The sequence below is a fragment of the Hemicordylus capensis genome, chromosome 3 (assembly GCF_027244095.1).
Source record: "Hemicordylus capensis ecotype Gifberg chromosome 3, rHemCap1.1.pri, whole genome shotgun sequence".
Taxonomy (NCBI): Eukaryota; Metazoa; Chordata; class Lepidosauria; order Squamata; family Cordylidae; genus Hemicordylus; species Hemicordylus capensis.
Genome location: NC_069659.1, coordinates 298,703,082 through 299,142,884, shown reverse-complemented (window position 1 = coordinate 299,142,884; position 439,803 = coordinate 298,703,082). Strand labels below are relative to the sequence as shown.

Here is a 439,803-nt window from a genome sequence, read left to right as displayed (position 1 = left end):
ACACACTGTAGAGAACGTGTGGGGAGGGGTGGGCGCGTGTCCCTCGGACTCGGAGGGAGAGAAACGACATTTTAGAACAGAGCAGGGTGGCCAACCTGAAGCTCTTCAGTTGTTGTTGGACTCTTTATTTTTTTTAAAAAAAAAAAGGCGACACCCTCCACCTGACGGGAAGGGGCAGAGATGAGTGTATGTGAGAAACAGCAGTTGGCAGTTTGGAATTATTATTACATTTATATCCCGCTCTTCCTCCAAGGAGCCCAGAGCGGTGTACTACATACCTGAGTTTCTCTTTGACAACAACCCTGTGAAGTAGGTTAGGCTGAGAGAGGAGTGACTGGGCCAGAGTCACCCAGCTAGTTTTATGGCTGAATGGGGATTTGAACTCGGGTCTCCCCGGTCCTAGTCCAGCACTCTAACCACTACACCACGCTGGCTCTAACCACTACACCACGCAGGCGGAGGGAAGAGCTGAGAGTTTCGAGTATGGATTTGCTTGGAGAGTGGTCTTGGAATCAATGTGCCTAAGTTCCTCTCTGAGGATCTGCCATGTTCCTCTCTGTGCCTGCCATATGTAGAAATAAAGCAAATATTACAAAGCTATCATACGTTCCCAGTGCTCTCTCATCCAGTGAAAACTAAACCAGGGAATGTTACCCCTGGAACACCGAGTCATTTGGGAAGTGGTTAGCATGCAACAATATATTTTGAAAGGCAAATGTTGGGGTAGGAAGAGGGTTTGGTACAAAATATTGTCAGCTGCCCAAGCCCATAATCGTAAGCCGAGAACAACTTTGGTAAGAAATACAGATTCTGAAAAGCTCAAAATCTGACCCACATTTAAAATAAATTGTATAAACATCTATATGTATTTATTTATCAAATTTGTTTGATATATGTTACCAAGTTAGCTATTAACTTTCTCAAATATAGCACACTTTCCACAAATATAAAGCAATATATATGGTAAGTAACAAATACAACTTAGTCAAGTTAAAACAGTTAAACATTGTTGTCAGATCATGGAAAATAGGGCAAAAGGCCTAACATCATCATCATCATCATCATTATGCTATTTACACACAGATGTTATTGACTGGATTTGGTACTTTAATTATCGGACCCTTTCCAAAGAACCAAAGATAACCAAAGAAAAGTTAAAGATAGTGTTGTAGTATTCGTGCTGTCTCGAGTAGTGTGGCCTTCTGTAGCCGATGTGTTGTAATTCTATCGATGCCCAAGGTCTCAAGATGGTGTTCAAGTTCTTTTGGTACTGGACCAACAACTATTGGCACCACTACTGTTTTCTTTTACCAGAGCCGCTCAGTTTCAATCTGAAGGTCCTTGTATTTATTTATTTGTTTGTTTTATTATTATTGTTGTTGTTTTGTTATTGTTGTTATTATTATTATTATTATTAATTCAATTTCTATACCGCTCTTCCAAAAATGGCTTTGGGTGGTTTGCACAGAGAAATAATAAATAAGATGGACCCCTGTCCCCAAAGGGCTCACAATCTAAAAAGAAACATAAGATATACACCAGCAACAGTCACTGGAGGTACTGTGCTGGGGGTGGATAGGGCCAGTTACTCTCCCCCTGCTAAATAAAAGAGAATCACCACATTAAAATGAACTTCTTTGTCAAGTTAGCAGGAAGTTATCATTACAAAATAGAAATGTGGGCCATTTCTGTGTAAAATAATTCTCTTTCATGCGTTCTTCCTTAAATTCTATATAAGAAAGTTCATCTTAGATATGATGACTATGTCACAAATTCTGTGGATAGAGGAAATGGTCTCCCGCCCACCCAGTAATTGGTATTAATGATAATTTCTAAATAATTATTACCCACAATCAGATAGATAGATAGTTAGATAAACACACCTCTGACAAAACAGCTTGCACACTTGCGAAATATCTGTTAAAAATCTATGAGATTTCTCATGGAGCCAGTAATGCTCAGGAGTTAAATTGCACAGCAGTTTCAATGTACATTGTGTAAGGCAGTACTGGGATAACTTTAATTTTAAAATCAACTTTTAAATTATTGTCCTTCAAATCCATTGCAACCAGCCTTTTAGAGACATAGCCATTGCCATATTTCTGTTGGTATCAAAAACCCCAAATCCCTTTCCCACTTTGTCTAAAAGACATGGACCTACCAGTTTCATAATTGTGAGTCAGATAGTTTTTCTCTGTTCATCACCTGCGCTTTATATAATGCAGAATATTATCAGACTTGGTGGGTTCCATGTTGTCAAATTAATGCAAAAAATAACATTTAATTCATAAATAATGAAATAATTGTGGCACATAAGATCTAATTTTGGCTCCATTTGTTCATAAGATAAAATGGTGCTATTAAATCCCTTCAGGAACACCAACACTTTCCCCTTACATGTCACCAAGCACTTCTTTTGAGTTTATCTATTAACTGTGGTAACAAGATGTATATGGGAAAAGCTGTGTTTTGACTGGGCACTGATCCAAATATATTAATGGGGGAGAATTCATCATAGTGCACTGGAGGGGTGGGGTATAAATATTTTAAATTGTGGTAAGTAATTGTGGTTGGGGCACAATATATGTGGACTAGATTTCTACGGACAGCAATCAGTGCATTATAGAATCAAGACTTCTTCAGAATCCCAGGACTAGAAGAAACATTGTGGGCATGATAAAGCAATTACCGTTGTGTGCAATTTATGTCCATCCATGTCTTCCTTGATGGTTTTATTTCTTTTTCCACTGAACATTGAAATCCTATCACACAGTGTGAAGACACAGAATCCTACCAAAGTTTCAAACTTGTCCTTCCCTATGCCTTTGGCAAGAGCATATACAAGTATAATTCTTTGTTCTTTACCCATTCTATGCTTATCCACAATTTCAGTGGGCTAATTTCAGAGATAAGAAAATAGTGGGCTATTGACAGGACAACTAAATCAGTACCTGCAATACACATTAAAATGTTTTTTGTAACTATTTTCCACAAGTCTCAGACAAAGACTTGTAATCCAGGCCATGTTTCTTCATGGCCTGGACTAGATGCCCCAATGAGTGTAGATTATGCAATCTTGTTACCTTGGATGCAATCATCATCCACTGAATATATGTAATATAATCGACAGCAGAGGTCTCAAACTAGATGTTAAATCAGTGTTCCATGACTGGAAATCCTGATGTTCTTTTCTTTTAAAAAAAAGGCCCACTAGGAATGCTGGTTTGAATTGGGGTGATGGTGTGAGGGGAGAGGAGCCCAACCATTACCTCTTGTGTTGTGGTCAGCTGCTATTTTCTGCGGAGGGGAAATGTTATAGGTAGAAAAACTGTGTACATAATTATTTTCCCTCACATCTAATTTGCCTCTTCATTTGCAATATAAAATAACATAAAATCCTGCAAATTTGGAAGAACATAGTATGGAAATATCTGCCTCTTGGATCCAGATATCTTACACTCAGTGTAATGTATCTATCTCAGACAAAGTCAATTAATCTGTTGGGAGTAATTACTTATATATCAGAGTATTGCAGGAGCTAACTTACTCCCATTACAGCAGAAGTTAACAGGGGCAACAGCTTGTAAATGATAAACATGGAGATTAATGTAAGGTTAAGCTAATCTACTTTATTCAGAAGTACCGTACATGATGATATAAAGTACATTCTATCCTGAGTACATTCTATCTATAGAGGGGTCATAGATAGAATAGAGAGGATGTCTGAGTACATCCTGAGTACCAGGGGCGTAGCTAGCCCGCCAGCGGCCCATGTGCGGGCCACGGTGGGTGCCCCAATAGCCCCGCCCCCTGCATCTGATGTCAGACGCGGGGGGGGCATGGTCTGGCTCCCGAACGGAAACTTGAGGGGCTCCCCATGTGGCCCCTTCAGGAGCTAAGACTGGTGCAGCCTCAAGGCTCCGTTCAGGAGCCAGACCATGCTCCCCCCCCCACGTCTGATGTCAGACGTGGGAGCGTGGCTACCCCCTGCATCTGATGTCAGACATAGGGGGCGGGGCTATCGGGGTGCCCGCCGCGGCCGCACACGGGCCACCAGCGGGCTAGCTACGCCCCTGCTTCCAGATATGAATGGAAGTCGCCGATGCACCTGTGCGTGCTGGCATAGGCGCGCACACGTCACACATGCACTCATGCCTGTGCCGGGATGCGCAGGTGCGTCGGCGACTTCCGGTTATATCCGGAAGACGAGGGCATCAGGTTGGCAGGGAGGTACACTGATGTCCCAGTGGGCATTAATAAACACGGACGTCGGTGGGGGTGGGGGAAGCAGCAGCAGGGGTAAGTACACCTTCCCCCGCTCTTAAAGGGAGACCCTCGCCACCTTTGAGCCTCCCTGCCACGGTTCCATGCACATCCCTACTTTCAATAGAGGGGTCATAAATGCAGAGATAAACAGGAAAGAGAAGGAGACAATAACTATCTATCTCTGCTCCCAATGCCCCTAGTGGTCATCAGGGTTACTGGTGCAAAAGGTCAATGCTATCTGGAGCTGGATCTCCAACATAATCAAGGAGACATTTTCATGATGTCTTTGTGGATGCAAGTCAGAAAGTATAAAAGTACTTTGTATGGTCTTGATTGTACCTTGTACCTTGATTGTCTTTGACGTACATAGTCTCAAAATATTTGCAGATGCTGCAAACCATTCTGAAACTGCCCATTAAAAGTACTGTCATCCTCACTCACTAGGTCTAATCACTTCTGCAGCTCGAATCAGAGCAAATGCATCTTCACTGTAATCTCAGCAAGTTTACTGCACTGCACTGCAAGCCTTTTCTGTTGTAGATCAATTGGTATCCTCTCCTTGAAAAATTTGCCTTGAAATTCTCCTTGAAAATATTTCCTTGCAGCCTGGAAGTACATTTTCTTTGTTTTAACTATTGCTCCCCAGAGGTCATGAAATGCGTGTTTAGTACATTTTAGTCAGTTGTTCAGTAAGGCACATTTTTGTGCCACTTAGTTTTTCTTTGAATATAATTCCACTGTGAAAACTTTGGCAGATCAATGTCCTCAGAGGTCAATATTTTTAAAGTCTCTCAGGTGACTGGCCAATATAACATACACAACCTGCATTAAGTGGTGCCTCATTCATGTTATTTGCAGGGTAGCACAAATGGTTATCAATTAGATCCTGACACATAATATTCAATTGCCAGTCTATAGGTATATGTAATTTCTCAGTGTCATCTTTCAGATTTGATTAACTGAGCAGTTTAAAGATTTTTGTATTTTTCCATTAGTTTCTTCCATTTAAGAGGGTTATGATTTAAACTAGCACACTTGAAAAGGAAACATCTATATATTTAATTATCTTATGGCCAACTGAGGGGAGAACTGAATAGGGATGTGGGGATGCGTGGGAATGTTTGGCAAGCTTCAGCCACAACCAATAAAAAGGCGGGGGCGGAGCTGCTGCTCAGTGCCAGGACAGACAACGGGCTTAGGAGGGTATGCGGCTGCGGAACAGCCACCCAAAAATGGTTCCCTGGCTGTCTGGCAGACAGGGAGTGAGGAAGGGAGCTGGGTGGCAGACAAAGTCCCGCCGCCCGGAGAAGGCTGCTGGCGGGCTTAGGAGGAGGTGCAGTGGCAGCAGCGGGAGAAGTGGCCTGGCAGGCAGGGAGCGGGGAAGAAGCCCCGCCGGCCTCAGGAGAAGCCCGGCTGGCAGGCAAAGCCCCACCAGCCTCAGGAGGGAAGAGGCGGGAGGAGGCGCGGAGGGCCCGGGTTGAAGAGGCGGTTGTTGCTGGGATGGCAAGTAGCTCAAGAAAAGGACACGGGTTGAGGAGGAGGCTGTTGCCAGGTCGGCCAGCGGCCCAAGGAGAAGCGGCTGCTGCTAGGCCGGCCGGTGGGCTGAGGGGAGCAGTTGCCGGCAGGCCAAAGATGAGGGATGAATTGAGGGGGGGGAGCGAGTGAAGCGAGTTGTGGGCAGAAGAGAGCAAGCAAGAGGGCTGTGGAGGGGAGAGCGCAAGTAAGAGGGTTGTGGGGGTCAGAGAGCGCGAGTGAGAGAGTTGTGGGGGGGCAGAGCGCATGAGCGAGAGGGGGGGCAGAGCGCATGAGCGAGAGGGTTGTGGGGGCAGAGCACACGAGCAAGAGGATTGTGGGGGAGAGAGTTGTGGGAGGAGACAGACAGAGAGAGAGAGAGCAAGTTGTGGGGTGGGGAGAGTGGATTGTGGGAGGAGGGGGAATGCCACAGGCTCAGTGTACTACCGCACAGATGCTCTGTGCGGGTTCAGCTAGTGAAAATTAGAACAAATAACATTTATTTTAAATATGCATTTAAACATTCAAAATCTAGTGCAGTGTTGATAGATTACTTCCTCAAAAGTAATAGAAATAGTACCATAGTGCCCTCATACTTGATATGGAATATGGAAATATATACATATAACCAGATTTTTAAAAAGAGTCTGCTGTTTTCATATGGTCACCACACTGGAATTTGTGGTTACCTGTGCCTTCTGAAAATATATCCTTGAGGGTTCCATGTACAATGGGCTACAGAGGGAAGGAGAGATTGTTGAAAATCCCCCCCCTCCCCGCATCTATGGAATGTTTATCAGAATGCAGAACATTAGTCTGGATGTCAGAGCCTGTGTATTTTCTAGGGTGGTGCCACATCTGAAATTAATTGTAAAACTGATGTATACCGTCCTGCAAAAGTGGGCCTTTTAATCAAAACTTTTCTTTAAAATAAAATAAAAACTATCTAGCATCCTTCAGACATGGCCAGATTAACTATACGGACAGATTCAGAAGCTGCCCAGGGTGGCACTATTCAAGGTAAGGTAAAGTGTGCCATCGAGTCAATTTTGACTCTTGGCACCCACAGAGCCCTGTGGTTTTCTTTGGTAGAATATAGGAGGGGTTTACCATTGCCTCCTTCCGCGCAGTATGAGATGATGCCTTTCAGCATCTTCCTATATCACTGCTGCCTGATAGCATACCAGCGTGGATTCGAACCGGCAACCTTCTGCTTGTTAGTCAAGCTTTTCTCTGCTGCACCACTTAAGGTGAATGGCACTATTCAAAGAGAGCTTGTATTCCTTGCTGGAAGCACCATGGAAAGTCTTCATTCTTGTGTTGCTTCTAGCACAGCCAGTAAAGTTGTCCATCCCAGAATTCCCAGCAACATCAAGAGGACTTACCCTGCTAAGAAGGCAAGAGGTTTTGAGTCACCCAGCTCTCAGGATACCATCAACCTTCTTTTTAATATTATGTATGGGCAGATTATGTATGGGCAGCCATGAGGCCCAAAATATAACACAGCAGCACGTAACTAATGTTCTGACATCTGAAAAACACAGTCAGTCAAGTAGGAAGTACCCTACTGGTGCCAGTAAAATCAGTAAATGAAGGTGCTTGCATGAAAGGTAATTACAACTTTGTACCCACCATCTGAATAATTCTGGCTGATCATAACGCAGACACTAGTGAAAGGGGTTCATTATACACCAATACAGCTCACCATTAGCACAAAGGCGGAGGGACAAAAAGCTTAGATTTATTGCCAGTCTTGAAGAACTCTGGTCCCAACTATAACTGCAAAATTATCTATGGGCATCTTCACAGGAGGGCTAGTAAGGTTCCATCAACTGCTAGGTCTTCGTGAGCATGCACTCCCAACATGAGCCGCAACTTCCGGCTCATGGGAGGAGAGCTGGTAGCAAGCACGACTTGTCCCCTTTGCTAAGCAGGGTCTGCCCTGGTTTGCATTTGAATAGGAGACTACATATGAGCACTGGAGGATGTTCTTCTTAGGGGATGGGGCTGCTCTGGAAAGTAAAGGTTCAAAGTTCCCTCCCTGGCATTTCCAGATAGGGCTGGGAGAGTCCCCTTCCTGTAATCTTGAAGAAGCCACTGTCAGTCTGTGGACAATACTGGTCTGACTCAGTATAGCACTTACATTTTTACATAAGGTAGCTTCCTATGTTCTGCTCCCAGAGTGTCGTCCCAAACCTGCTAATGTTGAATTCTCCCGCTGTACTTCCCTCCAGGAACCTGACATCCATAATCAACTTCAAATCTAGGTTATGAGTGTTGGGTTCCCAAAGGGAAGTGTGGCTGGAGAACCTGACATTGGCAGGTTTGGACAACAAACCAGGAGCAGAACTTGCAGTTCATGCCTGGAGTGCATGCTTTCCACGAACAAGCATTGATGGAACCATTCTTGTCACTGTGATATAGTTGTAGGTTCTTTTCTATGGGGAGAGAATAAAATATATGGGGCTTTTAAACTGTAGGATGGCAAGGGGGGGCGATAAATTTTTATACAAACTGCATAGTGTGGAGAAAGTGAATATAATGTTTCTCCTCCCTCTTCTTTAACAGTGGCACTTGGAGGATACCAGGTTACAGTGAAACTGTTATTAGATTCGGAACAGATACAAGTGCTTCTTCACATAATGCATAATTTATGGAATTAACTGTCACAAGGTGTGGTGATCGCCACTAGCTTAGAGTGACTTTAAAGGGGGATTGGACAAATGGAAGTCTGTCAATGGGTATTTGCCATGATAGCCATGATGGGTATTATCACTGATAGAACCTGACCTCCATGTTCAGAGGCAGAGTGTCATTGAATATCAGTTGCTGTGGTGGAGGGTGGGGCAACGGTATGACAAGGCTGTTGCCTTAATACCCTGGAAGAGGTGGATGAATGTACTTTTTTTTTAAAAAAGCCCTGGTGTGCTTCCATAGCACAATATATCCAGACCAGCAGGGCTTTTATTATGTACGCCCATCCATAATGATATGTATTTGCTATATGTGGCAAATACACAGAAGAGAAAAGCAACACAAAAAATTAAAGTGAGAATTAAAGAAAAACAGATGCACCCATAGACTGCACGCATAGACCACCCACCAGAACCCAAGGAGTGGGCTCTTTGGAGCAAACAGTTCTTGCATCAAGAAGAAGAGCAAACAGTGTCTTCCCTCCAGAACAATCTGCGGATGAATGTATGGCACAGAAGGTGTAAGCTAATTCTCCTCCCTCAACACCTTCTCTTATTATTACCCCTAATTCACGGCGTCCTTTTCCCCCCGACTCCTGAATTGGAGACAGCTTGCTTTTAAATTTCAAGCCAGAGGCGACAATGACGGTGCGCCTACAGCGATGCTACAATTGCCTAACAAGCATTACTGGTGGTGTCCACATCGCCCGCCCAGCTTCCCTGACGTTCTGCCAGTATTTCCCTGGCTGGCGGCCAATATCCCTGAAAAGAACTACAATTCCCAAGAGGCTACGGGGCTAAGCGCAAGCGCAAGAACTCCCATGGGAGCCTCTGCGGCGAAGCGGTGCGTGCGATTGGCTGGAGGAAGTTCCGAAGGGGTTCCTCATTGGCGGATCTAGGTGCTGCGTACGATGCCGGAAGGGGGAGGGGGAGCAAAGCGTTATGGCGACGACGACGGCGGCAGCTGTTGAGACGGAGAGTGGGGAGGGAGCGCAGGAGATGATGGAGGGTGAGAGGCCGGATTGGAGCGCGCGGTGTCCGAATCCGGGCCAGGGCAGAGCCAGGCCCGCTACGGCCGCTGCTGGCGAGTGGAGGGAGCCCTCGGTTCGGGAGAAGTGGGTGCTCTCGTTATGTGGGAGGGGGCGCTGTGGAGGGGGACCCCGATGGCTTGGCGGGCAATATGCTGGTGGGGTATTTGGGTCTAGGAAGCAGCGGGAGGAAGCGCAGCACGGATTAAGGCAGCAGGCGTGTGTGGACTGGAAGGAAAACCATAGGTGCAGCTGGAGACAAGGATCCTCCTTAATTTCCATCACCATTCCAATACATGTCCGCTCCCTTATATCCTCCTGCTGCAGATCAGCACGTCTCGCACTTCCCCTCGTTTCCTTTTAAAGGGATACTTTGGAGCTGTGCTGGCTGACTTCCTTTATGCTCTCAGCATGACCTATTGGGGGTGGGGGGAGGAATCTCCAGCCTCACGTTGTGATGTTTTGGAATAAGATATTATATTTTTAAATAGGTGACATTTCTTGGAACAAGGGGCAACTAATAGACCTGCCTTCCAGCAATTCAAGTGGCATCACTGGGTGGCTACAGGGATCTTTGACGTTAGTAGTTTATGATGCCGCTGGCTCATCAAGTCGCACAACCCCTACCTTTTATTTTCTTATTTGCTTCTTGGAATGTGGATTGGGAGTTTCTCTCCCTCCCCCCCCCCGAATCTTTTGTACTGTGGGTGGCAGTATCTCACTGAATGGTGTGGTCGAAAGAGGTGTTTGGAGAAGCCCACTCTTGACTCTGCTCTATGGTGAAGTTTTTCTCATTGGGTGTTTGAGAATGGGCTGGATTTATTAATTCAGAATGACTGCAAACAAATGATAAAAATCCAGACTGGGGCTTGGGCATTGGATCCCAAAGGTCAACTGCCTGTTGGTGGTATGAAACTAGAAGTATGATTCATTATATAATGTGCTCCATCAAATAGTGCAATAGAGCACTGCCTATGTATTATGCATGGAACACCTGCTGTTGACCTTCTAAGTTCTGTTAAGGAATGTGATAGAGCCATGACCACACATGATGTCTCATCTGCTCTGCAGCTCTATAGAACCTCAAGTACATATAGTGGTGCATGTTGCAGTCAATTGTGTTGCAGATGTTGCTTTGCTTCTTGTAACACTGAGTTTAATTTCGGCAAGGCTGATACAAACTCTGCCATGGAGCCTGTTTTCAGTGTAAGGGTTCAAGCTTAGAAAATGTGAAGGGGGATACCGGACATCTGCAGTGGTGTTTTTTGTTTTGCTAAAGGAAGATGGTCCCCCTTGCTCCTGTAAGCACCTTTTCCAGGCATTCCAGGTCTATTCTGTGGAGAAAATGATATGAATACTTTGTTTTTATGAAGTGCATTTCCTAAGAGCTAGAAGTACTTCAAATAGGTAATGTCAATCCTTGACGTAACTTTGTAAGGATGCCACTGTTATGCACCACATTTTACCATTGGAGAGTTGAGAGAAGAATGGTTTGCCAAAGGCCACCCCATGAATTAATGCTACCTGGAGATTTGAACCAAGGACGCTCTACTTCATAGCTCATGCTATGTTAGCATGACATCGCATGTTAACCACTAGACTAAATTCCAGCAAGATGGTATAGTCAGGGTGACTGTAAAAGAGAATAGTCTTGTCCTGCAACTTAGTCTGCCTTAAACAGGAGAACTGAAGATATTCTTACATTTTTATCTGGAAGCTGTTTGGCTTCTGCTTTTGTTTAACATCTGTCAGGTCTTGCTGATGTGGATGCATATGACAAATTGAATGTCCCTGTCATCGTTATACATGATGAGCTACATGTGGGTTGCACTGTGTTTCCCATACACAGAAGTGGTTTCTGTGCTGGAAATTTATAACTTCTGAAGCTGTCCTGAGGTCTGTGGAATATGCTGTAAGGCTGTTGTCATGCACTAGCTGAAACCACTTAATCTGTGCCTGCAGAGTAGTTGGAGAAAATGTACTAGAGTTGCTGCCCCAAATATGTTCCCAGACATCTGGTAATAGAGTTTCTTCCAGGCAGGTTTAAGTCCCAGAATCTTTTTTTTTTTTTTAGTTGCTACAATCTGGCCCAAAGATGGATTGTGTAATCTAGAGAAATCTATTATTTCTCTGTGTAAATCTCCCTGAGCCATTTATGGAAGGGCAGTATAGAAATTGAATAAATAATAATAAGAAATATGCATTGTGATTCTGTGTTTCTTCTCTCTCCCCTTCCATAGAGAACAACTTCAAAGCATGACATTGTTGCCTTAGCCCTTGGGCTAACCATTTGATTTAATTTGGGTATGTTGGTGGTGCATTCAAACTAGTTCTATCATTCTTTGGATCCTGGCTTAAGGCTGTAATTGATAGACACTTATTTGGAGTGAGTCCTGTTGCATTCACTGGGGGTTACTTCCAAGTAAGCATGCCTCGGATTAGTCTGCTCTCCTCATTTTGCAAATATAGAAGTTCTAGTACCATTTAGAATTTATAGGAAACAGAGTTACTGTTTGTCACCAACTTTTTCTCCTGGAGAAAAGCCTAATTGTGATGTGTTTCTTTTCTCAGTTGACAGAAGAATTGAGTCTGAAGAGTCGGGAGATGATGAAGGGAAGAAGCATGCAGTTTGCATAGTAACAGACCTCAGTCAACAGAGTTTAAGGGAAGAACAGAATGGAGAGAATTCAACAGGTAAACATTCAGAGAGTGATTTCACAGAGAGTGAAATTTCACAGAGTGATTCAGAGAGTGATTTCACAGGTATATACTCTATAATGAGTGTGGCACACAACTGAAGAGGTTAGAGATGAGAAGCGTTGAGTTTGTGAGTCTTTGTGGACCTCTTTAGTCATGGTACCACATTTTTAGAATTTGCTTCCTGGGGAGGCCTTGCCAAAACCCATCCCTCTTCAGCATTAGGAGGAAGGTGAAAATGTATTTATACTTTTCGGTCTTAGGGCTGTGAGATTGATTCTGCACTGTGTAAGTGATGCTTCTGTATGTTTGGGTTTGTAATTCCTTACATTATTTTTTTGTTACAAATCATTCTTATTCTGTAGCACTGGATATAATAGGCAGGATCCAGATGAGTACATCCCATTGAAACTGATGGGACTTCAGTTAATTATGTCCCATTTATTTCAGTGGTGCAACATCATGACTAACTTTGTCTGGATCCTGCCCACTTAAATTACCGTCAATGCTTCTTAGTGGAAAGCAGGGAATAAGAATGAATTAAATGTTTTGGCTGTTGTAGGACAGAACGGTGTGGCTATGAGCAATTTTAAAGTTATTATTTCTGTTTCTCTGGCTTTTTATAACACCATTATCCTCTTTGTACCAGGAGGTAGCAGCATATAGTGTTGTATCTAGCAGAAAAGGAAAGGTTGTGCCGTCGACTCGGTGTTGACTCCTGGCAACCACAGAGCCATCTGGTTTTCTTGATAGAATACAAGAGGGGTTTACCAGTGCCATCTCCCGTGCAGTATGAAATGATGCCTTTCAGCACCTTCTTATGTAGCTGCTGCCTGATACAGGACAAAGTTTACCATAGTCTGGGAAACATACCAGCGGGGATTCGAACCAACAGCCTCCTGCTCTCTAGGCAGGTTACTTCCCCGCTGCGCCATTTGGTGGCTTGTATCTAGCAGAAAATGTACTGAATTAAAAGGAGCTCAACAGAGAGGATCACTGTTACTAAAAGTGAACTTTAAGCATATGACTTCTAATGGCCCTCTTTAAGACACTTTTCAAAATCTCCAAGGATACATGTATTTAGCATATCTCTCCTGGAAACAAACAAAAACAGTGTTTGGACATGTTAATGTATGCTCAGTAATGTCCACATTTTTAAAAAACACTCTTTTTAGTAGATATAAAATGTGAACTGTAGTTGTAATACAAAACTGGTGGAAAACGGTTTCTGGTTAATGTGAAATACTACCAAAGAAGTTTTTATTTATTTATTTATGTTAAAGATCAGATTCTAAAATCTATACACTAAAGTTGCTGGAAGAGGAGAGGTGCCTTTTGGGTATGGTATGAAATCTACTCTGTGTCTAGGAGTTGCTTCCTGCTTTCTGAATGGAAGTTTTGAGAGATTTAGTATGAACCCTGAACTGTCTTGCTTATATCTCTGTGGAAGGAGTAATACAATTACAATGAAGAATTTGAATGTCCACAGTAGCCTCAATATGATCTTAATTTTTCCTTCCACTCATCTTTCTCATAAGACAAACTTAATTATTTTCTGAAGCAAAATAATTATTCTGATGAATGATGTATTTCTCCTGAACATTCAACAGTAATCTAGTCCCTTATGCTGAATGTTGATTCTGAATGCAGAGGAACATAGGTGGGTTGTGATAGGTTGTTTTACGTATATCCAAAGTAGAAGCGAAGGTTCCATAAACATACATTCCCCACATTGCATAAATAATTTACCAAATGGTTGTTAGTACATAGTATTTAAAAGAGTAGTATTGCAACCTGACAGTTAACCACTTATCCAGGGTGTGTAGCTATTCCAGAGACATCCTCAGGCTGTCCTGTGGCACTTAGGTTCGTGTACAAATGAGGTGGCTGATAACATTTTTGTAGTCAGTGTGTGTGTCTTTAGTTTTTAAACCAGACATTCCCTTAAGCCACCTAATTAGTATTCTGTCTTAAGTAATCTTCAGTGTGCAGTGTACACGTGAGGCAAACTGTGGAACAAACTACAGGACAACCGTGTTAATTGCACACCCAGCATCCACGTTTTCGTGTACCTTCAGTCGGGTAATTGCCACCCAACCTCAATATAGGCGGAAAAACCAAGCACTGAAAGAGTTCAGAGACACATGTATCTGCAGGTTGGGGGTGGGTGGGTGATAGGAATGTGCAAGCCGACTTGCATCGAGCCAGCCCAGTTTGTGTGGTGGTCTGAGGTCGAACCAGCCCAGCCCGCAGTTCGCTGAACTGGCTTGCTGGCCGGCTCAGGGGGGGCTATACTTGTAAAGGGGAATCTGGCTAGGGTTCCCCTTTACAAGTACAGAGAATCTCCTAATCTAAAACATTTTTCCTTCTTTAACTGTAAAATGGGAAAGGGTGAAATGCATAATCTTTACATTTTAAATGAAGCTCTGCTGGCAGCAGCGGGGGCGCTGCATGGCGGAGATTCAGAGACAGTGGCGGGGGCTCCTCCAACTGGCCTGCTGGCAGGTGAAGTGCTTAATTTTTCTGTTTGAAATGCAGGCCTTCTCCAACCGCCCTGCTGCCCTCCCAAATGATAGTCCAGGCAGGCTGCAGCCCTGTTCGGGCCTCTGTACCCACCTCTGCACATGCGCAGAGGGCCAAACTGGGCAGCAGTTGGCCCAGACTATTATTTGGGAGGGTGGTTGGAGGCACTGTTTGCTCTAACAGGGATGCCCAGATGTTCACTCCCAACTCCCAGCATGCCCAGATGCAGTGGCCTTTGGCTCTGATGTCATTTCCAACCACCATATTAGCTAAGGGAGCCATTTGCTGGCTCATTCCTGTTTAAAAAAACACACACACACACACCTATTTTTCATGGTGGGGAGACAAAAAATGCAGTGTTTTGGGGCCATTTCTGGACAGCTGGGGACACATAGAGCATGGTAGGGCATTTCCCCCACCTTTTGCATGTTTTTCGCTCTCCCCTGCCACCCGCTCATTATTTTCATGGCTAGGGAACCTAACCCCCCTCATTCCCATAGCCCTAATGCCCTGTGAGCCATGGTTTCGCTATCCACACCTCCACTGCCACGGAGCAGAACCCTATGGATAATTGGGGTTCTCCTGTATACTTTTTATCATGTTTTGACTTCTAGTGTTTTTATCTTTCTAACTTACTATATTAAAGTTATAATATTTTTAAAATGGAATAACAGAACAATCGCTTTGTTTCCATCACTGCTAGAATATTGGTTTTTGATCCAGTACTTGTTTGGGGCAAAGTCAGAAGAGTGGGGGGGGAAAGAATTAGCATTATGTTTTTGTGCTTCAGGCAAATTGTATTATTTGAAATGAGTATACAGATGCTTTTATTTATACTAATCCTCTATCCTTGACATGGACATGCAAAAGTATTCATAAATTGTTCTGACCTACTTTTTGACAACCACTTCCAATAAACTCACTGATTTTCCTGGATCAGAAGGATTTGAGTCCTTGCAGTGCATTGGATCCCTTTGAAATAAGCATTCAGTTAAAGCTGTTAATGACTTCCACCCGGAGACTGAGCCATCCTACAATCATTATGATTAAATCTGTATTTTGTAGAAGAACCATTTATATTTGGCATGACTTGTGGTCTGCTGCTTCAAATATTGAGTTTGCGGGTTGAGGCATCGGAGGATCAACTTTATCTTATTCATTGGTAATTTTTTCGAGCGTTCCCTCTGATGCAGTGTATATGTTTTGGGCTCTGTGGGCAACTCCTTGACATTGTTTTTATAAAGTTACCAGCCCTAAGCCTCTGTACCAAACAGAATATCAGGCAACTCAAGATTTAGAACAACTCTTACTATGCTTTATTTGCTAAGGAGTCCAAAGAATAGGTAACCCATCTCTGCCCTAAATACTAGGCCTGTGCACAGCTGAATCATGTGCGTATTGCTCCTGTCCCCATGTGGAGGCAGCTGCTCCCACTGCTTGTTTCCATGCGGAGCGGACCTACAACAGTGCTGGTGAGGGGCCTTAAAGGAAAGGCAGAGTTATAGGAAGCCCCAGTGAGGTCTTGGAAGGCACACATGGAGTGCTAGGAAATGTAGCCCTTCCCTTTTTCCTTAGCTCTATGGGAAACGTGCTGGGAAGGACAACATTTCCTCGAGCTCCCTGAGCACTTCCCAAAATGTCTCTGGGGGCTTCTGCTGTTCTGTTTCCCTTTAAGGGCCCTCCCCGCTACTGTGCACAGAACTGCTCTGTGCAGAGGTACACAGTGGGATTAGCTACCTCCAACCGGGACCAGGACTCATGATCCAGCTTCAACCATTCAGAGCCAAATCTTCACACTGTCCTACTAAATACCACTGGCACCTGAATCTTCATGAAGAAAATGGTTCATTTTCAAGGCTGGGTAGCACCAGCCTTCTGTTTCATTGGCTCATTTAATTATAGAAACTACATCCAACCTTTTCTATTGCTGGATAGTCCTTCAAGGGCAGTGTTTGTGGACCTTGACCTTCAGTCATTGCAACTGTCTTTCACTACAGTAAAGGAAGACCGCATACTCACTTTCTTGAGGCAGTACTGGAACCCTGTTTTATATGATGTATGGCAATTGCGGGGTGATAATCTCTCTTTCTGCCAAATGTAATTTTGGGCTTTTTAGGCCACATCAGACTGGCACATCTGTAAGAGTTGTCATCCATGGCGGATGTACTATTCCCAAACAGCATACAACATATTAAAATACAATAAAATGAGCAGAGCATAGTGAACCATTTGAACAGTACAGACACAATTGGAGAACAATGTGTCTGGGAGCTAAATAAAATCTACAGATTGAGGGAACAAATCAACCCACATTGAAGAGTGTCAAAACAGGACAATCTCCACTAACTTTCAAAAAGTTCAGAAAAAGGGGCTCGATGGGTCTCCCAAAGAAGGGAGCTGTAGAGTCTGGGTGCCACAGCAAAGATGTTCCTGTCCCAGGTACCCAGCAGTTGGAAATCAGATAGCAGTAGAATACAGAGAAAAGCCTCTTCAGAAGATTGCAGTATGCAAACAGGATCATATAGGAGCAGGCGGTCCTTTTGAGTCCTGGAGCCAAACCAATTGCTCAGGACTTTAAAGGTAATAACCAGAACTTGAATTGCTCTCAATAATATGCTCTGAATGATGAGCCTCCATCAGCAGTCTGGCTGCAGCGTGCTGCACCAACTGTAGTTTCTGAACACTCTTCAAAGACAGCCCCTTAGAGAACAAATTACAGTGGTCCAGTTGGAATTTTGCTAAGGCCAAGTCCAAGAAGTGCAGGTGATGCACCAGCCAAAGCTGTGCACGCATCCCTGACTATAGCCCCTACTTGACTATCAAGGAGCAAAGCTGAGACCAGGAGTACTCCTAAGCTACACACCTGATTCCCCTTTCCCCCGAGGAATACTATCACAATTGATTTTCTAACTGACCAGCCGATCTTCTATCTTGGGTGGATTAAGTCTTGGTTTGTTAGCCCACATCCAGCCTATTACAGCTCCCAGACTTCAGCACTTCCACTACATCTCAGTGCATTAATTGTCTATATCACATGGAATTCTGTTTTTCTAGTCCCAAGCACAATCTAGTTGCCATAATATCAGGCACCTTCTTGCCAAATTTGTGTTCTTCAAATATCAAATTCTAGCAAAAACATACAAATACAAGGGAAAAAAGGTACACTTTTTAATATGCCTGCATATTCATGCAATGGCCCTCTACTAGATAAAGTTTTAGGTACCACTGCCTAAGGAAACCAGGTATGTAGTAGACACTGTTCCCTCTAAGATGTGTGTGCACACTCACAAGTTTTTGGATGTCTGCTCAGTTCATTTTAGATCCCGCTCAGGTTGAATCAGAAAGGCCCCATTCTGAATGCAGGTGCGCACACACTGCCTTGATACTGCCGCCCAGAACAAAACTCATTCCGCCCCGAGATGAGAGAAATTAGAGGGACCACTGGTAGTAGGTCCTGTTCTTCTAAAATACCAATGCCAATAGACTTCAATATTGCCTCCAGTTTACGGCATAATGTAAAACTATTTCTCCTGGCATGTTTATCGGACTCAAGAAAGTTAGAATCGTGTAGTTTATAATATTGCATAAAGTACCTTAGCGGAGATACTTGCTAACAATATGGCAGAAGGAATGGTGATAAGTGCTGCCATGAAGCAGCGGTGGTCTCTTCCTGAAGCAAGGTGGGGCAGTTACTTCAGGTGGCAGATTATACCATATTCCTTCCACCCCACTGTTGCCATCAGAGCAACTATTTGAGAACAATCTGACCCATGATAGCTTTGCAAGGACTTTTGCAAGTCATTCAGGCTTGGCTTCAGATCTTGTGTAGACTTGCATGTATTTCTATTCAGGGTCCCTTAAAGCCAAAACACATTTCCCTGTTAATTTGTGGCCACCCTGTTTAAAAAAATGGCCACCCTCTTGAATGGAAGCAACCCCTCTCAGGTTGGGCATTATGGCAGTAATTATCTGGCTGAAACTGGCAGTGGCTTTGTGAACGCATTTCCCTGCCAGAATGGATGAGACTGAGAGTAATTGAGACAACTGGGACAACTTCTAGCATTGTGCTTCTAATGACAAGATGGCCTACAACAGAAAGAACTAGTTTAGTATTAATTGCCAAGGTCTTGGTTGACTCTTCTAATCCTGGCTTGTGGGTTTATTGTCTGGCTGCAAGTTCATCACAGCTGTCTACTTGCCACACAGTTTGTTTGGGCTGGGGAATTGGCAGGCTGTGTTGTATCTCCTGCAGTTTTGGCAGTCTGACAGTTTGGGTTTACTTTATTGTACTTTGCCTGTGTGTCTGCACCTGCAGAGCTCCGGAGGGAATCTGCTTTCAGTGGACACCACATGGCAACAAAATGGCCAACTGACTCTGGCAGTTTATGACAATAGTGTTGATAATGACATCCCAACAGTTTTGATTAAGAATATATGTTCCATTGAAATTAGGAAGGTGGACAGGTAGCTGCTTTGTTCTCAGCATTAATTGTATGATGACTTTTTTTACAATGAGCCTTATCTGACAGCTTCTAGTTTAGAGTTGGAATTCTGTATTGTTCACCCCTAAAGTACAAGACAACTTGTCACTTCTAGAAGATGAATGGCATGGGCTACTGGAACTTATGATCATTAGTATGGTTATTTAATTTGACTGTATGATTACAACTGTGAGATGTCCAACTGGGAACAGTGGCTGACATCTAGACTAACATCAGTTTCACAGGAACATAGGAAGCTGCCTTTTACCAAGTGAGACCATTGGTCCATCTCGCTCACTATTTTCTACGCAGACTAGCAGCGGCTTCCCCGGGGTTACTGGCAGGAGTCTCTCCCAGCCTTACCCGGAGAAGTCAGGAAGGGAACTTGGAAACTTCTGCATGCAAACATTTAGGTGCTCTTTCCAGAGTGGCCCCATACTCCAAGGGGAATGTCTTACAGTGTTCACATGTCATCTCCCATTCAAATGCAAACCAGGGCAGACCCTGCTTAGCAAAGGGGACAATTCATGTTTGCTACCACAAGACCAGCTTTCAGGCACAAAGTACAACAAAGGAAAGTGGCTGCAGTTGTTGGGAGACTTGCTCGAGTCAGAAAGGTAGTGAATTGTTCAACAGATAAGGGGTTTCCAAACTTGGGTCCCTGGATGTTGTTGGACTACAATACCCATACTCCCCAGCTCCAATGGATTGCTGCAGATCCTGTATGCTGGACTAAGTGGTTAGCTTTCTGTATGCTGCTTAGTAATGTCTGAGGGAGAGAATCCACCCACTTGCCAAATGGAAAGCTTGTATGAATTATTCAGCACAAATCTCTGAGGTCCACCCCCGCTCACACTGCACAGAGAGAGAATTGCATTTTGCTCTGAGTAATTTTTTTTTAAAGACTTCAAAGCTATAAAACAGTTTCTTAAAACTGCTTAGAATACCCAGCTCTTTCTATGCCAGGCCCCTGGTAAGGACTAATGAAAAGGCGAAGACAAGGAAGATGGCTTGTAAGCGTATTTGGTTATCTTTCTTTCAGGTAGATTGGGGGTATACTTCAGGTGAATAGACAAACAAGTCAGTGCATTGCTGTACATCTGAGTGTGTGTGAGTGTGTGTTATCCAAAGGCTGTTTCTTCATTATTGGAGTCCAAGAAGATGGCCAGCACAGGTGGGCGACCCGACTACTGAAAGCTGAATACTGTTTGTATTCTTAGCAATTAGTCAGCAATGACCTGTTTTACTTCTCATGGTCGTTGAGGCTCCATTTGTGTTAATGCACCGTTACTAGTGAATGTATGCGATTTGGCAAAGGTGCTTTGCTATTTTTCCTGTGCTATATGTACGTAAGGTTATAGCCACCGCTTGCTGGCAAGGTTTCCATTGTTAACTTGGAAGGATTTGTGTGAGGTTGACTAGCTGCAGTAAAGTCTGGATCTATTCAATACAACTTATCTCCTCAATGTTTTCACCTTTGAAAGAGCTGGCTGAATTGTTCTCTGTTGATATGCTACATGGGCTTATGCAGGGTGTGTTTGCTGTGTTGCAGCTGAAGCAGAGACCCCGGTGGATATGGAAACAATTAGCCTAGACCCAGAAGCTGAGGTAATTCCATTTTCACTTATATTTTAACAATATGTGGGAAGGGTAGCCCACAGTTTACTCACTCAGAAAGTCCTTGAACCACCAAGAATTAGTTTCCTGAAAATTAATGCATTTGTTCTTTACAAGAATGTGTACTTCTTTTTTAAAAGTTGAATTCTAAGTATGTAGGCGGGGCAGGGGGGATACCTTGTATGAGAGAAGTTGAATCGCAACAGTACAGAAACTAGGGTAGAGAGTTTTAAAGGAAAAAAGGCGCTTTGCTGATATAATGTTATATCAAAATATAGGTGTCTGCTCTTCACCTTTTGTCTTTGAAGATCTAAACTCTCAAAAAATTCATTGGGTATCACAGAAAACTTTGATTAGGCAGCAGGATGCGGGAGACTTGTCCTCTACCTGCCTGAAGTATCTATTTACAGAAGAGCCTAAAGAGGGGATTATATTTCAAGCAATTCTGTGTCAGTCCCGCAGATGGAAAAGTTGTACACCTCAGCTATTCATCTTTACAAGACAGTAGCTGCAGAGCACTTTGATGCAGTTGGCACTCTCCCCTCAGGAGGGAGCCAGGCATGGATTTTTCAGATGGGATTGAGGCAGCAACGGGCAGAACTTGCAGTATGCCTGGATTAAAAATATAGAAGTAATGCTTTATATGCATGGACCTTAAATGTAGCTATGATTTTTTTCCATTGTTGAATGATCAGAAACCATGGAAAGATTTGCTAAAGTTGCATTTGCTCCTCCTATGCCCGGGCTTCCACAGATTTTGGCTGACCAAAAATAGCTAGTCAAGCCAACATGTGTGGTTCCCAGAGCCCACCACCTCCCCTTCATTGCAAACCTGTGCATGTTCTGAAGTCCTGCTTAGGGCTTACTCCCAGGTAAGTGGGCATAGACTGTGAGCCTTGGTCCCTGATCAGATATGTTTCTGCTCCCCTCAGGGGATTGTATGTCAGTTGTCTCAGCAGTTGTGCTGGGCTGCTACTTCAGGTGTTGCTACTGCACTTTAGCCTTTGTGGGATAGTTCTGCTATTCAGTCCTGATTCAAAAGGCATTAGTGCAGTATCCTGGGATCACGTTGGAAGGCATAATATTGTCCACCCCACCCCCGACATTTCTAGAGTAGAAGATGATCTCTTCTGCAGGGGAAGGTGTGATATATCCTCCTGCATAGCGAGGACTTGCATCAGATCTGGGGGCGGGGAGGGGAACCCTCAATAGTTGTCTGTTCAGTAGCCAGTCTAGCTGAAGTGTCGAGACAAGGTCTGAATATTATAGCTTGGGTACAACTAACACTCCTGCATAAATATTGAGACCACACTCCAAATCGCAATGTTCCCACCAGCAGGGGAAAGTATTGCATGTTTCTGAAAACACTGTGGGTGTCCATGGTTTGAGCAGCAGGGCTTCAATAGTATTACCCTCACTGTGTGCTGCTGAAAGATTAAAAAATTTCTGGAGAATAGAGATAATCAGCTCTGTCTGTTTGCAGCAAAAGCTGTGCACAGCACTGTTTGAGTTAACATTCTTATGATGCTGCCAAACTGCATTCCTCTCCTGCCTCAGAGTGGTTCTCAGCTGTTAAAAAAAGGGTGCCCTTTTAATTCAACAAAATAGGGGGCAAATGTGCATTCACCACTTTAAAAATGGCGGGAGGAGCCTTCTTGAAGGATTGCGAAGAGGACCAAGCTTTGACATTGGAATCAACGTTGAGGTTGCTGGTATGTACATCAGTCATTCATACCAAAGTCAGGCAGAATCTGGGCTCACCTCACAAGTAGAAACTGAGTTCCATTTTTAAGGTATGTCTGTATGTACTGTATATTCCTGTTTGAGTGCTGTGATATTCCCAAACACACAAAAAATTCCTTGAGGAAAGAAGCCTGTGGCCCTGATTGGCAAATGAGTTACAAGTGCTGCTTTATTTCTCTGGAAATTTTAAGAGACCCTTTAAGTGCTAAGCTTTCTCATTACTAGGGTGATGAAGGTGAGCTCTTCCTTGCATTTAATACCAACGTTTTCCACTTGTTTTCAGGAAACTTTTAAACTCTGCACTGTAAGCCTACAATATCTCTTTAAGAGTGATTTAGAAGCAAAACTGAAACAAATCTTTGTAGGAGTGCTGGGGAATTGTTGGCTCTTTTATTTTCTTCTTTTCAGGATGTTGACCTGAATCATTTTCGAATTGGCAAGATTGAGGGGTTTGAGGTACTCAAGAAAGTGAAGGTGAGGTGCTTAATGAAAAGTCAGCCTTGTAATTAGGTCCTTTGGTTGGTAAGCAGGAATAACTCTACCACTGCCATGTGATAAGAGAGTGAGAGCAGCAATAGCAATAGGCGACATTTCTTTAGCTAGGGACATGCAACCTAGTACTGTAACTGCTGCATTTGCAGTAGAAGAGAAGACAACATCCAGAAGGTAAGCACATTCCTCTGTAGACCAAACTAAATATCATGCAGATGTGTCACTGGTTGTCCTGGTGTCTTTTCTTTTAAGGTTTTAAAAATGCAGCAGGAGGGAGGGAAATTAACATGGGGAAGTAGTGCTATAGGGAAGGGTATTTAACCTCCTCCCCACCCAGCACCATTTTCCCAATCAAAATCACCCCCGAAGCTGCTATTAGCCCTACAGGAGAAATAAGGCAGTCATCTGCATTATTTGTCTTTTCTCCCCAGGCAAAGCTATTAGCAATGGTGAAGGGTAATTTTGTTTAGGAACATGGTGGGACAGAGGGCTAAACGCTCCCTTTCCCCCAGTGCCATTGCCCTGAGCTAATGCGGTCACATGGCTGCTTTCAAGCTGGAAAAGGGCATTACAGCTCTTTCATGTGGTATATTTTGGCCCTGTGACTTTCCAAGTGAAAATGAGAAATGTAGTGGTGTGCTGTAGCTGAAGCTTGCCTCTTTCCCAATCCAGAGACTGCCCAGGCTAGCAATGACAGCACTGTGTTGCTGTGTCCCATTAGGGCACTCTGGCATCAGCGCTTTCTTCTAGTGGGGGGAAGGTGTCCACAATGGTGTGGCAGACAGGGAGGAGTCATTTGGCTCAGAAGGAGTGCTAGTAGTTGAAGGGGTACTAGATATCCCCAGAGAGCTTATTTTCAAAGCTGTGTTATGTGTCATGGTAAGTACTTTCTAGAAGTGGGACACCCACATCTTTGTCTTATATTCTCTCCTCCCATTAGACTCTTTGTCTCCGTCAGAACTTGATTAAGTGCATTGAGAACCTGGAACAATTGCAGAGTCTCAAAGAGCTGGACCTCTATGACAATCAGATTCGGAAGATTGAGAACTTGGAGGTCCTGACAGGTCTTGAGTGAGTAACTGGACAGAAAGCGAAAAAGCAGTTTGAGCTTTCGAAGGGAATATGTCCAGTTTTCCTTTGAAGTGGTTGCCAAGAATTGACTCCCATCTCTCCTCAGAATGGCTAGCATTATTGTAACAACTAGATTTATTCAATCTGAGGTTACAAAACTCTCCTTACTTGATTTTTGTGGTTGCCACATGCAAGATACTGGCTCAGTTCTGGCATCATGCCATACTATGATTTCTACTAACCATGGCTTATCCCCCAAGCATTCAGGCAAACTAGGCTTGTCTGCTTTCATTTTCTATCTGCTCAACACTTCAGTCTTCTCTAGGAGCAATATCCTGTGGAGGTTGAGTAACAACTGTAACTATGGTTTATTGGAACAATGACTTCTTGCCAAATCACAACTTGAGCAAACCATGGTTTGCACACCACTTCAAACCATATTTTCTCAATTTGGACATTGTACTAACTATACATAAGAACAGCCCTGCTGGATCATGCCCAAGGCTCACCCAGTCCAGCATCCTGCTTCATACAGTGGCCCACCACCACGACCCCAAGATCCCTCTCATAGTCAGTCACCGACAGCTCAGATCCCATCAGTGTATACTTGAAGTTGGGGTTTTTTGTCCCAGTGTGCGTCATGTTACACTTGCCAACATTGAACCGCATTTGTCACTTTGTTGCCCACTCACCCAGTTTGGAGAGATCCTTTTGGAGCTCCTCACAATCTGTTTTGGATTTCACTACCCAAAAGAGTTTGGTATCATCTGCAAATTTGGCCATCTCGCTGCTTACAGAATGAAGAGCAGCCACTACTCTATGACGGTGATGGTGGCGAAGAGAGCAAGCTGGTCTGGTGGTAGCAAGCATGAGAGCCAGCATGGTGGTGTGGTTAGAGTGCTGGACTAGGACCGGGGAGACCCGAGTTCAAATCCCCATTCAAGCCATGATACTAGCTGGGTGACTCTGAGCCAGCCACTTCTCTCTCAGCCTAACCTACTTCACAGGGTTGTTATGAAAGAGAAACTGAAGTATGTAGTACACCGCTCTGGGCTCCTTGGAGGAAGAGCGGGATATAAATGTAATAATAATAATAATAATAATACAAACCATTTTCATACCTGTCCAAACAAGAGGCGGCCTTACAAGGAGGGAGGCACTGATAAATTTATTTTTAGTTGGAATCAACTTGGTTTGGATACTTATTATGCCCTTTCTTGGGAAAAGGTGTCCAGATGTGTGTAGTTGAACTCCATTTTAAAAGTCGTGCACCCCTGTTCCCATCCGTGGAGTCATGATGGCCTATCACTCCATCTGCAGAAGCCCCACCCCAACCAAGATATACACAGATCTCCTTGACTTCCTGCATCTGCTGGGTTTTCATGCATTGCTTCATGCATCTCTATAGGGCCATTCACTGTCCCAAAATACTGCCCAAGAGGCATTGGTGAGCTGCACCACAGTGCTTTCTGTGCTGCCTATACATGGAAACTCCCATACTAAACACACATGTTCAGACTCTCTGGAGCAATGGTTATCACATGGCTTCACTGCTATTTTTTCTAGTTTCTCATGAACCATTTTCTCTGGTAGAGTCCTTAAAGTCCCTTTGGCATAAAGGCTCTACTCTTAGTGGAAGCATGCCATTGATTGATGCCTCTTAGTTATAGGAGACGTGCTTTTTCTGTAGGATCATGCTGGGTTGTGCTGTGCTATGCTTGTTATGATAAACGCCCTAAAGCAGAGGCTCCCTGTGCACTTTATTATATATTTGGTATTTGGCAAGATAGTGATTCCACCTTTTGAATGCTTCCTGAGATGTCAGAGGGCCAGGGAGACCCAGGTTCAGACTCCACCCCATCCCGAGTGATCATACTCACTATTTCAGTGCAACCTACCTTGCAGAGTTGTTGTGCAGACATAATGGGAAATCACCCCTCCGTAGCACCCTGAGCTTCTTGGAGAAGGAGTGGGGTGCAAATATGATGGATGTTTAAAAATAGTTTTGCTTAATTTTGAGGCATTTCATTTGTTTCCTGTTAGGATCCTGGATATTTCGTTTAACATTTTACGGCACATTGAGGGGCTAGATCAGCTCACTCAGTTAAAGAAGCTCTTCCTGGTCAACAATAAAATCAGCAAAATTGAGAACATAAGCAACCTACAGCAATTACAAATGTTAGAGTTGGGATCTAATCGAATCAGGGTAGGTATTGCCTTCTCTCTGCTGGAAGTAAGGAGCCTTCCTAAGTACTACTGATAAACCAGTCATCAAAAAGGAGGCAGAGGGATACTAATGTTTAGGTTACAATCACTGGATATCCTAACAAACAGTGCATATTAGGAGGCTCTGTGGGGACACATCAGGGACCACATGCAATTCCCTCAGTCTTCTGTGTGTGCTGTAGTCCGAGAGTGAAGTTTCCTTATAGTAACAGATCTTTCAAAGGTGGCTTCCAAAGTCCTGAGATACCTCCCTCATTTCTGCAGAAAAAGTTATGCTATTTTATGTGAAATATTTATACCCTCCCTGTCCCTCCAATGCACTACTGCTTAGGACAGCTCACAAAAAACTTACCTTTCCCAGACTGTGAAGGGGGAAATGGAAGAAGGAAATGCACCATGGTGTTGATTGTGGCTAGCAAGTGGTTTTCCATTGCTGAGGAGGATTACATAAGGAGGGCCCTGGAGGAAATGAGCTGTGTAACTTCACACTGTGCTGATTTGAAGGTGGAAGAAAACCATGCTGCCGACTTCACAGCATTACACAGTACTTCTAGAAACAGTGATTTCTGGCCAAAAAAAAAAAAAAGGCAAGGTAATGAAAGTAGGGTACATTGATAAGCAACAAGAATACTCTGGGTGGAACTAGGTTCCTAGGAGCCAAGACTGAAGAAGGAAGATCTAAGTGGAACTTATATATAAGATGACTCTTAGAAACTCCAGAGCAGAGTTGTTTTTGCATCAGTATTGAACACCTGGAGTAATTAAAACAATTCAGTTCATTAATGCCATTACAGGACAGCCCACAGGCAGCCTCTGTCTTTCTGTCCCTTTATGTAGTTTACCTTCTTTTGGAGAATTCCTCTTAAACCTTGGATACCTAATCTTTGTTGTTTTAATGACAGTGCTGACCACCCCAGATCCTTGCATTAAGTGTTCTGCCAAGGAGTATTATCTCATTGTTCCAGCTTCACATGGATTCCCTGAGTGTTAATTATTAACAAGGGACATTCTGTTAATGGGATTCAGCATGCCACTTATTCTGAACGAGCTGCCCTAATGGTTTTGCCTTCTTGGGGAACTTATTTACTAAATCTTGTGCTGAGTTAGAATAGCAAGAATGGACCTGAAAATGTTAAAGTTGCTATTCTTCAAAGTGTTTTACTGTATGCTTTGTTTGAACAGTGCAAAGTAGAAATTAATACAGTTTGCTCTGCTAATTTTACAGGCAATTCAGAATATTGATACCTTGACTAACCTGGACAGCTTGTTTCTGGGAAAGAACAAAATCACCAAGTTGCAGAACCTGGATGCACTGACAAACTTAACAGTGCTTAGCATACAGGTACTAGCCCTGGGCTTCCTATTCAGTTTATTCTGTACTTTCCCCTCTTAAACAGTGAGTGCTACAAAGCATATAGATCTTTGTAACTGCATATAGACCTTTAGGGGCTGGGGCCATAGATCAGTGGTAGAGCATCTGTTTTACATACAGAAGGTCCCAGGTTCAATCCCTGGCATTGCCAGATAGGGCTGGGAGAAACCTCTTCTTCCCCCACCCTTTGTACAGCAGTTATATGGTGTGCACTTTCTTTTTGCAGTAAGAGAGGAGCTATTCCAACAGTTTGCTTAATAAGAACATAAGAACAGCCCTGCTGGATCAGGCCCAGGGCCCATCTAGTCCAGCATCCTGTTTCACACAGTGGCCCACCAGGTGCTGTTGGGAAGCCCAAAGGCAGGCGCTGAGGGCATGCCCTCTCTCCTGCTGTTACTCCACTGTAACTGGTATTCAGAGGCATCCTGCCTCTGAGGCTGGAGGTGGTCTATAGCCCTCAGACTAGTAGCCATTGATAAACCTCTCCTCCTCCATGAAGTTATCCAAACTTCTCTTAAAGCCATCCAGGTTGTTGAGAAGGGTCCTAAATCTTTTGGTCCTACATTTCCTTTCATTGGTCCTAAACTTCTTCACAATCAATTTCATGGAATTACCCCTGGTTCTAGTGTTATGTGAAAAGGAGAAAGATTTCTCTCTTATCAACTTTTTCTACAGCATGCATGACTTTATAGACCTCTATCATGTCTCCCTGTAGTCCTCTTTTTTTCTAAACTAAAAAGTCCCAGGTGTTGTAGCCTTGCCTCATAAGAAAGGTGCTCTAGGCCCCTGATCATCTTGGTTGCCCTCTTCTGCACCTGAGTAAGCATCCCCTTTCTACAGAATATTCACAGTAATTTTAGAGAATAACATCACTTTAAGCTATATGTAATTCTCCATAAGGTGCACAAATCTTGCAGCTTTTGCATCAACCAGCACTTAAGTAGCAACTAAAGGTGAAATAATTACCGCATACCCCTTTGCTCTGTAGGAAATCCTTGCCCAGTCTTCCATGAAACTGATCAGGAAAACCTATAAAAATTTAACTTACCACAACCTTTCATGCTGTTTTGGAAAGACATGGGTGTAGTGTGGAATTGTATCTATGTAATATTTATGTCAAATCTGAGCTGCAATATGCATGGCCAAGGGGGTGTTTACATGTTCTCAGAATATTTTGCAGCTTGGGATAAATCGTAGAGTGATTATCCTGTTAATGTGTCCCACAAAAGTATTCTCCATGTAGCTTCAGTATGATCTTGTAAAGTGCAGCTATTCAGGAATCTGACTGTGATTTGCCTGGATCATCTGTGAGCAAGCTGCATAGAAGTCCCCCTATCCACTAATCCAGGGTTTCTTAACCTTGGGCCCCCAGATGTTGTTGAACTACAACTCCCATCATCCCCAGATATGGCCTTTGTGGCTGCGGATTATTTATTTATTTTATTAGAAACATTTAATATACTGCCCACTCCAAAGACTCCGGAAGGTGCACAAAAACATGCAAACAAGGCAACATTAAAAATTACCTTCTAAATTAAAAACTAAAGTAACAAAAAACAAATAAGTGAACTACAGGGCAAAAGCCTGGCAAAAAAGAAAAGTCTTCAATAGAGATTTGAAGATCAGTAAGGAAGGGGCTAAATGCATCTGGAAGGGAAGAGAGTTCCGAAGAAGTGGGGCAGCAACCAAAAAGGCCCTTTTGCCGGTCCAAGAGCCCCGAACCTCTCAGAAATCAGGGACTGACAAGAGGTCCATCTGAGTGTATCTAACCGGACAAGATGTAACTGGATGGGAGAGGAGGGTCTGTAGGTAGACAGGCGCCAAGCCCCGCAAGGCTTTGAAGGTCAGAACCAGGACCTTAAATTGAACTCAGAAGCAAATAGGCAACCAATGTAATGACTGCAGGAGAGGTGTTACCCTGTCATATTTCCTGGCACCCATGAGGAGGCGAGCCACTGCATTCTGGACCCGTTGTAGCTTCCCAATCATCCTCAAAGGTAACCCTAGATAGAGAGTGTTAGAGATGATGGGAGTTGTAGTCCAAAAACGTCTGGGGGCCCAAGGTTAAGAAACCCTGCACTAATCTATTTCACATGAGTGTGCCAACAGGGTTCATTCCAGAAGTCATCCCATAGCTGAAAATATTGTATGTGAAGCAACCCAAAGACTCTGGGCATTGGGTCTGACTCCGTAGACTGTTGGGTAGTGAGGCCTGTAAAATTCTTACCTATGCATTATGGTTCTAATACTTTAAACCCATTTTATGACCACTCCAGAGCAATCGATTGACCAAGATTGAAGGGCTGCAGAATCTGGTGAACCTTCGGGAGCTGTACCTCAGCCACAATGGCATAGAAGTCATTGAGGGGCTGGAAAACAATGTGAGCTGTGATTTGTTTTTATTTGCAGAAGTGTCAGGGCTAGGTTTAAAAAATATGGTTCTGGATAGTTATCTGTCTTCTAACAGAATGCATTGTCATGACATTTCATGCTAAAGGGTATTTAGGCATCCTGAATAGGGCGAGATAAGAATTCAGTAATATTTTTGTAGAATAGCAGACTGCTTGCGTTTTCTATACACTTGTAATTTAAAATGAGCATGCATTAACTCTTTTTAGTCTGGGGAATGATCTGCTGTGTTTCTTGGAAATCATTTGCATGTTGTCTGTTGAAACCATTGGGTTGTGAAGCTGTACTGCATATATTCGGAGTCCCAAAGAATTTGCATGGTGGCAATAGCATACAGCCTAGGCGTGTAGCATAGGATCTGCAAGTCTGGTTTCAGAGATGTTTGAGAACAGGAAGGCAGTGTCTGCTAATGGCTTAAAAAGCAAGAAGAGGTCTATGCGGTATTTCTAATAGAAAAAGTAGCAGTACTTTTAATGCAACAGTTCCTTGTCCCTACACTCCACTCATGCCCCTATTCTGAAAATGGCATTTTGACTCAAGACACAAAACAGAGGAATTCAAGTAACTTATCTGATCTCTTGCAAACAGGAGTGAATTTATTTTAAAACATTGATAGCCCTTGTGTAAATGCTCTTTGAGAGCAGCATCAACCTGGTTCTGAACACTTGAAAAAAATTTCCTGTCCCCATGGGTGGGTTCCCTTCTCTTTCTTATCTAGAGTAGACTTCATACTGCTATCAGGCTTTTAGCCACAACTGCTCATGGAAAGTAATACTGGATGAGGAAGTACATTAATATCTTGGAAGATGAGTTGTGCTTTCTTGTGGGGAGGGTGTCACATTTCTTCAAAGATGTGGGTGCATGGCCTCTCTCCTTAGTACCTTGTCCAAATTATCTTGCCTGCTAACTTAGGCTGCAGACAGTCTAATACAATTTTTCCTAGGAGTAGCCTCACTGAGTATAGTGGGACTTGCTTTTGAGCATGCATTCCTAGGATTGTGCTATAAATTGCCAACTAGTTCAAAAGAAACCACCCTGCCTGTTTGTTCTGATGTCAAGAGTTAAGAAGGTTTATAAAACTCAGACTAACATTTTTTGTATGCTTGTTTTAGAATAAACTCACAATGCTGGACATTGCAGCCAACAGGATCAAAAAGATTGAAAATATCACTCATCTAACAGAACTCCAAGAATTTTGGGTAATTGTGAAACCATAAGATAGACATCTCTTGTAATTAAGCAGAATGGTGTCATAGAAACCAACACACTGAGTCTATAGGATCATGCTAGACCCAGCGGTTTTCTGTGCATAGGCCAGACACGTAAACATCCAACAGATGGCCTTTACAAAAAGGAGGAAAAACCCAAAGCTTTCTGAGTCAATACTAAACAAGACTCGTAGGCATGTTATCGCCCTCATTCCCCTGACCCCAGCTTATTTCCCTACTTCCTCTGCCACCAATTTTTGTAAATGTTAAGATGATTTTCCCCAGTTGGAAACACTTTGAAAATCAGTCCAGCTAGGTGTATTTCTTACCTTGTTGACCCCCCTCCCCCACCCAACTATGAGATCCTGGCAAATACAGGTTTTGTGTGAAAGGGGATTCCATCGCTCATATCCTCTCTAGTACAAGAAGCCAGACTCAGGAATGTAACTGTGCTCTCATTCCTGTACAAAAACTGATGCAAACAGTTCCAGTTTCATAGCTGTGGGATCAGAGCCTAGACAGAGCTCATGTATGTTGCTGGCTTCTCCTGGAACCAGAGAGTGCTGGGAAAACATAGCAGTGTGTCCACCCTCTCTCATTTTCCTTTCCTTTCTTCCAATGAGCGGAGCATGGATTAGAAATCATAGGGCTGGCAGCTGCAGATAATGGCTGTTGTATTTGTGTCTGAAAATTTGCTAGCAGTCTTGTTTGGTTTCTATTCCCCAGATGAACGATAACCTCATTGAGAGCTGGAGTGACTTGGATGAACTGAAAGCAGCCAAGAACTTGGAAACGGTCTATCTAGAGCGAAACCCCCTCCAGAAAGATCCCCAGTACCGACGCAAAATCATGTTAGCCCTTCCTTCTGTCCGGCAGATTGATGCCACATTTGTCCGGTTCTGAACCAGTCCTCCCCACCCCCTTATCTTCCTTCCTTCCTTCCTCTCAAAGTGTCACAGCTGGGATTTTTATCCACACTGCACCCTCCTGTCTTCAGTCGGCTGACACTTACAGAGCAAACGGCCAACAAACAGCACTGATATCAGACCTTGCATATGATGCACACTCTCTTATTGTTTTTGAATATGAATATGATTATTGTTATTATTATTATTATTAAATCTTAACGTGTGAGATTTCCTAGTTGTGATGGTGTCTGTTCCTGTTGAGCAATCAAGCAGTTAGTTTTAGAGATGCACTCTGAAGCCTGAGCATCTTGTTTGCAAAGCACCAGGTACATCTGACCTCCAAGAATCACAAACTCACCCCATCTCCTGAGTCTCAGCCACTGACATCTAGTGATACTAGCCTCTGAAACAACTGTTCAGATCTGAACCGCAGCAGAGGTTTATTTAAGTACTGAAGTAAAGCCATAAAGTGATGGGGGATGTGGAGCAAATTTTAGTATCTTTAATGGACATTAGAGCAGTCTTCTGATTCTGCCCACTTCCTTGGCTGAGGACAGGGAAGCAATCAGTCATACTTGTCCAAAGAGCAGAGAGGCAGCTAGATGTAAATGAGACTGAATTGCTTAATTTAGCAGCTTCTGTCAGTTACAAGTTAAGAGCTGGACTATCAATTGCACCTGTAAATATTTGCACTGGAAAGGGTAGTTAATCACATCCTGGTCCTTCTTGTTGTACAAGCATGGCTATATTCCATATGTCTCTGTTTACCTTTCTAGCCATCTGATCTGCAAACTTGTGTGCTTGTGCGATGCTATCTAGCAGCGTGGAGTCGCCATATGTTAACACATTGGGAATCTCTTACAGATTTAGAACTATAAAACATGGTTGAGTGAGCTACGCTGTCAGTGTGTGAAAATTCACCCTCTGCTAATGAGTTCATGTTGAAGGATTAGGTGGGGGGAATGAACAATCTTATTCAGGATTGAACTGTGATGGCAATTTTACTAACCAACTACACTATAGTGCACACTATATTGTGCATCTAGCAAGTGGAGCTTAAGTTATTGAAAAGCAAGCAGCCTTTGGGCTTGCCTGTGCCAAATAGGCAGGAAAGATGCTGGTTACATGTGTAACCCTTCCAGTGTTTGTGTGAGTTTGAGCCCTGTGTGTTTCACATGGGCACTTGGGCATAACTATGCTCGTTGGATATACTGGTGGTTAGTAGTGGATGTGAATGGTCTTCTATTGTCATAAAGATTCCAGAAGACACCTTATGGTAAAACTATCTTGCAACTTCTCTAAAAAGGCCCCCACTAAATAGAAACCAAACCTGTCATTTACTGGTGTTTTTGGTTTTTTTACAACATTTCATCCCACATTTCCTCCAAGAAACTGAAGGTAGAGTACAGTTAACTTTGTAGCTGGTTAGAGGTTAGAACTCTGGTTTCTTTAGTCCAACTCCAACGTTCTGTCCACTGCACTGCACTGCACTGAGTTTCCTGGAGAGCGCAGGTGCTTTCCTTAGGAAAAACGAGTGGCCAAGTTGAACTGAGTCATTTTAAGGTATTGTAGTTTGTGCTGTACTGGTTTGAAGGTAGGGAGGTTTCAGTCCAGACTGTTTAAGGTTTCAGTCCTGGTTATTAATTATATTTGTACACCACCCCAAACCTCCCTCTCGGGGAGGTTTACATCAACTTAAAACAAGTGAAACAGAAATTAAAACCTTAAAACAATTTAAAACATGTCTAATTAAAAAGCTTGGGTGAATAAAAGTGTCTTTAGAGACTTTCTAAAAGTAGTCAGAGATTGGGAGGCTCTTAGCTCAGCAGGAAGCGCGTTCCCAAGTCTTGGGGCCGCTACAGAGAAGGCCCGTCCCTGTGTAGCCACCAGATAAGCTGGTGGCAATTGCAGACGAACCTCTCCAGATTATTTCAGTGGGCGAGGGGTCTCATAGTGAAGAAGATATTCTCTTAAATAGGTTATAACCAACAACTTGTATTTTGCCTGGTAAGCTTATTGATAGCCAGTATAATTCGTTTAATATAGGAGTAATAGAGTCTCTTCGAGATGACCCGGAGATCAACCTGGCTGCCACATTATGTACCAACTGCAGTTTCCAGACTACATACAAAGGCAGCCCCACATAGAGCACATTGCAGTAGTCAAGTTTGGAGATTACCAGCATATGTACTACTGTTCTGAGGTTTATCACAAGAAATGGACGTGGCTGGCGTTGGCTCAGCCTGAGACACCAGGGAGAGGTTTGGATCCAGAATCATGCCCAGACTGCATACCTGTTCCTTTTGGGGAAGTGTGACCCCATGCAAACACAGCTGATCAAAATTGTCTCCTGAGTTCCAACCCCGCATAAGTACCTCCATCTTATTTGAATCCAATCGTAGTTCTATCTCATCTAGCCTATCACTGCCTCCAGGCATGCATTTAGAGAGGTTATGCCTTCTGATGATGTTGACATGGATAGATTGGTTTGGGTGTCATCAGCATATTGATAGCACCCTGCACCAAATCTCCTGATGCTCTCTCGCAGTAGTTTCATGTAGATGTTAAAGAGCATTTGAGGCAGTATGGTGCCCTGGGGGGGGGGGGGTGGCGGGCGGCTTAAAGCATGTTTTGAAGAATAGTCTCCAAGTAACACCATCAGGAATCTGAGAGGCAGAAGCAGAATCACTGCAAAGCAGTGCCTCCCACTCTCAATCCCCTCAGATGTCCAGAAGGATACTTTGGTCAATAGTATTGAAAGGCTCCAAAAGATCTAAAAGGACCAACAGAGTCACACTCCCTTTGTCAATTTCCTGTTGGAGATTATCCATCAGGCCGTCAAAGGCAGTCTCCACCCCATAGCCTGCCTGATCAGCAGTTTGAAATTGGTCTAGATAATTAGTTCTCCGTCAGTCTTTATTACCGTCTTTGACCAATAACACAACATCTAAAACAATATAAAAATTTAAACATTGCCATGTTAATACCGTAACTGTACACAGGATCTAACTATTAGCAAGCAGAGTGTGAAGAAACCCACATTGCAGAACAGAATTGTGCAACTGTGTGTGTAATAGTTGCATTTGTATCTATTAGCAAATATTTGATGTAGAATTCGTCTGATTGACCTGGCAGATTATGTAAAAGAGGGTCAATTAACCTTTGCCCAAGATTTATATAAAAGACACACTGCAGGAGCACATGGGAGGGTACAGGTAGATGGTTGGAGGTGATCATTAATGCCTCTTTAAGGAAGGGCAGGATGCCACCATGCCTCAAGGAGGCGGTGGTAAGACCATTATTTAAAAAGCCCTTCCTTGATTCCTCCAACCTGGATAACTATAGACCTGTATCTAACCTTCCCTTTTGGGGCAAGGTGATAGAGTGTGTGGTGGTGTCCCAGCTGCAGAGGGTCTTGGATAGGGGCGTATCTAGGGTAGGGCAGGCAGGGCACGTGACCCGGGCACCATTTGAAGGGGGGAGCCATGGCTGCCAAAAACACAATGGCCACCACACATGCTCAAATGGCCTCTGTGAGGCCCTAGGCCAGGCCAGGCCTCGTAGAGGCAATTTGAGCATGCGAGGTGGCCATTTTGTTTTTAGCGGCCATTTTTTAAAGAAAAAAATATTTTTTTAAAATGGCCATGACACATGCTCAAATGGTCCCTGCGAGGCCCTAGAGGCCAGTGGGGGGTGGGGGAACCTTTGCAGACCCCCCACAGTCTTTAGGAAGCCCCCCAAAGGGGCTACAGGTTAAAAAAATTAAAAAATAAAGTCACTGTACACATATTTAGTTTGGCACTAAGTACAGAGAATCAGGGCTTGTGAATACTGAGCTGACGCTTATGAGCTAGGATTGAATTCATTTGCTCTTACTTTGCTTCCTGTGATAAGTGAGTTAAATGTGACGTCTTAATAACTATGGCTATTAATGGTTAATTGTTCTTTGAATCAGTGTGAAATCCTTAGTATTAAGGCCCCCTGGGAGTTTCTTGCTCTCTTTCTTTCATTTTAACTGTCTTTCTGAAATACTAGAATGTATTCTAAGCAGTGACACAGTTTACTCTGCATATCCTTTAATTATTTTCAGAGTATCTGGGAAAAGCCAAACTCTCCATTTATTTTTAAAACTTATGTAATAGTGATGCTACAATGCATAGTAGAGAATTAGGCAGGCACTTCTGTTTAGTTACCCAAATACTATGCGGAGGTGTACTTGGAAATTTCATGAGCCCCAGCATACTGAAATTTGTAATTTTCCAGCCCTTTTCGGTCTGGCTACGTCCACTGCTAAATAGATTTTGAAAGATTAAAAGATTAACAAGCTTGACTTGTATTTTTTAGCTGATATTATGGTAAAGTTATGTGAAAGATGGGTGTCAGATGTTTGGACGGGGGTGCAATTTAAGTGCTTGCCCTAGGCGCTATTTTCCCTAGATACGCCTCTGGTCTTGGATGATACCGATTATCTGGACCCTTTTCAATCTGACTTCTGCCCCGGATATGGGACTGAAACTGCCTTGGTCGCTCTAATGGATGACCTTTGCTGGGAGCTAGACAAGGGGAGTGTGTCCCTGTTAGTTCTGCTGGACCTCTCGGTGGTGTTCGATACCATCGGCCATGGTATCCTTCTAGATCGCCTCTTTATGGGAGTTGGAGGTACTGTGTTGGAGTGGCTCCATTCCTTTCTTGGGGGGAGGGTCCAGAAGGTAGTGCTGGGGGACTACTGCTCAGTCCCGTGGCCATTGGCCTGTGGAGTCCCGCAGGATTCAATTTTGTCTCCTATGCTGTTTAACATCTACATGAAGCTGCTGGGAGAGGTCATCTGGAGACTTGAACTGAGTTGTCAGCAATATGCAGATGACACTCAGCTCTATCTCTCCTTGTCACCTTATCCTAGGGAGGCAGTGGATGTCCTGAATCAGGGATTGGAGGCCGTGATGGGCTGGATGTGGGCTAATAAACTGAGACTGAATCCAGACAAGATGGAGGTAATGTTAGTAAGTAGGAGAGCCAATTGGAATGAGGAGATTTTACTGGTTCTGGATGGGGTTGCACTCCCCTTGAAGGAGCAAGTACACAGCTTGGGGGTACTACTGGACCTGGCTCTGCTTTTGGAAGCTCAGGTGGAGGCGGTGTCCAGGGGTGCCTTTACATAGCTTAGGCTAGTGTGCCAGCTATGCCCCTTTCTCGAGAAGGCAGATCTGGCCACAGTTACCCATGCCTTAGTCACATCATGGCTGGATTACTGCAATGTGCTCTACTTGGGGCTGCCCTTGAAGAATATCTGGAAACTGCAGCTTGTACAAAATGTGGCAGCTAGGGTTTTATCTGGAGCTGCCTGGTGTGATCACATCACACCTATTTGAAAGAGCTGCACTGGTTACCAGTGTGTTTCCAGGTCCAATTCAAGGTTTTGAGGTTTAAAGCCCTTAACAGTTTGGGCCCGGGATAGCTGAGGGACTGCCTGCTCCCAAGGGTTTCTGCCCGCTTGACGAGATAATCTAAGAGGGCTCTGCCAACAATGAGGGAGACTCGGTTGTCATGCACACGGAACAGGGCCTTCTCTGTTGCTGCCCCCAGGCTTTGGAATGCTCTCCCAGTGGCCATTCACTCTTCGGACTCCATCTCAGTTTTTAGAGAGCGTGTTAAATCTTGGCTTTTTATCCAGGCTTTTACATGATTGTTTTATTGCTGCTTATGTGTGTTTTTATCCATGTATAGTTTTTTGTTTGTATATTATATATTTTAAATCAGATTTGTTCTTATAATTTTACCCTAATACTTTTAACTATCATTTTTATTATATGTGTTTTAACTTTTGTAAACCGCCTTGGGATTGTTTTTAATGAAAGGCGGTATATAAATTTAACAGTAAAATAAATAAAATGTGCAACTGACTTAATCTCATCAGAGTTACAGGGCCAATATCTCTGCTCAATTGGAATTCCACTATATCTACCAGCCAAAAGTTCCAAAGGGAGGATATTCATATGGGCCCTCAAAGGCCCATCTATGTTTAGGGAAAGTAAGGAGGAATAGATAATCTGCTGGACGAATTCTCATCCCTCCACTAAGCAGGTGGAATGACCTAGATGTTGTCAACAGGTCTTTCTGAAACTCAATATCCCAGATCCTTTGTTTAATAAGTTCTTTGGCCCTGACCAAACCTACAGAGAGGATTGCCTCAGGTGAAAGACCATAGGTACGGAGTTTCCTGACACAGTTCTTCCACCAGCTCTAGCAGTGCCTATCCAAGGGAAGGAACCCAGAGGGCAATAAATTGATTCTTGCCCAATCAATTTCCTCTAAGATTGCCTGAAGCTGGGAGGCCACCAGTACCTATTGGCACCTATAGACATTGTGGTACTTATTGATTGGCTAGCTAATTGAATTTAGTGTGGTTTTTGCATGTTCGAATGGTCAGGCACTGTAACACCACACTTTTGACTGATAGCCACATGTGCGTGCATACACAACCACCCGCACAGTGCACCCTAATCAGTGTACTCACATCAACCTGAAAAGAAATAAGACGACAAATCGTTTGAAGAAAGGCTGACGGTGTTTGGAAAAGAAAGAAATTGAGGTATGTTGATGGCAACTTCCAAAACTGTAGAATTGTCTTGGAAACCAGAGTGGGGTTTAATGGTGAATGTAATCCACTGTGGAAAAGATAAGAAATCGATTTAAATGAGAGAAATGTAGATTTAGGTCCCACACCTTAAATGGCACAGCAGGAAAATGCTTGACTAACAAGCAGAAGGTTGCCAGTTCGAATCCCCACTGGTACTATATCGGGCAGTAGTGATATAGGAAGATGCTGAAAGGCATCATTTCATACTGCACAGGAAGAGGCAATGGTAAACTCCTGTATTCTACCAAAGAAAACCACAGGGCTCTGTGGGTGACAGGAGTAGAAATCGACTTGATGGCATACTTTACTTTTAGATTTAGGTCACGGCACTAGGAAAAAAAATCCTAACTTGAAAAACATTGAGCCATTATCTGTGCCTAAAGCTTCCAACCTTCACTAAATTCTTCAAGATCTATTTAGAATTCAGGTATGCATAAAATCTATCCAGATTTCCCAGCCCTTTCCTGTCTGTGTGCCTTTCTCCAGTGGGGCGGGGACAGCCTTCTTGGCTTCTGAGCCCTGTGGTGCTTTTCTAGTTATAGTCTCTAAATGCCTCTAAAGACCAGTTGCAGGGGATCAACAGCAGGAGAGAGGGCATGCCTGCAGCTCTTGCCTATGGGCTTCTAACAGGCATCTGGTGGGCTACTGTCTGAAACAGTATGCTGGACTAGTAGATAGGCTTTGTCCCTGATCCAACAAGGCTGTTCTTACATTCTGTTGCTGACACTTAAACAAGAGGCAAACCAACCTGCTTAAATGCCTCTGTGGGAAGTGAGCTCTGAATTTGCTTTATTGGTTATTAAAGTAAAGTTGTGGCAACCACAGAGCCATGTGGTTTTCTTTTTGGTAGAATACAGGAGGGTTTTACCATTGCCATTTCCCATGCAGTATGAGCTTATGCCTTTCAGCATCTTCCACAGGTGTTTCTCATAGTCTGGGAAACATACCAGTGGGATTTAAACCAGCAACCTCTTGCTTTCTAGGCAAGTGACTTCCCTGCTGCACTATTAGGTTAGAGCTGATTAATTCCCCTAATGCCAATCTTTCCATTACCCTTCCATTATGATCTCATAGATGATGGCATCAGAACTCTGGAGTCAGCAGCAGAAGGTGAGGTTCTGACAACTTTGTGGGGCAGATGGCTGCCTGGGCCATTAAGGTACAATCTGTAATGTGGAACCATTAGTTTTAAATGTCATCTTGTTACAGGTTGTCTGGTTAGGCTTCTGGCTAAAGACCCTGGTTTTCTGCCCCAGTTTTGCAATACACATCTTTCTGAAGCTCAAGCAGGTGCAGGAAGACAAATCCATTATTGTTGGAGTGCTCCAAAGTTTCAAAGATGAGGACTTTGTGAGTGTAGAACTGATTTATGCCTCTGTCCTAAGGCTTATCTACATGAAAGTAAGACCCATGTAGGTCAATAGAATTCCTAAGTTTGCAGTCTTGTGCAGTTCCCCATTACAAGGTGATTTGGAGCATCTCAAAGGAAGCTGTTTATCATATTTACCCAAATAGAATATGACCCTGAATTTAAGATGGCCACCTTTATAAAACATGGGTTAAATATAATTATACTATATTTAATAGAATAGTATTAAAAATAGTATAAATATGAGTTATACTATTTACCCAAAAGGAAGAGGACCCTAAATTTAAGATGATCCCCCAACTTCTAACATCAAATAACTTGGGGGGAAACTAATATTGGATTCAGGTATATACAGTACGCATGGGTGTGTGTGTGTGTGTGTTAGGGACGGTCAGATTTTTCCAAATATGCATTGGTTGGCTATGTAATGAATGGTTTTATATTGCAGCTAAAAGAGGCTAACCAAAGAGCATGATTTTGTTAGCCTTTAGAAAAAACTAGATCTTGCTTAACTACTCCTTAAAACATTACTTAAGGCTGCAATCTTCCTCCCACATAAGCGTGCAATTGAACTTATTGGGACAAACCTGAGTAAATATGCATAGTCAGGTGTCAATATTGTATTAGGGCCTGAAACTCTGAATGATATGGATGATTCCAGCCCACAAGAGCTTAGGGTTTAGGCAGCTCATTTCAATAGTTGAGATACTTCCCCCCCCACACACACCATTCTGTAATAGTACTATAGCATGCTGTCCTCAAATATTGTAGTTTGTAGCCTCATACTACAAACTACATCTTGCATCTACATACTCAACTTGCATCTCTCTGTCCACAAATGGGCAGGGAGCATACCGTGCGTGGTTTGTTGCCCATCTTTTAGTGCTCACAGTTAGGAAGTAATCAGCCTCCTTTTGCTCAGCAATACTGCCTGCTTTACTTTTACCTCTTGTTCTTGCAATATACTTTATTTTTAGTTCCCATATTTAAGTTTGGAAGCTGCTGTGCCCCTCCCATCTAGCACATTTGCCTTCTCACGCACATTTATCCAGGTCTGCACAACCCCAACTACAAATTGCTTTTAACAGAACTTTTAAAAACAATGCTGGGGTGAGACGGGGGTGCAAAGAGGAACTGAGATCTATAGCTTTTTATTAGTATTATGTTTAAAGTCACTCAGTGCTGTACAAATACTAAACATGGAACAAGCCTCCCCAGAGATTTAACTTCATCAATGATAAGACGCACTAGGAAATGAAAATAGAGTATAGAATGATCTTGACAATCTCAAACAGTCCTCCTTTGTCCTTTCTAGTTTCTTCTTAATATTGGCCTAAAAAGAAAATGCTTAAGATACTATAGTTCTTCCTCTTCTCCTTTTCATGTGCCCTCTTCTCTACATATATTTACCTCAATAAAGTGCTGATAAAATCCGGCTGCTTAAGTTTCCACAGCAATGTGCAAATCCACTCCCACATCTCAAATAAAGGAGAGGTCTGATAAAAGCTGTTTAGCAGGGATGTTCTTGGGAACCTGCTTGCATGCCTCCACCTTATGCATACACTGAAATCGAAAACCACTGGAACTGATGGTGAGCAGCATCATTTTGCTGTCGTAGAGATTCAGGGGAAAGACGACACTGGAAGAGAATAACACAGTACCTTTTTGCATCCTTTGTGTTTCCTTGGACTCTTGCAGGAGTCTATGAGATGGAGCTACCACCTAATAGCCACTCAACAGCGTGGAGGAGAGTGTGGATGCAATAACCCTATCACCATCATCAGGTATTTATAAGCAAGCACTTCTGTAGTATGGTGTGTAAACTGGGATGGAACAGCGCAAAGGAAATGCACACAAGGCTGCTTAGACATTGTGTTAGGTCCCAGGTTCTTGAGCTATGGCTGCCTCTTTCTCCTCCTCCCCCACCTACATTCAGAGGTTCTGACTTGCCTCTCACCTCATATCCACCTTTTTCCTCAGCTGAAGGGTGGAAATGTAACTAGCTTGGTGCTCTCTAGGGTGCTGGGCATCTGTTAAGAGTGTCGTGCCTTATAACTTTATATATATGGCATTATAGACAGAGGTGCATCTAAGTAATTTTGGAGTCTGGACCTAAAGGCCTTTGGAAGTCCCCCGCCCACCGCAAATTAAGCATAATCGTGCTCCACCAGGCGACCACCCAGGACAAACTAAAGAGGATTGGGGGGGCCCAGAGATTGTGGAGGCCCTGGACTTTGGCCCAGAAGTCCAGGGGTAAGAGCACCTCTGATCATGGAGTTGGGCCCCATCCCAGGCACAAGCACCCATCTTAACCTCAATGTGACAGGAGCAGAGAGCAGCTGCACTGTAGTGAAGTGTCCTCAGCACAGTAGATGCAGTTAATTTGAGAGTTATTCCTCTACCACAACCCCTTCCCCCCCCCACCACCACCACCAAAAAAAGAAAGAAAGAAAAGAAAGGCAGAAGCAATGTCACAAACTGCAAGGGAAGGCATAAAATCCCACAGGCTCCCTGAACTAATCAGGGTAGGTGGGAAAGAGAGTAAACCTTCCAGAACTGAAGGACAGAAATCAGTCAAATGTGTGACCAATCAACCCTCCTACATTTCTTCAAAGAGAGGTTTCTTGGGCTACAAGTCCACCCAGTGCCCTAGCTATGGACCACCCAGCAAGCTTTTTTACATCATGTATCCAGACAGATCATCCTGGAGAGAATCTGTGTGGTCGCTAAGAGTCGACACCGACTTGACAGCACTTAATCAATCCATCCATACTGTAGAGCTCCCCCCACTCCTTTCAACAAGCACTCTCCGTCCCACATATCTTGGTGTTGGGGTGGGGGCATTGCTGTTTGGCTTGGGGGGGGCAGTTCCAAAAGAACTCCCCTCACATTTGTTATGGACCACAGCTCTAGCCCTATCAATGCTACAAACTCTGGATAGCATCCACAGTGGCTACCTTGTGGAAGGACTTGTTGCTGTGCTCCACAAGGTTCTGCTACAATAGCGGAAGAGGAATCACCTGAATGCATGTTAGGCAAGGAGATCCCCATTTGTACATTTACAGGCTTATTGCAAGAGGCTGTGCAACACGTTGCACAGGAGTTTATGCAAGGCAAGTCTGGAACAGAGGTAAAAGCAGTGTATACATATCCATAGGGCCAGGTAAACTTCTTTAATGACCATGCACTGTGTCCTTATGCTAGCATAATAGCATTCATGCTAGTGCAAGACTAGTGTAGATGCTACAAAGAGTAGCATCCAAACAAGTCTGACACTAGCATAAAGAAATGTTATTTAACAATACAATTTTCCAAGGAAATTTGCCAGTTAAAAGTAAGAATATGGCCAACAATAAAATAACAAGAACAATGAGAAGATGACAAATTAGATACGTAACTGAAATCACAGGATCTAAATCAATTAGAGCAAAAGAACAATTAATGAAAGGCAGAAGAAAAATAAATCCTACAAAGCCTTGCAGAAGAATAAAATTTTTCAAGGTCTATCTAAACTTAAAGGCAACGAGGAAGAGGGCTGGGTGGATTTCCTCAGGGAGAGAGTTCCATAACTGCAATGGAGCCTCCAAAAAGACTCTGATCCAAAGCCAGCATCAGAAGTCTGCATCCTTGGACGGTTGCCAAGGTCCTTGGAGGGCCCAGTGCCCATGGCTTTCACAGCAGTGGAATGCTCCCTCTCAACTGAGAGAGTCATTCCATTTATGCATCCTCTCTCATTTGTGGATAGAGGAATGTTTGAGGGAGGCAGTGACAGAACTTCATCATTGCTTCCTCAAAATTAGGTAAGGGTGCAGTTTGCAAACCAGCCAAAGCTGCTATAAGGCTTTCTGGGCTCCTAATGTGACCTGAACATCCAAGGAGGGCTCCCAAACTGCATACAGGGGTCTTCAGGAGAAGTCCAACCCCATGGTTGAACACACTTTCATCCAGATCCATGCTCTCATCAAATAGCATTTGCCTTGTCTGGATTAAATTTCAGGTTGCTTGCCTTCAGCCAGACCAGAACTGCTTTCAGGCAGTGTTTTAGCGTTTCCATGCTGATTTCCCTGAGATTAGCTGATGGAAATGAGAGCTGAGTATTGTTGGGATTTTGGTAGCACTTTAGCCCAAGTCTCTGGTTGATCTCTTCCAGTGGTTTCATCCAGATATTAAAAGGCAGCGGGGCGGGCACCTGAGCAACATGGGATTCTCAGGCATACCATAAATCAATCTTTGATTTAAGGATACTGTTGTCAAAGCTTATGAAAGCTATTCAGAGGACCTGGAGAATCAACTGGGCTGCATTTCCCCCCATCAGTCTTTCAGGGCATGTCATCCACCAGAGCAACCAATGAAGTTTCTGTCCTCAAATCAGACAACACCAGAGTGGAGAGGACTTAAGTAATCACTGTTGCCCAGAACTGCCTAGAACTGAGAAGGTGCCATGGATTCCAACACCTTGCCCCCAAATGGCAGATTTTATACAAGTGGATAGTTGCCTAAATCAACTAGAGTAGTTTTCTTTAGGAGGGGTTGCACCATTGGTCTTTTAAAACATGGTACCCACACAGTCTCTTAGAGAGGCATTCGCCACTTTTGAAATCCAAGAGCATAAGCCAGCTCTGGTACCTTTGGTCAGTCAGTATGCGGAAGGTTCAAGTGTGCATGTAGGTGGGCTTCAGTCCTCCAAGCAGTCTGTCTGCTACTTCAGACTGAACAATTATCTGTAACAACTGGAGGCGATGTCATACAGCCTGCATAGATCTCTGAGTCTGCTGCCATGCTGAAGCCTTGTCGCAATAGATGTGAATGATTTTTATCTGCAAAATGTATAGCAAACTGGTCACAGTGGAGTACCAAGTGTTTGATCAACTGCACCCCTAGGCCAAATTGCAACAGACCCCTTACCACTTGGAAAAGCTCAGCGGGCTGTAATTTTGCAGATGTAATAGTGGTGAAGGGTGCTTTCTTTGCTGCCACCACCACTGCAGAGTATATTCTCATATGGATTCTTCTAGCCTGTGTTCAGTCAGATTAATCACAAGTCTCTCACCATTTGCACTTTAGCTTTCAGCCTAAAGTTTTAATTGCCCTCAGCTCCTCAGGATACCAAGGAGCTATGTTTTAATTGCCCTCAGCTCCTCAGGATACATGAGCCCTATGACTTGGGTGAGGGCATCTAGGAATGATCATATCGATTGCCCAGCTCACTTCCTGTTTCCAGAGAAAGATCATCTCCGTGAAAAAAATCCCCCAGATACACCAGGAAACCGCCAAGTAGTTATTCAGCACAAAACTATTATTCTCAGAATTTCCTTGGAAGAGGGGAGGCTGTTATGCTGGCTGAAGCCTGCACTGTGAACATGTGTGCTGTCTCTAGTTGCTTCAGAGGAAGTGGGACAAAAATAACCCTTTCTATCCCCAAAATAACCCCTTCTATCTTCAAACCTTGGGTCGAGGGTACTTAAGAGAGCGCCTTCTCTGTCATGAACCCTGTTGCCTATTAAAATAATCTGGAGAGGTCCAGTTACGGTTGTCACCAGCTCATTTGGTGGTGACTCAGAACCGGGCCTTCTCTGTGGCTGCCCCAGGGCTTTGGAATATGTTTCCTGTCAAAATAAGAGCATCTCCTTCTCTGTTTGCTTTTAAGAAGACCCTCAAGACACACCTGTTTTCTCAGGCTTTTAACTGAAATTAAATTTACATTGTTTGTTTTTATCCTATGAGATTGTTTTGACTTTTTATTCCATGAAATTGTTTTAGTTGTTTTTACTCTGTTTCATATCTGCTGTGTTCTACATTGTGTAGACTGCCTAGAGATGCACATATCAGGCAGTATATAAACAAACAAACTGTTCGGGTCAGTTTTGAAGTGATAACAGTTAGAACTAGATTCCATGGTTTGGAAGCATGGCTTGGCATCTGAAACCCACATAGAAGTTATTCCATATGGTTAAAAAAACCATATGGATTTGGGTTTGACATCCCAGTTAACTCACATGGATTTGAAAACCAGCTTTCAGCTGAAAACATATATTCCTCAATATTTCCCTGCATTCATTCATTTTCAGAATATAGCTATTTCCTGGGACTTGACTTCTCCCTAGGAGTTCCCTGCTCCTAACTACACAATGAGGCATCTTTCCTTATTGAAGAGTAATATTTTGCTTCTAATTTCACCCTCCAGCCAACACACAAATTAACGTGTAAAGTAATGGGGACAATTACACCACAAGCCCATTGTACCTTTTTTGGTGGATTTCTGGTGAGGAAGGTCTCTACTGCTCATTTAGCCAGCTTGAGACATGCTGCCAACTGGAAAGTTCTGGAAGCTATCACATGGTTGAAGTCTGCTTTCATTTCACTGTTCTAATTTGGGATCTCAATTTGAATTCCAAAGCCACAGTATGAAAGAGCTAGGTATACCAAGCTGGAGATTTTGTATTCCCCCCCGCCCCCACTCTCTCTCTCTCTCTCTCTCTCTCCTACATATTTGTTTACATAGAAAAAAATCTGACAAGATTTTGCCTACATAGAGCATTCACAAGACTGGATTTGTATTAGGGTGCTTCAAGAAGACAGCTTCTTCAGTGACTTTAATTCCAGCCTACAATGTAAAACAATGTATTTTACAGAAGAAAGACCTCCACCTTTGTGGTTATGAATGGAAGTTGTTCAATTTGTGCAATGGTTGCTGTTGCCACTAGTAAGCTTGAACTTGTGGTGATCAATGCAGGGATTAGTGATACTGTACTTTGTGGGTCGGGGTGATGGGTGTGTTGTGTGCATATCTGTTGTAAAAGTCTTACGATTGCCAGGGAGTGCTGATGCTTGGGTGTTAACTGACCATTGTGTTTTCCACCCAAAAGCTAACTTGTTACAGTCACTTTGTGCAGGTCTACTACTTTATTTATTTGTTTTTTTATTTATTTGCCACCTGACTCCAAAGGCTCTAGGTGGTTCACAAAAAGAAACACAATAGAAACAGAATAAAAACCAACTATTAAACAACCATTAAAGAATTTAAAACATTCAAAGATTACAGCAATTACAAATTTAAACCATTCAGAGGTTACTAAAAGCCTGGCCAAAAAAGTGTGTCTTGTTAAGCCATTAATGTCTATAGGCAGCACATTCCACAGCCCAGGAGCGACTATAGAGAAGGCCCACTCCCAAGTCATTGCCAGATGATACAGAGATGGACCTCTCTTGATGAACTTAATGTGCAGTGGGGATCATGCAGAAGAAGGCACTCTCCCAGGTAACCTGGTCCTAGGCCGTTTAGGGCTTTAAAGGTAATTACCAGCACTTTGTATTTTGCCTGGAAACCTATTGGCAGCCAATGCATAATATGGTCTCTCCAAGAAACCCTGGAGACCAATCTAGCCGCTGCATTTTGAACCAACTGAAGTTTCCAAACTATATACAAAGGCAGCCCCACGTAGAGTGCTTTGCAGTAAACAAGCCTAGAGGTTACCAGAGAGTGCACTACAGTTCTGAGGTCATTGTCTTCAAGGAATGGATGCAGCTGTTGTATCAACCAATGTTGATAGAAGGTGCTCCTGGTCATAGCCTCAACCTGAGAAACCAGAGTGAAGCCTGGGTCCAGAAGGACTCCCAAGCTACAAACCTGTTCCTTCAGGGGGAGTGGAACCCCATCTGGAACATGAAGATCTATCATGTCCCTCCAAGTATGCTTGTATTCAGCTTAAATTTATTATCCCTCATCCAGTCTATTACTGCCTTTTGGGGGGCTATGCCATTTCCTCATTATGATGTTATGGATAAATAGATAACACTCTGCTCCAAATCTGATGATCTCACCCAGCAATTTCATGTAGATGTTAAAAAGCACTGGAGACAGGATGGAGCCCAGAGGGACACCATACAATAGTTCTCGTTTTAGAGAGCAGCTATCTCCGAGTGACACTATCTGGAATCTACCATCGGGGAGGAGATCTGGTCTTGTGGTAGCAAGCATGACTTGTCCCCATAGCTAAGCAGGGTCTGCCCTGGTTGCATATGAATGGGAGACTTGATGTGTGAGCACTGCAAGATATTCCCCTCAGGAGATGAAGCCGCTCTGGGAAGAGCAGAAGGTTTAAAGTTCCCTCCCTGGCTTCTCCAAGATAGGGCTGAGAGAGATTCCTGCCTGCAACCTTGGAGAAAACGCTGCCAGTCTGTGAAGACAATACTGAGCTAGATAGACCAATGGTCTTACTCAGTATATGGAAGTTTCCTATGTTCCTATGTACCAGAGAGATAGGAACGGAACTGCTGTGAAGCAGTGCCAACTATTCCCAAATCCCCCAAACAATCCAGAAGGATACCATGGTCGATAATCTTGAAAACTGCAGAAAGGTCCAAAAGAACCAACATAATTACTCTTCCTCTGTCCATTCCTTGGTAGAGATAATCCATCAGGCCAATCAAGGCTTTCTCCACCTCATAGCCTGCACTAAAGCCAGTTTGAAATGGATCAGTATCATCCAAAACTGCCTGGAGTTGATCAGCTACCAGCCTCTCAAATGACTTTGTCCACTATAAACATATATTGGATTTTATATCCTCCAACATTTTACCAATACAAATAGGGACATGCCCGTGGATATGCCGGATGTGTGACCAAGTCATGGTGTACAGTTCTGACTACAAGCATATAACAAACAGAAAGCAAGTAATAAAGTACATGCAAAGCACATTATTCCAGATTACCAAAGCAGATGAGCCAGGCCTATGGCCTCCCAACATTTTGCAGGTGAAGGTGACAATAGGGATACTCTTGTAAGAACCAATTCTCATACCAAGGATTACTGCCCAAACCCACCCCACCTGCACATGGCTGAAGCCTGGATTTTACGTTCATAGCGCCTTAGTGTTCTGCCCCCATTGACATGCAGTTGGACTAGACACATGATGCATCCATCCTTCTGCTTGGAATTACTTTATAGACACTCTGGAAAGGGAGCTGAATCCTCAAGAATAACAACCCTAGTAACTCATCTGGGGGCGGGTGGGGGGGACTGAACAAGGCATCCCCAAGAGGCCAAAATAGGGATCATTATTTACCATGAGCAGATCCCAGAAAATAGGGTCTGTCCCTGGAAGACAGAAACAGTTGGAGTCTAGGATACCATAGCTTCCCAAAAGTATCTTAGGAATTGTTTGCTGAAGTGTAGAGAATTGTTAGAGCTCTCTCATTTCCACCCCCACACACCAAGCACTAGGACTGCCTGGAGGCTTTACACACAGGGCTTTTACCCCAAATCTACTTCAGAAGAGAGTGTTTGCGTTCACACACCAGCCAAACTTACCCTGAAGTCCCTTCGAGATTCTTGGACCCACTCCACACACAAATCGGGCTTTGTGATGCAGATTCTAGCTTATCTTGACATATCTCTGGATTTTTAACATGCTGGTTTTAAGCTACTTTTTCTGAAAACACTGGAGCAAATAGGGAGAGGCATTGATGTAGAATTATTAGAATGATAAGAGGGGTGTTCTCTTTAGAAATGCAGATATCGCTCTTTAGGAAGCTCTCTCTCTCTTTCTCTTCTCCCCCCGCCATTGGCTAGAAGGAAAACATGGAACATGCCATGTGAACTTGTTTAAAAAACAAACAAACCCGAGAGCAGAGGGGAGGGGCTGCTTCTCTCAATGCCGCGAGTGTAGTTCCAAGTGGCTTCGCTCAACATTTACCCTAAAGCATGAAACCATGTGCGAATAACTCCCTGGGGAGATAAAAAGACTATTCAATAATTTTGAGTGTAGTATAGGTACAGGTGGTGGAGGCAAGGTTGCAAAAGCTGTAGAACTGACCTAGAGTCTCCAAAACCTGGCATCAATCTCTAGGTGACTATTGAAAGCAACTGCGGAGATGTTAATGGCTTGATATTATGCACACTATTGAGGTGGGGAAAGGAATCTCTGGAAATAGCTCCTGTCAGAGTTGGCAAACCTATGTGGAGAGTCCTGATCTTGTGAGCAGTTCAACATGCATCCCACCTCAGGCCAACACAGCTTGAACCAACCTTGAAAATAATAATGTAAAAATCTCCAGTACTTGCTGATCAAAATCTCCAGTTGAGAAGCTGGGAATGGATAGCTCTTCACATAAACGAGATTGGATTCTGCTGCCTTCTTGCCCCTTCCAGCTCTATAATTCTAGGGTCCATTGCTCACATTTGTGAGTAAATTATCCATTAAATGACCCCTACTTAATTTCTTAAAATTGTTGAATAATCTATAATATTCTTGTGAAAAGTTAGTCATCTTCTTTATATTGACGAAATTGAATGTCTGTCTCTGTCTGTCTGTTCCCTATACATTCCCACACCCTTTGAGCCATCGAGACCAAACTTTGCAAAGTGACTGACCTATGAGTAACATAGGGTACCTGGGAACCCCAACAACCACCCCTTTGTTTCTATAAACTGTTGTTATAAACTCGAGCAATGCTAGGTACTTAAAGCCAGTGGACAAATAAAAAGCACCAGGGAAATTAGTAGGCCTTTGTGTAAAGTAAAGTTGTGCCATTGAGTCAGTGTCAACTCCTGGTGACCCCAAAGCCCTGTGGTTTTCTTTGGTAGAATACAGGAGGGGTTTACCATTGCCATATCCTGCGCAGTATGAGATGATGCCTTTCAGCATCTTCCTATATCGCTGTTGCCCGATATAGGTGTTTCCCATAGTCATAACAGCGGGGAGTTGAACCAGCAAACTCTTGCTCCCTAGGCAAGTTACCTCCCTGCTGTGCCATTAGGTGGCTGTAGGCCTTTGTGTAGATACTGAGAATTCTACAATACTGTAGTAAAGGGCAAGGAATTCAGATGCTTCACCGGCAGCCTCTCCCATCTCATTCACGTTACATCCAATACAGTACAATCTGTATGTTGTATAGATCTGCAGATTGTGCAGTTATTTACATGTTATGTCCAATGCACATACAAATAGTACACTTCCTATCTGTACTCTGCATTTGAGAGGGCCTTGCTGTGTTGTTGGTAGCAAGGCAAATAGGAGGATCACACAGGTATAAATATACAACTGCTCTTTATTACAATTCACAAACTACAGAAGCTCTACCCGACAGCTCCATCTCCTGAAAACTACATGAGCTGCAGAGGTCCAAAAACCACTAACAAAAAGCACAGTGCCCCCGGCATACCTAACAGGCCTGTTGTACCTAAGTTCACTTTTAAAATAAGCTAAGCACAGTCATTCCCACAAAAACAAGCATGTGTACAGACACCTGTGCACATGTACAACAAAATGTCTGAACAGGGCATGAGCAGCTGCGGTCAAGGAAATGTCACCTATTGAATTATGCCCTGTTTCAGAATTAATAAAACAAGTGCCATTTTCCACACCAAGGCATTATTCTGCAAGTAGTGGTACAATAATTGGAATAGGGTTGCTTTTCTGTGGTTGAATTATTAGTACTGGCTGGTCATTTGTTTAACTCTTCTACCTTTTGGTCCCTATAAAATAAATGCCAACTATTCATATTAACAACTTGCCAAATATCCTAGGTTTGCTATCTTCTCCAATGTTACATTACTTTTGTAATTTATACAAATAATGTGTTTTGAAAGAGTGTTAATGTTTAGGATCTGAGTGCCACTAAGTACAAATAAGAGTTAAAACACGGTGTGAAAAATCTCTTTAGACTGGGTGCTTAATCTACCCCCCAGCATTTGGAAGTCAAATAGATGTTTGGCTCAATGGTTTGCTTAGTAATTATCCTAAGGGAAATTAAACGTTGAGCATCAGCAAACTGTTCCAGTACTTCTGGAGCATTGTTGACTGTTCTGCTAATGACTACAGTGGACTATTTCCTTCTTCCTTGCTACCCAAATTGCATTCATATAAAGTGAAATTTTAAACAGGTGGATGTTTGTTGAGGTTGATTATTAAAATGATAGTTGGTTTTAGCAATGACTTGAGGAAGCTGCATCTCCCTGCTTTCCTTGTAGAACAAGACTCAGTCTCAAAAAGTGATGACCTGCTTGCAGTGTCCTCTCCATTTCCCCCATCGGAATATACAGGGATATTTTGCTGCCTTTGTAAGCAGTAGGACTGGTTAGACCGGGAGCAAATTGCCAGCAGCAGTAGTAGTAGTCAAATGAGATGAGAAGATATGCTCGGCCATGTCCACCTGGCAGGAGGGAGTAGGGGAATTCTATGCTGGAAATACAATTGTTTCTGAATTCCTCCTAGACAGCCCAGAAGAGTTCTGTTTGTCAGTGGCATGAAGAAAAAAGATGCAGCGAAGAAGGACCAACGAAGATGACAATTTGATCACCAGTGAAGATAATCCAGAGGCCTTTTATGGAAGCCTAGGTGTGGCCTCTGAGAAGAACATCAAAAAAACTACTTTTGAGAACCTAAATGAGGAACCTGAGCAGAACATCAAGCATCCTAGTTATGAGAACCTATCCACATATTACCCCAGGCAGAACACAGAGGAGCAAACCTATGAAAGTATATATGAACAAAACAGTAAGACCCCACAGGCAAGTAAATCATTACTCTTCTGAAAGGGTGCATGTTTGTCCCCAAGAGGAATTAGTTTATTCCTTATTATAGGAATCATGACAGCCCCCCATTTGTGGTCAGGTGTGCCCATGGTGGTGGTGGTGGTGGGTAGTGCTTGCCGCCCCCAGTGTCCCACCCACACTGGAGGTGATCATCTCACCCTGACTCATGGAAGGGCCGCCCCGGGTTCAGGTCCCTCTTAATTTGTATCTTATGTTTCGGGAGCCACTTGGAGTGGCCTTATCGATAGGAAATGGTGGGATGAAATAAAAGTAAAATTGCCAACACGAAAAGATTTGGTACCAGAGAACTTTCAAAAGGGAGTCATGAAGCTCATTAGCCAGACTATCCTCTGTACTACATCACAGATTGATTGGGGGATGTGAAATGCACCTTTGCTGATGCCGTTGAACAGCCTACGGGCAACTTCTGAAGTTTTTCCGGTGCAGTTTTTTAAAATTAATAATAATAATAATAATAATAATAATAATAATAATAATAATAATAATTCGATTTCTATACCGCCCTTCCAAAAATGGCTCAGGGAGGTTTACAAAGAGAAACAACAAACAAATAAGATGGCTTCCTGTCCCCAAAAGGCTCACATTCTAAAAAGAAACATAGGACACATACCAGCAACAGTCACTGGAAGTACTGCTGGGGGTGGATAGGGCCAATTACTCTCCCCCTGCTAAATAAAGAGAATCACCACGGTAAAAGGTGCCTCTTTGCTTTGGAAATTAGTGTCCTCTGCTCCATGAACATACTGCTAAAACATAAAGGTCTGATTAAGAGATACTCTGCCCTAGAGTCCATGAGACAAGTTTTTTTTTAAGGCACCATAATCATTTGGATTTTAGTAGATCTTTGACTTGGTGAGCAGGAGAGATTCAGATGTGTGGGTATTCCTGTCTCCTTATGTTGCTGTTGTGTCATCCCAGTTGGTTGCTGATCTCTGTCCTGCTGTGGAGATTGGCATGGTGTGTAACTGAAGCACTGAATGTGGTTTTGAGATGTTGTGGGGAGATTAAAAAGATTGTGAAGCATTTATTTGGGAAGCACACATTTCTTTGTGAGAAGTACTTCACAATGTGAAAAGTTCAGGAGGTATATAAATGTGACAGACAGACAGATAGATACAGTAGACAGATAGATAAGTGGAAATGTTAAGAAGTACTTTTCACATTTCTTTGTTAAAAGTACTTCAGAAATGTATATATATCTTTAATGTTCTACATGGCTTGAGACAAAAATATCTTAAGGACTGCCTTCTCTCACATGTGTCTACCAGTCCCATAAGATCTTCTAGGGTGGCCCTCTTGTGCATCCCTCCACCTTCTGAGATTCAGCTGACAGCAATGCACTAGTCAGCCTTCTCTATGGGATCTGGAGGAAGCGGTTTTGTCCTCACATGTGAGTAGATGGAGATGAAAGGTTTAGGGTAGAAGAGCCCATCCCTTCACACACACACACACACACACACACTTTTCAAAAGGGGCAGCCTTCATATTTAGCAGGGAGAAAGCTGCTCCCTCTTCAGTCCAACACAGCATGGGCTGCAGAGGCATAGCAAAGTTGGAGGGGGCCCAGAGACAAGATTTTAAAATGGGCCCCCTCTCACTGAAGCTCAGCTTATGAAGTAAAGAAAGCTTAAATGAGGCTGAATAGTGGTAACAAAAGGCCTAGTAAAGCGTGTGTCACTCATATCAATTTCGGAGGATGAATACAACTGAAGGAAGCCCAGGTGGGTGCACGGCTGGGGGAGTCAGTCATGTGACTTGCCTCTGGGGGGGGCAAGGCAGTGGGTCCCCAGACAACTGCCTCCCCTTTCCCTCTTATAGTTACACCCCTGAAGGGCTGTCCAGTGGCTGTTCCTGAAGTCTCCCTTTTTAGACTGTGAGCCCTTCTGAGACAGCCAAGAAACCATATTATTTTCTTTGGCTATGTAAACTGCTTTGAGTACTTTTCTGTTGATAAGTGGTATATAAATATTCTTAATAATAATACCAGGCCTGCTCATTAGAGGCCCCTTTTACTTTGGTAGCAGAAAACTGCTGCTAGATTGCCCATTCCATTCCTCTGGGTCCTGGTTGAAATAGGGATGGGAATATGTTAAAGCATATAGAATAACTTACCCTGTTGCTATATCTGACTTGTATACTATCTGAATTAAATTATTCATATGGGGAGAGGAAGTGTGACAGCCTTGGGTGCAGTAGCATAAGGTGATTTCAAACTGGGGCTGGAAAATAGCTCATTGGTGCATGCCATTTCTTGTCTCTTCTGATTCTGGTAAGTGGGACTTCATTAGCTACAAGGCACTCTGCAGCACTATTCATAGCTGTGGAGGCTGAATCAGACTATTGTGAAAGATGCCACGACTTAGGACATCAGTCACTGCTTGAATTCTGGTGAAGAAAAGAAGGCAGACTGACCAGCAACTTAACTTTTGTCTCCTTTATTGCTGGGGTGAGAAATCTGAGCCCACCTCCTTTTTTATTAACCATTATCAACGTTTTGTTTTCAGGAGGGGAATAAAAAAAAGCCTCGTCAGGTTGTGAAGAGCATCGCAGCCTTCTTCAGTGATGGGCATAAAAGAATAGGTAAGGATACCACATCACTAGAAACCCACATGTGGCCAGGATTTCTGATTTAGCAGATCTTTCATTTTGAAAGGATGCTGACAAAGATGCCCCTTCCATACCCTGCCTATCTCCCATAGCCTGCTCACTCAGCATACACTAGGCTTGACCTGAAACGTTGCCATCTGATGTGCAGTGAATCTTTGGGGGCTGTGACCTAGTGACTCTAGTTCCTTTTGCCATTTACATTATCCCTTACAGAAAATTACTTTTCCTGAACACTTGCAGGAACATTTCCTGCTCCGTTTGGGTAATTGTGGCTTTTTACTCAGACTTTAATATAATTGTCTCTACTGTGGCTTCTTTGTATCTTGTATGGTTATCTTATGCTTGTATTTTAAATATTTTTAGTCAGATTTATGTTTTTATATTTTAGCTTAATATTTTAATTGTGTAATTTTTATAGTCTTGTTTTAATTTTTGTGTGAACTGCCTTGGGCTTGTTTTAATGAAAGGCGGTATACAAATTTAACAATAAATAAAAATAAATAATAGGAAAAGGTGATAGGAAGTCCAGAGACACCTTTGTCCTATGCTGACCCCTCTTGTAGCATCCTACTTCCTTACTTTATTTTTATGTTATAAACTTTTTATCTTGCTTCTCTTCAAAGGAACTGAAGTGGCTTACAGATTCAAAATAAAAACTCCATAATAAAAATAGCTAACAGAACAGCAGCAGCCAGCTACTTTAAAACAACTGGAATAACGGCAGCAGCATAAACTCTCCAATAGCATTAATAAGTAAACATTCAACAAAAATTTAAAGCCTTTTGAAAAGGTCATGCCTTTTTTGTGCCCTAAAACATATAACTTGGGGGTGGTCTAATGTCAACAGGGTGAGTGTTCCAGATGATTGGTGCCACCACAGAGAAGGCCCTGCTTCTTTCCAGCAGCCTTTTACACTTCATATAGTGGAGACAGTCCATGGATGATGAGTGAAGCACATATGGGAAGAGGTTCTTCCGGTGCCCAGGTCCCAAGCTGTTTAGAGCTTTAAAGATAGCAGCCCCTTTAATGGTTAGAGCAGGGCTGAGCAAACTGGGCCCTCTAAATGTTGTTGGACTACAACTCCCATCATCCCCAGCCACAGTTTATTGTGGCTGGGGATGATTTGTAGTTCAACAACATCTGAAGGGCCAAGTTTGCCCTGTCCTGGATTAGTGTCTCACTAGGACAGGGGAAAACCCAAGTTCAAATCCCTGTTCAGCCATGAAGCTCACTGGATGACTCAGGGCCAGTCACAGCCTAACCTGCCTCACAGGGTTGTTGTGAGGATAAACATAACCATGTTTACAACTCTGGACTTCATGGAAGAAGAACAGAATATATTTGTAATAATTAAATTAAATTAAATTAAATTAAATTAAATTAAATTAAACTAAACTAAACTAAACTAAACTGAGTTCAGAAATGAATAAGCAGTCAGTGCAGGTCACACACAATGTTGGAGTGATATGCTCTCAGCAGGCCATCCTAGTCAACAACCAGCCTGCTGTATTATGCACCAGCTGAATTCTCTGGATGCTTTTCAAGGGCAGCCCCATGTCAAGCACATTACAGGAATCCATTCTGGAGGTGTTGTGTGGATTCCCCTTTGTCCATCCCATGCTGTTCCCTGTTCTCGCACTTTAGCTGGTTTCTCTGATGAGTCATTGCCTTCATCCTGTGCTTGTTGCTGACCAGAGTTACTAATTTAATATTTGTACTTTGTGTGTGTTTTTGTCTCAGACTTTGTCCTTGCATGGGAATCAGATCTCCAGGATATGGAAGGACAAAATGGCAAGGGCCAGAATGAAAAACACAGGCAAAAGAAATCAGTTGAAATGCACAGGATCTGGCGAGAGAGGTTTCTGAGTAAACTCAGAACAACAGGGCTCCAAATGGAAATGGTAACCAAACTCTTTCTTGCTCATGTTTATGTTGGCTTTTCTTTGCCTCCTAGTCTTGGTTTTATTGGTGCCATCTTCCACTGAGGAGAAAATAGAAGGTTGGAACCATGCTGGGGCGTAACTATAATAGGGTAAGGGGAGACAGTTGTCTGGGGGGCCCACTGCCTTGGGGTGGGGGACAGAGACAAGTCACATGACTGACTCCCCGAGCCACGCACCCTCCCAGGCTTCCTTCAGTTGTATTCTTCCTCCAAAATTGATGTGAGTGTTAAGACCTGGAGCTACCAGAACAGCATGTCTTTCTCTAGTACCATTAAATGACTTGCGTCATCCACAATTTACAAAACCTTCGAAGCTCCAATGTGTCTGCCCTATTAAGCAAGCCCTACCTCTCAAAATTGTGAAGGTTTTTGATTATTCACAAAGCTTAATGTGAAGACACAGCCCTAAAGGTGGGGGAGCATGTTACCCCACCACTCTCAAATATATGTTGGCTAAGGTAAGGTGAATGTAGCGGCAAGTGGGGAGGGGGATATGTAGGAGGACATCAGCTGCCTGCCTAGCTCCCTCAGGTATCCAGGGTCCAAACAGTGAAGGGCTTTAAACGTCAAAAAAAAGGCACCTTGAATTGGAAATAATAAAAATAAATTATTATTTGAAATAAATATAAATTTCTGTACCACCCAGTCTAGTAACCCTGGGTGGTTCGCAACCAATAATACAACATCAACAATTGAATTGATCACTAACAATTAAAACAATTAAAAAGTTAAAACAATTTAAAACAATTTTAAGGGAAAGGATTAAGCATTCCCTCTTCCTGCTCCACCAGTTCTCCCTCAGTTGTTCCTGCTTTAGTATTGTGATGAGGCAAACTTGGGGATGGAAGCTACACATTAGCCTTGTAATTGTAATGACTGTGTAACCTGATATGTTTTGAAAATTAACCTCCATCTTTGCTAATGTAATGACTAACAGGTTTTCCTTTAGTTTTCTGTTCTGTTCTCGAAGGATTGTGTGGAGCCCAAATAACACAAGAAATACAAACTTGCCTTACTTCTGATTCTTATACTTCCATCTATTTTTCATTTACTGTAGTGTTCATTGAAAACCTCTTCATAACTTGAAATCTTACCAGCACAGCCCATTCATAACTTTAACTGCTTCAACGTGCATCTCTATTTTGGTGCTGAAAAATCTACAGTCAATGGCTGGGTGAATATCAATCTGGCCTAGCTTAGTAAAGCTGTCACAGTAGCATCTGTAAACACAATGTGAGGAAGATTTCTATGTGACTGAAAAGCTGGCCTCCAGGTGGTAGGAATAATTTGTCCCTATTATGGTAGTGTCTGAGACCTAGATTATACGTTATAAGGAGATATGTGGTTACCACTGACTTACATTTTCTATTCCCCTTTCTCTCTGATAAGGTGTAGTTGAAACAAGTGTTTGTGACACATCCCATTAGTATTTATTTTCCCTGCAAGTGGTAGGCAGTGAAGCAGAGTGGGGTGGGTAAAGGTAAAGTAAAGTGTGCTGTCAAGTCAGTGTCGACTTCTGGAAATCACAGAGCCCTGTGGTTGTCTTTGGCAGAATACAGGAGAGGTTTACCATTGCCTCCTCCCACACAGTATGACATGATGTCTTTCAGCATTTTCCTATATTGCTGCTGCCCGATATAGGTGTTTCCCATAGTCTGGGAAACAGACCAGTGGGGATTTGAGCCGGCAACCTCTGGCTTAGTAGTCAAGCCATTTCCCTGCTACGCCATTAGGTGGTTGAATGGAAATACAACCCTACAAAGAAAAACCGCCCTGAGCCAATTTGGAAGGGCAGTATAAAAACAAAACAAAACCATATTAATGCCTACACACTTTCCCCCAGTGATGCCCATGCGTCTCTCTGTAATGTGTAATTTGCACTTGACTACATCTTTGTAGGATCAGAAGTGGTATATTTGAGACTAATTTCAGTAGTCTAGCTATCTGAAACTATTGGAGCAAAAAGGAGCTAGCAACACCACCATCATTCTGGGAAGAAACAGTCACCATGCCTAGTGTGACCATGAGGACTACATGAGATTGCTGAGTGTTTTTGGGGGAAAAAATACTTTTGCCTCTAAGAGTCATTAAATTTCTGCAACAGATTGTGCAGTAGGGTAATGTCTGTACAGAGAACTTATTCTGATATTTCCCATGTATCTCCTCCTTCTTTTCTAGCACATAGCCCAGAAGGCAAAAAAGGTGGTGTATTATGTACTGCTGAATGCTCCTTGGAGTGTGCTTTGTTACTATGCTGAAGATCTTAGACTGAGAGTCCCCCTGCAGGTAAGGATGTTTCTGAACTTAATGTCATTTGGCCAAAATTTTGTTCTGCATTTAGGATGCCTCATCATACAACAGCAGATGGTGGTAAAATTGTTTCTGAACTGTACCATTTCAGACTGCAGTTGACAGTGGAAAAGATTACAGATTAAACATGACCCCATTAAAAAAATTATATTATATCTGGAGAAGTTTGAAAAGTTTTGAGAACCCTTATCTTGTGATGCTGCTGTGAATTGTCACTGGCCACCATTTGAGTGCATGCTGTGGGTGTGAAACCAAAGGATGCATGTCTCCAAAAGCTCTGCTCCCATTTGTGATATGTGAGAGACAATTTTTGCCATGCAAACATGGCTGCATGATTTATTTGTTTCTCGTATGGAAAAACATTCAATTGTGCAGTCCTTCACCTGCAATCCAAAGTGATACACTCCACTTCATCTGCTCTTTGTGGAGGCCACGGTTCAGATTCTGCTTCACCCAATGGTGTCTGAACAATGCAGTGAGACTGCATCTCTTTATATTTCAGCTCCGCAAGGTTATATACAGTACAGTTGGTAGATTTAGTCTTGTACCAGGATGACTTCTGACTTCTGACACAATTGGTTCCTGAAAATTGTGCCAAGTTGAAATATCTTAACTTGGAACTGATTTCCCCCAGGCAACAATGTTATAAATGGGATATTTAGTTCCTGAACCAAGGTCGGAAACCTATATTTTTGCTGCTGGTGGTCTGTCAGTTAGACAGACATGCAGCAGAAAAAGTGGATGGTGGAGAATCAGAAGTTGCTCACCCTTGCCACCCATTCCTCATTATTCTGTGGAAGGAAGGGAAGTAACTGGCTAGATGTCGTCGTCCTCCTCCTGGGCAATGGCAAAGGAAGGAGGGTGTGCAAGAAACATCATGTAGGCTTGGAGCAGGCCAGGCTCTCACCATCATAGCACAGCAGCTAAGCCTGGAGGAGGAGGAATGTAACTAGGAGTTAGGGGAGTATCTTGGATGGGCAAATCAGCCAATCCCTCCCCAGTCTCAGATGCTGCAGCAGCAGCTGCAACCAAGACTGCCAGTCTTGAGGACAATGTGAGCCTGAGCTGCCATTGTCTCCTCTTCCTCTAGCTTGTGCACCAGCAGCCATCTAGCAGAGCCTCCCCTCCCATGGTGAGTGCTGTAAAGTTTAAACAAGGTGGCAATTTACAAATGTCTTAAGTGCCATTTGTCTTAACTTGGAGCGTCTCAAATCAAGGACTGCCTGTGTTGGGTATATTAAACTAGATGCTCTAGTTATGAGGACCCACAAACATTTTGTGGAGGGTAAAAGGGTCAAGGCAGAAGGGATTTTGCCCTCCAGGTGGCAATTAGACCCCGGGTTGCTCATCTCTTGAGCCTAACACTCAGTGTTAGCACTTGCACACTTCCCTCTGCTGCCAAGAACATTCCTCATTAGCTGGCAGGAAATTGCATGTGCTTCCATCTGGCCACTGTGGTTTTTGTCATTTTGTTTTGTGGGAGCAATTTGATCTTCCATTATTGTTCTGCATGAGTGTTGGTAATAGCAGCTCCTACACATCCTCCGTTTCTATGCTCTATTTGTCTACATTTGAACCAACGGAGCTAAAAAATAAGAGACAAATTTGATTGCACACACGCCATAGGAACAAAACAAATCCTGCATTGATTAAATAACTGCTGTTGAAATATAATGGGTGCATGAGAAATCATCCACTCTTTTTATAACTCTTTTGCACCCTTTGTTTGTATCTCTCTTCTGAGTGAATATGCATGGCCTTTGCAGCCCTAACAATTTTGTCCTCTTCACTTGGATTTACATGCACTATTTTTCTGACTGCCATTATCTGAATGCAATAAAACTGCTGACAATGTGTCCCTAGCATGGTTCTCCATTACTTCGTCCCCAGGCTGTGCCCAATCAGGATGTGACTAACTGGTCTCACAAAATTCTGATGAAACTGGCCATTCCTAACCTTCTGTATGATGAGGTTCCTGACCTGCCCTTGGACTACTACACCTGTCATTTTAAGGCAAGCAAGTTACAATGGTAAGATTTCAGAACTCCAATTATTCTCCTTTTCTTTCTTGATATATCCTCTTCCCAAATTAGAGGAGTATATTTGTCAGATAACTTGACAGATCCTTTGAGCTAACTTAAAGATCCTGTGTCTGTCTCTGTGTGTGTGTGTGTGTGTGTGTTTTAGCTTGTGTTTTATTTTCTGCTGTCTGTTGATTTTATCTGTGTTTACTTGGTGTTTTTATCTGTCCATATTTTGAAATTGTATTTCACTCTTAGCTGATTTTCTGTAAGCTGCCTTGAGGGCTTTAAATTGTAAGGCAGAGTAAAAATTGCCTTAGTGCATAAATCTGCACTACCATCTTCAACTGATTTAATAGTCCTTCTCTCTCCCTGGGTGACCCTGGAAACTGTAGTTATGTGCTGTGGATTAAGGATGTGTGACAAAATTCACAGCATCTCTAATGAAAATTCTGAGCATTGTTTGAGAAAAGCCAGTGAAACAAGGGTTCCTGGCAGAAGTATGGAGTTTACATTTTATCCAACTTTCTTTTATTTTCCCTTCTCATTCTCTCCAGTTTAGCTTTGAGGCACCAGCCAAGCTCTAAAGGAATCCTCTCTGGCCTGACTGTTCCTAATGCTCAAATGTGGCTTCCCAATTGATGATGTCCACTTCCTGTTTCCTCCCCAGCTCCCTCAAGACTGCCATGAGACCAGCATGCATCTCCATAATCTGACAATGCAACCAATATTTCTCTGACCATCACCTACAATTGAAGGGGCTGTGCCTTCATTGTCATCATGATGGTCCCAATGGCATTGCCTCTCCTCACTTCATTGTCCTCCCCCAGCCTCAACTCTAGGACCATCCACACAAATTCCACTTAAAGTGGTTGACACCCTGACTAGTTAAGCAAAGATGCAACAGGAGGTTGCTCATAGTGCAGATGAAGGCTGGCTTACCCACTCCTGGAATGTGCATGGGGGATGCAATTTTCATATCTTCCCTGCCTCTGGAAGTGCTTTGAAATGCATGACCTTCAGAGACATGTTTTTGGCAGGCATAGAGCACTTCTAGAGATGGGGAGATCAGCAAAAATTGCTCTCCAACATTGCACACACACAGTTGTGAGGAAGCCTGCTGTTGCGGCTTCACTTGCTTAGTCAAGATGTCAGCCAGTGATTCTAGTGTCCATTCTTCTCATGCTGCCTCATAGATAATAGCCAATTTTTCACAACTTTAGCATCAAATTGGACACGCTAAAAAAAAATCAACACAAAGTTCTATAGGATTCTGACACCAACAGTAAACCCAAATGAAGAATCCTAAAATTGCTAAAATACCCAACCAACAATACTTTTAAAATTATCACTAATGTAATTCACCACCATTTAATAATATCATCACAAGTGACATATTCCACCTCAATTGCTATAAAATCACTACAACAGCTAAAAGAATAAATAAAAACTTGTACAGGCTCCAAATCCTTTGTATGTTGTTCAAAAAGTCCAGTATTCCTTAAAAACATCTAGTCCCAAGGAGTAATCAGATAGTCCTGAAGTCTGGAATCTTCTCACACACCTCCATAATGTATTGAATCCAGTTTTCAAATAGAATAAATATCCATCCAAAGTGGAGTGTCCGATGAAAAAATATTAAAAGAGAGAAATATCCATCAAAGGATAAAATGCCAGATGCATTTTGACCGCAAGTCTTCTTCAGCCGCAGTTCATCCATGTAATTGTTTAGTATCTCCATAGAATATATTTCACAAATGCCTGCATCTCAAACAAATTTTATGGTGATGTTGTTAACTATGTCACTGAAATCTCAGTTATCTCATGTGATAATTGTTTGCTAAATTAGCAGACTCCTAGATTCAAATGCCACATCCAGCAGCAATCACACAGCCCAAAATGCCTCTCCTCTTGAAACTTCAGCAATACTAAATATCGCAAGGAAGAACAGCTCATCTGCCTCACCAAAATAACAACAAACAACAATATTGATAATAAATTTCAGTCATCCCAGGTCCTTGGGAAGGACTTGATGTCTGGATAAAACAAACCTGGATAAAAGTCTGGATAAAAGTCTGGATAAAGTCTGGATAAAAGTCTGGATAAAGTCTGGATAAAACAAACAATAACATCTGTCCAACAGTGTAAAAAATAGATAGATAGATAGATAGATAGATAGATAGATAGATAGATAGATAGATAGATAAAATTATAATAATGCCCCATCCATAAACCTCAAAGAATCCTTAGACTTCTGTTATACTTCCTCCTCCCTTCAAGACTGGATCTCAAAGGTCAGGGCTCCTTCCAGCACTGCCAGATAGTCCTGGCCAAATTCCACAGTGGGTGGGTGGGACTAGCATCTGCCTTGCTATGACCATTGGAGAAGTAGGCCTGGGAAGCATGCCCTCTCTCCTTACATTATGGGTTTCGTGTTCAGTTTGTTCTCAGTGAAGTTTTTCCCGCCCCGCCCAGGTTTCTCGGAAGTCATCACCATGAGACCTTCTTCAGCAGCACACAGCGACACAGAATAGTAAGTCCCAAGCACAGGGCAAGGGGAATGGAGGCCTAGACGCTGTCTACAGTGGGAGCCTAGAGAGACTTGTCCCACTGCTTTAGCACTGGCAACAGGCTTTGTCTTCCAACCACTGTTATCACTGACCATGTGCTTGGCACAGTTGCACCCTTGCCTAGTCCTTAGTAGGAAGACACTCTTATGAAAGCAGAGACTGAAAGCAAAAAACCCAGTTTCTTCCCAGACATTGCCTATTGTGATCATCTGTACAGTTTCCCTAAGTCTAATCTGGAGAAGGATGGGAGAATTGCTGGGTAAACATGGTAAGGTTGTGTCAGTATTACAGTTTTCATGTAAACCTATTAGTCTGTACAGATGATCACCTTGTGCAGCCTTTATCTAATTATGTGTCCTGCCCGGTTAACTTTTTTTTTTTCTTTAAACACCAAAGCAGCAGCAACATCAATCCAAAATCAGAACCTCATCAAAGAGGTGCTAACTTTATTGCAGTGTCCAGGGGTGGCCCTTCCATAAGACAAGGTGAGGCAGCCGCCTTAAGCAGTAGATTATTGGGGCATCATTAAGGTGGTAAGATGCCCTCTTGCCCTTGCTGCTTCTTTTTTTTTTTAAGGGGGAAAGCAGTGTGTGCACAAGGTGGGGTGGCATTTGGCACATTACCTCAGGTGCTAAGAGGTCTTGAGCACCACTGGTAATGTCTTGTAATGCTTAATTGTTAGAATGTTGTGAAATGTTTTGCTAACTAGGCAAAGAGGCACCGTTTAAATGTGGCGATTCTCTTTATTTAGCAGGGGGAGAGCAACTGGCCCTATCCATCCCCAGCACAGCGTCCCTCCAGTGTCTGTCGGTAGTGTCTACCTTATGTTTCTTTTTAGATTGTGAGCCCTCTGGGGACAGGGATCCATCTCATTTATTTCTTATTTATATCTATGTAAACCACTTTGGGCTCTTTTGATAAAAGCAGTATGTAAATATTTGTTGTTGTTTCAACCAGGCCCTTATTCTAGCCTTCCTATTCAGTTTTTATCAGGGTTTCCTCCTTTTGTTTCTGTGGTCTGCTTGTGCACATTTCTACCTATTAAGCCAATTCTGTCTAGATACTATATCACCATTCTCTCTCTTGCTGCCTGTATACAGGCTCTGGATATTTTGCAGTTTCATTAGTCTCAAGAGTCCCTTCCCTGAGAGAGAGAGAGAGCGAGAGAGAGAGCACCTTACATTCTGCTCTCCACATTATTGTCTAAATAATAGACAGCTATCTGTTAGAGATGACTGTGATTATACCAGCAATCACACAGAGTTGCACATTGTATTGTGGGAAGAAAAACATTAAGAATTGCAATTGAAGGGTGCTTATCCATAATGGTAAGACTCCGAATGAGTGTGATTGCTGTTCCCTGTGGAAATCAAAGCACAACTTCTTGTCTTCTCTGTGCTTCCCTTCAGCTATATGAGATCCTGGCCACCACGGCATATGGCAACTCAAAGGAAGGGGAGGTTGGAATAGACAGGCTGCTGAATGAAGAAGTCTTCACAGCTGCATTCCCTTTGCATGATGTAAGTTGGCAAGCAGATTCTTCCCAATGGACTTGGAAACAAATAGTTAGGGATCTCCTGAAGGCACATGATGCAACCACCTTGTTGAAGCTAAGCAAGTCAACATGTGAATGAGAGACTGCTTGGAAACCCTGCATGTCTTGAGTTCTATCATGGAAAGAAAGGTAGGCTATAAATGAATGATCACTACACCTTATAATAAATGGTGGCCCATTTATTAGTGCTTGGTAGCACTAGGTAGGCAGAAAAAGTTTATGAACGTGGATTCGTGTAAACAGATTTCTCAGTCCTCTAAATCTCTATCTGATGATGCTGAAGACAGACTAACTACCAATTCTCTCTTAAAGCTTTGGACTCTACTAATTCTGAAATTGTATAAAGATATTGTATAAAGGGGGTCTTCATAGTTGTTAATGTGAAATACAGCACAATTTTTTTTTAAAAAGCTCTACTTGATGTGGATAAGGTCCCACTTTTTCCAAAAGGGTACCTATGAGATGCCATCAGAGGAGATGCCCCTTCCTGAGCTGAATCAGAGGCAGATTCTTTTCCACTTCTGGGCCCGGTGGAGAAAGTGGAATAAATACCAGCCTCTGGATCATATCCGCAGGTACTTTGGGGAGAAGATTGCACTCTACTTTGCTTGGCTTGGTGAGTACAAGGCCCCTGGCATTCATTCTCTTGTTCTAGAGCTGGATTGACCTCCATCGGCACAGACTGTTCTGCTGCTTCTGACTGGTGATAAATGTTAGCATATTCTGCAAATGGACAAAAATTCACATTTTGATAAACCAATCAGCTTTGGTGACAAGCAGAGAATTGAGAAATATCAACCCACAGACCACTATTTTAGCAGTCATTTCTTCTTCTCAAAGAACCGAGAAAATCCTAGTTCTGACTTAAGAGGACAGACTTGGGATCTTGAACGAGAATTCTCAGCATCACCCCAGACTATAGTTCCCAGAATTCTGGGAAACCGTGGCTGAGTTTTCCACAATATAAGTTCACTGGGTAAAGCGGGGCCTTGGAGAAACTGATTTTCCTAAGCTTTTCTCTATATGCAGCTCAGAAAGACATGGGCAGGAAAGAAGTGTAGTGATTATCTGAAGTATTAATGTGTGGTAAAATACATCCTGCCTTCATTCAGATTGCTATGATCTGTTGTATGGTAAAAATATTCAGTTGTTAAACTTTGAGTTGAAAAGCAGCTTTGTCTGAAATGGTCCCTCCTGCCAGTGTATATAGAGAATATGCCAGAAACTTAATTCTGCTCAAAATGTCTATTTCCAGTTGTTTTCATTATATGCAAATTGAGCAAAGAGGCACCTTTTAAAAGTGGTTATTCTCTTTATTTAGCAGGGGGAGAGCAACTGGCCCTATCCATCTCCAGCACAGCATCCCTCCAGTGGCTTGTGCTGGTTTCTATCCTATGTTTCTTTTTTAGATAGTGAGCCCTTTGGGGATAAGGGGCCATTTTGTTTGTTTGTTTGTTTCTTTGTTTGTTTGTTTATATCTATGTAAACCGCTTTGGGAACTTTTGTTGAAAGCAGAATATAAATATTCGTTGTATTTGTATATACCTCATCCTGTCAAACTTCTGTATAAAAGGAGCAAAGCAAAAGTGGCAGAAATGTTTTCAGACTGAATGCATTGTTGAGGAAGGGCCATAGCCCACTGGTGGGGCACAAATTCAAGCATTGCCACACTTTTGCATGTCATGTCATTTATTACTATCAAAGTCCTTGGTAGCATATATTGGAGGAAGGCACACTAAGAGCATCTGGGGGGTTGGAGAGGGTGAAGAGAGGAAAGGGGGGTAGATTCTGTCCTCTCCCTGACCTCTCCTGACGAACATCTCATCCTGCCTGCACATTCCTGTCTCGGCTGAGGAGGTTTGTTTTTGCAGCCCCAGACCATCTGAAGGACCAGCTTGTGGCAGCCTGATTGCTGTCCTATTCCATCTGTGCCTTCTACCTGAGTGCTTGACTTGTTCCACCTGTCCCTAAGGACCAGAGATCTCGCGTGCGAGGGGAGATTTCTGGAGCCCTTGGTAGCATATATTGGAGGGAGGCACTCCAGAGACCTGCCTGTAGGCAGCTGCCGAAGCCAGCCGCCAAAGGGGGCCAGCCTTTGGTGCCAGGCCTTTGGTGTGGGACTGGGGACTGTGGTCAGGAGGGGGGAAAGTTATAGTAAGGTGGGGTTGGAGGTCTGGGTTGAGTTTTGTTAGTCCTCCTTTTATTGGGTTGTGCCAAGCCTTTTGTTGTCATGTGTTTGGGTTCTCTTAGGCAGAGTGATACGGGGGGTGCCTCCGGCAGCTCTGGGATAGCTATTACTGTTGTGAGGAATAGAAGAATTGGCGTTGGCAGAGCAGCTGGCCAATACAGGGGAAGGGAAACTAGTAATTTAGTAACCGTTTCCACTTCTGGCTGCCCTGTCAGCTCTCTGGCCTTGGGGAGCAGTTCCAACTTCCCACAGAACCTAGCTTTTGCTCCTTTGCAATGCCAGGTTGGTTCAGAATGAGACCGAAATCATCCATGACTTATGGATGAGGGAGCTCACCTGGCTTGTATAACTGAGACCTGGATGGGGGAGGCTAGTGGCCCATTTTGGGCCCAGCTTCTTCCACCAGGTTACTCTGTTGTGGAGCAGGCTAGCGGAAGTGGGCGGTGGGGTGGAGTCGCTGTGGTTCATAAGGATACAATTTCCCTTACCAGGGCCCCTGTGTGACAGTTGACTTACAATGAGTGTGTCTTTCTGAGGCTGGCAACTAAGGATAGATTAGGGATTCTGTTGGTGTACCGTCCACCCCCCTGCCCAACTGACTTCCTAACTGAGCTGACAGAGCTGGTCTCGGAATTGGTGTTGGAGTTACCTAGACTTTTAGTTCTGGGGGACTTCAATATCCATTGTGAGGCTGACTTGTCTGATGCAGCTCAGGAGTTCATGGCAGCCATGACAAATATGGGCCTATCCCAACTAGTTTCTGGACCAACTCATGTTGCCAGCCACATACTCGATTTGGTCTTTTGTTCGGATCAGGGGGTATTCTGTGGGTGTGGGATCTTGTGGTTTCCCCATTGTCATGGACGGACCACTACCTGGTTAAGGTTGGTTTCACAGCCACAACCCAGCCCTGCAGGGGTGGAGGACCTATTAAGATGGTCCGCCCGAGACAGCTGCTGGACCCATTAAGATTCCAAAAAGCCTTGGCGGGGGGGGGGATTAATGTTGGCCCTGCCAGTAATACTGTCAATGCCCTGGTGGAAACCTGGAATAGGGAACTCATCAGGGTGGTAGACACGATCGCTCCTAAGCGTTCCTGCCGATCTGCTTTAGAAGTGGCGCTTTGGTATACAAAGGAGTTGCGGGATCTGAAGCAGCAAGATAAGTGACTGGAGCACAAGTGGAGAACTCGGCTTGAATGTGACAGGACACAGCATAAAGCCCATTTGAAGGTTTATGCGGAGGCAGTACATGTGGCAAAAAAAACAATTCTGGTCTGTGCGCATTGCTTCTACAGGTTCACGTCCAGCAGAGCTGTCCCGGGTTGTGAGGAGTTTGATTCAGGCTCCTTCCAATTCAGACCAATCCCCGGGGACTTAGTTCTGCTGCGATGCTTTTAAAGGGTTCTTTGCGGACAAATTCTCTTGTATTCGGGCCGACTTGGACTCCACTGTTTCTGCAAAGTCTGTTAAGGTGGTGTCTAGCAATCCCTTTTGCAGTATTAGATTGGATCAGTTTCAATCTGTGATGCCTGATGATGTGGACAAGCTGCTTGGGGCGGTGCGGCCTACCAAGTTCTCTGTCTTGTTCTCTGGATCCTTGCCCAAATTGGCTGCTTCTATCTAGCAGGGAAATTGTTGGAGATGGCCTAGTTAATATCATTAACTCATTGCTGAGGGAGGGTAGGATGCCTCCTTGTTTGAAGAAGACAAATATTAGACTACTTCTTAAGAAGCCTTCCCTAGATCCCTCAGTGATGGATAGTTATATCTCCCATGGTTGGGCAAGGTGATTGAGAGAGTGGTGGCTAACCAGCTCCAGGCAGTTTTGGAGGAAACCGATTATCTAGACCCATTTCAAACTGGCTTTAGAGCAGGCTATGGGGTTGAGTCTGCCTTAGTCGGCCTTATAGATTACCTTTACCAGGAATCGACAGAGGGAGTGTGCCTCTGTTGGTTCTTTATTATCTCTCAGCAGTGTTTGATACCATCGGCCATGGTATCCTTCTGGATCGCCTGGGGGAACTGGGGATAGGAGGCACTGCTTTGCAGTGGTTCCGCTTCTATCTCTCAGGCAGATTCCAGATGGTGGAGCTTGGTGACGGCTCCTCTTCAAAACAGGAGCTATTATATCGAGTACCTCAGGGCTCCATTCTGTCACCAATGCTTTTTAATATTTACATTAAACCGCTGGGTGAGGTCATCAGAAGATTTGGTGCAGGGTGTTATCAGTATGCTGATGACAACCAAATCTATTTCTCCTTATCATCAATCATCATCATCATCATCATCATCATGATGAAATGGCATTCACTCCCTAAATGCCTGCCTACAGGCAATAATGGGCTGGATGAGGAATAACAAATTGAAGCTGAATCCAAGCAAGATGGAGGTGCTTATTGTGGGGAATTGGAATTTAAGGGATGAGTTAGATCTTCCTGTGCTGGATGAGGTTACACTCCCCCAGAAGGAACAGGTATGCAGCTTGGGAATGCTCTTGGATCCAGGCCTCACCCTGGTATTTCAGGTGGAGGCTATGGCCAGGAGCACTTTCTATCAACTTCAGTTGATTCGACAGCTGCATCCATTCCTTGAAGAGAATGATCTCAAAACATTGGTGCATCAGCTGGTCACCTCCAGGCTCGACTACTGCAATGCGCTCTACATGGGGCTGCCTTTGTACATAGTTCGGAAACCTCAGTTCAAAATGCAGCATCCAGATTGGCCTCTGGGGTAATCCAGAGAGACCATATTATGCCTATCTTAAAACAGCTGCACTGGCTGCCGATATGTTTCCAGGCGAAATACAAAGTCCTAGTTATTACCTTTAAAGCTCTGAATGGCTTCAGTCCAGGCTACCTTGGAGAGCGCCTTCTTCAGTATGATCCCCATCACTTGTTGAGGTCATCTGGAGAGGTCCGTCCCCAGTTACCACCGGTATGTCTGGTGGCGACTTGGAAGTGGACCTTTTCTGTAGCTGCTCTTGGCCTATGGAATGCACTCCCGGCAGATATCCGCAGTTTAGGCTTGCTGATGGTCTTTAAGAGAGCTCTAAAAACTTACTTGTTTGGCTTAGCCTTCCAAGGTTTGTAAATTGTTTTTTTAAAAAACTATTTTAATTAGTTTTAAATGGTTTTTTAAAAATTGTTTTTAAATTGTTTTATATTGTTTTTAGCATTGTGTTTTAAATGGTGTTGTTTTTATGGATGGGGCAGTTTATAAATGTAAGAAAGAAAGAAAGAAAGAAAGAAAGAAAGCAAGAAAGAAAGAAAGAAAGAAAGAAAGAAAGAAAGATCAGATACATCAGTACAGTTACAAAAGGAAAATAACCTAATAAATTTAACTACCAACATAAGGCAAGCACTTAATTATGACTATTAAATATATGAATGAACCGGCTGTTAGCTGCTGATGAATCTTGACAGCCAACACATAAAATTTTGCCATGTAGTAAGTGATGCCCAGTTTCTTATCTGCAGGAGGAGCATAACATAAAACCCTTAGCTGATGGGAAGACATTGTATCTCACTCTAAAAAACATTTCCCAGTGTTTGGGCAAGGGTAATGTGGCTAAATAGCCAGCAAGCTCCTATCTAGAATTTGTAAACTGCCCTCTCATAGCTTTCGATACCATATTGATTTCGTTTTGGTATTCAATGTCCACAAGTCTCTGCATAGATACTTCTTTAGCTTGTTTATAACCCAGTGACATAAGGAACTCTGTAGACAGGCCATATGTTAGGAGCTTCCTAACTAAAGGCCAGTCTCCAACCTCCCATGGCTGGGTAATTGAGAGGGTGGTGGCTGACCAGCTCCAAGCAGTTTTGGAGGAAACCGATTATCTAGACCCATTTCAAACTGGCTTTTGGGCGGGCTATGAGGTTGAGACAGTCTTGGTCAGCCTGATAGATGACCTCAACCAGAGAATTGACAGAGGGAGTGTGACTCTGCTGATTATTTTGGAACTCTTAGTAGCTTTTGATACTATCGGCTATGATATCCTTCTGGGTCGCCTGAAGGATTTGGTGATAGGAGGCACTATTTTACGGTGGTTCTGCTCCTATATATTGGGTAGATTTCAGATGGTGGTGCTTAGTGGCAGTTGCTCTTCAAAATGAGAGCTGCTATATGAACTCTCTCAGGGCTTCATTCTGTCACCAGTGCTTTTTTACATGAAACCCCTGGGTGAAATCATCAGGGCATTTGGAGCTGGGTGTTATAACTATGCTGATGACACCCAAACCTACTTCTCCTTGTCCTCAATATCAGGAAATGTTATTAAACCCTTAAATGCCTGCCTATTGGCAGTAATGGGCTACATGAGGGATAATTAAGGCACCTTTTAACATGGTGATTCTCTTTACTTAGCAGGAGGAGAGTAACTGGCCTTATGCACCCCCAGCACAGTACCTCCAGTGACTGTTGCTGGTGTCTATCTTATGTTTCTTTTTAGATTGTGAGCCCTTTGGAGACAGGGATCCATCTTATCTTATTTATTTATTTATTATTTATCTGTGTTAACTGCCATGAGCCATTTTTGGAAGGGCAGTATAGAAATCAAATAAACATAAACAACTGAAGCTGAATCCAAGGAAGGTGGAGGTACTCATTGCTGGGGTCATAATCTGCAAGATGGGAAAGAACTTCCTGTTCTGGGTGAGGTTACACTTCCCCATAAAGAACAGGTTTATAACTTGGGAGTGCTCCTGGGCCTGGGTCTCACTCTGGTGCCTCAGGTTGAAGCTGTGGCCAGGAGTGCTTTTTACCAGCTGCAACTGATTCAACACCACCACCACCTATTCCTTGAAGAGTATGATCTCAAAACAGTGGTACACCAGCTGGTAACCTCCAGGTTGGACTACTGCAATGCACTCTATGTAGGGTTGCCTTTGTACACAGTTCAGAAAATTCAGTTAGTTCAAAATGCAGCAGCCAGATTGGTCTCTGGGGTATCGCATTATGCCTGTTCTTGAACAGTTGCACTGGCTGCCAGTATGTTTCTGGACAAAGAACAAAGTGCTGGTTATTACTTTGAAGGCCCTGAATGGCTTAGATCTGGCTTACCTGAGAGAGCACCTTTCTCTACAAGATCCTCATTGCTCATAAAAATCATAAGGAGAGGTCCATCTTTGAGTACCACCGGTTCATCTGGTGGAAACCTGAGATCAGGCCTTCTCAGTTGTCACCTCTAGTTTGTGGAATGCGCTCCCCATGGAGATGAGAGGATTATCTTCCTTGGAGGCCTTCAGGAGAGCCTTAAAGACCCATATTTTTAGTCTGGCTTTTAATGATAACGTGTTTTTAATTTTAATCTGGTTTTAAAAATCTTTTAAATTTTTCTTGTTTTATTATGTATTTTTTATTTTAATGTATAAAAACATTAAAGTGGCCCTGAGCCACTTTAGGAAGGAGCTGCATATAAATTGAATACATAAATAAAATAAAGTCAGCTTTTGGCTCAATTGAAACTTATCAATAAAAATTAAAGGGCTAGCCCTGCTGGGAAAAATAGAGTATTGAACCAATAATGGATTATTAACCTCCACGCCCTTACTTCATTTTTCTGCATTCCAGTCTCCAGCCTTAATATTACATTAGATACACACCTAGGGGCCCAGAGAGTTGCTCTTAGAAACTTAGTTCAAACTGTTTTTACTAGTTTATAATTAATGTACAATCCCACTTGGGCCCCATATAAGATCTGTGCCAGTGACTTGGCCTCAAATATACCTTCCCTGCACCATGCACTTATGTTCATATATCTTCTTCTTTCATAGGCAATAAGGTGTGACTGCCAATTTAAAGGCTCTCTTTATCTCTGAATCTGTGGTCCCATTCAGACCACGTGGCTCTATAATGGCATAATGTTGTTGTCCACATGGACATAATTTGTGCTACTTTAAGTGAATGAAGCTAATATATTGAGATAGGTTTTCAGTGGTGTATATAGCAGGTTGAGTCTTCCAGGAGTTTTCCTTGCTAGTTAGGCATCTGGACCCTCTGGAGATAATCTCTTTTACTTTTGTGGCATCTTCAAAGTAAAGTAAAGTGTGCCATCAAGTCGATTTCGACTCCTGGCGGCCACAGAGCCCTATGGTTTTCTTTGGTAGAATACAGGAGGGGTTTACCATTGCCTCCTCCGCGCAGTATGAGATGATACCTTTCAGCATCTTCCTATATCGCTGCTTCCCAATATAGTACCAGCGGGGATTCAAACCAGCAACCTTCTGCTTGTTAGTCAAACATTTCCCTGCTGTGCCACACAAAGGATGGTGCAAATAAAAAGTTCTGCTAACCTAGTGTCCAAACCCAGATGAGGTGAGACAGCTGGGCTGACAGCATGGTCTCTAAATGAGAGAACTAGAAGGAGGATGGTGCAACTGAGGGCTGATGTGTGAGCGCCATCCCTTCCTGGATCTCTAGAGGAGGCATCCAAACTGGCCATCAGAAGGGAGGCCTGAACAGTCAGGCAAACACTCCACTTTTGGAAGCTGGAGTTTGGCCCTGGTGCAGCATCCTTTTTTCTGGTTGGTCTCGGGTAATGCCAGTGTGGACCTGAAAAGTCCTGGTACTGCCTGAAAGACCCATAAGCATATAGTTCTGGGCTGAAAGGAGGGTTATTCCTACCACAACACTAGTCTCCTCTTTTTATCTTTCATTGTTGGGATTGCTGCCCCTCTAGGCCATACCAGGGACAGAAATTTCAATAAAGGTTTCATAACTGGTTTCTTAATTTAAGTAGGTTACACTTAGGATGCTATGAGAACATGAAACATAGGAATATAGGAAGCTGCCATATACTGGGTCAGACCATTGGTCTATCTAGCTCAGTATTGTCTTCACAGACTGGCAGCGGCTTCTCCAAGGTTGCAGGCAGGAATCTCTCTCTCTCAGAATCTCTATCTTGGAGAAGCCAGAGAAGGAACTTGAAACCTTCTGCTCTTCCCAGAGTGGCTCCATTCCCTGAGGGGAATATCTTGCAGTGCTCACACATCAAGTCTCCCATTCATATGCAACCAGGACAGACCCTGCTTAGCTAAGGGGACAAGTCATGCTTGCTACCACAAGACCAGCTCTCCTCTCAGATTCATCCCCTATGGGGAATATCTTATAATGCTCACACATGTAGTCTCCCATTCATATGCAACCAGGGCAGATCCTGCTTAGCTAAGGGGACAAGTCATGCTTGCTACCACAAGACCAGCTCTCCTCTCCTCTAAAGGAAGGCACATAGTAGGAATCAGTTTCCCCAGCAATCTGAGAATGTTGATCTATATTGGAGATATCCTGTATTATGGAAATCTTGTCTGTTGTTGTTGCTCCCAGACTGCACAGTTCTATTCCTGGGGATGTACTGTAGGCCTTCTTATAAGACATATCCTTTCCACAGACAGAATGGTTGGAACTTGGTTCAAGCTTTTCAGCAAGCAGGTGTAGAGATGATGGGTAAAAATTTGTGGTGGGTGGTGGCATATTTCTGCAGCACTGGTATACTTTTGCCTTTCTTCTATTAGGTTTCTACACTGCATGGCTCTTTCCCGCAGCTGTAGTGGGAACACTGGTCTTCCTAATCGGCATTTTTATGGTGTTTGATGACATCCCAACGTAAGTGTCAACCTTTTCCTCACTCTTTCTCAGATCTTTGTTCAGGAGTCCTACGGTCAAGCTATATGGCTTTGTAGTGCATGGCTTTCACACGGGTACCACACATGATTGTACTTGAACAGAGTAAGTTTCTCAAGATTTTTAATAAATAAACATGAAGCACTTGACAAATCAAACTCTGGCTGTTTAGTATTAAAATGTTTATTGGAAATTTCGTTCCTCGGATATTTGGATTGGATGTCAATCGGAGAAGGGAGCTGGTCTTGTAGTAGCAAGTGTGAATTGTCCCCTTTGCTAAGTAGGGTCTGCCCTGGTTTACATTTGAATGGGAGATGACATGTGAGCACTGTAAAATAGTGCCCGGGGAAGGGCATCTGCATCCAACCCGTAACTTTGGAGAACCCGCTGCCAGTCTGTGTAAACAACACAGAACTAGATAGTTCAATGGTCTGACTTAGTATAAGGCAGCTTCCTATGTCCCTATGAATGTTGGCTGTGCTGCTCATCTGATGCCTATGCAACCAGTTTAAAGCATTAGGGACGTAATGTGCTCATGTTTCGTCCTGCAAGAATGGAAGGAGAAAGTGACTGTAGGAGCAGAGAGAGCAAAGGCCAGAGAAACAAAAGAGCTCAGAAGAGAAGCTAGGAGTCTGCACCATGCTAAACTGGTGGGTTAATTGTCTTCCCCACTTTTATTTCTTCTCCCTGAACAATATAGAGAGGAGATCTGTTCCAGTGGTGGTCGATACCAGATGTGCCCACTCTGCAAAGTCTGCCCGTACTGGAATCTCTCTAGCATCTGCTCTATGTTTCAGGTACCATTCATATCTCTGAAGAGCAGCTCTGACGAACAATTTAAAATACTGTAAGGACTTGATTAACTTTTAAAGTCATGTGCTATTGCCATGGCCCATGTGCTCAGCATGAAGTGCCACACAGAAACATTTCCCTGTGTGAGGTAGCCACATATGACAAGATTCTCCTGTTTCCTATTAACTCTTTTTACACTTCACTGAGGCCACTACATAGAGAAGCTATTCCCACGATCAGTAGAAAGCGGGCTAAGGAAACCTAGTCTGCTTTCTACTGACTGTCGGAAGCACCGGGCTCGTGGGCTCACCTGGTGGTTCCAAGGTGGCTAGGTTGCCTAATTCTCTCTTCTCTTAAATGAAGTTAATGGAGTGAACGTTCCTTTAACCTAGTTTTTTTTTGCTTGTGTGCCACCGCGGCACGTGGCGACACACAAGTAGACCCCCGACTGGAAGGCTGCAGCCAGGCTTGCCTTGGAGGTCTCCCCAGAATGCCCCGCGCACTCATTCAGGGCATCCTGGAACTTCTGGGGGCCAGGCGGCTCTCAATCCCCGCAGCCCCCACCAGCTCCATGATGGAGCCAGCCGTTGTGCGGCTTGGAGGCTGCTCATCTGCAGGGAGAGTGGGCTAAGCCCACTCTCCCTGCAGATCTGCCAGAAGCTCTTCTTACTGATAGTGAGAATAGCTTCAGAAACTGATTCAAGTTGTTCCATGGGTTTCAGGCAGTTTCTTCCATACTACTGCTCTGTGTATGTGTGTTCACCCATTTGAGTTGACGTGGAGAAAATCACCATTAATGCCAACAGCCAGCTGAAGTACTCAGACCAGTGCACAGTTACAAACAGAAATGGTAACACATTTCAGCTATAAAAAACAAAACATAGAAGCAGATACAATTCCCGTGTAGAACTCAGACAATCTAAAAAGCTTGGGCAAATAAGAATATTTTAACCTGATTCCAAAAGGAATACAAAGATGACCCCAAGATAACTTTTTCAAGGAGGGAATTCCAAAGGCTGGGTGCCCTGACTGAGAAGACCCTGTTTTTGATCACCACACATCTCACCTCAAGGTCAAACTAGATGTCAGCATCTGCTTGTCTTTGATATTAAATAACCGCTAAATCAGACACTCCCTAGACCAAGACTGTGGCAGGGTTTGGGTAGGTATTAACCTAACTCCCCTGCTACAGACCTGATCGAAAATCCTCTTTGTAATTGCTATTTGCCACCGGGGCGGAGGGGTGGGGCCTCTAATTATGCCAATTGAAACTTTCTTTTCACCCACAAATAGCATGGGTGGATGGGGGCGGGGAGACTGATCTGAATAGATACTGCAACGGGGGTTGGGTTAAAGCCCTGGTCCTGTTCCAGCTGCTATTGATATTTTAAAAGCCAAGTATGCACATGCAAAGTGTATGTATAATAAAGTAACATTTAATTTTACTCTTCAATGGTGGCGGGCGGGGTGGCGTTCAAGCTGGCTCTCTGAGGATAATCTTAGAATGCGGACATATTTATGTGGGATGCGACAATCGCTTGGGTAGCCTGATTCCAAGGCCATTTATGCCTTTAGTTCAAACCTACTCTTGGTGCTGCTCAGAAGGAGATCAGCAGCATGGCAGCCAAGCCAGGCCTGCTGTCTCTGAGCAGCTCCTCCTCCTCAGCCCCTTGCGTGCACAGAGAGCCCCTAAATGGGCCTCAAGGGTGGCAGGGGGTGCCTCTGAAGCCCTTCAGGTCTGGGCTCCAAAACTACCTAGGTGTGCCCCTGCAGGTGCCACGGTGGCTATTTCAAAATGCACTGGATGTCTCCTTTAGATCCCCCTGTAACAAACATAGCATGTTCCTCAGCACTTAAAGTAAGGTTCCAGCTCCCACTTACTTGTTTGGAATTTGGGTTTTATTTATTGCATAATTCTACTAGTCCTGTGTATAGCTTTCAGGGCCAAAAGCTCTGAAACACCAGCAGACCCATATATTTATCCATGGGTTTGAAACAGAGACACGTAATGTACCATATTTCTCTGAATCCAAGACTAATTCTGTTTTTGTTTTTATGCTCTTTGATGTTAGAAATTGGGGGGTTGTCTTAAATTCAGAGTCCTGTTCCATTTGGGTAAATACAGGTATAAGCTAAATTTAACCTCTGTTTTTAAGGGGGTCATCTTAAATTCAGAGTTCTCTTCTATTTCAGTAAATACAGTCATGTATAAATGTGTGTGATTTAAAAAGCAAAAGTGACACCTGGGAGTGGGGTTTAGCAAACTCAGCTTGCACTTTACTTCGGTGCTTGAAATCCCTACTTTACTTGTGAATGGGGGGAAGATCTGCAGGTCTGCTGCAGTTGGATCATTTGGCCCTGAATATGATACGAAGCTCACTGCCCTTCTTTCCCAACCTGGCTTGGCACACCCTCGACTGCAATTTCTGTCTGCGTTTTTAGGCTGGACGTCTTTTTGACCATGGTGGGACTGTCTTCTTCAGCATCTTCATGTCTCTGTGGGCAGTCACATTCCTTGAGTACTGGAAAAGAATGAATGCCACCCTAACACACCGATGGGACTGTTCAGACTTTGAAGATATTGAGGTACTGGCCTTGGGCAAACTCAAGGGCAATTTCAGCCAAAAGTTGGCGTTGAATATATTTCAGTTTACCTCTGTTGCAGGAACGTCCACGGCCCCAGTTCACTGCCATGGCACCCATGACAACGAAGAATCCGATTACTGGAGAAGAGGAGCCGTATTTCCCCAAGCGTAATCGTTTCAACAGAATCATCGCTGGATCGATGGCCATCATCATGATGGTGAGAGAGCTGCTCTTTGGGGTTCAGACTGAGCTGAGTGATGAACAACCATGACATATAAACGCTCCGCTTGGTTGTGCCCACTGGTCACAATTTCCCTTGCTAGTCAGTCTTCTTGCAGACAGGAAAGTTGTGGAAATGGAATATGTAGCCCTTTTGAGGACATGGCATCTGAGATGTGGGAAACAATTATCTGAAAATGTCTGTCATTTAATTAATTTTAAATTTCAGAGACTCAGCAATTCCCCACTTCTCCTGAAGTGTTATGGTTACTCATAGCAGTTGAGGAGGAGCTTCTCATGGGAGGGCATAGAGGAGCACTGGGGAATACAGAGGCAGTATATGCTACCTCTATCCCCACTTCATAGGAACATAGGAAGCTGCCATATACTGAGTCAGACCATTAGTCTATCTAGCTCAATATTGTCTTCACAGACTGGCAGCAGCTTCTCCAAGGTTGCAGGCAGGAATCTCTCTCAGCCCTATCTTGGAGAAGCCAAGGAGAGAACTTGAAACCTCCTGCTCTTCCCAGAGTGGTTCCATCCCCTGAGGGGAATATCTTACAGCGCTCACACTTCTAGTCTCCCTTTCATATGCAACCAGGGCAGACCCTGCTTAGCTAAGGGGACAAGTCATGCTTGCTACCACAAGACCAGTTCTCCTTTCTCTTGGCTACCATTGCTGCTTTTGGGTTTTGTTCTGATCAAAAGCAACAAAAAGGCCACTCAGGGACAGGAAGCTGCTGTCTGCTCAGGCCCTTGATCCATCTAGCTCATTATAGTCTGCTCTGACTGGCAGCTGCTTTCTAGGGCTGCAGGCAGGAATTTTTCAGTCCTACCTGGAAGTGCTGGAAATTGAACCCGGGACCTTCTACATGCTAAACAGATGCCCGATCACTGAGCTGCAGCCCCCAGACTCTCCAATGACAGTCAACTCCCCAACTAAAAATAAAGTTGTGAATGCTCCTTCCCATGAGGGCATTGGGGATCACCACAACTGGAGATGTGATTTTATGTGGGGCTGACATATTTTAGTGGGTCAAGCTATTAATCTCTTGGAGATCTTGGGTTTGTTTGCTCTTCTGCTTTAAAATTGTGATAAATTTGGCGTCAGGAAACTTACCTCCAACAAGATCAGTTATCTACCAACCTTGGGTATTACTGTGTGGATGTTGGATCCTGCATTAGAGCAGCAGCATTGGGCAATACTTCTTCTGAAACCTTTCAGCTCTATTATCTAAAATTGAATTCAGAGTACCAAGTTTTTGCTCCCATATATAGCACTTACATTTATATACCGCTCTATAGCCGGAGCTCTCTAAGCGGTTTACAATGATTTAGCATATTGCCCCCCAACATTCTGGGTACTCATTTTACCGACCTCGGAAGGATGGAAGGCTAAGTCAACCTTGAGCCCCTGGTCAGGATTGAACTTGTAACCTTCTGGTTACAGGGCAGCAGTTTTACCACTGTGCCACCAGGGGCTCTGACTTTGCAAATAATTTTGCTGTTGGACCTGTTGCACAGATAATTTAATTGCTACCCTACCTTCAGCAAACAGCAAGAGCTCTGCCACTGGGAAAGAGCTATTGCTCAGGACAGAGCCATGCTTTGCTTGCAGAAGATTCCGGGTTCAATACCCAGCATCTCCATATCCAATCCCATTCACCCACAGCCCCATTCAGGATACCATTGTCATAGGTATTTAAAAAACCAGTCACATTTTTTGCCAAATCACAGATACTAATCAACCTAATTTTAAGGCAAAACCATAGTGATAGGCCCCGTCATGGTAACTGGACAGCATTCTCACAACAGCGTTATTACTACTGCTTCTCCCTGGCTGTGTCTACAGATTGCTGTGGTGGTGATGTTCCTGATTTCCATAATCCTTTACCGGGCCATCATTGCCATAGTTGTCGCCAAATCTGGGAACTTCCTCGTCGTAGCATCGGTAAGACATCTGTGTGGCTCCCTTCCATTCTGGCTTTGTTTTGTCACTTGCACTCAGATTTCACTTTCTTTCCTGGTGTCTCCTTTAGGCTTCACGTATTGCCAGCATCACGGGCTCAGTGGTGAACCTCATCTTCATCCTCATCCTCTCCAAAATTTATATAGCCCTGGCACATTTTCTTACCAAGTGGGGTAAGTGGGCTGTGTTAGAAGGAGCTCTTCTAAGCCTCAGGTCCCAGCTTATTGAAACCAGGATCTAAAACAGTTTACCAGTCATTTTTAATTGCATTTTTAGTATTTTATGTTTTGCAAACATCTTTAATTTTAAAGTGTCTGAAGCAGGTAATAATGGGGTAAACTCTCTGGTTCTTTTTAAAATGTTCTAAAGAAATGACTTCACAAATCCCAGAGTCCCAATATCTTCTGGTAAACAACATCAAAATTGCTTCAGAGCTTTTCTGCTGGTTGTCCACAACTTTTTTTTAGAATTCTTTAGTGTGGAGACAGTTTGAATATGGGGGGAACAGATAGTTTGAGTAATTTAGACCCTCAATTTAGAAAACAATGAAGAATGCTACTGTTATAATTTTACACTCAGGGGCTTGGAGGATGGCCACTGTCTTCATGGCAACTATTTTGTTTCACTGCCACAGAAATGCATCGCACCCAGACCATGTATGAAGATGCTTTCACCTTTAAAGTGTTTGTCTTTGAGTTTGTAAACTTCTACTCCTCTCCCATCTACATTGCCTTCTTCAAGGGCAGGTAAGTTGTTTGTGGGGATAGGCACCTTTCCTAGTCCAGAGTGGAATCTTGAATGACCTCCCTGCACCATCAAAGTATGCCTCAATTGCATTCTTGCATTTGCACAATATCATTGTCCACACCACCCCCATGCCAATAGGTTTCCTGGCAAAATACAAAGTGCTGGTTATTACCTATAAAGCCCTTAATGGCTTGGGCTCAGTTTATTTAAAAGAATGCCTTCTTTGTTATAAATGCTGCTGCCTATTAAGATCTTCAGGGGAGGTTGGTCTGAGGATGCTGCAAGCTCGTTTGGTGACGACTCAAAGGCGAGCCGGAGCCTTCTCTGTAGTTTCCCCAGGACTGTGGAACGCACTTCCTGGGAGTTATTAACACATGAATTCATGCCACAGGGTATCTGAAAAGTGAATCTACTTTGCAGCAGATTCTCAAGATCTTTCATTCGGGGGATTAAATAGACAGTTCACATAGGGCTGGCTCCTCTCTGCAATCCCTGGCAGATCTTTTTCCTGTGCATTTCCACTGGCTTGCTCTGGGTTTTTCCTCCAACCAGTCACACATCACAGAGAGGAAGAGATGAGAGAGCTTTTTTGTTGTTAGTTTGAGCTACAGAGGAACAGAAGACTGGCATGACAAGCTGGATCAAACAGCAGAACCAAGGGCGTAACTGTAATAGGGCAAGAGAAGAGAGTTGTCTGGGGGGCCCCCAGATGCAAGTCACTTGACTGACTCCCCCAGCCATGCACCCGCCCGGGCTTCCTTCAGTTGTATTCATCTTCCGAAACTGATGTGAGTGTTAAGACCTGGAGCTACCAGAACAGCATGTCTTTCTCTAGTACCATTAAATGACTTGCATAGTCCACAATTTACAAAACCCAGCTTCAGTGAGGGGGGCCCATTTTCAAATCATGTCTCTAGGCCCACTCCAACCTTGCTACGCACCTGAGCAGAATGCTTAACCCTTGCCTTTGTGAGTGACTGCCTTCATCACCTCATGATTTCCCCCCCACCCCCACCTCAGATGATTAAAGAGGCAAGGAAGCTTAAAGCAGAAATCAGAGCTTTCTCTCTGTCATGAAGAAAATTGCAGGTTAATGGAATCAGCACAGACAAAAAGGCTCAGGTTACATCCATTCTGCGTATCTAAGCCTTTGTAAACTCCCCTTCATTGAGTTTTGAAAAGCTGAATTACTGACATGGCCACTCCACACATCAAGGGAGAAGTGGCAGGGCATAACTTAAAAGCTGCTGAAACTAGAGGATTTTTAAAAGCCAGACATTCTTTGGGCTTAGCCAGAATGCGCAGCCTTGATTTAGGGGGAAACAGAGTCCTGTCTGTACTGGTCCCTGATATCCTGCAGCTACTTCAGGGTAAATGCAGCTTATGTGGACAGGCCCACTCCATTCCAGAGGAGATTCGAAGTTAAAGCCCTGTGTGTAAAACTTTCAGCTGAGATTAGAACTGCTCTATCCCTGTTGGCTTTTAGGAAACAGCTAAGACGCATCCCTTCAGCCAAGCTTTTTAAGCTATTTAGCAATTTTTTTGGTTTATTTATTTTAATTTGAACTTCTATATGTTTTAACTGATTTAAAAAATTTTGGTTTGTTTTATCGTTGTAAACCGCCTAGAGACTTTGGTAGTGGATGGTATACAAATATGTTAAATAAATATATCCAAGATGATCTCTCATCTGCATGTAATGGAAGTGTGGTTTGATTGATTGATTAAGTGCCGTCAAGTCGGTGTCGACTTTTAGCGACCACATAGATAGATTCTATCCAGGATGATCTGTCTAATCTATTACCTAAGTGTAGGTAATAGAATAACTTGGTGTGGGTGTTTGTATAGATAACCAGATTCTGTTTATCTTTTTTCAAGGGGCAATTCGGATAAATATTTGTTCCAGTACAGGAGAAGGGGAACACACAGCCTCCAAAAAAATAAGCAATAAGGTTAAACTAAAATAAAGGTTTAGTGGCATCAGTGTTGCATGCTTGTGCTAGAAGGTTCTGTACAGGGAATGGTAGAACCATAGTGAAGCTACCACTGCTGGACAGAAAGAAGATCTGCACACTCCTTAGGCAGCAATGTTTGGCTGGGCCATTCTGTGACCACATGATCCTTAGCACTAGCATGATGAACCTAGAAAGTCATCAGCCCGTGCTGGGACTTTTACACACATCAGGCTTTACCACGAGTTTACTGGGAGGCCTTACTGCGAACTCAAAGTTGTCCCAAAAAACTGATGCAAATAGACGATTTTTTTTTTACCCCAGATATAAACCAGGCTACACTCTAGTACACAGTGAAAAACCCAAATTATGTTTGAACTGCTCCCTGATAACTCACAGGGACTTTGGGGGAAATCTGGCAGATATGTGAATGCACCCCCTCCATTCTGGAGGTGATGCGAGTTAAGGGGCTTTAAAAGCCCCATGTGAAAAACTTTCTGGAAGGTTTTCACATGGAGCTTTTGAAGCCCTTTAATTCGCATCTCCTCTGGAATGGAGGGGGTGCATTCACATATCAGCTAGAATTACCCAAAGTCCCTGTGAGTTTTCGGGAAACAGTTCACACACAATTTATATCTGGGGTAAAGAAAATCTGCTATTTGTGTTGCTTTTTTGGGACAACTTCAAGTTCACAGTAAAGCCTCCCCATAAACCTGCAGTATGACCTGCTGTGTGTAAAAGTCCCTGGCGACAGAAGTCAGGTGTAGTATGGTTTGGACTTTGTCACTAACTAGTCTAGAGTCTAGACCAGTGATTCTCAAACTTGGGTCCTCAGGTGTTATTGGACTTCAACTCCCATAATCCCCAGCCTCAGTGGCCTTTGGTTGGGGATTATGGGAGTTGAAGTCCAATAACACCTGAGGACCCAAGTTTGAGAATCACTGGTCTAGACATCTAGCTGGGGGCAGAGACCAAGAAGGCAGTATAGTACTTTAGCACTTTCCATATGGCTGGAAGTGTTATCCTTCATTGATAGGGGTCTGTCTGAATGTGTACAAAGAAGGGGGAAATAGAAACATTTCATTTGCTATGAAATGCAAAGGTGTCTGAAAGTCTCACACTGTACCTTTTGCCTTTCAGGGCTGTTTGGATCCATTGTTTACATATTTTTCTTTTTTTGCTGTACTTGTCAGCTTAGGTGAACACGTGTTTGATAAAAGAAATCACAGGGCTCTGTGGGCGCCAGGTCGAAATTGACTTGATCGGCACACTTTACTTTACCTTTAGTTCACAGAAGCTTATGCTACAGGAAAATGTGAAGTACTGTTGCCATCTACTGGCCAGAAGCAGTGTAGCAGTGTTAGACGGTGACAAGCAGTGCAAGCCGAAGTGGAGGTGTCTACCTTGGGGCTGTGTGTGTCAAATGATTTTATGTTTGCAGTGACCCTGCACACTGGCCTTCACAAAGTTCTGGGATTCAGTGACTGCAAGGTGCAGATGGCTACGTGTTTGGCATGGCTAGTAGGCTGCAAGTATAGGGTTCTGAAATCTCATATTGAAAAAGGTTGTGGGACCTAACTAAACACAGCCCTGAGGGTTGCACAGCCCTTGGAGACATATTTTTGGGTGGCATAGAAGACTTCCTGGGGAAGGGGAGGGCATTAAAAATTGACAATTTCCCATTGCCCTGGTGCAGTTAGTTTGGAAGTTCTATCAGGCTGCTCTCTTTCTGCACCAGCTCTTCCTTGCTCTGAATGTCAGCCATTGTGTCTTTGTGTGGAGGATTATAATTCTAAGATGCTCTGGGAGCCAGTTTTGGCTGAAATAAGCAGGGTATAAATGTAATTAAGAAATAAATAGAACAAATGCATGAAAAAGTCATGAATTCTGCTGCAGATAGAAACCAGGAGAGCTGGTCTTGTGATAGCAAGCATGACTTGTCCCCTTAGCTAAGCAGGGTCTACTCTGGTTGCTTATGAATGGGAGACTACATGTATGAACCCTGTAAGATATTCCCCTCAGGGGATGGAGCCACTCTGGGAAGAGCAAAAGGTTCCAAGTTCCTTCCCTGGCATCCCCAAGATAGGCCTGAGAAAGATTCCTGCCTGCAACCTTGAAGAAGCTGCTGCCAGTCTGTGTAGACAATACTGAGCTAGATGGACCAATGGTCTGACTCCGTATATGGCAGCTTCCTATGTTCCTATGTAAGTTCCCTTGCAGTGCATGTATGTAGATTTGCAACAGGTGAGAAATGAATTGGAAGGAGATGTACTTTTGTCCGCCTTCTGCAATATGTGTGTGGCTTGCTGGAGCCGTCTGAAGCTATTGCTTTTTGGGCTGCAGAATATAAGGCTCTTGTCTGTCCCTGTGAAACCTTGAAGCTTGGATTGCTGTGACTAAGCCATGTGAGACTGCAGCTTATTCTTCCTTGTAACAGGGAAGTTACTCCCCCCACCCCCCATGGTGGACTAGGCATAGGTGTCAGGCTCTCTGTATGGCCATTGATTTTCCACTGAGCCAAGGGGTTGAGGTGGCCTCAGAGTTTCTCACTGGGGGAGCTTTTCAGGCTGATGGGCAGGGCTTGTTACATTCACCAGCCCTGCCCTAGCCTAGCTACCCCCACTGCTCATTCAGAGTCCCAGGGCTCCTTCTAATTCGAGACTTCCTCCAGAACTGGCCCTCATCACTGGTCAGACCTCCCTTATATAGCCCCTGACAGCTGGGGCAAGTTTCAGAAGATCCCATCACAAGATCTTGCGAGAGCCGCTCCCAATCCTGCAAGCCCTTATCGTCTTTTGATGGGGAGTCCATACCTCCCTGCTTGGGCCGGTTATAATGCATGTGGGTGTTTGGGGGTCTTCCTCCCCCTCATGATTGGGACATCCTTGCAAGATTCTGTTGGGGGTTGTAATTTTTATCCCCCAGTGAGTTAGTAGAGCACTAAGGAAGCTATCCACTCCAGTTACAGAGTAGTTGCAGAGTTTAGTTGTTGTGGCTATTTATAGAAGACATACGGAGATGCTTGTAGAACTAAATACTAAGCATTCATTGGTGAAGTACACTTTGGATAGTAAAGACCTAACCCTAATCTATAGAACTACATAAAGAATAGGCAGGGAGAGAGAGAGAGATGTTTCCATCTTCTCTCTAAGAGGAAAGGAAGGGAATTCTGACTCAGCATAGAGAGTACCTGAAGAGTTATATCAGGGGTCATAGAGTAGAGACAAGTAGAACAGTCAGGGAGACGCTTACTCACTATCTCTACTCCCAATGCCCCTAGTGGTCATTAGGATAGCTGGTACAAAAGGTCGATGCACTGGAACTCCATCTCCAACACCCTGGAGCTCGCCACGTTTCCTCCGGCGATTGACTCTGCCTCGGGGATTTCCCAACAATAGGTGAAACATTTTAAACCTACATTAAAGGAAGCCAAAGTCGGACCTTGCAGCAAATTCCCTTTGTCTGTTTTTTCTCCTCCACCTGCAGGTTTGTGGGCTTTCCAAGCCACTACAAAATGTTGCTGGGCATGCGTAATGAAGAAGTGAGTATCCCACAAGCAAATGGGGCTGCATCTTAAAGGAACACTCAGTAGGAATGTTCAAGGGTGACTAGAATCCCCCAGCAGTTCATAAAGAGTACTATTCATGTTTATGTATTGTCTTATTAAATAAATTTAAAAATAAAATAAAGAGTTCTTGTTAAGGAAATTGGTTCCAAAGCAGAGTGGACATGCCCCCTGAAATTTCGTGTTTCCCCCGGATTTTAAGCATCTCACCCAGATTACTTAGTGTGCCCAGATTCACCCGGAATTCAGCTTTCTTCCTTTCTTTTTTTAAGCGAAGCTCTAGCCCTTGTAAAAGTGGAGTTATGGAGCTAAATGTGAAGTCACTATTCTGCTCAAAAATTATTTTCAATCCAATTTACATAATATGAAAATTAGGCACCCGGATTTGGAAAGCCAGAATATGGAAACCCTAGTCCAAAGGCTATTTATTCCAAAGGCAGAGCATCAACAAAGAAGGAAGCACCGCTTATCCTCAAACCCAGTACTGGGAGTGGATGCTCCCCCAAAGCCAGCAGAATCCCTCTTCTAGCTCCATCTATTCATGGCCAGTTCTCCTATTTCTGCCCAACCCTCTGCAGGATAATGTCAACTTCTGAGACTAGGTGTAGTCTGCCATGAGACACAGGTACACTGTGGGGAGTTTTCAGAGGGAGTAGGGAACTCAGGCTTCATTTTCATGATCAACAGATTACATGGTAAACCTGGGTCTGGACTCCACTATGTCTGACTGCTGCTGTGGGCTCACAGGCTTGAATGCTCCTCCATGCAAAAATATTCCTTGCACTCAGAAAACCAGAGGGTTGGGAGAAGCATTTCAGTTCTCTGTATGTAGTAGTCTTCCTCCCACCACCACGCCCCCCCGCCCCCGCTCAGAGCAGCATTCTATCCGTTAGCCTCCATACTTCTCCAACCATGTAGCCTGGTGCTTGGGTCTGCCACTCGAGGGACTGTTAACTGATGCCTGCCAGAAGTGGCCCTCCCATGAGGCAGGGTGAGGCAGTCGCTTCAGGCACAGGTGGGGGGGGGGGGTAAGCAAATGCACCACCCTATGGGCCTCCCTGCCCCTGCTCTTCCTCACCTCCTTTGAAGTATGCTGTTAGTTTTCCTTTCCTTGCCCAGCTAGGACATGCTGGGAACACCACCGCCACCACTGCCTGGCTTGGCAGCCCGGTCTGAGTCTCTTAATGTGTTATTACTGCTTCAGGGGCATGGCCTGAGAATGCCGAGTGTCTGCCAGCTGATGCAGGGAGGGTTATATTGTCCTTCACCTCAGGCAGCAAAATACCTTTGGCTGCCCATGATGCCTGCCACATATTCTCCTTCTAAAGTCTCTGTTTCTTTATCCAGTGTGGTCCAGGTGGCTGCCTCATTGAGCTTGCCCAGGAGCTGCTGATCATCATGGTGGGAAAGCAAATATTTAACAACATACAGGAGCTCCTCATCCCGTAAGTGCAGCCTTTGTGACCTTGGATCTTCTGGAATAATGTCAGTGATCCCCAGTACATGGATGGCATCTCTGAGCCACTGCCAGAATGGCTCTATGCCAGGGTCCCCAGAGGATGTTGGACCACAACTCTCATCATCCTTAGCCACAATGGTCGAAGGGGATCCATGTTTGAGAAGCCTTGTTACATTCAATGGAGAAGGATAATCAGGTTATGGCAAGGCTCTTCTTACATTCTAAGAGGAAGCCAAGGCCAGCAGTCACCTTTATGGAATTTGGATGCCACTTCATCTTCTACTTATATCTGTCCTTCCTTCCATCTGCTCCAAGCCTGAGTTCATGTCTGTCCTCAAAAAACCCTCCCTTCAGATACAATTATGGGAGCCAGATAAATCCATGTCTTGAGACAGCTAAGTAAGTGGCCATTAATCACTCATATAGGCTATTGGTTATGGGTGTGCACAGACTGCTTCACAGACAAAACGGTCTACCGTGAACTGGACCAGTTCGAGTGGTTCAATAGTGAACCAGTTCATTGGTTTAACTGGCCAAGCCAGTCGGTCTGACCAAACTAGTTTGTGGAGCAGCAGTTTGGTCCAAATTCAGACCAAACCACCGCACATGGTCCATGGTCACCCCTACTATTGGTTGAGAAAGGAGGAAAGCTGGATGTTCTTCTAATAACCATGTCCCTGTTCTCCCCAGGAAGGTGAAATCATGGTGGCATAAGCGGGGCCTTCTCTTTAAAAAGAGGCAGAATAACGAGGGCCAGGAAAGCTTCATTCAGCCACTCTGGGAGAGTGATTATCAACTGCTGCCCTATGAAGGGCTCTTTGAGGAATACCTGGAAATGGGTATGAGTCACCTAAGGATGGTTGGCGGGGGGTGGGCGGGCGTGGAAGGGATAGAGATGAGTGTTTGGTGAACTGCAGCAGTCAGGAAGGGGGTGAATGATTACCACTGAGTTTGTCTCTTGTTATGCAGTTGAAATGTTACAGCCCATGTGGAAGTGTTTCCCTATGGTGGCACTCCACAGTGGGTGAAATGTTTTAAAAGGCTTAAAGGTATGCAGCATCTCCACACCAATGCCATGGGCTCCCAAGAATATTTGGCGTTGGCATGGGGGCTTCAGTGTTTAAATTGGTCCGTAGTCCCAAAAAACAAAAGAAACCAAGGACTATCTAAATCCTTATTGGTCCAATGTGCCTGTGCCTGTGCAAGGTTTGGGGATTTTGACGTGCTCTTCTACACATCAAAGGAACAGAGCCTGAAGTTCTGCAGTTGAAGAAGTTAACTGCCAATTAAGTTAACTGCCAACCTCTGCTAACTGGGCAAAGAGGTTAACTAAGAAGTTAACTGCCAACCCCTGATAACTGGGCAAAGAGGCACCTTTTACCGTGGTGATTCTCTTTATTTAGCAGGGGAAGAGGGAGCCATCTTATTTGTTTTATTTCTCTTTGTAAACCGCCCTGAGCCATTTTTGGAAGGGCGGTATAGAAATCGAATTAATAATAATAATAATAATTCACAGAGCTAGTTCTTATTATAATATTGAAGGTCTCTTGTAGCTGGTCACCATCAGCTGTGGTGGCACAGCGGGGAAACAGCTTGCCTAGAGTGCAAGAGGCTGTTAGTTCAAATCCCCACCAATGTGCTTCCCAGACTGTGCCTAGTAAATACATTTGTAGTCACCTATATTGGGCTGCAGCGACATAGGGAGGTGCCGAAAGGCATCATCTCATACTGCGCGGGAGGCAGCACTGGTAAACCACTCCTGTATTCTACCAAGAAAATCACCATGGAATGTGATCGCTAGGAGTCGACACTGACTCGATGCCACAATCTTTCCTTTTCCTTATAGCAACAACTGCAGTCCTAGGGGAAGAAGAACTATTGGCCAGTGATAGTGCATATGCTTTGCATACATAAGGTCTTGGGGTTCCCCCCACCAAGCAGGTCTGGGAAATACTCCTGCCTGAAACTCTGGAGAGCTATTGCCAGTCAGTGTAGACAGTACTGGTCTGATTTAGTATAAGGCAGATTCATACATTCAACAAGACAAAGATTCGGGCTGTATCTGCATTAGTGGCTCCCTATAATCCACTGTGTGAAGAGAGATGCACATTGTACCTCCTTACATCAGGAACAGTGTGGTGTTGGTATTATTATTATTATTATTCTGCTTCCCCCCTGATAACTGGGCTTGCCCCTGCTAACTAGGCAAAAAGGCACCTTTGAAACGTGGCGATTCTCTTTATTTAGCAGGGGGAGAGTAACTGGCCCTATCCACCCCCAGCACAGTACCTCCAGTGACTGTTGCTGGTGTCTGTCTTACGTTTCTTTTTAGATTGTGAGCCCTTTGGGGACAGGGAACCATCTTATTTATTTATTATTTCTCTATGTAAACCACTTTGGAAACTTTTGTTGGAAAGTGGTATATAAATATTTTTTGTTGTTTCAACAAAATGTTCTTGAAGTATTTTACATAGAGAAGGAATGACAATAAGATGACAATAACTCAAGATAGACACCAGCAACAGCCACTGGAGGAATACTGTGCTGGGGTTGAATAGGACAAGTTGTTCTCCCTCTGCTAAATAACCCAATGCCAGCAGAGCACTGTTCCTGACAAAAGATGGGCTAACATCAGTTATAACCATCTGCAGTGTAACTCATGTGGATCATTTGTGCATCAACGGTGTCTGTCTAATGTAAAACAGACTTGTGGATTTGCACAAATGCAGGCACAGTCTGAGAGTCATTGAAGGGTCAGACTGCTGAGTGAAATGAATGTCTTGCCGTTTCTGCCACCAAGTTATCCCTTGCAAGATGTAGTACAGGATCCTGCCAACTTACAACTCTGCAAATTCACATATACCTTGCTATTATGGAACTAAAAACCTAGTTATTTCCATTATAAAATTTGAGGTTTTTAAGATTTTAAGAATATGTTAGATTCTGCCTTGAAAAGGGAGGTTATCCCATTGGTGATGCAATTGTACCATGCAGGTTACTAGACCTCCAGCACAAATTAGCTTCCTTGAGGAGCTCATCTACTAATACAACAAATATTTATATACCATAGTGTGTATATAGCATGTGTGTGTGTTTGTGTGTGTGGTAGCAAGCATGACTTGTCCCCTTAGCTAAGCAGGCTCTGCCCTGGTTGCATATGAATGGGAGACTTGATGTGTGAGCACTGCAAGTTCTTCCCCTCAGGGGATGAAGCCGCTCTGGGAAGAGCAGAAGGTTTCAAGTTCCCTCCCTGGCTTCTCCAAGATAGGGCTGAGAGAGATTCCTTTCTGCAACCTTGGAGAAGCCACTGCTAATCTGTGAAGACAATACTGAACTAGATACTAGCTGTAACAAAGATATTTGAGTCAAAAATTAGGTAGTTAAAACAATGACACACAAAAATTGCAGGACACTCGAATGATTCAAAAGAATTAGATTGTATCAATTTGATGGCAGAAACTGAAAAGCTGGCTACCTTACCTGTAATATAGGGCCTGGGATTGGCTACTCATCTATGTAAATCAATGAAGCAAGCTCAGCGGTGTGTTTCTCTCCCCTCTCCCACCAACTATATTGTGATCTCAATGAGTCATGGTGCCTATATTCTGGTTTAGTAGCACTTGGGTGGGCGCTTCCTTAGGAACTGGCACAACTCCATGAGTGGTAAGACCTGAAACTCCTAGTGGGTTGACTCCAATCAGCTTAGAATGTTATATATAAAAGGCCATTGGTTTTATCCAGGGGGAAATGGGGTGTGTGTGTGTGTATGCCTAAGAAAAGGAATAAACAGCAAATGCTACTCAAGAGTATTAGAGTGGATGTTTCCAGTCCTGCTACAGAATTATGCCATCCACCTGTGCTATACATGACTCCACTCTGCTCATTTCACCACAGTTCCTGGTAGCTAAGATGGCTTTTTTTCTCCTCCCACTCAGTTCTGCAGTTTGGCTTCATCACCATCTTTGTGGCTGCCTGCCCTCTGGCACCTCTCTTTGCCTTGCTCAATAACTGGGTGGAAATTCGCTTGGATGCCAAGAAGTTTGTCTGTGCATACCGGCGCCCAGTTGTTGAGCGGGCCCAAGGCATTGGCATCTGGTTCCATATCCTGGAGGTCATCACACACCTAGCAGTCATCAGCAATGTAAGTGGTCAAGGGGAAGCTATCCCACCAGGGCCTCACAATGAAGTAGCTAGACTGCTATAAGTTCTTATTAGGAACAATGGCTCTGTCCCTAGTTTGCCTCCAAGGATGCTTGTGATTGAAGATGGATCCAAAAGGATTCAGTGGCAGATCCCATGAGGGTTCGGAATAGGCTTGGTCCTGGTGGGCTGTGAGGATGCATCTGAAAAGCAAATCGGTACCTTAGGCAGCGTACATGCGCACACACAAGCTATTTCTAGGCTCCAAGAAACAGAACCAAGATAGAGCTATGCAGAAATAATTGAGCTTGATTTTTAATGCCCAAGTTGGTTTCAGGCTGTAGTTGGCAAGACTGTTGGAACAGGGACCAGCCTTATTTCTCCTTAGAAACTGAAGCCAACCAGACCAGGTTATTCTACTGCTGACCTGAGGCGAGATCATGAATTCCTCAATGAGCTTCTTGCTGGAGGCTTGCAAAAAGATACTGAATGTGCATATTGTGCCAAGAGCTGGAATGAGACAGCAAGGCTTGTGTGCTCATCTCTTTACAACTGGAATAGGAATTTACTTTTGTTCCAATACTGCTCCTCATTTCAGGCCTTCCTGATTGCCTTCACCTCAGACTTCCTCCCTCGGCTCTATTACCAGTACACTCGTCACAGCAACCTACAGGGCTATGTTGATTTCACCTTGGCCTATGCCCCCGAGGCTTATATTGCACAGAACAATGTCACATGCAGGTAGGGTGTCCAGCTTTTTTGGCTAATGAAGGATGTTGTACAACTTCCAATGCTCCAATAGCATCACAAGGGGTGGGTTTAAAAAAAAGTTATTCCATTTGGGGTACAAAGTAAAGTCCATAAGGAGATCAGAGTGCGAGAATTTGGCTTTTAAAAAGTTTAAATCCATTAAATTTAGAATTGAGTAATTCTAAATATAGAATTATATTTCTATAATTCATATAGAATTGAGTAATTCCTTCTTTGAAGTATTGATTGCATTTGTATTAACATGCAGGTGTATTTGGTACAGGACCAATCCTTGTGTGCAAGGATTGAGATTCTCCAAGAAACTCAAGCCATATACACTGAGATGTAGTGTTTTATGCACACACAGTCCTAATAGATGCAACAGGGCTTGCTTCTAATTTAAGGGTGCATAGAGGATTGCAGCTTTAGAAGTGTATCTGGCTTGTTCTTGTTCTACTCAGTTATTTAACTTATTGTATGTTTATACCACCTTATATAAGATCTCATAGCAGTTTAGAAATAACTCATAACGAAATGGACAGGAGACATATTAAGCTGTGGAATGGCAACCTGGACTTAATTCTAACAAATCTACAGAGGTCTGTGTTAGAGGGAATTCAGTGAGGGGTCTATATGAATAAATAGACAAAACAAGTTTGCACTCTGGAAGAATGCAATTGCTGGGCTGCCTGATACATATAGTTTTTCATTTTTGTATATTTGTATTTGGTTGTTACATTTTATATCCCGCTCTTTCTTCAAGGAGCCCAGAGCAGTGTACCACATACTTAAGTTTCTCCTCACAACAACCCTGTGAAGTAGGTTAGGCTGAGAGAGAATTGACTGGCCCAGAGTCACCCAGCTAGTTTCATGGCTGAATGGGGATTTGAACTCGGGTCTCCCTGGTCCTAGTCCAGCACTCTAACCACACCATGCTGGCTCTCCACCTACCGTCTCCAAGAAGCTTACATAAACATATAAAATATAGCAAACAGAGCAATAAATAAAGGTGACTAAAAGCCTGATTAAAAAGGTACTGCATGTCTTGAGGGTTTGTTTAAAGCAGTCTGATATGGGGCAGCTCTTGTTCTGACAGGGAGTGTGTTCCAAAGTCCTAGGGCAGCTATGAAGAAGGCCCGATTCACAGTCATCACTACAGAAACCATTGACAACTACAAATTATCTCAGTAGGTGGTGGGGTTCATATTGAAGAGGGCACTCTCAAACTTCAGCTCTCATCTCCACAGGTACCGAGCATATAGAACACGGAGTGGCAGATATTCACTAGTTTACTGGAACCTACTTGCAATCCGCCTTGGCTTCATAATTTTATTTGAGGTATGTCTCCCTCCAGGTGTCCTACTGGAGGATTTGTGGCCTAGATGCCCTAGAACAGGCCTGCTGAAATTGGGCCTCCCAGCAGTTTCTGAACTACAACTCCCATAATCCCCAGCCACAATGGCCAATAGCCAGAGATTGTGGGAATTGTAGACCAACATCTGCAGGAGAGCCGAAGATGAGCAGCCCTGCCCTAGAAGCTCCCATCTACTCAATCATAATTCTTGCCATACTTGGTCATCTTTCTGTTATATACCACCTAAATGTTTGGGGAGACGGTTGCTGAACATTGTTTAAACAAACACATTTATATACAGCCTACTACCAAAGTCTCTAGGTGATTAACAAATCAAAATACACATTTGAAACGTATATACAATTTTAAAGTTAAATCAATAAAATTCAATTAAAAACATCAATTATAAAGCTTGGCTGAAGAGATGTTTTCAGTGGTTTCCTAAAAGCCATCCGGGATGGAGCAGCTCTAATCTCAGTAGGAAGTGTGTTCCACAGCTCTGGGGCAAATACAGAAAAGGCTTGCCACCAGATGAGCTGGTGGCACCCTCAAACAAACCTTCCCTGATGATCTCAAAAGGCACCAGGATTCATAATGAAGGAGGCATTGTTTTAAATACCTTGGGCCCAAGCTGTTAAGGGCTTTATAGGCAATAGCTAGCACTTTGTATTTTGCCCGGAAACCTATTGGCAGCCAGTGTAGTTCTTTCAAAACAGGAGTGGTTTGTTTTCATTTGAGATACTATGCAGAACAGCATTCTGCACTAATTGCAGTTTCCAGACTACGTACAAAGGCAGCCCCACAGAGTGCATTGCAGTAGTCAAGCCTGGAGGTGACCAACATGTGCACCACTGCCTTAAGGTCACACTCTTCCAGGAAAGGAAGAGTTTTTGGTATGAAGAGGGGGCTTCTAGGGTGCTTGGAGTACTTTGTGAAAGACCTTCCCTAATACCTACTTTTTTGCACCAATATTAGTGCTACTTGCAGCACTAGTTGGCTACAGCAGTCAGTGCCATATGCACAGCAGCTCTCTGCTGCTCCACTTATGTCCTGACTCACCCCCCACCAAAGAAATGGACCACAACGGCCTAATTTTCACCTTATTTCTCCCAGCATGTGGTTTTTTTCATTGCACGTCTGATAGATATGATGGTGCCCGACATCCCAGAAACAGTGGCGATAAAAGTGAAGCGAGAACACTACCTAGCAAAGCAAGCACTGGCTGAAAACAAGGTAAACTTCAGCCTACCCTGGTTGGTTGTTTCTTATGCTGCATACCCATCTTCTCTCAACTGCAGAAACAGTTTCTAAACTTAGTTAGTTAAAAGACCAGCAGTCAGCTAAAATCTTTAAATGGTTTATGGTCCTAGTTCATAAAGGATGTTGTAACTCTTGGACCTACATGGGGGACAGATTATGAAAATTTTACTCTCCACAAGGCGTTTGAATGTAACACTTTTCTCTTCTCTGGGACAGGCCCTTGTTGAGGTAATAGATGTGGCAAAACAAGCCCCTTTGGCAGAGAAGCAGGTGGCTCCAGAGAGGGCGACTCGGGAGCCAGAAAGAGGTGCTGTTTGATCCTGGGCAGGTTACCAGAGGAGCAAGCTTCACTGTATCTGCTAAATATGTTCCAAATACCATCTTCTAGATCATTGCTTGAAGCCTTTGAGGCCCCTGGAATTTAATCTGCTCACCTGTTCCTGGAACTGCATCAAGGAGTTTGTGAAGAAAAATGTTGCAATCAAGAGTGTGCAAGACATGCATTGACAGCAGATTAATCCAAGCATCCCAGTGTGTCAGCTCTGCTGTCACCATGTCATCAGTGAATAAATCTGTCAAACCGTGCCCCACTCCCGGGGGGGGGGGGGGCTGACCATGGAAGACTTTTCACAGATTTGTATGTAATATTGAATGTCTAGCATGGATAGAATACCATGCTCTGCTTGCTTACTTCTAAAGGAAGGCTGCCTTTAACTTGTGAAATACAAGTTGGGTGCAAGGAATTTTCTGAGGGAAGGTATGAATCTGTACCACTACCTGGCCTGAAGAAAGGCAAGAGCTGCTCCTTGAATTCTTAAAAGCCCCACTGCTTTGCATTTGAGTGAAGGCAGCAAGCTGCAGCCTCGCTGATTACTGGAAAGTAGCTATGCAGTCTGCTTAGCGGCAAATACTTACTAGTAGACAGGGAAGTAAGAGCTTGGCCTTAGCTACACAAGAAGCCTGTTCTTCATCCTTCCTCCATCTCCCTACTCCCCAGCAACACAAGACTGTAATAATTTTCTATACACTGAATTGCCTGCTTCAGCTGGACCCAGGTTTCAGGAATATGCCACATTGATGTCAATCATGTTTGAACAGTAACCATATGGAGAACAAATAAGACATAATCAGACATTCAATCTCAATAGGTAAAACACATGTGTTTGTATGTACTCAAGTTGGAACCTAGGAAGAGGAGTGGTAGCTGTTCAGTTATTAGAAAGATAGGTAAGAATCTTAAAATGGAAACTTTTTTAAAAAAAGTAAATAGAAAATAAATACAACCACTCAAAGCTGTTTCAGATTTTATTTTTTAGAATTTATAAAATTCCAGTGTCATCCATACTCATGAGCCTTTATACATGTTTTGCATATAATCTCCAAATTCCAAAGTTAAGGCCAAGGGATCATTGCCATGGAAACATAATATGGAAGACATTAAGAGGACATGGAGCACATCTCCACAGAGCATCTGCTGCAGACTACATGGGACAGAGCGGGTGGGGAATACTCCCAAACAGTTTGAACAAATGGCAGGGTCGGGGCCATGCTCAATGGCAGTTCAAGCCTAAAACACATGTGCACGTGATGTGTGACATTCAGACACCAGGTACCACTGGCAAGACATTAAACACTACTACCCTGTTTCAGTCTCCTGCTCAGATGGCGATAGGGCTTGTCCTGCCCACTCTTTAAAGCAGAATTACCACAGAGAAACTCATCTCTCCCTTCACTTAAGTGAGATGCTTTCTATCATTGTTAGGGGAGCGGTCTAGCAGAAAGAGCTTTGCATGATGGGGATGGGGGATTGACCCTGGGGCTATGGATCCTAGCTAATGGCTCAGAAAAGCTCTTGGCAGGGGAGGGGAAGGTGGTAGGCAGAGGTCAGAGTTGGCATAGGACCCAGCGCCGCCCCCAGCACCTTCAGCAGAAAAGATAAAATGCCATGTAATGGGTTGGAAGAGCAGCTTTAAATACAAGCAGCCTTATACAGTATTGGTTTATGGCAGCGGCTATGATACAGAAACTACTGGAATCAAGACGACATGACAGTCCACTTGCTGCCAGACTACAGAAGGCTTTTGCTGAATATAGGTATCCTCTCCTCCCCCTCAAGAGAGGCTTCATTTAAGACCAAACAACATTTAGTTTCCCTTCAGTTTAAGTGAGGGTCACTCCTTATCTGCCTCCCTCCAAAGCAAACCTTTGTCAATAAGACTACAGGCCAAATTAGGGGGTTGCGATTAAGACCATCTTTGTAGGAGGGCAAGCTTGATGCCACATATCCTGGCTGAAGCCACACACACACACACACACACACACACACACACACACACACACACACACACCCCTCTACTTGTTGAGGAACAACAGTCTGAAGAAGCAGGCCACTGTCATACTGGCTTGAGGTAGAAAGAAGGCAATAGTAAAAAGCAAAAGACACACCCTTAACCCTGGTACTTACATGCCATCACTATCAAGCTGGGAGGGGGCAGGGGCAGAAGGGTAATATGCCCTCTTAACAGCATTCTATTACCCATCATTTTCTGTGGTATGCTACCATGGCACTTTTGGCTGAACCTAGTTTTGTTAGACCCAATAATACTGTCGGTTTTCTGGCTCCATTTAGCCATATTATTGTTGGGAAGGAAGAATACAAAGTCACTGGGATGGCAGTGGCGGGGCAGGGGAGGGGTGGAGAATGGGATACTGGTGATGCTATTTGATACTCGCACCAGAACGGAAGAATGTTGGTACACTCAGTGGTGCAGACTAGCAGAGCAAGAGCCACATGTCCTTTCTGGGGGCCCCAACTCCATGGTAGACTCCCTCTCCACCTATCATTTCTGGCCAATCTTCTATCCCTTCTCCTCTCCAATAGCAGTATTAGATAGGTGTGAGTTTGTTTTTTGGCAGTTGAAAGGGAAAGTTGATTGCACTCTACAAAGGTAAGGCCTTGGAGAAACAGAGCAGGAGGGGGAAGAGCAAATATTTTGGCTTTGTAGAAAGTCAAGGAAATGTGTTTCCTGAGGTTGAGAGACAGGAAGTAGATTCCTAGCCACAGTAAGGAGATCTCCTAATGGAGGCTAGAGTGCTTTGTACCTGGGAGGTTTGGTTACGACACCATGGCCAACATGAAAGTGAGAGGCTGAAGTTTCAAAGAAAAAAAAAGTATGTATTTTAGGTGTGAATGAACATGGAACGCTTCTTCCGGGGCAAGGAGGAAGGGAAGTCAAACTGAAGCATAGTGAGACCTAAGCACAGGGACAAGAGAGAACCTCAGAAGGGGGTAGCACTCTAGTTTCATTAAGAGACCCCCATGGGAAATCTGTGCTCGATCCAGCCACTAGGTCAGAATTCGGGAAGGAAACCTTGTGGCAGGTGGCTGGACAAGATTGCTGTTTCCAAGTCATTACCGCTTGGGACCCCAAGGTAGAGTCTTGGGGGCCACCTGAGCTCCGAAACTAGGGAAATCTTCAGAACTGCTCATGTCAGGGGCCTGTAGGAGAACAAGAGAAAGAGCCATACAATTAGTACTAATACTACTGTTGCATTATACAACATTGCTAGGGATTGTGCAAAAATGAAAATCTGTAGTAATCAAAAATGCCTTATTAAAAGGCAGAAGGAGAGAGGCTGACCTCTCCTTGGTGGCGGTGGAATGACATAGACAGTACAATCTAAAAATCTGAAAAGCTCTTTTCAGGCATGAGTAGGTGTACTTTTTTATTGTTTCTCAGGAGGTCACATATACATCAGATCCCCACAATCCATCTTGTATCCATGTTTTAGCCTGCACTGCAAGCAGGGAGTGGCCATGCCAGTTACACCTGGCCCTAGCCCTGTCAGCACTCGAGGTGCCTTGCTGAACCAATGAATAGTTGAACAGAAACACACACCATGGAGGTATTTATCTCCCCTGCCTGTCCCTTTCCCCCACAAGAGACTAGGGATGTATAAAATTTTGATGAAAATTTTCAACTCAAAACAAAAATGCCCTCTAAATAAAAGGCCTATTTTGAGCTTGGAACAAAATAGCCCTGTTTTGACCAAAACGTTTTGAAGTTTCAAGCGCCATTTTGTAGGCCTGTTTTCCCCTGGCTGGCTGGCTTGTCATCATACAAGTCACATGGTGTTGTGGGCTACATTTCATCGAAAACAGCAGTTGAGCCAGTTGTTATGATGAAACTATTCAAAACGTTTTGAGTGTTTTGGCCATAGGGAACACACTTGAAACACCCCATTGTTCCCCATGGGTAGCTCCTAGGGACACCAAAGTGGATTGTGTGGTAGGGCACGATGGGTGCTGCCTACCACCCACCCACAAATGAAATGGGCAAGCAGGCAATTTTAATCTCCCCCAAAGGACCCATTTTTTGTGGGTTGGGTGGTAGGTAGCACCCATCATGCCTTACCACACAACCCACTTTGGTGTCCTTAGGAGCTACCCATGGGGAACAATGGGGTGTTTGTCCCCCATTGTTCCCTATGGCCCAAACACTCAAAACATCTTGAATTGTTTTGTCGTAACAGCTGGCTCGACTGCTGTTTTCGTCAAAATATAAATACAAAATCATGTACATCTCTACAACAGACCCTTTCTCCCCTACAAAGTATATTCCCCAAAGTATGCCGTGGCAAAAATTTATTCTCCCTCGTACCCAAGCAGACCCCTTTTCTCCTCTCCTCTGCTCCCTAGAGTCCATTTCCCAGGGCATATAAAGCACAGCACAGGCATTTTTCTCCCCCACAACAGCCAGTCCCTTCTAACCTAGCGGATGTAGGGGCAGTAATGCCACCCCTGCCTGCTTGTTAATCTTACCACTCTCCGTGTATTGAAAAGTGTGCACTTGCACTTCCTGCTGCTCCATACCCCACCCCTTGCCTTTCAAAAAAGCAGGGTGAAGGGCACTGTTCCCTCTAAGGCGTGCACACTCTCACAAGTTTTCTGATGTCTGCTCAATTAACATTAGGTCCCGCTCAGGTTGAATTAGGAAGGCCCCACTCTGAATGCATGCACGCACACAGTGCCTTGATACTGCCGCCCAGAACAAAATTAATTCCACACAGAGCTGGAAAAAAATTAGAGGGACCACTGGTGAAGGGAGAGGTTAGCAGTGGCAGGCAAAGGGAAACACATTGGGGCAGGACTGCCACCATGACCCCCACATCATCCAATCCACTGATGGTCTAACTCCGATACCAGCCTAGCAAACAGAGACTGCATAACGAGAGTTGTGTTGGCAGGAGAGTTCCTCCCACCACATTGTCCTGCCTTCCCCCATACGTTCCTGATAAAGCATGCAAAGCTCTCATGGAAGGAGGACTTTGCATTCAGAGGTGAAGGCTTGACCTCCCAAGAGTTACCACAGAACAGCACAGTGGCATGGGCTTGTCTTAGAGACAGTAAGCTTATTAGGAAGCAGCACCTACCTTCTCAGTGTTGCCGGAGGCCCAAGGTGCATCTCGGACCACAAATCCCTTCGATGCAGCCTTGGCTTCTTCATGGGCAGGTGGTTTCATGTAGACTTGCATTGCCTCATTGTCTACTACGTCAGCCAGCTACAACACCACACAAACAAGAGTAATCTGCTTAGATGTGCTTATTTTCTCACAAAGTTACTCTCTGGCTGCTCGGTTTTCTTAAACAAAAGCAAATGGGAGCGTTCTGTTGTGGATAACCACATGCAGCACACACAAAAGATTAGGTCTCCCACCTATGTCAAATTGTAAAGCCATTCTTCCGCTAGCTTAGGACTACACTCACATATTCCTCCTCTAGGTTCAGGATATGATCAATGGCTTCCTCCACGTTGTCAGGGAGTCCAGTCACTGTCACACAGTTAGGATCGGCAGCTCCACTCTGGGGGAAACGGATATCCACCTGGCAGGGCAAAGGGGATTTGAGCTAAATTAGCCAGTCTAAGAGGAAAGGTTTTTGCTTGTTCCTTTCCCATGCAAAGCAAGTCCAGAAGCTCCGTGGCCAAGCACCTGATTTGCATGCAGAAGGTTGCAGGTCCAATCACTGGGAAAGACGCCTGCCTGAAACCTTGGAGAGCTGCTGCCAGTCAGTGTAGACTATATTGAGCTAGATGGACCACTGGTCTGATAGGGCAGCTTCCTATGTTCTAGAGAGAACAGAGTGATGGAGATGAATGATATCCAAATATAGGGAGTTCTTGTTGAATTTGTTTGGTTTTCCAAATAAGAGAAGACTGAAGCACTGGCAAGTATGAATAACCAATAATTAAAACTCCCCATTTACTATGCAGTGATTTGGTGGAAGCTCTGTCCTATGGTCGGGAATTAAGTTTTAAATATTGTTTGAAATCATACAACAGATCCAATAGCTATGCACACTCCCTAACACATGAAAAATGGAATGTAGTATGAAAACTAATTTCAATCAATCAATAATGTATGGATAATAATTAAATATGAAATTAAAAATACGAATCAAAAGAACACGAAGTACAGTAAATGATGTGTCCTGAATGTCATTCAGATGGTCACTACACAATACAATTAATAAGATATGCACCAATCAATACATCACACAACAGAAACCCAGCTTATAACTATTCCAGTCTCTTTATCAAGTGTCCAATTATACAAAATATTCACCCCATGCTCTTATAGGAGCAAATATTAAATAAATAAATAAATAAATAAAATATTGAAAAATTGAATATATGTAGTAAATTATCATCAATGAGAGCTTCCAAACCATTTTTCTTCTGCAGCAATGTATCTCATTAAATGGATCAAATATAATACTCAGATATGGTTAGATGTGAGTAGATAGATTCTAATGTTAGGTCATATGAGTAACATGTTACCAGTGTCTTTTATAAGCTGACCTTCACTTCGGAAAAGTCTCAGACTCATAGGTGTCTCAGTCATTTATGGACTCAGTGTTCTTTGTACAACTAAGCCCAAGGTTCTTGCACACTCATCAGACATTAGAAAACAAGTCTACTGGATGCCACTAGTGACACGTACATTTAGCCCCCCTTATTTTCCAGATACCACAGGGTGATTTACTTACCTTGAATTCATCCATGATCTTGCGGATGGCTTTCCCACGTGCTCCAATAATGCGAGCGTGAACACGATGGTCTAGAGTAATGTCTTCAGAGACCATCTGCTCCAGCTCACCGACAATCTTCAAGATGGCATCTCGGGCAGACTCGGTGTTCTTCTCATAGCCAGTGATGGTGATCTGATCCTGGGCCTAAAGAGGAAGTGATGAGAATTAGGACTGGTCCCTCAAAGTAGCAACACACACAGCATAGGCCTCTTGTGGCCCAACCATGTTGCTAAGTAGACAACAAATTGAAACAGAGCAGATAGCACTCCTTTATTTGTGTTCTGCTCACAGAAAAGCCACCTTCCTTTCTTGAGGTCTGTGCCCACACCCTTTTCCACACACAGTTCCTCACCTGGGATTCATCATCCTTGTCTGGAAACTGAATGGTCACATCATGCTCTGTGCGGATTTGAGTGATCACAGCCCCCTTCCTACCAATGATCTTAGGGTGGTACTTGGGGTCCACGGTGACTATAAGCTTAAAGTTTCGCAAGGCCTAGAACAATCAAGGGAGACAAGTTTGAAAATCCACATAGCTGAGCCACTGTGTCTAATTAGACAACCTGTATTTGTTCTACTTTGGCATATACCAAGTTTAGCTGAGAGAGAAGTTCTAGGATGACACATTTGACTATCATCCTTACCTTCCACTACCTAGAATAGGCCTGCTAAAACTTCAGCCCTCCTGCAGATGTTGGACTAGAACTCCCATAATCTCCAGCCACAGTGGCCAATAATCAGGGATTGTGAGAGTTGTAGGCCAACATCTGCAGGAAGGCTGAAGTTGAGCAGCCCTGATCTAGAGTAATCGACGAAGTCCCAGAAGGCATGACATTATCTAGCTCCCCAATCACTAGGTACCCACTACCCTGTCTGGTTTCTACTGCTTAACGGTGATGGCAGTTCACACGATGATTACTAGGGTAGGAGATGCTTCCTACCCTATTTTGGAAGCTGCGCACGCTCCCAATATTTGATGGTCTGTGAGGAAAAAAGAAGGCCTGAGGCTTCTTCCGTGATCGTGTGGTAAGCAGCAGCTAGGCCGGAGGATTCCCAAATGCTGAATGAGGTAGAAGGAAAATCCCTCCAACCCAGCTGCTGATTACCACATGATCATGGAGGAAACCTCTGACCTTGTTTTATTTTCACAGACAATCAAATATCGGAGCATGCACAGCTCTTGAACTAGGGTAGGAAATGCCTCCTACTCTAGTAATCAGTGTGTGAACTACTCTGGGGCATTTTCTAAAATAACCTACAGCAACAACCTCTTTATATATAAAGACTATATATCTATCTTTGTTCTCTTCTGTTCCAACTGATGCTTGGCTTACTACCAGTTGTTATATTTTCCAAGAGAGCTCTTCCATTACTACTTTGCCCCAGCATGTTGCTATGCAACTTGAGATCCCAACACACAGTACAGTTGCAACACCTTCTAGAACTTGCTGAACCCAGCTCTGCTTTTGGAAACTCAGGTGGAGGTGGTGGCCAGGGGTGTCTTTGCACAGCTTCGGTTAGTGCACCAGCCAATGGCATAGGGAGGCCGGCGGCGGCCCATGTGCGGCCGCCAGCATGGCCCCCTGGCCCCGCCACCTGCGTCTGACGTCAGATGCAGGGGCCCAGCTAGCCACACCCCGCGTCTTACGTCAGACGCGGGGAATGTGGTCTCCCTCCCAAACGGGGCCGCACGGCCCTGTTGGAAAGAAGAACGGCCCACGCTGTGTCAGGCAGTGTGGGCCCGAGCAACTCTCCCTGACTTAAAGGCAGGGAGTGCTGTTCTGGCCACGCTGCCAATGCAGTGTGGGCCGATCTCTCTCCGAAATGGGGCCGGCCCAGCAGGGAGAGCTGTTCCAGCTGCACCACCAATGCAGCGCGGGCTGATTTCGGCTCCAAACGGAGCCCCATGGCCCCGTTTGGGACCAAAATAAAGCCCCCCACATCTGACATCAGATGCAGGGGGCGTGTCTGGGGCCACACTTGCAGCTCTCAATGGGTGGCAGCCCAGGTTCTTTGAACCCGTTCACCCAATGGTGATTCTGCCCCTGGCACCAGCTGCATATCCCTTTCTCGAGAAGACAGATCTGGCCACAGTTACCCACTCCACAGTCATGTCATGGCTGGATTACTATAACATGTTCTATGTGTGGCTGCCCTTGAATAAAATTAGGAAACTGCAGCTAGTGCAAAATGTGGCAGCTAGGATTCTTTCCGGAGCTACCTGCTGGGATCATATTACACCCATTTTGAAAGAGCTACATTGGCTGCCAATTTGTTTCCGGGTGCAATTCAAGGTGCTGGCTTTGACCTTTAAAGCCCTTAAAGGTTTCGGCTCTGGATAACTGAGGGACTGCCTGCTCCCAAGGGTTTCTGCCCGCTTGATGACATCATCGGAGGGTGCTCTGCTTCATGTGCCAACAATGAGGGAGGGCTGTTGTGCACATGGGACAGGGCCTTCTCAGTTTTTGCCCCCAGACTTCTGAATGCTCTCCCAGCAGGCATCTGCTCCTTAGTCTGTGTCACAGTTTTTCGAAAGCAAGTGTAATCTTGGCTTTTTACCTAGGCTATTATGTGACTGTTTTTGTTGCTGCTACTCTGTATTTTATGGTCCTATTGTGTATGTTATTTAAACTTTTAATTAGATTTGTTTTATTCTGTAACTGTTTAATAGTCTTGTATTCTTTTAAATGTTTTGTAAACTGCCTTGAGATTGTTTTAATCAAAGGCAGTATAAAAATTTAACGATAAATAAAAATAAAATAAATAATTTCATTCCTTGATATCTTAAGAATGAAACAATGAATCCATCAGTGTGCTTCCCTTCCTTAAAGAAGTAAAATGTATTCCTGCACAAGGGCTTTTTCTTCTTTAAAATGTCTTGCAACAACATCTGACCTGTAGAAGAAGCTCTCACAGACATGCATACTGTATTGTAAATATTAGCTGGTCTCTTAAAAGGTATTCTTTTACTGACCCCAAGAGTATCTCATTCTCTCAGTTTCTTCCATATCGGAGGACAAAATTCCTCCTCCTAAGTAGTAGGAGCTTCTCCTCCAACTCCTCCTAAGTAGTAGGAGCTAGTACTGAGTAGCACTCCTATGGCATAAGAATCATGGCATAAGTCTCTTAAGATTTAGAAGAGAGTTCTCCTAGTTCTCCCATTCTTGGATCTGTAAGTACTCCAAGCTGAAAAGTCCCCTCCCCTTCAACACTACCCCAGCACTAAAGATCCCTCTCACAGCAAGTTTTTCCTTGCAAATGATTGTCCAGAGCCAAAGAACATGCTTCAATCCATATTATGGCATTTCAACCTAGTCTTCTTTTAGGATGCAATTTCATGTTATGCCAGTAGAGACAGTGCTGAGGCAACAATGAGGCTGACGTGGCAGGGACAGTTTCCCTGTCCCAATTTACACAAAACTGCCAACATCAAGCCCTAACACACTGTCTACAATGACTCATCATGCTTAAGATGGTTACCAAGACAGAAGAGCCTCTTCCTAGAGCAGAATCCTTAATTTAAAACTATATTTTATTCCTGAATTGCTTTGTTCTAATAAGGCAAAGGCAGCTGGAAGAGAGTAGCAAAAATCAGATGCATGTATATTCCAGCAAAACATACCCGATCTTCTTGTTCAGCTTGCAGCTCCTTCACTCTCTCTAGTAGTCTGGCCTTGGCACGATCAAGGTTAGCAGCAAGCCCACTTATAGAGATCATGTCAGACTGAAACTCTGGGGCAGGGACCTGAATGTTTACCTAAAAAGACAGACGAGCAATCGTTACCTTAAGACCAGATACCCGTTGTACAATACCCACAACCTGCATCATCATAATTAATCCAAAGAATAAATAAGTAAATAAATATCTCCAAGTGCTTAAGGTAGCAAAAAAAGAGAGCTCTGTACATCATTGCTGGTTTGAGACTGCCTGTTCTGGTCCTCACCAAGTGCAGCAGAAAATTATGGGGTTGCTGCCATGAATCCTGGATGGATTGCAAGCACATGTTTGAATTCCACCATTTGGCTGAGCTTTTCAACAGCAGGAGCATGGCAGACAGACAAGAGTAGCACTCCTGTTCTGGATCCCATATAGTTCACACAAGGTATATACCAGTGCTTTGATTTTTCCTGCAAGCAGTACTGAAGATCAACAATTGGTTGCCCAAAGCAGAGGGAAAGGTGGCAACTGAAATCTTGCTCACCTCAAACTCATCCATCATTTTCCGGATTCCAACGCCCTTCTGACCAATGATGAAACGATGAAGGTCAAAGGGAACTTCTACTTCAATAGTAACTGGAACAAGAGCCTGAAAAGAGAATTGTGGAAGGAATCCAGGCACAAAACTTATAACCAAAGATTCATTTTGCAAAGACAAATCCTGGTTTCATTCAATCCAGAATGTCGCAGATGGTTCACAATAGGTCCCCAGTTTATTATCTCAAGAGGCCACTATTTCACCACACCTCTTCCAGTCTGCCATCATTACTTATTATTTCCAATGAAGCTACTTCCTTAGAGCCAGCAATGATAAACAGCTCCTTGTGATCAAATTTCATTTTGTAACTCCTGATGATGTGGATAAGCTGCTTGGAATGGTGCAGCCTACCACCTGTTCTCTTGACCCTTGTCTGACATGGCTTATGCTATCGTGTGTGTGGGGGGGGGGAGTGCTGTAGAAGGCCTGGCAGAGATTATAAATGCTTCTCTGAGGGAGGGCAGGATGCCTTCCTGTCTTAAGGAGGCAATCGTTGGACCTCTTCTGAAGAAGTCTGCACTGGATCCCTCAGTTAAGTGGTTGGGCAAGGTAATTGAGAGAGTGGTGGCCTCCAAGCTGCAGATAGTCTTGGAGGAAACGGAATATCTAGACCCATTTGAAACTCGTTTTGGGTCAGGCTATGGGATGGAGACTGCCTTGGTCGGCCTGATGGATTATCTCAAATGGGGAATTGACAGAGGGAATGTGAAGGGAATGGGAATGTTGGCCCTTTTGGATCTCTCAGTGGCTTCCGATACCATCAACCTCCTGGAACGTTTCAGGGGGTTGCGAGTGGGAGGCACTGCTTTGCAGTGGTTCCGCTCCCACCTCTCAGGGGAGAATCAAGATGGTGTCACTTGGAAACTGTTGTTCTTCAAAAATGTGAACTTTTCTACGGCATACCCCAGGGCTCCATATTGTCTCCAATGCTCTTTAACGTCTATATGAAACCCCTGGGAGAGATCCTCAGAAGATTTGGTGCAGGGTATTATCAGTATGCCGATGATACCCAAATCAATTTCTCCATGTCAACATCATTAGGAGAAAGCATAACCTCTCTAAATGCCTGCCTGCAGGCAGTGATGGGCTGGATGCGGAACAAACCGAGAATGAATCCAAATAAGATGGATGTACTTATTGGGCAGGGACGGAACTCAGGAGATTATTTTGAACAGCGAGTTCTAGATGGGGTCGCACTTCCCCAGAAGGAACAGGTACACAATCTGGGAGTGCTTCTGGATCCAAACCTCTCCCTGGTGTCTCAGGTTGAGGCAGTGGCCAGAGATGCTTTCTATCAGCTTTGGCTGATACACCAGCTGTGTCTGTTTCTTGAGATAAATGATCTAAGAACAATGGTACATATGTTGGTAACCTCCAGACTTGACTGCTGCAATGCACTCTATGTGGGTCTGCCTTTGTACATAGGCTGGAAACTGCAGTTGGTACAGAATGTAGCAGCCAGGTTGGTCTCTGGGTCAACATGAAGGGACCATATTACTCCTGTATTGGTGACCAATAAGTTTCTGGGCAAAATACAAGGTGCTGGTTATAACCTATAAAAGCCCTGAACAGCTTAGGCCCTGGGTATTTAAGATAACATCTTCTTCACTATGAGCCCCATCGCCCATTGAGATAATCCGGAGAGGTTTGTCTGCAGTTGCCAACAGCTTGTCTGATGGCTACACAGGGACAGGCCGCCCCGAGACTCTGGAATGCACTCCCTGCTGAAATAAGAGCCTCCCCATCTCTGACAACTTATGGTTGGATCATTTTACAGCACCCAGTAAGCAAAGGCAGTAACTCTCTCCCTTCAGGACATGATAGAGTCCCTAGGACTCTACAAATACCCAGCAGCAACCTCACTTACCTGTAGGGCCTCTTTCGCTGCCTCACATTTCTCTCGACGGCCAGAGATTATAATGGTATCACATTTCTTTGGAGAGCCAGGTTCTGCTTCTTTGGACTCTTTCCCTTCGCCACTCTCTTTGCCATTTTCCTGTACTGCTAATTCAGCAGTGGGGGCTGCTGTGATAATAGAAAACAGGAGCAATGACTAACATTTGCTACTGGCAGGCCTGAAGTTCCCAGCTACCATGCCAACCTGCAGTATCTGAAATGATGGATTGTTTGCATGGCAGAATCACAGCCTAGGGCAGAGTTATGGTAGAGAGCACTTCAGACATCCCCTGTCTCCTATTAGAAATGCAGCAGATGAGTCTTGTCCAAGCCCACATCCATATGATTTCCTGTACTGATGTCGGGCTCATTGATTCATGCCCAACCTAATAGGCTGTAGATTTATATCACCAAAAATGTGCCCAAAAGCTACAAAGAATAATCCATTTAATAGCCATTTCTGGCTGTATAGTGGGATAGTGTGATTCCAAAAGGCAAGGAAGCTCTGTGGGTTTGACATATCTTAATTTCTATCTAATGTTAGTTGCTGATCAACAGATTCTAAAAGGGTGCTGCCCTTAAGGCAAATGTGCAGCAAGTCCTCTCTTTCCAGTAGGCTTCTGCGGTAGGGATATGCTGGAATTGTGTTAAAAGAATATTCACCCTCAACACTTTGCCATATAATGGCATGGTTTTCTCTGTCTTTCTGAGCAATTTCATGTATTACTTAGGTTCCCCTGCTACTACACACACACACACACACACACACACACACACACACACACCCCTACCCCTCCGTTACCTCTCTACTGCTCTCCATTTTCCCTTTTATTCTTCTATACTCAGACTTCCCCCCAAATCTTCTCTCTTATTACATCAGCCTGCTTGTTCCATTGGCCTATTGCTTCCTGCCACAATCCCTTTTCCTCTCTTGGGCAGATTACTTGCCATCACTATTATCCGATTCTTGAGATTTTTATTGGATTTAGCAAAAATACAGAGGAACAGAAATCTACAACATTCCCCTGCTAGCATAATTTTTTACACCAGTAAACATCTAGTCAAGTCCTCCTTCTGGGGAGAACACAAAGAGACAACTTTCAAGAACAGCCAAGGCAGAGGCTTCCCTTCTCAAGCACAGTTAAAAGTTTCATGTGGTTTCTCCTAAAGGCACTTGCTCTTACAGGCAGGCTTCCAAGAAGTCATACCTGTGTTCTCCTCCCGGTCTGGGAATTTGATCTGAACACCATGGTCACGGGTGATCTGTTGGATCCTGGAGCCTTTGGGGCCCATGATGGAGCGGTGATACTTCTGAAGAATGGTACATTCTATGGTCACCTGAGCTTCCTAGAAGTATGCAAGGAGAACAAACTGTAATATATATTGCCCTGCAAAACACAATAACCAAAAGAATTCTGCAACATAGGAGCGCCCCCACCCCGGCTAACATATGCAAAGGGGCAGACGAAGCTGTTTGGCCAGTAATTTCCTCTGCCTGACAGGCATGTGTTTTGAAGTAAGAGCCTGCATAGTTTTAGTGAATTCAACTGTAATTTGACCTAGTAAGCCCTGCCCCTTAATGGACAGAGACCCCAAGGTGTTCAGAAATGCTCAAATATCCATTTCCACAAGAGCAGGCAACAGCACGCTTAGAGACACTCCCCCCACCACCCAAAAAACCCCCCATGAATCGAGTTCAAGGCCTGACCCTTCAATCAAAAATAAGAGAATGGAACTGGGCGTGCATCACCAAATGCCAGATGTGCTGCCTAAGGCTCAATTCAATTTGTCAGAAGCAGTATATGTCCTGCTCCAATAGATGCTGAAGGATTTCATTGAGTAAAAAGGTGACTGAAATTTTACCACAGAACTAGAGTACTTAGAAGGGGAATAGATGAGGGGAGCCGGTCTTGTGGTAGTGAGCATGAATTCTCCCCTTTTCTTAACAGGATCTGCGTTGGTTTGCATTTGGATGGGTGACTACATGTGAGCACTGTAAGATATTCCCTTAAGGGATGGGGCCATAGCAGAAGTTTGCTTGCCTGCATAGCACAGCTTGCCTGCAGAAGGTTCCAGGTTCATGCCCCAGTATTTCTGGGAGCGACTCCTGCCTGAAATCTTGGAGAGCCGCTGCTAAGTCAGGGTAGATAATACTGAGCTAGGTGGACCAATGGTTTGATTCCATATAAGGCAACTTCCTATGAGTGGCCATCACCTTTCCCTTATTGAATTGCAGGCCACCCCTTTTACCCAAACAACAAAACTGAGGCTGTATTCTGTGCAATATTGAAAACTGAAATTCTTTTACAACTAAGAAACACATGCCAGGGTTTTCTGATGTTAACCCCATGCACAGACAGGGTCTTTCACTTTATGGCCAGACTAGTTTGGAAGTTATATTTATTTTTTAGCCTACTTTCCAGTAGGCTTATGAGATCACCCGACCTTCAGTGTGTGTGTCCCTCACTATCAACTTCGTAATGCCTGGGCCAATATATAGTTGTAGAGACACCTCAAACGCAGTTTGTGAAGATGTCATCCACCCCAATTCAAGATGGCAGCATGAAACTCTGAGGCACAAGTGGGCTAACTTGTGAACTGCCTAACCAATTTGGACAAAGTATAGCCCAGCTGTAGAGATAGTGAAAGGAAAGTAGGCAGATTAGTTCTTATTAGAACCATTTGTTTACTGTCCGACTAGCAATCGCCTTCTAGTTTGGCTGTAATTAAAAACTGTAATTAGAAGTTAAGAATTCCTACCGCAACCTGGGAAATGCACACAAGGGACGTTTCTCAGTTTTCTGAGAATGTGTTCATTGCATATGCAAAAGTTTTATATATAAGTGTGTGCAGCAGCATACTGGGCGAGACAACATTGATCATTGAGAAGAGAAGCCACCTAAGGCAGACACTCACCAAGTCATCAATTATCTCCAGGATACGTTTCTTTGCAGCTTCAACACAATCCTTTGCTCCTTTAAGGGTGACCTTGTCACTCTGTGTGCCAGGGCGTGGAAAGCTGACCATCACACCCCCATACTCCTCTGCTATGGTTCGTAGTACCTGCCCCTTCCGGATGACAAAGTGTCGGTGGTGTTTGGGATCCACAGTCATGGAATCTTCAACAACATTATCCTACAAGCACAAAAAGGTGCACTGCTAATTAGGGTTTTCCAAAACATTTACATCCATTAATTCCATGTGCACATCAAAAGGCTATTTCTTATATAAAGAAAAGGAGTCATTCTCACCAGATTCTTGATGAGTATCTCCAGCTCCTTTTGGGCATCCTTGACAGCTTCCTCTGTTCCCATGATAGTAATCAGCTCCTGATCTTTGTCCTCTGAAGTGGGGAAGATAATACGGGCACCCGTATTGTCACGCACCTTGCGAATGTTACCACCTCCTTTGCCAATCAAAAATTTGTGGTACTCTGGCTTGGCACGCAAGTCTACAGTATAACTCTTGGTTTGCTACAGAGAAGAAAGAAAAAATAAAGAAGATTATTGGTGTTTCTGTAAGTTACCTCTCTTGTTTTAGCTACAAGAAAATAACATGTCTACCCTTCTGTAAATGCATGTTTATGAGGATAACAGTTCTAGGATCCAGAATAAAAAGAGGTTGAAAAGTCTCTTTCTGGACATCTGGAGAAAATTCAAAGGCAGTAATAGGCAATGCCCAGAGCAGGGATTTATATACTTTGACAAAACCAAATAAATTCTATTTCTAGAAAAACAAAATGACCTGTACAAATCATGCAAGTTAAATAAATTTGCCAATGAATCTCTTTATTCACTTGTCATGGAAAGGGCTCTGCTGGGCATTATAGCAATCTTTCTACATAGGAGTGGCTGTGCTCACTCTGGAAAGGATTATGCTTTTTTTTAAAAATTGCAAATATATTTAAATATAGAACAATTAAAGTCTGGTATAGGGGAAAGAGTGTTCTGGACTTAGAGGACGGAGGCCTGGGTTCAAATTTCTGTTATCAAGGCAGCACACTGGGTGGCCCTGGGCCTGTTTACCTTCTCTCAAAGCAAACTACCTCACACAACCTAATCTCTCTCAAAGAGTTCTTAGGCAGACAAAATGGGGTAACCAATGTATACTATCCTGAGCTCTGTGAAGAATAGCACGGTACCAATTCAATATAAGAGTGAAATCTTTCGTTTGTTGGAAGCCAAAACCAGGGAATGCAGTATGCCCTCATTGCTTTGAGAATCTGTGTGACATCTGGATCGATCTCTAGTGGAAACTGGACTCCTGGATAAATGGACTTATACAGCAGACTTATAAAGGCAGCAGCAAATGACAGCTTGTACACAAGTAACTTGACAGGACCAAGCCCACTGTCAGTGTAGTTTGATCTACCGTAAAATTTAAGACACAATTTTAAAGAACAAAAAACAAGCCCTCAAAAGAAATAAACACACCTTGCAAGTGAAAAGTTTTTAACCCAAACTATCCAAAGTTTAAGCCACATTTGAACCCAAGCCACCTCCATTCAAGTATAATATCAATCCACTAGATCATGTGGCCTCTAAAATCCAAACTTGTAGTACACTTCCAGGCAGCCCAAGGCTCAACATGCATCACAGATGTTTTCACTTCCTTTGCAACACTCCACACACTGATGTTCAGAGCTACTGTGGGAAAGAGGAGAACTACAAGAGGGAATGGAGCCTTTCAAAGTATGTGGTATAGAATACCTCTTATATCTCACCTCAAATCTGAAGGTGAATTTGCACTCCACTGTCAATGGTCCGATAAAAATGGCTACCTGATAAACAGCAGCGAGCAAACCCAGGATGCATGAACACACGCGCACCCCCAACCCAAGGGGTGTGCTGGCATGGCTGCCTCAGGTGACTGTATCACAGTCTGAGCCTTCTGTGGAGAAAGGAATGTGAACCTAAGCAGCAGCTGGATTTCTTTGGCTCTTTTATATGCTGTGCATCGCTGCTGACACTTGGTGTGTTTTGTTCTGTATCTTCTGATCTACTGTTTTTACTAGCTATGTTGCCATTAGTGATCTTTGAACTTTGTTTTATTGTGATCATAGGCTGCCTTAAGAATCCCACATGTGGACAGAAAGGCCTAATTTTTTAAAAACCATTTCAACAGAAACCAACCCAAATTCCATTGTACTCTTCCATGGCTGTTACATACATTTTTCACACTGGAACAGGATTACTACATGCCTTACTACTGGCACTTTAATACAAAAACTGAACTCTGGATACGAATTCAAAACTTTTCATAGATTATCATGGAAGGAACTATGCAATCAGCACTCATCTTTCCCCCATTCACAGTTCTCACCTTTTCCTCTGCCAGTTGCAGCAGCTGTTTCTTGGCCTTCTCAACATCCTGGGCCGGGCCCCGGATGGTGACCGTATCACTACCGGAGCCTTCTGTGGGGAAGTGGATGTGAACCCCACCACACTCCTCCATAATGGACCGGATGAAACGACCTTTGGCACCAATGAGAGAATTGTGCAGTTTGGAAGGGATAGAGACCTCTGCCTCCACAATGTTAGCCTAGGGGGAAAGTGTGAACGTTTTATTTTTTTTATTATAACATGCTGTAAAGTGATTGGGAAGAGGAGAAGAATTCACTCCTCCAACACTGGACTTTAACCACAAGGAAACTCCCTATTAATCCACTGAAATAGTGGATCTGGGCCAGGTGTCCAGAAACAGCAGGATGTGTCAGCAAATGACAGTCACTGAATGCATCAGGCAGCATGATCCACGCGGACATTTGCTTCAAGAAGAAATTCTAATGGATTGTCCTTATAGAAAGAGGAACAACAGTGATTATTCAGAGAGGGGGGTGGGGGTGGGTGGGGGAGAGAGAGGTCAGAGATTTAACAGGAAAATAAAATCCAAGAAGCTGACACGTATAGAATGGTTTATAGCTCAGATGCTAAAGATTTCTGAACAAGTAACATTCAGAGAAGGAAGGCAATTAAGATCTAGGTTTAGTGTATAGTGAAAGCCTTGTGTTCAATACTGGAAGCAGAATTATAATATTAATATAGATCTATACAGTATCAATGATTGTCTACACTGCAAATATAGATTATGCACTTGTGGGTTTGGGTTTTAAGTACCAGGTGGAAATAGAACTGAAATAAGGACTAGCTTATAAAAACTGTGTGATATGTCCACCGAAGGGTAGTTTCTCTTACCAACTCTTTTTGGATGGAGAGAATCCGGTTGCGGGCAGCTTCACAGTTGGCTCTTTTGCCTGTAATGATAATAGTCTCCGAATTGCTATTCTCCGCCGGAAGATCAATCTTGGTGTTGCATTCCTCACGGATCTACAGTGAGAATGAAACAGGTTGAGAAGAACAAGCACAGACTACCTCGCGGGCCAAAGAGGTGGCAGCTCTGAGGTGTGAAAGTGAAGTTCTGTCTGTAACAGGTGGTGATAGGAATGCTCAGCTGCAAAAAAGCATAACAAAAAGAATCCTCAAGTCTCACCTTTTTTATATTTGCACCTCCTTTTCCAATTATGTTCTTATGGAATTGTTTGAAGATAGGAACAGAAATAGAAAAGCTGTTTTCGACCTTTACAAAAAAGAAAGAATGGAATAAGCAAACCGTGAGCAGAGTCATTTCAGCAAATGTGACTCATCTGTATTTTGTCCATTTCTGTCACTTGCCCACAACCCACCCTGACGGAATGTCAGATGTGTTCTGGCTGCCCCTGCTCAAAAGAGACTCAGAAACAGAGGAGGGCAGCCAAAATGATCTATAGCACCTTCCCAATGAGGAAAGGCTAATATGTCCGGGGCTTTTTAGTTCAGAGTTTAAAAAGTGTGACGTGGAAGAAATATATGCCAGAGATTTATAAAATTAAGTATGGTGCTAAGAAAATGAAGTTTTTATCCTTCTTCCATAATAGAAGAACTCCGGATCATTCAATGAAACTGACTAGCAGCAGATTCAGGACAGACAAAAAAACCCCAAACCTCGCACAATGCATAAACTCATGCTTTATTTTAAAGCATAAATAGCAGCTGTGTGCGGCTCTACTCTGGATCAGGATGCAGCATGTGGGGAAACGGAGCCTCTAACCCTAGTCCCACAGTTCAAATCTGGGATCTCCCTCCACATGGCTGCTATTTAAACAAGGTGGGGGGGTTATCTCCCATTGGCACCAGATGTGGAAGTGGAAACACTTCTTTTTATGCAATAGCATGCTAAGGGTTAGCAAACCACTCGCATTTGCTTGCTCTGGCAAACTACATTGTTGATGCATCCTACTTTGAGGAATTTTTCCCATGACAAGATGAAATTTTGGGATTCCTTTCCTACAGAAGCAAATTTTGCTCAGGAGGATAGCCTCTCTCTCTCTCTCTCTCTGCCAAGGTATACAAATTTGAGATTCCCACACAGCAAAAGGAAGATAAGAACAAGACAACAACCTGAAGTCCAGTCTGAGTAGGTTCAGCTTAAAAATGTAGTGCTAAAATAGAGGCGGAAGGATAGAAACCAAGGAGAGAAGCAGCTAGTAAGGATGAGGAGAAATATGGGGCGTGGATGCCAACAGAGCAAGCAAAAAGCAGAGAAGAAATTCCTTTAATCCAAGTAACCACTGGGGCATGCTTTAAAGTCAGGGAAAGATTCTCTGCCAAATGCAGCCTTTGTATATACCCTAGATGATCTTTTGACATGAAGGACAGCTTAGTGGACTGGATTCAAAAGGAAAACGAATTCCAGCTGGTTAGAATATATGGGAAAGTAAACTACCTTGACCACATAAAATGGATGGATTTTGTCACTTAGGTTATCCACAGTTATAGCTGCAACAGGCTGGCAAAATGGCGAACATCCGAGACAAAGAAATGGTCTCTTACCAGATCGGCCACCACCTTCTGCATGTACTTTGTGCATTTTTCTACCTCATTCTTGGGTCCTCTAAGCTGAACAATGTCACTCTTGTGTGATGGGTCCGGGAAGTTGATGATAACCTGCAAGAAGTGGCCAGTCCAGGGCAAGATTACACAGCTTGCCAGGTGGCTATTGTAATACAATGAAAGTGTACAGCTTGTTCAGTTTTCCTTTGTGCACCGAGACAAAGATCTGCATTGCTATTGCTAAGACATCATCATAGTAAATCGTGCTTTAGGAAAAAATCCAAACAAAATCCTACTCCTTACAACTACCACCCACAGAACCCTCCTTGCCGCACTTGGAAAAGAGGAGTCAACTCTATGTGCAGCAGCTGTAAAAAAAAGACCAATTCCATGCTAGGGATCATTAGGAAGGGGATTGAAAATAAAACTGCTAATATTATAATGCCCTTATACAAAACGATGGTGCGGCCACAACTGGAGTACTGCATACAATTCTGGTCACCACATCTTAAAAAGGACGTTGTAGAACTGGAAAAGGTGCAGAAGGGAGCAACCAAGATGATCAAGGGCCTAGAGCACCTTTCTTATGAGGCAAGGCTACAACACCTGGGGCTGTTTAGTTTAGAAAAAAGACGACTGCGGGGAGACATGATAGAGGCCTATAAGGTCATGCATGGTGTGGAGAAAGTGGAGAGAGAGATTCTTTTCCCTCTCACACAACTCTAGAACCAGGGGTCACTCCATGAAATTGATTGCCAGGAGATCTAGGACCAACAAACGGAAGTACTTTTTCACACAATGCACAATCCACTTGTGGAATTCTCTGCCACAAGATGTGGTGACAGCCAACAACCTAGATGGCTTTAATAGAGGTTTGGATACCTTCATGGAGGAGAGGTCTATCATTGGCTACTAGGTGGAGGGCTATAGGCCACCTCAAGCCTCAAAGGCAGGATGCCTCTGAGTACCAGTTGCAGGGGAGTAACAGCGGGAGGGAGGGCACGCCCTCAACTCTTGCCTGTAGGCTTCCAGCGGCATCTGGTGGGCCACTGTGTCAAACAGGATGTTGGACTTGATGGGCCTTGGGCCTGATCCAGCAGGGCTGTTCTTATGTTCTTACGAGTGAGAGAGCGAGTAGTGCAGAAGTAGCAGCTTCTCCAGCAAGGTGCAGCTGTCACCTCCTCTCACCTGTGTTCTGCTTCTGGCCATTGTAGCAAGGAGGGCTGGGTAAGTGACATTGGCAAGGTCCAACAGCACTGCTTTCAATTACTAGCCTGCCCTCTCTTTGGGCAGACGGACAGAGGGGAATGGGCCAAGCAGACCACTTACAGGGAGCCAAAGGAAGCACAGTCACCCCTCTGCTCACCCTCCCTCTCCTTCTGGGTAGCACAGTAAGGAAGACTGGGATCACTGGGTCCAATCCCTACAACTGCACTGCGCACTGAGACAGCACAGGTGACTGAGCTGAAGGATGAGGTGGTTTCTCCTTTCACAGGCACTCGGTGGATCTTGTAAAAGACACTCATTTTTACGGTCTCCCTTTCTGCCTTGGCCTCTGCCACTGATGCCATTGCACCACTAAGGCAGGATCCTATACAGAATTAGGCATGTCTATTGAAATCACTTAGCTTTAAGCATGCTGAACTCTGTATGGGATTGGGTTGTAAGGGTCACAATACAAAATCTGCCCTCTAGAGGTTCTTATAGGCTAGGGCAAAAATTTTGGAGAGGGCTTTTGTTGATGACTGACTGAGCACCCAAACTCCAGCAACCAAGTTTGAACGTGTTGCTATGAAGAGTAAGGGCTAATGAAAAACTGCTGCTAAAGTTGGTAAAGCAAAGTGTGCCGTTGAGTCGGTGACGAGTCCTGGCAACCACAGAGCCCCTGTAGTTGTCTTCGGTAGTATACAGAAGGGGTTTACCATTGCCTCCTCCCATGCAGTAAGAGATGATGCCTTTCAGCATCTTCCTATATCACTGCTGCCTGATATAGGTACCAGCGGGGATTCAAACCAGCAACCTCATGCTTGCTAGGCAAGTCATTTCCCACTGCACCATTAGCTAGAGTTGGTACATACAAAGAAATTGTTGCCTATTATCTGTCCTGCACTTTTGTTATAGCTTTACAGATTTCACTGCAATGTACTAAACAAGGTTTGTCTTTGCAACCGGATCCAAGTACTTATCTACAATCTATCCCCGTCATCATCCTATTGCCAAGACAGCAGTAGCCATGGGTGGCAGAACACTTTTCCTTGGATTTTAACACCAATTTCAACCAACCATCTATAGAAAAGAGGAATGCACCCAGCCAAGTTACAGTATTTTCTGGCAGTAAATACAAAAACTAAACAAGGATCCTGACAACCTGGAGGCAGTCTTGGACCCAGTGAGTAGTCTGAGATGTCTGATGTTCAAGTTGCCAATTCTAAGTGCATGAAAACCAACAGTGAACTAGATGGGAAGCCACCAGGAACCCTGCCTAAGGGCAGGATAAGAAATATAAAGCATTTGTTACCTCTGGAAATTTGTCCCTGGTATCCCGAATCCTTTCACCCTTCTGTCCAATGATAGTTCTATGAAATTTCTGGTCAATGATCAGGTCCTTAGTACGTTCATTTTCCTGAAAATTTATGAAATAGTCCCTATGATGCATGCTACAAGGCAAAACGTATGCTGTCCTTTCTTTATCTCCACATTGTAGACAGTGATTTTCCAGCGAGACATATTTTATTGGCCAACAACCCACAAGTATCATTAAACTGATGCATCATCCAGCTACAGAAAGGACAGAAGAGCTTCCCCAGTGAATGTGGGAAACGCTGGCAGGAACCCCTCCTAATGGTTAACCCTTCCCCTCTTGGACACAGTCCCGTTTTCCCTGGCTCACCATACGTGACGCGAGTTCCAGCAGCTCTCTCTTGGCCTCTTGAACTCCCTGAGGATCTCCTTCAATTCTGATGAGGTTGCTCTTCTCATTGTCTGGAGGGATTCGCACAGACACTTTATACTGATCCTTAATCCTGTTGACTGCAATGCAAAGACCCTGCTAAGAACATTCATCTATTTCACATCCTCTACAACCAAGACTTCAGCGAGTTTAAGAGCAAGCAACTTTCTCTTTTAAGGATTATGTAGGCTCTAGGTGACTTTGGCCTATTTGCAGAGGGACAAGCTAGTAGAGGGGGAAGTGGGGTTCAGTCAATATAAAAGTTTGAACACAGACACAACACACAATCAATGGATGGGCATCTAACTCACTGTTTGCTCCACTTTTTCCAATGAGATGTCTGTGGAATTTATGGTCAATACTGATTTCAGCATAATCCATTCGGTTGATCTGAAAAGAGCAGACCATAGTTAGATAATAAATAAGGAGTAAATGCATGCTACTCTAGCCCAACTGAACAAAAACACACACACAAACAAAACCAGGACAACAATATCTGTGGTGTCATGGCTGATAACTAGCCAGTATCAATCCAAATGGGTAGTTAAGTAGCTAAAGTCTGAATAAGCAGCACACAGCTTGGAGACACTCAAGAGTTTCTCTAGTGCTTTCTCTGAAACACTACCCTTTGTTCTCTGTATGGCCATTCCACTGAAAAGCTTGACAGTCTCCTTTTGTCCCCAGGACTGCAGTCCTAAATACACATACCAAAAGTAAATCCCGCTGAACACAGCAGACTTGCTTTGAAATGCAACCTGAATATTTGGGCTAAATAGGGGCAAAGACCCCCACACTTGTAACATGTTACAAGACAGTGCTGTGTTGCATTTGCAGCTTGTTGACTGTGGTCTGGTTCAGATGCTAATCTAAACCATGATACAGATTATCGTGAATGAGCTGCAGCAAGCTGCAGGCTTGTGTGCTCCCTCTCCTTCACGCGCAAGGGAAGTGCTTTTTTATTAAACCAGTTAGTCATCATACAGTGGGTATTGAAAAGAATCACCCCCTTTGATAGACCTTAAATTCTGGTTCCCTTACATCCGGAAATGAAAACACAAAGAAAATTCCCTTCACCAGCTGTACTTATCCAATGCAACCTATAACACCCAACTGAAAAACATCACAATTACAGTCCAGAAAAAGTGTCAGAAACAAAAAACAAGAATTACTGAGATTGAAAAAGGATCACCCCCCCCCAATGTCAATATTCTGTTGAACCACCTTTTGCTTTAATAACAGCCTTGAGTCTGTTGGGATACTTCTCTATCAACCTTGCACATCTAGATGGAGCAATATTTGCCCACTCCTCCATACAGAACTGTTCAAGTTCGGTCACCTTGGATGGTAGGTGTTGGTGGACTGCTATCTTCAAATCTCCCCACAGATTTTCTATGGGATTTAGGTCTGGGCTCTGACTGGGCCACATGAGGACGTTCACTTTTTTCTCCTTCAGCCACTGTGTGGTCAATTTTGCTGTGTACTTCGGATCGTTGTCATGTTGAAAGGTGAATCTTCTGCCCATCCTCAACTGTCTGGCAGAGGGTAGCAGGTTTTCTTCCAGAATCTGACGGTATTTTGCCCCATCCATTTTTCCTTCTACCCTAACAAGAGCCCCAGTCCCTGAGGCAGAGAAACACCTCCACAACAGGATGCTGCCACCTCCATGCTTCACTGTAGGTATGGTGTGTTGTGGATGGTGAGCTGCGTTGGATTTACGCCAGGTGTACTGTTTGGTGTTGAGGCCAAATAGTTCAATCTTGGTCTCATCTGACCATAAGACCTTTTTCCATTTGGCAGCAGAATCTTCAAGGTGCCTTCTGGCAAAGCTCAAATGAGCTTTAATGTGGCCTTTCTTGAGAAGTGGCTTTCTCCTTGCGACCCTCCCGAACAAGCCACATTTTTTCCACAACATACCATACCTACAGTGAAGCATGGAGGTGGCAGCATCCTGTTGTGGGGTTGTTTCTCTGCCTCAGGGACTGGGGCTCTCGTTAGGGTAGAAGGAAAAATGGATGGGGCAAAATACCGTCAGATTCTGGAAGAAAACCTGCTACCCTCTGCCAGACAGTTGAGGATGGGCAGAAGATTCACCTTTCAACATGACAACGATCCGAAGTACACAGCAAAATTGACCACACAGTGGCTGAAGGAGAAAAAAGTGAACGTCCTCATGTGGCCCAGTCAGAGCCCAGACCTAAATCCCATAGAAAATCTGTGGGGAGATTTGAAGATAGCAGTCCACCAACACCTACCATCCAATGTGACCGAACTTGAACAGTTCTGTATGGAGGAGTGGGCAAATATTGCTCCGTCTAGATGTGCAAGGTTGATAGAGAAGTATCCCAACAGATTCAAGGCTGTTATTAAAGCAAAAGGTGGTTCAACAGAATATTGACATTGGGGGGGGGTGATCCTTTTTCAATCTCAGTAATTCTTGTTTTTTGTTTCTGACACTTTTTCTGGACTGTAATTGTGATGTTTTTCAGTTGGATGTTATAGGTTGCATTGGATAAGTACAGCTGGTGAAGGGAATTTTCTTTGTGTTTTCATTTCAGGATGTAAAGGAACCAGAATTTAAGGTCTATCAAAGGGGGTGATTCTTTTCAATACCCACTGTATATGACTTTGGGATACGGTGATTTATTCTATCATTGCTTTCACTAAACCAGCATAAAGCCATGGCTTAATCAAAAGTGAACAGATCTTTCACTGTGCGTGAAGGAAAGTGTGCAAGCCTACTGCTTATTCATGATAATTTACATCATAGGCTAGACGATGGCCCAGTTAGCTAGAAGCAAATAGTTGGTCAACTCACCAGATCCTTGACCATGCTCTCAATCTGTTCTTGAGCAACATTCACATCCTCTGTGGGTCCCTCCAGAGTGATTTTATCCTCTCCCTCAGTGAACTCTATGTGAACCTTTCAGTAAGGAGAGAATTCGGCATCAGCATAAAAACTATTCAAGAGGGATCAGTGTGATGGCAGTGAATGTGGGTTCTCTCCTGCAAGCAGAGATGTTTCAAGGCACCCCGTGCATTTATATTTTATAGGATGGGATTAAGAGGTAGACACTCGGACAGAAATAGGACCTGAGCCCAGGCTGAAAGTTAATGAAATGTAAGCAACTACTCAACTCTTAAAATCCTTCACTGAACCCAGCTCCAGGTGCCTGCATCTTCAGACAAGAAGTGGGTGGCCACCCAGGAGAGGACTCTCTCTACTGGCACCCTGTCCTGGACATACTATCAGGCATTTACTTTCATTTGGATGCTGGCTGAAAATATTTGCTTGGCAGCATTTAATGAAAAGGCATTTTACTGACAATTTAGTATTTTAGATACTTTTATTAGCTGTGATTTGGTCTTAGCTCTGATGAAATGGCATCTTGTAATATGATATACTGCCTTAAGTCACTGATAAGATCGTGAGGACTAACTGGCTAATATGCAGGACAAACATTTTTGTAAACATCAATGTCGTTTAAGTGTCAGAACTTCCTGACTTCAAGGCAACAAGCCCGGCAATGAGAAAAACAAGTTATTTTATCGCCATTACCCTTTTTTCTTTCTTTTTAAAATAGGAGTAGCTTTTTCAAAAATTCTGTTCTTGCTAGTGCCAGTCTTGCTGCCAATTTAATCTGTCCACATAAATAAATATTAAAATAAGAAGTTCCCTCGAGTCTTTGACTTCATATATCAGAGCTCTCTGTAGAAGTTGTACCAAGTCTTAAACTTTTCCTCAAAAGCTTCATTTGCTTTATAAATCCTAATGGGAGAGCATACCTTTGGCATCTGTTGGGTGATTTTGGCCAGGTTTTGTCCTTTCTTGCCAATGATGAAACGATGAAGCCAAGAGGGGGCAGAGACAGAGGAGACTGTGAAACTGTTGGCCTAGAAAAGACATTGTTGGTGTGAACAACTATAAAAAGCCCCTGAACAATGTGCCCCACCCCAAGCCATACAGACACTGACCCTCTCTTGTTCCCATCTCCATCCCATATCCTTGCTGTAGGATTCTCAAGTCAGTTGCCAAACAAGAAGTTGAAGCCCCTGGCACTTTGGAAGCGATTCAGCTAGTCATTGAAGTCACAGTAGCACAATAAGACCATCAGACTACTACCAATTCCAACTACCTATCACAGATAATTTATACAGGGTTGGTGGAAGTAGATCACAACTAAATCAATGGCATGCATTTTGAGTCTCAGCACTCTAGCAACTTATCAGGACTAAGTAAGATCACCCACTTGGAACATTAGTAAGTGATTATTAGATCACGTAATAGTACTTTTAAGAGGAAAGACTAGAAAAACCTAGTGGAGTTGCAGTCTGGTTACCTTAGCATAGACTTCAGTCAATGCCTGCCCAAGCTTTTCAGGTTCGCCACGCAGTATCACAGTCTCCGAGCTGCTGTCAGTGGGTGGGATCTCGACCGAGACTCCAGTTTTCTCCAAGATCTCCTGCAAGGAGTTCCCCTTGGGGCCGATGACGTACTTGTGCTGGGACTTCTTCACCTCCACGGCAATGGTGGTAGTCTTCTTTTTCTGTGGGGGAGTGGAGATAGCACATCAATCACAAAGAAGAAGAGGTGTGTGGGGGGGGGGTGAAAAACCCTGTCCAAATAGAAGCAGAACAGTGACAAGTAACCACAAGTAAGAAACGTTTGTTCTTTGTATATTTTACAAAAGAAAGGCTGGTAACAAAGAGAGGCTTTCAATCAAAGCAGGAGACATAGTGAGACTGCACCTCTTCTTCTAGGATGAGAACAGGTCAATCAATCGATATTCGGTCATAGACCAGCATAAGAACAATAAAATACATAAGATAAGATACAAACAGGGAATAGGAGATAAAATATAAACCTACTGTTATGAACCTATACAAGTATGGAGAAGTAATAAGGTAGAAGAAGATTTAAATTTAAAATATAAGATTAAAATAGAGCTAAGATGGTCTACGAGAGAAAAGTCCATGTCCTAATAAAGAGTGGACCAGAAGGGTACTTAAAAATAGTTAAGGGTGTTTATAGTTACATAGAAAAAAAATTTTAAGTATGCAATTACAATAGCTTTACAGGATACAATAGATTATGTGAAAACTGAGGCTAAGACTGGTTTTTGTAGGCTCAGCTCACAGTTGCTCTAGGCAGGAGCTGTGACGGCCCTGCAGATTCTGCACGCTGACACACAGAACTTTGCAGGGTTATGTGTAATGGTGGGGTCTTCATCCAAGAGCAGCAGTAAAGTATATAATTTACTTGAGCGACCGGGATACTTGGGACCAGGATACAGGCAAAATAAAGTTGGCGCGCCTATCTCTGTAAAAGGGGCAAAAGCTGTGGTTTTGACCTGCCCTGTGTCACAAGGACAGTCTCTCTGAAGGTGGAATCTTCCTGAACCTGCCTTCTAGAACAATGGACAGGAGGGCGTGGCAGTGCGCCAAAGTGAAGGCCTTCCTATGGACTAGAAAAAGGGGAAGGGAGGGTCCCAAGTTTGACAGTTTGGTCTGGATAGCTCTTTTCCAAGTAAATAGGAAAGAGTCCTGTAGAGTCAAGGGGGCCAGTCCATAAAGAACAGGTCACATCTGTATACAGTTCAGGATCCAGTACGTGCTTTCTGTGCTTTTGGCTCAACCACAACTATTTAATGTTGATCATTAAGCCAATTAGAACTATCAATGGATCTAGTTTTACTCTTCAGTGCCAGTGGCCAAAAACGCCACAGTTTTTTTGTTTGCAGTGGCCTGATTGCCTACCAGCTCCTCTCCTTCCAAGCCACATAGCTGAAGAAAGAGCCACAGGGAAGAATAATCTACTCTTATTTCAATTCAGGTGAAAATATAAGGGCTGGAGAAATTCTGCAAGGATGATGTTCAGAGTAGCTCCAAAGAGAGACTGTTACCAGCAAGATCAACAGGGAAGCAAGCAGTATGACAGCAAGAATTTTCTGTTCCAATTCATATTTACAGCATTTAAGAGAAAGCTAGGCAAGGGGAATTCCCCTCATTATAAGAAAAAAGTAACAAAAACCAGCCAGCAGTAGCCTGGCTCAATATCTAATTAATGTCCGACAATTTTTCAGAGACTAGCGGAATAGTAAGCAGCTAGGAGAATGCAACTACCTCACTCATTACACAGATCATGGGGGTGAATGGCAGAAACGGGTAGTTTCTGAGCAGTCAGCAGTTCCAGGTTTTAGCTGGGCTATAAGTTCTCAGCTTTGCATGCTTCACCCATCCACTAATTTTTGTTGTCAATTGCAACATTATAATTCCTTTTCCCTGTTCAGCTGTTGAAATGACAAGCCACATATTAGTTTATAAGCTTCTCTCTGCACTTGACTCATTTAAGTTTTGCTGTCATGTATCGAAATGCACGTGGAATTAATATTTTTCAGTTGCGTTCCATAATTTTAGGGTGGTTTTTTTTTTTTAACAGGATAAAAACCACAGACCAGGGGAAGAAAAGGAAAAGACAAGATAACATTTCAAAAGATGGGATATGGAGAACACCTTATACTCCTCAGAGCTGCTCGGAGTGTTCTGTGGCTTAGGAACATAAAGCATCCATGCTTTATACCGGTCTATCTATCTCAATACTGTCTACAGAGATTGGCAGTGGCTTCACCAAGGTTACGGTCAGTAGTCTCTCCCAGCCCTATCATGGAGATGCCAGGGAGAGAACTTGGAACCTTCTGCATGCAAGAATGCAGGTGCTCTTCCCAGAGTGGCTCCATCCCCTAAGGGGAGTATCCTACAGCGTTCACACGTAATCTCCCATTCAAATGCAAACAAGAGCAGACCCTGCTTAGCAAAGGGGACAATTCATGCTTGCTACCACAGGAAAGTGCATGCTCAGTTCCAATAAGGCACAGTAGAATGAGACTATGAAGAAGCTTACCTTCTCCTCATAGATCTTCTTAACACGAGCCACTGCTTGGGCCAGCTGCTCCTTCTCTCCAGTGAAGACTATTTCCGTTCTGTTGACACTGGGAGGTGGGATGTTTATGCGTGTCCCTGTCTCCTGCATGATCTCACTCACCAGCTTGTTGAAAGGGCCAGCAATGAAAGGATGGTATACCTTCTCCAGTTCAAGCCTCTCAACTGCACGTTTATCCTGGGAAAATCAAGGGAAAATAGTTTCACACACAGCATTGTTCAGATGCCATGAAAAGGTGTGTTAAGTAGCAAAGAATAAAGGTAAAGTGTACCATCAAGTCGATTTCGACTCCTGGCACCCAGAGAGCCCTGTGGTTTTACCATTAACAAGAGGGGTTTACCATTGCCTCCTCCTGTGCAGTATGAGATGATGCCTTTCAGCATCTTCCCGTATCGCTGCTGCCCGATATAGGTGTTTCCAGTGAGGATTCGAATCGACAACCTTCTGCTTGTTAGTCAAGCATTTCCCCTCTGCGCCAATTCTACTCTGAGGAGTATAGGAACGCTTAAGACCAATATTCAAAATTCCTTCAGCTCCAAATGCACATTCTGAAACATTATTGGCCCCTTTTAACTTCCTCCCCAACAGAACCTTGCATAATAATAGCACTATAGCAATAGCAATAGCACTTACATTTATATACCGCTCTATAGCCGGAGCTCTCTAAGCGGTTTACAATGATTTAGCATATTGCCCCCAACATTCTGGGTACTCATTTTACCGACCTCGGAAGGATGGACGGCTGAGTCAACCTTGAGCTCCTGGTCAGGATCGAACTTGTAACCTTCTGGTTACAGGGCGGCAGTTTTACCACTGCGCCACCAGGGGCTCTTTTATAATAAGACCAGTCTGGAAACATATAGCCTATCAAAAACAGAGTATGAACAAGCAAGACTTTAGAAGTGCTCAGGAATCTGGGAAACAGAAAGGACATTGAGGACTGAGCAAATTCAGAACAAAGGGTCTATAAGCACAAGGAAAGAAAACTTGCGGGGTTGGGGAGAGAACTGAGGGGTCTGAGCTCCTGAATCTGCAGCAATGTGCATGCGTAAAGAGTTGAAGAAGAATTAATTTGGGAGTGGGACAGGAAATTTGGTTTGGTCTAGAACAGATCTATGGGCAGCACTGCCTCTGCTGATGCTGCCAATATGATCATTAAAAAGACAAACAAAAAATAATTTCATTGGAACATGTTAAGGTAAGGGATCAAAAGTGTAATCTCTCTATACCAGAAAACCTGACTTTGGGGCAACTTTCCCCAGAAAGACTCCTGTTGTCTAACAGCCCCATGGTTTAAGGTAGTCCCAAGTGCTGATGACTGCTGCAGGAAACCCAGGTGTTTGACTGTTGTGGGAAACCCAAGTATTTCACCCATGTTTTTCGCAGTAGTCATCAATATGTAGAGTTGCCCACTGGAGATACCTAGATTGTGTGAGATAGGATTGAAGTGTTTTCTCCCACACCAGAGCAAAAGAAGAGAGGAGGGAAAGCAAAAGCATTTATAGATTTAAGTTTGTTGTAGTTTTGTACACAAACCATCTAGGCACTCTAATCCTAGACATGTTTACTCAGATTAAGTCTCACTGATGTTAAACAGAGCTGGTTTCCAGGTAAGTGTGCTTAAGACCACAGCCTTAAATACATAGGGAGTGTTACCTGTTACCTGTTCTCTTCTTTGCTCTGAATTGTTGCTCACAAAACCCCAGCACTTGGGGTGCATTGTTCTAGGAATACAAAGTTCTGCAAAGGTCAGGTCTAGGTGCAGCTTGTCCTCAAGTGCTCCCTCGGAGAAGGCATTATTAAAGCAACCAATTTTCAAGAGGCATCCAAGGTGAACACACGGTTTACCTGCTCAGCGGAGATAAGCAGGATCTCATGACGAGCCTTCTCAATCCCTTCCTTGGTGCCAGTGATCTTGATCTGGATGCTGGGGTCATCCGTGCGGGGGATGTGGATCTTTGTGGCAGTTTTGAGCTCAAGGTCCTGCAACTTCTCTCCGTTCTTACCAATGACAAAGCGATGATGCTCTTTGGGAATAGCCACTGTTGCTGAAGCCTACAACAGGGATTAAGTAGTAGGGTGAAAACCACAAGCCTGATCTATTACACAGACTGTGTTGACCAATTCAGAGGACAGTGCTCTTCTTCCTTTAGTGCTGTTATGGAAAGGCTATTCTGGTAGGTGCACCTTCTTCTGTTTAATGGGGCAAGCAGTGGAAAAACAGTATCTAGCAATGTTAAAACGTTTCCTATAACTGGAGGACTGTCCATATTTTCTGCAGAATCAGATGGTAACTTTTTCGGGGTGGGAGTCTGGTTGTACAATCTCTGGATACTGGTCAGGAAATTGCATGTTTGAATGCTGCCCCAGATTTAAAAACACAAAACCCTGTCTCTTGTGCGTGCACACACGCGCGCGCGCACACACACACACTTCTACTGCTTAGCTTTCTTCTTCCATAACATGCTATTTTTCTACATTTTTCAGAAAAAGGAGGCTCTCTTTTGTGTGGGGTGGGGGGTAAGAAAACATTCAAACATGCAAACTCCCAACTTTGGCCAAAAGTGACATAGTCCAGAACAAGAATTACCTCTTGATTCTGATGAACATATAAATAAGCTAGACTATGAGTTAGAAGGTGAATATCAGAAACACAGGATTAGGCACAATTATGGTGAACAAATGCCTGAAGCCATTTGCTACATCTTTTCTGAGCCTATTAAATTTCATATAGAATAGGCTAGAAATACTTCCCTTGATGGAGCCTATTATACCAAAGAAAGAGAGGCGTTTTCCCTTGCCAGAGGAGGATCTATGGCAGGGCTGCTCAACTTTGGTCTTCCTGCCGATGTTGGCCTACAACTCACATAATTCCTGGTTATTGGCCACTGTGACTGAGGATTATGGGAGTTGTAGTCCAAACTAGTGGTCCCTCTAATTGTTTTCATCTCTGTGCAGAATGAGTTTTGTTCTGGGAGGCAGTATCAAGGCAGTGTATGCACACCCGTATTCAGAATTGGGCCTTCCTGATTCAACCTGAGTGGGATCTAAAATGAACTGAACAGACATCCAAAAACTTGTGAGCATGCGCACGTCTTAGAGGGAACAATGGTCCAAACACAGCTGGGGGACTATGTTGAGCAGGCTTGGTCTATGGGATTAATTTAGAAGCTACAAAGTCCTCATCAGACCCCACCCAATGACTTCTTTGGTCTGCCACAGAAACAGAGAGCCACTAAGCCTCCCAACACATTTTCAAAAAGGTGTCATAGGGAGACTTTACCCTCAGGAGTGTGATCATGGGTAATTTTGGAAATGGAACCAACCAACCACCTTTGCTCATTATCAACTTCGCTCTTTAACACACACATTATCAAACTTCGTAGAATAACGAACATATCCCAAGATACATGCAAGAGAAGATTCCCTCATGCACACATTCTATTTACTTGGTTTTATTCTTCCATATATTAATGGAAGTGTCTATTGTCTAGCTTACTACCAACATGCATTTCTTGGCATTTCCTGAACATCTCTATCGACTGTACTGTACAGAACATCTGTGAAATCAAAATGTTTTGTCTCTTCAGGCCACCACTCCTTGCCTCTTCTATGGCATATTACTAATGTGCAAGTCTAGCCCAATTGGAAGATTAACAAGTTACAGCGACGCCACCCATCTGGATTTTCCAGTACACCCTCTTCTGTGAAGTGCACCTTTACAGTCAACCCTCTGGTTATGAAGTTGAGATGTGGGTGAAAATTTGGCTGTACATTAAAATATTGTTACATATTAGAAGTGTTATACAATAATACATTAAGACAGCTTTGATAGTGTACCATCTAGAGACAGAAATGCTAATACAATTAAACAGTGAAAATGTTTTATTTAAATTTTCTTTTCTTTGTAAACCACTTTGAAAACTTTGATTGAAAAGCAGTATATAAATATGTATAGTAGCAGCAGCAGCAGGGCAAAAGATGTGCATAAATGTTTTTGGCATCTCCATCACATCTGTAAATTACTTTCACCTTATTCATAGGAACATAGGAAACTGCCATATACTGAGTCAGACCATTGGTCTATCTAGCTCAGTATTGTCTTCACAGACTGGCAGCGGCTTCTCCAAGGTTGCAGGCAGGAATCTCTCTCAGCCCTATCTTGGAGAAACCAGGGAGGGAACTTGAAACCTTCTGCTCTTCCCAGAGTGGCTTCATCCCCTGAGGGGAATATCTTGCAGTGCTCACACTTCTAGTCTCCCATTCATATGCAACCAGGGCAGACCCTGCTTAGCTATGGGGACAAGTCATGCTTGCTACCACAAGACCAGCTCTCCTCTCCAACAACATCAACATCATCAACAACAAATATTTATATACCGCTTTTTTTTTAAAAAAAGTGTCCAAAGCAGTTTACATAGATAAGTAAATAAATAATAAATAAAATAAGATGGATTCCTGTCCCCAAAAGGCTCAAAATCAAAAAAGAAACATAAGGTAGACAACAGCAACAGTAACTGGAAGAGTAATGTGCTGGGGGTGGAAAGGGACAGTTGCTCTCCTCCTGCTAAATAAATAGAATCACCATGTTCAAAAGGTGCCTCTTTGCCTAGTTAGGAGGGGCAAACACACATTATGTTGTACAATGAGTGTATACAGGTACAGTTATTCACACACAAGCCTGAAGACAGAATGTTTATTTGATCCCCTCTTTCTCTGGCTGATATACTGCATGGAGTTAAGCACACAGTGGAACGTAACATTTGTGCAGTTGCACAAAAGGGAGGTTGCACAAGCACAAAAATTACGCAGTTACTCAACAGTGTGGCCATTATATATGATGGCCACACTGTCGCACAACTCCATTTAAGCAATATTTTTGTTTGTACAACGAACAAAACTGCCCAAACATTGCATTTCACAGCATGTGTATATCAGCCACTGCGTCCTGTGTCAATGTAATACCATAACCCAAAAAATGAAATAAAATATAACCCAGGATCCAGAGTTATTTTTACTATCTGGAATTAAAATGATCAAACGGATCATTTCAAATACGGAACCATTATTTGGATGGCCACCCACCTCCGTGTGTGGGGACTAGGGCAATTCCACCACTACCACCCCCCACAAAAAATTAAGAAGCCCTGTACACACATTACGTTGAACACATGTTTAGCAGTATATTTCCTATCTGTACCTCGCATCTGAGAAGCCAGTACCCAGGTTGAGTTTTAAAATGAATGCCGGTACAGTAATTAACACAAAAACTGCATGGACATCTTTTGAGTAACATAATGTCTGAAAAGGGCATTTAGGAATCTCCGATTAAGATCAATGGGAACAAGAACTAGAACACAGGAAAAGTGTCCAAAAGTAGTAACCTTGGCCTCTGGATAAAGTTATTTCACAAGAGCAGCCCTGCTGGATAAGATCAAACTTTGATCTAGTCCAGCACTGTATTTTCAACAGCAGTCAGCCAGATGCTTCTGGGACTGTTTGCCACTTAGGAACTAGTATTCAGTGGCATGCTGCCCCCAAATAGGACGACTCTATTTAACCATCATGGCCAATAGCCATTGACTGACCTATCTTACACAAACTTGTCTAATCTGAATTTAAAGATGAGATCATCACCATATCTTGCAACTGCAAATGTCAGAAGTTTGGCAAATGCCATAAACTGCATAGAACTACATCATTTTGTCTGTTCTGAATCTATTGCCAATCAATTTCACTGGATGACCCAGAGTTCTGGTATTATGAGAGAACACACTCTCTATTCACTTCTCTATCATTCATTCTTTTATAAACTATCACATCATCGCCTCTTCTCCAGCCCCACGGACATCTTCCCCGCCGCCCCCCCTAAGAAGCCCCAAAGACTTTTTCTTTTAGGAAATGCGCTCCAGACCCTTGAACATTTTGGTTGCCCTTTTCTGCACTTTTCCCAGCTCCACAATGTAATCTTTTTTGTGATGGGCCAGCCAGAAATGCAGCTGCACCATAAAGGTACACACCGGTATGTACATAAAGGTACACACCATATAGGTATACACCATAAATGTACATATAGGTATGAAAATAGTGGCCATTTTATTTCCAGTACCTTTCCTAACAATCTCCAATATGGAGATTCCTCCTATCAATCCTCCTATATGGAATCTGCACAATAAGTTGATGTTTTCATTGAGCCCACCATAACATTAGGATTTAGTAACTGCTAGTTTAGATACCATCAATGTAGATGTGGATAGCAATTTTTTTCTGCCCCGCTGTACATAATTGTACACTTCCTGCATTGAACCTCATTTTACTTTCTGTTGCCCATTCATCTTTTTTTTTTTTAATAGTTCCTTTTGGAGCTCTTCAGAATCCACTTGGGTTTTTATCATCATAAACAATTTGGTGTCATCTGCAAATTTAGCTACTTTGCTCCACAACCCTGACTTCAGACCATTTAAATATTCCTAAATATCACACATATCAATTCAGACCAGAGGGTGTGTGTGTGTGTGTGTGTGTGTGTGTGTGTGTGTGTGTGCGCTTACTTTCTTCCAATTTAAGAGTTATCTGTTTGCTTCCACCCTCTGCTTCCTATTCTTTTCCCCCAATCCACACAAGAACTCATTATCCGGTCCCTTGATGGCTAACTCAGTTCAAGAGCCTTTGGTGAGGGACTTGACATACCTCCAAAAAGATAATATCTTGATAATATTGATAATATCTACTGGATCATTCCTATCCACATGTTTGTGGACACCTCAGTTCCTTCTAAATGTAATTCGTTCTAACTTCTCTCTCACTAGGTTTATATAATCAGAGTTGAAATGAATTCTACACTTCTTCTAATGTAGTTTAAGCCTTTGCTTTGCTACTCAGTACCCTGTGGGACTTATATTATAATGGCATCCTCAATGGATATCTGTACAACCTCGTTTTTGAAAACTTCAAAAAGGAAGAAGCAGCCTCAGCCTCTTTAAGCAGTTTCTTTCTTTACTAAGCTGCTCTTAATAAGAGATTTCTCACCTCTTTTACGTCTACTCAGTGCAGGCCAGCAATCCAATTTTGTTTCATATGCAACAAGCCAAGCCAGGAGACCATTTAGCCTAAGAATGAATCTAAGCATCCACCAACGAATTCAGCATATGCAACCATTATCGAGTTCATGCAATGCATGATCCACATGCTTCTGAAGCATGTTACTTGCTTCAGATTGGCTGCTGAGCAAAGTATATAGAGAGATCACATTTAAAATCATGGACTGTAATTAGCATTTGAACTTTAAGAGTCTGGCATCCTACCAACTGCACATGTAAGATGCAGTGCAAAGGTGAGCTAATCCATTAAAAACTACCCTTGGTTTTATGAGCACTCATACCTTGAGGCCCCCATACCAGAGGAAGGTCATACAGGGAGAAGAAATGAGAACTGTCACACTTACCTGTGTCTGAAGCCGAGCTACAATCTCCTTCCGAGCCTTCATCACTGCTTCTAGCTTGCCAGAGACCATGATTGAGAGTCCCTGATCCTTTGCGAGAGACAGCTCCAGGTGAGCCCCCGTCTTCTGCATGATATCCAGGCAAATTTTGGCCTGCTCGCCTTCCCCAAACTGGTTCATGTCCTTGTATTTCCTCTCTTCCAGTGGCACATGGAACACCTGCTCAAGGAAAATGGGAGTTTGTTCAACCTGAACAACTAAAAACTTATTCTTCTTTAGCTGCGCAGCTGAGACCAGCCCTCCAACAGGAATGTCACTCAAGCATCAAAGTGATCAACAACATCTGGGCACAACATTAAGGGTGTGAATAAGGGAGCCTTTAGATTTCATAACCAAAGAGATCAACTTTCAGACACTTCCGGAGGGCAGGTACTTTGCACACCCCTCTAGCAAATACATGCCCTAGCAGCTCTTTTCAAGGATGCAGACTCACTAACTGAAAGAGGCCAGTACGTAGGAATTCCTCTCTTGACACCCACAGAATGTTCCACAACTGTGAGGTCAAGCATTTGCAAGTCCTCCTCCTCCCAGAAAAGCCTTTGGACTAGGCCTTGCCATTCAATCCCATTTGCTTGCAACACTTTCTTCCCTGCAAATACCATATTGGAGGATTACAGAAAAACAGCTACCTTCCAAACTTACAATGAAGGAGATACTTTTAAAAATGCCTTATCTGTATCTCGTACTGACGTTGGGGGGAAAATAAGGTGGGGTAGAAAAAGTGTGTGTTTTGTGGGGGTGGGGGGAGGGGGGAGAAGAGACCTCTTTGCATTGACCTGAGTGATGACAGAAGCCTTGATTGGTCGGATTTTGCTCCAGGCACCAGCAGGTTCCTGGGCTGGTTCCAAACATGCTGCTTTCTCAGGGAGAGGAGGGAAGGCATCCTTGTAAGTTGGAGGGTCATTCTCTTCTTCAGCATTTAAAGCTGCAACTAGAATGGAGCAAGCAGGGAAACAAAGAAGGATTTCATGGACAGGCAGTACTCATCCGCGGTTTCTCCACCTCTCCCCCCTTACTGATATTTTTAACACACTGTAGTCTGGCATTGGAAAATACAGACTGCAAGTTATTTAAATTAAGGAGAAAGAAATGCACTAGGACCAACAAATCCAAATTGAATTATTGTTCCTCTTTGCCAAACCCAGCCAACAGCGGACATTTCAGTTGATCAAGATATGGTAGCCTGAATCTGTTGCAAAAATCAGTTCATCCCATAGTGAGCCTAGTACCCCTAGGGCATCACACCACTTCTTTGTCACAGCCAACAGAATTGCAGCATGCAGTTAGTCATACAGAACAGGCAAATTAGCATTTATTCCACCCAGTGTCAGAATGGTCATGAGAGTTAATTCCAAGCTCTTTGCTGACAAGGGGTTTGTCCTCACAATCCTGAATAAGGCAGAAGGAGGGCCCAACCAGGGTAGGAGAGCCATGCATGCTCCCAATCAGCAGTCATGTGTTTGCAAAGATCTAAGCGGGAAGAGGAGAGAGTAACTGTGGGGGAGTCAGGAGCTGTGTAGGACAGCTTTTCATCCATGATAAAATGCTGGGGACAGAATGTGGGTTGGCCACCTCCACAGGGCTGCAGGGAGTGGAGGAGAAATTGGGGTGATCTACCCCGGGCCCCCATCAATACTCTACATGAGTATTATTCCCTCCAATAATGAACTCAAGTGGTTGATGCTTTTCCATTTGGATGTGAATAGTGCCACCCAAATATATGGTCATTATTTCTGGGTACAGGACCCACTTGTGAAATACATTTTATCAATCAAGCTTTAAAGGAACAAGAAGCCAGGCCACTATCAGCAAGACCGACTTCCTGCCACTAGCAGGAAAGCAATCTTCAAGTACCAAGAGGGAGCAGAAGACGCACATCTGTGCGGTAATCATCAAGTGGGATTTCACAATCACTTCATCTTGCAGCCTTACCTTTCACCTGCTGTTGCGCAAGGCCACTGCGATGTTCAGCAAAACTTTCCTGGGTCAAAACTGCCACGGAGCTCATGGTCGATTTCCCACCCACACACAATCCGGGTATGCCACTGGTAAAGAAGAGTGATTGTTATATTAGTCACAAGATTTTTCACACACACACACACACACACACACACACACACACTGAAAAGTAGACAAGTCAATTGGCACTATGAGCTTGTGGGTTGGCACAAGCAGCAACTGTCCCCCAGCTGAACACACAATTGGCAGCACCTCATAAGAACATAAGAACAGCCCTGCTGGATCAGGCTCAAGGCCCATCTATTCCAGCATCCTGTTTAGCACAGTGGCCCACCAGATGCCGCTGGAAGCCACAGGCAGGAGTTGAGGGCGTGCCCTCTCTCCTGCCATTACTCCCCTGCAACTGGTACTCAGAGGCACACCCTTGAGGCTGGAGGTAGCCCACAGCCCTCTGACTAGTAGCCATTGATAGACCTCTCCACCATGAAGTCATCCAAACCCATCTTAAAGCCATCCAGGTTGTTGGCCGTCACCACATCCTGTGGCAGAGAGTTCCACAAGTGGATCACGCGTTGAGTGAAAAAGTACTTCCGTTTGTTGGTCCTAGACCTCCTGGCAATCCATTTCATGGAGTGACCCCTGGTTCTAGTGTTGTGTGAGAGAGAAAAGAATCTCTCTCTCTCCACTTTTTCCATGCCATGCATGATTTTATAGACCTCTATCATGTCTCCCCGCAGTCGTCTTTTTTCTAAACTAAAAAGCCCCAGGTGTTGTAGTCTTGCCTCATAAGAAAGGTGCTCTAGGCCCCTGATCATCTTGGTTGCCCTCTTCTGTACCTTCTCCAGTTCAGCAATGTCCTTTTTAAGATGTGGTGACCAGAATTGTACGCAGTACTCCAAGTGTGGTCGCACCATAGTTTTGTATAAGGACATTATAATGTTAGCCGTTTTATTTTCAATCCCCTTCCTAATGATCCCTAGCATGGAATTTGCCTTTTTCACAGCTGCCGCACATTGAATAGACACTTTCAACGAGCTGTCAACCACAACCCCAAGATCCCTTTCCTGGTCTGTCACCGACAGCTCAGATCCCATCAGCATATACTTGAAGTTGGGGTTTTTTGTCCCAATGTGCATCACTTTACACTTGCAAACATTGAACCGCATTTGCCATTTTGTCGCCCACTCCCCCAGTTTGGAGAGTTCCTTTTGGAGCTGCTCACAATCCATTTTGGATTTCACTACCCGGAAGAGTTTGGTATCATCTGCAAATTTGGCCACATCGCTGCTTACCCCTGCTTCTAGATCATTTATGAATAAATTAAAAAGCACCGGTCCCAGTACAGATCCCTGGGGGACCCCACTTCTTACTTCCCTCCTCATAGTCACAACCTCATAGTCACAACCATCCCAAGGGGTGCAAACTGTGCCATAGTACTCTTTCTGACTGGGGATGATGATGGTGGTGGAAAGACAGACCACAATGCATTGCTATCACTGCTGCATAGCACAGCCTCTACAAGTCTTTCAAGGCTCAGAGAGCAGGGCTGTAACAGCACTAGAGCACTCATTCTCCTGTTAGAAATAGCTATCTCCCCACTAACACACACACACACACACACACACACACACACACACACTGTTACTCCAGCTTTGGAAGACCATGCCTGATAACTTCAGTAGCATTTGCAACATAGATGGAGTGTATGCTGGAGTTTTTAAGACTGGAGTTTTTAAAGACTTTTAAAATATTAAAGTGAAAAAGAGGTTATCTAGGAAAATTGTTGACCAGTTTTTTTGCTGTATAGACTGCTATTATGGATTAGTCCAGTTCACACTTAGCTTCCGCATTTCATACTCATATCTGGTGGGACATAGGATCAAACCTTGGAATGGCATCCCCATGCAAAGGATCCCCAGTATTAGCCAGGATCTTATCCACATAAAAGTTTATGCATGTAAGTCCCAATGTAAGTCCCAATACACACGTACAATTCTATGGGGTGGCAGAAGATGCACACATGCCCAAAACTCACTTCCCTAACTATAACCTACATGCCAGAGCTGTGTGAAACATTGGCCTTCACCACATACCAGTTAAGGATGCTCTTGCCTTCCTCCATCTCCAGTTCTTTGGCTCTTAGGCCAGGGTACTAGTTTACCCCAAAGATATAGCCGTTAACATGGGCTCTTTATTTCATTAAATTGAATGACAAATCATTATAATCAACACTGATACAAGTATTTCTGAGTTAAGAGATACCCCATATTACAGCACACTATGATCTTTATAGGTCATTCATCAGTCTTACAATTCCAAATGTGTCAGAGTAAATATTATTCAGTTTCTTGGAAAAAGCAACCCAGTCAATATTCCTTTCCCGTTTCTGATACATGAAGTAATGGATAACCTTGGGAGGCAAGGACACACAACTCCAACCACCTTGGCTAATAGTCCATTAAAAAAAACCTTTGTTGCATTACTTTGAAACTAACTCAAAGCTAGCCTTGAAATAGCTCATGTTGTAGGTTGATGATGTGCTGTGTGAAAGGCACTTCCCTTTTAACTTTGCTGCCTGTTAATTTAGGTGAACCTAATTCTTTTAATTATGGGAATCAGTACATATTCCCTTTTCACTTTCTTATATTATTATATGCCTCTTTTACGTTCCCCTTAGTCTTCTTGTGAGCAGATATTCCAAGAGTCCATAAACAGTTTCCCCTTCAATCTGAATAATCATTGTTCTCACCTTTTCTTGTTAAAAACAAGCAACAAATCCCACAACATTTTGGACATTGGCCAACATCCAGACTAATGCTGTACACATGCAGCCGAAAGAGAGAGTGTGTGTGCACATGTGTAGTGGCTATATGCTTGCTTCAGGTTCTCACACTAGGAGGAGGTAGGGGGAGAAAGGATTGTTTTGCTCATCTGCTCTTCCCCTGGAAGCACTTTATGCAATGTGCAATTATGTTCCTGAGGGTCACACAACCCTCAGAGACATGACGACACATTGCACACAGAAATAATATAACATTTTAAAAAAGCTGAATTCCACCTTCAGTTTTAGGCAGGGGCCTTAGCCGACTGTGGGCTGTTGTCACAGATATTCATTTCCAGTTCAATATTGAGTGTATTCAGTACATTCTAAGATCTTGGCTTTTTCGTCATCAGTTTCTACATGGGTTTTTTCTGCTGCAATATTTCATATTCTGCAATTTTTTCCATTCTGAAAAGGTGGGATGTGCAGCTTCAATAGAAACTATACTACAGTAAAAATAACCAGGATACATAAAAAGGTGCACTGACTACTTGAATATCTTCCTTAATAACTTCTCTGTGCACAGGTAATTAGAAGAACAATATATGGAGACCTGAAGTCCACAAATGACTGAGGGACACCACAAAACGCTCATATTCAAAATGGTCTATGGATCTGAATGGTCATACTCTGAAGTATCACCTTAAGTAGTATTAAGCTAAGCAACAGCAGATCAGTAGGAGACACAGGATATTAATTCAAAATTCCGATATTGTAAGAGCATCTCTGACTGTGACACACACAGATAATGTTTTGCCACACAGACATGTAACTTACCAGCTAAATGGTCAGTAGCCAGAAAGTCCGTCCTGTGAGCTGTCTGTCTGTCAGCCTGCCAGCTTCTGCTTTTTAGAAGGGAAAAAAGGTTACTCAGTTCTAAGAGTGCAAAAGCTTAATTATTATAGGAATAATTGTGCATTTCACTGACCTATAAGCCACTACAGTAAACCTGAGCCAGGATCCAAAATGTATTATTAATAAAGTTTGAATCATAAATACAACAATGTGTTAAAAACCAGTGAAGAACAATATAAAATCACCACACATGCAAAAGAAGGTGGTCTTAATTCGTTTTATGTTTCAAAGGCCTGGCAAAATAAGAGAACTTGAAGCTTTTGCTTTTTCACCAAAGCAGTTCAGACTGCTGAAGAGCAAACAGATGTTCAGGATTAGGATTGCCTCTTCTGCTTTCAGTGCAAGCTGTAGTTACGTGGTGTTCCCACCTCACATATAGCATCTCTGAACTGTAGCCAAAGTCTGGATAAATAGGATTGCTATTTACACAATGTTATACTGATGCAGGACAAGAGAACATGAATTCATCTAATCAGAGGTTACACCAGTGTCACTTAATATTCTGTTTCTAAACAAATCAATATTCCTGCTAGAGTGTCCTGGATGCTTTAGTACAAAGGGTCATGCATTATCGGTACCATCTTGTCAAATCTCATTCCAACTATAGGCATAGTACAGTATCATACATATCAATAAACATGTTGAGTTTTCTATGGATGTTGGCTTGGTTTATCTATTATATTGCAGAAAGCTACCTTAAACAGCATTAAGCTAAGAAACAGGAGATCAGCAGTAGACGTAGGATATGAATTCGAAATTTCAATATTGTAAGAGCATCTCTGACTGTGGGACACACAGAGAACTGACAGACTAAAAACCTGCCAAGAAGATTGACATCAGTCAGAAGATAGGAATGTAGTTCAGTGGAGCCTGGGTGAAGTAGGCACTTTTCTTCAGTCACTGGTAGAGAAAAGCACAGAGATTTATGAAGTCAGCTCTTGGCAATTCTAAGCTTAGACAGGCACACACAAACAATGCCTGATTTGTGCATCTGTGTGCGCACGCCTGGCATCTTGAGAACTCCACATGCTCTGCTCAAGAGAATATCTCACCTTGATCTTTGCAGAAAACTAACAGGTACCATATAGTTGCTTTCGGTGAGGTTTATCCAAACACTCTGATTGGATTTCAGTGGGAGTCGGATGTCTAACTGCAAATACCTGTGCCACTGGGAAAACCCGCTCAAACTAGCTTACACAACACAGCAGCAAGGGAGAGTTTACTGAGTGTTCATGGGCAGGGCCATCATCTACTTTGCAGGGATAGTACTTGTTCCAAGGCAAAGCAGCTTGAAAGGAACTGGAGCCTCGAGGTTTTTCCTCACATTTTAACTTAAGATCTACAATTATGTTGCCTAAGTGGGGTCCATAACGTAATCCAAGGCAGGGGGGGGGCAGACCCAGGGCAAGCCAAAAGGTGTTAGGTGCCAAAGTATGTCACTGCTCCGAATGCAATGGTGACAATTCAATTCAGATCCACCAATTTAGGCTGGGCCAGCCAAAATGGCTGTAGTGTAGTACTGAGACTGGATCAGATGCAAATGGCTTTATAACACGCTAAGGGTTGTACTTGAGCACAGTAATCAGTTTACTGTGCAAAAAATTGGGATACGTTTAAATTTTTGCCCCAGCGCCAGGCCAAGAGAGACTGTGCTTTGTGACAACCACCACTGAATATTCATGCCACTATTACTTAAAGATTGCCTCAGACAAGAGAGATTGGTAGGTAAGCAAAATGGCATCTACCCTGATGTGGGATAGAGAGTGCTTCTTTCGGCGCATGCAGCCACTGCCGAGACCTGAAGAACAATCTTTCTAAGATTCCGAGTGGGATAATAGAGAAGCAGCATATTAGCTTCAGGGAAATGCAAGCAGGACAGTGGAAAATAGATTTCACAAGCTGCAAATAAGAACAGCCACGCAGTACTCTGACTATTACTATCACCAACATCCTGGCAGAGGACAGATTTCTGGTTTCGCTGCTAGCAGAGGGAAATAATTTAATGTTATTTTAGTGGGAGTATTTTGTATTTTTTCAAGTGTGCTTTGATTTTGACTGTATGATGCTTTTGCTGAGAAGCGGTCTCCTAGTGTTAAAACAATATAATAAAAAACTGACCATGAAAGTTCCACCCTTCTTCATACCTGATCTGGAGCCCCACAGAGGGTGGTGTTTTCTATGGCCCTGATTTCTTCTCTCACCACTTCCTGCTAGCTGGGTATGGATTTATGTTCTCTTAAGTTTTGCTCTGGGAAGGCTGAGCTGGAGTCAAGACATTAGGGTACTGTAACCTGATTTAGTGCCTGCCTGACAGGAATGTAACCTTGTAGCACAGCTGCTGGTTTCATGGTGTCCACAGAAGCTGCACAGATTTGCATAGCAGTTAACACCAGAGTCGCAACAAACTGTTTATGAAAAACCAGCACCTCTCTGCAGAAAGTTACTACTCAAGAGTCCACAAATTGTGGTTGGATTGGGTAACTAACTTTTTGTTGTTGTTGTTGTTGTTACTAGCCAAGCTGTGAAATCCAGTTCCATCATGATACAGCAACAATTGTATATGCATTTCGCAACAGAGATCAGTTCAGTCAGTTATCAGTGTGTTGACGACACGGGCTTTATTTAGGTTCATGAACCGTTCTTATAAGGTTTTTGGCCATTTTTTGCTCTTAAATTTTGATCTTCTCACTCCCCTGCAAATATATGATTTTTATTTTTAAAAACTCAATTATGATCATGAACGATGTCCAAGATGTATGGAAACTATGGACTTTGGTCAGCAGGATGTCTAATTTAATTCCTGATCTAAGTAGTGTTAGGAACAGAAGAACAGACTTGCTGGATCAGGCCCATGACCCATCTAGTCCAGCATCCTGTTTCACACAGTGGCCAACCAGATCCCTCCAGGAAGCCCACAGGCAAGAGGCGAGGGCATGCCCTCTCTCCAGCTGCTCCTCCTCTGCTATATATCAAAGCCTGGAGTTGACCTACAGCCATCAAGATTTGTAGCCATTGAAAGACCTGTCCTCCATTTGTCTAAGCCCCTTTTAAAACCAACCAAACTGGTGGCCATCACCACATACTGTGGCAAAGAATTCCATAAACAAATAATGCGCTGTGTGAAAAAGTACTTCCTTTTGGTCATCCTACATTTCCTGGCAATCCGTTTCATGGGATGACCCTTGGTTCTAGTGTTGTGAGAGGGAGAAAAATATAACTCCACACCATGCATAATTTTATAGACCTCTATCATGTTTTCTCTTAGTTGCCTTTTTTCTAAATGAAAAAGCCCCTGCTGATGTAGCCTTGCCTCATAAGGAAGGTGCTCTAGGCCCCTGATCATCTTGATTGCCCTCTTCTGCACATTTTCCAGTTCTACAGTGTCTCTTGTTATTACAAGATTAGAGAGAGAATTATAAGTCTTTTGAAAAGGAGTCCTGTCACACCATAAAGACTAACAATTCTTTTGTGCAACAAACTTTCCTCCATTTGGATGCAGCTTTTCAAGCTAGGTTACTGAAATTTTCTGCCCACAGGGTTTGGAAATACTATTCTGGGTTTTTGTTTGCATTTTCAATCAGGATTCCTTAAAGAACCCAATATCCTTCATTAGAACTCTGAGAATGGCTGGAAGGGGGGGGAGGGGAAGGAGTTCAGAAAAGCTCTTCATTAAAAAAAGAAGGAAATTCCTGCTGTGTTCTAGTTCCAACACTTCAAACCGTTACTGACAACTCAGAACAATATGGTGAAGAACCAAAGACTGCAGTACTATGCATGCTCACCCGGAGTAAGCACCACTGAACTAGTAACACAGACGTAAGTGTTACTAGTTCAATGGTGCTTACTCTGGGTGAGCGTGCATAGTACTGCAGTCTTCGATTCTTACTTCTAAGTAAGCAACCTGTAATATACATTCAAGCCACCTAATGGCACAGCAGGGAAATGCTTGACTAACAAGCAGAAGGTTGCTGGTTCAAATCCCCGCTGGTATATTTCCCAGACTATGGGAAACTGCTATATTGGGCAGCAGTGATATAGCAAGATGCTGAAAGGCATCATCTCATACTACGCGGGAGGAGCCAATGGTAAACCCCTCCTGTATTCTACCAAAGACAACAACAGGGCTCTGTGGGCGCCAGGAGTCGAAATCAACTTGACGGCACACTTTACCTTTAATATGCATTCAGCATCTGCTTAACAAAAGCTCTCCTGTCAGCTGTAAGACAATCTTTGCCTTTCTAATTACCAGCTGCATGATCTTACAAAATGTTTGCTCTATTTTTACAGAGTGTCAAACTCCTAGTCTCATCAGGATGCAGTCCTATGCACATTTACCTGGAAGCAAGGCTGGTGTCAGGGATGGTGCCTTTGGGCAGCTGCTGAAACCGCAGCTTGGAGGATCTGCGCTCCCCTGGGCCACCCTCTCCTGCTCAGTGCTGAGCACAGCAACATTTCCTCCTCCCACTCGGACTCAGAGGGAAGGTGCCACATAGCAACAACTGCTCGCTTGTCTGCAGGAGCGGACAAGTGAGTGGTAGTTGTAAGGAGCAGCTGCCTTCAAGCACCTGCTTGCCCTCTCATTTGGAGAGATGCAACAGTAAGGACTAGGGCTATTATACCACCCAGAGGAAGAGCACAAGGGAGCAAGAAGAGGTGGTAGCTGCTCCTGCCTCTGTCTACTTGCCCTCTTTCCTGGGTCACACAGCCAGAAGGCCAACAAGGCTTCCCAAAGAGACCACATTGAGCCAGACTGGGGAGCACTCATATCTTGGAGTAGCCAACACCCCGACGCTGGGTAGCATGGAGGGAAGTCTAGGCCCCATGGCCCAGCATGAGGCAGCTGCTCCTTGGAACAAGCAGCTGGCTCTGCCCATTGCTTGCCCGCACCCCTCCCTCCCTCCACAGTGCAGCAGGGATAACTTGGTGTGTTGCACGAAATCTCCACCGACACAGTGTCCAGATGGAGAGTGCAGGTATGCAGGGATGCAATTGGACAAAGACAGGTGCTCAAACAAGAAGCAGCTGCCACATCCTCTCAAGTCACTCACCTGTGCTCTCTGTGGCCAGTGAAGTGAGGATGGAGCTCACAGTGGGTGCCTGCTATACCTGCTCCTCCATGCCACACTGCTCAAAGACAGAGGACAAGCAACCAGGTACAGCCTCCCAGAGGGAGAGGGCAAGCAACAACAGCTGCTCCTCACAACCACTACTCAACCAGTTCTCCTTGTAGTCCGTGGTTCCCTCTAAGGTGTGCGCATGCTCCCAAGTTTTTGGATGTCTGATCAGTTAGTTTCAGATCCCGCTCAGGTTGAATCAGGAAGGCCTCACTCTGAATGCACGTGTGCGCACACTGCCTTGATACTAACTGCTTTCATTCCGCACACAGATGATAAAAGTGAGAGAACACCGCTTGTTGTGCTTCTGAAAAAGTGGAGGAGGGTGGTTTCTTCTGCAAAGAGCAGCTGTCACCACCTCTCATTCATCTAAGTTCTTCTGGGCAACATGGCAAGGAAGACTGGGTGAGTAACAATTGAGAGGACTGGCACTGCTGCTTCCGAGTCCTCACCTGCCTTCTTTTTGGGCAGACTGGCAGAGGGGATTGAGCCAAGTGGGCCACTTACAGGGAGCAAAAAGAAGCCACGAGGCACCACCCCCACTTGCCCTCTCTCTTTCTGGGCAGCAAACTGAAGAGCATCGGGATCACTGGGCCCAATCCCTACCGCTGTACTGCCTACTGAGAGGGCAAAGCTGACTGAGCTGAAGGATGAGGGATCAGGTGGCTGCTTCTTTTCACAAGCCTCAGTCTGCCTCCAATGTTCCTCCAAGCACCATCATAAGGATGGGCAATTGCCATCTAGAGTGTGTTTTGCAAAATACTCCATTTTATGCCAGGTCAGAAGTGGAAATCTCTGCAAGACTAATGAATTGTGTCTAGTTCACTAGGTGTCTTCCCTAGTAATAAATTCATGGAAATACTTCAGAAAACACTGACCTACCAGCTTACAAATATAAATATACAAGGTTGAGTATCCCTAATCCGGACACCCAAAATCCGAAATGCTCCACAGTCTGGAAACCACCACAGCGTACGCACGCAGCACCGACTCGTTGCGGCTGAGTGCCTTGCTGATGCCGCTGAAATGTAAATCGAGGACAGGAAGGGAAAGGAGCGGAGGGGGATGAGGATACAGTAAATAAAATACAGTGTACAGTAAGCTTTCGTGTTTAGACTTGGATCCCATGCCCAAGATATCTTATTATGCAAATATTCCAAAATCTGGAAAAGTCCGAAATCCAGAACACTTCTGGTCCCAAGCAGTTCGGATAAGAGATACTCAACCTGTATGTATGTGTATATATGTGTGTATGTATATAAATACACACACTCTTATAAGATGGCATGAGGTAACATATCAAAACTGGTGGCAGCAGGTATTGACTGAAAAAATAGTCGAGTGGGTAGAATGAAGGCAGGGACATAAGCAAGTACAGGCAGAACATGCAAGCACTTTCAATGAGGTAGGAGCAACACAGTCAGCCATTCAATCTGGGTCACCAAGCATGCTTCCCATACTCCTCATTTGGATTCAGAATGGGTTGGGCAGAAGCCATGAAGTGGCCCCACCCTTCTGACCTCACAGTGCTCCAAAAAGAGATGATACTATATCTGACGATATGGGCAGATGGAATCTTCATTGTTTCTCTCCACTAACAGATACTGAATCTCTGGTCACAACCAGGCATGCAGAATGGTAGTTTGCTACACTTCAGCTTTCTAAGTTAAATCACTGTCTAACTGAAAGCTTAAGAAGCCAGGACCAATTATAGGTAGATATTTCTCCTTGCAAACAAAAACACAATGGCAAAGGAAGGAAAGGCTGAACAGTAACATGATAAATTGCATCATGGGCTAGATTATTGCCAGGAGATTCAGCAAAAAATACTAATAGGAGGAGAAATATATGTAGTGGTATGCAAGGGGTGATACCACCTTAATGAAGTAAAATTTTAAGAACAAGTTGCTGGGGAAAAATAAAATCCAAGCAGGTGCTGGCAGACAACACACACTACTTTCCCCACATAAAAGAAAGGAAAAAGACTTTCTAGGATGTTAGCCTCAGCTAACTGGGCAAAATGGTGGCTGTCTTAAGGAGTGGTTACATGAGGGAAGAAAAAGGCACAAGGAACTACCGGTAGGTGGTTGTCTCCTCCGCACAAAGGCTATGGCTAATGAGAAAACAGAACCAAGGTAAAACAGCCGTAATACTGGATGCTACAATGACAGCAAACTGGGTTTTCTGCTGGATAAGGATATAGCATTAGAAACCCAAGAGGCAAGGCAGAGAAAAAAACGCACTCTGGTTTACCCAATTGATCAAAGTGAATAAGCTGCACTTTGGAAGTTTACTCAGTGAGAAAACTTCTAACATTCTACATGTGGAGGCTTAAGGAAAAGGCATCACTCTGGAAGAGGTCAACCAGGGACAGGGCAAAGTGACCAATAGTAAAGGAAGTGAAGATGAGACTGCTAGAGAGGTAGAGAAAGAGTTGCACATCACCTGGGAGCCAAAGTTCTAGAAGGCAAAGTTCAGATGTAATTTTTTGCAACCTGCATCTAAGTTGCATGAGATAATAGACAATGACACAAAGCATTAATGTCAGAAACAGGCTGTGAACTTTCTCTCTCTCCTTGAACAAGGAGTTTCAAAGTTTTTGCTTTCACCTTTAAGCACAACTTAAAGGTGTACTTCATGAACTTGAGAAATTGTGGTTTGTTTTAAGTTAGTTTAAACAGACCAGGATAAAACTATGGTTTGATATCCTGGTTTGTTAACTAGCTGGAGTTAGAACAAACCACGTGGAACTGTGGTTCAACCTAGATGTGAAAGTAAGTTTTCACTGGTCTCCTCTCATGCACGGAGGAGGGGAGGTGGAACATGCCTTGGGCTTAGCTCACCACCAATTATTTGCAAATCTATGAATCAGGTCACAGATAATTGACAATGCTCTTTGGCGGGGCTGAAGAAATCCACTTGTCTACTAGTCTGTGATGAGTGAAAAATGATACCTGACCAGTGAAAAAAATCATGATGAGCAATGTACCAACATAGCTTGAGGAGTAAAATATTTTGTCTGGCTGATAAATGGAGCCAGAAACTAGTGTAATAATAGGCTGCCAAAAATTCAGAGAGTAACTGAAAATGGGTATATTACCATAATTTACAAGTTCTACATAGAACTACATACATTTAAAATCTTACCATAAAAACATTCCTGTGCAGACAATACAATACAAAATCACATAAATATATTAAAAATGTCCCTGAATAGTCAGAGTAGGCTCACAGTGAGCCAAAGTTCTTATGAAGACCAAATGCCTTTCCACCACGAAAAAAGAAGTATTTTCCAAGTGTAAGAGTCTTTTTCAGTGGGTCACTTCCCATGGGTCAGATGCGTTTCGACGTATGTCTTCCTCAGTAACCCGTACCTTCATAAAAACACTGCTTTTACCAACTTTGATTATCTTCACTCACATATTTGTTGTTCTATGTAGAACTTGTAAATTATGTTAATATGCCCATTTTCAGTTACATGCTGAATTTTTGGCAGCCTATTACACTAGTTTCTTGTTCTGGTCTTTTTTCTTCTTTTCTTTTTTTGCATTTACATTGTTTTTTGGATCAGCAATACACCCTATTTTGTGTTGTGATAAACTGAGTCAACATTTCTTCACACTGACTTTGTGCACATGTGCACACATGCATGCACCTTATGCCTAACTATTCCAATGTTACAAAGATCTGCATAGTCAGTCATTTTTTTGCCTGCTTCCCTATATATCTCCAAGACATGAGTGAGGAAAATAACGCAATAAAACAATTTCCTTATTGTTTTCATTTGGAAATGTGGTATGACACTGCTAAGTCCATTATATACATCTTAATGGAAGTGTTCAAGGTCAGAACAGTCACAAGTTAAGATCTACATTAGGAAATAAGCAATCTAGCTTCAACAAAGGCAAGTCTCCACTAATTTCATTTATGTGATCTGCCTAGAAGACAGAGCCCGGTACAACTGGTCTAGGGGAAAAGAGAACTACTATGGAACAGTCACGTGCCGACAAAAGAGGATTACAACCAATTCCATCAGAAGTAATATTTAGAATGGATGGCCAAATTAAGCATGTACTGAGGCCACAATTAAAACATAATATGAGCTGATGTATATTCCAATTAAAGCAAGCATACATTTGTATTAAAGGGAGTGGGTGGCAGTCCAAGCTATTTTTACATTTATATCTTACTCTTTCTCAAGGAGTCCAAAGTGGTCTACATTATCCCCACAACCTCTCTGTGAGGTAGGTTAGGCTGAGAGCAGTGTTCCCACTAATTTCTTTCATTTGTACGTGAAATGAGTTTTGTTCTGGGTGGCAGTATCAAGGCAGTGTGTGCGCACATGCATTCAGAATGGGGCCTTCCTGATACAACCTGAGTGGTATCTAAAATTAACTGAGTGGACATCAAAAAAACTTGTGGGCATGTGCACACACACGCCTTGAGGGAACATTGGATGAGAGATAGGTGACTGGCCCAGAGTCACCCAGTGAGTTTCATGGTAGAATGGGGATTTCAACTCAAGGCTCCCCAGTCATAGTCCAATATATATCTAGGGAAAATGTTGTTGTATTCAATGATATTACTTCTACTGGTACTGTGACAAATAGAAAATGACCATTCTTTAAGATTGTGATCACTTCATTGATTAACTTCTTATCCGGGTTCAGCAAAGAAAACATTTGCTCTCAAATGTATGGATGTACTGCCAAAAAACCCCAAGTATTTATTGCAAGGTGGACTGATTTCAATCAGAATGAAATCATCAAAAGGCAAGGAGAAAGGAAGAAAGACAGATGACATCTTTAATTTACATAAAGTATCCCATTCTGAAATTCATATATTTCCTGAATAACCAATTTCCTAATTGGTTGATATAGCAATTAAAAACATACTGGTCTGCAACTAAGTTATTTTTTCTATTACTTAGGAGCACAACCCAAAACCTATGGGCATGCAAACCAAAAGTACAGAGAAACCTCCATTTTCCAAACCCCAGCATTGTGGATTTCGGATTTTCTAGACAGCGGAACAGTCTAAAATTTGGAATTTTTCCATTCCAGTTCCACTGGAATGGGCATTTTTCCTCTTCATTCTGATCTCGACATCTGTCCCAGGCATATGTTGCACATGCAGAAAAATCACTTTGTGTCCCAAAGAGTGTTTTCTGTGGTGGTGTACAAACAGTTTGTGGTTGTTAGCCATCATCTTCCATGTCCCAAAAGCTGCACGTTTTGTGTTGTGAAAGCTTATTTTAGCAACTTCTGTGACCATGTGCTTTTTGCCTTGATTTTCTGGACAATTGCCTAATCTGAATTGTCTTTCCACTAAACCCATTAGTCAGGAAAATAGAGGTTTCTCTGTACCACAGAATTATGTCTGCTTAGAGAGAAGTTTCTCTTTGTTGTCTGTACAGATGTAAAAATAGTAAGCAAAATTATTTTCTTAAAAGCCAAGGTTACAATTCTATGCATACTTATTTGGAAGTCAATTACCAATATCTGGCAGCAGCGATATAGGAAGATACTGAAAGGCATCATCTCATACTGCACAGGAGGAAGCAATAGTAAACCCCTGTATTCTACCAAAGACAGCCATGGGGCTCTATGGTCGCCAGAAGTTGACACCGACTCGACAGCACACTTTACCTTTACTATGATGGAAGAAAAACTGGATGTAAGTGTAATAGATATAGGCCTTACTTCTAAACAAACATGCATAAAATTGAGCTGGTAAGGTCGAAAATTTTCTATAAGAAGTTACTAGGCAAAAGAGTGTTTCACAAAGAGGCGGAAAGAAAAATGTTCATGCCATTGATTAGTAGAGTAATCATAAATACTAGCTGATCTGGCGAAGAGCATCTGCGCCACTAGTTCTCCCTGTCTCTCATCTCCATCTACATTATATCTTCAGCCCCAGGCCATTCTCCCCCCACACTAACTTCAGCCCCAGGCCATTCTCCCCCTCCCAATCCACATTCTCTCACCAACCTCTAGCAGCACTTTCCCTCACCCCCGCCCGCTGGCCTGGCCACCATCTGCCCATCACCGCCGCTATCCAGCTGCTGTTCATGAACTCTTGCAAGAGCTAGGGATGTGCTAACAGGTCCGGCGGTTCGAAGGTCCGGAAGTTTGGTCCGGGGGCTCAGGATTGAACCAAACCCGCCCCCGCCTCCCCGGTTCCGTCCGGATCGGAATCGAACCTCCATACATGTCTGCAGACATTTGCGGGTTTTGGTTTTTTTTAATGTTAAATGAATTTAAACTACCTTTAGCCCCTTCGGGGGGCTCCCTGTATGGCACAGCAGGGGGGGTCCACGAAGGTTCCCTCTCCCCCTGTCAGCCTCTGAAGTCACTGCCGCAGACCAGGAAGCTGATCATTTTTGGCCCGTTCGGGCCTCTGTAGTGCGCAGCGGCCATTTTGGCTGCCACTGCACATGCGTAAGTGACCCGTGAGCCCTGGCATGACCCAGGGCCTCGCAGAGGTCATTTGCGCATGCATGACCTCTGCGAGGCCCTGGGTCATGCCAGGGCTCATTTACGCATGCGCGGCGGCCAAAATGGCCATCACCACACACTACAGAGGCCTGAACGGGCCAAAAATGATCAGTTTCCCAGGCTGGACTGGACTTGGCAGCCGGACTGGACTTGGCCGGTCAGGTTCGAGTCCGGTCTGGACTCAAAACGAACCGGGCTAGACAGTTCTGTGCACATCCCTAGCAAGAGCCGCTACACATGGGATTAGTGATGGGTACATTTAAGAGAAATATAGAAAGATATTCATAATTTGAGAACGGAACACATTGCAGAATTCATGTAATTGAAAGGCATACATACTACAGCAAAAGAAAAATCACCCGTATGGGTTTTTTGGATGATCCTGGTGACATATAGTATTGGCAAGCAGTGTTTCCAGTAACAGAGATTCCTGTTGACTACAACTCCCAGCATCCCCAGCTGCAATGGCCTTTGGCTAGAAATTATGAACATTGTAGTCAACATCTGGGAATCTTTTTTACAGGGAACACTGATAGCAAGTCCTGGATTCTAGTATCTGCAATGACTGGCTAGTTCCCAACTGCAGTAGGAAGCTCAGAATAATAAAGTACAAGACTTGGGCAACATACAATGCTTAAACTTAGCAATCAGATATTTCCCCTCACAGTTCTTTTTTATGCATAAAAGCAGCCTTTAACTTTCCATATACAGTGGATGGCCACGATATAGTTTTAAGATATTAGCACTATTCAAATGTTAAACCCTGCCAACTAAGCAAAGGAGAACCTTTTCAAGTCGTGTCTCTCATGTTAGCAGGAAGAGAGCAAAATTCAAAACCAGTCCAGGATTCCTCTGGTGGTGGTTGCTTGCCTCTCCTGCTTGTCTTTTTAGATCGTGAACCCCATTTGAGATAAGAAACCATCTTCTCATACCTTCTACGCTGTAAACAACTTTGAGATTTTTATTATACTGAAAAGCAGTATAAAGAACGATCATCCGAATGTGTATCAGGGAGATGAGGGGGGACACGGCGGGGGGGAGGGGGAGAGAACACGAACAGGACTGTGGCTGCTGACCCAACCTCTAGCACATTTGACATAGTGTGAGAAAGCTTACATAGGTAGAAAGAGCATATACAAGGCCCTACCTACTGAATGGACAAAACGTATGCACGTGCAATGTATACATGTGCAGGTTCTTTCAAACATTAATGCTAAAGTGGGGCCAACAGCCATGAGTGGGTGTGATCCCAACTTGTCCTGTACATACATTCAAACAAATGTCTGAACAGTGTCATACCATATAGGCTTAACGCTTATAATACATCCCAATTTCCTTGTAAAATTGATTTTTAGAAGAATTTGCTTTATTTGTTTAAAATATTCCGTATATCCAACTTAAATTAACCTTTAAAAATAACAAGTTCTACAGCCTTTATCCTGTCCAAGGACTGATAAATTTTTAACAACGGATATTCTGAGTTACACTCCTTTATCTTGACTAGCAGGGCATGTCAAGTGACCTTTTGCGTCAAGATCCTCAGGTGACATAGTAAAAAAGTGAATAAGAGATAACATTTCCCATCTCTTCACTGAGATCCCCATCCAACTCTACTTTTGCAACAGGAGCAAATTATCTGTGGTTTTATGCCTTGTCTAGCTTTTTATTGGGAGGCGAGCAAAAGGAACCCTGCTGACCATTTTGTAAGTCAAGACTCCTCTCCCACAATTGCCTTTATCAGACAATTCAGGTGACAAAAAGCCCAAATGCCAGTAATAAAAGTTAGCCAGAAAAGGCTACTCAAACCTGACATTTAATAGCCATACATTTGTTGTTTCTAACCTTGCAAAACACATCACATTTTCTAATTTGCCTTGATAATTATGAATGCTATGAGCTTTTCTATTTAAAAATAGATTTTAAACATTTGTAATAAAAATAGAAGATAAACACTGCAGATGCTTCCACAAAATGTCTTATACTGTTCTAGCTTGAGATCATCCTCTCTCAGAAACTAGACTGCTGAAACATAGAGGTGGACTTTTTATTAAGTAACAGAAAGAGATGTGTGTTGAGGATCAGGAGCAAAGTTTATGTCAGCAAGTGGAGAATTAGATTTCTGAGGTTATAGAGACCCAAGACAAGAGAATGTGCTGAGCTCAACTTATCTTCAATTTGGGCCAAAGGATTAGACAGCAGGAAGAATAAGAGTAGGCCCACTGAAAGCAAAGGCCATCCACTGATTATGCCCTGGAACCAAAAGCCTACCAGGATATTCTCTTGTGTAAAAGTCAACAAAATGAATGGGTTGCAGAATTCTTGTAAAATAAAAGGTAAAGTGTGCCGTCAAGTCAGTGTCAACTTCTGGCGACCACTGAGCCACGTGGTTTTCATTGGTTGAATACAGGAGGGGTTTACCATTGCCATCTCCCACGCAGTATGAGATGATGCCTTTCAGCATCTTCCTATATTGCTGCTGCCCAATATAGGTGTTTCCATATTCTAGGAAACATACCAGCAGGGATTCAAACCAGCAAACTTTGGCTTACTAGTCACATTTTCCCCCTGCTGCGCCATTTTGCTCCCATTAAATGTCAACGGGGCTTCTGCCAGAGAACATCTTGGTGGATTGTACCTTGTATCTCATTTGCAACAGGTGAGAAGAGAAATCTAATGCGCACATGGCCTTCCTTCTGAAGCAAACGAGAAGGAAGGGGCTCCCAGAGGCAGAGAATGCTGGTACGAGAGAGACTAAGATTAGGATGGGTACCAAGCAAGAGAGTGAGTTGAAAGGAAGAAGGCAACAATGACTTTGGAGCATACAGCACAGACAAGCCTCACATCTAGTTTGCACTGGATTTGCTATGTCAGAAGAACAGACCACCTACCACCTAATGGAGTAGCGGGGAAGTAATTTGCCTAGGGAGCAAGAGGTTGCTGGTTTCAATCCCCACTGGTATGTTTCCCAGACTATGGGAAACACCTATATCAGGCAGGAGTAATATAGGAGGATTCTGAAAGGCATCATCTTACACTGCGCGGGAGGTAGCAATGGTAAACCCCTCCTGTATTCTACCAAAGAAAACCACATGACTCAGTGGTCACCAGGAATTGACACTGACTCGATGGCACAACTTTACAAAAGGTCAGCAAGCTGAAGTATAAGAATACATACAGCAGAACAACAGAGAAGCTTAAAGACATCAAGTGGGCATCAAGCAACAAAAGCTAGATGGAACAGCAGCAGTGCACATGTTTGTCTGACCCTATATAAATGGAAGAAACCACTGAGAGAGCTGTATAGTTTCAAATTTCTAAGGGGAATAGAGGCGTTAACATCTTTTCCAAAATGGCTTCTAGCAAATGGCCAGCTCTTGTTATTTTCACAGGAATTGTGTTCAGAAACAAAAGCATGTAGGTATACCACATGTCTAGCTACGATTTAGATTTTCAATAGGATCAGCATTTTGAGAGCGCAAGGGCCATTTTAATCCATTTTAATTTAAATGGTTAGCATTTTGTTAATAGAAGTCATTATATTTAATTAAATGCTCTGCAAAAAGGGCTGAAACAGTATACATGTACACTTCGGTGTCCTGCTGATTACCACAAGGTCAAACAGAAAAAGCATTTCCAATCACCAACTATTTGCTCTTCGCAAAGCCAAAAGCCCCAAGAACACCCAACAGAGCTCTCCCACTAAGGTCATTTAGCAGCTTTAACTACAGTATTCTTTGAACAGTAAACATGACTGGAAGAACACACTGTCTGAGGATTAAATATTAAAGAGAGACTTTTAAAAACATATCTGAACTGAAAGCCGACTTAGAGGGATTGTGATAAATCTGACACTCTCACCCTCCACATTTTCTACTGTAACCTTTCCCACTTCCTTTCCCTTCACAACAAGCATGGCGTCTTACTATCCACAACTCTGACCAAGAACCTATTGCCCACAACATTAGGACACTTTCAAATATTATTGCTACCATTTGTATACAAGAAGCTGAAACACCACAGTTTTTAAGATGGTCAGAGGAACATTCCCAAATGCATTTAAAATTAAAAGCTAGGAATTGCAATTCAGATTAAGAGTGCCTCTGGGCAGCACTCAGGTTGTTGCTTATGCTACTCTCTGGAGTACCATGTGCATCAGAAGTGCAACAACAACAGAAGTGGACAGAAGAGTCAAGAAGGCCGTGCTACATGGAAAAATGATGATGTCATATAATTAAGACTGGTGTTTCTGGCCTAATTCTCCCAGAAAGCAAATAAAGTGGTATACTTGAACCACTTCAGACTGCAGGTGAGCACTCACAGGATGAAATGTGCGCTCTCTCTCTCTCTCTCTCTCTCTCTCTCACACACACACACACACACACCTTGGCATGTCAGGGAGAAGGCTAGGTGAACATTATTTCCCCCAACACCCAACATTTCTATGTGCTGCTATCTTTTTTGTATGGAGGAGCATCAATCATGTAAGTCTGAAATGGTACAGCCCAAACTCATGAGGGTTTATTATAGCAATAGCAATAGCACTTACATTTATATACCGCTCTATAGCTGGAAGCTCTCTAAGTGGTTTACAATGATTTAGCATATTGCCCCCCAACATTCTGGGTACTCATTTTACCGACCTCGGAAGGATGGAAGGCTGAGTCAACCTTGAGCCCCTGGTCAGGATTGAACTTGCAACCTTCTGGTTACAGGGCGGCAGTTTTACCACTGCACCACCAGGGGCTCTGTCAGTTTACCTGGAAGGTGAGCAGCATGTGTCCTTTTCCAAAAAGATTCCTCACTTTCCTTTGATCTCTCAGTTGTAGCCACCTGCCATCTTAAGCAGCAACACATACAATGTTGCTATTGCATGTATCAAATTTTATTGAGCAATGGCTCCAGGGTCAGTTCAAACAAGCCAAGTGCCCTATCCTTTTCACTCACCTAACTACATACTGGGGTCAAAAGAGCGCCAAAGCAGGTGGGGGAGCAGCCTGTGGGAGCAAAGGAAGAAGAGGGGGGAAATGAACAGAGGTATCAGCAGAGGTTGCAGCAGGATGTGTGGGAGAGTGGCAGGAAGGTGAAGGAGGCTGGTCAGAGGGGCTTACAGAAGCAGCCGTGAGGTGGCTTGGCGGGGAAGCAAGGAACAGGGGAGGAGTAGGAGAAGGGGCTTTATGTGGGGTTAGGTTCATAAACTGGAGGCACCAGGCAAGTACAAGCTAGCCCTTTGGTTGCCAACCTAGAAGAGGATGACTATGTCAAGAGAAAGGTAGTTCTGCCAATGGGATTTGTTGGGTGGGCTCTGGTCCATTACCTTCCACTCAGTCTTTTACAAAACTAGTTGCAGATTAGGAATGTAAGCAGTGGTTGGCGGGAAGACAGGAAAATGGCACAGCACTTGTGCCATAAGAGGCTTTTATTCTGCAAATGGATCTTCAACTTTGACTATCCCTGAACTATATCCAAGTTTACTGTAAATTAAAACACACAAACAAAATAAAGGCAACTAGAAGAAGACAACAACCAGATAAAGATAGTTTTAAAAGTCTCTCAAGTAATCAAATTTGGACTTGTTCGTTTGATCAAAACACTTCTTTTCTCTATAAATTTGTTTTCAGCATTCACTCTGATGCCATTTTAAAAAGTTGTTCTAGTAAGAACTAATCTGCCTATTTTCCTTTCACTATACCTACAACTGGACTAAATTTGATTCAGATCAGTTAGATGGTCCACAAGTTAGACCTCTTGCGCCTCAAACATTTACGCATCTGCAATCCTGAATCGGGGTGGATGACATTACCACAAATTATGCTATTAAGGTGTTCCTACAACTGTACCCAATTTGGTTCATATTGGTCCAGGGCAGGCGTTGCCAAGTCGGGGGGGGGGGGCAGACACACATGGAATGCCGGGTGATCTCATAAGCCTACTGGAAAGTAGGCTAAAAAGCAAAGCAAGCAGCACAATAACATGCTCATTTGTGCAATCTCCTAAGCATGGCTGTTCCATCTATCAGGTTTCACCTTAAAGCCAAGTCTTTTATTATTGATTATGTTAATAAGGAGATCGAATTCAACAGCAAGGCAAGGCAATACCAGCACTTCAGTTGTGAAGTGTCTATCCTCAAAACTGTCAATCCTCAACTCTTCTATAATCTGTCTGACACTATTTCCCCCAATATATTATATTGCAGATACCCATCTTGACTTTGGATGCACTTCAGCTAGCTTAGAAAGTCAAAATGGCTATATCCCAAGTAGTGTTCTGTGCAACAGAGATTCTCAGATTATTGACTACAACTCCCATCACCACCAGCCAAAGGCTGCTATAGCTGGGGATGATGGAAGCTGTAGCCAACAAAATCTGGAAATCTGTGTTACAAGGAACACTGGTCCCAGTTCTTGCCCTTCTCTCCAGAGAGCTAATATTGCTTAAACATTGAAAGGATTAAGCTGTACACTTCGTTATCATGGCAATGTTGCCCTCCCTACCCTTCCCCCCAGGTTTGGTGCACTAACTGTTCTACCCTCATAAGATTAACGGAACTCAATACATAAAAGGTTATCAGTTCTAAGTTACACAGTTCATAAGCATTACAGTTTTCCATCACGAAAACATATTGTGAATGAGGAAACTTACAACAGATGCTTTGAGTGGAAGCTTTGCTTAAGCAAAAAAAGTAGAAAAAGACTTTGCTTAACAAAAAAAACCATTTAGTGATTGAAAAACCTATCCCAGCTGAAGTATGGTCAGTGATTTGGACCAGTTCCCCAGAAATATTTAGAGTTTTAACTGAGCACAATACCAAACAAATGTCCAAATGTATTTCTGGTATCTTACATCAAAAAGCCTACAAAATATTTACAAACCGTTTTTTAATCAGTGCTAGAGGAAACACAGAAAAACTGGAAATGTACTTGCACATCTGTGGATATGTCCTGTCATCCAGAACTTCTGGGTACAGGTTCATAAAAACATAAAGGACACACATTTCCTGTAGGTTACATTGATGGGAAGCATGCTTCATGAAATTTCACGCACAGACACTCCAGTTTATACTAATTACTACACATATCAATTGCTCAATACTGGAAACCATCACAAATAATTTAATATACATGGACATACAAGCTCTGGGTTCAATTCAAAACAGCAAGTTAAAAATCCATTCTTGCAAGACAGTATAATGTTCACATTCTATTAAGGGCCAATCATATTAATTCATAATCTATCAGATAATATATGCTTATTAATGAAAATATATTGTTTATTTTTGATTACCACAATGTAAACATTGGTAGAAAATGAGTGATCAGGTGAAAAGGTAGAAGATAGTAATTTTGTGTGTTGAAAATCTGTTTCTTATAAAAAAATATTTTTTAAACAAAAAAATTGGTTATTTCATTCTGCCCCCCCCCAAAAGCTCATTTCACACACAGGAGTATACAGGTACATCTCAATCATTCTGCTATCTATAATTTAAAAAAAAAAAATCCTTCAGAAGTATTCTGCAAAGTATCAGTGTCAGCACAGAGAGGAGTGTAATTTTCACAAATGCCACCTCAGCACTGCTTGTACCAATGACCATTCACAGCTTTAGAGGGGGAAGGGAGCAGATTATCTTAAAGGGCTAGTAACCCTCCAAGAGAAGTTTAGAATTGTAATGCACCCTGTATATTGAAGGGTTCTAGAGGAAAGATCTGATGATAGCAATCTACTTGTCTGCCACTGAATGAAGCAAGTTTCATACTGGTTTGCCAGGGATTTTACACTTGTTGATGGGCTAATACAAACTGTCGGTAAGCATCAGCAAGGCCTGAAAGAGAGTAGCAGTTCCTGATCTGCAGTACTCTACTGAAAAGCTATCCAACAATGCCTGATTACACACAGACATAAACCATTCCCTTTAAACCATGCACCATAGACACAAGGTACTAAGCTTCAAAAACCAACACCATTTGGACTGAGCAAGAATAGCAATATATTGCATTTGTCAAACTACCATTTAATATAAGGGGGGGAAAGATGTGGCAGCTAAACACTACACTGTTACACTAGTTGGGCAGGCAAAGTGGTCAGGCATTTACTGAGAACTATAGCAGAAAGAAGTTGTGTATTATCAGTTAATTCAACAAGGGGACAATAGTTGTCCATGCACCACTTTGGCAACAGTTCCCCAGAGCCACTACATTCAATCCTGGATACCATCACCACCATTAAGATTTTAAAATAGAGAAAGCATTAAAGACAATTCTATATTATTATTATTATTATTATTATTATTTAATTGATTTCTATACCGCCCTTCCAAAAATGGCTCTGGGCGGTTTACACAGAGAATTAACAAACAAATAAGATGGAACCCTGTCCCCAAAGGGCTCACAATCTAAAAAGAAACATAAGATAGACACCAGCAACAGTCACTGGAGGTACTGTGCTGGGGTTGGATAGGGCCAGTTACTCTCCCCCTGCTAAATAAAGAGAATCACCACGTTAAAAGGTGCCTCTTTGCCAAGTTAGCAGGCAAGAATGTTGCCTTGCAAGGTATGCAAGAATGTAAGCATACCTTTATACAGATATTGCAGGAAGAAATAATACTGATATTCACTGAGGACATGTTATAACACTATATATAAAAATGCACATGTACCCCAAACTAGAAGACGCTGACAAAGAGTAGCAAGGGATTAGGAGTTCATTCCCCACCCCCACCCATGTTAGGTATGTAGCACACACAGTGAGATAGATCAGGGTTCGGAACCTGTGACCCATTTTTCTCCAGGTGTCTATTAGGTATGGCCACATGTGGTCTGTGGAAGATCTTTGCCATAATGAAATTAGATTGCTTCCAGTGAGCCAGAATAAACTTCTTGTAAATATCTACCCTGAGTACTTTCCCATGCTAATTTTTACTGGAGTTCTAAGAAAATAATATTTTATAAATGGGGTGGGGGTCCATGGGTAACACTTGAGGATCTTAAGGGGGTTCCACAGGTTAAGAAGCCCTGGGATAGATGAATTCAAGCCTATTAATAACATATAGTGTAAAGGCTAGAACACTGGACTAAGATCGGGGAGACCCGAGTTCAAATCCTTATTTAACCATGCTAGTCACTGGGGGACCCTGGGCCAGTCACTTATCTCTCAGCCTAACTCACTTCACAAGGTGTTTGGGGGGACAGTGTTCCTTCTAACAGGGCAGGGATTCCCAGATGTTGTTGACTATAACTCCCAGTACCCCCAGAAGCAACTGCCTTTGCTTGGGGATGATAGGAATTGTAGTCAACAGCATCTGGGAATCCTTGTTAGAGGGAACACTGTGTGGGGATAAACATAACTATGTACACTGCTCTGGGCTCCTTAGGAGGAAGAGCAGGATAGAAATGCAAAAAATATATCTGAAATATATCTGATTGAAAATCAAGACTATATAGGTCTAAGCCCATATTAAGAACTTAAACCTTGAAAATGGTTTGGCTTGAGTGAAAAGATGCTGAGATATCTCCCAATCAAAACCCATGGTGACATTCAAAAAGCCAAGACCAATCAATTCTACACAAGTTTAACCATGCTTTCAACACAGTAGTGAGTCCATTCACATCAAAGCACCACCTACAGCCACAAACATATGCAAGACTTTGCAATATCAGGGACAAGATTTCTTACACACATCTAGCACTATTTTTTTATTATTATTACTCTATACACACCCTTGCTCAACAACATCCAGCCAAAGAACTTCAAAAGCACAGCAGGGCCTCTCTCTCTGTATGGACATCAACAATACTTTGTGGATGAACCCATTTCAAATAATTGACTCAAAGCACTGGTGTGCTAAACAGAATTGCTGGCCAAGTTCATCTTAAAGATACGGGTAGTGAACAACAACAACGCCCCCCCCCAAAAAAGAGTGAGGTTTTCAAGAATTCTACAGGCATGTGTGCTATGAATGATTCAAGATTCCTGGCTCGAGTAGCTCAACTTGCAATAATCTCTGGAAAAGCGCCCATACAAACTTGAGAACAGCGGGCAGCCCACAGAAAGTTACAGCTCGTCCTTCCCATCACAGGCCAATTCTGTTTGTGTGGGATTTGGCGTTTGACTATAGGTGCGAAGCCCACATAAGAGATGCTGTCCTCGGTTTTCGGCAGGGTCATCGTCGCCCCTTTCTCACCCCCCCCCCAATTCTCAACCTGTGGGGAAGGGGGCGCGACCGGGCCAGGAGGCTGGAGGGCCCCCTTCGCCATCAGCCCCAGGAGAATGAATGTTGCTTGTGGCCTTGCTCCAAAGTCGGCGAGAGAAGAGCATATCTGCCGAACCCACCCCCGTCCGTTTCCTCTGGTTCCTCCAGGTTAAAAGCTTGGGACGTGCCCGGCCTGGAGGCGGATGGAGCAAACGGAGCCTCCTCCTTCCACGGCCCGTCGAAGGAGCAGGAACAACCTGGCCAGGAAAAGTTGGTGCAAAGTTTTGCGGCTGAGTCGGGAGGGGGAGGAGATCCGGCTGGTGCGCGCCTGTGACACGTAGCCCGATCGGTCCCCCCTCCCCCGTCCTCTCTCCAGACAGAGCCGGGTGCTGCTAAGCGTGCTCGGGGCGCTCGGATCAGCCTCGTTGTAACGGAGGACGCGGGTGGGGAATGGGAGGGAAAGACGAGCGCTACGGGGTGGGGTGGGGGGGGCAGCTTGGCAGGGGAGGACGCAGAAGGGCAGCCAGCGCCGGCGCCTCCTCTCTGCCTCCACGTCGGCAACCAGCGCGATCCCCGCCCCCACTTTCTCTCCCAGCCACCGACCAGGCTCCGCTGCGCGCCCCGCAATCCCCATCCCTCTGGCGATCGCGCGCCCTATGGATCCTCCCGGGGCGGCCCGATCGCCCGCCCGCGGCCCTGGTACGTGGCACTCACTCCGGCCCGTGCCTGCTCAGCTCGCTGTGCTGGAGAAGCCCCGAAGCGCTCCCTGGAAAGCTGCGAGGCACCTTCTCGTCTGCTATATGGGGGCGAGGCTGCCAATCCCGAGCTCACACGTCAGAAGAGCCGGGCCCCTTCCTTTCCTTTCCCGGGAAGGCCCGGCCCCAGCAAGCAAGCCGCCAGCCAGCCACCGACCGCAGGGCTTGGAGAGGGCAGAAAGAGCGCTTACCACCGAGTCCCGCTAGCCCTGCTTCCTAGCCGCGCACCGAAGCACGAGCAGCCCCGCGATCGACTGCGGCTCCTTCCCAGCCGGCAAGCAGGTCAGGGCAAGTTCTCCCCCACGGACTTAAAAGGGACGGCAAAGGTTCCTTTCCAGGGCAAAACGGCCCGAGCATGTGCGTGCTTACCCGGTAGTAAGCCTGATGCGGTTCTCTGCACCCTGTCTTGGAAGTCAGCGGCGTGGCACGCCAGAGGACGGCTGCTTCCGTAGGGTCTGGCCACAACCCTCAACTCGCTGACTAGAAACCCATACAGCTCGAGGGGGCTTACTTCTGAGTAAACATGCTGGAGCAGATTGCACTGTAAGAGTCACAAACATACAATGTCCAGTTTAAGCCGGACCTCTTGAGATTTTCTCCAGGGTAAAATACTTCTCCTAGAATCCCAAATCACTCGCAGCAGGCAGAAACCTAGACAGCTATTCTGGAATGCCTTGTCAGCACAACCCAGCCAATTGTATGGGACGCACCAGAAAGCCATATTTCACAGGCTGCCTCCATATATGTAGTAAGCAGAAAGTGTTCCTGAGATGATGCCTATCTTCAACATTGGACTCTGTTTTAAGCAGTCACCTCGAATTTTCAAGCATGAACTTCCTTCTGTCAGCAACTGAATAAGAAAGCTACAATAATTGAAGAGCCACATTCTAAAAATAACCTAAAATTATTCTGACTTCCAAAAAGATAGGTTCTGTCTTCAGCAGCTGACAATTGTTTACTCTCTCTTCAGATAGCCTGTTAAATATATGAGAACTGTCAGCATACCTGCTCTCACAGCATCACCTTTTCTTCAAACCAGATTCCAAATTGAAGAACCAAGTTCTTCAGGAGTTCTGAAGATTTACTTCCTAGGATTTAATGCCAATGACCTTTATCCTCTTTGTAGCTCTTACAGATTTAATTTTTTTTTAGTGTTTACAAGCTATTTTATTATGTTTGTTGTATACTGTATGGTAAAAAACAAACAGTGGTCCTATCCCTGCCACTGCTCTAAGGTATCAATTATAACTATGTTAAGAAGAAAGAGAAAGGGATGGATAGGACCGAGGTTACAGAAGAAGAAGAAGAAATTCTGTAAAGGACATACTGCCAAATATCCAGGGCTTTCCCCCCAAAATTTGTCTGCATACTTCTTGATACATAGATACTTGTGGTATGTAGAGCTGAATGAGAACTCCAGATGCAGTCTTACCAGGGCCAAGCTGAGCATTACCATTTCTCTGATCAGAGACATGATGTTCTCTGATCAGAGACATGAAACAGCCTAAAAATGACTTTGGCCTTTTGTGGCATTATATCACACTGCTGACTCGTCCTTAGCTGTTCATATAGGCTTGTTCATTAAAGTTCCTATATCTTTCTCCAGCATGTCCCTGCTTAGTCATTTCTTCTCCCCTTGTGCATTTGGTTCTTTCCTTCATGAAATATTCTATCGCTATGTTACTCAGTTTTAACCTAATTCTCAATCCCTCCCAGTTTTATATCATGTGGAGATTTGATAAGCATGCTATCTACTCTTTCTACCCAAGCCTTGCTGTGAAGATACTGGGACATCATCAGGCCCAGCTTCAACTCAAAATACCATTGGATACTGATCCATTTGTTATCTTTCTATCTATATTCTGTCTATATATTTCTCTTAGGTGTACCCGTCCCTAATCCCATGTGTGGCAGCTCTCGCAAGAGTTCATGAGCAAGCTGCTGGCAGGGAAAGAGGGAAGCAATGCTGCTGGAAGCGAGGCAGGAAACAAAACCGGAGGGTGGGGCAAAACGGCGGTGGCAGGTGGGGGAAGAAAGTAGCAGGAGGGAGGGCTGGGGAAGAAAGCAGTGGCGGCAGGCGGGGGAAACTAGAGGCTCAGATGCTTTGTGCCCAGCTAGTTAACTTTATTTTTACTAGTCAGCATTTCTTAAAACATGAATGTGGAACTGGAGTTGCAAATCTTAAGCCGACTTAGTAGGAAGTAGATCCAGTTGAGTTCACTGGGACTTTTAAGTAAACATGTTTACAATCATACTGCATATCAAAAGCTGCACAAATCATACATGTCAGCAACATTTTCTTTGTTCATCAGATGTAGCACTACAAGAATACTGGGAGAGAGCACAATGAAACAATCCAGATGTAATTATAGTCAAATAGCATTATGATTGGGGGCAAGGAACCCACAACTGAACACTAATAATGATTTATTGTCATCAGCCTTCCCTGTTCACTCACGTTCACAGCTTTCATACACAGGTGTCCAGCAGCAGGTACAAACAAAGGTTTGTCCCTATGGCCTGTCCCACAATTTAACACTGGCTTACATGAAGCAAGAAAGCAGCCTAACAGAACTTCCCAACGGGTGCAACAGCGAAGCAGCACTTTTGCCCTCCCATTCACCAGGAAGCCCTCTGTGCCAAGGTTGCACAGCCCTTGGGGGCATATTTTTGGGTGGCACAGAGAGCTTCCTGGAGAATGGGAGAGCAGACAAAATTGCTACTTCCTCACTGCATTGGTGCAGTGAGTTGGGAAGTTTTGTTAGGCTGCTCTCTCCCTGCACTGGTGCATCCTTGCTTTGTATGTCAGCCACTGTCCTATAGTATCCAGTTTTTCCTCTAGGAATGAGTATTTCATTTTGTTATGTAGAATTTACATAATTTAATTATCCTAAAAACACATTTCTCCTCTTCCATGTGGCTGGACAAAGTCTAAGTAGTTGGACAACCTTGGCAGAATTCCCAAAGATAACATTTGAATGTTAACCTGAATTATATTTCAATATACAGTCAACCCAAGAGATGCTCAAAATCATACCATTTTCCATTCGAGTACTGATATCTTAATGCTAAACCACCACAATAAGAGTGGTTCTGAACTTGCATTTTATTTATAAAAGATTTTTACCCCACAGGTTCAAGGCAGTTTATATAAAATCCAGAGAAGAAACAATCCATAAAACCAAGCAAAAAGCAAAAAGCAAGAAAGTCAAAAGGTGCATAAAATCATTTTTCCAATAAAGCAGAGGTAAGCATTAGCACATTGCAATCAATTTCCAAAGGCTTGCCTAAATAGCCAAGTTTTGAACATCCTTCTAAGGGCAAGCAATGAGGTTACCAAACATGTTTTCAGTGGTAGGGAGTTCCATAGAATGGCAGGGCCAACAGAGGAAGCCCAATGCACTTACCCACCAACTGAACTGTGGGGGATGGGCTGTGCAAGAGGGCCTCCCTAAATTATTTTATTGGGCAGGCAGTGGGAGGAGGAGGTCTTATCACTCATTTTGGTACGGATTCATACAATTCTTTGAGAACATAAGAAGGGCCCTGTTGGATCAGATCAAAAGGTCCATCTAGTCCAGCAACCCGTTTCACACAGTGGGCATCTAGATACTTCTGAGAAGCCCAGAAGTGGCATATGTAGGCCAACTGCCTTCTGCTGTTGCTTCATAAGAACAGAGATGCTGCTAATTCTGTACTACTTGCTCTCTCACTCCTAAGAGCATAAGAATAGCTCTGCTGGATCAGGCCCAAGGCCCATCTAGTCCAGCATCCTGTTTCACACAGTAGCCCACCAGATGCTGCTGGAAGCCTACAGGCAGGAGTTGAGGGCATGCCCTCTCTCCTGCTGTTACTCCCCCGCAACAGGTACTTAGAAGCATCCTGCCTTTGAGGCTGGAGGTGGCCTATAACCCTCCGACTAGTAGCTGTTGATAGACCTCTCCTCCATGGAGTTATCCAAACCCCTCTTAAAGCCATCCAGGTTGTTGACTGTCACCACATCTTGTGGCAGAGAATTCCACAAATTGATTATGCGTTGTGTGAAAAAGTACCTCCATTTTTTGGTCCTGGATTTCCTGGCAATCAATTTCATGGGATGACCCCTGGTTCTAGCGTGATGTGAGAGGGAGAAGAATTTCTCTCTGTCCACTTTCTCCACACCATGCATGATTTTAAACACCACTATCATGTCTCCCCACAATCGTCTTTTTTTCTAAACTAAACAGCCCCAGTTGTTGTAGCCTTGCCTCATAAGAAAGGTGCTCTAGGCCCTTGATCATCTTGGTTGCCCTCTTCTGCACCTTTTCCAGTTCTACAATGTCCTTTTTAAGATGTGGTGACCAGAATTGTACACACTACTCCAGGTGTGGCCACACCATCATTTTTATATGGGCATTATAATATTAGCAGTTTTATTTTCAGTCCCCTTCCTAATGATCCCTAGCATGGAATTGGCCTTTTTCACAGCTGCCGCACATTGAGTTGACACTTTCAACGAGCTGTCCACCATGACCCCAAGATCCTTCTCGTGGTCAGTCACCGACAGCTCAGATCCCATCCACATATACTTGAAGTTGGGGGTTTTTGTCCCAATGTGCACCACTGTACACTTGCCAGCACTGAACCACATTTGCCATTTTGTCTCCCACTCCCCTAGTTTGGAGAGATCCTTTTGGAGCTCCTCGCAATCCGTTTTGGATTTCACTACCCAAAAGAGTTTGGTATCATCTGCAAATTTGGCCACCTCACTGCTTAGCCCTATTTCTAGATCATTTATGAATAGATTAAAAAGCACCGGTCCCAGTACAAATTCCTAGGGGACCCCTCTTCTTACTTCCCTCCATTGTGAAAACTGTCCATTTATACCTACCCTCTGTTTCCTGTCCTTCAACCAGTTAGCAATCCACACACGTACGTGTCCCCTTATTCCATGAATGCTAAGTTTTCTCAGGAATGCTAAGTTTTCTTTGATGAGGAACTTTGTCAGAAGCTTTTTGTAAGTCCAGGTATACTATGTCAATTGGATCACCTTTATCCACACACTTGTTAACACTCTCAAAGAACACCAAAAGGTTTGTGAGGCAAGATTTACCTTTGCAGAAGCCATGCTGGCTCACTCCCAGCAGAGCCTGTTCTTCTATGTGCTTTACAAATTTAGCCTTGAGGAGAGCAAGTTGATCCTCTCTCCCCACATATGATCAGTGGCCCATAGCTGGGTGGGCGGATTGCCCGCACAGATGAGTGGCGGCTTCACTTGGGCCTCCTGCACCCAGCTGCAGCTTGTCCAGCAGCTCTGGGTGTAAGGTGAAGGGAAGCGCTGTCGCACAGCACCCCACCCCAGGAATGTACCGTGCAAATGTGTGGTACATTCCTGGGGTCCCCCCTCCCTTCTCCCCCACTCCCCAAGTGTGTCTGCCGCAGCTAAACGGGGTTAATGGTGCGCTCACTCCATTAACCTCGTTTAAGAGGGAGGATATTTAGGCAGACTTGCTGCCGGGAGTTGCATGACTCCTGTTGCTGCACATGAGCAGCAGAAACCGGGCTGGGCTCCCTTAGCCTGGTTTCTGCTGCTCGTGTGAATCGCCTTACAATATAATAGGCTATAAATCTTGCCCTCTGTGCCCTTACGGGAACACCTCTGACTTTTAAATAGGCACTTGACTTTCTTCAAAATCTGCAATAAGAAATGTCACTGAATGTGCCCCCGAGCTCATGCTGGAGAAGAAGAAAAATATCTAAGACTCCATTCTGTTGTTTCTGCTCCTAAGGTATAAAGTTCTGTTTGCGTGAACCTGTCACGGCATGCTTTCAACAGGAATTAGTTTCAATAAGGGGGAGGACATCCCGTCATAACTTGTGCCTCCTCCACACTTCAAAACCAGACATAATCCTGTAGGAGAAGAAAAAGAAGACATTTCAGGGGAGGCAAGAGGTCTATCTTAACCTTCTTACCTGCCCTTTTGGTGCAGTAATTTCAGGAGTTCTGGCTTGCCAGAGTTCACTCCATTTTTCTCCTCACAGGAAAGGTGCTTTATTGTATGCTCTTGTCATTTTCTGATGTTCAAAATGACACACAACATTGAAAGAGACAGGACAGCTTTCATGTGGGTACAACAGGACTTTAGTGAGCAGGGTTAGAAGGGTCATGCCAACCTTTTAGCAGGGACAGCATAAGTGGGAAAAGCAAACCTGGACTACAAAAAGCAAATTTTGTGATGAGGGGTTCTGGTCAAGGTAAAGTGGCAGACTAGCTGTCACAATGCACTTAGCTCATTAAAAAAAAGTGTGTGTGTTTTTAATGCAGCCAGTATAAAGAACATAAAACACTATCATTTTATTCAATACCCTAGAGAGAAACTATTTTCTATTACTAAATTATCAGGGTCCAGGGTTAACCCTCAAGTTTATGAAAAGAAGGATGCCCACCCTAATCAAATTCTTCTCAGCAACACAGATTGCCAGAAAAAGCATCCTAATGTACTCTAGCACAGGAGAACTTGCATCATAGATGGTGGAAAAGTTAATCTTCCATAGCACATTAACCTTCAGGAAATCATTATCATTACTTACATCAATCACTAGCATGTCTACTTTGTTGTCTATAACATCTTGTTGCAGTACCTTAAGTTTAAGAAGGATGCAATTTAAATAATTCTAAATAAAAGTGAACAATGCAAACCAATCTAAGCCAAATATGGAGAATAATTCTTCTTGAATGGCACACAGGCCAGTTTTTCCACTAAGCTGGTTGTCTATGTGCAGGACATGTACTGCCCCACAGCTCTTGCTATCAGGTTATCAAACCTTGTCTGACAAGATCATCTTCAAGAGCTTAGAAACATCGACATGAACCAAATCATCTGCAAGAACAGTTTTTTGCATTCATTCCAGGTTTTCATAAGGATTAAACTTGCCAAGAGATTGGTCTAATTAAGCCATATGCTCCAACAAGGTTACTTTATTTGAAGGTGATGTCCAAAATGCCATACATGATGTCTGTGAAAATTCATCATGACTGGATGTGCCTACAGTATAGACTCTATACCATACAGCTGTGGTTCCCAACAATGGCAAATGCAGTTCAGTGTAAGTAAGTGTAAAGTGATGCACATTGGGGCAAAAAACAAACCACAGTTCATATACAATGATGGGGTCTGAGCTATCAGTGACTGACCAGAAGAGGGTTCTTGGGGTTGTGGTAGACCAATCATTAAAAATGTCAACTAAGTTATGAAAAAGGCAAATTCCATGCTCAGGATCATTAAGAAGGGAATTGAAAATAAAACTGCTAATATCATAATGCCCTTATACAGATCTATGGTACTCCACATTTGGAGTCCTGTGTACAGTTCTGGTCACTGTATCTCAAAAGGGACATTGCAGTCCTGGAAAAGTGCAGAAGAGGGCAACCAAGATGATCAGAGGTCTAGAGCTCCTTCCTTATGATGCAAGGCCACAACATCTGGGGCTTTTTCGTTTAGAAAAAAAGACAACTAAGGGGAAACAAGATAGAGGTCTATAAAATCATGCATGGTGTGGAGAAAGCTGAGAGAGAGAATTTTATCTCCTCTCACAACAATAGAACCAAGGGTCATCCAATGAAACTGACTGCCAGGAAATGTAGGACCAATAAATGGAAGCACTTTTTCACACAGCACATAATTAATCTATAGAATTATCTGCCACAGGAGGTGGTGGTGGCCACCAGCTTAGATGGCTTTAAAGGGAGCTTAGACAAAATCATGGAGGACAGGTCTATCAATGGCCACAGGCTACCTCCAGACTCAGAGACAGGATGCCTTTGAGAACAACATCAGGAGAGGGGGCATGCCTTCATCTTTTGCCTGTGGGGTTCCCAGAGGCTTCTGGTGGGCCACTATGTAGAACAGAATGCTGGACTACATAGGCCTTGCGCATGATATGCAAGAACAGCCCTGTTGGAACAGTGGGCATTAGTACCCCTAGGGGTACTTGAAGGGCTCCCAGGGGGTACTCAGAGCCCTCCTGTCTCCCCATGCTGAAGTTGTCTATATGCTGAAGCTCAGAGTATCCCTCCCCTCAGCCTGACTGACAGGCTTCAGAAAATTAGCACTGAGTACTCCCACTGCAACGTGTCCCATTAATTTCAATTAGACTACTTATGAATAACTTAGTGTGGATATGAGCCAGGGACCTTAGTAGCCTGTCACCCTAACTGTAACACTTAAATTTGTGTTTTAATGTATATATGTGTATGGAAATGAAAGGAAAGATTGTGCTATCAAGTTGGTGTTGACTTCTGGCAACCACAGAGCCATGTGTTTTTCTTGATAGAATACAGGAGGGGTTTACCATTGCCTCCTCCCGCGATATGTGTATATACACACAAATTTAAATGTTAGTTATAAGACTGGCTACTCCAATTACTGGCTTATATCCAGATTAAGTTACTCATAAGCACTGAAATTAATAGGACAAGTAAACTTGTCCAATTAATTTCAGTGGCAGCACTCATGAGTAACTTTGTCTAGATCAGGGATTCTCAAACTTGGGTCCTCAGGTGTTATTGGACTTCAGCTCCCATAATCCCCAGCCTCAGTGGCCTTTGGTTGGGGATTATGGGAGTTGAAGTCCAATAACACCTGAGGACCCAAGTTTGAGAATCACTGGTCTAGATGTAAGCCAGTGACTGGAGTATCCTGCCGCATAACAGACATTTAAATTTGTGTGTGCATACACATACACGCTCTATGAGGTACCTGAGCTGAAAGGGTACACTTGTTTAAAAAGGTTGGGAACCCCTGCCATACAGCAGAGACAGGATGGATGACTATTCCAAATTTTAGGCTTCGGTCAAATTCACTTGCCAGTTGTCTGGGACAAGGATCTCTGTTCCTCTGGCACATAGGACACTCACAAGCACACAGATTCTCAATCTAGAACTTTCATTTGTACTACAGTTTAAAGAACTAAACAACAGGAGTTTCTTTTGAGCAGTGAGAGAAACATCCATTTGCCATACTCCAGCACAAATGAGGGAAGATCCCACCTCTCTTCCAAGCCCTCTGCTCTATCTGGAGGCTCAGGAGAGGGAAGGGATATGACAGTGACCACAAATAATGGCTGGCTCACCGGGTGTGATAGGTCTTTCAAAAGAAATCTACAGTGCTATTGCAAGAAGGGCCCACTGGCTCACATATGCCCAATTGGACAACTGATCATTTTGGGCTGTGTGTATCTCCCAAACAACCTTCTCTATGTAGCTGATAGAGCCAAATATTTAACTTCTGGCTATCTGGCACTAAGTTCCTGTATTAAAGAAATCTCTGATAAGGTATGTCACACCTAAGCAACTTGCACAGTAAAGCTACTCCAATATGCATGTCAAAGGAAATAAAGTGTTCCAAATAGGGTAACTGAGAACTGGATCAGCCATTAAACTGATTTTATCTACGCAATTTTAATACAGAATGGTTCCTTAATTTGAAAACTGATGATTAGCAATATATGCTTGAGCGATACACATTGCTTGAAAACAGTTGAGAACTATGAGTGATAAAACAAGTGTTGGGGGCGGGGATGGAATCTTATTTCTATCAGTCTTCTGCAAAAGGTGATAAGAGAACAAGCTACCATGAATCCAACTGATTAGAAATATTGAATAGTTTACAAAACCACAGTTTACTATGAAGCTGACCACATTAGATAAACCTTTTTTTAAAGTTATGTCAGATACACAACAATTGCATTACTGATAGCTTAATTGCATAGTGTTTACTCAGAAGTTCCACCAGTATTAATGGGACATGCAATTTAGACTGCAGCAGCAAAAGTATAACACTCCATCACTGCAGTTCAAATATGTTTTGAGCTAGAATAAACTGAGAGGAAAGGGCAGCATGAGAAGCACAGTGAGTCTTTTGTGGGAGCTTATACAGCCAGACCTGTGATGAGGATCTTATATTCTTGCATCATCATTATTTATAAAGCATCTAAAGTTTTCTAGTTGCTGCATACAAATTTTAAAAAGCTACACAGCCACTGTTCCCTCTAAGGTGCGTGTGCACGCTCACAAGTTTTCTGATGTCCGCTCAGTTAATTTTAGATCCCACTCAGGTTGAATTAGGAAGGCCCCACTCTGAATGCATGTGCGCACACAGTGCCTTGATACTGCCGCCCAAAACAAAACACATTCTGCACAGAGATGAAAAAAATTAAGGGACCACTGTACGCAGCTCCCGTTTGCAGGCTCACAATACAAAAGACACATGTTAGATCCTCTTGATAAACAGCTAATTGTAGCTCAAATTGCAATGGGTTGTGTCAATAGACCTGGCCATGTTATAAGTAAAAGTGGAGTCCACCTGCCTCGGACAGTAGCTTGTAAAGAAATTCACATACTCTCTCTCATGTACCTTCCAGCCAGGAAAGAAGTAAGGAGCCACTGCAGCTTCTGTTCTCCCAGTGAGAGGATCAGGCCACAAAGGAACTGATAATCTAAATTTTGACAGTGGGGGAGCCAGCAAAGGGGAAGGGGCAATGAGAGAAGCAAGGATAACAAAGAGATGAATGTGCACAAATGCAGTTACACACTTCAGTATCATTTCAGCAGGGAAGGATATCAGGGGATTAGAAAAATCCATGGGAGAACAAATATACCAACGTCTACTAGTCTTGATAGCGACCGTGTTTCCCCGAAAATAAGACAGTGTCTTATATTAATTTTAGCCCCCAAAAATGCACTAGGGCAATTAGCGGTATATCAGAAATTACTGCTAGGTCTTACTTTCGGGGTAGGTCTTACTTTCGGGGAAACAGGGTATATACTACTTTGAAGTTTAGAGGCAATATGCCTCTGAATACCACTTGCAGGGGAGCAATGGCAAGAAAAGGGGCATGCCTTCATACCTGCTTGTGGGTTCCTTCCTAAAGGCATCTGGGGAGGTGCTGGTTATTTTACCCTTAAAGGCTGTAACTGTTTGGGTCCTGGATATCTGAAGGATCGCCTGCTCCCAAGGGTTTCTGCCCACCAAGGTCACTGGAGGAGGCTTTGCTCTGTGTGCTAATATTGAGGGAGGCTCAACTGTTGTGCACACAGGACAGGGCCTTCTCTGTTGTTGCCCCCAGGCTCTGCAATGCTCTCTCACCGGGTGTCCATTCTCCAGTATCTGTCACTGCTTTTTAAAAAAAACTGAAAATTTTTATTTGTTTAGGTTTTTACCCCTAGAGGTTGCCAGTCTCTCCTTTCCAGCCATTCTGTTTTTGTTTTACGGCTGTTGCTTTTTGGTGTTTTTATGGGTTGTGTCAATAATTAATTTAAATATTTGTATGTGATTTTATGGAATTTTATTGTATTAACTTTTGTAAACCACCTTGTGATAAATTTTATGAAAGGTAGTATATACATTGAATAAATAAATAAAATCTGGTGGGTCACTGTGGAAACTGGATTCTGGATTAAATTAGGTTTATTGCTTTGGGCAGGAGTTGGTCATTGTGGCTGGGGATGATGAGCATTGAAGTCCAACACCAATAAGCCTCATTTAATCCAGTAGGAATTTCTTTGAATAAACATACATAGGATCAGGCTGTATATCTTACTGAACTCACCAAAAAGAAAGAGAATTCCCAATGCTCCAAAATGCCTTTTCCCCTGCTTTTGCAAAGAAACAATCTTTTCAGTGATCTTTCTGCTATGGCCGCAGAATTACTTTCCTAGCTGGTATAGCCCAGGGGTCCCCAATCTTGGGTCCCCAGATGACAGGCCTCATAACATGGGATTCCCAACTCTGGGTCCCCAGATATTGTTAAACTACAACTCTTATTATCCCCATTCACAGTAGCCAATGTGGCTATGAATGAAGAGAGTTGTAGTCCAACAACATTTAGGGACCTGAGGTTGGGAATGCCAATAAGCCAATTCAGACCTCATCGGTACATACTTAAAACTAGGGTTGCTTTATCTCAGTGCTGAATGTCATCTATCTTTCCGTTGCTCATTCAATTTAGAAAACAAGTTTTATAACTCCTCACAACAGGTTTGAAATCTCACCATCCTGAACAATGTCTTCATAGGTCTACCTTAGTTTATTCCAGTTCCAAATCATTTATAAATATGTTGAACACCTGTCCAATTACAGAACACTGGCACTTCCCACTGTTTTGTCCTTTAATCATACTATTTCTACCATCTGCTAATTAGTTATGATCGCCAAAGATAAACACTGTAATGAGTCTTATTTCGTAAGAAAACTAAAGAGAGAAGACAGCCAATGTGGTGCAGTGGTTAGAGTGTTAGACCTGGGGTGACCAGAGTTCAAATCCCCATTCAGCCATGAAACTCACTGGGTGATTCTGGGCCAGTCACATATCTCTCAGCCTAACCTACCGCACAGGGTTGTTGTGACGACAAACATAACCATGTTCACCGCTTTGGCTCCTTGGAGGAAGAGTGGGAATAAATAAGTAAATAGAACTGTCAATACATGTATAATTTTAAAAATATAAAACCTGTAATGCATAAAACATTGGGAATCCAGAACAATGCTTGCCATTAGAACTTGCCAATAGCGAAAAACCACACAAAACTTCTATGTGTTGGACTTCCGGCGAATATGGTGTCTCAAAGAGAGGCACCAGACTAGCTCTCCTGGTGTCTTGGCTCCTATTCAGCCTAATTATCTCCCATCAACTTAATGGAGATCGGATTGCAATGCAGGGCTTGGTTCTTTTTCCTCGGGGGGGGGGGTAGTTTGGGGAGATCTCCTTGGATGAACTCCCGGAATAAACCTTTCTGCTCAGGCAACTGGCTGATTGGGAAAGGCGAAACATCAAAGCTGAGGAAGAGACAACCTCACCACCTATCTACTTTAATCTTTCCTAATTAATCTCTGAGAGGACTACAGTTGGAAGTATGCAAGATCTTTGGTATTTTTAATATGCTTTCTGAACCTTTTACTGACTTTCCTAGACGCAATTACGGAATGATTTACAGCGTTAAGAGGAGGGCTTGTGGAGGAGAATGTTGTCCGTTGAGATTGCCACTTGGATGTTTTTTCTTCTTCCTTTTTGTCGCAGAGCCTACAGTTTATATTTTTTATCAGCCCAGCCTTCAGCTAGAAGACTGTAACTTCTGCCTTGAACTTGGACTTTTTCTACTATACTGGTATCTCAACGTTGACAAATTTACAGCATCAAGAAGGCTGGTGGAGGAGAATGTTGTCTGCTTGGATGTCTCTCTTCTTCTTTTCCATTGCAGAGCCCACAGCTTATATCTTTACCAGCTCAGCTTCCAGCTAGAAGATTGTAACTTCTACTTTGAACTCGGACTCCCCGCCCCCCGCCCACTGGTATCTCTGCGTTGACAAGATATTTTATGGCTGGTAATTAAACTTAATGTTTTGTGTTTCACTCTTCAGAATCCTTTTGAGATCTTTTTTTACAAGGAGAGGATACTCTTTATTCTATTTTGGACTCTGAGAATCATGATTCAGCAATGCACGTTTTTGAAATTCAACATCAGAAAGTGGACAGAATAAATTGGAATGAAAAGGGAGACTCAAGACTTTTCACATTTTCCCATGCGTAAGCTTTTGCATGGAGCAAGTTCCGGCATATTATGTCTTTGGCAGAATACCTTATCTCTAGGCCAAGAATGCTCTCAAAAATTTTCAAGTTAACCCCTTATTGACTTTTGGGTCTCTCTCTATTGTTTTGTTTTTGATGCAGCATAAGAAATACCTTAGAAACAAATAATATGTTTTCCCCCCTTTTCTTTTCTTTTAAAAGTATATATAATGGGATCCCTGATTTCCTTAGATTTGCTTTAAGATACAAATTTATTTTTAAAAAGGTATTGAAGTAACCAGGTTGAAACCATAAGGATTTTTTTAAAAAAATCCTTTCTTCTTGTATTCCCTGTGGTGTTTTCTCCAAAAATATAACAGAGCTTAGGGAAACCAGTTTAAACATTTTTACATGCAAACACTCATATATATCATGACTGTTGCTGCAACGTTGTTTTGAATTTGGAATTAGTCTCTGCTCATTGAAGAATTGTTTTTACATTCCCTGTTATGTAACTGCTTTTATCAAAAATTTATAAGATTGGAAATAGGATTTGATGGTATTGTATAAGATTGTGGTCAAGAAAATCTTAGTTGGTATTTAAAATGATGAGAGAGTCCCCAGCTAGTTACTTTATTTTATTAGTCATCCTGCCCCTTTCTATTAACTATCTTTCACCTTCTGTATTTTGTTTTTGCACACCTGGCTTTGGATACCAGTCAAGAATATATGTTACATTGTTATATAATTGGCGTGTAAGTGCTGGGAACTCCATCATAGCTCTGTGCTATTGGAAAGAAAAACTTACATCCAAATATTATGTTTCTGTGAAGTCGGCATCTTCTCTCTCTATGAGCAATCTTTTCTTTACCATTCTGATATTTAGATACTTTGGGGAGTTAGAAGAGTGGTTCATAATCATTTTACCAACCCCTTTATATACTAGATAGATAGATATCCTTTTATACACTGGACTCCAGACTTATTTTGACCTTTTGGTTTTAATGAGATCTTTACAGTTGAGAGTTGAAATGTTTTCTTTGCATTATTACGTTGTCATAGACTTTTTTGTGGAGTAGTGTCACCTAGGGAGGAGAGCCAAATACGAAGTGATAATAGATATACGTGAAGATATACGTGAAGATTCAGTGTTGAGCGTTACATTTTGGCAGATTCTTGCTCTGCTTTGAGGGACCCTTCTAAGTACTTTGATGGAGATATTAAAATATATATTTTCATATTATTATAAAAAATAATATTATTTATCATTTTTATATTATTACTTTGGAGTTCCTATCTAGAACTCATGGCTTTTAGATATCTGTATAGAACTAATAGCTTTTACAAGTCAGGTAATAACTAATCGTCTCTTCATTTTTTGCTTATATAACATAACACTGAAATCCAATCTAGGAATCCCCCCCCCATACTTTTTTATTTGACATCATAGGCCTACTGAATTTACAGTTCCTTTTAGGAGAAGCTGTCCACTGTTCTTGTATCAGTAGGTATGGATCTGGAAAGGATTTTTAAAAATAATCTTCCAGGTTTTTTCATGGATGTTAGATTGTATCCATCTAGTAGGGATATAACTGGTATCATCTAGTTGTTTTTTTTCTTTTGTTTGGAATTATGTGCTAATCAGAAGAACCAGGATGGGAAAGACCAGAAAGAGACCTGTGCATTTAGAACTTTATTTTGAGAAAGCTTCTGGACAATTTTTATATAGGCTTTTGGATTAAAAGAATAATAATATTTATGTAGGGAAACCATATTTACTGAAGTCATGGATTTCAGTGAGTTACATTCATGAAGGTTCTACTTTTTGCAGGGTTTTAATTTTTCTTTCTATTTTCTCTCCTGGCTAATCATAAGCTTTTATTGATATAATAGTAATTAATAATATGTTTATTAATATCTTTTGAGTTTGTAGGTACGGGATGGGACCCCTGTAGTGGAAGTTTTGCTCTGCCTGAATTGACCTTAATACTCATGTATATGTTCCTGCCTTGTTCCTTTTTGTTGTTGCTTGTTTCGGCTCTCCCCTCTGTACTTTGTTTAACTGTTAGATTCGTAATTTTACTGATGGTAAGACTGAGTCCTATGTTAACATTTCCTATTCTATAATTATATATACACACACATATATAAATATATACAATTACCATTTGTATCTTCATATAGAGTTTTGTTTACGCTGGATAAGCTGCTGTGTGTAATTATGTATACTCTCAGAGATGTAACCTTTTCCATTTTTTTTACTTAAACTTCAATAAACGTACTATAAATTGGGGGGGGGAGAACTTGCCAATAGCAACATCACAATAACTGCTCTAGTAATTTCAAAGCAACTTGCAACCTTGCACTGAATGAGATGTTCTTCAAAAACAAACATGACAAATCCGTTTTACAGAAAATACAGCAACAAAGTGTTACATTCCCTATTGCAGGGGTTTTCAAAAATCTGTAAACACAGTAAACGGGCCAGATGCAAAGAAACTACTTTTAACAGTTTTTCAGAGAATGAAGTTTTAACCAGCCTGGAAAACAAGAATACGAAAAGCTGGACCTGCTGAAATTCTCTTTTCTATGTAACCATTAAAAAGATACTCGCGCCTTATCTTCCTTTGCGTCTGGCTACCCTAGAGCAGAGTGTGAAATATTACTCAGATATGATCTCTGTGAGGCTAGAAAAGGCAGGCCCGAGTAAATTTCAGTTTCCATCCCCTATGATTAGTTATTAGGAAAAACGGAGGTGAACAAGATTGACCGGGGAGAATATGGGAATCTAATCTGGAGACGCTGCAAAGGAAATCCTTGTGGTTGGTCACTTCTAGCACCTCAAATTTCTTTCATCTCTATGGTACCAGGAGAGAATGCAGTGATGCCACCTGCCCCAGCAAGCCAATTGAAATTGAGAACATCATAGAGTTACTAATGAGGATTAGCGCAGAGTTTCCACGCTCGCTGCCCTGTCCCTCTAATACCGTCTCGCTATTTTCACGAAACCTTAGTAAAAAGCCGTGTCAAAACAACAACCATAGAAAACCCAATCTGCTCTTTATATTTTGTCCAGAGAACAAGACGCTTCTGCTCTTACCTGTAGGGGCTCACAACACATCTACGCCGAATACGAAGGGACAGCCGCCATCTTGGTGAAGGAAAAAGCTTAAGTGCGACCCGCCAAGATAAGGGGGGAAACTCCTCCCCCATCATTGCTCTCTGGCGTCTCTATGACGACGGAAAGGGGGCGGAGGCCCTGAATGGTTTGCGCACGCGCCTTTGTTATCCGCGGCCTCGATGCTAGTGTCGCGTGCCAGGCCTTGGACAGTTTTCTTATTGCCTCCTGCTGTGGGGCGGGGGCGGGTTAAAGACAGAGGCGCCCTAGCGCATGCGCCGTGGATTTCTGTGAAGCGGTTGGGCGGGTTCGAAACGAAGCTCCGACGGCTTGGCTGGCAAGGAGATCGGGGCGGCGACCAGGTGAGGTGTTGCCCGTGAGGCAGTTCCTCTGAGGGTGGCGGGTAGTCCGTGGGTGGAAACAGCTACGCATGTTTCGGATGGATATAAGAAACGCTCCGTTTCTCTGTCGGAAAAACCCCGTTTCGGGAGGCGGGACCCGCCCCTCGCCATCATTCCTGCCGCTCCCGAGTCGCAGCTCCTCTGGCCGCAGAGCCGGGGGCGGGCGGAGAAATGTGGGGGTGGGTGGGTCGGATGGCGCTTGGGTGGGCACGGAATAGGGCCGACCTGTCGGGGGAGGAAGTGGGCTGGAGGAGGGGATGGGATCTAAGCCAGAGGGGTGGGAACCGGAGCTCTCTCAGGCCCCCTAACCGAGAATGTTGGCAAGTCCCCAGCTGCTGGCTGTAAAGTCTGAAAAACCACCAGGAAGTGGACCCGCCGCAACACACAGGTCCGCGTGAAAGGGAGGGACGAACACGCTAGGGTTTCATCGAGCCCTCGGGAGGGAGCCCTGCTCAGGATGCACCGCCTGCTCCCTCGTGGGTGCCCCCCAAAGGCTGGAGCGGGGGTGGGGGTGGGGACGCTTGTTAAGACGCAGCGTTGGTTTGGGATGTGTTGGGGGGCGGGGGACGCGTGTGTCTCCTCTTCCCTGCGTTGGGCTCCTTTTCAAATCCCCAATACTCCTATCTTGTCCTGGGGGCGGGTCTCCTGGAGAAAGAAGCAGAGAGAGGCCTTGCATGGAGCGGGGAAGCCCCCCCCCCGCCCGGTCTTGCAGAGCAGAGCAGAGCAGCTGTACTCGCTCAGTACTGTGACAGATTTCCTGTTGGAGGTTGGGAATGTCGCTGTGTGTGGGAGAGGAAGGAGAGAGAGAGAGACTGGGCATATTTACTCAGGAAAGTCTTCACACTCAAGCCATACTATTGAGTTTGGAGGAGGAATGCAGTTCCACTGCGGTAGCAACTCGGTGTGTTATGCTTAATAACCATTGTGTGTATGGATTGCTTTTAGGCCACAGACACCTACTGTGAGGAATTTTGTGCCATTCTGAATGCCCTAGCACCCCAGAAAACAGCTTTCTTTCGTTTTCTCTCTTTCCTGCTTTGTAGTCTGTGTTCTCTTAGAACATGCTTGCTGCAAAATGACATTAAAAGAACACAAATGTATACTGAGGGGAAAAAACATGCTTTGAGTAAGCGAGTGGACCATCCCCTACCTCTTCATTGCACACAGACCTCTGTGCTACAGGAAAAAGTCCCTGTACAAAAATAATGTGTGGAAGGGCCCATAGTGACCAGAATGTGGCTCATCACAAGACCATCATGTTCTCCGATCTGTCTTCTAAGTAACTTGTGTTCTTTAAGTATAATTTGTCAGAATAATCATTAGTAGTTTTATAGTTGCTGTCAAAGGACACAGAACCAATGGAAGCATGTTATTTAATAACTACAACTTGCTTTGTATTTTCAACTCTATTTTACAACAACCTTTATATACCACTTTTCAGCAAAAGTTTCCAAAGCGGTTTACACAGAGAAATAAATAAATAAATAATGTGGATCCCTGTCCCCAAAGGGCTCACAATCTAAAAAGAAACATGAGATACGAGACCAGCAACAATCACTGGAGGTACTGCACTGGGGGTGGGATATGGCCAGTTACTTCCCCTCTGCTAAATAGAATCTCCACATTTAAAAGGTGCCTTTTATCCAGTTAGCAGGGGTTGGTATACCAGGCTGTACCAGCAAGTCAACTTGATTGCTTTTGTGTACTAGGGATGTGCACGAACCTGTTTGGAGGCCCTTTTATGGGCCTCTGGACCAGTTCAAAAGACCGGCGGTTCAAAGACGGGGATACCTTTTAAGGACTGGGGCAGGGTGCACTTTCCCCTCTCCCCCACCGCGTTTCCCCTGCCGATGCTGCAGTTTAAAAGAGTCTGGCTAGGCAGCAGTGTACCTCCCTGCTTTCCCATTGCCTCCTTGGACTGGAAGTGTCCGGAAGTATCTGACTTGCGAGTGAGCGTGTCTTGGATTATATGGATTATCTGGATACCTTTCAGTCTGGCTTCCATCCTGGATTTGGGATTGCAACTGCCTTGGTCGCCCTAGTACATGACCTACGCCGGGAGCTTGACCCAGGGGAGTACATCCCTACTGGTTCTGCTGGACCTCTCAGCGGCATTTGATACCTCCAACCATGGTATCCTCCTGGACCACCTCTCGAGTATGAGGATTGGAGGTGTTGCTTTGCTGGTGTTGGAGGGCCGCTGCTCAATTCCTTGGCCATTGGCTTGTGGGGTCCCTCAGGGTTTGGTCTTGTCCTCCATTCTGCTCAACATCTACATGAAACCGCTGGGATTGGTCATCCAGAGACTTGGACTGCATTCTCAGCAATATGCAGATGACATTCAGCTCTATCCTTATCATCTGATCCTAGGGAGGCAGTGGATGACCTGAATTGGGGCTTGGAGGCTATGGTGGGCTGGATGTGGGCTAGTAAACTCATTGAATCCAGACAAGACGCAGGTGCTGTTGGTCAGTAGGAGAGCCAATCGGGAGGGATCCAACCAGTTCTGGATGAGGTTGTACTCCCCTTGAAAGAGCAAGTGCGTAGCTTGGGAGTAGTGCTAGATCCGGCTCTGCTTTTGGAAGCTCAGGTGGAAGCAGTGGCCAGAGGTACCTCCTCCACAGGAGCTGTCGTACTAGGCTCTGTTTCTTTTTCAACATCCCGTGAGTCGGTCCCACTTGCCTCTGCAACTTCTTGCCTTTGAGGTAGCTGCACTCTCTCCTCTGCTGTCACACTGCCTGTCTCCTCCTCATCCTCCGAGTCCGGTAGCATTCTCATGACAGGGAGATGGCAATGATAAACCCCTCTTGTATTCTACCAAAGAAAACCACTGGCTCTGTGGTTGCCAGGAGTCTACACTGACTCAACGGTGCAAATTTCCTTTATTTAAAAGTTTAAAAATCTATATAAAACAGCAGCATCGAAAACTGTACTCTCATATAAAAGCCTGGGTGAAGAACCATGACTTTACTTATCTAGAAACTGATGGAGGAGCGGATGCCAGCTGGGAGAGCATTGCAGAGCCTGTGGCCAGTGACTGAGAAGGCCATGTCCCACATGCTGGACAGCTGAGCCTCTCGCCATCGGCATCCAGAGCAGAGTCCCCGCTGATGATATTGTCAAATGGGCAGCATCATTTGGAATCAGGCAGTCCATCAGATATCCAGGGCCCAAACTGTGAAGATCTTTAAAGGTCAAAAACAGCACCTTGAACTGGCCCCAGAAACAAATTGGTAGCCAGTGCAATTTTTTCAGGATGGGTGTAATATGATCCCAGCAGGCAGCTGCAGATAAAATCCTAGCTGTCACATTTTGCACTAGCTGCAGTTTCCGAATATTCTTCAAGGGTAGACCCGTGTAGAGTGTGTTACAATAATCTAGTCGTGATGTGATTAAGACGTGGGTAACTGTTAAGTAGTTCTCACTTTTCCTTTCTGGTCCTTTGGTCACAAAGTTCATTTGTTTTTCAGAATGGGAATTTTAAGGAAGGAGGGGGCAGGGGCTAAACTACAATTAAGCTAAATTGCCCTACAGAATACATATGCCAGGTGTCCTGAATAAAATACAGTAATACATATGTCATAAGTACAAGATTACAGAATTAAACTCATTATTTCTCAGTTTATGGGGCTAATACATAAAAGTAGCTGTCTGGGACCCTGCTAATCTAGTACTCCCACCACAGTCTTTCACCCAGCAAGGCCATTCATAAATCTGTCACCATATTCAGTGTCTGGTGTCCTTGATGTAGCTTTCTCACTGCTGATACAGTAGTTCTCTTTGACATGAATGAAAGAGCTGCAGTAGTAAAATAGTTAGTCAATAAATTACAACCATAGAAAGGCCCTTAGAAGCAGGGGTACAATATAACAGAATGGCAGAATAGCCAGGGTTCACATCACTAGAAATAAGAATACTAAGTGCATGATCTTTTTTCAGAATAAACAATATAATCTAGAATTATATTAACTTCATAACAAAACTGTAGATTGGTTAAAAAAAAAAATCAGGGCTGAGTTGACTAGTGAATCTAGTTTCTCAGAATCCTAGAGGTTGTTTGTATGTAATGTCAAATCAATGACCACAACAATTCTCTGCCTCTTCCTGGTTTGAGGAAGTTTGCTGTTTTGTCTGAATTGGCAAACTCTGGTACATACTTGACCTGGGAAGCCTTTGGTCTTGGTGCAGCGTAAATTTCAGTTTGCAAGTTCAGGCAAAAAGGCAAACACTGGCCTGCATCAAGAAAGGTAACTGGTTTGGTCTTGCATCTGAACCATCTCCCAAGTTGAAAAGGTTTAGCTGCATCATGATCTGTTTCTGTGAGGACCATTCCTCCACCTACAGGGTGTTTTAAATTTATCTTTATTGTACCATGAGAAACTGAGAGGAGTGTCAAAACAAAAAGTGCTGCAGAACAAATAAGACCAAACTAGCCAACCTGCACACAGAGCATCTGTGTGCTCCTTGGGTCTGGCTGTTCCCTTCTCCCTCCAGCCCCACTCTCTCTTGCCCTCCCTCCCCCTCTCTTCCACCCCACTCTCTCTTGCCCTTCCTCCCCCCACCCCTCTCTCTTACCCTCCCCTCCCTCACCCTCCTGCCCCAGTCTCTCCTGCCCTTCCTCGCTCCTGCCCTCCCCCGCTCCTCGCTCCTGCCCTCTCCCCTCCCGATGCATTTTTTAAAGTTCTACTTACCGGGCCGCCGCTGCTGCTCCTCCCCCCAGGCGGCGAACAGGAAACTCCCGCCACCCGGTTCCCTCCCACCCCAGTCTCCCACGGGCTCCTCCTGGCCTTGGCGACCGGTCCCAGCACCGCCTGGCTGAGAGCCGCCTCTGCGGCCTGTCCTGCTGGTGGGCCTGCCACGCCAAGTGCCACCTCCGTGGCCTGTCGTGCCAGTTGCCCCCGCTTGCCAGTCTTTGCCAGCCACCTCTCCCCCCACCCCCACCTTCCGTCCCGGTATTGGGCCAGGCCCGCAGCCACCACCTGTTGCCAGGCAGGGCCCGCCAGCGGCCCTGGCTCGCAGCCAGCCAATTCTCCTCCTCCTGGGTGTGCCAGCCCATCAGGCGCCTCCGCAGCCCAGCCAGTCAGCTGGGCTGCTGGGACGCATTTTTCCCTGGCACACCCAGGAGAAATATATAGAGAGAGATGATTAAAGCAACTGAGCCAAGTAGCACATTCTTGGGGGAAAGCCGAAAAACCTAGTTAAAATGGTTTCTCGGAGTGAGTTGAGAGACCTGCTTGAGTTGGATTAGCAGTGGTTGCACACAACACCAAATCTGGGTAAAGGGACAATGGGGGTGGTGGTGGCATTTTTGTACAAAGGAGCAAGGCAAGGGAGGGTTTTAATAACAACTAGCTGATCCTACACAGAGCATCTGTGCGGTAGTACACTCCCCTTCCCCTCCAGACCCCCCCCCCCAGCTTCTACCCCAGTCTCCGTTCCCCGATGCTTGCCCGCTTCTCCCCCCCACTCCCCATCAGGCCACTTATCCCTCCCACACTCCCCGCAAGTCCACCTTCGCACCTACTTCCTGGCCGCGGTTCAGTTTCTGCCGCTGCTTCTTCACTGCGACTGCCTGCCACCACTTAGCCGTGACCGGGACCGCTGCGGCCACATGGCTGCACCTGTGCCTGCTGCAGCCTCCACTGGACCCGCTGCTGCCTTGCCATGGCCGGGCCTACCGCCTCCTCCTAGGCCTGCCACCCTCGCCCCCTCATCACAGCGGCCATGAGCCTGCCGCCGCCTCCCTGCGGCTGGGCCTGCTGCCCTCTCCACATCCTCCTCACCATGGCTGGACTAGGTCTGCTACAGCCCCACCCCCTCCTTACAGCGGCCATGGGCTCACCATAACCGGGCCTGCCACCCCCTCCTCAGTCTCCTTGCCACAGCCAGGCTAGGCTGGCTGCTGCCCCCGCCACCTCCTCACAGTGGCCATAGGCCCACTGCTCGCCACGGACAGGCCCACCGCCCCCTCCTCAGTCTCATTGCCATGGCCAGGCTAGGCCTGCTGCCGCCGCCACCTCACAGTGCCCATTGCCAATGGCCAACCGGTGCCCAGCCACCTCCCCCCCAGGCAGCCCAGGCAACCTTCAGCCCACCCCCAGCCACTCCTCCCCCCGCCCCCCCTGCCCCGGTCGCCTCTCCCCCCCACCCCCCTCTGCCCCGGTCGCCGCCCCCCTCTGCCCCGGTCGCCTCTCCCCCCGCCGCCCTCTGCCCCGGACGCCTCTCCCCCCCACCCCCCTCTGCCCCGGTAGCCCCGCCCCCTGCCCCGGTCGCCTCTCCCCGCCCACCCCCGCCCCGGTCGCCACTCCCCCCCGCCCTGGTTGCCACTCCCCCCCCACCCCTGCCCCGGTCGCCTCTCCCCCCCCACCCCTGCCCCGGTCGCCTCTCCCTCCCCCACCCACCCCTGCCCCGGTCGCCTCTCCCTCCCCCACCCACCCCTGCCCCGGTCGCCTCTCCCTCCCCCACCCACCCCTGCCCCGGTCGCCTCTCCCTCCCCCACCCACCCCTGCCCCGGTCGCCTCTCCCTCCCCCACCCACCCCTGCCCCGGTCGCCTCTCCCTCCCCCACCCACCCCTGCCCCGGTCGCCTCTCCCTCCCCCACCCACCCCTGCCCCGGTCGCCTCTCCCTCCCCCACCCACCCCTGCCCCGGTCGCCTCTCCCTCCCCCACCCACCCCTGCCCCGGTCGCCTCTGCCCCCTGCCCCCACCCACCCCTGCCCCGGTCGCCTCTGCCCCCTGCCCCCCCTGCCCCGGTCGCCTCTGCCCCCTGCCCCCCCTGCCCCGGTCGCCTCTGCCCCCTGCCCCCCCTGCCCCGGTCGCCTCTGCCCCCTGCCCCCCCTGCCCCGGTCGCCTCTGCCCCCTGCCCCCCCTGCCCCGGTCGCCTCTGCCCCCTGCCCCCCCTGCCCCGGTCGCCTCTGCCCCCTGCCCCCCCTGCCCCGGTCGCCTCTGCCCCCTGCCCCCCCTGCCCCGGTCGCCTCTCCCTGCCCCTTCTAGCCCACAAAAATTGGTTAGCTCACTTGCCCATACATATGTATTTTCATATTGGAGGGGGGGATGCCAGTTGTATGGAGCAGTTCTTACTTGCCAGAGGCAAACAGGCAAGTGCTTATGTATATATTAAAAACTAGGTAGAAAATACAAAATAAAGAGATCAAGTGTTAAATTACTCTCTATTGGTATGACTCTTAATTGTGTATTGCTAGCCCAGAGAGAATAAAGTTTTGTACCATTTGATGAAAATGTTTGCACTATCAGAGATGTTAATTCCATAGTTAAAGTGATCTCTATTCCTGTTCAGGTAAGCCCCTGCCTGTGTCTGCTTAACTGCAGGGTTTGCTGCCATGGGCTAACTATTTATGATACTGTGACACCGTCCTGCCCTTCAAGATCCCCAGTTCACAATCTGCTCCTGTAAAGGGTGTGAATATTCTGGGGTCCTGGAGAGAAGAAGGCTACTGAAGCAAAACTAGGCATTTTGTTGCTTAGAGGTTATTTGTCCAAAATATACTGTATAGACTTTACGTTTAGTATCAGTTCTAGCTGTTAATAGCAGAATTTTTGTTTTTCAGAGTGATTGAATCTCCAGAAAGATGTCCAAGGTAAAGGGATGCATTTGGTGTTTAGTCAATTATTTCTGTGTTTGCTGCTTTAAAAAATATTGTGTAGGTGGGATTGTTATTCTATTATCAATAAAAATCTTTTAGAATATTAGAAGTATTGATACAAACTGATGTGTTTGTACCTGTTTTGATGGAATATGCTTGAAGAATTATACAAGCACACTTCTGCACATTTAATCACATGTTTCCAAAGTTAACCATCTAATGAAATTAATTTCTCCTCTAGGACTGCTTGTTTTCTCCCCTTGTCTGCAACTGCTTCATACTACTGCAGCTTGGCTTGAGCCCTTGAGTTTAGCAGAGGCAATAAATATAAGTAAAACAAAGTTTTCATACAAGGTAGTGGAAAATCTGCCAGTTAAGATATTTGTGAAGCTCTTGTTTTCTCCTTATTATATCTGCGGGAAACAAATGGTTAAAGACAGGATATTTTGTTCTTGCTCTGTTAGCCTGTTCCTAATAAATGTGTTTACATTAGATGTATTTGGGAATAAAAGCAGTTATTGAGATTAATCAATATTAGGTGATGGATTTGATCGTGTTTTACTCCTTCCAGCTCTGTTCCTAAAACTAAATTGATATCTTGTTCATTCTTTTTAGCAACAGCCTGCTGAAAAGTTTACAAATCCAGAAACTCCTGGTTATGTTGGATTTGCAAACCTTCCCAATCAGGTTCATCGGAAGTCTGTGAAAAAAGGCTTTGAGTTCACCCTTATGGTAGTTGGTAAGATTAGTTTTCATAATGTATGTATATTTAAAAATAAGGATTTAAAAAATGTATCGTACGCTTCTTGGATATTATATTTGAATTATCTCATCATCCATGAGAACTGGCGCAAAGTCCTAAACTTGTGGGAGCTGTGTGGCTGAGTCATGCCAGTTTCAATCTTTGGAATCTCCTGTTTGAAGACTCTGAGCTTGGGAATACATTTCCTAGAGAAAATGGAGAGCCACTGCCAATCATCTGGGCTAGATCATGTAACTATGATCTCCATCTGTATAAAGCAGTTCATATTTTACTGTAAATTGCCCCGAGGCATATGTTTTGCATGGTATATAAATGTGCAAAATAATTAATATGCCTTGGGATTAGTTTTATGAAGGGTGGTATATAAATATAACAATATGCTTTATAAACTTCAGGAAGAGTAAAACTAATTTGTATACTTTCAACATTTGTATATTGAAAATTAATTTATATATTGAAAGTATATTCAATATCCCTGTGAGATTTGTCCCTCGTAATCAATAGCAGCAGAGGTTATACTGGCACTTGTAGTCCCTTCCCCCAATATATGTAATGGATCTGAAAATCTTCTCATCTTAAAGTCTTCTGTTCACTTTAGTGCAAGCTTATGGCCAGATTTCAAAGGAATTATTGCCGTTTGTGCTGTATTATGGCCTAGTTTTGGCCTGTATAAGGCCACTATAAAACCCTAATTATCTATCTGTTGACTGTGATCATTTGCTCTCAGTATTCTGACTGATTCAGTCTGGTGGTTGAAACTGAATAACGTTCTTTAATAATATTAATTCAGCTGTTTTCTGGACCTACATAATTCATTAGTATAGTGAGGTCACAATGCACAGGAGGTAGTATTAGCTCAATATTGTTTGTGTTTATGTGCTTTTTTTCTTAAAAGGGGAGATCATGTAGCATTTTTGCTGCCAAATTTGTATAAATGGGTATAAAGTTAAATTGGAAAATTGGGAGACTTGATAATCCAAACTTTGGATAACTCTTAAGAATGAATCATTTGGTTAATGTAGGACCTCAGATGAGATTATTGAATACTGTTAGGAGGATAATGTCAAATAAAGATTGTCGTACTCTTTGGTTTTCTTTTTGATATCTCATTGCTCAAAGGTTTGTAAGGACTATTCAGAGATGCTTACCTGAACTACAGAATGGATCTGTGTGAATATCTCGTCAGCCCCAGTAAAAATAGTGGGTAACATGCAGACTAGTTAATCATGATTAAGCACCATTGAAATCAAAGAGACAAGTTAGTCATGACTAACACTAATCTCAGTGGGACTTAGTCATGACTAACTTAGTCTGGATGTTGCCCATTGTTTTCGCTTAGACAGTGTTCTACAGTTAAGTCCAGACTTCATCTGTATGAAGTTTTTAAAAAAAACTTTATCCACTGTGTGGCTGAGGGGTGGCTGCCGGGTGTGTGTGTGTGAGCCGAGCGGTCCTTCTACCTACCCCCCTGGCGGTGGCTGGAGCGGCACGGGGCCTGTCTGTTCAGCCAATGTATCTTGTTAACTGCAAGGTGCGCCTGCACAGTTGAGAGGATGTCACAGGCTTGCGATGATTTCTGTCAACTGCGCAGGTGCGCCTCACAGTTAACAAGATACATTGGCTGAACAGATAGGCCCTGTGTCGCTCCAGCAACCACCAGTGTGGTAGGTAGAAGGACCGCTCGGCTCATATCCCACCCACTCCGGCAGCCACCCTTCAGTTAAAAAACAACTGAGGGGTGGACACGGGGTGGCTGCAGGAGGGCCTCCCCCACAGGCCTTGGAGACCACAGACCAGGGCCCCAAGGTCCGGGGATTAGAGCGCCTCTGGGTGTTCTGTGGTCCCTTCGGGTTGTCCCAGAGACCAATCTGGCTGCCGCATTCTGTACCAATTGTAGTTTCCAGACTACATACAAAGGCAGCCTCACGCAGAGTGCATTACAGTAGTCAAGCCTGGAGGTTGACAGCATATGTGAGCCATTTTTGGAAGGGCGGTATATAAATCAAATAAATAACTAAATAATAAATAAATATGTGCCACTGTTTTAAGGTGATTTACTTCCAGAAATTGACATAGCTGATGATCAGCCAAAACAAAATGCACTCCTGGCCACTGCCTCAACCTGAGAAACCAGAGAGTTTTTGATCCAGGAGCACTCCCAAGCTAAGTACCTGATCTTTCAGAGGGAGTGTTACCCCATCCAGAATAGGCAGATCTAAACCATCTCTTCATTATCCCTTGGAAGCTACTTTTACACCCACCCCTGGGCTTTTTGGCCACTGTAGGCACCACACAACTGCCACGTCACTCATTGCACATAGTCATCTGGTGTGAACTTTCACAGGGATCATTAAGGCCTAGTTTATGCTCATTGGGTGTGTGAGGGAGAGAATAATGCCCACCCCCCTCCCCCCATTAACCCAGAGTTAAATTGCCCCTAACAGGAGAATTGAAGTACTGGATTGTTATATATCAGGTGGTATAAAACTATGGTAAGTAGAGAGAAGCAGAATAAGTAGTCCCCTCTCTCACATGTGCCTTGTTATCTAGCTAATTAGAATATAAAAACAAAATTATTGTGATAAATTGTGCTGGAAGGGAGAAATTGATATTTTTAGGGTTGTGAAGCCACTTTGTATGTTTGACAGATAAATGTCCCATCATACCTTAGACTGGTTGTGTGACTAGAGAGATGTGCAAAACTGCAAATAATGATTCCTTTTTCTGTACTTTATTATTACATAAAAATAGCTCTACACTAGTAGAACATTACTTAGACAATCCGCTTTATACACTAGCAATTTTTAAACTCATGTCCTAGTACACTCCATTGTCATGTCAAAATCGTATTTTCAAAATAAAGTGGCACAGTGCATTCTTAAATGCAAGGTTGGTTTTCGTGTTTGACTTCATGTAATCTATATACTAATATAATGGCTGGGCTCAGGCACAACACAAAGCCATGTTTTTTTGCTACTTGTAGTTAAGAATCCACACCATGGTTTGAGCTTCTAGGCGTACAACAGGCAAACCATTGTTTTTAAAGCTGCTAGTCTATTTTTTTCCCTTCCCCCCGCCCCCATCTGCTCAAGACACTGCTTCTTACTTTCACTCTTATCTCCATGGTGCATCAGCTTCTTCAGGGAGAGCAATGATCTGAACTAGTTTATCAATGGTCTGTGAATTCAAAAACACAAGGCAATCATAATTGGCACAAATTGGTTTGTAAACCAGCTTCAAACCATCGTTTTAGATTCTGCTTTGTTAACCCCAACCAGTTTGTGGGAAGACTGGATTCATAACACAAAGCCATAGCAAAATAAACCATGGTTTTGCATTAAACCGCCTAGAAACACTAGTTGAGGCAAAATCTAAATTTGTAAAATAAATAATTGTCTGAACTGTAGAATGAAAGAACTGCAAAGCTGATATGACTCTGAGCAAGACCTGTTGATGCAAAGCATTTACTGACATTTTTGCAGTTTGTAGTGGTGGGGGTTCAGACTCTAATTCATGATGTATAATAAAGACAACATTAAAATCCTAAAAATATTAATTACATTTAGAAAATATTCTTAAATAGCAGGGAAGCTGACTACCTTTTAAAATTACAAACTCAGTAATTGGCAACAGTAGTGTACACTGTAGGGGTGTGAACAAAATGGATTTTGCATTCCGTTTCAAGCTTGAAATGAAATGCAGGTGAGGGGACATGGGCGGGGAGGTGGAGTGGCTGTGGCCTATAAGGATAACATCTCCCTTACCAGGGTCCCTGTCAGGGTATCTGACTATATCGAATGTGTGTACTCAAGTTTGGGGACCAGGAATAGATTGGGACTTCTGTTGGTGTACGAATCGCCCCACTAATCCCTTACTGAGCTCACGGACTTGGTCACGGGACTTGCGTTGGAGTCTCCCAGACTTTTGGTGCTGGGGTACTTCAATGTTCATTTTGGGACCAATTTGTCCGGGGCAGCTCAGGAGTTCATAGCGGCCATGACAACTATAGCCCTATCCCAAGCGGTCTCTGGAGCGATGCATATTGCAGTTCACACGCTTGATTTGGTCTTTTATTCTGATCAGGGTGGTGTTCCATGGGTGGGGACTCCTACGATCTCCTCGTCATGGATGGACCACCATCTGGTTAAGGTTGGACTTACAACCGCTTTCCACTTTCGCAGGGGCGAGGGGCCTATTAGAATGGTCCGCCCAAAGAGGTTACTGGATCCGGTAGGATTCCAAGAAGCCTTGGAGGGATTTAATGTTAGCTCTGCTGGTGATCCTGTTGATGCCCTGGTTGAGAACTGGAACAACTTGCTCACCAGGGCAGTAGACATGATTGCTCCTAAGTGTCCTCTCCGACCTGCTTCAAAATTAGCCCCTTGGTAGACGGAAGATCTACGGGGGCTCAAGACGGGGGCTGAAGCGGCAAGGTAGGCGACTGGAGCGCAAGTGGTAAAACTGCCGCCCTGTAACCAGAAGGTTGCAAGTTCGATCCTGACCAGGGGCTCAAGGTTGACTCAGCCTTCCATCCTTCCGAGGTCGGTAAAATGAGTACCCAGAATGTTGGGGGCAATATGCTAAATCATTGTAAACCGCTTAGAGAGCTTCGGCTATAGAGCGGTATATAAATGTAAGTGCTATTGCTATTGCTATTGCTAAGTGGAGAAAAACTCGACTCGAATCCGACAGATTACGACATGGAGCACATTTAAAGATCTATGCTCAGGCGATACGTGCGACAAAGAAGCGGTTCTTTTCTGCTCGTATTGCCTCTGTGAGTTCACATCCGGCAGAGTTGTTCAGGGTTGTGAGGGGACTAGTATCTGCTCCCTCTCCCTTGAACCAGAATTTGGAAGCACCAGTTACCCGTTGTGGTGTGTTCAATGAATTTTTCGCAGACAAAATCTCTCGGATTCGGGCCGACCTAGATGGAGACTCCACAATTCATTTGATGTCTGAACTGGAGGTGTCCGACAACTCCTCTTATACGATTCGACTGGATCAATTTCAGTTTGTGACTCCTGATGATGTGGACAAGCTGCTTGGAGCGGTGAGGCCTACCACCTGTCCTCCTGATCCTTGTCCAACATGGCTTGTTCCATCTAGCAGGGAGGCTGTTGTAGGCGGCCTGGTAGAAATCATAAATGCTTCTCTGAGGGAGGGCAGGATGCCTCCTTGTCTTAAGGAGGCAATTATTAGACCTCTTCTAAAGAAGCCTGCATTAGATCCCTCAGAGTTGAGCAATTATATAGGCCAGTTTCCAATCTCCCATGGTTGGGCAAGGTAATTGAGAGGGTGGTGGCCTCTCAGCTCCAGGTGGTCTTGGAGGAAACTGATTATCTAGACCCATTTCAAACTGGTTTTCGGGCAGGCTATGGGGTGGAGACTGCCTTGGTTGGCCTGATGGATGATCTCCAATTGGCAATGGACAGAGGAACTGTGACTCTGTTGGTCCTCTTGGATCTCTCAGTGGCTTTCGATACTATAGTATCCTTCTGGAACGTCTGAGGGTGTTGGGGGTGGGAGGCACTGTTTTACAGTGGTTCCGCTCCTACCTCTCGGACAGATTCCAGATGGTGTCGGTTGGAGATTGTTGCTTTTCAAAATCTGAGCTTAAGTATGGTGTCCCTCAAGGCTCCATACTCTCTCCAATGCTTTTTAACATCTACATGAAACTGCTGGGAGAGATCATCAGGGGATTTGGAGCTGGGTGTTACCAGTACGCTGATGACACCCAGATCTACTTCTCCATGTCAACTTCTTCAGGAGCTGGCATATCCTCCCTAAATGCCTGCCTGGAGTTGGTGATGGGCTGGATGAGGGAGAATAAACTGAAGCTGAATCCAGATAAGACGGAGGTACTTATTGTGCGGGGTCGGAACTCTAGAGACGATTTTGATCTGCCTGTTCTAGACGGGGTCACACTTCCCCAAAAGGAACAGGTTTGCAGTCTGGGAGTACTACTGCATCAACGTCTCTCCTTGGTTTCTCAGGTTGAGGCGGTGGCCAGGGGTGCTTTCTATCAGCTCCGGCTGGTACGCCAGCTGCGCCCGTTTCTCGAGATCAATGACCTCAAAACAGTGGTACATTTGTTGGTAACCTCCCGACTTGACTTCTGTAATGCGCTCTACGTGGGGCTGCCTTTGTACATAGTTTGGAAACTTCAGTTGGTTCAGAATGTGGCAGCCAGGTTGGTCTCTGGGTCATCTCGGAGAGACCACATCACTCCTTTGTTGACGAAGTTACACTGGCTGCCAATAGTTTTCCGGGCAAAATACAAAGTGCTAGTTATAACTTATAAAGTCCTAAACGGCTTAGGCCCTGGGTATTTAAGAGAGCATCTTCTTCGCTATGAGCCCCACAGGCTGTTGAGGTCACTTGAGGAGGTCCGTCTCCAGTTGCCGCCAACTCGTTCGGTGGCTACACAGAAACGGGCCTTGGCTGCTGCTCCGAAATTGTGGAATGCGCTCCCTGCTGAGATACGATCCTCCCCATCTCTTGCAATTTTCAGAAAACACCTGAAAACATATCTCTTCAACCAGGCTTTCTCAACTTTTTAAAACTTGTTTTTAAATTATTCTGATTACTTAATTGTTGTTTTATGATGTTTTTAATTGTTATTTTTTATGCTTTATAATTTTTGTTTTAATTATTAATTGATTTTAATGGTGTTTTAATGTAAACTGCCCTGAGCCTTTTGGAAGGGCGGTATAAAAGTTTTAATAATAATGATGATGATGATGATGATGATGATGATGCTCAATTCCGTCGAAACAGCAGTCCAGCCAAGTGTTTCGACAGAACAAATTCAAAATGTTTCTAGTGTTCCAGCCATAAGATATAATGTGGAACTTAAAACACCCCATTGTTCCCCATGCGTAGCTCCTAGGATCACCAGAGTGGGTTGGGTAGTAGGGCATGGGTACTGCCTATCATCCAACCCACAAAATAAATGGCCAATACAGAATGCACATTTCAAACACAGTCCAAAAATGGCCAAAAAAGAATCAAGAGACCCAGAATCCACTGCCTGCCACAGTTTCTGTACTGCAATAACATCATTGGCACAAGTTGCTCTCTTACAATTATGACTCCTTATCTTACTTCCTGGCATTGCAACAGCTGCCACAACAGCACCCTTAACAGCAGGCATAGCCGTAAGCTCAACTAGAGCACCTTCAGCCACATTTTGACTGAGTACATCTTGCAATGCAGATTGCAGAGCAGTGAGTGATGAGTTTGTCTCAAGACATGGAGCTCATCACAGCAATCACCAAGAAGTATTATACTCACCCCGAGCTGCTACTGTCCATTTCTTGCCACAGCACTATTACAAACAAAACAAACCACACAGCTCAAGGAAGGAAGGCACCCAAGCTCTGCCTTTGTCAATGTGAGATCTAGCAAAACCAGTTAGTTGTTGCAGCAATAGCACAGCATATTATACTCAGTGCTGAGAAAAGAAAACCACAAAATCAAAACTTCGTTCCTCCTGTCCTATTGTATCCTCTTCTTCAAGAGAGGCACACTCTAAGGGCTCTATCTCTGCCTTCCACTCTCTTTGAATAAATTTTGAATTTGAAATTCCCTCCTTTTGTGTTCCCTTCCGCCCCCCAGCCAGTGGGGGCACAGTTGCCCATGACAACACTTGATTTCTGTAATAAGCCAGCCAAGAAGCAAGGGGATCGGAAGCCAGTGCCAGAAAACCAATCAGCAAAGGAAAAACAGACCTCCAAAATGGCGAATCCCCGCCAGTGTACTTCCCAGACTGTGCCTAGTAAATATAGATAGATAGATATTTGTAGTCACCGATATAGGGCAGCAGTGATATAGGAAGGTTCTGGAGGCGGACGCTCATTTCAGTGACAACATCTACTGCACGAGAAGAAGACAATGGTAAACCACTCCTGGTTTACCAAGAAAACCACTGGCGACTCTGGTCGCCAGGAGTTAATACCAAATTGGCAGCACAATCTACCCTTTTTTCCTTTTCTGTTTTGAGCTCTAAACACTCAAAACAGGGAGGAGAGCTGTTCTTGTGGTAGCAAGAATGACTTGTTCCCTTAGCTAAGCAAGGTCTGCCCTGGTTGCATATGAATGGGACACTAGATGTGCGAGCCCTTAGGGGATGGAGCCGCTCTGGGAAGAACCCCTAGGTTCCAAGTTCCCTCCCTGGCATCTCCAAGATAGGGCTGAGAAAGATTCCTGCCTGCAACCTTGAAGAAGCCATTGCCAGTTTGTGTAGACAATATTGAGCTAGATTGACCTATGGTCTGACTCAGTATATGACAGCTTCCTTTGTTCCTATGTAAAACAGCCTGTTGCAAGTTGAAACGTTTTGCCGGCAAACCATTCCACACATCCCTAGTGCACAGTCTGGCCCCAAAAATGACATCTCAGGAAAAAATAGTTTTTCAGGTTGTATATATATATATATATATGTAACACACCTATATTTTTATATTGGTTCATAGGTGAATCTGGATTGGGAAAGTCTACGCTGATAAACAGCCTCTTCTTGACAGATCTATACCCTGAAAGGATAATTCCAGGAGCAGCTGGTAAACATAAGCCTTGGGTATTCTTTTGTGTTTTGGTTCCCTCTGGATCTTAATAAACACTAATACACCTGATTGAGTATATTTGTGCTCCAGAAACAGAAAAGTGGGGGCCTTCCAGCCATGGCTGCTTCAATCGATTTCCTTCTCTTTAAATAATTTCTTGTCCCTTTACTCATGGGCCCGAATTCATACAATTGCTTATAACAGTCTTTTACATATTTCAGTACTGTCTCTTATGGACATCGTGCTCATTCTTCTAGCTGAGTCTGAAAACTTGCATTGTAGCATGTTTTCTCTGTTTTTTCCTTCAGTCCTTTTAAAATCTTGATAATTTATCTAAAGTATAGAGGCCCCAATACAGTGCAGTTATTCCTAGTGAGGGATATAGTATAAAATGTTCAATATTAACTGCACCACAAGCAGTGTGTCTTTTTTGCTTCCTCCATTTAAGTTTGCAGCTTGATTCTCTTGGTTTAGTAACCTGGATGTATTTGATCCACAGTAAAATTCTGTATAATTCTCATGGCACACTGTGACCCAGATCACATAAGTTGATGTGTTACACCATGGAAAAATGGATGTCCAGACTTTTGAGTTAAATGGCCTTGGTGCCTTTCAGCTTTGTAATTCCACAATACATTAAAAACTGATTAGTTGAAACCTTTCGATGTATCATAATTGGTTTGTGATTCACTTTATTTTATTTGTAGTCAGCTATGTATGGTGCAGCGGGGAAGTAACTTGCCTGGGGAGCAAAAGGTTGCTGGTTCGAATCCCCGCTGGTATGTTGCCCAGACTATGGGAAACACCTATATCAGGCAGCAGCTATATAGGAAGATGCTGAAAGGCATCAGCGTTATCTCATACTGCGCAGCAGATGGCAATGGTAAATTCCTCCTGTATTCTAACAAAGAAAACCACATGACTCTGTGGTTGCCAGGAGTTGACACCGACTCGACAGCACAACTTTATCTTTATTTTATGTATGGCAATGGTAATTGTTAATTTTCTGATCTTCCTTCAAATGTTCACTTTCAGTAGTCTTCTGATAAGAGTGTTTTTGTTTTTTTTCCTTTCCAGAAAAAATCGAAAGGACCGTGCAGATTGAAGCTTCAACCGTTGAAATTGAGGAAAGAGGTGTAAAGCTCCGTCTTACTGTGGTAGATACACCAGGTTATGGTGATGCCATCAATTGTCGAGATTGGTATGTGTGTTTGTGTCTTTATCCAAAAGCATTTTAATTATTTTCAGCTTCTGTTGCTTATGTGATTATTGTATAGTTTGTTGCATTGAAGTGCTAAAACGCATGGATTTATAAAATACTACTTTAAAATAGGCCTTGGTTCTGAGCAAGTGTTTTAATTATATAGATATATAAACAATAAAATATTTGGATGAGGGTGTTCCCCCTCTCCCCCATCTATTTTATGCCCTCTTTCAAAGATTATTTTCCCTATCCACTCTGGGGGAAAGTGACTTGCTGCTATATGTTGCAGTGTACTTTGTCCAGAAAGTCTAGAACTACTCTTCCACTGCAGTGCACACAGTTGAATGTACACCTTTCACCATCCCTGGACATTGTAGTTCTTGTTCAACCCCCATTCTTGGGAAAGCTTTTGTTCCCTCCTTTTCATCTCATCTTCATGAGATATATGTACGTATGTTCAAGAGCAGTATTAGATAAGGAGCTCCTTTGCCCAAAGACTGAAGTACACATTCCCCTAGGTGCTGGTACTCACCAAAGTCTTAAATAGCCTGAGACCTGATTATTTGAAGGACTGCCTGCTACTACATAAACCTGCCCCAACATTGTGTTCTTCATCAGAGGTTCTCTTCTGAGTACCCTCATAACCTGAAGTTTGGATGATAACCAGAGAGAGGGCTTCTGCATCTCAGCATCCTCATTCTGCAACTTCCCTAAGGAAGCTGGCATGTTGCTTACTATCTTGTCTCTTCAGCACCAGGCAAAAATGGTTTTATTTGCTAGTAAATATGGAAAATGTGCTGAGCTGGTTTATCTTCTTTGTGTATTACTGAATTTTTAAAACTGTTATGAATTCTGCCATTTTATTTTGGTTTTTTTATTGTATTACTGTTGTATCTTCTACTTGTTATGCACCACCCTGATTGATCTTCTGAAAGGCCACCTAGAAACTTCTTCAATAAATTGTGGCCCCTTGGTGTCAAGAAATTTTCCATGGAGGATTGTGTTGAGGAAAGGAGTGCTACTCCAGTTTTATGTTATGCTCAGGATTCAGTTGTCATGTATGTAGGGATGTGCAAAATGTTTTGACTCGAAACAAAATGCACTCTTTTAAAAGGGTCTGTTTCAAGCACAGAACAAAACAACCCTGTTTCAATCAAAGTGTTTTGACATTTTGGGTGTCATTTTGGAAGCCTGACTTTCCCTTGCTTCTTTATTGGCTTGTTATCATAGAAATCAAGTGTTGTCATGGGCAACTGTGGCCCCATTGGCTGGGGGGAAGGAGGGGGAACACAAAAGGAGGCAGTTTCAAAATGTATTCAAAGGTACTGGGAGGCACAGAGAGCCTTTATAGTGTGCCCCTTTTTTTTTTGAAGAGGATACATCAGGAGAGGATAGAGGGAGATTTGATTCTGTGGTTTTCTTTTCTCAGCACTGAGTATAATGTGTTGTGCCATTGCTGCTATATCTGGTTTTACTGGATCTCAAAGGCAGAGCTTAGGTGCCTGCCTTCCTTGAGTTGTGGCTTGTTTTGTTTGTGAGATAGTGTTGTGGCTAGAAATGGACAGTAGCAGGTGTGTTTGTGTGTGTATAAGAGAGAGATATTACTTGGTGATTGCTGTGATGAGCTCCATGTCTGGCCTTGAGACTAACTTGTGCTTCACTCACTGCTCTGCAATATGCATTGCAAGGTGTACTCAGTCAAAATGAGGCTGAAGTTGAGCTTATTATGGCTATGCTTGCTGGCTGCTAAGGGTGCTGTTGTGGCAGCTGCTGCAATGCTAGGAAATAACATAAGGAGTCATAATTGTGTGTGAGAGAGCAACCTGTGCCAACCTGTTACTGCAGTGCAGGCACTGTGGCTGGCAGTAGATTCTGGGTCACTGATACTTTTTGGCCATTTTTGGACTGTGTTGGGAGGGACAGACTTGCTTTTACTGTGTGCTTCTGCAGTGTTTTTCAAGGCAGGTTTGCAAAATGCATTGCAAATTGCTATACAAAACTTGTGTGCTATGCACTCTGTTAGTATAGCTTGTTCTGGCCATAGAGAACAATGGGGAAACTTGATACACCTCACTGTTCCCCATAGATAGCTCCTAGGGACACCAAAGTGGGTTGTGTGGTAGGGCATGATGGGTGCCCTGCCAGTTTCAATAAATTGAACTGGTCCGGGATGATTGGTTGGCACCCTCAGTGTTCAGACTTTGTGGGGAATTAGCTGTTAAAGGGGTCAGCTCCACCAGTTTTAATCTGTGCAAATGTTTGGACTCAAGAAATGAGTGGATTTGAGACAAGGATATAGTTTCAAAATTAAAAAGAAGAATTTATTTGAGACAGTGGGGGTACAGGAAGAGAATTGTGTGGTTAAAGCAATAAAAAAAGTTACTAAATAAATTAACTATAATGAGACCTTTCTAATGTAAAGAGCAATAAAGTACATTTCTAAATAAACTAACTGCAATGAGGCATTTTAGTTTAAGGTCTAATTGTGTACGTTTCCCAGGTGGGCAAGAGAAAAAGACTTGAGAGAGAGCTGTGGTTCGATTTAAGAAATGGGGGCAGAGGTCGTTTCGGGGCTTAAGGAGTGGCCAAAGCTCATATTCACCTGAGCTGGATGACAAGATTTCTGGGCTGCAGAATCTCGCTTCTCAGCATGGTGGAAAGCAGGAGGGGTGCAGGGATTAGTATGCCCACAAGAATGGCTTCTCTGTGGGTCCAGCTTCCTATAGGTGCGAGACAAGCTGGATGGCTTGGCATAATACAGATAGTGATTTCAAGCTCTTTGTAGGTTGCAAAAGAGTATATGGAATATTCAGTGGGGTCCCAAGTATAGCATGCTAGGGAGTGTGCAGGTGGCTGGATGGAATCCCGAGTGGAGCACAAAAGAGTGCTTGTTGCAATGGAGTCCCAAGTATAACAAATGGTAGAGGAAGCACTTGTTGCAGCATTGGTTGGAGTCCTGAGCGAGAGGCACAGGGGAGCACGGACATTGTAGAGAGCATCCAATAGAGTCCCACATGTAAAGCACAAGGGAGCACTTGTTGCAGCATTGGTTGGAATCCCAAGTGAGAGGCACAGGGGAGCACACTGGGTCATGGAACTGGGGATACTTATACCCAAAAATGTGCCTTGGGGGCACATTCCTAGTGTAATGCTTTGCTTTCTAGAATTGTCCGGGTGGACCTGTGTGGAATGCATTGTGCCTGATCATTCTTTTCTCAGTTGCTGGGTGAGGACATCTCATGTGGGTTATCCTTCCCAGCATGTTCCAGAGGGCAGGACATATTCAAATCACTCAAAACCTTTAAGAGGCCCGGGAGGATAACCCCTCCCAGTTTAGTTTGTCCTGCAGAACTCCAGAGCAGATGACGCTGCCTTGCTTCCTTTGCCATTCTACCTATACTCCTCCTTTCTTTGCCTTTTTCACCCATCCATTCCTCTTCACTTTTATAACCTTAAAACAAAACAAACAAAAAAACCTCCTCTACTATTTCCGTTCATTTCCCCACTCTCTCCTCTTTTCCTGCTGATGGAGCCTCAAAGAGCCATCATTCTGCACGTACTGATGCTGAAGGGAAAGAAATCGGCGGACTCCTTCCAGCCTGCTAAGCCCCATCATCACTGTGTGATCTTGCATGCCGCACAAAGCACCCTGCCACAGACCACTGCGTCTTCGTCAGGTGCGACGGGTTGGCGTAAGGGCCATAACCCACCTTTGGGCCACCATGGAGGCCAGTTTACAGTGATCCAACACACTTGAAAGCACAACCATTCAACCTCCCCCCTCAATAGTCCTGAGAGCCCCGACCTCATTCTAGAGGAGGGCGTCCCCAGCGTTCCGGATGTCTCGTGGCCTGCGCTGCTTCCCGCCAAGCCACTCGGGCCCCTTGGAACAGATGCTGATGCGCCCATCCCGAAGAAAAGGAAACCAATACCCAGAAAAGGGAAGGGCGACGTTTTCACGGGCTCCCCTTTGCCACCGAACCCTGCTGGGTTCCCGGACTCTTCACTGCGGGGAGAAAAGCCTTCTCCTTGGCCCATGGAGGAGAGTGTGGGCGGAGGAGCTCTGCCGCTCCAACTACCACCTATTCAGACAGAGCACGAGCCGATAGAAACACCAGCACTGCCATCCAGCCCAGTACAGCCTGATCCAGTGAGTCCAGGACCCTTTGGGCCTATTGCCCCTAGTGGATCAGTGCATCCTCAACCTCTCGCAGGATCCACCATCCTGCCCCTCCCCTGGAGAAATACCTGAGCCCTGGCATCCCTGGTTTCCCTCTCTGCTAAACCAGATGCTTGAAAAACACCATCCAAATTTCCCACATAAAAAGCGCACCAAGCACAAGGAACAGTCCGCCGCCTCCGCCTCCTCCTCCCAGGACTCGGACTCTTCTTCTGGGTTTTCTGAACCAGCTACTAAAAAGAAAAAGAAGGGTCAAAAGCACAAGCATTCCTGTAAGTCAAAAGGGGCGGGAGGGATACAAAAAGTCTAACCGAAAGCATAGGCAATCCTCTTCTGAGCATTCATCACTAATCTCTGACTATGACTAGGAGAGGAGAGCTGGTCTTGTGGTAGCAAGCATGACTTGTCCCCATAGCTAAGCAGGGTCTGCCCTGGTTGCATCTGAATGGGAGACTTGATGTGTGAGCACTGCAAGATATTCCCCTTAGGGGATGAAGCCGCTCTGGGAAGAGCAGAAGGTTTCAAGTTCCCTCTCTGGCTTCTCCAAGATAGGGCTGAGAGAGATTCCTGCCTGCAATCATGGAGAAGCCGCTGCCAGTCTGTGAAGACAATACTGAGCTCGATAGACCAATGGTCTGACTCAGTATATGGCAGTTTCCTGTGTTCTATGATTCCCCTGACCTTCACCCAAGCAGACCCATGGAACCCCTGCCCCCCTTGACCTCCAAGAAAGGGGCCACAGGTTCAGGGTAGACCCCTACGGAACCAGACCCAGAGCTTGAATCCAAAGAAGAAGGGGAATGGTTGGATGGCCAACAGGTGGAGCCCTCTCCTCATTCAAGTAGGCTCTTTTCATCTGAAGACTTTTCTAACTTGTTTGTAAAGACCTTACAAACTCTGGGCCTAAAAATTGAAGGCTTACAAGGGCCTACTGTTCCTTCCAGGGAGTATTTATTTATGTATTTATTTATGTATTTATTTTTATACCGCCCTTCCAAAATGGCTCAGGGCGGTCTACAATTAAAACTAACCATTAAAACACCTTCCCACCACCTCTTCACCAGACCTGTTGTTTTCACTGCCGGAAACCTTTGCAGAAGTACTAAGACAGGAATGGCAGGCTCCTTCTGTACAGAAGACTACTACACAAGCTAATAAACACTATGGCTTTGCCCCCAAAGCAGCAGCCTTATTTCAAACATCTCTAGTTGATGCTCTCGTGGCCACTCTCACATCTGGTGCCATACTGCCCCGAGATGGAGAGTCCATGCTCAAGGACCCCACTGAAAAGAAACTTGAATCAGAATCTATATATTTAATTCTCCTGGGTGAGCCTTAGAATGTGTGTCCCGGCACCCAGCTGATTGGCTGGGCAGTGGAGGTGCCTGATTGGCTGAGGTGCACTGAAGAGGATTGGTTGGCGGTAGGCCCAGCTGCAGAGGCCAGGTGGCCGTGGAGGCAAAGCGCTCGTTGGAGGCTGGGGCAGGAGGGAAATGGGCCCTTTCCGGCTGCCCGCCGCCCGATAAAGAGGACCTGTGGTGGCGGTGGTGAGGTCTGGCCGAAAATGGCTGCCCACCACCCGGTGAAGTAAAATAGTGTGGGTGGGAGGGAGGAAGGGCAAGAGAGAGTGGGGCAGGAGGGAGGGGGAGGGAGAGTAGGGCGGCGGGGGACAGCCAGCCCCAAAGAGTGCACAGATGCTCTGTGCAGGTCAGCTTGTAAGCTTGAATTCCAACTAAAGTAAAACAACGAATGCATTTACTTAATCATATGGGTATCCATAGAAGCTTCTATCTTTTCTAGGGCATCACTGCTCTGGACGGATGAACTCCTTCAGTCAGCGCCACCTGATCCACCACCCAGACAGAGACAGATTATCTTAAAAATTCAAAGAGCCCAAGCATTTATGACAGATGCAACACTTTATTTGGTACGATTCGGGGCACTTGCCACGGCCAACAGCGTGGTAGCCAGACGCACCTTATGGCTAAAACATTGGCATGTCAACACAGCTTCCCGTTTTAACATGTCATCAGTCGCTGTTACAGCTACTAAGCTTTTCAGAGATGAGGCCTTACAGGATGTCTTAGTGGAGACAAAGGAAAAGAAAAAAGTGTTCCTTTCATCCACCCGCAAAGATGACAAGCAGCCTAAATAGAAGATTCAGCCAGCCCTTTTGGCCCAGAGACAGGGACACAAGACCACAGCGGACCAACTGGAACAGGCCTTGCTTCAACCTCAAGGCTAACACTACAAAACAACACTTTGGACAACAATCCAAACCCCGACAATCCACCAAGCGTGGGAGGCTGCCTATCTCGCTTCTTCCACTCCTGGGAGACCTCCATTTCTGACAAATGCGTCCTAGACACGATCCTCCATGGTTGCAAAATAGAGTTAATAACCCATCCCAGGGACAGATTTCTACCCACACCATGCTCCAAATCCCATCTGAAACACATTGCTCTACAACAAGCGATCAACCACCTTCTCACCATTTCAGCAATAGAACCAGTTCCTCCACACCAACTCCGACAAGACATCTACTCTATCTTGTTTATCATGCCCAAAAAAGATGCCTCCTTCAGAGCCGTATTGGATCTAAAATACCTCAACAAGTGGGTCAGATGCAGAAAATACCCAATGGAAATGCTCTGCTCCATAGTGGAAACTCTACATCATGGAGACATTCTGGCATCAATGGACCTCACAGAGGCATATCTTCATATACCAATCCACCCACACTCCCGCTGCCACCTCTGCTTTTCCTACCAGGGATGCCATTACCAGTACACAGCACTACCATTCGGCCTCTCGTCAGCCCCAAGGATCTTTACCAAGGTGATGGCCTCTCTAGTGGCTTACCTCAGACTCCTAAGGATCAGACTCTTTACTTATCAGGACAATCTCCTCATACAATCCAGAGAATCTGCAACACAAGACATAAACAACACCCTTGCTGCATTATCTTCCCACGGTTTTCTAATAAACACTGCCAAGAGCCACTTGACTCCCTCCGCACAACTCCAAAACCTGGGGATGGTCATAGACACAATGCGAGGCAGACTCTTCCGCCCGGAGGAGCGAGAAGACAAGATTCTGCACTTAACCCAATCCATATTGTCTCTCAAGAGAGGGTCGGTCATGACCCTAGCCCAACTACTGGGTCTCATGGTGTCCACCTTGGAAGCGTTCCCCTGGGCACGCTTCCAGCTCTGACCTCTACAATGGTTTCTCCTACCACACCAATTGGAGATCGCGCAAAAACGTCACACACAGGTCACTCTATCTCCTCCAATCAAGGAATCTCTACGTTGGTGGATAAAGCCTTCCCGCCTGAGTCAGGGCAGGCCCTTTCTAGACCCTCCCAGGATAATGGTCACAGATGCCAGCCTCTGTGGTTGGGGAGCACACTGTCTATCACACTCAGCCCAAGGCACCTGGACTCCACAGGAAAAGCGCCACAGCATTAAGTGGCTAGAGCTGAGAGCCATACGTTTAGCACTCATGGTCTTCGTAAACCAGGTCCACTCCCAGGATGTCCTGATACACACGGACAACATGACAGTGAAAGCCCGTGTAAATCACCAGGGAGGGACCTGATCCCACTCCCTCCACAAGGAATCGGTCCTACTAATGCATTGGGTGGAGACGCACCTGTCTTCCATCATAGCACATCGTGTCAGCAGTTTCCTCAACACTTAAGCAGACTGGCTGAGCCACCAAGAATTGCACTCAACAGAATGGAAAATCAACCCTAAGGTCTTCCACCTCCTCACCGGGAGCTTTGGGTCATCGGTCAGTGGACCTTTTCTCATCTCACCTCAACACCAAACTACCTCATTTCTTCTCCCACTTTCCATGCCAACAGGCAGAAGGAGCGAATGCCATGTGAACCCCATGGCCCCGGAAACTATTGTATGCGTTCCCACCAGTACCACTCCTTGGCAGATTACTCCACTGCATCCGCAGGATGAAAGCACAAGTGATTCTAGTGGCTTCCTACTGGCCTCGACGCCCATGGATCACAGAAATTCTCCACCTGGTGGTAGACGGTCCGTAGTTTCTTCCAACAAGAAACGAACTCAGTCAGGGCCTGGTTCTTCATCATGACCCAGCTTGGTTCAGGCTTGCCGCCTGGCAAATAAACACAACATATTCGGCCACCTTGGATATGACAAACTAGTCCTAGATACAGTACTAGCATCCAGAAGGTCATCTACCAACCAAATTTATCAATCCACATGGCGCATTTTTCTCTGATGGTGCAGACAATGCAAACTTTCAGCTATAGCATCAAACTCCCAGAACTTTTCCTTTTCCTCCAAGACGGCCTGGACAAATGGCATGCAGCCGCCCTGGGATCGCTTCTCTCACCTTTCAAGGGGAAAGGCCTGACCTCGCACCCACACTTGAAATGCTTCCTAAGAGGGGCCACCCTGTCATCCCCACAGGTTCGCTTCTTGGGACCTCCACATGGTCCTCAGAGTACTTCACGCACCTCCATTTGAACCACTGCATTCTATCTTCGTCCGCATTCTTTCTATGAAGCTAGCCTTCCTGATAGCTATCACATCAGCCAGGCAAGTCTCCAAACTCAGGTCCGTATCCGCCAATCTCCGATTCTGCATTTCTCCTCAGATTTGGTTACCCTGATACCAGACCCTTCAGTACTACCAAAAGTAGGTTCAGTATTCCACAGATCTCAGAACCTAGTTCTACCCTGCTTTTGTCCTAACCCCTCTCATCTAAGGGAGAAAGACTGGCACAGCTTGACGTTCATCGTTGTCTGAAGTGTCTCGGACCTTTTCATCCCATTCCACGGAAGCATTATTCGTGTCCTTCCTACCATCCACAATGGGACAACAAATCCCGACATCTACGTTGTCCAGATGGATCAAGGCCTGTATTTCCTTGGAGTATGAAGTCCCAACGCCTGCCTACCCCATTGAGGCTCACAGCTCATTCTACTTGTTCAGCAGCCACTTCAGTGGCCTTCTCCACGAACGCTCCTCTAGAAGATATCTGCAGAGCAACAATGTGGTCGTCTCCATCCAAGTTTACAAGATATTACAAGCTAGACCTACTGCACTCCTCTCAGGCTGCTTTCAGCAGGCGTGTGCTTCAACACAGCCTTCCTCACCAGTAGCCGGAGTTGCCCTCCCTCCCAGGGTCTTGTTAGCTGTGGCATGCCCCAGGTGGGATGTCATCACCCAGCAGCTGAGAAAGGAGCATTGGTCACTCACCGTGAAGGCTTCTCCTTGCTGCTGGTGTTGAGGACATCTCAACCCACCCAGGGCATCTACAGCTATTGGTCTGTACCTTGATCTACCTGGTTTTTCTGTACTTACTGTTGTCTCATAGTATACAGGTGCATGAAAGAATATCTGTGCCAGGATGGGCTCTCCAGTAATCCTATTAATAGTTTCAATGGATACACCTCTAGGTCTATGTCGCTGACTCATCTCCTTTGTGATGAGGAGAACATTACTTCACTGTCTTATCTACATTTCTTTCTGCTTGGCATAATCAGCTCGTTAGTGTGTTGCTTTGTCCTGTGAGAGGATGAGGGGAGTTTAGAGTTCACTTCTGGGTTCAGAGTGACCTCGCTATAGTTAATCTACTTAGCTGGAACCCCCTGCCTAGGAGGGAGAGGGGTGGTGGATCTAATTCCTATTCCAATTTCTGTTGTTAACATTCAAATCTAGGGGCGACTAGCCCACTACCAACTAAATGACTTGTCCTCATGTACTATAAACTGAGACCTCACATTGCGGTGCAGCTCCTGAGCAGTGTTCCCTCTAACAGGGATTTCCAGATGTTGTTGACTACAACTCCCAGAATCCCCAGCTGCAATGGCTTTTTCTTGGGGATTATGGGAGTTGTAGTCAACAATATCTGGAAATCCCTGTTAGAGAGAATATTGCTCCTGAACATATCCAAAGTGCAGTCGCCAAGCCTGGAGATGCAATTGCAAACAGGGAGGCTTCTGGGAGCTGAGTAGAATAAGTGTGGCTGGTAACAGTGCTACCTACCACCCAACCTACAAAAGAAATGGGCAAGTGGGCAATTTAAACTAATTTTTAACCTTTCTCCCACACACCCATAAGAATTTATCCCCCACACCCATTTATTTTGTGGGTTGGGTGGTGGATAGCACCCATCATGCCCTGCCACCCACCCACTTTGGTGACCCCAGGAGCTACGCATGGGGAACAATGGGGTGTTTTTTAATTTCTCCATTGTTCCTTATGGCCAAAACACTTGGAATGTTTTGAGTTTGTTTCATCAAAACAACTGGGGTCTACCAGTGTTTCAATGAAATGTTTCGACCATCTGCATTTTGTTTTAATCTCTAAACAAAAAGCAAAATCTGCTTCATGCAGATCCCTAGTATGGAGTCATTTCTGTATGCGTAGTATGGAGCAGAGCCCAACCTCTTCTTAGAATAAACACATTTGCATACAAAATGTTTGTGATGAAGAGCCAATGGCTTGAACTGTGTTTTTAATGAATACATTTTTTTCTCCATCCTGTTACTTATTTTGTGTGAAGTGGAGTCAGGAAAATATTTGTCCCTAGCTCATCCTGGCCAGTGAACCTGGATGGTTATTTTTAATTTCCCCTGCAATGTATGGCTGCTTTTGCCTGCTGAAGCTGTGTGTTGTTCGCCTTTTCTAATGTAGACTCAGTGTTCCATGGTGTGTTCTGAATTCTGTGGGTTATTGTGTAGGATCTACTGTGCTATGGATAGTTGCTTTCCTTTGGGTAAGAGCTGGACTTAATAACATTTGCAGTTCTTCCTGTCCAGGGACTCCCATGAACTTGAATAAATGGACTACTTGTTACACTCTGCTAGACTAGTAAACATTCTTCTGAGAATTTTCATTGAGTTTAGAGAGGTCACCTTGTTGAAGACAGTGGGTGCTGCAATTGGGATTCGAGGATCGGGATACCTTCTCAGCCATTATAGCATGTGTGCACTTCTTGGGAGTAGCTTTTACAAACATTTTTCAGCTTCTTAATACACTGATAGTCTTATTCAGTTTTGAAATTGCTCTCTTTTTTTTTTTGAAAAATTGTTCATTGGTTTGGTTTAAACAACAGTTACTAAGCATTTCAGAGAAGACCTATTTAAGCATAATTGTTCATATTTGACTTAGTTTCAGGACTATTATTTCCTATATTGATGAACAGTTTGAACGCTATCTTCATGATGAGAGTGGTTTGAACAGACGGCATATTGTTGATAATAGAGTTCACTGTTGCTTCTATTTTATTTCACCATTTGGCCATGGGTAAGTATTGTATTGCTTGTGGATTTGGGGCAAACGCATTTGTGTTATATAGTGATTTAAGATTTGTACATACTAATAATCAGGGAGTCAAACCAAACTTGAACCTAAAATCTGGTTGAGAAGGGTTTTGGTTTTTTAGTGCACTCAAACCTAAAATATCTTCATTGCCTTGAACTTGAACCAGCACTGTACCCCTGTGGTGAGTGGTTCATTAATTGGGCACTCTGGATATTCTTTTGAGGGGTGGTAAAGGCTCCTCAGCTTCAGCTGTTTGGAGAAATATTTCCCAATGCCCATCTGGGGTGGGGGGGAGGAGGGGAAGCAGAAGGAGAGATTGGTAGGCTGTCCCTAGGACTACTAATTTTCTTTTTGCTCAAGTAGAAGCTTCCTCATCTAGCAACAAGCTCTTGTTATGAAGGGTTCATACTCAATCTAGAAGCTTCTTGTGCTGCTTTGGCACTTTAGTCGTGCTTTCTGCCATTATATCATTTATCCTAAACAAGGTATTTTCCCGGGTTTTTATCCTGTTACGTATTGTTTATAAAAATATTTTTATATAATAAAAATAAACAATTGTAAATACTCTTAAGTGAAACAATCACTATATCAACTTATAGAGTTGCATTGCAAGCAGATGAAAAAAGTTATGTATTTTCTGCATGAACTGTCTGAACTGGTTACCAAACTACTTCTTAAAGTTGGTGTCTAAATCAGAACTGAAGCAGGGAGTTTTAAAAAAATTGATAAACTAAACCCAAATCTGCAATAGTTTTAATTCCCTGTTGATGACTAAACCTTTAAAAAAACACCTAAGCAATATTCTGGGGGGAAATAATGCATTTTATTAGAATGCTTTCCTTTAAACATGGAAGGCAATAAAGTTTAAAATAGTCTGGATCCTGCCCATTATCTTTTACAAAGCTGGTTGTGACTAAACACTCTTGAAATAGATGAGTCATGACTAATTTTAGCCCTGTTCATTTCAATGGGACGTTGTCATGACAAACGTAGTCCATATCCTGCTTACTATAAATTAAGAATTTTATCTGACAGTTTTTGTATGTTTGAGAATGAGTATGCTTATATATTGACCGTTCGTGTAAATCAATATTTGAAGGGATTAGTGGTCTAAATGCTATAAACATTTAACCTTTTGTTTTTAGTCTCAAGCCTTTGGATGTTGAGTTCATGAAAGCCATACACAACAAAGTGAACATTGTGCCTGTAATTGCAAAGGCCGATACACTCACTCTGAAGGAGCGGGAAAGGCTCAAGAAAAGGGTAGGTATTCCATACCAGCATGGAAACATTTGTGACACCTCATTAACAATTAATACATGTTTGGTACAGCTAATAAGAGAGACAGATGAATTCTTCCTATTTGGAGCTACATAGGAAAAGCTCTGCTGGATCAGACCCAAGGCCTATCTAGTCCAGCATCCTGTTTCACACAGTGGCCCACCAGATGCCTCTGGGAAACCCATTTGGGCTGGTATCCGACTTGGGCTGGTATCCAAATAGGGATGTGCAAACTATTAGAATGAATTGATTCAAATCCAACTCAAAACTGCTTGCATAGAATGGGATTCGTTTGATTCAGTTAGAGTCCGGGTGAATCCCATTCTGTGCAAGCAGTTTTGAGTCAAATCGATTCAAATTTGATTCGAATTTCTTGCACATCCCTAGATCCAAACTGCTCTATGTGCAAGTACAAAGCACTTCCACGCATATAAGGAGGAGTTGCTGACTGTTTCCAGCTACAGCATTACGTGCTGTGTCAAATTGTACTCTGGAGGAGCCCCTAAGGAGTTGCTTTTGGGGTGGCATGAGAGACACAATGGGAAGGGGTTGGGCAAAAAACACCCATTGCATGCATAACCTTGTGGATTCCTCTGCATCTTCTTATTTTTTATTTTTATTTTTTTCAGATTTTGGATGAAATTGAAGAGCATAGCATCAAGATTTATCACTTGCCTGATGCTGAATCAGATGAGGATGAGGACTTTAAAGAACAGACCAGACATTTGAAGGTAAAATCTATCTGTAGGGTAGCAAACACTGTGATAAAGATCATTGCATAGATCAGATGTTTTCTGCTAGACTGTTCCCAGTTGTCTTCATAGCACAATGAAATATCTTTAGTTATGATCTGTTTCCTGTCGTGATTGATTGATTGATTGATTGAGTGCATTTTTATGCTGCCCAAAACTTACGTCTCTGAGTAGCTTACAACAAAACGAAATAACAGAAAAGTTAAAACATTAGTTAAAATGTTAATGTGGCTTAACAAAAACATGCTCCTAAGCTCCCATCTCTAACTTAGTGGCTGACTCGCTCTTCTGTAAATGCTTGAGATGCTGGGGACTGCTACAAGCGTTTTTACTTCAGGAAATATGTTACAATTTTTTTTAAAATCCAATTGCAGGCCAGCATTCCATTTTGTGTAGTGGGGTCCAATCAGCTGATTGAAGCCAAAGGTAAAAAGGTTAGAGGCCGCCTTTATCCATGGGGAGTTGTTGAAGTGGAGAACCCAGAGCATAATGACTTCTTGAAACTAAGAACCATGCTAATGTAAGTTTATTGCCTTTACTTCAATACTTCAATGTTTATCCCATATGCTTTCCCATATGTTTTCATAGAAAACAAGTGGTCTGGTCACTTACTTATTTATTACACTTTGAAGCAGGGTAAGTATCTTGTCTTGATGACTGGCATGATTAAAAGAACTTCCAAAGGCAGATGTACTTAGAACTTCCACGTTCTTTTAAGTGTGTTCCATTTGTCAATCCAAAGAATTTGTCAGAAATTTTGTGAGCAAACTTGATTTGTGGGTTTGACACACCTGTAGGTTGGCTCAGCTTGGCACACTGCTATAAAAGATGAAATTTCCTAGACAGCCAGGTCCAACAGCCATGTAAACCTGTGGTTGTGGTGGTTTTTTAACATGTACTTTGAAAGTTGTTTAAGTTTGAATATGTATGATTTGATCTGTGCGTTCTACCCTTTCTCTAGAATCAAAACTATAGAAAATGGGTCATGTGAAGCAAAATGTGTTGCATTGGTGTTGAACAATAGTGTAAAGGCTAAATATATACACACACTGTTATAGTCCTAAGCATGATTTTTAGCATACTGTAGATCTGGATAGTGGTTCCATATATCCATAAATAGTGGGTGCTGCGCCTGCGCAGATCAGCTTCGGGCAGAATTTGTTAGCTCCTTGCGACGCCAACCGCCACCCGGATGTGACTGCAGTACCCTCGAGTGGCGGTTAGGCATCTCTACTTCCAGTTTCTTTCTGACTGCCATAGCGATCAGTACTCGGAGACTCTTTGCTCCTCATAGAAAGTTTGTTTGCTTGTTTGTTAACGCTTCAACGGTTTTTGGACTTCTGGTTTCGGACTCTTACTATTCTTCTGGAATTCCCCTTCGGTTTTGGACATTTCTTGAACAGTTTTGAACTTTGTAATGGACCTGACTACTCTTTTGTACTACCTCGGATTTGGCCGCGATCTCGGATCTCAACCCCCTTTGACCTAGGAACAGAACGACTACTCTTCTCTCTTTCTCAAAATGAGCTCGAGCAAGCCTGGTAAGGCGGGTAATTCCGGCAAGAATACCTTCAAACGCTGCACTGATTGCCGTGGAAAAATCCCCTCAACAGACGGCCATACCCTATGTCTGTTCTGCCCGGGGGAATCACACGATACAAAATCCTGTTCGGTCTGTGTAACCTTCAGTAAGCAGACTCTTAAAAATCGTGCTGCACATCTTAAAGTATTTTTGATGGAGGATGCTTTGCTGCCTAAAGCTGCCCAGAAAGCTGTGGCTACGGGTCCTGCGTTGAGTGCGCAGTCTAAAGACCCAGGGAAGTCGAAGAGAATCTCGGCTTCTGACGAATCGACATCTGCCGCATCAACATCGAGGGCCACGGCATCGAGTGCCTCGACATCGGATCCTTCAGCAACTTTCAAAGAGCCGGAGGAACATCGGTCTGGCCGGAAAAGGAAGCACAAGGCAGAGGCTTCGACTCATGGTGATTCCTATAAGAAAGCAAAACATAAGCATCGGGGCCAGGTTGTGGAGCATACGCCTTCTCCCTCTGGTCTGCAGGACTGTGTGATCCCTCGGCGTCCAGCGGCCTCCTTGTCCCTGGCTCCGACTCCTTATCAGTCCCCGCTGACACCAGGGCCCCGAGCTCACGACGTTCGACATTGAGATCGGTCGGCGTCGATGCCATCCAGCCATAAGGCTGGGGAGTGCTCTTCGAGTCCGAAGGCTCGACATCGAGATGGAGCAGCCACAACCTGCCCGTCAACATCGAAAGCTGTTTTGCAGTCGACGTCGGGAGTTGCATCGGAGTCGACGGTTGCTATCATTCTAGATACAGAGCTCGACGTTGAACCCGACATCGAACCTGGCGTCAAACTCAACATAGAGGACGATGCTGCAGATATGGAGCCAATTGTTTTGAAGGACATACCGGCGCCTTCTCCAGACAGTGTGCAGGATCAGGGTGCTTATTGCTTGAACCGCATGCTACAATCTGAGGAGACTACACCTTCAACGGGAACTTTTACAGGTTTTCAGCAGTTTGACTATTTGCCAGGGCCTGAGCCCAAGACACCAATACCAAGGACACCCTCTCTTTCGGCTATGGAGACGCCAGTCACAGGACTGCCACCCAGTGGTTGTTGGGATGGCTCAGTTCGTTTACCAGGCAGAGATTATGCCCTGTTTAGGGAGTGGTTGCGAGAAAGGGAGCAGACCCCCAAGGCCCAGAGGGAAGCGGCTCTGCAGGCGGCTTTGACTCCTGTGCAGCGCGCAGAAATGGCTGTTCAGGCTTCAGTACCTTTGCCTAGGCAACGTTCCGTATCGTTACAGGCTAACGTGCCACGGGTTCAACTGTTACCCACATCGACTAACCAAGTGGCTACACAGACAGCGCATACTCACGTGCCTGTGCGTGTTACTTCTACAGCTGTGGGCAGCTCACCTGTGCCCTCGGATGATGATGATGATGATGACATAGACGATGATTACACCTCTGATTCTACAGTGCCTGATCCGGATGATCCAGAGGCGCCTGCTCTACCTGATCCTGCTCTACCTGCTCTACCTGATCCTGATTCGGATGTAGCTGCTATTCCATCGACATCGCCCAATGAGGAAATGAAGGGCTATCATCAGCAGGTAGCTGAAATGGCTCTAGTGTTAGGCCTTACTTTGAAGGAAAAGTCTACTGACTTGGAGGACCCGGTTTATAACATGATGCAGGCGGCATCTGGCTTAAAACCGGTTTACTTACCTATGTTGCCGCATATCTCCAGGGCGGCGAAGTCGGCGTGGGAGGTGCTCCAGACATCGACGCCCACTTCAAAGCACTTGGAGGCACTGTATCATGTTCAGGAGGAGGAGAATGCTTATCTGATGCGTCATCCTACTCCTAATTCAATAGTAGTGGACTGTGCTACAACATCTAAGGGTGGCAAATGACACGCTACACCTGCGAACAATGAGGGCCGTAAACTAGACGTTCTTGGGAGGCGCACGTATTCAACGGCGTGCTTGTCACTCAAGATTGCCAATTATGTCGCCTGTCAGGCAAGGTATACGCATTCTCTTTGGGAGTCCTTGTTCGATCAGCGTACTAAGCTGGAGCCAAGTGAGTTCCTGAAGAGGTTTGAGACGGTGTTTGCGAAGTCAACTGCAGCTACCCGTCAACAGCTGGCTAATGCCAAACATTTAGCTGTATCTGAGTCTCGGACATTAACGTCATCTATAATTCTGCGGAGGCACGCCTGGCTGCAGGCTACGGGCCTCCAAGATATGTGGGATCGCATTGAAACACTCCCGTTTGACAGTGCTGGCTTGTTTTCGGATGAAACTGGTGACAACATGGAGCAATGGAAGAAGTCTCAGATTACTGCTCGCACCTTCACCAACCAGCGGTATACCAACAGATACCGCCCGTATAATCAATATAATAAATACCAGAGGCACCAAGGCAATTACCGCCAGGCTGATAAGCGGGACTTTAGGCATCCTTACCAACGTTGTGGTGGAAACTTCAAACGGCCATATTATCCAAGGAACAAGGCTAATCAGACTAGCCAAACTAAGAGAACACCACAATCAAAGCAGCAGCTTTGATCTGGAAGTGAGCCCACTGTCAACATCCAGCCAGCCTCTTCAGAACCATCTGACCAATATCACAGCAAGGAAAACCATCTCCTTGAACTGTGCCAGAGTTACCATCAAGCTGGCAAACCATGCTCAAGCGTGGCACCACATAATATCGGACAATTGGGTCTTACGCATAGTGACAACTGGCTATGCTCTGGAGTTCAAGGAATATCCTCCATTTGTGGGTGTGAAGTATACCCCGGAAACCCCTGTATTAAGGGAGGAGGTGGAGAAGCTCTTGTTGAAGGAGGCAATTTTGTCGGTTCAGTGGGCTCTGAGCCAAACGGGATTTTATTCCCGATATGTCCAAGTTCCCAAACGCGATGGGGGCATAAGGCCGATCATGGATCTCCGGGGCCTAAACCAGTACATCGAAGTACGAAAATTCAGAATGACAACGTTGCAAGCCATCCTTCCGCTCCTGCACGGGGAGAATTGGATTGCAACGCTCGACTTGAAGGATGCGTACTTTAATATAGGCATCCAGGAGAGCCATTGCAAGTTTCTCTGCTTCACTATGGGGAGCGAGATTTATCAGTACAATGTGCTGCCTTTCGGGCTAGTCACCGCCCCACAAGTATTCACGAAGTGTGTTGCAGTAATAATAGCATACCTCAGGACAAAAGGGCTGTCCATTTATCCGTATTTGGACGACTGGCTACTGTCGGCCAGGACACAAGAACAACTGCTACAGCATGTACATGTGGTGACGTCCTTGTTGGACAACCTGGGCGTGAGATCTAACTGGGAGAAGTCTTTTCTGCAACCGGCAAGACACCTTCAATATATCGGGGCGATATTGGACATGACAGCCCAGAGGGTTTATCTACCGGAAGAACGGTTTACGCGCCTGAGGACGCTAATCTTCTTATGCCAAGGAAAGCCGGTGCAAATGGCAAGGACTGTTCAAGTGATTCTCGGTCTCATGGCATCCTGCACCACCACAGTTTTATATGCGAAACTGCGTATGCGCAGACTGCAGCTGTGGTTTCTAAAGGCCTACAAGCCAAGACAAGAGCCACAATCCAAGCGGGTAATGCGGAAGGAGAAGATTCTGCATATCAACTTCCTGGAGCTGTTAGCTGCATTCAAAGCCTTGGTTGCCTTTCAAGAGGAACTTGTGGGGCAAGTCGTCCAATTACAGATGGACAATACGACCGCCATTGCTTATGTCAACAAGAAGGTGTTGGACTCAATGACGTGGTGGACCAAAGAATCGAACATGCTCAACGGCATTCAATTCGAGACTCTAAGGCCTTCGGCCACAGTGACATTGGATGCTTCATTACAAGGCTGGGGGGCCCACCTGCTACATCGCAAAGTGCAGGGGCTGTGGACGCGGAAGGAGAAGATTCTGCATATCAACTTCCTGGAGCTGTTAGCTGCGTTCTAAGCCTTGGTTGCCTTTCAAGAGGAACTTGTGGGGCAAGTCGTCCAATTACAGATGGACAATACGACCGCCATTGCTTATGTCAACAAGCAGGGCAGCACGGTGTCCAGGTCATTGTGCAGCCTCAGTTTGCAGCTGTGGAATTGGTGCATTCCTCGCGGGATTTATCCCATTGTTATTCACATCAAGGGCACCATGAACGTATTGGCGGACTCCCTGAGCAGAGAGCTTGTGCTCGATCAGCACGAATGGGAACTGAATCTGGAGATAATAGAACAATTGTTCAGGACTTGGGGGAGGCCAAAAGTGGATCTGTTCGCAACATCCAAGAACAGCAAGTGCGATCATTATTGCTCCCGGATGGGGGTCAGCCCGAGCACCAAAGGAGATGCTTTTCAGTATCAGTGGAGTCAGCAGCTATGTTATGCTTATCCACCAATTCCGCTGCTACCCAGGGTGGTGGCCAAGCTTCTTCAGGACAATGCTCGGGCAATAGTGATTGCTCCATGGTGGCCAAGGCAGCCATGGTACACGCAGCTACTCAGACTGTCTCAAGGCAGGTACAGGCGGCTGCCACAGTGGACAGATCTAATAACTCAGAACCAAGGGGAAGTGGTTCATCCCAACTTATCCGTGCTGAGTCTCACGGCGTGGAGGATCGGCTGCTGAGGAGGATTCTCTTAAACACCCGTAAGCTATCCACAAGGCGCAGCTATCAGGCAAAGTGGCGCAGGTTTACAGTACATGCTGCCTCTAAGGGATACAACCCCAGGGAGGCAAGCCTTAAAGCCGTCCTTCTTTACCTGACCACTCTGAAACAGAGCGGCCTGGCTAATGTTTCTGTTAAGGTGCACATGGCAGCTATATCGGCACATCATGATGGCTGGGACGGAAAGACGGTCTTCACCCATCCAAGGTGTAAGGACTTTTTGAGAGGCATCAATAATCTGTACCCCCCGGTTAGCCTACCGGCTGAGAAGTGGAGTGTCTCTTTGGTGCTTTCGTCACTAATGGAGCCGCCCTTTGAACCATTGGGGGCTGTGTCGCTGAAGCTTTTGACTCTTAAGACTCTTTTTCTAGTGGCTGTCACCTCGGCCAGGCATGTAAGCGAGCTACGTGCACTCCGTGTAGACGAGCCTTATATGAAGATTTATCCGGAGCGGGTCGTCATGCGCTTGGACCCCGAATTCCGACCTAAAATCGTAACAGAGTTTCACCTTAACACCGAGATTGTGTTGCCTACCTTTTTCAAGGAACCTACTTCGGCTCTTGAACAGGCAATGTACTCCTTGGATGTTCGGCGTGCCCTGCTCTTCTGTTTGAGGGCCACGAAGGATATTCGTAGGACGCCTCAGTTATTTGTTGGCCTACAGGGCAAGTGTAAGGGGCACTGCCCTTCCCACCAGCGGTTATCTTTCTGGTTGGTGGAGCTGATTAAGCTGGCGTATGACCAACAAGGGGTCGAGCCACCGGCTACTATCAAGGCACACTCTACTAGAGCTTACGCCACGTCTGCAGCACATTTGTCAGGCATTAGATTTTCCGATATCTGCACGGCTGCAACATGGTCATCTCATCAAACTTTTGTCAAACACTATGCCTTAGATCTGCGTGCTGCTAAAGCAGCGGATTTTGGACAGGCGGTTCTGAAAAGGGTGTTACAGTGACTTGCAGTATTTACCCACCACCTGCCGGATAGCTTGTAATTCACCCACTATTTATGGATGTATGGAACCACTATCCAGATAAACAGGTTGCTTACCTGTAACAGATGATCTGGTAGTGGTTCCATACATTCATAATGCCCTCCCGTCCATCCCTGCTGACTAGCCACTGTACAATATGCACTTACTTTTTGCAACGTGCTAACAGGACTTGGCAAAATGTCGGCCATCAAGAAACTGAAAGTGGAGACGCCTAACCGCCACTAGAGGGTACTGCAGTCATGTGCGGGTGGCGGTTGGCGTCGCGAAAAGCTAATGAATTCTGCCCGAAGCTGATCTGCGCAGGCGCAGAACCCACTATTTATGAATGCATGGAACCACTACCAGATCATCTGTTTCAGATAAGCAACCTGTTTTTATTATTGTGTTCAGAAAAAATACAAATTGAGAATATTTGTGTAAACTTACTTTGCTTACATGTGCTTCCAAAATTCCCAACTTTTTAGTTTCCATTCAAAATTTGTATTACCACACTTGCTCAGATGCTTGACAACTACAGTGAGGGAAATAAGTATTTGATCCCCTGCTGATTTTGTCCGTTTGCCCTCTGACACAGAAATGACCAGGCTATAATTGGAATGGTAGGTTTATTGTAGCTGTGAGAGACAGAATAACAACAAATGAACCCTCAAAAGCCCAGTGCCCAAAAGTCAGCAATGGATTTGCATTGTAGTGAGGGAAATAAGTATTCGATCCCTTTACAAAAGATGTCTTAGGACTTGGTGGCAAAACCCTTGTTGGCAATCACAGAGGTCAGACGTTTCTTGTAGTTGGCCACCAGGTTTGCATACAACCCAGGAGGGATGTTGTCCCACTCCTCTTTGCAGATCCTCTCCAAGTCAGAAAGGTTTCGAGGCTGATGTTTGGCAACCCGAACCTTCAGCTCCCTCCACAGATTTTCTATGGGATTAAGGTCTGGAGACTGGCTGGGCCACTCCTTTGTTGCCTTGGCTGTGTGTTTTGGGTCATTGTCATGCTGGAATACCCATCCACGACCCATTCTCAATGCCCTGGCTGAGGGAAGGAGGTGCTCACCCAAGATCTGACGGTACATGGTCCCGTCCATCGTCCCTTCGATGCGGTGAAGGTGTCCTGTCCCCTTAGCAGAAAAACACCCCCAAAGCATAATGTGTCCACCTCCATGTTTGACGGTGGGGATGGTGTTCTTGGGCTCATAGGCAGCATTCCTCCTCCTCCACACACGGCAAGTTGAGTTGATGCCAAAGAGCTCGATTTTGGTCTCATCTGACCACAACACTTTTGCCCAGTTCTCCTCTGGATCATTCAGATATGCATTGGCAAACTGCAGTCGGGCCTGTACATGTGCTGCCTTGAGCAGGGGGACCTTGCGGGCACTGCAAGATTTCAGTCCTTCATGGCGTAGTGTGTTACCAATTGTTTTCTTGATGACTATGGTTCCAGCTGCCCTGAGATCATTGACAAGTTCCCCCCGTGTAGTTCTGGGCTGCTTTGTCACCGTTCTCATGATCATTGCAACTCCACGAGGTGAGATCTTGCATGGAGCCCCAGACCGAGGGAGATTGACAGTTATTTTGTGTTTCTTCTATTTGCGAGTTATCGTGCCAACTGTAGTCACCTTCTCACCAAGCTGCTTGGCGATAGTCTTGTAGCCCAGTCCAGCCTTGTGCAGGTCTACAACCTTGTCCCTGACATCCTTTGACAGCTCTTTAGTCTTGGGCATGGTGGTGAGTTTGGAAGCTGAGTGATTACTTGCTTCTATGGACAGGTGTCTTTTATACAGGTACTGTAACAAGCTGGGATTAGGAGCACTCCCTTACAGAGGGTGTTCCTCATCTCAGCTCGTTACCTGCATATAGTGAAAAGACACCTGGGAGCCTGAAATCTTGCTGGTTGATAGGGGATCGAATACTTATTTCCCTCACTACAATGCAAATCCATCGCTGACTTTTGGGCACTGGGCTTTTGAGGGTTTGTTTGTTGTTATTCTGTCTCTCACAGCTACAATAAACCTACCATTCCAATTATATCCTGGTCATTTCTGTGTCAGAGGGCAAACGGACAAAATCAGCAGGGGATCAAATACTTATTTCCCTCACTGTATATGTAACCATGCTTTTGTTCAAGTTGGGTATTAGGGATGTGCACGAACACGTTTGGGAGGCTGTGTGTGTGTGTGGGGGGGTTCTTTAAGGCACAGGGAAGATGCACTTATCTCTCCTGCCACATTTTCCCCTCCAGTGCTCTCCCCAAAATCGCTGCCATGGGGCTGCAATGTACTTCCTTGCAGCCCCACAGCAGCAATTTTGGGGAGAGTGCTGGAGGGGGAAATGTGGTGGGGAAGGTAAGAGCACCCTCCTTGCACCTTAAAGAATCATCTGCCTCTGAACCAGCTTGAACGCTGGACATCCGAACCGGTTCAGCAGTCCGTAAAAGGACTGCTGAACCAGTTAGTGCACATCCCTATTGAGTATATTAACTCATAAACAAATTTACAGATGTGTAATATCAAAAGATCATGATCTAGGCACAGACAAATATCAATGTCACAGTACCCCTTGAGAAGCAATGATTTCGGAGACTGGACCTGTGAAGCAAGAAAATACACTTAGTGAAACACAAGCACAATGGAAAATGGGAGCACCAAGAATACAGTTTGTGCAGGCGATAATGCATAGTCACCAATACAACATGATGGCTATATGGGCAAACCAAATGGGGAGGGAGAGCAAAAGAAGTGATGGTTATGCAGGCAAAGAGGAGAGGGGGACAGAAGAGGAGACAGAATACAGTATAGAGTTAGAAGTGGAGAGAGAAGTTCTGTTTACCTTTCCTGACTCTATTATCATATGCAATGCCAAGGAGTGCTGGGAATCCTTCCTAATGTTTTCCTGGCAGAGGGCAGTGATAGGTGGTGGCGTGCAGACTTAGGCTGTGAGTTCACAGCAATGTGGGGGGAGCACTGAGGTTCCTGAGCAGTTAGACACAAGTCTTGAACTCATGGCAAGCCCACTTTGGGAGAGAGAGAGCCTCAAAGTGTTCTCTCTGGGTTTCAGGGAGTCATGGACTTCTCAGGCAGTCAAAATGCAAAATTAATCTCATGGAAGCCCAGTACTGAGAGAGTTCCCTTGTACTCTGGTTGCTGAGAAGGGCCAAGGCAGTACATAAGTGTCCCACTCAGGCATGTTCAAAGCTAGGAATTTCTTGTCATTTTGGATTCTGCAATCCAGGGTTACAGCTGAAGGCTCTAGTAATTTCAACTCAATGGAGGGGAATTTAGGAGCAAGGCTGACTCCTGGCTGAGCCCAAGTTCTGGTGCAGTAGCCGGCAGTGTGTGTTGTTGGAATCCCACGGGTCAACAAGCTTAGAGAACTGAGTCTCAAAGCATCTTCACAGAAATCATGTTCTGGCCAGAGCTGGCCAGGTCAGCAGTGGCTACAGTAGTAGGGGGGCTGGATCTTTTATAGAGTTTTAGATGGTGTAAAACCCAAAGACAGGAAATCTTGGAAGTTCATTCCCTTGCTCAGGTGACAGGGCTTGGGAAAAGGTGTGAACCCCTGTGCCTATCCAGTTGATGGTCAGAACAAAACCAGAATGGTGTGAGAAAGGTATAGATGGGGTGTTCTGTAATACCTGAATTGGTGCAGTGGGGAAATGCTTGACTAACAAGCAGAAGTTTGCCGGTTTGAATCCCTGCTGGTACTATGTCAGGCAGGAGCAATATAGGAAGATGCTGAAAGGCATCATCTTATACTGCAGACAGGGAGGAAGCAATGGTAAACCCTCTTGTTTTCTACCAAATAAAACCACAGGGCTCTGTGGGCGCTAGGAGTCGAAATCGACTTGATGGCACACTTTGCTTTTAAAAACATATATGAAGCTGCTCTACATATATGAAGCTGCATCTGTTCATGTGTCTCATATATATGTGTCTCATATATGAAGCTGCATCTGTTCATGTGTCTCAGTATTCTCAGTCCCAACTGGCAGTAGCTCTCCAGGATCTTGGGCAAAGGTCTTTCTCAGCACCTGCTCTCTGATCCTTTAACTGGAGATGCCAAGAATCAAGCCTAGGACCTTTTACATGCAGAACACATGCTCTACTACTGATCAATAGCCCCTCCCCTGTAAGGAAATCATGTTGGAGAGAAAAAGCTGTGCACATCTCATGTCCAACACAAGAGAGAAAAGGGAGCACAGGGGGAAGCAGTGGGGTGGCAACAGGAAGAATGGAGAGGAAGCAGTTGCCCCTCATGCCCCTGTTTATGGGCCTAGGAACACCAAAGTTGGCACGTAATTGCCACCTTAAGATTGAGGACAAAAGATGCTCAGAGGCCCTTAAATGACCAAATGTAGAGCAGATATGTCCATTGTTGGTCCACTGAGAGAAACCTGAAAGGAGGAAAGATCCTTTAAGACAAGGATTTTTCAGCCTTTTAATTTGCTTTTCTTCCAAACCAAAACAACATCAGAGCTTTTCATCAAAACTAGCTGACCTGGTGCAGAGCATCTGTGCCCCTAGTTTTCCCTGTCTCTCCTCCCCATCTTCATTTCGTTCTTGACCCCCACCCCACCCACTTTAGCCCCATTACGTTCTACCCCAGTTTGTTCTCCCTCGGCAGCCAGACTGCTGCCCCCTCGCCTCCGCCACCCCTTCTCTGTCCGGCCGCCCTTGCCGCCCCTTCTCCGTGGCTGGCCTGGCCTCCCATCCCTGTTGCTAATTGGCAACTGCTCACTAACTCTCGCGAGAGCTGCAACACATGAGATTAGCCTTAGAAAAAAATATATAAAGATGTTCTAGAAGTTATCTTGCTTTGATTGCATTACGAGATCAAAGGTGTGGTCACAGTGCCGAGTGCAGGTCATGAACGCACATTCTCTCTCTTTCTTGCTCTCTCAACCCATACCACATCTTGACACTTAAACATCAGCTGCCAGGCTTGCAGCAGGTACCTATATAGGTTGACTCAGAAGTAAGCTACATAGACTTCAGTGGGATTTACTCCCTAGTAACACTGGTTAGTGTTGCAACCTTAAAACTCCTTGAACTGATCACAGTGGTTACCATAGATACTTCAAGAATTTGAGGGCAGCAAGGTATGTCCGGCCTAAGTTACAACGGCTTGAATTTAGATTTTATAAAGAAGTAAATAGTAAATAGAAGTAAATAGTGTTCAAAGTGCTATGACTCCACTGCTGACTTGAAACACATATAATATGAATAAGTTGTGCAAGCCAGTCTTGCAACAGCCCTCTTGAAGGGCTTTGAAAAAGTTGATTTGCTGTTTTTTTTTTCTTTCATCAAGAACTTGCAGTAGCATTGTTAATGAAGGGATGAGAGTCCAGGGATAAGTTTCCCTTTTTAAAAATTCAGAGATGTTATAAAAGGGGAGTGAGTTCTTACTCTTGCCTCTAATTGCCAGGTCTCAATCCTTCTTAAATGTTTAGATACTTAAATCTATTCCAATCAGTTATCCCTATTTACCAAGCACTGTCCCTATTTTGTGGTCACTGTCCCTGGGAAATTCCAACAGAATGACCGTTTTGACACTACTTTTAATATGCCACCTCTCCCCGCCCCTGCCCCCCAAAGTGTGATTGTGCAAATAATATTGCACATTAGGTGAGCTTCTTGAGTGTGCAGAATACACTGATTGTTCTGAATATAGTTTATGCAAATTATGAATTCTTCCTAATTATCAGGTAATAAGGCTTCGGTGACTAGCAGTTTCATAATTTTATAAATTATGGGTATCTAAGAGAGCGTCTTCTTCGCTATGAGCCCCACCGGCCACTGAGGTCACTTGAGGAGGTCCGTCTCCAGTTGCCACTAACTCGTTTGGTGGCTACACAGAGACGGGCCTTTTCGGCTGCTGCCCCGAGATTGTGGAATGCGCTCCCTGCTGAGATACGATCCTCCCCACCTCTGGCAATTTTCAGAAAACACCTGAAAACACATCTCTTCAGCCAGGCTTTCTCAGCTTTTTAAAATTTGTTTTTAAATTGTTTTGATTGTTTAATTGTAGTTTTATGATGTTTTTAATTGTGAATCATTGTTATGTTTTATAATTTTTATTTTTATTATTAACTGATTTTAAGGTGTTTTAATGTAAACTGCCCTGAGCCTTTTGGAAGGGCGGTATAAAAGTTTTAATAATAAATAAATAATAATTTGTACAGCACTGTTCTTCCCCTATAGATCATAGCTTCCTAGTCTCCATACTCTTTCTTCCATTTCCCTCTTGCCCCACTTTTTGCCAACATTTTTAGGAATCCAGCTTTTAGTTTTGAAATATATTAAGGAAACTAAACAAACATATACAAATACGTTTACATGTTTTCTTCAGAAATACAATGCACCTTAACCTACCTGTCTTGAGTTGGGCATTATTGGTAGTTGTGTGAGAGAAAGAAGACTGGGTTTCTTTAGTATAAGTTATATGGTAATGTCACAAGTCAACATAAAGTGTCAAAACAAAATATATATAGCTCTGTGCTATGGGGCCAAAATGATGGACCACAGTCAACTAATAGTGAATGTAAAGATACTACTTTGTCATTCCAGCACCCATATGCAAGATCTTCAGGAAGTGACTCAAGACCTTCACTATGAAAACTTCCGTTCAGAAAGACTTAAAAAAGGTGGCAGGTTAGTACCTCTGATTTATATCTATAATCTTCTTCTATATTATTAATTCTCTTATCCAACCGTGGGGATGTGTGTCAAGCTCTTTGCAGCAGAACTCTCGAAAGGTCATGCAAGAGTTCCAACCACAGTAATGGAGACAGAGGCAGCGGCGACCCGGCCTGGCCTGGCCTGGGGAGGTGGCTGGGCTGCCAGGAAGAGGAGGTGGTGGGCGGCAGTAGAGCCGCACCGCCGAGAGCAGCCCAGCAACGGCCGTGGTGTGGAGGTGGTGGAAATGGAGGCGGTGGCGTCCTGGCCTGGGGAGGCGGCTAGGCCGCCAGGAAAAGGAGGTGGCAGTAGATCCGCGCCACTGAGAGCAGCCCGACTAGGCAGGTGGTGGAGCTGCACCCGGCCGGGAAGGAAAGCACTGTCGGTGGCCGGGGACAAAAAGCTGAGAAGACTGGGGCAGAAGGCGGGAGGGAGGGGGAACTCCTAGGCCCAAAGAGAGCACCAATGCTCTGTGCGGGTTCAGCTAGTTCAGTTGAACATGTGGTGGGCTGGGGGGAAGCAGAAGGTAGCTTTACTTCCAAGCACAATGTTTTCAGGCATTGTGCTTGGAAGAGAAATGTGTTGTGTAATATAATTGTGTATTAGAACAAGGCCTCTGTTACTGCCTCTTGGATATTCTGAGATTAAAATGAAGCCTATTATTGCTTTTTGGATATTCTGTGATAGCATTTCCACATCAAGTTGAAGTGACCATCAGCTGTTTCTTTTGACTTTTCTAAAAAGACAAAAGAAATACTTATTTGAATTAGATTTTTTCTTACTATAAGCTGTACAAAAATGGAGTGGTCTAATTGGTATGCTAAATACAGGAAAGTGTCTCTTACCTGTCCTTTGCCAGTAGAAGTATCGCCCTTTCTCATAAGAAGAGAAAAGGCTCTGACAGGGCGAGGGGAGGAAGCCTCAAAGAGCTTACCTCCTCCACAGATGAGCAGTTCCTTGCCGCCGCCTGCCCAGACGATCACTGGCTGGTGCTGGTTGCTCCGAGGGTCAGGGTTTCAGGATGCATTGCCCCGCCCCTGGAACTCCAATAATGCACCACATGTGGGCATTATGGGGATCCCCCCTCCCCTCTCTGGGTCTGCTAGTCACAGTTGTTTGCAGCCACAGCTGTCAGGCAAGCCAAAAAATGAGTTTAGGAGAGCACTCGCTCCTTTTGGAGGGAGGCTTCAAGCGGGTTTGCTGCCGCAATACCACTGAGATGGGGCCCGATTCTGGTGGTTCACACACGTGTGCAAAACTGGGCTGGGCTCCCGTAGCCTGGTTTTGCACGCGTGTTAATAGCTTTGTATTCCTCTCTATAGAGGTTTTAACTGCTTAATGGGATGCTTGTTAGTCTTAACCCAAGTAGACCTGAATGAATTGCTTTTTTAAATGTGGATTTCCAAAGTTCTGGTTCTTTGCTTTACTGTTTGTTTGAAAATACTGGCTGATGGAGATAACCTATTAAATTGTAGGTGCAGGAAAGGGCAGTCTTGATATTCTTATATTTATAGTTTTATGAATTTGTTGTGAACTCTCAACAAATTGAGAGTTCTTTGTTGTGAACTCTCCTTTGTTGTGAACTCTCAGGAACTAAAAAGCTGTTGTGGCTGAATTTTTTGTTTCCCTTTTCCTCTGTATGTAGGAAGGTAGAAGATGAGGAAGTTAATAAAGACCAGATCTTGCTTGAAAAGGAAGCTGAAGTAAGAATATTATTTGTATTTAAGCTGCATTTAACATCTCCTGCTATTTTAGTTTCCTTAATGTTACACTTATATCTGCTCTTCTTCCAAGGAACCCAGAGTGATGTACATGGTTATGTTTATCCTCATAACAACCCTGTGAGGTAGTTTAGGATGAAAGATAGGTGACTAGCCCAGAGTCACCCAGTGAGTTTCATGGAGGAGAGCTGTTCTTGTGGTAGCAAGCATGAATTGTCACCTTTGCTAAGCAGGGTCCTACCTGGTTGCATTCACCGCTCAGGTGATGCAGCTACTCTTGGAAGAGCACCTGCCTGCTTGCATGCAGAAGGTTCCAAGTTCCCTCCCTAGCATCTCCAAGAGAGACTCTCCTGCCTGGAACCTTGGAGAAGCTGCTGCCGGTCTGTGTAGACAATACTGAGCTAGATGGACTAAGGGTCTGACTTGGTAGAAGGCAGCTTCCTCTGATTTGAACTTGGGTCTCAGTCCTAGTCCAAACATTCTTAACCACTACATTGCTAGTTCTTTATGCTCTTGAGGGAACAATGTCTGTCACACTTCACTTGGGGCAGAGAGCAGTAAACATAGTACTCATGCAGAGTTTGTCAGGATTTCCATATCATTAACAAAGAAAATTTGGACTGGTCACAGAGCATGTGGCCCTCCATCAGGGAAGGGGGTTCGCTAATGCTCCAAATCCTAAATAACTTTATAGTTTCTGCTAGATACGAAGTCCCACTTATCCAGTTTATTACTGAAATGGGGCAAGGAAAGTCTTCATGTAGATAAATACTTTAGAGGGGTTCAAAAGCCAATTGCTTTAGAATTAAGGTTGATTTTTATAGTACAGAATTGAAACTGTTCAGCTAAGATGGCAACTGAAGTTAATTTGTGATAAGATTTCAGGATATTTGGTTACTCCGGAACACAGGAAGCTGCCTTAAACAGTGTTGGACCATTAGTCCATCTAACACAGTATTGTCTACACTGATTGGCAGCAATTCTCCCAGGTTTCAGGCAGGAGTCTTTCCCTGCCTACCTGGTGATGCCAAGGATTGAACCTGGGACCTTTTGTGTGCAAAGTAGATGCTCTGCTACTGAGCTATGGTCCCATCCCTGAAAGTGATTTCACCTAACTCTTTTTCTCTAATGATCCAGATAGCGATATGCCAAATATTTCTTTCCCTCTCCACTTTCTGCAACTGGCAACTATTACTAAGATTGTGGCGTGGCTAGCCACTGGGGCAGAAATGTATGTTTGCATTTCCTTTCTAAAATGGAGTATATGCCACCAAATGGTGCAGTGGGGAAATGCTTGACTAACAAGCAGAAGGTTGCCAGTTTGAATCCCCGCTGGTACTGTATCGGGCAGCAGCGATATAGGAAAATGCTGAAAGGCAGCACTGAATACTGCACAGGAGGAAGCAATGGTAAACCCCTCCTTTATTCTACCAAATAAAACCACAGGGCTCTGTGGGCACCAGGAGTTAAAATCTACTTGACAACACAATTTACTTTACTTTATAAGCAATTGTTCTTCATAGAGGTTGAGTACAGAACTTTACCAGATATTTAATAAATCTTTCTAGTGTTCAGTGTAGGATTGAACTCTATCCATCTTTCACTTTTAATACTAAATGAAATTTTCATGCAAGTTTTAACTGGATTTGAATTGACTAAGGCTGCAGTTCTGTGTACACTTACTTGTGAGTAAAAAAAACCTGAATGCAATTATTTGAATTGTGTAAACATGTTTAGAACTGCACGGTAGATTAATCAGTGGTGGTCAGTTTTAATCAATAGACAAGTTAAGAGCATACCCCTAGAATTACTTTGGTATGTTATTGTAATGGGGAATGGAAAATATAGCAGTATACCTTAACCTCTAAAGCAACAGTGCTAGCTACACTCAGGTCATAACATATTACAGCAGACCTATATTTTCAGAAGAAAGAAATGGTGGTAATGAGGTGGGGTTTCTGTGGGTTTTTTCCCTCCCTCCCAGCTCCGTCGTATGCAAGAGATGATTGCAAGAATGCAGGCGCAGATGCAGATGCAAAGACAGGGAGGTGATGGAGACTCCAATGTGGCCCATGGGCACAAAGTTTAAATTATTTGGTAAGATTACTTTTTATAGAAAAGCCAGTGTGTTTAAATTATTGCTATGCAAGTTAGACAATTGTACGAACTTGATTTCCTGGTGCTGATTTTTGACTTCCAGAGAAAGTGCATGTGTTGGAATGCACGCTGAAATATAATATTAGCAAACATTCCATTCTTTGTCTAGAGCACCAGAAACACAATTATTCTTAGCTTTGCAAGATTGCTGTTCACCTAGTCCTCATCATGATGCCCTGAGGCAACTTCTCTGCAAGGGAAACTGTTTTTTAGGACTGGGTGAAATTTTGCACTGATCAGGGATAGTTCCTCCGTGAGGTGAGGCAGTCACCTTGAACAGCAAATTATTGGGGCACCATCTGGGTGGCAAGATGCGCCCCACCAGACAGCATCTGGCGCCTTGCCTCAGGTGCCGCAGTACCTTAGGCTGCGGCTGGCATTGAGCTTAGCACTGTGCCTCTGTTTTCCAGCAGCAAACAGCAGCATACAGAACTTCTTCGCCTCCTTTCCTGGCTTTGAAGGGCCAAGACACTTAAATGGAAAAATACCACAGGAATGGGAGTGGGAGAAGATATATGCCATTTGCTACTTGGCTAGTGATAAATTGCTCCTCCTAAGTTCTGCATAACACACACAGGACATACTCAGGTCCTGCATGTCATCGGCACAGAAGTGGAGGCGATCCTTGGCAGTGAAGTATGAAGGGGGATGTGCTACACTAAGAAAGTGATCTGAATGGAAAGAGAAGCACATGGGGAAAATAAAAGATATCCATTCCCTCCTGCCACTATATATCACTGAGGAAAGGAGATATTAAAAACTCCACAGCTGCCCTGTTTGGAGACCAAGATGAGTACCAATTAAGAAATCAATGAGATGAGTTAATCATTATCAATTTATGCCCCATTAATTTCAGTGGGACATTCAAGATAGATGTAATCTGGATGTTGCCTTTGAAGTGGAGTCTTATGGCTACTTCACATTGATGAAATAAAATGCCAATATAAAGACTCCAAATGGCAATAATTCCATGTATGGTGCCACTCCCCCCACCCCAGAAGATTTGTAAGGGGAATCTCTTGAGGGCATGAGTGTTGCATAGCTTTGTGGTTGAGAACCTGGTTTACTGTTGATGCTGTCTAAACTCATATTTGGACTGGAACTCATTTTCTGAATATAAGCATATTATATAGCTGCTGAGCTTATCAACATTTCCCTTTCATTTTCACAGATAATTTCATTAATTGGAGCCATTTGAGACTTGTGATGCTATGGTATATGATCAGGAGAGAGGCTTCTTGCCCTGCTGTGTCTTGGGAGTTGCATTCACATTCAACGTGCAAATGCATTGTGGTCATTTTTGTAATGTCTACTTTGTAAAACAAAACTTTGTCAACATTTTTAATTTTTTGATGTAATGTGATTTTTATTACCTTTGATAGTTTCTACTCTCTTACTGAGCTGATTTTTATTAACATCACACCGGGTATACAAATATTCAGACTTTCTCTAATCAGCCTCATAATATTCATCTGATGGTAATGAATTCTTACCAGTTTTGTGTGTGTTTGTTTTTTTGTACGAAGAGCGCAAGTAATCTTTCGCCATGATCCCACAGTCCAAAATCTGCATATGTGCTTTGGATTTTCTCTCTAGCCTTCCCTGGTTCCTGGCATTATTTTTACACACACACACACACACACACACACACACACACACACACACACACACACACGGTGATGGGGTTGGGGGGACTTTTAAACCAGTATCCTCCAAGTATTAAAAACTGTAAAGTGCTCATAGGAGCTCTTGCTAGGGAAGACTGAAAAACGGCTGAGTAAATATTTGGACTTTGGGATGGAGCACTTTGTAAGTTGTTCAAAGCCAATATACATGACAAAGCAGGGAATTGTTTGGTGCCATCTTTTCTTATATCTCGTAGCATATAGGACTGTGTGCCTATAACATGCTTGAGTGCTCTGCCTGTCTAAGGTGGTACAGCCATTTTATCAGTAAACTACCATGCATGTACTTCTGTCTTAACTAAGAAAAATCAATTTAAGTTTTAAAGGTAAGGCGCAGTTTAGAAAACAAATCCTATCACATCTTCAGTAACAGATCTTTGTGTTCGGCCTGACCAAAAAAAAAAATCCCCTCAGGCATGTGGTATGCTGTAATAAAAGGAGAGTAAGTATTCTCATAGATTGGCTTCTGTTCTCAGCCTCTTTACTGCCCAGGCCCCAAGTGCCCAGCTATGGGTATTTGCACTGCACTTTTCTGTAAACTAAAACAGCTGTTTTAAAAGGCAGTTTGAACTTTAGAAGAGGTAAAGTGCATAGCAGAGGTGTGCATGGACTGTTTGCCACAGTTCGGTCCGAATTCAGACTGAACTCCAGGTCTGTGAGCCGGTTCTGTTGAACCAAGCAGCTAGGTTGGTTGGTTCGATGAACAAGCTCGAACCAATTCAAAGCTGTTCACAATCTAACTGGCCCCGTTCGCTGTGAATCGGTTAATGACCGAACCAGTTCTGCATATCCCTAGTGCATAGATACACAGGAAAGAGTGTGTACTGCCTCAGATGTAACAAGGAGCCAGGATTAAATCCTGGCTTTGCACAATGGCCCAGAGCTTCAGGAATGCTCACACCCCCATTCCCCATACACACATTAGTGTTGGAAGAAATCTGGTTCTGGTTAAGAACAAGCCAGTTATAATTGAAACCATGCAATCCTGGCTTGTGTCTGGTTCAGATGTTAGTTTGTTTTGGAACTTGGCTGGAATACACCAGGATTGCTTAGTTCAGACCTGATGAAATACCCTTGGCTTGTTTCTAATCAGAATCAGAAGTAGAATTCTGACTCTTGTGCATGGAAGGAAGAGGGGGAGGAATGTGCCTGAGTCATGCAAAGCCAGGGCTTAATACTGTCTCTGTGTTGCATCTAAACCAGCCCAGTGACATTAAATCTTATCTCATTTAGCACTCTAGCTTAAGGAACAGATGGAACCTTTGGGGAATCTACAGGTTCTGTGTGAGGATCTTTTCTTGGTCACTGCTGCATATCAGACATCGTGTTTTCATGTCCATATACTGTATTTTGACAGAATGAGAACTCAAAAACAAGGGAAACCTTTTCTCCCCTACATCTGCAAGCAATGCCAAACAAAGTTAATGATGTACATATGTACAAAATATTGCGAATATTGATGTGCAGTGGGAAAACTGCCCATGTGAGGAAGATTCTATGTGATCATTACATTGGTTTTCCCTTCTTTATGTTTAAAGTTAAGTTCATTTTGCTAAGATAATAAGTACTTGCTTGTTCTTTAAGCCAGGCTTGATTTTCTTGCTTTTCCATAGTGACAACTTCTTCTGGGCTAGGTTTTTATTGGCATAAATGAAGTAATATTTACATTGAAAATTCCAGTATGCAGTAGAGCTGAAGCGGGAAGAAAAGTTGCTTACAAACTAGTTGTATTTCTCCTTTGAATATTTGCCTGTTTTCTTCTGTCTCCATTTGACAAACTGCTGGATTCAACTGCTGCTATTGCAGAATTTTTTGTTAATATAGTTTACACCTCTGTGCCAAAAGGCTGAATGTGGATATTATCACATAATCCTGACACCGTTTCTAAACATTACATATACTTCTTACTTAATATAATTTAATCCTGCATGTGCTTCTGCAAACTGTTGTTTTGTCTCTAAATTATTGTTGTCATTTAATTTTTTAATGTGTTTTAAGCCCAGGTAATACCTGCTTCTTTTAAACAAGTTCCTGGGCTTGCCTCTTACACTGCCAAAACGGAAACTGATTAGCAAGAAATGAACAAAGCAGAACTCATTGACTTGGTTTTATTAGAGAGGGGAAATAAAATATATGGAATTTATATAATTCAAAAACATAATTTGCATACTGTAACACACACAAAAATTGCTGTTTTTAAAAATCTTCCAGCAAATTGTTTACAAAAATTTTATAAATTGGCCAGAAAGCTTGTTTGTATGTTTTCTTTATCCTTCCCTCACCAGATGTAGCAACTAAAATCAGTTTGTAATCTTTATTGGATGATCACAAAGATTATTGGGGTTAAATTATGCTTTTTGTTTTTAACACACTTTGTGGAACTGTCTGATCTGGATCGTGATCCGTTGATTCCATAAGTAGATGGGTTCTGCGCCTGCGCAGGCGCAGAACCCATCTACTTATGGATTCAACGGATCACTACCAGATCACCTGTTACAGGTAAGCAACCTGTTTTTTTGCCAAGAACATGACCACACTTCAGTGTATAGGTCATTACTATAATAAACTACCTAAGCAAGAAGATATTTTACCAGTATTAAAAAAAATTGACACACACACACTGCACTTTCTCAATAACTAGTATAATTAACCCTGTATATGATGTGTCTTGGCTTTCTTTAAATTAAGTAAACTCCTACATATGCTATTTGCCTGCATTCTGGTGGCTATGATTTAGAATTTTATTACATAGTATGGTCTTTACCTGTGGAATTTATTTCGAAGTGTCTTGGCTTTTTATTATAGCATGTAACAAAAACTGCTAACGTTTAGTTAGTAAGCAGTTGGAAACTACTCATTTTCGCTTTTTTAATTATTGTTGAATATTTTCCAATTAAATGATATTAACACTTTTACTGGGTTTTTTATATTTGGATATTCAAAGGGCTAATTATTGTATAATACAAACTAACACATTTGGTTTCCTGTATCCTGACATTAGCCAAGACAATAAAAGTAACCAATAATGTGTATGTGTGTGTGTTTGGTTCATCATTTAAATTAACAGTGAACATTTTAGTTTCTAGTAGGAAAAATTTTAATACTGTGATGCTTTAATTAAAGATGGCTTCTTGCATATGCCTCTTATGGTAATGTTGGTTAAAGCAACTCATTTTAACTATTTAAAAGTGCTGAACATTGTGTCTTTAGAAAAATGGTCTGTTATTTAAAATGTTGGGGTACTTACTGATATTGAAACATCAGTGCTTGCCAGATTCTCATTTAAATTCAGTCCAACATGAGCTCCCTCTTACTAAAGCCAAGCTTTGTCAGTCTCGTGTTGGAACTAGCTTTCAGCTGAAATGCCAAGAACAAACTTGAAATGGAAATTAATAAGTGCTTTTCCAGCCTTCTTTGTTCAGCCTAGGGATCTGCCCAAGCAGGCTTGTTTTCCACCTTAAGGATGAAAAGGGTAGGTGGCTTTTTTAATGTGCTTTGAGATTGGGGTGGTGTGTGGGGAACAGGAATGGAAAAAATAGGTTTTTCCCCCAAGTGAATCTACATCTGAAATATTTCATTTCTAGACCTTATTTCCTATAGCCAATTAATAGACTGCAGTTTAAATCCAGGCAAGAAGGACTGGTTCATTGCAGAAATCTGGTTACCTGGGGAAAAGTGCATCCCTATACTGTAACAAATTAGCATGAGCATGTGGCACCCAGAATAGCCTCCTAAGAGGCTTATCTGGTCCCCTCACTGCCTGCTTTTAGATGGACAGAGAATATGGTTTTATTTTGGCAGACCTGTTCAGAACATGCTGACTTTATATTGATGTTCACTTGCTGCTGTCTTGCTGCCACTGGATTTATAGCATTTTAAACTTATTTTAAACTGGTATTTTTATGCTGTAACCTACCATGATTGTAGTCAATATAGAATAGCAGGGTGAGAAGTGTTGTGTAAATACATATTTTATCACGTTTTTTATTCTAAAGTAGTCATTGATTTATTCTCCTTTCAAGTTTTTCTAGTTTCCAAATATCTCTTCTCATTCAAACCTTTGCCTTGCACCTTGCTTGCCAAATCACTGTGAAATCTCTAGTGTCAAATATTTTTTTCTGATTTCATTCTTTCATGTAATTAAGAATTGTAGAAGTTCAAAACCACTTTATTGCTTTTAAATTTTAGTAGACTTCACAACTGTTGCAGAATTATTACACACAGGAAATACACATATACACACTCTGGGGAGCAAAGTCCCATTGTATTCTGTGGGTCTTGCTTTCAAATAGATATGCAAGGGATTGCAGCCTGAATGATTTTGAAAGTGCACAGATACTAAAAAAAAAAAGCTTATATTAACACAATAATTACGCTAGAGAATACAAGTGTTCTTCCCTTATAAATTCTGTATCAAGTAGCAGAAAAGGCTAAGCATTGTAGAAATACAGATAGTACCTAAGATGAACTGCAGTAAAAAGCTCTATAGAGTCACCCACCTTACACTGAGTCATCAAAAAGGCTGGAGTATATAACTTTTAACCAACTGCTAATGGTTTATAGCAGAATATTAGGCCTCATAGGTAGATGTGGGTAATCCTAATTCAATCTGTAGTACCAGCCTTCAAAAATAATCTCTTCTTTATCTACCCTTATACCAAATGAATTGGAGAATGCTTAGCAGTTCTGCTTGCTTTAGGTTTTTTAAACAGCTAGATTAAACAAGTTCTTAGCTGCATATGAGGTAGCCTTGTACTGTATAAACTTTGCCTATAGCTGCTGCAGTGGAAAAACTGCCTTACCCTTAGCTGCTGCAGTGGAAAAATCCAGTTTTTCCTTCGAGGCCCATAACAATTGTAATAGAAGGGGAATTCTGGGGATTCTATTTCCAAAATGAACTCTCAAGATGTTCCAAAATGGTAAGTAACACTTCTTATGGATCATAGGTGTGGGTGGGTTCAAGAGGCTGCATTAGCTGCATGTCCTTCAACTTCCCCTCAGTACAAGGCTAGTACTTCACCATCTGTTAAAGTGAAGGTGACAGGAGTTTATCTTGTATCACTAACACACTGCTGACATGAGAGATTTCCCAAACCTGACTCAAGTTAAAACAAAGCTGCGAGCAACTATGGTTTTGTAATAAGTTGCCTTTTAATGTGCAAGTAAAAAAGCATTTAAAATCAAATACACTTATTAACCACTTTTATAGAATGAAGTACACATATTGTTGCTTTTTTTTGAAGTAATCTGTTTTATTTGCTGTCCTGCGGAGTCTACAAGTCACTGATAACCGCCAGATCTACCTTACATACATGACAGACAAATCTATTAACTTTGTAACATAATTTAGGGATTACATGCTATTATACAATTTTACTTGATATTCACCCCATTACTGACACCTCATACATATCTATATTGTGAGTAGAACTCTGGACTACTAGCATACTTGTTCTGGGAATCTATTGTCTTTGACGTCCATTGTGAACTTTTGCTCAAAGCGCAATCCTCTTAGTGCAGCATCAGGAAAACATGCACAATCTGCCAATTACCACGTGCATGCTTCCAGTTTTATGTGATTTTTCCTCTTTAAGTAAGTGCATTTCACTGGAGCAATTGTCTCTGTGCAGCTGATAATTCATACAATTAGATTTATGACTAGGAATTCTGGAACTGTATCAATAGTGCAAAAAGTCATTTGTACCCCTAGACTTAACTGTCCATGTGTACTCAGCCAGTTTGTAGGTGTCACATATGTCCATATGAAGCCCTAGCTGTCTTTGCCCCCACAGCATGATATGTGTTCCTGTTTGCAAGTTAGACTGTAAAACCTACTTTCAGCACAGCTACTATTGCAGCATCCATTCCCTATCACATCTGTGATGGGATGCTGAAGTAAATTGCCCTGCCACAGAGCTTGTGTGGTGGTATAGTGATTAGCGTGTCAAGCTAGGCTCAGTGAGATCCAGATTCAAATTCCCACTCAGCTACAAAGCTCATTGGGTCTGCTTTAACCAATCATTCTCAACCTAAACCACATACTTGTTAGGATAACATGGGCGAAGTAGAGAACTGTCTATGCTGTGCCCTGAGGCTCTTTGAGGATGCACAGGCTAAAGATGTCAGAGCTGAAGAGGGAGAGAGATGTTGCAACAGTGGGCTGCAGTACAGAAGCTTGGAGTACACTGTGTCTCTGAAGCTTGATGAGCTGCCCAATATCTGTTATTTCTACATTAAGAAACTAACTTATTAACTGCCTAGTGTCATGGAGCAATGAGGGAATCAACCAAAAGAGAAGAACCCCTTACATCTATTTCTCCAAGACAAGTGATCAAGCAAATATTCAAAAAGTTACAAATAGCATGGGACAGTTTGGTTTAAAACTGGAGGTTTCGGATTTATTCCTGCCTCTCATAGTGCAGACTCATTGTATGAAGGTGTGGGAAAGAGCTGACATAATACAAATATGACATTGAGGACAGAACTCAATAATTATCATGCAATCAGGCATCCTTCCCACTAGAGGGCTGTATATCACTGCATTGACTTGGATTACAACACATTTCCATTCACAGAAGGAACCTGCTTTTCTGTTGCTGGATGGGCTTCTTTATAAGAGTTATGGAGTTATCTGCCTTGTGGCTTTGAGCAAGCTCCATGGGTAATTTTGCATTGTTTTCTTTGCTTAATCTGCTGTAAGCTGACAACTTGTTTGGACTAGCAAACTGATGAAACTAGAAAGAAAAGTGGTAGAGCAAGTAGGTGTGTGTCAACATGTACCAAAATCTGTTTAAAATAATATCTGAACATTGCTGTCTGGATTTTAAGCTAGTTCTTATAATAAAAATGTGTTTATAATAACAGTTGACATGTGATTACAATCACATAATTTTATTGCATGCCAACTTGTTTCTTCAATAATGCAACACTTTTATAAAGGTTGGGGAAAACCCCAAGGAACAGTGCTTTCTAATGGCTGCTTCATATGATTCACTTTGTATGTGCAAATAGATTACTGAGTATAAGACACTGAGAGGATTGGGACCCCACTGGTGTAAATATACTTCAACTTTTCTTAACTGATATAGTGGCCTGGTCAGCTTTAGTAGAAAACCATTGTCCTTCACAATAAGAATTAGTCCAAGGGAACAGTGGGCTTGCAGGGGGGCCCCCCTCCTCTTTTGGATGTGAGAAAAAGAGAAGGAGAAACATTTCTGTTTGGACTGAAGTAAACCACAGTGCTGCATTAGTATGATGTACAAATTCAGGAAAAGTGGGTGGTTTACTCAAGCCAAAGTTTAGGGAGGAAATAGGATCTGAGATCAAAGTCTGATCCTGATTGGCTTTTCTGGTTTGAAGTAAACCACATTCCCCTGAGTTGGTACATTACATGCAGTTTACTTATGACCAAAAGGAAATGCTTCCTCCTCACAGCTCTTTTTCATTCAAAAGAGAAATGAGGGGGAGGGGGACCCCCACCCCACCCACCCACCCCACTGCTCTCCTGAACTCATTTTCTCATGGGCAAAAGAGGAGAGGGGTTTGGGTAGCTCACAAAGCCATGGATTTGGACTGTGATCCATTGCAAGTTACAGGTGAGCAACCTGTTTTTCTCTTAGGTTCATAGCAGGAGAGCAAGGCTTCTTGTTATGTCCCAATCAGACCAGTGCAAATGCAGGAATCCATTCCTGAGTTCAAAAAGGGAAAGAAAAAAACTACGTCAGTGGCCCCCACACTAAGTAATCTTAGTTAATTAAGATTTCCCAGGGCTCTGGAATGCACTAGATCAGAGTTTCTCCATCTCTGTGCTGGTTTAAAAAAACAACAACCCTTAAGATGCACCTGTTATTTCAGACGTTTAATTAATTTTAATTGGTTTTATATCCTAATAATTGTTTTAATAATTTTATCCTATTCTTATATTTGTTGCTTTTTAACATATGTACACCACTTAGGGATGCACATGTCAGGCGGTATAGAAATATGGTAGATAAATAAATAAATACAATTAATCATCCAAGTATTAGTTAATTGATAACTCTGTGTAAAAATTCATATGAGGAGAAAAATAATTCTAAATCAGGGTTGGCCAAACTTTTGGACTACAACTCCCATTGACCCTGGCTATTGATGGGAGTTGTAGTCAAACAGTAGAGTTGCCACGTGTCCAGGATTGGATGTAACAGTCCAGGAGGATGTTCTGTCAGGAATGCAGGGAAAGTGTCACCCGGGATACCAAATGTTCAGGAATGTGAATGGGAAGATTACTTTAACCAACATTACCAATTATTCTGGCGCTTCTTTCCAGGCACTGTAGCTGTATGGTGTCAGTGTTTAAAAGACCCATGTTCTTACCCTTTTTCTGGCACCAGCGCTGCTGACTGCTAGGCTGGCTCTCTCTATAAATGGCTCAGTAAACCCCTACTCCTCATGTCTGGATCATCTCTAGAGTTAGCGAGGGCTTACTGAGGTGAAACACGCCTAACCCTCTCCTGTGCAAAGAAGATAGGGGAGAATACGCGAAACAGCTGCCAAGCTCCACTGTTGAGAACTCCTTCCAACCCTGGTAAAACAAAGTAGTGTTTTAAAATGTGTGTATGCCCTCCCTTTTAATGGCTGTGTCCAAGAATTATCTCCAATGAATGCGGCAACCTTAAACTGCTATAAAGCCTCAGACTGACTAAAGGTAAAATGTGCCATCAAGTCAGTTTCGACTCCTGGTGCCCATAGAGCCCTGTGGTTTTCTTTGGTGGAATACAGGAGGGGTTTACCATTACCGCCTCCCACACAGTCTGAGGTTATGCCTTTCAGCATCTTCCTATATCACTGCTGCCCGATATAGTACCAGTGGGGATTCAGACTGACAACCTTCTGCTTGCTAGTCAAGCATTTCCCCACTGTGCCACTTAAGATGTCAGGCTGACTACCCCTGTTCTAAATGACAGGCCGTATCCATCCTGAGCACAGCATCCCTGCAGTGGCTGTTGCTAGTGTCTATCTTATGTTTGTTTATTTATATTGTAAGCCCTTTGGGGACAGGGAGCCTGTGTGTGTGTGTGTGTGTGTGTGTGTGTGTGTACACACACACACACACACTGCTTTGGGAACTTTAGTTGAAAAGCAGTGTATAAATATTTGTCATATTTGTAAAGGAGAAACAACCTTATTTTAGATTATATGCATAGCTGGCATAATAAAGGAGGCATGTCCCTATTCTTTCACAAAGGAGAGCAAGCTTCTCTTAAAGCAGTGCTTGTCATCTGTAGTTTTTTTTTAAAGATAGACAATGATTAAATTATTAAATACATTAAAAATGAAAATATTGGACTAATCAGGGGCAGTTGTAGTTGATTAGAAATCTTTTTAAAGTATGTACTAAGATGTATTAATATCGAATGTTGCAGCCCTAGAAAAAAGAATCTAGAAGCCATCCTGGAGGAACTATGGTTGGAAGGCTATATCTGGAATATAAAAACAATTAAAGCTGTTGCTTTAAACACCACCCCAGCCCTCCCTTAACATGGACTGAGATATGGTGTGCGAAATTGCTGCTTTTGTTTGTGGTCATTCATCAAGAATGGAGCAGCCACCACAAGTAGGGCAGCTGTGCACATGGCCCTTAGAAAATGTTAAATTGGACATTGGGACTCAGGGAACATGAACTGGAGCAATTTTTGATTATACTCTTTGAGCTCAGAAAATTACATTGGTTTATGTGGGTAGGAGGCCTAAGGGCAGCCAGTCTCTGAAACAGCTCTAATGACAGGGTGTTAACACTTCTAAAAAAAATGTCTCCCTTTCTCTAATGTGTTCCTCCCTCCTCCTCCTCTAATGGCTACCTTGAATCCTTTTCCCTAAACATACAAATTGTGTCCTAAAGTGAAGCTTTTAAAAGAGAAGAATGTTCAGGCCCTGGGACAAACAGAACGTTGTCCACATTTTTATAAAAATAGAAAAGGACGGTTTAAACTGGCTCTAGGCTAGGCCTATCCAACTTACAAAGCTTCCTGGGGATGGGGCCCTAGTTCAGTGGCAGAGCATATGCCTTGCATGCAGAAGGGCCTTGGTTCAGTCCCTGGTTACCTTAAGGACTATCGACTACACCCATATGTCTTCTAGTACACTTGGAACATCATTTGAGGCCGTGCTTCAGGGCTGCTGCTGCTGCTCGCTAACACTAGGTAAGGAGATGGTGGGAGGAGGAATTGGGCATGGGGGAGGGAAACCTTCAAAGAGTCAGTGGTAGGAACTGATGCCTGGGCTGGTGGAATGGGAAACGGTGCTTAGTGCACTCGGCATGCCACCATCTCCAAAAGGGGCTGGTGCAATGGGAATCAGTTTGGGCCCCGGATACCTGAGGGACTGTCTGCCCCCAAAGGTTGCTGCTCGCTTGACGAGGTCATCGGGGGTGTGTGCTCTGCTCTGGGTGCCAACAATGAGGGAGGCTTGGCTGTTGTGCACATGGGACAGGGCCTTTTCAGTTGTTGCCCCACTGACTCTGGAATGCTCTCCCTGTGGCCATCCTCTCTTCAGTCTCCATTACAGGTTTTAGAAAGCATGTGGAATCTTTTTGCCCAGGCTTTTACATGATAGTTTCTGTACATGATAGTTTCTGTTGCTGCTGCCTTGTATCTTGTATAGTGATATTGTGCTGTGTTTTAAATCTTTTAATTAGATCTATATTTTTATATTCTAGCTAATATGTTAACTGTGTGATGTTTGTAGTCTTCTTTTAAGTTTTGTGTGAATCGCCTTGAGATTGTTTTAATGAAAGGTGGTATAGAAATATCACAATAAAATAAATGAATAAATCGGTGCTTGGTGCACCATGGTGGTTGTGGAGGGGGTGTGTGAACATAAGCTCAACAAACAACCATAAACACAGATAAGGTTTGGGTTTGGCCTCCAAATTCAGCCTATAAAATAATATGAGTCAGCAGGATCTCAGTATGCCCCTGTGTTTGCTGCTTGCATGGGCCTGCAAAAACAGGAGATATTACCAAGTACCTGACAGACCTCAATAAATGGCTGCTTTAGCTTGGTGGGTCACAGTGGCCTTAGCACTTACAAAGTATCCCACTAACAAAGGCAGCCAGAAGTCTCTATGGACTGATTATTTGAGGAAAGAAGCTGGAAATAGCACTTAGTTGGCACCAGAACTATCATTCAGTCTGGTAAAGGAAAACAATTGCAAAGCAATACGTAAGTGCTCAAATACTTGCGAATTGACCCCATTTTTTGCATCTGTCAGCCATGGCAATGGAATCCAGAAGCAGGTTTACTTCTGACTACACAATTGGGCATAATATAGTCAGTATATGTTCCCCCTTGTATCAGTGTTATGTCTGTGAAAATGGAAGTTGTGATAAAGGCACCAGGAATATCCCTGCCACCACCCTCCAGGATTCTATGGCACAAACTTCAAAACTAGGGGACCTTAAATAAAACCACCTGCTCTTTTATAAAGTTGCTCACAGGCACCTTGATCAGCTTTTCATTTGCAAGAGAATAATAGAACAAGGATGATACAAGTCTCCAAAAATGATATTTGTAAATTGATTTACCTTAGCCTTTTGGATACCTGATTGCTGATCAGAAATGAAAACATAATACACTTGACAAGAAGGAGCCTAATCTAAATTGCAAACTAAGTTTGGGTTGAATATTATGGTGATGGTGTTGTATCACAAGCAAGGGACAGCAATCCTGAGGACAAACCTGAAGTGTCTTATTAGAGTTGCATTGTTTGCATTTGTTTACATATGTATGTTTCTCAAGTATACAAATTTATCTTTTTGCATTTCTGTATATCCAGCGTTTAGAGTTTATCTTTCCAAACAGAATTGTCAGGTGTATAGTTACAGCGTGAGTTGCTTTATCTGATCTCAGATTCCTGCTTCTTTGTCGCCCCCACTCCTTGAATTACACCCATCATGACATGCTGATGGCTTTTTTGCACTATCAGGAAAGGGTAAAGCAAACTTTAAATCTCTCTCTCTCTCTCTCTCTCTCTCTCTCTCTCTCAAGCCACCGCCCTGGAAAAGTACATATTACATATGCAATAGGCTTAAGGAAATACTGTCATCAGAGACACCTAGGGGAAAAAGGGCTAGTAATCTGTAAAAGGAAGCATGTTCCAAATTATTTCTCATGATAGGCACTATTTTCCCTTGTTTATTAGGTATGGACTTACACACAAACTAGAGTCCAACTACTGGAAACTCAACATTCCTCAAAATGCACTCTTTTTCCCCCATGGGAAAACACACACACACACACACACACACACACACACACACCACCTGCCACCATCCACAACTGAAATGAAGCCTAGAATATGCCCACTTACTCATATTCATCTCTTGTTAAGAACATAAGAACATCCCTGCTGGATCAGGCCCAAGGCCCATCTAGTCCAGCATCCTGTTTCACTCAGTGGCCCACCAGATGCCGCTAGAAGCCACAGGCAGGAGGTGAGATCATGCCCTCCCTCCTGCTGTTACTCCCTTGCAATTGGTACTCAGAGGCATCCTGCCTTTGTTACACTTGCTTGTTCTGTTGCTCCCCTCCCACTGCTGTCTCCCGGTTGTCACCATTTAGATTGGAAGTTCTTATGGCAGGCCTTGACAAATTTCCTAAGAGCCAGCTCAAAAATTTAGGATTTAGACAATGGGCATTTGACAAAACTACCAGACTTAACGTTGTAGTGGAAGGAGGGTAGGGTAAAGTGGCTTCTCTGTATCTCCTCTACAAGTAATGTATTTAGAATAGAAACAGAGGTGTCTAGGATAAACATTTTATTAAATAACTCTACCACTTAATATCCTAGTCTAGGCACCACGGTTAAATTTCTAGATGCCATTGCTCCCTCATGTCTGGGATTTGTCAAGCCCTAGTTTAAGAGCAGCAATTTTTCTTTCTGCTCCTGTACATCATGTACTTTGATGGTATCTATAAATAATATGAAGAAAGGGTAAATAGGTTACTAATTATAGACATTATTTAATTTCATCATCACATGCGATCTATCTACACTGCTGTTGATAGAATACTGGGCTAAAAATGAATGGTTTGGTCTGTGCAGTTGCTGTGTCTTCTTTTTTTCCCTTCTACCACTTGTCATTTGAACTATTCTGCTTCCTCCTTAGGTAGCAGAGACAGAGTGTGCAAGCACTGAGTGGAGAACCATTTGGTTGCGAATCCAGCTTCCATTGTATGCAAATATGACCAGCTAATGTATGCATTAAGTGTTTGATTCTTATGAAGGGTCAATTCATTTCCATTGTCTGGGTTTGAGGTGGGGAAAACTGTAGAAGTTTATTATTTCTAGAGTTTGGGGTGTCTTTATTTTTTCTATTGCCCACCCACTATTTAGCACAGATGCATCATGGTGATCTAGATTTTACAGGGGAATTCCCTACAAAAGTCTGTAAGATACAGGGTCAGATGAGGGCAGAGGTGCTCTTAAGTAATTCTGGAGCCTGGGCCTAAAGACCTTTGGAGCCCCCCCCCCCCCACCAGCTGGAGATCCCCCTCCTGGTGCAAGTTAAGTATCACCCCCCCCACACACACACACTGTGACAAATACAGTATTTTTACCACGTGGGGTATATTTATGCAAATATGCATTAGCAGAAACATGTCAACATGCAACTTAGCATATTCCTATCTCACATACTTCTTTCCCCACTCTCCTCTCTGTCTCTAAAGCACCCAGCACAGGCCAGCGGTGACCATACCACCCAGGACAATCTAAAGAGGATTTGGGGTCCCCCAAGGGATGTGGAGGCACCACTGGATGAGGGAGTTGATAGCCAAGATCCTCTGCTTCTGAACTGAGCACTGAAGTGCCACTATCATCTCAAAGGGTGCCTTTACTCCATCTGGAAATTCTGGATCCATGTCTCATTGTCCCATGTGGTATTTGAAGCACAAACTACTCCCACCACTAGCAGGATGGACTGCTAATAGGCTGCAGAGGTGTAATCCGTTTTTAAAGAAAACAGCAAAATGACTGCAACGTCTCTCGTAGCAAATGGTATGGCAGTTCTGTTTGAGAGTGGAATGATAACTATTAATCATGCTGGTGATCAAAAAATTGCTTATATATTCTCTGCATAAACTGGTTAGGAATGAATTGTCCATGTTCAACAGCTGAAAATGTTAAATCCTACAGCTAGTACAACTCAGGAGTTTCCATTGCACATTAGAATGCCACACAATTAATTGGAGCTTTTGCGGGGGGGGGGGGTGTGGTGTAAAGGGATTCAGGGTGAAAAAATGTGCAGATAGCTCATATAGCTCAACCATTGTGCACACAGGTTAGGGACTTCTCGGTGTTTGCTCCCAGATGACGCAACACTCTTTCTGGTGGTGTTTACTCTCTCCCTATACTCCTGGCCTTTCCTCAATGACTGCCAACTAGGCCTTTTACTCAGGCCTTCAAACAGCAAGGGGTTAATTTGGCCTGATTATAACTGGAGTGTCTTTCACTTTTTTTTTAACATGTTGTTTGTTTTGGAGGGACAATCTACCGATTACAACCTCTTATTCCAGTTCTTATCTTTCAGTATACTTCACATACATTATTTTCTGGAAGCACTAGAGGAAGAGATGAGTGGGATGGAGGTAGGGAGGGGAGCAGGCAGCATCAGCAATGGAGCAATGTGAGGGTTGGGGGAAGAGGAAAGGAGAGTAACTCCAGCCAGGAGGAAGGAAAAAGAGGTGCCCCAGTAGTGGGGACAAAAAGGAAGGAAGGAATAGCAGCAATGCCCCAGTGAGAGGAATGAAGCAGGAAGTGAGCGAGAAAAGCAACATGTGGAGAGGAAGAGAAGCGCCTCAGTGAGGTGAGGAGAAAAGAAATAAATGAGGGTGGCCCAAGCTGGAAAAATTTCAGGAAGTGTAAAAAGAGAGCAGCAGCCGAGCAGAATGCACAGAGATGTGTTCATGAGAGCTTCCACCACTGAGGGACCACTGGAATCTATACCACTCCCTTCCTAATATCACTGCAATCCCTATTTTTGCGCCCCCGCCCACTTTTACCTAGAATCATAGAATGTTAGTTGGAAGGGACCTTGGATGCCTTCTCAACCAACACCCTGCTCAGTGCAGGCAACTGCTACAGCATCCCTGACAGATGGCTATCCGGATTCTGTTTGAAAACCTCCAACGAAGAGCCTATAATTGCACAAGGCAGATTGTTCCACTGCTGAACAGCTCTGAAGGTTAAAATAGTCTTCCTAATACCTAGCCTATAAACAAATATCTGGCAGGAAAACAAAGCTATCCAGCTCCCACGATATGATCTTGAGAATTTTCAAGAAGAACATTTTCAAGGAGAACATCAGGAACCGTTTTGAAATTCTGAACCTCATTGATAGGGAACCAGAGGAACTGTGGTATGAAATCAAAGAAGTTGTTACGGATGAATGTGAGAAGAGACTGCCAATGATTAAGAAATAGAAGAAAGCAAAATGGATGTCATAACAGATGGTGGAAATTGCCAAGAAGAGGAGAGAAGCCAAAGTCAAGAAAGATAAAGACTTTAGGAAGAGTTAATCGGGAATTTCAGAAAGCAGTTAGAAGATACAAGGAGCAGTACTACAATGACATCTGTAAAGACCTTAAAGATGGAAATAGACACGGAAAAACAAGGCAAGTTTTCCAAAATATCTCTGTACTAAGAGGGAGGTTCCAACCTCGAACTGGTATGTTAAGGGATGCCAAAGGACAGATAGTAACTGACTCAGAGAAGATCAAACAGAGATGGAAGGAGTATACTGGAGATTTGTACAGCAGGAACGTCAAAATCCAAGATACTCTAGAAGATATTCCCTACTTACAGGAACCTCTAGTACAGGAAGATGAAGTTAGATCAGCACTCCGGTCAATACCAATTCGGAAGACTACAGGAATTGATGGCATAGCTACAGAAATATGGCAGGCAATGGAAGAAGAATCAATCAAGGTTCTAGCCAAACTATGCCAGCAAATTTGGAGAATGACACAATGGCCAACAGATTGGAAGAGGGCAGTCTACATACCCATAACAAAGAAAAAAGACTTTACAAATTGTGCAAACCATCGCACAATATCCTTAATTTCACATGATAGCAAAATAATGCTCAGGATCATCCAATGCAGATTAGAGCCCTACGTGGAAAGGGAAATGCCAGACGTTCAAACTGGTTTCAGAAAAGGCCGAGGAACAAGAGCCATCATTGCTGATGCACACTGGATAATTGAGAAAGCCAAAGAATACCAGAAAGAAGTCAATATGTGCTTTATTGACTACAGAAAAGCCTTTGATTGTGTTGACCATGTCAAGTTGTGGAATATCCTTAGGAAAATGGGCATCCCAGAACACCTCATTGTTCTCATGAGAAACCTATACACAGGACAGGAAGCCACAGTCCAGATGGAACATGGTGAAACAAACTGGTTCCAGATCGTCAAAGGAATAAGACAAGGCTGTATACTTTCTTCTTCTTTATTCAATTTATATGCTGAACACATACTGAGAGAAGCTGGATTGGAAGAAGATGAGCGTGGTTTTAAAGGGAGGAAGAAATATCAATAATCTGCCCTACGCTGAAGACGCCACTGTGATAGCTGAGAATATGGATTGTCTGCAAGTTCTAGTAATGAAAGTCAAGGAGCACAGTGAAAAAATGGGACTACAACTAAATGTCAAGAAGACTAAACTAATGACAATGGGTACAGCAACCAACCTCAGAACTGACAATGAAAAAATCGGTGGATAGTTTCTGCCTTTTAGGATTGACCATTAACAGTAAATAATCCTGCAGTCAAGAAATACGCCACAGACTAGCACTTGATAGAGTTGCAATGAAGGCCTTGGAAAGGATATTTAGATGTCGTGACGTGTCTACACCTACAAACAGGGGCGTAACAAGGCTGGAGTGGGCCCAGAGACAAAATTTTAAAATGGGCCCCTCGCTGATACAAACACACACACACACTTCACAATATATAGTCATGTGACTTGCCTCTGGGGGCCCCCTTGAGGCGTGGGGGCTCCCAGGCAGCCGCCTCCCCTTGCCTAATCATAGTTACGCCCCTGACTACAAAGATCAGAATCGTTTGGACAATGGTTTTTCCCGAGACACTCTATGGATGCAAAAGCTGGACTTTGAAGCAAGATAGGCAAAGTATTGACGCATTTGAACTTTGGTGCTGGAGAAGACTTTTGAGAATACCATGGACAGCCAGGAAAACAAACAAATGGATCACAGAACAAATCAATCCAGAATTTTCACTCGAAGCACAAATAACCAGGCTCAAACTATCATAGTTCGGACACATTATGCGAAGATCCAGCTCCCTTGAGAAGTCCATAATGCTGGGGAAAGTTGAAGGAAAGAGAAGAAGAGGACGACCAGCGGCAAGTTGGATCAACTCGATTACGACAGCAATGAATGCACCACTGAGAGACCTTAAAGGCCAAGTTGAAGACAGATCATCCTGGAGATAATCAATGTGGTCGCTAAGAGTCGACACTGACTAGATAACACTTAATCAATCAACTATCTAGCCTAAATTGGCTTCCTTGTAATTTCAACCCATTGGGCTCCTGCCCTCAGGAGCAGCAGCAGAGAACAAGTCTGCTGCTACTCCTATATGACAGCCATTCAGATATTTGAAAACAGCTATTGTCACCCCCCCCCCCTTAGTCTTCTCCAAGTAAAAAAATACATAACCAACTCCTTCAACCATTCCTCACAGGACTTGGTTTCTAGACCCCTCCCTCACCATCTTCATTGCCCTCCTCTGAACCCAAAAATAAAACCTTTTAAAGTTGAGCATTTCCCTAGAAATAATACAACCCAAAGAAGGTGGGTAAGCAGCTCAAACAAAATGAGGTATGGGCCAAGTTGGAGAAGTCCAACAACCCAACAGGTTAGGGCCAGTAAAACCTTGCCTGGCTTTCATGTCAGGCTGGATAGAGCTGCATGTCCGAATATTCCCCTGCCCAACAAGCCCCAATACAAACAAAAGGAAATGCTTTAACCTGTACACATAGAAATATGAGTCCCGAAGAATATTGGGCTGAATTATTTTCTCTCTAGCATCCTACTTTTCTGTTAGCAGATATAATTTTAGATGAGGAAGCATTTAAAGTGTGCATTTCAAGAAAAGGTTTGGCACTTGACTGTGCAATTGACACTTATTGTAGGTGGAATGGTGGTGGGGCGGGGGCAGTATCCCATCCTTCCTCTCAGACAATATCATATCTTGGGCTATGCCTGGAGGTAAGGGAGATTATGAAAAAACAGCAGTTGGGCAGACTGGAGGCTGAGGGTGCCAGAAAGATACCTGTGACATTGCATTAGAACAGGGTTGTACAACTTTGGCCTGCTAGCTGTGGTTGGACTCCAACTCCCATCACCCCTAGCCACAGTGGCCAACAGCCAGGGATGATGGGAGACAGTCTAACATCTGCAGCAGGCAGTTCAAAGTTTCTGGGCACTGGAGTTGCAGAGCAGTACAGGCTAGAAGATTAGGCAGATAGACCATATAGATAGATTCTCTCCAGGATGATCTGTCTTGGCCTTTAAGGTGAAACTAATAATGATTGTGGTTTTTAATCTGGCAACATTTTTTGGTTTAATTTAGTTAATTTTATTATTTTTATTGTATCTTGTATCTATCTGATTGTTGTGAGCCGCCCCTAGCAGTAGTGCACAGGAGGGGCGAGGTATAAATATTTTAAATAAATAAGTAAATAATAAATAAGGTCTCTCAGTGGTGGGCAGCTGGAATAGGTGTGGTCATATAAAATAGGAATAGCAGGATTTGTAAGCAGTGGGTAATTAACTGGATATGGAGATTCCCTTGTCATACTTAAAGTGCACTGTAACTTTGGTCACGGTCTTCCAGGCACAAACGTTTGAAGAGTTTTCTCTTCTGCCTGCGCGCCTAGCAGCTTAAAAACCGATCTTAGCGTTACTTGTGAAATAGTTATTAGCCGGGTGTCGTGCCATTCGCGCTGTAAACATTAAAGAAAGTATAGCCTTGCGAGCGCCAACGTGTACGGACAGAGGTCAACGACCTCGGCGGCACCAGCACGGCTCGCTTGAGCGGCGATCTCCTCTCTCACGAGTTCGGCCGCGGCGGCTGCAAACCCCGCCCCGCCGGGCGCGCGTACACCCCCCCCCACCCATTGCCCGGGCTGCTGGTGGGAGAAGTCCCGCCCCGAGAAGCCTGCGGCAGCCAATGAAAGCAGTGTGTCTGGCAAGGGGGCTGTTGATGGCGCTGCGGGTTGCCGAGGCGGGCAAAGGGTGCAGCAGAGCAGGCGCGAGCGCGGCTGGCTTGGCGGTGTCGCCGGTCGTCGACTGAGGTGAGGACGCGACTGGGGTTGGGCGTGGGGGGAGACCGACTGACCGACCTTCCTCAGGTATTCGGAGCTGCTGCCTGTTCTCCCTCGGGAAACAGTGCTGGGCCGCCGGGGCGGGGGCGGAGGCGTGTGTCCACGGAAACAGCTCCTTCGCTGCGGTCCCAGGGCTGCCGCTGCCGCTCGCTTGGTGGCTTTGTAAGGCTCGTGGCCCAAGCTAAGATCGAGGAGGAGGCGGTGGTGGCGGCTCAGCCGCTGGAACGCCGACCCTGTTTCTGGGACAAAAACACGGGCCGTTGGTGTCGCCCGCCACTCCTTCCTCCGGCAGGGCGGTCCCCGTCCGCGCCGGGCCCCTCTTCCGCCTGGGCTGGGCGCTGAAGGGGGCTCCGGCGGCGCCGGTGTCTCGCGGCTGACCCAAACTTGGCGGCTTTTCCTGTTGTCGGGAGTATGCGGTGCCGCTCGGAGGGTTGGAGCGGAGGAGAGAGGCGTCTTAGGTCCCTCGCTGGAGTGGGTGGAATTCCTGCTTCTGTCCAACTTCTCGTTGGTTGCCGCCGGGCTCGACGCAGCAGCGCTGTTTCCCGGCTGCAGTGCTTGACCGATCTGATGTTAGGATAGATTTAGCGCGAGGGTGTCAGTTTCTTCGGGATACTGACTTTGGGGAGCCGTCTTGCGTCTTCCTGCAGAAAGTTTGCAAAGCTCTTGCAGATTGTCTTATAAGTTCTAAACTGGACAATGTACATGTACAGGTTATTGTTTTTAATGGCTTGTGCCGTCCAATCATTTGAAACCGGTCACTTATTTATTTGTTATTTATTTAACACATTTGTATACCAATCCATACACAAGTCCCTGGGCTGTTCACAATCTAAAATCGCTTGATCCCTTTTTGATAGTAACTAGCTGTAATGGAAAGCTTACTGTGTTTGGTTTATCCTTTGGAGTTCTGCAAGCATGCTTGATTGTAGCTTAAGGGCCACATAGCACTTACACTAGCACTTACATTTATATACCGCTTTATAGCTGGAGCTCTCATAACAAGTTATAGACTTGCTACTGGAAGACACGTTCCCATAGGATCATTGTGAAACCTGTTTCTCTCTTAGCTGTTGCTTGTGTGTACACAGTAATATTCATATGTATGTAGTCATTATACTCTGTGATCTACATATGATCTCTATATTCACTCATATTGAACTGCTTTCCATATAGGAAATCTGCAGTAGATTAAACAAGGTGGTGGGATTGCTGAGGTAACAACTTCTTCTGTGTCTGGTTTTATACTTTAATATTAAACTGGAAGGGGAACATACACTTCAGAAAAGAAATGCCAAGTAACATAGAGTATTAGTGTACTGTACCAGCTTCTTGTCACTGCTCCTCCTGAACTGCTCTCGTCACACAGTACTCTGGACTTCTTGGGATCAGCTCTGGGTTTGGGCCTTTTCTTTGTATGTCTTAAAGATATCTGCATCAGCATGCCTGATACTTGAAAACTCCTTTCCATCAAGTTACCCTAATCAGTGCTATCTCTTGCAGTCATTTACTTAATGCAGAGGCATCACATATTATTCTTAACATTCCAGATTTATTCTGGCTGTTTGGTGGAAAAATATCCTCTGAGGAGTTAAGGCTGAATTAAGGCTGCAGTCCTGTCCACACTTACCTGTGAGTAAGCCTAACTGAACCCAGTGGAACTTCCAGCCTAATTCTATGTTTCCTTGGAAGTAAGAAATATTTATTATCTCTTCACTTATTTGCAGGGATATGTTCTATTGTGCTAAATGTCAAGTGGCTATATATGGTAGTCTCTGCTTGTGTAGCCACCTAATGGCGCAGCAGGGATATGACTTGACTAGCAAGCCAGAGGTTGCCGGTTCAAATCTCTGCTGGTATGTTTCCCAGACTATAGGAAACACTTGTATAGGGAGATGCTGAAAGGCATCGTCTCATACTGCGTGGGAGATGGCAATGGTAAGCCCCTCCTACCAAAAACAACCACAGGGCTTTGTGGTCGCCGGGAGTTGACATCGTGACCTGATGACACACTTGATCTTTTCTTGTATATCTTCATTTGAATTGATATTCTGCCGAATTTTATGGAACCTGGGCAGGCCCCAGAGCATGATCTCAGAGCACACAGTACAGCCATCTTTCTGCTGTCAAGCAGGTCTTGGTGTGATCATTGCCTGGATGGGAGAACCATATATGCTACCTTTGAGGGTGGCTGTAGCTCAGTGGTAGAGCATCTGCTTTACATGTAGAAGGTCTCAGGTTCAATCCCTGGCATCTCCAGGTAAGTCTGGGAAAGACTTATGTCTGAAACCTTGGAGAAACTGCTGCCAGTCAGTGCAGACAATACTGAGCTAGATGGACCAATGATCTGATTCTGTATAAGACCGCTTCTATGTTCTAAGCCTTTGTATAAACATTTCTGTTCATGATGGATGCATTTTTCTACAAAACAGTAGTGTTCCCAAAAGATTAACAAAACATATTAAAGATATAGTTCTGAGCCTTGCATGGAGTTGAACATCCCTAGGTGCATCCACAGGCTGAAGCTCAGTCCAGGTAAGACAGAAGTGATGGTTATAGGTGGGACCTGAAATTGAGGAATTGGTGAGGATGTTGTGCTCCCCCTGAAAGAGCAGGTCTGCACTTGGGGGATACCTCTGGTTAGCATCTGTCTCCAGGAGTGCCACCTTCTGGATTTACCTGCTATACTAGATGCACCTTATCTTTGATTATTGGGATCTTGTCTCTTGTAACCCTTTTCTTGGATGACCTCTCCCATATTACTGTAATGTGCTCTATGGGTGGCTGCCTTTGAAGATAGGCAGATACTCTGCAGTGTTGTGTGCAAGCCTCTGAGACCTATAGCACTGCTCCTAAAATCATCTCAATTAGTAGAATACTCTCTCCCATATGTCCTTCAGCTTCTTGATGCATTGACATAATTAGAGGTAGCTCTCGTTTTAGTGTTCCTCCTGGCTTATCTGAAGCATAATGGGTAAGTTATAAGATCTAAAGTTGTCTTAATGTTGGTATCCCATCTGTGGAATGCCCTGCCCAGGGAGTTTTGCTTGGCACTCTCCCTACTAACTTTCAGATGGCAGGTAAAAAACTTCCTGATTTCCAAGTGCTTCAGATTCTTTTTAAGCTGGAGTGTTTTGATTTTTATACCTTGCTGGTGATGATTCTGTGTATGGCAGCCTATTGTAAACCACACATCGTTTGGAAATGTTTAAATTGAAAATAAATTTTAAGATGCATTATGTTCAGTGGGACCTTGATGAGCTATGTAGATGCATGTCCATTTTCACTCTTGCATCCATGTTAGCTTTGTACATTAATCTTCTTCCTTTAGAATTGGAAAGGTAGTGGAAATTCTGTAGTTATTTGAGTGCATCCTTTGATCTCTTTGTGTTGCAAAATGGAGAGCACTGGTGGGAAAACATTTGTTATGAATGATGGGGAAATTTCCATTAAACTGTTTTCCAGATTGGGGAATGTGAAGATTAATATTTTTCTAGTATTGGTTTAGAATAAATGTTAATGTCTTGTCAGATATTTCCAGATATTCTGTTTCTGAAAGCTAGGTTTTTATATGGTGTCCTGCTCTCTCTTCTTTTCCCCCACTCCCTTCAGTCTTGTGCAAGACTGTGGCAGAAAGATGTACCAGTTATTCCAGAGGATTGGCATGCAAGAGTTACACTCACTTTGCTGAGACAAAAGACTTTACAAGCATTTTTTTAAATGATTTATATTTGCTTAAGGACTTTGATTCTGTTCCAGCTATTAATTTGGAACTTGCTCTCTTTTTTTTGGCTTAGCACAGGTTTTAGTTAAAACACACAGTCAAAAATAAATGTCCCAAGAACCCCTCCCCCTGGATCACACAAATTTCTCATCCCCAGCTACAGTACTCTTGTTCAAATAAATAGGCACTAAGTTGTTTCTAAATAACTTGGATTTCAGACCTCTGTAAGAAGAGAATTGTTAAATCTTTGGGAAGCAGCTGCTCAAAAGTACCTTTCTGAATTCTCTTGTAGTCTGGACATGTTGTACAGCGTGTAGAAGCTGCTCTCAGATGACTATATAGATCATGAATGAAAGGACCGGGGCAACTTCTTTTAGATTTATATTTGTTTTATTTATCCCACTTTATCCCATAGGCTGAAAGTGGCTCACAGCATTTAAAAATAATAATCCTGTCCCCAAGAGGCCCACAATCTTAAAAAGAAAAAAAAAAGGTGGTGGTGGTGAGTTTCTGGGAGGGGGAGGGGCTTTGTCTTGCTCTCAACTGCAACCTTATGGCAATTACTGCCTGTTTCATCATTTGCACTGTGTTGATTACTTACAATATGCTTCCAACTCTATTGTATCAGTGCCCTACCATGTTTATACTTTATGCCTAACGAATAGGGTTATGCCTGAAGGTCACTATTGGTATAGGAATCAGTAATGCTCCGATATAGGTAATTATTTTATTGTGCTGGCTATGGAGGGGGGGAGATGCTTCAAATTGAGCCAATATCTGATACATTGGGGTGGGGCGGGGTCTACCTGTCTTGAAGAGCTAGCTTCCTTGTGTTTTCTACCCCAAAAATGGCTGTATTCCAAACAGCTGCAGCATTTAAAAACACTGCCTTTTCCTCCCTGGACACATTCACAGTGCATTGGAGAAGGAAGCAATATAATGACATGACACCATTTCCCCAGTGCATTACTGGAGGGAAAAATGGCCATTCCCTGTAACTATAGAGTGGCCAGTAAGTTTTTTTTTTTAAAACCCAGTAAGCACCAGGGAAAGGACATAGTGTCATTACATTGCTTCCTTCCCCCAATGCATTGTGGGGCAAGTCCAGGGAAGTAAAGGTGGCATTTAAAAATGCCACCGCTGTGGCTGCTTGGAATGCAGCCAGATTCTTTGTCGAAGACAGCAGGCAGCTGGTTTTTCAGGCAATTATGTCTGCCCCCATTCCAATACAATACAGTAGTGTGTTGTATCTAATTGTGTATTTTCTCAGAGAAAATTTTCATTGATATCTGTTCCAATGAAAAATTCTCTAACAAGGCTTGCATCACCTCTGATCCAATTATTGGCCCAATGCAATGCACAGATCTGGTGGCACTTCGACAGCACTGGTAGTGTCAAGTTATTCTGGTCAAACTGAATTAGTTGTTGTTTTGTCTGTAAAGTGACAAATTTATTACAGAGGGGACAGAGCTTATCTTTGTATTAAGAGTTGGTCTGGTAAGCCAGTTGTGTGGTGTAAGAGAAAAAATTATCTCTGCCCACTCTCTCTACTATGCATAATTGTCTAGACTTCTATCATGTCTTCACTTAATCTTTGAAGGAAAGGGGCAATTTTGGGCAGGTTTATTTCTAGGTTTTGTTGTAGTTGTTTTTACAGCCTGCATGTTTGCGCACAAAACAATAAAACTGCATTAAAATGCAAATGTAGTGGTATTGTGTGTTGGGGGTGTGGCTACGCATGGCTATGGGGCTGTCATGGAGAGCACCTCCACTTCTGAATTTGTGACTACACCTCTGAGCCTGGCTATAACGAATATATTTCAGTATTGAGAGCCGTGTAGGCCAATTTATTCTGTTTGATTTGTGCCTTACTAACAAAATTGAAGTTTTTCTCTGCTGCAGAACTCGCTCTTTCTGTTCTGTCTCCCTTATTTAGTGCATATCAATCTGCTGTTTTGTCATCTATACTTTTTTGGATTGTGTGTGTTCATGTATTCTTTCTGAAGAGAAATATCAGCACAGTAGGTGGCATGGGCATGTAGGATCTCCCCTACTCCACTTTCCCCTCCCTTTAATCTAGAGCAAGATTGGAAGGGTGGGAAGATCCTGCATTCTAAACAGAATGATACTATCCATTCACTTCTTCAGTTTCCTCCCCCATGCTCCCGGACCCTCCATGTAACAAGATGTGGGAGAAATAACAGGCCCAAGCTCTTACTAGGATGAGACTTCTCCCCAGACAATAACTACTAAAGCAATATGTTCAGATGGCCTTGTTTCAGATAGTACATTACAGCTATTTTCCATCTCACCCCAGCCCTTTGAAAACACATTTGGGGGTTAAGTTGAGGTTCAAGCCTAAATGTAGAATGGTGTCCTGAACATGTACACTAGCTCTTGTTCAGACATCTTAGTCTTCAAGGGAGATGTTGCATTGTGATGTGTGTTACATTTTTATTACCTCCTTTGAGAACAGATGCAGAGATTGAACTAATGTTTCAACTTGAAACCAGAAATGGAGTAGAAAAAAATTCCATTTCAAAAATTTCTGCTTGGCTACCTGAAAAACAAGATACACTGAGGGGAGACTACTATGAAGCAGATGTGTTTTGTGTTTTTTACAGTATAAATAGGTCAACTAACATGCCAAATCAGATCACAATCTGTTTAGGGCATCAGGAAAATTTGTATAGGGCTTTTTGGGGGAGAAGGAAAAATAATGCTGATGTTATATTGAGGGGAAATTTATATGGGTAACTTTTCAGAAAACAAACTCAGTTTTCTGGAAATGTTTCCAGTACAATTTCCCCCTGAAAACCTATATCTCTGCTTGAAACATAGAATATATATACTGAATTTCATTTGATTATCTCTATGTTAAATGCACTTATTGTGTTACAGATTAACTTGCAAACAATTGAAATGCTGAATGGGCGAGTTGAGCCAAAATCTTTAGTTGGCTTGGCCAGTGAATGAACAGGGATACAAAACTGCTTCATTAATGGCTAGAAGAATACGGGAGCACCTCTATATACTCAGGGGTTCCATTTTGCGGTTGTACCGCAGATATGGCAACTGAGAATTTTGAGGCATTGATGCAGTGGGGATTTGGGACTTAGGTTCCTGGTCGCTGGGAAAATGAGAAATAATGCTGACTTTTGGCCAAATTTTTGGAGGGAACACGGGGGGAAGCTCCCGTAATGCCCGAAAACTGGCTGAAAATAAGCATTATTTTGTTTTATTTTTTAAAACGACCATTTTGTGGCTCTGAGAAACCAAATGGCAGCCGGAAATGATCTTCGTGGTCATTTCCGGCCACCTCCAACCCACAGATACACGAGATCAATGCACCCACCCCCCCACATATGCCGAGGTTGGGTGTCTTTTACCTGACCGTGGGTAATGAATCAGGGGATAACGTGGCCTTATCTATAGTTCTAAAAACTAGGCATCTATATAATGTATATACAAATGCATAATGTATTCATTCTTGAAATCTCATTTTTAAAGCACTTCATAGCCTATTCTTGTGTGTGTTTTCCCCTCTTAGTTCTTTGAGTATTGCTTGATGGTGAAAAATGGGGGAGATAGAAGGTACCTACAGAGTATTACAGACGCCAGGTTCTCGTTTGGGAGTCCAAAAAAATTCGGGAGTGAGCACCCTGGAGCCAGGACAGAACCTCTCCTCAGCCATAGCATCAACACCTGCTAAAACACATGAGAGGTCGCTACAGATCAAGATAAAGCTTTTGGATAACACTGTGGAAGTACTTGATATTGAGGTAAGGAGAAGTCTTATGCTTCCCCCCCCCCAAAAGTCTTGATATTTTTAGGCAGTATCCAGACTAATTAATGATGATTAAGCACCATTAAAATCAATTAGACTTAATCCAGACTAGCTGAGTCTGGATATTATCCATTGTTTGTATATAACAAAACTTTTAGATACTCTTTGGAGAAGAAATTTATTTGAGAATCCGAACGAATACAGAAAATAACACCTGTACTAGTTAAAAATGATACGTCTTTTGGTGCTGTACAGTGGTCCCTCTAATTTTTTTCATCTCTCTGCGGAATGAGTTTTGTTCTAGGCAGCAGTATCAAGGTAGTGTGTGCACATGTGCATTCAGAGTGGGGCCTTCCTAATTCAACCTGAGCGGGATCTAAAATTAACTGAGCGAACATCAGAAAACTTGTGAGCATACGCATGCTTTAGAGGGAACAGTGGTGCTGTATATGGCTTTGAGAAATATGTATACCACACATAAATATATCTGAGAGAATTCTCCAGATATAATCAGATTTTGATTTATTACATTATCCTTTCTAAATAACCAAACTGCACATGGTTAAGATCATTATATGCATTACATGACTATATATTCAGTGTATGGCCTTATAAATAGGTTGGTTGATGATATGCTTAATAAAATTCCCTGTATCCTAGCAGAAATCAATGGTATATTGTCAGATGTCCCTGTTCTGGAATGCTGTCCAGGGCAATGCAAAAAGAATGATGGAGATAAACCTCTTTCCTTTTGCCCAGTGTATGTGACTAATGTGAGGTGAAGAGAGGCAGTGTCCTCCCTGCCACCCTGGCTTGCATTTAGACTGCTACATGTGGAGGAGGGAGTAAATTGGCATGTAACAATAGAATAGAAGCAATGCACTCCTTAACCAGGGCCAGTTGATTCATCTTTTCCCTCCATACATACATAGCCATAATGTAAACCACCCTGAGCCATTTTTGGAATGGTGATATAATAAATAAATAATGCTTGTGCTCATATTGATAAGAGAAAGTAATCCAAAATACCTGTATAATATTATGAACACTCGCATTGAATTTGTTTCATAGCTTTACTTGAAGATGGGGGAGGTAGTACTAGACTGTCATTAAAGATTACTTTTTAAAAGGACATAGGGCAACTTTTTGATGTATGTAGGTAAAAATTTTAATCAGAAACATAGGGCAAGTCTCGACTACAACTGGGTGTACACTTCCTCTTATCACAAAGGTTCCAAGATGCTGAAATTGATTTGAGCACTTCACCTAACAAGTGCCTGTTTAAAGTTACTAATAAAGTTCTAACATAATTTCACATTTAATATTGCAACCAACATAGTACAGATTTTATCTTGAATTGTGTTACTCTTGTAATAAACTTTTCCCACAACAGGAGCTTCCCAAATTTGTCATTTTGTGTAGGTAGTTTGGGTGGTTACTATACTTAAACAACACCTTTAGGACTTATCAGTATTTTTTCAGATGTGCTCAGATAGAGAAAGAACCTTGTTTTCTGTTCTGTTCGTCTTTCCCATCATCTCTTCTGTTTCTCTGATTTCAGTGTTAATGTGTGAACATCACCAACTCTGATTAAAACAAAAACTGGATATGTTCCTAAAATCACTTTAAGAATCTGGGTTTAATCCACCTACCCTGAGTAATAATTTGTAAGGCTGATAAAAGTAGAAGAGGGGTTTTTGTAGAAGTTGAGTCTTGTAACTGCTTAATAGAACATAAGAACAGCCCTGCTGGATCAGGCTCAAGGCCTGTCTAGTTTCATACGGTGGCCCATCAGATGCCTCTGGGAAGCCCACATACAAGAGATGAAAGCATGCCCTCTCTCCTGCTCTTGCTTCCCTGCAACTTGTACTTGAAGGTATCCTGCCTCCGAGCCTGGCGGTAGCTCATAGTCATCAAGACTAGTAACTATTGATGGACCTGTTCTCCATCAATTTGTCTAAGCAGCTTTTAAAGCCATCCAAGCTGGTGGCCATCACCACATACCATGGCAGGGAATTCCATAGATCAATTATGCACTGTGTGAAAAAGTACTTGGCCCTAAATTTCCTGGCAATCCATTTCATGGGGTGTCCCCTGTTTCTAGTGTTGTGAGAGAAGGAGAAAAACTCTCTCTTCACAGCATGTGTAATTTTATAGACTTATGTATTGAATGCTTCAAGTAAAGAATAAATTGATGACTGCATCATTTATTTCTATCTACCCAGCACCATCTGAATGGGGGAGGGATGCTGTTGGGGCGGGTAGTTGCTCAGGGCCCCATGCTGCAGTACAACAGAGAGAGACTTTCAGTGAGGCGTTGCCAGTCATTTCTCCCACTCCTAGCCAGCAGTAGCATAATTCCCTGTCTTCCTATTGTGCACCTGGGAAGCAAGGAGGGACTGAGGGAGGAGGAGCAATGGCCTGCCGGCTCAGCCGCTCTTTTCAGCAGGATGTGCCTTTTTGAAAACTGGCACAAGGCTATGTGAAGTGGCAGGCAGCACCACTTTTTCATCATTGGGCCTGTCTGCCCTGCTCTTGTTTGACACACAGCTGAGGCAGCAGCAGTGCACCTTTGCCCATCCATGCCATTCATACCTTAAGCTTACTGGCTGGTGGGCAGCAACTGTGTGCTGGCCTCTCCCCCGAGTGCATCTTGAGTTTGCAGCTTGATGCTGTGGGCATCACTCCCTTACCATGCATTTGAGACATAACAAATATGATACCAATATCCTACTTCTGCGTGTTCACATCATGTTTTGGGCTAGGAAGCAGTGACTGCTCACCCATCTTACCTCGCACTCATACCTTGAACTAGTTGGCAGATGATGATGCACCCACCCTGTATTTTAGATCAGACATTAGTGGTGTATCCTACCCTTTCAGCCATAGGACCTACCTCGTCCGATCTGCCTGCAGGTAACAGAACTAGTCAGAACAGGTGAGTTAAATGGCATGTGTGTGAGTTATGTGCACACAATCATTTGCATCTACTCAAAGTAAGTCTGACTGAGTTCATTTCAAAGATGTGCAACACATTGGAATTAATAATATGAATTGGACTGGGTTCATTTGGATTGATTTTATGTCTTTCATTTAGTGATGACATAGTTAATAACTAGTTAGCAAGGTGATCATGCAGTGTTTTCTCGGTTTTGGCTTGATCAATAATTCTGATTTTTCTTAAAACATAAATTGTGATTATATTTGAATGTATGAAATCTCTTCTTGCTTAAATGTATGATTTTTGTTTTAAAGAGGAAGGCTTATGGGGAGATAGCAGTGGTTTGACCTTCTCTGGAGCATATCCTCTTGTGGCATGTATCTTGTTATGATTCTGAATTATATAGTGTGCTCTCAGTTCCCCAGTTTAGACAAGAACCTGTTTGCACACTTTTGCTTATACAATTCATGTGCCTGTTGCTATGTGTTCTGCCTTTGCGTGAGTGTTTTTAATCAATGGTGGTGTACTTATTTTAAATGAAAATGTGATACACAAGCATGTGATTAGGGACTGAATTAGGAGACTAACTATTCTTACAAACAAAATGGCATGCTCCACAGCCTGCTGGAAGTAGAAAGAGTTCAGTGGATTGACAGATGTGCATGTATGTGGGTAGAAGCCCCCCACCCCCACCCCCGGACTTAGAATTTAGGAAGTAGTTGATGGAAGGAGAGCAGTTAGCCACCAGAGTAAATCTATATACCTCAGTGGGGTTTACTTTTGTATAAATATGTATAGGATAATCTGTCATCCAGCCAAGACACACAGGTTTTCCCCTCTCCACGTGTTTTAATCTATCCAATAAGATTCAGGCACCAAATGAGTGTGTATTGTGAGGGCTGCAGCCCAGTATTATACAGAGATAGGCAGGTGTACTCCTGCCTAGGATTGGTTGCACAAGAGCAGGAGGTAGAGGCTTTTTGTTGGGTTGTGAGTCGGGTTTGTCATTGCAATAATGCGCATGCTCACTCAGAAGTCGGTTGCACTGTGTTTAATGGGGCTAATTCTGAGACAAAGTACAGAAATGAGTCATGTGTTACAGGTCTGATCTGCTTTGCATAGGTTTCGAATGTTTCTGGGTATGGAGTCACCCAATTTACAGTTTGGCTCTCTCAAGTGTTGTGCTTTGTGTGAGTTTTGCATTCTCTGCCCCATGATTGTCCTTTGGACTATAATCTCTTTGCAGCTGTATTTCCCATCTGTAAAATTGGTGTTTTTTCCTTTTACATATATGTGACTATATACATGTGACTTACGTATAAATTGGAGCTGCATTCAGCTGGTTGAGTTTTGCACTTTTAGTTCTTAGTTTGTGCTTGAGTCACAGCTGGAGTCTGAATTAGGTAAGGATGATTTGTGTAAACTGCTATTGTGTATCAGTATATTGCTTGGTAGCAGAAGACTGGTAAGAATGTGGAGTATCTATAAACTTGAACATGATAATCTTTTTGGTGTAGATCCTCTCCTTCCACTACTTGGTTCTGCACTGGATACATGGGTACCATTCTTTTACTGCTAGGCATTGTCCCTGGGTCCCCTGTTGCATGCATTTTCGTGTCCAAAGTGGGTCCTAGCTCTTGAAAGTTTGAAGGCCACTGACATATACCGTACTGGATTTCTTTTAAAACCTTAAACATTGTTGAGATTGGCTGGCATTATTGATGCATCTGTAAGGTATTTTCACTCTGTGACCTGCATTCCACTCTGGTGAAGAGTGTAGAGAAAACATTAAATTATTTAAAGAGATATTGGTGATTAGAATATTTCTTCAGACTGCCAGAGCATTATTCTTGAGCTCAGTCAAATTCATGGATCTGTTCTGTATTTGACGTGTACAAAATTCCTAGTTTCTGTAGCTTGTCCTAGGTTGCATTAATAGTGTGAGGATCTGAATTCCTCATACTAAAATGTCCTGGGACCCCTCTCCCTTTTTCTTTACTTTTTTTTTTTTCCTTTTTGGAAAGTGTTCATTTGCTAAGGCTGGAACATTCAGGTTTCATTGTGTCCAGTTCCTGAGCAACTTGAATAGATATTCTGTTTTCATCTTGGGTCACTATTGAGTTGTCTGATTTACTTGAAATTTAATCTGTGTAAAGTTGACCATAGCTCACCACATTCAAAGGTCTAAAATCGATAACTGCTTTTGGACCTTAGAACACTTTTTATGGAGTCAAACAGGAAGTAATTTGTATGTTTTTATACTAGCCTGTGATTTCCTGTGGTTCTGTAGGAGAAAAATCACTTGCCAAACAGAGGGAGATGTAAAAAAACATAACTTCACAAAGAAAACTGCAGTTGAGCTTAAGCAGAAGCAAGGACTGCTTAAAGGGCATTTGGGAGGAGAAAGATGTAAAAATAATTTTAGATTTCATCTTGTGGGAGGTGGTTGTGCTTGGAAGCTGCCATATTCTGCATACTTCGTGTAGCAACTTTTGGGGACAGCATTTGGCAAATGTCCAGCATTTCTAACTGCTCCCAAAGAAGGAAGTAGATTAAATATTTTCTGGCAGAGACAAGCTCCTTGAATGCTTCTTTTGGTCATCCTTCCATCATGCATTCATTTTACTTCATGATGTTTTCTACTCTGAAAGTGTTAACTGCTTTAAATATGCAGGATTTGGGAGGAGAGACTCTTTCAGATTTGAACCGGTGTATGACAAGAATCTAAATGCTGTTAAACTTAGGCCGTGTCTTCTTGCCCAAATAAGAAAAAAATAGACAACATTCCAGGAAGAATAATTGTCAGATGTTTGCCATGACTCTGAATACTCTAAATATGGCCAGTAAACTGCCTTTAGCGTATTTTTATCTGCTCTCAGAAGAGAGTTAGTAATTCATGGCTGTGCATATTACAGGTTCTTCTAAAAACACAATTTAGGCTTTTCAATCTCCCTGTTATTTAGTCTGCTATATTGTTAGACCTGTTATTTTGTTGATGGCCAGACTTTCCTTTGAAACGGCTCTTGAGGATGATCATTTTACCTCTCGTGAACTGGTAGCAGGTAGAACCTCAACTAGTGCTTGACTTCAGAAACAAAGTTGTCTTTCCTTGATCCTACTGACTTACCAATGAAATAATAAGTAAGCAATTCCTGGGGTATTGAAATGGTTCTATAGTGAAGGAATCGTGCCGCAGCTGACTAGACTGGCCAGAGGGTCAGTAGTCCCAAATAGTGAATAGATGCTCTGTGAAGGCTATCAGGTGTGTATGTGTGAGAGAAGAGTTGCTGCGGCTGTGTCTGCTATTGTTATTTTTAAGATGCAGTGGCAAAAGCAGTTGCTAGCTTCATACTAACTAGCCGGAATAAAAAATGGTTAATCTTGGGTGGGAGCAGAAGTAGAGATAGGTGAAACTGCGTACTTGGTGGGCAGCTATGTAAACATCCCAAGTTGCTATTTTCTCTTTCTTCCTACTCTGTATAGGCTGCTGCTTTTCTCAGCTGGCATTATGCTGCTCTTGCTGCTGCCGCCTTTTAAAGTGACAGTAGTGGTGGCCTTCCAAGGACGCAACTCTGCCTTCATGCTGCCAGTCATTAGCATAGTACCTTTTTCCCTAATTAGTGTGTACCTAGTTTTTCTGGAAAAGGGAGTATCTTGAAGTGTGTAAGAAGTTGTATATTCTCAAAACCTTATATAGTTTCTCAAAATACTAAGCCTAACTCAGTCTTCCACAATGGGTGTGCCCATTCTAACCTCATTCTAGAAACTTCAGTGAATCTTACTCAGAGGACTCCTAACTGCCTCCCACTCCATCAGCTGTGTCTGGTCGCTTTGATCTTCTGTCCGTCTCAGTGCTCCTTAATCACTGACTAGCCTAAGATAATTTGGCCTGCAGCAGTCAAGGGCTTGCTCTTTCATTTCCTTTCAATAAAGGAAATATCTAGAGGGAATACCTTGGGAAAACTCTGAGCCTTGGTGTATAGGCCTAGTACTAAATAAAACATGCAACTTTATTTGTTTCCACCTGCTGCAGTCTCATGGTCACCAGTTTGTGAAATCTAGGCATATAATTTTGTGGTAGCTGTTTTTTGTCTTGCTCATAGTGAGTAGGGATGTGCATGGACTGGTCCGGAGGCCATTATAGAGGGCTCCAAGCCGGTTCGAACTTGGGTTGGTCCGGCGCCAGCGGGGGTCTCTCTTTAAGGGCAGGGGGGTTTGCACTTACCCTTCCCGCCCCTTTCCCCCCGCTGGTGCTCTGTTTTTGCAAAAGGTTTTGGGGGCAGCTGCGTTCCTCCCTTCCGCCCCTGCCCCAGTTATTGTCTGGAAATACCGGAAGTAACGATTACGTGTGCGCATGATGCTTGTATGACGTGCGCATGCAACGTGCTGGGTGTGGCGGCGGGTGCACACACAATAGTTACTTCTGGTATTTCCAGACAATAATGGGGGCAGGAGGAATGCTGCCGCCCCAAAAACCTTTCGCTAAAACAGAGCGGGGGGGAAAGCGGCGGGAGAGGTAAGTGCAAACCCTCAAGAGAGACCCCCCCGCTGGCGCCAGACCACACCTCCACAGTTCTGTGCACATCCCTAATAGTGAGCTGTAGTGCTGCCAGAATTGTAGTACCCACATCTCTGAACATTTCATAGTTATATGTGCATGGCATGACACTAAAAGAAATTTGCGACCTTTCCTATATGTCCAGTGAGCAGCAGTAAATTTATTTTGTCCCTGCTTTTTTTGTTAATATATGTATCATGCTATTTAGTCTACTAATGGTCCTCATAGTGGCTTACAGTAGAATTGTGAAACAACTTCCTAAAAACAGAAAGAAGTTTGTTGGGGAAAGGGTGTCTGTTAGTTTTGTTTCATTTATAAACTGCTCCATCCAGAGGCTCTGGGTGGTGTACAACTAGTTTAAAAAACCTAAAAATAAACATCATACTAATTAAACAATATTAAAACAATTTTAACACAATTTAAAACCAATTAAAATACTTAAAAACAATTTTAAAACCTTGGAATGCTAGGCCAAACAAATAAATCTTTAGGGTTCTCCTTAAAGGCCAACAGTGAGCCTAAACTGCAAATATCTGCCAGGACTGCATTCCATAGGTCAGGAGCAGCTACAGAGAAGGCCCAGTTCTGACATAATGGTGGTAACTGGAGACGGACCTCTCCAGATGACCTCAGTGTGCGATGAGGATCATACAGAAGAAAGCGCTCTCTAAATTAGCCCAATCCAAGCCGTTCAGGGCTTTAAAGGTAATAACCAGCACTTTGTATTTTGCCTGGAAACATATTGGCAGCCAGTGCAACTGTTTTAAAACAGGCATAATATGGTCTCTCTGGGTTGCCCCAGAGACCAATCTTGCTGCTGCATTTTGAACTAACTGAAGTTTCCGATCTACATACAAAGGCAGCCCCACGTAGAGTGCAGTGCAATAGTCAAGCCTGGGTAGAGGGAGGGAAATTGTGAATGGGGTTAAAATTCAAAATTTATAATTTTAGTTTGAGATGAGGATGTGATAGAAATGTGGATAGGAATAATCAAGTAGTTAAAACAATTAAATGTATGAGCAGTATTATAACCTTTTAAATATGTCATGAAGGTAGAAAACCAGCAAGGGAGGGGGCGCTTCCCAGTTTATTGCACAGTGTGCATGTATGACTATCTGCTCGATGGGCAGAAGTTGTGGGTGTGTGCTTGGTGCAAGGAGCTCCTGGCTCTCAGGGAACAAGTTTGTTCCCTTGAAGCCAACGTGGCTGATCTGGAGAAGCTCAGAGAGTCAGTGAGGTACGTGGATGAGACCTTCAGGGATGTGATAGAGGTATCCCACTCCCAGCCTGATGGCTCCTGTGCTGTCATGGAGAATGGAGATCTTGGGGAAAGAGGGCATGCTTCCAAGGAAGAGGGAAACTCTCCCTTAGAAGGGACCCCTTCCATGGTGGTTGAGCCCATATCCTCTCGCACAGGGGATACTCTTCTGGGGATGGGGGGCTCAGTAGTGGGTGATCCAGACATTGGGAGTATAGAGAGATGGGTCTGTGACCCTTGTGTAAACTGCACGGTGACTTGTTTGCATGGTGTGAAGGTTGCAGACATCATGCGGCATCTAGATAGGCTGTTAGGTAGTGCTGGGGAGGAGTCAGCTGTCGTTGTGCACATTGGCACCAGCAGTGTTGGGAAATGTAGTCAGGAGGTCCTGGAAGCAAAATTTAGGCTTCTAGGTAGCATACTGAAGTCCAGGACCCCCAGGGTAGCCTTCTCAGAAATGCTACCTGTTCCACACACAGGACCAGCGAGACAAGCAGAGCTGAAGGCTCTCAATGTGTGAATGAGATGGTGATGCTGGGAGGAGGGGTTTAGGTTTGTTAGGCACTGGGATACATTTTGGGACAATATGAGCCTGAATATGAGACTGCTGGTGCTTAAAATAAACAAGGTTGCAGAACAGCTTTTTAAAATGACACATGGGGGATAGCCCACAGGAGCTGGGCAGTATATGGTTTGGCAAATGCCATCTCTTTAAGGTGTGAGGGTATAAATGCTTCTGATAAACCAGAAGGGGACAGAGTGGAACTAAGTAAAGAGCAGACAAGAAGGATGTGCTTAGCTGGTCAAAGAGATCAAATGGCCATGATAGCACATAGCAGGTAAGATATCCAGCTTGTAGGTGCTTATATGCCAATGCCAGAAGCCTCTGAGCCAAGATGGGCAACAAAATATAGAGAGTTTTGTATGGGGGCACTAATCTGTTGTAGGGATGTGCAGAACATTCCGAGCTCTGAACAGAAAGCTCGTCAAATGAAGCGCCTGTTACAAGCTTGGAATGGTATTTATTTATTTATTACATTTCTGTACTTCGCCATATTAAAAAGTCCCTGGGTGGTTCACAATCTAATGACCCTGTTCTGAGCCTGGAATACTCAGAATATTCAGAGTGCCATTTTGGACTCCAAAATGGTGCTCTTCTGCCCTCTGGGCATGCATGGCAACCATTTGTGTAGTCAGCACCGTCATGCAAGTGGCAGCTGCATGTGTGCAGAGGTCAGCAAAGTGCCATTTTGGAGTCGGAACATTTTGAGTGTTCTGGGCTTGTTCTGTTGGAACAACTGGTTCAGCTGGTTATTCCGTTGTAATGTTCTGGCCATTTGTGTTCTGTTCTGAGTTTGAAATGAAATGCAAATGGTGTTCCATGCATATCCCTAATCTGTTGTGTTAAAAAGCCAGGATTAGTCAAATCAAACTTGTATCATTGTATCTAGTATGTTATAATTGTGATATTGTAGGTTGGGAGCCAAAGAGGTATTTTAGGCTCACTCAGGAGTTTACACATGCTTGGTGAAAAGTTTGACATATTACCAGAATTCACATTTGAAACTGTTCTTGAAGTTCCTCTCAATTTCAAAAGCAGTGTGTCATGCAGTAGGGCAGGGTGACATGTGCGCTGCAGTCTTGAAGAAAACTTGACTAGTCCTCTTTGACATATGAAACTGTTCACATAGTTAATTTAGATCCTGCCTGAAATGTTTCATAGTGTGAATTCTGTAGATCCAAGAACTTAAGGAGCAGCATAGGTATGGGCCCATTCTTCTCTACACAAAGATTAATAAGGTTGTGCGTAGGTAGGTAGGTAGCTTTCCTCCTAGGATGCTCCCCCAAAGCAAAACTCTGTGTCAGAACAAATAGAACTATTACCTGTGTTGAGTTGCACATTAATTTGAATCTTTTACATAACTTATTCTGCTAGTCATGGGTGGGACTTAATTTGTTGCTAGAGCTCCTCAAGGGTTAGCCTCACCTACTGTTGACATACTTAAGCAGAGCCTCGGGGGACCAATTTGCATGGCTGAGTGACTCCAAACTGCTTAGCAAGAATATTTTTTTCTTGCATGACTGTGCCTTTATGTAGCACACACTCAATAGATATGAGTGCACACCTGTAGGAAACATGGAGGCATCCATTTGTAGATTGGCCCATCCATATAGTTGTCTGTAAGAGAGCTATTTGTGTTAGCTTGGTTGATGCAGCATGCAGACTAATTTATTTATGACCAAGTCACATTAAAATTAACATAAGTTAATTACAATTACAGTGCTGAGAGAAAATTTGTGGACCTCCCTAGGATGGTCCGTATGTTAGCACGATTCTTATTTGAAACATGATTAGATCCTAAGCTAAACCCTGATAAGAAAGAAAAGCAACCCTGTTGAATAAGTAACTCTAGCACAATGGATATATTTTGAATATTCACCCAACAGAAAGATTCAGCAACAAACCTCCTTGTGTGAGAAAGTGTGTGAATGCTTCACTCATAAGGTGGCTTCCTTGAGCAGCAATAACTTCAACTAAATGTTTTCTGCCACTGGTGATCAGTCTTTCAAATGGGCTTGAAGGAATCTTGGGCCATCTTCTATACAAAACTGTTTCAGCTCTGTGACATTTGAGGGTTTCCTAGCATGAACAGCTTGCTTCAGGTCTTGCCACAACATTTCTGTTGGGTTTAGGTTGGGACTTTGATTTGGCCACTCCAAAAAATGAAATCTCCTCTTCTTCAGCCATTCTTTGGTAGACTTACTTGAATGTTTAGGGTCGTCTTGCTGCATTACCTGTTCTGGCTCAGCTTCAGCTCTCGGACAGATGGCCTGACATTATCTTCTGGAATGTTCTGATATGCAGAAAATGATATCTCCCCCCCCCCCCATGATTGAACTCATCAGATAGGGTTGTGTACTGAACATGCTCAAGACAGGACTGGACCATATGAGATGGATGAATCATCTCGGGGCTCTAAGCCCTCGGTGCTCATTGCTCCCGCTCTCCCATCGCGGGCCAGATCGATGTCTCCTGCGCACCTGCCTTTTTGCTTCCTGCTACGGAGGCCTCTACCGCGGTTCCTTCCAAGGCTCCAAAAAAGGCAAGGCACAAGACTAAACTTTGCAAGGAGCAGCCACAGAGCAAGCAAAAAGCGCAAACTTTCTCCTTGTGCCAAGAAAGGGAACTCTGTGTAGCTGAGCGAGCGCCTTCTTATCAAGACTGTATATAAGCACTCGAAACCTTCCTGCGCCTTGCCAAAGGAGCCCAAACAAGATGACAAACACCCTTTGTGCAATCTCTTTGGCATCTCCTGTGGGTGCAGTGACGGAGGGGGAACCAGCTGGCCCGTGCATTCCTCCTGCACTGCCAATGGAGAATCTGCTGCCTGCTGAGCCAATGCAGCCCCCAGCCGAGCCATTACAGCCTCCTTCTTCAGCGGACTCCATCCCACCCGACAGACCTCCACCGGACACCGTCCTAGCTCCCGCGGACTAGCCTATCCCTGTAAATTGAGCCTGCTCAAATGGGGCTGAGAACTCCTTTCGCCCTAATGTCACCGCTTGGCTCCATGACTTTTTCTGGTGGGAGTGCATCCACCGGCCACTCCTCCTACTCCCACACTGCCTCCCTAGCCTTGCTTCCCCGAGCGCCTCTTAGCCTAGCAGGGGCACTGGGTGCTATCTCTCTTCATCTTCCCCGGACTCCAGTCCGTGCAGGACAGCTATTTCCCCCTTCGGAATGGTGCCAGTTTGCTCCTAGGGCCTGTTTTTTGGCCTGGAAACTTATTGGCAGCCAATGTAGTTCTTTTAGGATGGGGTGTGGTCTCTTGTGGTCTCTTCAGGTAACCCTGGAGACCAACCTGGCTGCTGCATTTTGCACCAATTGCTGTTTCCAGACTACATACAGAGGGAGCCCAACATAAAGTATATTGCAGTAGTCAAGGTTGGTTTGAATGTCTGGTGGTTCAGCCGGTTCGAAGGTAGGGGGGTATTTTGAGGACGGGGAGGGTGCTCTTACCCTTCCTGTCGTGTTTGCCCAGCCAGTGCTGTCTTTTAAAATGGTCCAGTGGGGTGGCAGCATGCCTCCTTGCTGCCCTGCTGTTGCTGCCCCAGTGCTTCCTTGGGCCAGAAGTGACCCCCCATACAGTAGCTTTCATTTCAAAGAGCAACAGTCTCCAAGTAATACCATATGGAATCTACCACTGTAAAGCACTATCTCATACTCCCAGCTGCCTTGGGTGATCCAGAAGGATACCGTGGTCATTGGTATCAAAAACCACTAAAAGATCCAAGAGGACCAGTAGTCACACTCCCCTGTCAATTTCTAATTGGGGATCATCCAACAGGTCATGTATTTTTATATAGCGATCATATTTATATTATCTGTACTTCTGTATTATGTGTATTTTTTAGATCTGTACTTTTGTATTTTAATTATGCATTGTTTTAATTATATTGTAAACTGCTTTAAAGTTATTTTAATGAAAAGCAGTATATAAATTGAAAAATAAATAGGCTGACCAAGGCAATCTCCACCCCATAGCCCATCCAGAAACCATTTTAAAATGGGTACAGAGAATCTGCTTCAAGACTGTCTGGAGTTGAAAAGCCATCACCCTCTCAATCACTTTGCCCAACCAAGGGTGGTTAAAAACAGTCCTGTAGTTGCCTAACTCTGAGGGGTCTAATCATGCTGGTTTCCCCCCCAAAAGTGGTGATATTAACCAGTCCCTTTCCCATAACCACCCTGCTAGATCCTATAAGCCATGTTGGCTATGGATCAAGAGGACAGGTGGTAAGGAGAACTGCTCCAGCCAGCTTGTCCTGTCCTCAGAAGCCACAAACTGAAACTGATCCAATCTAACCACACAAGAGTTGCTGCTGGACACCTCCATAATAGACTCTGCAGTAACTGTAGTATCCATATTGACTCAAATCTCTCTCGCTACTTCATATGAGCGTGGCTATCCCCTGTACGGTTTGTTCATCTCTCAGCTTGAGTGCGCCCATTGGGTTCTAGCTTATTTCTCTGTTGGTGACCTATTGTGTGGTCTTGAGCAAGACTCTTTCTCTACCCTCCCATCTGTAAGATGGGAATAATAGTGACTTCTAGTGCAAGGACATGATAAAAAGGTGGCACTCTTGTGTTGGTTGGCTCTTGTGTTTATGAGAAGAATAGGCTTTTTATCTGGTATGTGGTGACTCGAGTCCTGGCATTCCACTTTAGCTGTGGTCATGTGAAGGGAGCAATATCAATGTTTGCACTTGTACAGTAAAGTGTGCCATTAAGTCGATTTTGATTCCTTCTGCCCACAGAGCCCTGTGGTGGTCTTTGGTAGAATACAGGAGGGGTTTACCATTGCCTCCTCCGACGCAGTATGAAACGATGCCTTTCAGCATCTTCCTATATCGCTGCTGCCCGATATAGTACCAATGGGGATTCGAATCGGCAACCTTCTGCTTGTTAGTATTATTTCAGTTTAAAATAGCAGCAGTAGATACCATATACCATACTGATGTCAAGGCAGGTATGTTCTATGTACACCTTAAAGCTGTGTTTGAGAAACATTTATTTGTTCAAATAGTGATGACAAATCATTCTGGAAGGTGCTGTAACTTTCTGTAATGTTCCACACCCCTGCATGTTCGTCAACATCATCTTCCTAAACTGCCTTTCTACATGAATAAGAAAGAGGTACTAAGTGGCGCAGCAAGGAAATGCTTTACTAAAAAGCAGAAGGTTGCCGGTTCGAATCACCACTGGTTCTGTATCAGGCAGCAGCGATATAGGAAGATGCTGAAAGGCATCATCTCATACTGCACGGGAGGAGGCAATGGTAAACTCCTTCTGTATTCTACCAAAGACAACCACAGGGCTCTGTGGGTGCCAGGAGTCGAAATCGACTTGGTGACACACTTTACTTATTTTCAAAGCTGAGGAAAGGAATAGCAATGAACTGTTTGGGGAAACCTATTACCTTTTTTAATTGAAAGAGCTTTCTCCCCTTAGGACTTTCTTCTTCTATTAATGGGCCTTTTGACATCAACCATTACATCTGTCCTAATCCTCATTCAGACATATTTGAATGCCTGGCGTTTGTCATACCTCACAGCAAGCAAGGGGTCAGGGTCAAGAATGAGTGTTGGTATACAGAGGTGAGCAACAACAAGTGCAGCTGCTTTCAGGGAATGTGATGCTGTCACCCACAGGGCTTGTGGAAGCATTAGCAGAGGTGAAGACCCAAGAGGGTGGAAAGAGGGAAGAGGGCACAAGGAAAATAAAGATGAGAAGGGAAGCCTGGGCTGGTGTCCACTTGCTGTTGGGGTGGATTGATCTAAATCAAAAAGAGAAAACTTTAATTGAAATCACTTGTTTTTAAACCAATATAATACAGAAATACAGTATTTCTTAAAAGAAGAACATCTGGGAGGGTATAGTTCATTCATTTTTTTTTTAGATACTTGATTTTTACTCATTTAAAAATACCTGGGTTTTATGTATATTTCAGTGTGTGTGTGTGTGTGTGTGTATACACAGACACATACACATGAATATTTATATACTGCTCTTTAACAAAATTCTCAAAGCAGTTTACATAGAAAAATAAATACATAAATATGTGTTTTTTTACTCATTATCTGTGTCAAGCTGCCCTACATCTCCTCATTCCACTGCTTACACTTGATAGGTTTCCCTTTTTTACCTAGGGAAGGAATGTTTTCTAAATATTCTTATATAGAGGCAAAGGGTAAACTGAATATTGTCTTTCCTTTTAATTCAACTTTATTCTGGCTACTTCAACTCTTTTCTTATATGGTCTCTCAAATAAGAACTTTTTAGAAACTTTTTTCCCTTAATTTTTAGCTTTTTATTAACTTTTAATTTGAAACATTTAAAATTTGTTTTAAATGTGGTTTTTTTTAGCTTGGTCTTTTAACTTGTTTAATTTTATTAATCTTTTACTTTATATCTATTTTATTAATGCTGTGAGCCACCCTGATCAGTAGTATAGTGGAGGGGTGGGGTGGGGTATAAATGTCTTAAACAAAACTAACTCCTGCCTTTGGCCCAGCCCTCACTGCCACATAAGCATGATACAGCAGTCCTATGCAACCTGTGGCCACACTGGCATGTAACCCGGATCCGGAGTTGCAGGGGCCAAATGTTTTCCCACTGTTTCATCCAGATGTGTGCAACTCTGGTCCCATTTGTCCAAAGACCTGAGGTTGCACTCCACAGACTCCAGTTTGAACCCTTGGTTTGTAGTGAGTTTCGCTGCTTATAACCGGGGCTCCAGTTTGGGAGCGTTGCATCCAAATGCAGCACTGGAGGCTGCATTCAGTCAAACGGGAGTTGAAGGAGGAAGCTCCTCCCTCTCTCTGGGCGTGATTGGCTGTGCGGGCTGTCCTTCAAGCAAGAAGGAAGCCCGCACAGCCAGTTTCTCCTCCTCTCTGCAGTTTCTTTGTCCGATACTCTCCCTGACTGCAGAGACCCCACTCTCAGTTTCGTTCAAATGTGGATAGGAGAGCAGGAATTGGGAGGAGGGGGTGGAACCGTGGGTCCATTAGACCTGTGCTTTCATGTTATGTGTGAATGCAACCTGTGTCCTTACACATGTGAATTTGTTTATTCTGCTTAGAAATAGTAACTGAAAGCCCAGAGATTTCTAGAGGCAAAAGCTAGTAGTTACTGGGCAGACTGATGGGTAAATCAATGTATGTGACAGAGTCATTAATTCATTTTTAAAGGAGACTATAAGTGTTCTTGTAGCATGTTTATGATTTTAATTTTAGCCATGTGTTTTTAAATTGAAAATTTGAAATTTAGTATATTTATACTTTAAAAACAAACAAACATTTAGTTAACTATAATTTGTCATATTGGAGGCATTGAGATGGAAGATGCCTACTAACTTGCTGTTTAACTTCTTGTGAGAGAGATAATTGGCAAAACACAGAAGTCAGTCTTAGAAGAAGTCTTTCTAAGAAGTCTTTCTAAGAAGTCTTAGAAGTCAGCTTGTAGTTGATGGATCTTATGCTGATCATCGGATGCTTGTTTCTGGAATTGTATGTCCCAAATGTAAAAATAAGCCCTAAGATAGCTCTCTTAGAAGTGCAGCTTTAAATATTTAATGAGTCCTTCTGACTGTTTTGTAGTTGGAGTGTCCTGAGCCTTCAGAACAAAATCTCAACTCTTATAATAGAATGGTAGGTTGAAGGGTCATCAAACACTGCCTAACTTTTCTGTAACTTAGTGAGATTTTAGGAAAGCACTAATACAGCTCAGCATTTGTTTAAATGCATTAATAGGCCTGTGCTACGGTTGTTACAATGTCCATGAATATGGAACAGCTCCCTGATTCTGTGGGGCTGCGAGGCATTTCACCTGTGGCCCTGCCCATACAGCACCTTCTGTTTGTGGCGGGGTGGACTTTTCACCAGAATCAGGTACCTGATGCTGGCCAGGAGAGAGCAAAATGAGATGCTGGAAGGATGCATAAGGATATCTGGGAAAGTTGCTACTGGTGGCTTCCCTATGGTGAAATTGGGAGGAATTACAGTTCCCAGGTGCCCTTTTGCTTCCTCCTGGCTAACACTGGGCACCTCTTGATTTCAGTTATAAGCCCCTCGTACAGTGCCAGAAACGGGAGGTACTGCGTGGGGAAGGCTGTGAAGGGAATGCCTGCAGCACCAGGAGGTTACTACAAATTCATTGGTGTCAGAACATCTTATGCACAGCCTTAATAAATAATATTAACCCATTCTGCCCTGCAATGAAATTTGGTGGAAATGAGTAGCTGCCCCAAAATGATGAATTAGTGTGTCAACAAAAATGTGTTGGGGGAAATGCATAACATTATATAAAAGTTGTTATGATATAGTTAAGTAAAAGGGCATGTGATTGAAGATAACTCTGTCCAGATCTTCAAAGTTTGAACTGAATGCAGCACAGGTTAGAAGTTGTTCAGTGGTTTCTTCATATTGAGTGTTAATTCTGTGCAACTAGGACTGCATTCCTCTGATATTAAAGCAGTAACAGCTGTAGGGATATTTGAGTCACTGCTCAAGAACGCAAACTGTGCTTGGAATGCAGGAAGGTGTATTTTGAAGTCTTAAAAGAGTTTGATATGTAATGTTTCTAGAAAGGTAAATTACACATGTCTGCCTATTCTTTCACTAACAGTTGAGAGTTGAGCCCTTGTAGTAATCCTTCAGGGTTCTCTTCCGGTTAACTCCTCAGGGGAGAGGTGGCTGATCACTACAATCCGCGACTGGGAAATTGCAGCAGGTCTCGCCAACTGTGACCCAAGTATCCATGGTTTGGTGAAATTTGGGGGCAATTTGGGGTGGGCTTTGTGTCTACAATTTTTGGGGCTCAGGATGATTTTTTGGTCTTTTCCAAACCGCGATTCCCCTGTTTCCTATGAATTTCTATTGCTCTCCAACCACGAATTTGCCAACCGTGAGGCTTTCCCAGAACAGAACCCTTGTGGTTGGCGAGGGATGACTCTATTGCTTATAAAATCAAAACCACTTGTCCAATCTGCCTGGCCATCGGCACACATTCACTAGGTGACAAGAGACACCTCCCCTGCAAATTTGGTGAAGATCCGTTGGAAAATGGCTTAAAGCTGTTAAGTGCTGGAGACAGATTTTTGGACTGAGGGAAGTGCTATTTAAATTATTTTGTAGAACATTGCATAGTTTCAGTCTTTAGACTACATGCCAAAAAAGTGTCTTCTATATATCTCCCAGGGACCCAATTGATTGTTTTACAATTGAGCCTCAAAGTTGGATTTTAAGAGGCAGAAAAATGTATTTTTAGTGCTTACTGAGTCGGTGCAGAACAAGTTTGGGGTTACAGTGCTCACATTGCTGCCCTGACTCTGCTGCCGCTCTGTTCCGCTGCTCCTAGCCCCAGCAAGCTCCCCGGGCTCAGATGGCCTCTAAGGAGGCCAGCTGAGCACAGGGGGTGGGGCAGCCAACAGGGAATGCTCCATTCAGCATGTGCCTGATTGGAATGGAGTAGCAGGTGCCCTGCCTGGCCTCTGCCCTGCACTCCATGCACTCACACTTTGCCTTAGTTTTTCAGTTGGACATTGGGCTAGAGAGGGATGCATCCAGGCAGACATTTAACAGGTGAAGCTTCCCTAATCACTTCCTAGAGATGCCCCTGATGAATTCTGCCTGCTGCATCTCTGATCAAGACAAAGTGTGGGTATATGGAGCCTCATTTCTAAAGCCATCATCATCATCATCACAACAAGATCGTTTCTTGAGATGAACGATGTCAAAACAGTGGTACATATGCTGGTAACCTCCAGATTTGACTTCTGCAATGCGCTCTATGAGAGGCTGCTTTTGTATTTATTTATTATTAAAACTTTCAACCTTCCAAAAGGCTCGGGGCGGTTTACATTAAAACACCATTAAAATCAATTAATAATTAAAACAAAAATTATAAAGCATAAAAAATAATTAAAAATATCATAAAACAACAATTAAATAAGAAGAATTTAAAAACAAGTTTTAAAAAGCTGAGAAAGCCTGGTCGAAGAGATGTGTTTTTTGAAAAATGCCAGAGATGGGGAGGATCGTATCTCAGCAGGGAGAGCATTCCACAATCTCAGGGCAGCAGCCAAGAAAGCCCGTCTTTGTGTAGCCACCAAACGAGTTGGCGGCAACTGGAGACGGACCTCCTCAAGTGACCTCAATGGGCGGTGGGGCTCATAGCGAAGAAGATGCTCTCTTAAATACCCAGGGCTTAAGCCGTTTAGGGCTCTATAAGTTATAACTAGCACTTTGTATTTTGCCTGGAAAACTACTGGCAGCCAGTGTAACTCCATCAACAAACGAGTAATGTGGTCTCTCCAAGATGACCCAGAGACCAACCTGGCTGCCGCATTCTGAACCAACTGAAGTTTCCGGACTACGTACAAAGGCAGCCCCACGTAGAGCGCATTACAGAAGTCCAGTCTGGAGGTTACCAACAAATGTACCACTGTTTTGAGGTCATTGATCTCGAGAAATGGGCGCAGCTGGCGTATCAGCCGGAGCTGATAAAAAGTACCCCGGCCACCGCCTCAACCTGAGAAACCAAGGAGAGATGTTGATGAAGAAGTACTCCCAGACTGCAAACCTGTTCCTCTTGGGGAAGTGTGACCCTGTCTAGAACAGGCAGATCAAAATCGTCTCTAGAGTTCTGACCCCGCACAATAAGTACCTCCGTCTTATCTGGATTCAGCTTCAGTTTATTCTCCCTCATCCAGCCCATTACTGCGTCTAGGCAGGCATTTAGGGAGGATATGCCAACTCCTGAAGAAGTTGACATGGAGAAGTAAATCTGGGTGTCATCAGCGTACTGGTAACACCCAGCTCCAAATCCCCTGATGATCTCTCCTAGCAGTTTCATGTAGATGTTAAAAAGCATTAGAGAGAGTATGGAGCCTTGAGGGACACCATACTTAAGCTCAGATTTTGAAAAGCAACAATCTCCAATCGACACCATCTGGAATCTGTCCGAGAGGTAGGAGCGGAACCAGTGTAAAACAGTGCCTCCCACCCCCAACCCCCTCAGACGTTCCAGAAGGATACTATAGTATCGAAAGCCTCCAAGAGGACCAACAGAGTCACACTTCCTCTGTCCATTGCCAATTGGAGATCATCCATCAGGCCGACCAAGGCAGTCTCCACCCCGTAGCCTGCCTGAAAACCAGTTTGAAATGGGTCTAGATAATCAGTTTCCTCCAAGACCACCTGGAGCTGAGAGGCCACCACCCTCTCAATTACCTTGCCCAGCCATGGGAGATTGGAAACAGGCCTATAATCGCTCAACTCTGAGGAATCTAACGCAGGCTTCTTTAGAAGATGTCTAATAATTGCCTCCTTAAGACAAGGAGGCATCCTGCCCTCCCTCAGAGAAGCATTTATGATTTCTACCAGGCCGCCTACAACAGCCTCCCTGCTAGATCGAACAAGCCATGTTGGACAAGGGTCAAGAGGACAAGTGGTAGGCCTCACCGCTCCAAGCAGCTTGTCCACATCATCAGGAGTCACAAACTGAAATTGATCCAGTCGAATCGTATAAGAGGAGTTGTCGGACACCTCCAGTTCAGACATCAAATGAATTGTGGAGTCTCCATCTAAGTCGGCCCGAATCTGAGAGATTTTGACTGCGAAAAATTCATTGAACACACCACAACGGGTAACTGATGCTTCCAAATTCTGGTTCAAGGGAGAGGGGGCAGATACTAGTCCCCTCACAACCCTGAACAACTCCGCTGGATGTGAACTCGCAGAGGCAATATGAGCAGAAAAGAACCGCTTCTTTGCCGCACGTACCACCTGAGCATAGATCTTTAAATGTGCTCCATGTCGTAATCTGTTGGATTCGAGTTGAGTTTTTCTCCACTTGCGCTCCAGTCGCCTACCTTGCCGCTTCAGCCCCTGTAGATCTTCTGTAAACCAAGGGGCAAGTTTTGAAGCAGGTTGGAGGGGACGCTTAGGAGCAATCGTGTCTACTGCCCTGGTGAGCAGGTTGTTCCAGTTCTCAACCAGGGCATCAACAGGATCACCAGCAGAGCCAACATTAAATCCCTCCCAGGCTTCTTGGAATCCTACCGGATCCAGTAACCTCTTTGGGTGGACCATTCTAATAGGCCCCTCACCCCTGTGAAAGTGGAAAGCGGTTGTAAGTCCAACCTTAAGCAGATGGTGGTCCATCCATGACAACGGGGAGATCGTAGGAGTCCCCACCCACAGAACACCACCCTGATCAGAGTAAAAGACCAAATCAAGCGTGTGACCTGCAATATGTGTTGATCCAGAGACCGCTTGGGATAGGCCCATAGTTGTCATGGTCGCTATGAACTCCTGAGCTGCCCTGGACAAATTGGTCCCAAAATGAACATTAAAGTCCCCCAGCACCAAAAGTCTGGGAGACTCCAACGCAAGTTCCGCGACCAAGTCCGTGAGCTCAGTAAGGGATTCCGTTGGGCAGCGGGGCGATTGGTACACCAACAGAAGTCCCAATCTATCCCTGGTCCCCAAACTCAAGTACATACATTCAATATGGTCCGATACCCTGACAGGGACCCTGGTAAGGGAGATGTTATCCTTATAGACCACAGCCACTCCACCTCCCCGCCCACGTCTCCTCACCTGCTCCTCTACAGAATATCTTGGAGGGAGAAGCTGGGACCAAACTGGGCCAGCAGCCTCCCTCAACCAAGTCTCAGTAATACACATCAGGTCGGCCCCTTCATCCATGATCAAATCATGGATGAGTTCAGATTTATTTTGGACCGACCTGGCATTGCAGAGGAGCAAGGTAAGGTTATGTGGGATGTTGGCAGTGCTCCCCAAGGTCAAAGAGCTGGCAGGACAGCCGGAAAGGGGGGCAGCTATTAGATTTCTGACCACCCTTCCTCTAGAACAGCCTGCTGACCTGCCAACGTTTCTTCTTCTATTCCCCACCACCACCGGAATAGCTGCTGCACATTCAACAAAGGCGCTCCCTGCCTCTCCATCTCCAGACAAACCCACGCACATTACAACTTCAACCCAACCTCAACACAACTTAAAACTGATTAAACAGAAGCCCCACTATTGAATGCCTCCCTCTATACAAATGGTTGGACAAAGTGTCCAGCCCTCGCCCTCGTTTCTCCCCCGAAGTGGCGACCCCCTTTGGGGTCACCCCATTGGGGTCACCCCTTTGGTGGTGGGCCTGCCACTACCGGCAGTCTACCTATATAGGCTGAACAGCAAGCTCAGCAGGTGGAACCAGGAAAAACTGCCCAGTCACCCTTACAGCCCCAGTCCTGCAAAGCCTCTCCGCAAGCAGTCCTGGGGGAAGGCAGATGGCAACCAGGGAGGGCAGAAGAGAAGAGGTAGCCAGGCAGGCACCCCAGTCTCACACCCTGGGGAAGATGGTATCCTCTTCTCCCTCTCTCCAGCAGTCTTGACTATGTAGTCCGGAAACTCCAGTTGATACAGAATGCAGCAGCCAGGTTGGACTCTGGGTCATCTTGGAGAGACCACATCACTCCTTTGCTGATAGAACGACATTGGCTGCCAATAGGTTTCTGGGCAAAATACAAAGTGCTGGTTATAACCTATAAAGCCCTAAATGGCTTAAGGCCCTGGGTCGTCTTCATTATGAGCCCCATCCACTGTTCTCTCTAATTTTTTTTCATCTGTGTGCCGTATGAGTTTTGTTCTGGGCGGCACTATAATAGTGGGACCTTCCTGATTAAACTTGAGCGGGATCTAAAATTAACTGAGTGGACATTAAAAAGATGTGTGAGTGCATGCACGTGTGCACGCCTTAGAGGCAATACTGGCCCCACCACCCATTGAAGTCATCTGGAGAGGTCCGTCTCCAGTTGCTGCCAGCTCAGCTGGTGGCCACACGGTGATGGGCCTTCTTGGTTCCTGCCCTGAGACCGTGGAATGCACTCCCTACTGAAATATGATCCTCCCAATCTCTGACAGTTTTTAAAAAACATTTGAAAACCCACCTCTTCACCCAAGCGCTTTCAGCTTTTTAAATTTTTAAGTTTTAATCTGTGTTTGACTTTTGGATTGACTAAATTGTGTTAAGATTTTTGTATATGTTTTAACTTGTTTTATGTTGTTGTTAACCACCCAGAGATGAAGTTTGGGCCGGTGTACAAATTTGATTAAATAAATATATCAGACTGTACAAAGTCTTTACACCTTATATGGTATGTAAGTTAAAATCGGGACCTTAACTTGCAATTTCCATTTTTTTAGGGCACGAGTGAAAATGTAAAGCAGCTTAACTCTCATTTTAAACCAAAGGTTTTGGGATTACTGAATCTATAATGTAGGCTGAGACCTGCAATATTATAGTGTATCCTCAGGCCCTAACAGGAGTTCTTTGAATCAGGACTCCAGCCAACCTGGAACAGGAGTTTTGTAGCAATTCTGGAGGTTCACTTTCCCACCCTTCCCTGCCCTCCTGAAACCTTCCCCCACCCATCCTATATAGTGCTGAAAGGTTTGGGCTGTCAGTCCTGAATGCTCTGTTGCTATATCAGGATGTGCATGTGCTGTAGAAGAATATTGTGTAGGGAGAAGAGTCTGTTCTAACCTTGTGGAGCAAACTCTCCACACCCTGACCCTAATGTTCACATCCAGGATACTATTAGCTCTTGGGGCTCAAGCAGGCCAGTTCTTTCTCTTTACCCAATTTTCTTACCTTCAACACTTCTAAACTGCCAACAACCACAGATTTAATTGATGGAGTTGCACAGTCTGCATAACCATTTATTTACATCTCTTTTTTCTCTATCCCAGGGTAAAAGTGAAAGTTGTCCATAGAAAACATGGAGGCACCCAGAATTTTAGCAAAGCTGTAATTAAACAGCAATGTATTTGCTCTCTAGGCAATGAGACAAGTTATTCTAGTATTTTCTTCTCTATGATTTCAACATTTCATAAACCCTGGAAGCTCCTAGTACTGTATATTATTTGGTTTTTGTGTTTAAAGTATTTTAATTTACATGCATATAAACTTATGCATAATTAGACAGCTCCCCAGGTATGTAAAAACCACTTCCTTGTTTCTGGGTATATCAACTGCATTTTCAAATAGGTAGGCATTTGAAGTTTGCTATTAGAGGGACAGATAAAAATGTGTTACTTGGCTTCTTGAATCCTCTTCCTTGCAACTGGCTAGGTTTACAGCAGCTCAGTGAAACTGATAGCCGTGGAATGTATGATTTAGTTTCTGAAAACTCAGTAAGTATATAGAGAGCAAAACTCAGTTGTGGAGAAACTTCACAGGGCATAAAGATGAGGTGATTTGTGGGTAGGCAGGAAGATTGAGGTCTAAACAGCCGGTGAAAAGAAGGCTCAAAAGTTAAAGGAAAGCTGCCCCAAAGTCATGTTGGCTGAAACAAAAGGACCTGATAAGAAGGGATCCCAGGGAAATATAAATTGAAGGTGCTAAAGAAGGACAGAGGTGGCATAAAGGAGGGGTCAAGGAGAAATGGGAAGACTCTGTGCTGCTGGCAAGAGGGAAATTGAGTGGTAAGAAAACTTTGGAGCCTTTACGGTTTTGGTCTTAGATAACCAAGGAGACAAGAAAGCCCAAAAGGCAACAATTTATATAGCTTATTATAATTTGTCTGCTCTGACGACTGCATGTCTCTTTTAACAACTATTTAAATGCTTGGTTTGAAAGGTGGAAGCTGCTTTTTTCTTTGCTATAGAATAGTAGTATGCTAAGTGGTATTCATCATTCATCAGGATCTATATTAAGTTGGCGTGGAGAATGTTGTTGTGAATATCTTTTAAATCTGGGCTCCTTATGAGAGTAGCTTGTCCAAAAAAACCTCAATTCCAGTACTACTGACTACCCTGAAGTTTAAAAGCATATCTTGATCTTGTACTTACTGCTTCCTTTATTAAGTTTAAGTAAGAATCTAAGGAATGCTAGCGATACTATAACAGTGTAACCAATCTTACAGTGGTGGCAGAGCATAAAGAATGTTTGGCAACATCTGTTTGGAAAATGAGCCAAAATGGGAAATTCCTGTTGAAATGTTTGTGACCTTTAAAGAATCTTATGGATTGAATTCTCATCAAGACTCTAATTATGTATGAGAGCTTGCTTTATGTAGCTTGGATGCAAGTAAATGGGATGTTAACTGAAAGCATAAAATAGACTTCTTAATTTTGTGAAAGAGCAGAAGCCCTTTACACTGTGATTGTATTATGAAGGAACTTTCAATTGCAACAAACACAATATTATTTTCTACTACTATTAAGAATCCTAGAACATCCATTTTCACCACCACATATGTAATCCCACTCATAAATATAGCAAAGTACATGGTTCTGCATTAAGCTATGTTAGTTCTATCTTTGGTTTGTAAAATGCACTTTAAAATCTTGCTACAATAGCAAATCAAAAGGCCCTAGCACTTCAAAAATAAAATTGCCTGGCTATTTATACACTAAATGCTTAGAATAGTGCAAATCTGGCAGTGAATATCAATTGTCTGAGCTATATTCCTTGGAGAACTGCCAATTTTACTGTTGACTTTAAGTACAGGTTAGAATTTTTTCCCCCCCTAGCTGTGGAGTAGCAAGAAAGTTTTGAAAGTAAGAAATAGGAGCCTAACGGCCTTAAAACCTGCCATGAGGAGGAAGTAGAAAGAATGAAGACACAGTACTTGCAAGTAGGCTGAGCAGTACACATATTCCAGGTTTTGCCATGCTGGTTTTTTTTTTCTTTTTTTCTTTTGAATGTGGTTTCTTCAAGATACATTTTTTAAAATTGAACAATGATCAAACATTATTATAGCTACTATTATGAGTAAGTTGATCTTGCTACATATTCTTTGATTGAATTATTACATTATTATATGGAATATGTTTACCTAATCCTGCTACAAATTCTGGGAATGAATTATTCCATCATAGCAGAATTTGAGTTTTAGCTTGTAAACACATAAGATCTGTGGCTCATGGTAAGGCAAAGAAGAGCCTGAGAGTAACAGAGGTTAGCCACATGGCTTGTGATAGTTGGAAGTCAAACTGAATTGTCATTTTTATTGGAATTTAGCTCAAAAGGTTGGAAGTTAAATATAAAACTTCAGCTGTGTTCTGCATAGTGATGAATGAGCAGGCCAGTACTGTCCATCTTCCCTCACATAGTGATTGATTTTGTAGGAGATTGGGCATGCTTAAAATCAGGCAAGCTCTGCAACAAGTAGAGAAGTTGAAGCCCTTAAATGATAAATTCTGGGCAGATTATAGCTGGTATTTAACCAAATGTGTGTTTCTGTGAGTTGGAACTGTGTAAAAGTTACTTAAAGAATAGTGGTAGCCATTATATAGATGACCTCTCATATGTACTCAAGCCCACAAATAAGAATAAGGTTAACCCTCAATGCTTTTATTAGCCTGTCTGTCTCACATGCCTGTTTAAGTAATTTGTGGCACATGGATGGGGGAGGAAAGAATTTTGCCTTTGATGTAATAAGCACTTGAAAAAATTGGGAGAAGGATACTCATCTGCTGCCACTGTTTTTCCAATTACTCCTACTTTAAGTATACACAAACAAGTAAATCAGGAGATAAAAATATTCTGAAAATATGCAAGTTGAAATTATGCAAACTAATTAGTTTTGAATATTCTTCAGTAATTGTTTACTGCTACAGAAAATAATTCTTAGTAGTATTCCTTTTAACTGGGATGCCCAGATGATGTGGACTACAACTCCCAGAATCCCCAGCTGCAAAGGCTTTTGCTAGGGAATTATGGGAATTGTAGTCAACAACATCTGGGAGTCCCTGTTAGAGGGAACACTGATCCTTAGCATAACAATCTGCATCTAGCCCTCTCCTTATATGGAAGTGGTATGGGTCCTGATAAAAGGGAAACACATGGGAAGGGGAGATTGGCTGATATCCAAACTAATGCTGCTCTGGCGCCAGTCTCCCCCTTCCCTCATGCAACCCTTGGGGGCCTGTTTTTAGGAGACACAGTGGGCTTCAGAGGGAAGGGGAGAGTGGCAAAAACCCCATAGCTCAAATGCAGTGTTAATCTGGATGTCAGTCAGGCTTATTTTAAAGGATTTTAATATAAGGTTTTAAAAAGCAAAAGGTGTAGTGTTTTGTGTTTTGGATAACATTTAATCCTGTAAGACACAGCTTTGGGTTTCTAAGTCAGTAAATGCCATTGGAAGATTGTTTTAATTATTTTCTGCATATTAACATTGGGAGATTGCCTCATGCATACTTTACAAAAATACATTCATCTTGTGATCAGTTTACCAAGATGTTTATCCCATTTCTTAGTTTAAACAATTTCTACTTTGGCTTATCTTTAGCACTTGGCAGCTTCTCCAAAGGAGTCTCCCTGAGGTTGCCTTTAAAACATTTCAAAATAGTACAGTTAGTAGAAGTCTGAGTACATTACATTATGAAGGGAGAAGAGTGAGGGACTTCTGAATTATTTTGTTGGAATGCAAACTATATGAAAGTAATGTAAAAATGGTATTGTATTGTGGATATGTGTGCATATGTAGCCTTAATTGACATTAGGCATCCACATGAGTCTTTAGTCTGGAACAGGAACCCTTAGATTAGAGCATGTGTCCTTGTTCCAAATGAAGGACAACTGTGGATGCTACCATTATATCTTTGATTGTTTAAAATTAGTTTTGATTCTTCACTTTGGGTAAAAAATCAGTCATTTAATTTCAGGATTTAATGTCTATTATTTCTATGTGTGATGGACTCTGATTCACATTTTTACATGTGTGTTAATTTATTTTCCCAGTCAAAATATTATGGGCAGAAGCTGCTGACAGAGGTATATCATCGTTTGAATCTGGTTGAATCTGACTACTTTGGAATTGAGTTCCAGAACATGCAGTCATATTGGGTATGTAACAGCTCTATCTAAAACATAAGAACTTTTGAATGGATTCCTTATTTAGTTTTGTGTGTTTCAACAATGAGTTTCTGTGGTTCAATCAAAACTTCACTAAGGTGGGGAGACTATATTCAAGCAAGCAAAGCTGCCAATGAGGACTTCACTGTAGTTCTGTAAAATCATTGCACCACCCAGAACTATTGAATGCTCCTTTTTCCCCCTTCTGTTTTTGAAGCAAGCACTGCTCACTTTGTATGAATATGGTGCAGTCTCACTTGAGCTTTGAGCCTCTCGCCTGCCTTCGTGGTGTACATTCTTGGTTCATGATAGCAGTGTTGAAAAGATCGTTGTGTTTAAGAAAAATACATCATGCCATTTGATTAACTTTTCTCGAGTTGCATCAGAGTGGTTTATAAATTGGAATCTTATGTCCGCTGAGCGATATTCTTACTGTATCCTTACCTTAGAATTAAGGTGTTTTTATAACAAGGGGCACAAACATGATATAGAATAAATGAAAAAATAAGCATGTTATGGCTTGGATCAGTTAATATATTGCTAAATCTGGCTCTCAGAGCAGAAATTGATAAGCATTAGAGATGCTTATGGATCAACATGAATTGGGGGCGGGGGGAGAGTTAAGAGCCCTTACACCTGCTGAGAGTCCTTAAATGAGCTTCTTAACCCGAAGGCATCTGGATGTGGTGGTCCCTACTCATAGCTTTGGCTCATCATATTTATAGCTTCATGTGCATATATCTCTGACTGTGCAAACCCATTGCTTCTCCTCTGCATAGTTTCATTCTTTCATTCACCAGCACCAGACTTGACAGCTTTGCAGAATGTAGGATTTTTTTCCATTAAAAATTCTTTGCACAAGTTCTCATAAATGTACCTGATACATTTAATTTGTTTTCATATTTAGGTGTAAAGTTCTAGGCTCTTCACCAAAAGCCTAGCTTCCTGGGCATACCACAAATTCTTTGTCCTTTATAGCAAAGATTTATGTGAGTTACTCTGGTGGTATACAGCTGCTTTCCCAGGGGCTGAATGAAAAGATCTCTGAAGCTATTCCTGAAGCTTACATGAATACATGCATTCATACAGTTGAAAGGGGTCCCAAGTCCCAAGGGTCATTTATTCTAATTTTGGGCACTGTTAACATTCTTTAGACCTTAACCACCCTGTACAGATTTCTCTCAGACTCTCCCTTGAAACCTCCAGGGGAAGGTATTCCATAACTTCCTTGAGTAATGGGCTTCATTACACCAGCATCCATATAGTTAGATTTTCCTGAGATTCATCCAAAATGTGTTCTACTCTCTTTCGAACCCAAAGCTTCTTGCCTTTTCCTCACTGTCTTGAGGAAACTATTCTCCTTTTCTTATATAATACTTTTTGCTATATTTTTGTAATCCCTATTTATATTTTGCTCTAGACATACTTCAAAGTGTATTGTATAACTAAAAATATTCATAGAACTGAAGTGGGGAGCGCGGGGAGGTCCTTAATAGCTGTTAAAATTATTTTTGTTCCCTGGTATTTTGTATTGATGTGATGTTTACCTGATTTTTCATTTAACCTCTTTTTTTCTTTTTCCATTCAGATTTGGCTTGAGCCAATGAAACCTGTTGTTAAACAAATACGAAGTAAGCATACTTTAACACAGCTGTATTTTTTCAAAGTCTGAGTAAAGGCAGGGAATACAGATTTTTAAATTATAGGGTTACTTGTTTGTTAAATCAAGTTATTTTACGTCTTGGCTATGAAGTGGTAGTGTCTGCAAGTATATCCATTGTAGGAACCCATAGTAACTGAATGTTCATGATGCAGATAATGCATATCAAAGGAATGAATCACATTGTTGCGTCTTTAGAATTTTGTTTTTAAAAGTGGTAAATCTTGAATAGAACAATAGGTAATATGTTTTTCAATTAGAAAATTGGTTACTATTCAGTAGGGTTGTGTGCGAAAGGTTTTGGCGCCCCATTAGGTGCTGAAATGATTCACATTGCCACAGCCTAAATGTTTTGGCAGGGGGTGAGAGATAGCTTTGAGGAACAGGTATGCATGTCCTTACCTGCTCCTTGGCCACCCCACTGCCATTCTGGTCCTGGCACTGTGCTGCTCAAAAGGCCACACATGGCTGCTTCCCTGTTCCCAGCAGCCTGCTGGAACAGGGAAGCCGCCACGTGTGGCCTTTTGAGCAGCACAGTGCCAGGACCAGAATGGCGGTGTGGCAGTCGAGGAGCAGGTAAGGGCCTGTGTACCTGCTCCTTAAAGCTACTGCTCTCTGCCCCTGCCTCCACCTGCCCAAAACTTGTTCTGCACATCCCTACTATTCAATCCCTGCAAATAACATGAAGTGCATTTTCATGTCAGAAAAAATAAAACTTGAATGTCTCGGGAGGATGTCTTACCTAGCTTGCCAGAATTGTGTGGCCTGGTAATATTTGTTCCAGATGGGAGCATTTGATACTGGACCAATAGACAGGATTAGTTAAGACTAGGTTTTCCAAAGATTTCATAAAGCAGCCTATCTTCTACCATAGGATTCCTTTACAATATTTTGGTGGTGGAGGGGGGGACCCTGAAGAACTACACAGATGATTCCACAAGAATATTGGTGGGGAGGGGGAAGAAAACACATGATATTTTTAGATGCGAGTCTGAGATACTTCTGGCAAAGTTCCTGGAAGCATGTCTGTTTTTCATAAATCTGTGTTACAAAATTCATTTTTCAGCAGTACTGTTGCTTGGATTTTAAGCATGTACATAGAGGATGTAATATGGGGAAAATAAGTTTTAGTATGGGAGTAGGCAGAAGGCAGATTAGGATCTACTGGTAGATCAGTTTGCAGTAGATTCATAGGGTGTTTAATAGCAAAGGCGAGTCTCCCCCACACAGCCTAGGCTGTTGAGTTGAATAAGGCTTGGAGGAGAAATGGGTAGTGAATTTTTGTGTGAAAGAACTTGGAGCTCAGTTGTGATACTGAACACAAATTCATGGGTTGAGTCTGTGCTCAGAAGACTGTAAAATTCTAGTGTGTGGTGGTGGTGGTGTGGGGGGTAGAGACAAAGTAGATGCTGTATGTCTGAAGTCTGCTCATCCCTGCTTGAGGATATGTTAGTTTTGGGTCTCTGCAGCTTCATGAAGGACTGAAAACTTTTAGGTAGTCTAAAATACAACATTGCAATCTTTGATGATAGTATTAACTAACAATGTCATGCATTGGGTTTCAGGGGAATGGTATTTTGGCAGCAATTGCTAAGCTTTTGCATTTGTGTGTTATTGCAAGTTTCGGGGAAATTTTCTTGTAATTTACTACAGATAATGTGTTCATGGAAGTTCCATATACTTAAAAAAAAAATCTAGATTGGCTGAAGAACAGTAGGTCTTTTCTCAAGATAATTCAAATGCTGGTATTCATTAGTGGTACAATAAGCAATTGCTGTGATCTTTTCCTCAGCAACTTTTGATTTAATGCATTGTGGTTAACTGAGCCAGTTTTAAACTTTGATAGCATATAAAATGAATTCTGTTCAGAATTTCTTTATCTCAAACTTCTTTGAAACTTTTGAGAGCTGTCCCTTACTTAGCGTTATTTGCTGAGTAGAACATGATGTAGTCCAGAAGCGTTCTTCCCCCCCTTATTATTGTGTATATAATGTCCATTTTGCTTAACAAAAAATAAGAATAATTAGTAACAAAAATACTGCACATCCTATCTTTCCTATCCCCAAGCACAGTGCAGATTGCTCCTGATTCATCTGGTTAAGAGTGTAGGTAGTGACCAATCTGGCCCTGAGAACTGAGATAGGAACCCGTGCCTTGCATGCCTCTAGGCCCACATAAACTACATAACTGTTATGGCCTGGATTGGCCAGGTTGTCTCTGCTTGTTCACATAACTTGGTCGTTTAGTGGGAAAGCTCTCTTATTCATCTGGAGTTTTGTTGACTCCCAACATTGTTTGTGTACTGATGTTGTTTTCATGTAGGGGCAGGACCAAAGGTTTTACATGAAAATGATATTGGTGTACTGGAAGTGTTAGAAGCCAATTGTATATTGTGCATGGGATACCTTCAAATGCTATGTTCTGGTGGTGCTGCTCACATGATGAATTTAGAATTTCTTGACTACAAGAGCTGTTTGACAGTGGAACAGTCTGCTTCATGCGGTAATTAATGGGCTGTCCCTCTCTTGAGGTATTCAGACTCTGAAAACCTGTCAGGGATGCTGTAGTAGTTTCCTACACTGAGCAGAGGTTTGGATTAGAAGATCTCCAAGGTGCCTTCAAACGCTACAGTTTTATGATTCTATGAACCAGTGGGATGCAATCATCTAGGCTTAAAGCATTGTGTATAGAGGTCTCCTATGCTATTGGAACCCCAGAGAGAATGCTGTTAGAAGGGCATTGGGGCATTGGGCCAGATGCAGCTGTGTGACAACATAAATGCTTAAATCCCATGACCTCTCTTTGAGGGCTTTGACAGTTGCAGTTCAGTTCAACTATTTAAAAAATAATATGAAAGCATATTAAAGTAATAGAATGTATCTTTTCCTAAAGGACCAAAGAGTGCAATTCTTCGTCTAGCTGTAAAATTCTTTCCTCCTGATCCTGGGCAGTTGCAAGAGGAATATACCAGGTAAATAATATTTCTGTTAAGGTCTTAATTATTTACAACACTGCATTCAACTGAGGAAAATGATGTTTCTTCAGCTGGCTGCAGAGAAAACTATATACTAGAAAATTTTCATAATACCCATTTTAGAAACACTCACAAGGAAAATGATTAAGGGGTAGGTGAGTGGTGGTGGTGGTTTACTTGGAAAGGTATACATTGAAGGACTCTCTTCAAAGAGCCTGTACCTCGTTCTGTTCCTAGATGTTACCAGGGTGATTTGTCTGTATTTGTGTCATCTGACTGTATCTCTGTCTGACAGTGTTTCCTTCTGTGCGTGCTTTGAGTAGGAAGCACTGCTGTATCTAGAAATTGCTTTCTCCTTCCATGTTCTTCTCATCTGCTGAAGTGTATTAGTTGCAGCTGTGCTCGCCTCCAGGCCTCTCATACCCGTTTTTTTGCCAAACCATGCTATTTGGTTTGAAAATACATTTTCTTCATGTTCTACCTAAGCCCACCTGCACATACTTTTCCCTCAATGTTTCAAAACTCATCCTATCTGCTTAGTTGTCACGATTTCTGATTTTCTCAGTTTGCTTTCACTCTTCCTTTCCTAAATTACTTCTCTTAATGACTGCAGGATCTGTGGGAGACATAGGTGAACATAAAAACAAAACAACTAATTCCGCCTATTCTATTAAGCTAGCATATGGGGGTTGAGGGGTGTGTGTGTGTGTGTGTGTGTGTGTGTGTGTGTGTGTGTGACCATCTTTAACTAGAAAATGAGATTCTTTTTGTTTGTTTGTTTTGCACTGTGTTCTATTGAAAGGATAGAAAAGTGAATAGGTTCAAAGAGTTGTATGGTGAAAAGAGCTATAGCTGAATCTTGATTCAGTTGGGGCATGTTGGCATTGCATTATGCCATTTAGGTAGGACTCTTACTAGTATAGCCTTAGCCAATTATGGTGCAAAGCCCATTAATATTGTAGGTAGTATTGCTATATGTTAGTGTGGGTAAAATTTTCCCAAGAATGTGTGGTTACCATGCCTGGTGATGCCATATGTCTTAGTCAGCAATGGCTAGTAAGGTGATATGGACAGTGAATGGCTGACACTGAGTGTCTAAACGTCTTTCTGCTAGAGTGAATTATTTCTTACAGCTCAGTTAACAATATACTACTGATTCTTCCCTTTTAGGTATCTTTTTGCATTGCAAATCAAGAGAGATCTAGCAGAAGAACGCCTTACCTGCAATGACAATACAGCAGCACTTCTCGTCTCTCACCTTCTGCAGTGTTAGTATCTAATGTTGTCTATATGGTACATAAAGCAGCTGCACTTTAGTATTGTAGAAGAATAAAAATACATTTATTGGCTTGCTTCTGTTAGTGCAATAACTGCCAGAAGATTCTTATTTGACACCCTTCTTTTTTTCTTTATCATATATGAAAAATGTGGTTCTAGTAGGGATTGGAACCTGGATCTCCCTGATCCAAGTTAGTGCTCTGTCTGCTATAGTACACTGGGTCTCTTTGGCACTTATTTCATTGATTGGCTTATAATGTGATGTAGAAACAAGAGAAAGACAGTATCACTGTAGTTGGTGGGAAGGAAATGTGGTATTTGAGGCCACTTGTAACCTAGAGCATTTTGAATCACTTTCTTATTCAACAACATAATGTTCAAGAAGCCTCATCTCTGATCTTCCACAGAATTTATCCAACAGTTTAAAATTAATTAAATCAACCTGTGATTTATAAGTGGCTCCAGTGTCCCAACGAATTCAAGTGATTATATTATCTCCATGTGATTTTTTTTTTTTTTAGTAAAGGAATAAAACCTTTACAGCAGCGGTTCCCAACCTCTGGAACTCTAGATGCTGAACTACAATTCCTGTAATCCCTACAATTCCTATAATAAATTCCTACATTTTATTGTGGCTGGGGGTGATGGTAGTTGTAGTTCAGCAACATATGGAATACCACTAGTTGGGAACCCCTGCTTTATAGATTCTATATATGTGGTTTATTTTTTTAGGCTGTTGACTTTCTGCTGCTACAATCCTGTGGTTAATTATGCACACTTAAAATCTCAGTTAAATCACCAAGAGTAGTGATAGGCCTTAATGTAGACAACTGTAGTTGCTATGAGGATATGAGAAAACCTGATTGCAGCATTCATCTATCCTGGTAGTGGTGAATGCTTAAAGCATCCTATGATATTTAATGCCTTTTATTCTATCACTGGGTGCAAGCTGTCCTCCTAAGGTACAGGAAGAGACTGCTTCAAAGGTCTGAAGTGCAGAGAGCTGCATGTAAGCAAACATGATTTTTAAAAAAATACGCTGTGCTCTGGGAAAATATGCTCAGTTTGGATAGAAGCTTAGAATATAAAGGAAAAATTAGTACCTGTTGTAATTCTCTCTTGGACTATTCATAAAAGGTGAAGTACATCCTTCAAAGCTTGTTTTTAGATTTGATAACACTATAGGTTGGGGGGGTCTTTCTTGAGTACTGGCAGCAGGTTTCAACATCAGGCTGTCCTGATTCAGTTGATATAGCATAAGCATTAATCATTTTCATCTGAAACATCCAGTCCTATGCGGATATCTCCTTGGTTCTAAGTTTAAGTCTGCTTTTAAATATGATGCTGAGCATGCATAAGAAAATTTACCTTTGTAACCCAGCACCCATACTTCTAGCATGTAGAATAAAACCAGTTGCTTTCCGTATGTGTTTGTGTGGTGGTGGTGGTGGTGGGGGCATTAGCACATACTTGGCCCAGTGTTTAAACTTGGCATTCGGTCATTAAGTGTACAATTCTAGCATGTCAGCACACCCAGTGTCTTGTTTAAGTTGTGACTTACACATTGGTGATTACATGCTAGAATCTGTTATAGCAGTGCTGATACTGCTTGAATATAAGAAACAGGCCTGCTGGATAACCAAAAGTCCACCTAGTCCAGCATCTTGCTTCCAGTAGCAGCTAACCAGATATTGCTGGGAAGCCCACAAGGCAGGGCATGAGGACAATAGCCGTTCTCTGCCCACCCGCCTTGGTTCAGATGAATTTTTGAAACTTGGAGATTCCATCTAGCTATTATGGCTGATAGTTGTTGATAGACCTGTCCTCCATGAATTTGTTGAATATCAGTTTATGCCATCTAAGGCCTTATCCATTAACACATGTTGTGGCAAACAATTCCATAGTGTGTTTTGAAAATAAATGCTTTCTTTTGTCTGTTCTGAATCTATAGCCAATCTGTTTATTATTTCTTATTTATTCATTCAATTTCATGTTTAATTGGTGACTCTGCATTCTAGGATTATGAGGGGAAGATCTCATCACACTGTGCATAAATGTATAAGCCTCTAACATATTTCCTCTGAATTGTCTGTCCTTTTTCTTTCTGTAAGCTAAATAGCTCCAAATGCATGGGCCTTTCCTTTAAAGGGAAGATGCTGCAGCCACTAGATCATTTTGATTGCCTTTTTCTGCACTCTTTCCAGCTTTATGATGTGTGTTCTGAGATAGAGGTGACCAGCACTGTGCACAATATTACAGATATGGTTGCATCATGGCTTTATAGAAGGGCATTATTATACTGGCAATCTTATTTTCAGTCCCTTTCCTCATAATCCCCAAGATGGATTTTGCTGCCACGGCACACTGAGTTGCCATTTTTCATTGAGTTATTCACCCTGACCCCAGATCTCATTCCTGGTTAGTCACTACCATTTTAGAAACCATCAATATAAATGCGAAGCTAGGAATTTTTAAATTTTAAATTTTTATTTTTATTTTATTTTGGTCAGTGTGTGTCACTGGATTAGAGTTACATAACTGAGTTTCATTTGCCAATTTGTTGACTATTCACCCAGTTTAGGCATATCCCTTTTCAAGTTCTCTTTGCTCTTCATCCTCCTAAATAACTTGGTGTCCTCTGCAAACTTGGCCTCCTCCCCATAATGTTTATAAGTGAATTAACTATGCACCTGTTCCAATAAGGGGACCCTACTATCTTCCTACTTTTGTGGTGAAAAATCATCTTTTATTCCTATCCTCTACTTCTTGTTATGGATCAGTAACTGATTACTAAGAGGACCTGCCCTCTAATGCTGTATTATGACTGCCAAGTTTGCTCAGAAGTCTTCAGTGAGAAGGTTTTCAAAAGTATATGTCTACCAGATTACCTATATCTACATGTTTGTCACCCTCAAAGCAGGCACATAGCAAGGCTGGAGTGGAGATAGAAGAGTTGCCATGCCCCCCTGAAATTCTGGGTTTCGCCCAGATTTTAAGCATCTCACCCAGACTGCCCCAGGTTTCAGCTTTCATTTAAACAAAAAAGCTAAGCTCTAGCCCTTGTAGAAGCGGGGTTATGGAGCAAAATGTGCAATCCGCATTCTGCTCAAAAATTTTCAATATGCAAATTTGGCACCTGGATTTGGAAAGCCAGAATATGGCAACCGTAGAAGATAGTCCCCTGCCATCCTCTCCTTTACCCCTTATCTTTAATATGTAGCACTCAATAATTGTGATCACCCCAACAAGAAAACTTTGCCAACGTTTGTGGCAAAAAAATAAATGTACCTAAATCTGATCTCATCCTATGAATTACTTCCATTCTGGAGTCTTGTGGCCAGGGCTTCACAGCATAACCTACCCTGGCCCCACCTATCCCCTGGCTAGTAATTGGCTGACTAGGTATGCAGGCTCAGCCCATTTCTCCCTTACTGACTCCAGTATTTTCTCCAGTCATTTCTCTGTGGCTTAATTTTTCTGATGCTCTCCTAGGGGGGAAAATGTGATTCAGGTGTGAGTTCAGAATATTTTGGTCTGTAAACACAGGCACACAAATAATTCATTCACCTTCTTTGTAATCTCTCTTGTCAGCTTAACAGCTCTCACTAGTTTCCTGCTTCTGATGTTAAATAAGTTTTTATTGTTGTTTATCTTAATGTTCTTGGCAGTATGCTCATCGGTCCTTTTCCTTCCTTCCTTCCTTCCCTCTTTACTTGTCTTATCAGCTTACATTTGTTTTGCTACAGTTTGTGCTTTTTTATATTTTCTGCATTTGGGCATTACTTGTAGTTCTAAAATAAAGCTTTCTTGATTTTGCTGCTTAATCACACCAGCATTCTCTCTGACGTGTTTATTCCTTTCCTAATCTGAGGTATAGCATGGTTTTAAATAACCTCCAAGCATCCTGAAGAGAGTTCACCTGCTTGTCTCCTTTTCAAATTCTGTTTAATCCTGTAATCTTTGTTTTCTCTTTGAGGTTAAATGTGACTATGTTGGATTATCTGGGTCATTTACTACTCACATGTATGTTGAGGTTGCCAGCACTGTAGTTACTATTCCTGATTGGTTCAGTAACATTTATGTCTTGCATTGGCTCCTGGGCATCATTTAGAACTAAGTCAAGGCTCTGGTTTGGCTCTCTGGCTGGCTGTTCTAGGGTACAGTCATTTGATCACATTTAGAAATGTTGTCTTGGTCAAGATTTGAGCATATGTTGAAAATCTTTAAAGCCAGTGTTGGTGAAAGTAGTAGGACAAATTGTGGCAGATGTCTATTTGGAGGTTTCAACAAGCCAGAGTCACACTGGATCACTGATCATATCCATAGCATAAGGCTAGGAAAGGAAAGCGGGGGAAAGTTGCAAATGCTGAGAACTGAAAATTCCACAAGATGGGAACAGTACCTCTTTAAGAAAAGCTAATGAGTGAGGGGTTGTACGTGTGGGAAATCATACACTTGTAAAATAAAAAGAATATCTTCAGGGACTTGGCAAGTGAATCCTTTATGTAAACAGTTTTCAACAATGAAGAAATAATAATATTCCTTTGGTGTATAACTTTTAAAACTATCTCTTTTTTCTCTTGAATCATAGCGGAGATTGGAGATTTTGATGAATCAGGGGACCGCGAGCACCTTAAAAACAACCGGTACTTTCCAAACCAGGAGAGACTGCTAGGAAAAATACTTGAATTTCACAGGAAGCACATGTAAGAGTAAATTAATGTTGCATTTCTGCTAGTCAACGCAGTGGTTATTTTATTACAGATTAACACCAGAGTAATGCTAGGAGGAGGCTTGACTTGGTGTGTCCTAGTTAAATTGGTTGGGATTCAGTGTCCTATAATTATAGTGTTAAACTTACTCTTTGACATAAAACCAAGGCAGTTTTTCAACCAGTTTGAAATATGGCTTGGAGGCTACCTGGTGGTGAGGGGTATAATCTGGCAAACTGCAGAAAAATCCAAAGGCAAATGGCTGTAAAGTGGTTTAAACATTTTGCTTTAGGAAATAGGTTTCTGAGCATGTTTTGGGCCTGAAACTGCGAAAAAAATCTTTAGGCCAAATTTTTAATGTCATCAAATCAAGGGTAACATAGGGGTCTTCCATTTTAAAAGGGAAGACATGTAGAGCATGTCTGTGCAGCACATGTGGAGTAGGAATGTGGAGGGCAAAAACAAAGGGGAAATTCTGGCAAATGCCCAGTGTGTCTGGTTGTCAGGGTGGGACCTGTTGCACAGCAGATCTAGCCTTAGTACATAGCAATGAGAAGAGTCTGTTAAGGGATGGGGTGGTCTGACTGGTGGCTGAATCAATTTGATGTGATCAAGGAAGCAACTGTGGTCTTACGTGTTCCTTGGAAGCAGCGGATGAGGGAGGAGAGGAGCCTGAACCCTATAAAAAGGATTCTTCCTAGAGTAGGAATAAGACAGGGAGGGGGAAAAAGAAAAAAACAGTCTCAGGTGTTCTTTGGCCATCAGTGCAGAGTGTTAGTTTTTGCTTGGCTACCATTGCTACTGTCAAGTGTTCCTTTTTGTAAATATATACATAGTGGTGTGTTTCATTGAGGCAGCAAAATAAATCAGATTATTGACTGTAACTTCTGGCTGATGTTGAGTTCAGCATAAATGCAACCCACGATAGCCTTGTTCCAGAAGTGAAGTGGTGGCTGCTGGATCAGTAGCCTTGCAGCTGAAGCTAATAGGTATGGGAAAAGGAGCTTGCTCTGTAAGTTTGATGAGTGTGTGTGTGAGAGAGAGAGCATCCTCTCTTCCCTATTTGTAAAACGAGTAAATGTCTCCTATATACTGTTTGTTTGAATATATAATCAATATTGCAACTTCAGTTGTATAATGTGGTTTGGCTCACTTCTGAGTGATTTCCTATACTGTATTCCTAATGCACTATTTAAATCAGGTGTAGGCAGCCTTGACTCTCCAGCTATTGTTGAACTACAACTCCCATAGTCCCTAGCCACAATTTATTGAGGCTGGAGATGATGAGAGTTGTAGTTTAACAGCAGCTGGAGAGCCAAGGCTGCCTACTCCTGATTTAAATAATCAGACAAACTAGGAAGACAGCAATGAAAACGGAGGCAATGAGACAAATAAAAATGGCCTTTCTTACTACTGAGGGAATTTAGCACTGAGTAGAGCAAAAATAATGCACTCCCAGCTATCAGCTGTATAGTTCAGATGACAGTTACATTCATATCAAAGTGTTGAAATACCTGGGAGATACACTTTCAGATAGAAGCAGGGAAGAGTCACTGTAGTCAGTGGGACTACTCATGATTAAATGTGTGAATAATTGCATCTCTGTAGTAAAAGACTTATCAAATTAGGGATATGCAACAAGCATGTTTCCAAAGAACATTTGTGGCACAGACTGATAACATTATTTCCCCAGGTTTTGCATATAGCACTGTGGACATTCCCAGTTCTTCTTGAACAGTGTGTGCATCAGTTTTCATTGAGCTCACTGTCTAGTGACACAGTGTGATCATTTAGAACATTTACATCTTCTCATGTATTACTTGACAGTGATGGCAGACAGATTTCAAACCATTCTTAGGAACATAGGAAGCTGCCATATACTGAGTCAGACCATTGGTCTATCTAGCTCAGTGTTTCTCAACCACCGGTCCCTGGACCGCTGCCGGTCCCCGAAGGGTTGAGTGCCGGTCCCTGACTGGGAGTCAACCCCCCCCCCCACAACTGAAATCAAGGCACTCACTTACTCAATTTTGCACATGGCACGGAAGAGGAAGAGTATCACGGAGGCGTGGGACCCTTCTTGTGCCTTGCCTCCACGTGCTGCTGAGATCTTCCTACAGCTATCTTATTCCCTATCTTTACAGCTTCAAACTGTATGCGATGCGGGGGCATGGAGGAAAAAGTATGGCAGTGGGCGCCACTTGAAGGGCTGCTGGTTCTTGCATGCTCATTGTTTGCAGCCAAAGGTTGGTTGATTGAAACCCAGCTGCCTGTTGTGGTCGAGGCGCCTTGAGAGGGAACGCTGTTTCCCTCTTGCATCAGTGGGGCTTGCTTGTATGTTGTTTTCATTGGCCCCATGTAGCTTTTGAATTTTTCTAATGGCCCAACATCCCCTCTCCATTGAGTAATCACAAGCACCTCCACTCCAGACATACTGGAGACAAATTTGTTCACCCAGGCTTTTAGATTCAGGGGTTCTCAACCTTGGGTACCCAGACATTGGTGGACTTCTACTCCCATAATCCCCAGCCATAATGGCCAAATGCCATTGTTGTTGGGGGTTATGGGAGTTTAACTGAGGGACCCAAGGTTAAGAACCCCTAATATTCCATGTTTGCAAAAGATTCCAAATTTAATTATTTTAATGCTTATATTATTTTCATTCTAAACTGCCCAGAGATGCAAGTTTTGGGCAGTATAGAAGTCTGATAGACAGACAGACTTGAAACCCCTTTACTAACTGCTGGTCCGGGAAACTGCGCATGAAGAATGTAGCGGTCCTTGAAACTCTGCACGAAGAATTTAGCGGTCCTTGACTCCAAAAAGTTTGAGAAACACTGATCTAGCTCATTATTGTCTTCACTGACTGGCAGCGGCTTCTTCAAGGTTTCAGGCAGGAATCTCTCTCAGCCCTATCTTGGAGAAGCCAGGGAGGGAACCTGGAACCTAGATGCTCTTCCCAGAGTGGCTCCATCCCCTGAGGGGAATATCTTCCAGTGCTCACACTTCTAGTCTCCCTTTCATATGCAACCAAGGGTGGACCCTAAGGGGACAAGTCATGCTTGCTACCACAAGACCAGCTCTCCTCTCCTCTTCTTGAATTAATCACTTGGCAACGAAACTTAAATGTTTCTACTTTCTCTGTGTGTGGGGAGTAGTGGCGTTTAAACTTGAAATACAGACAACCTTGTTACTCGCGGGGGTTCCATTCCTCCCTTACTACCACAAGCAAAAAGCCCATGAGTAGCGAGGCATTATGCCTATGGGCAAAGTGGGGTTAGGTTCCTGGATTGAATAAAAAGAACAAAAAGGATTTTTTTTTAAGGTGAAAGATGGGGCGGGGAACCCTACTGCATTCCCCAGCAGTGCCCCTCGAGCAGCGAAATGCCCCCCCAAACCATGAAAAAGGATGGGGAAATTGCCTTTTAAAAACAGAAATGATCCACAAAAATGGCTTCTGCTTACATGCTGCTTAGAAATGCTTACAAAATGGCAGTAGGAAGTGATCTTGTGGTCACTTCTGGTCCTCTAGGAACCGCGGATACATGGCTTTTAACCCTTTAGTACCTGCAGATAATAAAATCGGGTGAATACGCGAAAACGTGGGTGGTGAGTCTGCAAATAGTGGGGTTTCACTGTACAGACAATGTACAATAGTGTAATATACACGTGAGCATTGGCAAGATGATATTCAAATATAGTGCATTGGTGGTAGGCAGTTTAATCAGTGTTCCCTGCTGCCATTTAAAGCTTTGAGCAGAGCACCTTTATGGATTAAAATATTTTGGTAACAAGAGATGGCCCATCTGATTGCTTGCTCAGGCCTTAATTTAATCTTGATTAAAATATTGTATTAAAAGTAAATCATGATGAAGCAAACTATGGAACATCAGTGAACTTAGCAGCATGTACTCTGCCCTTGCTTACACAATATGCAGTGTATCTGGGAACAATACATTCATCTATGTGAAAAGGAGACTTCCAACTCCCCACCCCCCTTAGAATGTTAATGGGGAGGCTGAAGGAGGACATTGGCAGGTGAGAATCAATGGTAGGGATGTGCACTTGCAAATTATTTTTAAAGGTATTCCTCCCTCCTCACATACCGCAAAACTAGGAGACTCCAGCTGGGGACAGATATTTACAGGAAATAATAGGTGTGCATTTGAAGGTTAAACATTCTTGCCTATCGTACCTCTATAAGTGTCCCCTTTGTATTACCTGTTATCTTGGCAAAAGCAGGTTTGGGGCAATGTCGTCTTCCAAAGAAGCCTATAGCTTCACTTGTAGGAATTCCTGTGTTGGAGCTGTATTCTGCTCATTTGTGTGGTTTCATAATATGTAGTGTCCTACTTTGCAAGTTAAAAGTCACAAAATAGACAAATTAATTCAGAAGCACCCCTATTATTGGGCAGATATTGCAATAATGTTCAAATATTGCCTATGCAAGTATAGAACTCATTATTGCAATCTATTTCAGGGGTGCATTTCTGGTTGAGAAAATGTTTTAAATTGGCAGTCTGCTGGCCGAAGGCTGGTTAAGTAGATTTATCTACTTAATGGATAACAAAATTAGACCAGATTTTCAGGCCAGTCTGTGAGGATTAGTCAACTGAAAACATCTGAAGATAATTACTCTGAAACTGCTTTATGCTTGTAAACATTTGCACAGGGTGGACTACTTGGCACAATTCCTGGTTTTCCCCAGTTCAGAAGCACACTATCTTGTGTAGATATACTGAAGGTTAACTGAAAATGCTGTGTCATTTGAAGGCAAGCATTGTGTTGCTGAATTCTTCTTGTCACCAGAATAGAATAAAATTGTCAGGATTTTTAATCTAAGATATGTATGCAGGTTAAGAAACTAGTATTTATGGCCACATTTTGTGTGTGTTTATAGCTTTTTCGTGGACCCTATGCTATAGGTTCTTCTTTCAGTGGTCAAAAGGTTGTGGGGGGGGGGGGAAGCAATTATCAGCACCCATTCAATACACTTGTGAATCTAATATACCAAGAAGGCTTATTATTTAATCATCTACCTCCCTTGCTAGTAATTGAGGTGCTACGCAAGAAGCATCATGATCTGGGTCGTGATCCATTGATACCATTAGAGTGGGTTCTGTGCCTGTGCGGAAGCCTTTTGGTATCAAGTTCTACAGCACTTCTACGGCACCTGCGCCCTGCCCCACGTGACCACGTGGCTATTTAAGGCGGGAGGAAGCACAGGCACCTTGGTTCCTTTTCGACCGCCATAGGGATCGCTCGCGATTTCTGCGGCTCCTTCGTTTTGGTTCCTTGCAAATTCACGTTAGAAAAAAGTTCTACCACCATTCTGACCTGGACTGTTTGTCGACTGTTCTTTGGATTTGTGATTTGGACTGCTTAAATATTGACCTTGAACTGTTTTCTGGACCTGCTGTTGCGCGCCGTTTTTTAACTGAAAGATCAGACTGATTCTGGCTATTTGACCACGTTTTGTCTCAAGGAGTACAGTGGACGCTGCTAAGGGGAAAAAGACATTTAAGCGCTGCACAGAGTGTAGAGCAAAATTGCCCTCTCAGGACGGCCACAGTTTGTGCCTGTTATGTTTGGGGGAGGCCCATTTAACTTTGACCTGCAAAGTCTGCCAGTCTTTTTCTAAGCAGACAGGGAGGAATAGGGAGCTTCATCTACGTGCAGCTCTATACAATGATGCATTAACTGCACCCTCCACTTTGGCAAAGTCTCCTCAAGGTGTGAGGGTCCTGGGTTCGGCCCAGTCTAAAACCTCTTCACCTGCCGAAAACTCCCCTTAAGCCCTTGAAAAGGCTGGGTGATAAAATGGCGTCTGCCGAAAAACCCGCAAAAAAAGCAAAGACGTTATCAACCTCCAGTTCGACGCCGTCACGGAGGTCGGCTCAGGAGGTGGATATTATTTCGGCATCGACGGCGCAATCGGCGTTGAAAAAATCAGTTCCATCGAGACCGGAGACTCCACACCCCTCAACACCGAAGTCGATACCGAGGGAGACCTCTCCATCCAAGACACCAGACTGCCCGACATCGACGTCGACATCGAAACCGAGAGAGGCGTCGACATCGGGAGCGCCTAGTCACACGACATCGGCATCGATGCCAAAAGATGTAACAACATCGACATCGAAGGAAACGTCGCAGAAGGACACCACATCGATGTCGATAGATAGAGCTAAAATGGTTGCCTCAACATCGATGCCCACAATCCCGTCAGCCTGTGATCCGGGGCCCGCAATGACTCCAATTAGATCCCCCTTGACGTCAAGAGATGGAGAACAATTGTCGGCATTGAACACGCCTGCTAACATCACCAATGTGACTCCTCGGTTCCATGCTCCAGTGACATTCTCTTTAGGAGAGGGTGATCTCTCGGATGCGGAGCTCACTTCTTTGAGCCCTCTTCTGAAGATGCTTGATTCGACTGCTACTACCCCTTCAACTTTTCAGGGATTTCCACATTCTGATGATAGTTGGGCACCTGTCTCAATCCCGACTCCTGGACTATTGACTTCCACGCAGCTCGCCACGCCTACTCCATAGCAGGGTTTAGCCATACCATTCCACCATCAAAAGAAACGGCCCTTCCAGGTACCTCCTCGCTGGGGGTGTCATGTGACTTCCAGGAGGACCATAGATGGAGGGCCTGCGAACTCTGCGTTTCGGCATCGAGAAGAATCAGTTCTTCAACAAACTGATTTGAGTGCTGCACCACTCCATATATGTCCGTTATCAGCAGGAGATGCTCCGGTTGTACCTGTTAGAGTGCAAAAAGCAGCTTCCACTCAAACTCCTCGACCTATTATTTCCAACAGAGGTTCTCAAACGACAGTTCGCACATTTACCACCTCAGTAGTGCAAATCGAACCCTTGACAACTTTGCCTCCTCCACTCCCCTGCTTCTCCAGGGGCACCATCTTCGAGTCAAACCCATTCCGAAGATGGCTCAGGAGATAGTCACTATGGCTCCTCCGACTTTGAGTCGGATACGGAAACCGTAGAGGCTGATCCTTCTCCAGATGTGGCTACTCCAGCCCGTTTCACTGATGGAAGAGCTAAAAGCCTATCACTCGCATGTAAAGCAGATGGCTTCTGCGCTGTGTCTGGATCTGTCTTCTCAGCTAAAAACCATAGACGATCCAGTCTACAATTTCATGCAGCAATCTCAGTCTACACAGCCTGCTTTACCACTGCTACCCATAATATCTAATGCAGCACAATGCATTAGGCAAGTGCCACACACTTCTACTCCCATGTCTAAGCACCTAGAGGGCCTCTACTGGGTGCAGGAGCAAGATAACTTGTACTTGTTTAAACATCCAGTTCCAAACTCCTTAGTCATAGATTGTGCAACCACTTCCAAATCAGGGAGGAGACACACCACCCCGGCAGATAAAGAGGGGAGGAAATTGGATGTTATGGGGAGAAAGCTATATTTTACATCCTGCCTTTCTGTGAAAGTGGCAAATTACTCAGCCTGCATGGTGAAATATAGTTACTGCATTTGAGAAGATCTGGAGAAGGGTTTGGATGCACTATCTCCAGAAGAGCTCAAACATAGGTTCCGCAAGACTTTGCAAAAAGCAGCTGAATTCACCTGCCAGCTACTGAGTATGGCCAAACATCTGGCAGAATCGGAATCCAGATCCATCACTACAGCGATAACTCTGAGATGCCATGCATGGCTTTAGTCTGCCTCCCTCCAGCAGGATATGAAAGACAAAATAGAGGGATTGCCTTTTGACGGAAAAGGCCTTTTCTCTGAAGAGACTAATATGACCATGGAGAAAATGAAAAAAATCCAAGTTTACATCCAAGAATTTTACGACCTCTGCATCCACCTCAACATCATATGGGGGAAGGCAGAGATCCTTCTATCGCCCGCGTCCTTCATATAGACAACAGGACCGCTGAGATTACCGCAAGTCATACCAGCCTTACAACAAGCGTAATAACCAACAAAAGGGCAAATTTCAATCGAATCAACGGAAACCGTCGGAAGAAAACAAACAGCGACTTTGAAAATCAGGACAGCCCATCGCATTACCTTGTACTGCAGCTTTGCTTACCTCCCCAGAACATCAGGGACAACAGGGGACCGGCATACAACACCCAGCCATTCCCAATAGCCACCAACACCATCAGGTAGGCAAGTCATGCACAAGCGTGGCGCCACATAACATCAGATCGGGTGCTGAAGATCATTGAGCATGGTTACACAATAGAGTTCAAAGTTCACCCTCGTTTTCAGGGTATTTGCTTCACAAAGGAGACACCGGCCTTATACCAAGAGGTGCAGGAACCCTTGCGCAAGAAAGCTGTTGTGCACGAAGATAGGAAGGGTTCTACTCCCATTATTTTCAAATTCTGAAGAAGGATGGAGGGATGCGGCCAATTATGGACCTGAGACATCTAAACAAGTACGTCCGAGTAAAGAAATACCGTTTGACGATGTTACAAGATATCCTGCCGCTTCTACACCAGGAGCGGTGGCTGGTGACGTTAGACTTAAAGGATGCTTACTTTCATATAGGGATCCGTCCGTCCTTCCGGAAATATCTTCAATTCACTGTAGGAAATGTGGTTTACCAGTACCAAGTACTACTATTCGGACTATGCACTGCCCCACGTGTCTTTACAAAGTGCATGGCAGTGGTGGTAGCCCACCTGAGAATGAAAGGGCTAAAACTGTACCCGTATCTTGACGACTGGCTCCTGTCGTCTCGGGACAAAAGCGAGTTACTTTCGCAGAAACAATATATGTTGAGCCTTCTCCAGGACCTTGGGATACAGGTCAACTGGAAGAAGTCCAACCTCACACCAGTGCCCGTCACGACGTACATTGGGGCTGTGCTGGATGCCACCTAGGGGAGGGCATTTCTTCCAGAGGATCGTTACCAACCCGTCGCGTCTCTGGTGCACCAATTTCATGACGACCCTTCACAGCCAGCTTGTCGAGTACAGCACCTGTTGGGCCTAATGGCCTCTTGCAAGTCTACAGTATGGTACACCCATCGGAAGATGAGGAAATTACAGATGTGGTTCCTCTCTTCCTTCAACCTGCTGAGGGACAGCCCAGAAAAGCGCCTACTGGTTCCCATGCCAGTCTTATGCACGTTGTCCTGGTGGACTCAGAAGACCAACCTACTCAGGGGAGTACCCTTTCTAACACAGCCTCCGTCAGTTTGGATCACGACGGATGCTTCCCTACTAGGGTGGGGTGGTCATTGCAATACCACCACGACTCAAGGCCTCTGGACACGCGCACAGAGCCAGCTACATATAAACTTTCTAGAGCTACTAGCAGTCTTCCTATCAATGAAGGCCTTCCTTCCAATGCTACGGGGCCAGGTTGTACAGTTACAGCTGGACAACATGACAGCTATAGCCTACCTGAACAGACAAGGAGGAACAGTCTCAAGATCTCTGTGTGCCCTGAGCTTGCAAATTTGACATTGGTGCATCAGGAACAGTATTACGCCGCTGGCCATCCACATCAAGGGCACAGACAACATAATAGCAGATGGCCTAAGTCGTTCATTCTTGACAGGAACCCAACACGAGTGAGAACTGAACGACACTTACCTGCGAGAGGTATTCCACCTTTGGGGTCACCCGGAGATCGACTTATTTGCTATGCGGCAGAACACGAAATGCAAGTTATTCTGCTCGAGAGCGGGTCATGACCCTCGGTCCTTGGGAGACGCTTTCCAACTGGACTGGTTGGAAAATTGGAGTTATATGTTCCTCCCTCTACCACTAGTAGGCAGAGTTGTAGCACGCCTGCTGACGGGCCATGTGAAGGGCATCTTGATCACACCATGGTGGCCCCGCCAAGCATGGCTTCCGCATTTACTCAGACTGACTTTGAATAACTTTCGGAGACTTCCCAACCAGCCAGATCTCCTGATTCAGGAAAACGGGTGCCTGCTACATCCGGGAGTTCTAACCCTGCAACTGACAGCGTGGAGGATCAACTCCTGAAACAGATCATGCTGAATCAGCGCAAACCATCTACGGGACGAAATTATGTTAGCAAGTGGAAGAGGTTTGCTGTCTACGCCTCGCGTCACACATTTCGCCCTAAGGAAGCCTCTGTCCATGAGCTTCTACTTTATATGACCTCTCTTAAAAAGGCAAAACGCTCAAAAGTATCTATTAAAGTCCACCTAGTGGCTTTATCGTCTAGACATCCAGGGTGGGATGGCAGGACGCTGTTCTCCCATTCCTCCTGCAAAAGTTTCTTGAAAGGCCTTGCTAACCTGTACCCTCCTGTCCGCAAACCGCTTGAACAGTGGAGTATCTCACTGGTCCTCTCTGCTCTCACTGAGCCCCCATTCGAACCCATGCATTCTACGTCACTGAAGCAAACATCGTTAAAGACTGCCTTCCTGGTAGCAATCACCACTGCGTGCAAGGTGAGTAAGATTACGGCTCTCCGGATGGATGTCCCCTACGCACGTTTCTACCCAGACAAAGTTTTCCTTCGACCTGATATCTCCTCCTTACCTAAAATTGTGTCGGACTTCCACATCAACCAGGATGTGGTGTTGCCCACTTTCTTTAGATCTCCAACCACACCGCTGGAAAAGGCTCTGCGTTCTTTGGACATCCTCAGGGCTCTTCTTTACTACCTTTCTAACACTAAACCTTTCCGGTCATCGAAGAGACTGTTCATCTCCTATAAAGGGAAGAACAAAGGACAGATATTATCAAGGCAGAGACTGTCACACTGGCTTGTGGTGACCATCTGTCTGGCATACTCTCTACAGAAGATACAGCCCCCAAAGACCATCAGGGCACATTCCACAAGGGCATATGGCACTTCAGCCACTCACCTGGCTGGCATATCCTTTCTGCACAGGTGCAGAACCCACTCTAATGGATATCAACGGATCTCTACCAGATCATCAGTTACAGCTGAGTAACCTGTTTTTCTGTGTTCTCCCTCACTTTTGGACATCATGGGATAATTTGGCTCTACTTCTGCTTTAGTATTACATGTTTCCAAATACAGAGTTTATATGTCCTGAAATCCAGTAACTTTTGCCTTTCAGGACCACCTTCTTAGATAATCCTTGCTAAGACACTTCCATTTGGCAGAGCAATAATTCATGTTACAGTGGTGATCAGAATTGGGGGGGGGGGGGGCGGGGTTTGCTTTGTGCTGATGAACCCAACTCTAGTCCATCTCCATACTTCCAGAAAGCTGGTCTCATATAGGTTTGCCACTTGTCAGAAAAGGTCTCTTCAGTACTTACACTGGACTCGCTTGAGAAGGTCTTGAGGGAACAAAATCTGTAGCTGAGTCCCTTGATATTGCTTTGTGAACTACCTAGTCCTCTACATATTTCATGTGGTATAGATGAGACCAACAGTGCTCCTCATATGAAACCCTGCCAACTGGATATTTTCCAAGAAATGACACTTATACACACTCTCCAGTTTCCAGCACTCCATACTAAATTCCTCTTTGGTTAGATCTAGGACATTGGGCTCATCCAGGTAGATCCTTTGGACTCATGCCTTACTCACTTGTCAGTTTATCAGATTGTTCAATTTCAAGGTTTTGAACTTTGTCAGGATCTGGAAATCTGTTGCTAGTGACAGCTGTCATCACTATATTACACATCGGTTTGCTTATAAAATGTTACCCTCATTGGGAATTGTTTGCATTAACTTCCCAACTTCACTTCAGCAAGAAGCTGTTCCATTTTGAAGAAGAATGTCCGTCAAACTGTTTCCAAGGTCCCAGAATAATCTGGGATTCCATACCAAAGAAAGGTGGGGATCTCTGAGAGGAGGTGGATCAGTCTGATACATATTTGGAGCAACTGTTTCTGGTGGAATTAATTCCTAAACTCCAAGCCCAAGACTATTCAGATCTTGCAATTCATTGAAGATGAAGAGGAGGAAGAGAGTACTCAGATAAGAAGACAAAATGTGTTTGGGATGTGTTTCATCAGGGTTTGACAGGTTTATCAAGGTTGAATGAGGCAGCTAAGATGGCCTATTCTTTAACAAGCTGTATTTTCTCCCTGAGAGCATCATAGATTGGCTCAAGATTCCAACTGTGGATGTAGCAGTGGCTGCTCTGTTCACCATTGTAACTCCTGCATAGGGGGAGAGGCTCGCTCTAATATCAATCAATTTCTTTATTTCGGTCAGCAACCAGCATGAGATTAAAACAAATGTAAGAGAGGACAATCAAACTTCTATTACAAACAATAACACCAGATAAATTTTAAAAATTCCTCCTCAGCATAGATCAGGATACTAAAAATACTACTAAAATAATTGGAGATAAAAGAGGCAGCAGTATTTCCTACTTATGAGGCTATTACACAAAATCAAAACTCAACCAGTTGCCTTCTCAACTCCTAAATCTGAGGGGGGTTAAACAATTCAGGAGCTCTGAGAAATATTGTCATTAAATTTACAGCTGATATACAGGTGATACCAGTACCTGCGTGCCCACCTGCAGCTAGCCACATTATGGCTACAAGTTGCTCTGGCCTTAGATCCATCGCCTATTTTCCCATTACTAAGTTCTTCCGCAAACGAAGGGCTGCACTGCAAAATTTAGCTACCTGTCTGGTAGCGCAGGAATTGCTTCCTTCCAACAGTCTGTCAGTCATCTGAGGAGAATCAAGACCTGGGCATTTAGCTATCAAAGGGTAAATAAGATCCTGGCGCAGGTCTCTACAGAACAAACATTCCAATAGCACATGGGTGACTGTTTCCACTTGACCCTCACCACATGGGCAGAGCCTCTCCCCATAGGGAATCCCTCTATATCGGCCCTCTAAGAGGGCTGAAGGCAGGGCATTGCACCTTGCCAGGGTAAAAACTCTTCTAAGAGGGGGCACCTCCAAGACAGTGAGGTAGGATGCTGGGGCCAAACTATATCTGACTGGATCCTGGCTCTGAAAGTCAGGTACCCTTGCTATATCTGTTTGTCTCGATATCCTCAATTCTCTGTTTGATGAGCTTCCTAGCTGTCTCCAAACTTTGCGTAAGCAGGGCAGCCTGATCGAGGTCCAAAGTGGTCATCTTTTGGTTCAGAGTGCACTTCCAGGGCGACTGATAAGAATCCTCTAATACTAAGCGGCTCAGCCCTGTGTCCGAGGAAAAAACTCTCAGCCAGTAAAACAGCGCCATTTGCCAACATCTGGCCTCAACTTTGATGAGGCCCGCCTCCAATCTGAGCCTCGCATTAGAGGTACACTTGGGTGTCTGAAATACTGCTCTCAAGAACTTAGACTGCAGCACTTCTAAGGGGGACAGATCTGGGTAAGGACCCAATTGGGCACCATACAATAAATGTGCCAATGATTTCGCTTGAAAAAGTTTTAAGGCTGCGGGGATAAAAAACCCTCCCCTGGTTCTATAGAACCGCAAAATAGCTCGGGCACGCTTGCTCTAATAATAGCTTGATCTTTCCTCCTCAACTTAAAACTTGTAGCTGGGGAAATGAGGAGTCATTTCTAGAATCATGCTGTGCTTCCATTGGGCTTGTAGTAGCTCAGAAGCATTGTGTAAAAACAAGCCCCAGTCCTCTAGTCCAACTTGGAGCTAGGCAGGAAGGCTGGGGCTTGTTTTCATGCTGTCCTTCCAAGGCAATCCAAGTACACTGCAGGTACAGAGTGAAAGGATAAGTACTTGTTCACCCTCCAAATTGAGTGTGGTCTCCAATCTTTCCTGTTTTATGTCTGTTTTTAAGGTTATTTTCATAGCACAAGAGTGTGTTATGTGTTCAAAGATACAGTATTAGTGTGTGCTGAATGCCTATGACTTGCATAATTTTAATGTTTCAAGTTTCTATTGTGGCATTGGATTAGTATTCATCTAACTAGAATACAAGCTAAAACCTGTGACTAATGGCAGAAAAGAGTTCTTTGGGACAGAGTCATCTCTGATTAGTTGGCTGTGTTACAGTTATTGGAGTTTAAACAGCTGATTCCAATGGCTTATGAAGCTTCCCTAGGAATCCATGAAGCTTCATAGTAAACATAAGGCCTACCATACAAGGGGCTTCAGCTTCATGTTGTTTAAGGGGGCTAGGAGCATATGATCAGTTGGTGAGCAAAATATATTATCTCTTTCCTGTTTTGGGGTTTGGAGTGTTTCTCCTTCAGGCCTCTGTGCTGCTTGCACTAAGCCAGAGTTAACTATTCCCTAAAACCTCTTCTCAGCTGTTGCTCACATCCCCAATAACTACTTTTTTAGCCTACTTTCCTTGAGCAAAGTAAGTTTGAGATCACCTGACATTCTGTATGTGTCTGTGTGTCTCTATTCACTTCACAATGCCTGGACCAATATGAACCAAATTGGGTACAGCTACGTATAGGGACACCACAGTGACATAATGTGTGATGTCATTCAGGATAGCGGACATGTGGACATTTGAGGAGCAAGTGGGCTAACTTGTGAACCGCCTAACTGATTTGAACCAAATTTCCTACAGATGTAGGGACATATAGGGTCAGCTCAATAGTGTAGTTTGTGATGTCATCCACCCCAATTCACGATGGCGGACATGTGAACATTTAAGGCTGAAGTGGACTAACTTGTGAGGATGGTAATTGTCAATTAAGATTATAGTGAAAAGAAAGAAAGCAGACTGGTTCTTACCAGAATGTTTCAATAGATGATGAAGTGTTCTCCTACCAGTTGAGCAGGCAGCAGCCATTTATCACGAAGTCATAGATGCTGTTACATACCACCTGGACATAGAGCTTGGAGATTCTGTTGCATGAAAGAAACACTGTCTTCTATCTTATTATCTGACAAACAAAAAAGAGAGAAGAGCTGATCTTGTGGTAGCAAGCATGACTTGTCTCCTTAGCTAAGCAGGGTCTGCCCTGGTTGCAAATGAATGGGAGACTAGATATGTGAGCACTGGAAGATATTCTCCTTAGGGGATGGAGCCGCTCTGGGAAGAGCATCTAGGTTCCAAGTTCCCTCCCTGGCATCTCCAAGATAGGGCTGAGAGAGATTCCTGCCTGCAACCTTGGAGAAACCGCTGACAGTGTGTAGACAATACTAAGCGAGATGGACCTATGGTCTGACTCGGTTTATGGCAGCTTCCTATGTCTCTAAATGTGGGGTTTATGGCAATTCTTGACCTCAGTTTGCTGAATCAGTTTCTGAATAAGAGAAATTCCAGAGGCCCAACATCATTGCATAGACTTTTTAGAAGGAGACTACTTATTGTTGGTGGCCTTCACCCATGCGTAATGTTACTAGAGGATCTGGATCGTGATCTGTTGTGGTCATAAGGAATGGGGTTCTGCACCTGCGCAGTGACCTCACAGGCTGATTGATTGGCTCCTCGCGACACCCCCTCCTGCCTGCACGTGCTGTGCAGAGGCATTAAAAGAGGCGGTTGGGGCGTCCAGTTTCCAGTTTCTCTTTGACCGCCTTAGCGTTCAAACCTCATTGCTGAAGCTCCTTGGCTTTTGAATTTTGGCTTTGACTTGACTGATATTACAGACTTGAGACGGATTACTGATACTTGGCTTTGGATATTGGATTTTGAATTGCAGAGGCCTTAGGAATGGATTTGAAGTCCCCTGATGCTGAGGTTATAGACCCAGTATACAACATGATGGGCAAGTCAAGGACATCCCACCCAGTGGCTCTCACCATGATTCCTGCGATTACTAAGGCTGCTAAGGCAGAATAGGAATCATTGCACATGACCGTACCGACTTCAAAATGGTTGGAGAATTTATACAGAATTTGTGAAGAGGAGAATGCGTACCTTTTGCGTCATCCAGCTCCCAATTCAATGGTTGTGGACTGTGCTTCGACATCCCAGGGAGGACGCCGCCATACAACTCCTGGAGATAAGGAGGGGCGTAAAATTGATGTAATGGGAAGGAAGATCTATTCCACAGCTAGCCTAGCGATTCAGATCGCTAACTATGCTGCCTGTATGGCGCGTTACAATCATTTGCTGTGAGACTCCTTGTTACAGGATTCTTCGTCCATGACTCCGGAATAATTCCACTGGAAATTCAATGAAATCTATGAAAGAACTACGGCGGTAACTAGACAGCAGTTGAGTGCCTTTAAACACCTGGCGGAGATGGAGTCGTGCACAATGGTGACAGCAGTGAGCATTGCACTGCCATGCCTGGCTTCGTTCCACATCACTGCAACAAGACATGAGAGAAAGAGTTGAAAGTTTGGCATTTGATAGGAAAGGCCTTTTTCATAATGACACAGATTCTACGATGGCACGAACCTTCATGGGATCTTCGGTCCAGGCAAGGAATTCATCAAAGGGCCGTAACTTCACTCGCCAAAGACCCTTCAAGTATCAGGAACAAAGAGACTATAAAAGGCAATATAGACCGTACCAGTGGTCTAAAGGCTTTAACCAAAAGACAAAAGGCAATTCTACGCTTCCAAATAAGGACACCCCGAAACAGAACTCTTGAAGGGACTGTCCGACCACTGCACAGACTATCCTTCAGGCACAGCATGGCCTTCTTAACACCCAGGGCCCATACCATTGGTTCTGTAGTTGCCAGCAACACCATCAAGTTGGCAAGCCATGCCCAAGCATGGCACAATATAACATCAGATCGGTGGGTACCGAGGATCGTTCAGACAGGCTATGCACTAGAGTTTAAGACCAAGCTGCTGTTCTCCGGTTTGACATTCACTGCAGCCACGGAATATTACAGGGGAAGGTGCTGTTGAAGAAGGAAGCGATTGTTCAAGTGCAGTGGCCGGACAGGCTATCGGGCTATTATTCCTGCTACTTCCAGATTCCGAAAAAGGATGGCGGAATCAGGGCAATAATGGACCTACGGGGACTCAACGACTATATCCAAACCAGAAAATTCAGAATGACAACTTTACAGGGTATTCTTCCCTTTTTAGCCCAGGGTGCTTGGGCAGCGACCTTAGATTTGAAAGATGCTTACTTTCATGTAGGCATTCAGGAAAACCACTGCAAATATCTCCGGTTCACAGTGGGGGACTGGATATACCAGTATCAAGTGCTACCCTTCGTACTCTCAACAGTGCCAAGGGTATTCACCAAGTAGGTGGCAGTGGTGGGGGCCTACCTGAGGACTCAGTGGATTATGGTCTATCCATACTTGGATGACTGGCTTCTGGTCAGCCACTGTGAGGATCTGCTGGTTGGACAGATAAAAGACATGGTCCACCTGTTCGAGGATCTGGGGATCAATATCAATTGGGAAAAATCAAGCCTTATCCCCAGGAAACGGGTAAATTTCATAGGGGCAGTGTTGGACTTTGAGAAAGGAAGGGCATATTTGCCTCAGGACCGCATTCAACAGATACATTCACTTATTCAGCAATTTGGGCAACACCCACAGCAACCAGCAATACAGATTCAGAAGCTGTTGGGCCTGATGGCCTCCTGTACCACCGTGGTTCTGTACACTCGGTTACACATGCGCACGTCGCAACACTGGTATCTGCGCAACTTCCGTCCCAATGTGGACAGCCAAAGCATGTGCTTGGAGATCCTGCAAGTGGTTTTGATGGATTTGAGTTGGTGGATGGAGCCCAACAACCTGACACAAGGGGTACCATTTGAACCATTAGCCCCGAATCGCTGGATAATGACGGATGCATCGTTGACAGGTTGGGGTGCACATTGCGGCGGTCATTGCGTCCAAGGAACGTGGACGTATATCCAACTCAGACAACATATCAACTACCTAGAACTGATGGTGATGTTTCTGGCATTGAGAGCGTTTCAACCACAATTGCAGGGATCGGTGGTCCAAATAACGATCGACAACACGACAGCAATTGCCTATATCAACCGGCAAGGAGGGACAGTGTCCATATCACTGTCTCCGTGTGCAACGAATATGGAATACATGCATTCGCCAAGGCGTCTACCCGACTGCACTCCACGTAAGGGGTGTAGACAACCACTTGACCGACAGCCTCAGCAGGATTGTAGAGTACAACCAGAGGCACAAGTGGGAGATAAAGACTACATGTCTGCAAAGGATTTTCGATACTTGGGGAGTCACCACAGCGTACTTATTTGCAACATATGCCAACAAGAAGTGTGTAAGCTACTGCTCACGTGCAGGCGTTGGAGAGGGATCGCTGGGAGATGCGTTCCAACACACATGGAGTGTGGGGCTTCTTTATCTGTTCCCACCACTGCCAGTGATAGGCTGCTCATTGGCGCAAATTATTCGGGACAGAGCGAACTGCATTCTACTGACACCGTGGTGGCTGCGCCAACTGTGGTTTGCTCCACTTCTACAGTTGTCTCAAGGGGCCTATCTCAGGTTCCCTTAAGTTCCAGATCTGTTGCAAAGAGAGCAAGGAAAGGTCTGTTTGCCTGGCATATAAATGTCAAGGTGTTGCCCCACCAACAACTGTACGTGCTCACTCAACTCGGGCCTCCGCAGCCCATTTGTCTGGCATTAAGATGTCAGATATTTGCATGGTGGCCACATGGTCTTCACAGCTGCCGTTCATCAAGCATTATGCATTAGATTTGAGGATGGCAAAGGAAGCAGACTTTGGGAGGAATGTCCTAAAAAGGGTGTTAGCATCAGCATGGGTTACTGCACCCACCTCCTAGGGGAGAAGATAGCTAATCATCCATTCCTTATGACCACAATGGATCACGATCCAGATATACAGGTTGCTTACCTGTAACTTAAGATCTGGAAGTGATCCGTTGTAGTCATAAGTCCCTCCTAGCTGTCCCCACTGCAGTACAGTGATAGAAAACAGCGGAGAGAACATTACAGTTCAACTTGTGGATTGTCACTTTGGGCGTTCTGCGAGAAACTGGAGAATGGACGCCCCAACCGCCTCTTTTAATGACTCTGCACAGCACGTGCAGGCGGGAGGGGGCATCGCGAGGAGCTAATCCATCAGCCCGTGAGGTCACTGCGCAGGCGCAGAACCCCATTCCTTATGACTACAATGGATCGCTTCCAGATCTTAATTTACAGGTAAGCAACCTGTATTTCATTAAACTTGCATGTGGGAAGACAGAGTTGGAATGCCAGTCCCCCCAACCCTTTAATCTGAACAGCACTAGTGGCATACCATTTCTGGAACTTGAGTATATATACTCCCATGTTTACTACCTGTTGATCCACTCAGTATCTGATTAGCAGAGACTCTCACAACACACTCTGGCCTATCTGGGAGAACTTAGCATCATCCTCGATGGAAGTAAAAGCTGCCTCATCTCAGTTTGGTTTGCTCTTAACACCTAGACATCGTTACTGATCATATTGCAGGATAAAATCTACTTTTCATAAGAGGCACAAGGCAGGACCAGATAATGGCCATAGCATGAACACCAAGAACTGATATCCACAAGAAGCCATGATAGTGTGCATTAACTGAATGCTATGGACTAGGCTTTACTTCAGATTCCTACAGTGGGTTCTGCTATATCACTAGAATTGTATCGCCAATTGAGCACGATCATACTGATGAGACTGTTTCTAAACTATTGGACATATTAGTGAAGGGGATTTGGCTGAGGAAGCCCCTCTAGGTTCAGGTAACAGATTTGAATCTCCCTAAATGAGGTTATTGTCAAGATCTGGCAGGTCAGGTCAGATGATCAGACCAGGAGCCCACTGATCCCCTTAACTAAGCTTGAGCTGATAGTAGTGCACCTGGCTCCACAGACTTTATAGCATATAGGGAAAGGACCTGGGTGCCTGAACAGATAGCATGACTGCTAAAGCCCACAGCAATCTACATGGTAGCACCACTCTTCAACACGAGACAACTTTTCGTTCTTGGAGAGGGGAAACCCTATTTTTTCAGTCTATCCAAACATATTTGGGTGGATGGGTTTGGTGAACCATCAAGAATTTGTCTGAGCTGAGTATGTCTTAAAAGCCAGAGGTGGAGAATACCAGTAATATCAGAACAGCCAGTTGCATAAAGAAAGGCAAAGCAAGCAGAGGGGAGTGCAAGACTGTGAGATGGTTGCAGTTCTTTGTAGAAGTGAAATCTTATCTAGTATGTAGATACTAGTTGATCATTTTCAGTAACATCTAGGTTATAGCTTTTATTGGATACTGGAAAGAACTTTGTGAGGTTCCACCTCCTCCTGTGTAGAGGGTTCCAGATGGCCTCAGAATTATGGCCATTGGGGGAGTGCTATTACACTGTCTGGCAATATGTTTTTTTTAGACTGCCCCAGGGAACTGCTACCTCCAGCTCTCCAAGAGAGTCACAGAGCTCCTTCTTCTGGACTGGCCCCTCATCACTGGCCAGCTCTGACTTATATAACCCTTGGCAGGTGGGGCAAGTCTTATGAGAACTCAGGCTCAGATCTCGCATGAGTTGCCCCCCATCCTGCAGTGACTCTCTGTCTTCAAGTGACGGTATGCTGCTATCCTGTGGGGGCCAGGCAGATGCTCCCTGGCTGAGGCAAGCAACCACTTCCAGGGCTGCGTGGCTGGGAGGCACCGACAGGGAGGGTAGGTTCCTGAGTGCCAGCCCAATCTCTTGTTGCAGCCTGTGACCCGTTGGGGGGATCCCTGACATATCCCCCAACCAAAGCCCAAGCCTGGGTTTCCAAGCTCCTCTGAGGCTCTGGAAAGGAAATCCGTGTTGGCATTATCGACCCCACCCCCTTTGGTGACAGACAGTAAAACGGGATGGCATCAATGACAGATACCACCACAGAAGCCTTGGGTTGTTATCCTTCATCTGATGGAACCACTGGAGTGGGGTGTGGTCGGTAACTAAGACAAAGAGGTTGTGATCTAGATAGTAACACAGTGCCAACACTGCCCATTTCAGAGCCAAGGCCTCCCATTCAACAGTGGAATATTTCTATTCAGCCGTTTGTAACTTGTGGCTTAGGTAGAGTACCGGATGTTCTTCTCCATCCCATCTCTGAGACAGCACGGCTCTGATTCTGGATTCCAATGCATCTGATTGCAACACAAATGGGCAGTCAAAGTCAGGGTAGCGCAACACCGGACATTGACACAGGGCTGTTCTCAGATTGTTGAAGGCAGCAGCAGCCTTGGGGTTCCAAGTCACTCTGGTTGGTGCGCCCTTCCGCAAGTGAGTCAATGGTACTAGTCAGAGGGCTATAGGCCATCTCCGTCCTCAAAGGCTGGATGCCTCTGAGTACCAGTTGCAGGGGAGTAACAGCAGGAGAGAGGGCATGCCCTCAACTCCTGCCTGTAGGCTTCCAGCAGCATCTGTTGGGCCACTGTGTGAAACAGGATGCTGGATTAGATGGGCCTTTGGCCTGATCCAACAGGGCTTTTCTTATGTTCTTATGAGCAGCCAGAGAGGCAAAATATGCTATAAACTTCTGATAATAACCCGCCATTCCCAGAAATTGCCTGAGGTGCTTTTTGGTCTGTGGTGGCTCTACCTGTTGGAGGGCAGACACCTTACCATCCTGGGGACATATCAGGCCTTGTCCCACAATGTACCCCAGGTACTTTAACTCTTTTGCTGCAAACAGTGGCGTCTTTGGGTTGGCTATTAGGCCGGCCTCCGTAAGGGCCTGGAACACTGTGTGGAGGTGCTTCAAATGTCAGGAGGGGCTGAAGATGACTATGTTGTCTAGGTAGGCCAAGGGCACAGTCCCGACAGTGCAACAACATCTGGTCAACCAGTCTTTGGAACATTGCTGCAACCCTATGAAGGCCGAATGGCCTTGTTATGAATTGAAAAAAGCCTTCCGGACTAGCAAAGGCGGTCTTCTTGCGGTCTTGCTTCTGCAAAGGGATTTTCCAGTATCCCTTCGTGAGATCAATAGACGACAGGTAAGACGAGGCTTGTAGTTGCTTGATCATCAGGTCAGCCTGTGGCATAGGATACGCATCTAAGGCAATCACCTTTTGACCTCATGGAAGTCTATGTAGAACCAGGTTGAACAGTCAGGCTTGGGCAAGAACACAATGGGGCTGCTCTGGGGCTGTGTGATGGCTCGATGACTCCAAGGGACAACATAGCTTGCACTTCGCTCACCACTGCCTTCCTCTGTTTCCATGGCATAGGCCTCCACGTGGCTCGCACCACCACCCTGGGGTGTGTGTGTTCAGGCTTAGTAGTATGTCCTGGTGAATTCGAGAATTTGTGAGCGAACTCGGACAGTACTTCTTGTAACTGCTATCTTTGGCTCTCCATTACCCCAGGATCTATCCTGGGGGTTATGTCTTCACCTGTGATTGTGTTCTGTTGCAAGCATTGGTCTCTCTCATTTGGGCCTCCTTCCACACACTGTTTAAGGTGGTTCACGTGGAACCGCTTCAAGGCCCTCTTGCCAGAACTGCATGCGACCTCGTAGTTTACTGGCCCTAGTTGTTGTGTTGTGCAAAAAGGACCCATCCACCAACTGGCATGGGGTCCTGGAAGCACGCCCACACAGACTAATGCTCGGGAGTCCATGGGCATGGTCTGTTTCCGAGCAGTCTTATTATAGTACTACTGCTGTTCTTGGGTGGCATAGAGGTTGACCCAGGTGGCTTCCTGTACATTTCTCAGTCATTCTTGTAATTGCTCCATGTACTCTTCTACCGGCTTTGGGTAGGAGGAAGCACAGGGGGCCCACAGTTCTCCCATTGCATCCAAGATGTCACACTGTCTCCTTCCATACAGCAACTCAAATGGTGCATACCCCAGCAACACCTGGGGGTTTTCTCTAAGGACAAACAGAATCGGATACAGGTACAAGTCCCATAGATAAGGCTTTGTAGGAGTAATCTTGGCCAACATTACTTTTAACTTCTGGTTCAGACATTCAAATAATCCATCCATTTTTGCATGGTATATTGAGGTAAACAATTGCTTGACCCCCAGAAGGTGGGTTAGCTGCTGAAGTATCATGTCCCTTGGTCTGATAACAGTTCTTGGGGTAAACCCATCCTAGATAAAAAGGACAACAAAGCCTTCACTACAGCAGGGACTGCCATCATTTTCAGCGTAATGGCCTCTGGATAATGGGTCACATAATCCATCATGACCAAGACAAAGCAGAAACCCCTGGGAATATGGGGCTTGGGCCCTATAAAATCCAGAGTGACACTTTTGAAAGGGGTCTCCACCACCGGGAGCGGTTGTCATGGGGCCCGTGGCGGGGACCTTTTGGTAGCTCTTTGGCAGATGGGACAGGAGCGGCAGTAGGCCCTAATCCCCTCGCACACAGAGGTCCCAGATGGCCTGCCTATGGAGAGTCATGGGCATATTAGGGAATCTGCTTCCAGTAGCTCTTGGGCACCAATAGTTGTGTCACGTTTGGCACTCTTGCTGCCTCCTGCATCATCTGCCATAAAAGCCCCATCCTGCTGTTCTATTTGGGGCAGCCAGTTTGCAAGCCGTGGATCTTGGACATCTCCCTCTTTTACAGCTAAGCAATCGTGAAGAATTTAAGGATGGATCGCTCTCTTGGGCTTGCACAAAGTTAGGGTTGGCGACGAGTCCAGGTAATGGTGCAGACGGGCCTGTAACGTCGTCAGCTTCTGCAATCGGCTGTTCAGACCTTGCCTCTTCCTCAGCGGGCAGGACCAGGGGCTCTTTGGAGCAGGTGACCTCATGAAACATGGCACGGAAACCCGGGACATCATGCCCCACCAATAAGCCACAAGGCAGGTCAGGCATCACTACCAGGTCCAATGAGCACCTCTCTCCTTGCAGGATCACCAGCAAACGGATCACATCCAATTGTCTTTTGTGCCAATGTACACAGCCTGCTCGCCCCGTCTCCTGCCAGAGTGTCTGAGGTGGGACCAGTGACTCATGGATCATTGTAACAGAGCTCCTGGAGTCCAGAAGAGCTTGCACCAGCCTGCTGGGACCTACAGGGGTTCTTTCTCTCCCTTGGGGCCCTTGGTCCCCATGCAACCCTGTCCTGCCAGTCACATTCTATTTGGGGGCATTTTCTCTGCAAATGGCCCATTTGCCCACATGAATGGCATGGACCCCAGGGCTGAAATGAGCGACTGCCCTGGCTGCCTCAGGGGGCCCGGTGTCCACGTGAGGATCCTCCCTTTGCTGTCGAGGTGATGCCTGCTCTGCTAGTTCTTCTGCCCGAGGAGGAAGACTAGTCTTCCCTCGAAACCCCACTCGGGCCCAGACACCCATTGGTGTCCAGCCTGGGCTGCGTTGCGGGGGTGATGCCTGTCCCAACATGCCAGATCTGTTAGGCCCTCCCTGGGGTTCTCTTGCATTTGTCCGACTGTTAGTGGACTCAGCAGCCATGAAATTTTCCAACAGCCAAGTTACAAAATAAGCCCAGCGCACTTAAAGCTGTGATACCCACAAACGGGCCTCTGGAGGCAGGATGTGAAGCAATTGCTCTATAACCACTTTGTCCACGATCTTGCCTTCCCCCTCTGTCTGGGGTGCCTCTTTCAGCTCTGTCATGGTAACCCTGGATTGATCCCCCAGCCGGAAATGTATGGACCGAAACTGCTGCCTGTGGGTCTTCTCTGTTATCTCATAACGGACCAATATAGCCTGTTTTACTGCCTCATAGTTGGCTATGTCCCAGGTGTGGATTGCCTTTACCGTAGCTTGAGCCGGGCTGATCAAACGGACCCAATATGGTGGTTCATTTGAGGGAGAAGCCATTGGGCTGCCTCAGAAGTCCGTTCAAATGTGAGCATGAAGGATTCCACGTCATAATCTATGGTAAGCTTGGTGAGTTGGAACACCGTGGGGTGGTAACCACCCCATATCCCTTCAGCCCCAACAAACCCTAGTAGTAGCTGGCAAACAGGCAACAAGCTCTTTGCAAATGCCCTTCACAAAGTCTGCTTGTGCCGCCTATTGTTGCTGCATTAACTCTGGAGTGTAGTTGGCCTGCTGCTTCACCAACCACTGCCCGAACTGGGTTAGATTCATATTCCTATCCAGTCCTTGTGCCTTTGCATCCCACAAAATAACCCCCAGAGTACTTCCCTGTACTCAGAGTCCTTCTGGACTTCTCAGAGCCCTTTTGTCCTGGGTTTCAGCACCAGTTGTAAGGTTCCACCTGCTCCTGTGTAGAGGGTTCCAGATGGCCTCAGAATTATGGCCATTGGGGGAGTGCTGTTCCACTGTCTGGCAATCTGTTCCTTTTACAGACTGCCCTAGGGAACTGCTGCCTCCAGCTCTCCAAGGGAGTCATAGAGCTCCTTCTCCTGGCAGCTCTCCTCCTGGACTGACCCCTCATCACTGGCCAGTTCTGGTTTATATAACCCTTGGCAAGTGGGGCAAGTCTCGTGAGAACTCAGGCTAAGATCCTGCGTGTGTTGCCCCCGATCCTGCAATGACTTGCTGTCTTCAAGTGATGGTGCACTGCTATCCTGTGGGGGCCAGGCAGACACTTTCTGGCTGGGAGGGACCGACACCAGCCACACTGAGAGGGTAGGTTCCCAAGGGTAGGTGCCGGCCTGATCTCTTGCGGCAGCCTGTGGCCCATCGGGGGATCCCTGACAAACATATCTGTGGGTGGCTGCAGTGTCTGTGGGTCTTGCTGTATGATGGAGGATAGGAAAGAGCATATTAGCAATTGGCAGAAGACACATTATCAGGTTTCCTTGCCCATTTACTGTGCTAATATCTACCTGTACAGTATTTTTTCATGAAATAGTCTGTAGGACCAATTTTGTCTTGCTTGTATTATTGATTCCCTCATGTTTTAAAGTAAAGGGAGCTGTTGACATTAGGGGTGTGCACGGAACCATTTTTGATGCTTCGGTTTGAATTAGAACTGAACCGCAATTCTGTGAACTGATTCGGTCAAACTGGCAGCGGCCCTGTCCAGCTGACCTGGGTCAAACTGGTTTGACCCGGTTCAAGGAGCTATGCTTGTAAAGAGGAATCCAGTGAGGATTCCCCTTTATAAGTAAAGGGGAATCCTGCCCTTAAAAGGTTTCTGTGGGTGACCATGGTGGGGGGAGGGTGGCAAGAGGGCACTTTACCAGCGGTGGCACGACTCCTCCAAACCCCGGTGCTCCCTGCAGCAGCACAGGCCATGCAGGCCTTGCAAACTTGCATGGCCACACTAATGGCCTCCATGCACCCATAGAAATAATGCAAATGGCCTATGCACATCCGCAGAGGCTGGAACAGTACTGCTGCGCATCGGCCACACTACTGGGAGGAGACCTAGGGTTTAGAGGGGCTGCTGGCACGGCCAGTAAGGTGCCCTCTCATTGCGCCCCCCCCCAAACCTTTTTAAAGGCGGGATTCCCCTTTGCTTGTAAAGGGGATTCCTCACCAGATTCATTGTTGCAAGCATCGCTCCTCAAACAATCGAGCCAGTCCCTAATGGACCAGGCTGGGTTAAGTTCGAACTCAGACCAACCATCTCTTATTTTATTTTTTAGCCTGGTTCGGTTCAAGGTTGAATCAGGCCGGTTCGAACTGAACCCTGTTCAACTTGAACTGATTCTGCAAACCTCTAGTTGACACATCCGTTGTGGTCCATGCAGGATTTTGCTTCCAAAAATAATTTGGTCCAAAATTATTAAACAAAATATGTAATTTGTCCAAATAACACTGAATGAAGTAAGGATATGCTGTATTTAAAAAATAATTACTACTGCCTTTAAGGTTAATTGTGACCTCATCTTAGTTTGTTTTGTGCTCTCAGCTGGCATTGCTTTTTAAATGAATGATTGTTATTTTAGCTCTTCTTCATCTGTCACCATGATCTTGAGTGACTATGGTTTCTGTGTTCGCATAGATATCCCATTGACCTTGTTGGACTATAGTAGTACTTGAGGATTTTTCAGTTTTATAGCTTAAATTTTGATAGTTATTAAATTATTAATAGTTCTTGCATCTCTATTCTGATAACCGTCATAGGGGCCAAACTCCTGCTGAATCTGACTTCCAGGTGCTTGAAATAGCTCGGAAGCTGGAGATGTATGGCATGCGATTTCACCTGGCATCTGACCGAGAAGGGACAAAAATTAACTTGGCTGTTTCACATATGGGTGTACTGGTATTTCAGGTAGGAAAGCAATACTTAGTGTGAGACCAATGTGATACAAATGGGGGCTTTATGAGCAGTGGCACTCTTACTCAAGCCCCAAGGAGGCTGCCTCTCCTGGCTCTTCTGAAGTTGAGAAGAAAGCATGAGAGATTGCCATGATAGTTGTCTGTCGGAACACGCTGGAGCAATTGCAGTCTTATTTACCTATCTTAAAGAACAAGGAGAGATGCACTTGAACTGAGGATGGGCACTGTCCCACAGTTGTAGCCACCTCTCTCGGCCTTAAATGACCAATGTTTTATGTTCTTTTTGTAAACCTTAGGTTTGAAATGTTGAAAACGGAATTCTCTTTTTGACTGTAACTGTTCCTTTGTAAAAGGGAGGCTAGAAGTGGGTATTTGTCTTTATTTGCTCTTGTCTGGTACTGACAACATCTGTTTCTTTGTACATGAAAACATTAACATCTAAAATCTGATTGCATTTTCAGTACCCATATAAGTTAAAGACCCTGTTTTTGATTATAATTTTTTAAAATCTAGTCCTAAGAATATTTATTTTTTATTATTTAATTATTTTTTACATTTATATCCCGCTCTTCCTCTAAGGAGCTCAAAGCGGTGTACATGCTTATTTTTATCCTCATAACAACCCTGTGAGGTAAGTTAGGTTGAGAGATACATGACTGACCCAGAGTCACCCAGTGAGTTTCATGGTTGAATGGGGATTCAAACTCAGGTCTTCCCACCCTAGTCCAACACTCTGACTACTATGCTATGCTGGCTCTTAGATTTAGAATAGCATTTAGATAAACAATAGATATGATAGCACAACCCTGTCAGTGATTGTATTTAATTTTAAATGTTGTGTATTACTTCTCAACTTTATTGTATTTTAATATAGGGGAATACAAAAATCAATACTTTCAACTGGTCCAAAGTCCGAAAAATAAGCTTCAAGAGAAAGCGATTCCTTATCAAGCTTCACCCAGAGGTTCATGTAAGTACTGTCATGAGAATGCCCATTCTATAGTTTGGAATGGACTTAGATATGAGCTGAAATGCATACAACTTTGCTCACATGAACCTGCTATTCCCAGGACCTACAAATTTTTATGCTAATGCCAGATGCTTGCTTCAGATTGTTTGTTTGTAAAGAGGTTAAGTCACTTACTATTTCACTCTGAATTACTATTTCACTCTGAATACTGCATACTCCCAGTTCATTTTTAAGCTTTAAATGTACTTCTGGGAATATTTTTGTATCTAAATGCAAAGTTCTGTAGTTAGTACAGTGAGGGAAATAAGTATTTGATCCCCTGCTGATTTTGTCCGTTTGCCCTCTGACACAGAAATGACCAGGCTATAATTGGAATGGTAGGTTTATTGTAGCTGTGAGAGACAGAATAACAACAAACGAACCCTCAAAAGCCCAGTGCCCAAAAGTCAGCAATGGATTTGCATTGTAGTGAGGGAAATAAGTATTCGATCCCTTTACAAAAGATGTCTTAGGACTTGGTGGCAAAACCCTTGTTGGCAATCACAGAGGTCAGACCTTTCTTGTAGTTGGCCACCAGGTTTGCATACAACCCAGGAGGGATGTTGTCCCACTCCTCTTTGCAGATCCTCTCCAAGTCAGAAAGGTTTCGAGGCTGATGTTTGGCAACCCGAACCTTCCGCTCCCTCCACAGATTTTCTATGGGATTAAGGTCTGGAGACTGGCTGGGCCACTCCTTTGTTGCCTTGGCTGTGTGTTTTGGGTCATTGTCATGCTGGAATACCCATCCACGACCCATTCTCAATGCCCTGGCTGAGGGAAGGAGGTGCTCACCCAAGATCTGACGGTACATGGTCCCGTCCATCGTCCCTTCGATGCGGTGAAGGTGTCCTGTCCCCTTAGCAGAAAAACACCCCCAAAGCATAATGTGTCCACCTCCATGTTTGACGGTGGGGATGGTGTTCTTGGGCTCATAGGCAGCATTCCTCCTCCTCCACACACGGCAAGTTGAGTTGATGCCAAAGAGCTCGATTTTGGTCTCATCTGACCACAACACTTTTGCCCAGTTCTCCTCTGGATCATTCAGATATGCATTGGCAAACTGCAGTCGGGCCTGTACATGTGCTGCCTTGAGCAGGGGGACCTTGCGGGCACTGCAAGATTTCAGTCCTTCATGGCGTAGTGTGTTACCAATTGTTTTCTTGATGACTATGGTTCCAGCTGCCCTGAGATCATTGACAAGTTCCCCCCGTGTAGTTCTGGGCTGCTTTGTCACCGTTCTCATGATCATTGCAACTCCACGAGGTGAGATCTTGCATGGAGCCCCAGACCGAGGGAGATTGACAGTTATTTTGTGTTTCTTCTATTTGCGAGTTATCGTGCCAACTGTAGTCACCTTCTCACCAAGCTGCTTGGCGATAGTCTTGTAGCCCAGTCCAGCCTTGTGCAGGTCTACAACCTTGTCCCTGACATCCTTTGACAGCTCTTTAGTCTTGGGCATGGTGGTGAGTTTGGAAGCTGAGTGATTACTTGCTTCTATGGACAGGTGTCTTTTATACAGGTACTGTAACAAGCTGGGATTAGGAGCACTCCCTTACAGAGGGTGTTCCTCATCTCAGCTCGTTACCTGCATATAGTGAAAAGACACCTGGGAGCCTGAAATCTTGCTGGTTGATAGGGGATCGAATACTTATTTCCCTCACTACAATGCAAATCCATCGCTGACTTTTGGGCACTGGGCTTTTGAGGGTTTGTTTGTTGTTATTCTGTCTCTCACAGCTACAATAAACCTACCATTCCAATTATAGCCTGGTCATTTCTGTGTCAGAGGGCAAACGGACAAAATCAGCAGGGGATCAAATACTTATTTCCCTCACTGTAGTTGCCAATAGGGCAAAAGTTCAAGTTACCAAAGCTCCTAAATCTGTTGCAATTCCAAAATTAAATGCTTCCAGTGATATATTTTACTTTCATTTAGGAATAATGTTGGTTTCCTGAAATTCTAACTTTATATTTCTAAGGCCCAGTTCAGGCTTATAGTTGAAACCGGGGTTAAAGGATTGGGAGCAGACTCTAGAATCTCGTATGCCTTGCTTGCACATTTCCCTCTGCCCTCTCTACCTTGTTTCAGCATTACATATGACCGTTTTCATTCCAGATGCAAATGAAGCCAAGTATGCTACTACATTGTTTTTTAATTCACTGAAACCGGGTTCCTAAAGTGTGTTAAGGAGTATTCTCAGTTCTGTTTTAAACTGGGTTAGCAAATGGTCATATGTCATGATGAAACCAGCTTTGAGGGAGGTGTGTAGAGAGTGCTTGTGATTATGTAGCTCACTCCTGATGCCCAAACCTTTGTGTTAATTGTAAATCTATGTTTAAGATTTTGTATTTCCTTTGACACCTATTATATCTAAAGGAGTTTTAAAAACCATGTTGTTGATCTTTGAACATGCAACGTTTACAGTATAAACAGAAGAGAAGTTAATCCTGGTACTAAAACCTTCAATATGTTTCAAATGAGCTTTTCCATTTGAACAAATCCTGCATTTTTACACTATTATATTCAAGCACAGTATGTTGGTGAGAGGGCTGAATGTTTTTTCGGAAGTTCTTTTCTATAGAAAGAGTTGGTGTGTAGCAAGCAAGACAAATTAAGTATGTTTCTGACTGTTCAAAGACTTGTATCTATATAATGTATGAGATCATTTAATATACAGTCAGAAACAGAGGGGGAACATTTGGAGGGAAAGCTTATGTCTGTCCTCAGCTTCCTAATACTTTGTGGTAAATTTTCAGTGCTCATCATTTCTTAATTTTAGTGTTTTAGCAGTCCCAATGGAGTTACCTTTGAAATTTGGTTCTCAGTTCATATACCAGTTGCGTTTGTTCATGTGCATTGTGGAAAGAATAATGCTAACGTAGTCTGATTGAAAAAGAGTGATTGGAAATGGAGGCAGAACTTTATAAGAGTCTATCGATTACAAATATCAATTGCTTGTACAGTATGCCAAGGTGCTATTACACTCAGTAGAAGCCAGGCTTGTAAACTGGCAGTAGCCTGATTGGGATGAGGTGTGTATAAGTTGTTGGTGTGTCACAAATGGGTATGCATGGGTAGGTGGACTAGTAAAATTTTTTGTGGACCAGTAACTTTTGTGAACTTATTTGCAAGTTCACAAAATGCCACTTCTGCTGGCATTCAGCTCATGTATCAATCAATCCTTTTCTTCTGTGCAAATTTTGCTTAATTTTTTTAGTAATAGCTCAAATTTTTCTACCTGTGTCTGAACTGTGATAGCAAGAGATGGGAACATAGGAAGCTGCCATATACAGAGTCAGACTATTGGTCTATCTAGCTCAATATTGTCTATACAGACTGGCAGTGGCTTCTCCAAGGTTGCAGGCAGGAATCTCTCAGCCCTATCTTGAAAATGCCAGAGAAGGAACTTGGAACCTAGATGCTCTTCCTAGATGCTCTTCCCAGAGCGGCTCCATCCCCTAAGGGGAATATCTTACAGTGCTCACATGTAGTCTCCCATTCAAATGCAACCAGGGCAGACCCTGCTTAGCTAAGGGGGAAAGTCATTCTTGCTACCACAAGACCAGCTCTCCTTTATAAGGGAGAAAGGGTTTTTCAGTAGTTTGCCAGGAGTGAAGACTATTTTAAAATGTTGAGTTCCTCTTATTGACAGATAATTCATGGGTATTCTGGATCAAATTCTCTAGACCAGGCATCCCCAAACTGCGGCCCTCCAGATGTTGCTGAACTACAACTTCCAGCATACCCAGCCACAAAAAATTGTGTCTAGGGATGCTGGGAGTTGTAGTTCAGCAACATCTGGAGGGCCGCAGTTTGGGGATGCCTGATCTAGACTGTACTGGTTATTCCTATCTAACCTTATATAGATAGATGTAGCATATCTGAGACCAACTGTATTTTATTTCTAGGGTCCATATCAGGATACGCTGGAGTTCCTTTTGGGTAGTAGAGATGAGTGCAAAAATTTCTGGAAAATCTGTGTTGAATATCATGCTTTCTTCAGGCTATTTGATCAGCCAAAACCAAAGTCAAAAGCAGTTTTCTTCAGCAGAGGGTCTTCTTTCAGATACAGGTATGATATAACTCTGCTTGTTTTGATCCAGGAAAATGGAATCAGGAGAGAAATGCTTTTAAGTAATTCCTTTTAAATTTAAGGATCTTATTTCTTGAGTACAAAAATCCTTTGCTTAAAGCCCAGAATTTTATATACTTTGTGAAGGTGTTTTTGTAACATCTATTCTTATTGTTTTGCAGTGGGCGTACGCAAAAACAGTTGGTAGATTATGTTAAAGAGAGTGGGTTGAAAAAAATTCCATATGAAAGGTAATAATTTTATACATGAAGTACTTTTAATGTTCCTTTACAGAATGTTTTGTGTCTCCCCTATTCTCTTCTGTGATGTTGAAACTATTGGTTCAGAATTGGTCATTGCTGTGTTATCATTTTTCCTAGAAATTTCAAACTGTTGAACATTAAAACCAGTCTTCCCATCAAGACATTATTTCTCAGTTTCAGAGCTAGACATGACTATTTCCCAGATTTACTGAATTTATTGAAAACTTCCAGATACTTGGCACTAGGAAATGCCTTGTTAGAAATGACCAATAGTTACCTCCCATTTTGCACATCTTAAACACATTAGATTGGAGGACAAGAAGATAATAGGTTTGTAGTAAACTGGATTTTAGCTCCGGGTAATGACAATTGTAGGCATTGGCTGCATGTACCTTATTTTCCAGTCTATTCCTATGTTGTAAACCTCTCTATGTTTGCCTGTTGCTGTGCACACTGATAATATAAAAACATAAGAAGAGTCCTGCTGAATCAGGCCCAAGGGCTTTCTACTTCAGCATCCTGTTTCCCACAGTGGCCCACCAGATGCCTCTGGGAAGTCCACAAGTGGGAGATGAAGGCCCATCTCTTGCAGTTGCTCCACTGCAACTGGTATTCAGAAGCATCCTGCCTCTGAACTGGAGGTAGCCCTTAGCCACTGATGGTCATGTTCTCCATGAATTTGTCTAAGCCCTTTTTAAAGTCATCTACATATGGGAATCAGTTGTTAGGTGATAGTAATTTTTTGTTTTGTTTGAGAGTCTTCTCACCTTGGAGAGAAAAAAGCAAACGTGTGTTGGGTATCTATAAACATATGAAGCTGCCTGTTTTGTAAGCTGCCTAGAGATATTTTGAGTGGGTATTATAGAAATATAATAAATAAACATCTTTAATGTGTTCTAACATGGACAACTCTTCTGCCCTTATGTAGTTGGAAATCCTTTGCATTCTGAGATACATTTGCCTCCCTCTTTCTCTGCTTTCCCTATTAAAGTATTGTGCTCTCAAAATATCCAATTAAGGGTTCAAGTTGATCCCGTTTTCTTCTACCTCTGCTAGTTCATCTTTGAGACTTGAGTCCCTGGGGTTTTTCTACCCACTGAGCCTGCCAGACTAGGATTATCTCCTGCTCTTGTAGATATAAATAAGGCCAAAAGTCTGAGAGTCCGGTTTCAGCTTCAAGTGGAGCGTTTCCAGTATAATTTTGCTTCAGGATCAGCAGTCTGAGGATATGTACTAAAACCTTGGGCATCTGGCCACCTGATAAAAATTTAAGGTTTTTGGGGAAACCTTTTTATGAAACCAACCTGTTCTTTGTTTAACCATTCAAAGAGACTGTTCTCACACACAGAGGAAACTGGGCTATCTGTGTGCGGAATGAGTTTTGTTCTGGGCAGGAGTATCAAGGCAGTGTGTGCATATGTGCATTCAGAATGGGGTCTTTCTGATTCAACCTGAGCGGAATCTAAAATTAACTGAGCGGACACCAAAGAACTTGTGAGCGTAGGCTCATGCGCACACCTTAGAGGGAACACTCCTGGGAGCAGCTTGGCTCCCGGTGGCACTGTGGTGACAATCCTGCACTGGAGCCTGCCTTCAGAACTAGGTGAAGGGAGTAAATTCTCCCTTCAAAACTAGGTGAAGGCAGTAAATGCTCCCGTAACTTCTTTTTCTGGATAATCTGCCAGCCCTGGCTGCTTACAGCCACGGCTGGGAGATTGCAGGGATCCTAGCCAGCATCAGGGGCATCCCCATAATGCACTGCGCACCCGCACAGTGAATTATGGGAATTCCAGGGAGCAGGGCGATGCACCCCGGCTCCTGACCCTCCGAGCTGCCTGAGGGGGCAGCTGCATGTCTCAGCGCATGATCTCCATTCTCATGCCAGCAGCCCGGATCATCTGTGCGGTGGTAAGCATATCAAGGCCTCCTCCCAGCTCACCCTGTAGTCCTTTCTCACTGACTGTGCAGCCCTTTCTCACCGATTGTGAGAAAGGGCTCATTGTGTGTTTTGTACGTTCTCTGTATGAACAATTTCATTTTTTCATACATTTTGTGAGTTCATAAGCTTTCCTCTTGAGTAAAATTCTGATTTGTCTTTGAGAATAGCTTCTGATGGTTTATTTGCCTGTTTTCCAAAGGGAAGGAGGTTTATGGGATCACCATGTCTATGTGTGTCCCCTCATCTAATAACATTTTTTGTTTACAGTCTGATACAAGCAAAATTCACAGCATGGGGGCTCTATGGGACTCCAGCAGGGGTACCTTTTTGCTGGTCTACCATCTTGTTTCAAGATGGCAGCCACTCAAAGAATAGGCAACACCCCTTTGTAATCCATGTGCTGACAGTTGGATACAAACCAAGTTTACAGCACTGGGAGGGAGTCCTAGGTAAGAGTAGCTGTGTTAAAAGAAGTAGAAAGCAGGCTCCATCAGTTCGTCTTAAAATTACTTGTTTGTATATAGCTAAAATGTGATGAAGTGCAGATTATTTCTTGGGTTCTTATAACATATTTCTTTACAGGAGGCATAGCAAAACTAGAATGTCTGCTCACACCCTGAATACTGATGTCCCCAAACAGGTTAGTCCTGAAATTAAAGAATGTCAAAATGTTACTTTCACAACCAAATTATGAAGGTCAGCCTTTTAGTTCTGTAGTATGAATGATTTTTTTTAAAATTGCAATTTATTTTCATTGCTGACTGCTACTGTTCATGAGCTTGGTGCCCAGAGCAAGACAAAAGAACATTAGGCAAAACTTTACCTGTGTGACAAAATTTGAAGGACTACTCTAGGTGTGCCCAAGGCCTTGGGTGCATGGAGTGCGAAACTCCAGTGGAGTTTTGTTTAATAAATTTTTATGTTAAAAATGTTTTCCCCCCAATAGCAAGATAAAATATTTGTTATTTGTCATGTTAAAAATGTTTTTTGAATGGCAGACTGCCATGCTATACCACAAATTGTTTATGAAACTGCACTTGGTTTCAAGGGAGTTTTCTCATGTGACATGGGAGGTTGCTATTCAAGACACAAGTTCAAACTTCTCTTGGTAGAACTAGTTGCAGTTCTTTGGCTCCGGGCCAGAATTTGGTCCTTATCTCATCATCTCTTTCATCTGGAGGAAGTTCATTTATTATAGACAAGACTTATCAGTACATCAAATAAAGCTCTTCTCTGAAATAAACTAAGATTTTGTCTGAATCTGCATTGAGACAAAAGATTGTTTGCACTATTGCTATGTTTAATTTATTTGGCTGTATTACTAATGTGAGCTTTGTCACCTCTCAAAGTCAGAATTTTAAAACAAACTAGTTATCTCATGTAATCCTTGGAAGATTCTCCCCCCCTCCCCCCTCGCATGTGTACAGGCAACGTCCTAACCTGGGACAGTTAGTTACTAGCAGCCATAGACCTCTCAACAGAGACATGGGAACCTATTCTTGTAATAATTCCCTTTTCAGCTGTCCCTCTTCATCTGCTCTGACAACACTAATTATTGGGTAACCATCATTAGCCATGCTATGAAAGAGGTCATTCACCAGCATATCATCTAATTTATGTTATTCACTCACAAAAATGCCCCTCTGCTGTATTCATACATCAAACAAGACGGCTTCTGAATAGGGCAGGAGTTCCCAACAAGGGAGTACAAATACCTTTAGGGGTACTTACTTGAGGACACCCAGGGTGTACTTGGGGGCCCTCCTGCCTCCCCACATGGCAGCTGCGCTATTTGTCACTCATCTGAGGATCACTGGCTTGAAGCTGACACATCCTCAGACTGCGTCTGCTGCAGAAGGGGAGAGAAGAGGGTAAAGACCCTCCTCCTCTGCTCCCGATTGGCTGGCTATGTGTTAAAGCCCTCCCCTCAGCCTGACTGACAAGTTTAAGAAAATTAGCACTGAGACTCGTGTTGAAATAAACAGGGCACATAAACTTGTCCTGTTAACTTCAGTGGGAGTGCTCATGAATAACATAGTATAGATATAAAGCCAGTGACTAGAATAGCCTGTCTCACAATGCAACACTTAAATGTGTGTGTGCTCTCCCCACCACCCGGGGTACCTGAGCGAAAGGTTTGCAAAAGAAGGGGTACTTTTGTCAAAGCTTGGGAATCCCGGGAATAGGGGAATGAACACAAAACATATGTTAAAAATATATAGAAAGCAGTGGATGATCATTTCAACTTGCCTGGCTTTCTCCAGTTTAACATTATCTTATAGCTTAAGTAAGGATTGTTTATGCTTCTCAACAGAGATTGACTGTCTTTCACTTGGCTGGGTTCAGATGTAATGAGAAAACCATGGGTTATGCTAACCACCGTCAAGAACTCACTCCAGGGTTTAAGCTTCCAGTTGTATAATTGTTGTTTGGAGCTGCTTCTCTGCTTTCATCTACCATCTATTCAGGAATTAGTTTCATAAGTCTCCATGATACAGCTGCTTCATGAGGTAGACTAATTGTCCTCCTAGCTGTAGTTGGTCAATGGTCTGTGAATTCAGATTTAACAAACTGCAGTTGACACAAACCATGGCTTCAAACCATAGTTTCAGATCCTGCTTAGTTGTCCCCCCAAAAAAACACTGTCTTTTGGAAGGCTCATGTTCAATTGTTAAAACAAACTATGGTTTAACTTAACAAACTATTGTTTCATGTTATTTCTGAACCTAGCCTTGGTGTTGCTATTTTTAAATTTTATATTATTTGATGCGCTAGTGCAGGGTTTCTTAACCTTGGGCCCCCAGATGTTGTTGGACTACAACTCCCATCATCCCCAGACATGGCCTTTGTGGCTGAGGATGATGGGAGTTATATCATGTATACGGGTGAATCCCGTTATCTGCAGGGGTTCTGTTCTCTGGGGAAATCACAGATAATGGGCATTGAAGTCAATGGGATTGGGGGGCTAGGTTCCTGGAGGCTGGCAAAGAGAGCAAAAAATGTTTGTGGGGGGGGCAAATAAAGTACCCTACCATGCTCCACAGGTGTCCAGCTGTCCAGGAATGCTCCCCCACCCCAAATTCCTCACTTTCCCATGAAAAATCATGGGGAAAATACTTTTAAAAAAGCAAATGAGCCACAAAATGGCTGCTTCTTACAAATGGCTGTGTCAGGAGTTCCTATCCTCCCCTGCAAGATGGGGTTGTGTACCCAGAGTGCCAAATGGCAGAGTGCCAAGAGAAGCTGGAGGCTCCAAACGCCAAGGCAGCACCAGTAATTATCTCTCAGGAGTCAGGGAGGATTCAGAGAGACGTGCCACAGCTGCCAGGGGATGGGCGGGGACAGCCCTGGAGACAGTAGCTTGGTAGAGAGGGAACAGCAACAATAGGAACTCCACAGCTGAAAATGGGTGCAGGGATATTAAGGAAGGGAGTGGAGGTAGGGAACAACTCCCTTTTGGGTGCCAGGGGTTGGCTGGCCATTGCACCTGCCCAGCCAGGGAAGACGGAGCAGGTTGAAAGGGGGGAGGAGTGTCTGAAATGCAGGGCTCTATTTAAGCCAGGGGCTGCCAAGAATGAGAAGATCAGATGGGACAGGCTTGTTGGTCTGACGGTCTCCCAGAGAGGAGCGGAGACCTTTTTGCTCCTGCTGATAGGAGAAGAAGGGAGTGAATGAACTTCGCTCCTTCCCCAGCTCTGAGGCCGTGCCCACGCCTAGAACTTAGTGCTGGAGGGCAGGTTTGCCTTGGAGAATTCCTCCCCCCGCCCCAGGAACGCTGACAGGCTGGAAATGACTTCCAAGGTCATTTCCAGCCATTTAGGAACCACAGATATGTGAGTTTTAACCTATTCGTATCCGCAGATAATGAGGTCAGTGTCAATTAGACACACACAGATATGTGAAACTGTGACTTTGTACTGGTCCACCTGTACTCAGATTCTGACAGCTGATGTTGTCTTCCCTTTTCTTTGGTCACTGTACTTCAGCCGATGCGTCTGCATACACACAACATACAGCCACCACAATTTGCCTATGAAAGCTAATCATCCAATAACATTTTTAAAGGTGTTGCAGAGTTTGTCTGGAGACTATTAAGTGTACAGCAGTACTAAATCTTACCATGTAACTGGAAACTCTGGGGTGGCTGCTTGAAACAAAATTTGGTGGTTGGGGTACTAGGACCTAGGTTCTATTTCGCCATTCAAGGCTCCTAATGTAAAAGTGAGAATATAGGACTCATCAGATGCTGGCATAATTATTACATGAGACTTCATCTTGGGAATATCCACTTGTACTTATCCTGTTTTACCAGCAATGAGATATCTTCGAAATGACCTCTCTTTTCAGTTGCACATAGACTATCTTAATGATTATTTTGTATAAACCTTATTGAAGCACACAAATCTTTTTTTTTTATTGAGCCAGTATTATTACAACTTATGCAACTGCAGAGTCTTTTATTCACATGACTTTATTATGATTATATTAAAATTTTAGTATATGATACTTGGATTCTCTGTTAATGCTCGCTCCTAACCTTACCTACCTTTAGCCATGTGTTGCAGTAATGTCAACCACACTGGTTAATAGGCAACAGTGAGCCTCAAAGTGCTCACTGCCATGTCACACTAGATATCTTGGTGAAATTGCTGATTCATGTTGCATGCACAACATGTAATGTTCCTATAGACAACTTTTTTTACATGTTTATCTGACAGCTCAAGCATCCATGCTTAGATGTGTGTGAACATAGTTAGTCTAATATCAACCTATTTTCTTTTTCTCCCAGAGTGCCTCGTTTACAGAAGGGTTAAGAACCTCTGGGCCTAATGCTTGCACATATGCCTCCTTCCATTCGGATAACGTGTTATCTACAAACATTGCCAGCTTGTCCACTTTCACAGAGAGCAGTCCTTTCTTTCTGGAGTCCAGAATATCACATACAAGGAGCTCAACAGCAGAAGCAAATAGTGGGCTATCTGAAGAAACTGGGAAGAAAGTGGCACAGCAGCCTGGATCACCAATACTCCAATCATTCCAAGGTGTTGGGTTTTATAATGTTGCAGGAAACTGCAGCCCCACTTGTGCTGAGAGTAGCTGTGGCTTAGATGTAGCAGTAGAGAAGTATGGCAATGAAGATGGTAGGGTTCTTTGTAAAAATGACAATGATGAGGATGACTTTACCACAGGTATGTCCATTGCAGCTAAGGAGCACCAGCATCAAGGTAGGGGTGCCCCACTTGTAAAAGTAGTCAACTCCCAGCTGCAGCTTTCAGAAGAGTTTATTGATGATGATCCAGCAGATATCTCCTTTTTTGCTGGAGGATCTGAGGCATTTTCTTACTTGTATGGTGGTTTAGATTTACAGGAGTCAGATCTAACTAGGCGTCTCTCAGAGTCACCTGCTTTAACTAAAGACATTCTTGAACAAAATATGGTATCTTCTCAGTCAAGTCCTGACAGATATTCCATAGAAGCAGTAGACATGAACATGGATGATGAGTTTGACTTTGAAGGAGAAAGTGATTTCAATGGGAATGAGCAGCCATCAGATACCTCTGAATTATTTGAAGTTAAAGCTCAGGCAAGTCGAATGCAAAGTCTTCTGAGTCCTTCAGAAACCAGTTCATTAATAAATAACCGTTCTGAAAGTAGTTCTCTCAACAATTTGACATTAAACGGTACACCATTTTTGCACACTTATAACTCTGCTAATCATTCTGAAGCTAGTTCTATGGTGAATTTCCCAGCATATTCTGTTCGCTCTGAGTCAAGCTCAGCCTTTCAGTTCACTGATATTATTGACCAGTTGGAACAGCTGAGCTATCCACCTACCACTACAGAAGACTCTAGCAGTTCTGATGACTCATGGGATTCAGAAACTGCAGCCCCATTAGATATAAACCTGTTTTTCAGTAATCCCTTTGCTCAAGCTACTGGAGAGAATTTATCTCTTGACTTTCAGAATAATCTAAAGAATCTTACTCAAGAAGACAAAACAGAAAAATCACACACAAGCCATTAATCTCTTGATTGATATGGCACATTAATATATGCTGTCTAGAATCAGGTTTTTAAGAAGAGGTTTAATGTAGTTGTGTTTGACTTGATTCATCCAGTGGCTGAATTTTAAATTTTACCAACTCTAGCTGACTTCCTTTTCTCCTCATACTTCTGACTGTTTCCCTCACTCCCCTACCCCTGGAACAATAAATAGGTTCATTATGCTGAAGTGTAGGTATCAATGGTATATATAAACCACTATTACTTTACTAATATACTACATGTTATAAACTTGTAAACCTCAGAAGATTGTTAGCACATATATGGCAAAGGACAGTGGACTGCAGCTGACTCTTCTTTGCACCTGACTTTGTTGAACTCAGCCTGACATAGCCAACAATTGCCTTTAACACCATATGATCATGACGTGAAGGCATGATTGTGCCCTAAAGGTTGCTCTTCAACTGGCAACAAACACATGTAAATTGTCTGCAAAGTGGTAGTGATAGGAATAAGGAGGGATAGAATTTGAGTAGAAAGGACCTTGAAATATGTCAGGTCTGTATGCAAGTAAAATATGCTGCATATTTTCGAGAATCAAAATGAAGGCAACATTTTAGAGAGCCTGCATACATGCACCTATACATCACTGGGCATCACTGTAAATTCTGAACTATGGCACATGTTCGAATAACAACTTACTTTTTTGCAGCAGTTGGACAATATACCCTGTTTCCCCGAAAGTAAGACCTACCCCAAAAGTAAGACCTAGCAGTAATTTCTGATGTACCGCTAATTGCCCTAGTGCATTTTTTGGGGCTAAAATTAATATAAGACACTGTCTTATTTTCGGGGAAACACGGTATGTCTGGAATCTTGAAAAGGTGCTAGTTTAGTTGTGCTTTCATGTAGTTGTTTAATTATAATTTAATCAATTATACTGCAGAAAGAAACCTGCAACAATTGATTTAAAGTTGTATTGATTTCAAGAAATTGACCATATGAATGTTAGAAGAATGTGAATACTGTATATACAAGTCCCAGAGTGAAGGGAGCACATAACATGATTCCTATTTCAAGGTTGTATTGGAGGACTGTGTAGTGATGGTAGTGAGTTAGTAAACCTGCTTTTTGGGTCTCCTGATGAGAACAGATTCTTGATTACAAGGCCTGAATGAAAAACCTTGTACAGGAAGTAAACTAAATGCTGTCAGGTCTGAGTCTGAAAGGATTGTATCTTGAGAGTATTCTGTAGGTTTCTGTATCTTTATTTCTTAACTGTGCCTATATAAAGGGGAAGATAGTGCAATGCATGAATCAATGAATTTCCTTCAAAATGAGTAGAAAGTTTTATAGCCAGTGAGAAGCTTATTAATATTCATTTTTTATTTTCCAAAATCTGATATTCTTCAAAAAACCACTTTTATAGGCTTTCTGACCAAACTTTTATTAGATTTATTTTCTCAATGTACAGCTTAGCATAATGGAGTGATTACCTTTTGGGGCTACCTATTAATTTAGTTTGCTTTCTGTTCTGAGACTTTCTATGGATATAATCTATTCTCCTTGGGAATTGTTAAAATAGCTGTGGTGAAATGCCCCTTGTATTTGAAATACTTAGTGATGATTGTATCTGTCTGATGCAGTTAAATAATTGTCATACACACCACAGAGCACAATTGTTGGAGGCCGTATTTCTTTAAGTCTGACATCTCTGCCCCTCTAGTGGTTATCTAAAGAGAAGTTTGATTCTTGGCACCTATCTGACATGCAAACCCATCTGCTAATCCTAGATATGTAAGGCCAGGCTGTGCTGCTTTGGGGTATAGGGGAATGTACTTCAAGCATAATTTTTCCTAGTTTATATTGATTTTGGATTTTAATTATTGATTTGCTTCTTTTTGATCTGTGGTAATGCCATGAAAGTGCCATATTATAAAAGAGAAAAGGACACTTCTTACTTTTTCTTTTTAGTTCTCTTCTCTATAGCACAGTTACAATTCCAACAAAGATGTTGCTTATGTACATATTTTGGATTGGAAGAATGCACAAATCTTTTGCTAATACAAACGTGGAGTTCATAAAGATATTGATCATGATTCACTGGCTTTGATGTATACATTTAACTCCTGCTTCCTGTGATTTCTGTTGTTTAAAATTCCCTGTTGAATTGATTGCTACGGTTGATAAGGTGGAACAACCATCTCCTTTCCATTTGAGGGTATTGCAGGTATAAATATCTTGTTTAGGACCTGCATATTTTAAATACAGGGTTGCTCAAATGCAGCTTCTGAGACACATTTTCCTACAAGGGCAGAAACAATTGTCCTTTGCCAACTTTCACAAAGACTTTTCTAAGGGTCACTTGTGCTTAAATCTGTTGTGCCTTTTTAAAATTAAAACATTCTAAAATAATTTGAATGGTTGGTTTGAAAGGCTTTCAAAAACATTGCTTTAAAAAAGATAAACTCATTTGACTATGCTTATACACTTCTCCCCATGAACATTTGGTGCCTAAAATGAGTACCTCTTTTGTAACAAATATGCAATAGTTTATACTATTTTACTGAAATATCAAATTGACTACATCTCCAATTTTGAGTATGTGAATGTTGGTTTTCTTTTAGTGAAACATGATTCAAAATTAATCATTTCACACTTTGCTCAACTTCTGTTTGATCTCAAGCTGTGTATTAGCAGGGCAATGTTAGTTTAAAGCTAGGACTGATGTGCAGGTCTGAAAGGAAATATGATGAATAACATGTTGCTACTTCTGTAACATGCCACCTAATGACACAGCAGGGAAATAACTTTCCTAGGGAACCTAGGTTGCTGGTTTGAATCCCCGGTGGTGTGTTTCCCAGAATATGGGAAACTCCTATATCGGGCAGCAGCGATATAGGAAGATGCTGAAAGGCATCATCTCAGACTGTGCAGGAGATGGCAATGGTAAACTCCTCCTGTATTCTACCAAAGACAACCACAGAGTTCTGTGGTCACCAGGAGTCGACACCGCCTCGATAGCATGACTTTTACTTTACTTCTGTAACTGTCCTTAAGAATTCAGGATGTGGTCAGTGGAGTGGTCAGTGAGGTTCTGATCTGGATGATAAGGACCCAAAAGTGTACTTTCTCTCTGGACAACAGATCTCATGAAAGGCCTTCAACTTCTATCATCAAATAGAAAGGTGTTCCTTAACTCTATTCTAGGGAGGGAAAGAAAGAAATAACCTTGGGTGAGGGCATCTTTTGGGGTCTCATAGGGAACCCCACTACTTTTGCTAAGAAAGCTGTAATAGTTCATCAGCTGTTTGTTCTGCTCAAGCTATCTATGCTGTAGAAGCAATTGTTATTCATCCTAGGAGCATCTTGCAGTACAAGGCAGTGTCAGAGGCTGGTATCCTTGGGCATCTGCTGAGGGCCCAGGGCCTTTGAAAGGGCCCACTGCTGATCTCTGAAACCACTTCTGTTCCCATAGCCTTTGAGTTGTGGTGGCAAAACAAGTCACTTGGGGCCTGCTAAGGCTAGAGGGCAGTTTGTTGACAGCCCACTGAAAACTCAAGCTGGCCCTGTTGCTAAAACTGTTCTGCTGAACTTTTGTTTTGTTTGCTTGAAACTTTTGTGTAAAAATCATGTTGCTGATAAAAACACTACTTTTTTGTCTGTAACACTTGGCTAGCATACATTCCATCTTTTTATTTTTTGGTGTGTGTGTGTGTTTTTTTAATGTTAATGTGAGTAGCAGATTACAGTAAGTAACTGATGATAGCTTCAGGGTCAACAAACCGGCAGGGGAAACATTCAGAGTGAATATTTATCTGTCTTGAAGAGGCATGGGATAGTCAGGGGAGAGGATAGCTATGTACATAATAGGTAGCTGTCTTCTAGGGTTGGATCCGGAGAACTGCAAGCATGTTCTTCTCACAGAATAGGGCTTTCCTACCCCTCCACTGTGATGCAGCCCCCATTGTCTTCTGAAAAGCCAAAATAATGTGAGCTGTGGCACAAGGGACTGCTGATGGAGAGGGAGGTGGTGGAAATTTACCCCTTCTTTGTGCAAGCTGAAGTGGTGTTCTGCTCACTGCATCCAACTCATTGCTGCAGCAACATCTATACAAATTGTACATTTATAAAGCGTTTGACTGCACTTTATGGTACAGGGAAAATGTAGTATTAAACACATCAGATTCTAATCAGATATAGTCAAAACTACCTTGACATATTTTATTATAGATTTATATTCTACATTTAGGTGTATTTATTTTGACCCAATTAAAAGTATAGGACAACATTCAGATTTGGGTTTGTAGTTACTAGAGTACTGGTGTCAGTCCATCTTGGCTGATGGAATATAGGTCAGTGGCTCGCATATTCCACGGCATAATGTGAATGGTGCCAGTCCACTCACACTGCTGTGGGCTCATAGGGATGCACCAACCGTGTTGCACTCTTGAGCAAGAGCACAGAAATTTGGATTAGCATGCCCACTGTCTGGAACTACAAGTTAGATTGAATCATGTTGTTTGACTGTCAGTGATGCGTTTCCAATCTAACTAACTAGAGTGCACGCATGCTTATTTGCTCTCTTGCACAATAGCATAACCCCATCAGCATGTCACTGAGTCCATGGGTAGATCGGCATTGTCTGCATTAAGCTGCACAACATGCGGGCCACTGTGCTGTAGCTCAACATTGTTGTGCTTTAGTAGAACTGACTACGCATAATCTGTGGCAGTGTATCACTTAATTCTACACATATGTAATTATTAAAGTAATCTCATTTCCTAGTAATTATATCTTGTCACTTGGATTGGGTAAAGAGATACTGATCTTGCATTTAGGTTCACTTTTAAACTTGGTTAACTAACCTTAAACAATAAATGAACTTCCCACCAGATATATTCTTACAGGTGGTCTGTGTCTGTTAACCCTTTGGAGGGCATTAAGTGAAAACCTGTTGGTAATTCATTTCCATTATTGTCATTTTGCAAAGTTTTAGTCTTTCAGGCATTAAATGCAATAGGTTTTTGTAGCAAAGGTCATTATGCTGATTCCCATATTGCTCACTTGCTCTTTAATAATAGCTTTATTATTAAAACTCTCTTCTAATAAAGGCAGCGTATATAATTGTGCACACATGCTGAACAAATTAATGTGAACTTTTTATGGTTCTTGTGCTTACCTTAAGCTGTAGCCAAGTCACTCCTTATTTGTGGGATGTTAAGGTGATTTATCCACTAAACAATTAACACCACTTCCTAGTTTTGTATTTATCAGTAATTAGAATAAATATAGGTGAGATCTCAATGAAGGTTTTCAAAGTTGTCATAATTGGTTTCAAATTGTAGGTTCAATATTTGGGGTGTATCAAAAAAATACAGATTCTCTGTGTTGGTGACAAACTGCACCAGATTGCTTTCAGAACATCCTGGATATATACATTGAAGCTTATGCTACAAAGAACTTGTGCCTTTGAATGAGTTGTTAGTGAAATTGGTGCTTACTTAAATTCAGGAAAGAACGACATCTCTGGGAGCTGGAATTTCTTAATACATCTTTTTGATCATAATTTTTAATACAGCAAATGTTTGAAATCAGTTTTTATATTGTTGAAATTATTGCTGATATCTACAAGTTTGTATTAATAGTTTTGAAATTGTTTATACAATAAAATGAGGAAGAATTTGATATGAAAGATGTGCTCCCAGCTCTTATTTTTCTTGTGTACAGTTTTGTTCCAAAAGGCCTCCTATGTTCTTCTAGTCTGCCTTCCCTGATTAGCTGTGTAATGCTCAGAAGAATAGCCATTTTTTATTTGAACAAATTGTCATGAAGTATAACTGAGCACTTTTCTTGAGCCAGTTTTCTCTGTGATCACTCTCTAGAACAAGCTAGCTATGACCATAAGCATCCTAATTTGGTGTTCCAATAAAACACATGCATGAACACAGTTGCATGTGAGAATGACTCATGCTGAGCCTGTAGATAATAAGATTTCTCAGTCTGTGTAACTAAGTGCACCAGTAAAGGTTTCTGGATATCCATTTGTTGTGTTCTCTTAGTTTTGAAGTTGCTCCTTTGTTCTCCATACTTGACCAGATTTTATTTTACTTTATTTTTGTTTTTAATATAATGATTTAATTTGTACAATACACTGTATATTTCTTGTAAGACCAATTATCTTGCTTAAAGTAAACTAAATGAAATCTAACCTCAAAAGTTGGAAAAGCTAGTCTTTTGATATTTGCTATGAGAAAAATATTTCAGTGTTTAAACTTCAGGTATCTTGACCAGTGATGTCTCTAATAGGGATTCCCAGATGTTGTTCACTATAACTTCCAGCATCCCCAGCTGCAATGGTCTTTGTCTGGGGATTATGGGAGTTGTAGTCAACATCTGGGAATCCTTGTTAGAGGGAACACTTATCTTGACTGTTCTCATACCTGTGTCTTTGGCTTCACTATTCAGACCATAATATTGTACAGTGTTGTAGAGGGAAGGTGCCCCTAATGCCACATTCAGGCCTTGTGCATCCAACCCACCCCCATACTTGGTATTCAAGTGGTGGCACCACTCTATTGTGAGCCTTGATTGTAAAACCTCTGATGAAAAAGAACTGTCTGGAGATATGACTCACAGGGTTAATGCTGACTTCACTTGCCACAGCTACATTCAGTGACAAACCATATTATCAAGATCCTCTTATCTTTGAGGGGAGCTTTTATATAACATTGCAGATAGGTTACTGATTGGTTGAGAACTGAAAGATTCTTGGTGTGTTCTCTTTTTGTATTATTCAGTCCCCTTTAAAAATATTTCAGTCTTAATATCCTCCCCTTTTGAGAGCCTATATATGTGCTCTTGCTATCATGCAGCAGAACCAAACTAAAAAGCTCTGTTCTGTGACTCTGAATGCACAGAACCAGTCTTGAGGAGCCTACCATTATAGGTAAGTAAATATGCCCCTTAGCATGTTTTGTTTTGTTCACATTTATATACTGTCAAAATGCAAATCTCTAGGTAATTTACTCAATTAAAAACAGCATAAAATTAAAACAATTTAAACATTTAAGAACAATGCAAATCTCTAGGTAATTTACTCAATTAAAAACAGCATAAAATTAAAACAATTTAAACATTTAAGAACAATTTAAAATCAAAATAAGAATTAACTAAAAGTTTGATTTAAAAGTTGTTTGTTAAATTACTCTTTTAAAGGTTGTCAGAGGTGGTGAGGCTCTTATTCCAACAGGAAGTGCATTCAATAGCCACAGGGCAGCCATAGAGAAGACCCGCCCCAAGTAATAGAAGAACCACCTCAGACAAATCTCAACAGGCAGAGAGATTTGTGATGGAGGCATTATCTTAAATACTCTAGGCCAAAGCCTATTACACCACATGCTTTATTTATTTTCTAGGATGCATTTAACATATACCACTTGGGTTAAAGAACCAGAAGATTGCAAGGTTACAATTTCTCTTCTTGGTAGGGATGGCAAAAGGAGGAGAGGAGCTTTTCCCAAAGTTTTTGTAATGTCAGTGTGGTAGTTCAAGGTATGCTGTTCACTTTTGTCTCACCTGTGTCCCATTGTCACTTGAGGCCAGTGGGGAGGATCCAAACTTAGTCATGACTATGTACCACTAAAATAAATGAGACAAGTTAAGTATAACTAAGTAGAGTCCTTTCCACGGACTCTATGTTTATGTACCTCTCCTTGTTGCCTGCAGCAATCATTGAGAGAGGATACAAGGCAAACATGAATTGTCTTTTGTGCTAAAGACTATGTGCTCTATAGGAAGAGGTTATGGCATCAACAGGAACTGAATGTACTGCTAGAAGTAGCAAGTTCTGGATCAGTTCTTTTCAAGGAAGTTATGGGCACAACTGAGAATAATGTCAACAATGTTTTCCAGGCCACGCAGGGGTAGAGTAATATGTGTGCCCTCTTAGGGGCTAGGTTTTACCACTGAAACTTTAGTTGTATAAAGGTTAGAGCTGTGTGAGAGAGAATTTAATAGGTGTTTTTAAACTATTAAATCATTAGATGCCTGTGTTTAGTCAAGTGAATAAACTAAAAGTTGTAGGAATAATAATTAGTATTTACATAGCTCTCTTCTAAGTGGTTTCAAAGTGCGTACCATTGTGAGTAATTCTTAAAATATACTGTAAGTAAAGTTAAAGTGTGCCAAGTAGGTCAGTATTATTCTTATCTTACAGATAGGGGCTTCCACTTTGAGCAAGTGCCTTGTAAAAAGCCACGTAGTAAAGTTCATCACTGAACTGAGCTTGGACCTGAGACTTATTGGCTCCATGGTTCACACTGTTCACACATGGTTCATCACCACTGATGTTCATCAGTGAACATCACTGTTCACACATGGTTCATCACCACACTACACCAGCATTTGATTTAGTTCTGTACTGAAGAGTTGGACAAAACGTTTGGAACTCAAAAGATGCCCAAAATAGCAGATTCATTAATTCATACTTCTGTCTGTCTGTCTGTCTGTCTGTCTACTTGATTTCTATACTGCCTTTCCAAAAATGGCTCAGGGCCAGTACTGTTATGTATTCTTCTACAAAAAGCTCTCCTCTAATAAAGAACTGGAGTTCAGAGTGCCTGTGTCATTAAGGGCAGGATGATTGGCCATTTCACTCAAGTTTGGAGACGTGAGGCAGCATCCAAACAAACACTATGTGAGCTTAAACTCGTTCCATGAGCAGGAGGACATTGCTCTTGTGCAAGGATCCATTCTGCTCTCTCAAGGACCCCTTGTATGAGTGCAACACTCTGTTCATCGAAAGAGTTTACACTGGTCTGAAAGCTGCCTGTGGACTGGTTTTGATCAGTTTATTTGATTGTACATTTATAACACAGAAGTTAAAGGAATTTGAATGACAAATGTGCACTAAGCATCTTCCTAAGAGATTACAGTTTTGCATTGGAAGGATTACAAAGGCAGTGCTAAAGTGGTGAAACAGATGTTGATCATGGTAAATAAGCTTGAAAGGAAACTTAAACAATCTTGGGATAACCACACTTCTACCTTGTTACTTGGGTAAAATCCTACTATCCCTTTTTAAAATTACTCATGGCAAAACAAGGGGGCGGGGGGGAAACAACTCTTATAAAATGGATTCCTACTCAAAACTGTGCAAAAATGCTTCATATAAAGCAGCTATTCTAGAGAGCATTCATATCTGCAAGTTTGGATTTGGTTTTAATTATTTGGTATTGGGCCATGTGTGGGTCTGGAATGCTAGCTCTCTGGGTTTTTTTTTTGAGAAGCTATCACATTTTTGAAAGAGGAGATTGTGTATATATACAATAAACAGCTGCACAGCTCTCAATTTTCAGAGGCAACTGATGGTGGGTTTCATCATTTCATGGAACTGTAGTGGAGACATGTTAGAAGTTCCTTTTTAATATAGTATCTAACATTGTCTTCATTCTAGAGAGAGATTTTCACAAATGCACTGCTCCTGCTAAAATCTGCATCCTCTATCTCTGGCTACCATTCATTTATATCACTGGAATCAGAATTGGAGCAATGATGAAATCTCACCCAGGCAGTCTAGCTGCATATACACTTCTGCTTCTAGAGCATAGTATTCATTTTGGAAATAAAACCTGTTTTACTGCAGTTTTCAAAACGTTTATACACTTTGTTGTGCATTAGTTCATCCTGTGTCTAGTGGGAAAGCAAATGGCTGTAAGCCTTCTGAAGGATTATGCTTTTACATACATGCATCAGAGTTTGACAGCATCTGCTTATTGTGGTTTCAAAAATTAGATCAGTACAATGTGGATTTTTCTACACATGCTTGTGATCTGAATTAATGCAGATGAGATTCTGACAGTCTATGGTACTGGCAAAACTCGCTGCTTTAAAGAAAAGCAGTTCACTTAGCAGTAGTTTTACTCCTCCAAGTATTTTAATGGGGAAATGCTTATTGGAGTAAAGATCTTGTCAGGAGACAACCAAGACAAGGTTTAATTTTTTTTTAAAACCATGGACAGGTGTATATTAAATAGGTGTTGGGTTTTTATAGCTGTGTTCCCACTTCTCTGATACATAATTTATTGTTTTTTTTAAAATGTCCTGGCTGAAAAGCTACATGAAATTCCTGCTTCAAAGTGTGTCATCTCTGGAAGCACAGAAGTTGGTGCCAAAGGAAGTGCAATTTTTATCTGCTCAGAAGATCTTCAGTCTGCAGACAGCAAAAACAAAAAACAAAAACCAGTCAAATTGTGGGTTGGGAGAATTTTTAAGACAAGCCACTGGCTTTGAAAGCTTATGCAAAGTTTTTGCAAAGCTCCCACATCAGTGACTGTTATTCATAATCTACACACACACTTTCTCTTTTCTACTGTCTGAAAAGGGATTTGTGAGCCATATCAAAACTGTATAGGAGGTATCCCTTTTAAATTCACTCATGTCATTTGTTTCTCCCAAGATGAAGTGCAAAAAGGCTTGTGTCATTAGCTCTACTATAGCAAGGGACATTTCCCAGCAGCAAATCTATTGTGAGAAGAAGCCATTTAATGTAGATAAGGCATTAAACTTTCATGCCGATTTGTATCACGTTTCACAACAATCCCATATTTACTTTTTTAAAATTTGCAAACTTAATCTGCTTTCTACAAAAGATGAGAGTTGGATCAAAAGCAATTCATGTTTTGTTTTGCTTTTATCTGAAGCTGTATCCTGATGTAGTACATCTCTTAAAACCTCAGTGCTAATGGGCAATGTGTGCTGCAGTTTCCAGTGGCAGAACTTTTTTAACTTAATGCACATGCAGGAGGGAGAGACTTTTCCACCACAGTTCTTCCCACAATGATAACAGAGATTATGGTTTCCGGTCTCCATGCCGCCAATATACACACAAAGAAGCAAGTTTTCCCTTTCAAAAAAGGTAAATATGATATTAAATAAGAACTTTCCCTACCTGAAAAAGGAAAAAGTGCAGAAGACTTTGGCCAGTTGCAAACAGCCTGGCGCCTATTTGTTCCCTATGTATTTATTTAGGGAATATCTATGCTGCCCTTCAGAACTCTCCCAGGGGTGTGTGCAATGATAAAGATACAAAATTAAAATATTCAATGCAACAAAATACAAAAATTTAAATTTAAATCCTGTTAAAATCAAAGCAGCTAAATAAACTGTTTTTCCTGCTAGGAACACATGCCAACAAATTACTGCATCGTGGGGCTTAGATTCTAGAAAGCCGGAACAGGAAAACTGCCTGTGCTGAATTAATACGTAGTGCTTTGGCCAAAGAATGTTAATAGTTAACTTTATCCCTCACATTCTGAATCTCTTCCAGGTGACTTAAGTGTAACATTGTTTAGCTTCCCGAGTTAGTCAGTGTGAACACATGCACTTAAAACTTCCTCCCCCTTTCACGCTGCATTCATGAATTTTAAAAGGCTTTGCTTCCCGAGTCAAAAGATCAGCAGTTAGTTTCCTTCTATAGTGCAACATATATTGCCACTGGCTCTTCTCCAGCTTCCTAATCTCTTTTAAAATAGGTGTTGGAAAGTTTCATGTGCCTATCTATTATTATGCCATAAGATCACTTCGGGTGGATGTTTTGGAGCAGTTGGGTGTATCTTTTTAAAACGGTCGCTCACAAGGGTAAATGTTGGCCAGAACACAAAGGTTCATGCTGTTTTGCAGACACTGCACAGAATGGAATTTGGAGTGGGAGTGGCAACATATCTGTGGGAGCATTTACTGATGTCAGTGTAGGAACTATCTGTGGTGTTGCCATCTGCAAACAGCTTCACCGTGGGAATGAATGATAGTCGGCTTTATTATAACATGAAGAATGCCAGCCTAATTGTAAATTCAAGGAAGCTTCAAAATTCATCTGTAGTGAACCTATCTTGTTGAAAGTTAAAGAATGTCTATATAAGCTTTGGACAATATACTCTGAAAAGCGAACGGGACTGCTATAACTATTGCAATAATTTTGATCCCATTTCCTGTCTGTGGAAAACATTTTATAGCCACGGTTTGGAGAGTATGGGAACTGAACACAGTATTTGATTGCAATACAGGGCTCCAGAAGTGTCTAATTGCTTGATGGATTAAAACTGGGGGGGGGGGGTTGTGTGTAGAGAATAGCACTTCCAGACAAAATGCTAAGGTTTAATAGATTGTTCCAGAAGAAAGGTAAACTAACTGGAACATGTTTCTTAGCTTGGAAACTGTAATCATTCTAAAATACTGTCTGGATGATTTCCCCACCTCTCCCTGAGAGAGGCTTTCTACATGACAATTATTTGGCTTCCATAGCTGCCCAGACACACCCTGAGCACTGCTTGACAGATGAAAAGACAGCTCCACCCAGATAATGAAGCAATGTGGTTTGAAGCCAGTGGAGAAAATGGCATATAGTGTGGGTTCAGCTCAAAACTCTTAAAAATTTACAAAGTCAGGAAGAGAATGCAGTCTGGTCACTGTATTTCTTGAAGCATTTCCTGTCCACGCAAGCACTTTGAAAATCAGCTGTTCTCTGAACTTGGGGAAAGCTGAGAGACTTTCCAGTTAAAATCTTGCCACTTTCTATTTGTTGTTCATGGATAGTCATTCTCATTCTCTCTAACACTCTCCCCAAACCTTTTGCAGAAAATAAAATTGTAACATAATGTGTTTATAAAGGTTTATAAAGTGGTTTAAAAACAGGAGGAAATCAGGAAAAACAATTGTTATTCCTACACATTTGTTTAAATGTCTGAATTATGACTGTGGGGAGACATGATAGAGGTCTATAAAATCATGCATGGAGTGGAGAAAGTGGATAGAGAGAAATTCTTCTCCTTTAAATATAACACTAGAACCAGGGGTCATCCCATGAAATTGATTGCCGGGAAATCTAGGACCAGCAAACGGAAGTATTTTTTCACACAATGCAGAATCAGCTTCTGGAATTCTCTGCCACAAGATGTGGTGACAGCCAACAACCTGGATGGCTTTAAGAGGGGTTTGGATAACTTCATGGAGGAGAAGTCTATCAACGGCTGCTAGTTGGAGGGCTATAGGCCACCTCCAACCTCCAAGGCAGGATGCTTCTGAGTACCAGTTGCAGGGGAGCAACAGCAGGAGAGAGGGCATGCCCTCAACTCCTGCCTGTAGGCTTCCAGTGGCATCTGGTGGGCCACTGTGTGAAACAGGATGCTGGACTAGATGGCCCTTGGGCCTGATCCAGCAGGGCTGTACTTATGTTCTTATTGGCTAGTTCTGGTAGGACTCCAGTAAATCATAGCTATTTTGAAGGCTGCTTGAGAATATTTGAGGCGTAGGGACACAGTGGGGAAGTAATTTTGCCTAGGGAGCAAGAGGTTGCCAGTTTGAATCCCTGCTGGTATGTTTCCAAGATTATGGGAAATGCCCATATCGGGCATCAGTAATATAGGAAGGTGCTGAAAGGCATCATCTCATATTGCACAGGAGATATAAATGGTAAACCCTTCCTGTATTCTACCAAAGAAAACCACATGGATCTGTGGTTGCCAGGAGTTGACACAGACTTGATGGCACAATTTTTCTTTAGGGACTTTTGGGGTGAACTTTAAAGATAGAAGAGATGGAAGCAAAGGCTCTTACTTGCAAGTGTACATGTAGATTTGGATATATGACTGGCTTATTTAAAAACAAATTTAACTTCTCTCTCCCCACTGCCCCCTGTGATATATAGGTGCTCAGCTGCCTTCCTTCACAACAAAAAGTCCGATGACCTTGAACCCTCCATTTCATGCGACTATGAACCCAGCTGGCCAGGGCTCATCTCCTCTTTTGAGTCCTGTCCTCAGTGACGTTGGTGGTGCGAGGGTAGAAGAGGAGGATGAAACAAGGCGTAAGGTAGAGAGAAGAGGGGTATTACTGTAATGTGACTTCTATTCCTGCTGACCTCTCAGTTCTCTGCTTCTGTTTCTGTACTGGGTGCGTACAATCAGACTGCAATAAGACAAAGGCCAGGTTGCACAGTGTCGGGCACAGTGGTTGGCATTGCTACTAATACAGCATGCACTTAAGGAGGGACTGTGAGCATACATTGGGGGCTCTTGCACAATTCCCTCAGTGTGCCCACTGTTGCACAGCAGCCCTTAGAGTCAGGCGCATTCCCCATGCTCCACAAGGGCTCTGCAACATGCATGTCGCTGAGGATCAGTGATGGGTTTCTGATCTTACGGAGCCCTTCTGGAGCACTCCGGACTCTAAGGGCTCTGTGTGCATGCTGGGGGAGTGGCGCAAAGGCTCCTGGCATATCCCCGCAGCCCCTCCTTACACACATGCTTCATTAGTCGGGATGCAAGCCACTGACTTAGGATCACATGTAATGTGATTTCCCAGCCTGTGTATTTGTGGCACAGTAAAAAGATCAATTTGCTAGTGCCTTGAACTGCTAATAGGAATCGATCTTTCCTGTTTGGTGACCAGATGTCTTTTTGGGGAAGAGGTGTAACAACCGATTACAATGATTAGCAACACATTTAATTAAAATATGTTAAATCCAACTCTGTCTTCACCCTGGGTACTATGCACATAGGGAAGCTGCCTTATATGAATCAGACTATAGGTCCATCTAGCTCAGTATTGTCTACACTGACTGGGGATGGGATGTGGTGGTTTCTTAATCTAGCAAGCTCAGCTCAGCCCTTGGGCAATTTACCTTAATTAGCGGAGGTATTGATTAGATGACTGTGGAGCTGTCCAGAACAAAATACAGAGTCCTGAAATTGCTTATTTGAGGAGGGAAATCAGGCTTACAATTAAGAGTCTCCTCTCCCCACTGCAAAACTAAGAAATGTCTGCACTTTTGTATCTTACAACTAATGGGAGACGGGAAAGGTTTCTAGTTGTCTTTTATTTTGTTAGTACATATTCCATGGGTTTAAAATTAGTTTGATTCCTGTATAAGGGATCTATTCCCACCCAGCATTAAAACTGTTGCCAAGAGAATTTTGCCATTCTTTCATGGGCTAAGTGAGGGGAAGACACTTCTGACCTCACTCCTCCACCTCACATGGACATAGCAGTGAGCAGCATTATTTCTGAGGCTCCCCACTCTTTTCCCTACCTGTATGGAACAGAGGGAAAGGGGGAGGCTGTGTCCTGCCTGCTTCCCTAACTGGTCCTGGAACTCTGCATGCCGTACTCAGAAAGGGCTTGGATGCACACTCAGATGCAATCCAGCCAGCAAGACACCGCCTTAAAATGACAATACACACAGTTATCCCCAGAGTATATGGTGAGATGACTTACTTTGGCTGGAATATCTAGAGATACAAGTCATTATGGAAAAGAATGATCTATTTTGTTTGCAAGGCACTAGAAATTTGACACCACTTGAAAAGTTAATTCAAGAAGTGAATTCAGTAAACAAAGGCCTGGCCTCTCAGATTTAGCAAAGGCTACTTACAGACAACCAGGTTAATAAAGCACTTTATGCGAAGAAATGGGAGAAACTGATGGAACTTGAAGTCACAGACTTCAATATGGTTAGGAACCCCAACTAAGTTACTCTGTGTAAATACAAAGGATTTTTAAAAAGATAATCCCTACCATGATCCAGTATATATACGACTCTGGAGATAGACTCCATTGGAAAGCATGCTTAGAGCGGGGTTCCTCTCTGTTTACAGCTCTGGTGGATTTGTGTCAATGCAACAATTTTGCTGAAAGATCAGAGCTAACATTAAACAAATTACAAAACGTGAGTTGCATCTTAATCCATTAACAATGCTACTGGGCTATATTAATAAGGACTCAAGCTGTTTTCATAAGAAATTAATTCATAATTGAAGCGTATAATAATAATAATAATAATAATAATAATAATAATTATTATTATTATTATTATTAGGCACTACCTTGGCGTGGTTGTGGGGCTTGTGTGCTCTGATGAAGGTGAGAGCTATGCCAGAGGTCCAACCATACTGGACAGGTCTCACCAGAGGAGCCAGACAAAGAGTGCCTCTCCCATCAACAATATGGTGAGACGTAACTTTAATAAATCTATACCGGATCGGTCATCACCCGGGTCAACAAGGACCGTGCCAGATGCTATAGTCCCTGGACATCTGGTGGCAAGTGGGCAACAGGACTCCGGATCTTCAGTTGAGCAACCAGCGCTGGAGACAGCAAAGTTACTGGAAGAAACGTCGCTTAACTGAAAAAAATATACGAAAAATGCCAACAAGGAAATAATGATCTTCTATTACAAGTCTAGTCCAACTAGAAGAGGTTATTTAAAAAGAATGTACCAAATTTGGAAAGAGAAGCATCCAGACACAGAAATAACAGAACAAAGGCTAGCAGACCAGAGAAGATTCATAATAAGAAATAAAGTATTCACAGGAGTTGAGCTGGGAGAACTGCAAGAGCAACACAGGCTCAAGATATGGAAGAAGAATTATCACCAATTGAAGAAGTTGCTCAGGCGCAGGTGGAGGAGGTGTTGGAAATCAAGGATGCCACTGTTGCTGAACTGTTTCAAAATCAAAACCAGGCAACTTCCCCTTTCCCTTCACCTCAAAAACCCGAATGCCATTTAACAGAAAAGCAACAAGAACTAAAGCAAGAAATAACTGAGCACATGAACCAAACAACCACCAGGGTTCGACTTCCAGCTCTAAAAACAGTTGCCAAAAAACAACTTGCTCAGGCATTAAAAGATGTCAATGCTGCACTTGCAGAAATAACAACCAATAATTTGCAAGAAACAAACCAACTAATGTACAGTGCAGCAACAATAACAACACAAGATCTTGGATATAAGATCAGTGGACCTGTCAAAAAAGAAAGTAGTACATCACCTAAATGGAAGATTAGATTAGAAAATAAAATCTCCAGGCTTAGATCAGATGCTAGTAAATTGAAAGATATGAAAGACAAGAAGCTGAAGAATGAAAACACCAAACAGTATCTGATCCAAAAATACCACCTAGATTCAAGGAAAATTAGAGAAGTCCTGGAAATAATAAAGCAGCAAATAACAACAGTGTCAAAGAAGATTAGGAGATATGAAGCCAGAATTACACAACACAGGCAGAATCTCCAATTCCAGAGACATTTCTACCAAAGCATAGAAGGAGAAACTGCAAGAAACCTAGAAACACCAAATAAAGAAGAAACAGTGCAATTCTGGCGGAAATTATGGGACAATCCAATCCTCTCTAATAAAATGCTTGGTGTCCATCCGTGGACGGACACCAAGCATGTGTCCGTGCCTCCCTCGGACGTTCTGTGCATGCGCGGAGCGCATGCGCAGAACGGCAGAGTCAGAAACGGACAAAGGGAACAGCCGGGGATTAACCAGTGGGAGCGGGGGTGGTGGTGACGGGTGGCGGTGCTCGGCCCAGCTCAGCTGAGAGGTGGCTGCAGCACCCTGGGGGTTGTGCGGGTCGTGGGAGCCCGCTGCGGAGATGGCCAACATCACGGTGCAGAGGATCAAGCGAGAGTTCAAGGCCATGTTTGTGACTCTGCCCGGCGAGCTTCCCTTCCGTTCCCCAGAGAGGTCGCTGCTTTCCGGCCTGGCGGAACAAGGAAGCGGAGGGAACAAGGAAGCGGAGGACCGGGCAAGCTCCGCATGTCACAACATGCATGCTCGGCGGAGGCGCCGATTAGGAAGGGCCGGGGATTAACCAGTGGGAGCGGGGGTGGTGGTGACGGGTGGCGGTGCTCGGCCCAGCTCAGCTGAGAGGTGGCTGCAGCACCCTGGGGGTTGTGCGGGTCGTGGGAGCCCGCTGCGGAGATGGCCAACATCACGGTGCAGAGGATCAAGCGAGAGTTCAAGGAGCTGCTGAAGAATACCTTGCCGTTGCCCCTTCCTCCCCGTCAGAAAGAGAGAGGAAAAGATGGAGAGAAAGTTCCTTCTCTCCTCGAAAACTGGCTCAAGGAAGGGAGAGAGCGCGGGTGGAAGTGGGGGCTTGGGTTGCAGAATGAGAAGGTGCGCCAGCCCGAGGAGGAGGAAGAGCAAGAGCAGACACAGAGAACGAAAAGGTCGGCAACCGTCTCTCCTCTCTGGAGAGCGGGCGACGCGAGGGAGCAAGCAAGCGGCTATGAGAGCCACTGGAAGTCAGAGGCGGCGCCGGCTCCAGGACCACCGCGAAGACTGTAGAGGCAGCACTTCAAAACGGCATTTTACACAACGTTGAATGGAGCTGCAAAGCGGCTGCGAAAGCCGCTGGGAGTCAGAGGCGGCGAAGAGTGTAGAGGCAGCACTTCAAAAAAGGAACAAGGGAGAGGGAAGAGGGGAAAAAATGGTGCAGGAAAACAAAAACAAACAGAAAAAGAGGAAGAGACAGAGAGAGAAAGAAGCAGACAGACAGGTTAAAAAAAAGTAAAAGAGATGAAAAAGACTTAAAGCAGGGGGAAAGGCTAGCGCCCGTTATTATAATGGGCTTAAACATACTAGTAGATTATAATAAACAAGCAGGCTGGATGAAAGAGGTCAAAAAATGTAACCAACAAATGCAAGATCTAATAACACCAGAATTAATAAGTGAAAGAGCAAAGAAAATTAAAAATTGGACTGCGCCAGGTGACGATGAACTACATGGCTTTTGGCTTAAACACCTAACAAGCCTTCATAAACAACTATCAAAACAGTTCAATCACATTATGAAAGGCAGTAATATTGAACAATGGCTAACAACTGGGAAAACTCATCTCATCATGAAAGACCCAGCAAAAGGTGCAGTTCCAAGTAATTATAGACCGATAACCTGCCTGCCAACCATGTTCAAATTATTAACTGGAATAATAGCAGATGAAGTGATGCAACACTTATTAACTAACAAACAGCTTCCAGTTGAACAGAAAGGAAATTGCCCAAACACCAGAGGCACAAAAGACCAGCTGCTGATTGACAAAATGATTTTAGAAAACTGCAAGAGAAGAAAAACAAATCTAAGTGTTGCATGGATTTGACTATAGGAAAGCCTTCGATTCATTGCCTCACACATGGATACTAAAATGTTTAGAAACAACTGGTGTCAGCCAAAACATTCAGATATTTATTTAAAAAGCAGTGAGCATGTGGAGTACACAGTTAACAATCAATGGCGAGGCACTTGGACAGGTTAGCATTAGAAGAGGCATTTTCCAAGGGGACTCACTATCCCCTCTATTGTTTGTAATCGCCATGACCCCACTTTCACAAATACTAAACAAAACAGGCCTCGGATACCAAACATCTAAAACATCAAGTCAAATCAACCATCTGCTGTACATGGACGATCTGAAGTTGTATGGAAAGTCCCAGTCAGAAATTGAATCACTGCTAAACACTGCCCGTATATTCAGTAGCGATATAGCAATGGAGTTTGGACTAGGCAAGTGTGCTGCATTAATAATGAAGAGAGGAAAAATAACAAAAACAGAAGGAATAGAATGACCCAATGGAAGCAAGATCAAGAACCTGGAAGAGAAAGAACATTACAAATACTTGGGCATTCTCCAGGCTGATAACATCGCACACACTGAAGTTAAAAGAAAAATTGGAAGTGAATACATCAGGAGAGTTAGAAAAATCCTCAAGTCCAAACTCAATGGCGGGAACACCATACAAGCCATAAACACCTGGGCTATACCTGTTATCAGATACACTGCAGGAATAATAGACTGGACCCAGGCAGAGCTAGAGACGCTAGATCGTAAGACCAGGAAAATCATGACCATCAATCATGCTCTGCACCCCCGCAGTGATGTAGATAGGCTCTACCTCCCTGGCAGCTCAGGTGGAAGAGGAATGCTGCAAGTCCATCAAACAGTAGAGGAGGAGAAAAGAGGCCTTGAAGAATATATCAAGGACAGTGAAGAAGATGCACTTAAAATGGTCAATAACGAGAAACTATTCAACACCAATGAAAGAAAGCAGGCCTACAAGAAAGAACAAGTCAAGAACCGAGCAGAAAAATGGAGAATTAAGCCCCTGCATGGTCAATATTTGCACAATATAAGTGGAAAATCAGACATCACCAAGACCTGGCAATGGCTTAAGAATGGCAACTTGAAGAAAGAATCAGAGGGTTTAATACTGGCTGCACAAGAACAGGCACTAAGAACAAATGCAATAAGAGCAAAAGTCGAAAAATCCACAACAAACAGCAAGTCCCGCCTTTGTAAAGAAGCAGATGAAACAGTGGACCACCTGATCAGCTGTTGAAAAAAGATCGCACAGACTGACTACAAACAAAGGCATGACAAGGTAGCAGGGATGATACACTGGAACATCTGGAAAAAATACAAGCTACCTGTAGCCAAGAATTGGTGGGACCATAAAATTGAAAAAGTTGAAGAAAATGAAGATGTAAAAATATTATGGGACTTCCGACTACAAACAGACAAACATCTGCCACACAATACACCAGATATAACTGTAGTCGAGAAGAAAGAAAAACAAGTCAAAATAATCGACATAGCAATACCAGGGGATAGCAGAATAGAAGAAAAAGAAATAGAAAAAATCACCAAATACAAAGATCTACAAATTGAAATTGAAAGGCTGTGGCAGAAAAAGACCAAAATAATCCCAGTGGCGCCCTGGGTGCAGTCCCAAAAGACCTTGAAGAGCACCTCAACACCATAGGGGCCACAGAAATCACCATCAGCCAGTTACAAAAAGCAGCTTTACTGGGAACAGCCTATATTCTGCGACGATATCTATAATAACCAACAGTATTGATGATAAAATTCTGGCATCCCAGGTCCTTGGGAAGGACTCGATGTCTGGATAAAACAAACCAGTCAATAACACCTGTCTGACTGTGTAAACAAGAAATAAATAATAATAATAAGCCAGATCATCTGCATATAGCCCTGGGCACATGGTGAGGTGACTGCTTCCAGTGCTTACCTCTGCGCAGAGCAGTCCTGGGCAGTATTAAGGGGATTTGAAGCTGCAGTCACGTCATATAAGGTGCATAGCAAGCACCAGGAAATGGAATTCTTGCCATCCCATAGAGCTCTATGGGGGAGGCCCTTCCTGGTGCTTTGTAAAGGACTGCTCTGCAAGGAGGTAGGCACTGGGAGCATCTGCCTCCCTGCAGAGCCAAGGGCAATGTGCAGATGATTCAGTTTCAAAGGTGTGTCTTTGCACAGGCCTACTAGCCATAGTACACAAATGGAAATGTGCAGAAGCACCAACAGAATCGGACTGTATTCAAAAAATCTACTTGTCTGCTAATAATGGACAAGCAACACAGCAAATCCTAACTCAACAAGGAGGGCAGCATATAGACCACTGCATGAGACTAGTGGCCAGTGATTGCTTCACTGGAACTTAAAGCTGTGAACTGAGATATGCAAAAATAAAAGGTTTATATTGTCTAAAATGAACTGTTATGGGTATTACTAACCTGGATATTTCAACCTTTGAGCAGCAAGAGTGAGAGGGTGGGAAGGAGAGGGTTTTTTGTTTTGTTTTTTTGAAACTTATAGTTTGTGTGTGTGTTTAAGATGCATATTCCCCATCAGTCTTGGGATATGGGAGGGAGCGCACCTTCCCATCTCCCAGTTAGGACCACTAATGGCAGCTATTACTTTGTATCTTGGTCCCAGATAACACCATGTTACAAGCCGCTAGCTCTGAATCAGGGCCACATTATGGCTTATTGAAATTCATGTTCACAGCTGAGGTTCAGGATTTAATTTCTCAGAGAATACGCATTGCTGCATCTGGACATTTAAAACAGCTTTATTATAGCTTAAGCAAGTTAATGTTAATGAGAAATCTTTTCTGTTACATTTATTTGGTATTTGCTTGTTTCTTTCAGAGATATCCAGCAGACAAAGCGTATTTCATTGCAAAAGAAATTCTTACTACTGAACGAACGTATTTAAAGGACCTAGAAGTCCTAACTGTCGTAAGTCATTGAAACATATTATGATCCCTTCTCTTTCCCAAGGGAGGCGTTTTAATTATTGTATGAGGAAGGCTGTGTCAGAATCAACTTATCTTATATTTTCTGGTGCTAATACTCGTGCAAGGGGTGGGACTGTGTAGATTCAGTTGGCATAGCATCCAATGTTCTATTACCATTTGTGTTCTACTTTATGGTGTTCTCCCTCTAAATTGTGTTAACTCAAAAAAGATTAATCAGTATTTATTTTGATCAAAGATCAGATAGAATCATGAAAGAAGCAGGTTTTGTTGCTGTTAGTATGAATGAAGGTTTCATGTCCCTTTCTGACCATTGCTCTGTTCCTCTACAGTTCAAGGAAAAAAATTTGTGAACTCCCTAGGGTGGTCTGTATATTAGCACAATTCTTATTCAAAACATGATTAGATCCTAAGTTAAATCCTGATAAGAGAGAAAGGCAACACCGTTGAATAAGTAACTTGGGCAAAAAGGATATATTTTGAATATTCACCTAACAGAAAGATTCAACAACATACATCTTTGTGTGAGAAAGTATGTGAACGCTTTACTCAGTAACTGGTGGCACTTCCTTGAGCAGCAATAACTGCAACTAGATGGTGATTTTTAGATTGTGAGCCCTTTGGGAACAGTGATCCATCTTATTTATTATTTCTGTGTGTAAACCGCCCTGAGCCATTTTTGGAAGGGCAGTATAGAAATCAAATGAATGAATGAACTAACTGTTTCCCGCCACTAGTGATCAGCCTCTCATGTAGGCTTGGAGGAATCTTGGTCCATTCATCCATGCAAAACTGTTTCAGCTCTGTGATATTTGAGGACTTCCTTGCATGAACATACAACATTTCCATAGGGTTTAGGTTGGGACTTCGATTTGGCCACTCCAAAACATGAAATCTCTTCTTCTTCAGCCATTTTGTGGTAGACTTACTTGAATGTTTGGGGTTGTTGTCTTGCTGCATGACTGACTTATGGCTCAGCTTCAGCTCTCAGACAGACAGCCTGACATTGTCCTCTAGAACAGGGATTCTCAGTGTTGGGTCCCCAGATGTTATTGGACTTCAGCTCCCATAATCCCCAGCCAAAGGCCACTGGGCCTGGGGATTATGGGAGTTGAAGTCCAATAACATCTGGAGACCCAATGTTGAGAATCCCTGCTCTAGAATGTTCTGATATGCAGCTGAATTAGTGGTTCCATTAATGATGGCAAGCCATAGAGGTCCCGATGCAGCAAAGCAGCCCCCAACGATGATGCCTCCATCACCATGCTTGACAGTCAGGATGAGGTTCTTACTTTGGACGGCAGTGTTTCGTTTGTACCAAACCAAACGTTTGTGATTATGTCCAAAAAGTTCAATTTTTAATTCATTATTCCAGAAGCTTTGTGGGTCAGCTAGATGCCCCTTGGCGAGCCTGAGCCATGCAGCACTGTTATTTTTAGAAGCAGTGGTTTCTTCCTAGCTATCCTCCCATGGACACCATTCACATTCTGTTTTTTCCTGATGGTTGACCCATGAGCACTCACATCAGCTCCAGTGAGAGAGGCCTGCGGATCTTTAGATGTTAGTCTGGGGTTCTTGGTGACTTCGTGGATGATTTTCTGGATTGCTCTTGGGTGATCTTGGCAGGATGACTGCTCCTGGGTAGAGTCACTGTACTCTTCAACTTCTTCTATTTGTAGACTATCTGTCTGTTCTGCAGAGAATGGATGGAGCTGCAAATGCTTAGAAATGGCCTTGTAACCTTTTCAGACAGATGAGCATCAACCACTCTTTTTTCAGAGGTGCTCTTGAATTTATTTTTATTGCAGCATGATGAGTTCCCGCTGACTCTCATGGTGCAGACCTAACCCCGGCATCTTATATATAAATCAGTATACCCAAACTCAGTTATGCAGCTTTCCTCTGCAGCTCTGCTGGGTGGTTTACTTGTTAACCTATTAGTTAGGCACCTGATTGTGATTAGCCCATTAATGGTGGTAAGGACACTATGGGTTCACTTACTATCTCACACGAATCCTGAATTAGTCTCATTGTTCCAAGTTTGTACATTATTGTGTCACAAGAACCGCAGCGGCATTTAATTCATGCCCTTTTATTGCATTAGGAAAGACTGGTTTAAATTATGCTAGGGTATCATGGGTGAGATCTTCCAGCATGATTCTCATTATTAAAACATAAGCACAGCCCTGCTGGATCAGGCCCAAGGCCTATCTAGTCCAGCATTGTGTTTCACACAGTGGCCCACCAGATGCCTCTGAGAAGCCCACAGGCAAGAGATTAGGGCATGCCCTCTCTCTTGCTGTTGCTCCCCTGCAGATTTGGAGGCTGGAGGTGGCCTATAACCACCAGACTTTATTTATTTATTTATTTATTTATTTATTTATTTATTTAGCGCATTTTTAATACCGCCCCAACCCAAGGTCTCAGGGCAGTTCACAACAAACAAAAACAAAACATTAAAATCAATTAAATACTAAAAACAGTTTAAAACAAATAAATAAACAATACAAAATTTAAAAAGTTACAAAGTTAAAAAGCTAAAAGGCCTTGGTAAAAAGACGAGTCTTTAGACACTTTTTAAAAGCCACTAGAGATGGGGAGACTCTTATTCCCATGGGAAGTGCGTTCCAAAGTATCGGGGCGACAACAGAGAAGGCCCATCCCTGGTTGGCCACCAGATGACATGAAGGTAGCCACAGATGAGCCTCCCCTGATGAACGTAGTGGACGATGGGGATCATGCTGAAGAAGATGCTCTCTTAAGTACTGTGGGCCTAAGCTATAGGTTATAACCAGCACTTTGTATTTTGCCTGGAAACTTATTGGCAGCCAGTGCAACTCCTGTAATATAGGCGTAATATGGTCTCTTTGAGATGACCCGGAGACTAATCTGACTAGTAGCTATTGATAGACCTGTCTTCCATGAATTTCTCTAAGCCCCTTTTAAAGCCATCCAAGCTAGTGACCATCACCACATCCTGTGGCAGAAAGATTATGTGCTGAAAAAGTACATGTACTTCCTTTTCTTGGTTGTAAATATAACCAAAATATTGAACAATGATTCTTTGTTCAGCACTGGTGGTCACAAGAACTATCTCATGAGCCACCTTGCCTGCCCTTGATCCCGTGAGTAAACATTTCTGGAAATCCTAGTTGATCTGGTGATCATCCAAAATGTTGTCTATCCTTAAGGACCAAACTAGGCATGGTACAGGAGATCTGTGAATAGGAACATCTGCATCCCCCCGCTCTTGATTCAAAAGCAGCTGCAGGGAGGGGATTCACATTTGGGCGGTGGTGCTGGGAAGTGGACTTTTAACTAGTATCTTCCCCTGCAGGGCAAATGGGGGGGGGGGCGCGACTGAGAGTTTAAACTGGGAAGGGAGCATGGTGAGAAGGGTTAAATCCTTACCTCCCTAGTGCCACATTTCTGACCTGAATTGTAGGTCCCTCGTGGCTGCGTTTAATGTGTGTGTGTGTGTGTGTGTGTGTGTGTGTGTGTGTGTGTGTGTGTAACTCCTGTCCATGACCCTTCCATATAATGTCTGGCTTGGTCCTTTATTTCTCTCAGCAACACTTCCATAGTAAGAGAATGACCAAACGTTTGCCTCTGTTCCCTGTCACACATAAATGTTTTGTGGGGGGTCCACTACTCTGTAGCCAGCTTTGTCCACATGGTTGGGGAGATGTGGTTGGGGAATGGGTGACCAAGATGACCACAGCAACAGACAGGGCTAGTGCTGTGGGATGGGTCCAGAGAGGAGATGAGGAAGCAGGGTTGCTGGGGTCTTGGTGAGCAGTGGGGGCTCACACAAGAGGAGGAGCTTGTATGAGGTGGCGGCTTGCCCTCTTGCAAGGTCTGCGGTGATTGTCAGAACTTTTAAAAAGGAGGCTGATGAGGAGGAGGGCAGGAAAACTTGAGAATGGCCCTTACACTCTTGACATGAGCATTCAGCAGGGAGCCTTAGATAGATGGCTGAAAAAGATGGGGATTGAAGGTGGCTTAAAACTTCCCACTTCTGTTTGCCCCCAAACTGAGGCCATTTTAAAGAGTCCAAAGACCTACAATTGAGAGAACCCCTGAAACCCATATGTTTTGAGAGTTGGAGATTATGTGTTGCGTCCCCTTTGGTAAATGGCTATACATTTAGAATATCCTGGCTGGTGAATTTGCAGAAAGGTCACTGCATCTCTTTTAGAGAATATGCCTGGTGCCCAATGACTGACCTCATATTTTTGAAAGATCCTTGTAAGGTATTGCTAGATTCTTTTGACACTACTCACATTGTTGATGTTGAGAAAAGGAAACCAATGTCTTCTGTATTCTTCCTCTGTAGTGGTTCCGCAGTGCAGTTGTCAAGGAGAATGCCATGCCTGAAGGTCTCATGACCTTGCTCTTCTCTAACATAGACCCAATTTATGAGTTTCACAGAGGTTTCCTGAAAGAGCTTGAACAGCGGCTAGCACTCTGGTAAGCATTAAACAACACTGTGCAGGCAAATAGTTGATTCTGGGAATTCTTTGATACCGGATGAAACTAGTTTTTTAAAAAATATTGGACATATTTACTTATATTTATTTTTTATTTATTAACATATTTTTATACCGCCCAAAACTTATGTCTCTGGGTAGTTTATAACAAAATAAAACATTTGTTAAAACAAAAATGAAAAGTTTAAAACATTACAACACTTAAAAATTTTTTAAACAATATTTTAAAACCATTAAAACAATATTAATTAAAAGCCTGGGTGAACAGATGCGTCTTTAAAGACTTTTTAAAAGCTGTCAGAGATGGGGAGGCTCTTATTTCACTAGGGAGCGCATTCCAAAGCCTCGGCAGCAGCGGAGAAGGCCTGTCCCTGAGTGGCCATCAGACGAGCCGGTGGCAACTGCAGATGGACCTCTCCAGCGGATCTCAGTGGGTGGTGGGGTTCATGATGAAGAAGACGTTCTCTTAAATACTCAGGGCCTAAGCTGTTTAGGGCTTTATAGGTTATAACCAGAACCTTGTATTTTGCCCAGAAATGTATCGGCAGCCAGTGTAGCTCCTTCAATACAGGAGTTATATGGTCTCTCTGAGATGACCCAGAGACCAACCTGGCTGCCGCATTCTGGACCAACTGTAGTTTCCAGACTACATACAAGGGCAGCCCCACATAGAGCGCATTGCAGTAATTCAATCTGGAGGTTACCAGCAGCTGTACCACTGTTTTGAGGTTGTTCACCTCAAGAAATGGACGCAGCTGGCATATTGGCCGAAGCTGATAGAAGGCACTTCTGGCCACCGCCTCAACCTGGGAGACCAGGGAGAGGCTCAGATCCAGAAGCACTCATAGACTGTGTACCTGTTCCTTCCGGGGAAGTGTGACCCCATCCAGAACAGGCAGATCAAAATCGTATCTCGCGTTCCGACCCTGTATAATGAGTACCTCCGTCTTATCTGGATTCAGTCTCAGTTTGTTCTCCCTCATCCAGCCCATCACCAACTCCAGGCAGGCATTTAGGGAGGTTATGCCCTCTCCCGATGATGCTGATATGGAGAAATAGATTTGTGTGTCATCAGCATACTGATAGCACCCTACACCAAATCTCCTGATGATCTCTCTCAGCGGTTTCATGTAGATGTTAAACAACATTGGAGACAATATGGAGCCCTGAGGCATACCATACAAGAGTTCAGATTTTGAAGAAGGGACTCCAAGGGACGCCATCTGGAACCTGCCCGAGAGGTAGGAGCGGAACCACCGCAAAGCAGTGCCTCCCACCCCCAACATCCTCAGACATTCCAGAAGGATACTATGGTCGATAGTATCGAAAGCCGCCAAGAGGTCCAGAAGGACCAACAGAGTTACACTTCCTCTGTCCATTCCCAATTGGAGATCATCCATCATGCTGACCAAGGCAGTCTCTATCCCATAGCCAACCTGAAAGCCAGTTTGAAATGGGTCAAGATAATCAGTTTCCTCCAAGATTGTCTGGAGCTGGGAGGCCACCACCCTCTCAATTACCTTGCCCAGCCACGGAAGGTTGGAGACAGGCCTGTAGTTGTTCAAGTCTGAGGGATCCAAGTGGTCTAATAATTGTCTCCTTAAGACAAGGAGGCATCCTACGTTCCCTCAGAGACGCATTTATAATCTCTACCGGGCCTTCTACAACAACCCTCCTGCCAGATAATATAAGCCATGTCGGGCAAGGGTCAAGAGAACAGGTGGTAGGCCGCACCATTCCAATCAGCTTGTCCACATCCTCAGGAGTCACAAACTGGAACTGATCCAACCTAATCACAAAAGAGGAGTTGCTGGACACCTCCACATCAGACACTGAAGTAATTGTGAAAACAGAGTCTAAGTCGGCCCGAATACGAGAGATTTTTTCCACAAATAATTCATTAAACACATCACAGTGGGCAATCAATGGTTCCAGATTCTGATTCAAGTGAGAAGGGGCACATACCAGCCCACTCACAACCCTGAACAACTCCGCCGGACATGAACTTGTGGATGCAATACGGGGAGAAAAGAATCGCTTCTTTGCCACACATATTGCCTGAGCATAGGTCTTCAAATGAGCTCTATGTTGCAATCTGTCAGATTCAAGCTGAGTCTATTTCCACTTGCACTCCAGTCATCTACCTTGTTGCTTCAGCCCCTGTACTTCTTCCGTATACCAAGGGGCCAGAAGCAGGTCAGAGAGGATGCTTAGGAGCAATCATATCTACTGCCCCAGTGAGTTTGCTGTTCCAACTCTCCACCAGGGCATCAACAGGATCAGTGGCAGAGCCGACACTAAATCCCTCCAAGGCTTCTTGAAATCCTATTGGATCCAATAACTTTCTCGGGCGGACCATCCTAATAGGTCCCTCGCCCCTGCGAAGGTGAGGAGTGATTGTGAGTCCAACCTTAACCAGATTGGTGGTCTGTCTATGACAATGGGGAAGTCACAGGCTTCCCCACCCACGGAACACCACCCTGATCAGAGTGAAAGACCAAATCGAGCGTGTGACCAGCAATGTGTGTCGGCCCCGAGGCCACTTGGGATAGGCCCATAGTCATCATGGCCACTATGAACTTCTGAGCCGCCCCGGACAAATTGGTCCCAAAGTGAACATTGAAGTCCCCCAACACCACAAGCCTGGGGGACTCGAACACCAAGTCTGAGATCAAGTCAGTCAGCTTAGTTAGGGACTCTGTTAAGTAGTGGGACGATTGGTACACCAACAGAAGTCCCAGTCTATCCCTGGTCCCCAGACTTAAGTACACACATCCAATATGGTACGACACTCTAACAGGGATCTTGGTAAGGGAAAGGTTATTCTTATAGACAACAGCTACTCCACCTCCCCACCCACGGTCCCTCACCCACTCCTCAACAGAGTAGCTTGGAGGAAGAAGCTGGAACCACACTGGGCCCCCAGCCAGTTCTCTGTATTACATACCAGGTCAGCACCTTCATCCAGAATCAAATCATGGATGGTTTCTGATTTATTCTGGACCAACCTGGCATTACAAAGGAGCAAGGTGAGGTTCCAAGGGTGGTCGGCACTGCTCCCCAAGGTCAAAGAGCTGGCAGGACAGCCAGAAGGGGAAACAGCTATTAGATTTCCAAGTCTCCTTCCCCTGTAACAGCCCACTGACCTGCCAATGTTACTTCTTCTGTTCCCCACCATCACCGGAATGGCCACTCCACAGTCAGTGGACACGCCCCCTGTCTCCCCATCTCCAGGTAAACCCAGACACATTCTAAGAGTATCTCACCCAGGACTAATTAAAACAGAAGCTCCACTATTAAATGCCCCCCCAACATACAAATACTTTGGCCAGGAGACCTGGCCCTCTCCGTCCCCCGAAGTAGCTCCCCCAAAGGGGCGACCTCCTTTGGTGGCAACCCCGCCGGTGGCGGACCCGCTGCCACTGGCAGAACCCTATATATTCCTGAGCAGGCAGCTCTAGGCAGATGGAATCCAGGAAACTGCCAAGTCACCCTCCTCCCCAGGCCCCAATCCTGCAAGGCCTCACCTCAGCACAGCAGCCAGTCCTGGGGGTCAGATAACAGACATTGGGGCAGCAGGAGAAGCAAACAGGCAGGCACCCAGTCTCTCACCCTGTGGTCTACCTAGGAGCAGATGTTGTCTCTCCTCTCTCCTGCAAGCTTATATTTGCACCATGTTTGCTAAATGCTTGTGGCATGAAATCAGTCCCAGAATCTCCTGCATGGAGCTGACCTGGGGCCCAGCTTCATGATAAAGGATGCTAAACATTCAGTGAATACACAGTTATTCCAGGACATATGTAAGAGCTTATTTGTCAGAGAAGTTTTTACATAGAAAAGGAGGATTATGAATCCAAAGCAAGATGTTTTTCCTTGGGTAAAAATAGGTTCAAAGAAAATAACTGACATAACTGTAAATATGCATTTCGTCAACAAAACCATGGCTTACATTTTGCTCTGTCTTTACATTAAATGAGAAAATTCACATTTTAAAAAAATAATGAAAAGATGCCCACTCCCATTAATTAATCAGATATTCTTGTTTGTAAAGTCTTAACAGATTTCTAGTATATATCATCTTCCTCCCCTTAAGCTTGATTCTGTAGATAACTGCTTTATAGATGACGTGCATTAGTGCTGGATGGTCAGGAAAGTAAGTTTTTTAAAAAGAGGAGGAGTAGGTCACTGATACAAGTTTCTTTGCAACAGTCTGAAAGTACCCATAAGCTTCGTGGATATACTGTATGGTGTTAATACTTTTCTCCTTTTTTGTGGTCATTTTATATTTTGCACCTTGAGGTTTCAGTTGTGCTACAAAACGGAAAGCATGGTTGATTTGGTCCTGAAACCAGTGCCTCTATGAAAGAGGATAAGAGCACTAGCATTCTCTTTCTAGCCATTTTTGAACCAGACTAACCATACTTCCTGGTTTTTTGCTCATCTATTTGGTATGTTTTGGTTTCTGGGAAGCTGCTCTTAGTTTATCTGCTGCTACTGGGGGGGAAAGCTTTTAATGTAACAAAGAAAATAACATAATTCTAACTTCTCACACTCTCTTGACTGTAGGGAGGGACGTTCTAATGCTCCCATGAAAGGAGATCATCAACGAATTGGTGATGTCATGCTTAGAAATATGCATGCATTAAAGGTATGGAAAGATAAAGCAATATAGAGATAAACTCCCAACAACTTGTGTGTTTCTGAGTTTGTTTCTTATTAGTAGTGGTCTATAACTTTACTTGCACCATTTCCATTTCCTTATTTGTTATACTGATTTAATGGCAAAAAAGGGGTATTGCCTGTATAGGCCACAAATAGTTGACACCTTCTACTCTAAGAAGTTCATGTATGAGTTTCTAATAGTTGCAGAATGCTTCCAGTTGATAAGGCTGGTATGTACAATTGTCCCTTGCCAACCGCGAGGGTTCCATTCCTGGAAACCCTCATGTTTGGCAAATTTGCAATTGCCAAGGCATTGAAAGGAATGGGAAACAGGGTTAGGGGAATCATGATTGGGAAAGTACCTAAAAATAAAGAAAAAAAGTAGAAGAAATGTCCCCCCAAAAGCACCCTTAAAAAAAAAAAAAAGTCGCCAAACCACGGATACTCGGGTTGCGGTTGGCAAGGGTGGTGACAATTTCCTAGTCGTGGATACTCAAATCTGCAATTGGGAAACCCACAATTGATGAGGGTTGACTGTACAGAAGAACTTATTCCATCTACTCATGGAGTGTCTGTTTCTGTTTCCCTAACCCTTAAAGAAAATAAGTATATGTTAGAATGATTGTCAAAGACTAGGTGATTGTTAACAGTCACGAACACTGCTAACAATCCCAGATGAGTGTTGTGGTGCCCCACAAATCAATATTTTGTCAATTTTTAGACATAAGCAAAAGTTGACGCTTATATCATTGTTCACCAGTGTATCTCTGACTTTTCAGATACAGCTTTTTGCCTGGGATTAACATTTATATGTGAATGCTGACAATTGCCAAATTTTGAACTTTCATTATAACATACACACAGGATTGCAGGTTGATTAACTCCAGTTCTTTGTTGTTGTTTTTAAGAGCAGGAATCTCCCCTCTACCGCATAAATTGGTTCAGCATTACAGATAATCTTGAGTGAAACCCTGTTCAGACATTATGTTGTATATGCGTGCAGGGGCAGATTAAGCTTTTTGCTGCCTGTAGGCAAAAATGATTTACCGCTCCAGCCATAGGCCAGTGACTATCTTGCCTATGCGTTAATCCCCCCCTTGGTGTCTGTGCACATGTACATATGTTTGTGTACATGCGTTCATTTTAGAAGTGAATCTGAATACAGACTCCCTCAAATGCAGGGTACTGATAGGAAGTGTATTACTGTATATATATATATGTTGAACATAATGTGTGAACAAATCTGTTCGTGCCTTCCACTGTTCAGACTGTACACACGTTTAACGTAATGGGTGAATCAACTGTTTCATTTCATTGATAGGAACAATAACGTGTGTGAAGTGTTCTGTTGCCTCTACTCATGGGCATGTCTTCTGTATTCCCACAGGAACTTACCAGCTACCTGCAGAAACATGATGAAATCCTAATGGAACTAGAGAAAGCAACCAAGCGCATTAAGAAACTAGAAATGGTTTATAAGGAGTTTGAACTCCAGAAGGTTTGCTATTTGCCACTCAACACATTTCTTCTCAAACCCATCCAGAGGTTAATGCACTACAAGCTGATCCTGGGGAGAATTTGCAAACACTACACGGCAGACCACCGGGACTACACCGATTGCAGGAGTGAGTGATGGGTTGCACAAATAGCTGCAAAACCACTATTTTCTGTGTTCTCCGTTTAGTTACAGAAATAGTTCATCTGACTTAATCTTCCCTCATTCTTTGGTTCAGTGAGTAAACAGCTCCTTATGCTCTCAATGGGGAAGGTTTGAGTAGTGCTGTGTGCATTACTAAGGTATCTAGAATACATGAAAACAGCATGGCCGTGTTTGTTCAGGCTAGCTTGCCCACTTACCAGTCATTTCCAGATTTCCAAAATGGTGTTGTCTTTTCTCATAGTTAAGCGTAAGTTTCCTCATGTCTCCTTTAGAGAAAAATAGATTTTTTTAAATGCACTGCTTTTGCTGGAAGTTTGTTCTAAGTTTGACTAGTGAAATAGAATCTCTTGAAAAGTGTTGTGTTATAGATTATTCTGTTCTGAATGCAGAAGAACATGTTTTTGTTCATGTCAGGTTTTTAGGAAAATCAGGGCCAAATAAGCAACCGCCAAGCCAGTAAGAAAATATTTAGCTGGTGGATGTTTCTACAGAATCAGTTTGAAATTACTCTGAGTATTTTGTTCATGAACTGTGTTGAGTTTTAATTTGGTCTCCCAGTACAATGCATATTCAATATTATTTAACAGCAATAATTTTCTAAAAAGATTCTTAACAGAACATTATATCAAGAGCTGTGGGCTCAAGCCAACAGAAGATTGAAGCAAACAGGCCAGGACTGAAGTAGTCAGGCATGCCTGAGGGCCTGGTATACCCAGTAGGTTTGTTTATAGGGTGTGTGTTTTTCTCCTTTTGGAGAGCAAACCTCCAGGCACATCCCATGCTACTTTTGAAACTCTGCTTCAGAAGTGGTTTGCCATGTGGTGTGAGGAGTGCTATTTAGAGAAGCACAAGGCTTCAGCAGACCGGTTTGCTGAACTAAATGTGCAGATTTTGGACTCCAGCTTCTGTATTTGAATCTTGAAGCAACCTCATAAGAACATAAGAACAGCCCTGCTGGGTCAGACCCAAGGGCCATCTAGACCAGCATCCTGTTTTGCACAGTGGCCCACCAGATGCTGCTAGAAGCCTACAAGCAGGAGTTGAGGGCATGCCCTCTCTCCTGCTGTTACTCCCCTACAACTGGTACTCAGAGGCACCCTGCCTTGGAGGCTGGAGGTGGCCTATAGCCCTCTGACTAGTAGCCGATGATAGACCTCTCTCTCCATGAAGTCCTCTCCTCCTCCAGACCCCTCTTAAAGCCACTCAGGTTGTTGGCTGTCACCACATCTTGTGGCAGAAAATTCCACAAGTTGATTCTGCCTTGTGTGAAAAAGCACTTCCGTTTGTTGGTCCTAGATTTCCTGGCAATCAGTTTCTTTTGACATTCTTGTAGCTCCAGTAACAATATTCTTCCTTCTCTGCAGATCAACGTGTCGTGCTGTTACACCAGCCCTCACAATGAATACTGAGAGGGGCAAAATTTGCCTACCCCCTGAACCAATAAGGGCAATAATTGCCACTCCCTCCTGTGTGTGGGTGCCCCAACCTTGGATTTTCACGCTTTTGCCACAATCAGTTCCTGGCCTGTGGGCCTGTTCCCATTACCTGCCACATCTCAAGAAAGAGAGCTGAAGCGCCAGCTGTGCTGCCAATAAGGCATTGCAACAGAGGCTTTAAGCATGGCTGCATTTGTTTCTTCTCTATCCCGGCCCTTGAAGTCTAGAATGAAGGGGCCAAGGTAGCAGGATGCACATGGCCTCCATAGTGCTATCTGCTGGGCAGTTCTGGGCAACTGCATATATGGCTTTTCTCTTTCCCTTTCTATTCCTACAGCTGTCTTTAAGGCTCAAAAGAAGAATGAGCCATAGACACAGGTGATGTAGTGCTGCTCTGTTTTAGGAACCTAGGAAGCTGCCTTCTACAAGTCAGACCATTGGTCCATCTAGCTCAGTATTGTCTACCCAGACTGGCAGCAGCTTCTCCAAGGTTGCAGTCAGGAGTCTCTCTCAGGCCTATCTGGAGATGTCAGGGACGGAACTTGAAACCTTCCGCAGGCAAGCAGGCAGATGCTCTTCCCAGAGCAGCCCCATCCCTTAAGGGGAATATCTTACAGTGCTCTCACACATGTAGTCTCCTATTCAAATGTAAACCAGGGCAAACCCTGCTTAGCAAAGGGGACAACTCATGCTGGTACCACAAAACCAGCTCTCCTCCCTGATCAACAGTGCCACAGAGGCCATTCACATAGCCTGTGATAGCAGCAATAGCATTATTAGTGTGATTCTTGGGGCTCTTAGTCACCAGGGGGCAATTGTTACTCAGTGCTGATGACCAGGCAAGTGCCAAATTGAAAGGCTGTCTTAACGCTCATGATAGTGTGTGCATTCAATGTTGCAGAGAAACTATTTGCTCTATAATGTCTCAAATATGCTTAAATAATGATGAAGTTATAATCTATTTTCAGAGACAGCTCTCTTAAACCTTGTAATTGCTGAGTAATTTAAAAAAAACACCATGCAACCTCTCAAAATTGAATGATGTTTCTCTGCTAAACTTTATTTGCTTTGTAGTTGTGTGTGATTTGAATGCAGAGGTACTATCTGATCCCTTTTAACTATTCAGCAATGTCTTAACTGATGGTAAATGAACAGGGTTTTTTTTTAATCTGTAGCTTTAAAAAATCTGATCTATTGATCTTGCTGTGTTTGTTTTTTGTGATTTACTTCTCTAGATGCACTGAAGGAGATCACAGAGATGACATCACAGCTTCAAAACAGCCTGATCCGGTTGGAGAATTTCCAGAAGCTAACAGAGTTACAGCATGACCTGCTTGGCATCGATAACCTTGTAGCAGCTGGCAGAGTAAGCAGCTCTTTTGGTGTAGCTTTAAGTCCCAGTATGTTTTAGACCATGTTCTGAGCATGCCTATTAGGTGCTTACAGCATACTCTTGGATGATAGCTATAGAAGTTCTGTTGCTTTACTTAAGGCTAGCAAAGGCAAAGCTGTTCTTGCCAGAAACTCTTCTCAGCAATGAAACGTGTGTGGACCTAACCAGCTTGAACGTACACATAACATGTACTTACTGAGATTGTTTCAACGCACAGGTTGGCAAAAAGACAAGGTTGGTAACAGCTTCTCCAAGGATTTGTCCAGATGGCTTTTCATTTGGGGGATCAGGAACATTGTTTTTCCTTTAGTGTTTCAGTCCATGTTGACCCAAAGAGGGACAAGGACAAGCACAGGACATTGCTATGCAGTCAGTATCCAACATGGTGGTGTCCTATGGGGCACAGTACCTGCCTCTTCCAAGCACAGTTCCCATGTTTCCAGTTGTGTGCTACAGCACCAAAGAGCGTTGGAAGCCATTGTCTGGACAAACCCTAAAGCTGCCATGACTGGGATGTGGGTGGGGTGGAGGGAAGAATACACACGTACTTTAAGTACTTGTGCTATGTGGTTCCTATAAACTCCTATTGGCAGGCCCCCAGCTTAGTCTCTATGGCTTGGCTGGCCTGAGACTGTGAAAGATTTTCAATAAGTGGGTGTAGCAAATTGGAACATCTTCAGATTCGCCGTTGTCCTTATGAAGGTGTCTTGTACTGAGTCATACTGTTGGTCCATCTAGCCCAGTATTGTCTACCCTGACTGGCAGTGCCTTTTCCAGGACTCAGGCAGAGGTCTTTCCCATCACCTGCTACCTGATCATTTTTGTAGAAAACAAACAAGTAAATCCTTTATTATGGTCTTTGACCAGATGAAATATGGTGATCACATAATGCCAAATATGATATAACAATTGTTGGTTGATAGTGCCGTCGAGTAGGCGTCGACTCCTGGCGACCACAGAGCCATGTGGTTTTCTTGGTAGGTGTGGTTTACCATTGCCTTTCTCCCATGCAGTATGAGATGATGCCTTACAGCACCTTCCTATTTCACTGCTGCCTGACATAGGGAATATTGTGGGAAACACACCAACAGGGATTTGAACCAACAGCCTCCTCCTCTCTAGGCAGGTTGCTTTCCCCACTGCGCCATTAGGTGGCTCACGATATAACAGCAGGAAATATAAATCATCTATATAACAGTATAACAATAAAGAACTTACATCTCAAAAATAATGATAGAATGAAGTACAGGTTGAGTATCCCTTATCCAGACATCCGAAATCCAGAATGCTCCAAAATCCTGACACCACGCCGTAACAAAAAACAAAACAAAACACCTCACTCGCTCGCAGATTCCCAATTTTGCTGCTTTTATGTATGTATGTATGTATTTATTTATTTATTTTATTTTTATTTATTTGATTTATATACTGCCCTACCAAAATGGCTCAAAATGGCTTTTAAGCATGTAGTCAAAACTTACTTATTTCAGAAGGCTGTTAGTGACAGGGGTTTTGTCTGTAATTCTCTCTAGTTGCGGCTCTGTTTTTATTGTGAAGCTTTTAAATGTGTTTGATGTTTTTGCTTTGGCGCTAGAGGGAAAAGGGAAAGCCCCCCCTTCTCCACTCTCTGCTCAGTTTGGCGCCTGCTCTGTTGGTGCCTCATTATGTAAATATTCCAAAATCCAGAAAAATCCGGAACACTTCTGGTCCCAAGCAGTCCAGATAAGGGAGACTCAACCTGTATATCAATTGAAACAGACTGTGCACAGAAACCAATTAAATTCAGTAATTTATCGTTTTTGCAGTCGATGCCAAGGCTTTGAACCTGGAACTTTCTGCATGCAAAGCTATGTGCTGTAGCACTGGTACTGAGCTGTGTCCCTCCCCATAACTCTGATTTTTAACAGATCTTGGGAGATATAGTTAAATATAACATGCTTATTGCTCACATGTATCTCCCCCACCCCCCTTTTAATAATAGAAGAGAATTCATGTAATTTGTGGTGAGCCTGATCATTCAGCGTGATGAAGAACATTTAGCTAGCTGGCTAAATCCCAGCAGTTCTTGGTTTGGCTCTTCGGGTGTAGCTGTCTTTTCTAACTTGTGACCAAATGGACTATTTGCATCAGGCCACTTTTTCATGGTGTTTCTTTCTGATTGGTGGTAGAGGTAGAAATAAGCAGAGGTTGCTGTATTCATAGAAGACCAAGATCCATCAAAACCAGTTCACGCTAAAAGGTAACACTTCTTATATCACTTTGCCACAGGAATTTATCCGGGAAGGCTGCTTATACAAGCTCACCAAAAAGGGGTTACAGCAAAGGATGTTTTTTCTGGTGAGTGATCAGACTGACTTACAATGCAGTGTGAAGGTAGAATTACCATAGACCAGTTTCCTGTAGGAGTGTCTCTTTCAGTTTGCCAAGAAGGACAAGATCTTTAATATGAGCCTTTCTGTTGGGTTTTATAGACAAAATATAGATAAGCTTTGAGTGCAATGGGGATGCTTTTATGAGATGTAGGCAGTTGCTTGGATGGACCACAAGCATGGCCTCCTCTAAGCCTAGATGGTGTTGCTTTTGATGGGCCCAAGAAACTGAGACAATTTCCATCCTTTCTTGGTTGCCATGTAGGTAACTACTTTTCTGTGTGCTACAGGACAAACACCTGTGTGTCGTTTATTTTTTGGTACCATTTAGGACCCATATTTTAAAGGACTTCCCGGAAGCTGTCTTGAAGGCCTTAACAAAATTGGCTACCACCAGCTGAGCATTCTGTTTGGTCATCTTTGCACACAGGAAGGCTTAAACTCCCCCCCCCGCCCCGGTTTAGAAGGGCTCCTCATGTTCAGGTGTGAATGAAATACTCATGGAAGATAACTTTGCAAACTAAAGAGCACTCTCACAATGAGAAATTACAGAATAGTCTGCAAAATGCTGGTGTTACATAGTGGGGATGAAGTCAATTTTTGAAAGGTGTGTTAATACAGAGCCATGTTAGAAAAACTATGGGTGGAAACAGTCAAAAGAGAGAGGTAGCTAAAGTGTGTGATTGACACTCCTCCTCCTAAATGTTTCTGTGCCACCTTTCCCCTGCTTCAGTTTTCAGACATGTTGCTGTACACAAGCAAGGGAGTCACGGGTACCAATCAGTTCAAAATCCATGGGCATCTTCCTCTCCATGGGATGCTGGTAAGTGGTTCTGTATGCAGCAGCCAATCATTAAAATAGTAAGGCAGACTATTGCCTGTCATGGTGCTTCTTGATACTGATCTTCAAGTCTGAAGCTTTCCTCCTGGCATAGTGTGTGTGAATGTTAGATTCAGGGGTAGTCAGAAGAACAAGCACTGTCAGGGGTCTGACATCAGACCAGTTGACAAAACAAGATTGAACTCTCCTTTGGTTATGTTGCTCTTTCTGGGATTTACTGGATGTGCTGACTAGGGATGTGCATGAGCTGTTAGTGCACTCCCGGGCGTGGCGGGGCACCTTCTTAAGATGCAGTTATGGAGCTTCTTACTTGCTCGCCCCCGCCCCGCCCCTTTCTCCCCATCAGTGCTCATTTTAAAAACAGCCGTGTGATGCTGCAGCTGCTTCCTGCAGCCCCATGCGGGGGGTGGGCATGCGCATGGCCATTTGTGTGGTCAGCATTGTGTTGTGAAGCAGCACTGGAGCCCTGTGCGGCTGTTTCTAAAATGAGCGCTGCTGGGGGGGGGGAGCTCCTTACCTGCATCATAAAGGTGCCCCTCCCTGCCCATCGAGCTGGCTTGAATGCCGGCATTCGAGCCTGTTTGGCACTTGGAAAAGGAAGCGCCAGACAGGCTTGTGCATCTCTAATGCTAGGTGCTGCTTCCACACCAAGACATTGCTAAGCATTCCCGCTCACTCCTTAATGGAACTCTTGTGTTTTTTTTGTCTGTGTTTGGTTTTCAGCTGATAGTCCTGGATCCTCCGGTAAGTAATAATCTAGTGAAAGCATTGGGTACTGTGCTTACCAACTACAGGTAAGCACAGTAAGTGGCAATGTAACTTTAGCTCATCGCTTTCCCACTAGAAACCAAACTAGATGTGACATCGCCAGTGCTGCTAAAATAGCTGATGTGCAGATTCTTGCAGATTCACTTTAGTTGTCAAACCATTTCTCTTTCACCGTATAGTTGTGTGCGCCAGTCCTCACTGAGTGATGAGGCGAGGTTCTCTCATTGCAGGTGGAGGAGAGTGAAAATGAATGGGCAGTCCCTCACTGCTTCACAATCTACTCCGCTCAGAAAACCATAGTAGTGGCTGCAAGGTAAGCAATTTTTCAGTGCTCAGTTAATCACAAGGCGGGGTGGTAAAAGTAAGCCTCTTGTTGACCCTGGAGGTTGCGATGGAGATGGGAGGAGAGAGAGAGAGTCAGAATGAGGTCCCTTACCCATCTGCTCCAGGTTAAGCTAGGGAGAGTGGGAAACTGTTCTCCAACTCATTGCACAGTACTAGAGTGAGGCAAATCTTTCTTCCTCCTTTTCCCTACACTCTGTCTCGAGTGATGCTCCAAGCCAAAACCACCAAAGACAGATACGTCAGTGTGTACTAGTATGTTGCTTCCTTCCATTCTCCTGGGACTTCAGGTTTCATAGAGTGTGGAAAGAAATCCTAAAATTTTCTGTGGCTTCTCAGGATTGAATGTATAAATTAAAAAATTGCTGAGAAAAGCTTCTGCTGTTGCCAACATGGGAACTCTGACTGCAGATCTTGTTATTCCAGTGGGGATGTATTGGGGGGAAATGGAATTGTTTTAATTATTGATCAAGCAATACTTCTCTTGACCTATAAACCACACACTGTAGCTGAGCCCTGCAATCATTATGCTTGGCCATCATGCTGTCTGTATTTTTCAGCACGCGTCTGGAAATGGGGAAGTGGATGGAAGACCTAAACATGGCGATTGAAATGGCCAAAAAATCCACTGAGAAATCAGACATGTTTCTGGAAAACTCCCTCTGCAATCGTTCTAACAGTGAGTAACATTATGTCACTTGTGATTTGTGACTCTTGAGTAGTTGTGCACTCTGTGTATTTCCTTTTGACAGAAATAGGTATAGATTGTGTAGCCAACCAATCTTTTCACTAGAGTAGATTTACCCATCCTGATGTTCTAGATTCTTTAGGCTTGGCAAATAAAAACCTCCTCCTGTTAAAGCAATAATAATGCATTTTGCAGGGTGTAATCTTCCTTTTCCACCCATTACATTGGAAAGCATCCATCCCTTTAAACCACGGTTTGATTTCCAGTCAAGGCAAAATAGATTTGTAAATCCTGCATTTTCCTGACTGGCTCCTCTTATCTGTGGGGTTTCTTTCTCATCGCTACCGAAGCACCCTATGGTATTCTTCCAACTGCAGTTACTTAGATGCCTAAATGCCCTAGATGCCTCCTCCCTGATTACAAATTGGGCTCTCTTGGATGCTTCCAAGCCAACATTTCATATATTTTCACAGTGTGGGCTTTTGTGTGTGAGTAGAGACTGTGAAGTGCCATATCCTCCAATAAGTTCTGGATTGTGAAAGTCATGGATACCAGAAGCACAGTAACCCATACATGCATGCTGACCCTTTTCTGTTGAGAGAAGAAAGCCTCAAGATACCTGATGGATCCTTGCCACTATCACTGTCCATGTACCACCGTATGTTAAAAATCTGCTCCCTTCTCCTTCAGGATCCTCTGATGAGGTTTCTCTAGAACAGGAGTCCGAAGAGGACATACATTCTTCTCGTAGCTCCCTGGACAGGCAGAGCCACCACCGTGCCAACACTACCATGCATGTCTGCTGGTACCGCAACACCAGTGTCTCCATGACTGATCACAGTGTGGCCGTCGAGGTATCCAGCAGCAGAGCACATAACCACTTTCACTTGCCATTCTGTCTGTCTTGGTTGCTGCTTCCTCTGTACTGTGTGTTATATGTGGGTGATTTAACCTTCCCCACTCCATTGCCTCTATTAATTTTGGTGACCATGTGAGAGTGAATGAGTGACTACAGGATGTTTGCTCATGTCTCCGTGTGTATGTGTGCACGCCTCTGCATGCTCCCATTAGGCTCTCAACAAGGGCGTGTTTTGAAGAAGGGAGGTTTAAAAAGGGAAGCAGCCAAGCAGTGGCAGGGTGTGACCGCTGGTGGCCCATGTGTGGCTGCAGCGGCGGCCCTGCCCCTCACATTTGACATCCAATGTGGGGCTAGCCACGCCCCCGCGTCTGACGTCAGGCACAGGGGCGTGGTCTGGCTCCCGAACGGAGCCGCAAGGCTCCGTTCAGCAGTAGATGGAGTCTAGCTCCTGAAGGGGCCACACGGCCCCTTCGGGAGCTAAATGGAGGCTGGTGCTACGTTTGCAGCACAGCCAGGGGCAGCTCTTCCCCGGGAAGAGCCACTCCTGGCTGCCTTCATTTAGCTCCCGAAGGGACCTGCAGGAGTGTTTGCAGTGCCGGCCATTTAACTCCTGAAGAGGCCGCACGGCCCCTTCAGGAGCTACTTAGGCTGGCCTTAAAGGCAGGGAAGAGCTGCTCCTGGCCGCGCCACGAATGCAGCGCCCATTTAACTCTCGAATGGGGGGGGGCGCGCAGCACTCGCTTGGGAGCTAAACCAGCACCCGCGTGTCTGATGTCAGACGCGGGGGGGGGTGTCGGGGCCGAGAGGCACAGTTCTTTGAAACCATTGGTCCAATGGTGGCTCTGCCCTTTCAGCCAAGATGTGTCTCTTGCCGGAGATCCCAAGTTTCCCCGCTAGGTCTTAGTTCTGTAAATTCCATCCTCTGGTTTGCACTTGGACTATCAAACCCTTGCATTTTGGCCTGCGCTCTCATGCTGACCCAGAACAGGGCTGTTTAGTGGTAGTAATCTGTGCTCTTGGGTAGTTGTACTTCGAGATAATCTTGATATGTTCTCATCTGGAGTAGAGGGAACATTGTAATCTGGCCCTGCTAGTTGAGGTTCCCTGCAAGAGTTAGAAAACCTGTCTTTCCAGCAGCAATTTCCTCCTTGAGGGAGTTCTGTACAAGTCCCTACCAAGTGTGGGGAAGAAATAAGAATATGACGAATATTTAAATACCGCTTTTCAACAAAAGTTCCCAGTTTACATAAATATAAATAATTAAATAAAATGGCTCCCTGGCCCCAAAGGGCTCACAATCTTAAAAAGGAACATAAGAAAGGCACCAGCAACAGTCACTGGAGGGATACTGTGCTGGGGGTGGATAAGGCTAGTTGCTCTCTGCCTGCTCAAGAGAATCACCGCTTTAAAAAGGTGCCTCTTTGCTCAGTTAGCAGGGGACATGTCTGTTTAGGTGTGTCTACGAACACCAAAGGTCAAACGAAAAGCATCGATGTGCACAAAGTTGGGTTCATGGATGCGGCCCCCACACTAAAAGGACCTTCTTTGTGGATTAAAAATACTTCCACGCATCACTGTATTTACCCTGAAAATTAGGGCCAATTGTTTGGTTTGTACAATAGGTAAAAATGGAGCAAAATAATTTTTGGCTGGCTGTGTTCACTCAGAAAGACTTAAACATCAATGTAGTCTCCTCACCACCGTCCAGTTCAGATCTCTATAGCTCTTATGGAACACAGAATATACTCCACAGCCCTCTGTGCCAGGCTGATTAATTGCAGCACACCGTGTGAAAGGAATTCACTGGTTGGTTTAAACATGGAGGTTCAGTTGTGATGCTGCTCCTCCGGATTGTTACCCTCCATTCGGCTTTTGCAGCACTGCCTTACCCTTCATTAGAGTGCTCTCCTTCCTCATTTCAGAAGCTCAAAGGGCACAGTGCCTTAGTGCATCCTGACTTGGCTCCTAGACTTGATCCTTAGCCTTGGTTGAGATAAATAACTGTAAGGCATGGAGGACACAACAAGGTGCTATAGAAGCTATACGTCTCTGTGCTTCCATTCTTGTGCCTTACCTTGACAATCAGACTCTTGTAAGTCAAAACATGTGTGTGGAAGCCATTTTGAGTGCTGCTTCTATTTTGTTGCATTTTCCACATGTACCTTGATCCTAAAAAGGGTTTGAGGTATTTTTCCCCAGCAAAAACTCGGCAAAATGAATGGAAGCTTAGCATTAACAGGGTCACTTAGATACCCGTGGCTGCCATATTTATTGTATTACTATCCACCCTCTTTCCAAAGAAATCAGGGCAGCGTACGTACATGTTATTGCACCCTCCCTCCATTTTATCCTCGGAGCAACCCTGTAAGGCAAAGTGGGCTGAAAGTGAGTGATTGGCCCAAGGTCACCCTGTGAGCTTTATGGCTGAGTTGGGAATTGAATCCGGGTTCCTCAAATCCTAGTCAGACACGTGAACCACTGTATTACACGGACCCTCCCATAACAACACCACATGGGTCTCATGTCAAACCAACTACTGAATGGAGGAAAACTGCTTTGGGGCTGTGAAGTCAAAGGTTTGTAACCTTGCCCACTAACCAAGTCTCTAGGAAGTCCCCAGCCTTGGCTAAACCTTGTTAATCTTCCTGCATTCTTTCCAAAGCACTGAGACCCTTTGCACAGCTGATCTTGGCTCTTCCAGAGTGTGGACTTCATGGCATCTGCTTGGCATCTCTTCCCTTTTACACACCATTGCTTTCCCCCATATTATTTCTTTTAACAGACCTTTTCGCAGACTGCCCTTTCCTGTTCTAAATCTTGTTTCTTTGTTTCTTTTTCTCTTTCCTGCATCCTTTCTTTGCTTAGTTTTCTGCTCTCTTGCTGTTTCTCCAGAGCTTCCTCCTCGCTATTTGCTGGGCCAGACTCAGCGGCCCAACACAATCACCCATGTTTGTTGGTACCGGAACCAGAGCCTGTCCCTGTCTGACTATCTGTGCATGATTCAGGTAAAACTTCTTCCACCATTCTCAGTACTGATGGGAGACTCTATGCAGATCGTCATCACTTCCTACTTATACCATCTCCATGATAGCTCTCTAAAACATTGTTTTAGTATAAATATTCAAGGTTCATGCATAATATAGTGAGCCACCTATTGACAAAATCAGTTCAGTTAAGCCCTTTGCTTTATCATACACAACCCTGATTTTGCAATGCCCTTTCTTTTTGTGTGTGTGTGTGTAATTTCTCCCTTTATTTCTTTATGTGTGTGTGTGTGTGTGTAATTTCTCCCTTTGGCCATAGCAAATGGTTCCCACTCCCCCGCCATGATGCTATTTTTGTATTATTCTGGCTTTCATTTACCAGTATCTAACTTTAATGTGGCTTTGCTGCTGTGTATTCCGCAGAGCCTGTCTTCCTAACTTGGCTGTTTCTTCCTTGCATCTTCTTTCTTTAAATTGCTTGGTGTCATTAACTGAATTCAGGATCTGTGTGTTGCTTACTGTTCTTGGCATCTTGTGGGGACTAGAAGGACAAACTGAAAAGAGATGGCAGCCTGCTTAGGTTCATCTCTTCTCAGAGCAGATGATAGAACAATGTGATCAGGAATTGGTTAGGAAATAACTGCGTCTGAGATTTTTCTATACCATCTCTGAAGTGGAAATGCTAAACACATGCAACTGCAGGGAAAGATGATCATTCTGTGGGAAAATGTGAATAAACAGAGTATATGAATTGATGGCTTGGGCCATTTCATTTGTAACTGGAATACATGGACATCTGCGGGGACACTCTCTTCCCCCTCCCCCCCAGATCAAGCCAGTTCCCATTTAAGTCAATGGGGCATACTCCCAGAGAGGGGAGCATAGGATTGCTGGCGTTGCTCCCCCTGGAAAAAGTCCCATGGACACCCATGCTGGAATACCCAGGAGGAACATAGGAAGCTGCCTTATACTGAGTCAGACCATTGGTCCATCTAGTTCCGTATTGTCTACATAGACTGGCAGCAGCTTCTCCAAGGTTGCAGGCTGGAGTCTCTCTCAGCCCTATCTTGGAGATGCTGCATGCAAGCATATGGATACTCTTCCCACAGCAGCCCCATCTCTGCCAGGAGAGAACTCTTTTTGGAGCCTTTTGTGTAATCAAGGAAAGCAAGACCCAAACCACATGTTACCCTTTATGTGATACTTCCACAAAGCCCAGTTCAGTGAAATATTCTGTTTGGACAGAGGATGTAGATAAAGAGAGAGTAGCCTTGCTGCTGCTGCTGCTGCTGCGGTGGTGGTGAAATCTGTTGTTTCTTTCCTCTACCCCTTGTCTTCTTAAATTCAGTATAGATGCATACTCTACATCAAGAGCAAGAGAGCACACAGTCATAAAATTGTTTTGTTTTGTTTTTAATTGAGGGCTGACTAGGGGACAGAGAGTGGTGGTGTGGGTCCCTACCACTTTTTTTAGAGTAAGAATGCATTTGTTTTATCATGACACTCATCCAGCATTATTATGTTTATCGTTTCACAGAAGGGAGTATAAATCACCAAAGCACTTTTGGCAAAAAGATTAAATACAATTTTTGAGCAGTTAGTTATTTATTTTATTTAACATATTTTTATACCACCCAAAATTTGCGTCTCTGGGTGGTTTATAACAAAGTGGCCCTCAAGTTACAAATGATGCAGTCGAAGGGGCTTAGAGATGGGTTGCTAATCACTAATTAAATCACTGCTATCCAGTAGGTGCCTCTGGCACATAGCTACATAGAACCCACATTGGAAACTGATATGCCTAAATGTGGTACTTCATAGGTGTAAGATATTACACCTTGATGGCTTGGACAATGATATCTGAGCAAAAAAGATGTTCTATCTCTGGCGTGAGCTGAGATAGCACCTTGCTTTTCCTAGGAGCAATAAACTATTGATCTTAAGACCTCTCGCCTGGGTTTGATTGATTGGACTCTATCCGCCCAGGGAACGAGCCTTCCCGTTTGGGAATCAAGGGGTACGGGGAAATACTCCATGGAGAATGGCTCGGAAGAAGCAAGTGCTGTGTGGTGGTTCTCAAGTTTGCTGTTCCCAGAGGATAATCCTCTTTCAGTCTTTAAACCTGCAAGTTTTTGTTGTGATGGTAGAGAGAATGATAAGACAAATGATTATTGCGCTCTCATAAAATTTCCTCCCTGCTCTCACATGCAGAACCAGCTATCAGGATACTTACTAAGGAAATTCAAAAACAGTAACGGTTGGCAAAAGCTGTGGGTTGTCTTTACCAACTTCTGTCTGTTCTTCTACAAAACTCACCAGGTGAGATGGACTTAGTACAACTACAAGATGATGCATGTTGAAATGACAGGCAGTACTCAGATACGTCTCTTGAATGTGCTCTAGTTTTTACACTTATTTAAAAGCCCTTCATCTGGGGATATAGTTTTTTAAATATCCATTTAAACTCTCGAAATATCAATGAATCACTGGAAACTCCAGCTGGAAAAAAGATGGCAGAAGAGAGGAGGAAGCAGGACTGAACAGGCATTTGCAATGTCTCCTCCTCTGAGCAGGCACCTACTTTGTTCTCCTCCTTCCCCAGCCAGTGCTATTGACAGCAGCAGGGTTGAGTTAGGCAGGGCTGGCCCAGACATGAGCTGGGCCTTAGTGAGGGTAGTGGGGGTGGCTTCCAGTGGGTAGGGCTTAATTCGCCCTCCTGTGAGAAGGAGGGCAGCACTGTTGGCTATCTCTCTCTATGCCCACTACTGACTAATAAAAGACATCCGTAGTCATTTACTGCAATATATTAACAGTTAGACTCATATTTATCGATTAACCATTTGATATTTTACTTCCCTGCCCTTTACACCATTGCGGCAGATGTGATTTTCACCTCATTTATGGTTTCTCCCCAGTGCCAGTCCACAGTAAATTAATATTGAGCATAAAGCTTATGGAAGGTCTTTGGTAACTGGGGTGGGGGGTGGGGTTGGCTAGCTCATTCTTAAAGAGAAAAATAGCTGACTGTAATTGGAGCTGTCCAACCACATTTTTAATTGGGCTCTTCAAGGAGCAGAAACAGAATTGCCTTTCTCTGGTTGAGAATTGACAACTTTTCTTAAGATAAGACATGAATAACTTGGCTGTTTTTCAGGATGATTACCCACTGGCCAGTTTACCGCTCCTTGGCTACACTGTCAGCACCCCAGTGGAGACTGATGGCATTCAGAAGGAATATGTCTTCAAGCTACAGTTCAAGTCCCATGTGTATTTCTTCAGAGCTGAAAGCAAATACACTTTTGAGAGGTAAAGAGGCACTTCCCAGATCCAATTTGCAAAATGAGTTGGTTGCCCCAACTTATTCATTTAGGGTTTTGTTTTTATACAGTGTCCTGATAACTGAGGAATCTGCTGAGATTTCAAAGAGGAGGTGATCCTATTATCTCCATTTTTGTAGGCTGCAGAGCTTTTGTTGAAGATCATGAATGAGAGTCGTGATGGTTCAAAATCTGTCTGAAATCAAATGATCTGGCATGTAGGAAGTGAAATATAAGTGGCAAAAGGTAATTCCAGGAAGAATTACCATTATAATGGCCCTAGGGTGATACTTTAATCTAACATAAGGTTTAGGGTGAACTTAAGGATATTTTGCTAGACTGGTTGTTTGAGGTGGTCTAAAAATGTAGTAATTTTACACTAGGCCAAGAGTTCCCAACCTTTGGGTCTCCGGATGTTGTTGGATTTTGGCCGTTGTGGCTGGGGATGGTGGGAGTTGTAGCCCAACATCTGGAGACCCAAGTTGGGAACCCTTGCTCTAGGCAGTGGAATAGAGAGTCAGCGTTTTGCCTTAACTGCACTCCATTTGCTTATGGATGCTTCTCCAATTGCCCCCCGCCACACACATTTTTTAAAAAAATTCTTCCCCTGCACCATGGCAAGTAGCCTCGCATTGGTGTACAGGCTTTGCCCAAGGTACCAGGTGGCTATTGGAATGCTATAGCTCATATTTGCATTTGTGAAGATTAAGAGTTAGTATGAGAGTTAATCTTACTAAAATGCTCAGCAAAAACTAATGTGAAGTATCTTCCTACTGGAAGCAGGTGATAAAGGTGATCTGGTTGACATTGTATTCTTGGACTTCCAAAAAGCTTTTGAGCAGTTCCCCGCTCTTGAGTAAACGTAGCAGTCTTGGGATAAGGGGACAGGTTCATGTGTGGATCGGTAACTGGTTGAAGGACAGGAAGCAGAGGGTAGGAATAAATGAACGGTTTTCACAATGGAAGGGAAGAAAGAAGTGGGATCCCCCAGGGGTCTGTACTGGGACCAGTGCTCTTTAACTTGTTCATAAATGATCTAAACATTGGTGTAACCAGCAAAGTGGCCAAATTTGCTGATGACACTAAGCTATTTAGTGTAGTGAAATCCAAAACAGATTGTGAGGAGCTCCAAAATGATCTCTCCAAACTGGGGGAGTGGGTGACAAAATGGCAAATATGGGTCAATGTAAGCAAGTGTAAAGTGATACATATTGCGAAAATAAAACTGTGAATATTATCTATGGTGCGGCCACATTTAGAGTACTGTGTACAGTTCTGGTCACTGTATCTTAAAGAGTATGTTGTAGAACTGGAAAAGGTGCAGAAGAGGGCAATTGAGATGATCTGGAGCACCTTCCTTATGAGGCAAGGCTACAGCATCTGGGGCTTTTTAGTTTTGGGAAAGAGGTGAGCATGGGGAGATATGATAGAGGTGTATACAATAATGCATGGAGTAGAGAGAGTGCGGAGAAATTTTTCTCCCTCTCTCACAACACTAGAACCATGGGTCATCCCATGAAACTGAAGGCCAGGAAACTTAGGGCTGACAAAAGGAAGTACTTTTTCACATAGCACATAACTAATCTATGGAATTCTCTGCCACAGGATGTGGTGATGGCCACTAGGTTGGATGGCTTTACAAGGGGCTTAGATAAATTCATGGAGGACAGGTCTATCATTGGCTACTAGTCTGGCAAGCTGTAGGACACCTCCAGCCTCAGAGGCAAGATGCCTCTAAATACCAGTTGCAGGTTAGCAACAACAGGAGAGAGAGCATGCCCTCACTTCTTGTCTGTGAGCTTCTCAGAGGCATCTGGTGGGCCACTGTAGGAAACAGGATGTTGGGCTGGATAGGCCTTGGGCTTGATCCAGCTAACCCTAACCCTAGCACATTAAAAGGATGTTAGGTCGATAACTATACTGAGCGCTGATGTTTTCTTCCTTTCTTACCAGGTGGATGGAAGTGATAAAGAGAGCTACAAGTTCCCCTGGGAGATCCAGCCTTTTCATTCCAAAGGATGAAAAGGAAAAGGTTACAAACTGAAAGAAGCAGAGCTGGGTCTCTGTTGTAGGTAGTTGTTTGCAGCATGGGTTGGGGGGGGAAGGGGTCTGGAGTCCGAGCTTGACAGTAGCCAAAAGAGGTGCCACCCGCAGTGGCAGAGTTAGCTGCCTCCTGGAAAATGGTGAATTTGCTGTAGTGTGGCAAGCGGCCATGCCCCCAAGGAACTGCAAGGACAGTGGAGATAATTCTGTTCACGGAAGAATTGTGGCTGCTGGATGTACAAGCGATAGACACAATTTTGTACTTACATAAAGAACAGCTGTTGGTAAGTCCATTACCTTTCAGGAGGTTTCCAAAAACTCATGTTAACATTCAGCCTGGCTAAACAGTCTTTGTGTAGCTTGCTATTTCAGCCTGCCAGCCATGCCTCAAATGCTGCAGTGCATTCACATTAATTTAAAGTGGGAGTTCTGCTCACTCTAAAATGTTGGAGTGCTTCAGGAAACTGCCAAGTAGCAACTTTACCCCTTTTTATTTTCCCCAAGTGGATGAGGTTCTAATGTGTGTGGCAGTGGGTGGAAGAAAAGGGTTGCTGCAGTCAGTACTGGAAGGGTTGAAATTTTGCTAAAAGTAGAGACCATTCTGATGTCGGTAGAGGCTGCTGCAAACTATGTCTGCACTGTTTGCCCCTAACATCAGAGTTCTGTGTCCTGTTGTTGGCACATAGGAAGCTGCCATATACTTAGTCAGACCGTAAGTCCATCTAGCTCAGTATTCTCTGCACAGACTGGCAGCAGCTTCTCCAAGGTTGCAGCAGAAATCTTTCAGCCATATTTTGGAGAAACCAGGGAGGGAACTTGGAACCTCGATGGTCTTCCCAGAGCAGCTCCATCCCCTAAGGGGAATATCTTCCATTGCTCACACATCTAGTCTCCCATTCATATGCAGCAAGGACAGACCCTGCTTAGCTAAGGGGACAAGTCATGCTTGCTACCACAAGAGCAGCTCTCCTTTCATATGTTCTCTGTGAGCTTTTCCAGGGCATGCAAGCTATGCTTGATCTGGCTAACTTTTTAATAAAGCTATGAGTATGCAGCGATAGCTGTGTTCTCTACCATGCTGTTGGCACATACCAAAAAACAAAAGAACCTTCAATGGGATATCCAAAATAACCAATTTGTTTTCTCCAGGCTCCCTAAAATAAAATAAAACAAAACATTTGCTGCTGCATGTATGATCAACATACTTTTTTTTTTTTAAGTGTGGAAGAAGAGTTACAGTAAAAGGCTAGATTAACTCCAGAAGAGTTAGTACCTCAGTAAAAGATACTTTGACATACATGAACCAAGAAGGAAATAGGCCTATGGTACGGTTAGGGACTTAATATATGAGAACTGGTCTAGCCATACCTCCTTCATTGCAAGGCAGAAATGGTTGAAAATACCATAAACATCAATCGCTTCTGTCATTTAGTGTCACAGTCATGGAGGAAAAGCCTAGCCTTTGCTTTTAAAAATGAATGTGAAACCTCTGACTAAAGGGCTCTAGGGTGGAGATTAACAGGGGTTTTTTTTAAATGGCCCTTAGGTTGGGTAGCAGAGGAAAGTAGTCTGCTGGTTTGAACATGGTTACGCGTATTCTAATATATTGAAAGCAACAATGTGGTGATGGGTACTCTGCTTTGACAGTCAAGGCAGAAAAAAATTGATATCCTACACATTGCATATGAATATGGGAGAGTAAAGGAGGCACAACTTGAGGAAAAATTCAGAAGCAGGTGTCTTCATTTGTGTTCCTGAAATATGTAAGTAGAGTTAGGTCAGTCTTCTAGCTAAAGGGATGGATTCTTTGATAAGAGGGTAAAGGGAAGATTTTGTAATTTTTGTTTTTGTTTCACATCTTAAATAAGCTTCAATGTACTAAATATTTCTTCTCTATTACAATGGTCATTACTCAATATAAGTTAATTTTTTTTTATTTGTGTGTTTTGGAAATAAACTATTGTAGATCTTGAAATATGGTTCTATGATTGTCCGCTCAAACCTTTCCAACTATTATACTAGTGGGAATATTTGGCAGAAAAGTGCTACTGGTTTCTTAGGAATGCACAGATTCCTGTTGCTCAGAGGGATAACCTACTTTTTATCCCTAAATTTCTGGTGGATAATACTTCCCTTATTCCTATTCAACAATCCTGTGTGATTGTACAATAGGACACAGTGATTAACACAGAAAATAACTCAAAGTAGTTCCACTGAAATTAAAAGGACAAGTTTAGGCAATGCCTAATTTGTCCTTTTAAGTTCAGCGGGACTATTTTAAATATCCTCAGCCACTCATGGCTACCTTACAAGTGAATTTAGTGTGCTAAACAAAATACATATACACTTGATTTTATAAGATCTATAGCCAACACGAAAGGCCTTTTCAGTTGATGCCATAAGTTGCTTCCTATGCTCTTATAGCAGCTACAGCCTCACTTCCTGTATCAATGCAGACAATACATACAGTCAGCTTTTACTTGACTTTACTCAAACTTACTTCACAAGTTAGTTTTATTGGAAGTGGCAGGTCCTTCTCACTGCTTCTTTGTAAAACTGTTTTGAATACTGGAGACACTTACAGCTTTATTGGTAACATTGTGTGAGCTGATAATGTAAGGTACCTTCTATGAATAGCATAAAGTAGCAGCTTCTTAGCCTGGGTAACTTCTTGCTTTCCTTTGTACAACGTTCCTATCTGCTTGTCAGCACTCCTGGAGGCTAATGGGTGAATGTGCTTATGCCCAGATGCAGTCTTCACATTACCACCCATGCTATCTACTAAGCTATCCATGAGCATCACTGAGAAGTAGCAGCTGTAGCTCTTGATACCATTCCACAATGATGTATGAATTCTAAGAGCATTTCCCATTAACTTTCCTCTTAGTAGTACCAGGAAGAATATGCAGAGCAGACAGTTCTGCTTCCACCTACAACTCTATATAATGAATCGATACTTCTCAAAAGGCAAGGTTTCAATAGCAGTCTAAGTGGCTTGACAGTGAGAAAATAGTCATCTCTAACGTAGCACATGACTGCTCTAGATCTGCTCCCTTACTAGTTGTAATCACTTCAGATGCTTAAAACATGCTCTATATAGAACCAAACTCAGACATAATGCTCATTAGTAATTTAAACACTAATGCCTTGCAAGTTCAATGTAGTGAACAGCTTTAAAAATGGACACACGGCTTAGATTTCAGAAGTGTCACCTGGGATAGCCCCAGCATTTGGCACGACACACATTTCAAATTTCACCAAATAGTGTGTGTTGGGTAGCTCTCTCCCTTGTCTATGTGATGGGATTCCTTAAGCACTTCCACTTCCCTCCATCTTTACTAAATGCATAGTACTGACAATATCTGGAGTGGATATGCATGTATCCCAAATAGAGTTTTCACACTCTGGATACCAACACAGTAAGAGCACATCTGCTCCAAACTGTTGTCAGTGAAACAAGGGCAAGTGCAGAGTGGAACAGAGCAGCAGGCACCAAGCTGACCCTCTCAAAGGGGACAAGTAGACAAACAGGAAGCAGGCAGCCAGCAGCAGCTGCTGCTGCAGGGCTGATCATCTTGTTCTGTTAGTTGTGGAGGAGTCTGAACAAAATCCTGAATAGCACCAGTATATGCACCTGGGTGGTGATCGTCCCTCCTCCTTGAGAAGTGCTCACACACACACACACTTTGCCTCTAGCCAGAGCAGGGAGTCCCACTTCCCTTTTTGGAATGTGTTTGTCTAAGAGTTTTCCTTTTTTCCAGCAGTCAGGATTTTGCTTTTAAACAAGGTCTGACCTGAGAAACACTGGATATAATTAAAAACCTCCATGAAGTACACTGTAGAAACTACCCTCCTCGGGCTCTGCAAAGAAGTCCATGATGCATTTGTGTTGCAAATCCCATCCTGGGGGGTCATGACATACACACATGAAGGCTCAAATGTCAGGGAATCCATAACACAATGTTAACATCCAACAGCAGATGATGGCGGAGTCAAGATGCAGTTCTTATGGAGCTGGGGGTGGGGGAAGTCACACTTTCAATGCACAACAAAGAGCAGACTCCTCAGCGTGCTGAAGTCAGGTGGTTCCTGCTATGTGAGAACCTGACAAGGGAGAATGTAAAGAAGACCTGTTAGATTTGATTGCACACCTCGTCGTCATCCTCACACTAGGGATGTGCATGGAACCAGGTGGGGAAAGTTCAAAGGGGGGGGGCTGACGTTAAGGTCCATCGGGGCAGCAGCGTACTTCCCTGCTCTCACCGGAAGTACCTGATGAGACTTGTGCATGTTAGCAAGTGGTGCGCACACGACTACACGTGCAGGCACATCAGATACTTCCAGTGATGTAGCCTCTGATGAGGCAACGGGGCGGCAGGGAAGTACGCTGCCACCCTGACAGACCCTTTGCTAACAGAGCGCTGGCAGGAGGGGCAAGTGCACTCCCCCCCTTAAAGTCAACTCTCTCCCTGCCTTCAGACCAGCGGAACCACTGGTCCTTTGAACCAGTTCCATGCACATCCCTACCTCACACCAACTTTCTTCAAATCCAAGCATGAAAATGAATAGCACTACTGCCAACTTCTTGTGTCAGACCTAAAGTCACCTGGTCTAATTTAAGAGGCAGATGATGCCGGTAAATAGTCTTATGCACATTTTACTTGAATTGATTCACTCAGACGGATTACCACATCCCTGTTTCTGTGCTCAGTTGCCAATGTGGATTTAGATTTCCCCACTCAAAAATGAAAAGGTTGACATTCCTGACAGCTGACGGGTCTAAAGGTTATAGCTATATCACATTTATAAACCTAACATAGGTCTCCAGGTGATATACAATTGCTAAAATATAGCAAACACAAACAAGTTTAAAATTTAACAAAAAGCCTGAGAAAAAAATAGGTTGTTTACCTCTAACCGATGTTCTGGTAGTGCTCTGTTGACATTCATAAGTCTGGGTTCTGAGCCTGTGCAGGACCTTGTTGGTGGATTACTCAAGTTCCTTGGGGCCCGCATTCCCCCTCGCATGCTCTGAGCACTGGTTATTTGGGCAGTTAGGGTGCCATTTTGTGGGTTCCTGGATGACCATCTAACTTGACCATCCTAATGTTTCTGTGACAGGGAAAGGTGTTATTTTTTAAACACACACAAAAAAACATCAGACTACCAGCAGTGGGGAGGAATGGGAGGGTCTTATGAAAGTCAATGGATCACTACCAGATCATCAGTTAGAGGTAAGCAACCTGTTTATCTGGATCATGATCCGTTGCCATTCATATGTCTGGGTGTTTAGCAAGCTGTCCCAGGCAGAGGGTCCAGTAGTTATTGGAACACTGTCTTTAATACACTCCTAAAATTTGCTTCTGCTGCAGAGTGAAGATCAATGGTATAATGCTTTACAAAAGGCAATTCAGAAGACCAAGTAGCCCACCTTGCCAATGTTACGGGATTGAATTCCTAACAAGTGAGCAGCGGAGGCAGCATATACTCTAGTTGAATGTGCTCTCATAGCACATAGCAGATCAAAATCTTTTGCTGTTTATCTGCTAGTGATATCAGTTCAACAAGCCAGTGGGAAAGATGTGTGGACATGCACTGCTGCTTAGCCTTGCCCTTAGATGAGACAAAACCACTTACTGCTTCTAAAGTCTTTGTTTTGGCTTAGATAGAACAGGAGTGACCTCCAGACACCCAAAGCATGGAGAGCCCATTCGAGTGGTGTGGATGGATCTCCGAAAAAATAGGTAGGACTATGTCCTGATTCAGTTGGAATTCAGAAGCTACCTTAGGAAGGAACATATAGTCCATACACATCAGAACCTTGTCAAGGTAGAACCTTGTATAAGGTGGGTCTATCGGTTACAAAGTCAATTCATTTCTCCTCGCCATGGTAATGGCTACTAAAAGGCCATCTTCAAGCTCATTAGCTTAATAGGGGCTGTAGCCATAAGTTCTAAAGGTCTTTGTCAAAGATGACAATACTAGCGAAAGACTCCAGTGCTCTAAGGGCTGTTGCACAAAAGGGTACAAATTATTCAAATCTTTTAGAAATCTTACTGCGGATGGGAGAACACAGACTTGCCATCCAAACCATGATGCATGAATGAAATTGCAGCCAGATGCACCTTATTGGAAACTGTAGTGACTAGTCTCCCCTCCCTTTAAAGAGTTAACAGGAAGTGAACCCTTGCCTTGACTGACAGGCTGGTGAATTCCCAGGTGCAACCAATCAGTACACCAGGTGGGTGAGAACTAGAGAACTGTTGAAGGGAATTCTGAGGAAAAGAAAGGAAGTTATCTGCTGGAGGAACAGGGGGACATGTGGCAATGGAGTTTGCTGTAACAGGATGACTGCAGCTCTTGGAAGACAGAACTGCAGGGGCTTGATTCTCAGGGAGTTTGGTGAGTTCAAGGATAGGAAATCTGGGCTTTGGCTTCAGGAAGATTAATCTCGGGGAAAGTTTGTTCAGTCAGACTTTGCATTAGAAACTTATTTCTTTGTGTGTATGCTGTCCTAAATATTTATTATTTGCAATTAAGTTACTACATTTAATACTTTAAAAGCACCTTGAATGATGCTGGGACAGCATACTTTCAAACAACTGTGTATTTTGAGGTGTATCTAAAAGCCTCAGATGGAACTAATCTGTAGTAACTGAATAAAAGTTTTTTTTCTTTGTTCTTTAACCACCCTTGGAGGCTTGAAAAAGGTAATTAATAACTGAGGAAGTTAAACAATTAACTCCACATACAGGCAGATGCATGGAAGGAAGATTTATTCTTGCCTGCTGGCGGGGGGAGCAAAAGGGAAACAGGGTTTGCTAGTCACCCTAAACCCCATTGCGAAAGACTTCCTAAAGTTGTGACTCGGTGGCAGTGAGATACTAGACCCTACCAGAGTCTTTTCTTAAGCTTTCTGGGTTTTGAAAGTTATGGATTAAGCCAACCAATCTGCTTCTCAAGCAGAGGAAAGGGAGGACTCCGCGCTAGAGCCTTTCCTCGTGCTGCAGAGCTGGCTCAGATTGGTCAGTGAGTTAAGCATTAACTGGCTGAAGCAGGAAGGAGAGGAAAATTCCTTCCAGCCTACAATAATTTGCTACAGAAACATTTGCCAATCTCAAGATCTTTAAAGAGGTTAGATATAAAAAAATCTGCCTGATGGATGCATCTCCCGGGACAAACCCCTGTTCTAGTGCATATGTTCAAAAACAAGTCCGCTTACACAAGTAATTTAGCCCAGTGGACCTTTTCTGCTCATTGAGTAGGATGTTATATAAAGGCCTATTATCTACACAGTTAAGGTTTTCAGATGAGGATGATGCATCACTTTCCCTCTGTCCCAGGACAGCAGGTTGGGTGCTGGGATAGCCTCCAGTATCTGTGGTTCGATAGTCTGAGTACCAGTGGAAACCATGGGTTGTGAGGCCACCAAGGGGCTAGAAGAATGCAGGAGAGTTGACATTGAAGTAGCCATGTCATCACTCTGCCTAATAGTGGATATGGTGGAAACATGTACAGGAGCCCATTACTCCAGCCTATTTGAAATGCATCCCTCAATAGAAAATAGGCCCTGGCCTGCCCTCTAGCAGAACTTGGGACACTTTTTGTTCTTATGAGTTGCAAATAGGACGATTGACAGTGTCCCCCAGCTGTTGAATACCGTCTGTGTTGATCTCCCATTCATGCTGGTGTAAACGTATTAGAAACCTGCTCAGGTCGTCTGCCAAGACAACATTGTCTATGCCCCTGATGTGTAATGCCTCCAGATGAACCTGGTGACCAATGTACCAATTCCACAGCTGAAGACTGAAGGCACACAGAGACCTGGAGACAGTTCCTCCTTGCCTGTTTATGTAAGTGATTACTATTGTGTTGTCAAACTGCACTTGCACAACATGCCCTTTCCATACAGGTAGGAAAGCCTTCAGAGCCAGGAACACAGCTAGGAGTTCTAGAATACTGATATGCAGATGTCTTTGTTGACTGTACCATAAAGTCTGGAACTTGATTCTTGCAGTGTGCTCTCCACCCTAATAGAGAAGCATCCATAGTGACCCACATAGTTGGAGTAAAAGCGTGGAAGGGAACCCCTTCTTGGAGGTTTCTGACATATATCCATCATTTTAAAGAGCACAGGACTGAAGCCAGAATAGTAAGGTTCAATGAGTTGACTGTCTATGTTCAGTTGAAACATCAAGAACCACCACATTTGGAGCTTGCGCACTGGTAGACACGCATGGCATACTGTCACATTACAAAAGGCAATTAGACCCAATAGTCTCTGGCTATTATACATCTGAGCGGGTTTCCCCCAGAATTACAGGATCGTCACCTTTATTTGCTGACAGTGATCTAAAGGTAAGTATGTCCTCTTCGTTTGTATCCAGTACCACCTCAACATGATATAAACATTTTACAGATTACAGACAGATGGGATTTCTTCCAATTGACCTGTATTCCCTGGTCTTCGAGGAGACGCAAAACATACAGTTGAGAACATATACATTGAGGATGTAAAAAATCGCAATACCCTCTGTTCTTAGATATGCAACAACCACGCTCAGGCATTTTGTAAACACTTGGAACATGATTGATAACCCAAATGGAAGCACTTTGTACAAGCATACTGCACTTCCCACAATGAACCAGAGGTACTTCTTGTGGTTTTCTCATACGCCTATGTGGAATTATGCATCTTTGAGAGCCGTTGCAAGGCACTCCTCCTGAGAGAGAGAAGCGGGCAAAATTTTCTGGCACAGACTTACTTGTTGAACTGTCTCAAATCCATGATGGGATGAATCCCTCCATCCCATTTTTGTATTTGGAAGTAACTGGAATAGAAGCTGTCCCGTCGGCATGTCCACCACGCAGGGGAATTGCTCCTTTTCCCAATCCTTCACCTCTTCCATCAATAAGGCTGTTGCAGGTGTGTACCTGATGCCCGTAAAAACTAGCAGAGTCTTGATCGCATAACCTGTAGAAACAATGCAAAGGACCCATGGGTCTGATGTTATGTGGTGCTATGCTTGTGCATAGCTTGCCAGTTTGATGGAACTGGCAGGTAAAGGTGGAATCAGCGGTGGACTGATGGAAGCATCAACGATGCTGCTTGTTAAGAGATCTCTGATGGTTCTTGTTCTTCCATCTGTAACCCTCTTTTTGGTCTTGTTGATAAGGCTTATAGAAATCTGTATGATTTATAGGACTGCCATTGCCAGCCATATGGTTTGTATCTGGAAGTTGGATAGGAGGAAGTAGAAGTGGTGGTAAAAGACTTAGCTGTGAATTTAGATTTTTTTTAAGTTTCTCCATAGTGCTGTCTGTATCATTAAAGAGGTCTTTTCCATCAAAGGGCAATCCCTTGATTTTCTCTTTCATGTCAGTTGTAAACTAGCTGAGCAAAGCTAAGCATACATCTGATAGAAACATCATGATCCTGGATTCTGTCTCAGCTAAGTGTATAGTAGTGCTTAGCTGTTGACGGGTAAGCGCTGTAAACTTTGAAAGCATTTGAGAATTGCTTATTGAACTCATCAGCAGACATGGTGTCATAACCTTTCCAGCCCATTACATCTATTTTCCTTCCTTCTTTATCAGTGGGGTGGTATGTCGTTGACCAGAGTTAGAAGTGGCACAATCTATAACCAGAGAATTTGGAAGCAGATATTTAAGCAAGCATACACATTCATCCTCTTAGACTCTATACAGGTTCTCAAGCCTCTTAAAAGTAGGTGTTGACATATGTATTATTTCCCAAGAGCACTGTGCTGCCTGAGAAATCACAGGAAGTAGAGCTAGAGCCACAGGCTGGGCAGACTGAGCAGTGGACATGAAATCATATACAGGATCTTTTATATCAGTAGTTTGAGTCTTTAATTCTAGGCCCAAAGCTTCTGCCATTTCTTTAACTTGGATGGGGTATGCCTTGAGCTCTTCAGTAGATGAAATTGATGGAGTAGGCTGAACATCTGAGATGGATCAGAGGGATGCTCTGTACTTGCAGACTGAATCAGTTATGAAGTCAGTCTTCTCCAGATGAAACAGTATCGGCTCCAATGCCCTGAGTGATAGAAGGTGGTATCTTGGGGAGCAGTGTATCACTGCCAGAAGAAGCTTTCTAAATAGCAGCCGGTATAAAGTGAAGTGTCTGTGAACCGGACAAACGCACCAGTGGCAGAGCCCCAGAAGCAACGTCTGTAGGTTTTTGGCTAACAACTGGTGCAGGGTGAACAACAACTGGGGCATGCACTTTAAGGACAGAAGATACACTCTCTTCTGGACGTTTCGCAGTAACTTGATGCAAAATAGAGCACTGTTGTGCTTTCCATAAATGATATTCGTGATAATCATAAGGAATCTCTGGGGAGGATATCCCAAGGTAATCCCTGTGATTGTCCCAGAGTCTTGCTGTAGTGGAGCTTTGGGAATCACGAAAGGTCTGCCAATGACCAACACATTTACAATGAGTAGGTGGATGAGAAGATGTATGCCTAAATAATGGAAGGGCACATAATCCCATGAGTAGAAGGAACAGTGCGAATCAGAGGCTTAGAGGAAGTCTTCAGTACCGATGCAGTCATCTCCTCTATATCGGAGCCCTCATCCAAGCCCTGGCTTAGAAAACTTTTTAAGGTGGAGGCAAAGGGAATACTCTCCGTCGAATCTAATAGGGAAAATGTCTTCACTGCAGTCAGATCCCATCCATTCTCCAGGTCTCGGACTGCATCCTCAACATCAAATATAATGGCTGACTCAGATGGTGAAACTATAACTAGGTGTTGTGGAGTCCCACCTCTCGATGTTGATGGAGACTGTAAAGTGTCAGTGCAGGTGAGACAGACATTGATCATCAAAGTATAGCTGGAGCCGATGTCGAGAGCAGAAGTTGTTGAGGCGCAGGAATTGAGATAGATGTTGAGGGAGTTTTCTAAACCTCTCTGGTAACAATGGAGTAGTAGACAGAGCTGATGAAGTTGTGGGTCTGTTGACACAGAGCGCCGGCAACGGCAATCAGCATCCCATGGCATCCCTCAACATTGATGGAGGCGTAGTGTGCTTGATTTGAGTATCAAAACTCTGTAGCTCAGTAGGAGATGGCATATTAGTAGCCAATCTTGAGGGTGGTGTTGAGCTCCAATCCCAGTGCTTCTTGGCAGCTCATCTTCAAAGGACCTTCTCCTCTTCTTATGTTTATGTCTGTGAAAAGGAGGAGCAGCTTTGGAAGCAGAGGCTGTTTGGAACATAGGAAACTGCCATATACTGAGTCAGACCAGTGGTCTATCTAGCTCAGTTTTGTCTTCACAGACTGGCAGCGGCTTCTCCAAGGTTGCAGGCAGGAATCTCTCTCAGCCCTATTTTGGAGAAGCCAGGGAGGGAACTTGAAACCTTCTGCTCTTCCCAGAGTGGCTTCATCCCCTGAGGGGAAGATCTTACAGTGCTCACACATCAAGTCTCCCATTCAGATGCAACCAGGGCAGACCCTGCTTAGCTATGGGGACAAGTCATGCTTGCTACCACAAGACCAGTTCTCCTCTCCAAATATGTTTGAAGACATATTTTGTCAACAGTGGAGCACTAGGCATCGGGGGTATAGATTGCGCAGATGCAGCAGCCCTCAACACCTAAGTCGATGCTGATATTGACTGAGATCTTTGAATTGGCGTAGGTGGTCTCAAACCCTCGTCATAAAGTGCCGCTCTAAGTCATAGTGCTAGATTTTTAAAAGTCTCAAAAAAACCAACATGCAGATTTTGCAAGACGTGTTATGTTTCTCGCCCAAACATAGAAGGCAGGATTCAGTCTGTCGAAGGTAGCTTCCTGCCACACTTCACTCACCTTAAGTCTTTATGTCAAATTAAAGAAAGAATAAACCGTAAACAGTCAGAGTCAAAGCCAAAAGATCCTAACAATAGTATTGTTTTTGCTCAAAACTCACAGAACCAAACCGAAACTGAAGAGCAAACGAACAATGAGGTGTTGACACTTTGGCAGTCTGAAAGGAACTGACAAAATGGCGCCCTACCTGCCCAAATAACCAAGTGTGTGAGGCAGAATACAGGAGCCATGAGGAGCCTGAGTATTCCACCCATGAGGTCCTGTGCAGAATCCAGATTTATGAATGGCAATGACACAATCCAGATTAAGTGTGTCTTAAGGGTGTGTTTTTTTGGCAGCCAGAGATGGAGAAGCTCTTGTATTGATAGGGAGTGTGGGCAGCCATAGAGGAGGCCTGGTGACATGTTGCCACCAAATGAGCTGGTGGCAAGTGTAACTAGACCTGCCCACATGATTTCAGTAGGCAGCGGGGTTCATGACATAGAAGGTCCTCTCAAGTACCCTGGACCCAAGCTGTTAAAGGGCTTTAAAGGTAATAGTGAGTACTTTGTATTTTGCTCAGAAACATATTGGCAGCCTGTGCAGTTTTTAAGACTGGTATTCTATGGTATCTTTGGGTTATTCCATAGACCAGCTTGACTGCCACATTCTGCACTATTTGCAGTTTCCAGTCTATGTACAAAGGCAGTCCCACATAGAAGTCTAGCCTGGAGGTTAACTACAGATGTCCTACTGTTAGGGTAGTTTACTTCTAGAAATGGGCATAGCTGGCATATTGGCCAAAGCTAATAAAAAGCTCTCCTGGTCTCTGCCTCAACCTGACAAAACAGGTAGAGCATGGCATCCAAGAATACTCCCAAGCTACATACATGTTCTTTCTGGGGGAGTGTAACCCCATATCTTGTGTTTTATTCTGAGCACCAAATGAACATATACTGGGAAAGAGAGGGTAGGCTTAGTTGCTGTTGCACACCTCCCACCCTACTGATAACCAAAGTAAATCTGGTCAAGCTGCTTCCCTCACTACTTTTACCTTTGCACTCGTGCCACCATATGTGCGATTAATTTGTCAGAGATCCCTGGACAAGACTCCTCGGCTAAGCTAAAGGCGTTCTCCAGTTCCTCCATGGCTCCTACATTGCCTCCAGTTTGCTTGTGCTTGTCTTTGAGCTGCCAAGAAGAGAGAGAGTTAGCATATTGTCTGGGACAGAGTTTTAGGCAGAAGTATCGCAGAAGGGGATGGGGCCATAGTTCAGTGGTACAGCATCTGCGCTGCAGGCAGATGATCACAATTCAATCCCTGGCATCGCCATGTAGGCCTGGGAAAGACTCCTGCCTGACTGGCAGGCTTTCTGCACAATCACAAAAGTTCAATTTTGTTAGCAGCAACAGCATTAGCTGGCATAATAGTACCCAGAATGTTGGGGGCAATATGCTAAATCATTGTAAACTGCTTAGAGAGCTTCCAGCTATAGAGCGGTATATAAATGTAAGTGCTATTGCTATTGCTATAATTACAAGTAAGATTTGCCCTACAACATGCCTCAAAACACAAGCAAGTCTGACAGATCTAAAGCCTATATTCTTAAAAGGTAAAGTGTGCCTTCGAGTTGGTGTCGGCTCCTGGCAACCACAGAGCCCTGTGGTTGTCTGGTAGAATACAGGGAGGTGTTTACCATTGCCTGCAACAGTGCAGTATGAGATGATGCCTTTCAGCATCTTCCTATATCACTGCTGCCCGATACAGGTGTTTCCCATAGCCTGGGAAACATACCAGTGGGGATTTGAACCAGCAACCTCTGGCTTGGTAGTCAAGCCATTTCCCTGCTGAGCCATTAGGTGGCTATCATCTTAAGCACACTTATTTGGAAGTAAGTGTCACTTAGATCAACGACTGACTTCCATGTAAATGGGCTTAGAATCTCTTGAACAAGTTCTTGTCTCTTGACAACCCAACAAACTCACTGTGTTGGGTGAGTGCACTCAAGAGCTTACTCTCTTAACAGTACCCAAACTGCATGCAGCTGTTACTCATCCCCAACACTGCACCAGGTACTGTTTTTTCTTGGTAAACTAATGGTCAGCTACATTTTACAATTCAAGAAAATACAGAGTGCAAATTTTGATTGCAGAATTTGGTGTCTGTGCAAAAGTGTAGACCATTATGTGTATAAAAGTACAAAAACATTAGGTAACACAAAGCTGAGCATCCAGGCTCCATCTAAATACCATCTAATTTCAGCCACCTGCTGAAAGCTTAGATGGCATGGATTTCCTAAACAAGAAATAGCACATTTTGTGGAATTTCCTATTCGGTCTCAGTAACTCCCTTGGTATTTATACTGGCAAAGAATCTTTTGCTTACAGACAGCACTAAGAATTTCTCCAAAGACCGCACAGCTAGCCAAAAGCAGAGCTGAAAGCAAAAGCCATTATTATACAAGTAACAGTTTTATCACCTAAAGCCTGTCCGGTTCTATTAACTCTCTCTTCATCAGCTGTGCTAATTAAGTGGCTTTGACCTGTCCTCACAAATCCTTGCTTGTAGTCTAAGGATCAACCTAGTTACCTTCCACTGAGTTCAGGCTGCCGCCCACATCAGGATACAGGACAGGGCAAAGTTTAATACTAATCTGAGAAAGGAATAGCAAATGTGTTTTCCTGGTTCCACTGGTGGAAGGAAATGACTTTTGCTAGAGCAGATCGAATTGTGTCTGACATGAAGTCGAACAAGTCATCAAAGTAGTCCTACAGGCTTAAATGTCTTCTTGCCCATCAAACTGGATATCAAGTGCTTAATTAGATTGTGTTTCTTCCTTAAAATAAAATCACTCTGCATTAGGCTAAACAGATATCATGATTCAGAAGACTGTGAAGAAGGCTCTCAGGCTGGCTGTAGAGAGCAAAGCCCTGGGTGCTTCAGGCAGTTTCACTTTCCACGCCGAAAACGGGAAAGGTGTGGTTCTGCGCTTTACTGGATTCTGCACTTTACTGGATTGCAGTCATTGGCCAACATGCTGCACAGTAAGATGCCAGTGCTCCTTCCCCACTGGGGTTAGTTCCTACATAGAAGGCAGCCCTGGGGGTGTTGCGCAAGGGTGTACTTGCAAAGTGCTACTGGAAGTAAAGTAAAGTGTGCCATCAAGTCACACCGCCCAGACGTAAGTTTTGGGAGGTATTAAAATGTTAAAATAAAATAAAATATAAATAGAGTTGATTTTGACTCCTGGTGCCCACAGAGCCCTGTGGTTTTCTTTGGTAGAATACAGGAGGGGTTTACCATTGCTTCCTCTGGCACAGTATGAGCTGATGCCTTTCAGCATCTTCCTATATTGCTGCTGCCCGATATAATACCAGTGGGGATTCGAACCGGCAACCTTCTGCCTGTTAGTCAAGCATTTCCCCGCTGTGCCACTTAAGGTGACTCTCTAGCAGCAGGCAATTGAGCGCACTGTTTATGGTTGCTGTGTAAGTGTGCTCTTGCACAACACCACTGAGACTGCCTTTTACATGCACAGTTGCCCCAGTGGGATGGGAACACATGTGTTTCAGTGTGCATGTCGGCTACTATGTACAAGCATGTCAGGCACAAGCAAAAGTGGTCATCCTCCCTGCCACAAACAAAGACTAAAGGTCAAGCTAGACGTGGGAGAGCAGTTCAATGTATTTATTCACACATAGAAGTGGGTGGAAGGAGGTTTGTATGTTTGAAATAGAGCATGCAGATAAAGGGAACCAAGCCCTGTCCCCTTCCTCAACTTAATTTGCTGCACTGTGTTGCTACAGACAAATTGGTGGCAGTGAACTGGATCAAGAAGAAAACAGGAGAGCTGTTGCTTCACTATGCACAGCAAGGCAGAACTGGCCTATCAAAGAAGGTTTTGTGAATATACTGTAGGCAAGCAGAAAATGCATATCTCAGTATGAAGTCACCCCCACTCTCTCTTCAGCTCCCACCCTGATCCTTCCTGTTCTAACCCAACATCCTCAGTTGCTCAGCTACGCATTACAGACAAGTACACGAAAGAAAATCCGACACCCACCCACCCACCGTCCGTGCTTCTCACCTCCCCGAAGACAGGGCGTACGAGAGTAGAGAGACACTGAGACCGCGGCTGCCGCTTGATGGGCTCAACGGGCTAGGAAAGGGGGAAAAGGCTTGCCAGTGAATGTTACCCTGAGCAATCCATCCAGGACTTTATGAAAATAATTTGCATTGGTGAGCAACATTAATCCACATTCCCACAGCAAGAACAAGGGGAAATGAACAAAACAGACAAAAATTATTTCCAGTTTCTGCTGCATGCTCTCAGTAGCTTCCACCGATACAGGAAAGAGCTTAAGGCAGATGTATGGCACCAGCAGGAAGAGCAATCCATGACAGAAGCCTAGTGCCATATGATTTGAGAGCACTTAGAATAGCATTACCAAAGTCCTGGGCAGAAGACCTGTATTACAAATGCATTACTAAACAGAGAATCTTTCTCATATCAACAAATATCAGGGGAAATTAAAATGAGACCCCAAAAGAAGTAATTTGCTGCTGCAGGATTATCAGGACCATCACAGCAACACTAGACTGCCAGCATTTCAGTAGAGCGGCTCACTCCCCCAAGCCCATTGGCTTGAATTGCTCTGCTTCTCGGCTGCAATGAGATCAGACTGACCTTTTGGGACCCATGGTGAGGCATCCCTTTGTGCAGCTTGTTCAGGGAATTGGGGCGAATGGTTGGCGGGAAAGTCCAGATGGGTCCTTGATCTCTCTCATCTGTATCTCCATCACTAGAAAGAGAGAGAGACGGAGTTAAGCTCATATCCAAGAACAGCACTGGACAAAGAAAGCAGGACACAGGCCAAGGTTTCAGGGGCAGGGCTTGCCTGATTGTGGGTGTGTGCTGCTTAGTCCTACTTCAAACACAGCTAGTCCTGTCCCCAGAACTTCCCATCCAGTGTATCAAGGGGTTACAATACATGGGGTACCAAGGGGAGGAGAGCTGGACTTATGGTAGCAACCATGACTTGTCCCCTTAGCTAAGCAGGGTCCGCCCTGGTTGCATATGAAAGGGAGACTAGAAGTGTGAGCACTATGAGATCTTCCCCTCAGGGGATGGAGCCGCTCTGGGAAGAGCAGAAGGTTCCAAGTTCCCTCCCTGGCTTCTCCAAGATAGGGCTGAGAGAGATTCCTGCGTGCAACCTTGCAGAAGCCACTGCCAGTCTGTAAAGACAATACTGAGCTAGATAGACCAATGGTCTGACTCAGTATATGGCAGCTTCCTATGTTCCTAAGTAGATAAGACTCCTCCTTTCCCCAATAGATGCCCAACTCATCCCCCCAAACACCCACGCTTCTCTTCTACAGTTCTTTTTTTAAGAATGGGATTAGCCAGCTTGGCTTTTGCTCCCACAACCCCTTCCTAAGAAGCCACATAAAAATGTGTTTTTTAAATTGTTTTTGTAGCTGCATGTAAGATACCCCAAGAATTTATTCAAGTAGTCTCCAATTCATGATTGTTTCAATTGAAGTCATTGTACTATTGTGTTATCTTACTGGTCAAGGACTGTAATAAACTTTGATTGATTGATGGTTATTAGGTCCACCTTAAAGCAACATTTTATAGGTGGTATTTGCCCAGAGAAAATTTGCATGGTGCAACTGAGGTGTAAATTATAAGTCAAGGGTGAGGGAGAAGAGAAAGGGGAAAGATTCCCAAAGCAAGAAAAATACATACATATCAGAGTCATCTGAGCTGGAATCCTCACCATGCCCCTCTGACTTCCAGTGTTTGTACCGGTCAATGAGCTCCATGAGAAATGACGTCTTCTTGGTGTAGCGTGTGATGAATTTGTGTTTTAGCAACTCCTTTGCAGTGGGCCTCTGTGCAAAGACAGGTGACATGAGAAGATGCTTCAGCTGGCAGAAGCCAAAACAAAAAAGGCAGAGAATCACCACTGTGGCTTTCTGAAGAGCCTTTTCATTTTGAGAACTCAAAATGAATCTGCTCTGCCTTCTCCTGCTTGCTCTTGTCTCTAAAAAAACAAGCACGGTTTTTTTTAAACCAGTTTCCACATGCAAGTCAGGTTTTGTGACCCTCAGGACATCCAGGCGCTGTTTATAAGGAGAGGCAGCAATAATACTTACAAATCTGGGATCTTTGTTAAGGCAAGCTTCCACAAATTCCTTGAAGGGCTTGCTGTGGTGTCCCTCCAGTGTTGGAGGGTTGTTTTTGGGGATCAAGAAGAGAACTCTCATAGGGTGCAGATCAGAATTTGGAGGCTCTCCCTTTGCCAGTTCAATAGCAGTAATACCAAGGGACCAAATGTCTGCCTGGAAGAAGAAGGGAAAAGAGCAGCTTCAGAACACTGCCTTACCCTGGGCACATGGAGAACCCCACTGAATGGACATGAACTTTGATCAGTTCAAAGAAAAAGGAGATTCATCTAAAGACTCAACTATTCATTTGTCTCCTAGAATTATCCAGTTTCCACATGCAAGTGAGAGACAAATACAGATTTATCGTGGGGGTGCTTCCTTAAACTGTGTCTAAATGAAATGACATAAGGGAATCAGTAATTTCTAGTTGTCACTCATTCATTAGACCTTGGACAAGAGTGCAACACTGAAGAGGACAATACATCCATCTCCTGCAAATACTATAAAGGATATAGATGTTTGCAGACAATATTGTGGAATGTGTACAAGGCCTACAGCAGGAGTAGAGTAGCATGCATTCTTGTAATGCAGAGGTTGTGGCATAGTTTCTAACCATGGAGAAAAACAAGGAAAATGTTCAAATAAATGCACACATTATGGCTGAATACTCAGGCAAGCATATGTAAGGATTTTGAATGAGGATTCAAAAGAAAGAACCACCCACCTGACAATAGAAAAGTTGACAAGAGCAAGGCACACCTCTCAAACATAATCATTATTTATTTTCATCAAAGCAATCAATTTCATAATCACAAATTAATTTTTCATAATTTCATTATTGACCAGTAAAAACATGTCTCTGAATGTAAGGGAATTTAATTCCCTTTGGGGTGGGGAAAATACACTGCTACAGTGTTAGACTCACTAGTATGGACAAAGGAAGTTGATGGAACATCACTTACCGTAGCAAGTGTGTGTGTCACACAGGCTTCGAAGTTTGTATTGAACCTGAATGGGAAAAATTGCACTAATTTCTCAAAAAGGTATATTTATAAGCCAGGGTGGATTGAAAGAAAGGCCAATTTAAATCATCCATTTAACTCAAAAATTTCCATCTCCAATTTAGATGTGTCCTAAATAAATGTATATATATGTGTGTGTGTGTGTGTATTTTATATATATATATATATATATATATATATATATATATATATATATATATATAAATAAAATAAATAAAAAGGCTAAGGACATATGTGGCAAGCCCCTCCCACACCGTGCTTTACCAATCGGAGGTAACAGAGCAGAAGCATGGTGGTGATGCCATATGCAGACAGGTCGGAGGAGCCTGTGAAAGTAGAAGCACTGTGGTGATTGGGCAGTGGGGATTCCATATGCAGAAAGGGAGGAGGAGCCTGTGATGGTTAAGGTCAGTTGGAAAGCAACTGTTACTGGTCGGAATATAAAAGGATAGTGTGGAATGTGTACAAGGCCTATAGAGTCTGTGAAGAGGAGAGTTGTGAAAGAGGAAAGAGTCTCTTCAGGAGAAGGAGGCTGCCACTGTGTGATTAGATGAGGAAACAAGATGAACAAGATCTGTTAACAGGAAAGGAGAGACAGAGGGAAAGAAAGGGAAAAAAAAGAAGGGAGAGGAACTAGGCAAGAGTGAGCAGAGAAGAAAGAGAAAAAGAGGGAGCAGAAGAGAGAAACAAGGAAGGGCGAACGACAGGCGCGGCCCTATCAGCATCCTGAAGGGTTCAAGAGGCCATGGCATCGGCAGTGCAGAAGGGCCTGGTCAACCGCTGCTGCTGCTCCTGTGGAGCAAAAGCAGGGTGAGGGTGGGGAGGTCTCTGGGGTTAGGGGGCTGCGGCTTGGCTCATCTGCGTCAGCAACACTGCAGCCACGACCAAGAGAGGTGAGGGGGATGGAGGAGTGACCAAGGGGGGAGGGGAGGGGAGGGAAGCAACGGGATGGAGGAGGAGGAGCAGGAGCACAGCTCAGGTGAGGGTGGAGAGATCTGAGGTGAGGAGAGCAATCAAGTACTAGCACACAGGTGTTTTGTGCAGGTTAAGCTAGTACTAATTAGTTGATTGGTACACTAATAAATATTTACAGTACTGTAATGGTTTGGATCTCTGCAGCTGCAGAGATCAGGCAGTTACTAAGCACACAAATAGAAGTAAAACATCACGACTATGGTTTACTGCATTACATCTATCATGACTTGCCAGTTCCTGGCCCTCACAACCAAACCATAATATAAGTATGTAAACTATTGTGCTGATGAAGATGTTCTCTCATCTTTCTTTGAGAAAAAACATTATGATAAAGTTTTGATTTCAAGTTTGCATTAAGTTCAGGTTAACGCAGTTTAATGATCAGGTTATTCTTAAACACAAAAATTATAGCTGAGATTAATTTTAAAAGTTCAATTTAAATTTTTAAAACCCATCATAGACTTTTATCCATCCTGCTACACGCACCCTTTGCTGTAACATAGAACAAAGACACATCTAATGAGATAACCTGATGTGCCTTCTAACTGAGCAGCCCGTGCTCGTCTCAGCTCACCTTGAAGTCATAGGCTGACTGCTTGATGACTTCAGGTGCCATCCAAAAAGGAGTTCCCACAAAGGTGTTTCTCTTGATCTGCGTGTCTGTCAGCTGGCCAGCCACACCAAAGTCTGCAAGTTTGACATCCCCTTGCTCCGAGAGTAACACGTTGGCAGCTGTTCATACAAAAAGTTACAGAGGTGCATGAATCCAAGGGGGATACAATTGCTCTCTCCTGAGATAAAAGGGGATGCTTATAATAGCCTCAAGAGGCATCCTTGATGAACCAGGCAATGCATTTTAAAGATGTTAACTATCTTTAATATATGTACTTACAAGAACTGCAGACGGTAGGCACAATCTCGAGAGACATTCCCCCTTCACACACTCATAGGAGGGCATGCCTCTTCTAAGATGGTGCCTGCTGTGAAATATATATGCACCATCAAAAAAATAATAATAATGGAAACACATGCATATCTATTAGTGTTATTCATTTCACTCATTTCAGTAGAACTATATTAGAGTAAGGCCTTAGTGGTAGAGCACCTGCTTTGCATGCAGTCCCAGATTCAATCCCAGGCATCTCCAGCTCGGTTGAAAAAGACCCCTGTCTGAACACAGAGAGCTGCTACCAGCTAGTATAGTGAATACTGAGCCAGATGGACCAACAGTCTGACTCAGTATAAGACAGTCTCATAAGTTCAGAATATTCCAAGAGTGGGACAAACACTGTCATGTTGATTTCAAACAACTGACATGATTTATTTTACTGCTGGCTCAAACAGCCCTACAATTTCACAATCCAAGCAGCCACATTAATAGGCAGCAGAGTCTGGAGTTTCAGAAGAATGATGAAATCCTATTATCTGACAACTGCAAGCCAGAACTGCCAGTTTCCACCCCATAGCAGCCACTATTCTTCTTTACGCTTTTTACAACCATGAAACCTGCCCTTTAATTTTAAAAAAGCTAATCATCTTCAGTCAATTGAGAGAGGAATCTGCACAAATCTGTGCCAGAAACCGGAATCCTTGACTCAACACATGATCACAGATGTCTAGGCTAGATTTCTTTTCTGAGAATGTCAGTGCAAAGCAAATAGCAATCATGGTCTTCCTGGTCTCAAAAGGGAACTGCCAGAAAACAAATAGGAGCTGTGTATTTTGCAATCCTGACCTTTGATGTCTCTGTGGATTTTCCTCTCAGAGTGAAGATAGTCTAAACCCTTTAGAATTTCTCGCAGAATGGTAGCAATGTAGGTTTCCTCCAAGGGACCAGGTTTGAGCTGTACCAAAACAAAAAAGTGGCCAGGTGTTGGGGTGGCAAATTAAGCTATACAAATTCAAGATGTCAAGTCTCCTTTAACATTTTAACTTGGGTGTCTGGAACAGTAATTTACTGGGAGGTTGGCGAATAAGAGACTAGAAACAGAAGAAGATTGCTTCAGTAGCGAATTGCTCATGCATATAAATGTTAAAACTCAATCAATCAATGAAATACATACATGAACTGGAGCAGCATAAGAGACTCCCACCCAGTGTTCTCTCTAAGGCGGGCACGTGTGCACATACTCAAACAGTTTTTGATATCCGCTCAGTCAATTTTAGATCCCGCTCAGGTTGAATGAGGAAGGTCCCACTCTGAATGCATGTGCGCACACACTGCCTTGACACTGCCACCCAGAACAAAACTCATTCTGCACACAGATGAAAAAAATTAGAGAGAACACTAATTGTTCTCCCCAGCTCTAATTGCTGATTAAACAGTGAGATATTCATTCATAAGCCACTTGCTCAAATACACTATGGGAAGTCTACAGAGTGCAGGTTTTCTGAATGAGACTTGAGATTGTCTCTCCAGAGACCAGTGTTGAATTCACCTAAATTTTAGGTTCCAGGCTGAAAAAGAAAGATACTTACGAGATCCAGTGCTGAGCCACCCCCCAAGTACTCCATGATTATCCACAGCTTGGTGCCCTGTGAATGAGATGAAATTAAATTGAGTCTGTCCATCTGGGTTTGCCCTAGATATAGTAGGAGAAACACATACTAGATACTCTCTTTCTGAAGAATGGGCCACCCCAGTTCTCTGTCTACATAAATACAGCTACATAAATAGCAGAATCACATGGTTCAACTCTAGCTGGGCTGTACCACTTCAGACTGCAGGTGAGGAGAGCTGTAGGGGACTGTAGGGGAGGAGAGCTGGTCTTGTGGTAGCAAGCATGACTTGTCCCCATAGCTAAGCAGGGTCTGTCCTGGTTGCATCTGAATGGGAGACTTGATGTGTGAGCACTGCAAGATATTCCTCTGAGGGGATGGAGCCGCTCTGGGAAGAGCATCTAGGTTCCAAGTTCCCTCCCTGGCTTCTCCAAGATAGGGCTGAGAGAACTTCCTGCCTGCAACCATGGAGAAGCCGCTGCCAGACTGTGAAGACAATACTGAGCTAGATAGACCACTGGTCTGACTCAGTATATGGCAGTTTCCTATGTTTCCTAGGAGTGTCATATGCATTAAAAATTCTCCCATATATGAAAAATTATTTGCCTACAGAAAACTAGCATGTTAGGAAGAATCATTCTAGCCTAGCTTTCTCCCTTATACCACTATTCATGTGTAGAGAGATTTTCCAGGGGGAAAGCATCCAAACATGCAATATCCCACCTGCCCTCTGAAATATACAGTCTAGCAAGAATCGCACCATATGAATATTTTGAACATGTAGTTTGACAGGTAGCAAATTCTGACACTTGGGCACCTTCAGACTTTTCATAAGCACTCTGTATTCAAGTCAATCACCTCAAAATAATATGATGGTGCCAAGAAGCTAGGAGGAATCATGAGGCAAGCTTAAGCACAGAGGAGGTTTGAGTTGGGACAGCACCTGTCTTTATGCACAGCTTAAATATCTGCCTTTTCTACAGAACTCTGGCAGTGCGTTAACATCACGTAAGAAGTTCAAGGTAAGGAAACACAAAGGCAACCCTGCCTCTGCCATGTGGAATCACAACATTCTCAGAGCAACCTCTCTTAGGAAACAAGGGGAGCGTGTATGTCCTGAAAGCAAAGTTCATCCTCCACTGTCATGCACCTTCTGACAACGCTGGTACTGGGTCACATCAGAAATAAGCAAATCTCAGAAGGAAGGAATGTGGCTTCGGGCTACAGACCCAACAAAAGGGTAAAGTTTGATGAAATCAGTCCTGTAATTAATGAGAGAGAGCGTCACATGTGTTTCTGATTTTCTCTGTTGATTCTTTAGTTTGGGTTTCTTTGGATGAGTAGTATTTCTGTAGGGTGTAGGCTGAGGGTATGCTCTTGTCATACACACTTGCTTCCTTTCTCCTGCCATATTAGCACCCTAGCCACAAGACTTATTGAGAACACTTGATGAAGACACATCAGGAATGTCATACATTAAACAGAGGGCTTGTCTTTAAAGTGCTCTCCAATGCTTCTCCCCATCCTTAGACCTCTGAGTGACATTCCCTGGTTTGTATTTCATTTCTCTCCTCCCAGACTTTTCCTGCAAAAGTCAAGCAGTAATGACCCATAGGCAAAAAGGCTCCCCTGCCCTGCAGCAACACATACCCCTGTTTCAGCACATAAATGGCAACATTTGTTTGTTCCAGTTACCTTCAGGTAGGAACCATAGTAACGGGTAATGTAGGGGCTGTCACACTGGCTGAGCACCGTTATCTCCTGCTGGATGTCTTCAATCTCATCCTCTGCCTCCTCCAGGTCAATTATCTTGATAGCCACCACCTCCTTGGTACGGTTGTCAATTCCTTTGTACACCTCCCCAAATGAGCCTTTACCAATCCTCTCTAGCTTGGTGAACAGCTCCTCTGGATCAACCCGAGAGTGCTAAGTAAGCAAGAATACATGAAGTGGGGGGTGGGAAGAGAAAAGAGTTAGTCAAACAGAAACCATGCATCACACTAAGCAGCCGAGCAACACCTTTTCCATTACTCACGACTCATCTGCTGCAAATGCCATTCTCTTTTCTAGTATAGGGCTCATCTCTTACTATATGGCACCCAACAGATCAGTCCTAAATTATAGAGCGTGTGGGGAAAGTAGAGAGAAAATGTTCTCCCTTTCCCATAGTACTAGCTTTGGAGACAGGATCAATTATTTTAAATGCTGTGCAGCACTTTGAGCATATGGGATAGGAACATAGGAAGCTGCCATATACAAAGCCAGGCGACTGATGCATCTCGCTCAGTATTGTCTACACAGAGTGGCAGTGGCTTCTCCAAGGTTGCAGGCAGGAGTCTCTCTCAGCCCTATCTTGGAAATGCCAAGGAGGGAACTTAGAATGGGATATAAATCAAACAAATTCAGAATCACCCAATATAAGTGATGAGTGACTTTGTTTATACAGTTGCTGGATAACTTATAGAACTCACTGTCACTAGATGCTTTAATGGCTTTAGGAGGAATTTGGAGAAATTTCTGAAAGATGACCCACTAACAGCGATTAGCCATGTTAGCTAAATAAATGGTAGTGTACCACAGTGAGGGAAGGCCCCAACAGTGGCCTTCATGCTTCCTGGAAGCCTTTGGTTGACCACTATGGAATATGGAATACAGAGTGCTCAACTAGGTAGACTTTTGGTCCAATTCAGCAGGGCTTTCCTTATGTTCTTTTGTCCCAGCAGAAAGGAGGACTACTGAATTTGGCAGTGTTTACCGCTCAGTAAGCATGTTTAAGAGTATTGCCCTAATGTGCCACAGGCTGCTAAAAAGCCACCTTTGTGCAATCGGAAGTTGTTGGTATAACCAACATTTAACCCTGCAGAAATACTACTCATCCAAAGAAACTCAAACTAAAGGATTAACAGAGAAAATCACCAACATGGCACAAGGTGCGAAGCAGTAATAAGAGCAGCACCCAATTGGCTTGCCATTTTAGAGTGTGTTTTTACAAGTCCTGGGCCCTACATTACCCAGTACTGTCTATACAGCTTTATACAGTTTCTGAATTCCAGCCTTTTGAATGGAAATACATTTACAAGGGATTGCAAGCCTGAAATTCAGTAGCAACTTTGTAATCCCACAAGTATCAGAATCATACTGGAACATACCTAAGACTTGTCAAAATCTGCTGGGTTCCACTATGGTACCAACAGGGCTTCAGGGATGTTGTAGGCCTTATCCACACAGGCATAAAGGCCTCATATGTCAACATGACATGGCAATATCATTGCACATTGGGTAAAAGGTGATACATGCATGATGTGCTCCTGAAACTTCCAGAGCTGCTGGAATACAGTGAGTTTGCTACCAGAACCAGGACTTCCAAAATTTCAAAGTTTCAAAGACAAGTAGTGGGAACCAGGAAGTTATTTAGGTAGAAAATCCAAACCCACCTATTCTTCCCCAAAGTATAATTGCCCTACTCTATCTAGTGTGGCACTGGGATCAAAGAATGACTCATGCACCAAGGCTGCCTTGGTTTAAATAATATTCAGATGTTCTTAGGCAAACTAGTATCTCACAGCCATCAGCAAAATGGAGATAATGTTGACTTGCATTACATATAGGGCTGTTAGGAACATAGGAATGTAGGAAACTGCCATATACTGAGTCAGACCATTGGCCTATCTAGCTCAGTATTGTCTACACAGACTGGCAGTGGCTTCTCCAAGGTTGCAGGCAGGATTCCCTTTCAGGCCTATCTTGGAAACGCCAGGGAGGGAACTTGAAACCATCTGCTCTACCCAGAGCGGCTCCATCCCCTCAGGGGAATATCTTGCAGTGCTCACACTTCTAGTCTCCCACTCATATGCAACCAGGGCACACCCTGCTTAAGACAAGACCAGCTCTAGCAAGAATGTATTATATGAACTTTCAAAGAGCTATGCAAATGCCAAATATATTTTATTCATTGTTATGATTGCCTATATGCAGTGCCCAGCAGGTGAACTCTAGTCTCAAATCTACTGCTACAGATCTACTAAAGGAGGACGGTTGCTTGTTTTTTGTTTTGGCTGCCTGGCAGCAACAAAAACACAGAAGAGGATAACTGCAACTTTGTCTTAAAAATGCGTTCGTTACATCTTGATATTAGCAACACGTGTTTTGTTTGGGGGGGGCGGCGGCGGGGGGGGGGAGTTACAATTATCCACATCTGAATTTCTTAGTGGTAAAAAATAGGTATGGCCCCACATCACATTCATGCATTCTGATGAACCATAACATAGCTTTGAGAAAATGCAAACAGCATCAGTGGGCACCAATCATACCAATCCTTTGTGAAGTACAATAGCAAGCACCCCCATTCAGCTCAACAAACAGACGGCAAGGGGACAGCCAGGTCACAATGCAAACATACAGTTTGCAAGCTCGTCCTCTCCAGTGGTGAGTCGATGAGGCAAATAAGCACATTTACCAGACATTTCCAGAGCAAAGACTGACAGAAAGCAATTGGCATTTAAAATAGAAACAATTATGGTGTGCTATTAGAACTATATTGGAGGAACGTATATGTGACAGGTATGAGAAAGCAAGTGAAAGCTTGCATCTCGGAGGTGATTAAAAGGTAACAAGAGTGAAGGTTTTTACTGGTAAGAGATTCTTCAGAAGAAAATGATTTCATTATATGAAGGTTCTAGAAATACAGTACTTTCCACTTTTAAAACATGTTAACTAAGCTGGTAGAGTTTATGGACAGGGCAGTTATAACCTGAGAATCTGCAGAATTCCGTTTCTGGAGTTTTAGCTTTTAAAGGAAGGCTGCTAAGGCCTGCCAAGACAGATGTGAAGATCTCAGTGGGCAATTCAGAACCAAAGAATGGGGAAGGGTCATAAGCAGAACTTCTAGCAGTCAGGGATGAAACTTCACTGCTTATTCATTCATTCATTCGATTTCTATACCACCCTTCCAAAAATGGCTTGGGGCAGTTTACACAGAGAAACAACAAATAAATAAGATGGATCCCTGTCCCCAAAGGGCTCACAATCTTGTAGCGCCTTATTGATTGCATTTACCTTGAGTTCACTATAGGATGACAGCTACAATAAGTAAAAAGCAACACCAGAAGATTTAATATTGTGTCCCACTACCAAGAGATGAAGCACTAGCTACATTTCATCTGACCTGCATCACTGGGGAATGCACTCCCCAATAGCAGATAAATCTGTTCTAGGGGTGTGCATGAAACTGACTGGCCTGGTTCGGTTTGAGTCCAAACCAGACTGGGCCAGTTCGTTTTTGCCACTCATTGAACACACACACACACACACACACACACACACACACACACACACACACAGTTTGGTCGAGTGGGGGGTTGTTCATGAACATTTAAATTATTATTATTTTTTAAATAATGCACGAACCTCCCCCACCCCCAAACGGCTGCAGGGTGGTGGTGGTCCAGGGTCGAACCAAACCGGAAGTGGAAACTGTTGAAACGAACCGGTTCAACATCGAACTAGTTTGCACATCCCTAACCTATACACATGTCATGTTCAATGAACTTATATTCTATGCACAATGTACACATGTACAGTTATTCACACATTATACTCAAGGCACATACAGTTTCTATCTGTACCCTGCATTTGAGGGGGCCTTTATCAGCTTCATTTTTAAAGCAAACACACGTACAGTCATCCGTATAAACACATCTTTTAAATAGGTGTCTGAAAATTGGCAGACACTTGTACAGACATACAATGTAATGTCTGAATATGGCTTTAGCAGTGACTGGGACCACACTTCTAGGTATGTATTGCTATTTCTCCTGGGCTCACCACATGCCTTTTAAGAATAGCAGCAGCAATCATGTTCTTCCCATCATCAAAAGACAAGGTAATTGCTTTCCATTGTATGATTACAACCTGATGTATACCTCCTTGGAGATCATTTGATCAAAAAGATGGGATATAGATTTTTAAAACTAAAAAAAGCAATTACACAAAATGTTCAAGTTAGCTTCTCAAATCATTTACACAGCTTTAACTTTGCTCAGAACTGATTATTTTTTAAAGCACAAGTTATATATCCCTGCTTATGAGTTTTCCCCACCTGATATGTGCGCTGCTGTATGAAGCTATCATACAGGCTCACCTACAAATGTGTCATCAGCAAAGAGTACACCTGTTTTGACTAAAGCTCTACCCAAGATTTTAATCTGAGACAAAGGCAGCCATACTGGGATTTGATCATATGGCTCAACTGCTTCATATCTTTAATCATTAAACTGATAAGGTGCCATTAAGAAACCTTTGGCCAGGGTAAAAAGAAATAAACAGCCTCTCCTACAATTATGCAAGGGCTGTACAAGTCCCCAAACCACAGGCCTCACGGTCCATTTCTGCACCAATCTAAGACAGTCTCTCCATCCACAGGGCAACCAAACATCCTCCAGTCTCCATGGCAACACCCAAACAACACAGGCCTATGAACAATTACATGCTGGAAATATAGGAAGAGGAAATGTGAGTGATCAAGGAGAAAGCAAGAAGGGAATCACTTAACTAAAGGACTGGAGTGGGGGAAGTAAACAAACAGTTCATAAACTAGGGGGGAGAGAACAGCCAAGATATCTAAGGAAAACATGATGATCTGTTATGAAAATTGGCAAGAAACCAAGACTCACCAAAGAGAATGGCATATATAAAGAAGGCTATGGAAGAATGCAGTCTGGCGAAGTAACTGGATGAAATATCCAAATAACTTAGTTTGCTAATCCAAAAGCAGAAGCAAGAGCCCTGAAAAATACTGTGTTCAACAGGTGCCTCAATATTTCTGACTGTCTCCCAGGCCTGAACAGTGCCCACAAGCTTTTTCTATGGTCCCTATTACTTAACAAAATAACTCTGACCTCTCATCCTTACCACAGACACTGTGACGGTAAAAAGCAGGGAGGGGGATTGTACTGTGGAGTTGTTCAAAACTGAAATAGCCTTTCAGAGCCTTTCACACACAGTCTCATCCTCAAATTTCACTTTACACTAGTCAACCCCACCCTTGGGAAGAAAGAAAGACCTGAGTCACAAGCAATGTACCAGGCTCTAAAGACAGACACGTATTGCTTAATGTTTATGATATGTTCCAGGAATCCAACCCAAATGCACCCACCTTCCACTTTGTGAATAATTACCCACTTCCATACCCCTTCTAAGATGACACAGTCACTATTGCAGTTGAATGTGCAATTCAATTAAAGTAGTGCAGCAAATGCCCAGATTGCAGAAACAAACAATGGTTTGCTCTCTTGGGATTCACAAGTGCCTCAGTTGGCTGACTCAAGAAGAAAAATGAAACAAGTGTGAACTGATGGAACAGGTAAAACTTTTGATACGTGACACACAACAAACAAACAGACAAACAAACATTGCCATGATGCAGGGCTGTTCTTAGGGCAGGGTGACTGCCTGAGCCTTATATTGCAAGGCATTTTTTCTATACAAGGAAGATATCCGGGGTGAAGAAATGCTCAGTTTATCAGCCAGATAAAATATTTTACTCGTCAGATGGTTCCTCATGTTATGTTGGTACATTACTCATCAGGACATCACTTTTTCACTTGTCACAGACTAGTAGATTAGTGGATTTCCTCAGTCTTGAAGATATCCATTTGACTATTACGTACAATAAAGATCTTTCTAATAACATATCTGAAAACAATCCCAAACGTAAAGGGCATCCCATTGATTTAAAAAGATACAGAAATTAGGAGAAAATGCTCTGACAGAACAGGTCATCATGGCTACCTCTCTGACATTTATCACTATGGAACTACTGTCATAATAAGTAAAGTCTGTCATTTTTAAGGACAGCTAAGGAAAAATTAATTCCATTATAACTGGAATTACACCTCAGTTACCAGATGCTGAAATGACCAATATTGGACCATTGTCAGCTAGAAAGTTTGCCCTCCAATCCCGCAGTGGATTTAGAGCAGATAGGTGATCTATTGTCTAGACCTTTTTGTGCTGTTGCATTTAGGGCTGTTTTCTACACTGAAGAAAAAACCCAGTCAGCAGTGTTCTGGAAGTGGCCGGTGCACATGCATGATGTGCGCGCACACACTGGCCACTTCCAGTATGCTGCTGAACGGGACTGCAAGGAGGTATGCAGCAGTCCCGTGGCACCGGTTTTGCAGACAGCGCCGGTGGGTGGAACGCAAGGGGGGGGTGGAACGCAAGGGGGGTGGGCGGGCACCCTCCTGGCTTCTTAAAGGTAACCTCCCACCCCGACCACCGCTGAACCGGTTGAATGCTGGATCTCTGAACCAGTTCATACACATCCCTATTGCTCACACACTTCCAGTGACCACACCTGAGCACAATTAGGAAGCTGCCTCATATTGGCCCACACCATTGGTCCATTTAGCTCAGTATTGCCTACACAGACTGGCAGCAGCTCTCCAGAATTTTAGAGAAGGGTCTTTCCCCAGCCAGAGGTTGAACCTGTAACCATCTGTGTGCAAGGCATGTGCTCTGCCACTGAGCTAGTGCCCCTCTCAACTGTACAGCACATGCAACTCTGGTCATGCTTGCCTTAAATATAGAGGTGAGATGTCACTTGCATTCTCCCATCATTCCTTACCTATCTAAAGAGCAAACCTACAAGCTTTCAGGAAACAGGCCAATTATCAATCAAGCATGATAGTTAAAGTGGGGAACACACTCAGATCATTATGTATCTTGGTCATGTTCTATGTACTATGAAAAGTCTTTGTTTGTAGTACTTTAGTTTCATTTAGGGCTGGTTCAGATGATATATCCAACTGGCCCTGCCCACCATACAAATACAACAAAGATGTGGGACTGCCCATCTCACCCTCCCTCCTGGCAAGCCATTCCACAGTCTCATAAACCTATTGTGAGCGGGGGTGGGTAGGTCATCTGAGCATTTAAATTGTGTGTGAGGGGGGAGTTGTGGTGAACTCCCCTCCCCACCCTAGGGTTATCAGGCTGCAAGATGGTGGATTGGGAGAGGCAGCAGGACATGTATACTCACATCCTGCACAATATGATGGGCAAGGCTATTTGGATGTATTATCCAAACCAGTCCTTAGCTTAGAGCAGAAATTGACCTCAATTTGTACCTACCTGATTGCCAAATTCCCTCAGGTGAGCCATGGTCAAAAGTTGGCACAACACCCATGCACTGTGAAGTTAAATCTTTCCAGTCTTCTTGTACAATATTGAAAATATGCTCTCTCATCTATGGATCACTTAAACTATGGGGGAGAAAATAACAGTTATTTTACAGCTTCTGTGAACAGACTTTACTATATCACAAAGGCAGAGTAATAGTTTTTCCACAGCCACCCTTAACCCTCTGCCTGGCAAACAGATTCAGTCTACTTAAATCACAACGTGTGACTGGGAACCTGGGACTAATCACTTGCCTGGCTCACAGGCAAGGAACACCTCAGAGCTTCTTGGAGAAAGGGGCAGAATAAACGTGAACAGTAACAAACAATTATACCAATAACTATTATTAGTATGTCTGACACTTAGAGACACCACTGTATGCACCACTGAGATACCTTATCTATCTATCTATCTGGTCACTAAGAGTCAACACCGACTTGACCGCACTTAATCAATCATCAATCAATCAATCAATCAAGGTCACTTACATTTTACTCTTTAGCAACCAGGTACCACTCAAACACAGACTTCACAGGCAACCAAAACAAAATTCATAGCTTCAAGAGCAGAGATAACTTTGCTTGAGCTTGACTCCAGATGGCAAAGCTTAATGGGGAATTTACTATTTAGGTCCAAACTGTTCACATCACTGCAACCAGTAATCCAGCACACTGGACATCTCTCACCTCCCTCCTCATCTGAGGAAAATTGTTGACTGAGCAGGACACGGGCTGCAGTTCACAAAGCACTCCCTCCGGGTATAGCCCTTAGAAAGACAGATGGGATCAAAGAGGACACCCCGCAAGAATCGTGTGAAAGATATTACAAAGAGAAGGAAGTTTAATCCGGAGTTAGCGCTTTCTGGACAGCAGGCATAGTCCGATTTCGATGTATGCAACCAACATGAGATGCCCAGTGGTCTGCCCTGCTGCCCTCAGACCTCCACCCAACCCCCAGACACACCTGCCATGGCAACGGTGTCGCCACAAGCCTTGCTCCAAGCAACCTGCCCTGCCGCTACACCAGCCATGTCCTGGCATCCTTCACCCCCTCACCTGCACCCCGAGAGCCCGTCCCGCCCAGCTGCCCCATCATCATCGCTCCGCGCGTCCCAGCCATGGATATATGAAGTCGGCAACAGTAACTGCAAGGGAGGTGGGAAGGCGAACGTGAAAAGCCATGCGCAGGAACCCACCTTGCTGCATGGCTTGCTGGGAATAGTAGTTCTTGCTGTAGGCGTCCGGCTATGGATTCGCCAGAGCCAGGGACTGTAATCTCCAGCATGCATCGCCAGAAGACATGGCAGGCGGCTGGGAAAGCGGGGGCTTCTGGGAAGCGTAGTTTGTTAGCCTTTGTTCTCAGGGGCCCAGGAGGAAATAAAGGCTACCATTGTTCTGGCAGAGTTTTTGGTTTCCTTTATTCTGGTGGCGCGGTTGAATCATGCAGTTTTTGGCTAATCAAAGCAACATGTGACAGGATCGCTTCTGCGCAAAATCGGGGTTTGAGGGAAGGAGAGTGTTGTTGTCACCCCATCCCCACCCCTCCCTCCTCTCTCAGTTCACTTGCCTCCTCTGTCGATCAAATCAATGTGATCCATTTTATTTTATCTAATTAATTGTATTGCCTGATCCCAACCATCCATGCCGTTGTGCATTACTGTTAAAGGGACATCCTCTTCCAGTATTTGACAGGGACTGTTCATGGAACTCAAGGGAGCAAAATGTGTGTGAGCACTGCAGACTCACAGGGCATTCAACAGGCAACCGGGTGGGCGGAGCTAAAGGAACTAATTGAGGAGGACAAAAGCTTGGACAAAAAGAGCGGGAAATGTCTCAGCTTGGCCCATATCCTCCCTCAAGACAGCCATGATTCCTTCTGCTTCTGAGGCGGAAGGGTGTTTAAAACTCTTGTTCTCTCACCAGTCAGTCCCAGCTTTGTGTTTCTGCAGAAGAAGGGGCTGGACACATTTAAACGTTTGCTTGGTGGCGTGGGGTTATAACCCTAACCCCATAACAGCCCAGCAGAGAGGGAAAGGGAGAGTCCATCTACCTCCCACCCAGTGCTGCCTGGAGTGAGAGACCAGTGCCGCTGCAAACGTTACTGCAGAACCAATCACTGCGGGTGCTGGAAGCACAACCAGCAGTGCTTTCAGAAGTGCACTTGCCAGGCAGAATTTTGGAAGAACCGGCACTGTGTTGTTTCGGTTCTAGAGGAAACAACACAAGAAGCACAAGTCTCCAATGCTGCTGCTTGTATTTTGTACTGTTTTTATGCTTGTGTATGAGTCATCTGTGGTATGAGTCTCAAAGAGGTGGTGTATACTGGGAACCCAATCACTAATGGTTGACTTTCTTGTGCTAGACTATGTCATTTTCTGGCATTATGTCCAGATGTATTTTGTGACTGTTAAGCATCAGCCAGTAAAATTTTACTGGGACGTGAAGGAGAGCTGGTCTAGTGGTAGCAAGCATGACTTGTCCCCATAGCTAGCAGGGTCTGCCCTGGTTGCATCTGAATGGGAGACTTGATGTGTGAGCACTCAGAGGTGTAACTATAGGGGGGGCACGTGCCCCGGGCGCCATCTTTTTTGGTCACATGGGGGGCGCCGCCATGACAAAAAATTTTTTTTAATTTTTTTTAATTTTTTTTGTTAATACAAATGTTTCCTGCTCAGTGCAGCAGCGCTGCAGCAGTCAAGGGAGCGCGTCGGCACCCCCTCCCCCACGAGCGGTCCCTTCCACGCTGCCCGCACCCCCCCATTGCTTTGCTGGCACCTGGCGGCCAGTCAGTGGCCTGGCTTGGCGGCGGCGGTGGGCGCTTGTGAGGAAAAACCTAAGTATAATGTAGTATGTTGGGGGCGCAGGGGGCGCCATTTCAATGCTTGCCCCGGGCGCCGTTTTCCCTAGTTACGCCTCTGTGAGCACTGCAAAATATTCCCCTCAGGGGATGAAGCCACTCTGGGAAGAGCAGAAGGTTTCAAGTTCCCTCCCTGGCTTCTCCAAGATAGGGCTGAGAGAGATGCCTGCCTGCAACCTTGGAGAAGTCGCTGCCAGTCTGTGAAGACAATACTGAGCTAAATAGACCAATGGTCTGACTCAGTATATGGCAGTTTCCTACATTCCTATGTTGTTTCGTTAGCAAACATAAATGTGTGTGTTGGAACACAACTTATTATTTGTTTTTAATCAGATTTGTGTTTATGCTTTTTAGCTTAATATTTTAATGTGTATTTTTTATAATGTGTTTTTAAATTTTATTGTGAGCCGCCTTGAGATTTTCTTAATGAAAGGCGGGGTATAAATTTAACAATATAAATAAATACATAAATACATAAATAACATAGAGATAACTTTATGTGTGTGAACTCTTCTGAGGTCGTGATGGTGGGGGAAGTTGCGCACTGCATCTTAAGGAGAAAAATATGTAGTTGCACCTGACCAAAAATCTCTCTTGTATATATAACTAGCTGGCCCTACGCAGAACATCTGCACGCTAGGACTTGATTGCTCTCCTTAAAGTCTCGCCACAGGCCCTGCTTTATTGCTTAGTCTCAGTTGAGGGGACAAGAGCTCCCTGCCCTGGGCGCCTCCTTTCTTGCCTTCCTCTCAGGGCACACACAGGTCTTTCAGTACTCCTGGGAAGGAGCGGGAGGGGCTGCCCCAACAGTCCTCAAAGGCCAGAGCTGGTCTCTATGGGAGCCAATGTTATCTTCTCCCCAGGCCTGCCTGCCTCCTTTGGGTCTCCCCTTCCCTCTGTACTCACATATGAAACTCATATCTCTCAAATGTCTCATTTAGTTTAGGGGTGCAATGCTCCTGAAATTTTTGTAACACAGTCTTATAACTAGCTTGCTGTTCTTCACTCAGGTGGAAACTGTTAAATAAACCTAAGGCCTCAGTCCCAGCAATATTCAAAAAGATGGCTACCTTTTGCTCATCCTCCTTCTGAGCAGTTCCACTTGCCTTCAGAAAGAGATCAACATAGGGACATAGGAAGCTGCCATAGAATGAGTCAGACCATTGGTCTATCTAGCTCAGTATTGTCTACACAGACTGGCAGCAGCTTCTCCTAGGTTGCTGGCAGGACTCTCTCTCAGTCCTATCTTGGAGTTGCCAGACAGGGAACTTGAAACCTTCTGCTTCTCCCAGAGCAGCTTCATCCCCTGTGGGGAGTATCTTACAGTGCTCACATGTGGTCTCCCATTCAAATGCAACCAGGGTAGACCCTGCTTAGCTAAAGGGACAAGTCATGCTTGCTACCACAAGACCAGCTCTCCTCTTCAAGTTCTTGTTTGAATGTTTTCCAGCTCTCTGCCACATTCCAGGAAAGAGTGAGGGGTGCTGGAGTTCTAGTTGTTGTGTGTCTTTCTCATCTTTGTGTGTCTTTCCATCTTTCTTTGTTGCGTGTCCTGGTGTCTGCTGTACAGAAATTCCAGCTGGCAATCAACCAACCACTCCTCGTACCATGTGATATTTTAATATGAATAACTTCCAGTTTCTCAGTTATGAAAAAAACCAAAACCCTTTATTTAACTATTCACATAGTTAAAGAGTCAATATTATACTTAGATATATATATAGGTCTGCACTGTTTGTTAGTTCACCTCTAACTGAGGGGTTGCTGAGTCACTCTGTGATATTCTTTCATGTTCAACCCTCTTAAAGTCCTCACAAAGTGCTCCTGGCTCAAGCCGCAAGTTACAGCCATTTTGTGACATCTGAGGCCACCAATGTTGAGTTCCCTCTAACCAGGATTTAAAGCTGGGTGGTGAATATTGGGCAGCAGAGGGAACCAAACATTGGTGTTTTCAGATGTTACATAATGGTCACAATGTGTGACTTACGCCAGAAGTAAGCACTCCATGGGAACCTCCAGTTCCCCTGCTAGCTTACTTGCTGCCATTACATCTGAATCTGCCCAGAGACTAAATGAAGAGGGTAGACTTGAGTTGAAAACTGATTGAAGGTATCTTTAGGTAGTAAGGGTGTCTCTCTGCCCATCTGTTGTAATCTATTCCAAATTTTTCAGAGTGTACATGTTTCGTGGACACCCCTTTAACATGAGTTCTTCAAGTCTATGCCCCAACAACTGATGCAGAAGAAGAGGAAGTTGATGAGTTTTATGCTCAAGTCTAGGCTGAAATTGACAGAACATGCAAGCAAGACGTGATGCTGGTGGTTGGAGACTGGAATGCCAAAGTTGGAAAAGGTAAGGAGGAAAACATAGTCAGCCTATATGGCCCAGGAAACAGAAACGAAGCAGTAGCATGACTTACTAGTTTAACATTCTTCAAACAACCAAAGCAGTGCTTTATACACATAGACATCGCCAGATGGAGTACATAGAAATAAAATTGATTATATTATTGGTGCAAGGAAGTGGAAGAGCTCAGTTATAACAGCAAAGACATGGCCAGGGGCTGATTGTGAAACAGATCATGAACTGCTCATGTGCAAGTTCCAAGTCAAGCTAAAGCGGAAAAACAAAGCTATCCAGCTCAGACTGGTTCCAGATCGGCAAAGGAGTAAGACAAGGCTGTATACTTTCTCCTTCTTTATTCAGTTTATATACTGAACATATACTGAGAGAAGCTGGACTGGAAGAAGATGAGCGTGGTTTTAAAGTTGGAGGAAGAAACATCAATAAACTGCGCTATGCTGATGAAACCACCCTGATAGCTGAGAATGAGGATGATCTGCAAGCTCTAATAATGAAAGTCAAGGAGCACAGTGAAAAAATGGGATTACAACTAAATGTAGACTAAACTAATAACAATAGGTACAGCAAACAGCCTCAGAATCGATAATGAAGACATTGAAGTGGTGGATAGCTTCTGCCTTTTAGGATTGACCATCAACAGTCAAGGATCTGGCAGTCAGGAAATACACCACAGACTAGCACTTGGTAGCACTTCACTTGCAATGAAGGCCTTGGAAAAGATATTTAGATGTCGTGACGTGTCTACACCTACAAAGATTAGAATCGTTCAGACAATGGTTTTCCCTGTGATACTCTATAGCTGCGAAAGCTGGACTTTGAAGAAGCAAGATAGAAAAAGCATTGATGCTTTTGAACTTTGGTGATGGAGAATACTTTTGAGGACAGCATGGACAGCCAGGAAAACAAACATATGGATCCTAGAACAAATCGATTTAGAATTTTCACTTGAGGCACAAATGACCAGGCTCAAACTATCATACTTAGGACACATTATGCAAAGATCCAGCTCCCTTGAGAAGTCCATAATGCTGGGAAAAGTTGAAGGAAAGAGAAAAGGATGACCAGCAGCAAGTAAGATCGGCTCAATTACGACAGCAATGAATGTACCACTGAGAGACCTTAAAGGCCAAGCTAAAGACAGATCATCCTGGAGAGAATCTATCTATGTGGTTGCTAAGAGTTGACACTGACTTGACGGCACTTCTTTATTTATTTTTTATTTATTAAAACATTTTTATACCACCCAAAACTTACGTCTCTGGGCGGTTTACAACAGAATAAAAACAAAGTAAAACATTAGTTAAGACAAAAATAGGGGGTGGGGGACACACACATTACAACAATTTAAAAATTTAAAAATAATATTTTAAAACAGCATTAAAACAATTAAAACAATATTAATTAAAAGACTGGGTGAAGAAATGTGTTTTTAAAGACTTTTTAAAAGCTGTCAGAGATGGGGAGGCTCTTATTTCACTAGGGAGCGCATTCCAAAGCCTTGGGGCAGCAGCGGAGAAGGCCCATCCCTGAGTGGCCACCAGACGAGCTGGTGGCAGCTGCAGACGGACCTCTCCAGCAGATCTCAGTGGGCGGTGGGGTTCATGCAGAAGAAGGCGTTCCCTTAAATACCCAGGGCCCAAACCGTTTAGGGCTTTATAGGTTATAACCAGCACCTTGTATTTTGCCCGGAAACATCAGCAGCCAGTTATACAGGAGTTATACAGGAGTTATATGGTCTCTCCGAGATGACCCAGAGACCAGCCTGGCTGTCGCATTCTGGACCAGCTGTAGTTTCCGGACTACGTACAAGGGCAGCCCCACATAGAGTGCATTACAGTAATCCAGCCTGGAGGTTACCAGCAGATGTAACATTGTTTTGAGGTCATTCACCTCAAGAAACAGACGCAGCTGGCGTATCAGCTGAAGCTGATAGAAGGCACTTCTGGCCACCGCCTCAACCTGGAACACCAGGGAGAGGCTCGGATCCAGAAGCACTCCTAGACTGTGTACCTGTTCCTTCTGGGGAAGTGTGACCCCATCCAGAACAGGCAGATCAAAATCATCTCTCGAGTTCCGACCCCGGACAATGAGTACCTCCGTCTTAGCCGGATTCAGTCTCAGTTTGTTATCCCTCATCCAGCCCATCACCGACTCCAGGCAGGCATTTAGAGAGGTTATGCCCTCTCCCGATGATGCTGACATGGAGAAATAGATTTGGGTGTCATCAGCATACTGGTAGCACCCTGCACCAAATCTCCTGATGATCTCTCCCAGCGGTTTCATGTAGATATTAAACTACATTGGAGACAATATGGAGCCCTAGGGAACACCATACAAAAATTCAGATTTTGAAGACTTAATCCATCAATCAATCACATGTTGCTTACTTCCACCTCATGTTCAGGTTGTATATTTGTAAATAAACCAAATGTTATATAGACACCACAAGCCTCCAGTAATCTTTCTTCCAAAGAAAGTTAGCCAGAACCTGAGTACTCTCTGTCTCCCTGCCCCCAGAACTTCTCACCTCTTGGGAAAGTGGGGAGGAGTGTGCAAAACAATATAACAGATGGGACTGAATTTTTTTTTAATCAACTAGTAGTCGAGAGATTGCTGCAAGTATTTGAATTGCATAAGCAAACAGGCAATTTAGTGTGTTTAACCTCAGAAGACTGAGAAAGCTGTTGCATGCTCAGTTTGGTTTAGATAAAGGGTAGATAAGGCTGCTTGGGCAGGTCTTGCTGGTTTGGGGGTTACAGAAGAGGGTGGAAGCAGGAGCAGGTTGCTCACGTGAGTAGGGAAAATGCATGCATCTTCCCAAGGGTTCCGTATTATGGTGGTTCATCTAGTGGTAGCATGGCTGAATTTACTGCTGATATTTGGTCCCTTCTATTGATTGCTTCTGGCTTACTACAGTGAGCCAGTTCACACAATTAAAAGGATCCCCAGTAACTTCTAAATGCTAGATTTCTGTGGCATATGCTCCCAATAAATCAGCCACAGTGGGTTGGCATCACACCACCCGGACTTCTACACAGTATTGTGAATCTTAGATCTGAACTCCAACTGTCGATCCATTCCTGGGTAGATGTCAAGTGCCAACTCTACATCGCCAATTTTTCCTAGATTCACATGACCATACATTGGGAGCATGTGCTCCCAATTCTAGCTGCTGCAGTAATGTAGAATTTAACAGTTACCTGAGATCCTTCTGAGAGCATAGATACTAGCAAAAATATGCATGACAGATGCGGGTTTCTGTTCAGATAGCTTCATTCATGCATAGATATGGATCAGATGTGAAGCAACCCTGACTGAATGCAGATGTAGCCTCAGTGGCGATTGTATGCATTGAATTAAATGGGATCATCTGATGGTCTCTGAAAAATTCTGAATTTATTTTTGGGCCAGTTCTAGTTCTAGAATATACACTGAACACTCTGTGAGCATATCCAGCACCTAAGAAAATTGCTCTTTCATTGTGTCAGTGTCCTTGCCAATGCAGTTTCCGTTGTGTTACAGTTTAAACCTTTCATGCAAACGGGGTTAAAATAGATGGCATCCTAGTGGCTTTTCATGTTAGGGTGTCATTCTTTATATTCCCCACAAGAGGGCATGCACATGGCACACATTGCCTAATATCTCCCTAGTAAGTGTGTTTGGGAAACCCCAGTATCACCAATATAATAGTATATAACGTTGTGCATGATGAGAATATACACTTAACATATGAATTTGAGGATTCAAAATAAACATTTTTCACAATTTTAAAAAATTTCATTATAATAACATTTGAAAGCATAGCACATAATCTGTTGTGCAAATTGAGATGTAATGCAAGTTTCAACATGTAATCACTTACAAGGGATGAAGTGAACAAAGATGTACAAGATTCTGGGGCTTTAGAATGGATGTAATATCAGAGATTTCCTTCAGTGTATACACAACAGCGAATTAGTACTGCTTCAAATGTACTTAGTAACTACAGAACACAAAGCTGAATCCGTTCTGGGGAATAATGAATTAATTAAATGACAATTCTGCATCATGATCACCCAAATTATCTATCTATCTATCTATCTATCTATCTATCTATCTATCTATCTATATTTCTCTTCGGTGTGCCCAGGAAAAATGCGTCCTGGCAGCCCAGCTGATTGGCTGGGCTGCGGGGGCGCCTGATTGGTCCTGGCGCACCCAAGAGAATTGGCTGGCTGGGTGGCGGCAGCGGCACTCTTGGCCCGGCCACCCGCCCGCGGAGGCACTCTAGGGGTGTGTGGAGGGAGGAGGAGGCGGCGGCATGGTGGGGGGGTGAGGCGGAGGGAGCCGGCGGCACGGCTGGCTCTGCCCCCAGTCCCCGAGACGGCAGGGAACAGCTGTGTCCAGCTAGAGGCGCAGATGCTCTGCGCCCGGGCCCACTAGTGGTCCAATAATTCACATCCAGGAGGCCCTTGATTACTGTGGGAGTTACCTTCTCCATGAATGCCAAAATTATGATAATTTAAACCTTGTGCCTATGGGAATGATGAGGTTAGGTTTCTGAGTACAAGGGAAAGTGCTAAACAATGGGGGGAAATGGGGAAAACCCAGAAATAAGAGGAGTACAGCACTTTCTGGTACCTTGGCCACTCCAGTTTTCCAGCTCCTCCAGCAATGTCCCCCAAGCCCCCGCAATACTCTGAATCCCACCAAAAAACCCCTCCAATTTTTTTAAAACTGTCAACATAGTTCCATGTTGCCCCTAGAAGTTCTTCCAAGCCAGAAATGCCACTGGAAGTGTGAAACATGCACACAGGAACTGCGTAGTGGTAGACCATCTGCTTTGTATGCAGAAGGTCCCAGGTTCGATCTCTGAAATCATCTCCTGAAACCTTGGAAAGCTGCTGCCAGTAACTGTAGACAGTACCAAGATAGATGGACTAAGGGTCTGACTTGGTATGAGGCAGCTTCCTATCTTCCTAAGAATGGCCAAAATTCATCCCCGCAATAATGGGAACCAGGTATATACATAGCCCAACCACAAATAGCCAAAACAGCAAACGGAGAACCCACGATAATCGAGGGTCTCCTATACTGTAATATACAGTAGATAAATTATTAGCATTAGTCAAATTTACATTTATTTGCTAAAGTGTGCATCCCTTCCCCTGCCATTTTTTTCTAACCCTCTGACCAATGAAAGTTCTGCTCAGTGTTCACTTTGGCTTCAGGCCTTGTGCACACATTTTCAAGCCAACCTCCATGGCCATCAAGACTTTAAAAAATTAGATGCTTTGGATGCTGAATTCTTTGTCACATATCAAATTCTGTGCTCACTTAGCTGGTCATTGAAAACAAACAGATCTGATAGTATCCTAGACACTGCACAGAACAGTGAAATTCTATGGTCTTTTCTCCAATAGTGAAGGGAAAGGGCAGGAATTCATAAAGGAACATATGGAGTTCCTGGTTGCATATGAATGGAATGGGAAACTTGATGTGTGAGCACTGTAAGGTATTCCCTTTAGGGGATGGAGCTGCTCTGGGAAGAACATCTAGGTTCCACCTTCCCTCCCTGGCATCTCCAAGATAGGGCTGAGAGAGATTCCTGCCTGCAACCTTGGAGAAGCCACTGCCAGTCTGGGTAGACAATGCTGAGCTAGATTGATTTATGGTCTGCCTATATGGCAGCTTCCTGTGTTCCTAACAAGTAGTTGTAATTTGAACCAATGGAGCCTACTCACCTAAGTTGGACTAAGTGCCATCAAGTCGATTTCAACTCCTGGCACCCAGAGAGCCCTGTGGTTTTCTTTGGGGGTTTACCATTGCCATGGGAAACACCTATATCAGGCAGCAGCAATATAGGAAGATGCTGAAAGGCATCATCTCATACTGCGTGGGAGAGGGCAGTGGTAAACCCCTCCTGTATTCTACCAAAGACAACCACAGGGCTCTGTGGTTGCCAGGAGTCGACACAACTCGACGGCACACTTTACCTTTACCCAGTGGAGTGAGGAAGGGCAGTGACAGTGGGTGGAGTGTCATCTGTGGTGATGGAGCCCAGGACCCCTCCTCACACCTGTGCCCGAGGCAAATGCCTCAGCAGCCTCATGGCAGGGTTTATTCTAAACTTTTCCCCCTACAGCACAAGCAGCCACAAGCACACCACCCACCTCCCGCCTCCACACTTTTCATTACCAAAGAAAGAGAACAGAAAAGAGGGAAGGAGGAATGAGAAATTATTCTTTTCTCTCTGTGTGTGTGTGTGTTTACTGCTATGTCATGGTTGTATACCTATATATACACCATTTAAGCAGAGTTCAATAGAAGTCAATAAATGCCTGATGAGTCAAATCAGTCCTGTAATATACTATTAGTATACGGTTAGTAAGATTGAAATGAAACAGGATTCATCTCCATTATCTGTTCATCACCCCCTTTCTCCATCTATTTCTTTTTCGGAAACAACTTAGACCCTATTAAACCCTTTATGCCAAGGGCTCTCAAGCTTGGGTCCTGTGTTCCCCCTAAGGCGTGCACGTACACACGCTCACAAGTTTTTTGACGTCCACTCAGTTGATATTAGATCCCGCTCAGGTTGAATCAGGGAGACCCCACTCTGAATGCACGTGCGCGCACACTGCCTTGATACTGTCACTCAGAACAAAACATTCCTCACACAGATGAAAATAAATAGAGGAAACACTGCTTGGGTCCCCAGATGTTGCTGGACTACAACTCTCATCACCCCATCACAATGGCCTTTGTCCAACAACATCTGGGTACCCGACTGCATTCAAACAGAGCACTTTTTTTTTTTTTGGACACTGCATACAAAACGTGCCTGGCTGCCTTGTCGAATAAGCCATACCTCATAGAAGGACCACTTTGGCTCTTTGAAAATTTTAAAACATTTCCTTTCATAATTGTGTGTGTCTTGTGTAAATGCCTATCCAGTTTTTGGAGCAGTTTAGGACGTGCACTCTGTTTGGTACTTTCCTGTAATCCACTCCTGCTAATAGTATATAATTGGGGGAAAATATAAATATTCTGCTACAAACAAGAATCTTCCCGCATGTTTCAGGAAAAAAGATTGAAACAAAGATTGTATTCTGACACGCCTTAACCATGTATAAGTTTCAGGTGTTTTATATATGAGGTGCTCCCCCCACCATACACGCAGACGTACACAAGGGCTATTCCCATCGATTTCTGGTATCATTACAAATGCCACAGGGCTGCATTGCAGTGATATGGGACTGGCGTGTGTTATTACTAACAATTATGTCCTCAGATATGTGCCATATTGCATGATAGGAAGCCCCATGCATGCAAATAAAAACCACCAATCTCTTTTGGGATAAAGGAACAAAACTAGGAGGCAGATTAAATAACTACGCTCTTGATCTTTCAGATTCTAAATATGAAGCCCAATCTTACTTATTTAAAGTAAGACTAAACATCACTTGATTAGTTGCTGTGGTAACACATTTCCTTTCCACTCTTGTACAACAGTTTTGCCCATGGCTGTATTTAAATTTCAGTCTTACAGCAATTACAAGACTAAAAAAACCCTAAGCATACTAGAATTAGGTGTGGTTCACATATAAGTATGATATAGCACATATAACTTAGATAAGCTTTTGATATTCTGTTTATGCTATCTTATCGTCATCTTGATGAACAGCATCTAAACTGGCATCCACTTGGCAATTATCTGTAATAGAGCAGCTCTGATTGCCAACATTTATTTTATTTAACATATTTGTATACCGCCCACTACCAAAGTCTCTAGGCGGTTTACAGCGAAACTTGCATCAAAGCCGAGAGATAACATGTTGGGCCTTTTCTCACAATCAGGGACCGGGGCGGGAGAGAGGGCGGGGAGGAAGCTTACAGAAGCTTACCTCCCCTGCAGTCGACTGGGTACGCTCATACATGTTTTTGTGAGAATGACTGTATCTGTTTTCATTTTTAAAGTGAACCTGGGTACAGGCCTCCTCAAATGCATGGTCAAGAGAGAAAGTGTACTGCTATACCAGTGTTCAACATAATGTGTGAATAGCTCTACCTGTGCAGAGATCTGTACCTGTGTACACAGTACACTCGTAGAAGTGTTCAGCATAATGTGTGAATAGGGCTCCAATGCTGTAAAAAAATAAAATAAAATAAAATCCCGGTAAGTATGATAACTGCAAAGGGTTCAAGCACCTGGTGCAACAACGCCAATTGATTACACCAAGAGGAGATCTAACTTACTTTATTATATTCTGCAGAATACAAGAAAGGTGATGCTCTATATCAAATGCAGCAACGTAGAGCAACCCAAAATTGAATCTGCTCCAAGTATATATACAAAATGACAACAAGTTTCACACTTCCAGCAAATCAAAGGGCAGCAAGCTTCTACATCAAACAATGACTGACATTGTTACCACTTTACATTCCTAAAACTATGCATCGTTATTCTGAGCAAGAGAAACAACCCTCTTTCCCACCAAAGGGAAAGAACAGATGGCCCACCACTTCATGACTGTTGCTGAGTTCAGAATACAAAAGTAACATAGGAGTGTGAGAAAGGAATACATGGGAACACTGATAGCAGCTAGCCAGATCCCCCCACCGCGTAGGAAGACATGTCAGGGCAAGTCTCAGAGCTTGTGGCTCAATATTAGCAATCTAAAATGGCATAGCTTATGTCAACTAAAGCAAAACTGAGTCTAGGGGTATTTTCCAGATATCATAATCCCCACTTTGAGACAGAAGTGAGTGCTAACAACACTTCTAAGTCTCACTAACATGCACATCTAACTGTTGTGGGGCAATTAATTGTACAATCTTACTTTTAATCCTTGAGTGTAGGATTTCACATAGCAAGCAATCCTGGTACACATTGTATACAATGTCCTAAGGCTATAAACACACCTACAAAAACCATAACCAGTCCCCAGATACCTTTAAACCATCCCAGTCCTTTTCATAACCAAATGTTTGAACAAAAATGTCAAGAAGGTATACAGTTGCCCTACAATGTCAATAGCATATGCTATACTAGTACTGAAACAAACTAGACTTCTAAAACAAATTCTTGGATAAGCTAACACAGCAGCAATAACAGAACAGACGTTGTTGGTTAAGACAGTTGACACTTGATCTCATTGAAATAAACATGCATACATGAAAATATTGCACAAAATCTGAAATGAAATTGTGGGATCAAAGTGCAAACAGAGACAAAGGAACCATTCTTATCATAATCCCCCTTCTTGCCTCTAAATCACAGGTTGGGGCAAGGAGGCATACAATGCAAAGCAGACATCAGGAGATGCCTGGGAAAAGAACCAATCAAATGGTCTTATAGACGAACAAAAAGACTAAAACCAAAATGGTGCTGTTTATGCTAACTGTTTTCATACAGAGCTCAGACCTTTTAGGGCCAATTGAGATTGTAAGCACAGTTATTTGGGTGGAAACCTTGCAGCGACATGTAATGAGGTAGTCGTTGGTGAAACAGCAGCAAGTGATGAGGTAGCTGAGGATGTGAGGTCTATGTCTCTACAGTGCGGAGCAGCAGCTGTAGCTGCCAAGACTCCAATGTCTCTTACCCACAAAACTCAATCCCCGCCCCCTTAGTAACAATCCTCTTAGTAACTTCAAGATGTAGCAGGTAATTCTTGGTATTGATGTGCGCTTCCACGAATCACAGGGTACAGTAGTTGCATCCAAAGGGCATGGTGGCAGACACTTGACTCCAGAGAAAGATGGAAAATGCAGAAATAGAACACTTCAACATTTTGATTTTGGGCTTGCCTGTTTGCTGTCAGACACTCTTCAGGTATTTGTTGTCTAATCTTCACCTACAGAACTTTGGGACTCAGGATCCTTTTCCGCAGGAGCAGGATCCTGGCATTAGGTCCTCCTCTTCCTCAAACACAGGGCAGGGCAGCCGATGGACATTCCATCACTATTGGGCTGGATTGGAGATGCAAAACCCGGTCTATCACATTGCCAGTCCTTCTGGGTCAGGAGTGCTGTCCTCTGGAGACTCCCTTGGGATCACCTTCCGGCAATGGGATGCAGGGATCTCAACTGACCACTGTTTGGGTCTTTAACAGATCCTGTTCAGAAAGACAGTCCACGGCACTGCTGGGTGCAGGGCTCCCTCCTTCTGGGTTGGCAAACCTGCTTACCTGAGAGAAAGATAGGCAAGTGAGTTACCAATTCCCTCCCCTCATGTAGGGACAGTGTCCTGAGACTAAATCCCTGAGTGCCAACCAGCAGCACAAAAAGGAAAAGTCAAGTTTTCAAGGCAAATAATACAAAGGATGGATAACACCTGAGGCTATTTTCAATTTGGTCTTTTGGCATTTCCCCCCCAATTTATGTTTTTGTTTCCCTGCTTGCCCTGGGCCCCTCTCCCACTAAAGTCCAGAACAGGGGATGATGTCCGCATTTAGGGCTTGGTGGCATGTGTTGTAGGCTGGTCTCTGATCACGAGGACAAAACGGCGATCCTGGGCAAAAGGCAAAGCAATAAAGTCAAAAAGGAAAAACGGCATTCACATTATCACCCACCTTGTGAGTTGGGGGTTTTGAGGAGGCATTAAAGCCTGACAGGTCAAACATAGTCTTATCACTTGAGAGGTCACAACATAAAACTCCATTGCTTGAACTTCACAAAGGCTGTTTGAGTGTAACTGCTGACAAAGTCCGGTTCCCATGTGGCATCTCATAGTCTCTTCTGTATCCCGTTCTTCCTCCTTACAACAACCCTGTGAGGCAGGCCAAACCAGTTGAGTGGCTGGACTTGTGTCACCCAGCAAGTGTCATGGCCGAATGAGGGTTTGGGTTTCCCCGGTCCTAGTCCAGCACTCTAACCATTGCACCACACTGGCTGACAATCATACTTACAGGCCTTTATCAGGGCAATCAATCTCCATCCAGTATACCGGACTTCATTCTCCATAATGGGGTGATTCATCAGTAACATCTAGCTTTGGGATCTTCATCTAGGTCACGTGTAGATAGTTGTGGTGCTCCAGCTCTCCATCTTTAGCCTCATCACTAGCAAGTCACTGATGAATATAAATTTGGGTTTGACATCTTTGTAAGGCAAAAAACAAAACAAAAACAAAACCTCTTGAGAAACACATATAGGGAAAAAGATAGCCCACACAAAATCAGCTCTGGCAACCCACAGCTGGGGCGTTACCTGACTTGGCATGTCCAGTGGGATACTATACCTTGGTAGAGTAGGATTGTTTGCTACACAAATTACACAAGCTGCTGCCACATGTTCTGCAAAAATGTACATCCGAGAGGCACAAAGGTGTCTTTCCACATCTATCTGCTGTTCTCCACCGGGCATCTTCTTCTAAATGCGCCCCCTGCTGTTGTGCAAAGTTAATGTCTTTTTCTGAATATGTGGGGGATATTTTGCATTTGGGGTGAGCATTAATAATAGTGTCCCCAGTTAGTCTGAAATAGTGCGATCCCATCTTTGGACTGTTACCTCATTCCCACTTCATCCTTCTGCATGTCTAGATCCAGCTTCTGCTAATGGACAGAGTGGAAAGCAGCAGTTATTCACTGGGCAACTGGGAGTTTGGTTTATAGATGGCACTTGTAAATAAGCATCCTGCTTTGAAATGTTGTTTCAAGCTTAATTCTTATACCTTAAAGACATTTTTCTTCTTGTATGGAAGAGTGATTTAGTTGCTCACAATTGTTTCTTATCATTGGCTTCCAGCTGTGGTTGGGTTAGGTCGATTCAGAATCAAAAGCAGGTGGGTGTTTTGCTTTTTCTAGCCTCCTAGTGGCAGCATTCCCTCACCAGCACCATCTGGAACCTTTGAAGCTTGCCATTTCCTTGGTGTTGCTCTGGGTCCTTCAAAGTCAAGGCTGCCACACTGCGTGTGCCATTCTGGTTCTGAGATCTTTCTAAACCACAAAGTTGCAGACATAGGACAGGTGGAAAGAAAAGGGGAAGGTTCCCCTTAGAGAAGTGTTTGAAACTGAGAATGAGTGCGAAAGGGTTGAAAGGTGACTGGAAGAGGACATAAAACACTGAGAACTTCTTCTAAACACAGTCCAATTACATTAGGCAGGGATATAAAATTGTGGCCCTCCAGCTGTTTTTGGACTACAACTCCCATAATCCCCAGCCACAGTGGCCAATAGCCAGGGATGATGGGAGTTGTAGGCCAACATCTGCAGAAGGGCCGCAGTTTGACATCCCTGCATTAGTGGAAGTGGTCCAGGAAAGCATATCCAGATAATAGACATTTTTCTGTGTAAACTACTTTGAGAACTGTTGAAAAGCTATATATAAATATTCTTAGTAGTAGTAACAGGGAGAAGAGAAGAAAGGGTTGTGTGGGATTTCTTTCCTAGGAGATCAACTCCATTCATCATCTTGTCATGAGAGCTCAGGGGAATGCAGCCATTATAGCCTAAGACTACTTTATTCTGTAACAAGAAGAGAACAGTTCAACAAAGGTACAGGCAGGAAGAAGGAAGGGACTCTGCCCCCAATTAAGATCACTACTAGCAAATGCTAGTGTCACCTACTGGTTGGACATATTACAAAAACATTTCCACAAATCTTCCCCCCTTTCTTAAACTGACAACAATTATTTTACTCATCTTGAAACCTCGGGGGTTTCCGGATAATTTGACCAGAACAAGTAGTGAGCTGAGTACTGGTATCATTGTCAGCGTGATGTAGTAGTTAGAATGCTGGACTAGGACCAGGGGAGACCCGAGTTCAAATCCCCATTCAGCCATGATACTAGCTGGGTGACTCTGGGACAGTCACTTCTCTCTCTCAGCCTAACCTACTTCACAGGGTTGCTGTGAGGAGAAACTCAAGTATGTAGTATACTTCTCTGGGCTCCTTGGAGGAAGAGTGGGATATAAATGTAATAATAATAATAATTGTCATTTTTGGTGGCTGGCCCTGCCATAGTCTCTATAGATGAACTTGGGGTTGCAGGTGCTGTTTCTTCATCTGAAGGTTGTATGTTCTCGGGTTTGATGAGATGTCTGTGATTTCTGTTAAATGTTCCACTATCCGACTTGATCGAAAATGATCTGGGTGTTTCTCTCCTCCCTACAACTGTAGCAGGAGTCTGCCATGACTTTTCTCCATTATGTTTTATATAGACTCTGTTTCCAGACTCTAAGTTTGGTAGTGGTTGCACTGAATTCCACCTATTGTAGAAACATCCATAGCTGTCCTTGGCTTTGCAATCTGAAGATACAGCTTTGTGGAGATCAAGCCACTTTGGAGCTAGATTTTTATCTAGGGTTGGAACCGGTGTTCTGATTTGTCTGCCCATTAACAGTTCTGCTGGGCTATATCCAGAAGCTATCAATGGTGTGGATCTTTAACTCAGGAGAGCAAGCTATGGATCATACTGGTGCAAAATTTTCTTAGCAGTCTGTACTGCCCTCTCTGCTTCCCCATTCGCCTGAGTAGGGGTGTGCACGGACCGGTTCGGAGGCCATTCTACTGGCCTCCGAACAGGTCTGGAGAAGGGGTGGTTTTGGTTCGGGAGGGTTAGGGTGGGGGGTTCCATTAAGGGCGGGGGGGCTTTACTTACCCCTCCCGCCCTTTCCCGCGATGGCGCCGTAAATATTGCAAAAAATCCGGGCGGCAGGATCCCTCGCCGCCCGCTTCTATTATGTATTATGGCTCTGCTCCTCCTTATTTTAAAAATCGGGGGGTGGCAGGGTGCTTCCCTGCCGCCCCCTCAAAGCCCCCTGCTGCCGCTGAAGCCCCCTTAAATCTCGCCCGGACCGGAGAAACCGCGCTCGGGCGGGTGGCAGCAAGACGTCCGCCCGCCCACCCGCTCCCTTCCTTGCCGAGTGCGAAGTGCAGGGAGCCTTCTGCGCATGCGCGAAGAAGGCTTCCTAGTTCCTTCTTCGCGCATGTGCAGAAGGCTCCCTGCACTTCGCACTCGGCAAGGAAGGGAGCGGGCGGGCGGACGTCTCGCTGCCGCCCGCCCGAGCGCGGTTTCTCCGGTCCGGGCGAGATTTAAGGGGGCTTCAGCGGCAGCAGGGGGCTTCGAGGGGGCGGCAGGGAAGCACCCTGCCGCCCCCCGATTTTTAAAATAAGGAGGAGCAGAGCCATAATACATAATAGAAGCGGGCGGCGAGGGATCCTGCCGCCCGGATTTTTTGCAATATTTATGGCGCCAACGCGGGAAAGGGCGGGAGGGGTAAGTAAAGCCCCCCCCGCCCTTAATGGAACCCCCCACCCCAGCTCCGAGGTCCGGTGCACACCACTACGCCTGAGGATAGTGAGGACTCGTAGTAACATGGTTAAAGTTAAATAACGTGCAAAAGAGCTTGAATGCCACTGCTGTAAACTGATCTGCACATTGTCTGTCACAAGCTCTTCTGGGATGCCACAGAGGGCAAAGGTGTTCTTCACTTGTGTAATGCCGCTGTGACATGTGGTAGTGGACCAGGAAAGTATCTCAATATATCTGGGGAAATAGTCTATGATGACCAAGTAGCGTCAGCCTTGAAATTCACACAGGTCTGTAGCCTCTTCCAAGGTCTAGTAGGCAAGGGTGTGGTAATTAAAGGCTCTTTTCGTTGAGTTGGTCTATTCCTTCTGCAAACATCTCAAGATGAGTCTTGGTCTTTAAGTCATTCCTGATACTGGGTCACCATACCGTTTGCTTGGCACACTCACAGCATTTGGTTAAGCCCTGATGGCCTTTGTGAATAAGGTCTAGGATTTCTTTCCTTATTGTTTGTGGCATGACAATATGATTTCCTTTTGTTATTAATCCATCTGATTCACTGAGTTGGCCATGTTCACCAAAGTATCACTTAGATCAGGCATCCCCAAACTGCGGCCCTCCAGATGTTGCTGAACTACAACTTCCAGCATACCCAGCCACAAAAAATTGTGTCTAGGGATGCTGGGAGTTGTAGTTCAGCAACATCTGGAGGGCCGCAGTTTGGGGATGCCTGACTTAGATAATAAGTATCACATAGATACGTAGATACAGCTATTACTGTTGTGGTGGGGAACAGAAGAATTGGCGTTGGCAGAGCAGCTGGCCGTTATAGGGGAAGGGAAACCAGTAACTTAGTAACTGTTTCCACTTCCGGCTGCCCTGTCAGCATTCTGGCCTTGGGGAGCAGTTCCAACTTCCCACATAACCTAGCTTTGCTCCTTTGCAATGCCAGGTTGGTTCAGAATAAGACCAAATCATCCATGACTTATGGATGAGGGAGCTGACCTGGCTTGTATAACTGAGACCTGGATGGGGGAGGCTAGTGGCCCATTTTGGGCCCAGCTTCTTCCACCAGGTTACTCTGTTGTGGAGCAGGCTAGGGGATGTGGGCAGGGGTGTATGTGGAGTGGCTGTGGTCCATAAGGATACCATTCCCTTTACCAGGGCCCCTGTGTGACAGTTGACTTACATTGAGTGTGTCTTTCTGAGGCTGGCAACTAGGGATAGATTGGGGATTCTGTTGGTGTACCGTCCACCCCGCTGCCCAACTGACTTCCTAACTGAGCTGACAGAGTCACCCAGACTTTTGGTTCTGGGTGACCAATATCCATTGTGAGGCTGACTTGTCTGGTGCGGCTCAGGAGTTCATAGCTGCCATGACAACTATGGGCCTATCTCAACTAGTTTCAGGACCAACTCATGTTGCCGGCCACACACTTGATTTGGTCTTTTGTTTGGATCAGGGGGGTGTTCCGTGGGTGCGAGATCCTGTGGTTTCCCCATTGTCATGGATGGACCACTACCTGGTTAAGGTTGGTTTCACAGCCACAACAAGCCCTGCAGGGGTGGAGGACCTATTAAGATGATCTGCCCGAGACGGCTGTTGGATCCAGTAGGATTCCAAAAAGCCTTGGAGGATTTGGATGTTGGTCCTGCCAGTGATT

General features: G+C 43.7%; 7 protein-coding genes, 1 long non-coding RNA gene and 1 other non-coding gene across 31 annotated transcripts; 6 read left to right on the top strand and 3 right to left on the bottom strand.

Annotated features, from left to right (window-relative positions):
- Positions 1-9,327: 9,327 nt before the first annotated feature.
- PPP1R7 (protein phosphatase 1 regulatory subunit 7) lies at positions 9,328-32,474 on the top strand. 3 transcript variants are annotated; one of them, XM_053304357.1, is made up of 10 exons: positions 9,328-9,480; positions 12,071-12,193; positions 20,753-20,808; positions 22,969-23,034; positions 23,993-24,123; positions 26,167-26,329; positions 27,575-27,691; positions 29,998-30,102; positions 31,243-31,329; positions 32,065-32,474. In XM_053304357.1, exons 1-10 carry the CDS (start codon positions 9,414-9,416, stop codon positions 32,239-32,241), a joined length of 1,092 nt encoding a protein of 363 aa, XP_053160332.1. In that variant the 5' UTR covers positions 9,328-9,413; the 3' UTR covers positions 32,242-32,474. The 3 variants fall into 3 exon arrangements, with proteins under 3 accessions (XP_053160332.1, XP_053160331.1, XP_053160333.1); XM_053304356.1 differs by having other exon boundaries at positions 9,399-9,555; XM_053304358.1 differs by having other exon boundaries at positions 9,451-9,586.
- A 7,507-nt stretch (positions 32,475-39,981) lies between these two features.
- ANO7 (anoctamin 7) lies at positions 39,982-97,703 on the top strand. The gene is made up of 25 exons (XM_053309004.1): positions 39,982-40,042; positions 41,951-42,036; positions 52,469-52,764; positions 55,314-55,389; positions 57,157-57,317; positions 59,537-59,644; positions 61,559-61,698; positions 64,165-64,222; positions 65,669-65,779; positions 66,265-66,430; positions 75,516-75,606; positions 76,325-76,421; positions 78,859-79,002; positions 79,082-79,219; positions 81,074-81,172; positions 81,261-81,363; positions 81,825-81,936; positions 87,376-87,430; positions 88,802-88,899; positions 89,604-89,752; positions 92,849-93,054; positions 93,652-93,794; positions 95,051-95,141; positions 96,271-96,390; positions 96,634-97,703. The coding sequence occupies exons 3-25, from the start codon at positions 52,513-52,515 to the stop codon at positions 96,733-96,735; spliced, it is 2,820 nt and encodes a 939-aa protein (XP_053164979.1). The 5' UTR covers positions 39,982-40,042; positions 41,951-42,036; positions 52,469-52,512; the 3' UTR covers positions 96,736-97,703.
- A 6-nt stretch (positions 97,704-97,709) lies between these two features.
- Positions 97,710-179,872, bottom strand: HDLBP (high density lipoprotein binding protein). Of its 6 annotated transcripts, none has more exons than XM_053304350.1 (28): positions 179,745-179,872; positions 140,473-140,537; positions 136,848-136,960; positions 135,692-135,846; positions 134,859-135,074; positions 129,263-129,469; positions 127,376-127,591; positions 124,815-125,021; positions 124,261-124,368; positions 123,293-123,397; positions 120,789-120,867; positions 120,418-120,557; positions 120,046-120,150; positions 117,528-117,641; positions 116,149-116,235; positions 115,854-115,985; positions 114,982-115,200; positions 112,911-113,132; positions 112,576-112,794; positions 110,868-111,006; positions 109,631-109,788; positions 107,710-107,814; positions 107,130-107,264; positions 103,860-104,003; positions 103,466-103,651; positions 102,185-102,301; positions 101,851-101,979; positions 97,710-99,916 (listed from the first exon to the last, which is right to left on the bottom strand). In XM_053304350.1, exons 3-28 carry the CDS (start codon positions 136,921-136,923, stop codon positions 99,830-99,832), a joined length of 3,807 nt encoding a protein of 1,268 aa, XP_053160325.1. In that variant the 5' UTR covers positions 136,924-136,960; positions 140,473-140,537; positions 179,745-179,872; the 3' UTR covers positions 97,710-99,829. The 6 variants fall into 6 exon arrangements, with proteins under 6 accessions (XP_053160325.1, XP_053160330.1, XP_053160327.1 ...); XM_053304355.1 differs by having other exon boundaries at positions 109,631-109,785; XM_053304352.1 differs by having other exon boundaries at positions 140,473-140,540; positions 179,745-179,853.
- A 113-nt stretch (positions 179,873-179,985) lies between these two features.
- On the top strand, positions 179,986-234,323 carry SEPTIN2 (septin 2). 2 transcript variants are annotated; one of them, XM_053304360.1, is made up of 14 exons: positions 179,986-180,124; positions 187,732-187,761; positions 188,009-188,121; positions 188,383-188,506; positions 197,008-197,094; positions 198,175-198,298; positions 209,642-209,776; positions 210,940-211,057; positions 211,705-211,806; positions 212,202-212,347; positions 225,621-225,704; positions 227,374-227,431; positions 229,434-229,546; positions 230,778-234,323. In XM_053304360.1, exons 4-13 carry the CDS (start codon positions 188,497-188,499, stop codon positions 229,536-229,538), a joined length of 969 nt encoding a protein of 322 aa, XP_053160335.1. In that variant the 5' UTR covers positions 179,986-180,124; positions 187,732-187,761; positions 188,009-188,121; positions 188,383-188,496; the 3' UTR covers positions 229,539-229,546; positions 230,778-234,323. The 2 variants fall into 2 exon arrangements, with proteins under 2 accessions (XP_053160335.1, XP_053160334.1); XM_053304359.1 differs by lacking the exon at positions 188,009-188,121.
- Positions 234,324-236,504: 2,181 nt separating this feature from the next.
- On the bottom strand, positions 236,505-253,977 carry LOC128350607 (serine/arginine repetitive matrix protein 1-like). The gene is made up of 3 exons (XM_053309003.1): positions 253,966-253,977; positions 250,700-251,245; positions 236,505-238,025 (listed from the first exon to the last, which is right to left on the bottom strand). The coding sequence occupies exons 1-3, from the start codon at positions 253,975-253,977 to the stop codon at positions 237,861-237,863; spliced, it is 723 nt and encodes a 240-aa protein (XP_053164978.1). The 3' UTR covers positions 236,505-237,860.
- On the top strand, positions 250,504-388,999 carry FARP2 (FERM, ARH/RhoGEF and pleckstrin domain protein 2). Of its 7 annotated transcripts, XM_053304706.1 has the most exons (28): positions 250,509-250,651; positions 252,229-252,369; positions 257,953-258,184; positions 286,271-286,375; positions 287,973-288,015; positions 290,937-291,015; positions 292,189-292,286; positions 296,888-297,002; positions 323,835-323,982; positions 324,865-324,960; positions 328,909-329,072; positions 329,255-329,323; positions 331,857-331,914; positions 336,064-336,316; positions 350,983-351,146; positions 359,066-359,155; positions 363,509-363,642; positions 368,229-368,310; positions 369,712-369,949; positions 372,656-372,786; positions 375,082-375,150; positions 375,916-376,005; positions 377,022-377,104; positions 377,694-377,812; positions 378,512-378,675; positions 383,876-383,983; positions 384,819-384,970; positions 386,935-388,999. In XM_053304706.1, exons 3-28 carry the CDS (start codon positions 257,981-257,983, stop codon positions 387,023-387,025), a joined length of 3,147 nt encoding a protein of 1,048 aa, XP_053160681.1. In that variant the 5' UTR covers positions 250,509-250,651; positions 252,229-252,369; positions 257,953-257,980; the 3' UTR covers positions 387,026-388,999. The 7 variants fall into 7 exon arrangements, with proteins under 7 accessions (XP_053160683.1, XP_053160679.1, XP_053160684.1 ...); XM_053304708.1 differs by lacking the exons at positions 252,229-252,369; positions 378,512-378,675 and adding an exon at positions 381,573-381,685 and having other exon boundaries at positions 250,504-250,651; XM_053304704.1 differs by lacking the exon at positions 252,229-252,369 and having other exon boundaries at positions 250,504-250,651.
- Positions 252,865-252,937, top strand: TRNAV-UAC (transfer RNA valine (anticodon UAC)). Its single transcript has one exon. It is a non-coding gene; the product is annotated as a tRNA-Val (tRNA).
- A 1,815-nt stretch (positions 389,000-390,814) lies between the features above and the next one.
- On the bottom strand, positions 390,815-420,427 carry STK25 (serine/threonine kinase 25). Of its 9 annotated transcripts, none has more exons than XM_053304716.1 (12): positions 420,253-420,427; positions 418,639-418,769; positions 411,202-411,432; positions 409,486-409,542; positions 408,743-408,851; positions 407,582-407,739; positions 404,999-405,184; positions 404,589-404,734; positions 403,527-403,641; positions 402,927-402,998; positions 399,893-400,029; positions 390,815-391,128 (listed from the first exon to the last, which is right to left on the bottom strand). In XM_053304716.1, exons 2-12 carry the CDS (start codon positions 418,666-418,668, stop codon positions 391,089-391,091), a joined length of 1,281 nt encoding a protein of 426 aa, XP_053160691.1. In that variant the 5' UTR covers positions 418,669-418,769; positions 420,253-420,427; the 3' UTR covers positions 390,815-391,088. The 9 variants fall into 9 exon arrangements, with proteins under 9 accessions (XP_053160691.1, XP_053160689.1, XP_053160687.1 ...); XM_053304714.1 differs by lacking the exon at positions 420,253-420,427 and adding an exon at positions 419,882-420,200; XM_053304712.1 differs by lacking the exon at positions 420,253-420,427 and adding an exon at positions 419,742-419,875.
- Positions 420,335-425,155, top strand: LOC128348935 (uncharacterized). Its single transcript, XR_008318438.1, has 2 exons — positions 420,335-423,894; positions 424,249-425,155. It is a non-coding gene; the product is annotated as an uncharacterized LOC128348935 (long non-coding RNA).
- Positions 425,156-439,803: the final 14,648 nt, after the last annotated feature.

What these genes read in the sequence shown, in the direction of transcription:
- PPP1R7 (XM_053304356.1), top strand. Translation starts at nt 9,414, where the DNA reads ATGGCGACGACGACGGCGGCAGCTGTTGAGACGGAGAGTGGGGAGGGA. An exon ending in GAGGTCCTGACAGGTCTTGA is followed by an intron (nt 24,124 to 26,166) that starts GTGAGTAACTGG and finishes GTTTCCTGTTAG; the next exon opens with GATCCTGGATATTTCGTTTA. An exon ending in CAGAACTCCAAGAATTTTGG is followed by an intron (nt 31,330 to 32,064) that starts GTAATTGTGAAA and finishes TCTATTCCCCAG; the next exon opens with ATGAACGATAACCTCATTGA.
- ANO7 (XM_053309004.1), top strand. Translation starts at nt 52,513, where the DNA reads ATGCAGCGAAGAAGGACCAACGAAGATGACAATTTGATCACCAGTGAA. An exon ending in ACTTCCTCGTCGTAGCATCG is followed by an intron (nt 81,173 to 81,260) that starts GTAAGACATCTG and finishes TGTCTCCTTTAG; the next exon opens with GCTTCACGTATTGCCAGCAT. An exon ending in CAGAACAATGTCACATGCAG is followed by an intron (nt 93,795 to 95,050) that starts GTAGGGTGTCCA and finishes TCATCTCCACAG; the next exon opens with GTACCGAGCATATAGAACAC.
- HDLBP (XM_053304350.1), bottom strand. Translation starts at nt 136,923, where the DNA reads ATGAGCTCCGTGGCAGTTTTGACCCAGGAAAGTTTTGCTGAACATCGC. An exon ending in TGCTTATCTCCGCTGAGCAG is followed by an intron (nt 127,592 to 129,262) that starts GTAAACCGTGTG and finishes TGATTTTCCCAG; the next exon opens with GATAAACGTGCAGTTGAGAG. An exon ending in GAGGTGCAAATATAAAAAAG is followed by an intron (nt 115,986 to 116,148) that starts GTGAGACTTGAG and finishes TTCTCACTGTAG; the next exon opens with ATCCGTGAGGAATGCAACAC.
- SEPTIN2 (XM_053304359.1), top strand. An exon ending in GGGAAAGGCTCAAGAAAAGG is followed by an intron (nt 211,058 to 211,704) that starts GTAGGTATTCCA and finishes TATTTTTTTCAG; the next exon opens with ATTTTGGATGAAATTGAAGA. An exon ending in AACAGACCAGACATTTGAAG is followed by an intron (nt 211,807 to 212,201) that starts GTAAAATCTATC and finishes ATCCAATTGCAG; the next exon opens with GCCAGCATTCCATTTTGTGT.
- LOC128350607 (XM_053309003.1), bottom strand. An exon ending in GCTCCGAATACCTGAGGAAG is followed by an intron (nt 238,026 to 250,699) that starts GTCGGTCAGTCG and finishes TTTTCTTTCTAG; the next exon opens with TTTCATCAGTTTGCTAGTCC.
- FARP2 (XM_053304704.1), top strand. Translation starts at nt 257,981, where the DNA reads ATGGGGGAGATAGAAGGTACCTACAGAGTATTACAGACGCCAGGTTCT. An exon ending in AATACTCCAATCATTCCAAG is followed by an intron (nt 336,317 to 350,982) that starts GTGTTGGGTTTT and finishes TGTGATATATAG; the next exon opens with GTGCTCAGCTGCCTTCCTTC. An exon ending in ACCATAGTAGTGGCTGCAAG is followed by an intron (nt 377,105 to 377,693) that starts GTAAGCAATTTT and finishes TGTATTTTTCAG; the next exon opens with CACGCGTCTGGAAATGGGGA.
- STK25 (XM_053304716.1), bottom strand. Translation starts at nt 418,668, where the DNA reads ATGGCTCACCTGAGGGAATTTGGCAATCAG. An exon ending in AGCTCAGATGACTCTGATAT is followed by an intron (nt 403,642 to 404,588) that starts GTATGTATTTTT and finishes CTCTCTTTCTAG; the next exon opens with TGATGGAGATACAGATGAGA. An exon ending in ATGGTGGCACGAGTGCAAAG is followed by an intron (nt 391,129 to 399,892) that starts GTAAAAGTAGTG and finishes CTCCCTTGTCAG; the next exon opens with GTTCTCACATAGCAGGAACC.